The sequence below is a fragment of the Vanessa cardui genome, chromosome 7, assembly GCF_905220365.1.
Source record: "Vanessa cardui chromosome 7, ilVanCard2.1, whole genome shotgun sequence".
Classification (NCBI taxonomy): Eukaryota; Metazoa; Arthropoda; class Insecta; order Lepidoptera; family Nymphalidae; genus Vanessa; species Vanessa cardui.
This window is the reverse complement of record NC_061129.1, coordinates 14,992,240-15,568,955: the sequence shown is the minus strand read 5'-3', so window position 1 is coordinate 15,568,955 and position 576,716 is coordinate 14,992,240. Positions and strand designations below refer to the sequence as shown.

Below are 576,716 nucleotides of genomic sequence, written 5' to 3'. Positions count from 1 at the left end.
AAGTCTTCTGGATCTACGTTAAAAATGGGAGTTCCACAAGGTTCAATTTTGGGTCCCTTTCTATTCCTAGTATATATAAATGATCTTCCTTTCTATGTTAAGGGTATTTGTGATATAGTGTTGTTTGCTGACGATACTTCGCTGATTTTTAAGGTTGACAGGAAAAAAAATGACTATGACGATGTGAACGGTGCATTATCACAGATACACAATTGGCTTACAGTAAATAATTTAGTTTTGAATGCTCAAAAAACAAAATGTGTAGTTTTTACCCTACCTAATGTTAGCAAGCAAAATTATAATATAGCTTTAAATGGTGACCGTCTTGAAGTAGCAGATACTACGGTGTTTTTAGGAATAGAATTGGATTCCAGACTTCAGTGGACTTCTCATTTATCATCCCCAACAGGAAGACTCAGCTCCGCAACATACGCGGTTAGAAAAGTTAGACAACTAACTGATATTGATACCGCTCGTTTAGTTTATTTTGGTTATTTTCAGAGTATTATGTCATATGGCATATTACTTTGGGGTAACGCTGCAGACATTGAATCTGTCTTTATTTTACAAAAGAGAGCAATTTGGTTTATTTATAATCTTGGAGCTAGAGACTCTCTTCGGGATGTTTTTAACAGAGTATTCCTATACTTACTGTTGCGTCGCAATATATTTACAACAATATCATGTATATTCACAGTAACATTGATCACTTTGATAAAATCAGTGATAATCATTGTATATGCACTAGAAGTAAGGATAAACTTATAACGCCAAGTTTCCGACTCCGCAAAGTCAATGGATCCTTCTTGGGGCAAGGTATCCGTTTCTATAATAAAATTCCGCAGAAATTTTTACTTTGCCGTTTAGTAAATTCAAATCGTTTGTTAAAAATACATTGGTAGAAAAAGCATACTATTCGATACAAGATTTTGTAGATGATAAAAAAGCGTGGAGTTAATACCTGTTGACTTCCAAGCAGGATACATTAATTGAAATAATTGTATTTAATTAACATGACGTTGTATTTTTTAAATGTTAAAAAAGAGTAACTACTGAGTTTCTTGCCGGTTCTTCTCGGTAGAATCTACTTTCCGAACCGGTGGTAGCTTCACTTAATTGTAAAATGACGATTCAAAAGTGCTTACAAAAGCCTACTTGAATAAAGTTTATTTTGATTTTGATTTTGATTTTATAATAAAATTCCGCAGACATTTAACTCTGCCGTTTCGTAAATTCAAATCCTTTATCAAATCAAATCAATCAAATCAAAATAAACTTTATTCAAGTAGGCTTTTACAAGCACTTTTGAATCGTAATTTTACAATTAAGTGAAGCTAATACCGGTTCGGAAAGTAGATTCTACCGAGAAGAACCGGCAAGAAACTCAGTAGTGTTTTTTTAACATTAATACATTGGTAAAAAAAGGCATATTATTCGATACGAGATTTTATAGACGATAAAAAAACCTGTTGACTTCCAAGTAGGATATATTAATTTAAAAAATTGTATTTAACTAACTTGACTTTGTATTTTTTAAATGTTGAAAAAGATTAACTACTGAGTTTCTTATTTCTTGATTCAGAAGTGCTTGTGCTTGTTATATTTTCTTGAATTATTACAAGATTTTCTTTTGGACATGTTTGAGATATTTGTGATAGACTGTGTTTTAAAAAAATTGAATTTTTTGTCAATATAACTCACAGTTCGAACGAATTCAGCATATTATTGATTGCAATTATGAAAATGGACAATTCATTTTAATGAGACAGATACAAAAAAAAAATACTAGAAAATTTTATGACTTATACAAAATAAGGTTCTGAAATACCCGAAAAAAAGACTTGACGATAAATATGATAATATACCGAATCTGTGCCCTCTTGGCACAAAAGCCATTAAAAAAAAAAAAGATAATATACCGATGATTTTAAATGGAGACTTCAATATCAACTTCGCAGATTGTAGAAATCGACCATTAATTGAATTTCTAAAAGAAACAATTTAAATATGCCCAATGAGCGAAATTTCAGTACTACAATCAGCGGCGGCCTTACCCCTTGCGAGGCTCAGGGCGATAGGTCTTTGCGAGGCCCTTTGGCCTACGAAAAAGTACCTACCTATGTGATGCGAAAGTTGGTCTGGTTTTTTGATAGGTAATCGTTTTGTTTGGTAAGAAATGCTAAAGTTGTAATAATAAATATATTGAGTTTTAAAATATTTTACTTACATTGAGAGATTTACAAAATTACAATAATCTAACGAATGAGCTACGTCATTTTCGATTGACAGAATAGCAAGAGCTGAAAGTCGATCTTGTGTCATTGAATTTCTTAAATATGTTTTAAAAATTTTGAGCCTCGAAAAACTCCTTTCAGCAGACGCAACCGTAACAGGTGTTGTGGCAATGATTTTTTACATATTTATATGGAATAGGCGTTTGTCTTCCATCTCACCTGATGGAAAGTGTAGATGAAGACGAAGGTGGTACACGCCCATCCAAAAGAAACCTGTTCACTCTACTCTTAAAGGCTCCGGAGTTCAATTTATCAGGAAAAAATAGACGCAGGCAGGTCGTTCCAAATCTTAGCGACTCTTACCAAAAACGAGTTAACGAGAGACAAATCGTTTAGTTCGACTTTTGGGTATGTCAACAATGAATGGATGAAACTTTTGTCTGTGCCTAGTTGTCCGATAAAGGAATGGAGATGGTTCTATCAGTTCAAAAAGAGCCTTCGAGCACTCTCCAAATTGCATCCTATAAAAAACCGCTAAGCTGGCCACTCGGCGACGATGCTCAAGGGTGTGCAGTCTGCTATTTGAGAGCTTTTCGTCGTTAATTAACCTACGGGCTCTTCGGTCAACTGAGTCGAATGCTTCCAGATGATATTTGGCTGCACCGTCTAAGAGATGACTGCAGTACTCCATGCATGATCGAACTTGTGCAGTGTAAAGATTAAGCAGCTGTTCAGAGCTGAAGTACCGCCGAACTTTTGAAAGGATTGAAATTTTCTTGGATGCCGCTTGTGCCATAGACTCGATTTGTTGGCCAAAGTTGAGGTTAGAGGTGATGGTAATACCTACAAGCCCTAGATGGTCTGTGATCGGTAAGGGTACACCTTCGAAGGTGGGTGTTAAATCGAAGTTACTCTTTTTTGCGGAGAAAAGACACGCTTGTGTTTTGGAAGGGTTGAAATGGACAAGATTGGCGTCACCCACTGCAAAGTCACGTTTACCCGTTCAATCATGGACTCTCTCAAGGACCGTATTTCATCTGGACTGGCTCGCGGGTTGGAAATGTACCTCTCAACTACAGTGCTGTCATCGGCGTAGCTAATAATACCGGGTGTTAGAAGATCGTTTATGTGCAGCAGAAACAAGGTAGCAGAGAGAACAGATCCCTGAAGTACCCCAGCATTGATTGCCGTTAGATCGGAAGAAGAGCCATCCAAGACAACTCGAATCGATCGTTCTCTCAGAAAATCACATATCTAGTCACAGAGCTCTTTTTGGTGTATTTTAACGGCGTTCATTTTAGGACCAAACGGAGGTAACTGAGGTGGACGCTTGCCATTGCTGTCCAGACGAGAATACTCCGCGAAGAGATTGGCAAAAAAATTTGATTTTTCCTTAGCGGTGTGGGCCAGAGATCCGTCAGGTTTGCGGAGAGGAGGCAGCGAAGAGCGACAGAAGTTTTTCTCAACCGCTGAGGGAAAAGAAGCTAACTTTCCCCCTATACGGCTAATGTGGTCAAAATGAGCTTTTTTTATCGCTTTTTTACAATATTCAGTAGCTGCGTTGTATGTTTTCTTCTTAGACTGAGGGTCCAATGCTTTGCTTTTACGAGCATCAACCCAAGACAAATAGGCTTCATGCTTACGCTTTTCAGCTGAGAGACATTCAGCATTATACCAAGGGCGAGCTTTGGTCTCGAGGGATACTTCAGCAAAAGGAATAAAATACTCCATAGCTTGATAAGTCACACTGGAGACAGCATCTGCGCAGCACGATGGATCTTTAGAAGAAAAACAGACCTGTTTCCAACAATAAGAAGCGAAAAAATGACGCATCTCGTCCCAATCCGCCAACTTGTATCTCCACACTCGCCTAGTGCCATTGGGGCTAGTGTCAAGAGGCACACAATGATCCGATGTTCCGAGTGGTGGTGAAACGGAAACCGAATATCTGTCGGGATCGGTTGTCAGCAGAAGGTCTAGGCAATACTCAGTGTGGCCCACGATACCTGGAATACGAGTGGGTTCGTGGACGAGCTGGGAGAGGCCATAAGATATTGCAAATTTATAGACCTCTCTTCCAGCGTGGTTAGTATCTCTACGGGTACAGCCACTCAGAAACAGAACTATTTCGCAGAACTATTTTGATAGTGGGGTAAACTTCAGTTTACATTATTATTTGTTTTCTATTATGTATTTCAGCACCGAGATAATGTCATCGTTTCCTTCATACACAAAATCAGGAACAAAATCAAAAGTCTTAAATAAATAAAAATATAGTAAGAAAATTTATTTCTGTGGTGCATGAAGGGGCCTCGCGCGAGGCCCCTTCGAGCGCGAGGCCCCGGGCGATTGCCCTGTTCGCCACCCCCTAAGGCCGCCACTGACTACAATATATAAAACGACGATTGATGCGGTTTTTACCCGATACTTGGATAAATTTCAATCAAAAAACTTATTTTAGTTACCATATGCCAATAAGCCAATTGTTTGTATTTAGAACAAAATGACAATTAAGAGTCATTAAAGTAAGTTCACTGAGTATTGTTGAAATTGATGCAAAAAATGAAAGTAATGCTTAAAGTCATATACATTGAATTTGAGCAAAAACACATACGATCCACAAATAATATGATTGTATTTTATTTTAATTATTTCAATTTCATTGTATTCATATTTTGTCATGATCTTGTCCAATACGTAATATAAAAACATGTATGAATAGTTGTCAAAACCAGATCGATGTTAAAGATTTTAATTTAAATATCAGGAACTTGTTAATTTTAATACTACAAGTTCTAAGTTTTCACTTCTATCGGTAGTCCCTTTAACTAACTATAGACAATGACGCTGTAAGAAATATTAACTATTCTTTAGATCGTTTATGTGCCACCAACCTTGGGAACTAATATGTTATGACCCTTGTGCCTGTAGTTACACTGACTCCCTCACCCTTCAAGTCGGAACACAAAAATACTGAGTACTGTTATTTGGCGGAAGAATAACTGATGAGTGGGTGGTACTACCCAGACGGGCTAGCACAAAGCACTACCACCTAGTAGAATATTTGGAGACATTCGGTTTTTCTTCCCCACTTTAACCCCCCATAACTTTTAAACGTCTCAATCAATTTTCAACAAACATGTCTAAGAACACTCGCCCGTAAAACACCTGTAATACAAAAAAACTAAATTGAAATCAGTTCATTCGTTCGGGAGCTATGATGCCACAGACAGACAGACAGACACGTCAAACTTATAACACCCCTCTTTTTGCCTCGGGGGTTAAAAAGCAGTGTTCTCAATTCGACCGTATATTTTTTCTCTTTTTTTATGTTTGCCGATTACTTCGCCATTTTTGTTTGTTTTGTTTGAAGTCGGTTTTAGTTTTTGTTAAAATTTTTATTTATATTATTTAACAATAGCTATTCATTGTTCCAGTTATTGTATTTCTAGTCTGTGCGTCATTCAGTTTAAGCATTCATGGTTATTTGGAAGAAAACTTCAGCCTTCTGCTCGCCATCTATCACCATTTTTTTTGTTTTTAACGAGGAGGAAATACGCATGCCGCCCGGTCGCGGGACCGGGACGGGTATGTGGGATTCAACCGGGGCCATAAGGGCCTCGTGACAGGGGCTAATGCCCTGTCCTACCCACTAAAACCATCCTCGGGTTTCCACCATGTCGCCGAGTGGTGAGGCAACGGGATCGCCCAGGGCATGCAACCGCGACCCCACCAGCGACAGCCGCCGTGAGGTGGCTGAATGAAAAAAGTGGAAAGCGCGCCTAGTGCGCGAATTCCTCCTCATGCTCCACGTCCTCATGTGAAAAACTCCCCCGCGTCCGCCACTGGAGACTGGACGTCAGCGAAGCTGACGCCCTGCGGCAAAAAGTCGAGTAGCGAGCCCTCCTACCCACTCCTAGCCAACGAGGCTACTCACCTGGTCCGCCCTGACGCCAAGTAGGAACATAAAAGGAGCAGCCCCGCAGTATCCCTCCCGTCGATCTTAGGCGTGGCTGACGAGCAAGCTCAAGCCGGCCCCGTTGCCCAGGGTGTACCACGAGGAGGTGACTGACATGCACCCCTCGCCATCTATCACCATGTTCAACTTACAAAATCCATGATCTTTAGCTAAATTAAAACAAATAGCGTGGTAGGTAAATAAAAAGAACCAACTCATTTATGAATTGTTATCCCGTTTTTATTCAAAATAATTTAGTACGTATTTAAAATAATAATCGATTAAAAATAAATAAAAGTAAAACAAGTTTTGTACATTAAATTGTGCCGTAGGTATAGAAGAAGGAAATTTATCTATTGTAAGTTAAAGATACATAACACGTAGCCTTGATTGTGGAACACCGAATTAAAGATAAGTTCATACCGATACTGATAATAATTAATCAAAAATAGCGATCTATCCGTGACCTTTGATGGCTCTTTGAAAACAGCCGTAACTCAATGCACGTACAGTGTACACTCTACCAACCGTAACAGTACAAAATTCTAACAAACAAAAATAAATAAATAATCCATAATATTATATTATATAAGTAACATACGTAATGTAAAGAGTAAGACATATCATACAACATCTTTGGTTACGATTTCATATATTATACATTAACTAACAGGTACCACTTTGAAATATTGTAATTATTGATCCAGCATATTTACATATGTCGAACCGATAAATATTTACACTTGTGAATTCTGATCCAGCGCTCTCTCAGCAGATCTCATCATATCGATTAATTTATCATACAGCTGAGTCCTGGCGTCTCCTCCCCAGATAAAGTCGAAGTGATTGAACGTTTCTCGTTCGACCGGGTAGACGCCGATCGTGTTGCCCAGTCGTTCGCCGAGAAGAAGTACGTCTCTGAAGTCGCTTTGAACGTCATTCTTGCCGTAGTGCAAGTACGCCGGCGTTGTTATCTTGGACAAGTCGTACTCGGGCGGCGTCATGCTGCCGTACAGGGCGAGATTTGTGAGAGGATTGCCATGGTTGTAGCGAGCGAAGCGTTGGAATCGCAGTACTTGACTGTAGTGGATGATCTGGCGGAAGGCGGCCCCGGCCGGGTTGTGGCCCACGAACACGGGCAGCATCGTCTGGAAGTGTACGCCCTCATTGAAGTAAACGAATACGTAATACGAGAAGCTACTGTATTAGCATTGTATGACGTATAATTAATGTAACGAAGCAATGCAGGTATATTTTTGACGTAACTTGTTAAATATATGTACCTTGTTGAAATTCTCGATTTCGCCAGTGCCGACAATCGCGGCGACGCAGAGCGGTTGGAGGAAGGACTCGTCATTGCAGAACGTTAACCCTAAAGCGGTGAAGACCTGGCGCCAAACCTCTCCTCCGACTACTTCACCGAAGCCCAGGTTAAATGCCACAGCCTATTGGACAAGAAGGAAAGCATTTGATTTCATGAAATCTGAAAATCGACATTTACGTATAACCATTTTTTTGTAATATAGTCATTGTTTCGCAATTTGATTTTATTTTATTGAACTGTGTCCTTCAATCTTGAAGACAAAACATAGCGTTGTAGAGAACATGGTCAGGTGAATATGGTAGTCTATGAATCTAAAACGAAACCGGTGATTTTGTAACTCGCCAATGCTACTAATTTTGTTTTAGGAAAAGAAAATCGTATTATGATACAGTTTTAGTTTTCATCAAAAGTGAGACTCATGATGCATATTCTTCATAGTTTAAATAATTATTTTTTATTATCTTACCTCTAAAACACTCTCGAATTGGGCCATTATCGCTCGTAAATTATTTTGATTGTTCTCGACAAACGCAGACGGCGCCAGGGCTTGGAAAGATATGAATCTATCGTTGTACTCGGGCCTCAGGGAGTTCAGAACGAGGAAAGCGGTCGTTCCCTGAGAATAGCCGATGTAGTGCATTTTTTGCTGGCCGGTGTTTACGATGATGAAGTTAACGATAGCGGGAAGGTCGAGGTTGCCTATTTCATCCCAGCTGAATTTCCAGAACTGGAGCCCCTCGCGGTCGTCGGGGTCGAGGAACAGGTGTCGGCGGGAGTAGAAGTTGCCGCGCGCGTTGGGGAGCCACACGTCGTAGCCCGCCTCCGCCAGCACGTAAGCTTCGCGAGCAAATAACAGAGATTACTAGAATATTCATCAAAATGTCACTCAAATGATTTGTATTTCTGCAGCGGTTGAACTACGCAGCTCACCTAGTGCGTTTCCGGGGCCGAGGACGAGGAAGTCGGCCGAGGAGCAGAGGAGGCCGTGCATGACGAGCGCGACGGGGCGCGGGCCGGGCCGGCTGTTGGCGTCGCGGCCGTGCGGGATGCGGTGCACCTGCAGCACGTACCCGTCCGCCGTCACGACGTGGTGCACCTCCAGCGGGTAGCCGTACTTGCGGACGAGGCCCGGCTGCAACCACAATGACATTTGCTTTCATAACTAACCGCTTACTTAGTACGCGCACTCATATAAATCTATTTGGTAAAGTTGAATATTATATTAAATGTTTAAATCTATTAGTTTACCAAACGACATTATAACAGTGTAATTATAAAGTTTAAATCGGCCATTTTTTATATATTATCCAATTATTTTCCTCTAAGAGCTCTTGATCTTATTGTTCCAATTTACGTCAACAGCTGGTATCTAAGAACCATCTTGAATCCAGGAGATATTGATTACAAGCATAATAATGATACAATATATTTTATTATAATGATTTCTGTTAAATATTTGAAAGGAATATCTGTATCTAAACTACATTTCGTGTGTAATATTAACATAGCGACATAAAGGTAGCAAGTTACCGCATCGATGAGCGCGTCCTGCACGATGTTGTTGGAGTGGCGCGCTGCCGGGCCCGCCTGCAGCAGCGCCTCGGCGAGCCGCGCGTTGGGCGAGCTCTGTCCGCCCGCCGTCGCCGCCGCCGCCAGTGCCAAAAGTAGCGCGTACAACATTGTGAAGCGATCCCACACAAACGTGCTTTGAACTTGCAGTCGACAGGTAAACCCAATTTATTCAGACTTTATCGTTTCAAAGAGATTAATTTATTATCTATTTTATAATTTAAAACATTCGTTAGATTACATAGACAAGCATTTTAAAATGTTTTATATTGAGGGTTCCGTAGATATTCCAATGATCACATTTACTCATTATGAATCAATATTTATAAAATAAAACCCCCCAAAACTATGCAGTTACACGTTTTACTCATTAAAGAGGGGTCGCAGAGTATTTTGTTTTTCATATTTATTACATACTTGTCCCCTACTTGAAAACAATTGACACACATTTCATAAAATAATTATGCTCACTATATAAATAAATTAAATATCAAAATAAAAACGATACCTCATTGGCTCTTACGCGGGCTTTTAAAGCGTCGTTAATAAGATTAAATTACATTCTACAGTTCTGAGTACTGCTATACTTTGCGATTTTTGTGCTTCCATCATATTATACCTATTGTGCAAGTACAATGTACGTTGCACAAGGTTTAACCGCTTTTAAGGAGACGGTCTGTTTTAAATGCCATACGTGACGTCCGACTGCAGTGTACAAATTATTTGTGTTCAGACTTCTCAACGATATAATTTTAAAATATCGAAAAGGTTACAAGTCCTACGAACTGCAACTGTGTCGTTGTGCTATTGTGCGGACGGCGTGCCGACACTTTCTCGGCAGCAGTGTAACAACTAGAAAACACATCCATGATACGACGGAGGCAAATAGTTTCAACCTTACCAGGTTACTTCATGTCATACTCCTTAATCACGGGAACCCTTTCGAGTATTCCTACAATTAACCCAAATTCTATTTATACACTACATTAATGAATCTAAATCTGATAAGCATCGAGCCATCAGCCGAGTGTTTAATATGTTTATACTGATAAAGACACACTACATAAACAATTGTAATCAAACTGATAAAAAATATTTCGAGTTTAGGGTTTTAGGTTTTTGGTTTTAGCTCGGCTATATTTTCGAGTGTAGAATAATTTAGATGTGAATGTAATTTTTCGGGATAAAGGCGCTCCATAACTTGGAATTGTATGTACTCGTAAAATCTTTCAATATGACTAATCTAACACTATGTAACTATATATATTTTTATATGAAATGTAGTCAAATCTCTCGTATTTTGGTAAAAAATATACTTTTATATTGTGCCTTAAAATGCATGTTGTGGTTGTCTTAAAGAGTCGCACAATTTATATTAAGTATCGTAATAATTACGTATAACACGCGTAAGTGTAGTGACTGCTGGTGGTCCTTAATAAATAAAACAAATAAAATCTCACCCAATCTCTCACGTTAGCGACACTCGGCCGAATCTTTTATTTACAGGTGACTTCAATATTTGACTCACCTTCCCTAACAAGTTTATGTTCATGTAATTGTCATATTCGAATTCAATCATCAAATAGCGACCCGCCCGGCTTCGCACGATATAATGCAATACTGATACTAAATATACTGCAGATTTTGTTTATTTACGACATCACATTGCAAACTTCTAAAATTATCAATATTTCTTACCATATTGTTCATGTCATAATATACACAAATCTTTACCTCGAATTACACTATCTATTAAAAATAACTCATCAAAATCCGTTGCGTAGTTTTAAAGATATAGGGACAGAGAAAGCGACTTTGTTTTATACTACGTAGTGATGGAACTCCTGAAAGGCTCACAGTTAGAAACGATATGGGGCAGAATTTCTTACTGTCTTTAATCAAATTTTGTGTATGTGGTGTTATGTCATATGATGTACGACATATATTAGCTCTTTTGCAAAGTTTTTTTTACTGAGGTCGATACAGCTCTTTCGAGGGTGGTACCTTGTAGTTTATACCGCATGTACTAAAGCCGCATTTACGAAAGTCTATTTTTGCTTTGTTGGCAAGTTTCTTTTGAAATTGCCGTCGAAGTAGTTTCTGACATAATATAAATGGCACGCTTAATCTATCCATATTAATAAAAGTTAATTAGTATACATTAGCTTCACTTAAAATCAAAAATAAACAAAAATTAAAAAAAAAAAAGAAAAACCGACTTCAAACAAAACACTATTTTAAAACAAATAAATATGCACTAAAAAGTAATATAAATAATTGCGTATTCAACATATTTTTTAGAGTCCTCGTAAGTAAAATGAAATGATAAATATTAGACTACTTAAAAGTCGATTTACAATAATTATATAATGTAGTTATAATTATTGCTATATTTGGAGTCGGTGGAATCTTTTCTGACCACGAGGTACACATATGTAGGTAATACAGGTACACAGGTAGAAGCAGAAAAAGTATTTATTGCATAAAACTGTTTATGAAAAACCTTATAAAAAAATTTTTTACAGAACCCATTACGTAGTTTTTTATATAATACATTGATTTTGACGATTTTGATTAAATACTAATTAACAAATTTTAATCTCAATGCGTACAACACGTTGTCCGACGTCACGCCTGTTAATAAATCACTTTTATCGGCTTGTTATTGTTATTAATGATTTACAATAACCGTGAAATTAATTAGTGCCAATATTGTAATAATTACACGCAGGGGTGCAATGCTGATACTAAATATACTACAGAATGACCCACAACTTGCACAGCTTTGCTTTTATTTAACATATTATTACATTTAAATTTCACGAGAGCCATATTGATTTATATTAAATGCACAGTGTATTTAGGATACTTATTTGATAAGGATTAATGCTGTATTGCTTAAAATCGCTCGAAAAAAGCCATTATTTCTCGTAAAAAATAAAGGATAAAAGATTTATTTTTACTTATTGGTTAAAGTGGGTTATCCCTAAGAGTCGACCGTGCAGGTCGGGCGGATCACGGCTCTAGCCCAGCAAGCCCTGATCGCCGGTGGCAGTAGGATCTGGGGTTTAACACGGCGGGCGTAGCGACAGTGGTGGCGATCGGTCCCCATTTGAGTCCCTGCGTCGAGAGGAAGAAGGGCACGTTAGTACTTACCGGGCACGGATGCACGGAATAACGCGGTGGGAGGTGTCACCCTCCTGCCACGAGTGTGGTGCGACAGTCGTCACGGCCTACCTCCACCAGGAGGCACTCCTTGGCGTCTATGGGCGGAGACCTCTTGCAGTCGAGCATCGTCATCGAAATGATCGGCATCGAGACGTGTTGGTCGGAAATGCGCTCCTTCTGCGAAAACGTGATGTCGCAGAAGGAAGCCCCGGAGTATGCCGCTGGAGACCCGCTCCGCTGAAGTCGACCGGGGAGGAGGAAGAAGCGCTACGTTCACCTTCTCCCTCCGCCTTAATAGGCGCCGTAGGGACCAGGGGGCGTCTCAGTACGCCGGGGAGCATTCGTAAGCGATCTCGTGGCGCCAGCTGAAAAACGGAGAGGGTACCGCTGGTTTTTAGTCGGTAAACCCGGTGGACCTGGTTGCACTCGGCGTCCAGGAAATCGGGGAGTCCCACACCTCCCCCCACTTTCCATCACGTGGGGAAAGCGCGTAATGAGTTTTTCCAGTGAATAAAAGGGTCATCCCTAAGTAATAGAAATATACTGGACGTACATAATAACTGTACATGGACTTTTTTAAAGAACAGGTCTTCAGGGTGTACAATAATTTAATACATTATTTTGATCTATCTCGTAGGGTTTCGCCAGCGCTCGCAATATCAGCGCAAAAAAGTGTTTATTTACGACCCTACTTTAGAACACTCTAAAACAATCAGCGTTTCTCTACTATATTGTACATTTAAACCTTTCTCTTGAATCAATCTACCAATTAAAAAAACCGCTCCAAAACTTAAAGATCACAGCATACAAAGGGACGGGCACCGGTAGATGACTTTGTTTTAAACAATGTAATAATTATAATAAATTTTAACCTAATTACTCTGATCCATACACCAAGCGGCATATTGTTATCGTCCAAATCTTCAGCTTCGGTCACATGCGGAAAATCTTCGATTTTGACCACAATTATGGGGTGTTTGAATTGAAAGATTTCATTTTCTGCACATCTAAAGCCGGGGCTCTTCAAAATACACCCATAACCCATCCGCTATGTGCATCTATCGTCCCATAATCACTGTGACGAAAATCGGTTTACGCTATTATTATAAAAAATGTAGTTTGTCCAAATAGGTTCACAGAAGCACGTTTACTAAATATAATACGCATAAATAAATCAAGTTTTTTAAAAGAAGCGCGTATGTTACGACACAACTTAAATGTTGCGTCGGTAAAATTCGTAAAACCGATCACATCAGAATTAAGTACGCTATCCCAAATTATCAATATTTATTTCTTATGTGAATATGATCTTTACAGAGACGTAATTACTTGTAATATCATATGACCTCATAATATATTCGTCAATTTGACGTCGATTTACATGCATTTGCTTTCTCGGGTTGAACTATTCTATAAACTATGAAATATCTAGATAATAAGAGATTCTCGCGTCAGAATCTATAGCGGCTAATAACGTCGAATAGCGCGATAGGGAGGTATTTCTATTGGTTGTATAAAACGGCAGGAATCGGTTTTATTGAATTTGCCGATGCTACATCTAAATTGTGTCGTTCTATACTTTTTCTTAAATGTGAGATAAACGAGAAGCCGAGAGAAAGTTCTCGAATGTCCTTTTCCAAACAGAAGAATATTATTATAAAAAATATCGTGAATTGCGATTAGATTGTCATTTTATTGAGAAATGAAAATTGCGAACTAAGCTCTGTTCATTAATGGTCGCCCTACGAACAAGCATGCCAGATTGTATACAATGCTGCAATGAAGCTATATTTACAATAGTTAATTGGGCCTGGGTAAATTTACTTCAATTAAAATATTAACAAATTACCCAAAATAAAATCAGTAAAATGCTATTCAATTACGATTATCTGACACGTACGATTAGATTATATAAGGAAACGCAGCTCATCAACATAAAAAACTACATTCATATTGTGTTTGTATGTTATTAAGAAAAATTCGTACGTAATCAATACCGACAGAGATACGGAGATTTGTAGACTCGCCAATGAGAATCCGCAGAGTGCGAGTGCGAGTAGGTAGATAGGTGTCAGTCGGAGGCAATACGACCGCATTTCACTTGGCCGAGTCCGAACCGCTCTTGGTATGACAATTATAATCTAAAAGGAGAATGCAAATTTTTTTTTATAATCATAACAATAATAATTTGAGGTCCGAAGATCTTTCAAAAAATTCAATTAGTCGGATTCTTAATTTTGGGATTTTCATGTAATTTAAATGAAATAAAAATTTAATGTAATTTAAATGTAATATATATATTTATTACATTATTTTTGAGGTTCAGTGAAATAATTATAACAAATAGATTTTATTATCTAATTTATTACATGGTATTCTAATGCTTGAATAGTGTATAACCTTTCAGATTATATTAATAATGCAGTTTTGAACTTTGATAAAACTATTTACAACATGTACCAACCGACCCTTAAAGAATTGTAAGTCTTTAATTATTGTTTTTCGTTAAATGCGTTAGGTTGCAATTCAGAAAGCCGTAATCCTGATTAATAAGTGGTTTACAGTGATTTTAGAGCCATTGGAGTGATTCTCCGAAATTGAAATCGTCATTTAATTCACAATTCGCGCGGCGCCGTTTGCAGGCCACGGCCAGTGGCGTTCGCCGCCGCGACCAGGAAGGACTTTCGACGGCAAAATTTATTTATCGAAATTTTCTCGCTATTGCTTAGAAAGTAATCGTTTTTTGTTACAAGACGTAATGTTTGGCAGATATTGTGGAGTGCATGATTTAAATATAAATCAGTATATAAACAAAAATTACCAATTCTTTCTGCCTACAATCTCTTTACTATTTGCTTAAATTTATGCCGTGGATGGCCAGACTAGTATTTCAAAAAAAAAGTCTCCGTGTTCATTTTCGCCGCGAAAACAACTAAACTCGTTTGATCCCGGCACCAATTCGCCGCGACTGCCGCCGACTCCGTGGCGCGCGCCATACAGATTATTTGCTTTGTTTGGGTCGCCGGTCGCGCCGCAAGTCGCGCGCGCGATTCGCTCGTTACAATTCGCCGGTCGCTTCGCCGGTCGCACCGAACGAATATTCGCGTGGGCGAATTTCAGGGTGGCATGCCTTTTCCCTTATTATATTATCGCTATCTACGTGCAACTGAAAAATTGATCTCAATTATTAAATATAATAATATTTCATCATCAGTCGCACATATGTATTCATTTTAAATGGGATAGATTACTCTAATTTGTAGTACAGGATGTTTCGAACGTTCTTTTATCCCAAGTGAGGCACGCTGAGTGTAGCTAGCATATTTTAATTATAGAATAACTCAATAACTGTTACTAAATCTAAGATCTATATTTGTATTAACTATATGCATATATATTTTGTAACTTCCAATTCAATAGTTAGGTATGTATAAGTAGAAAAAAAGTCTTCTTCCTGAATACCTAGTTTGACCCCTTAACTAAAAAAACATGGGGACGAGAATCAATACTCTTTGCAGGCGGTTTGGACTGCCGCATCGGAGTTGAATTTTTTTTATTGTACGATGTTCTCCCATTTCCGGAAAAAATGGTAATCAAGGTCCGGGGAGTACAGCGGATGTCGCAGATATTCCTAGATATATTATTTATTATATTTATTAACTATGCCTTTGTACGGTTTTAATCCTAACAGGACTGCTACTCGCTCTTTAAAACTCTCTACTGTCCGCACAGATGAACTACAACACTTGTTAGGTAATAGGGTATAGGAAAGGAATGTTAGGATACCGATACCGTCATAAAAGAGGACACGGAAGCTGATAAAATGTCAAGAAATATTCTTAACGCTTATTTTTACAGATTAACAAAGCGCTATGAGAAGTAAGCCTTATTTAAGGAGTTATGAACCGCTCCATTAGGATATCAGGAAATGTCCCCAAGGGTAAGGAATAAAAGGGATGCAGGGGGCAAACAGATACGACACTATTGCCAAGTGGATACTGGGAGGTCACAATAAATAAAAAAACAATATTAAGGCTTTATTTTTATTAATGTGTCGACCATATCTATTGCAGAGTTAGAACTTAAACTCACGCGTAGTCATATAATTTTATGTAATTATTCGTATTATTTGTAATTTAATCGAAGTTAAGTTAAGAAATGAAATATGTGGGTTTAAATGAAAAATATTTCTTGTAAATAATTTATATATTAATATACTAGGTACATACGCATCAATCACAATAATTTATATTTAGAATTTGAAGGAATGAAGAATTTATTTACAGCTCGAAGAACTCGTCTCCGGCTCGCGATCAGCACCTGCAAGGCCAAGGTTACAGTCGACCGTAAGTTGCAAGTGCCGCCAATCACATTCAAATATACTTTACTCAGGACTTTTCTAACTGCGAATTGACTGCAAGTAACGATATTATGTGTACTCGCAGTGACATCGCGGATTCTATCAAAGTGATCACACTTTGATAGAATCCGCGATCATTGTATGTGCACGAGGCACAAAGATACCCAACACAGCAGTGGACAGTAAATGATATATTGTCATGTGTTAGACACAAAAGTAGACTATGTCCTTTCTTGGAGTTCGAGTTTGCGTCATACCTATTTACTTGGCGTGAAAGAGCGACAGACAGACAGAGTTACTTTCATATTTATAATGTTAATATATGTAGATTACTGCTTGGCGGTAGAATATATGATGGGTGGCTAATACCCAAACGATTGGGAATTACCCAAAGTTCCACCCGAAGTAGCAATATTACTATTTTATTAATATTTCTAAACTAGTAATTGTATGCGACTTCGCTCGCATTTTTTGGGCACGAACACATTTGGTAAGACATGGCCACATCTAGGTTCAAGGGATCTAACGCATTCCTTTTGACCATATGGATGACGATTGTTACATTTTTTTCAAATGGAAATAAAAGTATTTCCAATTTATTTTTATTAGTATCACCTGGACGTGATGCAGTACAAGTACCTGGGGGGCTGAGACTGGTGCGACATTTGCGGCGGCAGCGCGCCGAGCGGCAACGCGCCGGGCGGCAGCGCGCCGGGGGGCAGCGCACCGGGCGGCAACGCGCCGGAGGGCAGGGCGCCGACGGGCAGCGCGCCGGGGGGCAGGGCGCCGGGCGGCAGCGCGCCGCCGGGCAGCGCGGCGGGCGCGAAGGCGTGCGGCACGTAGAGCGGCTTGGGGTCGCGCATGAGCTCGTGGTACAGGTTGAGCGCGTCCACCAGGTCGGCGCTGAGCTGCGTGAGGCGTGCGTGGCGGCGGTCGGCGCGCTCCAGCGCCGCGTCCACGAGCGGCCCCATGGCGTGCACGCGCGCCTCGAGCCGCGCCGCCGCGCCGTCCGCGCCCGCCTCGCCCGTCGGGTCGGCCTCGTGCAGCAGCGCCAGCGCCTCGTCCATGAGCGCCTCGTCGATGCGCGGCGCGGGCTCGGCCTCGGCCGCGAACTGCACGCGCTTGTCGGCGCCGCGGGCCTCGCTCTCCGTCCGCGGCTCGGTGAGGTCGTAGGTGACGAAGTTGGCGGGAAACAGGCCCTCTCCGCGCTCGTTGTACCCCTTCCACCAGTTCGGATCGCTGGAGTCCGTCACGTGAACTGAAATTCGAAATGTATACGTCAAAAACCAATCAAAAGTAAAAAAAAAAATAACGATTCTTTTGTATTTTATGAATGAATATTTTTGAACGTTTTCTGTGATCCGGTTGTAAAAACGTTTAACATTAAATTATTATTAACACTAAAACAATGTACTATTTCAGAGAGAGCATTTTTCACATCGTCATATATTGAAAGACGTAAAAATAAAAAAGTATCATCAGCGAACAATACTATCTCGAGTTTATCACCTAAAAGATGTGGCAGGTCATTTATATAAACGAGGAAGGGAAATGGACCAAGAATTGATCCTTGATCCACAGTAACTGGAGCCCGGCACCTGCGTCAGTTATCGAGCCTTGTAAATCCAAATTGTCTGAGGCTCGTGAGTTGGTATAAAATGCCGCCCGTAATTATTGTGTGCAATGACGTGACTTCATAAAAATATTTTTCTCAAATATACCAAATTACTTAATCTTAATTGACGAATCTTTTGAATGCTCATAGATTGGATTCGAAAGTAAGGGAACTAACTCTTAATGTATAACCCGAGTTGCCGTAAAAAACAACAAATAAATGTATTCCTTGTGAGATTTATGACTTCTCCTCTTGTTCTGATATTTCTGAAGTCGGCGTTACTCGTTCTGTCGGTAGCTGATCCATTAAAGGCAGTTTAGTAACAGCGAAGTGCGACTTAACAAGGAGTCTCTTCATGTATAATATTTGGACTACATGTTTAATGTCATTTGTAGACCACCATAAAAGTTTATCTATGAGTTTCCGCTTTTATTATTTTAGCACGGGTGCACACTGTTGCTAAATATAGTATTATAATATAATTAGCAGTATGCTACGTTAACTATACGTTATTTTATTGAAGCTTAGCCAGGTCCATTTTTTTATATAAAGCGGTACCATTAGTAAACTGTCAGCCAAGGAAAGCCAATTCAGTAAATGCGGAAAAGAAACCGCTAGAGCCCCGAGGTCTCTCCCTTTCATATCATGCCTCCGAGTGTCGAATACGATCGCACATCAAAATGAAGGGCACAAACTCATCGGGGAAGGCGGACGACCACGCTACTTACCAATCTCGCCGGCGAGGAAGGTTAACTCGTTGTCTTCTGCCGCCTCGAAGTCGTAGAGCGCGCGGACCTTGCGCGCGGGCGGCGCGGGCGCCGGCGCGTCGGCGTCCACGCGCGGGTACAACGCGCCGCCCGCGCCCCCCGCGCCGCCCCCCGCCGCCGCCGCCGCCGCCGTCTCGCGCAGCGACAGCGCGATGGCGCGCGCCAGCTCCTCCTGCTCGCGCTTCTCCGCGGCGCTCGCGGCCTACGGATACGATTTAATGTTCATTTGTGATGCTCAGAAATGAGCAAAACTACTGAGCTCCGCGTCGAGTACCTGAGCGTCGGCGGGGGCCGCGGGAGCGCTAGTCGGTCTCTCGCCGGCTTCTGTGCATAGCTTTGCATGCAGCGAGGGAATGAGATCGAGCTGCGGGTCGCTTCGGAACTCTCCCTCGGCCCACTTGCGAAGCATCGCGCGTAGCTTTTGCGCCACGGCGGGCTGCGCTCGCGCCACCAGACGGCGGAATTCGGCTTCGAAGTCGCGCGACGCCACCTCGAGATGGAAGAGGCGGCCGCAGTTGGAGACGCAGGCGTCGAGCAGCGTGGCGGCGTGCATCTGCACGTGCGGGTCGGCGTGGCCGAGGCGCCGCAGCACGGCGCGCAGGCAGTCGCGCGCGTTGGTGGCGTTGGCGCCCGCGCGGTCGCATATTTCCAGGATCAGACCCCACTCCTCACTTGTGTTATTTTCGCTGGTCGCCCTCTCTGTTGGAGTACGAGTTATGAGTGAGTCTAATGCAATAACAACTACTAAGGTTATTTTCAAAATTAAATAGATTAAGTAGAACTAAATTATTTTAAAGAAAACGTTGTAATAATTATAACAAAAAAATAGTTATTTTTTTATTGTGACTGGTCCTATTATTCCGTACTGAAACCTTAAAGCATTCAATTCGATTTGAACGCCATCTCACGAACATAATGTAAAACAAATTAAATATGGTTTAATATTTCATTTACATTATTTCATCAACAGGTATGGAAAACTATTTAAAATAGAATCACACTTACACCATCAAAAAAATATGAAGTGTTTTGATAAGTTAAAATAAATATTTAAGAAACACTGGCCAATTTATGTAGTTTTGACGATGGCATAAAACCATACCACCACATCTACTCTAAATTAATTAAAACATTACTGGCCTTACCTAGTCAAGATTCTTGACAGTGAAACAAACTCTGTCATTGGGCTGTTGATGAATTATATAAAACATTTTCTTATAAATAGCTGTCTTCTTAATAAGAAATATGAGCACAAAATATCAAAGTCCTTTCATAATTTTGTTTTACTGTTATGTTGTAAGCCATCTTATAAAATAACTTGCTTTAAATATTTTTTATTTTTAATTTAGAAAAACTGAAGTAAATTAGGACATGACACAATTATAAAAAGAATAAAAATTAAAAAAAAAGAAAAACTAAAAGAAATAAATTAACTAAAACTTGTAAATATTGTATTTCAAAGTAATTTATAAAATATCATAGACTCTGAAATTATACTGGTATAAGAAACTAAATGGATCAAAATCTTTAAATGGATCTTTAAAAAAATCTACAATATATTTATTTACATTTGTGTTTAAACAACTTGCTTATTCCCGAGGCGGGTTATCATCTAGTCATGATCCCGTTGAAGAAGTGTATATTTGGCCCACAAAATAAGTATTACACATATCGAACATAACAACCTACCACTGGGTATGGTATTTGGTTTTTTATTTAATACTTGCTTGATGATACATTAGTCCAACATCGGTAAACTGGCTTTTAATTGTAATAATTATCTACTTAAAGATTAATGGCTTTCACTTCATGATGGTGTTGTGCTCTGTGCCTATGAAGAGTCTTAGAAGATATATTATTTCTAAAATTACTATAACCCTATCGGTATAGACCTCCCTGAGCAACTCATCTGTCTCAGTCCGGCTGTCAATCTAATCAAGTAACTTGACAACGACATTGTAAAAATTTCTATTTGTTATATGATTCTCCATAATACATTTTACAACTTACTCAGTTGTAATTTATAATATGCAATACATAAAAACTCTATTGTATACTGAAACACCTAACAAATCAGATGTTTTTTGTAAATTAAATCAATATTGTTTAAACCCATTACCATAATGAAAATTAGGATATTTACTATTACATATATACTAAACACAGAGGAATATATGATTTAAACTTAATGTTTATAGTATCAAAAAATCAAAGATGCTTATAAACTTACCACAGAATAGAAGAAAGTAATACTTTGTGGGTATTTTATAAAAAAGCAAAAAGTTTACAAAGGCATATAATATGATGCCTAAAATAAAATTGAAGCCAATGATAAGTTTGATGACTCATTTTAAGTAACATTTCTAAAAGCCGATGAAATTGACATCTTTACTACGTATATTTTATAGTTGATTAACATATGTATATAATACCGTAGGTTATAATGTGATAGAATGTTCTCTAAAAGGTTTGAGCAATTTATTAAAACTAAGTAAAGTAAGTGCAACAAAAACAAAGCAAGAAATACTGTCCACTCATTACATGAGATAACGCGGTTGTTGACATTAATATTTATCGTAAGACTACTTTTGTATACAAGCTCAGCACTTTGTAAAACATGTTAAATAGAAAAATACGTACCCACATCCTGATCAAACGGTGATGAAGTTCCGAAAATTCCCATTGTTATGAACGTACTAATTATGAGCTGTTGATCCTAATAGTGAAAGTAAAATTAATACTCTCAAATTTCAGTTACATGGAAGCTGATTTTACGTTGCATTTATTCAGTGTTCTTTAATTTTTTACCCCACTATGCACTATATCTGAGGCTGATTTGATTAATTATAATTAAAACCACTTTTACGCCACTGTTTGATAAAAAGTCAAGTAAACTGTCACGACTCACTGTCAAGTGTCAACTGTCATGTATATAGATACGTTCTGAATCACATATCAAATGAAGAAATTAACATTTAACACTAAAACATGACAAAAATAGCTCGTTACAATTATTTTATTTATGCTTTAGTAAGTATACTATAAATTAATAAATAAACGTAGCAAGGTGTCTAAATAAATCTCAGTTTTACCCTAAGTACGATAAAAGAAATGCACAGAAAAGAAATAAAATGACAATGAACATACCACAAGTTAAATTTTAAAATATTTACTTGGCGGAGATGTCAACCCAATATTACAAGTTTTATTTTTAAACTCATGTTCATCGATTTTTTATAAATATTTATATTTTCTATATTCTATGGAATAATATATGGAATATGTAATATATCATATGGAATACATGAAAGATATTGTTAAAAATATTACAAGGGCCATCTGTTAACGCAATAGATCATATAAATATGATTATCAGAATTTTTGTCTGTTTGTTTTTTGTTTGTTATCTCTAACCTCGGAATCAGCTTAACCGATTTTGAAAAATGTAGATATCTGAGAGTTTTAGAAATTACCAAAATTTACCAATGTAAGTTGAGCCTTCATTCATGCAGTAAGACATATTAAATACGTTTCAGTATAGATTTGTTTTATGGAAGTTCGCGGTTTCATTGCATTATAGTTAAAAAAACCTGTTTATTTTACATTCGTTTATTTGGATATAATATATTATAGCTCAGGGTTAGATTGCTTATAATAACTCTAGGCACATAATATTACTTTACTTTCTAAGTATATACATATATTACAAATTAGGTTGAGCTGATATTTTTTACATACACATAATAATAATAGCTCCTACGAACTGTCTATTGAACTAGAGCATAGTTTTCAACAAAGACAATAATATATATCAAAACAAACATACCTACATTCAAGGATGCTACAAACATAATAATAATAATAATAAATATGAGACAACATCACATACATTACTCTGATCCCAATATAAGTAGCTAAAGCACTTGTGTCATGGAAAATCAGAAGTAACGACGGTACCAGATCGACGATAACAGACGGAATCAGAAGTAACACCCAGACCCAAGACAACATAGAAAAATAATGATAATATACATCGACTCAGCCGGGAATCGAACCCAGGACCCCGGAGCGGCGTACCCATGAAAACCGGTGTACACACCACTCGATCACGGAGGTCGTCCATAGGTACATCCAAGTACGTATGTTTTCATAATTATGGAAACAGGCGCTCTTGAATATCTAAGCCTTAATTTCCGACGGCACTACGTGTAATATCGTTTATAGAAAAGCATTACTGTAACTATTACAAAAATAATTATTGTGATTGTAACGCCTCTCTCTTCTTTTTGCTTATACATTACGCAGTTAGACAAATACACGATAACTTATTATTATTAACAATTTTTAATAACCTGTTATTGGTTACTAAGAAAATATTGTTCTCATGCATTATTAAAAATCGTTCGAGATAAAAGTGCAAGAATTATTTCGTCTGCTCCTTTTAATTTCTTCGAAGGTTCTGTCCCTTTTAATAAAATGTAAATTCGTTTCGGGCATATCAGGCGAGAGGAGAGCTGGAGATATCACGTGCGGGTTACGTGTTAGAAAGTCATGAACAAAGGCTGCACTCGGTCGAGCCTTTACATCTTGCTGCCAGCACGCCAACAGTAAGCTTCGCCTGAGAATAGGTAAATGTACAAGTTTTGATGTTAAGCTGATGCATAAATTAAAGAAATATTAAAGGCATTTTACACTTGATACTCACGTGTGTTTTGACGTGTCCGGAGGAAGGGGTGGGTATCCACCTGATTTAACATAGGCCACCACCTGCTCGGGTGGCCAGTCACTATACGGACGAGCGCCTAGTGTAGACACCTCCAATATTAATACACCAAGTGACCATATATCTGAAGCTGGTGAGAATACACCTTTGATTAGGCTCTCAGGAGGCATCCATAATACAGGAAACAAGCTACGACGAGTCGTTATGTAAAGAGTTGCTTCACTCTCTAGCTCGCGAGCCATTCCAAAATCAGCTAGTTTTAGCAATCGATTTTTGTCCACGAGACAGTTTGCAGCACGTACGTCCCTGTGCACTAGTCTTTTATGTGCGAGATATTCGAGTGCTCGGGATGCTTCTCGTGCGAACCGGGTAAGTTCACCATCCGACACTTCCATCGCTTCCTTAGCAGTGACTTCATGGCGCCGAGCACTTATAGCAAATTGTCGTCGGAACGTTAAATATCTGTGCAAGTCGTTGTAATATGCATGTTCCATTAAAACAATTGGAGGTCCTCCACCTATACACACACCGACGAGGCGTATAACGTTTTCGTGGCTCAATGGCGCGAGGAGGCAAGCTTCACGTAAAAATTCATTTTCTTTGTAAAGTCCAATGCAATCCCGAGGTTCTTTTGCTGCGACTAAGACTATTTTGTCGGGTTTCCTTAATTCAGCAAAACGCACTTGCCCATTACTACCAGACCCAATCACATGGAAAAGTGTGATCGAATTACGCTGTACTAAATATGTATCCAACCAAGATACGACTCGTTTACTTTCCTCTTTTTCACGACGGCTTATGCTTGACAGTCGAGCGCGCCTAGCAGCATAGATCGATATGACTGCGAGTGTCGATATAGCGATAATAATGCTAACCGTTAATAGATGACAGCGAGGTGCAAATGGATCCCCCGTTGTAAATGTTATGCAATAGTGTCTGTCCATTGGCTGTTTCCCAACTATTTGAGTACACGTAGTGGAGTTGTTGGGCCAAATGTCTAGTATACCTTTGATAGTGATAGACCACAAGGCGACTGAAGAGCCTGTATTCCCGTGCCATTTTTCGATAAATACTAACCTATCGCCAGCCTTACTTTTAAGTTCTTGTGCAGTTCCATTTACTATTAATTTTTGAAGACTTTTCGAGAAATTCCTGAAATTATAAATATATAGTAGAAAAATATGCTATAGAACTGAATTATGATTTAGGCAGCCAAGGATTTTTTAAGCTAGCTTCATATTATCTAAATGTTGTTTACAAAGCGCTAAAAGATATTTAAGATTGACACTTACAGAGCATTACCGAGACCGTGAAGATCATATATATGTGAAGGATATTCGTTGAGAAAGCTAGCAAATCCATGGCCAAGAAATAGGAGTGCATCGGCCAGGGACGCAGAATTTGATGAGCCCGTAAGAGCATTTTCACTAGTCTGCCATAGTTTACGAAGTTCGTTTTGCATTTCCGTCGAACCACCTGCAGTAGGTCCTCCCCGCCATGTCAATCCTAATGTAAAGTGGTACATGGCGCCCCAGTCATTTTCAGCATTGCATTTTGCCATCCTCCAATCTCTCACAATCCAAACAAAGCCAGCACCTGGCGTCATACCAAGGCTCAACGCAGTACATAAAATGACACCAGAAATATTTGAATCTGTATTAACAAAGAAAATACGAGCATCTAAAGTTCGGAATTTTTCCAGGGTGGATCGAACACTTTTTAAATTGATAATTTCCTCTCGGATAAGTAATTTTTTTTCGTTGAGTAGCATATTAATGAAAATTTTTGAGTAAGTCGTGTTATCCGACAGTATAGCTAGACGCATCCAGTTGCATCGTTGAAGTAATTCTAAATAAGCATGGGTAAGATTCATTAAGGGTGCTGTGATTGCGTGCACTAGAAGTGTAGAATCGATAGGCACTTCCGGTAAGGTGGGACCGGCTAGCAGTAGCGGTAGTTGGCCATATTCAGCGGCATTTGCCACCGCAGCAGTAACCATCCGTCCCCACGCTATGGCACCAGCTATTTGCGATTCGCGAGCCAGTGCAATGATTTTCCATGTAAAGGTTTCACTATCAAGGCAATCAATCAATGTTAACGTTAAGTTGTAGTGTACTTCTTTTATGTTATCCCATAATAAGGACCCTGTTATCTTTAAAACGTTTATGTGCTCTTCTAAGTCTGGATCGTCTTTGCAAAGAAATATTTTTATTCTATAAACAAGTGGCAGTTGACGGTTATTATTTGCAGTTGAAGTCCAATTTGCAATTTTATCTTTATTTTTTAAAGCCCACAAACAAGCTGCTTCCTCAATATTAGTAATATTTTGTAAATATATTTCATTTCGGAGTATTTCCCAAAGGTCTGTAGTTTCAGGTGCAAAACGACTTACAAAATTCGATATTGGAAGTGCAAAGCGATTCATAAACCCCCCGTTTCCGACGCGAACAGCTACACTAGAGTCAAGCACGTAAGAGCAGCGATTAGAAGATTTAACACATAATGGAGGTTGCACGCGAAATACTTTTGGATTGCTATTCCAAATGTCTTCATCAAGAAAAAGGAATGATTTGTTTTGATGTTGCATTTCTAAGATTTTTGTACGCAGAAGTAAGTCAGTTTCGATGTACACAATTTCTAGCGGTAGGTTCGAGTCTGTGATCCACCGCTGTAGCTCACCCGCGACTCGGATATCTTGTTCACTTTCATTGCGCGCTAACACAGCAAAGCATTCTTCGCAATTCCTGAGGTAGTAGTAATATCTTTATTACACATCTTTAAAACCTGAATTTCAAACTTTGGTCAAAATGATAGGCCAACCAATACCTTTTTAAATACCTATATAGTAACAGTAACAGCCTGTAAATTTCCCATTGCTAAGCTAAGGCCTCCCTGTGAGAAATAGTTAGGGGCATATTTTATCACGCTGCTCCAATGCGAGTCGGTGGATATAATTCTGGCAGAATTTCGTTGAACTTAGACACATGCAGGTTTCCTAACGATGTTTTCCTTCGCCGCCGAGCTCTTAATGAATTGTAAAGACAAATTAAGTACTTAAAAATACCTATCCATTAGTTCATTTAAGTATAATAAGATAACTAATAAAAAGTTTTTTTTACATCTGGTCTACACTAATAAGACTCGAATATTACTAGAATGTACTATGAACCTTAAAATGAATATTGTTTTTATTGAAGTTATCACTCAACTTACTTATTTTGTGTTGAGATGTTTTTAGATTTTATGAATACACATTCACTGAGAATGGTTGCAGCGCTTGAGTGAGCTAAAGCTGAGTTATTGATTAAATATTCGCACTCCTCAATCGGCACGTGAGCCAGCAAATGTATAGAAAAACCAGAAGCTGCTGAAGTGAGGGCGGTCACCAAATCGACGTGGTGCTCTTCAGTGGTGCATCCGGAGCTGGGCATGCGAGCGACCGGCGCCACAACGGCCATACTGCAACAAGCGAGACATAAACTCAACATAAAACATTTACTCAAAGTCACAACGTATGTTATATTTACTCCACCCACCACTCATGCCAACTTATTTTGTCGTTTTGTATTGGGTTTTAAGTTAATGTATGTAAATTTATTCTTTCTCTCTTCGTGTTATCCCTTTTCTGTGTTAATGCTTAACTTAGTTAAGCAAAGTGCGTCTAAACGCGATGCATAAACTGTAGTTCCTAGTTATCTATAATTTGTCTTACGCAGTATAAGAATTATCAAGAAACTGATTTTAAAATCAAATAGTACACAAGCTAAAACACAGGGAAAGACATATTTCCCAAGTATTGACTTAAAAATACCTTCGCCAATTAGAAACTGCGGTGAGATCGCACAGATCGGCTGTGGCTAGTTGGAGTCGCGCCGAGAAGCCGAGGACGTCTCGCAGCGTCACCAGCAGCAGCGCGGCGGCAGCTCGGGGCGCGCCGCCCTCGCCCAACACTCTCACCGGCATCTCTTCGCCCTTCACTCGCACTGGAACATCTGCAGTCCACAGCATGCACATCAATACAATTAAGATTCGCCTGCTCTAATCACTGAGACGCACAGGGTCTCTAAGGAGCTGTCTTAAATTTTCGCGATTACACATTGAAATAAAACTAGCTATAACGGTTTTGAAAGTTTTATTTCTCTAAGGAGCTCTTGGTCATTTATATTTTCGGTGTATGTGATGACTTTAATTAGCAGAATACAAGATAACAATACGATTGAAAAAATATTTTGATAATATTGTATTTCCAACTAACCCTTTCACCGCCAGATTTTTTATCAATTGGCGTGCCCCCAGCGCCCGGAAAATTTAACAATAAATAATACCTACAACAAATAGGGTTGTAGGTAAACTTTTCGATGTCGATGTCAATATTTCGCTATGATAATGATATTGTATTTACGAGCTTGGTTAACCAACAACTACATACATACTTACCTACTACAGTATACTCTTCTACTACTGAATGAAAATTTAAAAAATGATACATTTTAGTCATTATTATATTTTTTATACAACTAAGTCGACAAACAAGCGTAGGGCTCACCTGATAGTGAGTGACAACCGTAGCTTGTAACACTAAAAACTAAAAGCACCTCAAGCGCATTGCCGAACACCCCTCCAGGAGCTCTGGTACCGTATAACCGTACTCACCGTCGGGCTACTCCATATTTCGAGGAGGATATGTCCTGCTTCAACCCTACCTCAGTTGAAATAAGACTAAAAAATATTAATAAAAATTATAATTACTGTTCATCAATATTAAAATCTTCGTATGACACAAATTCGTCATCGTCATCACCTTCTAGAATCCGTATTAATTATTCAGCAGTCGTCATGGTAATTAAAACAGGAACATAAAACTATTACAAAAACACGCGCAACACTAATTGAAAGTTCCATACGGTTGTGACGTCATGAACGGTCGTGTTTATCCGACACAGGCGCTGGCTATGTTAGCAAAATGGACACAGTCTAGGGATGGGAATTTGCATTTATAGTTGTCCAAACAGAAATAACTAAATCGCTAATTTCTTAGAAAAAATATACATTTACACAGAGTAAAAACAACACGTTATTAAATAACAATAACTTAATGTGCTTTTTTTATGAAATAACTTGGTATTTAATACAATATTTTTGTTAATAAATATTCCATATCTTATAAATTCTAACATTATGTCTGATCACTATGGTCGGATAAATACGACACAGGCGTTGGAAGTCAATGTATTTTCTCCTGAATAATATTAGTAAATTTAACGTAATGAAATATTATTTTATTTTGTTTCTTGATATAGTAAATGTGAATTATAAGTCTAAATAAAAGGTTGAATAGATAAACTTTCGAAAAAAATATGTATTTTAGGCTAAAACGTCATAATACCTTTAGAAATTGAATATATAATAGACAGGGTTTTGTGTCGGATAAATCCGACTCAGGCGGGATGAGCCCGAAATGTTTAAACGGATAAATCCGACTCTGGCGGTGTAAGGGCTAGCGAACGCAACCGGCCCCGCTTCGCACGGGTACGATACCAAATGCACTACGCAATGTCTTACAACGTTCACACTTGCTTAGTCATTCGACGATACAAACCACAATGTCCCTGAGTTTTAAATCTATAATATCTTCGAAAATATTCATGAAAATTACTTTCTTATTGTCATATTGATCTATTTTAAAAGTACAGGTATTGCCAGCCTGCGGCTGTATCCGTAGTAATCTATCTCTTCTTTACATATCATAAAGTCGTAACTGATTCAAATCTCTACATAGTAGGTATTTGACGAAACATAGCACTAGTAGGTATTTATTAAGGTAAAATAGATCACAAAAATATGTTCACTAGAATTTTTGTCTGTTGGTCTATTCATCTGTTCTTTTGATATTTTTTTTATTTATGTCTGTGTTTGTTGTGTGTGTACTTGTTTTCACTGATATAGTAGACTTGGTGTAACATATAGCGTTTTGAAGAAGGTAAAAATAAATATACTACGAATATAAATAGATACGGTGCAGAAGATTTTCTACTTATGGGGTATGAGCCTAAAATAATCTGGTTCCACCTTATTCCAAAAAACTTGAACTTGAAAAAGTGTATGATTTAATCCGCGAAGTCATTAGTTTTAAATATTACATTGGAAGTTTTGAATAGGTATTACAAAATTAAATTATAAATTGATAACGTCCCGTTGTTGGTGGTTTAATTTTCATCAAGCATTCATATAAGACATCTATCAAAAAAATCATAATCTTCAATGTCACGACACATTCAAATATACTTACATAGATATTATGTCAACCAACTAATAACCCTACTTTAGATGCTTAAAGTCACGCAAGCGAAGTCGCGGGCACCAGCTAGTATTAAATATATCGCAATATGTTTTGTATACGCGTTAAAAATTCATATTTTTAATAATGATTATGAAATTGTAGGCACATCATGTTTTTAGCAATTTAACTCCCTATGACGAGCAGTTGCGGTGTCGCGCGCTCTGCGTCGCGTCGCGTCGCGTCGCGTCGCGTCGTCCCGCGGACGGGACGCGCAGACTTTCGGACACGCGGCTCTTCTGACTTTTCATGCGCTTGATTGTGTTTACAAGCCGTGTCGCGCTCCGCGCTGCAGGAAAACGTGGTGAGGAAATATGACGCGTCGCTTTAAATTCAGTCACACGTGATATCCAAACTATTTATGTACGTATACAAATTTAAATATAAATTTTTGCCTCATATACACAACCAACAAAGGAAAAATATTGCACTAAGTTTTGTTTATTGTGATCCACGGAAATCAAGTGCTTAAAGCACTACACATATGCTGCGATGTATATATATATTCAGTATGCGTAATATGTAGTTGCTTGAAGTTTATAAACCGATCGCACCGTTAGGAAGCCGACAAGCACGAAGAAGGTATTAGATGTTATATCTCTTGTGCCTGTAATCACTGTCACATCTGTGCTACGAAGTATTACCGTTTGAATGAAGAAACGCGATAGGAACCCTACACATCCCAATATGAAACTGTTTTAGTAATTATTTAATTAAATATTTTCTTGTAAGATCGTAAAGGATCGTTTTTTTATCTGTTATACGATTCAGCACACCTCACCTCGATGTGCGGGCCGCCACTGCGCCTGCAGGTCGGAGCACGGGCTGGCGCTCAGTGCTGCGAGCGAGAACAGCACCGATAAAGACATAAAGCAACCTCTCGAGTGCCACATACTGCCGGTACTAATTAAATAATGTTGATTGGACGTTTGGGTAGGATAGCCAAACCGCGGACTTTCCAGGACCCCGGCCAGGTTATATCGAATATCGGCATATGAACTATTATATTGGCCATCATACTTTAGACATGATTCTGTAGATTTGTGGGTTCCCCACCACGACATGTGAGATGTTGGCACTCATGTTTGCTTCGTCAGGCGAGGCCTGTCCGTCGTGGAAGCGTGGTTCAATTACTATCATATCTATATTCAATACGATACCTCGAAACTGCATAAAAACTATTACAATTGTGCGCTCGAACCTTTTAGATAATTATCAAAAACTCATACATAATATCAATGCTAATACTTTAATATTGTATATGTGTTTAAGTGTTGGGTAGCTTTGTTAATAATGATTACACTACGTGTTACATTAACACACTCGTTACGCTCGTACTCGGCTGGGTTAGTTAGTCGAAAGAAATGCTAGAAAGCGTTTCGAATCGAGTAAAACGTAAGTAGTTCTTAAAAGAATAAAGCTAATTCAGTATAAGTCAGTCATTAACTTGCAACAAAATATTTTCTCTTCGGAACAATTAAACTCAGTAAGGAATGTTCGCGTCCGGTCGTCCTGGTCACCCTACCGCTGATAACTAAACCTTCCGTTATCTCTTCCTGTTTCGCTCTACGCTTTACCTTATTTTAATTTTCAATAATGATATTAGCGCGCCTGTCTCATATCACGCATTGCAATAACGCAGAGGAATTATTGAAAGACTTGTTTATTAGGTTTCTAATTATTGTCTGTGACACAGCGCGAAGTGATGTCGGTAAGACAATTAACTCAGTGCCGTTCTCGTTATTAAAACACTAAACCAAAATATACGTAAGTAACTTTGAATTTAAAAGTATTGTCACACGAACACCTTTTACAACTGGAGAGTCTTGTTTGTTTGCTAATCGCGAACCCAGTAATTTCTAGTGAAGTTTTACTTTTAGTTTATAGTTTAGCGACTCATCCTGACTTCGCACGGGTGCAATCCTGGTACTATATATATGTACTACAGAATGTATTTTGCACAAAGTTCACATTTTTTTTAAAGCACGTATTTGGATAATAGTATGTAGAAAATTAGTATGAATGCTAATTTTCTGGTTGAGTCCGAGTCCGTTTGATCAGTAGTGTTGCAAGTTTAATGAAGAAGTTCTAAATGAGCTCCTATTTAATAATAATTAACTCAACAAGGTAATTCGTTCAATAAAATTTGCAATATTTGCTGAAATGTCTTTCATTAGTTAGCTTCTCCAAGGGAAATTAAAATAATAATTCTTAGTAAATTGCATAATTTTATTTTATTGTAAAATAATTCCTTAACATATCATGACACCGTACGCCGCGCCGGTGCGGCCGGTAGTTCTGGGCGGTCAACGACCTTCACATTCACAATGGAAATATCGTTACCACGTCATTTCCACACGTATAAATAAATATTATATTCTATTAGAATGACAATAAATTATAATAACTTACATAGGACTATATCTATTACATACAATTGACTAGAAAATATCGGAATGATAAGATATTCGAGGTACGACGAGTCACTCAATCGTTCATGCGCGCGCAGTGTCACGTCAAGAAGCGGTCCGTCTCGCGCGGCACGTCCGCGCTCAGGTACGTGGTGTCGGTGGCCTGCGAGGCGGGCGCCGCCCACGACACCCAGCGGGCTTCGGCGCGCTCCCGCGGCACGCGCCACGGGGGCTCGCCGTCCAGCGACAGCGTGTCGAGCGGCACGTCCAGGCACGGCGCCAGCAGCCGCGGCGCGTCCGCCAGGAACGCTGCCACCTCGGACGCCGTCGGCCGCGCCTTGTAGTCGTGCTGCCAGCAGGACTTGATCAGACCCTCGCTGAAACGGATGCGGGGCAATATGTTATGTAACGTTCGCAAATGATCTATGGATACCTGAGAAGGATAGGAATTTCCTTGTCCAGAAGAGGAATTTTCTCGAGAACGGTCGAGCTGACTCGTGTACATTTATTGAAGTTTAGAGCACAAATTTTTCATATGTTTTATTCATTGCAAAGAATGAAATAATCTCAAACTACAAAATAACTTTACCGGAGTTAAGCCGAAATTTAATAGCAAATTTAATTTCTAATCAATCAATCAATTTTTATTTCTAGCTATGTAACTAAACATTATATGTATCGATTTCAAATACAGTACAATAAAAACAAAACTTACAGTTGGGGCTTCAGTCCGATCGGAAGTTCAAGCGTCTGGCCTCCTTTCACTCTCGTGAGCACCTCGCTGTTACTGAGGCCTTGGAAAGGTAAGGATCCGAACGTCACTATTTCGTACAGCAACACGCCGAAGGACCAAACGTCGGACGCGGGCGAGAACACCCCGAGTGCGAGACTCTCGGGAGCCATCCATCGCACTGGAAGCATCCCCTTCCGGCTAAAACGGTAGTAATCGTTCTCGAAGACTAGGCGAGTCATGCCGAAGTCAGCCAGCTTGACCACACGGCGCGCGCTGACGAGGCAGTTGCGCGCCGCCACGTCGCGGTGCACGTACCGCAGCTGCGCCAGGTAGGACAGCGCGCGCGCCACGTCCAGCGCCATGCCCGTCAGGCGCCGCGCCGACACCTGCTCCTCCGCGTCCTCGCCGGCCGCGCCCGCGCACGCGAGGTGTCGCCGCGCCAGCAGGTAGTTCTTGAGGTCCCCGTGCAGCATGTACTCCATGACGGTGCACACGGGCTCGGTCTTCGTAACCACGGCCAGGAGTCGGACCACATTCTTGTGATCGAAGCGTTTCATCGCCTCTGCCTCCGACAGAAAATCGAGTTTCTCCTCTGTACTTGCGCCCGCCTTCAGTGTTTTCACGGCGACAGCGGTCCACCCGCGATCTTCCGTCAATAGAGCGTAGCCACCGTAGACCGTTCCGAAGGCTCCCATGCCGAGTTTCCTATTGATGACAACGCGTTCTCGAGGTATCTCCCAGCGGTCGAGACCGATAGTCTTGGGCAGCATCGAGTGCAGTCCCAGTGCCTCCAGTCGGGAACGGTACTTGCGTTCGGCACGCCTCTTACAATAGAAAGCTATAGCGCTAATTGCTGCAACTGCTAACATTAATAACAATGATCCTAGAATCACGAAAGCTGTGCGACAATCGCAATGAAACAGGTTTGCTATCGGTTGTAATGCACATTGTTCCCCGCCATCGTCCGGTATACGGCCGTCTGCGGTCCGCCAGATCAGTAAGTCTTCGCGCATATCGAGCCGGTCGTGCTGCCAGCGCCCGACCTCGCGCCGGGCCCGGCCGTCCCACTGCAGCACCACGAGAGGCGCCGAGCGTGCGTATGCGGTACCGTTGTCGTCATCGTTACCGGCCGCCACCCAATTAAATTGTCCTGTTAGTCCTTTAAAATCAATTTTCGTTGCATTTGAAACCAAGGATCTACAAACAAAAAATAGAGATTTATAAGACCAGTAACTAAATGGCTTACAAAATATATAACATTATTAAACTAATATAAAACTATCACATGGGTATACATCATGCTCATATTATAAAGTTTCCGAGAATATATAACTGCCATGATGTTAAAAATTACTCAATTAATTAATTAGATAATTAGTAACTAAAATTAAAGATCAAATCGAACTGGTAAACATGTATGACTCGTGGAAGTCCTTCAGCTAAATCAGTTCAGCTAAATAGTTCTCGAAAACTAAGCGATTCGTGTCACGTTGCGGTGCACGAACCGCAGCTCACTCTACGTTGAAGAATATCTTACCTAACGAGTCCGAGATCATGAAGGTTATAGAGTGCTTTGGGGTGGTCGGTGAACAGGCGGCCGAGCACGTGAGCCCACAGGCGCAAGCTGTCGTATAGCAGCGCGGCGTCCGGGCCCACGCTTGCGCACGCGCCGCCCATGAAGCCACACTGCGTGCGCCACCTAGCGCGCCATGCGCCGGCGCCATCTTCGCCTTCGCTCATAGTGGTCTTGTTCTGTCGAATTCATTTAACATTTAAAAAAAAATATAAGTAATATTTTTTTACGGCGACCATTAGTACCTACCTTTGTGAATTAAATTTTTTTAGGCAATAAAACATAAATAGTTTCTTATTTTACATCACGGACAACAACGTTTACTATAAATATTCAGCAAATAATACTACTACTTTAAACTAACGTTTTCAGAATTGTCCAGCCATGGTAAAGCCCACTCGGGTACGACGCTGACGTGCCCGTCCAGCATCTCCCGAAGCTGCTCTGGCGAACAGCGGTCCGAGCGCCCAGACCGGGACAGCGCGTCGGGAGTGAGCGCGGCGGGCAGCAGCCACACGGCGCCCGCGCGCGGCGTGAGGCCGGCCGCGTGGCCCGCGCACAGCGCCGCGCGCGCCGCCCGCGCGTCCTCCACGCACAGGTATATCACTCGCCCGTTCACCTCCACCACGCGTTCCGCCCACTGCCAAAGGATACTTACGAGTTATAGGGTATGACAGGAAATACTAAAGAATATCTTCTCCGCTAACTAAAAACACTGCAGTTGTTTAGGCTGAAATTTCAATTAAGTTTTTTTAAATATGTATGAGCGCACCGAGTTACCCATTGTAACCCGATCTTCGAAATATTTGCCACTCGTTACACTATTTTTGGTTATCTAGGGAGCTAAGAAGTTCTGTCCTTTGGTAGAATATCAGCTGATATGATGGTACCCAACCAGAGGGGCTCGCATTGTCCCTATCACTAGAGATTTATGACATGCGGAGTACCTTCCTTCTTTAGCTCATTGTTAAAGAGACTCAATTAGTTGAAAATACGCTATTATTTGACCTCTGTGGAGGAACTGCAATAACCTAAGAATCCAGTTGATGGTGTTTTTTTCGTAAAAAAATGTAAGCACCATCTAATAACCTCAAATGTATACTTTAACAGTTACATGGGACAAGGGCGTCCATTAGTACCTTTGTGAATATTTCAGGGTCGTAGTCCGGTCGATCGTCCGGTAATTCGAGATGTGTCACGATGTCAGCCTGAAGGCGAGCGGCGGCTAGGGAGGCTCGAGTAGCGGGCTCGCTGAGGGCGGCCAAGCGACGCCATCGCAGTTTTGCAAATATTGAACCAAAAACGGACGCGTACATGCGTGCGTCTCCGGCAGCCAGCAATGCCAGCGAAGCAGTCGGGAGCGCTTGCGGTGTATACGCGATGGCAGGTAAGCGGAATTCGAGGCCTTGGCGCGCCACATCGGCGAACGCGGACCCGCATGCGGGGCCGGCCACGGCCGACAGCCCGTCGTACTCACCCGTAACGGGGGCGTCGTACAGATATTGAACGGCGCGAGTCGCATCACAGTGATCGTCGTAGGTTTCCGTCTGTTGAGAATGGAGCAACGGTTAGGGCCAAAGCGTCGAAACAGATACATTTACAAGTAGGTAATATTGGTTATTTTACCTTAAACCGAATTGATCCTGACCAGCTTTTTTCGAGATCGGCTTCCGCGAGAGCCGCGGCAGCTGCAAGTGACGACGCGTCGTAGGTTTCGCGATGCGTCGTGTTCGGTAAAAGTACAGCGACCCTTACTTCTCGGATGACATTTTTGGCAGGGTGGGTGACAAGGAATTGATTCGCTGCCCGTTTAGGGTCTGTATTGCGAGCCAGTTGAGTTAGTTCGTGCAACTCTCCTGTGTTTAACCGCAGCTGTAGAAGTGCCAGTAGCGCTGCACGGGACCGAGACAGGGCCCTGGCGTTCACCAGCTTCACGAGACGACGACTTTCGAAAGGACATTCGTCGGCGTCTGTGTACGCGTCACAAGGCGGAGGACCGAGCGACGACATGAGATTACGAGGGAATTCTCCGAGATCGATTCGTTCGGGATCCCAATCACAAATTAAAGCACGTGTTCCAAGAGCTCTCGTCGTGGCGGTCAAAGTGGCCGCCAGCGGGTGAACGCTCGCGTATAGATGGTAAAAGCGTATCACATCAAACAATAAGCGCGCTTCCCCCGCGTCTCTGCTCAACAGCGTCGCGCATTTGCTTTCATTGGGTACACACCACTCGGGAATTAAAACATCTTGGCGGCGATTTCTGAGAAATGTAAAAATAACATAACATTATACCTATACATTAAAGTACACCGGAGTAATACATATTTTAAAAGTTTTTAAACTTTATTTAACTAACATTGAATAAGTGTTGTTAGTCTTGAGAGTTTCGTTCTGAGCGGCTGCGAGGTCAGCAGGAGAAACGTAATAATTTTGCGCTAGGTCCGAATCGGAGAGATCGAGCAAGGAGCGCGCCGGTGGAGCCGCAATGCAAAGTCGACGCACTGGAGGCGCCACATCTCCCAACTCGTCGAGGCCGGCCTCGTGCAGCAACCACGCGGCGGGCGCGTTGGCCGCCGGGACGGTCAGGAAGGCGACGTGCAAGCTGCCTCGCGCTAACTCTGCGACCATAGCGTTGCGGCACGCGCGGATGTCGGCGGTGCCCGGAGACAGGCAGGCCGCCGGCGGCTGCACGGCCCGCGCTTTCTCACCCACCGCTCGCAACCTGAGGACGGCCAGCTCCGCTAGAGCGGGAGCGTCGATTGCACTCTCTCCGGGCACACTCGCTGTCACCGCCAAAACCAAGCCTTCATTTTTGTTTGTGTCGGCTTGTCCACCTAATGATATGACAAGAAATCAATTAGAGAAATATTTAAATATTAAGCGGCACTATTTTTATTGCCTCTTTTAAAAAAAATTTTGAACATTTACATTAATGTTACTTTAAAATTGAGTTCTAATGGAAATTACTCACCATTATGTGGATTTACTAGCAGAATTAACAGTAAATAAGCAGCGTGTCGGCTCCTATAACATAACAAGAAAATACAAATTCAGTTTCACAAAAGCGTCAAAAATCCCAAGAAAAGCGTTCATAATGCTAGTAAATATTTGTATTGGGTTTTTACGCGTAAAGTTATTTAGCAGACTTTAACATTAGATATCTCTGATGACAAACCTCATAATAATCAATATTCAAAGTGTGACGCGGACGCCGGCCGTCGCGCCGTCAGGTGACGCGCGCGCGCCGCTGGCGCTGCGACTGCGACCTGCTCAACATATAGCGACAGAGATAACATCACACAGTAATTAAGACGTGGATATGTAGTGAAGGGATTTCATTTGAGTTGCACTTTATACCTTAGCTTCGGTTATCGCTACCGGAAAAGTTTTAAATATAAATAATAATGTGAATGTAAACCAGTAAATACACAGCACCCTCAGATCTTCTTCTAAATCTTTTAATCGTTTAGAAGTAATATAAATAAATATGCGCAGTACCCTCTGAATTTATTATCACTGTAAGCGATCTATTACAGGAATTTTTTGTTCACATTGAAATATTAAGTGGCTGAAGTGAGTTTGTTGAATCGACGGTCTTCGTAGGTATTGACTCCGACTTGACTCCGAACTTCAGCGTTGCACTCATTTGTATTTTCTGGCAGGGAAATTATGTAGTGTTGTTTTTTATCCATAACATCATCACGCGTAAATTAAAAAAGTGTATTTAAGGCAGCTACACAATGTACTTATGATAGTACAGTATTAATGTGCAAGAATGCAGAAAAATATCCCAAAAAGCTGATGTATACTAATTTGTTTAGTTTTTAGATTAGGTATATTCGCATGGTATACGCATATATAATTAAATACGTAAAATATATTCAATTTACGATTTAACAGATTAAAAATATTATTAAGATGAAATTAGTCGATACGTTATTTTTGTAGAATATTTTTTAAATATTCTTTAGCGCGGAATGAGGCGAGCGCGCACCTGTGGCACTCTGCTCTGCCAATTCAGGGCGCAGGGGGTAAGGCTTCCGACGACATATTTATCGTTAACGCCCAATCGAACAAGGTCAACGACCTCTTAATATTATTGATCAGATATGTTTGTCTTACTAATCATAACTAAAATATCTACAGACAAAAGTCCGCGACGCCGCGTTGTAAGTTATTGCAACTACTATTATTTAAATAAATATTTCAATTTTAAATTAAATAAAAGTTACAAGAATCACCATCAAGGTAATACGGTTTATTTACATAGATGTTGTCACATAATTAATAGGTAAATAAAAACGTTATTCATCGTTAGCGATTGGAATTTGGAGCAGTAAGTAATTACATATTTAAATGTTTTTGCGATTCGAGAAAAAGCGTGGGTTCATGGGCGCCGGTAGAATTGTTTTCAAGACGAAATGCTTATTTATTGTACGTATTGGGACGATAAGACGTATCGGATCGCGGTGTCGCCACGAGTACTCTGCTCCAACGGGCCCCTTCTTAGCGCGAGGCGTGCACAATTCACCCAAGCTCCTCCACGATGTTTTAGTAGTATATTTACAAAATACGACATAAGTTCGGAAAGTCAGAGGGGCGGGGACTAGAACATTTGCGTTGCCAACAATGCGCACGCCGGACCGCCGGACTATCGCCGCTTCCTAATTATGTATATCATGCCTCATATTCATAATTTAAAATTAATTCGATCTTTCATCACGAATAAATCAAGAACAAGGTTTTGATCCAAAACCAAAACAAACGCGGGCGCATCTGCGGGTTCAGCTAGCTCTCTAGATGTGTAAGTTTTTATGAAAAGGGCGGACCGCTTGTTAATATTTATAATTTTGACCAATTCTTTCACTTGTAAGTACGGAGTTACGACTATTAAGTCGGCGGTAACGCCTACCGATCCAGATGAGTTAGTACAAAGCACTGCCGGTGTAAATTAAATTAGAATCGTTATTTTCGAAATAAAGTGTAATAAATATCAATGTCTCAGTTCCAAGCAATTTCTTTACGTAATTATATTTCCTATACTTATATGTGTACATACATTGAAGTGTAGGTTGAATGAGACAAATGTCCTAAACCGGCGGTTACTTGTTTGACCTTGGTTCATGTACATAAAATAATTGTTAGTAGACTATAAGAATTAATAACTAAATGCTTAGATATCTACAAATATGAGTTAAAACTAGTTACTGTATATATGTTGACTGCGTGGAATGGTGGCAAGAATGCTAGCAGCATTTCCCCCTTGAATCGCAATTCCGATCCTCTGTGCAAAAAAACGATCCAGCCCTCCTGTCACCAGTACAGACAATAAGGCGAGGTGTTATACTTTTGGTGGAACTTTTTGCACCATTCTCCAAGGGCCAAGTCTTTCGACTTATTAAGAAGTCTATTAAAAATTAAGGAACTTTAAATAAACTCTATAGTGACGTGTAGACGTCACACGGAAATTGACATAATATTGCGATAAAATTTAAATTGATTCAAATGATGAGCTCATGAGCATTTGTGTTCCTATATCTAATTATTGTCAAAAAGTTTTCTTCCCTCTGGATCGCTCGATCGACATTTCACAGCGGTGTTTCTCCTACTGTTTCTTCAATTGATTAAAATTACCTACTTATTAAATTATTTAGCCGGTTTGTAAAAAAGGAAGTTCAATTTGACATTTTGTTTGTGTACGTTTTCATCGATTGTGAGACGATTTTAAAATTTTCTATTTCATCGAAATACATTACCAAGTAGATTATCAGTTTCGAAAAACAGTTTAGATTGAGAAATAGTTTAAAAAATATATAATTTGTAGTGGATGTTGTTGCATATAATATAATTGTTATTTATAGATAATAGTATGTGTGATATATAATCGAGTTGTGTTTCCCGCAGTTGCGCGTTCGTTCAATTATTTTAATCTCAGTAGTTAGTGCAGCTCACACGAAACAAATGCCATTACACAGCTTTGTCACAGCGTTTGCTATTTGCGGTTAGGGAAGGGTAATATCGCGGATTTATTCAGTCTATAGCTCCTCTGCAGTCCCTCGGTAACGGATAGTTTTAACCAAACCAACTTATTAATGTCGCTGGTACTTCTGGAGAATAACTAATTCAAACAAAAAGCTTTATGGCACCATATGTACCTTTTTAGACTTTGACATAGACAGTATCATGAGTACGCGTAATAGCTGTGCCAAATTATAAAGAGCTATCAGTGAACGCTTATAGTATCTAAAACAAATGGTCATTAATAGTTAATAAATAATATGCAACATTGTGATCCACAATCTATAAATAAAATATAATATCAAAATCCGTTGGCATTCACTTTTGATGTTCCCGGTGAGGCGTCGCGGACAATCCCCGATCCATTGCGCGAACGATAGAGTAACGAGGAGAATCTCTGTGTTCGAAGAAATACTCAGATACTTCCGAAACGGTTACAACGTCGTGACACGAACCAACCGGCCTGCATTGGGTCGCAGTGAGGAGCGTTAAGTTCGAAGAGGATCTTGGTCACTCTGAGTCGATATTTAATTAAGTATACTATTCTTATTTTTACGTTGCGAAATGTAGGTCTGGACAGTGTTCATTCTCTCAATACAATGCATATGATACAAATTCAGCCGATGATATTTTTCTTCACGCTTGCACTAAAGATAATTAATTTTTTAAAAAATTTCAAAGGCCGGCAACGCACCTGCAAGCCCCCTGGTGTTGCAGATGTCCATGGGCGGTGGTAGTCACTTTCCATCAGGTGAGCCTCCTGCTCGTTTGCCACCTATTCCATAAAAAAAAAAAAAAAAAAAAAAAAAAAAAAAAAAATTAATCCATGTTCTCAAAGGCGTTTGTTTACAATACTCTCTGAGTAATGTACTAGCAGATACAACATTGCCAGTTGCTTTTGTATGTATGTTTGCTGATCTGTATGTTTATTTTGTTTGTCAAATTGTTGTACAAGGGGTTTTGTAAATACGACCGTTTGACTAATTAGTTGAACACGTCAAACTACAGGTCTGCAGCGGCCCAGTGCACTTGGTTCTGCATTTCCTTGTGTTCGTGATGTTGTGTTTAATCGTCTGATTGGCACCGCGCGATATATAAAACAATAATATTGTGCTTATAAATAACATTAGTTACCTAGAGAAATCAAAATTGTGAAAAATCAAATCATCCGTCGCCTTGCTCATCACTTGGCACATATGTAGGCACAGGAAGAGTTACAGCGAGTCATGGAACACTTGTAATATCACAAAGCACTCAATAATTGAATTCAGACTGATCGCGAGAGCAGTCGGCGCCCATGCACGGGTTCTGGCTCAGTGTGAGCCGGCGCCTCCTTCGCGTAAAGTTTAGTGCGATCACTGCCCACCTCCGGGAGACTTGAACTTGAACTGATTATTTGTGCGGCGTGACAAGTTCGCGCGCGACGCAGGCCGATAGCCGCGAGTCAGTGGGACAGTAGCGACTTAGCGAGTCCGCGAGTCGAACGAGCGCGGCACTGATCTCTGCCGCTGCGACAGTGTGGCACTGGCATCACGCACGGGAGAGCGTCGCGAGCGCTGCGTGTGCGACCTCGCCCTCCGCACCGCGCTCGCCCCCGCCCCCGGCACTCTACTACAAAAACAACATCATTAACAACGCACTACTAGCTACTAGATCTGATTAATTATAATTGTAGCGGATTCTACCACAAATTGTCGAATGCCCAGCCGAGAGCTACGTTGGAGCGAGCTACGTCCATAAAAATAACAACGAACTGAATTGCTTTCCGATAATAATTATCAGGTCAGAACGCATCATTGCCGTACCCACGCGTTACTCTCTCGTATTGGTCGTTCACATGTAATAGAGTGTTTGTTTAAAACAATGCCAGATTTGGTCATGTAATTCTATTTTTGCATAAATTAAATCATTTAAATATATAAAATAACTAAATGCACGCTAATATAGGCCACCTGGTGGTAAATGGTCACCATGGCCCATAGACATTGGCGCTATATTTCCTTATATTACAAATACCTGAGGCCAGATGGCATATTCCTTGTTCACATGACACTAGCTCAACAACACCAAGAATTGCTTTCTCGGTGGTACAATATTTGACGAGTAGGTGGTAAAGCCCTACCACCAAAGCGATCATTCGCTCGGTCACGATAGTCTGTTGGAAACTTGCATTAATAGATGTTTCTGTTAAATTTAAAAGTGTTGTAGTAATTTAGTAAAAATATTATATTTCACTCGTGATAGTATCTACAAACATATTCTCAGGCCAATGTTATGGTATGTGCCGTCAACGAATCAAGCACCCTTTGCATAGGAAACTCGTTTCGCTTATAATTAATTAGTTACAAGTGACGTCGATACGGCGGCCGGCGGAGGGCCAAAACAACTTTTATGTAAAATTAAAGATAATGAACAGTCATGCTTCCTGTAGAAGTGCTCATGTCGCTTTAATGTTTTCATTGAATTAATTAATTTTTAAACTACTTATTTTAATGAGGAACAGATTTGGGGAAAAACTACCTTGCTTACGCGTTTACGCATATTATAAACTGTTCTATAAAAAATAATTAATTAACACGCGAACCAGACTAACTATAATATAAATTTACATGTCTATGAGTTCTTAGTTCCACGGTATAGTCGATTTTGATTATTCCTTTAGCCCTGCCTTTAGCCCATGCCTGGTTCATAAGTCTGTAGTCGTGGGTTCAAGGTTTGTGGTTCGAAGTTCTTTTATTCTTTTTCCGAGTGAACCGCCGCGGCAGACCTTTCCCTCTCTTTCTCCTATTCTTGGTACCCTTTTTTATGCAACATTTTTGTTTTAATTAATAACTTTCTTTCCACTGTCACTACGTTATTTTTAAACGTTGTTAATTTATTTCGTGTGTGTGTTCGTGATCGTGTTTTTTATTTAATACATACTGCACCGATAAAGAAAATATATTCTTTCCGACCGGGTACGGTGTAAAGAAGTGGACAACGTGTACACGTGACCAAAATACACGTACACCCCGCTGATAGATTAATGGAATTGCGCACTCTTGTGAATTAGCTGCACTCAGCTAGTTTGCGAGATTGACCGGAATCGTTCGGTGATTATTTTTAGATGTCGACTCATTAAGAGGTCTCAGTTATCATATTAATTATTCCGATTGCTCTTTGAAGATCTTAGGAGGCCGTGAGACTCATAGCACTGTAAATTGATTTCAGATATAGAATTTAATAACAGAGATAAACGTGGGAGGTTAATTCATTCAAGTCCTAAGTCCATCCTTTATTATAAACCTCAAGCTTGGAATACGTCGCCATGACATATTACTTAAGCATATTCAACGAATGGCAACGTGCTAGGTATAGGCCACCTAACATTAGCTCCACGCTCAGCGGAGGGAAAACTAGAAACATTATTATATGAGAACTAGCCGAGTCAAACCTTAGGCTACAATATATTATCGTAAGATATGGAAATTAACGATGTTTTATGTAGTTATTAATACATTCAGGACTGGCCATTGTACTTGGCACACATTTAGATCTCACTTCTTTTGTCGTTGGAGTCAACAACCGAGGCTTATATCTTAATTTTGTACTTGGCTTGCATTTTACATTTATGTTTTTGATGGGATAAACAATTCTAACGGAACAAACATTCCTTGTATTCTCTAAAACAATTTGTCGCTTGTATTTTCTACTTACCCAAACCTGCTTGCTTGGGAGCGATGTCGTGATTATTTATGTTTGTTTACTTAGAAAATTCCTTTGACTCAAGTTCATCATCCTCATCCTCCTGCCCTTTTCCCAATTTTATTTGGGGTCGGCGCAGCATGTCTTCTCCTTCCATACTTCTCTGTCAGACGTCATCTCACAAGTAACATTCTTTCTAACCATATCGTCTTTCACACAGTCCATCCATCGTATTTTTTCCTTTGACTCAAGTTATTGAGTAATTAAGTTCGAAGAGCGACAACACAATGACACCTGATATGACGACTGACCTAAAAAAGGTCCTGGTTTGACAGGTGAACCGACAGCCTCGAGATTGTGAGGGAGAGGCATGTGGATTGTGGAGGCAGAAGGAGAACCGGCAACTCTAAAAAAGTTCGGGACACGTGTCCGGCTGTGGATTACGATTGGTTGGCCATTAGACGAGACATATTATTACGAAGGTTATAATTTAATTAAATAAACTAAAGTTACAAGCTCTCACTTTATAGCGCGTTACGTCAATTAACAGGTGGGCGCCGTCTCGGTGAATATTAACAGATACGCGAAATTTTCGTAATAAAATGTGTAGAATTTTAAATATATAGCAGAAGGTAAACAGCAAAACCTTTATTTAGTAAAGATGTCATTAGTAACCGAAAGCTGAGGCCGCCGAAAAAAACAACATTAGCGGACACGTTTATTGCTCAGCCCATTTGTTTCTCACGCAGTGTTACTGTTTATCAAAAATTTAATTAATTGATAAAATTGTTTAAAATAAAATAGTAATAATGACCTCTGTAAATATTTGTATTTTGGGCTGATATTACCATTGTAAAATATTCGTATACAGTAATAGATTAAGTATTTTTTATTTTCGTGGTACATAACTCATCTTTATCATGTTTTAATATATATATTTATAGTTGGTACATATTACGCAAAAGAATACACGCATCCTATCAGTAAAGTTGCGAACACAGTTCATGATAGTTGATTTAATTGTTTAACAAGGAAGACATTGACATTACCGTCGATTCTAATGTTGTTATAAGAACAAACATATCGAGTTTTGTTGTAGATTGTACGTTCTGGCAAAAGGTAAGGTCTGGTTATAGGTCTTACGATTACTTCCTTTCGGTAAGAGTACCTTCCTGAGTAAGTGTTCGTTAATAATCCTGGATGATATCTTAAGCAGAAGGTACCGTTCAAGTTATCAAGTTACATGCAGTTATAAATTGGATAAGTTTCGATCATCGTCGCTCGCTATTGTAATCTGTCGAGTTCATACACCTTGACGTACTTTGTGTCGGCACGCGAGGTATTCGCAGACTGACCATTATTCCGCCACACGTGTCTCTCTGCAATTAACTTAATCGTAAAATATCTATAAACATAGTAAATAATCACGTAATACTTATGTTGTTATGACAATCTGAAATATTAGTATGTACATTCTAATGAAGACAGTAGTTCCATTTTAAAACCGATAACAACTAACAATGAAATAGCAATTAATGTCAAGTGCAATAATAACATTACGGCAAGTATAAATAACTCCAGTGTGTTCGAACAAATGGAGATGTTCTAAATAATTTCAGTTTAGCAATAAATATAATATGCAAAGTAACACGAGTTAATCTTGCAGCGTTGTACGCAACGTGCGACGTCGTTTCGTATCTCAATAAAAGAATAACAACCAATAACGTCGCACTCATCACATCGATATCAATAAATAACATTTTGTTGTAAAAACAAATGATTATCTTATAAATATGAATGCTTATTTTCGCTGGCACTGCGTACGTCACGCTCCGAGCGCTGCGCTCGGCCTATTTGAGCAGAGTCTTTGCACAGTTGTTATTGGCTCGTACATTAACGTATCTGGCGTAGTTACACACACTATTGGAATATTATTTTCAAATAAAATTAAAGAAGCCGCAGATAATGAGTTCAAAATAAAATGTTCTGTAACGATTGCATCTGCAACAGTAAACAAATACAAACAAAATAAATAACAAATAAGTTACGATATCAAGATCAAATGTACCTTATTGAAGGAGGCTTTACAAGCGGGCTGAAGTTTAGGTAGAAACTTAGTAGTTCCTCTTTCCCAGCTATCATCAAAGTCAACAAGAAAATTTAATTTTGGTTGAATTATATATTTTTGAATAAGAGAATCGGATTTGAAGAATTCGGTTATAATTATTATAATGAACTCGTACATTTATATGTTCTCATAAAAAAAATATATTTCTACACGTTAAGTAGATACTTGGACTAAATGATTGCGGGTGGTAATATCACACACATCAAGTGATGTGCGTAGCAGTTGCTTCTTCTGTAAAGTCCTAAACGTGAACAAGCAAGTAGGTACTGTCTCTTTGTCGTTCTTACTTTTGAGAACTTGTTTACTTGAAATTTTATATGAAGAGCTATTATTTTCGCGTCTTAAATATAACCTTTGTTGCTTAGGCCCCGTCCACCTCTTTGATGCAGATAGCGGAAAATTTGCGTAAAAGCCTGATGACCTCCTCGGACTTTCACGGGTTTAATTTTTTTCCACTAAAGGCGAATAATGTTGTAATGGAATAAAATAAATTAATTAGTACTCGTCGATGTATACGAATAAGAAAAACAGCTGTATGACATTGATGACTAGGTGTTTTGCAATTTTCGTATACAGAGAGTGCGACATGTGTTTTTGTAAAAACAAAGTAACCGAATTAAATGTGACGTAATTTTATATTGTGGTATACTAAAGTGTCGCGCAGAAGTCAGAGTATCGTTGGACTTATATATTGATACGCTTTATAATTTTTATCGTTACGCCTTACTTGTAAGTAACCAACGAAGGCTGTCACTAAACAAATACATATAGGAAGTTGTTTCAACCTACTTCTAATTGTTCAATTTGAATTTTCTGAAGCAAAAGTTATTCCGACGACGCGACAATAATTTAGTGCCACGCGCGGCCGATAGCAGAGCCAGCGGGTAGAAAGCGGAATTCTTCAATGTCTACGAGCAAAGCCTTTGTCTTTGAACTCGTTTGTTTTGTTTCGACTATTTCGAAGATTGAGATCTAAACTAAAATAATAAACAAACTATAATATTTTCTTTTTTTATCAATAATTTAATTTAATAATGAATGTAGTGTTAAATAATTAAATCACGTTGAAGAAATTAACACAAATTGCGTATAAAATAAGTAGTTTTCTTTATTTTTGTGCAAGTGAGTGGAACACCGCACATCACACAGGCGCGCATGTACACAGATAATATCTTATAATTTAATTAAAATAAAATAAAAAACAAACAAAAAAAATTATAATATATTTAAAACCATGAGAACTGAGAATTAATTATGCTTCGTCGGATTTTGCCGCCGCTGAATAATTAAATGTAACTGTTCTCACTAATTTTCTATACATAAATATACCGCTTACCTCTTTTAAGCGATTTTACGAATATTGATACGGTTTTTTTAGGGTTCCGTACCCAAAAGGTAAGATGGACCCTATTACTAAGACTGTGCTGTCCGTCCGTTCGTCAGTTACCAGGCTGTATCTCACGAACCGTGACAGTTACACACTTTAATTTTTTCACAGATGATGTATGTCTGTTGCTGTTGTTATAACAACAAATAAAAACATAATAAGAAGTGTTTTAGTAGGCATGATGGTAGTGCCGCATTGTTTCATAGTCGTACAGAATCCTTCTTACGCAGGTCCTCGTCGCACTTGGCCAGTTTTTAAATTGAGAGAACGATAAACGAGTAGAGATTGCGGGATTTAATTTGTCCAAAATTGTTTAAGTAACAAAAAAAAAAACTGTTTTCGTACAGTTGCTTTATTAATATTACTTTATTCATTACTTTGCTAATGCTAGGTAAAGCTTACCATATGTGTCATAAAACTTTATACGGAATTTGAAGGTCTTGTTAAGGTCTAAAAATAAGTTCGCGTTGGCTTTTATATAATAATCCAAGTTCATCCAGTCGCCTGTCAAACAATCTACCTCCAAGCGGTAATACTCAGTACCGTTGTGTTCCGGATTGATGGGTGAGTAGAACAGCAGAGCGGTATGCACAGGGGAAGTTTTCATAATTGGTGGTCCATTGGCGATGCATGGAATTATTCAAAATGTTCACCGCGCCAAAGTCTTTGAGTAGTGGTCACTACTTATCATGTCCTTAATGTCCGTGCACCTACGAATGTTATAAAATGCATATGTTAATTACTATGATATAGTCATTACTCCGTCTACGTATCCTATAATGAATAAAAAACTAGTCTAGTACCTATGGACAAAAATCGAACCGTGGGATCTATTTTTTTTGCGGAAGTCCTGTTGGACGGCACACTTCTAACTTTCTGAGTTTCTTGCCTTCATCCGGCATGGATTAGCGTGGTTGGCAAATTTCTTTTTTTTTTTTTTAATACTGAGAAAACGGCCGTGCTGAGCTTTACTGATATATTTAATTATTTTATTTTTTGAAAAAAATAATTAAAAATTTGCTAAAGATTTATTCTTTAAAAATAAATGAAACATCATACTTAATTATATCCACCCGACTCTAAATCATTTTATGGCGAAGATGACAAAAACGCTTAAATCACGTTTTGTTAATATGCACTGAGATAGTTAACTAAATAAATGAATTTACAAACTGTATGTATGTGTGTGTGTGTAATGTATACAAAAACTTTACTTCATTATTTATTCATCCTTCCTACATTATAATTTCGGTTAGGGCAAAATTTACAAATCTTGATTCTTGATGTTATTGCTCATAAATGTGCACATTTATGTTATCGTTCGCGTATTAAGCAAGCATACGTTATGATATTCGTAAAACCGTCGTCTTTAAAACAAGTACATTAAGCGACAATAACACGGTGCCTACTCACTCAAGTAAACACCTGTGTTATTATTTTGATACGTCGAATACAATTGACAGCAAATAATTGTAGTCTTATCAGTGTTTACGCGATAGTAACCGATAGCCGAGCGTGTTACAGTGTTCTCAACTCGGAACTGAAGAGCGACTATCGGCAATCGACGTTCGCGGTGCTCGCACACGGCGCACAGCAAACCCTTCACACCTTCCCGCCTCCCCTCCCCCCGCGCGTACCCCGCACTCATCAACTCCTCACAACAGTCATATCTATAGACACATACGAGCACAATGATTTGGTTGTTCCATTATTTTATAAAGTCAAAATGACGACGAATTAATCTTCATAGAGTTCGGTACCGCAGTACGTGCGTTTGCACTGCAACATTCGTAATCTGCTCGCATCTATCTCGTTTGTGACTTATGATAAGTGACACGCGATTAATGTCACCTGACGGCATATTGCATTAAAAGTAAAATCTTAAAGAGGGGTTTCATAAGTCCTTTATCATCTTTTTTTTTAAATTAACCAGTTGTTTAGAAAAAACGATGATCACGAGCATCTCATTCAATAAGTTCTGTAGACCTAGGTATGACCTGAGTTGGTTCCATCGCACTTCATAGAATTCGTTTTACCGTCAAATACAAAGGGTACCATAGATGCTATGATAGTATTCAAGTTGACATCGGAAGCAATGATGATGACGACGTAAGTTATGGTACTGATATGGAATTGGTTTACAACTAACAATTTGGCCTTGAACGCCAATAAAACTGAATATGTCACTGAAATCTCTGACTTGGAAATCTCACTGTAAATACTAATAATAATATAGTATACCACGATAGCGTTAACATTGCTTTACAATATATAAATACGCATATAAAAGACTCATTCCTAATTAGATATATCTAAATGTTTGATAAAGAAAAGTAACAACAGAGTTTCCATTAGGTGGAACTGCATTCCGAATCGGTAATAGCTTCACCTTCATTAAACTTGACCTTGTACAATGCAAAATTTACTTAGTTTACTCAAATAAAGATCACTTTACTACTTCTGTTGATCTGTCGATCTGATCACTTTACTACTGTTGATTTGGATTTTAGGAGAGACCTGATGTTGAGCCGTTTGAGTGGTTTAATTACGTATAAACGCAGTTGATATAGTTTTATGTTAGCTTCCCGGAAATAAATTTGAAGTGAATTAATACAACTACGTATTTGATTCCCAAAACGCCAACACGGTGATCTCATTTGATTAGATAGCTGTCATCGTCATTAGCTGTAAATTAATTTCAATTGAAAGTGTTTGTCCTCATGTTCGATTGCGGACACTTCATACCGGCGAGGCGAGGCGAGGCGAGGCGAGGCGACGGCGCGGGCGTGTTCCCGCACTCGCCGAGTTAATCGACACTTCAGCGGACAGTTATGAAGCGTATTGAAATTTATTTGCTAGCGCTCAATCTGATATTGAATGAAAAGACTATCTGCTACTTTAGAAGCTATTTTTATTTTGGGACCAAAACAACATTTTTGAAGTGTTCACGTTCGAATGTTTTGAATCATATCGCTCTCTATTTTTAACCATCAACGTTCGTAGCTTCTTGTTTACAGTCGCAATAAGAGCACATTTACGTTTTTATCTCGCTGCATTTTTTAATACATTTTCCGCTATAATTTTATTTTGCCGTCACCGACGTAGCTGCTTGTTTTAAATTTCGTGTCGTTCGATGACAGGCACATCGCTCTGATAAAGATTCCCGTCGAGGAGCAGTTGAAAACGACGGTGCCAAGTCATACTTAGAGACATATTTAAATAGAGACGGTTAAAAATAGCTCAAGCTATTTTCGAATAATACAATTGATGTAAAACAAAAGACCACGTGGTAAAATATGGCATATGTTGGTGACCTCTTTGTTACACTGTATTGTATTTTTCAATCGGTCTCGATTTAAAAATATTTAATTTTGGAGCGCTAGCAACTATTCCCTGGTGGATGAACTGGCTCAATCTGGTCAGTCCTCTCATTGTGAGCCACTCGCCGACGAAAAGTCTACGACAGCCGCTCTCTCGGTAAACGTAAATCGCGACACGATCATATGTATCGCACTCGGTCAGTGGCCGTTTTCGTATATTATCTGGAGTAGTTAAATCACGCGAATGATAAACTCGAGCGCTTCATAGAAAGCCAGTAACTGGAACGTTATCGTTCGCAACGCGCCCGAAACAATCACGGCAGCCGGAATATTTGATAACTAATCGCCAGCGCGCGATGTTTGTGCCAAAACATTATTTTTTTACTAATCCTATCAGTACCTAATAATAGTCACCTAGCCAGGATTGTTTTGTTCCAATTTATTGCAATGAGGTGTCGTTTATACGACTGACTGCGAATTCAATCGATGATAACTGTAGCAATAACTCTACGACGACTCTTTTTTTGTAATTCAAATGTTTATTTCATTATCTTTCGTCGAATCTTACTGCTACTTACTGTGAGTACGAATGTCTGGATGGATGTCTAAAACGTCGTGAGACCAGAACGGAAGTACGGAGAATAAAATAAACAATACTACCACTTCTCACTCTTATAAGTATAAGCATGACGACGTAGGCTTTGCTTCTGGCTAAATGTAATCTGTAATTTTAACATGTCGTATTAGTGTTTCGTTAGAGCCGTTTAAGTTCAATGTGTACCTACGCTGCTTTTAGAAGAGAGTAGAAGTTGTAGTTTGTAAGAAAACAAAAAACAAATATCAATAAATACGGCATAGATCAGATTATAAGTTGTATTATTATGAAATAAAATAAAATACACGAGAAGCATATTATGTTAATAGTAGAAGGACTAAAGCCACGTTGAAAATATTTTAATGCATGGAGGACCTACCCCAACTGAAAAAGTCTTAATAATCCAAACGATAAAGCTTTTTGCCAGTGATCAGTTCGTTATAAAAATGTAAATTTACTAAAAGACCATTCGCGTCAAAAATATAAGCTCCTCTTCTCAAAAATAATTTATTCAAAAATTGTTGATAACGATGTTAATTAGGAATTTTCAACTTAATGTATCCTCAACAACTTAATTTGTAGGTAATTTTTAATGGTTAATTAACAATTAAACATAAGTATGAGCAAAAATATGCGTGTCAATAATGAATGACTCTGTCCACTGTGTGGCTGTCCCGCGCTAACTCGAAAGTCATCGCAGAGCACACCGCGACATACAAGAGCGTCTCGCAGCGAGTCGACCTACAACAAATCACGAAGTCAGTTTTCGGAACAGCACTCGTTTATTATATTTTTGTAATAAGAATGTAATTGAACAAGATGCATTTGAGTTATTCGAAAATAATATCTGTCATTGCGAGTTAAAACAATAACACTTGGAACGGGAGGAATGGGGGTGAGGGTGAAGATCAATAAGTCGACAGCAACATAGTTTCGGTAAATTTAATTGTATATGTATTTAAATAACGAATTATTTAGAATACGCGCCACACACACATATGTAGCAGAGAGCGAGCGGCGTTTCTGCAACGATGAAATATCATTATGTTAATTGAAGTCATAATACTCATTCGATCAGATAAGGTTCTCGATGAGAAGACACACACACGGAGATATCTCGTGCGCCCGCCGGACGAGCAATGGTCGTCGTCAAAGACAACACTGTTTAGGAACGTCTCCAAACTACAGATAAACAAGGAATTTCATTGCCATTGAATTAATTAACGTCTTCCTATCGCATATTATAGATCGATTAAATACCTTTATTATTCATAATTTTAGCGAGAATTTCTCTATTAGAGCCGATGATGATAGAAAATACCTGCCAGCTACTACGAGACTTATCATCGAGAATGTTAATTAATGTGTCGCAATTTCCAGCGCGTATTTACACTAAAGTATGCAAATTAGGAGCGAGTTGTCTTTGAAGTCGACAATCGTTCCACGTTCGATAATACGAAGCGAGTTTTTACTTGTTTACGCCGGTAATGTTTTTATATTAGTTTAAATGCGAATAATTAGCGAGTCACGTCAGTTTTTGTGCAAAATATACACATCGAAAGAGAACGTTAGCAGTTGGCTTGTATCAAGTATTATTGTTCCTAAAATATAAAAATATTTTATTCTGAAATCTTAAGAACGCCTTTACAATAATTATATTACGGCTCAAAGGCGCTTCCAATGTCAGTCTTGGAATGTCAAGTACATAGTCATGTAAAGTAGCCGACCGGGAGAAAGTTGTTCTACTTTGGGAGACAAATAAGTCTCAGGGAATGTGTAGGCTATACGACTGCGTAGACGAATACTCGACAGCGTATCATTATCGTCGATGATGATTTCCGGCTGACCGATTTGATGGAGAAAACCTACCTAATCTTTGAACATGTCCTATAGTCAAAGTGTGATCGAATCAAAATCGAAATATACTTTATTCGAGTAGGCTTCGACGTTAACCTACTACCTAATCAGGATGTACGTACATTAGGCAAGAAATTTAGTAGTTACTATTGCATAGAGAGCGAGCAGATGCAGTGCATTGCCTCACTCACATAATACGACGTGACGTCAAATCCGATACGACCGGAAATCATTCTGTCAAAATATGATGAAGGTAAACAAACAGACCGAGACTGGATTATCTCCGATGCTCATCGAGTACAACCTCTCCTTCTACCGATTCTTGACTTGTTATACCAACTTAAGTGAAGAGTAATCAAATGAACTGGAGCGAATTAAACCTATGTACAAGTTTCACATTTAGATGGCGTCATCGTCGTAATCATAAATGTGAAGAAGTTCAGTGATTATTCGTACGCACGACTAATCACTAAATTTCGTAAATAACTCAATCTCATGATTTTTTCGGACAGGTGGAAATTTAATTCACTCCATTCCGCCGCACTCTTCTTCTTACTGATCAAGCTTCTCGACTTCGGAATATAATACTAAATGAATTTATTCTCTCCCACAGACAACGCAGTTTAAATGTATTTTAATAATAAGTAAGACAATAAATTCCTTATCAATTATGAAACAACAAATAACGTATAAATAAAAAATAAAAAGTAATTTGTGTAATAATCATTATCATTAGCCATGACATTAATATTTATTCTGTCTCTACATCGTCCAGTTTTCAAAGCCAATTCGTTATTTTTTTCTTACATGAGAATATCATTGAATTTAAAATTGAAAGTTATACATAATATATCTTATTATACAGCATTCCTACATAAAATCATAACATCCTTGAGTAAACAACTGAATTATAGTTAAATAATAAATAAATAAATATTGGACAACATCACATACTGATCCCAATGTAGGTATCTAAAGCACTTCTGTTGTGGAGAATCAGAAGTAACGACGGTACCACAAACACCCAGACCCAAGACAACATAGAAAATTAAAGAACTTTTCCAACATCGACTCGGCCGGGAATCGAACCCGGGACCTCGGAGCGGCGTACCCATGAAAACCCATGTACACACTACTTGACCACGGAGGTCGTCAAATTAGTTAACATTGAGTGTTATTACATACATGATTCGTCTATAAAGTTTTCAGACAGTCAGAACATCTGCCTCCGTACATATATTTAAAGCTGGAAATAAGCAAGTTTTAAAGACAGCTACTTTAAGTACCGTTCTGCGAGCTCTGTCTATATCAATTATTAGCGTCTTACCAGAGCCCCCATACAGACATGCAATGTGCTATTGATGATTGCCATAATTGTATACAAACAGTCTCGATGAGTGTCCAGTCAGCGATACGTCCGACATGCATTGCCTGTATATTGTTAAGGCGCCATATCACAAAACGTTTATAAAAATATGATTATAGAGTATTCTTTGTCGCTTTAATGTAGTCGTTGTATTTCAAATTCTAAGGTCATTACAATATGCGTAATATGTCTAACTTACATATATTATACCTACATAGTTGTCTATGTATTTATTTAATATATTAGTAGTTAAGCGGGTTTTGTGTAAATGTAAATGACCACAATTTTAAATAATTGTCCGCCTTAACACATAGTGCACGGAGCACCTCTTGCTTCTTGTGTTAATCCAAATGTCGGATTTAAAATTAATTATTGATGTCCAATAACAAAAAAACTAAATACAACACTCGAACTCGAACTCTTGAACTCTCGAAGCAGGAAACACTTGTCAGTGCTTCCTACTTCCTAGAATTTATTATATTATTTTTACCGACAAAGCAGCGCCAAGGGGAGTTAAGATGTAATGTCTCCTTCAGTTTAGTATTACGTTAGTCCGGCTTAAACGGAGAATTAGCCATCAACTCAGAGCACCACTGAGCTCACGGTTATCTGAGCATTGCGCAGTCGAAGTGCTAAGAAGTGATTTAAATATTTCGAGGGGATTAAGTAAGGCCGTCTGGATACGTCCATATGTAACTCATACTCATCAGATATCCTACCGCTGAACAACAAAGCTCGAACAAACAGAGTAACTAACTACAGCAGGCGTATTGGTGATATGATAAATGATAATATTTCTTGCTTTTGTAATTGCCCATGCCCGTCCGTCCCAATGCACATATCACATTAAAAATGTTATTGTTTATGGATTACGACAAAGTACTTTGGCCTATCTTTCAGAAATCGTTTATATCTTATGTTAAAAAATACAGCAATAAATAAAATAACTCATGCTAAACCAGTATTATATACATATGTAGAATTAAATAAATGTATGACTTAACAATTTTGACGACCTCCATGGTCGAGTGGTGTGTACACCGGTTTTCATGGGTACGCTACTACGAGGTCCCGGGTTCGATTCCCGGCCGAGTCGATGTAGAAAATTCATTAGTTTTCTATGTTGTCTTGGGTCTGGGTGTTTGTGGTACCTTCGTTAATTCTGATTTTCCATAACACAAGTGCTATTGCTACTTACATTGGGATCAGAGTAATGTATGTGATGTTGTCCAATATTTATTTATTTATTTTAATTCTCGTGTTGTCAAGTTTAACAGATTAGGTATGTACCTGCACTTGTGTTACAGAGCAAGCCCCGGCAGACGCCGGCGCTTCTCGTCGCTCTGTTCGCGGATTGCGTGTACTTATATCTTACTTGTGTTATCTATTTGTTCTGCTAATGTGACACAAATGATAAAGAGGACATCAATGATATACAATGTTTACATTTGCTAATTAATAAATAGAAGATTTGCGATAAATAAGCGCTGAGATCGTTTTTGTTGATTTTCTTGCATGATCTATGAATTGAATAATAAATACTAAAAACATTTTTGTCCCATTTAAACTGTGCTCTTTGAAAATACTCCGAACCGATTAGTTTTATTTTCGAACAACAACAGCGAGGTGCGATGCGTCACGCTGCAATTAAGGCTTTATTTTTAACCAACTTGAGATTCACATTCGTTTTTGTGACGAGTAAGTCCGACTATAAAAACATGAAATTAATGACCAAAAAACATAAAACTAATAAAATGATAAATATACTTTGGAAAACATCACAAAATACCCAGTAACGCCTCGCGGGCTCGAAGAGGGCTCGTGTGACCGCACTGCGGCGCAGAGGCACTAATTGAGCGATGTTTTACTGCTTACAATCATCATTTTGATTTGGTTTTTAAATCTGTCACAATCACAAACATAAAATACGCTCATTGTCTCTGAATCTGAAAGGTATACATGTGATATATATAAGAATTATTGTACCGTTGCTGCTAAAAGCTTTTGAAATACAATAATTTTATTTAATTTAAAGCAGAAAAGCAGGGTCAAAAGCAAATTCCAACACGATGTCACTGTCGTCTGTAGATGTTTGCTCTGTAAGGAAAAAGTTCGTTACAATGCCGACGGTACATTGACAGCGCTGCGTCATAACTCCAGAGCCGACCATGGGATTAAGATATTGCTGCTCTTGAGTACACTAACTAACTCACCCATTGGATGCTTTACACCAAAATCAAGAAGTGCGGAGTAATGTCAGGTTAATATTGCCTTTTCACATTGAATTCTTATTTCTCAACATTGTCAACAAAGTCCAAGGAACATTGTTCCGCAATGGATTTCCTCTTCACTAAAATTAATTCTATTCTAGCAACATCAATTCGCTGATCGCATGTTCGAGATGGCCCAGTGGTTAGAACGCGTGCATCTTAACTGATGTTTGCGGGTTCAAACCCAGGCAAGCACCTCTGTTTCATGTGCTTAATTTGTCTTTATAATTCATCTCGTGCTCTGCGGTGAAGGAAAACATCGTGAGGAAACCTGCATGTGACAAATTTCATAGAAATTCTGCCACATGTGTATTCCACCAACCCGCATTGGAACAGCGTGGTGGAATATGTTCCAAACCCTCTCTTTAATGGAAGAGGAGGCCTTAACCCAGCAGTGGGAAATTTACAAGCTGTTACTTTACTTTACTACTTTATGTTGCTATACATATTTGTACAAATGTAAAAAGCGGGATTGCTCCTTTGCTAGCAATACATCGATATCAGTGTAGATGGAGATAAGACGTTGGATAAACAGTGTTGGCAATAAGCAAAGTCTAGAAGACAAATCGACCATTTATTACAACACAGGTATAGCATTTGTATTTCTGCGCGTGGCGAGCGAACAAGGAAAATAATAATTAATTTAAACTTCGCGATTGAATATCCGCGCTCCTTGGAAATACCATCGTTAGTCTGCTATGTATTATTAAATATGTGTGAGTGAAACCTATGAGAAGTACCTCATAAATGCAATCCCTTGTCGCAGATGCGGGCGTGTGTCGTAATGTGACTATGGGACAGCTATGACATTAGAATTTGACATTCTACTTGATGGCTCTACATTGTCGTCAAGTGTCATAACATACAAATGAAATATTTAATGATTTTACGATGATAGTGTCATCTCACTCGTGTAAACTCAATATTATTGCACAGCCAATACTTTTGGTAGTTCGAGGAAGAGTTAGATTTGTTTGTTTCTCTTTACAGTCATGAACTCTTCAGCACCCGAAACGACAAAATGATGTCGGCTTCCTGATCGTATTCCACCTCGACGACTTATATCTTTGATCTAACTCACTGTGTATCGTCGTGTCATTGTGAGTCAAAACGCACCCTAACATTTTAAAGTACAAGCGAGTATGAGTCAGAGACACCGTAGTCCGGCACGACCGCAGACAGATCACACGCACCGCCAAGGACCTGACGTGATCTCTGCCATAGCAATGTAAAACTGCCAAATTCGCAAGGCGATGCTGCATCCGAGATTATTTTGGCAAAAAAATAACTGTAACGGAGCCGCGCCCGGATGAGAGTCGCCGCGGTGCGAGCGAGATTTGATCATTTGGTTAAGGAAGACAAATAGTTATTTTTCTTAAAATTAGTTTTTTATATGTTTGCTTTAGTTGTGTAAGCATATTTTCATCCAAATTAAACATAGTAGAATACAGTTGCATTTGGTTCGGATTAAAATTCTTACCAAGAAGAACTGTCAAAAACTTAGCATTTAAACTTAGCTCTCTTTCAAACAAAGGCTATGATGATAAATTTAAATATTGACCGAGTTAAAAGTCATTAAAGATTGTTGCCATGTATCCATTTCATATTTATTTACAATAGACGTTGATGTTGATTTTGTTTAGGACTAAGCACGCCCGCGCCGCTCCCTATCATTATTGCTCAATCATCTGAGATTAGCATCTCGGACGATCGCGAAGAGTTTATTATTTATTCATTATACCTGCATCAATTTGACGTTGCGTGTTGCGTCTTGTTAAATACTTTTGAACGTCTCGCGTATGAATAATTACATGAACACGACTGTTAAGTATTTGAATATAAAAACTATCTATACTTATATCTGAGCCGACTATGCGATTACTCATATTATTTGAGTCACTAGTTTTTCTCTTCATTTGATTATTTTTGATTACCTTATAAAACATGCGGGTGACCCTGCAGGCCATTCCTACAACTTCCCGCTATTTCCGTACTCAAAACGCTCGAAAGTATACACACTATTTTATTAGGAATAATTATTTAAATATTATTGAGTGACATTATAATAAAAAGAAGTGATTAAGTGTGAGTAACTTTTACCATAAGGAAAGGAATTGAACAAATGATTATTATAACTGAGTACTTTTAATATCTGCGCAACAATTTGTGATTCGTTTCATTTTCATTCATATTTTGTGATATTTTTTATGTTCTTCTTTGGAATTGAATTGTGTTTTTTCCTGATTGTGTTCAATAGTTTTTTTCGTTTGTAACGGTTGAATGCACTGTTACAATATTTACGAGTACAGCTGTAAAAGGCTTACAACAATAATAGAGATAAAATTCGGTTGTTTGTTGGTTTGATATTTTTAGCGGCGTTCTATGTAATTCTTGATAATCAGTAAAACCCGTGAAGATTTTATTATATTAAATATTCATGACATTATTAAACCTGTTTTCCAGTAAAACATTTGAATTAACTTCCAAATACTACTATTTAGGTAGACTTCAACTAACAGTACAAAACAATATCGCTTACGAAGTGGGGTTAAAGTATGTAAGGCTAAGGACACGTTGCTTTTGTTGCTCGACGCGACTGCAGTTGTAACGACAAGCACGAAGGTAGTTTAATCAGAATGTGAATACTATTGCTGTCAAACTCCACTTCTACGTCAATCTGTGTGTTTAACAATCAATCAATAAAACCCCAGTGGATTTATTTAAAACAATTATTTTACAATAAAGATAAATTTGTCACCAATTAAAAGAACGTAAATTTTTATAATTACGCCGGACACACTCGGTTCCCACACACTTTATATATTCGCCGAATATAATAAAACGAGCGAAACTCCGAGATCGTTGAGTTTATCAGAGATGTTGTAATGTGGCCGGATAAATATTTATATAGGACGTTGATCCGTCCCGACACGTTCTGAATATTAAAACTATTCGGAGACCAATAAAAATGCAATCGGAACATGTTTGTTTACGACGAAGCTCCGAGACAATAGAGCATTACGGGGATTATTACAAGCTGTTGTGATCGTTCGAGACGCTGTGTGCAGTGATTTAATGCGCTCGTGCCGCGGCCGAGCGAGCGACGCAAGCAGCCGCCCCGAGCCGCCGCGCCGCCGGCACCGCTGCATGCGCCGCGCGGACGCGTCACGTGTCCGGCCAGCATAATGCCCTCGTAGTGAGTGCTTGGCTAGATTTTATCAGCGAACATAATTTTCAACATTAAAAGCAATTCATTATCAAATACTTATCTGTTTTATTTTGTAGACCAGAAGATTGTTGATTGTTTGAAAATAAGTTGGTAATAGATTATAGAGCGCACGAAATGTAGGTGTGGGAGATATCTCGGGACAGGTGTTTGAAAATATTTCGTTATTTTTGCTCCGAAGCACTTAATGCCGCGACTCGCATGCCGCCGCGGCAAACGGCGGCTCTTCGCCGTCTCTCCATTCTACCTGAGTGCTCAATGCTCATACTACATACCTCGAAGGTAGATTAGCAATTATTATATCAATCAGAAATATGTGTTCAATTTTGTAACGAAAGTCATTTTTTTATTTATTTTAACAAATATTTATTTTTACTTATAAATTTCAATAAAGGTTAATTTGAACGGGTCGCGTAGTTTTGCGGTGACTGACATGCAGCGCGCGGGCGGCGTGTGGCGTGCGGCACTCTATGTATCCCCCGCCGTGGTCAGCGTTGCCAGTTTTCCTCTGAGGAACTTTCGTTTACAATATTTGCAGCACATTACATTACAGATAAGTGGCGACGAGTCTTGTAACTCTTTTTAACGACGACTATTTGGCAGTGGCCTCCGTTTATTTCTGATCGTGATATTTTCTTGTATTTTTTGTACTAAATTATTAAACGCTAAATTATACTTTGAATTTATTTAAAACGTAATCGCAGAGGTAAGTCTATTTATAATATAATATAATACGATAATCTTTTGTTATAATCGGCTTTCTTTCTTGCTGTTTTAGTATTTAGTTCCGGTCGTCTGCCCAATTTGTCATGGGCCGTGCGCGGCTGTCAGCGGCTTATCGCATACTCAATACGACATTCGACTATTCAAACCGCCTTGAACATACTTTAAACAAAACTTACTGCTTATTAAGTAAGAGTGCGTACTCGATCGAATCGTCTTAAGGTAAGCAGTTCGGCGACAGCGCAACACGAGCGTCACGGGTCGACGGGGTACACGTCAGCTGTCGAGATGCGCCGTTCCGTCGTCTGTGCATTTTGCGTGTTCAGTGTTCGCACACTAATATCGTGACCATTAGTCCGCTGCCAAGGTCCGCCCGCGCCGCGATAACGTGGTAATTACCTTGATATATCGACATAATTACACTCATTAGCTTTAATGTGCTTACTTGTATTTTTATTTTGTATATGTTCAAGCTGGCTGTAGCTGTGATTAGAACGAAGGACACGGACCTCCTGTTGCTATTCTATTCAAGAAACTGAAGGTGACGACTATGCGTGAGATTCTTTGTTTTGCTAAGTGGCCAATCAAGCGTCTGTAGCGCGTTGTGTCGCAGTGGAGCATTAGACCGCTAGACCGTGTGAATGCTAAAAATAAAAGAAATATTAAGAAGACGATTCTGATATTTCTTTCTCAATTGCTTTTAGAGAGCTCCTTGTAGAGCGGCCGCCACAACAACTTCGGGAAATAAAAACAACTGTGGGATTGTTGGGTTGGGTCTACTTCATATTTATTTTTTTCAAAAAGAATATGTATAAATAAGTCAGTTATAAGATACATTTTATTCTTTTACTTTCCTCCTTACATTAAAAAAATATTGATCGCTTGATCCAACTTGAAAAGCTGCATGTGCTCTTCGTATCATCTTAGGCGAGTTCGTCTAAAGCAGTATTTAATTGGTTTCCGAAGCGTGGGCTGTGGTGCAAAACTGTTTTCGAATGAATTTAGCGGAAAATCTTATTCAACGCATCGCGTAATTATTTATAGTAACGAGGCAGTGCATTCTACCGCACACCCAGCATGCGTCACTAATGTAAGTCGGGGAAATCTACGCGCAATTGTGCCGCAGCTGGCCTTAGCAGGGCCTGCGATATGGAGAATTACAAAGAAATGCTACACGAACTTTTACAAGGGTCACTAGTGTGGAGTTAGTGAGGTGTAACTAGGAGAAACTAGCAGATTTTTGGCGATCCTTTCAGTATCCCTTTTCAATAGGATTTTTGCAACATAAAATTAAAATCAAAGAATACTTTATTCAAGTAGGCTTTTACAAGCACTTTTGAATCGTCATTTAAAAACAATATTAAGTGAGCAAGTAAATTCTACTGAGAAGAACCGGCTAGAAACTCAGTAGTTACTTTTTTAATATTTAAAAATACAGCAATGTGAGTTAAATACAATTATATGTGTATGTAACTATCCTGTAAACATCCTGCCTGGAAGTCAAAAAGTATTAATTCCACTCTTTTTTATCGTTTGCATAATCTTGTATTGAATAATATGCCTTCTTTCCAATGTATGTTTTTACAAATGATTTGAATTTATGAAACGGCAGAGGATACCGGCAAACGGATACCTTGCCCAAAATATTTATTGACTTGGCGTTATAAGCTTCTCCTTGGTTCCTGTGTACATACAGTGACCAGTGTTACTATGAATATTATATAATATTTTTGTCAATATATTTTGACGCAACAGTGAGAATTCCTACTCTGTTAAAAATATCCCGGAAAGAGCTCGCTTCCGTGATCAATTTATGGATGACTTTATCAAAAAATAATCGAAGAGGTGACTCTATTCTAACAGCTCGTGGAATCGAAAGAACGAATTCCGTAATGTATTTTTTACATACTTAAGTTAAGTGTTACACGAGTAATAAGTAGCGGATGATTAAGTCTTATTACGAGGGCAGAATACAAATTATGAGTGCGAGTCCTCACAATGAATGAAAGTCTAACGTACGCCTCCAACTACTATATTAATTTATAAAAAAATACCCTGATACTTGTAAATGCATTTAGAATTATAATCAATAAGAAATATTCAAATAAAATGTATGTATTTTATTCAAATAAACTTTGCAATAAAGCATTTATGAATCGTTAATAATTCAACTCCACCACCGTTTCGGCAAATGACTCGTAAAGTTGTTTATTTTTTTTAATAAATCTGATAATCAAAGATCGTGATGTTATGGCATTTATTTACGCCTGCAGACATATTACGCCTCGCCGATAAAAGTATTTAAAATCCGGAGTACTGAGTCATTGTGTTCATAAATAAACTCGTGCATCGCGGTGAGGGAATCCCTGACGAGCTGCTCATCTGTCGTATGCAATGAAGCCGCAGACCGTAAGCTATGTTTATGGGGAAAAATATATCAAATTGTCATTCCAGTTCAGACTGTTTTGTACCAAACTGTTCTATTATGCTCGATGTATTTTTAAGAGTGGTTTGCCAAACTTTATGTCCTTGATATTTGGACATATTGGATATCGCCGACAGAACCACTTTCACTTACGTAAAGGTTGTGTCGCGGTCATTACATATTAACGAATATTTATATTAAGTATAATATTAAAATATATTTCGTAACGCTAATTTGAATAAACCGTAGAATAACATTTTAAGGCGAGAGAGTTTGCTTGCGGTAATCAGGTTGACGGGTTCGATTCGGAAAAATACTTCCGCGGCACTCAGCCTAAACGTCAATTATTCTAGAATGTTGGTGTTTAGGTAATGAGATGTTCTCTGGGCTCGTCGAATAATATAAAACGTGTTTTGAACTCCGGAGCATAGAGTGGGAAGGCTAAATCTGCCTCATTGCGAATACTCTACTCTCAGTAACTACAGAACGCAATTAAATGGTACACCACAAGGTATAGGTAGTAAATATTACAGAAAAATAGCCAAAGAAGGAGTCGCAGCGCCAGCTAGTTGGGCAGTTTAAGCGGATAAATACAATTCTGCGCGGCGCAGCATCTCGCGCGTCCTTCGCCGGCCTCGCATGCACGTGGCGCAGTTCCAAGAAAGCTCGAGTCATTCTTTCCTCCGGCGTTGCGCCACTTCGATGATGTGATCTCGATTACTTGTAGGTTGTAATCTCGTAATATGAGCTATATTCACTTTACAATTACGTTAAGTATCGAGGGTTAAAGTAAGCAGGTGAGTCTGTTGCGGACTCCGCCTGGTAGACTTAAATGAAATACTTACAAAACTCAATGCTCTAGAAAAAACAAAAATTATACAAAAGTAACGTAAATTTTCCTAAATTGATATAACGTACGTATGCATTTTTAATGATCGAAATTCATGTAGGTTTCTGTAATAGTAATCTTGTGCTGCAATTAGTCTTAAGCCTGCTATCTACTGATTTTATGGGTAACAAGGAATGCTTCTTAAGTCTCTGAATAGAAGCAGCGTGAGCGAACCTCAATAATTTCTATTGAACACGAATACATTCAGAGTAAGAACTCAAACTAGTATAGAACAGACAATAAACACCTTGACCAGAAAAATAAAGACATTTCAACACAAAAGCCAGCACACGGAACAAAAAAATTATAATATTTACTTATTAAAATAAATACACTTTTGTAACTAATCAAGTGTGAGAGACAATAGCAAATCGCAGACAATGAATAGTGTTACTTGTATGAGAATGTATGGCGAATGGCGATTGTTCTCCTGTGTGCGTCGGCCGCGCAGTGACGCACGCTGCGAGCCTGGCCATCTTACACGCGTGCATGTGTGCGTACACACTCTAAACAACAATTACTTATTAATATATCTATTTTTTGTTAAGCTCAAGTACAACATCGGAATATATAATTTTGTGTTACACGCTAACTTGCGGCCTTATCACTAAAGCAACGACTTCCAGGAGCCTTGAATAGCCGAATTATTGTAAAATATGTCATATGTGAATAAATAAAATAAAAGCATAAATTAAAATTCTAATAGAATAACAGTGCAAAAAATGTTTCCAGAAAATCATAAATAAATATAAACATACACTTACATTGAATCGTCTTAGATCGTGAATTATTATTTCTTTTAAAAACATGTTAATGTTTCTCGTAGTAATCCCCAGAGCCCGTTACCTTTTGAGCTCGTCGACACGACAAGTTCTCCTTTAGAGTTTAGATTGATCGACCGCATCGATTTTTGTGTTTTGTTAGAATAATCCGATGGCAAACCGACGCGACAAATAAAAACATTAACCATCGAGGTAAAACATTGCAGTCAGAACCCAAGAACCCAAACAGTGGTAGGGCTTCGTTGGAGCCCTTCTGGGTAGGTGCCACCCATTCATCAGATATTTTACTGGCTAACATCAGTACCTACTCAGTATTGTTGTATTCCGGTTTACTCACCCTGAGTGAACCAGTGTAACTACAGACACAAGGGACGTAGTTCCCTAGGTTGGTGGCATATTGGTGACTTAAGGAACGGTTAATGCTTAAAACGTCCTCTATGAGTGGTGACCACTTAACATTATGTGGCCCATTTGATCGTCCAGATATGAAATATGATAAATAAAAGTATAGTAAATACCTATATATACGAAATGCTTATTAATGATACACGTGTAGCTGAGCATTAGACGAAAGATGTCATTAACTAAAATAATATTTCTGTTCTTTTTATTGAAACTGATTTGTTACAAATGCTTGAACGCTCAAACAAGTAAGACTTATTTATGTTCGTCCTGTTCTAAAGAATTCTCATAACATTACGAAATAGATAGCAGGTAAAATATAAAAAAAAATATCTATCCGCAATGCCCTTAACACATAAACGGTTTCTCGGTAAGCTGCGTACATGCCAATACGTAATAAACACTTGTATCAATATTATAATAATCAATAGGGAATCAAGTTTCATAAGATAAGCGTCCTCCATGTTATAAATACTGCGTATATTAGTTCATCACAAAGGTCGATTAGGTGACGTCGTCCACGATCGAGGTTTAGTTACGGTCTTAATTAAATAAATATTAGGGTGACTGATTTTCTGCCATCTTTTCTTCCATCAGGCAGATCCGGAATAAGCGCGTTCAAAAATTAATCAAACAAATAAACTTTTCAGCTTTACTGTATCAGTATTGACTGAATACAAACTTGCCTTGACCCAGTCTCATTATTTAGTAAAATCAATATTCATAGCTTTCATAAGCTGGAAGAAGTTATTTTTAACACTGACCACTGCTTTTTTATCATATCAACTTTGATGTCAGATCACTCACTGCGTCCGCTCTTCGATAATATATATCATGAGCAAGTCCTGACCGTAACGCTCGTGGCGATTTAATTTTAATTTTCTGAATTACAACCAGATCAAACAAATTGCAAGCTACTCAGAAACGAAGTAATTTAAAAAAAATTAACAAGAGACTATTACGGATTTTATTGAGAAGCACCGGCAAGAAACTTACAATGGCGTGATACTCTTTATCTTCAAATAAAATTCAGTCTACAGAATGTAAAGAACTAAAAGGATTTAATAGCATAGTCTGAAGGAAAACATCGTTACAGAAATCTACGTTAGCATTCGTAGATTTCCAGGATTTTTATCGTCGTTGCGTCGTTACGGCTATTCGATAATGTAGATAATATATAAAATTATTGCGAACATTACGTACCGTATTGTTGGTAAAATTGTGACGTAAGACTATCGAAGAATTATTTGCAATTGTTTTTCGCTTTAATAGAATGTACTTGTTTACATTCGCCCACCGATCTATTCGTCCGTATTGTGCTAATGTGACGTAAAACACGACTTATTTATTTTAGGCATTATTTAAACATTTTGAATTATTAAAATATTGAGACGTTTTGGAAGGCTAAATATTACTGAAAAAAGAAGAATTAAGAACACGCAGACACCGAAATTCTATGTAATATAATAAAATTATATAAGTTAAAAAACAAGTTATCTCATTGCTTCATTCCTAAGTTAAAGAATCCAACAAGATTTCACTAATGGAGTATTCAGGGATAAATTTTGGGTCCTTTTCTATATCTAGTAGGTATATATGTATTAATTACTTTATTTTTTACTTTACTATATTACGTGTTAAAGCTATTCGTGATATTGTGTTCTTTGCGGACTGGTTTTTAAGGTCACAGGTAAACAGTTGGTTCACAATAAATCATTTATTTTGGAATGCTAAAAGTATACAATGTGTAGTAACTAAATATTATATAATGAAAGCAAATTATAATATCTCATTGAACAGTTACTGTCTTGATATAACCGATACTACAGTTTTTTTAAAAATAACGTTTGTTTTTACACTTCAGTGGAATCCTAATGTATCGGTCCCTGACAGGAAGACTCAGCTCCAGTTCAAATGCGGTTAAAGAAGTTGGACAACTAACTGATATTGATACCGCTCGCTTTGTATACTTTGGTAATTATCTTAGTGTTAAGGCATATTGATCTATCTTTACATAGGCGTTCCATACATCGCTACCGATATTGAATGTGTTTTTATTTTACAAAAGAGTGTCGTCCGGTCTATTTATAGCCGGAGCGATAAACTGCCTTCGGGATTATTTTAAAAAATAGGAATTCTCACTGTTGCATCAGAACATATTTACAACAATGTTATATACATATATACACAATGACAATAATCACTTGATAGAATCAGCGATTATCATTGTACGTATATAGCGCCAAATTTCCGGCCTCGAAAAGTCATTAATTATGCTTGACGAAATGTATTCCTTTCTAAATTAAAATTCCAGCCATATTTTTGGCTTTGCCAATTCATAAATTCAAATTATTCAATATTATATTATAAAAAAGCTCAGAGTTAATATATCCTACTTTAGACATTTGGAAAAGAGTAACTACTAGTTTCTTGCTTACATTTACTTAATATAGTTTTGTATATTTACGATACACGCGATATAATAATGATAATGCACAAAAGTGCTCACTAGAATAAAGAATATTTTGGTTTAGTATTTTAACTATAAGTGCGCACAATATTTGCGATTTAAACAAAAGGATGCGCAATATTATCCATTGTCCATCCGCCATCGCTGCAGATATCTGGTGATGTCATCCGTTCCAAGTCATTCGGGAGGTGAGGATCAATCTGTTCATAGTCTATGTAGCTTATTTTAATTTTAAAATTTTTCAGAGTCTTTAAATTACTTTTATTTAATAAGAGAAAAAATATGAGCCAATTGATATATGTTGACTAGTGGTTACCACTTCCCGTAGATATTGATAATGTACGAAATGTGAACCAATATTTATGTCGTCAATGACATAACAATGATGACACTGAGATGATGTTAGGCGTGGCTCACACGTCGAACCGAAACAGGAGATTCAGATCATGCGTATTAAGAATGCACCGATCATATACAGAAGTAGCCAAATAACGAAGTCTAATGATTGATTCGACGAAAGGTAGAAACAAAGAGGATTTGGTATAAAACTATTCAGATTTGGAATAGCAGGCGATATCTCGTGTATGACATTACTTGTAGATAAAAATACTCTTAAAAAGTATCCTCCCCGAACGGCCTTGATTGTTAGAAAATGCCGACTTAGAAAGATGTGTATGTATATAAGTAACGGAGTAAGTCCAAATAGTAAGTAGTTAGTAGTAGCTCGTAAACATCATCTTTACAAATTTCCCTCCGCAGCAGCAAAGAGCAAGTGTAAGACGGTGCGAAGTAATATTAATCGTAGAATTAATTACTTGCAGGTTAGTCATCGATTTATTTTAGTATTGAATAGCGTAGCCTTACGGGAGTTATGTCTCAGTGAATCAGTTTCTTCAATGAGAATAAAAATAAGGATTGCGTCAAAAGTCGGACATTCACCCAATCAAATAAAAAAAAATTAAGTCATTATATTTTCTTGTAATGTAGAAAGGCTTCCTGACGTAACCCATGAGGGTCATGTATCTGTTATTACCATTAAGCATACCGATACCATTTAGGCCCCAAAACTCCGAAGTCGAGGAACCGAGGTAAAGAAGCCATCGAACGCCGATAGTGTTAGAAAATACTTGCGTTAGTAATTCATTTGTTTTGTTTCGTTTACTTAAATGAAACATTAAGAATATTTATTATTCACAATCTACGCCAGCGTGATGATTTTTGTCATTTAAAATAAAGTATTCCATGGATTATAACCTTCTCACTACATGATACATCATTTTTTATACCTATTAACATCTATGTTTACAATTGGAGACATATTCTGTTTAGAATATTATGTATCGAGAAAAAGTATTTTAATGTATATTACGTAATAGTTTTTCCGTATGTTTTCACGAAATTAAGTATATCACTTTTGAAGAAAAACCGATAGATCTCTTTCACGTATACGGTACATCAATATGTATATTGTAATAGTTTTGTTTGCGTGTATTGTAATTTGTTTGATAACTGCAGTATACATATGAGCTGTGTACGTCAGCAGCGTTTTCGCGCATCGGTCGTGTGTGCATAGCGCTCGCGGGCGGCGGCGCTATCTCAGCGGCCGCAGCGCCTGCGTCGTTGCGCTCGTGACGCAACGCCGCGCGCGTGCAGTCATTGATCTAATAAACATGCATCACATAAACACGCCTTACTGCGTTACGTTGTGGGATTTCAAAATATTATGTAATATCAAAATGAGTTTTCAAATCGCATTACAATTACAAAATAACAATAAATATGCTCTTATTTTTAATAGATAAGCTTTTGAAATTTAGTTTAATAGTCATCTAATGCATTATTTTTTTAATATATAATACTAACAATACTTTATTAGAATATGTTTAGACTGAGGTTATTATTTAACACAATTGAATTTCGATCTCTGCGTCGGTAGGCGCCCGGGCCGCACGGACCGCGCGGGCCGGGCGGCGCTCTCGGCGCGGCTATGAGTACCAGCCAGTACCACGTTATCAGTATTTAATCTATTTACTCTTGTCTATCAAGAGTTTGTATTGTTATTGATACGTTGTCTTTATTTGTTCAAGTGCTGCAAGCTCCACGAGTTCTGTTCTAAATAATAATACAAAACTCAGACCGGGCGTTCGTTTGTGTTGTCACAAAATGACGCAAAAAATTGACACGTCGTTTTTTTTATGCAAAAAGGAATACGATTTCTTGATAACGGTCAATCTTTCGCGGCGCGCAAATAAATACCGCCGAGCAAACATATTTGAGATCCTATAAATAGGTGACACACTTAGGGGACAATCTTCGTTGTCGCATAGTACGGACTCAAAAGAAATTCGCCATCGTCAGCCAAGAGTATAGTTGGACTTCATTTGGATTGGCGTCTCTCTTAATTCGTTAAATTATTTTCATAATAAACATAAACAAACGCCGTAGAACTTGCTTGTGTTGATGTGACTCTAACCGAAGCCTTCCTGCGTCCTCAGGTGAGGTTGAGGAGCCTTGTTCGAAACGTGCTGGGAATGATGGGAAAGTCTCATTCCAGCCGATATTTACTTCACAAATTTGACATGCGTGTGCATTAAGCAATAACATCGTCCTCAAAACTCTGACTTTCGGGAAAAAGATGTTTTTGTAATGAAGATAGCCTAATGTTCTATATATAGATAGTTTTTAAAATACTTTTTAGTGTAATAAAATATTTTAACACGATTAAAAAGAAATAAGTAATGATTGCTCTAACCACCATTACTTCTGAAGACTAAAACAAACATTGTATACAGGGTTATAAAAAAAAAAAATCTACAGCAAGTTTTAACTATAGTAAAATGCGGTCACTGATTTTTCTGTAGATATTAAGAGGACATCTGTAAATTTTATTTGTGCCTCACCCATGCAGGCATCATAGTGAGTGCCTGCATTAATTATTACTTAGGTACTAGCGACGCGCCCCGGCCTCGCACGAGTGCAATGCTCATACTAAATATACTATAATATTTTTGTTATTAGACAATGCAAAACCATTAAATCTGTAATATCTTCAAAAATATTAATTTAAATTACTTTTTCTTTTTAAATGCACGATGTATTTAAGTTACTTCATTGGGTGCGGATTAGACCTAACTTTTTAATTCTAGAGTACTGTAATACATTAGTTTGCTCTAAACGTAAAAATGTATAACACTATTTACGACATCATATGCGCAACCTCTAAAATTGTCTAATATCTTTCTTATTAGTGATGTATAATTTGAACCTTTCTCCTGCATCGCTCTATCTATTATAAAAACCCTGCATCAGAATCCGTTGCGTAATTACAAAGACCTTAGTATACACAGGGACAAACAGAGAGCTGGAAGCGACTTTGTTTCATAATATAGATACAATGATTGAAATACTTTTCACTGAGTCTTCGTGACGAAAAACAATCCTATAAAAGATGACTCTGTAACGGTACACTAACACCGGGAGAGGGCGGCACTGTTTTATATAATATGGACCCGTACACAGTATTCTAGATTATATAGAGGATACGTCTTAATACGTTTATTGTTCATAAACGTAAAAAGTAAAGGTGAAAAAATATAACGGAAAAGTAAGAAAAGTTCAATAATTTATTAACAACAAATATAACAAGTAATATAAACATCAGAAGCGCGACGCGACGCCGCCGCCGCGGCTGTCGGCGTGCGAGAGCAGGGCGTCCCCGCGCTGCTGCACAAAGTTCAGCGCGGGGAGAGCTGACGAGGAGTTGAGCGTCGGGAGCGTCGCCAGCTCGGGCAGGTCGGGCGGCGCGTGGCCGCGCTCCAGGGCCAGCGCGCCCCCGGCCAGCACGAGCACCCGCGCGCCCTCCACCGCGTCCACGGCGCCCGCCGCGCCCGCGCCGCCGCCGCTCAGCGCGCTCGCGGCGCCCTCCGCCAGCGCGGCGCCGGATTCCGCTCCCATCACGTATCGAGTGCCTATTTACATGTTCAATAAAATAAGAAATCCACATACCGAACTAGTTCTAACTTTACATTTGGTACAATCCGTAATATGAAGACTAAAATGTGCTCGTAAAAGCCTACTTGAAATAAGTATTGAGTAGTAATTGGCAAAGCACGTACCGCACACATGCTCGTCGACGATGATAGCCGGCGCGAGGTCGAGAGGGGTGGTCGGTTCATCTCGCACCCAGGGTGAGCTGCTTTCACTGCCGACCGAACCAGCTCCAGACCCGAAAGGCATTGACAGACCTCTGAAATCAACGAAATGGATTTTAACCCATATCTTATCATGGTGCTATAAGCTCTTAAAAAAGTAAAGAACTCGAACAATATAGCATTATCCGCAGTGGATTACGAATGAATATTCATAAGTAATTCAAGAACATTCACATGTTGTAGAAACAAAATAAATAATAAAAAATCCGCCGATCTAATCGAATGTTATCTTGAGGTCGAATGTATAATTATTCACAATTCTATTTACATCAACTTGTAATTCTCACGGGCAACTTTAGTTAATGTTATTCATTATTTGAATTTATTATCCTATCATTTTATTCATAATGTTCGGAAACACGCTGAGAAATATCTATTCGTTTATGTTACTTCTCTCTCTGGTACTTTAATTGCACCCCCAGTGCAATAAAGATGCTCTTAGTATAAATTGAAATAATTGCGATACATACGTGACGAGCGCGGCATACGTGTCCCGCGCGTCGACGACTGCTAAGCCGGAAGCAACGCCGGCCGGCGCCTGCGCGCCCGCTGTTTGCCATTGAGTCTTGAGGCTGTCTACCACCCTAGGAAATGCCAGCATAGTTTACATCGTGTGTGAGACCATCACTTAGCCCCTTGAACCCAACACTATTATTACCGCTGCTTGCCGGTAGAGTATCTGACGAGTGAACGCTGCCTACACCAGCGGGTTCGGACGAAACTCTATCCCGAAGTACATGAAGTAATTTCGTTAATTTTCAAAGTTGTATTGTTTAAAATTTTTCTATTTTTATCAATACACCAATGTGTGCACGACTAAATAAAATGTCTTTTATCGAATATTTACCCTTTTAGAACATTGCTTGGAGTGATCTGTACAGAGTCTACGCTGAAGGCAGCCCGCAGCGCCTCGGCGGCCCGCGCGCCGCCCGCGCCCGCCGCCCACGCGCGCCACGGGCCCGCCGGCACGGCCGCCGCGTCGTCCCGCCAGCGCACCGCGTCGCCGCACGACCACGCCGCGCACAGCTCTATAGTGCAACGAGCGATTACTGGCTACTATAAACTTGGCTGATATGACATTAAACAAAAACTATTATTTATAAAAACAATATACTATATGGTTAATAAATTAATATATATGAATAATACATATTACTAAATAAGCCGTAGTGTCGGTGTACCTGCGGTCGTATTCGATTGTAGAGATTCCAAGTATTCAGCTAGAGCAGGTTCGTTGCGGATTGCATGGGGCGTGTATCCTGTTATACCCCGAGATTCCGCTTCCAGTGCAAGTCCGTCGGTCACCAGAAAACCTGCCCTGCAATTAGTGGTGTACTTTCTGTAGTATGTGCTTGGACTTTAAATGTTTTATTTTACGCTGGCTGAACCGGTGGCTGCTCCCTGTAGCACATCATTTTCGGACATCAAGGTGGTGCGGGTGAAACTTAGAATTTTGGCGAGATGTCCGAAGGTGAAATTCAGCAGCCGGGATTAATCCGAACAATTCATCGGAACATTCCCCGTGAAAAATTCGGATGGATGCAGAGTGATCCAACATCTCTACGCAAAGCCAAAGGATCGAGGAGATCGGAAAGGGCTTGATCGTCGATAACTCGGGCCGCTCTACGTTGGATGCGGTCAAATGGAAGGAGCTGGTACTGGGGAGCACCCGCCCAGAGGTGAGAGCAGTACTCCTTGTGAGGCCGAATTTGCGCCTTGTAAAGTTTTAGGCGATGGGCCGACGTGAAATACTGTCTCGCCTTGCTGAGCACACCCAGCTTTTTTGAAGCCAATTTGGCTTTGCCTTCCAATTGACCGCGGAACTGAACGAGGCTCGAAATATCAACGCCAAGTATTCCGATACTACCTGTAGCGGCTATCGGAATGTTCTCAAATTTAGTTAGGAGCTGTAAGGGGATATCTATTCAATGTTTTCTCGTCACTTATGGAGAGCCAACCTTGCGAGATCGATTGCCGGCTGTAAGACCTGCGACCAGGGCAGCGCGCCGAGCTTCGCGTGCAGAGCAGCCAGGGCGACCAGCAGCCGCGGCGGCCTTGCCGTGACTTCCTTTCCCGGCGCCTCTGCGCCGCCCCACTCCACCACCGTAGGCAGCTGTGTTCGCAGCGACCTGTACTCCCAGTATACCAAAGACCCGCTCCTGGAATATACCAAAACGAATTTTCTTAATTTTATGGATCCCATCAACAAATAAACAATTTATCTCAAATCCAGACATAAACATTTCAAGTCACTTAACTCGTGAAATGTCCATGTGAGCGTCTCATCTATAACGAATACAGCGAAAAGTAAGATATAGCAGTGAGTGGGTAGGAAGTAGATATTTCAGAGCGACTGAGCCAGCAGCGATGGGATCGCCATGATAGACGCGCTGTCGACGCGGCGGCCGCTTCCGTTCGGCTGGCTTTCGCTTGCGTTGCGATTCGCCCGCGCCCGCCGCTCTCTCGGAGGCGTCTGATGGAATTGCTCAATGGCTCGTAATACCAATTTATAGCCTGCTATTTTGTGCAGCGTCGCCTGCTTTAACTGCATATGTGTAATGTGACTCTACGTCGTGTATATTTTTAAAATATTTATATTTTATCACAACCGTCTACGAGTAGGTACCATAAAAAATGGTATTTTAAACGAAATCAAAGAATCGTTACATAAAATCAAAGAACATATTAGTTTAACTATTTAATTTTAATGCTTCAATGTTATATTTTGTTTACGAAATAAGTCTCAATATTTATTTATAAGTAGCGCCATCTATTATCAAACTTAAGTACTACCAACGACTTGCAAAAGGGGGTGTCGGCATTAAGAAGGTTAAATGAACGTTTGTAAGATTATACATAGACAGGCTATCTCTGAACTTAAATATAATGTACTAAAATATTACCCCCATTATAAGTATATTCGCAGAGAATTTGTATTATTATCCTAGTAACCTTTAGCGTGAAGTACTTCTTTAATGACGTAGTTCTACAGAATAGTTATAGATGGCGCTGCTTATAAAACAGTTAAGTTTCGGAGGCAAGTTGGTCACTGGGTAGAAACTGCAGACTTTATTTCGATTTTACAAGTAAATTTCCCTCAAGCACTTTTCAAATCAGAATAATTAATTACATATAAGTATTTATAAGCCACCATGTTCATCGCAATCATACAAAACAAGCCGCTCTGAAGATATCAGTGTAGCAATGAACTATGAAAATATGAATAGCGCCAATCTACTAAATTCAACAGTCATAAAATCGCTAAATAAATTATATAAACTTTTAAGACAAATTTAACAAACAAAATTGTTGTCTTAGATTAAAAGGTTAATGGATAAAACTGCTGTTGAAATTTAAATAATGAGCGATTAATTGCTTTACTTTATTGCTACTAAGAAGGCCTCTGTTATTACTATTTTATTTAATATTATTTACGAAAAATATGCTTAACTAAATAAATGAATAAATTATGTGAACAGTGTATTATAAAACGTTCCAAGCGGTAACTTTTTGTAATAATCATAATTCAATAATGATTCGATATACACCCTGAATCAAATGCTGATTATCTTTAATCTCAAACAAACATTCAAGCGCGCGATGTTGCGTGCATATAGGAGCTCCTATATAACAGTGAAAATCTAAAACGATATAATATCAATACACAAGTAGATCTATGTAGTTTTTTTAAATTAATCTAATGTTCTGCAATGTATCATAGACTGAGGGATACGTTTTACGTACGCGTCTAAGGAGGTGCGATGCGGCGCCAGCACGGCGAGGCACAGCGCGGCGGCCGCTGCGGCGTCCAGCGCGCGCCCGCCCGCCTGCAGCGCCGCCGTGCCCGCCTGCGAGCACGGCGCCGCGGACGACGACACCGAGCCGTGCGGCACCACCTGCCCACGGACATAGCATTACGGTCCTGCAACAGCTGGGTTTCGGTAGCTCCGTTATATAATTCGGATCTTCATGAATGCATACCAAGCGGAAACCTGGAGTAGTTACATTACTTGCAGTGCAAGTGTCTTATTTATCGTAACAAAGCAATGGACACCATTAATTTTAGGTGGTAGTGAATATGAGTTATTTGCAGCTGTCACTACACTACAGGCAGGCACCACGCCTTCGTTCCAAATCAGTCGAACGAATAACACGGTACAGTATGCAATAATATTCTATTCGAACTACTGCAGCCTCATCCCTTCTGCAGCAAATCCTCAAAGCTGTTGCTCATACAGTATTATACCATGTCCAGGTGCGTTCTTTGAATTCCTTGACTGTAAACATATCCTTCAAGCGGGTACTGTTTTTTTCAAAAATGCAGTATAAGCGCATTACTTAACCTGAGAAATCCTTTAGCATCGCATTAGTTTGTTACGTGTGTCAGTGTTTTACAATGTAACATATTCTATTATTATTGCTTTAATTAACAACAATTAGTACAAGCTACGAACATTTCATTTAATGACGTCCCCTACGCAAAGGTTGTCTGGAAGAGATTGCTATTTTAGTAAATAAAGGCGGGCTGCCTTTTGTAGCATTTTTTCTGTTTTCCTAATTGTTCTTTTCTTTGTTGGAGTACAATAAAGTGGGCTTATTATATTGTATTGTGGCCGAGTGTAATTGGATCGTGGCCGTATGCTCGCCTCGTAGTCCCCGTAGTAGATCTGCGTGAGCAGCGCCAGCGTGATGGCGGCGGTGAGCGTGGCAAAGGCTGCGAGGATGAGCCGCGGCCCGCCGGCGCACAGCCGCGCGCTGGACGAGCCGCTGCCCGCCTTCAGGGGCACGTCTTCGCGGAGCTCCACGACGCCTGGCGATTCATAGCACTTTCATATTAAATACATCAAAATACACCATACATATGTATTTTTGAGTAATAGATATTAAGATATTCTTATAGGAAAGAGATTAGATTAACTGTTAATTATATCGTTCGTTGATTTCATTGATCAATTTAGATTATTATTATTATAACTGAATGTTATACAATGTTGGGTTTAGTTACACCTGTCACTGTAAGAGCGCTAGAAATCATCGCTCGCTCTTACAGTAAACATTTTCAGCAAACTTCGTCAAATAATAGACACGTGAAATATGTAGTTCACGAGCAGAAACTTTTGTTAACATCATAGATCGCTATCGAATGTTATGTAACAATTTGTATGAAATGAAACGCGAATTCTGTACATCGCAACGCTAGTTTACATTGCGCTACGCTTCGCACGGAAATGAAAGATTTTCGTCGAGATAGCCGCGGACAGACAAATAGCGAGCGGTGCGATACAGCGCCGGAGGAAACCAGGACTATTAAAACACGTGTTATTGATTCCTTTCGAAACTTGGAAAAGAAAACAAGTGGCTCGGGACTGATTTATCTACACTACACCACACCACTCTTCACTACACTAAACTTTGGTGGGTTTGGAACTAGGCTAACTAGGCTATGTAAGTTCCTGTTGCATTCAGTGTAAGAATTTCGTATTTTATATTCTCAGTTTTATACCAAATATTCAAGGAGGACGTTTGTGAATATGTACTGAACTAAAGCATTGGCATCCCATCTAAATATCTTTAAATTATTATTATTAGAATCGTTAAGTTTATAATCTGTTTAATTACTATAGACAAATAGTTAAACCGTATTTACCTACAAGTTGACGTTCTGAAACCATAGAATCAGGCTGTTGTTAGGTTAGGTTAGTTTTGCTTACACTCCTATAAGTAATTGTCTCTATATGCCACACCGACGAGTTTATTGATACATCATACAGTAGAATCACAGTAACATGCAAATAATGGGTTACAAACAAACGTAAACGCGTTGTGTTAAGAATTTTAGGAAATTGAAGTAGTTGCTCATTTAAGACTAATATTAATATTTTAAGTCGTTCTTTGTGCTGGGAAAAATGATAGATTTTTACATTAGACATAAAAAATAACAAATTATATTTTCACTCATAAGTTATATCATTATGTGTATTAAATTTCTTGTTTAATTCATCGTCTGTAGCTAAAGGATTTATGCAATTCATGGAATTCATAGATTGGACAAAATTGAATTTATGTACTTACTAACTATAAGAATAATGCGTAACGCATATATTATTTTAAATAACTTTGTATTACTGTACAAGATTAAAACGAATTATTTATTTAAAAAATAAATAAAGTTATTGATTTACCTGGAGGCGACTGTAGGTCAGGACTGGACGACATGACGCCCGCGGCCGATAGGTTATCCTGGAATGTTATTTACTACTTAACATTTTATATTGAAACTCTAGAATCCATAAATTCGAAACTATTTTAAAAAAACACTCAATGTAATGTCGATTATTTTAACGAACCTCGTAATCAAAAGTGAAAGCGCTCAGCGTTGCCTGCCTTGCCTGCCTTGCCTGTCTCGCGATCAGGCCTGCAATCTATCTCGCACACGCGGGCCACATCGCTCGATGCGTCGACAACAACAAATGAATAATATAAACAAAAACACTCCGCGTTTTAGCTCTCGTTGGGACAAGGTGTCCGTCTCGAGACGTTCATGTTCTTCTAACTGTACTCGGCGGCCTGTGCCGCAGTTTGCGAGGCGCGGGCGACGGTGCGCGGGAGTCGATGACGTCACCACCGGGCTATGTTTGCTTACGGAGCGCGTTCCTTCGTGTACAATATAAGTTTCGATATTGTTTGTTGTAATGACGTGGTTAATTATTGTTGTATTAAATGATTGAACATTACCAAAATACTTTTATCTACAATTAATGCAATACCGATTAAGTATTAGTCATTTGTTTTTTGTAGAAAAGTTATAATACAAATTACTTTAAGTATTACATAAAGTTGTACTTTAAACTAAGACGTGTGTCATATATGAATGAACATAGCAAGTGGAACGAAATACTCACTTAGAAAGTTTTAGCTATAAGTATAACTGTGAGGACCCCGTCATAATATTACTGTCTCTATTAGAAACCGAACGAGTAAAAGAGATTTACGATTTACGGTCAATGACCGGTACTCGAATGCGCGTGCGCATCTGAGTCATTGTGATGTTCCTCGTCCAAGGTCAATGTCGTGGTGTCCCAGGGCCGAGTGTATGTTTGTTTCAAAATATTTATGTTTTCTAAGCCGGTTTTTATTAATATTTAAACATATGTCATTGAACCCATAATAATACTAGTAAATTGGCAAATCTGGGTATAGAATATCAATACCGACAAAGCTGAGATTTTGCACACACTTTGGTCGCTGGTTCCGCTATATATTACCAAGGTTTTACTCGTTTCTAAATATGGACAAAATTATATGTTTTTAATTCATTGGTTATAAATTCAAGACATCCAGAGAGAAAAACAAATGACTCAGCACGACACGAACGTGGAAAAAATGTTGTAAAAAATCGCATGATATTGATTATAATTGTAGTAAAAACAAATCGTATCAAAATGACGTCGAGGATACGCCCTGTCAGTTGGTCTTCAACATTTCACGATTGAGATACGAAGTAAATTATGACAGAACCACACTTTAGTTCTGAAACTAACGCAGAGTGTCAGTACAGAGCACGGACCATATATTATATATAATATTCGTATGTTTTTACGGCTTTAAATTTCATTCAATATGCAAAATTTGCCTTTACTTTTCAATTATCTAGTTATATTTATTTCTTTCGTGACATTTAATCTTAACTCCAAAGCATCTGTTGTGAAGCCTAATGTAGTTGTCGAACATCTGGGAATATCGGATGTATGTCCTTAATTTATATTTTTATCAATAGAAAATGTCTCTGAGACCTGAGATGGCCCAATGGTCTAACCATGCGTGCATCTTAACCGATGATTGCGGATTCAAACCCAGGCAAGCACACATATAGTGATATGTATGTGCTTAATTTGTGTTTAATAATTCATCTCGTACTAGGCGGTGAAGGAAAACATCGTGAGGAAACCTGCATGTGTCTAATTTCATGTGCATTCCACCAACCCGCATTGGAACAGCGTGGTGGAATAAGTTCCAAACCCCCTCATTAATGGAAGAGGAGGCCTTATCTCAGCAGTGGGAAATGTACAGGCTGTTACTTGCATCTTGTTACTTTACTTTTTACATTATTTTTAAATGTCTCTCAAGCAGAAGGTTGGGACGAAACAATGCATTCGTGCCGGAAAAGACTGGACGCTGATGCAATAAAATGGGCAGCGACACACGAGGCGTTCGTCTGTCTGGGTATTAATGCTTGTGATACCGTATATTGTTTGCTAAAATATTATAATCATATTATAATATATTTATAAAAATATAATAATATCTATAACGTGTAGAGCACTCATTGCTTACCGTCAAATGTGCGCCGTATCCAGCGAAAGATTTCCACTTGGACGAAAGCCTTTTCCAACTATGTCCACGATGGCCGATCTTGTCTATACCCCACGGCAAGGCAAAAAAATTTCGTCCCCAGCAGCTGTCAGATCTGAGAGCGATGAGCGAAGTCGTATTAGCAATTCTTCATTATTTCTCATCCCTCTCTTCCCTTAAGCTCTCTTCGTGTGACCTTGAGACTCATAGTAAGCGAATACGAAATCCTTAACGTCACAAGCAAAATTTCAGGTTTTGCCAAAAAAAGTAATGATTATTCATGAACTCGCAATAGTAGTAATAAAGGGTCGTCATATAAAAGACACAATTTCGATTGCCAATTATAGTCGTCTGGGAGTCTCGTTTTTCTGATAACATAACAGAATGGATGCGACGCGGCGCTGGCCCTTGACCGACTTCCGAGGGTTTACGATAAAGCGATGACTTTATTTATTCCCTATCCATCGCTTATTGAGTATGCGGCTTTACGAGCCGCCTCCGCTCGATTGATACGATTTTTCAATTTACAGTAAAGCTTCTACGTGTTTATATATCGGGCCGTAGGGCTGGGCTGCATGCGTTTATGATCTCTGCTACGGTTCCAGGACGTTCGAAATGTTTTAATGATAACGTTTACGGCTTTGTGTTGATTGAAGCAACCCTGAATAAACGCAAGCTTCACATTTACCTGACCTCAATTATACGAGCATATTGTTTGTAAAAAAATAAAAAATGCTATCGATGACGATGACTACGTCGACAATAATATAACATAATTAATTCGAAGAGTGTCTGTCAAACTGGAATTAGTAACTAGAAAATAATTTCTTAGTTGCATGTAATTGGCTTTCGAAAGGAATGCAAATTGTTCAGTGATTCATTTTTAAAGAGATTAAGATATTTTCTGTTCGCGCAGCAAGCGGCGCGCTGCCCACGTGGGCGGTCGACACGCGGCGCACGCTCACGTGTCGGTAATGAGACAAATGAGATTACCGCGATTTAGAAGCCTCGCACACAAATAATCCTCTATATATCGCAGCGGGACCGTGTCCTCGGCGCATTCACTGCTCGAGTGTTAAGAATTTACAAATTTTCAAGTGCTTTTCTATATACAAGATGGTGTATAATTTTAAAGTGTTTAAAAAATGTTCGCCCAACGGCAAGCTCACGTTGTATATGGGAAAACGGGACTTCGTCGATCACATCTCTTACGTGGAACCAATAGGTCTGTTTTTCAACTGAAGGCTACTTATACTTATTCCCTTTTCAAACTCTTCTGTATCTATGTCGAATCTAAATTGGAACTCAACTGGGTTTGTGAATATTAATCAAATAGTTTCTCTAATTTTTAACGCAAACTCTTGAAAGAAGTTTTTAAGCGTAAAGCTTAAACAACCTGATTTTTAAGTAATTTTTATAATGTTGATTACATTTCACTAATATTCTATCGCAAAAGGTAAGATTGCCCTGAACCAACGGCAGATATTACAGACGTTACCCTCTCCATTGAATCAATTGTGTCCTTTACTGCAAGTGGAACGCGTCCAAAAACAAAATGAAATCGGTGCACGACAGTGGCCCAGGTTTGATCGTGTCCAATCGCGTCGACTAACTGTGCAACAGCTGCGTGCGTCCATTAGCCTGGGACGAGCGCAATAATCCCCCTTCCCCTCCATCTAACAGATAGGACTTTAATAGCACTATCAACTTATACCTACTCCACGGTTCCACCAGTGCTTACTCAGCGTTTTTAACAAATTGCTCCTGAACTGCATTTCGATTCGAATTTATCACAACAACCGGCAAAAGATTACCGGCGGATAGTGCTTTCTTGAGAAATCGCTTTATAGTACCCATCACAAGCACGAACACTACTTTTACCGTAGCCGATAGATTTTTAAATCGGTTTGTTATTAGCTCGATGTACAGGAAATGCGATGTTCGGCACATTCAAGTCAAAACAATTTTAACCATTTTTGAGATTCTTTATGCAATATATAAAACTCAAATAGGAGGTTGCGGACTCGACTGAAATCACACTAAGATGCCGCACGTGCTAAGATAATGCTGTCTGCCGGGGATTGGACTGCCGATCTTTGGTTAAGTTTCACGTAATCTATCAACCAGGCCATTTCATCTGCTTGTAACCAACGTAATCTCTTACTATATAAATTGGTAAACATACAAAATATAGTAAAAAAAAACTTTTATTCTTTTTGTTAATATAAAAGGATTCCTTGATAATACGCCTTTAAGTTTGGAAAATAAGATGTTGTGTGCCTAAATATTATTTTTTGGCGGTAGAATGTCTGATGAGTGGTTTATTAGTTTTAACTATTTAGTTGGGGTAGCGCCGGATGAGGCGTAGACCGAATCAAATTACTGGTTCAGTCAACACACTATAGATTACTAATACCTACGATATAATCTTCTTCGAAAGAGAAATGTTGGATTCTATTTGAGTAGAAACTTTAAATTTAATTTAGAAGACGAACATTCCCATTTAAATAATAATATCAACTACACCTTTTAACTAATTTAAATCAATCTTTGAATGATATGGAGTTCTTCTCATTAAATACGAAACTACAATACTGTGATGCGTGCTAAACCTCAACATGTTTTATATTATCAAAGTATTATACAAAGTTCTGTAATGACAGATGGCATCGTCGTCGTGGACGAGGAGTACGTCCGCGACCGGCGCGTGTTCGCGCAAGTCGTCTGCACTTTCCGGTACGGCCGCGAGGAGGATGAGATCATGGGACTCTCTTTCTACAAGGAGCTGTACTTGGCCTCGGAGCAGATCTATCCCCCACTTGAAAATAGATCATATGAACTTACCCGCACGCAGGTACCTTAAATATATCTTATTGCTGAGAATGTATGTGCAAGGATTCTTACTCTGACATATGGCACTCTCATATCTGGCACTCTTCATTATGTATGGCAAAACTCGTCTAAGTATGACAGGAAAAATAGTCTTTTCGAAATATTTCGATTAGTCGCCATAAATGAATTGGGTGGTTATAATAAAATGAGGCACTCTGATTAAATTCTAACGTATATGGACATTGTAATTTAAATGGAGCTATTTCCATACCAGAAGTTCCATACCATTAACAATAATAAAAGCTTAACTATATCAATATAAATACAAAACCAGTTTTTTTTTCTGGAAGTAAGTAATTTTATAAGTTATTAATATATATTACCTGTGAATATCCCCTTGACGGGTGAAGGTTTTTCCCTTTTCTGAAAAAAGGGAAAGGAAAAGGTTTGGAGTTTATTCTACCAGGCTGTTCTAATGCAAATCTTAAAAAAATGTTAGCAACACATTTGGCAAATTTTCAGCCGAAACGTGCAGGTCTCAACAATTTAAAATATTATTCACCGAGATTAACATAAAAATAACACAAAAATCACATAAACATTGATTCCATGTGTGTTCGAGTATAAACTTGCATCTACTTGAATAATATAACCTGCAGAATATAATATATGTTATTGACCAGGAAACGAAGTTGCTTTACATCGCAGCTTTCGAATCCCGAAGTTACAACAACCCACTGTCGAAATTTATTAATTAACCCCATTACCGCTTCGTATTAACAAGCTGCGCTGGTAGTAATTAGATCAGTCCCGAGCGAGCTCCGCTGCGGGCAAATCAAATCCTTTTGGGATTAGTGCTGCCTCCTCCTCCGGCGGACGGGACCGACGTCGTGAGCAATCAGCGAGACTGCCGGGACGCTGTTGTTCAAATATTAACTATAACTTTACTTTTCAAACAGACAAACAACACTCGGAATCCTCCAGTCGTCGGCAGTGTGAATTTCGAAAGCTATTTAATCGACGAGAACTTATTTGACTATCTTCTGTTGCAGCGACACGAACACTCGATTTAAGTTTACACTTTCCGAGCAATTTTATATTTGCCTACAGCATTTAAAATTCTTTAGAGACGATATAACGATTTTATACAAGTATAAATATTACTATTTTAATGCAGTATCTGAACGTAAAGTTATGCTTATAATTCTAGACAAGCGAACTTTGTACAGTATCGATTTCCAAATATTATTAAAATTAATGATTAATTATAATATTTAATGTAAAATATATCGTTGGTATAGGAGCGTCTTGTAAAGAAGTTGGGGGATTGGGCGCTGCCGTTCCGGCTGACGTTACCGGCGGGAGCGCCCGGCTCTGTGACGCTGCAGCCCGGCCTAGAGGACGAGGGAGAGCCGTGTGGCGTGCACTACTATGTTAAACTGTTCGTTGGTGAAACAGAAATCGATCGATCACACCGCAGGTCAGTCAGTTACATCGGTGGGAAAAATTGGAATTCTAGTCATAAGATATTTGATCTCTGCACTCTGCGTTTCTATAAGGTCAATGGGAATACACTTAATATTCTATATATCAAGAGACTTATAAGCCTTAGCTTTGCTTACTTATTTACATACTTGTTTTATGTATAATCGTTTTATACTGTCAAAAGGATACTAATATTTTTTCATTATTAAGTACTCTACACGATTAGTTTAAAATTATAAGTAATTACCAGGAGCACGGTGGCGTTGGGTATCCGCAAGGTGCAGTTCGCGCCGGACAAGCCTGGGCCCCAACCGTGCACGCTGGTGCGAAAAGACTTCGTGCTCTCCCCGGGACAGCTTGAACTCGAGCTGACTCTCGACAAACAGGTAAAAGAAACAATTGCACCAACGATACCCGTGACACACATGATTGCATATTTTTCTTCAAATGAGAACTGGTAGAGACAAACAAACTTATAATTATAAAGGAAAAATCATTCAAAAGTTTCATAAAGTACAAAGTTAAAGTGATAAAGTTCTTAGTTCTGTTGTAATTTTAGACAAACCTTAATAGATAATTTCTCAGTTTTAATTAAAATATGATATACATGGTGTATCTAAACGAAGAGAGAAAAGATAATATGATATTGCAAGATAGTCTTTAATTTCACGAAGAGTTTTGAAGAATTAATTTATTGAGCTGAAGGAAGCTGAGATATCTTCGTGCGACGACGTGTAGAATGTTTCTGGTTACAGCTGTATATTCACGGGGAGACGGTGGCGGTGAACATCAGCATACGCAACCACAGCAACAAGGTGGTGAAGAAGATCAAGGCGAGCATTTTACAGTCCGTCGACATCGTGCTCTTCCAGAATGGCCAGTACCGAAATGTCGTCACCGGTGTAGAGACGCAGTGAGTAGTCAAAAAGATGTTTCTGTGTTTTTGTATTAGGTACCGACGACTTCATCAGTGCTATACAAAATCATGTTTCATTGTCGGTTAAAGAGACGGATGCCCGCTCCAACCCGGTGCCAATATGCAGAAAGTCGTCCAACTGAGGCCAACGTTGGGTCCACTGCGTGACCGCCGCGGACTCGCGTTGGATGCACAGCTCAAGCGACAGGAAACTACGCTCGCTTCCACAACCCTGTAAGTGAATTTCCTAACTAGCACTTTTAAAAAAATGTTGTATTTATAAACTCAACAAGAATTCGTGTAAGATGAATGTTTAAACTTGCCTTATTTTCTGAGATTGCTGGACCCGGAGCAGCGGGACGCGTTCGGTATCGTGGTGAGCTACAGCGTCAAAGTGAAGCTTTACCTCGGCGCTCTCGGGGGCGAGCTGAGCGCCGAGCTGCCCTTCATTCTGATGCATCCCAAGGTTAATCTTTTAGAAATATTCTTGTTTATATTTATTTGTAACGAATGTATAGTTTATAAATTGTTATTTATTACTCGCTTTCACCTCCGTCTGTTTGTCTGTTTAACATAAATTTTGTAATTATTTTAAAGATTTTTTCTCGATAAGCGCGACTTTGAAACTTGAGAAATGGTTCTATCTCAATAAATAATGGCACTGAAATATTTAATTGCTTTCTATTCTATTTGTTTGATACTAGTATTCTATATTGTTGTCACCAGGAGGGTCGCGTGAAATTAGTGCAGGCGGACAGCGAGGCAGACGTAGAGATGTTCAGGCAGGACACTGTGCTCCACCAGGAGAGCGTCGAAGTTTACTAACATGTCCTCAGCGGATCCACATGATGTACATGTCTACACACACGAAGGAAATAGACGCAATAATCACAAAAGATATATTGTTATTAAATACGTTTTCGCTTTTCGAATTGTATCGTGTAATATTATAAAATAATTATTGATAGAAATATAAGGTATACTAGGTAATATTACAATACTCTAGGTAATAAGATTGATTACTATAGCACTAGTGTTGAGGACTATGGAGTATTCGCAAGAGATATATTTAATATTGTTCAGTACCAAATATTTTAGACAATAATTTTAGTTAGACAAACTAATTAGCTTTGAAACTGGAAAATATTTGTCAAAAAGTTCTAAAATAAGCTCTCTAATAAATATTTAATAGCAGAAAATTGTTTCATTTTCAGTAAAAGGATGTCCATACTTTTATTAAACTAAGTGAAATTTGAAAAGTTATTAAACAATGCGATGGTATTTGAAATTAGAAGATAAAGTAGACTTTGTGCTTGGTACGACAATAAGGTGCCTTCTCGTTTAATATAGCAAAAGCGCTTATTAAATATTTGTAAGTGTGTTTGTATAGGCGCTACACTTTCGTTAGAATCGCTTAATTTAAATCACAAATTAATTGTAAGTCAAATGAAAATAAAATATTCTCTAGTGAATTAAGCTTATTAATTGAAGCTTGTTTCAATCATGTTATAATATTGCGTTAAATTTAAAACTACCAAAGCTTAAGAATGTAGATTCTTCCGAGAATAAGCATTTCAGCAGTAATAATTTTTTACCATACGTTTCATGATACGTGGTATAAAGTTAATAAATAATAAACAAGCGAAGTCATCTAATAAAGAACACCAAAATATTTAAAATATATTCATTTTGTTTGTCGATTCGATAGCGAAACTCCCTCGAGTGGTCTACTAATAAACTAAATCTGCAAAAACTGATTGAATTGAAACATACGCTTTGCTCTGTAAAATGATTGGAAAACAAAAGCGCAGAACTCGCAGAAGTCACGTGCGTAGGATTCCATTTCCGCGAATGTATTTGGTTCGGATCGCTCGATGCAAATAAATATTTGCTCGGCGGCGGAGTGAGTCGGTAAAATTCAATTACAGCGTCTTACCCGCGATCCGCGATCCCGCGCCGCCGCGATATTGTTCTGCAAATAAACACGGCGACGCCGGAATGTTCTTCTCTATGAAGTCAATACCCATTATCCGAGGAAGGCTATAAAAAGTAAATTGTTCCCGTTTTTCATAAGGAAGGAAATTTGATATTTCCGTCTCCCCGTTGTTGCATTAAATGGATTGTAAGGAATGCCGGCCGTCGTTATTTTTATTTCGCTTTCCTATTCCAGTGACTTTGAACAGCTCGTTGTGATTTATTGGAAAAGCGACGAGATAGACAATGCTCGGTAAGGCCTCCTCTGCCTTTAAAGAGAAGGTTTTTTAGAAGTTATGCAGTCGCGCTGCTCTAATACGGGTTGATATAATATATCGGGTAAAACTGTTTTCCAAAAAGGTACATATAGTTTTCCTTACAACGTATTCCTTCAACGCCGAGCGCGTGATGAATTGTAAACATAAATTATGCACATGATAATTAATTGGTTTTTGCCTGGAATTGAACCATTATTATATTCGCCCGCGGCTTCGATCGAGTTTCAGGGGCTGTTTGTCATTTATTAGGGAAAAAAAAAAGTCTATGTCTTTCTTGGAGTTCACACAAAAATTCATCAAATTCGGTTAATTGGTCGTGAAAGACAGACAGACAGAGCTACTTTCTCATTTATAATATTAGTATAAATTTTAACATAGAATATTTATGTATTTATTGTTGTTATGGATACCCATTGAAGTGTTAGTCTGGAGCCAAAGACTGCATCGAGCTGAGACCATTCCCCGACAGACTATTAGTCACCCGTAACCAACCTCAGAGAGAGCCGAACGCGTCCATTGGCTCAAGAGCGCGGCTCGTGCGAGCGGTGCTCCTCCGCCATAAACGTAATTCATCTCATGACAGTCATAACGTGAAGGAAGTTCGCGCTATTGTTTTTACCCAGCCATTGTGTACGTGTGTGCCGATTACCATTTTCGACGGCGAGCAAGTTTCGCTGGCTGAGCCGTGCTGGGAGCGGGTGAGCGGGTGAGCGGGTGGTACGATTCCGGCTGTGTTTGAGTTATGAGGGCGACACAATGCGACGGAAGCGTGGCACGCTGCGTCGCGGTGCGTCCCGGTGCGCGAGAAAAAGCGAACCATATTCATATTCAAACGATTGAGGCGCCTATCTGTGATAATGTTATGTGATTATTATGACTAGAATACGACAAGGGTCATTTATTTCAGTTTGTTCTAGAAAGTTAAATTTCGAATTAAATTATTTTTGTATTTTGAATTTCCCACGTTCAGCGGTACAATCGGGCAGCTACTAGCTGTATTGTAAAAACATAAACTCCATACAATTTGGTCTTATCCGCCGATGTTGATCTTATTAGATGTTCGTCTGTAATGGGTAATAGCGATAATAAAAAATAAATGTTAATTCCACAGAATTACATAACATAATTTTCAAAACTAATGTATTAATTTCCAAAGTTGATTGTGTATCAACACATATGCATTTCAAGTCAGTTATCCGGTATTGAGCCTGTACACATATCCGGTAACAGCTTGTACATTTCCCACTGCTGAGATAAGGCCTCCACTTCCATTAAGGAGAGGGTTTGGAACATATTCCACCACGCTGTTCCAATGCGGGTTGGTGGAATGCACATGTGGCAGAATTTCGATGAAATTAGACACATGCAGGTTTCCTCTAGATGTTTTCCTTCACCGCCGAGCACGAGATGAATTATAAACACAAATTAAGCACATATATGTATATAGTGGTGCTTGCCTGGGTTTGAACCCGAAATCATCGGTTAAGATGCACGCGTTCTAACCACTGGGCCATCACTCTCCACCACTCAATATTTCATAATAGTCGACAACTTTCATAAACTTCAAATGCCTTTATTAGCATTTAATTTTTGTCAGAGTCAATGTGCAAATTAACATGGGTTATAAAAACATGTTCCATCTTACTTAAGAAAACCCAGCAAAAGAAATTAGCAAGGCTTTTAGAACATACAGATTTGCTATTATTGCTCCTTAGATACATTTTAAATTTGACAATTATGTCTCCGATCACAAACCATGAACCATCTGAAAAGGCAGCTGCTTTTTTACAAGACGTCGGAGAATCTATTTTGTTAGCGAACAGCGGGCTGTATTTTTGTGACTAAAGTTATCATATTCAAAGTTTGATACACAGCTAACTTCACATAAATGACGTCTGATGATTTTTTTAGTACCTAAAAAACACACACAAAAATATTTTTCTTCTTCTTTAAAAACAAACCAGCCTTCTCTTTCGTATAACCATCCTTAATAGCAAGATATCAATATGTGGTGACCTTCATTTTAGGATTGTTTGCATCCCCCTCCTAAGTTATTCAACAGCCAAACATGAATACTTCCTTTTCGCCGTAAGTGAACCAATGTGATTACAGACCCGAGGGACGTAATATTAGCATATTAGTCGCATGCCGTGCAGTAAAGGCGTCGATGTCCGAATGCCATCAGTTGAGACATTGTGCCCCGGAATTATTAATGAAATTATTTCAAAATAGTTTTCATAATTCTGTAGCTTAAAGATGATTGACTCTCAACAAAATAAAACACCAAATGTACTTCCAAGACAACCTTTAATCTCGTCCAAAATAAATAAGTCAACAGTAGGGCGAACTCTTTGAGTTGTTTTTAAACTTTATATTAACAAATCACTTACAAAGTAAATTGTCTAACAATAGATATCCTACTATGTTCATGAAGGTCAGTCGGTCGATGATAAAATAAAGCTCGACAGTGATGTGCGGTGACGTGACGCGACGTGACGCAGCGTGACGTGCCCGCGCACAGAACTTGTGCTACTCTCTTAAGACTAACTGAGGTATAAATTATATAAAATTAAATCTTAATTTATGACATAAGAATGTACACCTTTTACATTTTTATAATTAATTAATTAATAATCTGTTCAAACAGTACTTTTATGGAATTTTCTTAAGCTTATATATTAATTTAAATAACATAAAGTAAGTTGCACAAGCATACAATTGCTGGCGAATAGCACAAGTCCAGCGGCCACGCTCGCGACGCGTCTCGCGTTCGCCGAGCGCGCAAACACAGCGCTTCTTGTTACACATGAGTCCACGTGCCGTTTCATTGCAACGCGACTAAATAATGTAGCACTATTGCAATCTGTTAATACTCGTTTGCAATATTGGAGACACAGCTGCCACGAGCCTGCGCTACGACGAAAACGGCAGATTTTTCAAACATACCCATACACACGCGGATCGTAACGGATGTGTGTTTTTATTAGACGTTATCTTGTGAATATCATCGTTTTTATGTAACTATCGTGATCATTTGGCAATCTTTGTAAACAGCGACTTTATTACAGGAAACCCTCATAGAAGATTACCCATTAATAATAAAGTATTAAGGCCGGTTATTACAAATTGAAGAAAATAATTTACGGCCAGTCGGCTGAGTTTATAAATTGCACTGGATTGTACTTCATTGTTAGTGTTTGTTGTTTAAGTAAAAATAAATATTTGACATCTGTATTTCAGTTGCCCAGATACAATATTTTAATTCTGTAAATAAAGTCTGTTTTCAGTTTCACACTAAATAAACCCCTTTCCTCGTCGAATGTACTGTTTTTCAATATCAGTGAATGCAGGTTGATCGATTTAAAAATATATGGACAGTCGCCTAAGAAGATTATCCTGTTGCTACAGCTGAAAGCTCTTTACTGCTTCACGTGCCAAATTTCTACTCTGTAAAGCTTTTAAAAAAGTTTCTGTTTTAAAATTTTGCTGAGATATTATAAATTGAAATAGGTTTCCATCAAGAATTGGAAGAAATATCAAGAGGAGCCGCCGGAGCAAACATTGCGACGTGTGCGAGTGTCGCGGCGATGTTTTATTCATGCGGGCCGCGCGCCGCGGGCGCGGAGCGGCGCCGATGCGGCAGCTATTGACTCCGCGACGGAAATGGAACAGTTAGGAAATATACAAAACACTCCGGGAAAACCAGAAAGAGCTCTTTACATATTACCTTTGTCTTTTTCTCATTATGGGTTGTAGCGGTCACCGCTCACAATGGAATTAACAGATGAAAAGAAAACTGTACAAGTATTACTGTATCATATGAATTATTTATCATAAGCTTTTATTTATCAGCCAGTTTTTCAATTTCACTTATGCTGCTGTTGAAACCAATATCATATTTAATTCAAAACGACCACCATTTTTTTGTGTTATGCAATTATTAATCATCCCTTTCGTCCGGTATGAGTATGTTTAAACCATTAAAAATATATGAGAAGATATGAAACATGATCCAAGTAAGTTACATTTACACTTACACCGAACTTATGATATATTTCTATTCAAAGATTATGTGTCCAGATATGTCGAAAACGATTCTTACTATATTAAAGTCGGGGATCATTTTATCGTCGTCACGAACTCTGTACAAGATGGGCGCGTGCACGAGAGAGCGCTATTCGAATACCTTCGAGTGAGCCACAGAACATTACCTTGAATTAAGAAAAATATTTAATGCATAAATAATTTTAGATTATTCTTTCATACTTACACTGATCATTTTTTATGTAGCTGTAAAGTATAAGTAACCTGTTACTTTCCACGGCTGAGCAACCGTCCACTTCTCTTAAGGAGATTTCTTGAGGCTGATCCCAATACGACTATTTCATCCGACACGAGCGTGTCTGTCCACTTGGTTCTTCTTCATTACCGCGAGCGAAATGTTTTTGTGCTTATAAGGCTCATTGGTGTTGTCTTTAAATCTTCCACCATCATCAGTTCAGATCAACTAGTTGGTGATGTCTTTGTAAAACATATTATTCAAATCTTTGTAAATGATATGCGTGAAAGATATGTTTTTTGTTGAATTTTGTTTATTAAAACACTCATTTTGAACTAGCTGTTCCTCGCGACTCCATCCACGACAACTTATTGTTTTCCATACTGCATACACCAATGTCCTTATTAGTTGTTCAGGCTGCCTTTGTGATAAATTTCGTTACGATCGTCTAGTAGTTTATTGATAAGGTAACAGACAGACACACATCGTTTCTTTCATATTCCTTATGTTTGAGTGGTGAAATTGGTGCAGTAATATAATTTGTAGGAATAAATAAATTATAGTAATAGGTAAGCGCTATGGCTCACTCAGCCGGGAGAGCTCTCCTAAGCCGACATGGAAACCTTAACATCGAGAAGTTACAAAGTTTATTTACACGGAGCGCTCTCCAGATATCGATGACGTCATCGCCTGTTCAAACGACAAATTAGCTAGACTCGTAGACATGTAAAAAAGTGGCAAAGACTCAGTCACTTACGAACTACTATTTACATCACAGGATTTATCTAAACGAAATAACAGAATTATAGTCTCCGAATTAATATTACTGCCAGAATAGTCGATTTCAATAATATTATATTTAATTTGACGAAGTTGATTCCTTAAAATCGACTACAGATTTATATTAATCGAAATCTCTTAAACATTTTCATGAAGATTATTCGCTATGTTATATTTTTAAAATGAAATCATCTCAAAAGAAGGCCATAGTTATACTACTAAAATCGACTTTCCATCTTATATAACTTACACGAGTGACCGCGAGATGGCGACAGCTACAACATTTACATAGGACAAGTTTCACGAGGAGCACGCGGTCCGTCTCTCGCTAAAGCCTGCGAGGGCCGCGGCACAATGGGTCACGCTCGGCTTGCTCGAGGATCGGGAAGAAACAGCCGACAGAGCTCTAATTAGAGACGCATCGCGTGACAAGAGCCCGTCCCGCACCAGCCGTGAGCACGCTCCTCAGCTTTGAAAGTAAAACATTCCAACGGTTGAGGGGCGAGTTTAAATGTGCAGTGGAAAATGTAGACTCAGCTATTGTACAAACATAGATACACTTATATTATTGAAATTACTAACAACAAAAAATGATTAATCACTATCATTGAAATCACTCTTCTTTCAAATCAGTTTTTGTGGCGGCTGGCGGGGGACGAGGCGACACGCTAGCATTCAACTAAACGCAAGACTCCGGGATTCGGTTGTCGAGGAGCTTCTCCTTGATGGCGTCCACGTTGAGGTCCTGTGCGGGGCGCAGCGAAGCGGACGCGCTCCGGCCGAGCGCCGTCGCCGGCGTCGCGCTGCGAGCGCCCCAGGTCCACGACGCGCCCGGACCGTTACACGCCTGCGCAGAACACAGGAGTCATTTCGTTGTTACATTATATGCACACATAGATATATTTGACAATGGGCGGTGGTAGTCACTTTTCATCAGGTGAGCCATCTGCTCGTTTCCCACGTATCACACAAAAAAAACATCATAACTATATAAGTAAAACATTATAGATATAAATAAATAACAAAGACAAATATTGGCGTTGACCAAGCACCCTCGGGGTCGCGATTCCGCAATGTCATCATATTTGTATAATTTGTGTCGATGCGAGAATGAGACGTTTGCATTGCAGCGACATCGCTGTAAAATACTCTATAAATATGTATATAACTATTAACAATCATTTTTATCAAGATTGTCCAGTAGTTAGAAATACGTCATTATAAACGATTGTGGGTTCAAATCGAGGCAAGCACCATTGAATATTCAAATGCTTAATTAATGTTTTTTATTCGTGGTCAGCGGCAACGAAAGACGTTTTGAGGAAGCCCGTACGTGTCTAATTTAAAAAATAAAAATGAGTGGATATGGTTTATGTCTCTATCGCGACTCTGACGCGTCCATTCCATTCAGTCGCGATATGTTAATAAATAATCAAACGATTAGTAAATTAACTGATGTAGTAGTTTCCAAAGAAAATAATGCTTTATACAAAACAACGACTATAAAATCCGCTCGAGACGTTTAGAATTAGATCGCGTTGAGTTTAGTTGGAGCGTCGTCCGGTGAATTAGAAGCTCTTATTACCGGCGTCGGCAGAACATGGCCACTACGTCTTACTGAGCAAAGCTCTGTGCGTTTGTAAAATAACTTTGCAATATATAGTTTTATTAAGTTAGACGATCACTAATAGTAGTAGTTGAAATAAACTAAACCTACACGAAAGAGTAACTACTAAAAATTCCAAACATCGAAAATTTCATTACCCTTGTGCTGTTGATGTTTTCAATGGAATTCTATGTCTTTATTTTTACAACATTGAATAAGGTGCTGGCTGTTATGAAAGCATTTGACGCATCGCTTTTTTCAGGGCCGCACTTGTTTGCGGAGCGTCGAGGCGCTAAAGGGTCTGGCGACAAAGGACTCGCTGATAAAACTATCGCGTTAATTAAAACGCGCCCTCCGGACACGGCGCTCGACGACACGCTTAATCAAACCGAACAGGTGGATTTATCGCCCTCCCCTCAGACTTAGCAGTTCACGATCCTTCCACTTTTATTTAGCGACATTTTGTTCCTCTTCGAGTTCTGTGTGTATGAACGTAGCCGATATAAATCTCCACGGCAAGAAAGTGCGAGCGTGCGACGTCGCTCGCGTCGCCTGCACTGTTGCAGTGTGTGAAATAGTGCCGATTTAGGTAAGATATAGTACAAGACTTATTTGGAAGTGCGATATGTGAACACTGAACAGATGCATTTTAGTGCGGCGCGCGCGTGATCTGCGGGAAATATGAGCGCGAGCCGTTAACTCCAATATTGGAAGCACAAATCAGTTCGACCTCTTATTCGACTGTTAGCGTTTCTTAAGCTGTACGATTCATTTTATTTACGACTGGGGGGCTTACTGCTATATAAATGTATAAATTTATTAAAAAAAATGTAATATATACCCACTATATATTTTTATTCGTAAACCAGTATCTGGGCCTAAATGGGATCAATCAGGACTCGACTAGCCCTCGCCGTAGAATCGGTCGCTGACGAGTCTGTATTAAAATTCCACTCGTTTAGCGCTTTATCGGTCCCAAACTTAGTTAACTGAAGTTCGATGTTTCTGTTTGATGAGGACTTGGCAAAGTAAACTTCTGAAGTAACTCTCGTACAAACACGATAAAGTTTAATGTGGAGACGATGTCGAAATATTTAATTTGGCAGCGAATTAGTTCGGTGCGGTTTGGTGCCGGCAAATATTATAATTCGAGACGGCCGCAAGCGGGAACTTCTACCGCGCGAACTGCGAGCGGTTTGGCCGCGAGAGGCGCGTCGCTGGCAGACGTACTTACAGCGGCGCGCTCGGGCAATCTATAACGAAACGAGAGCTCGTATTTGCTCATACACATTTATACCTAGGTAATTGACTTGCTTTATTAGTGGGAACCAAAAAAAAGTAGGAAGAAAATTCTTGTAATAAAATATGATACACCAATCAAATTTCCCGATCGCATGGTTCGTTGCGTTGAAATAAAAGGTTCCGCCGATCCCCGAAGGGGTCACGTATTGGGATGATCTGCGAACAGCTCGCGGCCCGGAGCTCGCGTTGACGGCTCTCGGCGGCCCACGGGGGCACTTAGGAAATATTATCAGCTATCAGTGACGACACATAAAGCCGAGTTATTGACTGACCGCAATAAAGATACCGCGACGGCTCGCCGCTGATCGGCGAACATAAAATGACTGACTCGAAGATAACATCTCGCCGAGTCACAATTCCTGGCACGGATCTTCGGTTTATATGACATTGGGAAGGTTTTACGAGGCTCTTCTCACTTTAAGGTTTAGTGTTAAAATGAAATGTTATTACGTAGAGAGATAAGTTTTACCGCGACGTCTTATTGACTTTGTATGCGAGAGAGGAGTCGTGTCATAGATCAATAGTAATACTAAACAAGGCTAGGTTTGAAATAAAACAATAAATAAAATATATTCGCGATTTTATACTATATTATATTTTACAACAATGTCGATATACCACAATGATACTATTACAGTACGTATATGTTGCAGTTAATCTGAATCTGGAATAAGGAGGTTGTTGCCATATAACTGAAATGGTACCGGTTCGCAAGAAAGAGGAAGGTCGTAAGTTCAATCTCAGGAAATCATAATCGAGTGTCACGTGCGTAAGTTGTGCTTATAATTCATCTCATACTTTGCAGTGAAGGAAAACATCGCAATTGAATTTCCCAACCACTTGCTTAAACAAGCGATTTATTCGAGGTAAAAAAATATGTAAGACGTCACGAAAGATCGCCAGAATATAATTCACATTGATTTAAACAGTCGATCGGACCTATTTGTTCCTCGACATCACAACTATCTGCTTTCTAAAACACAACATATTTCAATTATTTATCCAGCGATTTATTCAGATGAAAAGATTGTAAACAAAAGACTGCGCTCCGTAGAATTAATATCTATCTGGAATAAATCGCAGGGCGCATGGAGTGAAAGAATTTAATTAACATCAGAAGAAAGGTAGTCCAAGGGGGCTCCGGGCCGAGGAACTCCTCTCGTATTTAGTCAGTTCACTTGCTCTTACATTGTTCTATAAACTACGCTGTACATATTAAATGCCACACATAACTCCATCACTTCCAGATTACATCATTTAAATGATACATTTATTGCATATATAAATATAGTATTTTGAATAAAGACAGTTTCTAATAGTATACTAACGTAACGCTCTCGCTCGAAGCTACATTTATCATTATATTTATATTAATGTTATATTCTGTATGTATATTTATACTATATTATACGTATCATATAGAATGACACATATATTTGTCGAGAGGTTGATATGTTTAGTTTTGACTCATTACAATACAACAATACTGTGCATTGCTGTTACACTTTAATAATAAAATTCTTATTCAAAAAATACGCGAAGTTGTTACATAAAGTTAGTGGAACACATATCAATGTTATTTATACCAGATAACAATTATCCCATTGCTCGGTACAGGCTTCCATATTGATGTTTGGGGAACGACGACATCTCGATTACAATAAATATATTCATTAGATCACGCACGGCTCGTATTATTGTTATATGTACACATCGTCATAAAGTAATAATAAATTATTCGATATTATGATACTATTTGTATATTTCATATCAGTTTAGAAACAATATGACGACAAATAATACAATATATTAATAAATGACATGTTTGTATAGCGTTATATTTGTATTAAGATATCTCAAATCTTGGTCAAATGTAATGAGATGGATTTTTTTTTACTGTAGCAATATAGTAACAACAATTTATTTAAATATATATTTTGTGCTCTAATGCTGTGTACCAAAACACCGAGGACTTTATCTTAATGAGAGAGCGTAGATCTTCAAGCGATGCAGGCGCGTAAGGAAGCAAAGGGCAGGCTTTTACGAGATGAGCTCCCCGATTGATGACCTGTGTCGCGGTTAATGGCCGATCACGCAAATGGATTGGCGTTTTGTTTATTGAGCCCCGCCGCTCCGAGGGACGGATCTTTTCATTCCGAATCGTTACAAATCAATATTAGAGGAAAAACATTATTTCTTCCCGTTGATCGAAAAATATGGAGGTTACCTTAATTACATATAATTTAAAACTGGCAACAATGCTAAAATGTTCGCCAGCTCTGGTAAAAGGAAGACCTTGGAGAATACTCTATTGGTAGATACATATGACATAAGTGTATCTTTCGACTTCATGGTATAGAGATTTCTGCCGTAATTATTCTATATATACGGTCGCGCTCAAGAAAAATACTTAGTAAAATCTAAGTACCTAACAGCTATATATTTTTTTGGCTCTTATTGGCCTTAGCGTACCCGTTTAGATAGTTATCACCCGCTTTATCTATGCTATCATATAGTTATGATACTTCTAATCTTAAGATGCAAATTTCTATGGACAGTGGGGATTACTCTCTATTAGGTAGCACATAGGTCGTTGGCCGCATATTAAATTATATATATGTCTATACATTTGTTGAGGAAAGTTTATATTATAAATAAAAATAATAGTTTCCTTACCGGCGTAGTGAGTGGCGCGGGGGCCGTCCGTCCCGGCGAAGACACCGCTAGGCACGGTGCACTTGAAGTTTCGCCTGGAACAAAATTGAATATATTGAAGCACATTATTTGTCATCGTTTGGAATGAGAGCGTATGGCGTAAACAAACGACGAGTGTTATTGCCGTACGAGAATATTTTGTTCAGACCTTGGTTTGACGTTCACAATATAATACTCGAGTACGTGATAAAATTCTTATAATTAATAAAGATTAACGTTGCGAAATATCTCCAATTTGTATTCAAGTCATCTAAATACAGTTTCCTTAAATATAATTTAATTTGAGTTAAGAATTAATATTGAAATTTATGAACGCGTCGCCTGCGGTCGTCGGAGCGAGCGAAGGCTGCATAAATCTCCGGGCAGGTTCTCACTGCACGCGGGATCCGCTCGGCCCTGCCTCACCCGCACCCGACAAAGAAAAAAGATTGATTAATGAGCGGCCTGAACGAGACCGACATAAGCCAGGACCGGACAAATAAGTAATTGGACACGGACGATCCAGGAGCACAGTCACCCGTGAATATCTGGAATTTTGAATTTAGGGCACCAGAGGGAGGCATCCGTCATACTGACTGGACAAATTGGATTCGGCCTTTTAGTAGTCGGGTTGAAGTACTTCAGCTGATAATAATAATTAGTAATGTTTTTTTCGTGACCATCGCTTCATAAATAGTGAATCATGAAATAAAACCGGTAAAAAGTGAAACTATTTTGAACGTTCCGATATGAAATCTCGCAAATGTATCTCAAATCGAAAGTCCAGCCACGTCAACGGGAGTGGAAACATGACAGGCTCCCGACAGGCCAAGATAAAACTTTTGCTACGCCGGCGCTGTAAAGTGCTGCAGTAAATTTTGTATCGCCGACACGACACTTTACATTCCCATTTGTTTGCATTATTATATATATTTTCAGCTACCTCGGATATTTTCTTCGATATTAGCCGAGTAGTATGTTCATGTATTTTCATTATAGTTCCACATCATAAATTTATTATATTTCTGTTTTATTAATAAATTGCAATGGCCTTTTGAAGTTACATTCATCTATCAGCTTTTCATTTTTCTTATTTATAGTCAGTCAACATTCAACAAATCTGATTTTAAATAAAATGATCAGGTAAATCATTATGGCACTATACATGCGATAATTTTGAAGCTCGTTATTTTTTTTCGAGACAGGTAAATCTTTCAGGGCGGCAAGCAATTAGCCGTTTGAAACGTCGCGCGTCGGAATAGTTTTTCGGAATATGGAACGAGGGTGATATGAGAAGATTCCACCGGATAAGGGGAGGATCTTGATTGGTCCGGGGGGACGAGGGACAAATAATTAATTGCGAGACGGAGTGCAGCGTCACGCGCTCTGTCATTAGCCCCGACGCTTGCGACCGAATCTATACACTCAAATATTGTCGTAATTAGTTGTTCGTTACGAGATTGTATTTTTTGGGTATAAATCTTTCAGAACTTTTTTGTATATTGGCACATTAGACTATAGTTCATAAGATCTATTAGATAAAAATCTATGTGGCGTTTGCATTGTGAATCAAACTCAAAAGACATTCGTATTAAAACGGAGAGGGACGGTGATTGAACAATTAGAGCCAATTTTATTTGCGGTGAATACGTTTAGCGACCAACACCAGCAAGCGACGAGGGGCGAAGACCTGACGCACATTAATAACCACCGAGGGCCCACTGCTGATACCAGGAACCGGGCTTACATACACCACAAGAAACTTAACAATTGAACGTTACAATTTTATGAATATCGATAAATTTATAAATATTCTAAAGCAGGCCTATTTTCCTTGTTTTTAATAAGCGCTCCCTTTAAACTTTCAAGAACATTATTGTAAGAAAAATTAATCAGTATTAATGTTTTATAAATTTAGCCTTGATAAAGTTTTAGTGTATATAAACAAAATAAATATAAAACAATGGTTTCCTAGTTAAAGAATAGCAGTTGTGGCACAAACATCTAAACATCACTTCGCGTAAAAGTATGTAAGCAAGACTTTAGTTATGAACGTTTCGAAATCAAAGCATACGTGTAACACTTAACAAAGCGAGGCGCTCGCTCGGCGCGCCCGCAGGTGGCGGCGTCGCAGACTAATCGCTACATCGCAAGACGCGAGTCAGGACAAGAAATAATTAATAGATGCGGTGTGGGAGCGCTGGGCTCGCGGGCGGCGCTAATGTGCCCAAGTTTATTCAAATTGCTTTCATTAATAGCTTTACTTTACCTCGCGATCCCATCGCCCGCGCCCGCACCCCTCGCTGGCCCGACAACTCCACTCTGCCTTCTACTAGTATCCACTACGGACCTATCTTTCTTCATCATCATCTCGTGTTAATATTTTTTAATATAATTAGGAATGAAGTGCCTTAAACGCTAATGTTAAGTTATTTTTATTCATTATTTATTATTCTCCAAAGAGTGCTAAAGATAAAAATTACCGAACAGACGACAGATGGAAAGAACAATTAATTGCAACTCAAAATTCAAGTTAAGATGGATAGTTAAGATAGGACGAAATAATATTAGCAGACTGTTCCTGTACTACAACTATCGACTTTGCACGACTAACAGCATATTGAGCTACTTTACTTGTTTCTCCTCATTTCGGCGACGATTTACTCCTGCAAGCTTGCGGAAACAAAACAGATTTGCATACCGTCGTAAAGGTAACTTAATGGGGATCAATTTGGTACATTGTACAATTAATATATTTTTATTATGCAACAACGTACCTTGAGAAAAATATCACCAAGGGTCAATTATTTTATTATAAATTATTGTCTGTAATTGTTGGTTCAGTTTTACTCAGTATCGTTTAATTTGCTCGCCGTCGTGGACCGAGTTTTCCGACTTGATATAATGTTGAGTAGCTCATTGCCAAGGTAAGATATGACGTGTGATGTTAGACATCGTCTGCGATCACCGTATGGCTTACTCGATTGTTTTTATATAATTCAATGGGCGTTATGAGTCCTTCACTTACTTTGGGATGTAGTCTACAAATAATATGTGAATATACTACTACATAACCAACTGGCTCCAATTTGTCACAAATAATGAGGCTTAAAATCAATACTAAATATTACTTTCCGTAAGTTAAATAATGTGAAACGAGTTTAGTGGCAAGTGAGGCGAGCGCGGCTGATCCGGCGTGCAGAGCGGGCGCAGCTTCGGCGCGAGCGCGACACGAACGCGACGCAACGAGACCGAAGTCCGCGGAGTGTTTTCAATTGCGAGTGCCACTGAATATTCACGAGCGCATCAATATTCATGAACGCCGCACCGCGCCAATATCAAAATATTTTTCAATAATATCTTTCACTGCCCGTCATAACTGCGCGTCGAGCTAGCTTCCTTGCTAAGCTCGCTGTTTTCGGTCAACGACACTGGGGGGTTCTAACTGAGAAGCCGTGTGGCTTATATATTATAAATTGAATAAATGTTATTAATAAACTATTTCGTAAAAATCTGTTGAGTTAATTGAAGTACCTAATAGATATTTTAGGACTTCTCGACGTAGACGTGGACTTTGAAAGCAAATAACACGAAGTGTATTCGTTCGGCAGCGAGGGGGCGGCGTCTTAGTTTAGTACGGCTGCCGCGGCGGCAGACCGCAGGCGTGGGCACACGGCAATTCTAATTACTTTCATTGGTCTCTAATTGCTGCCGCCTCGGCGCGACCGAGCTCCTCTATTATCATTGTAATGGGATGAACACACGCGTTAAATAACTGGAATGATCACGCCCTACAATTCATAAAAGTTTTTTATGATTTTTGCGTGAAAATTTACAAAGGGTATAAACGTTTAATGTATCTGAGGGGAATTGGTGTAATTACTGCATTTTATGCCACCGCGCCGTCCCACTAACCGCGAATTCTGGCCGTCAGTCGCGCCGCAGCATTAAAATTTTCGCAGGAGGTTAACGCGCGGCGCGGCGGGCGGCGGGCGGCGGGCAGCGAGCGCGGCATAAATCCGCCTCTATCATATAATGCGGGAGTTTTTATTGAGGCGAGAACGGCATTCATTACTGAACAATTTATGGCCGCCGGCCCGTGCCGCCCGCGCCCGCCCGCGCTCCTCCCGCCCGTTATGAATATGAGATGACCTTTCTTTATATTTCATCGGTTGTTAAATTCCAAAATTGCTTCGCTAACATTATGGCGCGGTAATAGCGGTGCTTAGACCGAACATTTTTCAACTCTCTTTAACGTTTAGGTAACAATGTCTAATATAGGATTTCATTCATTGACAATATCTCCACATATTGAAACAATAGCGACAATACGCCTCTTATTGAGGCGTATTGTTGCTATTGCTACTGGTAACACGTAAACGTGTTTGATAATATATAGTGTAATAAGCACGTATCAATATTTCAACTTTACTGAGATGACGTCACTTTGGTTGTCACTTAACAGTACAAACCGCATCCTGTAACCGAACGAGCGTTAATCGACCATTACAGCGTTACCAGCGTGCCAAAATATTTATTGAACATTATGGTATCCTTCTCTTCAAAGGGAGCGGAGTCCTTTGGCCAGAAGTGCGAGTTTACAGACTGTTGTTGTTGTTTAAGGTATCGGACTTTTTTATTTACTGCCGACCACGAGTTCAACGAAATGACTCTTTCACACGAGAAGAAGAACCCGAAGCCACCCGGCGACTAGTTTTTAATTAATGAAGCCTGCGGGCGGGCCGCGCCCTACGTGTGTACACTACACGTGACACAAACATCACTTTTGTATCTTAATTTTACAACTAAAACCATATTTAGATTCTTTGATATGCTGCGTATGTAAAGTTTCTTATAAACTTTATGATGGCTCTCAGGAATAGAATACTATATTTTTTAAAAAGGTTCCGTGATGAAATTCGTTTTGTTTGATTTTATTTGCAATTAGGTTCTGACTGCCTGCGTGTTGAGGCAATTATTATCAGTGGGCTTTGGCAAAAAAATGACATGTCGAACGTATTATCATAATCTTACAAAACGTATAGGTTATACCAAGTGACTTATTAGTAGTGAGAATTTAAATAGCCATTGGTGGTAAGTGTACGAGAGCTCTATTTGTAAATAAATCGAGTGCTAATAAGAGAAGTTCGAGGCAAGTTAGTTGGATCGATCGGGCCGGTTAGTTGGCAGCGAGTTGAGCGGAGATGCTCATTAGAGTTTAATTATCGCGTATCGTTAGCGCCCCGCGAGCGAGCCCGCAGCCCCGCGCCGTCCGCGCGCGCCCGCAGCCCGCCGCTCGCGTGCCGCACGCGACGACACGATATTCACTTAAACGGCCGATTATCGCGCGACCCGTGCGCGATGGATATGACGCGCGTTTAGACGTGAGATTGACAAATGATTGCTCAACGTGAGGACGCACGCACGGCTACGTTGCTGCTCTTTTCAGACTTAACAGACTTTCAACGAGATAAAAAAATAGTATTTACGAACTTTAAATATAATATTGCCTAGTAATTACTATTAGGATACTAATATTTTAGTAGTAGGAGCGTAATGTATGTATAAATTATTTTAATAAGCATTTTTCAGTAGGCGAATGCAGTGATGATTAAGTTATTTTCTAAAACTAGTCATAGTAGTGCTTCAAAAACATATCATTTAAAAATATTTTTCTTCCTAGTGTTAAGAAATTTTTGCTCTTTAAATAAACTTCACGTCACATTTTAAGGTTTTTAAAGTAATCGTGATACTTTCATTTTATTTTACTTTTTAATATTATTTTCCAACTAATATACATACTCGTAAATGAAGTAGATACCTAAAAACTTGTCTTTAGTACTTTTATTGGGAAATTAGTAAAGTTTAATTTATTTTGTTTAGTTAAACAAGAAGGAGTGGCTCGTTAGGTGGTTAGATGTAAGTCCAGTCGTGGCACTAATCTAGCCAGTAAACATCCCGCTGAAGCTAAACAAATCGTTCTTAGCCATCTTCCTAAACGAACGGACTACTAAAAACTGCGAAGTCCGCCAGCTTGGCTGATGGTTCTACTTTGTATTTTGTAAATAGAAAGCAAAAACCCTAATCTGAGTTTACTTTTATTTAAACTTGCAACTTTGTATTTACATAAAAGCGCATGGCATTTAGTTCTTTCATTTGTATTATTCAATTTCGATAATTCGCAAAATTTGTATATTTTCGAAAAAATGTACATTTATCAATTCGTATTCAGTGACTAGCAGTAACTAAAAACTAAAAATTCAATAACTAGCTTTGTCCTAAATAATAAATAACTTTTCCCCACTAACACAAAGTACAATGAGCGCGCTCGCACAATGCGCGGCCGAGTTGTCGCGGAGACGCGCGGCGCGGCGCGGCGCGATGCGGCGCGTATCAATTTAACTTTTCCACTTTAACGGGAAAATCGCTCTGCATATTTATGTGGGCCAGTGAATACCACCCAGAGAGACTTGCTAATATTAGTGAAGTTTTATTGCGTGTCGCAATTAGGGAAATATTTGTGTTTAGTTTTCATGATATAATATAATTATATTGTGAATGCAATACATTTGCCGAGCATAGTTAAACAGAGCGTGTGGTGCACGAAAGTTAAGCACAAAACGTTTGTATTTCATATAACTGATAATTAATAAGTCATAATAGTAATCTACTATTTTAAAATTCTTTTTTGAATTGGTTATCACATAAGGTTAGAGAACTGCGTCGTGGTTGGTATTCGATTTTTCATACCTTTAACTTTGGGAACTAAGACGTTAAGTCCAATTGTTAAATAAAAAGTAAATGGATCGCGATCATTTCCTCGAATTGGTAAATGCTTCTGTTAACTCATTCTTCATAAATTACCTTTATTTAAAAGAAGATTATCATTTTACTTAAGTAATTAGATCTAATGTAACCAGTGGAGGCAATAAAAAGAGCCGTTAAACATTTATTTGGAATGATATATCTAACTTGTTAGCGTTAGAACCTAGATGGCACAAGTCTGGCTGTCCACGTGAATAACTACATTTTCTAGTGCCCAATTTGTATTTGTATTATATAGGTCGGTGAATAAGGAAATCATCTTGAGGAAACGTGTATGTTTTGGAGGTCATTTTGTCTCTCGCCCTAATCTTTCCATTAATCCGCGTCGAGGCAACGAGGATCCAAGTCTATTCTACTTAAAAGAAGGCCATACGGGAAGTTACGAAGTACTTATAACGAAAATAGTAAATCGAAGATTCATTTGAATTGCTGAGTTGTTAGATTACAAAATCAACGAAAGAAAGTAATAGCGGCAATAAGCAGAAAGTTCTTTAGAATTTCGATAACTTTCAACTCGTTAACAACCCCCCGAGGAGTGAAACTTATACAGGGGAAACGTTATTATCCCGAGTTACTCGCTACTATCTAGATTAAGCTCTTATAAGGGTTCCGAGAGCTCAGTTCGTAAGAAATCGAACTGTAATTTGTAAATGGAAATATTAGTCTTCCCATCGCTAAGTATTCTGTAATCAGAACGTGATTTCGGAAGGTACCACCATCGAAGACTACATGGTACTCGTATTATTTGATTTAAAAAGTAGAATGACACATTGTTCTATTTCGGTTCAAGATTAAATTTAGAAGGTGGCTGGTTAGGTGAGAGGCTTCACTTGTGAATAAACTCGGCACGTCCGGCCGACGGTCACGGGTGGCGGGTGACGGGGCTGAGAGTCGGCTCTGGCACAAATTAACTTGAACACGACGCGGTCAAGATAGATGAGATTTCGTACAGATTTAGAGTTGGGTACATTATATGTGACGACATAGGTTTTGAATGAGCTCATTGCTATGATCGTAGGAGGAAAATTATTCATTTGTAATATGATTGACGGAATATTTTAGAAATATATTTGAGCTCTTTTTAATCTGGATGTTTGAGGCGCGCTTTTCATAGAGTTACACAATATACAATATGAGAAACTTGCACTGGAAATTATGTACGACAATTACCTAAACATTAACCAAATTATTTTGTAAACGCGTTCAATTAAAACAAACCAATCATCGTGTGCGTACGCCCAAGAATGTGCAAGAATGCATGCCCCAGAATGGGCGGAAAAATATTTGGATGAGTTTAGAAAAAATCATACAAATATTTTTCCTATTTAGATTTTCTAAATAGGAAAAATCCATATAAACTTTAAGTTGTAAAATGTTTTATACAATACACATACGACAAAAAGTATTGAGCTACTATTTATTAAAATTATTTTAAGCCAAAATACATTTCATTGAAAGTAATCGATAACAATACCTAATTTAATTTGCGAAAAACTCAATTATTTATTGATTAGTCTTAAACCGTGAACGAACAGATTTGTTATTTCTAAAAAAAAGTATTTCTTTTATGTTTTTTTAAAGCATATTTGATTTTCATTATCTAATCGAATCCAAGAGTAAAATCACTCGAAGGCTGAAAAAATACGAATGAGTATAATTAGTCGAGTGTCGGAGGTAGAATTGAACGCGTATTTATTAAAGGTTTAAATAGAGCACATCACTTGAATAATATTTTCTCGCTTATATTATTTGTGGTATAAAAGGCTCGACGCCTTTCAGTGGGTTCCCGCATGAGCAACGTTTCAATACTGGAGCTAAGCTGCTTTGTGGCGGCTCCGCGACCGTTGCGTGGGTGGTTTGTTTCATATTTTTGTATATTTAACTCTCAATTAGTATTTTCATTTACTATTTTTCTTTGAAATTTATTTGACACTACCAAGATAAGCCAGAAAATATATTAGTTCATGTTGTTTACTTTCGAAATAAGTTATCTGACTTATTTTTCATCCGTAAACCTCGTAACGTTTCTAAGTAACGTATGTGGTGCTAAAAATGTAACCCAAAGCCATCATACCCACATAAAGCACCAATTACACCGACGAATGGACGAACCTCATCTTCCACTCGTATGTTAGTGTTCACAAGGATCGAAGGCTACACGGCGCCGCATTTTTCACATCCGTATTGCGATGAATATTTGAGCGCGGAGAGGCCCGGGGAGGCCGACGCGGCGCCCGTCCCGCGTCACGCGGCGCTCGCACAAACAACCGATGATACTGTTCGAAGCGTGCTCGGTTTGCTTACGGTTAGGGTTTTCACACATCGATTGATAATAAACAACTTTCCTATATTCATTATTCACATTTCAAACAATGTTTGTGTCTACTACACTGTGTCCTAATAAGGCGAGGTAGCTTAATAGCTAGTAGACTTTAATCTTTGCTAAACCGCATCGGGGCCGATTTATGGAAAACCTTGTTAAATTACAAATACTTTAATACTTCTCCTGGAGAGGGTATGATTGCTGGTCAGAAAAACAAATTGTATTGAAAATTGTAAATATTGTGTACATGGTGGTATGGCTTTGTGCAAGCCCGTCGGGGTAGGTACCACCCACTCATCAGTTGTGAGTGAGCCAGGGTAACTACAGGCACAAGGGACATAACATCTTAGTTCCCAAGGTTGGTGGCACATTGACGATGTATGGAATAGTTAATATTTCTTACAGCATCGTTGTCTATGGGTGATGGTGACCACTTACCATCAGGTGGCCTATATGCGCGTCCGCCAACTTATCACATAAAAAAAAAGATTCAGTTCAATTTGTTACTTATTTTCTTATTTATATAATGAATATTTAATAAATAAACTAGAATGTGAATCACTTAATTGAGTGGATGCTCAAAACGGCACGCAGCCCTGCTGCGGCGCTGAAAGAGTAATGGACAAAAGTGGACCGAACGTTACTCCATGCTAAATGTATGGGATTCAAAATCTGATTAAAAAGCAATGCCGGCCCGGATACTTGTTTGATGTCCTCCGGGGCTTTTATTATTCAAAAAGGTTTAAGTAACGATGTTCATATCGTATCCTTTAATACGATTTCCTTCATGTATTATTCTGCACGCCAACATCCACGATTTAGACGTAAAGTTATTTGCATTAAGTGAACTTATTATGGATAAGTCGTGGGTTAGAAGTTGATTTCGTGTGAGGCTTAAAAGATAATCGCGATTCAAAATGTAGGTGCGGAGTTAGCAGACGAACGGGCTTACTCGAGCGAATGTTTATCCGTTTGAGGCACGGCAGAGGCGGCTGGAGCTGGAACTGTTTCATTATTATAAACTATAGGTCGCAATAATTCGCTTCCGCATAAACCGTTTGCATTATATTAGGCTTCCCGCCGCGAAATTAAAAGCGATCGAGACACGAAACCCGACACTAAATTTAAGCTCCGTTTTGTTAGTTTCGTTGGCAAAATGCGCTTGCATTTGACTAGTGGGCGAAGTAATAAAGCGTACTTATTAGGAGCTCGGCGGCGGGACCGCTGAATAATTGAGGCGCTGTTAGAATACAAGCCGCCGGCATTAGAGCAACATTACGCATGCATGGAACTCGGCCGTATTGTCACCGCGGGTGTGCTATCCTGCACTGCGATACAGGCAATTATAACCTCTAACTCGTGGTCGGTAGAGGCGGTAATGTGAGGTGTTAAAGAGCACGCGTGCATAACATTACGCTACCCGGATATCAGAACATTTCCATATGGAATATTGCAGATACTTTTTAGATTCTAATGGTTTTCGAAGTCACCAGTCGAAGATTCTTGAGAAGTATACTCAATACTTATTTGATTGTTTGTAGTTAAAATTATTTAAAAAAGTATCATCCCATTGATTTGTTCTGATCATCGAAATAACACAAACGCGCACCAATGTTTTCCAAATTAATAAGTTTAAACCTGACAGCAAACGAAGAGAGAGGAGACCGGATGCGAAGACTAACGGATTTTTTTTCTGATGGTAGTGTTACCAACGGTAGTGCTTGAATTTGGATAAGAAAATAAAATATTAATAAAGATATGTTTAACCACCAAATCGCGCCTCTCTACTTGAAATATACTACTGCGCTGCTTGAGATGAAAGAAAGAAACGGGAAAGTTTATTAGACTTACCCATTCTTTTTCCGAGCGTCAGTATTTAATATAATCATGGTTATTCAATGCAAAAACAATAAGCGATGAGTTAAGTAATATTGTGTCTTATTTCGAATACCATATGAGTGAGAAAGAGACGAACATGTGTTTAGATATTAGCCCTCTAAATACTGGTAACGACTACGGTCGCAAATGTTGTAATACGCCTCTGAACTTGTATCACTAGATGCGCGTAGTTTTCTGTTCACAATTTTAATACATTTACATACTTTTCTATTTTCTTTGACTAAATCTTTATAAGGTAGCTTCGTTTTACGATTTTCCAGAAGGTTCTTACCTCGGGTAGTTTTTATAATAAATGACAGCAGAGTCGGCGGGCGAGGTCGCAGCCGCCGCACCTCGGGGTTACGTAATACCTATTGCTCTAGATTTTATCTTCGTTTTTATAAAAGTAGCTTGATTACAATCTGTCTTGTAACGTAACGCATTGCAGAATTTATTTTATTAAGATTATATTTAGTTTCAATAATCATTTAATATCAATAAATTAATATTTTTCAATATTTCAAGTATGTAAACCTGAATTGCTCTATTTTTGTAAGTTTTATCTTTAATTTTCAGTAGTGTAAATTTAAAGGAGTTGTGTAGCTACCATAGGGTGCACGCACGCAAGGTGCGTCAAAGCCTTGAGCAGAGCCCTCTCAAAGAGAGTTTATATTTCCATACCAGCAATGTCATTAAGAAAATCATTAATGATATTGCTGGTATGGAAATATAATTACACTTTTCGAAATTTTTCACACGCTTTTGCGAAGTTGTGCGTATAAATCAGCTTTTTTACGTAATATATTTATGTAGATAAATAGTACGTTAATGCATTAATTATTTATACAAATAGCGTCCACTTAATTAATTTTTATTTAACATTCGTTAAACTCGCGAACCGATTTTTTCTGCAAATACAATGCTGCGCTGGGGCAGAAGAACCGGCAAGAATCTCAGTAGTTACTCTGTTTAGTACTCACTACAGTTGTGTAACAGTTTAAGGAATACAATAATTTAGTTACTAAGATTAATGGGGCACTGGTAATGTAAGATATGATTTATATTTTTTACATGTTTTTAATATCGACAACCTTTATGAAATAAAAAAGTAACTTACAGTAATTATTAGGTATGAGATCAGGTTCAGCGTCATCGTGATCGGCGGTCTTCTCGGTTTGCGGAGCGGGCGGCTTGCGCGGTTTGCGTCTCCGCCTCGCCGCCCGCCACGCCGCGCCCGCCAGCGCCAGCGCAGCCCCCGCGCCGGCTATCGTTGCTCCAGCCGCACCCGCTGCACCCGCGCCGATTGCACTTTCTGACGCTAAAATTCAAACAAAAACCAGTTAATTGCTGTAGGTTACATCGAAAGAAATTTTACTAATATTGTATACTAGCTGTGGCCGCGAAATTGTACGCGTTTGAATTTAACAAAAATGTGTTATGCATATTATTGTAGCCTAAGTTACTTCTTATTATATCAGTTATCTGCCAGTGAAAGTCGCGTCAAAATCGGTCAAACCGTTCCAGACATTAGCCGGAACAAACTGACGGGCAGACAAAAAATATAATTACTGTTATTTTGCTATATGTACGGTGTATACATATGTACATATATAGGAAGACAAAATGGCTATTTACAAATAGCATTTTCAACTCTCCGACACTCCAATTTTATTATATGTATAGATTTATCCAGGTAAAATATAACTTAAAAACACTAATATTTCAAACGATTTGATACAACATAGACCAGAATACGCTATCCAAATTGTATTTGTAGCAGTTTACTTGTAAAATATAACGAATAAGGACGAACGTTACTAGAGAAGCTTTCCATCCAACACGTAATAAATTTGATCAGCATTTGCATAACTAACGCTAGACGTGAGATTCCACATCCTGTAACTGGCGAGGACTTCATTCTTCACCTCGTTGTAACGTAATCGTATTACAGTCGACTGTACGTATTTATAAAAGACGAATAATAAATGAGTTTCACTTTTGTGGTTTATGTTATGCACAAATAGTAAGCGTTTGTTCAGTATCGCGAGGAGACCTCCATATTTCAGATGAAATGCCACATGTGTTTCTATTTTTATTAACCCTCATTTGAGTAACCCGATTGTTTGATAGAGTTGGCCAAGCAGAGGATAAATGTCTGCCTGAAGTTAGTTAAATTCTTTCTCAGTAAATAGGTTGTCCACGCAGAACGTACCTTTCAAACGAGATATTGTTCCCGGTATTATTACGATAAATATCTCGTTATTCAATTTCATAGGAAGTTAAAATTTAAAAGATTCATAGAACACGTTGAACAGTTATAAACTTTTGCTCCGCAGCGAAGTCCAAAGTCGTAACTGAGTACAACAGATTAATAACGAGACGTCCAGAGGCGGCGCGCGGACACGGCCGTGCAGATGGCGTCGAATCTTAAAACAAATAGCGAAATCATAAAACGCAGAATCCTGAAACTCGACCCAACTCCGCGCCACCAACTTCGTTGTTGAATTCCGACAGCATTCTTCGACTGCATTAATTTTAATTAGCCCCTCGTAATTAGGTCGCCATAATGGCCGGAGCGAGTGTCGATGAGATATCGCGCCCGAAACTCCTCGAACGGTTGTTTTGGTGGAATGCCGTTTATCTCTGTGTTTCGTTTTGAAATGTTGCTTGGGTATCGTTTATAACGGAACAGAAACAACCCACAGAGAATTCTCATAATTTGTACAGAGTGTCCGTAGCTTTATCTCGAAATAGTAGTGACTCTAGATCTCGGTTGCCCGTTATATAAGCCCGCGATCAGTGATCGCTTTTTATGTTCAAAAATACATTTTTAAAATATATTCTGAAGTTACGTGCATTCATTTGCTTTATTTATTTTGGTTTTATATGGTTAGCAGTGTATGTAAGAGAAATGAATTCGGACGTAATATTCAGGCAATCGAAAGGATTAAATGCTATGAAAATGTTAAAAAATCCATTATATTTGCTAGAATAGAAATATAATGAGTCCTTACGAGTAAGAATTTATGTTGTATAAAAAAGTGAAATATTTAAAAATAACTAAAAGCTTTGAGCCGAGTATACTACAATTTATAAAATAAAAAATAGGACCGTCATATTGTGATGTTTAACATGTTATAGAACGATGCGGGCTTTTAAACTCTCTCTCGAACAAATGGCTTTTAAAATATTTAGACAACAAAGTTGACATCAACAAGGGTCATGAATTTCACAATTTAAACCTATTAAGGGCGGACTCGTGTAATACCGGCAGCGCGGTGGCCGGTATCCGGTTGTGTGCGGTATTTCAATTACCGCCGAAAGTGCTATGTGACGAATGTGGAACTAATCTGAGTGCGAGTGCGGGCGGCGGGCGACACGCCGCGAAGGCGATGCTGTGCGCTGGCGCGGTGCGGATTAGTGCGGACGCTCGCGGGATATGTGTGCTAAAACTCATTAGCACTCGTGTAAATGAATAAGTTATAGCAAAACCATTTAATAAGAAAAATGTTTTAATTATTATTAATTATATCAAAATTATAAATTTTTTTTATCCAACGGGAGATAAATAACACGCCAATACCTGAATTCGCATTCGTTCTCGTTATCTTAAATTGACGGTTTTTCTAACTTAATCAAACTTTGCAAAAAATTCAAATCATAGTTAGTTATATACTAGAAAATATTACTTTTTAATAGTTTCTAAAATGATATGTGGTATAAAAATACGTCCAATTATGTATTGTCATCAATTTACATATAAACATAATCGGCTAGAAAGTATTTTTATGGAAAATATTTTACATGAACAGGAATTCTTTAGTATAACATGTAATTTAAGTCGGGCGAGCACATTAAGACCGCAATCGTGCATGGATTAAGGGGTATTGCAGTCGAGTGCGCCGGGCCGTGAGCGAGGTCGCCCGTGTCCGCGTCGTGTCGCGGTCGCCCGCGCGCGCTCGCGACACGCCTTACGAATATTAAACCGCAATCTATCGGTAACGCATTTATCTTTTTGCGGAATAAATATTTTTACAATTGAGTCAATTTTAATTGCTACGTGCTTATAAAGGCGTAAGTAATGTTCATACTGTACAAATATAAGCGAGTTACATCATTTTATTTTATAATTTAATTATGAAATACGTTTGTTTGTGTCGTCTCCAGTTATTGCGTAGTTTTACAACTGTAATGAAAGTTAATGGAAATAAGTCATGTGTTCATTACGCTATTTTGTGTCGAACGAAATTAAAAAGGAAAACGGTTCATCTTCAGCTTAGAGTGGAATTGTTTTCCTGTAGTTAAAAGAGAATATACTAATAACAATAAAATATTTATTAATAAAATAAAATTTGAAACAAATTGCGTTTTGTAAATATCAAAGTAAGAAAAATATTTTGTTTTTCGGATAAAATAAGTATTCAGGCCGTCTCTTTGATATGATTATAATAATTGTGGTGCCGACACCGGTAACTCCATCTCCCAGATGTTCCAGATATCGTGTTCGTCCGAATGCGGGTATCATTAAGCGAAGTCCATTTATCGCAGCGATCTTGGTAACATTCGTGTGAATATCGGCCGGCGTCGGCTGAGAGGAGGCTTGTTACTTCAATAATTAATGAGTACGGGGCAGGTGCGTCCGCCCTTCGGCTATGCAAATTTCATAGCTCTCTCACTCGACGCTCGGTACTCAGACGGCAATATATCTTTTGAGAACATTGATGGCCACACCTCGGTGTTACCTAAACCTTAATTCTTTGCTCGTTCCGAACATGGCCTTGACCGGTCGGTGAACTGCTTTGTTTTGTATTTCAATTAAATATATCATAGTCCTTGACATTTGTCCACCGTTCATTGTAATAATACGAAACAAACAAACATATAAAATGCTATTTTCATTTGCGTGTCGGAAAAATTCTATTAGATCTAAAATAAAGAAAAAAATTGGTTTAAAAGTAAAACATCAATTACAACTCAATTGGATTAGTTAAAATATTAAAAAATAGCATAATATGTCAAATCACGAGGAGCAAATTTTGACATTCATTAAATATATTTTATGACACAGCCAGGCGGACGGGGTTATTTGCCATGTGATGGTAAGTGATCGCCATCGCCTAACTGTAAGAAATATTATCCATACATCTCCAATGTCCCGCTAGCATTGGAAACTAAGATATTACGTCCCTTTAACACAACAATAGAAAGTCTTTCTGTTCAGCAGCGGCTTATGCGGTTACTGGATGGTAAATATCTGTAGTGTACCACCAAGTAAGTCAATATACAATGTACACATGAGAACAAAAGGTTATATGCAGCAGTAGATCGCACTTCCACTGGTACACAAGTGCCAGCACTTGCGTTTCCTTCATCCATCATGAGCTGATGTGGAGCCGTACGTGTCCCGTGTGTCAACGTGCCACGCAAGTAGAAAATCAATACACACATTACAGGCGATATAATAAATACGATCCCCATTTCTGCTCATACAATGCGAACAATTTTTACATGTCATAACCACGTATTACCGACAGCCGCGCCGCATCTCGGCCGGATCGCCGCCCGCCGGATCGCCGTGTAATAAGTTCAAATTAATATATTCAGCCAATGTTCGCATTCAGTGAGAAACGAAATTGCTTCACAAAAATTATTTTAATGACTTTTAAAAATGGAAAGTAATGGTTGCGAGTAATGATCGGAATGATGGAATGTACAAAGGAATAAAACGTGTTAAATATTTCATTTTAAAATATGCTCTATATCAATTATTATTTTAACATTAAAAAATACTGCTTTCCGTATTAAAGACACATGGAATAATTACATTATTCTTACTAATGATAAAAAATAAACATGCCGTTGTAAAAATGTTTAATATAAGCAAATGATTGGAAATCTGTTTGTTTGAAACTAACTCGTTCAAGGATTTCTACTGCCCTTTTAATATGCTGTCATGTGTATTATTGAAATTGAAAAATTTAATAATATAGTTTTAAAGACATAGGTCTGATTAAGACACGAATATATTAAAAATACGCAGATTGGTTAACAATAGGTACATGTTTAATTTTGACTTAAAAAAAAAAAATTATAATTGAGTACCAATATGCGAGAATTAAATAACCTAAAAAAGGTACTATAGAAAAAAATATACTTTCTGACAGTTACGAAATAATAGCAAGTAGGTAACCAAACACAGCGTGCGGATTTACTCGGTTAGATTTAAAATAAAAGGTCTAGTTAAAAGATATTATGGACAAAGTTAACTTGATTTAACATCAATCCCAAGTAACAATAACGCAGAAGGTGCTACAGTGTGTATCAAAAATCAAATACTTGCACGATCTGATTGGACAGCATTTAGACGGGATTAGAGAGATAAGGTGCAGAACCAATAACGCTACATGTGTTCCCAGGTGCGGGATTATAAAACTGTCCTAACTCTGGATTAGATTTCTTTAACAATAGCATTTTATAGATCTCTCTTGGGAACTGTATCTACACTGAGCATTGAGGCAGTTCAAGTACATCAATATACAATGTAAAGCTCGCTATGAGGCGTACGCAGGAGTCGTCGATCCTTATCCGCCGCGCGTCCCCAGCTTCGTTATCGACCGAACATACAAATTGACGGCACGCGTGTCTTACGCGGGAAATGCTCACTTGTTCATTACGCGCCTTATCTCTGTGCGATGATTAGCGCTGTCATCTAATTGCGACAAATACCTCCGAAATAATTCGAGACGTGCCGATATTAAACATAGTTCCTCGAGTAAGCTAAACTTGTAGGATATTTGTAGGTTGGTATCTTGTATCATATTGTATTTTTTTTGTGTGCGTGCGGAGCGAACCTGCGGAAGTGTAAAATTCTTTCAACATGCCCATCTCATTGATTTTAGAGCTGAATCGATGGATACTGTATCAACTGAATTTCTAACCTATAATAATCTAATGACGTTTTGCCTATATAGGTATACTAAAGTAGGCCATACTAAACTATTTTTATATACGGTTTACGATGTTTACTTTATAAGTGTATTTCATGATAATCTCATTAAATTTATTGAATATAAAACTGGTGACATTGACTTGCCTCATTACCTCCACTGGTGACAGGAGGGCTGGTTCGTTTTTTGGCCAAAGGTTCGGAATTGCGATTCAACGGGGAAATGCTGCTAGCATTCTTGCCACCATTCCACGCGGTCCAGATTTATACAGTATCTAGTTTTAGTTCATATTTGTATATATTTAAGCATTTAATGTTATTCATTCTTATGTTAATTAATTAAATTTATATATTTTTTATTTTATCTTTATGTTTTTCAGAATGTTTATGTAATAATTTTTAAATTTGAAAATGAAATAAAGGATTGCCATTTGAAAAATGTAATGTTCCTCTTATGATTGTAACGAGCTACTAAGTTCCAGGACAAAAATCCATTTTCTAATTTAAAATTTATTTTTCGTCGTTTAAAACAACTCGAGAGATTTTTCGGTTACATTTCAAAATTTAGTTTGTGACACTTCACGAGTATTCATGTAAAAGTGCTTCGAACGAAACGCCCAATTTCAAAAATGTCCCATAAACATAAATTACTTCGTTAAAAGAGGTTGCAGGCAGCCAGTACCAACAAAGAAGTGGCCGTGAAATAACTAATAACGCTAACCACTCGACTGGAAAGTGGGTCAGGGTATAATAGCTAATACGAAGTTTTAATAGGCAAACGTATTCGAAGCGGTGGTCCGGCGCAGGTGGTAATTAGTTCCTTATCAGGGCCGGCGCAGCTCTTTCCCAGAGCTAGCGAACTCGAATTTTACGAAGCAACCGGGCACTTCAGGAAGCCATTTCGCCTAACTTCTAGGTACAGGGAAGTTTGTCGAACACAGGGATAATATAAAAAGTCTCTCGCTGAGAGCTAATTCGGAAGATCTTAATGTCGACGGAACTCGTGCGGAGTGTAAAGTTTTATCGACGCGATCCCGTCAATTGCCGGTTCGAGCTGCTCGCCCGAACGGGATCAACTCGTCTCAAAGTCTTCACTCGCTCCACTCGTACTCGCATTATCCGGCACTCATTATGATTTTACTAAAGATCAGATACCATTAAAACGCGAAACCTAACCTTTCATGGTAGTTACTATTGGGACGCTAAAACTTGAAACGTCTGTTCATTTGCAATAAAGCATTATTGTTAGCTAGCCAAGAACATAATATTCTAATGTTTGTTATACCATCCAAAATTTGTCAGTTTATTTCTTTAATAACTGTATACATTTTATGAGATAAGTTCGAGGTATATAGAGGGATAAGTTCGATATAATAGTATACGCAGTTGTCTCTCAGTGTAGAGCGATAACGGGGCGTCGCTCGTAAATAGCGGAATAAGCGGTAAACGGCAGTTTGTATGAAATTATGATGTGTATTAATCTTAGTAATGATTAAACTTCCCGCAATACACTAATGCACTGCACACAAAGATTCGAGTGCCGACGTAATGTGTTCGCATGAGAGATAGGAAAAATGAACGACTTAAGAAATTGAATGATTGCGATTTTTTCAAAGATGTAGTTTCAATGATTATTTTGTGTTATGATAGAACAATGTTTGAAAAAATTTTACTCCAGTCAGGTACCGCACTTTACAACTATTTCAGCATTTTGGTTTTACTATCTTGGGAATGGTTAAAACACATTATATTGTCAACATTTATGGCGACTTTCAGCAGGTGGTTTATTTTGTAGATTTGAATAGTGATGTGCGCGTCGTATGAGATAACTACGGCCGCGGTACATAATTAATTATAAACAAGAAACTTTGAACAGCTTAAGCAGCCTTCTTGTTTTTTCTTCCTAAAAGTTGCTCATGCTCACTCTTTCGCTAAAGCGCACGAGATAATAAACATCCTTCATATATTTTAAGTAACCGCGATGCCTTGCAGCGATACGTGTAATCTATTACGTGAACAACATGTATACGCGAGCATGAATGTTTTAGTATCGGCTTAAAGTCAATATGTGTGTTCAAATCAAACCATTTCACCGATCCTTTGAGAACGACGTCATTAGGCTCGCTTTTGGCCTTTCAAATAGGAAAAAGTGCACTTTTAACAGGCACCGTGCTTAAAATGAATGTGTCGACTAATTTATTCAATCCCCTCGTTTCGCCCCGCGCCCCCCTCCCCGCCCCCTCCTCTCGTTGTTCACTAATCACGTGTGACTTGTCATTATTCAGTCGAAACGGAAGTTGATACGCTTAGCTCGTTAATGATAAGTAGATTGTTTGGCATTACCAGTCTCGAGTCGCGTTACAAACTAATACAATTTTATAAATTATCGATTTATTAGGCCATGGGTTTCTCTCGTGAGGATTATGAGAAGAGCATTCGTTATGAGTGGCTCTTGACCTCCATTGTTTTTCATGTGCGTAAAAAAATCTTGCTCTCGGGCCAATAACCTTCACAATCTGATAAATGGTTAAGGATAAGTTACGAATAGAAAATAATAATACAATAAACTGAGAAGAAGGTTTATATCAAATAGGAGATATAAATTAATTCTACATACCCTGGAGTAGAATAGCTTAAATGCGAAGTATATGATTCTATAATCAAACATACCGAGACACGCTTACATTACGTAATATATTCAAAGTTTATATTAAAATAATATTAATAGACCAGTTATAAAAATAAAAATATTTATTTCATAGACTAGTTTCACATTCTTTTTATACTTAAAATTATGAGCATAATTTATTATAATATTTATTTGTATGTATAGATGGTAAAAAGCATAAACTTGTATGTACTTTACGTTTTTTGATAGTGAAAATGTAAGATTAATAAGTTCCTCGCCGGTTCTTTTCGGAAAAGTATACTGCCTTTAAAAGAGTATGTATCTTATTGATTGGCGTATCTATAGTGCGTCTTAGAACTTTCCAGAATAACTATTCATTTGAATTGAAAAGTTTTTGACCGTCTTTATGTAACAGACGTTTTGTAACATAAAGGTACACTGAAACACCATTTGCGAAGGGATCATTCAAAGTCAAGTCAATGAGAACAATTTTCGGCGAACTTTAAAAATGTCGTAGCAGCAACTCCATTTCAACAATTTGTTATTCCTACAATATCACATGTAGATATTTCTGATTAATTATACTGTATGTTAGCAGACATCTTTGCGCGGCGGGTTCACTGAGGGCCAGTCATTTCCCGACGCGTGTGCGTCTCCTATCTGGTGCGAAGTTCCGTAGACGTGACGTATCGTAATGTCTCAATCAACTTATGTCACAACGAAATAGGACAATTTTTTATGCAACATTTCCAAATATAATTCCAAAACAGACGTATAACTGGACCATTACCTTTACCGAGAATATGTTCCAGTAATGCTTAACAATCAAGGAAACGCATACTGACTTTACCTGGGCGCGACGAGACAGAGGCGTGCATACGCCTGCATAATTAACACGCAAACATCGTTATACGAAAGTCATGTCTAAATAAAGCAATACATCTTATAGAGCAGTGATATATCATTTAAAGGCTTCTAGTTAGTTCGAGGGATGTGACGTCACTGTCGCGAGCTAAGGTGACGCGAGATGATTAAGTGCGGATGCATAGTTAACTCGCTGGCAGCCGGTAATTGTCTCCGGAGCGCGGGGGGCGCGCGGGGAGCGCGGTGGAGGGGGGAGGTGTGAATCATTCATGAACGGTTGACGGACTGATGAGTTTGCTGCTCTCAAAGTAATTTACACGTAACGAGGCGATCTTGAGTGCACACACGCTGTGAGGATATACTCGTACGAGCACGAGGACGCCGAGATAAGAGTCTTTGAAACGCGGAGATAAGAGTCCTCCTACGTTAAACACTGCAGGCACTCGATGGATACCAATATGATATTCAGATTTAATTGCATGACGAGTACGGCTACAAAATACACTCTGCGTAACAGTTTGTGTTCATTATCTAGAACAAAGAAAGATTCAGCGTTTTATAAGAATCATGTTCGATACTAGTTAAAATACTAGTTAAAATCCGAGGAGTTATTTTCCTTCAAGAAATCTAAACTAATGAAGTCCATCAACAACGTCGGTTATTCTTGGATGAAATTGGTTTCTAACTTAGCGATTGTTTATTCTAAGTGCAGTGTTTATTTCCCAACGCGCTCGGGTCACGTACTCCGTCGCGCACGCCCCCCGCACGCCCCGCACGCCCCGCACGCCCGCGCTCGCCCCGCGCCCAGCGGCTCCTCATTTAGCGGTAATGTTGTGTGCACAGCTCATGACTTAGCCCACCCGCTTTATTAGCTGCACTCGAATGGAGAACAGAAACTCCGCGATTTATATTAAAACGTAATACCTGTTGTTTCCGCGTACGTTTATTATAATATATCGTTCGCTGCCTCGTAATAAGCCACTCTCTGATTCTTAATATATTGCGGTTTATAAGGAGTTATGAATTTCACGAGTAAAGGGAAATACCGGAAAAATACGATATGAATTCAGAAATTATACTTTAAATGTAATCGTACATGTAACTCGTTTTCGTCACATCTCGTTTTGTCTTGTATGAAATAGATTTCATTAGAGCTGTCTCGGCCAGTAACATATAAGGCTGCTGTTAGTCGATTACAATAAGTATGTGAAACGTGTAAAGTTTTAGAAGGTATAATAGTGCCCACATTTTTGCTCAAAAACAACAGGACTCCATATTGCTTCACTCTCGTTGACCGTTGAGAAATCGGTGCAGAGTACTAGACTCCGTACGCTTTCTATCTAGACTGGGATGAATAATTGAAAGTTTTAACCAAGGACTCCGAGTTAAGCGAGCCACTAGATCAACAAAGCTAGCAATTTATCTCGCGAATGAGTACAATGTGTGGTACGGGCACAGTGGCGAAGTGCTCGGAACTAATTGCTAATGTTGCTAGGGACGTTATCGAAGTCACTGAATCTACAAGTAATATTAACATTATCACTTTCTTCTTGGAAATGCTCTAATTTAATTTTTCATCGAGCTCCCTCCCACCAGGCGGCCCATTCGTTCGCCGGCTTCCTTTTATCATTAAAAAATCTCTTCGACAGAGAGCGAATTTGCAAGTTCATTGATTTTTAAGCTCACAATTTACATAGATTACGTTTGTATAGCAGAACAACGATTTATTTCTTATAAAACTCGAGTCGGTGTTACGTAATACATATTTAGTAGTAGAATTAATCGTTGCGAGCGAATTATAACTAGTACAGACTCGCATTCATGTTTAATGGAACACTGTAAAGTTATTAACTGCTTTGTTTTCGGTCGCGCTCCACGACGTGTGGCGGCTCTACCTTAATTAAGCATTAATGCGAAGGACATCGAGGGTTGCCGAGTTAAGTCGCCTCCTACACAACACGTACATACGTATGAAACACTCGTAAACTTCTTAATAAAAACGGAACCCCTGAAGAAACATATTCGTGTGCGATCTAGTGAAACGTATTCTTAGAGCTTATCAAAAAACGCCGCGATGCTGTAGAACAACCGAGAACAGCTTGTTAACTGTAATGACGGCGACGTCGCGCCTTGAAATACTATACAAAGTGGAATAACTCGACTACACCGTCAATTGTTCGCACAGGTGTTTCCAGTGCTCTACACTGTCTTCTACTTATTATGAGCACATGCGATGTTCACGATCATAACTACATCACGTGTAATAAATATGATTCATATTGATGGAAAACTAAATCAAAGTATTTTCAACCATAATTTAAACTGGCAAGTTAATAATTATTTTTCAGATTTTAAATTACATCCAGAAAAAAACTTTTGGCATATATTCAATTATAAATATATAGACTATATACTCATATATTATATATAGACTTGAAGCTCTTGTAGCCATAGATTGTAAATAATACATCAGCAAAATTAATATTCTAAACCTAATTCCGAAACTAATTTTTCAAATTACAAAACATGTAAGACTGAATTTCTTTATAGAACTTTTTAAGATTTTCTTACTTCTGTATACTAAAAATAGTTTTCCAAAATATATAAGTATATAATATATATATAAAGTATACTTTTTTATACTTAGTTTAACGTTTAATACATGGGGATCGAAAGACACAACTTATCCAAGCAGCTAGCGTATAGAGATCTATAAGTTACGTTCATTGAACTATTAAATATATTAAAAACTAGATCCTCATTTAGCGCTTATATTATAGGTCGAGCTATGTTTATAATAAGACCAAAATTCAGGTCTCGATACATTTCTTAGCTACGTCCCGAAATCCTGTGCTTTATCAGGACGTCCCGGCTCGGCCCGCGTTATTTACATACATTACGGGATTTCAGAGAGACTAGTGATGTAGTTGGTTCAACCAAGTGCATACCTCTGAGAACTAGTCTAAATATAGGATCAACCTTGTGGTAGTTCTGGACGTTGGCTATTTAAGGCCAACGGTATCTTGTCTTACGTAGAAATTAAGCGGTATAACGTTGTACCCCGTAAGGTATATTAAACGAGTAAATTACTTGAATACATCGGGTTCAAATTCATGCAAGAACCTATAAAGTTTTATGCGCTTAGTTTGTGTTCATAATTAATTTATCTCGTGCTCGTCTGTATAAGAAAACATCGTGGGAAAGCTTGCATACATTGAAAATATCTACTCAAGAATATCCGCCAAATTGTGATGATGTAGGGCTTAGCGTATTCTTTGAAAACTATCTATTTGTAAGGTCCAACAATGTGATGAAATATCACAAGGTACTGATTACTTCTCACTATTTTAAATTAGGCTGCTAATATTAAATAATAAAAATGACCCTTTCGTCACATTGATTTTTGAGTCAGGTTTATGTAGCCAATTTCAACGAAATCACTTTTAACGTATTTTTGTTGCGTTTTGAACGTGATAGAAGATATATCTAGCAGTATAGCATTAGCATTTGTATAAAGTATAGATGAGAAGTTAATCAAAGTGTTCGCGATGGACGGCAACGACAGTTAGGATAAGAGTTGAAGCAGGAGTACATAAAGCCAGATGTAAATCCAACTCCTCGAAGTTTCGTAAGTTTTAATTGTGAACACAAGACAACAAGGAGGTCGTTTTAGAACAGAACAGTGACATTTATGGATCGCTGTTTCACTTTACTTTCATTCTAAGCTGTATTTTATTACAAGGTTCCTACATTGTGAAGAACGAGAGCGTTAGAGAATATGCAGATTAGCTGAATTGGTCAAGTGAGCGTGATTTCTTTATGAGTTTCTTTACGATTATTGCGATTTTAAATTGGGCAGGTTGTGTTTCATTTGTGATGCCTCAGGATAAATAAATAAATATAATGACTCAGTACCAATAATTTTCAATCCAAAAAAGATGTTATATTAAATGGTCCTTCTTAAGATTGGCCTAAATTAGTCACAACGACAGTACAAATATTATTTATTTTGCAATAAATATTCCAAAATTACAGTTTGAGTTTCTACGACGGACGGGTTTTCATTAAACACGCTTTGCTCGCGGGAGTGGCAAAGATATTCGTTACGTTTCTGAGGACGCTCTCTAAACATTCGAGCTAACTAATACTTGGATCGATCTGTTTGTTTTCAATTTCCTTCAAAAATTATTTCCGTCTGTTTGTACGAGCCGCCGGCGCTCCGCAGCCGCCCGTATACCTTGGACTTGCAACTCGCTTCGACACACTCAATCCTTTACTCCTAGTGTAAACAACCGTATTCCGTTCGAGTGATTTTATTAAATTTTGTATGATTTTGTTAATCTAACTAACACGTCATTTGCAGATTCAGATAAAAAAATATCGATGTATATTCTTCATTCGAGTAGGATATCATCTAACAGGGTTAAGTGGAATGTAATGCTTCCACCGTTTTCTCAATTTTTGGTGGCGGTAGAGAATGAGACTCTTGATGCTAAGTGGTCACCAGATATGTATTGAGTTTTAAGAAATATGAACTATTCCATAAATAGCGAAAGTGCCTCCTCGTCTTGTCCAATATTGGGATCGAAGTTGTTCTGTCTCCTGGGCTTCGTCATGTCCGTTGAAGAACGTCCATAGCAGGACATAGGCCTTCCCCAAGGATCGCCAAAATCTCCTGTCAAATCTCCTGGGCTCGTAATTAAATACAACTAAATACCCACGCATTTAGCGGGATCGTAACTGTACTAAACATTACTGTTTAATCGTAAAATATTTGACGAGTGGTTGGTACCTCCTCAGTTAACGGAAATATTTGGACAATTGATGAACACGAACCCCAATTTTATTTTTTATTTATATGTTCTAATACAAATATGTAATAAGCGGTATCAATGAAAAGTACTCATTCACAAGATTTAAATCTATTATAATAATATGCAAAGTTAAAATATTTCAGCTTTGAAATAAAAATTGTTTACTTATTTTCTTCTAAGAAGCTTTAAACAATATCTGGAACGTTTGAATGAAATTTTCAATACACGCTCGCTTGATGGTAATGTTATCGTCTTTGCTGTAAAGTCAATATCCCGAGGAATCTCCTTCAGGAGTTCAAGTGCCTTGTGTAGTGGTTTGAAGCTTTGTTCGGTATTAGCATAAATGTATTGCCATATTACTAGCTACTCTGACCGGATGCTGTGTACGAATACGCTTTCAACAAACATTTTGTTATTAATGCTTTGAGCCTTCGACGTGGCTCAAAACAAATTTTGATTACGATAAAAGACTAAAATCAGGTACATAACTTATTTATTTTGTTTCTGTTTTTAGAGAAGACTGGGCGTGGTGAATCCGAGTAAAAGTAAAGTTAATTTTTATTTTAAGTTCATCCTGTATTAATTAGACAATATTCGTTTCGTTTACGTTCGGTATACGTTTACTACAACTATTAATGCAACTTCTACATACAGATTACAGGCACTTAAAAATGTTTATTCCTTGTTGATTTTTAATCTTTCAACAGTACTAACGTCTTTTTGGTCATTAAATATATTGTATGGATGTATTTGTAACACAACTATGATTATTATCGGACATATTTAAACATTATACTCATTTTATTTACTGGTGGAATATAGACCTCATAAAAATAACACAAGACAAAAGATAAAACAAAAGGAAGTAAATGATTTGGAAAGGTTTAGTGTCGAGAGTTTTCCTTCGAGGTTATAAATACTTTTGTAATAACATTGATATCAATTTAGTCGCACCAGCACCCACGAGACGACTAAACGGCTAAACGCGATCAAACGGCCGATATTAAAAACCTTTTCGTAAGTTGCGGCCTCTCAGGCGAGAAATTAAAGGTTCGACGGCCCGAATGTTAGTTTTTCGAGTGATTTCGTCACGTGACTGATGAAACATTTTCTTCCACACATTTTGGTAAAATATCAATCGGGTCGACGGTTTCGTGTTCCCTTTAGCGACGCTGAACATTTTTTATTCAGATTTCTTTTGCTCGACTTAAGTTAACTTGTCACTCCAACTGAGCAAGAACAAACGGTGTTCATATTCGTATAAATAAACCTGACCCACTGACCTTACGCTTACTAACATTTAGACGACATTGTTAGGCTCTCAAGACATGACTTTGTTAGTCACGAAAATATATTGTTTTCTCATAATATCTTGCATTCAGCAAACGATAAAGGCTATTAGATATTTCGGGCAACTAAAAAGGTTTCCCGAAAATAATTGGGTTTCAGTTCGTAACTCGATGGAATGATGTAAGCCTGCGAGCGATCCAGTACATAACGACATGATATAATCGCCGCAAAGACGTTATTCGACGTCGGGGATAAACTTCATAACGGAATGGAATGGTAACATAATGTATCTAAGTCAAAGTTAAGGGCAGATGTAGTTGAGAAGCGAATCTCGACCGAGACATTAAGAGGGGCTCTTGATTAATCTGGCGTAGGATCCAGGGCGAGCCTTAATTAAAATGGGATTATCTTAAGGCTGCAGCGGAGTTCGGTGCCGGTAAGGAGCCATCCGCAGGGTTTCCTTGTACCTAATTTTTTCCTATCGCTCTTTGCGCGCCAGCTAATGGGTCTTCCGATAAAAAGATCTCGGCTTTGCTCGGTTAATTCTTCGAAGCTATTTATTTGGTTAATAGACCCAGGACGGTCTGTCGTTAGCGTTCGAAAACGGTGGTTGCTGATGTATACGTATGTATATGAAAATAATAATATACCAAATATGTACATACGTTATAATGTTACTCCGTAGCGCGGGCTCTACGGATATCTGCGGATATACGCAATATACTTAAAATTTACTATAAAAGAATAATAAATATTGCTTTATGTAAGTAAGAAAACTTCTATGTAGCTATCATCGTAGATACATGATTTTTGTGATTTGTTTGTAACACATGTGAAAAGTACTGAACGTATCGTATGAGACTATGACGAAAAAATCACAGTTGATAAATTGCTAGTTTGCTTAGATAGTAATAGTTGTAATTTAAAAGCCTATTTTGATGATATTATAGAAGAGATTTTGTCGTTTTATTCATTTTCTATTTGTTCGCGACAAATCAAATTTTTTCTTTTTTCTGAATATGTAACGTATCGATGTAACGATAAAAAAATGGTGTAGATGAGTAACCGTTATAGAACATGTTATATTAAAGGCAATCAAAAGCCCTTCATTGACTTAAGTGAGTTTATAATGCGATAAATATAATAATGTTAAGATTAATCTCTCTGATAAGATCAAAGTGAGCGTTTCAATCATTTCCTTCTGTAGTATATCACCAGTCGCCAATTATATCGCGACAACGCCATATTCACCAAATTCGTAAGCAAATCCTAGTCGTCTTTTGTAACGATAACTCGACACCCTATTTTCCGCGACATCAATTGAATCCTCAAAGAGACAAATGTAAAAGTCGTTTATCGAGGTCTCGAGGCAGTGCGAAATCCTTTATTGCGGTCACAGCCATCATAATGTTGAGGATCATGCTCGAGGCCGGCGTCAAATCTACCAAACGTTTCGGCCACTTTTCCTCGTTACTGTATTTGGCCTAATGTTTTCCTCGGCTAATAATTTGCCGGATAAGTCGGCGCCGCGCCGACACTTACTGGGCCGCTCGCTCCCGCGGGACGCAGACTTAGACACAAATTGAGTTTCGGTCAGTGATTTGGGGAAACAAGTAATGCGATCGCTTCACGTCTTATTGTGCTGCAAAATATTATCTCTGATTTACTGAACTCGTGACAAAATATGTAATATTTTATATTAAGGCTCAAGGCGCCTTCTTATGCCTTGAGTATATAAAAGAGAAGGGTTTCGAGTTGATTTTACCTCGCTGCTCTATAGTAGAGCTTGGTTAGTTGATCATCTGCCACAAAATCTCATCCGGTACATGCAAGTTTCTGTGCGAAGATTTTCACCGCCGGTTCCGAGACAATATATATATCAAAAATATGTGTTGGATTTTACGCATTCCATCCACTGAACCACACAATAAATTCCAAATAATTATATAGGTGTAGGTATGTAATCTTTTATCTCCATTTAGTAAAATCATATTTATACTAGAGTTTAGTGTGTTGACAAAGGTTAAATCTTAAAAGAATAATTTACCAATAGCCATAGCTGTTTATTTTTAATTTAACAATAACCGTACCTGTTCTCTTCTCGGGATCAGGGAAGAGCAGATCGTCGAGTCTGGCCGCCGAGGAGCGGCCCTTGCTGTTGACGGCGACGGCGACCAGTCGGAAGCGCACCTCCCACTCCAGGCCGCGCACCGTCCATATCGGGTCCTCTGACGTCAGGTTGACCCTACACATTCACACTATTTAGATCAAAATTACCAACAAAAATGTCATAATTTCATTCCTCATATGCGATCATTTGTAATCGATATATCAATTTTACACACAATGGGTTTATTCATAAACGATTAATTTTGCAGAATAAGAGAATACAAATTATATAGTATTATTTGAATAATAGTTTTTAAATCTAAAAATATAAACGTAATTGTGTTATTAACAAGGACATTCCAAGGACGACAGACGTTTTCGCCCCATGGTTTTTCTGGACTCAATGTAAGCTTTTAACGAAATGGTATTCCGATAAATATTAATAAGGTACAACGAATTAGCTTATTACATAAATAAATAATATACAAAGATAAAACTTTTGATAGAAACTACCATTTTCGTTTCTCGGTGTTACTAACAAAATTAACTTATTTAACGTAAATTATACATCTGTTTCTGACTAATTTAGATTAGAGATTAATTATTGTTTGTGAAAAATTATTCGTATTTATCTTGACTAATCGTATATGTATGTAGTTTCCATCGTTATCGTATCAATATCGTCTAAATTAATTGATGTCGTTAGATCAATGGTATATATTTTGAACATTCTTGACATTCAATTTATTTCACTGTTCGTTATATTTTCGAATACGACAAATACTTGGACAAACAAAGCGATGTACGCCATCACGCTCTGCTAAGGGAGTCCGGTGGAGACCTGGGGCATTCAATAGCACGGAACGTGAGCTCAGTGCGAATAAACACACTCAAAATAGAAACTTATTAAACTTTAATTCATGGCGCTATTACAATTCCCAAACTATTGTTTCTCTAAACAAAGTTAACTCCACTGTAAGTAAATCTTTATTACTATTATTATTAGCAGTATGCGAACGTGCTAAGTAGCATTCGTAACTTCTTTCATTGGTGTGTCGGTGGCGCAAATTACATGCTGAAGTTTTGTTTATTGCCAAGAATTAGGGTAATTCTAGAGGTCGTTGGGAAACATTTGGACAGGGAGAGTGGTCGCCAGCTCCCTGGAGACGGCGCCTCGCTAATGTACCGCACGAGCCACACATACGACGTTTGTTACTTAGGAAAAACAAATTTACAATGTTGAAACGCGATAAATACGTGTTTTATCACGTAAATGTTGGGAGTTTGTGTATTTTAACCAATGAAAAACTTTTAATCACGTATACGAAAATTACATTAATATATTAAGTTATCTCTCATGAGTGTAGGGCGGGTTGTGATTTGTGAAGTACATCAAATATTTTTTAATGCTACACATTGAATCAAAAGTAGTTAGAAGATACTTTGAAACATGCTGTGAAACGGCACGGACTTTTTTAAAATTCGTCAAACCGTCTGACTACCTGCCTACCTCAATTGCATTCGTTTTGTAAAGGTTATTTCTTAGACCTCGTTATTAGGACGGAAAGTTTCATATAAGACCACATTTAGCCAATATTTCCTCAAGCAGAATTATTTGGCAAAAAAATAGTTCGGCAAGTCTGATAAACCCAATACATATTCCAACTTACTTTATATTTTATCATCTATTGTACGAGACAGAAACTTATTTTTATTATATTTTATGTTTTATTCGGTCTAGTAGTCTAGCCCATTCTGGTAAAGTCTAGTTCAGTCAGAATTGTAAATGATATTGGTTGTAATTTTGTGCTCGAAAATAGAAGATAATTTACGAATTCGTTATATTTCACGCAATAATTTTATTAAAGAATGAAATGAAACAATTGCTCCTGTATGTAAATATTATGTATATAATGCAAATGAAGGTTCACTTCCAACATTATATCAGCGTTTTTCGAAATACAATAATAAAATGTATAATATCGGGCGCGCTGCGTACTCCACTTACGCTCCATTATGTAATAAATTGTGTACGATTTTTCGAAGTCTCTTAATGGTAATCGAAGATCCCAGAGAGCCAATTTAAACGCTGTTTAGATTACAAATGTAATTTATTAGTTCTTTATTATATAAAAATATCGTTTCGTCTAATGTGTAAATGTATTAGTACGATAACAGCAGAGTACGACCTGAACAATCAAATTGCTTGCCCAGATTACATCCCGAGATTTTTGATTCGAAAAGAACATGATACTTTTATATGAAGACGTATTGGTTTTATCTGTGAGATAAATTTAGCTCAGTATGATTCAACGATGAATACTTTAATAGCAATGTTATTATTATCTCGGCAGCCGTTAAGTATCAATTAACGGTAAATCTTAAAGCTTTTCTTTACAACAAACCAGTTGGAAGCGGATTATAAATGTACCAAGCAGACAAGGGCAGGGCCTACTTGACCCGGGAAATTTATAGCTGAATTTTTACAAGAGAAAGATAAGGCTCGCTCGGATCTAAATCCTCGTTAGCGGCCATTGTCCGCCTCCCTCCTATTGTCGCGGCTCGTATTATATCCTGAATTAGACGAAACCCTTTTTCACATTATTACCTCCGAGGAGGCTCGTGTATTATCTTTTTACGGAGCGGCAGGAATTGCATTTTAAACACCACCTTGGTGTTGGCGTCGGTAATTATCATTACTAATTTTGAGACTTTCTTTTTTAAAAGTATATATATATATATATCTGATTTTAGATAATAATATTTATGTCCTAGATAATACTGTTGCCTAGGCAATGACGTTGTAAGTAGTAGGTCTTATTTCTAGAAGTGCAAATTTTTATAACGAAAGAAGAGAAATAGTTACTGCTGTCTTTATTAAGAATATACATGTTTAATTTTTAGGTGTAATATTTCATCAATTCAAATCCCCAAGGAAGCTCATAAGAAACAATTATCTTTAATGATTTGCAGTTTTGTAAAGTAATAATAAACAATATCACGGCGTGTAAGAGGACGTCCGCCTGACGAGTGCGTATCGCGATAATCGCGTTACCGGCTGTTGTTAATGTATAATGAGCGCACTTCCGAGTTTAACGAGCTCGTACTCGTATAACTAATTATGAAATATTACATCACATGCGAGCATTACATAAAAATACATTAATACGCGCCACCGGTACATATGAGACATTACAACGACGACAAATGATAACTTCCAAGAACACGTTCTTTGACGAATTACTAGAGCTGTTTAACGGATGTTGGAAATTAAATTCTAGCCAAAATATAATACAAAAGAAAGGTATTCCCTAACAATGGAAGGTGAGAACAATATATTATACAGATTACTTTGAATCAAACAAACAATGTCAATCGTTATTATAGTTTGCGTGTAGCTATGGAGTACATGGCCCATAAGATCACGACTCTTCACATCGGCGCGCGTCACACAGTCCAAGCACGCCAGAGAGCAGGCTGCGTGAGCAGATTGCCTCTGCAATATTAAAAACAATGCCACCCTACACCCGGCCCCACCCCGCCGCCCCCTCCCGCGTGCTCCACACGGCGCCGCTTATTAGTAAAATGTTGCTTTTTATTGCGAGCGGGGAACCCGAGTGGTATGATTAGACGAAGAGGAGCTCTTCATTAGCCCAGTTTGTGGGTAAGATGATGTAATTAAAACGACGATGTCGGCTCTCCTCGAAAGATTTTAAAGTGATTAAACGTCACTTATGCTCATTTATGTAGTAAATAGTAGAAACAAGCACAAATAAATGCTTTTAAAAAGACGTATCGTACTTCTTTTCCATATTAAAATTCAATAATTAATTTTAATATTTTCTGTTATAACATGGAAGGTGTTTATCCAAAAAATATTGATAAATTCTACTGAATACAAGATAAAAAACGTGGACTTAGTATTTGTTGATTTCTGGCATACTCTGCAATATAATGGAGGAAGAGAGCGACTAATGAGTATCGACGTCGCATCTGATAAATTTGGAGCATGTGAGAGTGACTCCAAAGTGTGAATGGGTTACCTTCACATCACCGACTAATGCTCGTGTGAATTCGAATCGCCTAATGTGTCACCCTTATTTACGAGAGTTTGGGTTAACTAATTAAGATCACTCCAGGAATAGTTTCCGTTTCTCACCTGGGCTTGTTGTCATCTCCGGAGTAAACTTCGAGTAGAAAGTGCTGCGGCAGGCCACCGTCGAACCCCGCCACGCATGAAACTTCCACGGAATCTGATGTTTGATTCCATAACGTGCAATTTCTTGGCGCATGTGGTTTGCCTACAAAACCATATAATAAAACATTTGATATTATACTACTTATATGGAAGCATGAGATGTGGCGTTCTAGAGGCGTATATGGAGAGGCAATATCGAGAGTTTTTGGATCATAATAAATATCTTAAGTCGTAAAAATTTATCACATTGTGGCCCGACTCCTTATCTCAGCTTACATCTTTTTATAAAAATAGTATGTTACAGTTATATATACTACTATGTTCTCATACACTTGAATTTGAAAATCGGCGTTTGACCGTTATATAATACTTTTGACTCCTACGAACTTTACACGGTCGCAGGAGCATTTTGTCTGACATAACACATAAATATCGATACACAAAATATACCTAAATTATAATAAACTCGATGGATTTTAATTAATAATATACTTGTGCGTATTATACGATCCAGTTTGATGAGAAAGTGAGCCAGTGTAACTGAGCACACGAAGAAAATAAAAACTCAGTGATTACCACAAGGTTGATGGCATATTTTTGACAATATTGCTAATCTATGCGTAGACGCCATCATATTTGCAAGTTTAACTACTTATATGATATAAAAATAATATTTATAAATAAATTACAAACTAATTAAATAATAAAAAAAAAATACAGCGTACCGGCAGCGACCATTTGAAAAACGCAGGGTGTTAGCTGGGAGCCGACTTCGTTAGATGCTGCACACGACAGCGTGCCGTAGTCTAGGTCCGCCACTGGCGTATATCTTTACACAAGTAAATTAATTCATTAAGACTAGATAGATCTTTATGTTTTATTTCACTTTGCTATATTCCCTTTAATTGAGATAATTTAGAAGGAAGATAGAATGCAAAAACGCTACATACAACTCAAAGCATTAACGTAAATTAGCCTCATTTATTCGTCGATAGTCATTTTTCCTTTTTGATTGTGTAATTGACAAGCTTGAAATTCAATTCTGAATCAGTGAATAACAAACATTCACGCTGATTAAACTTTTCATTTCGACAAACTTGTTCAATTGCAAAGGATTTGCATGAGCAGGCTTTTCATGCAATCGGATTTCAACTGACTTTTTACATCTCAGAATGATTTTACATATAACTAGAAGGAAAATTTCACTTTTATTTTAGTTTTTAATAAAACTTGAACGTACTTGAGACTGGAAGCGCTGCCATTCGACGTGTATCTGTCCGCCGCGACGTCGAGCGTTTCGCCGGAGTTGTTAAACTTCCACTTGAAGACGGCCGCGGGAGGATCCGCGTCCACTTCGCATACGATGACCACCGACTCGCCGCGTGCAGCGCCCACCACCGACACGCCACCACTGCGACAAGATGGCGCATCTGGAAAACAAGGAATGTATTAAAAACAACAAACAGACATTGTTTTATAGAGATTTAAATTGTAAGGAGCTTAAGCACTATTACGGAAAATCATTAGTAAGGACTGTACCACAAACACCCAGACCCAAGACAACATAGAGAATTAATGAACTTTTTCTACATTAACTCGGCCGAGAATCGAACCCGGGACCTCATAGTGGCGTACTAATAAAAACCGGTGTACACACTATTCGACTACGGAGGTCGTCACTCTCTTTGTTTACTCCCATAAACTGATATCCTTGTATAGTGAGTGTTTTGATATCATTCTATACATAAATTCCAATACAGTCTGTATTGGAATCTGTAAGATTGTATCCAGAAAGAAGGAAAACATTACAAAAATATCGTGATGTATTAGCTTAAACAGATTTTTTTATTGTTTTAAATAGCAAGAAGGTATTTTATAAAAGCTTGTTTTTCCTTAGCCGAGCGTTCGAGCGTCCCTCCCTCTAATAAAACGGCAACGTGTCCCTCATGAGCAAAGTTCGTTATAATGTCTGGCTACGTGTCAATTGTCATTTGATTCCTCCAGAGAAAATGAGGCAACATTATCGTATTCGGATCTCAATTTAACAATATCTGTAATAGCCACCGCTTCCGCAGATTGAAACGGAGACTCGCCGCGATTGAGGTGGGCCAGCGATAGCGAAACTATCAAGTAAATTGGAACCGAACTTGGGCCGATCGCCACGAATATTAAAGTAATAATCTGTGTAAGCGATTCTAGTAACTGGCGCGTTAGTTTCAGGGACTTTTTTCGCTCGGATGTTTTTTTCCTCGAGTGCGCATAAGTGGGTTGCGAAACGATTCGGTATTAAATGGAGGGCGACATGCAAGCGGTATCGGAGCAGTGCATTAGGTGCCCGTCCCCGACGGCGGCCGACGACGAGCGCCGGGCATGCGACTTTGCGTTGTTCCGTTCCTTGACCGGATCATTAAGGACTTCTTGTTTTTGTCATCATGCTACGTAATCGGTTACGATTTTAGTGTTTCAAGTAATTATATCACATGTGCTGTTATTCGTTAATATAAATAAGATAAATATAATATAATTTAAGATTTCAAAGTAATAATTTGGATATATGTATGTTTCCAAAATATCTTTGAATAGATTTACAGGGGTTCCAATGATGTAACTGATTTATTAACGGTCTATCAACCACCCAGGAAAAGCAAAAGATTAATTATTTAACGGGGATCAAGGTCGGCCAACGGCACGCACAACAAGCTAAATTTAGCAATGAGTACTAAAATTTAAATGAAATTATACGAATGTCAAGACTAAAGTAACAGCCTGGAAATACATACATTCCTGAGTCCTCTGAATGGATACATATTATATGGACTTGCATTTAATACATGCAAGTTTCACCAAGATATTAATTAAAAATGTGGTTGTAAAGTGTATGAGGCTGGGAGGTATTTTAAATCGCTACCTTCGGTTAAGATCTTCGTGTTCAATCCACTAACGTACGTAAAGAAAAAGAAATTAAAAGTAGTACTTTTAGCTCCATAAATATATGTATCTATGATTTTCGTAAATTAAGTGTAATTAATAATAGATTACTATTCCTGATGACCTTGTCTCGTATATAGAGGAGTGTTGGGAGAAACGTTACGAGTTACGAATTAGGGCAAGGAGCAATTATGTCGCTGCGGCTCGGCCCGATTAATAATGAAACGGCCGCAATGCAGGGCGGTGTTAATGTGTACGTACCTTTACCGAGCGCCGAAATTTACTACGGTAAGTCAAAAATCTAATTTGTCATATGGTATGAGCATAGCGACAATTTGCATCGACTAACATTGATATTGATACGAGATTACGAGACTAAGATTGATACGAGACCTAATTACAAGGACGTATACAATTTAAGTTTTACTGATTTACTTAGGGTGTAGGCTTTTCTATATAAAAAACATGACAGATACTCTTGTCATGGTACTCTTACCATGTACTGAATACTGATGAACGGATTATAAGACGTGGTATTTTTGCCAATTTACCCTCCTGTTCTAAGATTAAAAATAAGTTTCCAGTAACAAAGAAACGATCACATTACTATTTTGTGATAACCTGCGATTTTTGTAAACGAGTTGGTGCGCTAAACAACACACGCTCACCTGTGTAGGCTGGTGCTGGCCAAGAAAACGCTTCACAATTTATGTCCCTTATTTATACTTCAGTAACGCCGAGCGCTTAATCACCTCCGCCGAATCCACAGCCGAGCCCCGTAATAGACTATTGTTTAGAATTCCTTTGCGAAGATTTCGTTATAGAAAAAAATTAAATTAACCGACAATAACGCTCAGGTGCCCGTCGCGAAGGAAGACGCGATTAAGGGTAACGGTTACTGCTCACTGGTATACGACGTCTGTTTTTTGTTGGCAAATTACTTTCTAATTAATCCATCGCAGCCAGAACCGTGAAATTATAACGAGAAGCGTAAATGACACTCTTTGTGACATCTTTAATTTCTTTTGAAAATGTCTTCCATTTGACTTCTATGAATTAAAATCTATAACGCCTTTTTTATATTATATTATTGTTAAGATTTTATTTGAGCAAAATTTGTGTTAACTTGAGTCAAAACTTATAATGGGCGACACAACTCTCGTCGAATCCAAGGATCCGAGCAATTAAAATTAGCTTATCCATTCGGACGAAACGACCAAAACACAAGAAGCAGGCGCGTGACGCTCCGAGTTGGCAATTGTTACTTCTTAATTTGTGTGGCCGATGGTCTCCCACCGTTCATTAATTCCACGGAGCGGTTCGCAGGACAATTTCCCGCCTACGACTGATTGTTTTCAACGAGTTTAGGGTCGGGAACACCCAACTGCTGTGAGTTTTCCGTTCAAAGGAGTCTGAGTTCAGAGAATTCGAAACACGATTTAAATTTCGAAACATAAAATTCTGAGAAGTATTTTAGCATTCGGGATATGAGTGCATCAGGCAAATAAGAACGACGTCCGAGCGCCGCGGGCCGTTATTCTGAATTTCCGAGCTCAGTTGTAAATCATTATATTCGTGATGTACGGGCACCGTGTGGGATGAGCGGAAAATTTGGATGAAAATACATTAGCGCAACTCACAAAATGTTTTATTAACATATAAAATATTATACGAACTTTATATAATAGGGAGTTATGCGTGTGTTGTAATTTGACTGCTTCATAACTTTGTTAAGATGTGATACTTTTATAACCAGCATTTCGTACAAGAAACTTTTTCTACTAAGTTTTTACCGATTCTACTACCGGTCTAGAATTTCTAGAGCCACTACACTGTTTGTGGCTTCAATAGAGATTCTGTTCGCCACCCTTGTCGGAGCGTCACGACGAGATCCTACTTCATAATTATAACTTTAATGATAGGCTTTCATGATAATTTGCCAAATGTATTAATAAGCTTGCTTTTTGATACCCCGTAATAAGAAGATTCCGCTATTGTTTGCAGTATGTGGGTTATATTTATCGTTTGATGCTCTACCCTTTACGATTTTATCCATGTTTTTGTTCCGTATTTGTAAGCACCTACTGTATATATGTACTTTATCAGCATTTTTTTCTTAAAGTTAAATAATTTAAAATAAATAGATAGTTTTCGTTTCTTAGCTCACATTTGACTCGAAAATGTAGCTCGTTGGAGACGGTCTCGCCCTCTGCGTTGAGAGCTGAGCACGCGTAGCGGCCGCTGCTGTGCCTCGTCACCTTCTGCAGCACTAAGCTCTGGTTGCTGTGGAAGACGCGCGCCGTCGCGTTGTGTGCCAGTGGTCGGTCCTAGAAATCACAAACACGCTTTCAAAATTAATATTCTCTTTTGATAAACGCCACTAAGAATACATGTTCAAAAGTAAATATAGAGATACAATTTGAATAAAAAATGATCACAATTAAGTTTATAACATAGGTAGATATATTCTGGTACAGTGATAGTATGTGTATAATAATTCTAAGCGACGTTGTTTCCAGTGCTAAGAATATAAATAAAGTCTAATGTTGCAATGTAGACTATGGTATTTATGAACAACCCAAAATTCAATTTCAAACTCAATTTTGACTCGAGTTATTTTAAGCCGAAATTGATAAGCTTTTAATGAGTACAGTCATTAATTATTCATAATTGTAATCTATCGGCAACATAGACATCGGGATGTTTTAATTTTACTACAATTAAAGTTGCAAGACATAAATATATTTTTGTTGGAACAGCTGTATTACAGTGAAGCCTTTATTATACTAATAAATTAGCAAAGTAAATTGCCGTAATTAATCTCTCTCGCCACCTACAACTTATTTAAGTAAATACAGGTGGCTAGTTGAGCGCTTCATAATCATAAATCCTAAGGCTGGAGACTTAAACAGGCCAGCTCTAGTTTAGCGGAATGCGCCATCGCCGCAGCCGCCTGCGTCTTGCAATAAAACTCTCCTATAGACACGGAAGCGCTTTTAAAAACGGCCATTGAGTAAACTTGCAAGCGTGGAAGGACGTTTAACAGAATATGATTATTTGCACAAAAGGGCCTTCCATTACGAGCGGCGTTGTGCGCGCCACTCCCACAGACAAAGACCCACAAGCTCCGAAGGAATGATTATTTCTTGTTTCAAACAAAAGGATCTCTAATTATTAGAAGAGATAAGTGAGCTCAACAATCAGGCAGGTTCAGTGCGGCCGCAGTAGTGGGCCGGGCGCGTTGCGTTTTGTGACTATGACAGATTAATCAAAATTAGAGTTAAATGTGCTCTCAATTCATTATTCTTCACATAACGTAAATTTTTACCAAAGTAAGTTGTATCAATTTAAAAATAAACAGTCTTTAGTAGTTCCACAAGAATTTAAAGGCTTCTCGTGTTGTATATCTAATAAAATACTAACTGTTGCTTACGATACAAAAAAAATTATAACAAGACCCCTAAATCGGCTTAATGCAGATTGGTGGAATTAATCATGTGGCAAAATTTCCTCTGACTTATGCAGGTGTCTGGACGATGTTTTCCTTCATCGCCGAGAGAGGAACGAAATTAACGTACATACTCGTAAAACTCGCTAGTGTTTCAATTTATCTATGCAATATATTTTTACATTGGAAAAACAGACATTTGGCAAAGTTTCTTTTTAATAAAATAAGTCACAAATTAGCTTAGGATTGTCGGATCCTTAATTGTCACTTGTAATCTGAAGGAACAATACAAACGTACGGAGTGGGCGCAAGGAGCTACATTTTATTTCTGCTAATGAAGTCGGCGAACGCAAACAAAAACCGCTCGCCCGAAGATTCCTGTTTCGCTTAAATTAAAAGAGACGTTTTAAAAGCCGCGTACAATTGGATAAAAGGTTCCTAAATCGAAATGCAAAATTATATTAACGATGTATTCGTTCCGACTTTATCTTACTACGCGCTGTGTCGGTTTGAATCGTTTGTGAGCCAGCGTAATACAGGTACGAGAGACAAGAAATATTCCATCGCTGTCAGCGCTTTGAAGTGCCTTATATTTCCTAAAATTTTAAGGCCTACATACGAAAATGGCCACTAATATAGATAATGATATGGTGCTTATGCGGTATGAGCGTAAACTAAATAACATAAATAACTGTACATACAACGTTATACTAAAACAACCATGGTTTTTATTAAAAGGGGAACCGTGATTTGTTTAAAAAAATAGCCCATATTCGTCCTGAGCGAGCGCTGGCAATAATTCACATCTCGTAACAGCCCATCCCGGACGTCCTCGCGAGGAGACGCCCGGGGCAAGGTTAATGCGCGTAAAATTACAAGCTTATAATTTATTCGACAGAAATATTCGTCGGCAAAAACACGTATCGTGCGTAGAGAATTTAATTTGAAATTATATTACGCTTGTTTGTGGAGCTTAGTCAGCCGACTCGTCTTGTCTCGGTGATTCAAACGATTTAATATTATAAGCATCCATTTAGTACGTTTGAGGGCACGGCGATGTATCAATATTCATTTATATGATTCAAACGCCTCAGTGTAGCATACAAGACTTTAGACTCAACATTATGGAATGAATTTTGGTAATAGAATGTCACTTTATCGTTGGGCGGTATTACAGTAATGTGAAAACTGCGGTAGGCGGCAACTCCCCCAGATTGTTTTAAAATCACAAAACACAAATCACACATCTAAATGGCATGATTCTTTCTTGTTTTAAAGCAACTAGAAAAAGTTTGGTTACAGACTGAAAATATGAGAATTCGAATTTCAAAAAGGACTAAATTTCAAACATACATTTTTTCCCGTATTAAACCCAATTTTGGGATGGATTTTCAAAAAAGATGGAACAACTATTGTTCACTTACAATCAGAAGCCTAAATACAAACATTGAGGAGAGGTGCACTTCTATACAAAGTATTGATCCCCGATTAAACCTTCTCAAGGGAGTGAATTTACAAAAACACTATACTGAGTTTATTTTACATGAGTAAATATAATTTGAAACAATTTCCATATTTCGCGCCATGAAAAAAAGGCGAATTTCTATATAAACTTTCTTCCCCCATGTAATAGTCTCTAGGTAATGGATTTTGAACAATTATTTCTTAGTGCTCAGCAACATTCCATAAGAAATCTCTACACAAATTTTCATCATTTTTAAGTTTTATTAGGTAGACACATATTAGGACTTCACAAGAAAACCGTCAACTAAAACTTGAATACCGGTCAGCGAATCGTGCGAGTGACATTTAGTTACATAATTAAAGAGCGTCAGTGTAAATTTTTCAAGGTTACGATATTAATTGTTCTCTGAATGTGTATTTTGGAGAGCGCTTGTTAAAAAAGGTCCGGTCCGTCGTAGCGCGCTCTGATTGTAGGCAGCCCTTTGTCTCTTTGTGTGTTCGTTTATTCGTGACACGTGCTTTGAGCCCTCGACTACTCACATGTTTTGATTATATTTAAACATTAACCCTGCCCGTTGTGACATTTCTTCTTGAACTCATATTCAACGTTATATTGTTTTTATTAACTGACTCGTTGCCGGTGTACTAGTGGCTAGTTTATGCGGCTGCAGACCTTGATGGAGAAAATTCTTAAGTGTATTACTACAAAATTTTTAGGTTATTTATGGTAAAATTGGTAAATAGGGCCAATACATATAATTGTACATAAAATTACATCGCCAACCAGGTTCGTATCATTTATCATGTATGGTGAGTGGGTTCTTTGCCGGTTCTTATATGATATGTCGGCAGAATCTAACTTCCTAACCTGTGGTAGCGTTACTTTTAATATAATTCGGTAAAATGACGGATCACATGTGCTTGTAAAATGTCTTTTTAACAATTGATTAATAAGAATATGTCATTATTCACCTCACTTGCTGTTTATATCGTTTTGGATTGCACGCAGTAAGTGTGTTTGAGAATACATACTTTTCAATAATATTTGAAAACATTTCCAAGTGTAACTCATTTATTTATTTCCAGTCACCCTCTGAATTACAAAACGAAGGAGCGACGTGCGATATTTTTTAATCTCGAGCACGAAACAGTTGTACGCATGTTTTGATTACGATCTGAAGCGTTTCGAATTATCCGAATCTCGATCGTCGAATCAATCTGGCGTGAAAGGCAAGCGAGTGATTCAATCAAGAGTGTCCATTATTTGCGGGTCGAGTTCCATCGAAGCACAATCTCGCGGACGATCACGAGGCCGCGGGGGACTTCCCCTCTGGCTCCTCAAGAATGGCTCCCATTAACGAATAAAGAGAAAATTTTCCACCTGATAACACTGTTTGCTTATACTCTCTCGTGTATATTATTCAATACGCCTTTGTATGCCGGAGCGAATGACGGCTGGCGGTCGTAAAAGAAACCATGTTGATATTTCAGTGACGTAGCACTCTGCGGCTTTAATCACACAAATGGGAATGTGTAATTGCATTGTCTCATAAAGAAAATGTAATCATACATTACTTAAGAGGATTCCAACGTCATCTCCTCGTTGACAGACTCACTCACTATTATTATGTTCTTGATTCCCGAAATCCCGACGCAAATGGTGATGCGGCCTAATTGTAATCGAGACGAAGGGTGAGTGTGTCTTATAAACTAATTACTTTATGTAAAGCCATCTGGAGACCATTTTCTATAACTAATGTTATTGAAAATTATAAAAAGTAATAAGTGGTTTTCTTTAGTTGCTCCACTGCTGGCTGGGCTTAGATTATGTCAGTCTTCGCTTAGTTTGAGAAAAAAGTTTGTAGCTAACTCCCTTACGTTGGACACATAAAATGTATAGAAGTTTAAAATAGGCCAATTAGTTATTCTAATTTTATAAACATAATTTGGTGAATATTTTTTTAAAATACCTCTGAAATAAATTAAATTTAAGCAAGTTATTACTTAATTAAGTTATCAAAAGTTTTAGCGACGGTTGAGCGTAAAACATAACTTTATACACGTGTGTGAAATCTAACTCGATTCTCAAACGTGAGGAAGGAAATATGTTCAAAAGTGTAATTAGAGGCATGTCAATGCGGGCCGACTAACATACGGAACATAGGTTTCCAAACTTTAATCACCGAAACTCCGGAGATGAGAATCCGAGTGTCACTAGCTGGATTAAACAAGATGAAAAATAGAAGCGCCGCTGCAGCCAACTTCGCACCTGGGATGCTCTTCGTGATGTTTGTGCTCGAAACAGAGGTCGCAACATTTTCAACTCTGTTGCTTACTTTGAACGTGGCAACGATTGAAGTGTAACTTTGGCCGAGCTGCGTTTAATGGAACGCATTTTAAGAGCAGTTTTATTGTTGTTTCCAAATTTGGACCAATACGCTTTATTTTAAAAGGTAATACTATTACATACAGTACGAATAATAATCGGGAAATGTATTTCATTGAAATTAATATTGAATATTAGTAGCGATTAACTACGCTTTATAGATACCTGTTTCATAGTTGATTAACATTTACAGTAATTTAAGTTTCATCAATTGGTACTTCTTCATGAACACGTTCGGTGAAATTAAAATATTTATTTATGACTTATAATAAAACGTTTTTATTCAATAAGTATTTAATGTGAAACCGAACTATATTAATCATTTTTTCATATCATCAATGCGCCGCTAGCCTCGGGATCTAAGGTGTAATGTCCCGCGTGGGTTACTTCGGCATACTTATTTCAAATCGGATTACAACAATACTAAGACGTTTTTGTTGGGCGGCAGAATATAATATAAGTGAGTGTACTTAGCCTACACAGACAGAGGATACAAAATCTCTCTAAATAAAGCTCCCAGATACTTGTATTAAATAATATTTACTTAAGTATGTGATCTCATAACATGCTGCTAAATGTCATATTTCTAACAATTTCCGCTCACAAAATCGTGAATAAAGAGTGACAAATTCCACTCAGATTTTTTTTAATAAAGGTCCTACTTAAGTCTCCAAATAGATGACAAAGGGCGCCTTTATGAATAAAATGTTTAGCGCTTTAAGCGCTACGTTGTATTCGTGAAATGTTATTTATATGCGTGTTTATGTCGTTAGAACCATCGTCATTATATTTCGCAATCACATTGCAATTGAATGAGTGCAGAGAACTCACACATAGCAGTAATTTTATATCATAGTAAAACAGTTACTACACTTACACTCATTATTATAGTATTTAGCACATTCAGTATCCGAACATAGAACCAATACAAAGACTACTAGTGCACAGTTTAAGCTGCATGTTTTTGTTAGACTAAATCAGAAACGAACCCGTTCTATTTATTAAATTAATTAGCGCCACCGCGCACATTGATCGACGTATAATTTATTTCCAATCACGACTACTGCAGTGCTCAATGAAAGGCGGGGGAAGTTGGCGGAGGCATAATTCCAGCAGATCGGAATGGATAGGGTTTAAGGACATTAGAGGCGTCGCGGCGCCGATCGAGGAAGTTTCTCCGCAAATCCGCCGTCGCAAATCCGGCTCAAGCCTTTGTCCCGCGCTTGCGAATTTTGTCATTTCGGCGATAGAATGAGCCAACTTGGAGCGCCCGTGCATTAAGTCTCGCGGCCGATTCCTATTGAATGGCTAAGCTAATTCAATAATTAGTTCGCCCCACTTGCGCTGTTTTACTTTTAAGCCGTATTCGAGGCTATGAGATATGACGGCGCATTACCGACGGCAGAGCCAGCTGTCCGTTAAGCGGCGGGCGTAAGTCATCGGCTCGCGACGCCCGTGACTAATTGTGTGGATTATAATATATATTTTCATCCGAATTTATGACGCTCGAAGCGCATAATTTATTTGGCGTCTTATTATTTCGACGTCTCACTCGCGGATAGTTAATATTCGAAGCGATGTTTTCGCTGTGTTTGCTTCGAGCCTAATTGATGGATGTAATTTGCGTTCGAGATTGCGAGCTCCGACCGCTACAAAGGAAATCTTGCAATTATGATTTCGATCAAAAAGACGCGCCGAAACGTTGAATGCGAAAGATATTTTGAAGAAATGTGAAATAATATTAGAGTATGATTAGTGCCTTAAATCATGTCTCTTAGACGACGACGAAGTTCATCGCGCTCGTTTTCTTGTATTTTCGGCGACATGAAAATAAAAATAAAAACTCTAGCAAATTCGTCAAGGAATTTTCGAGTGGGACGTGAGCGCACCTTGCCTCAGAGGCCGCTGAAGGCGGGCAGGAGGCGCGAGGAATGTTAATAAAGAGTCCGGAGGCGCGGCACGATCGCGCACTTCCTTCGTTGAATTTAATAATTTCTCTTGATTGACGAGAATCCTCGGAGACTACAGGCTTTGCATAATCTGATAGTGTTCATCAGTCCGTCTTATACACTAAATTCTACACAAAATACGTTTAATTTCGTACACATCTATAAATTAATTAAATCCTCGTTATTACTCGTATTAATTTTTATACATTTTATGGTACATTCAAAAATTTATTTTACTACAATCTGTGATCAGAATCAGTTTTTGTGCCTTTAATTGTTTCGAACAATATATATAGGGCGAAATCATTACATTAAATTAGTTAATCTAAAATATTCGCTCTCTTGTGAAATGTAAAAGTTTAAATTATATTTAATGATTGTAAATGAATTCAAGGGCCTCTTCTGCCTCGTACTGACAAAATTTCATAATTCGCTCAAAATCAACTCCAGGCAGAGTGCGTTGTTAAGATCCCAATTGGAAGTTCTAATAAGGAAACAAACAAGAGCGCGACCGTTTCGAAATATAACAATCATTCATTTGTCGCAGATAAACAGCCCTCGTCACGAGCGCCGTCACGGGCGCCGCGACCGAATAATAAACGTAGATAAATACGAGTGTGACGTCACCGTACGTTTGTTTGACATGTAATGAAACGAGAATTATTCGTTATTCGGGCTTTTATTACGTTCGCAACATTTCCCTTTCTATACCTGTATTTATGTACACGCGACCACACGTGCTTAATGCATCATAATTCCCCCACACTGAAACAGCCTCTAAATCATTTTCATAGAGTCCCTTTTGCGTCGGTCTCTCGGTATTGTCACAAACGCTACGTCATCTGCTTATTGTACATTATTATCCTCGTGTCCGCAGTAATGGGATGGGACAATTGTTCCAATATTTCATAATAAAGGTTTTGAGTTTGTCGAGAATTTCAATATGCGAATATTTTACATAATTTCATAAAACAATTTATTTCAAATTATTATATCATTGCTGTCATTAATCCGAACAACTTCACGTTACGATCGACTCATATCAGCGTTGTATAAAGCGGAATATTATTTAAGATTTAAACCCATTCTCATTACAAAGGGATTTATTATTAGAATATTTACAACTATCACTTTGGGTTCTTTTAATACCATTAATTTTTGAAAGAAAAAGTGTCCACCAAGGTAACTAAAACTATGCTTATCCTATCTTTTCCCTTCGATACTTTCAAAATATTTAGATAGATTTTTAAATGAACGTTTTGATTTGAGAAATACTTCGTCGTCGATTCGTATACAAGTCTAGGCAGGGGACGGGTGTCGACCAGTCGCTACCACCGTTTCAGAATATAAAATATGCTGTAAAGAATCGGTTAAAACTACTCTTTTATACCATCTAAATTACATAGGTTAATTAGATTGTTCACTATTGGGTACGAAAATTAACGAATATTTGATCAACGCTTTTAGTAATCTACGAATACATAGTCCTTTACCAAGGAATAAGCCTTACTTATCTTTTTTTTTAATTTTTATTTTATTAAGGTTGTCTGGAAAAGGTCGCTATTCAGCGATAAGACCGGCTTATTGTACAAACGTGTTTATTGTATTACAAGTACGCCTGTATTTCTTTTATTCACTGAAGATGAAAGAGTGTATAGCAAATATTAATTCAGGAAAATTTCAATCCAATGAAAAAATAGGATTAGAGCAACACACTATAAATATTAAGTTTTCTATGGTGTGTAATCTCTATCAATATGTAAAGCATTTGTTTGTTTGTATGACAAAGTATGTATCAGTCTGATGTAAAAAAATATTTTTATATTAGATACAAGTTGAGACAAGGTTATTATTATAGCAATCTACGGAACATCACGCTGCGCCACACGGAGGCGGAGCTGTAACGTTTGCCGTGGGTGAACCGCGTGAAGCAGCTACCTTCAGTTTTCGTAAAATACATGACACAGTGGGTGGAAATCGTAGGCTTTAACCAATCTTATTAACATTTTGTATTTATTTATTATATACTAGTTTTCTCCCGTGGTTTCTCTCGCGTTTTAGGGTGTTTGGTTATCATGTGTAAGGCAAAAAAGTAGTCCTTTCTTGGAGTTCAAGTTTGCTTCATACTAAATTTCATCAAATTAGTTCCAACGGTTCGGAGAGCTACACGGACAGACAGGGTTACTTTCATATTTATAATATTAGTTTAGATTTCATTCTCGGTACGTATTGGGTGAACAAACGAAAAGACAAAGCAGTAATTATATGGAAGTATTTCAATAATATGTTAACAATATGTAACAATGACAGAAGTTGGAGTCCTTCATCGCTAACTGACCGAATCCAGTTCATCGATTAGACATCGGGTAATCTTGAAACTATCGCCCCGCGCTCGAGCCTTAGAGAGCGGTTCAATATTCTCATTGAAATTTCCGACCTAACTTAGTTGGGACTTAGTTCATATTGTTTTCAATTACTGCGTTTTCGAAGCAGAGGCGCTCTAAGCAGTACCTCACCCCACTGCGAATAACAGCTGACTGGGCCACTGGTCAGCACTCGTTCACTTCTCTGGGTTCGAAGATTTAATTCTGGTTCCTACTGAGATTCATTTTGATACTGCAATTATTAATATATTTTTAACACTCCATTACTGGTGATATTTCCGTCTATTATAATTATATATAATTATGGTAAATAGTGGAAATAATTATGACGTGATAATGTTTGATTCTTGGAATTTATAATTTGCCAACGTACCAAATGTGAACATGTAATTGTTTAAAAGTGGTTTGATTTTGGTTATAAATTAATATAATAAATATACTATGCATCGTGTGTGAAAATCACTTCTGGTATTTTTAGCTCAGTGAAACTGTGCTTTGAAAAAAATAATAGAAGATTATGACAGCATACGAGTAGGTGAATTTTCCAGCTCACTTATTTGTTTGTCGTTACCACATAAAGGTCTGGTCCTAGCTAGGAGGTAATTATTAAAACTTAACCATTGTAAACAAAACAAAGACAAACAATAAACGCAAGCGGATACAAAATAAACACACACATACACTGAATTGTAATTATTAAAAATGTTAGTTAACGAGCAAATAAAACGAAACTCATAAGACATGAACGCACAATGAAAATTAGCTAACATCTCTGACGCGGTGTTCTTACTATTCGCGATCAGGGCAGATCTGATACCAGCTCGAATTGCTACGAGGATTATGTTTGACGTGAGGAGCAATAAAGCAAATAGCAGTGGTTCCGTGGTCGGGGAAATAATTCATTATATTGTAATCCTCTTTTTGCGGAGTACACGATCTCCGGGGACCGAAGGAACAAAAAGGCTAATAACGAAGCATTACGGAGTAATGTTGATGGTGCTTGTACAAAGATTGCGGCAGGAATGCTCCAACCGCTTGATGGTTTGAGATACGTTTTGCACTTAAATAAATCTTTTTAATGTGATAACTGTTTATCATATGAATTTCCATGCTTTATACAATAAGAAAGCAAAATTAAAATAGAATATTTTGTCATTATGTATAAGTCGTAGCTTATTGTATAAATATTGCACCCATAAATATTCATTCATAGGGGTATTTTTTTATTTTCATTGTCTGTTCGCGTATGTAGCTGGCTACCTACCTACCTGTCGCTGGGCTCAATAAGATCACGAACGTCGAGATGGTCAAAGTATTCTTATGGTTACAATAATCTTATGTGATTTTGTATTACATGAACTGCACAATAAACTAAATTACTTCTCATGAAATAAAATGATTATTTTTTAGTCATCTACGTATTATTACAAGCAAATAATTTGTCGATGAAAATCATAGCTCCACGCTTTATTGTATACTAGCTGTTGCCCCTTTGATCGCTTGAAAAATGCTTATAAATAAATATAATAGTAGAATCTACTTATTTCTATTTAGTATTCTAAAAATAAAGTATCATGGGTCAACTTCAAAATAGGCCGACTGTTGGACTAACATATTTATGAAATGGTAACCCCTATTTCACCCTTTAGGGCTGCAATATCCAGAAACGCTGAAATAGGTATCGATTTATTTTTAATCATGATCCCAAACATAAAATTTCGTGGCTCTAACTTAAGAAAATGACGGACTACCATACAAACTTTCAACCCATATTTAACCCCTTTATGGATAGAATATCCAAAATGCTGAAATATGTATCGACTTATTTTTAATCAGTATCCCAAAAATAAAATGTTTCTAACTTAAAGTCTGATGGACTTCCATACAAACGTTTAATCCCTATTTCACCCTCTTTGAGGTGGAATTTCCAAAATTCCTTTCTTAGTGGGTGCCTACTCAATAAATCCATCCTACTCACCAATTTTCAAGGCCCTAACTTAAGCAGTTTAAGCTCAGCCAGTCAGGACTTGTTATTTTATATATATATAGATTCTTAAAAAGAGTAATTAGTCATGAACAGCAGCTTACTTACAAATGATACCAAAACCAATATACTCTGGTAGTCTTGTATAGCTTAGCTCAGCTATAGTGTAGTTGTGTATTATTAATGCAATGACGAAGCGGGAATGTACATTTCGGATATCAAAGTATAATGCGTGTCATCCACGACCTCTACTCCGTGATTGTGTTACATCAATCCTATTTATTTTGCTTTTAGCTTATGACTTCGATTTCATAATAAGTCATAATGTTTAACGTCTGTTAGTTTACAATTTAGTTATGACGAAAGACTGTTACAGCGAAAGAAACCCTCCAGCGAGAGATTTGATAAATTTGTGCGTAATTATATTTTGTAATTTATTTCATCGATATGGTATGAATCAAAAAATATTATTATCTTACAAGTTTATATAATTACCTGTAATCCAATTAAAAGGGCTCTCCCTTTCAGGCGAAGGACCAATGGCCTCACGGTATTATGTAGCAATTACACAAAAGTATTGCACTGTCAAAATCTTATCTGTTAATAAAAACCACAGCAGAAGAATCTATACTACAATCAAAACTCAAATCTGAGCAGCATATCTGAACTTCGAATTGATCTTCTATATTTATAATTAATCTTCTCATAATTATATACAAAACAGAAGGAGGTTGAAATTACAAATAAACTCAGATTATAAAACAAAGGGAAGATGGAGGGCGTAGCAAGTGGAGCTGCAAAAGCGAATACAATTTCCTGGTAGTACAAAACGACGCGTCCTTTTGTGAATACGTCACCTTTATTATTAATTATTTATTTTATAATCGGAGCAAATGACGATCTTAAAAGGGACGCAAAGCGGTGTGTTTCGGTTTGAAATTCAGTGTGTGCTGTTTGATGAAATTGTAATCATTTGTTAGATCTCATGATTACGGAGGATTCATTTCTGTTTTAAAAGTATCACATCAAATATAAGCCATCGTTATTTTGCCTTTACAAATTCGTTTGTAATAACGAGTCCAGTTTACATTTAATTTATTCTTATGAGATCGGTCATGCAGAAAACAGTTACCAGAAAAGGGCAGTAAACGTAGCCGTGAAGTGCACGGTGTTTAAACTAATTGTTTTTGTGGGGCATTACGAGTGGGCGTCGGCCGGCTGCAACGGCAACTTCGCTAACACCGCCCAGTACGGACGCGGCTTACCGAACTAAATTAGCGCACAAATGTTCTATTTAAACTAGTAAAATGGGTTGAACTTAGATAAAAGCGGACTGTATCGACTCCGCTATTGTAGGCATTTAGATTATACGAGCTAAAGCGTTCGAATAAACTTTGTCTTACAGCTTGTATGAAAAGATTATCTCTCGTTAACAACAGGATACGCTTTGGTGGATAGATATTATATTACAGAAAAGACAGTAACGGTTTCAACTAACTAAGCCAATGATTAGAGAACACTGCGGGTCTGCTCTAACTTCTGAGAGTCACTCTTGTACGACAGTTACTTTATTGTGACTTTGATAATGATTGTATACAAATATTTTACTTCCACTCGTGGTAATGTCGGGCACACTAAGTTGGGTTGACGCAATTCCCCGCCCTGACCTAAATATCTGTCATGACACAAGGCGAAATACATTCTTAGCTCTCAAGCCGATACTTATATGTATATGTGTAATATGTAGGTACGTTATGTTTTATTGTATTAAGAATATAATATGTATTTATATACTTATGTACTTCAAAACAATTTATTAACTGAGTATATGAACACGAATTTCCTAAAAAGCCTTAAAATATATTATATAAGTTCATTGAAATGAAATATTAAATTAAATTTTATCGAATACTAGCAATAGTCGTAGTACCACAAGTCACAAGTCAAAAATATATTATTATTTTTTGTAGATTATTAATTATAAATAGAGATAATATTTTTGACGATTCCATTTTATGCGTCTTCAATAACTTGTTCATCTAATTAAGATGTGAACAACTTTCAAGCTATTTAACCACCCACATTTGAAGAGTTTGTTGGGCGACTTCAGAGTGTACTGAGAAGCTCGTGACCCAACACATCACTGGCACGCATACAAGTTACTGACAAAAAAAAAACAGTGTTAAGGATTGTATGTAAAAATAAAATATACAATCTATATTCAAGGAGAAAAACCATTTTTACGAATGTTATCTTTTGCAATGTTTATAAAAGCGCCCCGGCTATTGAATATTACAATTCAGCGTCACGAGCGACCGTCTTCATTCGCTACGGCGTCGCTACGTCGTTGCTACGTCGTTGCTACGACGTAAGACGTTTGTGTCGCAGCGTTTGTGTCAGGGCGCAACTGGAAGTGGCCTTGTCACATTCACAGTAAGATATTTTGTTTCTCTACTGCGACAATTCTCGCTCTCGAGATCTAGTGTATTATATTTGCTTGTCATTTATAAAGTCAGATTTTATTTTATACAAAACGTGTAAAGTTTGTATACAGACAAGAGAAACGTATAGGGTAATACATAGTTGTGCATTATTTAACAGCTTGTTTATTTGTAAAGAATATTGTTTTTAACATCACATGATGGTATTGACATCGTTAAACTTTAAACTCCCTTGTTTCGATTTGTTACTGAGTATTTTTTGACATGAGAAGTTATGGTATGATAATAAAATATTTCCCGGCCTCGAATTTCTAACCCGAGACCACGGGGTTTGTAAATTTATAATATATAATAAATACACTGGCGCGTCAGAGGCCTTATGTACCCATTCACTTTCTCACTTGGAGCATTAGTGACAATTCATAATAAAATTTGATCCCAAATAGTAATTTAGCGTCCGACTCGAGCAGGTAAGAAATTATAACATGTTAGATAATGTCAGAATTAATAATGAAACATTTGGGACCTTGGGGAGAAAAAGGCTTTTAAGTGACCCTCTTACGAGATGACCGACCGTTCCGACTGACGGTAATTACGACATTATTGCTGAGGAATTCTCTGAAAAGTGGAAAATATTTCTCATATTTTATTTTTTTCATGACGTCATTCTTTAAATTATAATCGTAATAATATTATCATCGTTTATTGTAAAAATAAAAAATAATAAACGAGTATGTGTGCTGAGTAGTATTTAAAAGTCTTCGTCTTCTTATAGTGGAGGTTATTTAACTTAACTACTAAAGTGACAAACAAAACATAATTATAATTATATAAGGTTTAGTCTTTAAATCTGTATTTCAAACCGTAATTTCATAATGAATCAAAAAACTATGCAATCGTATAATTGTTCAGAATCCTTTTCAAAATTTCAAATGACGATAAAAGCATAGATAAATGTCGTCGATGAAATCGCTAAGCCGATTACAACACTTAGATTTTTTCATTTCGTATTAGGTACCGATAAAAACGTAATCCGAACAAATCCGCGCACGATGTGTGCGTTTTATAATTCGCTAGAATCCGGCGATATCGTTTCGTAAACGAGCGCAGTAAATTTGTTGCTTTAATTCGGGCGTATCGCGCAGACCGGGGCAGTTTTTCAAAAACAATCACATATAAAACAATGAGGCGTGTCGACGCGACAAATGGGGCAGTTTAAAGCTCGCACCACAAAAAGCGTAAAATGATTGCGGTCGAGTCGCGACGCCGACAATCGCGTCACCGATGCGAAGAGAACAGCGGAGCTGTGTAATAATGTTTTATTAGTGGCTTAATGTGTCGAGACCGGTTGAGGGAATTATTGTTTTAAAAGAGATGACGACGGATTACACGGCCTGAATAATGATTTCACATCACAATATACAAATTACAATCATTCAATATAAATTACAAATGTATTATTTGCAGAATGTGATTTTCCTAGAAATTGTACCGTTTCAATTAATAAAATTTGTTGTAAATTTTCACCTCAAGTTTGAAGTATTTCTTTGCGGAACATCAGTATTTTTTTAGAATAAATACGCAAGTGCAAAGCATTTTCGTCTCAACTTATTAAATGCTCTGTTTTTGTATGTTTGACTTTATATTACCGGTATATTACTTTTTAAAAGTAATTTGCTTGAAAACTGTGTTATTTGTTGGATATTTATTGGACCTGTCATCTTAGTCGCAACGGATTGAAAATAAAGATAAAAAATGAAGCGATTTAAAAAAAAATCAATCAACAATATGTTTTTTATGAAAGCCTGACACGGACCTTTGTCGCACATGAAAGTAAAAGTAAATAAAAGAGCGTTATTCAAAATATTGCACTGTGAAAGCCGGTGGGGGCGGACAGCGGCACGATCCTATCGGAGCAAATAAAACGGTCGGAGGTGTAGTTCATGGGGGTATGTGTGTTTGTACATTTTGTTTTGAGCATCGAATTCTAGTTCGGATTGTCGTGAATAAATAAAAAATAAAAACTATTATAAATTATGCAAAAACACAAATTATGTTAACAGACCGCCTTGCGGCTTATAGCTTATAGTTTCGATCTGAATTCATAAAATAATACTTTTGCTTGTCAGTCAGTATTGTAATCTATTAAGTAGTCATCTTGTGTGGCCTCTTTGCTTTTATACTTTGAACAAAATTAAATTTAAAATCACTTAAAGGAATCGGGGCTTTATAAAATATCTGACTAAAATTAATTCAGTTATACCTATTCATTTATTGCCAGTGAAATAATTATAAAGTATTATTTTATGCCAGAATTGTTCAGCCTCTTTATTACTAACCTCTTCTTCTCGTAACTTAACTTCTTAGAAGGGCTATATTTTATTTTGAAATGAGATGTAAATACAGTAATATCTTCTTTAGTTTATATTTATCATAACCTATTGATTGTGTGCGAAGCTAATTACGGTGACCATTTACCATCAAATAAAAAAAAAATTAAAGTGTTAAGTGTTGTTTTTTTCTTTCAATTTCATTAAGTAGCTCATTAGTTTCGGACATAAATTAATTTGACATACCTAATGACTAAGAGTCAGGTAGTGAATTCTATCAGCTCGGGCACTTAGTAGTCGACGTAAATAAAACGTAACGCACGCGGGCGTCGCAAATGCATTTACAAATACAAACCGTCGCTCCGGCTGCATTGATCCGAGCCCACTGTTTATATATTCATTTTGTTTTACATTTCCGTTCGGGTTTATGACAGTACTTGACGTATAAACTGTGTTTGTATTACTTTATTTATCAGCAAGAACATGAAATACACGCTCGTCACGTCAATAGTCTGAATTAAAAGTGATCCTGCCGAGCACAGCTGCTTATATAATAACATTATAAACTTACTTATAACCTACGAAACGCGCTTCATCTATATTGGCTTATTAGTTTTTTTAGTAAGAAAAGTAGTAAAATGCTGAATACACTACATTTTTTTACCTGTCCTTAAAAAATCTAAATCCATACGCGCATTATTCTAGAACGCGTGCTCTCTTGAAAAGCTGTATTTTGAGTAAAAATATTAAATCTGCGTTTCCAACGATTGTTAACAAAAAAGCTCTTCAAATGATTAACCTAATTAACCTAAAAGCGCATTAACTGTAAGATTAGTAAATAAATTAAGTAATTTTACGAAAACAATGCAATGTTTGCGCAAATCTATTTAAAGAGGCCGAGGCCGTTCCGTAATCCGAGATCATCGAGCCGTCCTTAATTACCGCTTGATATGAATGAGTCTCGAGGCTCGGGGGCCGCTGCGAGCTGACGGCGCCACCATTGTTCCTCCGACACTTCACAGACTACAATACTCAGTTCATCAATAATTATGTGAATAATAGAAACAAATACAGGTAGCCATTATGGAATTATTCGAATGAATAAATTATACCTTCGCCTCGATAATAATTGATGTCATTTAATGAAACGTCATTTAATGAAACCAAGCTTAAGGTACAAACGCAAGCTTAAAAATGGCTTTAAGCCTGAACTGATATTGTTTACAATAACGATGATGATGTCCTAGCAAAATATTAATTAACAATACTCAATACAAGATTATTAACATTTAATATGTATATAATATGCAGGTATTTATGCAGAAATAAATATAAATCGTTTGTTAAATTACAGTGAAACTAGCTTCTACCTCATTGTCATCAACACCTTGAGGATGATTATTAATTGAAATTGTGTGAGGTTATGTTTAGGTATATCCGATGTTGATTTCCGCACTTCACGGATTCCGTAGATTGGTTCTGATTACCGAACTTACAAATTTGTGCTTTCGAAGTGGGACAACGAAACGTCAAAACAATGCCGTGGAAAAAATAAAAAGGATCGGAGGCGCGCGCGGCGGCGCGTGTCACGATCCGTGTAACAACGACCGACTGATTGCCCCTGAAAGGGTGAAACGAAACAAAAATAAAACACGGCACTCTACATTGCTGATTAAAACGCGAGCGATACAAAGCGATTATCGGACCGTATACTGCCGTCTATTACTTTATTCCCCGCCCTCTATCCCCATTGTTGGCCCTCTATCCGCATCGATGTCGGATTACTTACTTTGACGTTGTAAATCTTTTGTCGACATTGCAATCCACGAAGTAAAAGACATTTTGTCAATGCCTCGCACAATACCTAGACTCGGTACCGAATTACAAATTTTCAAGAGTACAATTCCTTTTGTGCTCGTAATTACTTAGCGTTAGCTTCGATGCCTAGTATTTTGAAAGCCTTCAATACCAATTACTGCGACTGATCTCTCGAGCGCGGGCTGATGTAGATTAAAATAAAAGTAAATGTAAATATTCTATTGTGTTGTCTACACCGCTGTTCGTCGGTGCCTAATGCTATAAATCTGAATAGATTGCTTGAGCACGCAATCTGAGGATCTAACAATTTGATTTGAAAAGAACTTATTGCGTTTCATAGCAAATTTATTGTGAAAACTATACGTTTATATACTTTTCTTATAATGCTTAAAGCTAGTAAAGAAAGACGTTTGTAATAATAAAAAAACATTTTACGGTGCTATGAAATGAGCTGCATATTACCAGAATGTGTCAATCGTGCTTTTCAATCGAACGTTACGGCTTCGAAACCAGGGAAGTACCGCTTCCAAGTACTTAACATATTTTAATGATTCATCTTCAGAAGAAAGCTGCATGTTTCAATGAAAGCCATACGTGTATTCATCAACCCGCATTGGAGCAGTGTGGTGAATTTAACTCCATACTACCATACCTTCGCCTCAAAGAGAACCTTAGCTAGTATTGGGGCTTTATAGACATTTGCCTTATTAGTAATGGCATGTTACTATAATTTTCTAATATAATAAGGTTAAGTGTTATTAAAAACCTTACAATAAACAAAAAAACACATCGAAATAGTGTGTCGTTCCTCATTATAAAAGCGGTAAGCCTCCGGCACGATAGACAAAGTTAGAGGTCCTTAAATATGGGCACCGCTTTCATAACACAGATTTAGAGAAGATATAAAACGAGTATTGTGTAATGTAGTCGGCACTCACGTCATGGAGCCACGAGAGTTTTCTCGCAGGAGGATTTGCTCGGACGTGACACTCGAAGTAAACGTCATCGCCCTCTTTGATGTCGCCGGCTGCCAGCGAACTGCCGAGCCTCAATTTCACTACGGGTGGATCTGAAATATAACTCAAGTGTTATTTTCCTTTTATGTCTCAGTTGTATTTATAACTATAACTTTTGTAACTAAACATTGTACCAACAACGCTTTAAAAACGAACAACAACAGCCTATAAATTCCCACTGCTGGGCTCAAGGCCTCCTCTCCCTTTGAGGAGAAGGTTTGGAACATATTCCACTACGCTGTTCCAATGTGACAGAATTTCTATGAAATTTGTCACATGCAGGTTTCCTCACGATGTTTTCCTTCTCCGCTGAGCACGAGATGAATTATAAAGACAAATTAAGCACATGAATAAGCGGTGCTTGCCTGGGTTTGAACTCGCAATCATCGGTTAAGATGCACGCGTTCTAACCACTGGGCCATCTCGAACAACGCTTTAATTTATGACAATTATTACATTATTTTAATGAGGTTAGGGAAATATATTTAATTTATAATTATATAATAAATGTATATTATGATGTTATGTTTTAATCGACTTACAAACGACGTTAATGGTCCACGACGTTTCGAGGTACAGCGAGGTTACGTTTGGGTTTTCGGCGCGGCAAGTGATCGGTTTCCCGTCGTCGTCCAGTGTTGGCACGAAGCTCATGACGCTCACGGTCAGGTTGTCACGGAGCTCCTCCTGAAACAACAAAGAAATTGTAAAATAATGTATAAACACGCCTCTATACCTCAACCAAACCTTCAAACGATTGTAGCCATATATAATTCGAGCGATATGACCTTTTTGTTATGACAAACCTTAAAAGCAAATGATAAATATCATTATATAAAATTGAATATGGCTCACATTCCTACTTCACATAACATGTGTGCATAAGTAAAACCTGTCCGTGTGTTGTCTGCCACGCACACATGCAACGTACTCGTTTTTTATATAAATTTCTCTTTCTGAGCACCAATTACTTCAATGAGTACACACGACTAAATAATTCCAAAGTTTGTGTTTTAAAAGTTCCCAGTAAAAAAACCGACTATATTTTATCCTGTAAAGATGCGATGGTCGGTTTTAATAGCTACTTAGAAAAATCCTACAAGTTTGAAAAATTACTTGAAAACTTCTTCAACGTCGTCCTCGGCTTGTTTTAAATTATATTAAAAAATCTTTTAAATGTAGGCTTCGGCGGACGGTTCGTTATTACTTATTGAAAAAAATAAGGTTTTCGAATGATCTTCCCTTTGAGGTCCCGGTGCGCTGCACGGGAGATTTAAAAAATCGAGAGTACAGGTTCCTTCAAGGCTGGAAGGACATCAGCTACTTCCTGTCAGATGATTACCACAAGATGTATGATTATTATCGAACTGATTAAAAGGATTTGTATAAGGTTGTGTCATTAGACAGATAGGTACTGTATTTTTCTTAATTTTTTTGTTAATTTTTGGTATGAAATGTATCTTGAATTATATTAATTTGACGTATACAGAAACACTTACTTATTGGATGTCATTTCAAAACTACCACCGGTTCGGGTCAGTGGTCAACTAGCTCATTGCAACTTCATACGTAGGTGGCGTAATAAATTAACTACAAGTAAAGTTCAATGGAGCGGCCAGTGTTATGAAACAAAATTAATTCAGTGAGTGTAACGTTGGTTTCCTGTTCGATAAACTCCAGTCTCGGGCTAACCTAACCTCACGCTTTATCTCATTAGATTATTTACAATGACTTACATAAATTCACCAATTTATTCGACCGTGCTGTACAAATACATCGTACAACACGCCCGGAGTATATTTTCACGCGCTTATTTAAATATCTCGTAATATTTCTAAAACTACTGGTATTAATTTCAAAATAAAAAGGCAATATTTACCTGCATAAAATTTCAAAATGAATATGTTATTCATTAATAAATCAGGACAAGCGGATAATATTTTACATTATGATTATTATAATTTAAAATGTACACGGAACAAGTGAAAAATAATGACTACATTTTTAAAATGGATATAAAATTGGCTCAACGAAATGAAAAAATGTTTGTAAAGCTTCAAAACACCCCTCATTACGATATTCAGTTGAGGCTCATTGGAAAAAAAAATCTTCGTGAACGTTTTAAACGAGTTCCCGAGGAATAAAGCGGTTGAAAGTTAAATGTTAACGTTTCTGTTTTGATAATAAATATATTACACCATTATGTCAAATTAGAAGGCGGATAGACGTGTGGGCCATCTGCTGGTAAGTGGTCAAAATCGCTATAAATTAATAATCTCGTTCGTTACCATTGGTGGCCAACACAAGCTACACTGGCTCACTCACCAAAAATGTACTAAAAATATTGATTTAAGCAAAATGTTTGTTTAGCAGTCTCGTTATTGCAGGAAGCTTCTGGATTCAAACCTAGCGTGAGGTTAAAATCCCTCAAAGCATAGAGTGCACTGATTTTGCGTACGCACAGTGCGCTATTATATTATATCGTTTGCTAGACTCCCTTGACAATAGTGCCGGGGCTGAAATCGGTCAGCACGGTCGTATGTCATCATCATTCACTTACTGAAATGTATGTACATTCACTACTTCATTAGCTGAGGACTATTATTATTTTAGAATGCGTTTTTTGATCGTTCATTAGGACTTTTAGATAATAATCCTTTTGAGATCTTAGATACTGATTAACGACGGGGTGTATGGTGCTTAGAAATTTTATATTGAAATTTGACTTCGGAAAAAATGTCAAGGTCGGTTCTCATCTCCCCGAAAGAGTATCTCTTTAGGCATTCAAATAATGATAGGATGATGCCAATTGAATATTAAAGCTCATTATTTGTAATGCGTTTATATGTTTTCATCGACAACTCTGACCTGATTTCCGCATATTAATTTAAAATTGAAACAGCGTAAATGATTAATGTCATGATATACTGGCAATAAAACAATATTTTCGATCGGGACATTGGCAATATCGCGACACATAAAGATGTCAGAATGCGCGCCGCGGTGCGCTCATGAATGGCTCAATCATAAAATATCATTGAGCCAAGTGACGTCCAACAAATTCCAAATCCGCAGCATTGGCGTTGTTTATTGCGCGAATAGCGACTGGATCGTGATTCATGCGATATTAAATCACTGGCCGCTGGACGATATCGAGTGACTGGCTCGTTGTCGCCGATGATCGCTTCGTTAGTCGCGCCGATTATGAATCAACCGGGACTGGGATCGAAGTGTCGCGGTGGCCCCGCGCCGCCGCCGCGTTGAGCACATCCCCAGGCTCCAGTATAAATAATCCGCTATAATGCAAGTTGAGGTTAACATTACCAAACGTTAAAAAGCAAAGTCCGTTATTCCAAATTTGTTAGCCTTTTGACTAAAAACTAAAAATAAATCTTAAAGGCTCCTGTTGAATGTACTCTCATTTCAATTCTTTCGTCTCAATATAAATTTAAATCTTCTCAAGATTCTTCAACCAAATTAATATACGTAATGTAAATGTATGAAATAAAATGATAATTTTATTTAATTCCAAACACATCTTAATCATTTATTGACAGTCAAACTGTGAATATCTCTCTTCTGAGTGAAACTATCACACGTATTATCTCGGTAACTTTAGTTAGATTTCATTTACCAAACGCAGATGTCATCAAATCGTCATTCCATTGACCGCCAAGTCAGGTCGAAAGCATAAAGACTAATTAAGCATATTAAAACCCAGGCATTGGCTTGTACCCGCGAACTTCAGTTAATATCCATAGTTTTTATAAAAATAAACTTGTAAAACTTTATTTTGACAAATAATAACTAAATATCAGCAGTATATTCATTGTGTTATTGTAGGGCTCGGATGTTTAGGCAAATGATAATTTACTCCGTACTATTGTTAGTCAAGCTTAACTTCCTGAACTACTTACAAAGATTAGGTTACGAAGTTTGGGCACACACGTTAGGAATTAGTTAACAGTCACAAGTATCGAATACAAGTGTTAATACGAGTCCGATACAACTCCCGTTGCGATTCCTGTTCGAGTTATGTTAACAAGCTCGCAAATTTAAAGACAGCACCGGAACTCGGTAATGTTCTTCACCAAATAATTGTATTACTTTGGTTATACTTAGCATGTAAATATTTTACAAGTTTCTGAAATAGTCAGTTTTGTTTGGGATCGTACTTAGTGATAAATTGTTGTAACGTCGCAGGGAAGTACCTTAATTAACTATTGAATTAACGCCCCAACCTTTTTACTAAGTGCCGCCGTTCAATCAGCGACCTGAATGCTATTCAGTCAATACATTTTCCATTCATATCACTTAATATTATAAAACAAAGTCCTCCGGTGCCATTTGCTTGTCTCTATGTTCTCGTTAAACTCCAAAACTGCTGAACAAATTTTCGTACGGTTTTCAATAACAGATCAAAATTTTCATGAGAAAGGTTAAGTGTATAATTTATTAAGGTTATTTGTGTAAATAAGTTGAAATAGAACGACAATTGTTAAACATGTCAGAAAAAATCAAACTGCCAGGTTGTTTTCATGTTAATAATAAAAGCATTTGAATAAATTTAATAAAACAATAAAAATATAGTATAAATTAAAGGTAAAAATATATCTATTCGTGCGAAGCCGGGCCGCTAGTAATAGACTTTTTTATTTTGGATTGGCGCTTAGCTGCGACACATAAACCAACGACATTATGACGACCTCCGTGGTCGAGTGGTGTGTACACCGGTTTTCATGGGTACGCTACTCTGAGGTTCCGGGTTCGATTCCCGGCCGAGTCGACGTAGATTACCATTAGTTTTCTATGATGTCTTGGGTCTGGGTGTTTATGGTACCGTCGTTACTTCTGAATTCCATAACACAAGTGCTTCAGCTACTTACATTGGGATCAGAGTAATGTATGTGATGTTGTCTCATATAATATATTTAAAAAAAAAAACCGCAAATATAAAATTGTTTTCTATAGTATAAACCAACAAATTAACGAGTTCATCACGTGTCATATCTTAAATTGTGTAATATACGTTATAATAAGACTTGAGCCGAGCGATCAATCCGGCCTTTATTTTTGAATGAGCGCATCAAACGTATGGGACGTGCGCTGAGATGGCACGTGACATGAGAGGCGGAGGTCTTGGCTCAATACTGATTATTAAATTAATATTCCTAATTTATGTAAAATGTAAAAACAACTTTAATTCAGTTATTTTTATTTAAAATACTTCATTGCACAACACATGAAAACATAATAGTTACACAAAATATTAAACAAATGGTGCGCAAAGGCGGTTTTACCTTATGTATATCTATAGGAAATTAGAACAAAAAGAGGTTAGTGCGGTAATAGATAACGAAAATAGATAAAAACTTTAATATTCATACTAAAGCTACATATAATTACATCCCCATAATACACACATAAAATATATTACATACATAATTATAAACTACATATTATTACATACTTTCATACAATATTTAGATATGGTTAGTTAATAGTTTGTTAAACGATGCTTAAAGATGGGCAATGATTTAGAGTGTCGTATAACAGTGAGCAGTGCACTCCAGAGCTTGACGGTTTTCACAGTGAAAGAGTTACTGTAGGTTTGTGACTGGCTAGTTGTTAAGTTAACGTTGAGTTAACCTTATATAATTGGACATTTGATTTCAGTTATCTATGACGTTTGGGAACCTCTTTTAGGGTACTGTATTTCAGATACATATGCTACAATGAGAAGTAAGTCATATACGAGTTGCAGAGGAGTGAAGCGTTCAGTCAACACTATCGAGGGCGTGGAGGGTCACTTAACTTCCCAGTCAGCCGCTCCTTCCGCGATACGAACTAATCTCTTTCTGCTTCCATTAATCCGTGCTGAATTTAATTGTGTTTTATAATACGACACAACTTAGATGGAGCATCGGCAAAATTCATAAAACCCATCACATCCAATTAACGTTATCCCAAATTATAAATATTTATTTATTATGTGAATATGATCTTTACACAAACGTAATAACTTTTAACATCATATGAACTAATATGTATAGTCGTCAATTTGAAACGTCGTTTTACTTTTTTGAATAGAACTGACGCGAGAAGCTATAGCGACGAATAGCATCGCATGGCGCGATAGGGAGTTATTTGTATGGGTTGTATAAATCGGCAGTAATCGGTTTTATTGAATTTGCCCATGCTACATCTAAGTTGTGTCGTACTAGTTATCGATTCACAATTAATATTAGCGGAGTACAATATAATACTAGAATGTTTAGTGTAATTAAATTGCTAAAATTACTTTAACGAGTGCTCTCAATTGATCTGACGTATGTTGGCTGGATATTGAATTAAGTCTGGGGTAAATTCTCTGCGCCTGGAAGGGTACATTTATTAATTCATTTTTTGTATATAAAAGTAGAGCTGAGATGGCTCAATGGTTAGATCGCTGGTCTTGACTGATGATTGCGGGTTCAAATCCAGGTAAGCACCACTCTATATATGTGTTTAATTTGTATTTATAATTCATCTCGTGCTCGGCATTTAAAGAGAAGATCGTGAGGAAACCTGCATGGGTCTAATTTCATCGAAATTCTGCCACATGTGCATTCCACCAAACCGCATTATTTGCTTTAATATTATCAATGTGTGAATAAGATAAAATCATGATTACTCGTTAGCATATCCCATTGAATTAGGGTCGTGGAAGTGTGGGAACTGTATGATAAAGGATTAACTATCTTCTATGGTCCTCCCTAATTCAAAACATCCTTAGGAATGATATTATTCGTATCAGTATGGTGAGGTATTGACTATAATTACACACTATAGCGGTACACTTATACGTCTCATTAAACAAAACTCTTTAAAAATAAGTATTTTGTTTATCCATTAATCAACGCTTATGACAATGACGGTTCAAGACAAAGTCTCTTCTTTTCAGTCAAAACCTTTAACGTTCGCACCGTTCCTTAATCCTACTAATATTAATAACGCTAAAGTTTGTGAGGATAGATGTGTCTATGTAGAGAAACACTACTAAAAACTCTTTATATGGTTATAAATCAGACTAACACAGAGGCTACAATTTGTAATGATTTTACGTAATTTGCTCATTATATACAGGAGCACTGGTTCTTTTTTTGCCCAAAGGATCGGAATTGCGATTTAACGGGGAAATGCTGCTAGCATTCTTGCCACCATTCCACGCGGTCAAGATTTATACAGTAACTAGTTTTAGTTCATATTTGTATATATGTATTTAAGCATTTAATATTATATAACGATACGTATCAAGTACCCATACGAAACCGGAGCGGGTCACTAGTAATATCAAATACTGCAAAAATGCGACATAGTCATGAAATTAGCACCATGAAACCTTGTCCTCTCGAATAATGTATTTCAAAGCTAATTCCAGTAAATTAAATTACTTTAAAGCACGTAAGTGTAACAGTACGTCAGTGTGTCCATACAACAAAAAGAAAATATCGTAAATCAGTCAACTGTGTTCAACATCAAATATTTACAAACGTTTACATATCAATAAATAACATATACTTACACAGTTGTTATGTAATTTATATAAATATTTATAAGATTTGAGTCGGTTTGAATTAATACGTTTGTGTGTTTATATTTGTTATAAAAGTTTCGTTCTTTAGTATTATCATAAAATATTCTAAATAAATTTAATTGAAGCATACAGCGGAACGGAGATGACCCAGTGGTTAGAACGTGTGCATCTTAACCGATGATTGCGAGTTCAAAATTAGGCAAGTTCTTAATTACTGTTTATAATTAATTTCGTGCTAATTTCATATAAATTCTGCCACATGCGTTTTCCCCCAAACCGCATTGGAATAGTGTGATGGAATATGTTCTAAGTCGTTCTCAAAGGGAGAGGAGGCCTTAGCCCAGCAGTGGGAAATCTACAGGCTGTTGTTGTTATTTTTGTTATCGAAGCATATATATATAAAGAAATAGGGATCTAAAATACTAGTTTTCTCGTTGACATTGTATGAGACAAGTTATCACGGATCCTTTGTCGGTCACGAAAACTTTCCGTGTTAGCTGGCGACGCTGTCACTACGCATTACACACGCGACTGCAATTGATTCTACAATACATTCATCGACATACTTTTATTGATAACTTTTTTTAAGAATATTGTACTAAACTTGAAAAATATTTTAAAAATCGAATGTAAAATATCTGTTGAAACATAATTTGGCTCAAGACTCATAGACTAGTGAACGCAGTATCCGTCGCTGAAAAAATTATCAACACGGTGTCAGTACTACGAGTACGTGCTGATTAAATTATATCAAATATAAATGTGGTTTTGATGAACTTTTTATCTGTGTACATTTATTATGTGTTTATATATAATATGCAACAGGGAGTTAATTCATTAAATGTATAATTAATTGTTTCATTATACTAGATATTTTAATTACATTAACCATTAATATTATATTGTTTGAATATACCCATTGTTGTGTTGCATTGTCTACTGAAAACCTTTTTAGGAAGTGTCAAGTTTGGAACCGATAAATTGATAAATTTTCTGCCTCATGTAGCCCCAAAAAAATGTATATTAGTATATGAAGCATATGAATTCTTAGTAAACGAAATATTGTATAGTGATGATGTCATGATTGATGTTAGGAAGGAAGACATTTTATTGCCATTAAATTAAAATTTACTGGTTCTAGTTTCAATGGGAACCTATATATTATGGTCATAGTACTCATAGTATAAACATATTTTAAGACAGAGGTATAATTTATAATTTGTTAATGATTTAGACAAAGTGTAAGAAGCGCTGCTGTACGAGTAGACGACTATACTCATACTATACATATAAATATATGTACGTACATATAAACACTGTCTGGATACTCGCGAGAGCTCACTTGACACCTTATTAATTAATTATATTAATCCTTCTATATTAAACTTTTTCTTTGTTTTTTAAAGATAAAATATACGAAACCTCTGATCTACTTGATATGAAACTTTAATGTTGTCGACATATTAGGGATTGAGAAAATTGACAATTCAAATTATGAAAACAGAATCCATTAAAAATAAGAACACTTTGAATACAAAATGCGTAGATTTCTAAATGAACTGAGGAAGGTTTTGAGGCGTTAGTTGATGTAGAAAGCAGAGAAATAGGAAGATTTACGTAAATGGAAGTATAAGTAACGGCAGAGTGGTTAACGACTGAGATTGACTAAATAATGTAGGTGACAAGTGTAGTAAAGGTTGTATCATAATTAAGAAAAATATTATTGCCTCTACAGTTAATTCTAATTAAAATTAAATGGCATAATAATGCTAGCTAACCTGTGGCCGCGCGGTCCACGCGGTCTCGTTTTGTATACACTCTTAAATTTTGATTTTATTTTGGTACATACTTATTATAGCCTTTTGAAATATAATTTTGTACGCAATAGGTTATTTTTCGTTGGTAATCTACATTACCAAAGTTATAACTCCGAAATAAATCGAAATCGATACCGTGCAGTAAATCGCTTAGGTCAATAGTGTGCGGTGGTCACGTGATCCATCCGCCGCAGAGTAATGGCGGCATCCGGATCGTATTTATTGCTTCTACCCAGCCTCTTGCTGTCACCTGAGGCGACCTACGCAATTCCGAAATTGGGAATTCTATGCAAGTTGAATTCCGTTTAATTAATATCACGTAACCCAAGATGATATTGTTGCGCTAGTCTCATTATAAACTTAATTAGATTCTTTGTTGATTTAGATAAACGGCAATTAGCACAAGTGCAGTTTTAACGCTATTAGACGTAGTCTTTAAGTTTGACGCAATTGTTTCGATCGGCGCTTTGTCTGTAGTAATCAATAATGCAGCAATTATGGCACGATATTCGCAAGGGGCTTATTCCCAGCTTTTTCATCGCTACAACGATCACGTATGTGCGATAAATCCTAAGTACGAGTGTGTACTCCTCCTCTGCCCTCCCCCCGTCCCGCTGCCCGTCCCCGCTCCGCCCGTGCGACGATTGTCACGTACACGCCTCAATGGATGTTATAATGCTACGAATGATTCTGTATTCCTTTTTCCGTTTGTTACATACGAAATTTTTGTCCTCTCTGCTTCGCTCGGCGCCTCTCGTTAAATGTGAACAATTTAATTTGTATGCAAGAAATAATTTACACTATATCTAGAGACGCAAATAACAATCATCTCTCGGTACGACTCAGAAATGAATTTGTAAGTATTCCAACTTGCGCAAGCTGAATGTGAAAATGGTTTCCATAAAAAGGTTTAAGATCCAATCAGCTAAGTGAAAAATAGAACAATGTATTTTCACACAAGGCACTACAGAGATTACACGAGTAAATAGATGTGCGCCATTATCATACGTTCGTATACATTAGAGCTGTTGGCAGAGCACCATAAGCAAGGCAAGAGTCTTCATAAACCCTGGGAATTACGATCTGCATAACACAGTCAAGCTCGGAGCGATACAAAGGCAAAACACGTGGCGCCGCCTAGGTGACGCCGCCTAGGTATTACGGGCTAAGACATGACAATATGAAAACTATTTTGATTAATCTTAGCCGGATCGAGACTTTGCCACAAAGAGAAGTCGATCAGGAATGTAAATTAGAGCAGTTTATAATTTTAAACTCGCCTCCTATCGTATTCAGCGGGTCTTTCGGCGAAACGTATAAAACGGGATGGGAATTTTAAAAAGTAATATAAAATTTTGCTAAGACGCTATCTTACGATATAACTTTTCGAAATTCATAATGTTTAACTTCCATGTTAGTGGGGAAACTTTTATGAGATATGCTAACGCGCGGAGGATGGAGCTTAGCTCATGTCCTGGGAGTCAGAAAGGTAAATATTCGAAGTGAACGCGATGCTTATTAAGGGGGTTGTTTGGCCGGCGGCCAGGACGACGAACTACGAAATCGGCCAGCACGCGCTGACTCAGTCGTGATTAAGATTAGCGCCTACCCCGATGCCCTCGTTCTGCTAGTTGGCCGCTGAACCGTTACGATTTACTCCACCGACTCCACTATCAGATCCGATTTAATTCACAGCATAACAAATGTGCCGAATTAGCTAGTTAACGAGCTCACTAACTTATTTCGAACTTCAACGATAACTCAACGAGCAAAAACTACAGCGTGTAAACTCCCTTAACCGTCCGCTCTTTGATTTGTTGATTACAGAGCAAACATGAATCACTGGGCTTCGGAGCCTAAAAGGTAATGTTATTACGAATTAAAAGCGGCCTGGTGGGCGGGGAGCCTGGAGCGCGGGGAGGGATGGCTATTAACGAATATCTCCGTTTAATTAGCGACAATTTGGGACGTTAATTGCATTTTAAATTGTCCGGTGCGCTGTTGTGCCGTGACGGCCGTGTCCGCAGCGGCCGCGTGTAGCGCGCTTTAATCAGTCGCGTACCAAATAAGCTGTAACACCGACTACGGAATCGAATGCGCTGACACCTTTTAACTCTCATTGAGTTACGTCTCTGAAAATACAAAATCATTTTAAGCATTTCCAGCTTTTAATATTTCAATAATTTACAATCAAAGTGTTCATTTATTACTGCATGTTGTTTGCATACTTAATATTAAAAGAAAAATATTTAATGTTGATATTTTATTACGGATTTTTCGATATTTAGAAAACAAATTTGCCATCAATATTCCAAGTCGTTTGACGGAGGACGTTCAAGTCCGTGGCAAAGAAAACAAGGCTGAATTGAAGATAGGGAACTCGTTTTTCAGACGAATGACTCTGTTTTGATCTAGGAGTCGTCAAAGTTTGTAAACAATTGAACGGACCGAGTTCGTTGCCTGATAGGTCTTTTGAATGATGCCCTGGGCTTTGGCATTTTTAGCATTATTAAGTCTGGAGACGACTAAATTAAATTTCCTCTCAACAAAAGAGTGAGCGGGAGCAAACAATCGTGTTCACTCGTTTGATTTATGATTGTTTATTTAATTTTGTTTTTTGTTCTTGAATATTATATCTAATTTATTTATATTAAAGCAAAACGATTTAACATTCATGCAATATTTTGCAATTTATTATTTTAATGTTCATCACTCAGGTCTGCAAATTTAATGTTAAATAAAATTTATTTTACCATATCTACACAAATAAATATTTAACCGATCTTTGAAGTATTTGACCAATTTGCACCATTCCAAATGTTTTGTTTGTGTAAAATTCTGTAATGGAGTTGTCTCTGTTGTTAAGGGAAACAAAATTTCAGTACATTTTGGTTAACAAATGATTAATGTATATAAAACATTTTAAAATATGTTTCGATTTATTTATTTTCACTTATTGTTATAATTTAAGTTATTAAATTAGACTTATTTTGTATTCGTGTATACGTAACTATATTATTTACGAAAGCTAAGGATGGTGTGATACGCACGCACACTTAATAACTTACTATTTATTTATTTTTGAGTCTCCAACAAAGGATACACACCGATTACAAAGTAAAAATAAAACGGTATAAGAGTTACACAAGTTATGTGCTCCTTCAATCATAGGAGACCACAGCATGCATTATTAAATTTAAATTGTTCTGTTTCTCTGCCATTGATTATATTATCAATTAATTCCCGACATATCTCTATATATATAAACATAGTCTACGCTCCACCGTCGGAACACTTAATAACAATAATAATGTGAAAAGTTTCGGCTCAGGTAGTAAGAATATTATCCTCGTATTTATAAAATAAGGATTCCGCTCCCTCGATATTGTTCTAGGAAATCAAAGAACAATACGAAACAAGTTCTCGAATATCCGCTAAACAAAACGAGAACGAGATGGCGGCACTAATAAAAATACAGTAAATAAGCAGCGCTCGCTTAAAAGAGGATGGAATGCAAATTTTAATAAGGAGAAAGTTATTCCCGGAGTTTCAGGTATTTTAATTACGTTCGTATTTATTAGAAGGCCTTCGGGGTCTGTCGAGCGAAATAAGTTAATCTTATGAAAAACTGTAGGCATCGTTTCCTTTATTTGAGCTTCAAAAGTGAAATCATTTACCTTCCCGGAAGTATTGTCACGGTCCAGGGGGCTTCGATTGGCAAGTAATTTGAATGATGACGACATTTTCATTAGTGAACATTTGTGATCAAATCAGCCGTATAGAGGTCGTGTCTGTAGATATGAGCGGCGTCTTCGGAGGCGGTCTGTTTGTTCGCAGGCCGTCGCACGGACAAACAACGTAATTGGTCGCTCACAACACCTGAGAATCGCAGCCGATAATTTGCTTACATTTGCTTCTGCGAGCGAGCAAACATCATTTGTGGATTAATTTCCTTTGTTGATTAGTTTCGTGTGCTTTGTGTACACACATAGCTCTATTATATTAGATAGTACATACGAGCTGATTGTACGTTTCACTCTATATAGGCTTTATATAAATAAAAATTTCAGTATAATCCTTATGGTATTGAGATTAATCTATCTGTTCAAAGTATTGATTTATAGATTAACTTGTTTATTTAGTCTGTGTGCAATGACAGCCAAGCTGTCTGTTAGTGTTTATACACACTGGCACTAAACGTCGTGACTACGTGAGAGGAATGCTTGAAATAAATATTAATGCTTTTTCAGCGTGACAGGTGCGTTTTATTCAAAATACAAAGATTGGTATTATTTGTACTAGTAAACAGACACACTTTTTACACATTATAATAAATTCTTAGTACAAGTCAGAATGTTTCGAAAATGATTTATTTTCAAAATCGTGTTTATACAATTTTAGCTGTGCGTGGGTATCACTCATTCAAGTCACTGGCTTTTGAACGTATAAATATAGATTCATTATGTATGGGTTAAATGACAGCTTAATTCAATAAAGCATCCCACATAGTCGAGTGGTAGCTTTCTAGACTGTACTATCTGCTAAGTCGAAATAGCATTAGGAAGGGCGGAGAGACTCAGTAATGGGTCTATTACTAGTAAGTTCGTTCCGCGTATTCGGCAAGTTGTCGGCTAACATCCGGAAGTCCTCCAGTTCGCCGCAATTCGCCGTCAATGCGCTCTGATTGCCACGAGAAGTGTTAAAACTCGATTATTGCAAGTGTACTTGACTTATTTGAATGGACTCCACGACCGCGCGAACTGATTTTGCTTCGCCAATATATTGGATATTTTATGGCAAAGAACTATCACAGATATTCATGGGTGACTATCGTTTCTTGGTTTTGATAAAAGATTATTTTACAATATGCACTTTGGCACCTTCATCTTGGTTTTTACTTGGAGTATAAGAAATAATTGTTGTTAATATTGAAAATTTATATAAAGGTTAAAGCAAAAGAAAGTATTAAGTTTATATTTGCGTATTTTAGTCAATTATATTCAATGAATTTAAAGATTGCTGAATCTTCCGGTTCGCTTCGGATCATTTGACTAAGTAATTAAGCACTTCGGCCTAAATCCACCAGGATTCTTTGCCTCCGAGTGCACGAAATTTTATTGTCTAATTAACCGTGTTTCATAACGATTTATTACGTTTTAAATTATTCACAAAGGTGCTTTTGCCAGAAATGTGGCCGTTCTCATTTGGAAGGAGCTCCGATATAAATAACATTTAATTATATCTGTCCCCGTCTTCGTTATGGCAGTCTGTATTCGCCTTTACAATTTTATTTAACGGCTGTTTTTTTTTCGTTTCTAATTAAAGGAACGTGCGTGTTATATGATAAATGGGCGGATTTTTATGACGATGTAACTGCGCCTTCATATTTTAAAAACAAAGTATAAATATTATCATTCGAATGGAATTTTACAAGACAGACTGTTTAAATTATTCGTTCATTACTCATGTATTAATTTTTTAAACTGACATATGATACAAGGTAATCAATTTCACTAATGATGTATTTTTAACAACATTTTGTTTTATTTATATTTTAAATATATTATAAATTTTATGAATTCCCTAGTAAAAGCCTGTAAATTTCCCACTGCTGGGATAAAGCCTCCTTTTCCATCAAGGAGAGGGTTTGGAACATATTCCACCACGCTGTTCCAATGCGGGTTTGTGGAATGCACATGTGGCAGAATTTCGACGAAATTAGATACATGCAGGTTTCCTCACGATGTTTTCCTTCACCGCCGTCTTCGAGATGAATTAGAAACACGAATTAAGCACATATATATATGTAGTGGTGCGTGCTTGGGTTTGAACCCACTATCATCGGTTAAGATGCACGCGTTCTAACCGCTGGGTCATCTCTGCTCAGCTGAATTCCCTAGCTTGGGATAATTAGGGAATATTGTTAAAAGTAAGTTTGAATACGAAACACACTACAAAAATCGACGAATTAAAAGAAAAACAGTGAAATGTATTTGTAGAATAATACCATTTTTGGTTGTACATAAAGCGTGCCTTATTTCTTTTGCAATATTGAAAATACTTCGCTGAGTTAAAACGTGTTTTCTAACACCTCACTTGTGAACGGAATATATTTCTGCGTTAAAATTCTTGTTAATTAAACTTTTAATATTTTTGAACCATCTATCAAATTGATCATGTGTCAGTATTCGCCTCTAGAAACGCCAGTGATTATATATTTAGTTATTGAAAGGTTTTTTCAACTCCAATTTTATATTTAAGTATAAAATTTTAAAATTTATATAATTGATTATAATTAAGAATTGTAAACGGATCTTTAATCAGTGTTTTACAGAGAAGTAAGTATTTTTGATTATATTAATAGCAGAAAAAGTTTCGGTCGTAAAAGATAATAATTTAAAAACAAAAAAATTATTAACTCTTATGAATTCGTACGAAATAAAAATACTCTTTGCTCAAGGAATTTTCTATGAACATGTTACAGATAAATTTGTTTATAGTGAAAGCAAGTAGACCAAATTTTCAACACAGAAAGTGCAGGACGTAGCAAAGTGCTCAAGTATGTGAACAGGTGCTCTGTCTATTATCTCGATCTCGTAATCCCTACGACACATAGAGTCCAGGCACAGGACCGATGACTTTAAGGAAATTATTTATTAGCACCATATTGAAAAATATCGAAAATATTAACCATTCCATTCATCGCCAATGCGCCACCCACCATGAAAACTAGGATATTATAATATTATATAAATAAAAAAGGGCTTAACAATGCAACATAATATAAATAACGTTTAACACGGCAATTTGTTTGATACTAATGTTTTATACAAACTGGACGTGTTACATTTTCCAATATTTATTGCATTATTCGCGTCCGTTATGGATGCCCCTATATTACCCGTATACCGTCCAACAGAGTCCGTGTTAGAATATACTGACGACGTAGCCAACGCACAGCGTTACAATACCATATTTAGTATACTGTTAAACACAGTATTGTTAACCGTGATAATTTTATTGTGTCACATAACAGAAATATATTTTACAACTCAGGACTCATTGCAAATACAGTTCCTCCAGTCAATAGTTATGTTGGGATCGCTAAGTCATCGTTTCATGTTAATATGAAAAAGAGAAAACATCACGCAAAAGGTCGTAAGTAAGCTTAAAAACTTTTCATAAAATGAGCGTAGGCTTCTACCCAGCCATTGTTCACTTTGGACGAATATTTGACTCCGAATTCCTTAAATTTCAAATTTAAATACAGCGGTAGTTAGACATTGTTAAGATTTTATTATTATATCTCAGTAGCTCGCATGCAACGGTTAAAAGGCAGAGCACCGTATTGGCTCCGATTCAACTCGCGCCGGGTCGCAGCGTTGGATATGATTTTTAAATTTAAATTTTACGAGGGGATTGAGGTCGAGGTGATGATGTACAAAAATTGCTTGTTGGATCATCGGCTTGATAATTTCCTATTTGGAATCAAATCAAATCAAAATATATACGTTATTCAAGTAGGCTCATACGAGCACTTTTGATTCGTTTCACAGAATTAAGTTCGGTTCAGATACTACCGAGAAAATAAAATAACGTTTTAATGTTCTTTGATTAATATATGCTCTACCAATCCGATATTTTAGAACAACGAATGTTATGTAAGTTCATAAATGAATATGATAATATGTATATATTATGTGTTTTGAAAATGAAGATTTATTTTTTCTTTAATAAATCTTTATCTCTAATTAAGAGCATGATTCAATTATTTCGTTTCTGTGATTTCAATTCATCAATATTTTTCATTAAAAAAGTCCATCACTATTAAGTTATTTGTAAATGTGTTGTATATCTTTCTTTTAAGGCCGTGTGATGTTCACTATATACCTACAAAAATCATAAAATATAAACCAATCCGTCACTACTTCTGACCTGACAAGACGTATTAGCAGCGAGAAGAGAAGTTATCTCTTATTTGATACTGACTGATTACTTCATAATGGTTTTGGTTTTTACCAATATACAAAAAATAAAATAATTTAAATTCACTTATGAACAATAAATTGGACACGAATAAAATAAATGAAATTAATTACAAGAAGACTATAAAACACGCAAAGGAGGCCTGATCACTTAGTGATCCAGCTATTTGTATTACTCTACCGTATGTATGAGCATGTAAGTGGGCACTTGCCATCACCTTTCGGGCAGGTTAGGTACATATATTATATGTAAACTATAATATTCTAACGTACTAGTGCCATTACCGTAAAATAGCAAATTCATAGCAAAATTCGACAAACGATACTTTATATATAAATTTCTAAATTCAAGAAGCTAATATTTCTGTCGAAGTGTGTTACGGCGAGGTGTCAGGTGCACCGGCGACATTACTTATGCATAACGTTGCAGCCTCTCTGCCTTACATCGTGTTTGCTGTTCGTGCGTTGTAAACCTTCAATGTTCATTGCCCGTGGGAATTACATGCTTATACATATGTAGCTCGGAAGACCAGCATGTGATATTGTACATGTCAAAACTTTCATAGCCGCCTAAGATCGTGTCACGAAGTGCCGTCCTGCCATGTACCGGATATTGTTGCTCGAAATTTACAATTTTCTGTTTTTACAACAATCTTCAAGCAAAAGTTACAATGTATCTTTTACGTAACATTTTCGAGAGACATATGTATTTGTTTCTTCTAAATCGAATCGGTAACAAGATGTGCCTCGCTGCAGCGCCAGGCCCGGCCTTGCCCCGCGTTGAGTTTCAGGCTTGGTCGCTCTCTGCTCGGCCCGCTGATCACGTGCTTCGTACCTTTTGCGGAAATCCCACTCTTATTCTGTTACTTGTATTATTTTCTCAAATGTTTATATAGAATAGAAGAAAAATAAACAACACTGTTAGATAAACGATCTCATTTTATTTTGTCGCAGAAAATTATTTAAAAATGAAGTACGAGTGAAATTATTTTAGTAAATCATGTAAAATAAAGTAAATAAAAAATGAAATACAACATACTTTGGCATTAAAAACTTTTGTTTCAAATTCAATATTATCTCCTTTAACAGAACAAAGTTTTAATATTAATGTGTACTTAATATTAATATTATTAAGCATGGCCGTTTATATTCAGTTCAATTAAAAACTTACAATTTAAAATTGTCGAAATTCAAAATAATATTTTTAGACAGATGTAAAATATGAATTATCGTGAGCGGACGAAAATATGCAACGCAACGCTCGCGTCGCAGTTAAATAATTTACTGCCGTTCAATAAATACAGGACAATAATTTGTCTCCATTGTTTTTTTTTTTAAACCGAAAAATTCTGATGAACGAGTTTCCAATTATGAATTAAAATTGAATTTAAAATTTTACCGCTTTACGTGAAAAAACCTTTTATTAATTCCTTTGGCGGCTTAAAATTTGTCTGCGACGTGATTTATAAAATACCTCAGCGGCGGTCCGAATAATACGGAGGAGATACTGACATACATACACGTATTGTATGTTCAGTAAGCTTTTATTGGAGTAAGTATTTACGAGTCTGTTGAAACAAATTTACGAGTGCACTGATCTCAGCGTGAACGTCTAGTTAGTAACCGGCGACTCGGGTGCACGTGCAAACATTCCACTTGCACGGCACGGCGACTGAGTGTCGCGCATAAAAGTCATTCGCCGTGGACGTGACACCACCTGCCCTAATTTAAAACGAAGGAAATGAAATACTGGCGGAACAGCAGTATTTTGTTATAGCGCGTGACATTTAAAAAACATATATTTTAAACAAAACTTTGGTGCACAAAATTTAAAACTGTACAATATATATTATACATATGTTTGTAAGAAATTTTATATATTTAAATTAACTAAACGCCAACTATATTTGCATGAACAAAATTAAGATTTTTCCGGCTAAGCTGGACAATACCTTTGTTATTCTTTATGAAAAAGACTAACAAAAACAATCTGAAATAATAAAAATAGTATAAATACCTTTATTATAAAAAATGTGTATGTCTGATCACTATTGAAGAAGATAAGTGCTTACTACAACTATACAATTTGTTGTAAATGTACTGCGTACGATCGTACCAATTGCCAAAGTAATTGGACAATGATGAAAAAAGTCCACCGGCTTTTGCTACTTCAATATACATCTTTAGAGAGATGAATTCGAGTCCTTATTTGGCCATTTGGTGTATTACACTCAGCCAGTCATAAGTATGGTCAAGGCGCGTAAATAATGTTTCTCCTTTACGAGAACTACTCGCTGCGACTTCGGGACAAAGACGAGCTGAAACTAAATTCGTGTTTATTTATTTCGACAATAACACAACTCACATTTCAGCGGCGTTCTATTAAAATGCCTCAGTTGGGTGAGGAACGCCGTCGATTAATTGTCCGCGACGCGACTCGGAGGAACTTCACAATGGTCTATTTGTACTGCACTCGCGACGCAGGAATGCAACAAATACAGCGGTAATGTTGTTAGTGCCCAGTGTATGTCCGTTCCAGCAGTTTATAGCGTGTCTGGAATCGCGAGGATTTATCGAGCACGCGTGACCCCTCGCCAGGCAACCTACCCGCTGGAGACGTTGGTCTGGTCGCAGATTAATGATCCGAGTGGACAATTTGTTGTTTTGCTCTAACATCTTTCTCAGCGTTTGGAACACTTCATTTCTTTTCTAAGAACACATGTTACTGGCTACGAAATGATTGCTATACGTGTCGAACATCGTTATAAGCAAGTACATTTGAAACTATTTATATTCTTACACACAATACTATATTCATTGTTATTTGATTTCACATGCTTTGAAAAGTTTAAGTTGATGAATAAATATATTTGTATATTATTTGTATATATCCATTTGATAATTATTCTTAAGATCTAAAAATATTCAAAGAAATAAAAAAGAAAAGCAATACATAGGTATTCAATAACAAAAAAAAAAAAACTGTTTTTTGTTGTGAATGTGATAAACAAATCTTCTCGGAAGATAAATTGACTATGAAAAAACGTTTTTTTTAATTGTGCAAAACTGGTACATACCATAAAAAAGATATAGATATCCGATTAGGTATTGTAATAATATTTCTCTAATTTTAGATTATGTGTACATGCAGGCGATTTGTTAAATTCCTCCTTAATTTTTTTTGATAAATATTTTAATTATTGGAAATATAGAATGGTAACTTTGAAAATGGATTAATTATTAATAGCCATTTTATCATCTGTGAATATAAGAATTAATAACATTAAATACTTAAATAATGTACAGATATGAACTATAACTAGTTATTATATTCATCTTGACCGTGTGGAATGATGACAAGAATGCTAGCAGAATTTGTCTGTGTTAATAATTATTTTATTAAAGAATTGAAAATATTTCTTTTTATTTCATTCTCTTACGATATTTTTTTATGTACTTTGCTTAGAAATAATGTAGTTCAGAACCCATTCGAGCGACATAGCATTTCAGTAAATCTATTATTTTATTCCGTAGAGTAAAACTAAAACAAGAACCGGTGAGTGCAAGCAACGAGTGGCTTGTTAGCTTTTTCATAAGCATAATATTTTTAAACTTTGGAGCACACAATTAGCTTTTGTCATATACAAAGTTAGCTTAGAATTCGCGTGCTCTCTGCTCGTAGTAGGGTCTATCACGGCGACGTCTTGATATAATTCGCCGTGGCTGCAGTATCGGAGTAGCGCTATATTGTAGTTGCGATGTAGACTCGGCGAGGAGTATCATGTCTAATTACCCTCTTTATCACGGCGCTTGCATTTTTCTGCAGTGCTCGGAGGCTTCATCCCCTCACATTCTTTAACGTTGTGTTTAAGATCTACCCACAGGTAATTAACTGCTTTTACTAATTGACCTGATTTATAAAGACATGAATTAGATCTCGAATATAAAATTTTAATAAAAAATAATATGAAACTAAGACCGTCTTGATCTTATTATCTTCTTCTGAGGACTAACTTCAATGATTATGAGAACTGGATCAAATTAAAGCGTTTGCTGCTTATTTTAGTGACTTTGAAATCCTTTTTGTATCAGAAACGTTCTATACAGGACCAATGCACTCAGACTCGACCTAGAAATTTTCCTCTAAGTAGGAAGCAAAAGTTCCTAAAGTAGTTTCATTTCAAAACAAAGGGCATTCTTTGATTTGAAATCTGATGAAATCTGAAGTTATCTGATTCTGTAATGGTATTATTCTAACGGAGACAAACAATAATACTTAAATAAATCGCATCAATAACAGAATTTTGTAAACTCATCTCGGAATTGAAATAGTTTGTTTTTCAAAAGAAAACATGATATTGAAGGTAATCTCGGTAGAAGCGTAGCGCGGGGCGGACAAACAGCCGTATTGCGACTAGCAAACAACGCCTTACCTTAGATGACGCAAATATTACTCAAGTAGAGGAAACAAATTTAAACTTTACTGTAAAGTAATAAAGAACATTATCCAATGAATTAGAGGTAGTGCAGAGCGAATATATCGTTATGATGTTCTGACTTTGATCGTTGTATAAATTCATTGATTGGTTTGATATCGATGTCATATTTAAATATTACCATCATGTAACATATGATCACTGGTTTATAGCATTCATGATTATTCGTAAATTTGAATGTTGAATTGAAAATATTATTCAACGACATTGCTCCATCATGACTTGCTTTTTAGAAATTATCAAAATACATGAATATATAATACGAATATCATTATAAAATATTTAAAGAAATGTTCAAGAATCAGTTTCGTGATCAACAATTGGACGAATATAAACAATTGAACTATTAAATGTGATTATGTAACTAAATGTTCTACGGGTCAGAATAAAAATTACATAATAGACAAATTAATCGGGACCAGAAGGGATGCTGTCACGAATGCAACAGCATATCCCAATAATCTCAATTCCTTGTTATTTATCAATGTCAAAAAAAAGTATTCAAAACCAAACGATCCACTTAACGTAAGCAGTCACATCGCCTCATAGACATTCTGTTGACATGATGAAATACCGTCCCAGTGGACAACGAAAGTGAAAAAACATTACTTATTTTTACACCATTATAATATTGCCTAAGTAATCAGCTAGTTTCCGAGGTTAATTCAGTCAGGACTTGTCATATAACTGTCCCTTACAATCAAACGGCTTTCCAGTTGCGTTAAAAGTGCTACAGCCAACAGTAAAATGAATTCCCAAATGTCATATGCAATAAAGTTTGATTTACTTCACGAATCATCAGCTTTCAAACAAAATTATTAAATGCTAAAATGCATTAACTGTTGACATCCGCCTGCCGCCGGAACATGCAACCGAATGTGTGCGTAATCAATCATTGTTATTGATAACACTAATAATGTTTTGATTATTTCATCAATGCGATGAATCGATGAAAGGTGACTTACCACACATTAAGTTCTGGTTAGCGATTGAAACTCCGGTTTCTATTGTTTTGCTAATAAAATCATATTTTTAGCAAAGCGAGCTCGTGAGTTTGTGCGGCTAAAATCTTGCCACTAAATTTTAAATCAGTTCCACACAACCGAAGCTGAAAATTTTCAAGTGCTTTTCACGATGTTGGTAAAGTACCAACTGTACTGGGGACAAAACAATGTAGTAAACTACATTTTTTTAACTACGATAGGAATTTCATTAATATTGTTCTATATTCAGGTTAAGTTTTATCACAACGTTTTTTCTTCCGTGCTGATTTGATAATAAATAAATAATTGGTTTTAATACATCTTACTAATTGCCCACGCTGAGTATTTTTATTATTTGAAATTGCAAAGTCTAAGCCGTGCTCTAAAATAAAGGATTTTTTTTGAAATTGTAAGTTAATCGCTAGGAATCGCGTAAATAATGTGAGTGTAGTATTTCGTTGCTGACGTTACTGTAGTAGTTTTAAATAAACCACGATTATATAATTCAATGATGTGAATAGCGCTGCTTTAAGGTTTATTATCGACAAAATAGTAAATAATGATATGTGAAGGAGGCGCTCGTAGCGCAGCGAGTATAGAGCAGACGAAACGAGTGGAATCTTTTGATCAGGTGCAGGGCACTTGTCCAGCTTATTTAGCCGCATCTCAGAGTACACTCGAGCGATTGCGCCTCTCGCCGCCCTCGTTAGCGGCTAATGCGCTGCTTGGGCAACTCGCTCGCTCTACACGTGTCGGAGTGCTCGCACTGCCTGTCTGTCTAGTTGCTTTTGTGCTCAAATTGTGTGTCGACAAAATACCTAATTGTAATCGATAATTTTTTTACATTACAAGCTTTTAACGTATTAATTATGGTGACCTAATATCTGGTAGATTATTACCCATTATTAAAAATGCTAATAAAATATTTCAAAAATAATTCAGACCGAATGTATAATCACATTATAAGAAAGATTTCACTTTAATAAAGATAAGGATGTAATTAGAATCAACTATAAGATCGAATGAGCTGAGATGGCCCAGTGGTTAGAACGCGTGCATCTTAACCGATGATTGCGGGTTCAAACCCAGGCAAGCACCACTATATATATGTGCTTAATTGTGTTTATAATTCATCTCGTGCTCGGCGGTGAAGGAAAACATCGTGAGGAAACCTGCATGTGTCTAATTTCATCGAAATTCTGTCACATGTGCATTCCACCAACCCGCATTGGAACAGCGTGGTGGAATATGTTCCAATCTCTCTCCTTAATGGAAGAGGAGGCCTTATCTCAGCAGTGGGAAATTTACAGGCTGTTACTTTACTTTACTTTACTTACTATAAGATCGAATGAAAAAGTTTAAACTAGAAGAGTTGGAATGATGGAGGAACATTACCCGTTGATAACAAAACACGGAGATCTATAATTAGTGAAATTATATTTTACTACGGACTAAATGCATATCATATATTTGTGCGAATGCGATTCAATAGATGTTGAAATTAAAACAGAGATTCGAAATCACGATTTTCATTCGAGTCACATTTGTGTTGCAGGATACACAGCAAGCGAAAAAGCAATTTCATTCGGTTATAATTCTAGCTTTGTCATTAAAATGTCGGTTTATACTGCAATGAGTTCATGAATAGGCCTTTACGACCTCATCTACAGCTGTCAACTCTAGACTTTGTCACGGGCTGTATTAAAAAGGTCAGCGAGTCTCAAAGCTCGTTCAAATTGCAATACCGAAGCGACGTCCAAATAAAGTAAGACCCATCCTAATTAAACGCGGCCGCGGTGACGAGAAGAGTTAAAAGGAATAATGAAAACTTTAAAAATAGTAACGGCGAGGGGGAAACGTTTAAAATAAATATCAGAGAGGCTCTTAATTCGCACAAAGAATGGGGTCGCAATGGGGTGGGCGGCCTTTGAGATGCAGGACACCAGGGTCGCTCCCCGCGGGCCGACTTCGTGCGGTAACAGCCTACTTTGTTCGTACTTTATCTTGTGACTGTTATTTGATATTATGAATACCTACCACTGCGTCGCTAAAATCATTTTCAAACATACAACGCCGACTCGTAGTAAGCTTTCAAAGGAAGCGTTCATTTTACGTATTTTTTTTATATTTGAAAGTTTCATTAGGATTCAAAATTATGTGTGCCTTTGATGATGGTGAGTTTAGAACTGAGCCCGCAAAAGATTTCAAAGCGAACGACGTATGATTAGGTTTTCTTATGTCCGCAAAGGCTTATTCGGAGTTCAGAAGTTTACGTAAAGAGGAGTGCAACCCAATGACCCATGCGAGGCTATCGACAGGGCGGGCGGGTGTGGGCGGCGCGGGGGGCGGAGAAGTGTTTAGTTTGCGAAATTAACTTTATTGTCGGCCGTAGAATACGGGCCTCGCAGTAATGCTCTTGAAATATCGCTCCTTCACGTTGGAGCGATTCGAACGTATCGCGCTGAAGACGTCGGACACATCTCTTTTGAATTGGTTTGTAAATTGACCCCCTCGCTCTGTAGAGATTGGAATTTTAAAGAAAATCGCATCTTCTTATTTATTTTAGCTGATTTACATTTCGAATATAGAATTGATGATTTTCTATTCGTAATAAATGTGTTTTAATTTTAAAGAAATTAGTACTGTTTCTTATGAATTTAACAATGGCGTCAAATGCAATAACAATACGTAAAACATTGTAACGTAAAGTTGTACAATAAAATATAAATGGAGTAGATAAGGAAGAACATTAAACATTAAATCTTCTAAGATAGCGTATAAATTGGCTCAAAGAGGCATTCGCTGGCCGTTAGGCTTGTTACGATATTTTTTACCGCGGCGTGATAGCGAGCGTATTGCTTAGACGTAACTAACACTTCTCGAGTGGCCACATCGGAGCGTAAATCTTTTTATGTGATCGTAAGAGTCGCTTTGGTTTTACGGTCTTCTCATTATTATCCCCAGAAGAAACATATTTGCAGTAATATCTGCGGAGACAATTGAACTGAACTAACTATCAGTAACGACCCACTGCTGGGTAACGGAACATCACATAGTATAAAACGAAGTCGCTTACCGTTGTCTGTCCCTATGTATGCTTAGATCTTTCAAAATACGCAACGGATTTTGATGCGGTCTTTTTAATAGATAGAATGATTCATGAGGAAAGTGTTTTTATTAATTAAATTTAACTAAAAATTTATTAAGTAAATAAACAAATTCTGTTGTAGGTATATTTAGTAACAGTATTGCACCCGTGCGATGCCGGGCGGGTCGCTAGTATTCCAATAAACGTGACTGTCTTCGTTACGCGTCTTCATCTAAATCAGTAATTATAAACTAATTAATCATTCAAATAATTGAATTCAGCCATTTCTATGCGAAATCTAATTATATTAGTATTCTTTATCACAACACTCTTAATCAACGTAATTATAAACTTCATTTTAGTTTAATTTGTTCGTGTTATCTAGTTAGTTAAAGTAGTTATTTAAACTTTGTCGTGGTGATAGCTTAGAAGCTGAAAAAATTGTCGAAATTAAACTCGTATCTGTGTTATACTTACATGTCTTATTTTTTTTTAATAAAAAAAACTGTTTTTCATTCCATAAATAAATAAATTATTCTTAGTCAAAATAAATTTGAAGAGAATGGACTAACAAATTTCATATTTGCACAAACGACGGAAGTCATAAGTTCCGTTCTACAGACTGTTGGTGTTTCGTGACATATAGAAGGAAGTTAGCGCTTGTCGTCGCTTATAATTGAGCTGGTTGTTGTTTGACAATAATGATTCAATAACCAGAGATGACGGCTCAACTGTGACTTCCATGCTTTTCCAATGGGGGTTGATGGAATACATATGTACCAGAATTTCTATGAAATTAGACCCTTGCAGGTTTCCTTACGATGTTTTCCTTCACTTCATGAGCACGAGATGAGATAAAGACAAATTAAGCACATGAATATTCAGTGGTTCTTGCCTGGGTTTGAACCCGCAATCATCGGTTAAAATGCATGCGTTCAAAGGACCCAGGACCATCTCGGCTCTTTTTAAAACAATAATTAATTAAATTAATCTTAAACACTTTCTAAACTTTACACAGTTATGTGACACTAAAAAGTATCGCAGACATTTACATTAAACCAGTTATATTTACATTGTGACGAAATATTAGTTAAGAACGAAAAATATGTCATTTGTCTTCCATAATCATGTTTAAAACGTAATATAATTGAGTTTCGTTAAAGGTAGACCAGCAGCCGTAAGCATCGAACAAAGAATTGAGAGAATAATTAGATTAGCAAAGAAACTACTGTAGATAGTAGCAAGTCTGAGCTAAATATTTGACGAAGTCTCCGCGACTGGAGGAAAACGGGAATTGGAGTTTGTAAAGTGTTTTCTAGTTTTAAGAGCTGTTTCAGTTATAATACCTAAACTGGGAATACTGAATCAATTATTTGAGACTTCAAAGTCGTTTTAAATTTTACAACAAAGTGAAAATAAAAACAAATTATTCCAATAATTAATTGTATACGGCCGATTGTATAAGCGAAGAAAACTTTTATTAGTTTCTTTAACATTAATCTAGCAATACGTATATTACATATTTGTATACTTATGATATTGTCGTAGGTTCTGTACTATATAGATTATATTAATCTTCGTGATGAAGGTTGTCTGTAGGAGATTGCTAAAGCAATAAGGTCACCTCCAGACAACATAGTTTTAGATAAGTTTATTTATTTTCAAAAAATATATACTCGTGTTATACTTGTATTCATAAGACATTACTTCTTATTTTGTAATAAAAACAAGATGAATCTTTCGCTCGAAGAACATAACCTGTAAGACACACAGTGATCTCCTTGTGCGCTATTTTTTTATTAATTGTCTTATAAGAGTCCTGGAGATTGGACCCCATACAGGAATATCAGATCATTATAATTACTGCCAATAATCGAGTTAAAAGAAAAAAAAAACACCTTTCGTTTTCAAGCTGTGAATAATGAAACAGAAAATATTGTACAAAGTATGGGGAGTTTTTGAATGGTTTTTGTCGTTTTATCTGCTACTAAAAAACCGTCAGTAAGCGTTCCAACCAGCGTTAATGTGCTCGAATGCACTCCCGGTGCTTAGAGATTAACTAGACTAGAAATTCCCGAGGACTCGCTAGGACGGCAAACCGCAAAATGTTTCTGAATTTCTGAATATCATATGACTTTAGACTGCGTATTAAAGTTTGCGATAGTTTCATGTACTAAAATTGAATTAAACGTAGCGTTCAAATTTGAAGGTACTTATTAGATTATCCTTCTTATTTAAATGTGTATTTGTTGATGCGATTTTACTTGTGTTCGCGTTTCTGTATTTTGATGATATTAACTTTAATAAAGTATCAAAATATGATCTGCTAATGTATTAAAATAACATAGGAGTAAAGCTTTCTTTACCTGCCCCCGATCAATTACTCTACCGATAAACAGAAGACCAAAGAAATCGAGCTAGACCGGTAATTTTCAAGTACAAGTTACATTTTAATTCCCAAGGTTTTTATGGTAACGAGCTTGTAAGAGAGCCTATATTGTTCAGTACCTTTCGTTTTATAATTTTCCTACCATCAAGTAACAATAATGATATCCTGCGGTTCAGAAGTTCTGAGAAAATATTTATGGAGACAGTTGACGACTTGGGTAAATACTCGACTCGATATTGTACAAATCAAAGTTATCATATTTCACAACGAAGTAAAACACTTTGTTTTTAATTGACCAAATTTACCCCCAGTCCACAAAACCCTTCGGAGCTGAAAGAGCAGCGAACGAGTCCCTAGAGACGGTAAATATTATTTCCAAGTACACCTCAAGAGAAAATCACCTGTTTTGTTAAAAACTTCATCGCGAAAACGTTCCCTCGAATCCTCTGAGTTTGTTGACAAAATATTTGGAACGTAACGTTTTATAAAATTACGGTAAAATACTTGTTAAGAGGCATTTTGATGTACTTACGATGGTCGAGGAGATGATACAAAGCTGAATACAACAATAATTGGTTGTATCACCAATTAAATACGAGTGTGATAATGAATGTAAAATTTATGTACCCGGTAGAGCGCCCAGTAAGCATACCATGTTTAAAGTAAAGTATTTGAACAACAACAACTTAAGGATTTCGTATGTAAAATGTTTTGTGCTTAAAAGTAGTTTTTTTTATAGTCAGCGAACTGATGCACCAAGTGATGGTAACTGGTTAGTTTCGTGAATATTGACACTACGTAGTATAAGCTACTCCTTACTCGTTCAAAGTTTCGTGCTGATTCGCTCCCCCTTCAACTCCCATCCTTAAGGAATAGGAGAAGGAGAAATGTGGATAATAATTAATTATATTCAGCATAATCTTTAGTTTATCGAATAAATTAAAATAAGCAAGGATAATCTAAATGAAACTTTCAAGGAGTTTAGGATACCGTATAAAACTGAACGTGAACCGATCTTCGTGTGGATCTAATTACAAAATTCAAATTGCATTTCGCTGAAGGTGAATACGGGTAATGCAACACTGTATCCTGGCCCGGCGCCAGCGGCCGGCTGATGCATTCGCGACCTACATCATTATGTTGTAGCTCTATTTACTGATATGCCTATTGAAAGAAAAATACTTTAATTATTTTAGAATACGGAGGAACTCTAAATTCGAACATTGATAACTACGCTGCACGGGATAGAGCACCTTTGTTAGTTTATACAAATCTATACATATGTCTAAGAAAATTGGAGTGTCTGTTTGTAATATTAAAATAACCGCTTTTTTCGAAATTGCGAATGTCTGTACACGGTACTTGAACGGCTGGACCGATTTTGATGGGGCTTTCACAGGCAGACAGCTGATGCAATAGACTTACTTAGGCTACACCAATAATGTTTTTGTTAAATGCATACGTGCACGAAGGCGTGACGTACGTGGCGTAACACTAGCAGTTATACTATTTTCAAAATATTTAATTAGCTTAAATAAGTGGAAGTGCTTAATATAATAAGAGCGGAACGTTGATCTTGTGGCCAGTTTCTGAGGTTGCAATTTCAACCTCTTGAGTTCATGTTAAGTATTATTATTACGTTCGTCTAAGAATTTTTCAGTAGAGGACATTTTCTCTTGGCGCGTCAAATGGTCCATTTTTCTTGTCCGTGAACTATAGTGACAGATTGATATCCCATATGATTATGAACATGCACCTGTGTTCGTGCATACACTTGAATACCCTAGATTAACCTACGCTGTTGACTAGTTTCCTGTCAGACTAACGATTATATCATCAAAGTTTAACAGCGATCATAACAACAATAAATAAATAAAAGTAATATTAATTAGTATTAATTTATGAATTCTAATTATTGTTAGTATAACCTACCTCTCATATTGAATACGCAACCAATACTGGCTTTTCCAAAGAGATAAATATTATTTGTTTGTTGATATAACATTTGTAGACGCCACACAAGGCCCTATCACCGATATCACTTTGATTGATATTCATGGTAGCACTTTTAATATTATTTCATCTGCGGGATCATTATTTAGTTCGTTTTTTTAAAACACTTTACGGGAACGATCTCATTCAATCTCATGACCAGTGCCTCCGACGATTTACATCTAAAGTAAACACATGTGCGCTCGTAACGCGTGTCGGAGTTTTATGATGCAGTTGCTCTTGTTATGATAATCCTGTTTCGGCATTCTCTACCCCAGGCTCCGGTAATAAGATTAGTTTTTGAATGTATTAATAATAATGTGTAGCTTTGAGATACACCTTGAACGTGTAACATGAATAAAGTTATCTTTCCCTTTGCGGAGGCTTTTGTGAATATTGCTGTGACATACAATGTATGTGCGCTAATCTAATTATATAAGCCTGTATTCCGAGAGAAATAGATTATTATTTTCATTTATAGTATATTCCCATGGATTTATTATAGTAGATATTTTATATACAAACACGAAAGCTATGCTAGTAAACCTGTAATATGTTATTTTTATTATTACTAAATATATTATAAATAAATAACGTGGTAAGTATCCCGTTTTATATAACCATTACCCACGTGTTCAACACAGTCGATAAACATAGGTAATATAAAGCATACTAACTGTTTCAACCACGATACATAAGACGTGTTATTCCTTACACCTGTAATGACACTACTCTCCTTCCCAACTTGTAACTAATCCCTACCTAAAGTATTAATATATAATTTTACGTTTTTATTTTAAATTGCGTTTTGGCTCGTGATTTCGTCTAGATGGTTTGGACCCAATATACGTTATGTATGCGTAATAACCGTGTTCTTTTAGAGCGTCAGAGATCACATGCTCAATCGACTATAGCGGAGTCAAATAAAACTAGGTTAATCATTTAAATACGTGTTATAATAATAATTTGTTTAATTAAAAAAAATAATAAATAATCAGATGTATGAGATTCCGGTCCCATTTCCTTTAGCACCTCTTACGAGTAGCTGAAGGATGTCGCTCCAACCCATCATTTTATATTTAACTAATTTTGAAAAATATAAAAGTGGGGGGGAGGTTGAATTGGCCCCGCGCCCGCCATCAACAGTAGATTCCAACCATTGATCGGCGAACCTTCCTCGAACATGGGACGTGCACTTTTTATAGTGCGCACACACTTTGTAAAATAATATACGTATAAAGTGGAACTAAAGTCCAACAGGTATCATAGACGTAGCTGAGGTGTATAGAAGACTCATAGTCTTACTAATAAACTAAACCGTGGTTCGGTAGTTTGCACAGTCGTAACTGCGGTGTATAAAATATTATTGTCTTATTAATAAACTAGACCGTAGTCCAGCAGATATCACAGCCGTAGCTGAGGTGTATAGGAGACTCATAGTCTTACTAATAAACTAAATCGTGGTTCGGTAGTTTTCACAGTCGTAACTGCGGTGTATAAAATATTATTGTCTTATTAATAAACTAGACCGTAGTCCAGCAGATATCACAGCCGTAGCTGAGGTGTATAGAAGACTCATAGTCTTACTTATAAACTAAACCGTGGTTCGGTAGTTTTCACAGTCGTAACTGCGGTGTATAAAATATTATTGTCTTATTAATAAACTAGACCGTAGTCCAGCAGATATCACAGCCGTAGCTGAGGTGTATAGAAGACTCATAGTCTTACTTATAAACTAAACCGTGGTTCGGTAGTTTTCACAGTCGTAACTGAGGTGTATAAAGAGTAGCCAATGCCACAAAAATAATAATCAATGTGAGGATCAAAGTCTCATAAATAGTAAACCAGTTATCGCTGAGGAAAACTGTAGCCATGGGTTCAACCCTGGATTATCACAGCATCAAATCACTGTCTCTCATACCAGTTCAAGCGCACTGTCAGGCGGCCTAATGTAAGGAATACGTATTTCGTTCAAATATCCACTAACGCAGAGTGTTGTTATATCGTATATATATAATACGTAATAATTCCAAACATAGTGGAATAAAATTCGATGAAACTCATAGATTACCGCGTAGGAATCATACGAGTGAATATAACACAATTTGTTATATTTTCTACCGTAGTAGATTATAAAGTATGAATATACATCATAACCGTATAGTTGTGTGATCGTTATCGCCGTACTCTCTTATAACTAAAACTTAAAACTAAGACTTATATCTAAACCGTACGTTTCCTTAACTAGCTTATAAACCTATTATACGCTTCACATATTTCGTTTTACTTAAACCTAAAGTGGATATAAAACTTAACTTCAACCTACAACAGGCACACACCCGATACTAGTTTACCCAAACCAGCACAAAGCACAGATCATTAATTGCATGTGATAATCAATTTCAATGTGATATGCAGACTTATAACTAAATTAGGTGTCCTACTTCATGTCTCGTATGATATTCTTAACACTAAACTAAAGGGGCGTCCCTAAAGGACGAACATTTTGCTACAAACGACACTTCTCGTATAAAACGATTAGTGCGCCATGTGTATATAGTTATTGCAGCCTGGATGAAATCCATTATTTGAGCCCGTCACTGCATGAACGTATCACTTCAGCTTATTACAGCCTCCGCAACGCCCTGCAGCATTCGGTCGTGATACTGGTACTACCGATTGATGAAAGACATCAACAACGCCATCGTAACGTCAACCAGCCATAGCTCAGTACCACATAGTACATACACTACTCTAGCAACCCAGTAAGACAGAGTGAGGGATATTACCATATCGTTATACAGTAACCTCGAACCCCGAAACCATCTCACATAGGCAGCCTCCTCGGCAACAGAAGGGGGGACACTACCGTATCGCCGAAGACGTTATACAGTAACCTCAAACCCCGCAACTGTATCACCGAAGCAAATTCAAGACGACATCGCCACGAGGGACACTAATGCAGCGATCAAGCCGCACAGCCTCAAACCAAGCGTCGAATCATCAAGAATCCACCAGAGTATATGCAGTACAGTATTCGTGCGCGATCATTATGCATGTGCACAATACAAATATATTATAAAGGTTTTGTTATTAAACAATAATAATCTTAAAACAAATAGATCATCGTCTTTGTGATCGTACCAATAAGTATGCTTTTATGCATATGTCTGATAATATTTATAGAGTTTTTAAAACGACCGCTTTACGAACTTGCGTCCGTCGATCGACACAGTTTTACATTGAAGAGTTTAGATTTTAATTGTTACACGAACTTATGTTCGTCAATCATCACAGCAAACCTGTGATCGTACCAAAACAATGCTTGTATGCAATCTGTTTACTGACAATATTTATAGGTTTCTTAGAACGACCGCTTTACGAACTTGCGTCCGTCGATCGACACAGTTTTACAAGAAGAGTTTAGATTTTAATTGTTACACGAACTTATGTTCGTCAATCATCACAGCAAACCTGTGATCGTACCAAAACAATGCTTGTATGCAAACTTGTTTACTGATAATATTTATAGATTTCTTAGAACGACCGCTTTACGAACTTGCGTCCGTCGATCGACACAGTTTTACATGAAGAGTTTAGATTTTAATTGTTACACGAACTTATGTTCGTCAATCATCACAGCAAACCTGTGATCGTACCAAAACAATGCTTGTATGCAATCTGTTTACTGACAATATTTATAGGTTTCTTAGAACGACCGCTTTACGAACTTGCGTCCGTCGATCGACACAGTTTTACAAGAAGAGTTTAGATTTTAATTGTTACACGAACTTATGTTCGTCAATCATCACAGCAAACCTGTGATCGTACCAAAACAATGCTTGTATGCAATCTGTTTACTGACAATATTTATAGGTTTCTTAGAACGACCGCTTTACGAACTTGCGTCCGTCGATCGACACAGTTTTACATTGAAGAGTTTAGATTTTAATTGTTACACGAACTTATGTTCGTCAATCATCACAGCAAACCTGTGATCGTACCAAAACAATGCTTGTATGCAATCTGTTTACTGACAATATTTATAGGTTTCTTAGAACGACCGCTTTACGAACTTGCGTCCGTCGATCGACACAGTTTTACAAGAAGAGTTTAGATTTTAATTGTTACACGAACTTATGTTCGTCAATCATCACAGCAAACCTGTGATCGTACCAAAACAATGCTTGTATGCAAACTTGTTTACTGATAATATTTATAGATTTCTTAGAACGACCGCTTTACGAACTTGCGTCCGTCGATCGACACAGTTTTACATGAAGAGTTTAGATTTTAATTGTTACACGAACTTATGTTCGTCAATCATCACAGCAAACCTGTGATCGTACCAAAACAATGCTTGTATGCAATCTGTTTACTGACAATATTTATAGGTTTCTTAGAACGACCGCTTTACGAACTTGCGTCCGTCGATCGACACAGTTTTACAAGAAGAGTTTAGATTTTAATTGTTACACGAACTTATGTTCGTCAATCATCACAGCAAACCTGTGATCGTACCAAAACAATGCTTGTATGCAATCTGTTTACTGACAATATTTATAGGTTTCTTAGAACGACCGCTTTACGAACTTGCGTCCGTCGATCGACACAGTTTTACAAGAAGAGTAAACTCTTCAATATAGTATATTCCATAATTAATAGTCATTGAGGTAAACCTCTGACATCAGTATGTATCGCCCCGTACATACGTATTTGCAATTAAATATTTTCAATACGGCCACCATCAAACCGTTTTATATCATATTGATATCATTATTAAATTTTATATAATATATATGATGTCTCATTGAGAACATTCATTTATATGACGGCCTGCCATACCGTCATTTGTAATAATAATTTGTATTATTGCACGCGGCCGGTGCAGCGAGCGCGTCGCTCCGCGCGTTCAAATTGCACCGAGTCGCTGGGCATCATAGCCCCTCCATTGCACGCGGCCGGTGCAGCGAGCGCGTCGCTCCTCGCGTTCAAATTGCACCGTGTCGCTGGGCATCATAGCCCCTATATATGCCTGGCGATGAGTATGACATTCGGCGCGGTCTAACGTTAAAATCAATACATGAAACATATTATTTATTACACGAACGTTATCCACAATAATGTATATTAAAAAAAAGTATGTTTATTATAATGCCATTCCTTTTATCATCCTTATTTATTACATGTATATGTATTCAATTACTATGCAATGTAATCTCTATGTATGTTTTTATGTTTCCGTATATGTATTTATGTGTGTATGTATGTATGTATGCATGTTTTTAATATCTCCAAAACAACGCGACCAATTTTGATTACATTTTAATACGTGCTTTATATGGTTCACCGACGACTTATATTGAACCCGGATAGTTGCTCTACAACATACTTTAAAAAAAAATGTATTAAATCAATCACATTCATTCTCATGTATATAGTATAGTCCGTTACAAACTTGAACACACAAGTACAAAGTACAGAAGACTTTGATTATGAAATTGCCTTTTTATTATTTCTTATTAAAGAAGAAGGCATTTTTTCCCGTTTAAAAGTAAAGTAAAATAAGTGTCATAAAAAGCAAATAAAAGGCGTGAAAATTTTAACGTTAGAACAAAACAAAATTCATGACTAGTAATTTATTTGACTTCAGCGTCGAGGGAGCTCGAAATGGCCTGATAATTCGCACGAGGTAACTTCAGCTCGTGGAGTGGGACGCCATGCTTCATGTCGGAAAAAGGAAGTCTTCCCGCGGGACGGGATTGGTGGGCTATTTCGTTCATTCATCTCCTATTAGCTCTTCAAAACTCAAAATCTTTGTCTGTGAAATTCAAGTGTCTGCTGCGGCGATTCGAAAACTAAAGGCTACGGAACACTATGCAAGCTTCTTGCAAGCTTTTATTTAAATACAGCTAATGATATGAGTAAGTGGAATCATAAACCAGTTCTATATAACTGCTAAAGTTTATCACACATTTTCGGTTCTTGTAACAATATAACTCAGTACAATTAAAGATATTTTGATTTTAATTTAAAAATAAATGTCTTGAATTAAATTAAACTACAATAAGTAATAGAGGTAAATTTATAAAACCAAATTTCCGACGACGCGACGTCAATTAATCCTTCCTCGGGCAAGGTTTCTGTAATAAAATTCCGCAAATATTTTAATTACGTTAACTAATAAATTTAAATCTTACATTTAAATAATTTACAAGATTATATTATAATAGAGATTAGATTAGATAAGAGATTATTTTAAGATATTTCATAAATTTAATTGTATTACATAAAAAATACTTGTATTTGTAACCTATCCGTTAGGCAAGTAACTTCTGTGTTCCTCTCTAAAACCACGAATGCATTCCAAATTCTAATCTTCTAAAATGTCAGTTCATTGTTGACTGTCAGATTTTACTTATATTGATTTTATTAAATACATATAATTATATTAAAATAAATAAAGTAAATTTGCAGCACCTTTTCCGACGTTGACGTTAAAGTGTTTTCAATAAAGTGCCGCGCCGATGTTTCAGTATTTAAATAAAGCAACCATATCTGTCGGCGCCGCAGCGCGACTCGACCGTTCGGATCTCACAAATGTATCGGAATTAACCCATTCTATTTGTCGGCGCTTCTTTGGAAGAGATTGGCAAACGCCGTCTGTTTGCTTTACAAACGAATCCACAGCTTCTCGTCTATCCTTTAATGCAAAGCCGGCGTCGTCTGCAGGCTCTTTGTTACTAAATCAGCCGCTATGGAGTCAAAGCGGGGCTATTTATGAGGAAATTCTGTTACATAAATATTTTAACCATTGATTTATCCAGCACATATCCTTTATCAGTTTATCTTAAAGAAGTTCTTGCTATTTTGAATAGTATTTTGGACACTCGTATTTGTAACACTGTTGGGCAATGGCTTCTGAAGGAAACTTGTTATTTTCATCATGCAGTAACAATGCTCTTTCAAATCCATATATATGGCAAAACGTTTTCTGATATATGTAGGCTTTCTCCCATTAATACTACATAACATAAATCAAGCATAATACAACTCAGAGCTACATGCCTGGACTTGAACCGCGGCTTACGTTCAAAAACCTTAACTGCGCCATTTCGACACTCGAAGACGTTACTAAAACTACACCTCGCTTTAGAATAGCTAACAATTTTAAAAATACTCACCACAATTACTATATTGTTAAGACGTATTTAAATTCCCGAATTAACCTACACATTTCCAGGAAAAAATCATCCATCACCGCAGAGAATGTCTAAAATCTAATAAGGATTATTTTGAGTGTAGTATTCATCTCGTAGTATAATATTATTAAAGCGCGTGTCCCACATAAAAATTTGAACATCCTAATATAAACGTCATCTGTAAACAAGAATGTCATCGTTGTAAAAAGGACTCTCTGCGAGGGCGGTAGAAGTCGTTTTTGATTGGCTGCACGAAGTTTGCCTGGCTCGTCAAAGTGCGAGATTAGATCCGGAGAGCTAACATGGAGACATCTACACAGCCTCTTACCTAACTTTGAAGCTTAGGACGCTGCACATATTTTTTGCGGGAATTACTCCAAGACTTGGCAAGCGGGGAAGTGACTTGGCTCGCCTGTCGGTTCGGTTTTTGGTGGAGATATATTTTATATTACAAATAACACAGACAGATATTACAGCATTTATATTTTATTATTAAAGTATGCCTTTGTGTAAAAACGGCTCCCGGCTCAAAGTTCTTTTGTTAAAGATAAGAATTATTTCTTTACGTTTACGTTGTACTTGGATTTTTTATTTTTATAAATCCAAGGTTCTTAACAACAATAAAGTCTAGATCAACTGTTGTTTTGAAAGCAATTTGCTTTTAGGTTTTGAAAAAATCACAAATATATACTTTAATTTATTTTAAGTTCGTAAAGATCTATTTATATCTCAAATCATATATTATCTGTGGTATGACTTTGTTCCGATCATTTGAGTGAGTATCCACATACTGTGTATTTTATAGTCAAACAACAATACACAAAGTATTTCCATAGTACAATAATAATGATAAACGAAGAGGTTTAATTACAGATGCATTGAATGTTTTAATACATATTATAATTATGTTATACGAACTCGGGATAGAATGACTGAGCACATATTTCCAAGTTTTTTATTCACTTTTGTATGAATCTAATCTTAAATGATGGATCATTAGAGGCTGAATACTAATATTTAAATAAAGAATATTTTTAAATATTAATTTCACAAATTGTTTGCGAATAGAAAAGATAACCGATACAGCAGTTATTATTTTCAAACGAATGATACTCTTCAATATTAAAAACTAGAATCTGAAGCATTCAATAAATCGAATAGTAAATAAAATCGATTTTATTCGAATGATATTCAAGTCGGATGGATTGAATCTGAAAGTACTCTCATTAAGTAATTAAATACGGTTGCGGCAATCATTACAGAGTGATGCTGAGAGCCATCTCGCTAATGGATTAGAGAGTAGAGCAACTTCACCGGATCATTCTTCGACTTTTGAATTGAACTACACGGATTATTTTACTACGGCTACTCGTGCGACTCAAGACCTACGTGAGCTTGTTTCGATGACATCAAGTAGTCTTTTATATTTGCAATTACAACGGCTAAAATAATAATAATAAGACTACAGAATCGACTCCACAGCACTCCAACATTGCCCAGGTTGGAGTACTAGATCGAACAATAAAAGTCATTGTATTTTTCGTTTATGTAAATTTCTTCACAGCTGTCAAATATTGTGTAGTGTTACACTTTCAAAGTTTTCACAATCTAGCATGAAATACTCTAAAGCACACCAATATACTCTAGAGTACACCAGAACGAGTCCTTAAAAAATAGATATCAATCAAAAATATATAAAGACGTTTTAAACGTTATCTAAAAATGTATCTGCAACAATCTCTAACATTTTAAGTTATAGTGTAACATTCAAAACTACTTCTATTAATTATTCTACAAACCAAATGAGACAAAGAGCTAAATGTGTAGAACGTACTTTACCAGCTACGCTATGTCAAAGATCCGTTAAACGATACGCAAAGATAATGGCCGCAGTAAGCGATACTACAAGTGTCGAAGTGTCCAAACAGGCGAGCATATCTCTAAGGCGGGAAGTTTGAAGAAAACATTGTTATTACGAACAAAGGGAAGCTCGCAACAAAGGAGTATATTGCTTTAACGAGACCTTTATCTTCTCCCTTAATATCTCATCTTATTTCTGGAACTAACGTCCATTTTATTGGACTAGTTTTTAAAGGTTAACGTGGAATTTTTCCAATCTTAAAATTACATTAGTATTTTAGTGAAATAAGTTATTCGGGAGTACATCGATGGTGCTCGGGGGAAATCGGAAGCAAGACTCCAACTTGTCAAGAGCCGACAGATGCGACCGACTTCAACACTCCCTGTAATAAGAGGAACTCACATCGCTTTCAGATCATTTGGAATGAATCCAAAATATACCTTAGTGTCAAATATATCGACTGTTGCGAATTGAATGGAATTTAAATAATTTTCTCGTTTGTATTATTTTTCCCAGTAAAGCAACAAATGTTCAACAATTTTGTGATACATTTTCGGTGGGCAGTTCGAAATTTGTTGTATGTGTAGTTTGTACGACCGATATTCGTCAGTACGTTACGAAATCTATATCATTATTTATATAGTCGATACTATGCTTTGCAATAATTCAGTGCGGTTTTGGTTTATCCAGATTTTAGAATAGTAAATACAGGTTAACTCAGCGTGAGGTAACCTGTATTTCCTTCATCTGCCAGCATCTGTTGATGGTGCTGCTTATCTAGATTCGTCTATTCTTACCGCAAGACTAATTTGGCTCTAGAATAATAGAATAATTGAGGAAAGTATACTAGGTTTTGACCGCAATTGAAGTCTTTGATATAAATTTTTTCTCTACATGTACCTACATGTACCCAAGCTCTACATGATGTGGAACAAATCTGTCATATTTTGTCCTGTGTCCATAATGAAACAATAATAATATCGATATTTGTTTCAGGACACTTATCAACTGCAGTAGAACATTAAACTAATTTTAAATAACAATATCAAACCTTATTTATTCGCTATTGATTATAAAAAATACAATCGGTTGTGTATTTAACAAGATGACAACAATTAAACAATTAAAATATCAAGCGAATCTCCAAGTCATCAGCAGCAGACGCGAGCTTCAGCCAAACGTTTGTAACAATGGAGACAAAACTAAGTTCCAACTCGTGAATACTTTAGATACTTTCTCTTAGTTAGCCCCGTGTATAGTATCATTGTGGAAACTTTGAACCTTAGTCTTGAAAATACAGAAGATTAATCATTCTTTTTACAAAGGATTTTACTCAAGCATGTCTTATATTAATAATATAAACAAGTCTCCCTCAACACCTAATTCCCTTCGCTGTTTTGTAACGGTAAATATACATAGCGTAAAAAATAAAAATATACTCGTATTCATTATATTAAAGTTACTCTTGTTTAAAAAATATTTTTATATTTTGTAAATAGCAAAGAAGTTTCAATTTTATTATTTCGAGCGTCAATGGCGCAGTGGTTTCCGAACTGCCTAGCGATGCAGAAGTAGCTGGATCGATTCTGACCCCTTCGGGCAACGGTCGTACACTCTCTAACACAAGTCATGAGCTCAAAAGCCCTCCCTTTTATAAATGAGAATATTCGTATTGTCTAACTAGAAGTTTTATGAGTATTTTATTACTAAAAATATATAAGCAGCGGAGAAAGTTATCTTATACGTAAGTGCCTCCGATATATATATATATATATATATATATATCGGAGTTAATGGTTAATGGTTAATGTTTATATATATATATATATATATATATATATATATATATATATATATATAAACATAGCACTTATCATATGCACGGGATCAATCTCGTATAGCGTTAGGAATTCAGCCCAAAAACAAAAACGTTTTCATGGCTGGCGTCAGGCCGACAGACGGCCATAAAAGTCTGCCAATACATTTTTCTTGCCCTATTATAAAAATATCTAACCACAAATAATAGAAAAGCGAGCGATTCATCTTAAAATACCACTAGATCATATTTCCATTTTTTTAAACAAGCTCCGACTACTTCGAGTCAAATTTGTATAATATATACAAATGGGAAAGTTATTCTGCTTTTCTTTTTTATTTTTATGATTTTTTTTTGATATTATTACTCGCCTGATATTATGACATCCCTTTCTGACGATGCTGGTTTCAAAATTATTCTATAATAAATTAATCTTTAATTAGTACACTAATCTCTCTAAATGATTGTAACAACTCTTTAAAATACCTTTCAAGAATTGAAGAAATAAATTATTATTCAAAACATTTTAAAGAATTCGCCCACTCGAATCGTAACTTTCATGTTACAAATTTTATTTTTTCATGGAAGTAATTACGGCTATAAATATCATCGTATAATTAAATACGAAACCTAAACGTGGGTTTTGTGTTGCGTTCAGAGCAGACTCATAAATGTTGTCTTTGAAAATATATACCGTTTAAAACCTATCTTTACTGTAATAGAGTAGTTAGTGCGGTACACTTCGCTCCCTACAATAACCATCTCTTCCGTTTTAACGATACGGCGATCCATACAAAATCTTAAGAGCTGCTTAATGTCACTATTATCTTCCTCCGCTGGATATATACGTTGTAAAATTTAGTTGTAATATGCGTATTTGCTTTACACAAAGTTTGGACGATGGACTATTTAATATAAACAGACCATTTTTTGTATAACTTAGGAAACAAATGGTGGTGTTCAATATTAATAGCTATTTCTTTATTATAAAGGTAGAATACAAAAACAGAATTACAACCGATACATTCGAAGTTAATAAATCAACACAGTGATTATGATAATATTACTTTTATTACTCGACTGCTTCTAATTACTAAATAACTAATTTTTTAGGCAGTGCAGTGCAGGCAGAAGATACACTACTCTTGTATGTACTCATGTATGTGATTGAAGTGAAATAATTATTCAATATAAAATAAAATGTAACTAAAGCTAAAATATGTTAATAAAACCCAAAGAAAAATTAAGGTGAAAATCGTATTAAAATTCACAAAAGGTGTTTTCTTCGAAAGCAGTACCTACTTGAATTATTCATAGGCTATCAAAGGAAGTCTAGAAATGACAAATGACAAAAAAAACAAGTTTTTTCGTGTTGTCTACTTTCGTTAAAAATATATTTTGACGGTAGCCTTAATTTTATATACTTAATCTCTAATGCCTACTTATTTACAAATGAAAACTGACAGCTACAAATAAAAAATAATTACAAATAAATTGAATTATATTCCATGATGTGAATTAGCACGAGTATTTCAATAAGTGTTTCGAGAGCTACTCGACCCTTCCCAAGTGAAGGGTATCGGCAGTCGGATCGGGGAAGATCAAACGTCACAGCTCAATAGACCATCTTACGCTCATACAAGTTCAGAAGCACGCAATCTTTTTGCCAGATATGGCGACGGTATCTCGGCTCAAAACGTCTCGGCGATCGGTTAGAAATTGTTTGTGACAGCTATGCTCCGGCCCGGGATGCGACAGCTATTTGAATTTATCGAGATGAAGATTTACCTTAAGAATTGCTTCAAATTTAGTTTTATAACCAGTGACAACGTCTGAATTTATATACATCTGGTTATTATTTCTAGTTGTAATACAAAAGTTGGTCGTAAAAATATGCTTAAAACTAGCACGTTTTTGCAGTATAGACTTGGCAGCAACAAATACTTTGAAAGTATTTAACTAGGGATCCGCCCTGACTTTCTGCGGGTTTTGTGTAATTTATTAACAAAGAAACAAATAAGTGGGTTTAGTAAAAATATATGAACTAGGCTAAGGTTAATTTATAGTGGAGAAAATATCTTTACAAATAAACTTAAGTATTTTACTCAGAAAACAAAATATACTTTATTAAATAAGCTTTTAAAAACACGCTTCAATCGTCGTTTTACTAATATAGTTAAGTAAGGCTATCACAATTATTTCTATCATATCTATGTAATTTAATGTTGAATAATATACTTTATTTATTTAGGTTCTTTTACCAAGCTATTTTAATTTATGATTCAGATAAATTGTTATTATGAATATAACTTAGAAAAGAGGCACATGTTAACACAGACTTTTCTTGAAATCTACAATTTCCTAGTATATTGTTTTGATATATTTTCTAAAGCAGTGTTAAGGCTGACGCCAACGAAAGCAATCCATTTATACAACATATTGACAACTGCTATACAAACCTACGTCGCTTATCGATCTCTTTTAGTAAAAACCACACTTCAATCTATTAGTAAAAATTTTAAATCACTAAACAGTTATTTAAAATAAGCAAGAGGAGATATGGTTAGAAAGAGAAAACGTTCTTCTCTAACAATACTCATATACTCGTAATTTAGATCTACAGATCATATAATTTTAAATGATTGTTAAGATACAAAATAAATTAAAAAATAAGTTTATTTGGTTACATACAATAATTAATATATAACAGGTTAGGAACCAAAATATAGTAAGTAACTAGTAAGAACTAGTGCTTGAGTTAAATAAAAGATGAATATATTTGAACGCGAAGCTTCAAAGCGGGTTTAGTGGAAGGCAAAAGGAAACGTGTACTCGTATGTCATAACAAAAAAGGGAAGAGAACAAGAGCAAACAAGTGATTGTGGTGAGAAAGTTTTCTGCACTATGGCTCCCACCGGCCCATTGTGCCTGATATGATATCGTCAAACATACTTCACACGCTGCCACCGTACAACGTAAAATGTCGGCGACGAACGAGCAGCATCGATAGACACTGTGTTTGTTTCAATATTACGAAAACGAAAACATTTCAAATTAATATCGTGAGAAAAAATATTTTTATATTTGCTAAGACTTTTAGCATTCAAGTTTTCACTTTTTAATAAAACCATTATTAAAATAACACGACGGTTCGGCATAATTACGAGTAAGTTTCAATGTAAAAATATTGTCATTTATTAACCCGCGAAAATAAGGAGCGAAAGCGTATTATTGCGTTTGTGAGTTTGGAGTATTTTCTTTGAAATGCTTCCTAAAAATACATTTTCAAAATTGCAACTTTATAAAACTAGTTGCCCAAACTTTTTATTTAAAGTTCTTCGTACAGGGGGATATAACAGAGAAATGCGAACACGAATTTTGTTTTAGCTCCCTACATCCTGGATAACTGGATGTTTTTACCAAAACAACCGAATTTACTTTGTGCATACGACTCGTTTTCAGTTCTCTTTGTACGCGCAAAATTTACTCAAAATATTTGTAACGTCTAACACATTTCTATATATTATAATTGCCGTTTCATTTATTTATTTTTAAATCGAACCGTCCCATTTTTTATTTTCAACTGTTTTATGAGTTGCGCCTTGCGACTTAATTTACGAGATATTCAGACATTTTTTTGGCTGTTTCTTATAAGGGCTCATTATTTTAGAAAAATACTTTTTGTGAAAATGGGATATAGTTTCCAAACAGTCAGAAGTTACCACCACGGTCAGTTTCGTAGCGAGTATTGAGTATTCAATTTTATATTCAATCTGTTGCATCTATTTGTTGAGGTCGAAATTGACTGCACTTTACTCGTAACTCAACTGAGCTTACAAATTCATTTCAATTCAGTTCGGACGACAGTGCGAGCACGGGTCGCCTTCCGCCGATTGATTTTGTTATCTAAGCATCATAAAGGTCTTACTAAATAATATATGTTGATATTAATATAGAAGAAAGTATTCCAAACGAATGTTTTACAGAGAATTATAACATTTCTTAATAATAGGTTCTGGTTGTTTCGGGGAAATTTTAATTCCGAGAGGAAATTTTGAAACGTGAAAGAAACAACGTAAAAGAACTGTTAGGCGCTACTTCGAATTTATTATTAGTTACTTTTCAAAGCAACGAAAAATTTTATTTACTTCAATAATATTGCCATAGTTCATAATATAAGAGCCATTTAATGTCTGCGCCACTTTCATCCGCGCGAGATATTGATCACTTTGAACAAGAAATTGAAACTACATACCATAATGATATATTGATGCTACAATAAAAAATACCGTTAGTAATGTAGAATTTATGAACATTCTTCAAGAGACGTGCGATAAGCATCGCAATATACCAGTAATTGAATCAACTGCATCATTCAACACGCTTTCAATACATCGATTCAGCGTATCTGTTGCTACGATGATCCACTCCACATTTAACACGTCGAAAGTGGGAGAAATATCAACATGTTAACAACGCCATAATATTTGCTATCTCACAATAATTTGATTCGAAAGATTGAAAAGTTAGAAGGCAGTTTTACTTTATCTCCGAGGTAATGTATTCTCGTCTGTAAATACACAAATGGTACGCAAATTCAAATTCTATTATTTCTAAATTATTATACTTACGAACATCCAAGAAATATGTAAGTAATGAACGCATATTTCCTTAAAACCCCACACTTATCTTTTCTGGGTTTTCATATTAACGAGAAAAGTTGGCACAATAATGATTATGTTAAATATCAGGCGCTTAACTTAAAGTTGTGCCTTCTCCCGCCTCGCGCTCATTCCACAACTTTTTCTTTGGCTCTCATAAAACATTTCACGTCCCTTCCATAAGTCGCTCTTACAGTTTAACTCACAGAGAGTGTAGAACAAAATAACAGAATGAGAGACATTCCCGATTCTCAAACTTTCACTAATCCTTTCCCACGTGTGGAATGGTTACGTGTGGGATGGATATCTGGGAGAGGATTATATGAATTTAAAATGCACTTATTTAATGTATTGGACATTATATTTATCATGCTAGTCATTTCTTGTTAAACTCGAACTGATAAAATTAGGAATATGCTTGCTTAACTTTCTGTAATAAAATGCCGCAATTTTTTTTAACCTTGCTGATTTACAAATTAAAATAATTTGTAAAAAACACATAGGTAAAGAAGGCATATTATTATTTTTTAAATGTTGAAAAATAGCAACTACTGAGTTTCTTGCTTGTTATTCTCAACAGAATCTGCATTGTGAACCAGTGGTAGCTTCGCTTAAGTTTAGTAAACGACGATTTAAAAGTGCTTGTATAGTCAGTCTTCAGAACAACTTACAGGACCTATAATTTCGTGGATATTAAGAAAAAGCAAAACGAGTGGTAAGGGAGTATTTGTCCTTCACATTGAATCGAAAGTTTTACAAACTGATAGTAAATAAATAATCACGGGTTTCTTGCCTGATTTGAGACGTCAATCCGGTTAAGATCATGTGTTCTGACACAGGTTTGGAGGGCCAGTGTCATCTCAGTTCATAGATATGAGAATGTTAGTAATTGTTCCTGTATAAACCCATACTGGCAAGAGTTATGGTGATTAGTTTAATATCAACGGAGTAGGTACAGAATGTATGTTTTCGAAGAAGTATGTTTACGAATCGAGATGAAAATAATTAACTCCACCCTTTTATTATTTTGTTGTGACAGAATTGATAATATATGACATAACATATACATATAAGTGTAACTGAGTAGAACATGCATGGGTGTCCCTCGAGCGGAGTGTTATTTTATGATTATTATCTTTTTATATACTATGTTCGGGTTTAAGCCTCTTTCGTATCTTTTTCTTTATTTCGTCGGAAGGTTTCGATAGTAAATAATATATAGTGATAATTTATTTATTCAAATAAGAATTTCATTATTGAAATTGTTTGCAGTCTACAATATTATATATAACATGTTACCGTATATATAGTACATTCTGTAAACGGTGAACAATTGATGGCTGAGAGCGGTGATACAAATTACAATAAAAGATTTAATAGTTCGATAGGATGCTTCGATATATTATTAATAATGCGTTAAGTATAAGCAAGGTAATGTTATAAGTTAATCTGTAAATATATTACTCTTCCACGCGAAAGCAAATCCGCCGGTAACTGCTTGTTATATATAAATATAATTTTACGTCAAAATACATTGTCAATAATGTATTTTCACAACAGTATTGATTATGTTGATGAAACAGTTTTGTAACACGAGAAGTAAATATAACCTTATAACAACAAGTTTCCGACTACACAGAGACATTACGTTCCTATTTCAAGAATCGATCTCATTGGCAATGCTTTAGTGTTGATACTTTACCCTTATCGAGCAATAAAATGCATCATCAAACATCAAGACTTATTAATTAATTCAAGTGGACAAAATATGGAGTCAGTATTATTCTATATTTCATTTAAAAGTTTAAAAATTAACTCATATACTATGTACAGGCTATCGGTTCTAGAAGCGTGTTGTTAATAAAAAATAATCTTAAATGAAAAAAAAAGGACACAGAAAGAATTATTTTGATGTATAGGATCTCACTTGTGTGAACGACCTTCAAATATAACTCCATGTTTCATCGGGCAGTTTAAGTAGTATTTATTTCGCAAAGAAGAACTTTCCGAGTCAATAAATTAAAAATAACAAAATACCTCTTTGATATCACGTTTTTCGATCGACTGGAAACTTTTGCTCGACCTAGATTATTATAACAGTTGTCGAGGCCTAACAATCTACTCAGTACAAACAAATAAATAAGTTTGGTAACAAATCTACAATTTCAACTAGACCGGAAAATATTCTATTCAGAATAGATTTATTGGTTAAGAATTTCACTAAGCTTTATTTACGAAGTAATGTATGACGTCAATATTATGCCAAGCGGATACCTGATGGTGAGTGGTCACCATGTCCTTTCTTGGAGTTCAAGTTTGCTTCATTACAAATTTCATCAAATTGTGTTCAGCGGTTTTATCGTGAAAGAGCTACAGGCAGACAGAGTTACTTTCACATTTATAATATTATAATCTATATATTTCCCTGATCAGTATTAGTATCCTCGGAAACTGTGATGTTATGTCCTTTGTGCGTATATTTACACTGGCTTACTTACCTTTCTAAGCGGAACACAACACTAAGCGTATTACATCATAATAATATTACTGTTTGGCAGCAGAATTTATAATGAGTGAATATCTACTCGGACGGGCTTCCACAATAACGTATGGTAGCTTATTGAAAATGAAAAATATGTGAACAAAAATTACCAAAGATAATTTGGTATTTTAAGTGTTTGCGAATACTGTCTGAATTTGGTTTATAGAGTTCTAATATAACCAGCTAATCCTATCTCATACATGACTAAGATTTTCTCAACCCCGAGAACTTAACCCAGAAATTTCGGTGTAGAGCATTATAAGTTTGCTACGAGACTAACGGCTTCTAATAAACAAAAAGCGCAAAGCATAATGCAGTACGCATAAAGTATTATTACTCCCGAGCCATTCATTGGCTAACAAATTCCACATTTCGTCGCTTTGTAAACCGACAAAATCAGCTTGTATGCTCTTACACGTCGGAGTCAGTGGAGTGTTTAATCGCATGCACGACTGGTTGCTTGTAATCGTTCAAGCGGATAATCTCTAATATGTTTTAATATTCGAACCCGATGTTTGCGAATTCGGAGCCATGAAAATTGGAAATTTTACCGATTGAACATTCTACGATACGGACTTTATTAGACAGATAAAGTATTGGTTTCACGTGCCGAATATACTTTATTCGATTCATTTCGATAATTATCTTATCCCCCTCCGATTTGATTAGAGGATTTGAATAATTACAAATTGCTTGTTTATTTTATATTATTGTTTGTTTGAGTGTTATTATATTTGGCAACAGAAGAAATATATATTTGGTCATTTTATTTACACTGATTTAATTTCTATTTCTATTTTTTATTTTATTTTTATTAATTTCTAATTAAAATCAGTGAAATTTTTCACTGATTTTCTTCTGACTCCTTGGGTTCAACGTATGTTGTGTCATAGAATCGCTTGCACTTATATTCCGGGAGCAGCTAGTATTTATTTATTTAGGTTTAGTCATTTTGTGTACGAAGCGTTTTAATAGCCAGATACTGCGTTATTGTTTTATAAGTATAGGTACAAATTAATTTAGGTTTAAGGTTTTTGGTGGTAATGGTCCTTAAGGTCATTGTTTGTCTGCCAAACTGGCATAATTTTTGTGACACATAACGTCATATTTTCGACATGGCCGGCAAGCACTCGGTATTATTGGTCGCGACAACAAAACTGGAAAAGATAACTGAATTACAACTCCCTGCCATTTCGGCCATAAGCTAATCCAACGTGAAAATTTAAGAAATATTTTTATACTAGTTATAGTGTCATAGATTATTTTGAATCCGTTCAATGTTACGGCAAATGGTGAAAATAAACTCAAAACTCAAACTCAAACTCAATATGGAAGCATTAAAACTGCCACCGGCAAAGCAAATTTTTTGAGTATTCTAATATCGTCAGTATCCTCAAAAAATATATCAGTAACTGTAACTTATTCGGCTCAAAACCCAAGAAATAACTTATTAATAAATAATAATAAAAATATGGTAAAACTTCTTGTCTATCTTACATAAGTAATAAATTCATTACAATATGTATTTAGGTAAAGTCTGCTGGCTATACAGTATTGACTTAGGACTAATATATAAACATAATATTATAATTTTGACGATAAACGATAAATCAAATTGCTTAACAGTATTAGAAAATGTTTGATCTCATTCAGTATTGCAATATTCATAATGAAAAGATACAACTGCAGCCAAGAATAATAAAACGCACCTTGAATACGTGTGCATGTGTACCAGTCTATGTGATTTCGTTATACATTAAATAATTACACTATTTTTGTACGCGTACTTATAACATTTCACTTTCCTTTCAGCAACAACAGCCTGTAAATTTCCCACTGCTGGGGTAAGGCCTCCTCTGCCTTTTGAGGAGAAGGCTTGAAACATATTCCACCACGCTGTTCCGATGCGGGTTGGTGAAATACATATGTGGCAGAATTTTTATGAAATTAGACACTTGCAGGGTTGCTCAAGATGTTTTCCTTCACCGTTGAGCACGAGATGAATAAAATTATAAACATAAATTAAGCACAAGAGTATTCAGCGGTGCTTGCCTGGGTTTGAACCCGCAATCATCGGTTAAGATGCACACGTTCTAACTACTGGGCCATTTCGCCTCGTACTTTCCATTAACATTCTAGTGACAATTAATTTTGTTATACAATAAAGTTTATAAATAACCGCAAATAATCCATTGCTTAACTGTTGTAAATGTTCCGCTTAATTGTTCTACAATACTTTCAACGTATACTCAATTACTCAGTAATTGTAAAATATACAAACGAATAGCTATTACACCTTTACACGCTGAAATCACCGAAGCGTCTAATCGTATACTCGATTGATCGTTCGTAATCTCTCGAGCGCGAAATCTCTAATATGTTTTAATATCGCGGCCTGTTTACGAACCGGATACTATTATTTTTGAATATTGGGCGAAGGGAACGGCGCGTATAAATATTTGCTGGTGTATTATCATCTAAATTGCTCTAATGTACAGTTTGTGAGACGAGCAACGGGTAAACATATCGAATGTTTGCTCCTTCTGGGTCGTGTGTTATGTACACCTCGTGAGCGAAACGTAACGCGATATATGTAGCTAATGTATTAAGGTGAATAGGGCTAAATTATCTTTCGTTTATTTGATAATTTATCACAATAACACCTCGAGATTACATGTTGCGTTTCGATAAAAGTTTTCCTGCATTACAACAAAATAAAGAAGTCGATTGTTTGTTTGTTGACTAGAATAAAGTATATTTTGATTTGATTTAGTTTATATAAAACTTATAAGCAAAGCTTACAAAAACTATTATTAGCACTGGAATCCTAATGGTCGCATTTGTCGATATTATTGATTAAAATATTTAAAATTGCTTTTTAAGTGTAATTTAAGACAATTTAAGCTGGTTTAAAGAAAATCGGAGGTGTGTAGTGAGCATAACTTATAAATCTGACACCAAGACTGTAGGCTTAACCTAATCCATATGGGGTCTTAAATCAGTTTCCATATACATACTTTAATTCATTTCATGAAGAAACACATCGTTGGAAATGCATCCTATAATCATTGGAACGGCGTTGCGGTTAAAACTCCAAACGTTATCTTTTAGAGAAAAGGAATCCATTGCTCAGCAGTGGAACATTTATTTATGATGTGGTAACTTTTTAGTTATGCTACCGCCAAACTGTTGTTGTGTCATCAAAGTTATATGAGAAAGTGCAAATTCAGATATTGACGCATTAGACATGTGATGGCACCAATTTCTATAGACGGTGGTGACCGTAAATGGTCATGGACAATTTGTAGGCATTTTAATTTCTATAATATAAAAAACTTTGTAGTTAATGACAACACAATAATGTAATTTGTTATTACAAAAGGTCGAATACATATAAATAATTTGTTCTTGATGCCAAAGCAAATAATTTAAAGGAATAAACTTTGAACAGATCAATGGTCAGCGATTTGGCTCCAAAGTTAATAGCAGATAATTATCAAGATGGCAGATCGCCAACGCCATTCTTCCCACGATCAGCTAATGGTTCGTAGACGATGTGGCCCTCGTGCCGGCGTCCGTACAACTCTCGTCCGTTGCGTATTATAAATTACATTTATTTGTAGATACTTGTGGACTGAATTAGAAATCTGAATTAAAATATCCTTTATTCAAGTAGGTTTTTACAAAACGAGCACCGCGCGCCGGTTCATTCTTCTGGGAGAACTGTCAAGAAACTCACAAGTAACTCTTTTCAATTTCAGCTACAAAATTATGTCAGTTAAATGTTGTTTGAAAATGTAATTTAATTGAATTCGGTTTGATTTGCTTGGGGTATCATTTCGATCTAATTTACGAGCATCTTGCTATAAATATCGATTTAAAATCAAATGCTTATAAACGCAGAAGAAGATATGCTGTGCCGACCTCAAATAATTTGACCCTCTTGAGGAGATTGATGCTTTAACCATCCCGCTGCTCCAACAGGGGCTGGCCACGTCGCCGAAATAACCTTACGTTTCCTAAAGATTCCTTACGATGGTTTTCTTCTCCATAGATCACAATAAAGTAAAAACAGAGAAACTACTATTGCTTCACTATTCGGATTTGAACCCGTTATTTGACCTTTGGTTAAGATTCACGTGCTTCAATGACTGAGACATATCAGTGTACTATTAATTGTGTATTTGTAATATTATATTACAAATAATTCTAAAATAATTCTGCAAGTATACCGACTTATCTTTATCAAGCTCCAATTAGCTTAGTTGAGTTACATCACTTGCAGTGTAATCCTCAACGCGGAGTAACAAACGACCCTTTGCTGAGCTCTGAACAGTGCATCTTCGTGCTGGATCAATGAGCAAAGCCACGGCTCATTGGGTAGTGGTAACGAGACGCAGGCGCCCGGGGAGTACTTATCGAATTACTGGCAGGATTGCACTATTCACAGAATTATTAGTTTACCCAGGCACCTTAACCCAATAGACTAATTAATTAACGTAACTTGCTATTAATGTCAGTAATTGTAATTAACAAAAATAGGTTAACAGTGTTTTGTTAACAACTCCGTATTCAATTAGAACGTTCTTTTAACGGAATTCGTAAGTACGTAACGAGATTTATTTCACCTCTTTTTGTATGTATCTATTGTAACAATGAGAGGATAAGTGGCTCACATGATTGTAAGTCACCACTGGCGATGTTACCGATAAGAACCGATACGAAATGTAAGCAATTTGCTTTGTTTGTTATTATTATTAATTTAAAAGTAACAGCCTGTTCATTTCCCACTGCTGAAATAAGGCCTCCTCTTCTTATTCCACCACGCTGTTCACATATGGCAGAATTTCGATAAAATTAGACACCTGCAGGTTTCCTCACGATGTTTTCCTTCACGGTCGAGCATGAGATGAATTATAAACACAAATTAGGCACATATATATAGTGGTGCTTGCCTGGGTTTGAACTCGCAATCATCGGTTAGAACGCGTGGTTATATTCCTTCTGGTACCTTAAAAAAGGGAAAACTGCTTTTTCTATGTTGTATCAATTTTTAATTTTGTATAATTAAGTATAATTGCAATGATTATTAATAATTAAAATGTTTATCTCACTTCAATTGCGAAATACGCAATACATGTTTTTAAATACCATGGCTGTTATCTTCAAAAATAAATACAATTATAATTGTGTCAATATTATGTACCTTTGCTATTTTACTATTGACATTTTTTTCAGGTTCCTGAGAATAAATCAATGAATAAATAAATATATTAAGAATATGATTTTTTATTCGGAGCTGATTAATATAGCAAAATTTTTTCTTTGTTTTAAACATTGATAGCTTACGTTACAATGAAAAGTGTGTTTTGAAAGGAAAATAAATATATAGTATTACGATCTTCCTGATTTGAAATTCAAATAATGTTTTTTGCTTTTAATATTATGTATAAAAGTATTTGAAAACATGCAATATTTCAATCAACTGTCAAGGTAGCGAGCGTTTAATATCTTGAACTATGCAGCGAACGAGCTGAAAGTGGAACAAAGTAATAAAAGTGCACAAAGACCTTTGAAAACTCTTGTTTAGTGTTAAATATCCAGATCTTTTTTAAACAAAGGGAACGAGGTGGAAAGCAGGTATTCTTATTGTTTCACTCGCAGTCGAAGTTATTGCGGCTGCGGGCAAGTTTTCAATGAGCAGGGTAATTGGATTTGCCCGCGCTAACTGCTCGAGCGTCTGATATGAAATGTGTCACGCCCTCGCCGCTTTCGCCGCGATCATTTTTGCACGATAACCGCACTTTGATTAGTTTTCAACCGGTTAAAAAAAGCATTTGCACAATTCCCATTTACAGCTACGTACTTCGTGCATCAGATAGCTAGTGAATTAGATAGCGGCCGTGACTTGTGTTCAGGTTTAAGTAATCGTTGCATTCATAATTATCTCATCATGTGTTAGACACAAGATAGCATGTTGGTAGGACTTTGTGTCGACCCGAAGTCGCTATTGCTGTATTCCACTTGAATGATTCATGATGAGATAATTATTATTAATATTCATGATGAGATGATGGCATAACATCGTAGATTTCATGGTCGGCGACGATTTGATGCTTTAGATCGAGGTACATTGGCAACGTGATGAATGTATAATGTTTAAAAACATAAGTTTTATTCAATTCATATCAAGTTTTCGTACTTGAAAAATGTTTATGTATCAGTTGATGTGATTTCGTCAAAACATTTACCCAGTAGTTCAAAAACTAGACTAAAATATAAAGAAGATTAATATGTTTAAAAAACAAGCACGTCGACGCAAACGTCGCAACGCATCAATCATCAAGGCGGACCTTTTCAGAATCAATCACGCACAAAATGTAACCAGCCAGAGGCTTGTTTGAGGCAGATGTAGACGAGGTGCGGGTAAATAACTTGCGGAACTTACCGAGGGCGACATTGTCCGGTAATTTACTATTTATTAACATAATTTATTAACATTTAAAAACTCATGTTACGCTTATTTTTGTATCAAAACAATTTTCAATCACATATTACATCATAAAAATTGAATATTCGCAACAATAGAAATATTGCCTACTTGTAGTCACCCGTGGCATCGCCTCATTTTCGAATGTTGGTTGTTATGTGTCAAAAAAAGCCCAATTCCCCCTTTGGAGTTCAAGTTTGCTTCATACCAAATTTTATCAAATTCGGTTCATCAGTTTGGGCGTGAAATTGCGACAGACAGACAGAATTACTTTCACATTTATAATATTAATATGGATTGCGAAAATACACGAGTAAATGTGCGCTAACCACACGCACAGGTTATTTTTACCCGTGATGACGAAGATGATTTATAAAAAGAAATAAATAATACAAAAAAATCAGTAGACTTTATTCAAACTGAAAAACACAATCTCTATTTAAATTCTTGGTATTCAATCTACTGAGCCACCTCTGCTCTTGTTACGACGCTTTGATCTATCGAATATTATTTATTCCTTTTTATTCCCGCCAGTTGCTAACAACAGCAACAAAGAATGTTGCTTATAGTTTCCCTTATTATGGGCAAAGTTGGTGCGGTCTGGCTGCGGCAAGTTTTCAATGAGCGTTGCGATAATTGGATTCAGTCGTGCGACGCCGACGCCGGCGCTAACTGCATGAGTGTCTGTTAGGAAATCGTTTACGTCCGTGCGATCATTTTTTGATTAGCAAAGCGAGCAAAGATTTTATAACTCGCGTCTATCCTTCGCAAAAGGGTCCGAAAACTAATTAGTGATCGAATTTTTTAGCTGTCTGATAGCACAAAAGAAATTGAATTGAACGCAATTTGTATTTGTACGTTGAAATTGATTTAGCTGAGCCAAATTTTGCACAAATTTTGCAATTAAATATTATATGCAAACCATAATATTTATTAAATAACTTTTTGATTACAATATTATATCAGACTAGGTACTGAAGTCGAAAGTTAAAGTCTAAGGCGATTTGGAGTGGGTTCGATCGGCGTGACAAATATCAAACTATCGATGGATTTCAGTATCCTTTTAAGCATTTCCTAGTGCCAGTAATTAATTCTGCACAGCGTTTTGCGGCAACTCGGGCCGACTTTCGCTGCTGTCAGCGCACAGATGAGTTCGCTTAGTTTAACTCAACTTATATGAGGAAGTTTTGAAGTCGCATTTGAGAGAAGTTACACTAACGCTTCGCAATATCGATATACTATTATGAATATCTTTTTCACGTGAAATAATTGATCGAGTAGTTTAATTGAGCAATGCCTATTCCCTAAATACCGATAATTTTGTTTATATGGTCAAACTACCCGTTATTATTGATCGTCCTAATAAAACACCCGTATAACGATCATCATTTAGTTCGTTAACTTTGACATTAACATATTTGTCATAAATATTTAATGCGCAAATCGCATAACAAGATTGGATTCAAAATCTTTACATCGTTGCACTCTGCAAATGAATGTTTACTTTTAATTCAGAGTTCGTACAACCGAGACAATGAATGGGTTTATTCGGGTCCCGACTGTATTCGTTGTATCCGATTGGAAATTAACTTTCGGTATTGCATCGAATTTAATGGTCCACCGAAAAGATCGATTACATCGATATGAAATATACGCCGGGGCATCCCGCGGTATCGATAGCTGTTGCTGGCCTACTGCCAACCGGCGTCTATCATCGCCTGTAATTACCGCCTAAGTGCGGGCTCACTGCGCCGGATTCATTACATAACGCGCAATATATTGCGCCGTCGACAGCTGCGTGCTTGCGCAGCGCTGGTGGGCGCCAGGCGATGTATTATTTTGCGGGTGATTCTATCGTTTTAGTTTTCAAGTAGTCGTTTTACTCCTAGATTGGGAAGCTACTTAACATGGAATCAACGTCTTGCCCTATATAGGCTTTAGTTTTGCTTTTGATCGTTGAAGTAACACTGAATAAACTCCGCTTCTTTACTGAAATCTTAAGGTGTATTATCTTTGTAAGAAAAAGTTTAAACACGGCGAAGTACACGATCGTAAATCATAAAAAGTAATGAGCATCATTGACTCCAATAATTATTTATTATTAACGTAAATTTCTCTTATTTTTGTAAAAATAAAAATGATTACTGATACCTATTAAAACACGTTGTCGACATATTACATTTACATAATTTTTAAGGCACATTTTTGTGCATAAAAGAAAATATCTCTATAATATAAGTGTAATGTAAATTTGATGTTATGATTAGATTTAGCAAGCATATTAAATACGAGACTCAATCCGCTGCGAATATCTGCGTGCACATTATGGATAATAACCAGCAGGTGTTATACAGAGTGAGCCCATTCAGTCTATTCAAATTGACTCAAATAAAAGTGTTATCACATCGATTTTCGATTTCCCTACATCCTGGTGTCCTATAGTGCTTACTAACAGGCACGCTGGCTATACGCCAGTCTTTTTGCCATTGCCATAATCGGGGATGCGATATTCATGATTATTATCGTCTAAAATATTGTGAACTCACATTAAAATAATAATAATATTCGCCCATTTGCTTTCTAATTAGATTGGCACCATAACATACCACGCGAACTCTCATTTAAAACTTTTGACAGGAATTAATTTTTTCATATAGGTAAGGTACCATCTGACCAAGGAAAGGTTCTCATCAGATTTTTTACCGACTAACGTACTCGAAAATACACTGCATTATAATGTTCTAGTTTTAATGGGGATTATAAAGAACTTGTGAACTATTTCTCATGATGCTAAGGTTTATGAACTGTATTGACAAGGATGTCTCCTATTTAATAAACATTTTTAGATGTACACTTACCGTTATTCTTTTAAGCTGTCGTTTGCCCTTATACCAAGAAATGGCAGCAGGAGGGCGGCTGCCAGCCGACTCACAGGCCACTTCGTACCTCCGCTCCGCTGTGAGTACACCGCCCTCTCCCGTTTCAGACGGCTTTTTGATCTCCACCGTTAGTGGACGTACTGAGGAATAATGCAGCCTTATTGACATTGAAATATAACTCCGGACTCTTATATAAATATCTAGTTATAAGTTCATGTCATAACTATTGTCCTACTAGTATTTAAAATGCGACAGTTTATGAAGATGAATCTGTAAGTTTGTTACTCTTTCACTTAAACGGATTTCGATGAAACTTTACAGTAATATAGGTTATACATCAGAATAACGCATAGGCTAAAATTTAACTATACAATATATAGTTTGGTCATAATATAACGATACATATCAAGTACCCGTGCAAATCCGGGACGGGTCGCTAGTTAAAAATAGAATACAACCAGGAAAAAATTGCACTGAACAAAATAATGGATTTTTATATGAATTTACTCACAGAACATATCCAGCACCAGTGACACTTCTTTAGGCGGCACTAGATGCGAGTTGGCCGCTTGACACGTGAACACCGCGGCGTAGTCTGCGCGCCGTATCGCCGGCCAGAGAAGTCTATTTTCTATCACATCCCCCGTATTGTGTTCGTATTCTTCATCTACGAGCACTCCATTTACAAGCCACCGTACGGATGGTTCGGGGCGACCTGCAAACATTGATTTTTTTAAACATCTTGATGTTAAGTGGTTCATTTCTGTCTACAAACATTTGTTCAGTGAACGGATAATATAAGAAATATTAACCTGTTTCTAAATAACACCTGCAACGCGTTACAAAAATGAGATGCTTTGTTCCACGAGCCTATGCATTGGCCTATTTAAGTATTGTAGATATTTATTATTACTGTTTGACTATAAACTATAATAGGATGAGTGGACAGTACTACTTCATATAACAACACTTCAAATACGCCTTCGTCATCGGGCCTGCACAAGCCCATTTAAAGGGTAACAATTTGTAATATTCTAAGCAGAGTTACAATCTAAGACGTGGCATTCTTTTGACATATTTATATTTAGAAAACCATATTACATACAATATTATAACTAATTAAAAAAATCCCGTGGTTCGTTGATACTTGCAAAATAAAGTTTTATACAGCTCAATTATTTTTTTTTAATTCTTAAAGATTTTTGGAATTCAAAAATGTGAAAATAAGGTAATGTTAACGCTCATTAAAACTGTTTCGCTGCGCGTGGATTAATTACGAATCAACGGCAGTATGAGTTGACTAAAGGCGGCATTTAAAATTCAGAATAAGGTCGAGTATAGTTCTAATTAATTTAATTTGCAATGAACTATGACTGTTTATTTATTCTCCGCTCATTTTACTCTCTAAATGTGTTCACCGGGAGACTTAAACAAAATGTATTTCTTTAAAAAAATCTCGATTATATTCAACTTAAATTAATTACGGCAATTCGCTGAAAAATAAACACCATGTATAAACGTTGTATTTCGAGATTTGTTTTTAATTGTGAAGAATTAATTAAGTAGTTTAATTGCGCAATTCATTTGAACAGCCAAATGTCCTTCCAGTTTAACGAGAGATGTGTCTCGAGTACTTTGACAAAATCTTCCCAAGACACTCGCATGCAAGTTTTCGTTCCCCAAAACGCTTTATCTTAGCTACAGTGCCATCCAACGGAGCACTTTGTTCAAATTAAATTACTAGTTGTATACCGAGTGCGTCCAATCTAATTCCGAGTGTCAATGGATTCAATTTGGATTTGTGTTGAACGTCCTCCAGTAGCTGGCATGCATCTATTCATGAAGCACGCAGCCCGCTGAGCCGCCGGCTTATGTTCCCAGCTCCGAACTCCCTCTTGTAAGTGGTTTGTTTACGTGCATATAATTACGCATAATGCAGCTACAATTTCGATGATGTAAATTGCATTCGAGCTAATCCGCTGAACGAATCTAACTGTCATATATTTTAAAGCGAAACCGAAACGCTATATGCAATGCAGTTCGTAAGATAACTTAAAAATTTATCTTACGAACTGCATTGCATATAGCGTTTCGGTTTCGCTTTAAAATATAAAATTTTTCAAGTAAATTTATATAGACGAATATACTAGCGAGTTTTTTTATGTATGCGTGAACAAAAGCGGCAAGATATACTTGAGACTATCACATCAGCTACTCCGGCACGACTACGAAGAGTTCAAGTGGCGGACCAATGACTTTAAATAGGGAAGGTACTTAATAATCCGTCAGTCACTCAGTCCCTTCGAATCGACGTACTTCATTTTTTCGGTTAAGAATTCAAAGCCAGAACTTGGTTAATATTTATTGAATGTTTTTATCTTATAGGATTCTAAAAATTACAATAAACAAGCATTTAGCCTGATATTAACGTGTAAATTAATTTAATACATTAATTTACATCTCGTTAGTAATATATGCTTAAAACATTATCACAATACAAATCCAGTTATTACTAGCATCGAGTTAAGTACTCATTGTCAATATGGAACAATCAAAATGAGCAAAAGGTATAATTTGTAGACGTACTCTTTGGTCCGAGTGAGGGTTACCAGTTTTAATGAGTTTGTAGGGCGTCTCGACTCTATTCTAATTATGTTTAAAAGGCGATTGTATCGGAGTTCGAGAACATTCTTGTTGAAACAATTAGATGATTTTGAATTCTAAGTAACTACTTCTTTAATAGAATTTCTTTGGACCGTATAATTAATTCTGTTATTTTATGTAACTGAAATTTAATTTCAAGTTATATAAATATAAATGATATCATAACGATTTACTTTGTATCACGATTTAGTACAGGGAAATTATATCCATAAAATAATTTGCATTGTTGGAGTAATTATATATGTTGCTTGTTGTGATTACAATTATATAGAGCTTAGGTTCACGGTGCAAAATATAATATTATACTACTCTATTTGCTCAAATGCCAGATGTTCCCTTTTCACCGAATTTTATAATAAAAGTATGACATAATATGTAGTACCACTTATCGTTAATACGAAAATATCTTTGTCATTAAGAATTTTTCAGATCAATAACAAATAAAATTACTAGCCTAACTCGAAATTCAGTCACAATTTGAAACCATGTAAGCTGGCTAACACATCAACGTTAATATATTAGTCAGTTTTACGTTTACTTGCGATTGTTTGTAATAGTGGAAAACGTTCCACAAAATTACTGTATCCTTTGCTCAAACGGTTCCTTCACCCGTTTGCCTGTATCAATACCTAGTTGGAAGAAATTCAAGTTGCATTAATACAGTATAATTTAGTTTACTTTTCGTATTTGTGTTTTAAATCGAAACCAATGTTTATAATCAATGAAATTAGCATTGAAAATGCATTAGCGAGAAACGCTGTAACTGCTATTAAATTGATGTTAAGCGAATATTAAATATTTCATCGTATCAGTCAGTGGAAACTATTAGGCGGCACCCTTTTATCTTCATAAAGATAAGGGTTAAAGACCAACCCAGTTTGATAATCCATCAAGTAATTCACACGAAACGCGCAGGGTTTTTTAGTTGGATAGACAAAGTTTGGACTAAATGGTCCGGGTCAGTGGGCCACTCAGACGATCATGTAAGAATGGCCTACCACGGAATAGTCATTGAACACTTTTAGATACCGTGACGCAATACTTGACCCGATGGGTAGACGAAGAGCTGGTAAGCGCTGGTAATTACCAGATTCTGGAATAGCTAGCGTCGATGATTATACATTAACAAATTGATTAGCAGCTTCGCTTTAGCCTTTTCATAATTGCGAATAAAGCGGGTCACGTAGCTTCTCCGGCGCTCCGGGTACGGCCTAATTTCACCTACAGCCAGAACACGCGAAATTTGTTTCTATATACAAGACTATAAATCGTATTTTGCAAACAGTCCCCTTTGCCAGGCTGATAAACAACAACAGTGCTTATTTAAATTAGATTTCGGTGTTAGCGCAAACACGCCACTGAAATAATGAAATCCTTGTTGATATTTTATTCAATCAGACGTTTGTTGGAATGATAAATAAAATGTTTTTAGTTTGTGTAATCTGTTGACCGATAGTGGCAAACAAAAACGGACTACAATTAACAAAGTGCAGTTTTGTACTCGTTATAATACATATATACTATTAGGTTATTGTTATTATTTAACAACAACAACAGCCTGCAAATTCCCACTGCTGGGCTAAAGGCCTCCTCTCCCTTTGAGGAGAAGGTTTGGAACATATTCCACTACGCTGTTCCAATGCGGGTTGGTGGAATACACATGTGGCAGAATTTCTATGAAATTTGTCACATGCAGATTTCCTCACGATGTTTTCCTTCACCGCTGAGCACGAGATGAATTATAAAGACAAATTAAGCACATGCATCAGCGGTGCCTGCCTGGGTTTGAACCCGCAATCATCGGTTAAGATGCACGCGTTCTAACCACTGGGCTATCTCGACTCATGTTATTATTTATCTAGTCTAAAATGTTTTCCAGACCGATTACAATCACGTCACGTCACGAGCTATCGTCGACAAAGAAATGATTGCATAGAAGATTTGCAAAGTGTGGTTTGCATAAACATAGATGTACTCTCCGGTGTAGCCTGTAGCTTCCCGTACGTACCGAGGCACGGGAATATACAATACTGAAATTTTATTGGCACAAAAGTCTAATAACGTTTGCTGTACCATCTTGAGATCCAAGCCTAGAACCGTTATCTGCCATCGCACGAGCTGTTAGACTAATAATGCAGCATTAACCGTCTCATTTAACATTGCATTTAACCGTGTAACGTTTAAATATTTTATTCGTCTGTATGATTGAAGGTTTGCTATTGGATAAAAATAAATGAAAACGATCATATTATTGATAGCTTACATCACAAAAAACGATACGATTAGCTAATTGGCTGTTTTTTTTTCAAACTAAACAAATTAAAATCGTATTTTACGAGTTAAAATGTTAGTGAAGCATTAAAAATGTTTCGAATACGGTTGGCTATATGTAAACTGTACGCCTGCTAATGATGAACACTGCGTATCTAGTTTGATTTCCTCGAAGGGACGGCCGCATAATCTACAAAATTACAAGAACATGAATATTCGACCCGGGTGACGGAAATGTAGATGAGGACACGAGCAACAGGCGACCCCCTAACGACTGGCCTAAAGAGGGGCTCCAGCTAAGACCCCGTCATTAGAAAGGCATCTGCCCTTGCAATCATTGAATCTTTTTTTAGAGTATTTTAGAAAATACGCCTCAATCAATTTCTCGATTATGCAAATGTCTCGACCGTCGTCTTTTTAAATTTCATCGAGCACTTCCCTATGATCAGATAAAGTCGGTTCTGATTTGATTTCTCTAATTTAAGCGACTTGATTTTTTAAAATAATTTTAACCTTTGTGGCACTCGAATGTTATATCATAAGTTAATTTTATCGTCCTTTTTCTTAGTCTACTAAGTCAGATGAGAAGCTATGTAGTATTTATTAGGTATGTACGATCTTACTTCGTATATCACTCCTAAAATGTATACAATCATATTTCCTTATAATTATCATAAGCAATGTCGTATAATATCAATCAATTTATTCACTCTGTGTTTTACGGTGATTTTCGAGTTTGTTCTTAAATAATGCCTCTTCAGGCGCCTAATATTCCTGGCTACAGCCATTAATCATTATCAAACGTGTTAAATGTGTGCCATTCAATTTTAAACCGTAATACTAATGTAAAAGCGTATGTAATAAATTCGAATAAACCAAAATGTTTTTGTTATACAATCAGGTTATTCCCGGTGCTTAAAATCTTCTCTACAAAAAAAAATTACACATTTTTGGAACTTTTAGAAATTTAATCTCACTTATATTTCGACACACATTTTACGTTAATTTTGATAAGAAGTGATGTAATTTGTGACATTGGTAGGTTTAGTAGTTGTGCTCCCATAAGGAAGACATTTGTAAAGGAGTGATTGTGTTTAGAGAGAACTTTACCTACAATGGTGAATAGGTACTGCGGCGATGTTTTGTCTGTTAAAAGCGTTCCAGTGTCTTTGGGTGAGTACCCTAAGGGCGGTCTTAAGAAAAAAAAAAATCATGTTCGAATTTCAACTTTATTTCAAAAGACTTTTTTGTACTTTTTTATGTTACAATGTACCCAAGATACTTTATACGAGAAAATTAAGGTCTGTTCCAAGTTATTTTTAGTATTCGATTGGTCGCTAGGATTGCAATACGAAAAGTAATTAACTTCATTACAAATTGATTTTACTAGACATTTCTATGGGTTCAATTGATTATAGGTTGTCAAAAATTTACCGCCGTTTTGAAAAGAAATATCCTGTACCTGGGGGAAAGCGAGACTTATTATCTTTAACAATTTGGGAGTTTCGAAATCAATAAAATATATGAATATAAATACGAGGTCGCGTTTGAATTTGCGAATCGTTATTGTCGCAGTTTTAAATCACTCACGTCGATCAAATTACACTCGCTCTTCTTTAATTTTGCGTTCGGAACAATTTTCGTTCCAGCGTCGATTTAACTAGCAGTAACGGTTTCAATATCCAATGACATACGACGAGTATAGCCTTGAAAACATAAAAATTCGTAGTAAACTGGATTCTTTCTGTGTGCATCTTGGTGATACAGGTTCATAGACAATATTATCTATATATGTAGGTTCAGTTGTGGGGATTTGGTTCAAAACTAGTAGCATAATTAATCACTATCTTTACAAAATTATAATGAATTATTAAGTAAAACCTAATTTAGTTATTTTGTCAAAGTATACACGTTTCTTCTTGAATGATAACGTTATTGCTGTAGCCTAAGTACTCCTTGTTACATCAGGTTTCTGCCAGTAAAAGTTCTGTCAAAATCGGTCCAGCTGTTCTAGAGATTAGTTGGAATAAACAAACAGATAGACCGATATAAAATTTAAGAAACATGTTATTTTGGTATATGTAACGTGTATAAATACATATATACATTTAATAAAAAACAGTTATTTTTATATTACAAATGTCTGCTTATTATCGAGTCAGAAACTACACAATACGTGACAATAATTAATGCAATCCATTGCGATTGAAATAAAGAAAATAAAATAAAAAATATATGTAATTTTAATGTTACTATTTGAAAAATAAGTATTTATTGGTATTTCTTCGCAGTAGAATATAAATTCTGAACCAGTATCGTTTGCTCTTGACGATTCTAAGGTACGAAAGGTAAAGCTTTATTAAATAAAAATATTATAGCTTTAACGTGCTTACAATTTTGTTTCAGACGAATTAATGCGGCATTTCATTTATATACAATTAATCTTCGACGTGATATTCTTCTTTGTTATCTTTTAATTAATTATAGCGAGCAATTATTATTTTTTATAATCTCATAATTTATCGGCAGATGAACAAATGGCTACCGAGACAGATCAGTGGCAGAACAAGGGAATATTAACAGAAAATGCGGGTTCCAACCTCACTTCAACTGGATCTCTTGAAAATATTTTTGAGTGCTGCTCCAGGCGCTCGATGTGGTCAAGTTTCTTCAAGCACATTTCTTTTTTCTGTTCACAAGTCACCTCGTAATTTATCAATAAAGGGATTGGAGCAGGTATTGGACTCGCGTGGGCGGAATAAGCTACGAAACTTCTTGCGTGGAGAAAAGGCCCGTGGGACATGTATAGGCTGTTTTTTTTATGTAACTTTTTGGCGAACAAATCTGTCTTTTGATAAAGGAATTATTCCCCTTACATATAATTCCGTACATTATCTCTCGACGGCCTGATTACGTCGCACAACGCATCTGTTTGATCTTAATCAACGTAAACCAAACAAAACAACGAGTACACATTTGTTGACAAAGCGTTAATTATCAAAAGGACAACTTATTTTGCTGGTGAATAACGTAACCCGAAGATTATTTTAGAAATTATGAATATCATTAATGCTAATATTGTAAGCGTGAAAGATGAGTTTTTCTCGGGTCATTGACTTGAGTACCTAATGTAAACCTAAGATTTTTTTGTGATTAGATGGCATGGCTTTGTGTAAACCCCTTAGGGTAGGTAGCATTCACTAATTAGATATACTTAGTACTTCCCTGTTCCGAAAATCAATCAGTCAGTGTTCTCAAGGTTGGTGGCGCATAGGTGATGTAAGGATTGGTTAGTAATAGTTACAGCGTTGAAAATAGCCATAAATATGTTACTTCACCACTGCGTATAAACACGTTAAGAACATGATGAATCAGTAGTTCTTGGACAAGTTTGAACCCATAATCTCTGTCTGAATCGGTCTCTACTGGACAATTTCAGTTCTAATAGGAAATTACATTATTATATAATAATTAATAATACCATAAAAAAGTGGCATTTGTATTACATTACTGTTTTTTAATTGTTGCATTATATAAGGTTCTTTTAATGATAAATAACAATTTATCGAATAAAGCTTCTAAACCGGTTAATTAAATAAAGTCACTTTGTAGGTTTGATTGTTCATTCGTTGACTTCATCACAAGCGAACATTTGAGAAAGTTATATTAAGATAGTTTTTCGGTAAGAGTTCATATCAACGAATAAAGTTGCTGAATTTAAAAATTGTAGTACTTTTGTGTATTATATTTGAGACTCAAATAATTTGAAGAACTACGAAGGTGTGGACCGCGCACGGAGAAATCGCACAGCGTGGTACAGATTGTGTCATTTAATTTTGTTGATATCTCATGGCTACGTGAAAAGAAATCCATGAGCTGAATCTCTATTTTCGGTGCGAAGTTGAAACAGATAGCCGTTATAAGCTACGCCTGCTCTCATTTCTTAATTTGGTAAAACGAAAATCAAGTGTGCAATAAAAGGTTTATAACAACACCAGCGACCTACACCGGCTTCATAAATATACTATAGAATGGCTTACAGCGTTCACAGTTTTTCAGTCATTAGACGAATACAAACCGCTACGTGTACGACATCCCTTTAGAAACTAAAATTAGCAGTGTTTCTTTACCATATTGTGCATGTATTGTATGTCTAAACCCTTCTTTAATCAATCTATCTATTTCAAAAATCACAGCAAAATTTAAAGATCTGAGCACACATAGGGACAGACAGCGGTAAGAGACTTTGTTTTATACTATGTAACGATTATGATGATATAGATAGGTGGGCATTTTTGCTAGCGAGAGTAACGTTAAACGCGATCATGGCCCAACCACCACGAGCCCGCTGAAGCCAATCCCATGAATAATTCATCTCGCTCCAACGAAACAGAAATGTTAATACATCACTCTTGATTATACAACGCTAAACATGTTCCCTCATTTCCGAGCTTTGCATGATGTGGTTTAATTTGCACTTTGATTATCAAAACGAACTATTTATAGTAATTTCTACGCTACACTTTGATCTATCGTTTCATTATTTATATTATTTAGTTGATTAATATATCATTTTGTTATTTTCCAATCTATTCATTAAATTGGGCTATAATGTTTGTCAGTTTGATTGTAATCACGACCACTATATGTACATATTGGTACTGCGAGATTTATAAAATGCTTGTAAGGCTGTTAATACAACACGCGAGCCTGTTAGCCACTGGCTCAACCAAAGCTGACCCACAGCAATAACTGCTGAGTGTTAACTACCTGAGTCAGGCGTAAAGTTGCCTGACACCACTGGTACAAAATGTTACCTGATCGATTGAATTGATTTTAATGAAGATCAATAAACATACGGATCACATTCTTATTTAATTTATACAACTAATAATCAATTCATGCAAATAAAATCGTAGATAAATACAGTCTCAAATAAATAATATAGTCGCCCGTAAATAAACTTTTACTAGATAATCTTTGATGCAAATAAATTTTTTTGACTTAAATATTCATGGCATTATTTTATGTGTATTTGATAAAAGTCCCGCATAAAACAGCCCAATGTTGGTAAATAGATATTTACCTTCACTGTCGCGCACAAGCAATATTATAAACTCATTAAGTGAATTCATCGGTGGCTTTCCTACGCGATCTAAACGGATTTTTAAAGATGAATTACTTTGGGCAGAAAACCATGACAATAATTACCTCCAAGTACACGGCAAGTGAGCAGAACGTCATCGCCCTCTTCATGGGGTCCTAGCGTTGTGGTGTTTATGACGCGGCCCCATCGGTCCACCACCACTGGTTTCTCTGGTGGCACTGCAACAAATATCGTAATTATTACAAAACAGTAAACTAAAATTACAAAAATATTGACGTCAAGCTTTTCAATTAAATTTAACACGATATTCAATGTGTTTTGAAAGCTAAAGTAATAAGTTTCATGAATAGAATGTGTATAAGCCTTTTTTAATTTATGAAATTCAAAGCTTAACGGTTAACGAACAATACGGCTTTAAAGAATTAAAAAATATAACCGTATATACACAAAGTACACATTTGTGTATTCAAACACAAACTATAACAATTTTTGAACAAAAATGTGCATAGAAATTAATTATGACCTGAAACAATATTCTTTTTAAAATTCGACTTCCTAAGATTCTAATTTAAACATGCAATAATATTTAAAATTTCTAATCAGTTATTTTCATTACGTTTAATGAAATAGGGTGTTTTGTAAAATATATTATAATATTAGTATTTAAAACAATTGTTAAAAGCGCTAATTATATTAGACTGTTCTTGTTCACAAATTACAAGATTTTATGATGGATGCTTTGCTTTAAGCTATCCGAAAGAATCGATTTATAATATCAAAGATATCGTTACACGCTACAATGGATCTTTGAATTCTATGTATATATAAACTTTTTGACCTATTCAATAAAATTAACTTAGAATACACTAGAAATACAATACACAGAAAACAGTAATAGCAGCACTGATTCGTTTCTTAGATGATTTTTTTAAAATATTGTATAATCTGTCAAAAGGTGGTAGTTCTAAGGTCTAAGTTTTTCTTGAACGCTTGTCACATTTAAGAAAAATTTGAAAACATATGAATGAAGTGTATCTCCTTCTATTTTTGAAAACGATTAGTAATAAGGCTGAATATATAACCTCCTTTTCGAAGTCGGCTAAACATAAAAGACAAAATGACAAGGTGTGAATTCCTCTCAAACATAAATATTTATTTTTGTTTCGCTCTTTTCTTTCCGACAACTACTTGGAAACTACAGCGAGAAATGTGAGTGTGGTTCAAACTCGCACAGTTTCTGTATTAGTTTCGCCAGTTTTTCTCGAGATTCGCTCCGTTTCAGAGGCCGCAGACAACATTATTGAACTACTAAATCATTGTTCTAGTTGTGTTTTATTTAAATATTATGAAAGAAGACTCTTTTTAAATGAAAATATCATAAATATTATATAGTCAGGTATTCATTCTTGAAATTAAGGTTTCCTTTATAATCTAAAGAAGTTACATAATGGATTTGTCATTTGTATCACTATTTACGAGTATAATTTACTATTAAAACTAAAAAAAACATATCGAACGCATATCATTTAGTTTCCTTGACACAGATTAAGATAAGTTAACCAGACAGTTCCACTTTTATCATTCTATCATTCAATTTCAGATCCTTCGACTTCAAAGAAAATTTGATTCGCAGATATGTCAATAGTTCTCTTTATATCATGGAATGTATTTATTAGCTAAATTTAGTTGTACATAGATAAAGTTTCTCCTTAAGTCTGCTTAATAGTATTTGTATTGACGCTCAAAGCCCCAGAGCAGAACATGAAGCTTATATGAATACATCCCAATTAACTATTCCCGGTATTCACTGTACAGCACTAACACAAATACAAATACATGTTCATAATTTACTATTATTCAAAACATTACGTAACGGCACCAACCCAATCAGCTTGATCACTCTAATCCAGAACTGATTGTGCTACATTAAAACGGATACGATAAACAATAATATGGGAAGATCCGTGAATACAATTAATCAGCCTGATACAACGCAGGTGATTGCTAACAGCTCCGTTCGATTACCATTAGTCGGTTCCCATACCGGCTCCCGGCGCGCGGCTTGCGGATGGGGGCGTCCTTAACACGTTGGCAGTAAGGGTTAGATTCAATTGCAACGCTTGCATCGAGTGGCCTGTGTTTTCCGCCACACCGTGTAGGGTTATTTCGGTGGGGCCCGTTTAAAGCATAAAAGCCCAATTGGGTTTTACATTCGACACAGCGGGCTCGTCCAATCTAACTTTACTCTCTAATTCCGAGCCGAGCCATTGACTACGAGTAAAAATAGTGAGAATTCATCTGTTCGCTCAAAGGTAAATAAATTCCGAGTTAGCTCACAAACGAACAATACGTTCATTTCTTTAGTTCTGCTTTCACATTCGGAGCGAAAATCTTCTTTATTAAAGTGGCTTCAATGCCTATGAAGACTAGCAAAGTCTATTTTGGGATTAAGTTAAGGACATTAACTCTTCATGGGGCGTGAATATGCATTAGTAACTGAACGAATGAATATAATACTACAGGAGCCGAGGTGGTTAAATCCTAATCCAAATCCTAATCCTGCTATTTCAACTAAACATTTTTTTTAAATATCGATTTGAAAACGGGTAAATGGACCATCCAATAACAAGTGGTTACCTAGGTACCATCAATAGTAGGAAATAAAATGTTAAGCTACTGAATATATTGGCTCACTCGCCGTTCAAACCGTAACACAACAGTACTAAGTATGTGTAATTGCCGTTTGAATATCTGATAACTGAGAGGTATCTGCCAGATATTCTTGCACAAAACTCTATCACTAGTTTTATAGTCTATAATTAATAATAAGTTAAAAAATATAATATTTATTAAATACACAGAACGCAGTGGTAAGTATATTTATGATTTAATTTTGTATTACTGATGAACACTCATCTAAAATATTAGATTAGTTACGATATTCGTTTGTAGTCTGAATAAATTTCTAAATATATATATTGATAATACAGTATTCATAATACGTGTAAAGGGTTGGATCCAATAAGTAACAAAAGTATTGACAGTGGAGGGACCACAAAATGCTGACGATTTACCCTAGACTAATAAAGTTACCGTTTTAATTTAAGTTGGCTATCTGTTTTTACTTCGTTAACCAAAAGTGCTAAACCGTAATGCGATTTAACGAGATTTGCATTCAATTTGAGACGAGCCGTCACAGAAACGTTCCGCTTAATAGAAAGACAACAAAGTGATAATCAGATCTCACGCTCCTCTATCGGCATCTTTGATAGCCTCCGAAGTGATTTTAAGTTTCAACTCGAACGGTAGATCAATAAAACATTGAGTGCGGTTACAAAGATGCATAGCAAAGCGATCAAGATCTGACAAACTAAGCGTAAAATCTAACATTTAAGTGGGGGCAATCTTGCAGAAAAGTATCGGACGAGGAACGGACGATGAATTTAAAGCAAACGAAATTGAATGGCGGCAGTAAACTGAGTGTTCGTGTTTCAATAAAGGAGCGTGAAGCAATCGAATACGGTTTTGTTTCAAAGGCCGATCCAATTAATGCCGGGAATGTCCAGGGCATAATTACACGCGCCCGTAGGGAACTGAATCGGGATGGTACTCATTACCGAAAATACAATAACGGTAATGACATCCAATATATTTATGGCGCCAATAAAAATGCCAAAAGTGAGGAGGTTAAATTAAAAAGCAATTTGAATATGTTGAATAAATTTACCGTATTTATTATGTATTTATTCATTGTCACTCGTTTCGTGCGCGGAGGGGGTTGAAATGATTGTATCATCTTTATCAAGACGACTGTTACTGCTGATCGAATACCACATCGCAATAAAAAGGTCGACGTCAAACTATTTCGGAATAATAAAATACTTTCTCGTTTTATTTCATTCAGTATTTTCTTAATACGATATGATTGTAAACAAACCCCACGGGTTTCGCAAGATGGCCGCACAAATAGACCCGTGACAGGCACTTCGCGAGTGATTGAGTATTGTCGGCCACATATTTTATATGAACGTTTATCCCTCTGCAAAGTCATGACCTAAATATAATTCAGTACAGCCTGACTTTGTTATTATTGAAATACTCGGAAAAGCCCTCGGTCGAAGTTACTTTTAGGTATGTGTATTTCTAAATAAAATATAAATTCCTTAGAATTATTTGAACATAAGTCGTTTAAAAATAAATATCATATAAATCAACGCAAGACATACAAGGAGCTATGAAGCCAGTGTGATGAATTTAATTACATCATGCGATCAAATCCAGACATTATTTAATGTGTCTCACCGTTTAATAAGTGACTCTTTTTTGGCAATTAGTCCTTTATTAATGTCTGGGAATATAATATTAATATGTATTTTAAATTTGGCAAGGAATTGGTTTCGATGATCAAGACTTAAAATAAAACCACAAATGTATCACCTCTTTTACTAACTTCTGTTTGATTATTGGGAATTTTGTATGAAATTGTGTTCTGAACAAGACGGACCAAAATAAGATATAGAGTTTGAATTATAGATTAAGAGTGTACACAGTTAAAAAAACATGCTATCACGTAAAAAGTATCGAAATTGGCAAAAATATTGGTAAAATTTCTCGATTGGATCAAAGTGCAAATAGGCATGATCACTTCTACTTTGTGAGCAGCGTGTTGGCACCTCCGGTGAAGTGTAGTTCACGAGTTTGAATATAATCGCTTCCATTTCAATAGGCGCTATTATTTTTACGCATGGAATAAATGTGTTATTTCCACTCTGACATTTATCCGCACTTATCACGTTCAGGTGCGAGGAGCGACGGCTATTAGCATTTCCATGGCATTTCATAAGGTCACCGAATACTCTTTTAAACTTAACATTAAAGTAAAACTTCATGCTTCAATTGAGTGATCTGTGAAGATTGTTCACATTCAAATAAAACGTTATTTATACTTCACATGATATTATTTTCCTGATTTTTTTTCTTGTTAGTCGCATATTGTCAGTTCAAGTCTTTTGAGAGGTTTGATTTTGGTGGAAACTGATTTTGATTATATTTGTTACCCTTTTTAAATTTGTCCATATTATGTGCAGTATTCTAGCTCTCCTACTTCTCATTTACGCTTGCCTATTTTCTATTTATTTAAGATCGGACATTTTGTTTTAGAACTCGGAATAACAAATACTGCATGAACGATTTTGTCGCTATCACATACTTAATTGAGGTATGAGCTCGATTTGCTAATACACTTTTATGATCGAAATTACGAATTTCTTTCACAGTAAGTACGAATACCTCTTTAACCCGGAATCTTGTCATCCCATTGTCTAGTAACAATAATAAACGCGAAACAAATTAAGCCAATTAATGTAAGTGAATCACTGGATAACAATCATTCTAAAACGTCAATTTTATAGTTTCTGTCATACACGTTAAAGCAATACCGTAGATGATATTAATTTAATCACACATATATATCATACGATAGAAATTCTAGCGGAGTATGTTAATTAAATTAATAAGCTGACGTACTCGCTTGATGAATACGGGGCGCAAAAGAGACGTTGATTGAACATTCCGACAAACTTCGGGCTATCGATCACCCTCCGAGCTCCAACAATGATTTGAATGTAAGCCGTGAGATACTAACGAGATACTGTTACGTGTTGTGCTAACAATACTGCGACAAACGCGCTATTGTGAACTCGCGGAATCTGCTATAAAAGCCGCAGCGAAGTTATTCGTTACAATCATGAGATTTGTTGTTTAAGAGATTGCACTTGTTCTGTTTTTTATAAAAAAGTATCGGTGACGAATAACGAAAAATATCGGGACGAATTTATCTATTATTGTAATTTAGTAATTTAAGGATGTTTAAAGTAAACTGCTAAGGTCAGTCCCTACCTTCTGTGTTAGAAGTATGGACTTTATTTCACTACGCTGTTCCGAAGCAGATTGGTAGATATGTGCCGTATATGCACATAGGTATTAAAGTAAACAGTTAGTAAAGTTACATATTCTATGACTAAAATATTTCACATCTGTGTATCTCACATTTTTTGGCATATATCATGTATAAAAGTCGAAGCATTGCATATGTAAAACAGAGTGTCTATCAAGTGCGTCACGGTCCGTATAATTGTACCGTCTCGTTGATAAATCGTGAACTAGTTAGTGTCTTTCATTATCCTCAACATCAGCCCAGCAACAGATACAACAGCATATATCCTCAGCAGGAGATATAAAATCAGTGATTGCGTCAGTTTTAAACTACTGATTTATGCAGTATAATTACTCATATACTTAAAAAAACCATATCATAAATACTTACCCACAACTGTGAGATTGTATCTGAAGCTGGTGGTCTGAGTGTTGCGAAAGTCAACCCGGCAGCGGTAGACGCCTTCGTCTCTTCTCTTGACGTCTCGTACGAGCAACGACGCCGGTGGCGGTGATGTGGAGAAGTGAGCTCGTGGGCCGAACACTTCTGGTGCCGACCAGTGCCTGGCCTCAGATAGGTGCTTGCCTCGCACGTCGAAGCTGGAACAAGAAATCTTTGGTTAAATTTTTACCAAGTTTTGCCAGTTTTCTATTTATATATATCTAGAATGTATTCTATACAACAAAAAATAATTTTGATATGACGAAAAAATTCGGGGATCAAATGCATAATAAGAGTATAAAACGGAACGGAATTTTTGTCTTGTTCTTACAAAAAGATTTCAATAGAACTATTATAATATAATATTAGAAAGTAAGCTTTGCATCCTATATTTCAAACAATCGCTCCATTAACCTCATTTGAGAAATAAAATATCAGGCAAAATGGACAAAAAAAAAACTGTTTCACAAAAGTTACTCAGAGTTATCTGATTGGAGTGCAGATTCTAATACGAAGAACCGTCAAGAATCTTGTATTTACTGTTTTACAACGAATTCAACTGAATAAGCCTTAATTAAATTAAATGACAAAATCTAACGCAACAATTTACTCATAAATCTTACTCTAAGGGTGTAATGAATCATCCGATTACTGTATCACATGTTGTATTCCAAAATTAATGTTACCAGTGTCGTGTAGAAAAATATCAATTTTTTTACTTTCATTGGATACAGTACCAGCTCTTTTAAAATCAATTCTAAAAACATGAACAAATTTTTTTTGTGTTCACGTATTCATATATAGAACACCAATGACAACGATGGCACTTGTAACGAAGCTCGCGTATAACCTGTGCTAGTTGTACACTCGCAAGCATTTGGAATTGTTTTTACAGAACAGCCCTACTGTTGTCAAAACCTGCAGTCTTCAGAAATAGGATATTTGCGAACGACAGGTACGTTACGAGTACGTTCGTGTGTCGGACGAATATCGATAACTTCCGACGGCAGACCACATGTCATAGCATGAATGGTTGGATGAATTCTCATATATCTTACCGTAAAATGTGTACGTATGATACATATTGGAAATGTGTAGAGAATTCAAGTGAATATATATTATATATGTGATGAATGTTCGACGTAAATAGGAATATAATTGGTAATTCGTCTTAATACGTTTGATGTTAATAACGTTGTGAAGAATATGTACTGAAATATTCAAGGAAGACGGGCCTTTGTTTCTTTGTCATTCGATATGAAAAAATATTGTCTCAAAGTTATTTTCTATCTTTCTTTTTCTCGTTCTGTGAAATAGCTTATGATGTATTTTGGCATGCATACATGCATCAGTAATTAAAAATGGCACCTGTACGGTGTACAAGGATTCCAAAGAGATTTTAAATACTTGAATGAAAAATTAGAATTGTAAAGTTCCTAATCCACAAGGAAAGGATAACGCCACAGCAACGATAATCCTCTTAAACCAATAGGAACATCAATTTTTCATCGCGACCTCTCAATTTTTTGTTTATAAAAAAATCTCTTCAAAAAATGTAGTACTTAGCGTTAATTTTAATAAACTCGCTCCAAATCGTTCTGTAAGCTTTTAACGGGAAATTAGTGTTATAAAAACGGTTTTCATCGCAATAATTTTTTCGTCATTACAAAATATTTTTATCTAAAAATATTATTAGAATGCTACATTTATTTTATTTTTTAGCTTTAGAGTTAATTAAATACGGAATGTGGCAAAACGTGAATATGATTGTTCTATGTTGTTGTTGTTCTATGTTCTATGTTATAAATATTTCAGAGAATGCAGGATTTTGCGTCAGATTTTAGAAATGAATACATATAATATAATTTATATTGTTAAGAGATATGAATATGGCTTTTGGTAAAATATGTACCAGAATTAGATTGATCTAAACTTCATATAAGCCAAAGCATGCAACTCACTTCATTGTCAGACCTGACATAGTTTCGGACAAAATACAAACCAGCAACATATTGTAGACCCAGCTTCAGATAAACAGGAACATCAAATAATTAACAATATTTTATATGGTTTACAATATTTATTTTTACAGTTTTATTCACAATTATCCATTATTATATTTTATTATTTAAAGGCAGATTAACAATTCCCATGTCAAATGTAATAATATTCTATTTCTACTTTTATTTATAAAAATGTCAAACCAAAAAGTATTCATTACATTCATATAATTCTGTGACTGAGTATAGCTCAACAGCTAGAAGTTATATAACATTTAATGATTATTTATAAATATTATATTTAAAATACATATGTGATATACAGGTACGATTTTGAACACTAAATTTCCCCTTCGCAATCGCTCATTCGCTTTATCAGGTAAAACGTAACGCGTTACGCCTCCCCGTTAAAACAAACAAGAGCTACAAACGGCTGGTCCCCGCCATAAATCATGGAACCTCACACGACCATAATTCTACAATAGCGTAGAAAATTCAAAAGGCAAGAGGCACAAAAAGAAACGAGTGTATAATCATAAAACGGATTACAACGATGAAATATACCGAGGGTCTTATGATCCCACTCATCGGTTTTATTTTCACGTAGATTGTTTCAACCACTTTTAAACGTGACATTTCAAAGGTGCTGCTGCGTTTTTTGTCCACAACGTTGGCTTTTGTTCACAGCAAGTCAACGTTTTTTCTTTTATACTATGATGAAAGCTGATTTTGAATTTTTTGCATGTTAGATGATATTGAAAAAAAAACATAATAAATAGTAATATCATCCTGTTTAATTGTGTAGCATAAAATGGTCGATGCGCTTATTTATCCAGATAGTACAATAAATTAGAATGTCGTGAAAGGAACTTAATATTAATTGTCCATAAAGACGGAATATAAAAAACAAATAACAAGATACAAACATCTAATTAAATAATGATGATAATTTAATCTGAAAGTAATCTTTTTTTCCAATATTGTATTAGGGAAATATTCGCAAATATTGCGGAAGAAATATACTGAGAAATATGAAATAAAACATTTAAGCTTGACATTTCCGTCTATTTATGTAAAAAATACTTCGTATTTAATTTCAATCAAAATATTCGTCATTCGAGTAGGCTCATCAAAGTGCTTTTGAATCGTCATGTCACAGTGAATTAAAATTAAAGATACGTCAATGAAAGCAGTTACTAGTAAAATTATATTAAGAAATGCGAGACGGTGTGCTATACGTTTGTTATGTACGCTACTTTGACACTTTTCATATAAGATGCTTTTAGGGGTTAAGGTTGGATTATTTTAACACTAATCATTATCATTTAGTTCCTTAAACTATCCTTTTACAATTAGAAAAATGTCTAAGAAAGTAAAACTGAAAGACTATAGCGAAAAGAAATCATATTGACGACACATAAACATAATATATAGTCAGTCGAATAAATCTCGAAACATTTAGAAATCGATTACGTAATAAGAATCATATTTTCATACAATCCAACTGTAATATATTTTTTCAAGTCCCTCATCGCGTATTCCGGGAGGCACCTCGCTCGCCTTCAGTCGCAAAACGATGAGCCCTGCCCTTTGTCAATTTGCTACATCCCCTTAGTCTGGCGTCGCCCGAACAGCAGCGCCCTTAACGCGTCGACGTGACAGCACTGCCTTTTTAAACCCATGACCCCTTTCGCCTTTCTTCACTTTCTCTCGGATTGGTAACTTTAATCTTCTGATTGTTCCATTTTACTGATACAAAGTGAAATCTGAATGTAAAATGAGATTCTTGAAATACTAATCTTTCATTTGAAATACTTAAAAAATAACACAAGCTTAACATACCTACTATTTGTATGAAATATAAAACCAAAACTTAGATTTAATGATGTAAATTCTAGAGAAGAATATTTGTTAGAATCTAAAAGATCACTGATGTTTCTAGAAAATTCTAAACAAGAATCGTTCGCAATTACTCAAAACAATACGTGAATTCCACGTTGCGAGCGAATAAATATAAAAAGCCGGCCGCTATAAATCGGCAGAGCTTGTTTGTTGCTCACTTTTATCCGTCATCGCATCTGACGGCTTAGGGTGACTGATGTTTCAGGTATTAATATTTTTGGCAAAAACTTTTATTTATTTCCAATTATTGAAATCAAAGGTAACATTGCTTTATTGAGTAAAGCGAAAACTGTCATGTTGACATAACTAAGTTTTATTTTATCAGCATTTGTATTGAATCTAAATTTGCAATGTGATTATTAATAACGATATAATAAAGAAACTTTTCCACGAATATTTACAAAAGAGGTCTCTTATTGCAGAGTATTATCTTATTTGTAATCAAAATTTTTATTTTAAAATATTACTTTTACAAGCATTTTTGTTTTTCTAAGATTATTTCGATTGTAAAACTTCACTGGTGCGAAATATTGATACTACTGGTAGTATCAGATAAAAGTCAGCTTTTCCACCAATTATTTTACACAGATGTTATGTAGTTAAAAAATTACATGTTTTAAAATTTATTTATAAATATATAAGTATAGTCAAATATATAATTATAATAGCCTGTCATTGCACTGGGGAATCAAGTGAAGAGGACTGAGGTAACTGTTAGAGTAATCTGCGTCCTCCATATTGATCTCATCACCGGTTTCCATTATTCAACGTTCCTCGTTCGTCACGACGCCGTCTTATTTTATATTTGTTTATCAAATATGAGCCGCGTCGTTAGGTGAGATGCTCCAGGATAGCAAATTTAAACATAGCACCTCCTCGCTCCCTCGTGGCGTGTGATGTTTGATGAAAACGTCTTGTTTACTTGTTTGGACTATCTATTTTAAATTAAGTAATTATTTTGCATACATTTTTGCTTCTCTATCTATACATGGTGTTAGTAAAAATCTGTTTTGTTTATCTTGACACTATTTTTTTATCATTCTGACATCATTGATTTGATAATTTTTAACCGCAGAAATTTTTAACTTTGCCGTTTAGTAAATTCAAATCGTTTGTAAAAAATATATTGGTAGAAAAAGCATATTATTCGATACAAGATTCTATAGATGATAAAAAAGCGTGGAGTTAATACCTGTTGGCTTCCAAGCAGGATACATTAATTTAAATAATTGTATTTCATTAACATGACGTTGTATTTTTTAAATGTTAAAAAAGAGTAACTACTGAGTTTCTTGCCGGTTCTTCTCGGTAGAATTTACTTTCCGAACCGGTGGTAGCTTCACTTAATTGTAAAATGACGATTCAAAAATGCTTATAAAAGCCTCCTTGACTAAAGTTTATTTTGATTTTTGATTTTTTGATATTACAAGGATGATCCAGGCCCAGGATTGTTCATTATTCGCCCGTGAGGAATATTTATAAGAAAAGCTAAAATCCTTATTCTTTTTTTTAAATGACTTTTTTAAAGTCAATATAAAAAGTATACAATCAGGCAAAAATGTCACTCGATGGTAAATGTTGTAAGAAATATTTACCATTTCTTACGTGACTAATGTGAAAACAACCTTGGGAACTCAAATTTTATGTCCCCTGCACCTGTAGACATACTGGCCAGCTCACCCTTCAAGCCGGATCACAATAATACCAAGTATTACTGTTTATCGTTAAAATACATGATAAGTGAGTATTCCGTCAACTAAATACTTATTAGTAAAATATGAATTAATAATACTAATAATCAAACAAAATAGAAATTAATAATGAAAAACAAATAATACCGATTTTTGTTCGAACGCTGACATTGAATGTCAAGCGTTCGATTCAACCTTTTGCCTCCCAGATACCAAACCCTAAAAATCAGCGAGAAACGAAGCGCAAGTTGATTCGATCCCGTCACGAGTAGGCTCACACACAGCATTGTCAATTATCGGTATCCAGCTGTCGCTCGCAGGCCGTTATTTTCTCTTCAGCGAATAATGAATCAAAGCACACAGCGATCAAAGCATCACGTCAAATGTTATAATATTCACGAGAATATTGTAATATTCGGCAAATACTATAATATTCGATTGTTATTGTCCGTGACAGACGCGACTGTCACTCTTTCGGATTCGACTTTCGAATAAACATTCTATACTGTTATCGATTTAATAAAATTTCTTTGTTACGGTATTATGTTACTCTTCCGAGAAGAGGTTTTGCGCCTCGGAATGACGAAATGAATACAAAACATGAATAGAAATGGAACCCTGTCTCGTTATTACTTGACGATTTGATGAAATTGTGGTTATTTTTAGGAATATTATAATACCCACGAATATACGTAAACGAGCATTTATAATGTAAGCTAACGAACATCAATCATCAAACAAATTTACATTTTCTCTTAAGAGTACAAAATTTATACCAAAATTGTTAGCAAATAAAAACAGACGAACCGAGTCGATCCATTGGCGTGAATTTTGTTCAAAGATTGCGGGTTGAAAATTGAGTAAGTACCCATTTTATTGTGCATTTGTGATTACAGTGTTTGTATGAATTACTACCACCTTAAACCATAAGATACTTGAAATTAGTAGGAGTAATTTATTTAAGAGTATAATAGTTCACCCGTCGAAAGTGATAAAGTGAAAATAAAATATATCGCTAAGATTATGTATATTTCTGAAAACATTAACAAAGAAACGTCGTAAGTATTGAGTCAAATTAGAATTAATTTCCTTTTCTTTTCACCGTTATTAGAAGCTGAATTGCATTGAACTTTTGAAATCATGTTACGTTTTCGATAATACCGAAGCTAAACGTTTAATTGACCACAGTTTTAGAACTAGAATCCAATAACGGCGTGTCTAGCAACGAACTCACGGCTGCTCTCGTAGCACTCAACCTACTTGCGAAGCGCCCTCGAAGCGAGCCAGAGGCCCTATGATTCATGCCGGTAGCTTTCCGGATTGAGATTTATCGCCTTCGAAACATTTGCACGCCTTCACTCCGCAGGACTTCCTTGATACTCGTAATAAATGTGTGCTCCACTTTATTTATGACTTTAAAGACTGATAGCTTTGTTTGTTTTTAGATAGGCCTAAAGGCACGTACACATAAGCGGTATAAGTTTTATTTTAGTTTTAAATATTACAAGATGTAAATTTTCAATTTAAGAGTATTAAGAACTTTTACGCTTACAGGAGGTTGAACTGGTAGAATTCGTTATGTGAGGCAAAACATCGAAGTTAAGGTCATATAACGTCAGTGCCTCACGTAGGACGTAGAAGGGGTTGTAGACAACCTTTCTTTTTCTTATCTTTGAATCTTTGTTTGACATACGGTTTAATACAAAATAACTTAACATATTTTTTTTGTTTCAATTCCTATGGTCATTTAATTTATTTAATTTTTTATTATTTAATACATTATATAAACTTTTTTGCACAAGCGAATTCCTTGTCATATCTCTTTTTTATTTTTATTTATAAGAATAAACTATTAAAAAAATAGATATGACAAGGAATTCACTTATTATGTTTTAATAATAGTATGTCAAACAGTAAAATTTATAATAATTTCACTTTTGTTAAAAACTACTTTTCTTTATAATTATATGAATTTAAAAAAATGTATTTATAAGAAGAAGGATTTGTCGAGTAATCCGCCACGCAGCGCCATTGTTCGCTACGAATATACAGAACGCAGAGTTCTTTTCAAAACATTCAATTTTCATCACGTTGTATTATAGAACAATACAACAATTGTATTGCTTTTAGCAATAACTTACTTTTAGATCGAAAAAACAAACAAAATGTATTAAATTCACTACTCCCGACGTGAGACGTATCGAAAATGAAAGTACTTTCAGTGTTATAATAATTACTGTTTTTCCGTAGTTTTGCCACCGATAGACGTTAGTTAGTGCGTTCTTTTTTTACCATTTGAGGACTTTGGAAAAGTCCATTACAAACCATTATCTACGACTTGAACCGAAAATGACGGTCTTATAGAAGTAATCTGAGACTTCCTAGTCTCAGATTACTTCTATAAGCACACAATTTTCACTTTAGCCTATAGTAATATTAAAAAATATAATTTTTGCTTCGAAGTATATCACTTAAAATAAATAAATAAAACACATAAACATTGCCGGTGAATATTGACACATAGCCACCGAAGCGTAGCAGATAAGGATAGAGGAATAGGTATGCTTTAGATTATTCTCCCTTGATAAATAATAGATTTTTATAAAGAGGTGAGATTTAAGTCTTTCATGAGTTTTTTAATGCACAAAAATAATCTGATTTCGAGTTCGTAATCACAAATATCGAAAATAAACACAAGCACAATGTACGTTCCCAAGTCTTAGTATCCAATATATGAAATGGCACACATTCAAATCAACAAGCAAAAATGGAAATACCACATAAGTATATTTCAAGCGAGCAATAAAAGCTCGAAGATTAATAGACCAGACATTGATAAATAGGTTTTCGGGGCATCGGTGGTGTTCAGCAAAAAGTTGCTGAAAAATTGGTGCGTCTATATTACTAACACGTAGGAAAGCCGAAACTGGAAACAGTTCGTCGGACATACGCCCGTCACGTAAAGGTGTTTTGTCACGCTGCTCATCCCAAAAAAGCTAGGCATTAAAATGTATAAGGCGTTTCGGATGCGTGCTAACTTTTATTACGAAGAAACAAGAGTTGAGCGTTGGCATTTATTTTTTATGATCATGATCTTTGCGGCCGCTTTAACCTGTGTCGCCTCTCCCGAATACCATTCACGCGGTAATTGTTTCGCTGAGTTGTATTTTTTACAGAGTAATCATATTATTAAATTGGAATGAAATCATAGATTTTTGGTAATTATTATATTTATTAAGCAAACTGCCATAAAAAAGAGAGCAAAGTTAATGAATGCCTATCAAATAAGTGCACATTACAAAATATTAAATTACCGGTAGTGTTATTTAATACAACATAACTCTAATCATCCTCTTACTAATTATTTGGTAATAATTTATATTTTGAAAAATAAAATGAATATCAAATTTACGAAAATTCCCATAAAAAATAGGTTTACATAAATAAAATTGTTTCATTAGAAAATGTTAAATCGAAATTAAAGGAGTAAATAAGTCGAATGGTTTCGTTTACGTCGATACAATGCGTGCGATCATGGTCCTTATTTCGCGGTTATCAAGGACTAAAATACAAAAACATTTGATTTCGTTCATTTTACATTAATGGTCGCTATTCTAATGAGAGGATTTGGGCGCGGCTACCCGTTGTTACTTCGTCCTTGTTTATTAGGCATTTGGGTGTTATCTCAGAACAAAATGTTAACAGTCCTAGAGTATCAATGGTATGGTATTTAATTGGATGAAATCCGGATTACTGTAGCTCTGTAAGTATTATTTTACCAGCTGCTATGCTAAGTAGTCCCACCCCTCATTGAAGTTAGCTGTAAGAAATATTATTAAAGTTAAAAAAGTGAAAAAATGCCACCTAGCTTGGTATCAAGCACCACTATATATATATATGCTTAATTTGTGTTTATAATTCATCTCGTGCTCGGTGATGAAGGAAAACATCGTGAGGAAACCTGCATGTGTCTAATTTAATCGAAATTCTACCACATGTGCATACCATCAACTTGCATTGGAACAGCGTGGTGGAATATGTTCGAAACCCTCTTTTTAATGGGAAAGAAGGCCTTAACCCAGCAGTGGGAAATTTACGGGCTGTTACTTATTTTACTTTAATAGCTATGATGGATGATATGCCTCTTGTTTCTATTGATCCATTTCCTATTCACCCTTGAAATTGATGTAACAAAACTATGTATTGTTACTTAGTGGTGCACAGACGTGCTTACACAAAGACCTAAAACCAAATGAATTTGAAACAACATTTGAAGTAATTTAAAATATTCATACGGTCCAAGATAAAGCTTGACTAATTACAAAGCATTATTCGTATTAACATTCTTGTATCTAACATCCCTCTTCTGAAAGTGTAATCTAATTTTAATTCCTCAGATAATTTAATTTACAAACAAATTTTAAATTATATCAAACAAGTTATAATTCATTCACTGAATTACTACCTCATTAATGACGTAAAAATCGTGTCTTTTTATTCAAAGGAATATTTATAATAAGTTATTTTGGAACTTTGCACATATTTTTAAACATATTGGCATTTAATATGTATAAACCTAAGCACGGCTAAAACTAGCAATATGAAGAGCAAATAGATGAATGAAAAAGTCGTAATGGAAACTGTATGAGGTCAGGCATATGAAATTCCGCCATATTATGTGTATCGACTAAACCGCACTAGCAGCGCATTGCAATAAGCTCCAAGCTTCTCATCGAGTGGAAATCGAAACCTAAGCGAAGCAAAAAGTCAGAGATGTGCTATATTTTGTTACAAAACGCAAATATTAATTTAGGACGTATAACACGATTCGTATCACACGATAAACATAGGTTTGTTCTCTATTGCACACACATTTTATGAAATAATGATCCCCAAAGCTATTCATACGTCCGGGAGGTAATAAGTGGGCAAATAATAGTTCGTTCCGAGCCCGCTGGCTAACTACAATTGGGTACATTTGATTGACAAGCGCTAGCGGAAATTACCTGTGATTCTAAGGACATGTATTTGTTGCCTCGTTAGTGTAACCCGATGTTAAGTTATTCCTCTATTAACCCCTCCCTTATAAATAATTTACAGTGTTATGTATGCCAGTGTAACTACATACGCAAGGGACATAGCAGTTCAGTTCCTGAGGTTGGTAGCGCTTTGGTTACGTAAGTAATGGTTAAAATTTCATGTAGCGTCAATATCTAAGAATCGCGGTGACCACTTACTACTTATCTTTACGGAAGTGGTGAAGTGGAAGTTGTTGCCATAAACGTATGTAATAGATTACCTCTAATTTTGTGTCTCCATTACATGATGTGCTTAAAATCATATTCTATTTATTAATATATTCTAATATTTAAAGACAATGTTTCATTTGAAATATAGCTATTCTACGATAATAACCTGGTATACGTAGATGTATAAAATATAAATTTGATTTCATTAGACGCTTATCGTTTATCACTCGTAGGAACTAACCTCAGCCATTATATCGCTGCTAAATTATGTATGAAATAACCCTCAATCGATCCTGGCTCGCGCGGTCTCTATCACTATTCTAGTTAAACCGATTTCAGCGATTGGTCGCTCGTTTATTGTTCTATAATTGAAAAAATAAATTGTAATTAACGAATAAATTGTATATTGTTAAGGCTTTTTCTCAATGACTTCTGATTCTTTCTGCTTTCTTCGCCTCTTCGGATCATCGGTCTTCTCGAAGTTACAGTATCATTTGAACTCTTGATCGTCTGTTTTAATGGAGATGGTTTCTCGGATATGTGTAGCAAGCGCTGTCATTTCATACTCTAACTCTGGTTGAATAATTGGCAGAACTATTCCGTTGCAACAAAATATAAGGATTTTTAAAGTAAATCTTACACCATTGTATGTTGAGTGACATATTTTTTTGGATTAGTGTTGAATTCAATGGAACAAGAGGACTAGGTGACATGATATGCGTTTATGGGGCCCAGTACCATATGACAGGGTAGAACAGTAATCGAAGAACGAGCAAATACTGTCAAAAATACTGTCGAGTGAATAAAATTCTTCACCAAATTTTATATTTACGACATAAAACGTTCGACATTACTATTTCTAAATCAAAAATCATAAAGTATCGTTTATGTTTTCTTATCTGAAAGAAATAGTTAAGAAACAAGCAACAAAGAACATAAAATTCTTGTGACGAAACACCATCAGTTCATTATTACGTTGTACCGCGCGTGGTAACTGTGTCATGTTCTAAACTATTATTATAGTAACATGGAATTTACCTTTTCTTTAGTTATTTTGAACTTACTAAAATGTGAAGCTGCGCTTAGAATACTTGGAGGCAGGGATGCACTCAAAGACGAATTTCCTTTTGTCGTTCGTTTAGACGCACAAGTAATTATGGATCACGAGCAAAGTATAGTCGAGTATTACCAGATCTGCTCAGGTGCTGCGCTTACTTCTAAATGGATACTAACTGCAGCACATTGTTATTTCGATGATTTATCAATGTTCGCGAGATACAACAGCTACTTCCCGGACGATATGGGTAAACTAAGTCCTATACTAAAAACTTATATTCATCCGCAGTACACCACGCGTCGTATAGGGTCGAATCAAAATGATGTGGCTTTGTTTCAAAGTCAAAACATATTAGTTTCTCAATACGGTAAGATAAGCGCAGTCGATTACAAGACTTTAATAGGTCATAAAGTAATGATTCTTGGATTCGGAGGAACAAATGCAACAGCTACAGAAAAACCTTTACAGGTCTTGGATGGCATGATGAATGATTGTCTTGAAGATGAAAAAGATTTTGAAGACGTTCCGGCGACGATGATGTGTGTTGTCCCACCATGCGGGTTGGAAGCAACGATCTGTGGTGGTGATTCTGGTGGCCCGGTGGTGCACTCATCTGGAATTGTCGGTGTCAATTCAATGTCGGCTGATGACTGTAACGAATTTACTACCAACTTTAAAAAAACACCAGGGAGTTCAGTGAGCATGGTAGCAGTGATAAGCCACGAAATAGATTGGTTTGCGAATGTCATTTCCAAAGAAGGCAGCGATCGAACCAAATAACCCAGAGATGACCATATACCTAACAATTATAGATGAGAGATTTTTAGTCCATACAGATCAATGTTTTAGATAATATACAAAAATATAAATTGAATATGTATTGAATATAAATTCAAACTAATTTGTAACTTTGTCCATTTTGTTGTTATGACACTAGTTTTACTGTAAGGTACTTGATATCTTCAATTTATATGAATAGTAATAAAATTGTCTATTTTATAGAATTAAAAGTATTCTCGATAGAAGACTAAATTACATATATGTATAAATATATATAATACCGTATACAGTTTCTATTTCAACAATATATAATCTTATAAATAAATAAGTAAAAAATATTTTTGTCCAGCTTGCATCAAACGTGTACGAAATTTATCTCAATCGGTTGAGCTGAAACTGATTTAAAATTCAGTTGCTTTGGACCCACACAGCTCACTAACAAGCGAATTTAAAGACAAGCCAATAAAAGATTAAATTTTTAATGTAATCTAGTAAGCTTATTTTACAAACTACATATGTATGTTTATTTATCTACAATCAAGGAATAGAAAACATTAATTGAATTTATATAATTAATAATTAATTACTAATAATATCGAATAGTAGATTATTACTGCAATTGTGTATTAGCATGAAATAATATTATCAATATTACTTAGTATTGCTGGAATCATAGCACGAACACGATTATCCTTGTCTCGTGATATCTCTTCACGAACTTAAGCCTTCGAACTGAATACGCCTTGATCGCTATTTCTCTGAAGGGTAACCTCACTATGAATCCCTCAATGCGCATACAATATTGTGTTTCTGATATAACGAATAGAATTCGATATGCTTATAAACAGAAGATTGGTTTGTTGTTTGAAAGAAAAGTATATTCGCTAACCACATAGAGACAGCACTGTCGTTTAATGCTCAGATATTTAATGTCAATTTTGATACTGAAAATTATTTTTAGCAATGTAAAACATACCACCAAATAACTTTAATGTTTTTCTTATTGTCCATTTAGAAAACTATTTTACTCAAAATCCAAATCTTTGACTGGAATAGATATTTTCCTTAAATGTAAATGTAAATTACTTTAGAATCGAAATGGTTGAGTGATGCTATGTATATGTAATTCTGGCGCTAATTTCATGAACACTTTTCTTTTTGAAGACTAGATCTGGACCTTATACTCCACAGCACCGTTTCAACGTGGGTTCGAAGATATCCGTCATATCCACCTAGAGGTAGTTCTTTCACCTCTGAGCATGCGATACAAACTGTTATACATGTAGTCTATAATGTTACTTGTAATTTGATCTTCAACTTATAATTTATAAGAACAAATTTAATCGATCTTATGAAATTTTAAGTGCTATTATAGAAACAGAATTGTGGGCTAAGAAAGCCATTTGAGCCGTAATGTAATCTAAGTACAGTATTGTTATAGCAATTTCAATTAGCCTATTAGTGAAGTTTATTTTGTTTGCAACTGTATCCTGAGTAGATTGAAAACATTAAATGGAATTGCAATTTGTAACTAAGAACTAAGTAAATTATTTCAAACAATCACAATGATCTCTCCGCCTGTACCTATCGTTTTAATACGACTTATACGGCACTAAGTGATTATTTTTACTTAGTAAAATTTTGAGGTGTATTTAATTGGATGTATTGGATTTTCTTATGGAGCGTAATAAAACTCATCGAAGTAGTGTGACGTCAGCCCTGTCTTATGGACTTTATGAGGGATTATATATCACCATTCATCACGTGCGCCACTTACATTAGAGTGCCTCAGACTGTAGAGCCTCTGAGGGCATCCCGCTCACTGTAATGTGATTAGCCTCTTAACATACCTCATATAAAGCCTTTTACTGGGACCTCATTATTATAAGCCATTGTTTATTTAGAGCCTCCGCAATAAAAAAATTCAAATATCATTATAATATATACCTTTTATATTCGTTTGTCTACAAATTACATACTTATAGTCAATTTAATAAAAGTCTACAAAAATCAAGTGATATTTATCAAAAGAAAAAAATGGAGTAGGCATCGTTCTCATGCTAGATTTCACATTTTAATATCAATACAACCCTCTGAAAAATCCTCGATGTAAGATGAAAAGGTATGCTATGAAAAAAGTTCTGAATATTATCTATCTGTGTCTTTAAATTAATCGCAAATGCTGCAATAATGACGGTTTATTTGCCTTTTGCCAACAATAATTTGTTTTTTTATTAGTCATGTAAGATACGCAAGTAGAGATGCAATTTAGATTATAATTCGATAAGATTAAAATAACTATAAAGCTATTACACGTTCAGAATGTCGATTATGCCGAAAACAATCTATAAGAATTGACAAAATGTATATACAATGCTTATTATTTGACAGAGTTTTATTATAACAATATTTATATTTTAGACATTATGCCTTATAGCTCAGAATTGTTGCTAAAAGTATTATTATTTTCCTATATTCTAAGTGTATACATACTAATGATTAATGACATTTAATGAAGAGCTCTTCTTTAAATATGTAATATGTCAACGATTCATGTAAAACCCTAACATCATATTCAAGATTCATGTTCCGTGTTGTGTAAATGCAATAACGTCACCAACAATTTACGAACATCGATCAAAGACAACACGCAATGAAGGGAACATATTGAGATTATAATCAGCGCGTCAGGGACTGGATTATCCCTCCGTCAGGGCGCGGCCGACGCAATCACCAACCCTTCCCGACTTCCACTCGTCCTATAAAATCAGCTGTTCAACACGTATATAAATATTTAAGACGAGTGGTAAACAGAAAACTACGAAATTGTTTGCGTTACATCATATAGAACCTGCGCTAAATTAGTGGGCACCAAATACTTATATACTGACTTTCAGAAATGTAAGAAAAATTGTACAAACTTTAATACTAATAATATTTGCGATTTAATCATTTCCATATCTATAAGGTCAAAAGCTTCCGTGAAGCAGGCATTCTATGTGTAAAGCGCCTAATCTATATTAGAATTACATATAAATGTGAAAGTAAATCTGTCTATCTGTCTGTCGCTCTCTCTCAACCAAACCGCAGAACCGAATTTGTTGAAATTTGGCATGAAGGCTAACCAAACTTAATACAGGACAAACAGCACCTTAAAACGTGAGCGAAGCTGAGGGTGTCTACTAGTATTAAAATAAGGAAAGAAAAGAGCGTTAACTGTCATAACAAAGGGGACAGTAACAGGAAAATTAGAAATCACGTGATAAACGGCCACTCGACACTTTACCCGTACGACCGTCTGCTTAAATAAAATATTGACCATCACACCGACAACGGCCACTATCATGGCAAACGGTATTTACTTTTTTTCGTCATTATCGCTGGTATTTGCTGGCTAGAATTGCTTACTCATCACCCAAACAACCATTTGACAGATAAATGTTTACCGGTGGAATAAATAAATGGATGATACTGATGCTCAAATTGAGGTGAAGCGTTTACACGAGGAATGAGGACAATATTAAGGAATAAGGACCATGCTGTAAGGTAGATCTTGAGCATGTATGTGGGTGGATATAGAGATATAGGACGACCAAAGAACCATGGATGGACTGGGTGAAAGATGATCTGGCTAAATAGAATGTTACTTTTGAGATGACGTCCGACAGAGAGGTATGGAAAGAGAAGAAATGCTACCCCAAGTAGAATTGGGATAAGGGCAGGAGGACGATGATGACGTGAGGCGTGTAGATATATGTCTGATAAGACCAGCTGGCACCACATTGCATGTTATATAATGAAGAGTTTAATATAATTCTTATAATATCATTTATGAGTCGAGATGGCCCAGTGGTTAGAACGCGTGCATCTTAACCGATGATTGCCGGTTCAAACCTGGACAAGTACCGCTGATTCATGTGTTTAATTTGTCTTTATAATTCATCACGTGCTCAGCGGTGAAGGAAAACATCGTAAGGAAACCTGCATGTGACACATTTCATAGAAATTCTGCCACATGTGTATTCTACCAACCGGCATTGGAACAGCGTGGTGGAGTATGTTCCAAACCTTCTCCTCAAAGGGAGAGGAGGCCTTTAGCCCAGCAGTGTGAATTTACAGGCTGTTGTTGTAATATCACTTCAAACCATTGACCTCAAAATGACTTTATAACCAATTAATGGTTACCCGTTTGACGTTGAAAATAGCAATTAGTTTGATCTTATAGGGTCGGAGCCGACGAACCTGTAGACGGAGATCAATGAGCGATATTATTATTATAACATTAAATGGCTCGACTTAGTATTAATTAATCAACAATATCTATCATAGTATATATATGTAATATTATGTTGAATTGTATCAGCGATTAAATTGACCACAGCTTAAGTACTTGTTAATTTGAACTACATCTATTCCTGTACGTTTTTTTAGGTATAATAAAAGAATTTAAAAATTAGTATCACGCTTAGCTTTCGACTCTAAGATAAGAAAATCAAAATACACAGTTGTTATTATACAACATATAAGTAAAAAAATATTAATAAAAAAAGTTTATGATTCATTACAATTTATTAATCTGACAAGTGATAAAATATTATAGGTATTGGTCGGTTTACAGACACAATATATGCCAATTAGTAAACTTCTTGCTGGTATTTTCAGTGTAATGTCTCTATATTCCGAATTTTATGACATAGTTTTAAGACTGTGCATAAAAATTTAGTTGTAACATTGTTGTTAGTAGTTACATTCTAATTTTTTTAACAATTTTTAAATTATCGAATGACTACACCGACTTACACGCTAAAGCCTGTTTGCACAGGAATTCTTTATGAACGTGGGCAATTTCTAGGGAATGCTTTTTCAAAAACTATTGCACAAGAATTAAATAGGGAATTAAAGCTTTTATGGAAGTTTTTATTTTTGAAAGCTGAAAATATGAAAATCTTGGTCTCTGAATAATATTATGATGAAATAGCCCATCGAACATTCGGCTCGTATTTATAATTACAATTTAATGGTTAAGAAACTATTTATCACTCATCAATCAGTTTTTATTACAAGTAATATAATGTTTTATAAAATCTAACTAAAGTACGTAATTTAAAATAAGAAATCCTTCACGTGGCATTCGAAAACATCCCAAGAGTAATATAATAAAATACGATGTCTTGAGGAAGAATTAAGTGAGTCACTCATTAATATCATTCATTCATATTTAATTTGGGGTCTGAGGTTAAATGGAGGATAAAATATTATTTCACATTTGTCAACTTGCATACTGAACGTTTCTGGAGTGTCTTTATATATATTTTTCAGTTTATTCGAATTTTAAATTGATTGATTTCGATGATGTGACGCGTGAAGTGTGTTTCAGTTTTAAATACCAGTGAGCGAATGTAAGCAGGCAGAAGGGACGATTGTTTGCAACCCCAAGTGCATCTATTCCTTTATCATCACCATATGATGATGATACGGCAAAACCACATAGAGATCAGACGCAGAAAAGGCTTGACGTGTATTTCGAGAAGTGTAACATGGTCACTCCGAGCTACTAAGAATTTCTCAAACATTCAATCATGTTTTGAGATCACTTCTGGGATTTGAATCCAATACGTAGTGACCTGAAGTTTCATAGGCTGAATAGTTATCGGCTATTCCTACTATTGATAACAGCTATCGTCACTATGGTAACTCTATTTACTATATTTTGGGAGGAGATTTTTATACAAAGTTATACAAGATTATTTATATCGACAAGAATTCTCGTCATTTTAACTTAACGATAATCCATACTGAAATGAGTCTTAACGCAAACGATATGGACAGTTTGATGGATAAACATTGTTCTCCAATTACCGATTCTATTTCGAAAAGAGAATATACAATATCTTTCTTTGGTCATAAAATATTTTATTGTCAACTAAAATAGAAATGAAGTACCTTTGTGAAATTTAGCCATTTCGTATATTAATACTTACGTCTTACTTAATTGAATTCAAATTATCAAAGTCGACTCTTTAATATGCAAATGCCTATAAATTAAGTAACGAACTTATTTAAGGAACAAACACATTTAAGTCGCCGAGCGATGCAAAAGCGATCGATATGGTATTGCCATTGAATATACAACCGATCGTAATTTTGAACCGAATCTATTATAACAATTTCGATGAAAAGAAAAACATTAGCGAAACCTCTAACATAGCATATTATATTTCAAAAACCATTCGTTTTGAATGCCGATTTATGTTTAAGACTATTTATTGTAATCCTAGTTTTCGTCATATTTATGCATTTACCTTTATTTATTATCTATTTGCAGTGACTATCATGTCACATGCCATTGGTATGTGTTTTAGTCTGTCATTGTTTACGTGAGAAAAAAGAATCGTTGGTTTTTTTTTTTATTTCATTACCGCATATAATGTGTCCATAATATCATGACAAGAATATGAATGCAATCTCGTAATCAACAAATAAATTATGGAAAATAATCATAGAAAATAACATAGGCATTTTCGTAGACATTTCCGCTCATAAAAAATTTTTACTGGTCCCCAGTATTAATAATTTCGATACCCTGAATACGCAACCATTGTGACCATGTCGTGTCCCTATAATAAAGCTGCCCTATACACAAGCAATACAAATAATTAACGTTACTTGTCAGAGGTAATGAGTCGGTGGTAGCAGTCGCTCTGTATATCTCGGCGGTGTGTTCGGCGCTTAAAAGAGCTGGCATTATAGCGGATTTATAGCAACGGGTGCTTGCGTGCGCGGTGTGACGTCTACTGGCCTGCCATTAACTTCGCCTCTACAATTAAGCGAGCATCGCTAAATTGCTGTTTGTTGAGGTGTTTAAATCTAATTCTGTATACGAAGCTCTCTATTTCGTTAATAATTTACGATAGGATTTTCATTGTTGTCGCTGATTAAGCCAATTTAATTGAATTAATTATTCAAAAGCACGAATGCGAATGTTGTTTCAGCTGGAAACTTAAATATTATTACAGATAATTCGAGATAAAAATATTTGTATTGATTTGTTATTAAAGTTGATAAATAAGAATGACCCAACAAAAAAGTGAAAGTAAAGTAACAGCCTGTAAATTTCCCCCTGCTGGGATAAGGCCTCCTTTTCCATTAAGGAGAGGGTTTGGAACATTCCACTACGCTGTTCCAATGCGGGTTGGTGAAATGCACATGTGGCAGAATTTCAATGAAATTAGACACATGCAGGTTTCCTCACGATTTTTTCCTTCACGAGATGAATTATAAACACAAATTAAGCACATATATTTAGTGGTGCTTGCCTGGATTTGAACCCGCAATCATCGATTAAGATGCACGCGTTCTAACCACTAGACCATCTCAGCCCGACCCAACAAGATCATTTGTAAGTATTATGATTATGATTGATCATGACTTTTTTTTCTGTAAAAGATATACCACAGCAGCTGTCAGTCACACGAATGTGATATAAATACATTAGTATCGCAACGTGTAAAAGGCTGTTTCGACAACGGTTTTTCAGCTTAGCTGTAAAGAAAATAGAAGGGCAGGGTCACATTACGTCGGAACGACAAATCGTTTGACGTAACGACGTCTTACCGTCGTGTTGGTTATTATATTTTAGTACATGTATTACCACTATTCTCAGTAATTGAACATAGTGAATGACAACATGACATACATATTTGTCGTCCGTTAAACAGAAGGATCCGATTTTATTAGCATCAACTGCGGCATAATATCTCACGAACCGTACGTGCGTTGAGTCGATGCTACTGATATAACCGTCGACTGTCGGAACGGCTTAATGTAAACTAGTTCTAACCCGCTCGCTCGCTACAGCAATCCTTACTTAAAGAGTTTTGTAGCAAAAAGTTTTACACGGATTTATTTCGCAACTCGGCGCAACTTCACATCTCGCATTCAATTGTTTGATGCATTTTATTCACTTTCCAATCCCTTCGCTGTATGAAATTTCAGTTTTCGCATTTATTATATATCATGCTACTTATTGTTTTCTTTTTAAAAACCAAAATGTATGCGTTTGATTAAATGCCATTGAAATTATTACAAAGTACAAATATTGCACGCTACTCTGAGGAAAGACCACAGTGGAGTGCATTTGGAGAGACCTATCCAGCAATCCTAACATACTGATGATGATGAGAAATATTGACTTTTAAATAATTAAGAATTATTTGTACAGTTTATTTTTACTTTATACATCATTAAGAAAAAGTACATAAAATTTTTAGAATAATTTAGTATTAGTACAAATAGGGGACTTTTTAACTAGCCATTATTTTCTGATATGCTCTATTCCCTCTCTTATAATCCAACGCGACGGCACATTCGACACGACCGGAAAGAGTTCAGGCGTTGGATCAACGGCTTTACATGCTTGTCGAAACGAGGGAGTGTAAACACTACCATCTTTCAAACTCCGGGCGGCTGCTTTTTGTTTAGTTTTTTGGCTTCAATCCAGCACTTCGAGGTTTAGTTACTTATAATCTAGCAATTACTATCACAGCAATTATTATAGACTAGCAGTTACCCGTGGCTTTGCTCGCGTGGAAGTAGAATATATTTAAAAATTAAAGTAAAATATTACATTAATTTTTAACATAAAAATTGACGGCTTTTCATGACAAACTTTCAACCCTATTTCACCCTTTTGGTGGTAGAATTTTCAAAATTCCGTCCTTAGTAGTCATCCAGTCTACCCAATAAAATGGTCATCCTCACCAAACTTCATGGCTCTATCTGTAAAAGTATACGATCGGCGATGATGAATAAGTCGGTCAGGACATGTCACATACATAGAAGACATGATTAACAATCGACATATTTAATTGCTTATTGTTTGCCAAAAATTTTACGAAACACAAGATAATTGTCTTCAACAGTCTTAAGAACTAAGCAATTCGAGCCTGCTTCAAGTCAGAACGCGTTCAAATTTGTGTAGGTGTATTAAAACAAAGCTTGGGGCTGTCAAACATACGAGCCGCAGAAAGTTTCGGTATTATGTGAGCAATTAGAATATTAAAGGCTGTTTGCTTATGTTACGAACGAAATTTCATAACCTAATGGTGTCTCTGTTCCACGAGCATGGATTACAGAAAACTGGAAACGACGTTAATTAATTTGTGTAATGGAACTCGTCGGAGTTTGAATTGCGTCTATTTATCGTATGCCTGTTCTTGTCCCAAATGGACTTTTATCCGTGTGATTAGAATGCGTGATAAAGACCAATCCCAATTTTGGGACAATCTTTAAGCTAAATACACATTTATGTGTCCGTAATAAGGGTTAGTTAAGACTGGCAATAGTTGCAGGTATATTGATTCGGTTAGTGGATTAATCAGGCCATCAATGTAAGATCAATTAGCAGGTTAAAGCTGGACTGGAATGAGCAAATACTATTGAAACTTGTAATCAAATTACATCTAGATCACAAAAGCAACTAAAATTAATTGATTCTGTATCGACATAGGAGGGTCCGAATTGCTATTTAAACATATTTGTCATGTTAATTCACCGATTCGAAGCTGATGATTTTATCGATCGATCTTAATGTACCCACTAGGAATTGGGATTTAATTTTGGTGACGAGCGCACCCTGCATTTTATTGGAGTGAGTCAAAATACAAAAGGAAAGTTTAGATATTTGGATGTAAATATTGAGGACATTAAAAAGTGACTTTAATGTTTAGTGTTTATTCTACATATAAGTAAATACCATTAGATCTGCCATAAATATAAAAATGTGAATTTCGACCATTAGTTCGAGATATTATACCTTTATCAAGATATTCCTTTAATATTTAATCTCTGCGTACGGTTCTGTCCTTTGATGTATCGTCTATTATTTTGATAGAATTTAAGTATTTTTATTTATTGTTATTGACAAATTACATTTCAGTTACATAAACTTCGCTGTCATCAGTCTTTGGGTTCCTTTTTATTCAAGTCCTCTCTGAAGTCTTTATTAATTAGAAAATTTCCCCGCTAAGGCTACCATATTTAGCGATAGCAGCGGTGGTACTAGAGGCCATAAATCAGAAACTTTCTGCCGCTATCGGCCTGCAATAAACTCGCTTTACGACAACCGTTAATAGAGCCTCGGTGTCGTGAGACGTTTAACTGCTGGGACATGTTCAAGTTTTCACGATAAAGCAAACAGACCAACAGTTAGGATCATGGAATCAAATAAATACAGCTAGACTATTGAACGTTTGTATTCAATAGGAGTCGTAAATGTAACTTTAATGGCGCCAGCTGATAGTAAGCAATACGATATAACATAAGTGTACAATTATTCATAGTTTTATCGGTAGAACAGAGCAAGTACTAAGCTGGTTTTTCTGGCAAGTGTAAACACATTTAAAAACAACATATATTTTGATTTTGTATATGTAGTATACAACAAAAACAACAACAGCCTTTTGAGGTTTGAAAAATATTCAACCACGCTGTTCAATTGCGTGCTGGTGGAATACACATGTGATAGAATTTCTATGAAATTAGACTCATGCATATTTCCTCACGATGTTTTTCTTAACCACTGATATAACCATAAACACAAATTAAGCACATGAATATTCAGTGGTGGTCTTGCGTGGGTCGAACTCGCAATTATCGGTTAAGATGCACACGTGCTAACCACTGGGCCATCTCACCTTATGTAGTATATGAACAACAAACTCAAACTCAAACTCAAATAACTTTATTCAATATAGAAGCATTACACTTTCTTATTGATCGTCAATAAGAAAGTGTAATGCTTCTATTTCTAATTTCAAACATAAAGGTAGCATACAAGTATTATATGAACAACATATATAAAAACAAATGTGTTTGTCCTTTGATTGCTGCTACTTATACACTTTATAGATAACAAACACAAAACAACATAAACGGTAAACATCTCTTCGTAAACACGACACTTACACATCCATTGTCCGCACTTGGTATTGCACTAGAAATCCTTACACGAGCCAATAACAATAACTCTAAATAGTTTTAACTCAATCAGACAAACTATTTGAGAACCCATTAAATATAAACAAATAGCTGTATCGTTCTATTCTCTATTAGGCCTTCATTAAAATCTAATATATTGTATTATATTATGACGACCTCCATGGTCGAGTGGTGTGTACATTGGTTTTCATGGGTACGCCACTCTGAAGTCCCGGGTTCGATTCCTGGCCGAGTCGATGTAGATTACCATTAATTTTATATATATATTGTCTTGGGTCTGGGTGTTTGTGGTAACACAAGTGCTTCAGCTACTTACATTGGGATCAGAGTAATGTATTTGATTTTGTCTCATATTTATTATTTATTATGTTTTGCTGCCTTTACTCTTATATCCATTGGCTCAAACACTAAAACAACTTAATCGTAAGAACGAGTGTCACTCATACAAATTCAAATTGATAATTTATAGTATCTCCACGTGTGTGACTTACACTTTACATACGAGCTTTACAGTATCTGTGCAGCATTAATTTTTACAAATTTTCATTTCATTTCTTTTGCTCGGTTAAGTCCAACATTTCAGGTCGAATTAAATCACAATGTCTCTGTCAATTATCTTACGAACTTAAAATCTCATGTTGATAGAGTTCCAGTAACAATACTTTGTTGTGCCTACCTTGAAGTTCACTACACAGAGGATAAGTTTCAGACAATAAAGGAACTATTAAATGTAATTTTATATAAAAGAGGCTGTTTCGAAAAAGGGTATTATTAAATTATTTTTTGATAAATAAGATTCGTACACGTGTAAGCCCGAATAAATTTTCATTATCAGCTTAATTTGTTTTAAAGATAATTAATATGTATTCAGCCAGACGTGATATAAAAAGGATTAAGTTTATATGTTAACAGTTACTATGGAATAGCTATATTTTATAGTAGTAGTTGCCCGTGGCTTCGCTCGGGTTTTAAAGTATTGGTTATCATATATCAGGCAGAAAATGGAGTCTATGGCCTTACGTAATGTTCAAGCTTGCTTCATACTAAATTTCATTAAACTCGGTTTAGCGGTTTGGTCGTGAAAGAGCGACAGACTACAGACAGATTTACTTTTACATTTATAATATTCATCACATATAAATATAAATTTATACGAGAAACACTTAGTAAAAAAACACACCGCTATTATGTAATAGTAATAGCTACCGTATTACATATGTACATGCAGTATTTAAACTCAACTCAGCTAGGTTGGCCTGCCATATACAGAAAATGGTTTTTACAGCTTACTCAACCGAGCTGCTCCAATTACACGTAACTACGAGTAACGTCTTAAGTCATTTCTGGAGACTTGGTGACTAATGTGATTATACGTTTGTATATAACGCGATTGCAATATTGAATTCTGTAGAATACTGCAGTTACTCGCAAGCGGAATTTAATAAGCTAATATACGAGTAAGCTAAGGCAGGTGATATTGAAATCACGCTATAATTTCGTCTCCAATTTGTAATTTTATTGAAATTAATAAAGGAAATGTTATTAAGTGTTAAGTGCTATTTATATAATAAAAATGTCACATACCACTTTCTGTAAATACATGATCATGGTCAAGGGTATGTTTTGTCTTAATAGATTTATTCAAGAGTTGGTGTCTGCCTACAAAACTGACCAATCAGGTCTTTATGAAACATAAACGAAACCTTTTCGGAACCACTCTTTCTAAATATAAAATAATTTTGCAAATCCATATAAATATACGATACTATAAATATATAAGATGGTGATATTCCCGAAAACATTTAAGAAACATATCTACCGTCGAAGTCAGTTAAAAAGTAATCAACTAACTAATTTGGCGGTAATAAAAGAAAATAAAAACTTAGTTTTACAATGTTAATTCTTTAAACTGAACAAACTTGGTTCGGTTTGAGGGCGAGCATTTTCGATAGCGCCAAATTTACTTGATCGCTTAAAACCACTAAAGTCAACGTTGAAAATTACTTTCAAATATTTTACAACCGTGTTCTTAAGTTTCGGGCTTATTGAATGACTGATATCGATACTGTTGACATCGTCCTGTGGCAATCGTCCCCACCGATATCAATTCGTTTTCATCCTCATTAATTTACTTGAATTTAAGCCCGTCTACGCAGATACCACTCACTCATCAGATATTCTACCGCCAAACAACAGTACGCAGTATTGTTGTGTTCCGGTTTGAAGGGTGAATGAGCCAGTGTAACTTCACACACGAGGGACATAACATCTTAGTTCCCAAAGTTGGTGGCACATTGATGATGTAAGGAATGGATAATGTTTCTTTCAGCGCCATTGTCTATGTGCGGTGGAGACCATCAGGTGGCCCAAATACTCGTCCGCCAAAGAATAGCATAAAAAAAAAAACTTATAACTCAGTACAATTATGTAGATATTATATACTTGGGGTGTGAAGGCAATATATGAAATATTATTACAACTACATTTAAACTCCGTAATAGAGAATTAAAGATCTTTAAAGTTCAGAAGACAATTTATCGTCGAACGTTTCAGAACTAAACGTAATAAGACTACTTTAAACCTGTAAACGGGTGGGATAAGCTGTTGAAAGATTCTAAACGATGTTCGCATTACTATTCAGAAGGTAGACACTATCTATTTACGAGTATATTGTTTTAAACTTTCGTCAAGAAAAATAAAAAATAATTCTATTTCTATCCAAAAAGTTTGTCATAACAGTGAAAAGTACGGTAGTTATCTCACTTGTTGTATTTTTAATACTCGATACATTCGTTATTTGAAAATTGATATTGTCATAACATAATTTATGTGATATAAAATTAAACTAGACTAGTAGTTGGATTTATAATGACGGGTTGAAAAATAAATGTGTATGCAAAAATTTAACTCAATCGGTTGAAGATTTGCAACAAAATTGATTAGCAAGATTTTAGCCGACCAAACATACATGCAAGTTAATTAAAAAAAAAACAAAACTTCAAAGTAAAACTTGGAAAGAACGCATATATTTAGATGACTTTTAAAAATCTGACTCCAAAAGTACTAATTAAGTATTGCAAACATTTAAAAATGATTTTTAAGTTTTAATTTAAGTAGTATGCAGGCAAATTAAAATGTTACTTTCTAATTTAGCTTGTTTCGTTGTGCAAATGAAAGCCGATTAACGTTGAAAATAACTGTGCTATATAAATACGCATCGAAGAGATGAAACTTAGCAAATTTGTTTTTGTATAATTATACGGTTTTATTTAATTGCCACAATGTGTATTGATATCTTACAGGATTTCTGCCACGGCGTTACCTGGTTTTCGAACCCTAAACTTCTCTCTTACACTACATCTACTGGGTCCCAGTTGCCTGCACATTTTTTCACATATCAGTTGTAGTTAGGTTAGGTTAGGTGGTTTACAAATTTTCTTATATTTACTAAATATCAAAAAAACCTATTTTTTTCACATTTTAGTTTTAGTTAGGTGTGATGATTTACAAATTTTCTTATTCACTAAAAAGTAAATCTTCATAGGAGATGCTCGACGTACTTATTGAAAGACGTGGCTTATACTGAAGGGTTTTTTTAAGTCTTAGCCTTGGGATTAGCAGCTATAGCGACGAGGTCTAGACAAACCAATGAGGTCATCAGACGTGTAAAAATATCATAAGATATATTCATCCGTTTACTTTTTACAAGTTGTTCGCGCAATGCCCATCCAGCCACATTAGTGTAAGATACATAACCTAGTCTTGATGTCTGGCTTATTTTTCGCTTAGAGCATCGGAATTGCGATTCAACGGAAGCTAACATTCTTATCAGCATTGCGGTCATGATTAATACGGTAATTATTTTTAATTCTGTATTAATATATAAATTCTTACAGTTGTTTTTATGTTACAAAATTATAACCTATTAATGTATTTAGTTAAATAAGAGTTTAGCTAAAAGCATTTGTCTCATTTTATCATCGTCGATTTGATACATGAAAAAAAAGACAAAAGATTTTTAGATAAATATTATAATTTAGTTAAGCTTAATTTCTATCGCTCAATGTGTTTAACATAGATTTAAGCTTAACCTCATTTTTTATCGATACTTCATGATTTATAACTTTGATGTTAAGTTCAGAGCTCTTATAAAAAATATATTTTAGGTTGACGTCGTGTTTTCTTAACATTGTGTAGACGCCTTCCATCGGAAAATAGAAAAAAAAACTCATACAATGTTGTTAGTTTTAAAACTTTACGAAATTATAAGCGTCGCGTTGTGATGTTTACAATGTGATTTTTTAAATAACACTCTTTTAGTTTTAATTATTATACATTGTTAAACGTTACATAGATTTAAAGTATTTTTTAGCCTTATCATAGCTAACCTGTAGCATCAGATGCTGTAACCAACCTAGTAAGTAATTTATTGGGTTTTTCTGTTTTACCACATTCTTCGGAGAGGTCTGTAGAGTTGACAGCGATTATTATTAGGAATTCCGTGTAGAAGATGGGACTAATATCCTTCGCCGTAGAAAACTATAAAACCCGATTAAGTTTCTATGTACATATACCATAAAGAGGAGTTAAGAAGACGACGCTATGATATTTAATAGGTTTATATTTTATTGGACTTTTTTTATTTTTCAATCGTATTGTTTTTTCACTCATTTATAATCTAATTCTAGCAAATATTTGATTATGAAATCTTTATACTGAGTTTATGACGACCACTTTATCTTCATAACGATCCATCAAAGTCAATTAAATACATTCACGACCTTCAAAAGTCCAAAAGTTTTCGAATGGTCGCCAGACTCTTACTTTTCAATACTAAACCACAACTAATAATTGTGTTATTTTAGCCTCATATTAAAGTCTAGTCTAGGCTGAAAGGCTTAGTTTGAAAACTTTCCCGCAATTACAATTAAGATAACGAGTATTTCTATCTACTTTTTATTTAACATAGACAGGCGGGCTGGTAAATGGTCTATCTGATGGTAAGTGGTTAACACCGTCAATAGACTAAGATGTCCCACGTATAGTAACACCAGCTCATTCTCTGTTCAAATAGAAGCACAACGAAACATAAAATGCTTCTTATATTCTTTCTTATTATTCTTATACATTATTCAGTCTAATGCATATTAAGTGTTAAATAGATAATTCAAAATTCAAATAAAACTTATTCACATAAAATAGTAATGTTTTAAGAATTCGTTAAATATAAAATAATCACAGGTCTGATTGTTGAATACTGAGAATGACCACTAAATACACAATATTAAATATTTCATTTATAAGGTCAGTTACGATAATCGTATGAAATCGTATTAATATAATATATTATATAATGTGAAAATCAAAGGATATGAATACCGCACTTATTTTTACTCTGTAAGAGCCTCTATTCAGTAATATAACATTTTATTGGCTTAATGCATTGGTTAATAAACTTGCGAGTTTATCAAAAGATGAAATAAAAAGAGACACATGAGTTATAATTTTATTTTATCTTTATATCATAATATTAGTATATTTATACATACTTATGTATAAATATTTCAATTAGATATTTACAAACTTTTGTTTAACTAACAATGTTTCTTTTAAGTCTTGCGAAATGATATATGTAGAACCATGTACTCTAATTAAACGCAGTATACATTTCACGTTTTTTAGTTCCGATGACAATGATACAAATATGGGTTAAGCCTAATTTAATTCTTCACCGGTATTGTCTCGTCTTTCCACCTTTTTATCTATCTATATAGATGCTAGATTTAAAATTTTAATTGTATTTCCGGATGCTGTTAATTGATTTCACAATAGTCTATATCTATAGTATATTTAATATCATTTTAGGAAGCAACTATAAACATCTCATTTCTCAAGCTACGATTCTATCTGTTGACGAGAAATTGTGGAGCTCGTAGCACCGCAATATTCAACGATTATTTGGCGGAATATCTCCGGTCCAAGAAGGATTCCTGACGATGTTTACCTTTGCCATCAATCTCGAAACAAAATAATAAACTCAAAAGATCACCATATGAGATACTCAATATCATGAGATAAATAAAAATTCCCAGAAGTAATTATTTACTCGATGAATGCATTTACTCGATACTTACATAGAAGTAAGAACGTTGTCGAAAACACTTGAGCTTAATACATACGTAATAGAGGCCACGAGTGGTATTTATTTTATATAAGCCAATTTAAATTTCCCAGAGAGGTATAAATTGGACTTTGATTTCTATTTAAACAAATTGAATATTTCTCAGTTTTAGAAAAACAGAAACAAATCACATGTATAAAGTAGTAGAAACTTTTAAAATGTTGAATCAAACATGTAACAAATTTTCATTAAAAATGTACCTTTCAACTATAAAATTCCCCCGTGCAATATTTTGTTACGCCAAGTAGGTTTTTAAGATATAAAGATAATATTTGCATTAAGCACAGCATTAGGTTAAATATTCTGGGTCAACAAAGCTCGGCACACAAAAGCTCGCATTGAATAACGGCGCCAATAAAATTCTAGATCAGGTAGAAACTTGAGTCGATCGCGAAGTTCATGCATACATCAACAATAAAATCTGATGTTCGATTCGAAGATTACATAAAACTAAAGAATTCTTCCCGTGAACTGGAGATATTTCGGCAAATACACCCAACATACTCCGCATTGTCAGATTTATGTGGAACCGATTTTCGAGACTAACCCGTTTTGCACCTGTCATTGACGTACTGCGTTTGACATCAAATATTTCGCGCTTAGTATTGGATTTAGTGGAAAATAAAATGCACAAGACTTAAAATTTCAACAAATATTATTGATATAAAGTTACAGTTCCTAAACTTTCAACTTCTAATCCGGCTTTAAATAAGAAGACTTAGAACTGATTTCATCACACGATGATCAATGTGGCTTGGTTCATGTGGTACACATTATTAAACATAATTTCATCTGCCACATACAAGATTCCACTCAGTAGGAGGTGAAATAAAAATCCAATTTTCTACGTGTCAAGTCGATGGGTTTTATCGATATTTGAACCTGAAGTCTTTGGTTAAAGTCCATGTATTCCATCCACTGGGCAAACTGAGCTTATTTTATAACGCTATCAATTTTTATACACTCGACTGGATTGAATAGTTAGTAATAACCTTTTCAATTTATTACGGACTACCTCTCGGAAACTTTCCAGTGTTTATTACTCGACAACTTTATTCCCCTTCCTCGATCAGGAAAACTATCGCGAGTTCGGAACTGATGTTCCACTTGACAGAATATGTCAACGGGTTTGCATCCAAATGTTAGAATGGACTTTGACTAGGCTATTTATAACTTTGACACTGGAGTGCTAAACTTTAATGGTCTCCGCAGTTATGACAAGAATAGATGTAAACTTATTCGCAGCGTCATCGCTATTAAAATTATTGTGATTTGAAAAAGATTTAGCACTTATATCTTAATCCAACTGATAGAATTATTTATTCCATTCCAACAACAACAACTACAGTCTGTAAATTTCCCACTGCTGGGCTAAGGCGTCTTCTCTTTTAAGACAAAGGTTTGGAACATATTCCATTTTTATAATCTCAACTCGTCAACTCATCACAGTTTCCCTCACGACTAAATATAAAATATATACAGTTTTTTCTCGTCAGTTTGTATAAAAAAATAAAACACTTCAATAAATTTGTTACAATAAGTAACTATTTAAAAAGCTCAAGTAAGAAGCAAAAGGTAATAAGGAAACTCCGCGTAATATTCCCAATCCACTTCACGCAACCTTCCAGATATCGTGCGATGTAGTTATTTGCAATACCAATAAATACGAAATACTATCATGTTTACGACTCCGATAAGGTTGGATGTCAGCCTATTTTCACACATATCCTGTATGTGAAAATCATAAAACGAAATGTTCTATGAACTGTATTAATATTAAGGTAATACTATTATTGTTTCCGGCTTAATCAATTATAGATCTAATTTCTCGAGACATAAAGTTGCAAATTCAAAGATAATAGTTAATTCGTGGGACATCGACTCTGCCCTATAATTTACTAAACAAAGCAATATTCCGAAATTGTTAGTTGCGCTGCTATTAATTTCATTAATTAACCATTATCTGATTTAATTATTTTATTATATTTTCAAATTAAATTATTTAAATTGTCAATAATTGTTTGGTTTCATTTATATGGTCGTGTCTAGAATACATAATGAATAAGGAGGTTTTGCAAAATATTTTTGGAGTTCGAAGTAGAAATTTCGGAAAGTAGAGAAAGATTACATTTTTCAAAATGGGAAATAAAAAATTCGATTGAAATTCGTCATCAGTGTTGTCATAAATATTGAAATGAATACTGCCACTAACTATAGTTAATGACTTAAAGATAGATGCTAAGATGCTTTAAAAATTCATCGTGAGAGTGTGAAGCTTAAGACGAAGGTTTATATGAATGTTGGAAATAAGGATAACCCTGTTACAGCTTCTTTAATATCTTAAATGCAGTTACTGCAATTGGAGATGACAGTTTTTGTCTAAGTTCGTAATTATTTAATTTAGAAAATGAAAAAGGGTATCTTGTCTTCAATTCTTCCGGATTGAATTCCTTTTTTAAGTTGGTAAAAACAGAAACTGATTTTCACTTAGTATATTTAATTTCAAAAAAGACAATCCTATTATCTATAGCGACCTTCAATCATTTAGTTAAAAAAAATGCTGTATATTTTGCTGAGCTGGATCCATATAAATAGCACTCAATATAATCTTGTAACTTGATGATTTAAAAGCCAATAATAATTAATAATAATAATTAAATATTATTATACTTTGATTTGATTTATTTAATTAAAAATAAAAATTTATTTATTGTTTTAACATATTTACTTAGTAGTAGGACTTTATGCAAGTCTACCTGGGTAAAACCTCATACTCAATACTCATACCGCCAAACAACAACACTTGTGTCCTGTTTTGAAGGATGAATGAGTCAGTCTAACTACAGGCACAAAGGTGATAAAATATACAATTATTAACATATCTTACAGTGCCAATATCTATGGTCGACGGTGACGTATTATAACGTAATATAAAATATATATGACAAAATGGCTGTATCAAATTCACACCATTACCGATACTACATTATATTACATACTTTTTAAATATATTTTTTAACCTTAATTTTAGGAACAAATTAGTTTAGGTGAAGTAAAATGGTAACGTATAATATCGCAATAAATGCGTCATAAATCGCACTATCGATACGATGGGCCGTAAAGTTTACTTACCATTTTTTTGACTAAACTGAACCCAATAGCTGTGATTTAGGACTACCTTAGTGTTGCTTATCTAAAATTGGGGCGTGTATCTGGTGTTATAATGGCCTAAAGTAATGTTTATGCTATTCAGTTACGACATTATTACACTGTATACTTTTGTGTATAATATTGTAGTAAGTAAATAATGTTATCCAACTTGTAATATCTCTTGATGCGTTCTAAGAATAAGATTCGTTTTGGAGAAAATGAATGTGACTAGGGACTATGCACTCATCATATTCTACTCCCAAAAAAACAATATCTAGTGATTTTGTATCCTGACTTAAAGGATAAGTGATCCGGTGTAACATAGACTATATAAAATATCTTAGTTCCCCAATGTTGGCGGTGCAATAGCTAAAAGGAGTTGATTTTTACGTTGTCCATTTACTATCAGATAGCCCACTTGCTTGGTAATGTATTTTATACAGAGAATACGGATATTAGATTACTTGAAACTTGTCCATACAAAGAAATAACAATGTTGACGACAATGGAACCTTTTAAAAGGAATTAAAAGAAACACGCATCTTACAATTTCCACCTTCATAGGGTACGGAAAATCTTATTATCGCAATCTTCATTTACTTGCTAGTAAAGCTATTCACTTTCAAAAGTAGTGAACTAATAAAAGACTTTTTAAGTTTGTTTTTGCATCAACTTTGTTAATTTCTTTGTATCTTAAAGCGTGTAGTGACCTATTTAATTTTAAAGATTTATCTTATTGTAAAAGAACAACAGCAAACAACAGCCTGTAAATTCCCACTGCTGGGCTAAAGGCCTCCTCTCCCTTCGATGAGAAGGTTTGGAACATATTCCACCACGCTGTTCCAATGCGGGTTGGTGGAATACACATGTGGCAGAATTTCTATGAAATTTGTCACATGCAGGTTGCCTCACGATGTTTTCCTTCACCGCTGAGCACGAGATGAATTATAAAGACAAATTAAGCACATGAAACAGCGGTGCCTGCCTGGGTTTGAACCCGCTATCATCGGTTAAGATGCATGCGTTCTAACCACTGGGCCATCTCGACTCTTATTGTAAAAGTATTGGGTCAATTTATATCAGAAATTAATATGGACTCTGAATAACTCTGTATTTGTAAAGTCTTATGTTAAACCGGTATAATATTAAATCTTATTTCAGTTCATTTTAAATAAGATTGTAAATGTGAGCTCAAATATTTGTTTTTTAAATCTTTTTAAATATTATACACTTTACTAATTAATAGTTTCTTACAGCCTTAGTATACAAGATTCCGTTTATCGCGTGATATACATAAACCAGCTCCTTAATGCACATTCTTTACAAATATGTTCAACATAAGTTGATATATATACAACATATGCGAACGAAGTCGTGAGCATCAGCTAGTTATATAAAAAAAACAGTCAGACGGTGATTATTGATCCATTAGATCTGTAAAATTTTAATTAAAAATATGTTATTGACATAAAATCAATTTAATTTTTTATTACGTATTAATTAAAATGTGTACTGATTTTTAATCCTAAATAATTACATAAATACGCTAAAAATGCGTATTCTCGGCGCTTCATTGTAACTGAGGGGTCCTTTACGGTGGAAGCACCTTTACGGATAAGTTCATTTGAAAACTTTTACAGCTGCAACAACTGTTGTATATTATTTAGATGTAAAAATAAAAGCGTCGTTACGATGAAAACAATAAAGCGACCGGCCACTTCGCTGTAGGTATTGCTCGACATTTTATTTGCCGATTATTAGGGTTGGCAAAAATCAAAATATTAGTTAAACTTAAACATGCATAATGATATTTTTTTGTAATAATAATTTCTATATCATTTGGTGGCTAGGTTTTGTGCACAGTTTGAGACATTTAAAAATGAAATACTTACAGGAAGGGAGGATTGGAATATATTCCACCGCGCTGTTCCAATGCGGGTTGGTGGAATGCACATGTGGCAGAATTTCGATGAAATTAGTCACATGAAGTTTTCCTCACGATGTTTTCCTTCATGGCCGTGCATGAGATGAATTATAAACACTTTAACTTTAACAATTTAGCAATTTAGCACATATATATATAGTTGTGATTGCCTGGGTTTGAACCATTTGAACCAATCATCGGTTAAGATGCTCGCGTTCTAACCACTGGGCTATCTCAGCTACAGATAAATATGTTAAGTCTATACAATAATGTAACAAATTTAAAAGGTGTTTTGTCTGTTGTTTTACATTTCCTGATAATAATCTTTACGTGTATAAAGGTAAATTTACTAAAATTAATTAGTCGACAAAATATGCCGCCTACTAAGTTGATTATTACATATTTTTATTCAGGCTTTAACAAAAATTTCTCGCTTGCTCAACTATGATGTAGGATGATTACATCAACCAAGATTTTTTTAAGTTAAGCAAATCAGATGAGCAAAAGGTCCAACGCAATGGATACTAATGTTTTACTGATTTTAATGTAGATTCTATCTAGAAACCCAGCAAAATAATATTTACTCTACTAACTTCTAAGTAAATAATTTTCTTTCGATTTAAATTTATCATTCAGCAAAGAAAATATATGATATACACATATGTGCATACATTTGAGATCAACTTGATGTATTCCGTTCAACGTCGCAGTAGTTTCCAAATTCCTGAATTCAATTATGGTTTTTCACTAACAGGCCTCCTCCTGTATCATCCATCTAGCTGTCAGCGGTTTTCCGAAATAAACAATATCGATACAATTTTAAATATCATCGAGCGAATGACAGTTGTTTTTTTTTTTCAACGACGTGGTTGTTATATTAGATTAACGTTCAGTTAACATTTACATTTTAACTATCTCTTAGTAATTTTGACGAAAACGTGGAACAACATAAATCTATATGAATATAGCAATAAGCTATGTCACTTAACACATGGGTTTATATTTCTTTTATTTAACAATTAAAGTGATTGAATAATAAGATTTTGTTATTACCCTTTGCGATCCAGACTAAAATAACGAAAATTATTTTGTTTAAATTTTGTAACAGTGAACAAAGCACTGCTTCTTTCAATACTGCCTATTTTGGATTACGCCTTGAATCATTGTATATTATTTAAATTATAATATTAATATGAAGCACAACCTCATATCATATTACAAGATCACTTGTATACTATAATGTTTCATATAGCCGATATTATCATATCATTTTGATTTGGGTTTGTAAATATAAATATTAAATTCTTCAGAATTCAAATTATTATTGGCTGTGTGTCATCAGATAGCTTTGGAGCCAGTGTTTAATGTCAGAGCCGACATTATGTAATAGTTATTATTTCTTACAGAGCAAATGTACATATATGAGTGTTAACAATTAACTTCAAGTGGCTTACTACTCGTTATAAAATATATATTTAGAGACTCAGCGTTTATATCACTTTTACAAGAATTTGATAACGTAGGATGTATAGTAGGATCTTTTGTCATATATAATTAGGGAAAATAAGAAATTGAGGTTTTATTTCTAAATTGCAAACTGGGTTTCTCTAGAGTTTTCAGCGCTGACTAGTTTTCCAGTTTCACAACTTTATCAGGAAGAGTGCTCCATCACCATCAAGATATTATTGTTTTCCAAAGTTTAAAGGTCGAAGTTCTTATTACCGGAGTAGTTCAGAGAGATATAACAATGAAAGGCGACTTCACATATCTTTTACGACTTCCTTTACAAGAGCTGAAAGCTGAGATAATAATTTAATTATATATTTTTAGGTTTGCCAATTATTAAGTTTCTATTGTACGTTTGAATGGGAAGTCATATTGCCCAATAGCATATTATACAAAGATTCTAGATGACAAAAACTAATTTAATAAAGGCATACAGATTGAAATATATTAGTTGATTTAATTTGATTTATAAAAAAATAAATAAAAAAAGAAGTACCGAGACTTTACTTGCGCTACTTACTATAAACTTTAGAGAAACCCAGTTAAAAATTTGGAAACAATATCTAAGTTGCTTATTTTTATCTCAAATACTTTCATAGTAAATCATTAACAGCTTTATATTTAATATGGTCCTCAAACCGATTATAAGTGTTTGTTAAAGTTTATTTGGATAAGGGCTTGGTGCAATTTTGGAGAAATGTAGTTAGTAGTAGTAGATTTATTATATTGAGTTATGTTAAAAGAACCGATTATTTAAAAAAGATAAGGACAGATAAAGTTTTAGTTTGAGTGGAGTTTCAAACACTCTGTAAGAACCACTTAACACCAGTTATCCCATTCTTCACCTCGATTTGATATACGCTGTCATAAACGTGCAACAAATCATCTCTAATCGGCAATTCCCGCTAAAACCCTGCTAGAATATTAATGTTGAAATATATTCCTAATTATAATGTTTGCGTTAATTAACATAGTGGATATAATAAATGGTGTCAGAACTGATTCATGAATAGATGTAAACAAATGAACACAGTTCCGATTATGCGTAATCCGATCCGAATTAGAATATCAAATGAAATCTCGAAGTTTTGAATCAAAAAGCGAATCTGGCGAACTTGTAACACTACGAAATGCATAATTAATATCATTCTTGGCGTATCCAAGATATGAATAATGAATTGAAGATTCTTCCGACTTGTGAAACTCGGCTTTATTGGGGGTAATAAAAGTTTAGGGTCTCGGATCTGATCTACGCGAATTAGTTACCAAAGTACGTTTACTCCCGCTTCTGTAACTGGCGTTTCATCATAGTCGATGTCGGAATCCGGTAACGCGGTTAGTGCGAGTTACGTAATGAGGACCAACGCGTGACTTGATATTGACACTTATTACGTATCATGTCTCTGAATGTAATATACGCCTTCCTTTTGAATGTCATTAGGTAGGTGGTTTATTAATCCCGTAATGTGCTGCAGCGTTCGTCTTGTGGTTAGCTTATTGGACTATAGTTCTAGACTTCCTGACTCAAATTCAAAGTCAAGTTAAATAGCAGTTATTGTACAGTCAATAAGTTCTTAATCTCAATGAACTTTGGTATTACTGAATCAATAAAGGGAATAAAGAGTATGCATATAATCCTTCCTGCATAGTAAGGGATCACGAGAGAGAGATCGTGTGATATTTCGAAGACTTAGACAGTCTTCTAGATAAACAACATAATCGTATTTCTATTTGCAAAATTATGACTTAAAATGAGACATGAGGATTTAACAAATTATTTTTGTCTAAATTTGTGAGGTATAAATTAAATCAGTTCTTGTCTATGTTTTCTACACCAAGTGTATTCTATTCTACAGTTTAACCCAAAATAGCAGACGCATGAAGCCACCTGGCGTGCGTATAGTTCCACGCAGAGGTCCCGTCGGTCGAGCCACTCAATAAATTAGTTCCGACCTCGGATTATGAGATCTGGAATTTATCCGGAACCCATGAGTTATTGCGGGATGATTCGAGTGTCCAACTTACCAAGGATTGGCAGTTCTGTGGATTAAATTACCAATAATTTATTGACTAAAACAATCTATTTTGTTATCGGTTTAAGCTACCATAAACAAAACTAAAATTGAATGTTATTTTTTTTAATCAAACCAAATCTATTACGCCTTTTTATTTACTATATTATTAAATTATTGAATAATCTCTTTGTATACTACGAAAACATTTGTTTTTTAATAAATTTGAGAATTTAATAAAAACATATAGTCAATATAACATAAACGCAGAATATTTGTTTTGTAATACAAATAAAAAATGTATGAAATAAAATTATCCAAATACTTTTATCAATATTAAAATTTCCAACTAGCTGTGACTTTTGGATATACTTATATTTAATTTTTTAGTCGTCATGAAATAGTGCTAAGAATATATAGCTATTAAGCGCAAAGCTGCCAATATTCCTCTAAGCACCACAAATTAAAGTTCTATCTAATGCAAAGAGAATTATTCAATTGTCGGTATTGTCTGAGTTTGCTTTCGACAATACGAACTCTTTATAATATATTTATGTTATTTAAAAACAATCCGCCATTGTTATCGAAAAGTGTTTATATTGTTCGTGATGTATTGACATTAGTCACCGCACATTTATTTCAATACCGCAAATTACTGATTAAATAACAACACGTTCGTGGATTTTACCCAATTTTGTTGCAATCTGTTACTGTTTTAAAATCATTATGAAATTTAGGTGCTGTTCATACAAGTCCTACCACCGGAAAAGTCTCCTGACCTTATAAAGAGAATGTCTAGAGTATCTTCCATATGTACCTATTTATTATAAACTTGATGACTCGAAGTAGAATGCAAAAGGTGACGCGGATTTGAATCCGGGATCTTCGCTAAGATTGGCGCATCCATCGACTGGGTTTTGGAGTGTTCTATTGGACAATAATACCTCTCAAGTTTGACTAATAATCTTGGAAATTGAAAATCGACAAGATAGTATAATTTCGGTTAGTTATAAAGTTTTGGCTTACTTTTATTCAAAATAAAGATCACTTCAGTAACCACTTCCAGTCAAGTTCAACCCTGTCGAAGATTTTATGTATAGACTCGAAATTGTAAGCCTGTCACTACCTAACACAGATTTAGTATTAATTAGACTGACTTGGAAATTAAAATGTAATTATAGTATCTATACTATATAGAATTTAGAAACTAGTTATCCGTTTAAATACAGAATCTAAATTGTCGTATAAAATAATTTTTAACACGTAGCGAATTTATTTTCCGCTACGTCACATCACAACGTTATAAAGTGGCTTGATAAGGCGGGAACAAAAGCCAGTCCAAGCACAATTCTGGAGACAAGTGAACGCATTATATATTTTTGTGAACAGCATTGTGTAACCCATGGACGCCTTTGTCTCGGCGGAGGGATCGTTAATCATTGTGACGCAGCAGTGGACAGCGTCCGATAAGCGGACAGAGTGATGACCGGAGGGAGTGTATACGAAAATTCGGATATCATCAGCTTTCAGCAAAACGCATTATATTAAGGGGGTTCTGTAATACTTTGTGGTACCCACCCCATTCGAGGACAGAATTTGAAGTCATCCTCGTGGTACTAGGGTCTCATAGACTGCGTGCAGTACACTTTATTGTAAATACTTTAAAAATAATCTCACACGCAAGGCATATTACAACCTTCGTATCGTATCGTACCTTGTGGTACTGGAATGATTAATATTCTTTGCCATATCAAGCTTGGGTTGTTCCACTGACCATCAACAGTTTAAAATTCTGGCCGCGTGACAAGAAATATGAAACGTTTGGAAATAAAATTCAATAATATACCACACTAAAATACTATAGGTATATAGGTATGACATAGCAAGCTTAACATAAAATGACTAGTTATTTTATGACTTATTAACGATAATTCAAGTTTTCTATTTCATTGTGAAAGGCATGGAAATGGTCAAAGAAATAAAAATTTAACCAAAATACTTCAGATCTCTGAAATACACTATATATATAATATATCTAAGAGATAATCTAAGAGAACCTCTTTAAATTAGTAATGTTTAACACTGCACCATCTACGTATATGTAAATAGGTGAATAATATCCCACTAAAATTTAATCTACATTTTTGTCCAATGTATTAGATGTTTTTCCTCTGTGTAATCTTGTCTTCTCTACTCTATGGATTATATTGGAAAGGCGATAAGCAGGAATAAATAGTTTTTGCGATTACACTGTGATCGTTCATCACGACACATTCATGTGTCGATAAAAGTTACATGTGAGTTACGGCCAATCATACGCGTCGCGCAGTCATTTGTTAAAACTGTAGTCACTTGATTTATTTACTCGGATTTCTTTGAAGTACAATGTCTACTTTACGCTATTTTGGGTGTAAATTCTACTTGAGTGTCGTCGGTAAATGTTTTCGTATTTTTTTCTGTTGATGACGCACCTGATAACTGCCTTACTGACTTCTGTTCCAAAGTATTGTAAGTAAGCAGCACGCTTATTTAATACCAGTTTGTAGATACACTATTATTGGCGACACGATTCTTATTATAAGTATAAACATCGCTAATGAATCGTATTCAAGTTCGAACTCGCAACTTTAAATATACGTTTTTTAATCTCAATTTTTTTTTATCCATTTACTCTATGACCAAACATCAATACTTAGTACCTTAATACTTTTGTGTTTTGGTTTGACGGTTGAGTAACCCAGTAAAACTACAAGGGAAGAACAGAAGGGGCTTTACATCTAAGTTCCGAAGGTTGGTAGTGCATTGGTTTCCTCTTATTGGTACATTTATGTATATGAGTACAAGCTATTGCCTGCGGCTTTGTATCCGTAGAAATTGAATATACTTACACATTACCACATCCATGTGTATACCTCCTTAGAGTATCATTTCCAAAATTTCTTCCTTTTGGGGTGTTTCAATAAAATGATACTATTCATCAATTTTTTCAGATTAGGTCCTGAATATGTTTATTCAAGTCAAAAAAGTACAAACATAAAAAATAAAGATAAAAAAACTAATGTCTATAAGATAATACAACACTATAGTTTACGCTCAGCAATGATGAGTCAGTCAGTCAGTCAGGAAGTTCTTTTATAAGTATAGATGACATGAAAATGAAATAAAAAGATAATTCTTTAAAAACGTCTACTCTCTTCAAATCCACGATAATATATTCAGAAGTACAAACGAACAATAACAAAAGTGCCGTTTCGTTTTTAAGAAGCCATCAAAACAGGAAACATATACAAATTGTCGTTTCCTTCACCTCATCCAGAAATCCAAATATTATCTTTTTGATAAATAAACTGAGGCGTTCACAGCTGGCGCTCGATTATTATTTCATTAGAAACTCGAACGGCATTACATTGTACGTCGCCGGGGGATGTCGCGGAAATGAATCGTATCGCTACATGGATTTCGATTATCTGCCCGCAGACTCTCGGAGATACTAAAAGAATTATTATTGTAGAATATGAATCTTTTGTACTCATTTATTTAAATTGAAAATGGAATTAATGTGTGTTTTAAGCGTTCTGGCCCATTGGGTCGGTTATGGAAATGGCTGCTTCGATTTCGAATCTGATAACTGTTCGTTTTTCTTATTTATAAAAATGTGTTTCAAGGTCGCAAGCTTTGCTTGAAAATGAACCAATAGCCTAATTCTAAGAAGAACTGATCTGAATCAAATATTGCGGATTAACGTGAACATATTTCGTGTTTATAAATCGAATTTGTAAATATCATTTGTAATTTAATCACATCATACCAACTTGCTTTGGAACAGCTTGAAGCCTCAGCCCATCAGTGGCTCATTTAGATGATGTCATGTATTTTCTTCTCGGTAATACCTTTTTATGATTTAGGCGGATAGACAAATGGACCACCTGTGGCAAGTGATCTATAAGAAATATTAACCATTCTTTACACCGCCAACGCACAACTAACCTTAGGAAATAAGATATAGAGATAAGATATGTCCCTTATGCCTGTAATTGTACCGACTCACAATATTGTACACAATAATAAACTTCTACTCTTTGGCGGTAAAATATCTATTATACAAATAGATACAAAAAAATACGCCAAAAGAAACACGAAAATAAGAACATGAAATACAAAAGAGACAAAAAAATGAAAAAAACATAGCAAACATAAAACAATATCATTATGTAGAGTAATGTAAAGCGAGTTTGAAGTCTTCCATCATCTTGAACACGTCTTATCTACGAATAAACTGAATTGATTACAATTCGATCCCCAACAAATGTTCTATTGAATATTTGCTCTGGCCCAACCATTTGTTCTTGTCGGAGAGACCGATCAATCATAAAATAATAAAAGTAAAGGCGGTATCGTTATTGCAATCGCTCGAAATTGAGTAAATAATTAATTGAGCACGATTGAAATTTGTTTTTATTGCGTCGTTCCGATTGCGATCGGCGGCGGTCACGGCTTCGAGGAACCTTTGGTAATAATGGAGAGATGCGCGGACACTTTTATTCAGATGCTTAGAATATAAATTTTATATAAATAATACATTACATATGTATTTGTTATGAATTATACTTAGTAAGGCAAACTTTCGAAATCAAATAAAAAATGTATTACTAAAGACATGTGTTCTATTTTTAAATATCCCTTTGATGAGTCAATGAACAATCTTATTATATTTGGAATTTATTCCAGTAAATCATTAAAATATTCAAAAAGTTTATAAATGACCACAGCTACTTTTGTTACTCCAACTAAACATTTATTTTTGCTTTATCTGTGTACCTTATATACTACCCTACATGGAGAGAAAGGGTGAATAAAGAACCTGTTCTTTTTTTAAATATCTAAAGAACACGTCTGCAGAATTATATTTCTGGCATTACAATGTCAATAAATCGAGTCGTAAATTAATCAGTAACTACATACTTACTAGTAGTAATATTATATTATATAATATTAGTAAGTATTACGATTAATAACTTTAAAAGTCGATAAATATTCTTACATTGAACCTTTGCAAACTTAATATAATAAAGATTTAAAGTACTTGTAAGACCCTTGCATGCAACATAAATATTTTGACTTTGATTAAATTGATTTGAATTGTTGGATACAGAGTATTAAAACGAAGAATGCTATAAAGAGGACAATGTGTAGAGACCAATAGTTTCAGACGCAGATGCAACAGATGTGTCCGATTGTTCTCGACGATTTGGCGAATATTTCGAATGATGAAATTGTTTTGAGTTATTTAGTTTTTACAGTTGCAGGATTAAGACCTCTATGACAGGTGAATTGAAATAAAAACATAATTTACGAATGAAATTACATCACATCGGACAGTTTTGAGTTCTCAAGGTTGATGGTGCATTTGCGATATATGGAATGGTCTAAATTGCATACAGTAAGTAAAGTAAAGTAACAGCCCTTAAATTTCCCACTGCTGGGCTCTCTGTCATTAAGGAGAGGGTTTGGAACATATTCCACCACGCTGTTCCAATGCGGGTTGGTGGAATGCACATGTGGCTGAATTTCGATGAAATTAGATGCATACACATGCAGGTTTCCTTACGATCTTTTCCTTCACCGCCGAGCACGAGATGAATTATAAACACAAATTAAGCACATATATACATAGTGGTGCTTGCCTGGGTATGAACCCGAAATCGTCGATTAAGATGCACGCGTTCTAACCACTGGGCCATCTCAGCTCTTAAATTGCATATAATATCTGTACGCAATGGTGACTCCTTATCCGCGGGCAATCCATTTGCCAGGTCACATGTCTATGATAAAATTGTAATAGTAGTAGGATGTTATATTTTTGCAAAGGCTGTAAACGTATTTCTTATTATAGGGGTTGGAAGGTTGTTACTTCGCCTACGCCTTCCGTCTGTCTGTCACCAGTCTCTATTATTAAAGCCGTTACTTTATTAAATTGTAATATACAGTCACCCGTAAAAGCAATCTAGCATTAGTAAAAATATTATCCATTAATCAATAGTGGACGATACTGACTCGTACTTAGTTTTAATTTACAATAAGAAAAATAAAAATTATTATTACAAAATTAATAAAAACAAATAATGTTTAATAATAATAATACCAGCATTTTTGTGTAATAATTTAATCATTCCTAATTTAAGATTTCACATATGCATGTTAATTCGATTGAGCTAAATAATTATGCATTTCTTAGAACGTTTGATAAAAGCAGTCACAATAATATTTGATTTGAAATGATTCTTATAAGTAAATAAATCAGTATACATATAAAGTCAGCGTAACATCAAACTCCCTGCACATAGAATGATCCCATTCATGGCATAAGTTTGATGGTATTTAATCTCCAAGACGTGACAGAAGCTACACAACGCCCACGCAGAGCTTTTCTTCCCCTAAGACCGGCGCTCGGTTGCTTTATAATCATCTTAAATGTAATTAGTCGTTGGGATTAATGAGATGTTTATGTATAAGATTGATATAATAAAGTCATTGAGACCATAAGTATCTCCATGTCCAGAAATTTGTCCTTCGCTAGTCTAATATGAGAAAATGTTATAAAATATACTATATATATTATAGTATTTTTAAATATCAAATCAACGCAAATAACTATTGCTGATATTTATAAAAAAAGCAATAAAAATACTTTTATTCACTGGACGTCCGATTGATGTGAAAGGCAAGAAATAAATATACAGCTAAAATTAATAAAATATATTTAATATGTGTATATGTTTAAAAATATTTAGTATTGACACCACGCATATACCATGACTTATACAGTGACATAGGGCACTGCCTCACACCGTTCACCGTAACGGCAAACTAGTCGATCTCACCCCCAAAATACCAATATTGATGTTGTACTAATGTTGCATGTTAAAAATTTTAGAAACAATATACAAGTAAAAATAAAATTTTAACAAAAAGAAAAACCGACTTCAAACATAACACTATTTTAAAACAAATGAATATGCACGAAAAAGTAATAAAAATAATTGCATATTCAACATATTTTTTACAGTCTTCCTAAGTTAAATGAAATGAAAAATATTAGACTACTTAAAAGTCGATTAACGATTATATCATGTAGTTATAGTTATTGGTATATTTGGAGCCGGTGTCAGCCACGGTGCCCTTGCCCCAACAATCAAAAGAAAGAAGCGATACGAGCCCCTTGATTGATCCAGTATATTATTGTGTAAAAGGTAATTTGTAAAAAACATATTTGTTAAAGTATTCTCGTATTGTTTTTTGATAGATATACTGAAGGGGTTTATTGGCTGACACCGACTCCAAATATAACAATAATTATAACTACATGATATAATCGTTAATCGACTTTTAAGTAGTCTAATATTTTTCATTTCATTTAACTTAGGAAGACTGTAAAAAATATGTTGAATATGCAATAATTTTTATTACTTTTTCGTGCATATTCATTTGTTTTATAAATAAAATTTTAACAAAAAGAAAAACCAACTTCAAACAAAACAGTATTTTAAAACAAATTAAAATGCACTAAAAATAATAAAAATAATTGCATATTTAACATATTTTTGAGAGTCCTCCTAGGTAAAATGAAATGAAAAATATTAGACTACTTAAAAGTCGATTTACGATTATATAACGTAGTTATAGTTATTGTTATATTTGGAGCCGGTGTCAGCCACAGGCACACGCTTCAACAATCAAAAGAAAGAAGCGATACGAGCCTCTTGATTGACCCAGTATAATATCGTATAAAAGGTAATTTGTAAGAAACATATTTCTTAAAGTATTCTCGTATTGTTTTTTGATAGATATACTGTAGGGTTTAATTGGCTGACACCGACTCCAAATATAGCAATAATTATAACTACATTATATAATCGTAAATCGACTTTTAAGTAGTCTAATATTTTTCATTTCATTTTACCTAGGAGGACTCTCAAAAATATGTTAAATATGCAATTATTTTTATTATTTTTAGTGCATTTTAATTTGTTTTAAAATACTGTTTTGTTTGAAGTCGGTTTTTCTTTTTCTTAAAATTTTATTTATTTTTTTATTTTAAGTGAAGCTGATGTAGACTAACATTATTTTCTTAATATGGATAGATTAAGCGTGCCGTTTATATGAATCAGAAACTACTTCAGGGACAATTTCAAAAGAAACTTTCGAATAAAGCAAAAATAGACTTTCGAAAATGCGGCTTTAATACGTCATGCGGCATAAACTACAAGGTACCACCCTCGAATGAGCTGTAATCGACCTCAGTAAAAAAACATTGCAAAAGAGCTATTCGTATGCTATGTCGTACATCATATGACATCACATCATATACACAAAATTTGATTAAAGACAGAAAGAAATTCTGCCCCAAATCGCACCCTTACTGTAAGCCGTTTAGGAGTTCCGTCAATACATAGTATAAAACAAAGTCACTTTCTCTGTCCCTATATCTTTAAAACTACGCAACGGATTTTGATGCGGTTTTTTTTAATAGATAGTGTATTTGTTCCGTTCCCTCCCGTTATCTTAATTTATCATGGATCCTGTGCTCAGAACCTTACCAAACTTTCACCAAATTACCCTTGAAGTATATATTTTCAACCGACTTCCAAAAGGAGGAGGTTATCAATTCGTCTGTATTTTTTTTTTTTTTTTTTTTTTTTTTTTTTTTTTTTTATGTTTGTTACCTCATAACTTTTCACTGGGTGGACCGATTTTGATAATTTTTTTTTTGTTTGAAAGGTAGTGCTTCCCGTGGGGTCCCATTTTTTTTATTTTTTTTTCCGATGATGGTATCCATGTGAAAACGACATAAGTCTTAAATTTGCATTATGTATATGCGCGACAAATAGGTGAATAACTGAAAATCACGTTAACCAATTTTGATAATTCTTTTTTTATTATAAAATATATACTACAAGGGTAATTTGGTGAAAGTTTGGTAAGGTTCTGAGCACAGGATCCATGATAAAGTAACGGAACGAAAGGGAACGGAACAATTCTGAGGAGCACTTTAGCGATACTCGGTCGAATCTTTTATTTATAGGTTATTTGGATATTTGAGTCACCTTCCGTAATGTGGTTATGTTTATGTAATTATCATAGTCGAATATTATAATCAACTAGCTACCCACCCCGGCTTCGCACGGGTGCAATACTGATACTAAATATACTACAGAATTTGTTTATATACGACATCACATCGCAAACTTCTAAAATTATCAGTGTTTCTTTACTATATTGTTCATGTATTATATACACAAACCTTCCCCTTGAATCACACTATCTTTTAAAAAAAACCGCATCAAAATCCGTTGCGTAGATTTAAAGATATAGGGACAGAGAAAGCGACTTTGTTTTATACTATGTAGTGATGGAACTCCTATACGGCTCGCAGTTAGGGTGCGATATGGGGCAGAATTTCTTACTATCTTTAATCAAATTTTGTGTATGTGATGTGATGTCATATGATGTACGAAATATAGTTGGTCTTTTTCAAAGTTTTTTTGCTGAGTTCGATTACAGCTCTTTCGAGGGATCCTTGTAGTTTACGCCGCGTGACGTATTAAATCCGCATTTTCGAAAGTCTATTTTTGCTTTATTCGCAAGTTTCCTTTGAAATTGTCCTCGAAGTAGTTTCTGACTCATATAAACGGAACGTTTAATCTATCCATATTAAAAAAAATTAGTTAGTCAACATCAGCTTCACTTAAAATCAAAAAATAAATAAAATTTTAACAAAAAGAAAAACCGACTTCAAACAAAACACTATATTAAAACAAATGAATATGCACGAAAAAGTAATAAAAATAATTGCGTATTCAACATATTTTTTAGAATCTTCCTAAGTTAAATGAAATGAAAAATATTAGACTACTTAAAAGTCGATTAACGATTATATCATGTAGTTATAATTATTGTTATATTTGGAGTCGGTGTCAGCCAATAAAACAATACGAGAATACTTTAACAAATATGTTTTTTACAAATTACCTTTTACACAATAATATACTGGATCAATCAAGGGGCTCGTATCGCTTCTTTCTTTTGATTGTTGGGGCAAGGGCACCATGGCTGACACCGGCTCCAAATATACCAATAATTATAACTACATGATATAATCATTAATCGACTTTTAAGTAGTCTAATATTTTTCATTTCATTTAACTTAGGAAGATTCTAAAAAATATGTTGAATACGCAATTATTTTTATTACTTTTTCGTGCATATTCATTTGTTTTAATATAGTGTTTTGTTTGAAGTCGGTTTTTCTTTTTGTTAAAATTTTATATAATAAAAAAAGAATCATCAAAATTGGTTAACGTGATTTTGAGTTATTCACCTATTTGTCGCGCATATACATAATGCAAATTTGAGACTTATGTCGTTTTCGTACGGATCCCATCATCGGAAAAAAATAAAAAAAAAATGGGACCCCACGGGAAGCACTACCTTTCAAACAAAAAAAAAATTATCAAAATCGGTCCACCCAGTAAAAAGTTATGAGGTAACAAACATAAAAAAAAAAAAAAAAAAAATACAGACGAATTGATAACCTCCTCCTTTTTGAAGTCGGTTGAAAATAGTGTTATGTTTGAAGTCGGTTTTTCTTTTTGTTAAAATTTTATTTATTTTTTGATTTTAAGTGAAGCTGATGTTGACTAACAATTTTTTTTTAATATGGATAGATTAAACGTTCCGTTTATATGAGTCAGAAACTACTTCGAGGACAATTTCAAAGGAAACTTGCGAATAAAGCAAAAATAGACTTTCGAAAATGTGGATTTAATATGTCACGCGGCGTAAACTACAAGGATCCCTCGAAAGAGCTGTAATCGAACTCAGCAAAAAAACTTTGAAAAAGACCAACTATATTTCGTACATCATATGACACAAAATTTGATTAAAGATAGTAAGAAATTCTGCCCCATATCGCACCCTAACTGCGAGCCGTATAGGAGTTCCATCACTACATAGTATAAAACAAAGTCGCTTTCTCTGTCCCTATATCTTTAAATCTACGCAACGGATTTTGATGCGGTTTTTTTTAAAAGATAGTGTGATTCAAGGGGAATGTTTGTGTATATAAAACATGAACAATATAGTAAAGAAACACTGATAATTTTAGAAGTTTGCGATGTGATGTCGTATATAAACAAATTCTGTAGTATATTTAGTATCAGTATTGCACCCGTGCGAAGCCGGGGTGGGTAGCTAGTTGATTATAATATTCGACTATGATAATTACATAAACATAACCACATTACGGAAGGTGACTCAAATATCCAAATAACCTATAAATAAAAGATTCGACCGAGTATCGCTAACGTGCTCCTCAGAATTGTTCCGTTCCCTTCCGTTCCGTTAATTTGTCATGGATCCTGTGCTCAGAACCTTACCAAACTTTCACCAAATTACCCTTGAAGTATATATTTTATAATAAAAAAAGAATTATCAAAATTGGTTAACGTGATTTTCAGTTATTCACCTATTTGTCGCGCATATACGTAATGCAAATTTAAGACTTATGTCGTTTTCACATGGATACCATCATCGGAAAAAAAAATAAAAAAAATGGAACCCCACGGGAAGCACTACCTTTCAAACAAAAAAAAATTATCAAAATCGGTCCACCCAGTGAAAAGTTATGAGGTAACAAACATACAAAAAAAAAAAAAAAAAAAAAATACAGACGAATTGATAACCTCCTCCTTTTGGAAGTCGGTTGAAAAAGATTATTCTTGAATTGAAATAAACTACAATGTTACTAATATTATAAACGCGAAAGGTTGGATGGATGGCTCAATCATGCCAGAACTGCTGTAAGGAACTTAATTAAATTTGATACATGGATTGAGTTATAGTCTGAAAAAAACAATGATAAACTAAAAATGCTACTGGTATATAGTAAAATAAAAAGAGTAAATATAATTTCATAATATTTTTTAAATTTTACACAATGTAAGCACAACTTCTGACTATATTTTTACATACTAAGGACTTCATAAGCCAGAAGGCGAATAATTTTAAATTTTTACACAATGCTTATCACGAGAAAGTCGTATGCGCCGGCAACGGTGAGACGTGGGTACGTGCTTTTACTCCTAGTGTTCCTTTCATTTATTATTTTTATAAAATAAATAAAGATATAACTTACAAAAGTTATGAGAAGTGAGCGTTGTTCATGAAGTAAGTTATAAAAATACTTAAATGTAAACAAAAAGTTACATAAGAGTATAGTACAGAGTTAATACGACTACGGTATTTAAGCTGATATTAAGTCGGACCTAAATTATATGACTTTTTCAGGCTGCCTATACCTTTAATATTGGCGAAGAACAGTATAAGAGACCATAAACAAAATAAAAGAAGAATAAAAAATACAATCTTTGGCCTCTGCAGCGGAATGATGATGGACCAGAGAGCCATAGGTACATTAGATTAATAATTATATATGAAAAATTCTGCTAATGCATACATTATAATATTACACTGTAAAATTTAAATTATTTGTCTAGCCATTTTACTGAACAGAACACCTATAGTGTATATATACATTCAACTACTACGTCATCTTCCGTTCATAATTTTTTGCTATAAATAGATTTTTTTAAATAACATTGTATAAATTAAACTTTCAGTACATCTTTGGTATGTTAATGTCTATTATCAAGAAGAGTCTAAGCAAATTACCTTTGTGTATAGACTAAAGACGTATCGACTAGGCTATTAATGTAATGACTAATTAAACCGCAGTTTCCTCAAGCCATACACCACAATGTATGATATGCATTAAAAGCCAAATTAAGCGCAAAATAACAAAGTAATTTTAACGAGTAATGTACGTCAAGATTCTCGTTCTAGACACTGGATAAATATCATGTGTATTGCGCCTTTACTTTAACGCATCATATCGTATATCGATTAACACTTTCACGAAGAACAGTTATTATAAATAGTCGAGCACGTGTCACTATTATAATTTGATGTATGGACTGTACACCATTTCCGCCTGTAAGACAGATGTACGCGTCAGATATTTTCGCATTATTGATTAACGTGTCACCGCGCGGTAATATTTTCTACGGAACGACTTCGACCCCGCCGCCGTTGTTGGTTTCACTTTGGTTTTTGTACCCAATGAGTAATGATCTTTGCTTAGTTTTTTATTTTCGTACGAAGTTAAACGTTTGACGTAGTCTCGTTTTATAGTTACTGGCGTGGAAATATCTACGGAAATAGTTTTTTGTAAAAAATTCCGCTGTTAATACTTCATTTTATTTGAAACAAGAACTTGTCATACGAAAGAATTTCCAGGTTTTTGTTTTAAATATAATATTAAATTAACATTTAAACACCAATTCACTTAAATTTCGCATATCAATTGTTTACAATTAACAATCCAGAGCATTTTAACGCGAAGAGATAAAATTAAAATTGAAGAGGTCAGCACATCGGAAATAATATGTTAAAAAAAGTACGGGCAAGATACGAATCAAGGACATACAAATTTATTCGTAATTTTCATTAAAATCAAGGCTCAAGTCTCCGTTGACTAGTTTTGCAATTACTCGTAGTTTCGGATCTGCCCAGCCACGCCCAGTTGAAAAATTCATCCTGGATAAATATACGTAAAAAAGGTATATATATTTATTACCTGAAATTGTGACCTAGATAATATAATACAAACGAATACCTTGTAACCTTTGTTACACGATTAAAGAGGCTTAGCAACTTTTTTGCGAGACAATGTTCTTTTACAAAAAGATCTCGGAAAACATACAAAATAAATTGTAATATTTAAACAAACCATTAACATCCGTTAATGGTTTGTTTAAATATCTCGTATTCAAAATAATGTTTTAAAAAAAGCTAATATTTACCCGATTACAAGTATAATATCCACTTATATATTCCCAAAATATATTGTGTTAATCTTGATGTAGATATTATTAAATAGATTATTAGCAGTTTTGTAATTTAAAATATAAAGTCACTGGTAAAGTTCAAAGGCCATACATATAACCTTTATATTTTAATTAGTTTATCAGTTAAATAAAGCATAATTTCGTTTAAATACCAAATAAATTTCAAAGGTTAGCAAAGATTATTTGATAGAGGACCTTAATTCAGTGGCTACAAAAGAGTATAAATTAAGAGTGCTCAACGTGAGCGCAACAGACTGAGCTCGGTGCTCGGTGCAAGCATTTTTGGTAGCACAAAGTTGACTTGATTGTTTAAAATCTCGCGTCGTTCCCTTGATAAGATTTATGAACTGTTCTTGACACTTAATTTCGCCCGTGTTTGCCTCCTGACGGTCGCGATTATTTCCACATTTCCTGTTGCACGGTTTCTTTTATAAAAATATTGTTCGTAAGCGCTGTTAAAATATTATATTTTTACGTTTGCTCCTTTCTTGGTTATTCGCCACTTCCTTTTTCAATTTTTCTTTTTTTTTATTCGCTCGTGTTTCTATCTTTTAGAAACCGCAGTGCTGACGTAATTATAATTATAACATCTACTTATACACGAGACTTGAGCTTGTTTTATGAATACTATTTTTTTTTTGTTCCGCAGTATTTTGGAAGTACGCGTTAATTCGGGAAATTGTTTTATTTTAAAACATAATTTCCACAATTATTTTTTTGCTACTTTTGGTGGAAATCTTCATTTCTGATAATATAATTTTAATTAGCCTATCTTCAAACATTTTATAAGTATAATAAGTAAAAATATTTTTAACCTATATAAGTGATCATCGAGTCCACCGAACCATTAATTAGTGCGTAGCTAATTAAGCTGACGCACAGATTGATCTTTGATCTTGTAAAGAAGCGTCCTCACTTTATAAAAAAGGGTCCTACCAAGTATTCGAAATACTTTTACTAAAATTCACGTTAATTAAACATTTAACGTCAAAAGAAGCTCGTACAGTGATATGGGTAGTTGTAGGAACATTCATTATATAAGAAATTTTCAACTATATTTCTTGTTTTGATATTAAAATATCTATAAAATAACAAACACATACATATATGGAAAATATTATAAATTAACTGGCTTTCAGTGTGTATTGATCTTTCAAGGTTGCATTATATTATTCGTAAAAAAGAGATTAGGTAAGCAACATTGATATTAACATAATTATATGTTATGTGTAGAATGACATACAAATATAATAACAAATCTTTCCTCAATATATGTTTTATGTCATACAAAATAATTTTACAAATATAATTGGTAGTATTTGATTGAAAAAACAAACTCTCCTGGTTTATATTTAAGTGCAGTTTGAAAAAAGTAATATTAAATATTAGTATCGGATAACATCACATACAATACTCTGATCCTAATATAAGTAGTAGCTAAAGCACTTGTGATGTGGAAAATCAGAGGAAACGACAATACCAAACACCCAGACTCAAGACAATATAGAAAACTAATGAAATTTTTCGACATCGACTCGACCGAGAATCGAATCCGGGACCTCGGAGTGACGCACACACAACTCGACCACGTCATATCATTTTATGAGAATGATAAGATTTTTTAATTAAAAAAAATGAATAATTACCCCCAGCTAGGGTAATTATATATATTGAAAAGTGTCATGGAAATGTCAAGTTTCATAAATTTTTATTTATGATAATTTATAGGAATTTCTAAATATTTGAGAGTCGAGATGGCCCAGTGGTCGGAACGCGTGCATCTTAACCAATGATTGTGGGTTCAAACCCAGGCAAGCACCGCTGATTCATGTGCTTAATTTGTCTTTATAATTCATCTCGTACTCGGCGGTGAAGGAAAACGTCGTGAGGAAACCTGCATGTGACAAATTTCATAGAAATTCTGCCACATGTGTATTCCACCAAGCCGCATTGGAACAGCGTGGTGGAATATGTTCCAAACCTTCTCCTCTAAGGGAGAGGAGGCCTTTAGCCCAGCAGTGGGAATTTACAGGCTGTTGTTGTTATAGGAATTAATGAAAAACATACTGATGAACACATAATGTATTTGGATTGTGCATTCTGGTGGCTTTGCAAGCCTTAACTGATACTCAAGATAATTATATGTATTTGAATACTCTCGTCCAAAATGATGTGACATCTCCGCATGACTTAAGACTTTTCAATCGCTGTATACAATAAAAAATATTTTATGAGACGAGACACTGTATTTGACTACATATACATATTTGACTTCGATTATAATTAATTTCCTACAAGAATACTCTGCAATTATCTAAATTGGTTACCTTGATCGAGTTTGTACCCAACTACAGGTACGAATCTATATCTTCAATTAGATAATCCTACAGGATGGAAGTCTGACTCCGAGAAGAGTTCATACGTACGAGCAATGCCTTTATGTACTTTTCCGAGTATTAATAACGATATTACCCAAATGTCGGATCAGTATTGAGAAATTGTTTGACTGCAGAACAGCTCAAGAGGCGAGATAGCCCAGTGGTTAGAACGCGTGCATCTTAATCGATGATTGCGGGTTCCAACCCAGGCACCACTGAATATTTATGTGCTTAATTCGTAATAACAAGGATCAGATTATCAAACATGATGATATTCAAAAGCTAGTCGTTCACGTTCGTAATATTTTTCTTTTGATATTCTTTCACATAGCCCTTTTTTCGCTGTCTTGACGTGTTCTATGTCATACTGACGTCGCCAGTATATACGATAAATAATAAATAAAACCTTATTAGACTTTTTGACGCTTCGACATATATATATAATTCATCTGGCTCCCGGCGATGTAAGAAAACATCGTGAAGAAACCTGCATGTGTTTAATTTCATAGAAAGTCTGCCACATGTGTATTCCACCCACCCTCATTCAGCGTGTTGGAATATGTTCCAAACCTTCTTCTCAAAGGGAGAGGAGGCTTTAGCCCAGCATTGGGAAATTTACAGGCTGTTGTTGTTCCAGAATATACCTGACAATGGACGTAGGATATGATATTCAGCGCCAAAAGAAATAAATATTGATTATCCGCTGTCACTTACAGTTCATATTACACTTGAAGTAAAATACAGTAGGGACGGTAGACGTGAGCTTCGTTCCATGTAAGCGTTGGTCAATTCCACCGCAGCTATATTACGAGCGTGTGTCGGCCGGTTATTACGACGCAGTGTAAAGAGCAATTTGTCGGATGGTATCGCAAAAGCGTCGCATGTTTGGACAAGTTCGTTGTATTGAGCGGAATGCCCAAAATACTTGTAACCGACCGCTGATTTTGTATAGAACACCAATAAATGGTATTTCAACGGCATTTCATAGGCCTTTAAATTAATTACGGTTGCTGCCAATAAATACTCCTTAACAAACCAAGCTTCGCTGAGATGGCCCAGTGGTTAGAACGCATATAACTTAACTGATGACTGTTGGTTTAAGCGCCCTAGCTACTACTACTAAATATCTCACTGGCAGTGTAAACGTGTAAGGTAAACATTGTGAATATAATATTTGTTATGTGGTGTACAATTTATTATTCTGCTAACGTTTTAATACTAAATAAAAATACTAATATTACCGTCTCTTCTTAAATTCATAATATACCTGCAACAAAAAAACATACAAATTTAAATACAACACTAAATATCAAAACAGTATAAAATATGTAAAACGTTATTTGTTTAATATTTCGTATAAAGCCATTATTAAAACCTTTTATTATTATTAAACAATTAGCAGTTTGAAAATCGTCATTCCGTATCATTTCCATTGACACCTAAGTGTGTCCTTTTCTTTACATTAATAAGCCTACCAATCGTATACTTAATTGAAACATTAATTACAAATGAATATGAACAAAAATTTTCGATTATAAATGCGTCATTTCCACAAACACATAAAATACTGTTTCCATTCAACTATGCATGCGAAAAAACCTTAAAATATTAACGTATACATAAAAAAATGTTCTACATTGTACGCACATTGAAAATACCGTGAAGTTTTCATGACCTATTTTTCAATTGAACATTTAAGCATGAAAATCCACGCCAAGCCTATAATTCGAGGTATAATTCAACAATAACTCAGTACGTCGCGTCGGAGCCGGTGTTTATAATGGCTACTGGCCTATCATTACCGCGATCGATTTCATTACCCTCCGAAATCCGGAAGTGTTTTCTATACTTACTTATGTAAAATTTAATTTTGTGTAATTTACATTATTAAAAAAAAACAACATCGCGTAAGTTTGGAATATTCATTTTTGCAATTTTATAAATCTAAACGTATATAACTCAATGGTGACTGATGTTATGACGTAGGCATCCGCTAAGAAATGATTTAGATACATTCCACCCCTAAGGGGATAAAATAGAGGATGAAAGTTTTTAAAAATCTTCTTCGATTTTCGAATGATTGAACTAAACTAAAATTCGAGCTATTATGATCCCTTATTTTATTCCCCGATATATATAAGATACTCCAAAAAAAGACATAGGCTTTTTTGCCTAAAACATGATAAAAGCGAAGCCGCGGCGACTACTAATTTTATGTAAAAGTACTATTACAAAATATTTTTACTAGGAAAGATTTAAAGGTGCTTTATTTGGTTTAACTGTACTCGTATTAGCACTACTTAGATCATCTGTGTTCTTAGTTAGAGTAGTGGAGCGTGGAGCGTTTATTGTTTTACGAATTATAAACGTTGGTGTTCTAGGGATTAATTGTTAAGTTATTTATATATAATATTCAAACCAAACAAATATAATTAACGCTGAAGGGATTTCAGCAGGGTTAACAAAGTGCTTTTCGTCGAGGATACTTTTTCATAAAGTTTTTAGTGTTTTCCAGGAATATCGTAAATTAATTAAACAGAAACGTTTTAAATTTTGATATTTCTATTAATTTTGCGTTGAAATACTCTACCAGGAATATACTATTTAACGGTTAAGCCGAACAATTTATAAATAGGTAATAAAAATTGCGTGGTGGTCGTGTTCCTTCATCGAATGGGTCTATAAATAAAAAAATAATTTTGTATAAATTAATATAAATTTCACTTGAGAATAATTTTAAGTTTTTTTTTACAAAGTGGTAACCCTAGATTTTATAGACAGTATTTCGAAAGCGTCTGCCACGTGTGGACTCATTTATAATATTACTTATCGATGTAAATGCATCATTTCAAAGGGAAAGGTCGTATGTTTCCGCTCTGTTATTCTGATTCCAGAACTCGGAGATGGCAACCCTAGATAGCTACGATGTAGCGCTCCGAGACGCTAACAAGCGCTCTAACGAACCGCCTGCGTCGCGTTTCTAGTCATTTATTAAGCGGAATATGACTTCTTTTGAATTCACATGTTATAAGTAGAACGATTATATGATAACATTTATTAGATAATAAATTAAATTTCGCGTCGAGACGTTTTCAAATATTAATATTAAGGTGATATAAATTAATACTACATTTTATAAAGCTTGTTCAACGGCGTGCAAAGTCGAGTTATTAAATTTGATAATGATAGTAAAACCAATTAGATTTGAACCTTGATACTTGTTATCGATCCCAATTAAGTTACACGCGTATCAATGACTACACTAAGAACGCTTTGACGAAGTAAATTTTTAATAATTCTTGATATTTCAAAGAACAGCTATTACAGAATTATATCTATATTAATATTATAAATTTTAAAGTAACTGTCTGTCTGTCTGTCGCTCTTTCACGACCAAACCGCTGAAACGAATTTGATGGAATTTGGTATGAAGCAAACATGAATTCAAGGACATAAACTACTTGTATTTATTTATTTATTTATTTTATTTATTGGGTTTGCTAGCGATTTAACATTTGTTCTTCTAACATAAATATACAATTAGATGATATGCATACAAAGTTTATGTAAAATCATTTAAAAGCAAACACTACATGCTAATGTAACTATTAATTACTATTACTAGCTACAACGACAAAAGTGAAAAAAAAAACAAAACATAACAAAACGAAAAACGAGCAGAAGAAAATATGTATACACAAATTTTGGCTTAAATTTTACTTTGATACATACACAGACATTTGCTTAGACTAGTAAAAAAAATAACGAGATTAGATTAACCAAGTAGGTACCTATTAAAATACAGTTATAACTTTTGCCTAACACATGACAACCAGCGCACTATAACGCGAGCAAAGACGCGGGTGACTATTAGTATTTTCATAAAACTTGCCTGTCAGTTTGTTGAAAGTAATAATGGCCCGCCCTGCCTTCGCACATGTGCTATTTAATAATAAAGAAAGGTCAACATTGCATTGTTACATCTAGTTATGTATGGTAAACGGCTCGGGTATTTGACAGCGAACGATTTGTTGGTTGAATTTAATTTCAAATCAGTGTTATCTTCTTGAGATATTTTGTTATAAGAAGCAATTCTTAACTTATGTGTATGATATGAATATAGCACAAAGAAATATTGTACCTTTCTACAGATAAACTACTGAGTTTTTGCCAGTACTTCTCGGTACAATCTACATTACGAACCAGTAACAAACAACAACAACAACAATAACAACAGCCAGTAAATTTCCCATGGCTGGGCTAAGGTCTCCTCTCCCTTTGAGGAGAAGGTTTGGAACATATTTCACGGGTTGGTGGAATGCAAATGTGGCAGAATTTTTATTAAATTAGACACATACAGGTATCCTCGCGATGTTTTCCTTCACCACCGAGCACGAGATGAATTATAAACACAAATAAAGCACGTGAATATTCAGAGGTGCTTGTCTGGGTTTGAACCCGCGATCATCGGTTAAGAGTCACGCGTTCAAACCACTGGACTATTTCGGTACAGATCCAGTAAGTAAGCTGTTACTACGAACCAGTAACAGCTTCACTTAATATATAATAAAATAATTACTTAAAAGTGCTTGTGAAGCCTACTCGAATATTATTTTAATTTTGATTTTACCGGTATCAAACGTTTTAATGGGACCATTAGTGCCATGATTGCCCCCTACATAAAAAAAACCTCTTTATAATAATATTACTCCGAGTGTCTGAAGTACTAAGGTGAAGCTGTGCAATACAAACAAACATTTTAATTTGTAATATTCAATAGAATTCTACTAAAGTATAGGTTATGCCTTAAACTCAATATTAAAGACAGCATCCTTGTAATTAAAGTTTGAATTCGTTAGAATAAACATTTTGAAGAGACTCCTAATAATAATTAAAACCGATCGAATAAGCGACAGGTCGCTAATTAGTATTGCTTTCAGAGAGTTCGGTAAAACGTTTCTCTTCAATTAATGTGTATCTTTGCTAATTACTTTTTAATGTAAGCTTTGAGCTGCGATGGCTCATTCAAATAGTCAAACTCGAATTTTCATATACCATTGCTATATATACAGACATAAATCAAAACAGAATCAAGCAACTATATTACTTTGACTATAAGTATATTTTCTTGGTGGTAGGGCTTTGTGCAAGCCCATCTGGGTAGGTACCACCCACTCATCAGTTATTCTACCGCCAAACAACAGTACTCAGTATTGTTGTGTTCCGGTTTGAAGGGTGAGTGAGCCAGTGTAACTACAGGCACAAGGGACATAATATCTTAGTTCCCAAGGTTGGTGGCGCATTGACGATTTAATTTTAAGCACAACTTGTTCGACACCACCCACTCATCAGATATTCTACCGCCAAACAGCTAATACTTAGTTTTGTTGTGTATCCATTGGAAGAGTGTTTAGAGTCAGTTAAACTACAGACGCAAGGGTTGGTGACGCATTAGTGTCATATAATTAATTATTATTCCCTAAAAGCCCAATGTCTAGGAGCACTGGTGACAACTGCCATCCAGATGTCATATTTACCTGTTTGTTTAGCTGTTACATTAAAAAATAAATGTTCAATAATTAACTTTTTGGAATATGTTGCTTTTGATGAATGTAAATAAGAATACGAAGTTAATAATAATCTCGTCAAATTAATTTTTCAAATTCTTCTGTACAATAGAGTCAAGTTTGCCCCGCAGTAAAACTTTCACAGGCTTTTGTTTACTAGAGGAATGTTCTAAAGGGTTATATAGAATATATCTTATGACTATTGAGAGTGTTATTATTCAGTGAAACACATCTTTCTTGTTTATAATTATTATTTGAAATCATTGGAACAGCGTGGTGGAATATGTTCCAATCTCTCTCCTTAATGGAAGAGGAGGCCTTATCTCAGCAGTGGGAAATTTACAGGCTGTTACTTTACTTTTACTTTTTTATTTTATTTGAAATCAAAGTATTAGTTGATAAAATAATTGACCATTATTTCACACCTAATAAAATTCCTAAAAATCAATATCAAAATATACTTTATTGAAGTAGCCGTTTGCAAGCACTTTTGAAGACCCAACACTTTACCTTTTTATCGGTCAGACGATAAGATGTTATCATTCAAAGAGTTTTACAACTTGAGCTTCAAACAAAAATATGATTGCTTGCGATTTGTCCGGAATATATTTTTTTATATTTCTTGACATCGTTAAAGTAAATATCGCTTGAGGAAATATTCTTATCCATATAATTTGATATCTTCCCGGCCGAATTCGTCCACAGCGCCTCTCTCACGGAGACAACGACATAGTGCACAAATATTTACATGAGTGCTCGCATTTTTCTCATTTTCATAATATGATAAGGTAAATTTGGCAACACCGAAGAGTTATTTCGAAAGAAAAACTAATTAAGTTTTATTTTCCCGACGCAGATTAACAAACCGTCTTTTTGCTAGTCGCTAGACCAACGAGTCATTATATAAATTTGCGTTACTATTTCTCTCCATCCAGATGTTCCTGTTTCGAGACCATTACCGAACGTAGCAGTCCAGTAGGAAAATCACTTTGCATTATGAGTTCTAAGCACCAATGACCATCAAGGTATTCAATTACTGCGAGCACGCCACCGGGATTGTGTCACGCTGTATTGTACAATAGCGACTATACAATGTCATTGTCATTAACATCAACTTTGTTAGAAGTACGATAAACTTTATAATCATCAAATATAGCGAAGAAAAAAGTATAAAATTATATATCTAACTCAATCTATGTACACTTAACATATATAATAATGTAGCCTGCTTCTTACCAACACTATTATATTGTTATTTACATTTTAATTCCGTAATATTAAATAAATTGTGTACTTAGTGGAAGGTAGTATGTACCGCCCACTCGTCACTTATTCTACCACCCAATAATATTTAGAATATTTGTGTTCCTGTTTGAAACCCGAATAAGGCAGTGTAATAGGCACAAAGGACGTAAATTAATCGTCGTGGTGCATCGGAATCGGAATTGTTGAAATTTATTTCTGAGCTGATCTGGTATTACACTTATTCATATTATTAGTTGGATTTGAAAATCTGACTATTTTATTTTAAGATAATAGTCAAACAGAGAAAGAAGAAGTCTAGCATATAAGAGAAGTACTCTAGAATTATTTTCTGTAAAATTATTAGAGCTTTTGGATATCAACCTCCACTTATGCAATTGAATTATGTAAAAGGAAAAAAATGTCTATTACATTTATTTATTTTTTAAAGACGGATTAATAATAATAATTTAACTGCATAAGAATAGAATAAAGTATATATTATTGAATAGAAATCTTAATTCGAGACATAAAACTATAAAAAACATATTTTAATGTAAGTTTCCCCATTAGCCTCTCGCTACAATGTCAGTTGGTCGGTTCGATTCGAAAATATACCGATATTTTGTAAAATTATTTTGAGGGGCAATAACCGCTCGTCGTCATTCAATTACGTCCGCGATCACGCTACGTATACTCAGGGTTGTCACTTAAATGCATAATGTCAAATTTTCAATTAAAATAAATGAACTCATATAATAATAAACACCTTAAGTGATTTATATAATTTTACTGATAAATCTACTTGTATCGAAAGCTGATATACAGTTTCCATAAGGCTCTGGCTTCATATAAATTATATTTATGCTATCTACAATTTTATTTAAAAACAAACAAATATTTGAAAAACATCTCCAGTTTCTGAGCCTGGCAGCCCTATTTCCGTCGGTGCACTTTACCCCACTTCCCGCTGTAAGTAGGAAACATCATTTCCGTTTATGCCCCGACGTTAAAACAACGATTCTTATAACACGCTATATTACCAATTTCCTTGAGTTAACGGCTAAATAATTTACGGTTTATAATTTCTTACTGTAACCTATTTGTTTTATTAAAGCATAAAATATATATTTTCAAATCATAATAATAATTTATAAAATATTAGACGAAAGATTTCATCCGATTTAAAGTAAGTGTGCTTTTGCTTTTTTTGATTCAAGTTCTTAGATTCAATCTTATGACCAAGGCAATGAATGTAAAATGTATTAAGTTTTGCGGTTGAAAAATTCTACGTTATGGACAACATTTTGGAAAATATCACTGTTTATTTCAGTTATTTAGTAAGCATATAAATTCCAAGGAGCTGCACTTGGTTTATTATCATGAGATCAAGGGAATGTAGTCTTATGTTTGCGCACACATAATTTGCACTAAAATATTAATTATTATGCCAAACAATCTCCTAACATAAAAAAATAGATGTTTAGAATCCATTTAGCTTAGTCTGTTACACATTTTAGATGAAAAACATTGTTTTAAAACAACTTGATTATCTCAATACAATTATTAAAATTTTAATAAAATATTATCATATTTCTTAAAGTGCACGTATTGTCAATCAATACTGACATATCAGGACTTCTGAGTAACACTTCTGACTTCTGTCTGCTCTCAATACGCTGAAAATTATTGTCGAAGCACACGCATTGACCGGGTATTTACTGAGCGAATCTCCATTTGGTAATTACTCGCATTTATATAGCTGCTCTTTCTCTACTGTGGCTCTATTGTATAATTATAAAGTTTTAGCAATATCTATGTATTTATATATTATTATACCACTAATATATGTAATGGGTTGATGGGCTAGTGATGGTTCACTAGTGGTCTTATAAGGTAGTCTTATAGTTACCATCTACATACATTGGCGCTGCAAGAAATATTACGACCAATCTAGTGAACTTAAGAGTTCTATCTTATATGACTTTTATTACACTGGTTCACTCATCCTCCAAATTCGAACTCAACAATATTAATTAGTGTTGTTTGTTGGTTGAATAAGTGAATTAAGGGTAGATAACCAAAGATCTTATAGAAAGCTTGATCAAAAAGTGCCATAGTTAATAATTGTCAATATTTTCTTTTCAAGATTAAATGCAAACACACGTTGACTCAAGTCTTCTCAACAGGACAATCACATACATAAATATTAAACAGAAGACCAACAGGTGTTCCGATAATCATATCACCCTTTAATACGATACTTCGGCAATACAAGGAACGCAACTAGATATCCAATAGTGGAACTCCATTAACTACAATTACATTTAGTCGGCCCGTGACGGAGCAGGACGTGTTCGAACGTGTTCGGGCACGTCCGGTACAAGAATTAATGAAAATTGGAGACGAGACATTTGACATACATAATATGAGTGCGGAGTAAGGCTTTGGAGACGTGCCTCGGCATAATGCTGATGCTCATACGAGGTTACAACACGCATATGTCCCACCGGTGGGATATACGCACGTCTCCTTTCAAGGGGAAATATTTGGGGCTTAGTCTGAAATTAATTATTAGAAATACATGATAACTCAGACCTTTGTGGTTCTCCCAATTGAAAAATATTCAGTCTTATTAATCGGCATATTCGGTTTAAGCTAAATCAAGCAAAATATCACACCAGTTGGTTAATATTTCAAAATTAAGATACAAAAACAAAAAAGATCGTAAAACTTCAATAAAATCCATTTTGATTTGCTTAGACATAAAGTGATTTATAAACATTTTAACGGTAGCTAATTTTATCGAATATGAAAATACATGAAAGCCCGAACAAAACAATTTTATAAAATTCTAAAACGATAGCTCGGTAAAGTAACGAACGTAACTTTGTTTCGAACACGTAAAATTCCATTAACTAAAATTAAATTTAGCCGTCCCGTCACGGGGCGGGACGTGTTCGAACGTGTCCGGACGCGGACGGTACATGAGATTAATGCGATTTTGAAACGGGACACTTGACGTATATGAGTACCGACGATCATTTCCGGTTCCCGCGTCCGTCGCATACGAAACCTGTTAAGCTTTGATTATATCTTATACGTATCAGCGCTATATTAAAACCCTATCAGGATTGAATTAGCAAATTATTTCGAGTCGAGTCGAGGCAACTCTGTTGAAAGCATTATGAAACTGTATAGCTGAAACAAGATTTGTGTTTAATTGGGAAATGAAACGATTCCCTTTCTTTTTATAATGATTAGATACGTACAGGTATTCTAGTTATTATACAAATGGTAGTTTTTATTTCTAATTAATTCGTTAATTCAATTACACTAAACTATAACCTACTTAAACAATTATTGTAATTAGATATGTTCTATTTCTATAGTGATTATGTAAAAATATAATAATACGTCACGTCAGTTGAATTAAAATTGACACCGAGTTGATCCTCAGAAGATGTGTTTTAGAGAACTATATGAACTAAAAAAAAAAAAAATACAATAATTTCTAATTTTAAGAAAACATATTTCAATATGGTTTACTGACGCAACCTTTTTATTTCTCTTCAACTATCTAAAATAATTATCACACAATATTTTGTATTAATAGTAACTAAAAAAATATAAAGACATAAAACCCAACCCAAACTGGACGTTTAGCTTTAAACAATACCGACATAAATTACCTAATGACATTATATTACTTGCAGAAAATGAAAAATTAAAACGATTCCACAACACTTAAGTGTTTCATGACCGCTGGTAATTAACTTTTGTGCTGGTAGGCAAAATATTTTCATAACAAAACATGTGTCGCAGCAGGCGTAACAATACATCGCGTGTATCCAGCCGGGTCGAACGAGTTGGACGACGAAGGAGCGGCGTCTTTTCATTCTCAAGTCAATTCTACACGCAACGATACTGCGTTCAGGAGTAATACAGGACACGTACAATGTACTTAATTAATACTTATAAGAGGAACGTTCTATAGATTAACATAACATAAGGCACGCCTTTGGTTATTGTTGTATATAGAACTCAGAAAAATGCAATGACACATCATTTAATTAGGTAAGACTGAATAATAAAATCGATATGCTACACTTGGTTATGTTTTAATTTAATTAAAAATTCGAACTTATTCTAAAATATATAAGATCAAAACGTATTTATATATTTGGTACATACCGTACATTACAGTTTGTTCATTAGAGTATATATATAACATCGTAGAGATCGTAGTTCATTGTAGTTATTTTTATTCAAGTTGTTTTTACCACATAACAAATTACTCACGTTTTAGGAATACAGGTCAAAGACCTCATGATAATACGTTAACGTTTATAAGCCGTCTGATAGGTGCGGTATCTTTTCATTCATAGTACTGCCGTCAATTGTCGCGATCATGACGCAGTCACGTGACAACCGGTAATATCATCGGAGCAGTATGTAATTGTTTTCGCTGTGGGACTTTATGTCGCTTCAAAGTTATTTTCTTATTTGAAATGTAAATTCAAGGCTGGAGGGCTTGGTCTTAGTCCGTTTGAACGGAACGAGGTAGTAGTTCTTTTGAAATTGTTTTTAAAGGAAAAAAGAGGGTTATATTTACGATGAAACGCTTAACAAACATTTAAATATTATGAATTTATTCTATTTGATCACGTTAATGATTTTGGTTTAGTAGAAATTAAAGCTAATATTTGTATAAGATGTAGGAAAATGTGGTTCACAGTATCTAAAATATTATAAATCAAAATCTAGATAGACTTCTAGCTAGCTAGCTCTGTTACGAAAACAGGAAAAACATTAAACTTAAATTATTTTATTACTTTGTAATTAAAATGATGGTAAAGAGTAACTTCTGAGTTTCCTATCTACTTATTGATAGAATCTACTTTCCGATCGATAGGAGATAAGATACTTTACATATCTTCAACAATGTAACATTATGATTCCAAAGTGCTTTTATGAGCCTAGTATAATAGTGACTAGAGAGGATTTTGATTTAACGAAATTACTTTTCATCAATCAACAATACATACTACTTTTAATGCATTGGCAGTTTAAACATTTTCGATTTAAAATAAAGTATTCGCCGCTCGTAGCCGTCAAAAAGTCGTAGAATGTACTCGTAGCAGCGCTACGTGCAGTATTTATTTAACACAGTGACACTTATATCTATAACTCTGTTATATATATACGAATATTATAAACATCATAATAATGGAATTGACAATATTATTAACTTTAATGCAAACAAAATAAATAATGAAAAAAATATATAAAGACACACTGATTTTACTTATAGGCATTTTTATAGATTTTGTTATAGTATCAGCTATCGACCTGCATTGTAGGAGAGTAGTGAAATTACCTGAAAGTTGTAAGTTTAAAATCGCCGTAAACTGTTGGGTAGTTTACGGCGATTTTAAACTGTTAAGCCAACCTGTGACATTAACAGGAAAATCAAGTAAATCGCTTCTATATCAAATTAAAACTTGAACTAAAACTTTAATTTTGGTTTAATACCAGCTTAATAGATACTATTTTAAATTTTAATCTACAAATTTCATTAGTAGTACGGGATGAAACACTCTGCAATAATATATTTTCCCATCAAATAGAAACGCTTCGTACTGAATCTAATATAAGTGAGTGACACTGAGAATGCGTTAGTATTACAGACGCAAGAGACAACAATTACAATGATACAGTTCGTAGTATATCAGAATATATATCAAGGAATGTCTTCTTGTGATATCAACATTTATAGATATACTCGTACATAGGAAATTACTTTCAATCAGCTAATCGTTTATTACATAATTCACGTCATTCGATTTTATTTATAATATATGCAATACATAATTTTTTTATATTTATTTTCATCTTTTATTTTTATCAATAGACAGAATTTTCGATGAAAACTCCTTACTGGCTTGATTTTTTCCGACATGTTTAATAATTGTTATTATATTTCTAGTTTTTTACTCAAGAATCTTAATAAATGATATACTTTAACCTTCCTCATGAATCCCTCTATCTGTTAGTAAATCGCATGAAAATCCGTTTAGTAGTTTTGGAGTTTATCGCGAACATATAGATAGACAGACGCGGCCGGGGACTTTCTTTTTATAATACGTAGTGAAAAGAAAGAAAGGAAGAAAAACATCCTAATGGATAGAACGCATTGGAAACCGATATTAGTTATAATATGGTAAGAGATATGTATATATTCGTATGGGCAGAGTTTTGGTATTGAAACAGTATATCATTGCGGTTTATTAAATAGACATACAAAAAAATAATACGAAACGAAAGCAATGTCTAAAAATGAAACGATCGATAAATATTCCTCACACAATAAACATTGTTATCGCGTGTTTGTTTGACAGATGTAGCAAGTTGAGGCGTTACTTTATTATCGAGTGCTTGGCCTTCGCAACCTTGGCCATTATACTAGCCATTAATCACGGGCCCCACGCGAGCTGTATCGAGCGATCTCTTTAACTGAACAAATGTTTATGTCGTTATGGACAAAACTATGGCTCTATTGACCGAATTCTTATTTAATGGGAAACCGTGTAAAATGTACCTCTAACTGAGGCGAGGAAGTCTCCAAAGTAGGACTTCTTGATCGTCGTTCTATGGGCAAACATATAAAGTCGCACTCTATAAACATTTATCGTAATGTTCTGCAAAGGTAGCTAGTCTCCTTTGCAAGTGACAACCGCGGCTGAACCCAATCAGTGACATATATTTATCGTTAATTGTAACAAAGATCGCTATTCGTGGAATTTAGTACATTTAGAGCTACGCAATGTCAAATAATGATAAGCCTTATTGAAATCTATTCATTTTTGTACTAAATTAATCGTTAATACTAATTAAATTGAAATCGTTTATAAGCCCAGATGGCCCAGTGGCTAGAGCGCGTATATTTAACCGAGTAATGCGGGTTCAAACCCAGGGAAGCACAAATGAATTTCCCTGTGCTTAAAATGTGTTTGTGGAAGGAAAGCATCGTCAGGAAACCTACATGTACATATATAATTTCACCAACCGGATTTGAGCAGCTTGGTATGGTATATGCTCCTGACTTTCTCCACAGAGGGAGAGAAGTGCATGGTCCAACAGTGGGATATTTATAGGCTGTTACTATAATCGATAAAAAGTATGATTCAAATAAGTCACAGATTTGAATAACAAGGGCATACCGCTTAAAACATTATATCAAATCATTTAATTTATTAAGCTAATTAAATTATGAAACGTAAGGAAAGTCCTTTACTTAAGTAAAACAGAAACCAGAGGAAAAAATTCTTTATGACAAAGCTTAAGTTGAGCGATGGAGGTTACGTAAACAGCTTACATCGCCATTTAAAGTCAATTTCATTAGAACTCTCACAGAATGTAGGCAGAGACAATTAAATTACATCAATTTATAAAGTGCACTGAAAAATATAAATTCGTTTTTTTTTTTTTTTTATTTCATTTCATTTTAAATATTGAGAACTAAATGAAATAGTTTTTAGTCAAAAAATTTTTTCAAAGCAATATAAACTCGTAATAAAATGGAATATACTAAAAATATTTCAACTATCAATGACGTCAGGACAGACAGATGTGACCACTTACCGTTAAGTGATTGTCTGCGACCTCCCATGTGTATATCAGATATGTCGAAACTGATTTTTTTCATAGATAGAACTATATTTATAAGGTAATAGTAATTATACAATTATCTTATAAGTTTAGTACTTAACTAACATAATAACTGTCAATGAGAATTATTATATAAATTTCCTAATAATATAAATTAGATTCCCATGATTATATCGAATGAAGAACTGTATTAAATATGATATCAATGTGTTTCGTGCGTTTGTTTGAACGACAATTTTTCAAAAGAATTTTATTGAAGGTCACGGTAAAGAATTTCATCACCATTCTGAAAGTTACTTGAGCCCCAGGGTCAGGACATATGGCTTATGGTACTCAAAACCTTTGCGACGGTCGTATTCAGTATGGGTCGGAAAGGCTGCCGGATCGTGTCGATATAACGTATCCACAGCTCCTCCCGTAATTGGCCGCACTCATTGCTAGTGGAACTCCTGAGCGGCAAAGGCGATATCACCCCATACACTCCTCACTAGTCCACGGCCGAAGATAATAAAATATAATCTTAAGAATTTCTAACAGTTTTGCGGACACAATACGTTATAAGAGATTCGTTTCACATCGACGTTGAGAAAAAACAAAAAATGTAGACCATATATAAAACATTGGCAGTTTTATCTTTTATCGAATATATTTATGTATCTGTACATCTACAAATAATAGAAGGGAAACAATCAAAGGGAATCGGCAAACCTTTTTTGTATTGGAGGTGCGATGAACGTGACAACTCGACAAGGCGGCGCGTGCCGCGCGGCTCACCCGCCCAATAGCGTTTGCGGTCGAGATACTATTGGAAAAGCGGTTGAAAAATATGCTTAGAATGTGTTTTTATCCCTTTACGGCTTTCGATGATGATAAATGTCACGTAGTTTTAAGAGAGGGTGTTTAGCGTTTGTTCGAATAATACATTTATTTGACGGCTTTTATGAAATATATTTTAATGACAAAACGACGCGACATTCCGAGAACAAATTGAAGCGGTTGCTTCATATTACGTGACGTAAAATATTTTTGAGCCAAGTTAAGGAAGGTAACTGACTTTTATATGACTCTATACCTGGAATATGTGAGTGGAAATAAGAGCACCCGTGTTTGCTTAAATACTTTACACAATATATTTACTTTTGCGCATACTCATATTTCTTTAATTTACTTAATGCTTTAAAAAAAATCTTTTTGTAAATTTAATGCATTATATAATTTATTTTAAATTTAACTGAGATAATCAATTATCGAACAACGACGACTTGACAACGAATTTGACTATAGACGTATTGAAAGCCGTTAGTCATCTTTTCTAAACCCCGATTTGATTGATTATGTTAACTTACTGACGTCACATCAAACCAGCCAGCCATTAGGAAATAGATTAAGATTTAATTAGCGTTTAATCGCTTGTTTTCATTATCTTGACGTGACTGAATATTTAAACACCAAATAAGAATTTATTATTAATTGATTATTATATCTACAGGATGTAGCTTTTATAATAAGATAAATTTCTTATCAATATCACTGATAGTGCGCAAGTTAAACCAGGTGACGCTACATATTGTCTGAGTAGAGAGTGGTCGGTGTGCTTCCAGTACTCTTGGCGATCGCGATATAATATGTGTAGGTATTTTTGTGCCTCAACGCTCCAAGTTTGCTAATTTATTTTAAGTTATTTCGAAATTTATAGATAGATAGCATTTTGAGCGATATTTATGCGATCAAAGGAGCCGGTACATTTGAATGTTGTTTTTGTGCTCATAATTCATATTAGGCTCAGTGGCTAAAATCGGTAAATATCTTAAGAAATTGAATATATATAATGAGTTCGATAAAGTCCTAACTAACATGCTTCGTAACAGCATATTAGAATAATCTCCTAGCTGTGTCCTTAAGAGGAATGTTTGATCTCCATTTCAATATTTGTTATGTGAACTTGAAAGAAATCCAAGTTAAATTTTAAAAAAACTTGATGGAAAGTGTTTATTCGCATGGATATAAGCAGCACTGGTGGGCTTGCAGGTGCGTTGTCTGCCTTTTAAGAATAAGTAGACTATCTCTTTTATGGTTACCAATTCGTATCGGTTCGGAAAAATCGTCTGCAAAAGTTGTTCTACCAAGTGATTGTTCGAAGCAAAAATCGCAGTATTGTGGTTTTCCGAACACCGACATGTGTTTATATTTCTAAAGCCTGTACTTGTGATGTGTACATACTACACACCCGCAAAATAAATAGTTTGAAATGTTGAATAATTGAATCCTAATGCGGGTGTCGATTGAATAATACTGAATAAATATTATGGAAATATAAAGCAAATTCAATGAGATATTTTTGTTTCGCAATCTATAAACTATTATTGGCTTGATTACAAAATATAAACTAGAGGGCTATACAAATGACGCTCTGTATGACCGCTAACGTTGAATAATTAATTATTTTGGTCATTACGGTTCATTTCGACAATCGTTAGCCTGAACGAATTGATTGACTTTTTGATATCATTTTATGTTTTCGTACTATTTGATATTTATACAAGAATTTATGTCCGTGAAAATTATATTAAATTGTTTCATAATTTGTAGCAACACTAGCCGTGTAAACATTGAAAACATTATTCAGAAATCTACAGTTTTTATAAATTTTTTGATAACCTAAGCCTACAGGGTATGTATTTCTAACAAAACTATTGTTTTTTTACTAAATTTGGAAATTTGTTTTTTTTTTTACTAAAGTATATAAATAAATTTCCAAATTAACAATATATTCAAGTATTATGATGGTATTTCATTTATTTTCATACACAAACTTTCAACCCCAATCCCAACATTTTAGATGATTAGAACAGCTGCATGAACTGACTTCTACTGATAAAACCTAAACTCTGATTTCCATATTTATAACCAGATATGAAGTATTTCTTTACAAATTTCCTTCCTTTATTAACCCTTTAGGAGATGGACTACGAAAATACCTCCCTGTATGCTTCCCTACGTTCGGTAAAGAATTTCCGTGATACATGAACCATTCAATAAAAAAATTTAATATCAATCTAATTTAAAAACTCATGATTTAAATATTGCAAATGTGTAGTGAATGTCGGAGCGTAGATTGTGTGTCGTATTAGGTTTGTATGAAAACTTATATTAATGTATAAAGAAAAATGCACCTTGGTTTTTAATTGAATATTTTATGTATCCAATAAGTACTTTTCATACTATATTAATAGATTGCTTAAAGAAATTTTATGTCAAGTAATATACAAATCAAATATTGAATAAAATATTTTAATTCCTACTAGGATCGCATGACACCAAAGGAACGTTTTAGTGGAAAAATATTGACAGGTATTTATAGTTTAGAAATTGTATGACAGTTCAATTTCGTTACTTTTAAATCTCAGAAAATCAATCATAGTCTATCAGTTGCTAGAAGTCTGCGATCGATTTAAGTCTGGTATTGTAGATATAATATTAAATTCAACCGCTAGTCAGTGATTTGACAATCACTCTGAAATTCCTTGTGACAATATTATACGATCAATAAGGCTTCTACTAGCTTTTATCTTTTTTCACACTGAGTCGTTCGGAAGAAACGATAACGCACCAACGAGATTGAAATAAAATGTCCAACCTATCCAGACGCCAGACTAAACTACTAAAGACGCCATTAAATCCAATGGAAGAATTCCATAGTGCCTGAACTAACTTCAGACAATTAAGCAAATTGGAGCAGAGTTACGAAATAATCCCACTGTCTTAGACTCTCTGTTTTTGACATTCCTAATAATGATTTATAGGAGGACCGATTTCATAGCAATAATTCAAAGAGCGGCTTCTGGCGAGTAATTCGGCACAAATGGCAGAGACTAGCCGCCGCCCCGGGCGTGGCGCGTTGATAAATGTTTGTTTCTTACACTTTTGTTCCTCGATCGAGCAAAACCAATGCCTCTCGAAGGAGTGTTCTAGAAACAAAATGTGGTTAACATTATGTAACGTTCGTTAGTCTCAAGTTGAGGTCTTTATTGGTGTGATAAAAAGTATTAACTTATATTTTGCTATTATTAAAATTATATCATTTATTTAACGCGTATGTGAGACACTAGTGGCATAGGCTCGTATTGACACTCAATTTCTTGTAGTTACAAAAATGTACACGCTCTTATAAAGGCAAATAAACAAAGTACTTTTTTTATGGGTACTTTACAAACAAGAACTTTGTTTCATTTGATCATGATCATTTAGATCAAAATATTTAAATTCAATAACTGATTCTACAGGAAGCGCTAATAGAAAACCAAATTAAAAAGACAGCGACAAATTAGTTTAACAAATTAAGCGGTTAATTGTTCGCTGAAAGTTTGATTAATGATTTTCCGTGATACCATAATCTAAAACACAACTTTATTTTGAGTGAAATAAAGGCGTCAAAGCAACGTAGAGTGACAAATGGTGGTTTCTGGCATTGTCTTAGAAATATGACGTCGCATGCTCGAGACAAAGGATCTCCCACTTCTGCACCGGTGACAAAGGGAGGTAATTAAAATATAGCACTTGCAGGCGCTCGCGTAACTCCAGCTATAGACGGCTAATTGTTATACGGAAAATAATATCCTTAATCCTCGCTACATTCCTAAATTGCGAACAAATCGAGCCTCGCACCACTATGATACTACGCGAGCGCTCGCTCACTCGTCCCTTGGGAACGATTTGCAAACATAAAACTTAAAATTAAAAGTTTGTTTATTGTTATAAGCATTTACGCTTCCGTTAATAAAATTGTTTTAAACTAGTTTCATATCCCTTACAAACAAGTTGTATAGTCGTCGAATAGGTGAACTGTATTTCTATCATAAGAAAAATGACATTTGAAAGAAGAGATGTAAGCACTGTTTAACTTTACAACTTTTTTGAGAAATAGTGTATCTTCTTCTTGATCTTAGGTAAAGATTCGGGACATCGGGAATAAACTTACTGTAATTAGGTGTGAAAATATTGTAATTATTTTATCTCTTTCTAATATTTTCAAGTTATTATTAATGAAAGGTAAATAATAAACGTTTGTTGTCTTGATATAAATAGTAAGTAAACCAATTAAGTTATAGGACACTGAATACTTTTAAAACTCACGAATTGTTTTTTTTTAAGTGTCTGACTTGTTAACAGCGATAAAATAATCGCCTTTAATTAGTTTTAGGTAAAATACCTGTAATATATTAATAAATTAACAGTCCACCTAAATTTCGTTCGTCGTTTTACTCGCGTTTGATTTATTTCTATCGGAATCGTTGATTTATTTTCCAAATTAATAATCTCTAAAAAAATATTTTAGAAAATTTGTCACAGACGCTTGTACAAATTAATTTATCAAACCAGTTGATTTTTTTATGATATAAGTACCAATCATGCCAACGAAGTTTCTTCAATTTAAAACTAAGAATGTGTTGGAAGAAAATAAATTATTTATTTTAAAAAAGCTTGTAGTAAGTACCACATTTTCTTACAAATTCCTTATATTTTTCCGGCCACACAGAACATCCTCTACAATAAGAAGAGAAGTTCGTGTAATTAATTCGTGTCCGTAAGGCACAGTTTAAAAAACTTGTGAAAAATAAAAACACATAATTCATGCAAATACGGGTGAACATAAATCAGATTATAAAGTGTAACGTGCGCTCATTTCGTTTACACTGGATTTTGGGATTTGCGAAAGAATGTAGCATGTTTTGAGGCTGTGCTCTGTAAAAAGTATTTAACATTGAAAATAATATTGTTTAATTCTGTTAATTATGTCTATACTTAATACCAATTTATAAATGAGTGTCATGACACTTATAAGTGACATAATGGTGCACAGTGTACCGTGCCACTCTACCGCAGCATCAAATCCGGAGAAGCTACGTCTTGTTTATAATAAATATCGTGTGCGACTCACAAGTAAAAAGGGTTGAATAAATCGATAATATATTGTAGTATTGATGTTTATACATTACTCATATTGTTCTATTTATGTTAAAATACCTTTTAAATTTTTGGATATATAATATTAGAGCTTGAGAAAACAGTTACTTAATTAACATCGTCATTACATCGAACCCCAATTTTAGCGACACTGTAACATATGTATGCCAAGTAATTAAAAGAACAACACTAATTGTTATAGATCATGAATTTGAAATAATAAAATAACATTTAGAATGACATCAAACAAAACAATCTCTCGTGCTTTGTGCCACGCGACAGTGCATGCAAAATGCAAGGATGCGCGATCATAAACACGGCCGTGACGCGCGACGTGCGCTAATTATGTCTACTGGATTTAAGGCTCACAGCGACTAGTGTTGCGAGGATTACTGCACTTGTAACAAAACACAGCCCGGCTTGTTTATAGCGACATTCGAAACTCTGCAAGACGAGCGCTCGTGCGGGAATGTTACGGAAAATACAGATTGGATGTAAAAAAATATGCATGCAATTGCGTGCAATTTGTTCTTTCGATACTATTGAAGTCATTTTATTTATGTATTTTATTTGATTCTTCCAAAATCTTATTAAAATAATATAATATGTAAAAAGTAAACTTCTATTCTATGTTTCACAATTACATATAGCTAAACACAGCGTGCACAAAAAGAAAACATATCATCTTATGTAATTGAATATAAAACAAATCAGTCTATAATTATATTTTGAGTATAATTAAATTAGCTATATAATATATAACAAGAAAAAAGAGATGAAAATAAATATGTAAGTTGCACCCAAAAACTACAATCAATTAAATTCAATTACATGTTTTATGCATTGTATTCATTAACTAAACAAAATGGAAGCCAAAAATGAAAGAAAGTATTGATTTAACTGAATATCGACTTATAAAAATTACAAGCGGATTACTATTTAAATTATAAAAAGCTATATCAAAACTTATGTTAGTTATGATTTTCAAAACCAATTTCATAACGGATTCTGTGTTTTATATATAAAGCGGGCTGGTCAATTGTTATGGTTTTAGAAATAAAAACTAAACCATATATACTAGTTAAAAGTTACATAACATCGTATGCTAAAAATACACACGCAATAGACAAATAAGGTCCCGGAGCGTCAAATAAATCCGTTCTGACAAGTAAATCGCGGTGGATATCAAATGATTATAAGGCGACAATCGATAGATTTCTAGACTCGGCAAAAACCCGCCCACGTCCAAGAAAAGGAAAAAGGTCTCTCGCAATAAAACCCCGTTAATACCGAAGCTCGCATAATAATAATAATTTGCATGTGAGGAAAGCGCCTCGAATAAGCGAATATATATTCTTTTTTCTTTGGAAAGTGTGCGAATTCACGCCTCCGAAGACGTTCGTTTTATTGCGAACGACAATCCGCGAAACTAGATCGCTGAGTCTCGTACTATGCTTTGAATCACTTAAATACTTTTCTGTTCTTACCATTTTCAGAATAAATAACAAATCAATACTGCCTATATACGTTCAGTTGTTTGAAACGAAATACAAATCGTTTCAAATTGAGAAAAGAAAAAGAAAATGTTAAGATGTAATACAACCTATTTATTTATGTGATTCCATATTTAAATATAATTTGGAAAATCGAATATCAATCCTATTATATGTCGGCTCTTTTTGGTATCGTCAAGAATACGAAACAATAGAATCCTTACATTCAATTTAATCATATGGAAATAGCAAGCACTGAAAGTGACTATTAAAATATAATTGATTTAATTTAAGAGATTCACATTTACGCACACACTTGTGTTCTATTATTTACTTAGCAAGAAAATAATAATATAGGCTATCTCGTATAACAGGCAATATTTTGTGATTTATTTATAATAAATCCACACCATAATGTAATATATTGACCAAGCTTACCTGCGTTGAATATTTGAGTGAGTAAAAGAAAGGCAATCTATTGAAAGACGAAATTACGGGCGCCCGTATCGCTAATATTATTGGTATCTAATGCTTTAGAAAAATAATCCTTTGCGTGTTTCTTTGTAATTCTCAGTGATAAGAAAATATTGCGAGAATATCTACACCAGCAAATCTGCAACTTATTGAACCACCAAACAACTATGAATCAATATGACAGAACGAGTCTAAGAAAAGGCTTGCTCTAAGCTGAGGGACATTTACAGACTGTAACTTCAGTTTGACTAAGTCAAAAAATGGTTCTTTAAACAATCTAACTCATAACTGTTCTGATTTAAGAAACTGAAGCCGCGATGTGTTGAATATAAATTAAATTATTTTTATCAAGAGTCGAAACGATCTAATGGATAGAACATGTAAATTTTAACTGTAGGTTGTAGATTCAAATCCGGGTAAGCGCCAACTATGTTTTATGTACTCGACATGTTTATAGATGCTCTCATGTTGTCTGTAGGATGGAATCCGCTACTTATATTATTTATACTACTTATATTCTCACGATGAAGTATCGGAAACTCAAAAGCTTTTTGTTTTCGATTTATCATGAATTAAATATACCTAGTTGGATTGCTATTTACTAATTATATAAAGTAACATGTTGGCCCCTTAACGCAAAGGTAAACTCAATTGTCCACAAAATAGGTCAGTTAAAATATTTTGCATATGTTTTTGGTTAATAATAAATTTAAAAATTAATATATATTAGATCACGGGGTTCATAAAAATAAATTATATTTAAAATTCAGTATCAAAATTTATGCCGACAGATAATCGAATTATTTTACGACAGCGTTAAAAAAATACACCGATCTTATTTTGCTATATACCTAATATATTGCGATACGGTTATTAATATGTGCTTCAAAAATATTAATATATAATATTACTTTAATATGATCTGTTCAAATAAAATATAAATGGTAACAATTACGTATTGAATATTTTATTGGCTGTACAATTCAGTAATTTCAATACAATAAATGCTTTCAGTCGCAAATAAAAATGCTGTTATACGATATCACCAATTAGAAATTCAAGTACGCCGTACGCGAGTAAAGAATAATATTAATTAAACAGCTGACACAAAATAAATAAGATAATAATAAGTTATAAGTTTCATTTGATGACTTCCTCGGTCAATTTATCTTTTGAACACAAGGTAATTACTATAAAAGGTCTTAAGAGTATCTAGCAACTTTTACACGCTGTTGACTCGAATATAAATAACTTATTCAAGTCGTGCAAAACTACGAGCATTTTTAATAATAAAACTTCCATCACGGTTCTCATTTCAACAAAACGTTTCCGAAGTTGTCTCATAAGCGTCAGTCATACAGCCACTCTCTCACGCACGAGGCGTACGACCGAATCTTCATTCAGCGTGGCGCTTTCAATTTTCGCTATGATTCAGCCAAAGGCCAGGGCCTTTGTTATTGCTTGAAATATTGTTTGCGATCTCTCATTTTATACCAGGCGGGATCTTCAACGCGCTGTCTATCAAGTCTTTGTTGTGTAATCCTGTTGTGATTCTCATTCGGACACGTTTTTTGTCGGCCATTCGTGTGTTATAGAAAATTTACACGTTCTACTGATTTCAGGATTATACATTATAAACAAGGGAAAACGTTTTTTGTGCGCTGCGCTAACAAAGCCATTCAAATGTCATTGTTGTGTGCAAAACATTTATAATAGTACATAAAACCTTATACAAAAATATTTTTTTTATATAATTTTCAAAAGTATATGTATTTTAATTTGTAATTGGTTACATAAAATAATATCGTATAGGACATATCATATCAGGATATTTTTTTAATATGTGATGTATGATTAAAAATATTGTATATTTTAGGCAACAACGCCTCGCTGAAGGTCAGTTTCACACTCAATGCTGTATTCCAATTGGACAAGACCCTCTAAGCTGAATTAATTCGTTTTCGGTTGAATTCGTAGCTTCAGACGTTAATCGCTCGTCACAACTTGATCGCCATGTGTTACAAATTATGTGGGTTCCAGGAACAGAGAAGTTATCGCTTTCAGTCCATACTATGATGTAAATGTTAACGTAATCTCAATTAAATTCGTTTCTATAGCATATTTAGCTACGTCTCTTGCTCAATCACTTGTAACGCAAGCAAATTTAATTGCAATCTTTGAAAGATACTTTCCTATATTGCGATTACATAAATAATATCAATGAATAAACTAAATTAAAGCAATAAATACTTATTAATTAAAGAGTTATTGTTGCAAATATCTTCATTGCGTACAATTAATTTCATATTATAGAAAAAATAAACGTAAGCTTACTTTTTTATTAAATAGAAAGGTTACTTTCCAGCCAGTCTTTGAGATATTATAAGAAGAATGAATAAATAAGGTGCGAATTAATAACTAATCAATAAATATTATGCGAAGCAATATTTCTCTGTTAAAAAATACTACATACAAAAGTTTTGTCAAATTTTTATTCAAAGATCAGGTTATAAATATTGAGAATAATAGTCAGCCTGAGTTAGAGTTTCGTAATTTAAATAAGACTTAGAGAGCCTTTTAAACAAGGACCTTAAAGTATATAATCCTTATAGCGCATATTATAATATAGATGCTATCAGTAAAAATATAATCTACAAAAAATACACGTAGTACATATAATTAGCCGGAGGTTGTTAATTGTACAGTGTTCTACATTGCTTTTATCTATTTTTTTAAAAAAAGAAAAACTATATCCCGCTTAGTTTTAAACTCCGAAACAGTGATAGAAAAGCAAGTGTAATGTCTTCTTTAATGAATAAAGATTTTTGACTTCACTCGACTCAACTTTGATCGAATTAGAAAAAATTTAAAAGAAATACAGGTTTTACTAATGCAATTTCAAAGTGTTTAAAAGTTGATTATATCTATATATCTGATCTTGTTTTCAAAAAGTATTAGTACCAAGTAAAAGTTATTATGAATCTCTTCTTGAAGCAGAATTATATAAGAGTCATGCCTCGACGCTTCTTCTGATGAGAAAGGTACATATTTCGTGATTCCCCCGCTTTATATTAATGGATAATAATATCTCCAAAGTCTTTTGTGCCTTTGTTATATTGCAAGTTTTATTTTCTTTATGTCAGTCGCTCTGATTTTTTGTTTTTGGAAAGGCAAATGTGCTTGGTAGTAGTCACCATCGCCCATAGAAGCGCTGTATTGAATATTTAACCTTTTCTTTAATCTCTACTGTAGCTAGATCTATTTACAATATTTTATAATCTGATATTTGAACTGAGGTGATTTTTTTGTAGCTAAGGTGTTGCTAAGAGTTCTTTAAACAAACGTTTTGTTTAAACAATAATACACGATATTGTTGAAGTGGAATATAATGAATATATTGAGCCTTACAGTAGTCACATGTGATGTGTCTTCCGGGAAAATATTTTGGTTCTATATTATCAATCAAAAGGGTCAATAAAGCAAAACGCACGCTCATTGGTCGAGTCAAATAGATTAAAAATTGAAGATGAATATAAAGATGTTAGGCGTTGACGTGTATGTCTAATATGTATATGGTAAGTCTGTGATATAATTAAGAAGTATATTTTTATTTCAGTTTAATACATACCACAGAATAAATTTATTTCTTATTGTAGTATTAAAGTAATTTGTGAATGTAAAAAATGCTTCCTTTGTTAAAGTTTTTACAATACAAGCTTACGCTATCGGCTTCATTCACCTTTGATAGAGTATTTATTTTGTTCTTTTTGGTACATTACATCATGTGTCTACATGTCTCACTTACGAGTTAAAACGTTAAAGTAAGGGTAAAAATAAAAACGATTTCACATTTTTATTTCAACATTCGATGCGCTTAATATTGTAAAATTATATTATGTAACACACTATATATTATTATATTCAAAAACAATCTAGGAAAAGCAAAATCACGAAAGTGTTTTTAAAGGCGACTAAATTCCGAGCAAGACTTCGACCCATTTCTGGAACAACGGGCGTTGTATTCAGTGCAATAATCCCAACTCCATTGTCTAAGCACAAAGGCACCGTTCAGGTAAACTATCTGTGCTAAATAGTGAATCTCTGTGCTATCTGCACTTTTGTCTAAATGGCTTTGATTTAACAAAATATATTTATTCAATTGAGGTGCAAGGTTTAGGTCTAGTTAACAAGACATGTAGATTTTAATTAAAAGTTTTTACAAAAACCTTAAAAAAACATAGTATTTTTATTAGACGACATTGTTTACTAATTTACTAAAGAATGCAGATATACATATATGTATTTATTTTTACTTGGCGTGGCTTAGTACAAGCTCGTCTGTGTAGGTATCACCCACTCATCAGATAGTTTACCGCAAAACGACAATGCTTGATACTGTGTTTGATTTGATTTGAAAAATGAGTAAGCCAGTGTGACTACAAACAAATGGGACATAACTTATGAATTTTATATACTGCCTGTTTCTTTTTATTTTATTATCTGGGCTTGGTCAATGATAATGTAAGTATTGATATGTAATCTGTAGCCATTCAATTATTATCATTATTTTTATTATTTGATAAATATAAAACAGCATTTTTTTAAAGGATAAACTTGTCCAGAGAATGCAATATAATAGAATAATAATGAAATTATATTGTATTAATAATTCGCAATTGCTTCGTAGCACTTAAGTTACCAATAGACGGCGGCAATTTAAATTTCGAAACGAATCAATAACGTTGATCTCTGAATATTCGCGGAATTGGCTCAAAATATATTTCACGGTGATTCTCAATTCGAGAAAATTAAACCGAGTTAATTTTTCAGCACCAATCAGAATATTTGCTTTACTTATTTCGGAGACTCTCCTGATTTTAATAATATTAAGCAGCAAACACTGTGATGTAATTATGTTTATTTTTATGAGATAATTAAGAAATATTGTTAATAATTCAGAAGGGTAGTGTATTTTGATATTGATAACCGATAAACTACAAAGTTTTATTAAAAAATCTTTGAAATTTCGGTCCAGTATATTCTATAACTGTGATTATTTTGAAAGAATTATATAATGATTCATAATTGTCGACACATTTCTTTAAAATAATTCAGACTACAATATAAAAATCAGTAAAATATAATAGTTAAACCAATATCCAAACAACATCGTGAGAATTTTATAAAAAAAAAAACTTTATTCAATGATATTATTAGCACAACGACACGATATAAACTAGAATTAATTATTCATTTTTTATTTATAACTAGAGGCCATTCGAAAAAAGTGGTCAATACCGCCTCTGTACATTGACAACTTACATTATTAAGATTTATATCGCCTTGGCTAACAATAGACACAGAATAATTCTCTGTCTTAGTCGCCCATCAAACGGAAATAAATAATGTCGTTTGACAGTATTACAGCTGATGTTAGGTATCTCAAGTACTGAAAGATAAGAGTACCTGAGCTGAGATGGCCTAGTAGTTACAATACGTGCATCTTAACCGATGATTGCGAATTCAAACCCAGGCAAGTACCACTGAATTTTAATGTACTTAATTTGTGTTTATAATTCATTTCGAGCTCGGTGGTAAAGGAAATCTGCATGTGTCTAATTTCAACGAAAATGTGCCACATCCACCAACCCGCATTGGAGCAACTTGCTGGCATATGCTCTAAAACTTCTCCTCAAAGGGAAAAGAGGCCTTGGCCCAGCCGTGGGAAATTTAGCAGTTGTTGTTGGCTGTTGTAGCTGTTATTAAGAGAACCTTCATACTGATAAAGTATATTGCATTCACACTGCAAGTGCTCTAGAAATGTATTGGTGTAACTCTGTGTGAAATTTCTCTTGCTCCGTGTTATATTTAATCCCTGTGTGATTACGTCGCCTTGCTAATTAAACTTACGGCTCAGTCTGATCATTTCAATTAACTAATGTATAACGTATATATAAAATACTAAAATATTTCTCCGAATATCTACCTCGGTACCAAATTTTGGTTGAAATGAAAGTATATTGAGGAAGTGTACCACAATATACATATATATGTTAGAGTTTATTTATTATGTATATTATTTGAAATAGATAGACTTGCAAAAAAACTGACTGTTATTGGTGAGCATAGACAAAATACTTTGTTGTGGGAATTCCAAGACCTCAGGTTCGTGATTGTTACACTGGCTCACTAGCCATCAAGTGAACCGAAACAAAACAGTACTAAGTATTGCTGCTTCGTAATAGGTTACTTGGAACTGTGAAATTATTTTTATATGAATTAAATATATTATTAAAAATAAGATGCTTTTCCTCTACGCCCTAACGCACAAACACTTTTGAATCGATCAATCATTAATATTACAAAATTAAATTTACATCAACTGTTGCTTTGTAAAGTTGATTTTACTGAAAGTAATTGGTAAGAAATTCGAAAGGTTTTTTTTAAGACGTTTACTATTTCTTTGAAATGATTTATTGAATTTGTAGAGCCGGAAACTCATTAAATGTTTTCCTAAACTTTCATGTTTATATACTACTTTGATCTTGTGAATAAACAAACACAATGACTCACAATTAGGATAATCTTAACACCTGGTCTTGAATTAAGGCACATGGAAATTCATTAATATTTGCTTTTATTTGAAATCGTAATATTTAGTTAGGATTCATAGCTTCCAAACACCAGACAATGAAGACATAGAAAGACAATATAGTGATGAAACGAACGAACATAAACAGTAACATTTTCAAGAACTATTTAAAACTTACAATAATTTTATGAAGGTAAATGAAAATGACGTCATTTTTTGTTACTAGTACTTTCGAGGAGGTTTCACAAACCCAGGATGATAGCAAAATTCTGCCTTATTTATGTATATCCGTCAACTCTCTCGACGACATTCGAGCAGCAAGGTCAAATTACCTTCAACATTCATAATTGGAGAGGAAGGCTTAACGCAATAGATATGTAGACTGTATAAATGGGCCACCTGATGTTTAGTAATCGCCAACAGCCATAGACATTTTAAGAAGTATCAACCATATTTAACATTACCAATGCGTCGCCATGAAATATCTAATTCCATGCCTTATATACCCTTGAAACCGAAACATAACAATACTAAATATTTCTTTGCGAGTAGAATATCTGACGAGTAAGCGACCCCGTCGTTCTTGCACAAAGTTCTATCGCCAATTAGAGTTAGTTATATTATTGCTGTCATATCAGTATGACACACGACTATACAGAGATTTTGTATGTATTTCAATTATATCGACGGTCCAATCTGCGTGGTGAACCAGACATCATCGCTGGTCGCGTTTTGATACGGATAACTTCACTTTATACAACCGAATTTTTCCAACTAAGCCGATCGAATAGTTTCATGAAATACGAACTAGATTGATGCCGATAAAAATAAAATAAACGAACATCCGATCCTTTAAAAACGCGCTATAGAGTTCTCTCGGAGATTGTGAAATTTTTATTAGTGCATTGTTTTATTTGCTTTAAACACTATTTTTGGATCTGTCGGGCATTTTTTTTAACATTCCACTTTGTTTTTCGACGTGAATGCACTTAAATGTTAGCAAGAAAGTTTTAGCAGCCAGTTGTTGCAGAGGACAGACAGCTGGCATCTTTTATTTATTGAACTTGTAAGAGCTTTTTTAATTCGTTTTATAATTTAATTTGTAATTAGGTCAGCTATTTAAGAAATGATAAGTGAACCCTTGAAAGCAGCTAGACTACCAACAATTTATAGAAAAATATTGAATGTGACTAAAGGCAGTGCCTCACTGGAAACATTTTTTTTTATTGTAATAGTTCAGTTCGAATATTACACGAGTGACAGAGAACTAAGCATTACAGTGTACATGCTATAATGAGACATTTTGTAAAAACAGTAAAGAGAAACCTCAGTAGAAACAGCCGTTTCTACTGCAAGAGAATCTTAGATTGTTACACTAATACTCGTCAGTCAGTAAAGCGGTACCATAACGTAATTTTCAAAGTGAAATATTAGTCTCAACATTGCTGGGTAGTGCTGCCAGTGAGGAACAGCCCTAAGATTTGCTCACATTTCGCCTGTCAACGGTCGTGACGGTCAGAGCTCCCGAAACAAAATCCTCGAAACAATTAGAGTACAAAGCTCTGTGAGCCATTTTTAATTATTTGGTGTTATTCTTTTGTTTGAGCTGGATTAAAGACCATTTCGTGACGAAAGTATTGTTATAAGTTTTCTGCAGTTTAAATTTATATTATTAAAAGTATAATTTGTTAGATAGTATATTATATATCATTTGATTGTCTGAAACAAAAATGAATATCGATATTCTATTTCTTTTTTAACTCGAAGTATACGAGTATCGATAGCCCATTAGAGTAAAAAATATAAATCGAATGCGAAGAAAAAGTTGAAATAATTTTCAAACTTCAATTCTCGTTCGAAATAATTTCATCACTTCGACATAGAAAATACATCAGCGAGAAATCGAAAACACAACGGCTTTTTTCACGTGATCATGACAATTTGCAATTTTTGATTGAACACGGAAATGCCTGGAAGCGATCGCTTCAAATTTTCCACAAACAAATGTCAGAGTAATTTTTTTACATTTAAATTAAACAATAGATCTGAAATAAAATAAGCAGGTAGGCAAACTGACATTACATATTTAGAAGTATTTCTATTGTTATATTACTACAAAAAAAAACGAAAAGGTAAGAATATGTAGGTAGTAAAGAGTAGTGTTAAACCTTGGCTTTGAACCATCATCGCATCAATAACTGTTCACGTGAAGGAAAACAGCGTTATCGCATCTAATGTCGATGATACCGGCCACATGTGTGTGTGTGTGTGTGTCAACCACCACCCCACCGTTTGAATGTGGTGCATTGGAGGTGTAGAACAAGCTTCGAATCTTCTCCTTACTGCTTAATTGAATAAAAATATATTTTGATTAAATTTCCAAAGGAATCCTATAAGTTCGTAGGCGTAGGTTATTTTAAACAACAAAGTTATGCCAAGAATTATAATGTGGTGTTTATTTAATGAGATATTTGAGACGAATCTATCCTTCTTAAATTAACACAGTAGGAACTAGTCATAATGATTGTAACCAGCACAATATCAACATGATACGTAGATAGTACGAAGATAGTGGAGCCATCAAACTGCACGTCCACATAATGCTATACAAACACAATGCGGGGTTCCGCAATAACTCTATTACCGTTAATGCGTATCCGACATCCGCGGGTCATTGTTCGCGGCCACTGCGGATGTGCCGCGCTTAGGCCTGCTTCCGGAGCGTCAGGCCTCGTTCGCGCAAGATGGCGCCGAATACCGACGATGAAGCGTTTTTCGTACACATCTATGTATCGATATAGATAGTTTGGAGTCAAAATATTTAATTACTTTTACTATTTTTCTATACATATAATAGAATATCTGTTTGTAATATTTAAATAGCCCGTTATTAGTTAACGCATTTGTATGTACACATTTTTTACAATTTTTGTCTGCCTGTCTGTTTGTTCCGGCTAATCTCTGGAACGGCTGAACCGATTTTATCAGGACTTTCACTGGTAGATAACTGATATATTATGGAGTAGCTTAGGCAACAATATTTTTTTTTTTTGTTAAATTGAAACGCGTACAAAGTCGCGGGCACAACTCGTTGAGTAATATTATTACCATTCGTAAAACGGATGCGATGAAATAACATCGGAATCAGATCCATTATACCGAGAAGCGAAACATTATGAGCATTGCTCGATAGATAGCTTAAGTGAAACCGGAATAGTAATCAAGGGAGATGATTACACAAATATCAGAACATCACGAGGAAGAGATCGTTTCTTAGCGATAACTGCCACTTTTGTATCTCTTATTTTGTCTGGAAATGTTTTGTGTTGGCGTTGAATTAAGCGTTAGTTATTATTGGTATAATTTTTTTTTATTAGCTCTTTGAGACACTGCTTAACCAATAATCTATTAATAGATAAAATAATTAGAGTAAATTTTTATCAACACATTATCAAAAAAGCAGTTTTAGAGTTGAATTTGTAAAATGCAGTTTTTTTTTTTTTTAAATATACGTACATTATAACAAACTATTTAAGCGTTATATATATTTTTTGAATCTGATAGTACTTTTTCCCGCTCTACATTGCACAATGTAACCTTACCTTTTTGCCGCTCTTCCGGCGAGCGGGCATTAGAAATAAATCGTTTGTATGTATTTTTGACGCACAAAAGCCCGAAAAACCTTCCTGTTTTTTACAAAATTAAATTCATTCATGTTTATTTTATATAAATTGTTTCAAAAATCCACGGTGAAAAAACCGAAAAAAATATTGTAACTCGATAAAATAATGCAATGCAGGTAGCGTTAGGTATTTTCATAGTTATGGAAATTTGAGAAACGTCTTTGTATAGTAATATTTATTATTTTATAGTTATGATTTTGTAAACGAAAGTTCAAATGTTTTTTTTGATGAATTGACTAAACTTAAATATGAAACTATTTTGCCTTTGGATATTCATATACATATAACAAGTATAACCAGAAAGAGTAAGTGGACTTTACATGAGATTAAAATTCAGCGGGAGATCATTTATAGTTCAATATAACAAGAACGGAAACGATCACGACATAAAAATCTATCAGAATAAAGCTATAAAAACAGTTATGTCAATTGAATAATTATTATAAAATAGTCCAATGATATTTAGGTACAGTGAGACTACGAGAGACTTATTGCCGTTACTCGTTTAGTGACATATTATATACCTACTAGTTCGTTTTGAATTGATAACAAGCAAAGTTAGTAGCTTTAAAGCGCTTCAGAACAATTTCTATATATTAAATATCCAATTGCTCAAAATATCTAGCGTCGATAACGAGCTACGCGCTGTATCGACTATCGACAATCGACTCGCAGCGAGAACATCCCGAATTATCGTAAACTACTGACCCGACACTCCATACGTGCGTTGTTCCGCCGCGCGCTAAGCTTTCTTGTCAGGCGAATTTGAACCTTATCGAGAGTTAATAGAACAGAAAAACTAGAAAACGTCAAATGCTAGAAGTAAGTATGGGAATTATTTGTTGAATTTATCGAAGGATATGTTTTCAGATCGGCATTGCATAAAGTGGATAACGATTCTGTTAGCAGTAACGTCCTTGACGGTGTTACCTTTAAACGTCGAATTTAGTCATGTGAAGTAATTGGAATTTTGAAATTGGATATTTAAAATATTCAGAGACTTAAAACAACGGATTTACAATACCTGAAGATTTTCACAACATAATAACTTTGAACTGGGCACATTGTAATTTATATTTCTAAATTAAATTGAAATGCAACGTTTAAACTGTAACGCAATTTAATCGAAAGTCTTTATGTTACACCCTCGATGATTGTTTATTACAAATAAAAGTCAATTTTAGCTTCTCCAACCAGTATATATTTACTTCTTACCCATGACAAGTAAAGCAAAAGCTTAAACTAGGTATGGGTACCAATTAGCCCCACGGGTCATACCGAACCTACTATTTTCATACATCTAAATACCCCTTAAGTTATTGAAGGCTTATATTATTAAGTAGCTGTGAAACACGTCAAAACTGTTTCTTCGATGAACTTTGTATTGGTAGTTAATACACATTAACAAAATATGCTAACAATGTACAGTCAGAGTAAGAAAACTTCTTAGTTAGACTAGAGTCTTAAACTCTTAGTACCTTATGAATCTAAACATCGAATTATTGCGACGTCATATGTCATTCTCGATCGGTAAAGCAGATTATCGCTCACACTGAGATACTGCACACGAAAATAGATGTTAAGGTGACGAATCTTTTCTTACCCTGACTGTACATTTAATGCTGAATGCTAAGAAGAATCAACAATACATTTTTTTTGTTGACTGTTCTGTAATTAATACATTATAACGTTCTTCTTTGACAGTTTCTTTAAATTCTCAATGGAAATTATCCAAGAATAAGCAAATGCATGAGAATTTATAGCCTCGAAGTGTGACCGAAAATATTTGCCCACGTATAAAACTTAAAACATAAACGAATACCTATTGAGTTTCTTGGCAATTACAGTGGAATATATATTCTAAAGCTTCATATTTAAGATAATCTCATTAATTATCGATACAAGTTTTCAAAGAATAATGTTTATTTCCTGTTAGAATATTGGTACTGACAAAAACAGATTACATACTAAAAATTGATCAAGCCTATACATTTATAATCTATTCATATGGGTTAGTTTTTCTCGAAACGATAAAACAATTAAATTGTTTTTGCGCACCAATAAACGATAGAGCAAGTTTCAAATATAAACGATGACTTTTTGTATTACACACACATATATTATTTGTATTTCTATAAATTGGGTGACAAGCGAGCAGACCGCACCGTATATGAATATATCAATACATTCTACGAATTGTTATTTGACATCGAAATTGAAATGAAATTGAATGAGCGGGTTGTTCTAGTTCGATCGATAAAGTTACATTCGTATTAGTTTAGTTACATAAGTAGGTATCTACGTACGTATACGCTACTCTTTAATAACATTACGAAGGCACCTTACGATATTGGCTGCAGTACTGCTTGGCCGGTATAATAGCAACGCTGGACTTGAAAATGTTAGTGAGTACGGTGTCTCGTAAAGCATAGAAAGCTATTGATCCTGTAGTGGAGCTCTCATTAATAATTACTTTAAATGATCAGTTTTAATATTAAATTTATTTTTGCTTACGACCTTTTACGTTCAGCAACTATTGTACTCAAAATCGACTATCAAGACGCGAATCAAATTCATGGTCAAATAAATTTAAATTCATAATTGGAATCTTAATAAACGTTTTATAATTGTTAGGAATATTTACCTCAAAGAAGGTTTTATTACTTGAAACGTAGCTATTTGTACGTGTTATGAAGTTAAATTATTTTTCTATAAATAATCTATTAGCATTTTAATAAAGTCTTCAGTAATGGACGTTAAACAATTTCGTAATACAACAATAATTTAAAACTGACACTAGGATTATAAACAAAACTTAAAAATTTTCCATAGTAAACGAAAAATCATTAGTCACGTGTTACAAACAATCATATCCCTGAGATCTTTGAAATAAGGATATTGTCTCATCACGAGATAGACACTCAATGGTTCTTGCGCGGACATAAACAAGACAATAGTAATGAATTTTCATATGCTTATATAACACCTCATGGTCGGTGGGAATGGCAAACATCACGTCTCTTTCGAATATACACAATAAATGTGTATTATTAATTAACTCAAAATAAAATTGTATGTTCTAATTTTCATGAAATGAATAATCTTTGTTTGTTACGATCAAACCATCCTTACAAGTTTATCAGTGAGTATGAGATGTAACGCGGTCGTAAGTGTGAGAAACGTTCGTTCTGCACGAATTGAGGACGAACAAAACTTCGTAACCGACAAACCTACCGAAGTTTCCATAGCGTGAGTAAAGTTTTTGAATTATGTATGTAAATTTTGTTATTCGTTACCAAAGATAATTTGTAATTTTTAACAATTAAATTGAATTTAGTACGACTGTCTTTTTTATCGAATATTATTTTTGTGCAATTTTATAATGATAAGAAGAATATGATAAAATGTGTTTTATATATAAGTCTTTCAATGCCAAAACATTTCCCATTAGGCCATCTTAATGGCCAGATATAAGTCGATGACAAACAAAGTTACACAAATCCGTTTAGTAAGATATCATCTTGTACTGATTCTCTATTCCTGCTGGTATCGCAACATATTCTTCAAAATTAAGCCGAAGGTTCCCTTAACATTGTGTTATTTAAGATTTAAATTTAAATAAAAACATGTTTTGGTAATAAATTCGGAAACAAACTTTTTTTTTTAAATTAAATACTAGATTTAAAGCTTCTTTACTTGTCGTGTTAAGGAGCGTTCCGAATGGAGAGCGTTTCCGTATGGTAATTTGTTCCAAAAGTGAACGGCCGACACGACGTCAGTTAGGTGAAAAACTCTGCCGATGAGAATGGCAAGTTTCTGGGTGAACGTACAAGCGAACTGCTAAGATTTCGATTTACATCATATTTCATTACAAGCACTAATACTAAAGAAAAGTCGTAATCATATCTGTTACGTACTACGCCTCATTAGATGTAGAACGATAAAAATGTACACAGAATGTGTACATTAATGTAATTTTACTAAAATACATGATATTCTTTTATTCCATAGAAAATAAATTCAAGAGCAAAAGTTGCAAAGTTTAGCATAACCCACTTAGCTGCAGTCTTTAAACCAGTTTCCTCGAAGCGAGGCAACGAATGGTGAAATTACGACTTGAAAAAAAACCCTAAAACGGCCAAAGCAATTTGTCTTGAGTGGGTAAAACAGTGAAATATTTGGGAAGTTACGAAACGTATTAAAGTTCGGACTTCACAGATGTGGAGCGGATACCGGGCTAGTTCTCGAGGTGCTGACACTCACTGACTTTTTAATTAATATGAAAAGTTGCGCGGCCATTGTGGCCCTTAAATTTATAAATAGGGTTATAATTAACAGTCTGCGACACCTCAGGATTGCTCAGCCCTGGAGCTACTTTTATAAACAAGAAAATATTACGCTGTACGTTAAGACAATGACTTCGTTATGAAATATATAGAATTTTGCTCTCAATGAATTAAAAGACACATTGAAACTGAAAGCTTATTCCTTTTACACTAATTACGTTACTTGTTTTTTACAATGTCTTGATAATGAGGAAAAATATAAATTTCGTTCCTTTGTTGGTCGTTCAACTCCCAATGTTTTTTATGTAATTATTTATTTCAGTTATAATAGAAAGGCCAGCTGGCTAATGGCCCACCCGATTGTAAATGGTCACCAACAGTTTGCCAGTGCTTTACCAACCTTGGAAACGAAGACGTTATGTGCAGAACTATTTACGAGAAAGTGGTATAATATATGACGATCTACTCACACAAGCTTTTCTAAAAATAATTTCTGCCTGCGGACTTACTTTTTAGATTTTTTTGTTCCAATTACCCGATCATTGAAACAAATAGTTATTATGGATATTTAACTTGTTAAAAAACAGTAGAGATTTACATTTTGTAGAATTTTAATAAAACGTTCAAAAGAGCGCTTCTAATTAGTGTTTTCGTTTGAAAAGCTAAATGAAAAAATAAGGCTTTGTTTACATGAAAATTTCACGTAATTCTAAAAAACGTTGTAGTTAAATTCAAGTTGGCGTAGCAGTAGCGTATGAATTAATTATTGCGCCAAACTTGCAGAAAACGTATAGTTTTCTTGCCTCTGCTGCAGATGTAATAAACATCTAGAAGAATCCAGACTTACTTTGGTTTGCTAATGAATTTTAAAGTTGGCTCTAACAATGTGCAGTTTTTACTTTATTTCTTCGCTATTTACCAGTGAATTGCTACTTTGTTTGATTGAATTCATTTGTGTTCTTGGAAAACTTTTCAAAGACATTAATAAGAAAATTTGACAAAAGTATTTATAATACTTACTACTCATAATGTTAAAATAGGTTTTTCTTTATTTTTAATGCTCAAGATCATATTTAGAGAATATTTATTACTAGAAATAATTTGGAAGTCGAATTATATAACTATTATTTGGAAACCAATTTCAGACAACCAACCAGATCAGACAACGCTCATTTTCAATTATACCTATCGCCATAATATTCGTGACTCATTGCATATCTTTTATGGCATTTGTTAATTAGTTGATACTATAAATCTATGCTCTAATATTTAGTATTTATTTATTCTTCATTTTCTAGTACAATAATTTATTATAATGGGAAATTAATCGAAATGTGAATCAAAATCTCAGTTCCTCATCGGGTCTTCTGACTAGATTCATCGGCTCATATCAAGCCTATTTTCCGTTTAAACACTACTTAATAGAAAGCGTCTACTTGAATTATAATATGATGATAAGTAGCTGCTATCTTCATACATAAACATTTGTATGAAAAAATGATATCATTACTTATCAACAATCTTAGCTTGGGTATTTAATAAGGAGTATTTGTATTACATTAATTTACTGACCTAATCAGGAAACATTCAAACAAAGTATAACTGCAAAAGCGATAACATAATTAGTGATTGCGTGGTACCCTGCCGACCCGATTAACCCTACCACTTGTAAAATACTAGCTCGGTCTACCGTTTCAGACATCCGAGTAGCTTACTTTAATCCATTCGTTACTCGAACCATTTCAAAGCCCAAACGGATGGCATAAGTAAATTGTCTTTCTCCAGGATTTGCTTTTTAACCGAACTTGGAAGTTTGCCAGCTTGACGTATCTGACCTCCATTCCGCAAACCGCCAACACATTAGCTTGGCTTAATGGAACATTATGGATGACTGCACAAAAAAATCTATTATATAAAGCAACATTGTAATCACGGCCATCGTTTTATTCTACCGGTCTAGACGATCAACGTTTTGGTGCAAACATCTTAAGAAATACAACGCGAAAACACCATTATAAATCACGTTAAATTTAGAGCTAATAGTCTGTAGAGATAATGAATGTGAGACTTAACCAATTTGTGACTTTAAAATTGAACAAGCACAAGATAATATCGAGATCAACACCGTCGAATGAAGATAACCTACACGATCCACGCTCGAAGGTCGGGGTAGAATAATATCCAAACCTTATCCTAATATGGTGTTGAGTCAACCTTTTTCAATGTCACAGTAGTGTCTGCATAACATATGTTATACAAACACTTTTTTATACAAGACACTTAGCTTAAGATAAAACTATGTGACGTGATCTGGTGCTTTATTTTTTACGAGAACTTAAAAATTTACACTTATCAAGTTAATTTAACGCAATTAAACTGATTAAGCGCATATGTTTATTGGTTTAATTGTCACAAAGAATTGATAAAGTAAAAATTAAAATTACATGTATTTTTCTGACATTGTATCATAACATTTTTGTTATATGTTACTATAACACCGTTGTAGTGTAATTTGAAATGTCTACAAGAGCAAAAAAAGTTAATGTACCAAATATCTGTAATGTTTCATTGCTTATAATTGCTCTAGCATGAAACTTAAGTGCGCTAAGTGTGCAGCAATATTGTCGTTAACTAACATTTACAAAAGTATATAACAGAAAATCTGTTTCGATAGAGCTTAAAATCAAATTCCGATATAAATACGACTTATTGAGCAAAAATCATAATATTAGCAATAGCGCTAGTAGTTAGTAACAAAATAATTTGTTGCTTGCAAAATTTATTTAATTAACTAATTAATATATATACTAGTTATCACCCTGCTTCCTTCGCCAATTAGGTTTGAGGTATAAACCGACTTCTAAATAAGAAACTCGATTTTAATTTAACTTACACTGTTCGTTAAGTTAAAGTGTACCTAACTTAGATTAAAAATGATCATTACAATACGACTTTTAGTTTTAAAATTCACGGATAAACGAAATTTTACGAAATTTAGCACACGTGTTTGGAAGGCTAAGTGGATCATCATACTCAAATATATTCAATTCTCACAATGTTACATATGTATATACATGTCGCACTGATAACCTTTTTTTATAAAAGTCGGTTAAAAAGGAGCCTATTTAGGGTTGAAGCTTGCTTCATGTCAAATTGAATCAAATTTTGTTCTACGTTTTAGCCGTGAAAACATTACACAGACAGACATACTACTGTCTCATTTATAATAATAGTATAGATTATTACAGTTGTAAGTTACTATTTGAAAGTTTGGGCGAAATTAACAATAATTTGTAATTTACAACTTGAATAATATTCCGCGTTATATTCTCTGAGCTCTCTTTGTCTGACATAAGTAAAGTTACACTAAAGTTTCAACTAAGTGAAAACTTATGCGTTTCGAAGTAATTATCGCTGCAACCCGCGATCACGTACGAACCAAAAACTTATCTTAATGAGATTTGGGGAAACACTAGTTATTCTAATAACGCTACTAGTAGCACGTCATTGTTAGTCGAGATAAAATTGTAATTAACATTTTAGGATAACTTTCTATTGGGAACTAAAATCATTAATTATAATAAAATTAAAGACTATAAGTAAGTCTTATTCTGTTATGTTAGTACGTTTTAAAACTATAAATCTTTCATTAAAGTTAAAGACTATAAGCAAGTCTTATTCTTGTATAGTTATGTTAGTACTTTTTAAAACTATAAATCTTTCTGTAGGAAGCATATCATAATCGTACATAAAACATCCTTCATTTTTAGTCGTTCATTTAATCGAATAATTTTCCCTTTTAACAAAAACTCTTAAAAATATTTACAATATACCAAGCAACAAAAACTGACCTGTATAACGGGATGCCGGCGTCGTCTCTAAACCAGAACACCATGTATACTTTGTCGTTGGCGGCCGTGCCCAGATCGCAGGGGAACTGCGCGACCATCCCCTCCACTGCCTGCACGTCCACTGTGCGCACACCCGCTATAACAATTGAAAGATCACTTTTAATTTTTGATTTTAGTTATTTAATATGATGATATGGTGTGAATTGAAATCCAAAGATTAAGAAAAAAAAATGGTGAAAAAGGACGTAAAAAATGATGCTGAAATAATTAAGAGTAACATTATAAGACTTATATACTATAAACTTTTGTTTTCATATCTTTTTTTTTTTATTTTGAATAACATAAATATACGTTTATTTTCTGTTTTGTATGTGATTTACATCTAAGAGTTTTCCGTCAGATACATTCAAGATTGAAGATACATATTCAAAGGGAAAAAGTAAACTAAACTGTAGTTGACCAAAACTGACCACAAAATGTTTTCACTTTACGACTTACGAAGTCCTTCAGCAGTGAAAGTTGGATTCCCAAATGATACCCTTTGCATTTAAAGTTGGGGCTTAATGTGGGCCACACAAGCAGCAAGTAAGCAGCGGCTCTCGGGGGCAGTAACAATACTAACAATACAATAATATGAATGCCTCGAGGGTCCATTAGTATGCTAACGAGATACGGAAGTCGGAACTCGAGTTCGGAACCGTGAGGGCCTGAATCCTACAACGGTCCGAACGGATCAGTGAAATAGAAATTATAATCAGAACGTCTCGGAACGAATCAAATGCGCCAATTGTCCAGCTTTCAAGTATTTGGCTTTTATAAGCACTTTTGAATCATCATTTAACAACAATTTTAAGTGAAGCTACCACCGGTTCGGAAAGTAAATTCTACAGAGAAGAACCGACAAGAAAATAAGTAGTTATTCTTTTCAACATTTAAAATTACAGTCATGTTAGTGAATGATTAAAATTATGAAACGGCTTTACATATGTGACACGTTTTGGCACTTTTTTATTTTAATTTTAACATTTAAAGTCGTATAAAATAAAAGGCTTGGTTAAAGAGGAAATAAATTAATTGGTTTTATTGTATTTATACATTTAATTCAATCAAATTGCCTCTAAGGTAAATTAAGTTGCTAATATAGTTTATTTTAATGTTTTAGCTCACCTTAGAAAACGATTCGTTTTTATTACTGATAGTAGAATTTTCTTACGATAATGAAGTACGAAGAAGGCAGATACTACTAGTGTTCCATTACCTTAATATCTAAACTATGTTCCTGAATAAGGCTCGAGTGTAAAGGCAGACTCTTTTAAACAATCTACCATAATGTAATGCATATATTTTTCAAATATAGCAGCCAGTTTCACAAATGACCCAACAGCCACTGTTACATAGATACTGTCCTACAGTAATATAAACAGGTCCTTAAACCAACATTGCATCACTAACCATGATATTTAAGATGTCCCCTGTATGTCACTAATTACAATACTGAGCAAGACAAACACACTCTGTAGCAAAGGAAAGCGTTACCGTTTCCCAAAACAATAACTAATGAAAGTCTGTTCTGGAAAAGATCGAATCAATCGAACATACATATCGTAAAATAAAATGAATCCAGCTAATATTGTCATTGCCCTTAATTTACTTGTTAGTAAAACTTTAGGGCCAGGCTTATAAATTTTGGCAAAAGTCCCCTGTATATCATAGAACAAAGTTCGTATTGTTATCGGCAACCTTCGCGAGCATTTGAATATAATAGGATATAACATATTACTGTTAAAGTAACTAAAATATACTAAGCAGGCCATATCCACATCCATGAAAGTTTTAATTTTATATTCCGTCCTAATTTTGTACACATTAGTACTTAATCTTAAGAAATATCTAACAGTGTATATGAACAGGCATGTAATAATATTTAGGCCTTAACCTGGATGGTCACTTGGGCTTCAAAGAGCGCTTCAAAAGCCTGCTGAGACACTGTTTTCTAATCTTAAGGGACGAGAGACATTTCAGTGTCTCTATGCCAGTGACGTATGATATTCAGATGGCCAGAGCGTAGAAACGCACAGATGCAGGAGTCGTCTTTTGTTTCTTGATAGAATGTAAACTTCGGATAAGATTTAATTAATTGCATTAAGGTATTATTATTAATTTAATAGTGTAAGTGAAGATTGTGACAAAAAAAACTTTTAAGTGAAGAATATTTGTTTTTGAACTGAACGATCAATATTATATTGTTAAAACAAGTATATTAAAACAGTTTCCGAATTTCCGAATACATAGTTGTACTTCTCCGATTTCATTAGTGATGTTATCATTAGTCAACCACGTTTCAACATCGCAAACGTTAAACAATCCACTGTAATTAATGACGGAGATTATACATCATTAACCATAGGTTCAGAAACATACTTGAAATTCACTAAAATAATTATAGTATGTGATCGTAGAAACCGAGAAGGTTCAATGGTTAGAAAGAATGCGGGTTCAAGTCCAGACATTGTTCATTTTTCGTGTTAATTTGTACATCGTATATGGTAAAGAAAAAGACTGAAGCAACCTTCAAGTGTTAAGTATCTAATACCTATTGACTTCCAGGTAGAATACATTACATACATATATAATTATATTTAACTAACATGTCTGTATTTTTTAATGTTGAAAAAGAGTAACTAATAAGTTTCTTGCCGGTTCTTCTCGATAGAATCTACTCTCCGAACCGGTTCACTTAATTGTACAATGACGATTCGAGTGCTTGTAAAAGCCTTGAATTAAGTTTATTTTAATGTTTTTTTTTTTTTTTCATCTGTTTCGTGCATTGAAACAGATCATTCTTTTTAGAATTATTTTTAGTAGTAGTATTTAGTATTTTTTTCTTTGACTAACTCCTGTTCCGTAAAATATAATATCAAAACCCACACATTACATCAAACAAAATCCATATTAATCAGATTAACGGTTTTTACTTCAATCCGTAAAAAATAACAAACGAAAATTTCCCTTTACAATATTAGTACGATGCGAACCGAGACAAAAAATGAACGTATTTGATCTCATTCAATTCAAATCCAGTGAGCGCGGTTCACTGTGTGTATATCCCGGAAAGATCAACGAATAGTACGACACAACGTAGACGCAGCATCGGCAAAATTCGTAAAACCGATCACATCAGAACTAATTACGCTATCCCAAATTATCAATATTTATTTCTCATGTGAATATGATCTTTACAATCCTTACCTATAAGGTCATATGACCTAATATATTCGTCAATTTGACATGTCGGTTTGCTTTCTCAGGTTGAATTGACAGGAGAATCTATAACGAAGAATAGCATCGAATGGCGCGATAGGGTGCTATTTCTATTGGCAAAAATCGACTGTAATCGGTTTTATTGAATATGCCGATGCTACATCTAAGTTATATCGTACTATACGTATATATGTTTTGCTATTGGCAATAATGCTTCTTACTTCTGTTTTTTCATTTCTACTTTCATGAATATCATTGTATGTACATGATTCTTACATAATATTTCACTTATACTTCCAATGTTTGTGCGATATGTCAGTTGTGACTCGATTACACCAACGATTAGATCATTGAATAATATTAAGTGGTCCCTTTGAGTGGATATTATACAATCACTTGTTAATCCACAGCAAAACAATGGTGGCTAGTTTAATAAGGAAATGAACTTCTTAGTTTCAATGATAGGCGGCACTTTAACAGTGTAAGAAGTGGTTATTTATTTCTTAAATAAATAGTTCTACGACTCGAAGTCAATATACTGGTGAATAATGGCTGTGTAATTTATCTTGCCATTTCAAAGTATGCAGGGCAAGTGCATTAGTGGATTGCGGCTAATATTATAAAATTTCGAACCCATTGGAAGGTATCGTTGACAATATTTATTTATAAGATATCCACGAGTTATTAGTGTTGTTGTTTTTTAAATTATTTTCTGAGTACACTATAATTTTATCTGATTAATAACTTCTTGTTCCCAGTACTTTGTATTTTGAAACAGGATTTTATGCCAGACGAGTTTTAGAGACATGTGAGACATAATTAGATCGTGATCAGGTACAAATACTTCATCGTCATCAGCTCTTTTTTGTCCATTGCTGCTACTTAGACCTCTCCAAGTGCAATCTCTAGAGATAATTATTATTAAAATAAGTCCAAAATTGTTTTTTGGTTAGTAAAGGATTAAGGGATTCAAATTGTTTGTAAAGGCTTTGTGCTCAACTGTAATAATAAGCCTTATTAATTTTATTTATATAGAAAAAAGATAGAAGAAAAAGCACATAACAATTTTACTATTATATAGAAATTCAAATATAGAAATGAATATACATTTAAAAACTTAAACTGAATAATTTTACTGCTCATATAAATTATTTAAATATAATAAGTTTGACAAAAATATGCTTAATTAACGATCACATATTGATTAGTAATACATAATTACACAACAATAATATGTAATTTAATTTTAATTTAATTTAAAATTCTTTATTGACCAACAACATAAGTTGTGACAAAAGGCGGACTTAATGCCTGAAGGCATTCTCTACCAGTCAACCTTTAGGCCAAACAGAAAGTCATGAAGGCGGTAACAATAAATTTTATAATAAATACGATAGTAATAATAATAAAACAAGAACATAGATGAAATATTGTATATATGCATAAGAATACACATTTATAATTATATATACATACATGATATAAAATAACAGAGTCGTAATAGAAATTATAAAAACACAGCGTAGTGAGAAAAAAAAGAGAAAATTAAGAGAGGTTTTTAAAAAGATAATCCTGTAAACGACGCTTGAAGAATGTCTTAGTAGGAGCCTTTCTAATTTCTACCGGAAGTTTATTCCATAATCTGACAGCTTGGACAGAGAAAGCGTTAGTTACGAAACCAGAGAAGTGACAGGGAAAAGAGAGAATGAGAGAATCAATAGAGCGTAGCTGTCGATCGTGATTGTCAGAGAGAAATTTGAATTTATCTTTTAAGTAATCAGGGGAAAGAGGGTCAAAAAGAATAGAAAAAAGAGTACACAGTAGCCGTAAATCCCTGCGTTGGCGGATAGGGAGCCATTTGAGTTCGGCTCGACAATGGGAAATGTGGTCGAATTTTCGAAGGCAGAAGATGAAACGCAGGGAATTATTTATGAGGCGATCGAGTTTATTTAAAAAAAATTCATTGAGATCGACATAACACACATCAGCGTAATCGATGATCGGATATATAAGGGCTTGCACTAGCAAAACTTTGGTTTTAATAGGGAGAAAATTTCTAAATCTATTGAGACACCTTAAGGTAGCGGTGACAGAGCGACTAACTTCATTAATGTGCACCTTCCAGCTCAAAGTTGAATCAATGTGCAGTCCGAGATCTTTAACATTTTGAGAGTAAGGTATGATATTATTATTAAACAAGATATTTGGCAAAGAAGAAATATCGCACTTGGAAATGATACGCGAACTACCAACAATGATCGCCTGACACTTAGCTGGATTTACCATGATACCATATTTATTAGACCAGTCATATATATAAGTAAGGTTTCGATTAATTTTATTTACAGCTGAATCGATATCCTCCAACTTAGTATGAATATAGAGTTGCAGATCATCGGCGTAGAAATGGTAAGAACAGTCGATGTTATAAGTAAGAAAATTTATAAAAATAGAAAAAATAATAGGAGAAAGGATGCCACCCTGCGGCACACCAGCAGATAGATCAAGCCACCCGGAAAGAGATTGATCCAGCCTGATCGCTTGCTGGCGGCCGCGAAGATATGAGGAGAACCAGTCCAGAGCTGATGAAGAAAAGTTTAAATACTTAAAAATGGCAAGAACAATATCATGATCAACCAAGTTAAACGCGTTAGAAAAATCAATGAGGACCAGTATGGTGATCAATCTATTCTCCATACCAATCCGAATATCCTCAGTTACTTTGAGAAGAGCAGTAGCTGTACTATGGCCTGGTCGAAAACCTGACTGATATGAGCTGAGAATATTATTGTTATAAACAAAGGAAGAAACTTGTTGGTAAATACTTAATTCTAAGACTTTTGACAAGAAAGGAAGAATTGAAATGGGTCTGTAGTGATTTAACTGGGAGGGGTTGGAAACTTTAGGAAGAGGAATAACATAAGCTCTACGCCATAGTACAGGGAACTCTCCTGATGAAATAGAAAAATTTACAATGTGAGTTATAGCTGGCAGTATATAGTCTAGAATAGATGTTATCATGTATCGATTAATGCCATCAACACCAGTAGCATTAGAAGAGATTGACAGTATAATTTTACGAATTTCTTCATCAGACACTGGAGAAAGGACGAAGTCGTTAAAAGAAGGAGAGGCCATGGATTCAATTTCTGAAATAGTACGTAATTTAATATTAGGACATAATAGAGTACAAGTAGAAAAATGTAAGTTTAAACTATCAGGAGACAATGAAGGCAAAGAAAAATTATTGTTTCGCTTATTTATGCCTAATGTTTGTAGAAATTTCCATATTGAGGCCGGAGACGAGTTACTTACGTTAATATGACAATAGTGGCGTTTGGCTGTTCTTACCATTAAGTTACACCGGTTGCGTGCAGCCTTATATAACTCCCAATTTTCTTTGCACCTGTCATGTTTATATTTGCGGAAAGCACGATCACGACGAGACATAGCCATACGCACCCCTTTGGTAATCCAAGGAGCGGGCGGTCTTCTTATCTTGACAGGACTCATTGGTGCATGTTTATCAAAAAGTGATGAAATGGATGTATTGAAGTGAGAAACTTTATCATTAATTGTTGATGAATTATACACCAAAGACATTTCAAGCGATACTGCATCATTTTTTAGGTTTTCTAAGTTAATTTTAGCAAGATTGCGCATCCACACTGTAGGAGGTTTAATTTTAGGAGGCTTAAGCTTGTAGGACACATATAAAAGATCGTGACGAGAGAATCCGGGAGCTGATAATTGACCATATTTAATGACATCATTTGTTGAGGAGACTATAATAACATCCAACCAAGTATCAGGCGAGTCAAAGTTATGATGTGTAGCTCCAGAAGGGAGAATGTTGAAATTAATAGAATTTAAGAGACTAGAAAGTTTTAAAGAACGTGGTGTCATTTTTAACATATCTGTATTCAGATCACCCATGATTACATGATGTGTGTAATCCGATGAAAGGGACTCAAGGACAGATTCAAGTGAAGAGAAATAGTCAACAGCAGGAGGGCAATAAATAACTCCAAGAACCACTTTCACACCCCTGAGACGGATTTCAATGAATAAAAATTCAGCAGAGAACGAGAATGAAGAAGGAGATGAAAAAAGGATATTATAGGGAATCTCAGAGCGTAGGTAAATAGCCACACCTCCGCCACCTTTGCCTATACGGTCGTTCCGAATTAGCACAAATCCAGGAAGACTGTATAAGCAGGAACTAAGAGAAGGTTTTAACCAACTTTCGGATATTAAAATGGCGTCTACAGGGGCATTGGAAAAGGCTTCAAGAAAATCAGAAAAATGAGAAGGTAAGCTTTGAGCGTTAATATGACATACGTTAAAAAGGTGAGGAGAATTGAGAAAAGAACTACTAAGCAAGGACCCTAGCGTTTCAGGAACATGGAAAGAATCATCGTCTACGTCAGAGGAACAACTACTACTACATGCTGATAAAAATATATCATCATCTGTAGTGGACATAATTTTACAATTTTAATTATAAGTTTCGAAAAATTGAATACAATATATAAAATATATATTAATATTATGAATAAGATATGCTGAATGATTTTATAAAAATAAGATAAATATGTATATACTCTTTCAATAAATATTAATACTATATCTACTAATCATTATTTCTGCACGTCCCGCCGGTTGACGGTTACATTAACACAATAACAAAATAATAAACACTGAATAAAAACAGGAAAAAAAACAAACAATGTGGAAAAGAAAATACAAAAATTTAAATGGCCAAGGCAATAGGAGCAAAGACAAACATAGTAAACATTAATTAATAACAGCAAGTACAAGGGTATTCTTATTTTGTTATCAAAAATATCGTGTGTTCTAAAATTAATAATTGAAATGAATACATGTTACATATAGAGGGTAAAATACAGACGTTACATTTATAATCCATATTATTAGACATTGATTTCGACTTATATTCAAAGAACACCTCAACACAATAATAATTATAATGTTGATAAACGAAAGACATGCTATTTAAAAGTATATAGATATTTCAAATAAAATTAAAAAAGCAAAAATATCTATTGCTTATGCTGCTAGGCTGTACAGTATAATACCTTTGCTTTTCCGACATGACCAAAGTCAACAAGTAGTTAAATGATTCGTTACCGATTACGGTTTTTGTTTCATAATAAAAATAAATGTTCAAAATACATATTTGTAGATTGAGTTTTAATTAATTGAAATAATAATTATTGCAATATCCGTATCCCTTCAGAAGTTTCGAGTTAAGTTCCCCTTTAAAATAGTATTTGTATTGACTTATAATTGCTTATTCTGACATTTTGCTTGCTTAAGGGAAGTTTGGTTCAATTACGAATTAAATTTATTATATTTTCGTGAATCGATTTAATCGAATCATTTCTATTTAGTTTGAATTACATCCTTACACTATACGTAGTAATTAAAATACAGCATACATAATTATTTTACGGATACTATCCTGTTATTAAATAGGAATTTATTTATACATGAGTTCTTCATCAGGAAAAAAACACATTTGAGCATCGTTACTCTATATGATTATAAATGAGTAATTCTTATAATTGATCCTATCATTTAATTCATTTACATAGAAGAACAAAGTAATAATACAATGTTTATGCTAACGCCTAAATAAAACGACAGTAAATTGACCCAAACGACCAAATTTTTATTTACACATTTGTTCAAATTTTTCTTCGATTATACGAAAATAAAATAAAAAACTTAGTGTCAGTAAAATGTGATCGTTTCTGTCTAATGACTCAGTCGATTACCGACGCCACTGTTGATTTAATTCAGAGGAAAAACATCGATATATTTGACTTTGAATTTATACATACTAAGCAGATTGTTATAATGTAATGTTTAGTTAAGAAACCTTTGTGTTATTATTTTCTACGGAACTATTATAAAAATAAATCTATTTTGCTATGATTAAAAGATTGTTGATTACTGTAATATCAACTACAGCAGTTTTCGTTGTTAGAGTTAAGTAAATTGTTTTTTTTTTTTTTAATCAAGTGAGTAAATTGAGAGATATTAATAAACTACATAACTTACGTGATTCGATCACGACCTTGAATACAATTCTGTAAAATGAGAAAAATTTCATCAAAAGCCTAATTGAATAATTTTGATTTTTATTATTGGTTCCCGTTTTCTTTCCACCGTGCATTATTTGAACAAGGTTAATTTAAATGTCTTCTCTCTTCTTATATAACACATCTACAAATAATTTCTTTTAACATATGCGAACATAATTATTATTTTCATTTCATAAAGTTCCAAATGAATTTGTAACTATTAATTAACTTTAAAAAATCCTTGCCTAGCGAAATAAGAAGGTTTACATGTGTCGTCTAGTTTTTTAGTTAATTTAACGTATGGATACAAAACCCAAAGCATAATCTAATGTAAGGTTCTATAATGTAATTACACTCGAGCTTCAAATCTGCACTTATTAATACAAATATTGTTGTTGAGAAGTATAATGGTTTCTGAGTTGGTAATTAAAAAAGCAAACCCACCGGATAATCTACGAAATGACTTTGTCTCCTATCCTTTTATACAATGTAATCAATCGCCTTACAATTTTTTTTTCTATACAGTGAATAAATTATATCCAAAGTGAAAATATGAAAATTTCGTAATTCCTAAAAGTTGAATCGCAAATCATTCTACGGTAATTGGATTAACATAATTCATATTACTTTTCTGATTTCTGTAAAAATGTCACAAAGCAACGACACGCAGGATTTGTGCCGCACCCTTAGAGTATCGCCCGAGGCCCTTTGCCAAATACTCGTATTATTTATCGAGTCACCCAGTAATACACACTCTATGTAATATGGAAATGTACATAGTATAAAGATTACATATATACGCAGCATCAAATTTAAAACATAGGTATATATTTTTAAATTATGTTGAAAGTGTGAACTCAACCTTAGCTCATGTTTTATTTTTAGCTAAAGTGTCATTCATGTTTCCTCTAGTCAAAGTGCTCGACATAAAATTTTAAGATCACTGATTAATGTGTTAAGTAAGTTCATTAATATATTTTATTCAAGACCGCATTGTAGAGGCTTTTGCATTGTCATTTTAAATTAAACGAATGACTACTATCACAATATGTAATTATATATTATGTATTGATTATCTGATTAAAAGATACGTTTATCTGATTCGTACCAGAATAATTATTCATTTAACTACAATACATTTGAATAAAAAAAAAAACATTTATTGAATAAGGCATATTACAAGATACACGAACAAGATTATATTAATAAAAACAAAGTATTTGTTGATTCCCAGGCATGTTTTATTTAAATTGAATTATAGGTATAATTCGGTAGAATCTTCTTTCCAAACAAATAGGTATGTTTACATTTAATTTAATTCTTGAAGGACCTAAATTATATAAAGGATATTTGGATTTGAAAGAATTATTTGTATTAAAAATTATTTAATTTAAATATTAATATATACAAGTATGACTAATGTAAAATTTTAGCACAAACGCATAACTGCTTTCTGTGCAATCGGTTGTATCAATACCACAGCGATCTCAAAACTAGCCCAATCAAACTAGCGTTTCCGTCAGTCTTTGTCCGTTTACGGCTTCAATTAGCAAATGGAGTGACACCACGGCAGCAATGGTGTGCCCATTTTAATTACTAAAAGGGTGACCATATATACTGACAAATAGAAGGACAATACCTTCGGCAATTGTTTTTACCTATGTATATTCAAAAATATAAACAGTTCCAATACTCACGTATATTTGTATAGCCAATGTTATCTTTAATTGAAAATGTTTATTAATTACTACTATTAATTTTCATGTCTTCAAAGAATATCTTTGAAAAGTAAACAATCTAACTGACTTCAAAATTGTATATATATTGTAATAGCTGAAAACTTACGAAGCGCAGATCAGTCGTTCTTAAATGGATCATTAAAACTGTTGGTAACCCTACACATCTAGCCGTCAACTTCTATTCCGTACGTAACACAATTTAGCATGCATTACGGTTCTAACACAACCTCAGTCACAATTCTCGGACCAACGCGGTTAATGTATGACGTGCTTGGAAGGATGAACGAATGAATGAATATGGAAAGTCAATTGGTAGTTTCATGGATGTCACAAACGCGTTCTCAAGTGGCGTGTATTTCTGGCAGTTGATGTTACATGGGTACTTATTAGGAGTACTAGAACATATTCAAGTACAAGTATGATCAATGACTGTATATTTAAGAAATGATTCATTTTGCTAGCGGATAGTAAAGTGACTACAAGGCGTAATTCAAAAGCTACGCTTATTGCACTGGAACGCTACGAATAACCGAAACAGGGATAAATTTATACAGATGTTATTAGTGTTGCAGCAAAAAAATGAAAACGTATATTGGGCAATTCTACTCTCCATAAGCGAAAGGATTCTTTTTTTTTTTAATTTAGTGAGCAGATTGAAGTGCCTTTTTGTTTATTATATATTTATGTAGTATATTTTTCAGTCAAGCAAAGATGACCTAATGAAACACATTTTAACGCAGCAATATAAGCTTAAAATTCTTATCAAGATCTACAATAAAGGGAAGCATTGGAAGGGAATATTTGTTGCGTTTTTCCTCTGGTTGAACATTCAGCTAAAAAAACAAAAGCGCAACGTCAGCAGAATTTCAAGGTCGAACAGCGTTTTAATGTGAAACGGTGAGATTTCATGTATTTAATGTAAAGGGAATGGGTATTTTAATCCATTAAAATATAAATTTATCACTATGACTTTTATAATTGGCTCATATCAAGGAAGGCGCCTGTTTGTTTTCGTTCCTAAGTTCAGTGCGTTTAAAGATACAAACTGTCTACCTTTATAATTTTATCAGAGATTTTTTTTATATGGACATTACTAGATGCTATACAAAATAATACATTGCCCATAAATGAGGTGATGTATTTGATTATCCAATATATTACGTTACAGCAAAGTAATGTGACCCACCAATAGGATTTTCGGGTGTTACTTTGCGTTTTATTGTTCGACAAAAATCATGTTTTAAACAAAGAAATTTCTCTGGTGAAATAAAATGAATTTGAATGTTTTAACAAATTCGAACCAGAGTCAAACTGACGGAAACCAAATTGAAACCACTTGAAATTCGTCACAGCAATTAATTATGCGGCCATTACGGTTATCCTGCAATCAATCAAGCGTGCCGATTGTTTAAGAGTGAAATATGGGAATTAGGACATCGTGGCGTCATCCATCTTCATTACCTTCAAATCGACATGATGTCTTGCAGAGTGACGGTATAAAAATGAAAATTCGGAGCTTCTCTAGACAAATGCTTTTTATGTTCTTACGTAGATTTACTATACTTCAAAATTTATGCATTTTGCAGTATTGAAACGAGATAAACTTTTAAAGGTAATCTCTTAAATGTATTTTTATTACATTAATTGCAAATAAACGTATCGTAGGTCATTTTCATAAAGTTGTGTTGTAGTTTTTTTTTTTAATTTTATACGGTAAATTAGCTAATAATTTTTTAAGAACTCAATATATTATTTCTGTATTTTATGTATTCTGTTCATCAATGTTAGTGTATTAATTAGTTGATATGAATATTATAAATCATAATTTATGTCGACAGCATTGTAATACCGGAAGGGGATAAAATAATCATAATCGTGGTGGCCAGTTGTTGTACTGATGTAAAAAGCTAAGCGTAGCGTTATCAGATCGTTTTAAATTAATTAGATACTTAATTTTATTCTACAACAAACACCGTGTGAAGTGAAGCAACTCTTATAATATCGAGATTTATTTGGATTTTCAACAATAGGTATATTTATTGATTCAATATTACAACTTAAGCACATACTTTTAAATATAGGAACAGCTATTGTGAGTGCCCTCTTATAATTACACAATTTATAAATACAACACAATAAAGCTGTATAAACCTATCTAATACTGATTTATTAAATTTATATATTTTTAAATGAAGCTAAACTCTAAATCCTTAATCAACATTGATGTATGAAAGTGCGAACGGATTACAGTCGGCTCAGAGTCGAGGCACGCAACGCCCAAATCAAATCAAATTTATATCGCTCTATCACAGATATAATAAAGAAATCGCTGTAAATCTTTATATTCATATCTACGTCACATTTGTTCACGTTTGCTGAACATGTCATGTATACATAATATGCTTATATACTTCTAACAGTCTTTAGTCCGTACACTTGCCTAAGGTTCCCTTCAAATTTTAATGTACATAACCATATAATTTATTAGAGAGTCGAGATGGCCCAGTGGTTAGAACGCGTGCATCTTAACCGATGATTGCGGGTTCAAACCCAGGCAAGCACCGCTGATTCATGTGCTTAATTTGTCTTTATAATTTATCTCGTGCTCAGCGGTAAAGGAAAACATCGTGAGGAAACCTGCATGTGTCAACATGTGTATTCCACCAACCCGCATTGGAACAGCGTGGTGGAATATGTTCTAATCCTTCTCCTCAAAGGGAGAAGAGGCCTTCAGCCCAGCAGTGGGGATTGAAAGGGTGTTGTTGATTTATATCATTTATTGTAGTCGAAATAATATAATTGTCTTTATTATAGTTACGCAGTTATATCTCTTAAAATGATTTAACAATTGCAATCTTTTGATCGTTTTAAATTAACAAAAAGAGAATCGATGTTGCTATGAACCGTTTTACTCAGCGAACACCGAAATTTATTTTCAAGGAATATTTTAAACGTAAACCTCTGTTGGCTCTGCTCGTAAAGAGTTCATTTGTTGATTGGCGCCTGCAATTCTTCGCTGAATTTTTGTAAATATTTTTTCAATTCCGCCCGAAGGGATTGACCGTGTGCTGCTTATATATGACGATATCATTATACAATTTATATTATTATAATAATAAATAAATTAACTTTTAGCATGCATCACATTTAATTTTAAATGAGGGTTGTGTATTAATTTCGTGTATTGGGTGAGGTGTGATGAACACGAAATTATTATCATCATAATTACATAGTATAAAACAATGTAGCTTATTGCTGTCTGTCCCTATGTATACTTAGATCTTTGAAATTAAAATTCTTTAAAGAAACACTGATGATCTTAGAAGTTTCTACTGTGATGTCATAGCATTAGACCCGTGCGAAGTCAGTGCAGGTCGCTAGAAGATTATATATAATATGTCAACTTTGATTCCATATTAGATAGTATATTACGTTAAAAAAGATGAAATATTCAAAGAAGTGAGGATATATTTTGTATTAAATATATTTTTCTCGAAACTTCAACCAAAAGCCAAGATCAAATTGTTGGTTTTAACTTGTCTAATTCATTGCTTTTAAACATTAAGGTGAATCCACATGTTTATTTTTATGATATTATTACTAGACTGAATATTTTTATGTTTTAGTTTGAAGCGCGTATGACCAAAGTAGCTACTGGTTCTGGGGACAGATCATCGTATATCCCAAAAGTAGTCGCCCATTGACGTTGTCAGGGGAAATTATCATATTTTCACAATGCCAATGTATATACACCACGGAACCACATTCTTTTTACATCAAAAAGGTAAGGTACTGAAAAGTGCCAAACCAGCCTGAACTAACGGCTAGCTTTAGAAAAATAATTGGTGATACTTGATAGAAAATAACTTTGGGCAGGTGAAGGATTTTATTGCATGAAACTCTGCCTCATGAATATCCAACATTGACTACAGCGTTAACTTTTAAAGGAAAGAAGGCTTTTGCACAACAGAGAGACTTTTACAAACTTTACTGTATGATGATTACAACACACCGCTTCTTCTCTTTTCTCATGATGTTTTTGTATGCTTCTCTAAGAGCTACGTCTTTATGCGCGGATATTTGTAGAAGTAATCAAAACAATTGAGGCATCTGTGTTGTTTGGAGGGCGTGGTGCGGTAGCGCGGTGGCGGAGGCGCGGGTGGTAATTAATATTCATAATCCCGTTAAAGAAACACCGCAGTTTAGTCTTCTCTGCTTAATGATATAGCGGTTTCGTTTGTAATTAATGGGTGCTTTGATTTGATTTCGCAATACGACTGAAACGAAATGAAGTGGTGATCTGTCATTAAATACGTCGCTATATTAGTTTAATTAACATACTCCATTGTGCTAAATATAAATTGTTTTGTCTGTTCTCGTTGTGATACGAATGAATGAATATGAAAATAGATTAGCTTTATTGATGAACTTTCTTGAAATTGATCTTTTTGAATTGTTGATAATGCAGTCTACAGTTTTGCTTTCAGTGGTAGAATGAAGTCACGATTTCCACCCAAGTTGATGATAATGGCTTTTTACGAATAAAAAATTAATTGTACATTTTTGTAAATGAATAAAACAGAAGAAAACATACTCTTACATTAACATGAACTATTATCATAAAATGTGTGTCAACTTTTTCACTCTGGCTGAGTAGTAAATATTAATTAACACATACAACAAGTAAAGAGGCCGAGTAACATTTATTGGTAACGAAGTGAAAATAAATGTACCTACTCAACGCAAAAAAGAGTCCTCACGCACTGCGCGATAGAGCACGGCACCGCTGCCCTTGTTCCGAAATACAAAGAGGAACGATTGAGAGACGCAATTAGGTCGAACGCAGAATTGAATCGCAGGGCATTGTTCAGATATTTAACTTATACAAAGTAAATTACGAAAGTCAAAGGGCTCACGCAATGCCGCGATAGAGCACGGATCTCTTGTCTTGTGCTTCAAACGATTGAAGGAAATGTACTGACGCAATTAGGTCATACATAATGATCTCTATGATAATAATAACATAAGTTGTACATTATTCCTATCGTATCGTTAGTAAACTAGTTTCAACCGGAAAAAAACTAGGAATAAATCCAGATTACGGCAATTCAAAGAATTTGTGTATTGCGGTAGAACACTCGATGAATCAGTAGGATTCTGCCCATAGACCTAGATTTCTGTAATTTTTTAACGCAGTGTCTCTATGTATCAGTAGTTTAAGAAAACCATGTGTATATACTAAATATGGACGGGAATTTCATTCTTAAAAAAATGTTTTTTTTTTTTTTACTTAACATATTTTTAGTATATATTATAAATGTATAAATTACACGCTTAGATGAATCTACATTCACATTCGCGGAGAACGGAAAAATGCTGATTGGAATTTGCCAATGCCGGAAACTGGGACATTTTATTGGGATCCTGTCAGCTTCGTTTCGTGTCGAAAATTGTATTTATTAGTCACAGGGAATGATTGATTTAAAGCTGTGTTTGTAACTTGCGGGCTGTTCGGTATTTTTACGTTATTGATTTGTTTATCTTTGATTATGGTTTTCTTTTAATTTATTTTTATACTCTGATACTATTGACGTTTATATTTACATATAAAAACGGTGGAGTGCTGCTACTAGCCGTGGAGATGGAGGATTATCAAAGTCCCCTTCATGCATTTCGAGCTAACAGCAGAGTAACTACGGGACAGGACATGCGGAACATTAAATGAATACAAAAATAACTATTGTTTTCGAATGATAAAATCACATCGACCCATATATACAGGTGTAAATCTATCTGGCAATTATGACAAATTTCTCAATGTAGTGGCGGTTTCTTAGTTAAAAAGGAGTTAGAGAAGAACATACATATAATCAAATTCCGTAATTTGTTTTGAAACTATGGAGCAGCTGGTTCCTTTGATTTTGATCTATAACTATGACAGTCTTTGACTCCATCGAAGCATGCCCAGCGCTCAAACTACTGAGGCTATATCATATCATTGGAGATATATTGATATGCTTCTATGTGTTTTGATATTTATAAATCATACTTTTTTGATTTATAAAAACAATGATTTTCTCAAAGTTTAAGGATTCTTGTCAATTATACTTACAATTGCCTAAAAGCAGGACCAATAAACAATATTACTTAATTCTATAATAATAGTATTTGCTTTTATTATCAGATTATGATGACACCGAGTTAATGTGTTGTCATCTTAAATATATTTATAATGGAAAAAAGTAAAATATTTTAGGTAGCATTTATGAATTTACGTAATGACTTTATTTTTTAAATACAAATAAAAATAAGCCTATAAAAACTGCGATAAAAAATATTTCGAAAACATAACATCATCTCTCGATTAATAATTCATATCGGCCTCAAAGACACGAGCGACGAGTAAAATTGAATGGCGTTTAAAAATACAAAAAATGGCATTAGCAGCGCACCTTTATCACGGCGTATTGAAACAGACAACGCGTCATTACACGCTAAAAGCAAATACCACGGCTGTGATCCAAGGCGTGTTCCATCAATCTTAATAAAGGCTTGAAAGCCATATTTTTCTTCGTTTCTAGGCGTGTGTCAATCACGATGATAGACTGATAGCTGAAGATCAAAGAGGATTGTTTCCTTAGAACATTGGATATCAGGAATGACGTTAAACGATTGAGGAAGTAATGTTATGAAATATTGTTATTTGATTTGCGATAGTGCTGTAATTTAACGAATCAAATGATAAGGAAAATTGCTTAAAATGATATTCATAAAAAAATCTTGCTAAAGGAGAAAAATGATTCCATGTTTGAACTCTTAGACTTATCATCCAAGTGCGCTCTAAACAGTCAAGCTACGTAAGAAATAATGACAGCGTTCATCATAATATATCCTTTAATGATAAACATTTATTTGGTATATAAGCGAAAAATAAGCGCTTGTCTAAATTAGGGTTCTCTATTATCTGCTGGGCTATCATTAATCAACTGAATCAAAAATTATATCTTTCTTTTTACAATTGTTTTGTAGTTAAATATAAATTATCATTTCGTTATTATGCTGACTACATGGCTACCTAAATACTAATAATATTTACGTACCACTTTTGTCTCTATAAAGCAATAACACCTTTTTTATAAACTGTAGTTTTTTTACATCCGTTTTAAAACTTAATTAACTATTATCTAACGTTCAATTAAAATAAAACCCGTAAATATGGTGGCTTCTTCCTTTTTGTCTAGAAGAAATAGAAACCTAATGCTACACACTTCTTTATTGTCGTCTTATGTCTCGGGATTTATTCTGATAAATTCAAGTTTCCTCACGATGTTTTCCTTCCCAGCAGAGAACGATGTGTATCGCAAACACAAATTAATCACGTGGAAAGCCCAGAAGTGCTTGCAAGGAATATAATCCATGTTTTTGTAATTATAGAATCATTTTATATAAAATATACTAAACACTGTAAGTCTTATTGAAAAATAAACCAACGATTTTGAAGAAAATGCCTTAATCTTATAACTGTAAAGAGCCGCGTGATAAAGTGCTCATTTGCTTGAAATATTTATATGCAGTAAAATTATTATCATAATATGAAATGATAATATTTTTTTAAGCGACGACAATAGTTTTTTTCCAATATTTGTTAACAATTAAAAATATAATATGTGCTTGTCTGCGCTTACTGAAATCACCTTATGTATAATTTTCATTTTTTTTTAAGAAATTAAAAATATTTTTATAAATTTAAAAAACACAAAACTTTAAATGTGGAATTAGTCGATATTTCAATCGATTTTATATTATGTTTAGTGATTTTAAGATTTCGAATATTATATAACGGAGCAGGCATGTCCGAGCCCGTTTTTAAAAAACATGACGTCAGCATAGCTGACGTCACGAGTGTCAGAGTTTCGATCTTTAACCATTTTCTGTGGTATGAAATAAAACTCAGGAAATAATCCTCTCTGATTTATTCCAATATGAGACGGTCCGATCGCTCCGACGGCTCGACCAAGTCTGTCGATACCGGCGGGCGCTTGATCTTTTATAACAAGAATAGGTGGGTAGACTTATTCACTCAACATACAATCTGTTTACAAACACTAAAATATTTCAGAGTAATTTAACATTTCAAAATTCACTAAAAATTATTCATTTAACAATGAAATAGTTTTAAATTATTAAAATAATCATTTCTGGACACGTGTTTTTCTTAAATTCGTGGCTCCGCGCCGACACGGCCATTCTGACAGGCGGTGCGCGCTCTGCACCTGCCTAAGTTGTGCGATTGGAAATCTGCGAATCAAAAATATTTTTGAAGCAGGTATCTGTAAGCAACACATCATGTTGACCTTTGATAATTGTTTTGTAAAACAGTACACAAAGAAATCTCTCATGCACCTTTATTGTAATAAATATGGGCAGATTTTACGCATACTATGCTCATAACTTTGTCATAATAACTGTTAAAGGTTCTCGTAGATCTGTGGTGTATACATGTCTATACCACGGTCCACAAGGTCTCCCTACGGTATCTCATGGTTCTCTGTGGATACATCAAGGATCCGCGGGTAGCTCGAGGGTAACACGTGGTTAGCTCAGAGGTATCACTCTCCAGATTACGGTATATAAATGGCTACCACGGCTCCACAACGCCTCCCAACGGTATCTCATGGTTCACTTTTGGATACATCAAGGATCCGTGAGTAGTACGAGGGTAACACGTGGTTAGCTCAGAGGTATCACTCTCAAACCAGAGTGTACGTGTCTAGTTATGGTTGCACGAGGAATCTCAATGGTAACTAATATTCAAAAATTTTTTTTTTTTTTTTTTTGTTATTGCTCTCTTTTTTTTTTATTTCTTTTTCTGTTTAGATTTTAAGCTTTTCCTTTTTAGATTATAAGAGGTAAGATAAGTAAATTTTGCCTCACAGTTTTATGCGATGATTAGTTCTCGTCGATGTTGACCACTCGGACTGACTGACCAGCTCGTGATATGGATGGCAACTCCCGCTATCACGGCCATTCTGCGGGACGGTGCGTGCTCTGCACCGGTCGCGTTTCTGGTTGTGGTGCTCGGCGAAGCTGATCACGAGCGCCCTCTGCCGACCACCTTCTCCGCTGTCGTAATTTTTATGAAACCTGTAAATCTCGAAAGGCACACTTAATTAGTCATATCAAGTAATAGTGGTTACGTGGACTCTTAATCTTTATGTTGAAAATAATTAATTTTAGTTTTATGAGATTAGAAAAGATGACTGTTATATTTCGAACAAGAGTCATTCGTTGCTGTTGTTGTGTAATTAGTGCTATTCTGCAGGATGGTGCGTGCTCTGCACCAGTCGCATTTCTTGGTCGCCCGGCTGCGGTGCACGACGAAGCTGATCACGAGCGCCCTCTGCCGACCCCCTTCGCGATGCGATGCGACGTTATTCTTATGAAACCTGTAAATCTCGAAAGACACAATTAATTAATCACATCAAGTAATGGTGGTTACGTGGACTCTTTAATCTTTATGCCGAAAATAATTAATTTTAGTTTTCTAGGAATAGAAGCGATGACTGTTTTATTCCGCACAAGAGTCACTCGTTTCTGTTGTTGTTGTTTGCGCTGCAAAGTCCTCTGGTTATTAATGTCGATCAGGTTTAAGAAGTTCAGGTGGTATGCGATGTTTTCTTTGTGTAATAAGAGTGTGGTGCAACTTCCATAAACTAGATGCACTGTTCGGTCTCGTAGTTCTTGATTATTATTAACTCGTTTTTGAGGGTAGTAATAACTCTTTTCACTTGGCCATTTGCTCGGCTGTTTCCTGACGTGTTGTTTATCTTAGTGTCTCATTTCCCCGTGATATCCATGATCTCCGTGATCCATATGGTCACTTGTTGATTTTTCAATTAAGATGTTCCACACATATGAACAGCATGGCAACTGTGTATGTCCTTGAAGCGTATTATTCTTGATTGTAGCCGCCTCAAGTGTTGACGAAGTAGGTACTCCCGAAATAGTCCTCCAGTGGCCTCCGGTCCTCCCACTTAGATGGGCCCCATTACACCGGGCAGTAAGTGTGCAGTGCTTAGAGATCTTCTTATCACTTCGCAATATGGTTCTGTCTTGTAGCGATCCTTATATGACATGGAACCGAAGCTGATGAGGACGTAGCAGAGATCGGAGCTTGTTCCGATCCCACTTCTGATAACGGAGCAGGCATGTCCGAGCCCGTTTTTAAAAAACATGACGTCAGCATAGCTGACGTCACGAGTGTCAGAGTTTCGATCTTTAACCATTTTCTGTGGTATGAAATAAAACTCAGGAAATAATCCTCTCTGATTTATTCCAATATGAGACGGTCCGATCGCTCCGACGGCTCGACCAAGTCTGTCGATACCGGCGGGCGCTTGATCTTTTATAACAAGAATAGGTGGGTAGACTTATTCACTCAACATACAATCTGTTTACAAACACTAAAATATTTCAGAGTAATTTAACATTTCAAAATTCACTAAAAATTATTCATTTAACAATGAAATAGTTTTAAATTATTAAAATAATCATTTCTGGACACGTGTTTTTCTTAAATTCGTGGCTCCGCGCCGACATATATTATATTTTTGAGATAATATTTAAAATGTATATCGTATTATATGTAAATATACAAGAACACTAAAGCTGGGCACTGACACTAAAAATCGCCAAGCCGACTTAATTTAAATATAAGTATATTAAATAACAATAATTTGAAGGATATATTTCAAAGTTATTCATCAGATAGTCTTCTTTTCTTTAGTTTTTTTTTATTTTAATTGCATATTCATACAAATATTTGAAGTATTTTACAGGAAGCGATAAAATATAAATTCTACTATATTTCAATTAATTAGTACCACGTCTAGAAAACTTAAGTCTGTGTCCATACCGCAGTGGACGTCCAGACAGAATGACGCCTTTGTTTTAGCTTCCTTTGTGATTATTTATGGCAAACCCGGCGGTCCTCGAGTGACGGCGACGATTGCTATCAATATGATAAACTCGTTTGCGTTTCCTTGTTGTTTGTTACGACTCGCCTTATTGCTTTTTTGTTAGTTAATGTCACTGATGACGTTAATAGCTATGTTAATTTATTAGATCCGAGATGGTCCAGTGGTTAGAATGCGTGCATCTTAACTGATGATTGCGAGTTCAAACCCAGGCAAGCACCACTGAATATTAATGTGCTTAATTTGTGTTATAATTTATCTTGAGCTCGGCAGTGAGAAAAACATCGTGAGGAAACCTTCATGTGTTTAATTTCATAGAGATTCTGCCACATGTGTATTTCACCAATCCGCATTGGAACAGCGTGGTGAAATATGTTCCAAACCTTCTCCTCGACCTTAACCCAGCAGTGGGAAATTTTAAGGCTGTTGTTGTTGATGTTTGTTGTAATTTTTCGGTTGTCGTAATGAAAAACAAATGTAAGACTACATTTCAAACAAACTAAGGGTAAATAAGTTTTTTATTAAAAGTGTATTTATACCCTTCATTTTTGTTAAAGATTTATCGTACTTCAGTCATGTAGCCTATAGTTTTACCAGTAAGAAAATTACTGAAATTGCTTAAAAATTAGGTCAATTACTTTTATAAGATTAGCGTAAACTTTAACACGAACGTGCACTAATTACATTATAAATAATAGTTTACAAATTACTGCGAGTTTATTTAATCATTTATAATTACTGTAACGATTTAAGAAAATATATGTTCACGACAAAATATGGTTTATTTCTATAAAAATAGAAGAGAAAATTGTTCAGATAAATACTTAAACTATTGCTTATTAAGGCAAGCACTGCTGTTTCATGTGCTTAATTTGTCTTTATAATTCATCTCGTGCTCAGCGGTGAAGGAAAACATCGTGAGGAAACCTGCATGTGACAAATTTCATAGAAATTCTGCCACATGTGTATTGCACCAACCCGCATTGGAACATCGTGGTGAAATATGTTCCAAACCTTCTCCTCAAAGGGAGAGGAGGCCTTTAGCCCAGCAGTGGGAATTTACAGGCGGTAGTTGTTGTTGTACCTTATCTATTATGAAAATTCGAATCAAAACAAGAAAACTCAAGTTCAGAATAAAGCGTGTGCCAGATTTTTGCCGGATGAAATATATTACCATCTTCTAACAGATACTTAAAGTATATGGATCGGAAAATGAGCCATCGACGAATTATACTACTAAGTTGAATCAAGTTCTATATACATACATTGATAATTTCTCTACAAATCTATAATAGCGAGTTTATTATGAGTAAAGATTAACACAAACGTGGAGTGTAGGATCAACATTGAGATACTAAAATCATTTGATATTTGTTGAGATAACTGGGTCGAGCTCGCACGCTGAGCAAATACGACGCTCACATTTGTCTTCAAGCATTTATAAATTAGATTAAATACTGCTCTAAAGGATTCTTTATCTATGTGTATAACTTAATTGTTAATTATTTTCAAATAATTTATGTAATTATTATTAACAGTATAATTTATAATAAAACATATTTATCCTTGCTACCTTTGTTAGCTACAACAATCCAAAGTTTTCCTACAGGAAATTTTTGGGCGTCTCATTATAATGAAGTTACTCACAAAACATTAGCTTGGGAATAATTAAGTAAAAAATGGACCAGGGATCCTTAACTAGTACCTATATTGTTTTAAGAAATATTTCGTTAATTATCAATACGATGATAGTTTAATTGACTTTAAAACTAGATTATTGCAGAGTAGGATATTACTGTTTAGTGTAAAATTAATTAAGGAGTAGGTGGTACCACTCTGACAGGCTCTTTGTTGACTAAGCCTCGTCGACAGATTATTTTCCATTTTAGCCAGATTTTAAATGTAAAGTAAAATTAATGATCATGAATATTTTATATAGAATTATTACAAAAAATATTACTTTGAATTATATTTACAATATTTTAATAAAATTAAATATATCCAAATATATTGAAAATATTTTTTATCAACGACGAATTCCAATTAGAAGTATCAGTCCGCATCACGTTCTACGATAAAAACTATTCATTTTTTTTTTCGTCGACGTTACGTAAAAGTAGTCATATTATGTTTGCTAATGGAAAGTAATTAATACAAAAAATAGCTCTGCGTAAATCTCGACGGCAATGAATATCAGGAACATGTAATAAATGAGATAAAAAATATATTTTGAATGTGACGTATATTTTATGTTTTTATTTATGCCTCACTAACCCTTCAAGTACACACACACATAACACTAAGTCAATACTTAGCAGCGGTATGTCAATATTAAGCCCTAACATCTGCCCCCAGTGGTCCGGGTATCTTGTTGAAGGTTTCCACTACGTAAAAAAAACCCCTAGAACCTGGTTTATTTTATGTTATAGTTGGGAAATGGGCAGGAGGCTTGATGGAAAGTGATTACCACCGCGCATGGATATTTGCAGCACAACTTTCAGTGAAATCTCAAGTTATATTTAATACCTAATTATTATTGTATAATACAATCTTATTTACGCATAACGCTCCGGCCCAATCGAGTATTACTAATGAGACTGAGTAAAATATACCCGACTTTCCTTATAAATAGACTTGCTTTTGAATTCATTTTATTTTGTCGCAAACCGCTGTCCGTTTTGAAAACGCCGCAATAATATTAAATATCCGTCCGGCGAGCCGCACTAAGCACACCTCGCCGATATTATTTGTATAAGGACCTCAATCGGATTTAGGGATGTCGGAGTATCGATGCTTAGAACGAAGTTGAATGCAACGTTTCAAGACGAGTTAAATCTGTTTGTGTCAATCAACAATTGTAAGATTATCCAACACGCTATATTATTGAATATAATTTATTTGTTTCAACAAATATAACACTTTTAAATAAACAATTGTAATAAGATGAATAGCGACATATACGTCTACGAAAGTCACTGGTTTTCTATTACTTGATTGAAAATTTTCGTATGAAGCAACTGGTATCTAGAATGTTAATAGATAGTAATTAATGATTTTTCGTGCTCATAAAATTTTTTAAATAAACACAATATTTTTTTCAATAATGACAGTTGTTACGTTAAACACATCGACATTAATTCCCGTTAACCACGAACAACACTACCTTCGGTGCTCTCAAACATCGTGCTTAAACCTGTTTTGAAATTTTGACTCATTATTTAGAATGGCTTTATGCTTTGTATTTAAATAGAGCCACGGAGTGCACAAAGTTGTTTCATTTCAAGTTTGGAACAATGTATATTAAAACGGGTATCATATTTGTGATAGCCATCTGCACAAGCCTATGTATATCTTTATCTATATTATCGTTATCTCGTATTAACCAATAGGCATAGCAGGCAATTTATTTGGGCCTCACATCGACTAGGGGCCCATATGTAGTTAATGTTGTTAATGATATTGTTGACGGTGAACGTTTCTCCTTAATGAGTCTAATTATGGATTATCTTCGTAATTAGTAAAAAGTCATGATTATACATAATCACTCTATGGTAGAAAATATATGTTTTATGAAGATAGAATAGGCATAGAGGCTCGAGGCCTCTAGATGATTATTCCGGCCTTGCATATCTTATATACTTAATATATGGATTTCGTTATTTTATAAGGATTGATTGTATAAGGTTTCAAAGATATTTTTTTTGGCAGCAATATCCAAGTATTTGTTATTCTACAAAACTCAATACTTTGCCACACTGTACTCCGGTGTAAATGGGAATGTGCTGGTCTAAATTGAAGAAGTACGTCCATGTTTTTGTTGTTGGTAGTGCAATGATATTGTATTGTGATTTATCAAAGTCAAAGTCAAAAACCTTTATTCAAAATGGAAGTGTTTACACTTTCTTACTGATAGTCGAAAATCTACCACCGGTTCGAAATATAATACCTCATACCCGAGGAGAACCGGCGAAAGAAACTCAGCGGGATCTATTTTTTTTTTTTTATAATATCAATTTACAATATACAATAATAAACATATTTTTGTTACTTAAAACAGCCTGGAGGCGATCATCTTATTCCCAAGGTGTCTAGTCAACTAGAAAGTCATGAGTGCTGTAATATATTTTAGCACACAAATGCTTTTTAACGATTCTTTTGATTGTTATAATTGAATACTGTTGAACGTTTTCTGGGATCCTTGTGTAAAAACGTATACATTGCCCCAAAAAAGAGTTACTAAATAACCCTGTGTAATCGGGTACCAGGCGTTACACGTTTATTCTTGTTCCTAGTATTAATGGAATGTACGTCACAGTTTTTGAGAAAATCATTTGTGTTTTTGCGTACATACATAACATTATCAAAATAAAATTGAGAAGCGACAGTCCTTATTTTAATCTCTTTAAATTTACATCTTAACGAATATTTTGGTCCTAGGTTATAAATTTCACGAATATCCCTCTTCTGCAGTACAAAAATAATATTAATGTCAGCTGCATTACCCCAGAGTAGGATGCCATTCGACATAATACCGTGGAAATAGCTAAAATGTGCAATATAATATCATATATAAGAAAAATATGGTTCAAGAATAATATGCAGTAATTAAGTACATCCTTTAAATATTTAGTTAATTATATCTTTGTATAATAATCAATTATAAGCATACGTTACTCAAGTACACCACCAGGTCTATTAGACATAAGCTACCCTGAGTCTCTAAAATATACTATACAAATATATTGTAATGTTATGGAGGTAAGAGCTGATCTCGTACCAGTTGATGTAAAACATGTATTCGCGCGCCTTGGGGTTGGGACCGAGGCATATTACGACAACCGGAAGGCCTTTTCTCTTATGATCCCTCCACGAGCTCTCTCTACTATAGATTATATTATAAATTATAATAATTTTATATAGCATTTATTTATTAGTTTACTTTAATTGTAAATTATTCAATTAATCAATTTTACGAGGCGTCCTTTAACGACCATATATAATTTTACTGATATTTCTTTATCTATCAGTAATATATAAATAACTTAAAACTAAAATTTGAAATACAGTTCATAATTTACATCTTGTCCGACTGAACTGACTTACGTCTGCACGAGTGGGGGATAATAAAATTCAAGCCGTGAAACAAATGAACATCATTCACATTTCAAGCCGCCTGACGTGCTCGACAGGGCTCCGGATCTGCGACGGCGCGGAGCTAGAGGGAAGGCAAAAAAATGTAACGAAAAACATACATATAGTACTTTTGTGCTTTTTGTTTAAAAATTGTTGTTATAGTTTTTAAAAGACTGTTATTGTTGCGAGAATCTGGGTAAATGTAGTTTTATTGTCTTTTTTTTTATGAAATAGGTACTCCTTCTGTCAAATTGACTAACGAATTTGAGTGATAACCACCAGGAATAGACAAAGAAACATTGAAAAACGTAAGTGGTAACTAACCTTGGGAACTAAAGTGTTAAGTCTTGGGCCGGTAATTCCACTGGTTCACTCATCCTTGAAATCAAAACACTGGTGTGTGACGGTTGAATATATGATGAGTGGGAAATAAGATAAAAGTATAAAATTTGAGGTTGTAGTGAAATATTTTATGGTCATTGCTTATAAAAGGTTGCACACCATTATATACCATTAAAATATAATTTCAATCCAAACGTTCAAAATTAAAATTTAATTTGAACAAAAAAAAACGTCAACGCTGAAAACGTTCAAATAAACGATGAAATCCTGCCAAGATATGACTTGCCAAGTTTTCAATAGAATCAAAATTTTCTACCTGTGAAGGTGAATTTCATCGTCAAACTAAGATTAGTCATAAATAACACAATGATATTTTAATTTCCAAAAAATCGTGGTTTGTTGCCGGATACCATTTGTAACAAAGTTACTTTTGTTATATTATATTCAGTACTAAATAACAGACGAATAATCGAAATAAAGTAACAACATTTTAGAATCATTAACTGACAAATAAAATTGTTACAAAACCTATGTGATTAAAAAACAAAAAAAAAAATAATGATGTATTAAGCGCATATATCAGAAAGAGACGGAGATAAATAAGATAAGGAAAGGTCGTCTGGAGGCTGCATCACACTTTACGTGACGATTCCTGTCATATCACTTTATTGTGAGACACGATACAGAACCTCATTCCAAAAAACGTTTTTTAAGTTAGATTATATTCATTATAAAACATAAAATACTCATGTATAAATGTATTCAAAAAATGAGATAATTCATATTTTTTACTAATCTGTGAATGGAATATTTCTCCCGTGAAGCGCTGATAAAAATCACGCTAAGAAATATGGTATCCGCAATGTATGTAAAATTAGAGAAAGAAAATTATTCCACCTCTGTATACACGAAAAATATACTTTCTAAAAGAGAAATAAATCACGATCTTGACTTTAATTTGTTCAAATAAACTAAAACCTGCCAACCCTAGAAGTTGAACGGGCCGCAAAATCCGCGGAGAGAAGTGAGTTGTTCCAACGACAATAATTTATACGGAACAGCGCGGGCGGAATGGATTTTTTTCTTATCACGATCAAGTTTCACGTAGCACGTGTTTTACGCATCTTATCGATATAACCATAAATTGTTTCGGCTTTTTAAGGACCCTAGCGTGTTCGCCAGTTTATACAGCTATCTCGTAGAAAGTTTTCTATGGGATCATGTTTCCGTCAATTATGGTTGAACAAGTTTTTGAGTTTTTATTAGTTGTAATCCTCAGAGTTGGTAGTTGATTATAACGGAGGAGCTAAGATTATATCTTATATGGACATATAATTTTAAACAGTTAATTGTATGCTACATAATATATTTAATTAAAGTTTAGTACATAGTTATAAAAATATCATATATGAATTTTATTTTCTGAAATCGTTGATAAAAATGCATTTATAACGGATGAATCGCGTATATTAATTATTTTTTTTTAAACATCCCGACGTTTCGTTCATTAAATTAAATAATAAAAATGCATATTTTTTTTTATGTTATATGTTTGTGGACGAGCATATGGGCCACCTGATGGTAAGTAGTCACCATCACCCATAGACAATGACGCTGTTATGTTAGTCTCTCATGATAAAATGTCGTCATTTTATCAACTTTCAAATCATTTTTACTTAATTTTATTGATGATAAAATGGAGTAATAACGCACCATAAACATTAGTTTAAGATTAAAACATTTTAGTCAGTAAAATGTTGAATGTATTTACGGCAAGCTGACCTTTGGCAGAGAGCTATGCTTCGTAATTTCAAGCTATTTCAAGATTTTGACCTTTATCGGCTAAGCCCCTATAGAAGTATCATATGTTACATATTTTAAATTAAAAAGCACAGGAATTGTTGCACTACAGGATCTACTGATATTACTTCGAAGAAAATCTGACAAGAAATTTAGTATTTACTATTGTAGTCAAACGAAAAAAAAGATAGTATCTATAATAATATTTCGTAATTAAGATATAAAGAGCTGAGATAGCCCAGTGGTTAGAATGCGTGCATCTTAACCAATGATTTCGGGTTCAAATCCAGGCAAGCACCACTATATATATTTACTTAATTTGTGTTTATAATTCATCTCATGCTCGGCGGTGAAGGAAAACATAGTAAGGAAATCCGCATGTGTCTAATTTCATAGAAATTCTGCCACATGTGCATTCCACCAACTCGCATTGGAACATCGTGGAGGAATATGTTCCAAACCTTCTCCATAATGGGAGAGGGGGTCTTAGCCCAGCATATGGAAATTTACAGGCTGTTACTTGTTACTAATTAAGATATAACAATATATATAATTAAAATAAAGTTTTTGTTATCAATACTGACAGATATAAAAAATCAAAATAATTATAATTATATTTTTCTATGGTATATAGTACGCGCCAAACTCAACCCAAGGCAGCTAAAAGGGAGCATGACACCAAAAACCAACGTCACGGCTACCCTCGTGGTAGACGTTTGAAATGAAAGAGAATCTATTTTTTTCTTAGTGGTACGAATTTAGGCTTTCACACATCCTAGTACTACTATTAGATATATTATTTTTTTATTGTTATAATCATTTGAGCTACATGTGATTCTACAAGACTTTCCACTGCGCCACCAACCGTTTGAACTTAGAAGTGAAGTGAATCTTAGTGGTTGATGTTGCATTAGCGATGTAAGGAATAGTGACTATTTGTTTTAATTCCATTGTTAATTCGCAGTGGTGACCATCAAGTGGTTCATTTCCCCTCCCTACCTTTATCACAAAGAAAACAATGTGAAAGTTATAAGGTGTAAATTTGCTTTCTATTTTTCTTCTGTATAAGACAAGACTGTAAAATTAAAAATACATTTTTAGGTTAATTAATCTCTATAAAATAATTAACTGAGAACCCTGTGAATTTGAGACTTAATGTCGTCTCAAATTTCATAAAAACTATCCCATATAATTAAACTAAATTAATTATCAAACAGTAATTTGTTTTTAAAATTATAAAATTAAGGTTTGTTAAATCTCTACCACCAATTTATATATAATATATATAAAATTAAGTAGATTATTTAAAAATATATCTTAAAAATAGATAATAAATACAGCGTTTGCCTACACGCGAAAATTTAATTACTTCTAAACTGGACTTAAAATTGAATAATATTAATTGGCTATTATTACACTGATTATTTTTATATAAATATAAATATATTTTTAAATACCAGCACAATACATCTATAGACTGAATGAGAAAATCTAAATATTCAATACAAAATACATATTAGACGCGCCTACGACTCGGCGTAGGTGTGCTACGAGAGCTACGAGATTTACCTCTGTCATAATCGTGAGTTAAAAAAAAAACATAAGAGCTATTGAGTAGTTATTTTTATCAAACTAATTGGATCTGATTTAATGAAAATTTTTACATGGCTTTTATAAAATTATCTTTTAACTTGTTTGCATAAAATGGATAATTATAATTTATATCAAATATAATAAAAACCAAAAAATAAAATAAATATAAAATAGATAATTACTACATAAATCTATATGACAAGAGTACGTAGCGACATAGTAATTAGTTTGAAACTCATTTCAAACAGTGTACTAAGAAACTTATAAATATTTATACAAAGTCATACCCAAGGCAAGGCAATAAATCAACGCGATAAATAAAACAAAATGAGATTGATTTTACAATTAATTACCAACCGCGTTATTATCGTGTAATCAAAAAAATCCGACACCTAACATGATTGGCGTGTCACGACACTATCACGTGACACTATCTCCGTAACGTGACAGTGATTAATACGCTGTTCTGATATCTTGTCACGTGACGATGAACTGTGAAAGTCTGCTCAAGTGACGAGGAGTGATCTGATTGTTTTGTTGTTATCGTGTTTATAATCACAACAGCGGATGATAGCTATATATTTATAAATTAAGATAAAAAATAATTATGAGAGAGCCAAGACGGTTAGAACACGTGTATCTAAACTGATGATTGCGGGTTTAAATCCAGGCAAGCACCACTGAATATTCATATGCTTAAAGTAACAGCCTGTAAATTTCCCACTGCTGAGATGAGGCCTCCTCTTCCATTAAGAAGAGGGTTTGGAAAATATTCCACCACGCTGTTCCAATGCGGGTTGGTGGAATGCACATGTGGTAGAATTTCGATGAAATTAGACACATGCAGGTTTCCTCACGATGTTTTCCTTCACCGTCGAGTATGAGATGAATTATATACACAGATTAAGCACATATATATAGTGGTGCTTGCCTGGGTTTGAACCCGCAATCATCGGTTAAGATGTACGCGTTCTAACCACTGGGCCATATGCTTAATTTGTGTTTATAAATCATCTCTTGCTCGTCGGTGAAGGATTGTAATATCGTAAGGAAACCTGCATGTGTCTAATTTCATAGAAATTCTGCCACATAAGTATTCCACCAACCCGCATTTAAACAGCGCGTTGGAATATGTCATGAACATTCTCCTCAACGCGGAGGAGGCCTTAGCCCAGCAGTGGGAAATTTATAACGGGCTGATGTTGTTGTTGTTATAAATTAAATCAATGTTTTGATGTAATACGACAGCTAGCGTTGTGATTTCTACGTATCCAATAAATGGTTGGAGTAACTTTAGTGGTATCGAAACATGTTAAATGTTGAATGTTTTCCTGGTAAGTAATATGATTGAAACCGGAGTAGTGTTATAGTGATGTCCCTTTGACCACTTCCAAGTGAGAGTGTAGTGTATCTGACAGACGAGACAAGTAAAAGAGAAATCTGAACCAACCGTAGAGTTACAGGACTAACGAACAAACTTCAAACAACACTTATTTTTTTATAGTAGATTTGTAATCTATCAAAACGTAAGATAATAAGTAACTCAAATTTTTAGTTAAGTAAAAAGCAAAATTATATAAAAGTATCACTAAAATAAATTACAAGTAATCCGATACACAAAATAACGAAGCTTTAAATTTTGTACTAATCTCGCCTCTGCTTTAATGTATGAATAATTTAATTAATAAATGTGTTACGTTGAAGTATAAGTTTACTTATAAGTCTTTCTTTTATTTAATATTTGACGAGGTCTTGACTAATTGCAAAAATATTTACGGAAATCAGAAAACTACTAAAATAGTGCATAAGTGAGAACACACGTATAGATGCATTCTCCACTCTTTCATAGTTTTAAGAGAGAAATATGATATACAATTAGACGTAACTGATATTAAAACAGACTCTATGATTCTTGGAAATATAAAAGTAACTCAAATTATAGTTTATATATAAACTTTAACGAGCGCTTTTGAATTGCTATTTCAGAACTCTATTATAACAATGAAACGGATTAGAATGTCGAATCTATTCAGACCAGCAATAGAACTGCCATACTCTATCTTTCTAGTAAATACTATATTTATTGTATCATTCGAATAAACTTGAGACGATAAATTGAAGATAATATTTTAATACACTTCAGATCTCTTAGCAGTCTATTTCAACAATACAGTCAAAAGGCAAAACATTTCACAGTCAACTCGAATTCGAAATATTGTATGCTTTCCATTTATGAATGCACACATAAATAGTACAAATTTGTAATACGTCAAAGCCACGGAAATATACACCCTATAGTTTAAGCAAAAGACGTATAATAGCGTTCACGTATTTTACACGGAATATATTATATTCCACTTCGTACTTGACATCGCGGAGAAATGCAATCGTAGACAAATTAAATTGATTTCAGAATGAAATTTTTCTTTCTTCGGACCAGAAATGTAGTTCTGCGTTGGTTTCTCGTTTTATTTTGATTTTTCTTCAATCTTGGGATTGCTCGCTTGGACTTTTATTTCAATGCTAACCTTTTCTCGCGACTTCGTTTAGACGAATGGGAATTTTCAAATGCTCTTTGCTAAATTGCTATGTTTTTTTTGCTTGTGTTAACGTAGATAAAGAGACTCGGTATAATTTTTCATTAAAATGAAATATTGAAATGAAAATTTTCTCAGGTGAGGAAGCTTTGCTCAGATGGCCAGGTGATTTTGACGCATCTGTATCATCAAGGAGGGACTGTATTTATTTATAATTTAATTAAGAAAGGTAAACTTGCTGGAGAATGAGCTATCAGAAGGTAGGTGTTCACAACGCCTATATACAAGAAATTTTAAGCATCTCTATCATTGGCAATTGCAAAGATTTTGCAACCTTGGTTACTAATATGTCCCATGTGCCTAAAGGTCTTACTCTTCTTCCCGAAAAAAAACTTATGTTTGGAGGTATTTGAAAGTACCTATTTAGATGAGATTGCATAAAGACCCATTATCAAATATATATATAGCAACGGTGATAAAAAGTTTAAATGGAACCGATGGAAATAGGATTAACTAAATTAACTCTTTCGGTTCATTTAGTAGAATAACTATTTTATTTATAAATTACATGCTCATCGACCTTTAAATGGATATCGTAATTTAAATCATACGTTATTTCATAAAACTGCGGTTAAGGGTTCGAATACAAATATCACAGATGCTTTTTAATTATTTGATATTTTTTAAATGTCATTCTGGACACTACTGAATGTTATTTAAATTATTTTGCCACACATGTGAACAAACGTTGTTCTATGTTTCATGCGTTTGAATTAGTTTGATGTAATACATAAACAATACAGATATCTGATATACATCAACACCACTTGTCCCGTTATCGATAACGCAACCAAACACGCGGGATTCCTGTGAAAAGTACGAGAATTCTAGTAGCACGTAATACAACAACAACAACAGCCTGTAAATTCCCACTGCTGGGCTAAAGGCCTCCTCTCCCTTTGAGGAGAAGGTTTGGAACATATTCCACCACGCTGTTCCAATGCGGGTTGGTGGAGTACACATGTGGCAGAATTTCTATGAACTTTGACACATGCAGGTTTCCTCGCGATGTTTTCCTTCACCGCTGAGCACGAGATGAATTATAAAGACAAATTAAGCACATGTATCAACGGTGCCTGCATGAGTTTGAACCCGCAATCATCGATTAAGATGCACGCGTTCTAACCACTGGGCCATCTCGACTCCACGTACGTAATAGTAATAGAATTTTTAAAATATTATGGCTATTTAAGCCGCATCATTCTAGTGGCTAGAACTCTTAAGTAAAGATTGCGGATTCAAATTCGGATAAATACCACTGTGATTCTTGTATTCGGCGATTGAGGAAAATATCGTAAGGAAATCTCTATCCAGCATGTAAAAAAGTAAACTGGTTTCTGTACTACTACAAAACGTTTTTATTGTGAACTTAATAATTTTGATGACTTGTCTTCAATAAATATCTTTAGAATCAAATAATGGACGATTGTAAAGCGCAAGTGATTAAAGGGTCGCATTCAATGGAGTCAGTTGTGCAGTATTTGTTATGACACCTAATCTAAAGTCTCGAACGAGAATGTAACCGTTCATTAGTGCTGCAACTCGAGCATAAACTCGGGACTTAGTCTGAGAGACGGTAATTCTAGTAATTGCCGACGCTTTGAGGCAAATCGTTGGGAAATTAAACACCTCTCGAGACGCGACGATGGAAAACATATACACTATACTATATGATATTTAATTGTCATATTAATAATATAGTTCAATTCATATTTATTGAAATATATTCATATGTCCAGGGTTATCTTATAGTGTAAAGTTTCAGAATATTAAAATTTATATTAATTCGAGGTTATATTATTATTACACATATATTATTATTCAACGAACGAAAAATGTTTTACAACAATGAAATATATCTTACATTAAGGCTTACTTATCGCACAAAGTATCGTGGATGTGTAAAAGCAATTTGCATTTAAATAACGTATCATAACAGACGAAATAGACATTACAGAACAAAGCTTAGCGGCGTAATTATATGTAGGTTCGGGGTTGAATTTTTTGTTATAAACAATTTTTATACTAACATGAATTAAATTTAAAACATATGCTTTACAGCAGTAGTTTAAAGATATATGTAATAACAAGAACAGATCACAGTATTTATTTATTTATTATTTACTGCACACAATCTTACAACTAAAAAAATAACATTTTTGTTACATAAAAGTTGCATGAGGCAGCCTTATCGCTAAGCAGCGATCTCTTCCAGGCAACCTTTGGGTAAAGGATCATAATATTGATATAAATGGGAAGGGTACAGTAACTTTTTACTTATATATTGTATAAATACATACTAAAATAGGAGATATTAAATAAACAAGAAATTAACCACAACAACGACTGCTTAGAATAACTAATGCGATAAGTAAAAGTATATACTAGGCAAGCTCAGCAGGGACAATATAATTTGCAAGCTCTACGTATAGCAGTGCAGTCGTACTTTATTGATAAAAAAAAGAATTGGATTAAATAATGTGAATTTTAGTAATACCGGAATGTAGAACGGGTTGTCATAATTGTTTAGCCAATTGCTCACCATGTGCCAACCCTGATTATAGTAAATATATCATATTAGTACTTATAAACGATTATCACAATTTAGTGCATATACAATACTTGAGTGTGTGCGGTTGGCCGTTAAGGAGGTCGGTTGTTGGGAGACCCTGAGTGCAGCAGTCATATCATGTCAAACTTATAATGAGCTGATTTAAGTAAGGGTTGTTTCTGACCTTCTGATGAATATAATTATCACTTGTTAAGAAGTATGAAATTAGTCGATTCAGCTTGCTAGGTTTGACCGAAATAAACATACACTGCAGGTTAATTTTTTAAAATTAAATAAGCAGATATAGTGAATTTGAATAATGTTCGCTATTCATTCATTGGTGTCCATTGGGTTCGATACATCTGTCAGTACTTTGATCAACTGCATTGATGTATATTTAATTCAAAAGCACGTGGTTTGAGGCCGTGGCTATAAAGAACGCAAGACAATGTATCACGAATAAAATAATTGTAAATAAAAGTTATAATAAAGAAAAATTAAATCTTAACAAGTCTTACTCCTTTAATTGAATTCTAATCTTATAATATTTAATTTACCTATTTAATTTCGACTACCTATATACGTTAGTATCCCATATATTCAATGATTATGAATTCATGAGTATATACATATATAATTACATTAATATATGTATTTAATATTTGTATAGTTTATCTGATTGATTGATGTTACTTAATTTTAACCTACTTCTCACGTTGTAGCGTTGCTGTATAAAGAACTCTTTCTTATAGTTACGGTGTGAATAAAAGATAGATTAAATAAAACCACTGTCAGGATTATCAGAAAGCAGCGCACTCAAACATAAAAATCGATTTTTTTAAGACATAGGATTTTATTGTTCATGATGAAATTAAAATAGGCTCTCATAAAGTTAGTTAAGTTCTCATAAAGTAAGTTTTCTTGCAAATTAAATGGTCACTGACTTAAAAAAGCCTGTCAATATTGACAGTTATAGCGAAGTTTATATAAGTAAATTGAAATGATAAACTAACCTAACCTAACGCTAAGTGGCACGTCGTTATCCGTTATCGATTACTCTTGTGAGTTATTTAAACGTCATTTTTATTCTGTATCACATCAACCTTTCCTCCACAATGCAGCGTTTTTGCTTAGTCACAAAATACCTCTTAACCCACCCGTGAAAGGGCTACTTGAGAATGTAATAGCTCTTACGGTTTAATATTTCCCTCAAAGGAAATACCTACAGATATGCAAAGTTGAGTCTCGATTCGAGTCGTTATCCTATAATTATCCTGTGAAGAAAAAAACTCTTTATAACAATATTCTGCAACGCTGATCTTGTTCTGAAATCTTGGAGCCTTCAGTTTCTCGATATAAACCACAACAATTGCCTGCATTCTATTGCCATATCAATCTAAAAGCAAAATAATAGGTCTCCGATTCTGTACTCCTAGGTTCAAACCCATGTAAAGATATAATAATCATTATTATTAATTGGTAAAAAAACGAAATTTAAATGAGAAATTTAAATCAACTTTTAAATTAAGATTACTATTATTACTACAACTACTACAGTATTACAGAAGTGTCAACAATAATATACGACCCACTCATCAGATCTTCTGAACAGCAATTGTATTGTTGTTTTTCAGTTTGAAGGGTCATTAAGTCAGTGTAACTGCAGTCAATTATGACTGCAGTTACTCTGGCTCAATCTATTAAGATACAAAATTTAAAATTGGTGATATCATGTGGACGATGTAAGGAATTAATTAAATGAATAATATTCAAACATGCAAATTAAAAAAGTCTGCGTCGTAATTTGTATAAACCGTTAAAAAAAGGAGTCACCGTAAATGTTATAATAGAACAGTAGCACATGGTCTTTATTATTTAGTCGTCTAATTAATGAAATGCAAGCTGAAATCCCTCTCAGTATTTTATATTATTCATTCATAAATAATACAAAACAAATACACAACGTTTTATGCATATAGCGTAAAGCGGGAAAATTAATGTGTGACATTTGTGCCGTTGTCCGTGTCAGGTTCCTGCGGTTTTGTGGGGGACGTATCGCAGAAATCCTTTCAAACATACATATATGGGAGTAGGAATACAATAGTTTATGCAATATTAACTAGGTCTTATCTATCTTTAAATCTGTATTCTAGATTTAGGTATCACAGACTAGATACATTATTTTTTAGTTCAGACGATTTTGAATTTGGTGGTTTTATTTATCTTAGTTTTGATATTCGTCAACAGATATATCGGTGAGTACGAAAATGTACATATCAAACATTCCACTAGTAAACATAAATTTGGCCCAGTAACTATTTGTATCTTAAGCAAATATTGCGAAATCTTCAATTATGAATTAAAGGCACACTGAATATTCATCAAATTTCCCACTGCTGGGAGAAGGCCTCTTCTCCCTTTTGAGGAGGTTTGGATCATGCAAATTTCCTCACGATGTTTTCCTTCACCGCCGAGCACGAGATGAATAACAAACACATATTAAGGACATGAAAATTCAGTGGTACTTGAATATCGAACCAGTACCAGATCACCGGTTAAGATGCATGCGTTCTAACCACTGGGCCACCTCGGCTCTTTTCACTGAATTTTCATGGGCTTAATTTGTGTTTATAATACATATAGAGTTACATAAAAATAATTGAGATGAAACTGTTTTAACCTATCACAAATGAGTTCAACAACTCACATCGGATCAACGTGTTGAAATAAGCTCTAAAATTTCGGACGAACTATTCGGATTAGGCCTATTGGCGAACGCCTATATGACTTCTCTATTTTATATATAATTTTATAAATTCACTGCGACGGTTTTATTCCGTATATAAAAAAAGCGATATAAAAAAGTTATAAAAACCGAACATCAATTAAAAATCAAAAAAATTTCAAACGATACCAATGAAATCGCAGAAACTAAAATTCGTATTCGTTAAAACTTACAAATAAAAACGATATAGTATCAGTTGTTTCCCGATAACACGCTGTTAACTACATCGCGATCGCGGAACGTACGGTAAATTTGGAGGTACGGAATAAAAACGTGGACAAAATGGGCGTACAGGGATAAAAGAGCAATTCAGACGCTAACAATTTCGGTTACGTATTTGTTAACCGCAAACATTTGCATGAGAAAACCAGCGGCGTCAAGCGTACGTACGTTTGTATGTGAGCGTACATCATTCGATCAGCCGTGGACTGGAAATAGCTTCTAATTAGGTTACTACGAATAAATAATTCATGTATAATTTATATATACATTTAAAATATGACAAAAGGATCCAATTCATTGCATGTAGTTAACGTTACAATATAAACATTAAAAGCCTGTAAATTTCCCATTGCTGGGCCAAGGCCTCCTCTCCTTTTTTCAGGAAAAGCTTTGGAGCATGCGGGATACTTTAATTTACCGCCAAGCAGTAGGTAAATTATAAGCCCAAATTAAGCACATGTAAATTCAGCGGAGCTTGCCTGGGTTTCAACGCGCAATCATCTGTTAAGATGCACGCGTTCTAACCATTTGGACATCTCGGCTGTAGTTTAGTTATATCTATTGATTCAATATTTTATTGGAAAATCCTATTTTATTTAAACAATAAATAACTGGCCGTAACGGGTACACGACTAGTTATGGGATATCCCATAGGATATATTATACAGAAGCCCACTGGATTTTCTTAAGTAGCAGAGTGTTTTGGTAAGTTGCATTCCCCACGCGCTCATTTTACATCCGTTACGGGACACTCTCCGTGTAAATGTAATGTAAATCAACAGAATATGTCATTTTGAATCGACATTTATGAGTGAACTCGGTATTGATTTACTGAAGCTACAACAAAAACTGCAACATCAGCTACCTATCGGAAACTGCATAACTGATGCCGGCCGATTAGTTAATCCAATGATTAATAAGGCATTATTTCCTATTGATTTAAAAGTGTTCTATCAGAATTTATAAATTGCTGCACACCATTCACTAAAGATAATTATCAATTAAAGTGAGAACATCAAAACAATGATAATCGAAGAAAATTCGATAAATACTTTGGAATCTCGAAACATACATAAGGTCAAGGATCGATCGATCGAGTCGATTGCTAAAGACTTTTATTTTCATATCCGTTGCTAAAAATTCAGATGGCTAATGGAACTTTTCGTTCCCATTAAATTAAAATCGAAATATATTTTATTCGAGTGCTCTCCAAAACACTTTTGAATCATCACGTTACAGTCGATGAGGATTAATTTGAAAGCTAAAATAATTATTGATTTGTTTATTAATTAACGAACTAATTAATTAATAATATTTATATATTATATCTAATAATTTCTAATCATCTATTCATGATCATCTAATTGCATTGTGTGTTGTATATAATTCGTGTACAAATGTTGCTAACATTCTTGCCACCATTCCATGCGGTCATGATTTGCACTGCAATTATTTTAAATTGTAATCTGTTTACATTTAATTAAGTCTTGAATTTAAATAACACCTATTTATATTATCATTATTTATATTAAAAGTTCTTTATTTAATAAGAAGCCACTGACCCACAATTTCATTTCATATTTAATTATTAATCACGTGCAATTTGAATATTATTAGCTATTATTCACATTGTATATTAAAATCTTTAACTGAAGTATACAACAATACCTTTACTATACCATCATCATTCGTGTGTTTCTATCTATATTATATGACGTAAATAACGTTATGGAAACATACATACATACACTAAATAAACTACCGGAACCACAGACGCGGTTACTTTTTTTTTGTGTTTTAACATACATTACATATTACATTAATGAAGTAATATCAATACAAAGGTATAAGAACCTACTTGAGTAAAGTTTAATTTTGACATTGAATCATGGGAATCATTTATGACGTTTGTTCAAGCCATTTGCGCTTGGATCTGATTTTATTATTTGACGTCAAATCGTACAAGTCAGTGCAGAAATAAACTTGCAGTTTTATGTGATGTCTTCCGGTCCGATTTCGATTACAGCGTATATCTCAAGGGAGACTGACCAACAATTCCAGACATTATGTGCGTTAACACAGATCACTCTCATAATCCAATGGGACAGCAGAACGGTCTCGAACGGAAAGAGTTGAGGCGCTGAACTTATCCAACGAGAGCGGACATGCTTTCAACTTATAAACTTTAGTCCGCTACTGAGGATTTTATACACAAAAATCCAATAATTTTTGCCGACTCGGGATTAGTAGTTTAGTATGTCAGACTTTTAATATGCTGTAGTATAATATTTTTATATAATACGAGTTTAAGGCCGCTTCAAGTAAGATGATTTAAATATTTAAAGTAGCCTTTGTTCCTTGGGCTTAAGTGTGCTTTGTCTAATTTTATCTAATTCGTAACAAACAGACAAAGACAGACAGACAGACATATATAGTTTTATTTTACATTTATAATATTAGTATCGATTAAGATAAAAATAAAAACATAAAATGTTTTGCTCTCGTTTATTACGACTTCATGAATATAAAGTTAATTCGAGAACTTCTTGTCTTAATCTCTGAAAACAAACATCGTGTAAGTTAAAATAGCTCGCTAACTGTTAAAAGATTAACTATTTCGGACAGAGACGATGGCGTTTAAAAAGTAAATTATGCAAGGTAGCGCGAAACTGTTTCAGTGCTGTCCGAGGATGGCTTCCGACTGCAGACTAAAATTAGTTTTTAGTTGAACATTTTGTTTCGTATTTAAGTTTTGGGACTTAGTCGTGTAAATTGAATGTAATTATCAGCGATGATCGTTCATGCCATTAACCTATTTGTCAACAGGAATTTTGATACATTTATTTAATCAGACAGAACACGTGACACAACACTTTGTGTAATTATTTACACTATAGTGTGGAAATTTTTACATTTCAAAAGAAATTTGAGTAATTCCTGACCAAAAGTCCGGAAATATCTTCAAGATCCCGGAAAACATTACAAAGCACATAGTATATTGAAAAAAAATATATATATCAAATAATTAATATCACTAATAGAATCATTGCTTCAAATCACCCCATAAATAAATAATAATAAATAAATATGACACAACATCACATACATTACTCTGATCCCGCTAAAGCACTTGTGTTATGGTAAATCAGAAGTAATGACGGTACCACAAACACCCACACCCAAGACGACATAGAAAACTAATGGTAATCTACATCGACTGGAATCGAACTCGGGACCTCGGAGTGGCTTACCGATGAAAACCGGTCTACACAGCACTCGACCACGGAGGTCGTTAATATATAATCTTTTGAATTACAACTAAAAATCAACATATCTCAGAAAGGTAACATAATAATATTTTTACAATCAATAATCCGGTTTAATGCTCCGTGTGGAATAAAGACTTGGATTTGATATCAAATATACTCGTATTTTACAGCGATTCTTATTGAATACGACAGTCAAATTTAGTATTATATTCCAATGTTTGAGTTCTTAAAAGTATTTCCTTCTCTCAATGCGGCTCCGATCGTGAAACCTGAAATCGAATTGAGAACAATTTCCAAAAAACCTAATCACTTAAATCTCGTGTGCATTGAAAACTTAAGTTTTCAACTGAGATCCTGAGAGATTAGTCTGTACTCTTCCTTCACAGCCACAATAAGAAACTTCGTACTATGTTTGTACCGTTGGCATTTAACGTAATTTATGGTTCGGAAACTCGAGTAAGCCATTTACAGGGAAGTTACTTTGATTAAATTCAGGAATACACGCGGTAGAAATCAAACGCAAAGTTTGTAGTCTGAATTTCTTCAAGTCTAGTAAAATTGACTTCGAGCGATAATGTCCATTTAATGCGTTCGGTGACACGTGATCATACATGTATAATAAAACAATCGTAATATTTAGTCTTGTTGTGTTCCAATTTAAATAGAGAGTTGTTTACTGTAACTACAGGTACTAAGGACATTACATCTTAATTAGCATGGTTAGTAGCGCAATAACGATGTAAGGAACGGTTAATATTTCTTACAGCGCTAATATCTACGGGCTGTGGTGAATTCCACTATCAAGTAGCACATTTGACTGTTCTTGTTTATTTAAATAAGAAGGGAAAAAGTTGAAGTTGAGGAGTAAATAATTGAAGCATTTTGCAAATTAAAAAGCAAAGGAAAGGTTAATAAATACAGCAATATTTATCATAATTTCGGTTAAATTTATTAGTATAAAACTAAAAATCTCAAACATAAGAAAGTTATTAAGAAATTTTCTTATGTAAACTAAAAGATTGTACGGCATTAACGCGAGCTGAGTCGCGAGCGCGGCGTAATGGTATCATACACAAATGATATATGATATCTCTCGGCACGCTCAATTCGAGCCCTATCACATAATCGCTCCCTTAAATATCTTGTAATGTTACCACGCATTTTGTTTATGATGTAATCGATAATGTGTTTTTGAATGAGTTAAAAGGGTCGTTTCTTGTGTACGGTATAATTATCGTAACGTTAACATTATTTATTACAGCTTTTATTATGTCTATATTATGAACTCTGCAAGTTTTTTCAACATCGTAATAATATTGTGCTTATTCGATTTTTCAAATTAATTAATTTTACAAAGATTATGCAAACAAGACATATGAAAAAAAAAAACAAACATACTCAAAATAAATACTGATTCTTAAAAATAACAACTTCCATTCTCTGTCACGTTCAGTAGTAGACGTGTCACTATTAGGCAGAAAGAGAGAGAACACGTCGAGTGTTTTATATAAATTTGGTAAGGATAAGTGACTACCAATACATATTGGCTCTGTAAGAAACATTACCGATTACTTACATCGCCAATGCGCCACCAACTGCGGAAACCAAGATGTCCTTTGTGCACTGACTCATTTATCCTTCAACCAGAACACAACAATGCTAAGTACTCCTTTTTGTCGGTGGAATAAATGATGTGAGATGAGCATGTTCTCCTTTATCTAATACGAAGTAATCAAGTGAAAAGACACAGGTGTTCGCGCTTCGAACTCATGATCTTCAGTATATCTATAATATATAGTAGGTATTACCTACGTCTTCTAACCATTGATATTTTAGCAAATAATCATCATACTTTAATAATGTTTATTTGGAAGCAAAGCTAAATTAAAAAATGTTTTTTATATAATCGCGGCCTATCTGGCATCCACATCGTGAAGGATTTGATTTCTACTTGCTGGTAGGGCTTTGTGCAAGCCCGTATGGTTAGGTACCACCCAACCATCAGATATTCTATCGCCAAAGAACAGTACTTAGTATTGTTGTATTTCAGTTTGAACGGTTTGAAGGGTTGTCACTACAGGCACAAGAGACATAACCTTAGTTGTCGTGGTTGGTGGCGCTTGGTTAATATTTCTAAAAACGTCAATATCTGTTGGCGGGGGTGACCACTTACCATCAGGTGGCCCATCAGGTGGCCCGCTTATAGTATCTGTGCAAATAATAAATATAAATTTTTAGTTTCTGGTTCATAATATATAATCATAATATTCTCTAAAAATGAATGCAATAAATAAAATAGGTTTTTAATTAGTAGAAAGCTATTCCATGTTAAAAACCAACAACCCTCAGTAAAATAGTAGTGAATTATCCTCATTGTAATACCATTGTCATTTAAAATATGAAATAATCGACAAAAACGTTTCTATGTCGTTAAAAACGCAAATAAATTTGATGTAATATAACAAATTTAAGAAGAGAATGTGAGGGAAATCGTCGAAATACGCCTTAATATTATATTCGAATACGTTCTGATCTCACCTCAGCGATCACGCCATGAGGATTAGATGATTTCATTACAAACGCGCTTCTCACGCGCGGGACTTCATTCTCCGAGAATCCTTTCATTTTCTGGGATAAAATATATCACTAAATCATTGAAATTCGAATATTGGTTTAAATTTAAACGCTAATAAAATTTTATTATTTATTTGTGAGTATTGAATATTATTTTAAGTGTACTTCAATAGTATTATTTGTCTTGACAAATATAATATGTTTAACTTCAAATTACTATAACTAAGTTACAATATTCATACTCAAATATGATTCATCCTTCACTATTTATTTATCCTTGTAATTTTTTTATGACATAGTTGGCAAACGAGCAGGAGGCTCACCTGATGGAAAGTGACTACCACCGCCCATGGACATCTGCAACACCAGGGGGCTTGCAGGTGCGTTGCCGGCCTTTAAGAAAGGAGTACGCCCTTTTCTTGAAGGTTTGAAATTAATATCCGAAATCATACTAAAAAGCAATAATTGCATACAATGAAATTATTTACTGTCGTAATTTTAGAAATATGGATTGGATATATACCAGTTATTTTACGTGTCATGCGTAATATACACGCAATTTTTTGAAGTCACTCGTACAGGGATCTTGAGTGAGATATTTCGAGTATTTGTTGAAAAAATATGATCGTAATGCATTCCAGGGATTATCGTATGTACAATAACAACAGGTGGATTTCATATTTTAACACATTAATCTATCTTTGTACAATTTCTAAAGTATACATGTACTTGTATGTACATATGTACACAATATAGTTATGATTCGTAAATGCCCTTTGTTATCGTCATACAGTTTCACGAACATTCCACAATTACGTCGCTATAACTAAGTATGAACTACTTGAACGAACAAGAATTCAGCTTTGACTTAAAAATAAATGATACAAATGTTTTAAGTATGTCTCGACGATCAATTAGAAATCGTAGGCACAAAATCAAGATGTATTTTGTTCTTATTACATTAAGTTCTAAGTGTACTAAAATTTTCTTAAATTGATCAATTTGTAAATGTTGAATTAAATACACGATTTTATAATGTATTGTATTTAAGAAGTTGGAAACTCTTTTATAAACAAGTTTATCTTTTTATGATAATAATTGATTTTGCTGCGGTTATAATAAATAATTAATATATTTTATTGAAAGTAAAGTAAATTAGTAAAGTAACAGCCTGTACATTTTCCACTGCTGAGATATGGCCTCCTCTTCCATTAAGGAGAGGGTTTGGAACATATTCCACCACGCTGTTCCAATGCGAGCTGGTGGAAATTTTATTGAAATTGATTGTAATGCTATCATTACTTTGCTAAAAACAACTCGACCGCAGTCTTTAGCTCCGATAATACAAATATCAAGATAATCTCTCTATTAAAGAAATAATAAATGAATATCATTTTGATAAACCTTAATATGCATTTCTTGGTGGTACCACCCACTCATCAGTTATTCTACCGCCAAGTAACAGTACTCGGTATTTTTGTGTTCCGGTTTGAAGGGTGAGTGAGCCAGTGTAACTACAGGCACAAGGGACATAACATCATAGTTCCCAAGGTTGGTGGCACATTGACGATGTAAGGAATAGTTAATATTTCTTACAGCGTCATTATCTATGGGTGATCGTCCGCCAACATACACCATAAAAAAAGAGCAACAGTTAGTATACTGATGATGCGAGTGACCAAAATATACTATAAATAAAAAACAGTGTAAGTTATTCAGTCAGTTGCATAACATCCCTCACTGTTTTGCTGCTGTTTCCCGTGGAACTCTGAAGTCAAATACTCTGGTACTATTTACATCGATATATTTAATGTTAAAATCAATGTTTCGAGTAAAGTAAACATACTTTGTTTTTGTTATAACATAATGTAAATGAGTATTCCAAATTTTCAGAAGAATATAATTGTATAATTCTAAATTGCGTTCATTTTCATATGAAGCTAAAATTAGAAACATGCACATAAATAATTTTGTATAGTTATATACACTGATATATTTTGCGAATCGTTTCTATAGAGTTGTCTGAAAAAGATTACTGCTTATTGATAAACCGCCATTTGCATATCTATCGTATCAAAGCCGGTCTTAAGCTTTCTGTGAATTTATTATTCTTTTATGTAGTGTGCACAATAAAGACATTTCTTATTATCCATCAATACGTACACAGAGTTATCTAAAATGCACTGAATCCAACTGTGATATGAAATTTTAATATTTATTAATATACCTAATTTTCAAAAAACATAATGATATGCCTTAGTGGTTAGAACGCGTACATCTTAACCGGTGATTGCGGGTTCAAACACAGGCAGGCACTACTGAACATTCATGCGCCTAATTCGTGTTTATAAGTCATCTTATGCTCGGCGGTGAAGGAAAACATCTAAAACCCTGGGTAAACCTGCATCTGTATTTCACCAAGCGGCATTGGAACAGCGTGGTGGAATATATATATATTCTAAACCTTCCCTTCAAATGGAGAGGGGTTGTTAGCCCATCGTAGAAATTGAGAGGCTGTTGATTTTTGATTTGATAATGTTTTCAAATGAGTGGAAACTACTTGTACTTGCACTGACCATAATATCAATTTGTTGATATATGACATTATCATATTTAAAAGCGAGACACATTAATGACTAGTGTTACTCTGCTTTTTACTATTCTACTTGTAAAAAAGGCTATTTAATAAATGGCAGATCGAGCCCCCGCCTTAACAGTCGGAGGTTGAGCCGCGATGCGACAATATCATAACGAGGTAACGCCAAAAAATCACTGACCTATTTTTATATTCAGATTAACATCTTCCGTGACGAGGAAATATGACTTTCGATCGATTAAGCTTGTTTTTTATTCAAAATTCGATTCAATATTCCGTCTAGAAATCGCTATCGGTTTAAAAACGAACGATAAAACGGATCGCATAAATTTGCATGACAAACGCGCGCCGCACCGGGGGACATTACTTTTTTTAAGAAAAATATGACGACCTTCCCTCGATGGAGTTCCAGGTCTATTTCCATAAATAATAAATAACGATCGAGGACGAAGCAAAAAGTATTCGTCTACATTTATTCTGTTCGCGAATTTTCATCCACTTATCGGGTTTCGAAGTACGGAACCCGCGGTGCGCTCGTCTCGTCCGACGCGATATAATTTTATTGTGATGTTACTGGAATCGATTACTTTTACGCGGTGCTCGCTCTTCGCTTTGTTACTAATGTCTTCCTTTATGCAGTTTGTTGAATGAAAACTTTTAGTAAACGTTTATTGTTGTTCGGTGCCGTTCTCTTTTAGTTTTTACAGTTCCGTGTTCCAGCGCCGACTTTGAGAATATTGCAGCTGTAATAGCTTTTTTTAAATTAAACACGACGGATGAGTGCTCGTTTTTTTCTAACTGCGTTTGGTAAACTTAGCTACGCACAGGCTGTATTTACCTCATTCGGTGATTCGTTTTAATGTCATCTATATTTAATATTATAAATGTGAAAGTAACTCTTTCTTCTATCTGTTTGTCGATCTTTCACAACCAAACCGCTGAACTGAATTTCATGAAATTTGATGTGAAGCAAATTTGAACTTAAAGAAAGGATAGAGGCTTTTTTTTCTTTACCCATGACAAACAACACTCTAAAATGCGAGCGTAGCCGCGGTATACGAGTGTAATATAGCACCAAACAGGAGTATATGACGTAACTAGAACGTCAAAACTTCACATGCAGCCGCAACATTACAAGTCTGCTATCGACGTACACGATTTATTAATTGACTAATTATTATGATAAATTAATTACATTGTATGAAATGAAATGTGAAAGTACACGGAACATAAATCTTCAACGAGTTCTAAAATTTACGATAAATTTCGTTCATTTTATTTGTCACGCTGACAATCCTTATCAAAACAAGTAGCACATTAATAGCGGCTGCTTTCTGTAAATAAAAATTGCCATTTACAATATTTTGATTTTGACGTGTAAAAAATAATACTCTTTTTAAAAAAACATGTCTGCTCTCAATCTAGACTAATAATGAACTATACACTTGTATAAAATATTTACGAAAAATAATTGCTGTATTTTTTATTATTATTAATATAAAATAAATAATAATGATCTACTTCTCAGTCATAAAATAATTATTGTTGCTAAAATACTTGTAATGCCTTTTTTTTCATAGCACTATAAATACTTACTCACAAATTTTAAACATTCCAAATTATATTTAAAAAAAAATAAAGTACCAAGTTGTCTATTCCTTACGTGTCACTTTAGTGGTAGCTAAATTTGTAACACTGTCGTGCGATTTACGAGTTGCTAGTACGGGAATCATAAAAAAAAAACATTTTTTTTTTCATAACGCGCGCAAAGAAGAATAAATTCAAAAATATTGCCAGTCTCTTTCTGATTTTTAAAATATTCCATACATCTAAGTCTATTCAAGCATTTAACACATACCTACATAAACTCTGAAAAAATTACTTTGTAAAAACTACGATAGGTAGATTTTTTAGATACTGATTTTATTAATATACTTAAAAATATACCCTGTGGCTAAGTTTTCATAATACCTGTGCGTAGTCATCATGACAACTACTTAATCATCAATACATAAATATATTATCTCAGAGTCTGGCAAAAATGTAAACAGAGCAAAAAATGAAAACATCTGTACTACAGAAAGGTAATTGTAATATTAAGGTAAAACGTTTCTCATTATGGAATAATAAGAAGTATGTCAAGCGGTGCGCGAAAAGTGCAATTGAAAAACGCCTGGAGGCAAGGTGAAACTGAAAATGCTTTCTTTTAAACGTTCACGACGGACGAAGCCGAGCGAGGTCCCTTAATTTGAGCGAGCGTTCTTTCCGAGCGACATTATAATCTTACCGCGCCCTCTAATATATCTGTATACTTCCTTCTACGTGCTATATATTACAATAAACATAGCTGTGTGTAATTTTCCTTAAATTCTACATTTGTAGTTTATTCTATTACACTACTCCAAATATGTACATCCGATAGAAATATAGTTGGCAAATGTGAGATTTTTTTAAGGACAATTCACTTCACTGCCTACCAGCAACTATTATTATTACAAGATGAATAACCAAAAATGTATATGCAAAGTATACGGCTTTTGTGTGTCTCTTGCCCAGTGCTCTTTTCAACTCGTACTTAGATGGGCTATGGCTATCAGAGGTTAGTGTAAAATCAAAATCAAAATCAAAATCAAAATCAAAATAAACTTTATTCAAGTAGGCTTTTATAAGCACTTTTGAATCGTCATTTTACAATTAAGTGAAGCTACCACCGGTTCGGAAAGTAGATTCTACCGAGAAGAACCGGCAAGAAACTCAGACCCTGAGAAGGTACCATATTGGGTATTCTACATTAGTACTTAATTACTTGTCGAAATAATGAGGCTACAAGCACAAAGGACATGATATCTTAGTTCTCAAGGTTGCTGGCACGCGTTGGTGGGTACTCACCTAATTGGTCGCCAACCTGCCTTTAAATAATTGAGTTCAGATTTAAAGTTTGAGAGAGCCAATGTTATAACAGGCATATGAGACATTATGCCTTAGATCCAGCGACTAGTTGCATATTGACGATGCAAGACGTCATTTATGGTAAGCCCATTCGTCTGCTATCGTAAAAATAGTTTTTTTTTCTATATAATACATGATTGCATCTTTAACCCCAGTAATTTAAGAAGTGCTGTCAATAAGCTAATTTAATTCGAATAACCTTAGAAAACCAAACATAATCATACCACCTCATCTCGGGTCGCCTCAATAATCAATTTCTAACCGTAAAATCTTCTTTATTTTGAGTTTAATCACAAGAGTTAAACAATTTAATATTGTAAATACGAATCTTTAACGTGAAATTATTTCATAGTCATTGTTTCCCGTTATCGGCGCACAAGTCGCTACGTTAGGTCAGCTTTATTGGCTTGCAGTGGAATTGTCTTTGAACCCGTTTAAGCTTTGAGTGTTCTTTTGAACAATACTTGTATTGTGAAATAAAGTCCGCATTCGAGCACTCTATTGTGGATCTGACTATTAACACTTATTGTGTCATCTTCGCCGTCTTGCAATGTTATTGCTCCAAACGTGTGGTAATTAACAGTCTCTTCAATTAAGGTAGGATAACCATTTTATAGTATTTTAACTAATAAATATATTTTAACACTATCGATAGACAAGACTGTGAACCCAAAAAACATTCTTAAAGAAATTTGTAGCTCTACTTATATTTTCTACAGAAAGGAACAACGACAGTTCTAAGTTTCAAAATCAATACAAAAAATCAATGACTACTTTAGTTTAATTTATTTTGACAAAGTAGTATAGATTAGTAAGTCCAAAAATAAATATACTTTAAGCACTTTGTCATCCGAATCAGTACCGTTGAAAATATTGTGAGATGTTTGTGATGTTATATGAAAAAAAAACAGTGAGGAATATAATAATACGCATTCCACATTGGTCGTGCTGTGTTCCCTTGATTGCGTTAGTTTTCTCAATACCACGATTTAGGTGTTATGTTCACTAGTCTACCTTTATAAAATAAAACTTATGCACTTATAGTCAATCGGAGTGTAGTCGCTTGCTTTGAAGTTGGCGTCGGTTCAAGCGTGCAATATTATTCTTGGAATCAGTCACTACCGAGAATCAATTGGAATAATTATTACAAATTATATTTCCGACCATTAAAACGTTTTTATTTGTAACTTAATGCTCTGTTTCTTTGAATCTATTTAAAATGTTGTGCAATCTTAAATTGATTGCTTTTTAATATATTTTTATTACTACCTGTATACAATAAATATTTACACGCTCGTCCATCAGAATTGCCAGCAGTTCTTTTGTTATTTAGAAAAATAGTAAGTAAGAAACGCACAGTAAATGTTCCACTGCTGTGTTTAAGCCACGCTACTCCAAAACGGGTTGAAGGGTACAAATCTCACACGAGATGACTTATAAACACAAATTAAGCACATTATAAAATCAAAATTCTGTAGTGTTTGCCTGGGTTTTAGAAAAATTGTAACATCTCGGCTTGTAATAAAAAAAAATACAAAACTAAATCTTATTTCTTTAAACGTAAGATTTAAAATAAAATATCGGACATAAAAGCAGTAAACTTCAGTACGTTATGTAACGACTACTTTAGTGGGTACGACAAACAAAAATTAGTTTTTGAATGAAACCTTAAATTTTATATCAAACTATGAGAATGTTTTAAACGAATTAAGACTTGTCGAGTATATTATTGATTAGGATTTGCTAGCAGCTGTCGCTGTCGCTGTGCCGTAATGTTACTTTGTACCAACGAAGCAAATTAATGTTCAATAATTTTAAAACGAACATGCATTTGAATTCAGATTAAATTAAAATTTACATTTTTATTGCCTAATACCATTTAAACATACCATGAATAAATAAACTTTCAAAGCGTATACTTACTTTAAGTCAACATGGCATTGAGTTAGGAAACCATTTATTATATTAAATAAAATGTGCGTTTATAAAAAACAAATATCTACGTTAAGAGTGTGTAGTGTAGTTGTGTGCAAATGTGTGTTATGATTAAATTTTATTTCATTAATGAACTATTTTTTTATATACATATAATTATCATATTTTGTAATTAGTCACCGCCACCCAAACTGTAATCCCGAGATGAGACTTGTATGAGTTTTCCTGGATGAAGTATCTGTTATAGTTTTAGTTATAGATATCATATATCTCTATTGAAATAGTATGTAGCGTTAAGACTACCCACATATGGAAAGGTTTAATAGTTTAATAAAAGATTTAAGATAAACACATATTATATGACGGATATGCATATGGAATACCTGATAATAACTGGCCAGCAGTGGCAACTGGCTACCTCCTTAAATTACCAATACGTCAGCAATCTTGAAAGCTAAGATGTCTCTTTTGCCTGTTACACTGTTTCCTGTTTGGTGGTTGATTATCTGATGAGTGGATGGTAACCTGACACAAAACCCTATCACATACAATCATAATACATTTACTTTTACAGATTTGTAGGTGTGCTTACGATTTTACCGTGAATTATAAACACAATTTAAAAAAATCGTAGACGCTTGCCTGAGATTGAACCTGCAAATGTCGGTCAAGACACAGAGAGTGTGTTTTAATATTAAAGTGTTATTTTTCCGTGTAACTTGGACTGGACAAGTAATATTGTATAGCTGGAGTATTGTTTAAGTTAGTTCCGACATTTCAAGTGGCTCTCAGAAACGGCCATTTATAAAAGTCAAAGGACAAGTAGTCTTATACAGAATACAACTAAAAATCCACCGTATTGTTCTCTATTATTTGATTAAGTAACAACACTATAACTCTTACTTAAGTTGCTTCAATGATTTATGGCCAGAAGCTAAAGAAAGGCAAATACTAATAATGAACTAAAATCATTTATATTCATCATTATAAAGGATGGCTTTGTGGTTAGGCCACTTAAATCTTAAGACATAATTTCAACATTAAATTCGGGCAGGCACAACTGAAATTTGATTTACTTGAATTGTGTTTATAATACATCTTGTGCTTGGTGACGAAAGAAAACGTCTTGAAGTGACCTGCATGTGGCTGTTGAAAATATTTTATACATTGAAGTTACTTACATTGAAATAAGTAATTAGGCACCAATCCTTTTCCAAAATTTTCCAAAAATAAAAACAGGCTTTAGCGGTCATTTACAGGCTGCTACTGTTATTTATTTTTAGTGGAAAAGAAAGTGAAATCTTTTATTGGGATTTTTAATAAACACAATATTGATTAGTAGTAGTTATAAACCTCGGGGGTTTTAATGATTAATGAACCATATATCATAAAAAAAATCCGTCATGTATTTTACAGTGAATTTAGTAGCGAAAAACAGGAAGTTATACTTTCAAACCTAGGAATGGTAGCAAGCGCGCGTTTGCGACATTAGTAATAATAATAGTATATACTTTAAAGGAATTTCATCAACAGGTAAGTTTTTAGTGTTTTACGAGTGAAATTTTACAGAATAATACCGTCGGTTAGAATTGAGCGCGTTAGGAGCTATCGTGTATCGTTTTGTAAGTTATCATTACGCCTCGTTCGCGATTCAGCACACGTAGAACTGATGCTATGATAGCTTTCAGAAGAGATTTTGTGTATGGATTATGTTTCCTAATAATATGATTGCTATTTAAAATATATTCTCATTTGTAATAATATTTATATAGTTTTAAGAACACTTAAGAATGATCAACACTAATATTGATCGCCTACGATTGAGCTATACTAGATCCAAGAGAAAAATAATTATCTAAAACAGTGCATATACAATAATCTTTACCGGATTATACAACATTATATACATTTATTTACGAATTTAAATAAATAAATAATAATATAAATAGACTACGGCGATTGTATGATGATGACGATGTCGTCTAGATTTCGGCAGCAGCCATCTTAAAAATTATAGGGCACATGTGTGTGTGTGCAAATACAGTTGCACTCTTTATTCTTTAACCTAAAAGCCGATGGGATGAAAAATCAAACACGACCGCAAAGAGTGTTAGCTGTCATCTATACATATAATAAAATTGGATTGTCTGGTTTTCAACCGACTTCCAAAAGGAGGAGGTTATCAATTCGTCTGTATTTTTTTTTTTTTTTTTTTTTTTTTTTTTTTTTTTTTTTTTTTATGTTTGTTACCTCATAACTTTTCACTGGGTGGACCGATTTTGATAATTTTTTTTTTGTTTGAAAGGTAGTGCTTCCCGTGGGGTCCCATTTTTTTTATTTTTTTTTCCGATGATGGTATCCATGTGAAAACGACATAAGTCTTAAATTTGCATTATGTACATGCGCGACAAATAGGTGAATAACTGAAAATCACGTTAACCAATTTTGATAATTCTTTTTTTATTATAAAATATATACTTCAAGGGTAATTTGGTGAAAGTTTGGTAAGGTTCTGAGCACAGGATCCATGACAAAGTAACGGAACGGAAGGGAACGGAACAATTCTGAGGAGCACGTTAGCGATACTCGGTCGAATCTTTTATTTATAGGTTATTTGGATATTTGAGTCACCTTCCGTAATGTGGTTATGTTTATGTAATTATCATAGTCGAATATTATAATCAACTAGCTACCCACCCCGGCTTCGCACGGGTGCAATACTGATACTAAATATACTACAGAATTTGTTTATATACGACATCACATCGCAAACTTCTAAAATTATCAGTGTTTCTTTACTATATTGTTCATGTATTATATACACAAACCTTCCCCTTGAATCACACTATCTTTTAAAAAAAACCGCATCAAAATCCGTTGCGTAGATTTAAAGATATAGGGACAGAGAAAGCGACTTTGTTTTGTACTATGTAGTGATGGAACTCCTATACGGCTCGCAGTTAGGGTGCGATATGGGGCAGAATTTCTTACTATCTTTAATCAAATTTTGTGTATGTGATGTGATGTCATATGATGTCCGAAATATAGTTGGTCTTTTTCAAAGTTTTTTTGCTGAGTTCGATTACAGCTCTTTCGAGGGATCCTTGTAGTTTACGCCGCGTGACGTATTAAATCCGCATTTTCGAAAGTCTATTTTTGCTTTATTCGCAAGTTTCCTTTGAAATTGTCCTCGAAGTAGTTTCTGACTCATATAAACGGAACGCTTAATCTATCCATATTAAAAAAAATTAGTTAGTCAACATCAGCTTCACTTAAAATCAAAAAATAAATAAAATTTTAACAAAAAGAAAAACCGACTTCAAACAAAACACTATTTTAAAACAAATGAATATGCACGAAAAAGTAATAAAAATAATTGCGTATTCAACATATTTTTTAGAGTCTTCCTAAGTTAAATGGAATGAAAAATATTAGACTACTTAAAAGTCGATTAACGATTATATCATGTAGTTATAATTATTGTTATATTTGGAGTCGGTGTCAGCCAATAAAACCCTACAGTATATCTATCAAAAAACAATACGAGAATACTTTAACAAATATGTTTTTTACAAATTACCTTTTACACAATAATATACTGGATCAATCAAGGGGCTCGTATCGCTTCTTTCTTTTGATTGTTGGGGCAAGGGCACCGTGGCTGACACCGGCTCCAAATATACCAATAACTATAACTACATGATATAATCGTTAATCGACTTTTAAGTAGTCTAATATTTTTCATTCCATTTAACTTAGGAAGACTCTAAAAAATATGTTGAATACGCAATTATTTTTATTACTTTTTCGTGCATATTCATTTGTTTTAAAATAGTGTTTTGTTTGAAGTCGGTTTTTCTTTTTGTTAAAATTTTATTTATAATGTTAAAATAACCACTTTGTAAAATGTTTACTTGTATGTTTACTCTGTATATATACAAAAATATTTTTTTTCAATTTGGCTGTTTTTTATGGTAATCACTGGAACAACTGCACCGATTTTGACTGGACTTTCACTGGCAGTTAGCTGATGTAATAAGAAGTAACTTAGGCTGCAAAAAGGCGCTTTCTATTTTATATGAGATTAGTTCATCATTTTGTCAATAGATGATGATGGTGTGTTTTGAATCGTGCGTATGAAATGTTATCCAAAATTATTAAATAAATTACACATTGCAACAAATGTCATAGTTTAAATTATCATTGCCCTTATTAGTGTCAACATAGTCCTCCCATGCTTATGAGGAAATTAAACTATTCAAACTATGAATGATAATAGCTACTCCCACAAGGTACCGTCATATTTAGAGACTTACTCGCCTACTAGCTTTTTTAGCCTTACGTTTCTGAATTTATATTCCCATCGCGAGTCGCCACAAATCTTCGTACTACAAAAAATGTTACGACAATTTCTTGTATTCCTTATGAGTGCTTCATATTCACTCATGTTATAAATTTTCATACGAATATATATAAATACATACTTCGTAATTTAAATTACAATCTCTGTAAATGGCGGCTAAGCCTCTCGTTTCTCATTTTAACTTTAATATTATGACAGTTGAATCCGCATATTGTCGTTATTGAAATCTTTTTCCTCGTGTATCAACGTGATGAGGTTTCTCGTTTCTATTTTTTATAGCAATAAATACATAATTGTTTGTTACATATGTAATGTAAATTGTCCCATTATTAGGCTAAGGTCTCGAGTTCCAAAAACTATATTTTAAGGACTTTTTTGAAAGATAGACCGGTAAATTCACCTGGCGGTAAGTGGTTACAGTTGCTTGTAACTATTGGTATTGGAAGTAATGTTCATTATTTCTTATGTCATTAATGGGCTACTATTGGTATTTATAAAAGTAGAAATAAATTATACGACTTATATGATATGAGGCGGTGGAATCGAAGCGTAGCCTTTTTAGAATACGTCATTAAATATTCCAAAATTTTTAAAACAGTATGCATTTCTGCTAAGTCCTTATATTTAAAGAAAAAAATCCTGAATTCTGATAATAGAATTAAAGCCACATGGGATGTTATTAGTAGTGTTAGTGGAAAACCCAAAAAGGAAATGATACCAATAGAATTGAACACAGGTAGTAGATACACGAGTTCTGAATTAGAGGTTGCTAATTTATTTGAATCATTTTTTGATAAAGTACCCCATAAAATAACATTTCATTTAAAATCATCTACATCAAATGCAGCTAGGTTATTAAATAATAGTGTTTCTAAATGCGTTATTGATTTTTCATTTGAAACGGTTTCTGCAATAGATGTCATAAAAGTATTTAAAACTATAAATATTAAAAAAACTAACGACATATGGGGCATTACGGTAAAATTTTTTAATAACATCATATACGATATTGCTCCGTATATAGCAGTAATTTTTAACAAGAGTTTGGACACGGGTTCATTTCCTAACTTGTTAAAATGTAGTAAAGTTTTACCACTTTTTAAAACTGGAAACAGAAGCGATCCCGGTAATTACAGGCCTATTTCAATACTCCCATCTTTAAGTAAAATTTTCGAAAAAATTATTTTAAATCAACTTCTCGTCCATTTCGGTACAAATGCTATTTTTCATGGTGAGCAATTCGGTTTTAGAAGAGGTCGCTCGACAACTGATGCGGGAATTGCGCTTCTCAAACATATTTACGATGCTTGGGAGAAATCACAGAACGCTATTGGAGTATTCTGTGATTTATCTAAAGCATTCGATTGTGTAGAACACGAAACGCTTCTTTATAAGCTCAAATATTACGGTGTTAAAGGTAAAGCTCTTGATCTCATCGCTTCATATTTAAGTCAAAGAATCCAGCAAGTTTTCATTAATGGAATAAAGTCTTCTGGATCTACGTTAAAAATGGGAGTTCCACAAGGTTCAATTTTGGGTCCCTTTCTATTCCTAGTATATATAAATGATCTTCCTTTCTATGTTAAGGGTATTTGTGATATAGTGTTGTTTGCTGACGATACTTCGCTGATTTTTAAGGTTGACAGGAAAAAAAATGACTATGACGATGTGAACGGTGCATTATCACAGATACACAATTGGTTTACAGTAAATAATTTAGTTTTGAATGCTCAAAAAACAAAATGTGTAGTTTTTACCCTACCTAATGTTAGCAAGCAAAATTATAATATATCTTTAAATGGTGACCGTCTTGAAGTAGCTGATACTACGGTGTTTTTAGGAATAGAATTGGATTCCAGACTTCAGTGGACCTCTCATTTATCATCCCTAACAGGAAGACTCAGCTCCGCAACATACGCGGTTAGAAAAGTTAGACAACTAACTGATATTGATACCGCTCGTTTAGTTTATTTTGGTTATTTTCACAGTATTATGTCATATGGCATATTACTTTGGGGTAACGCTGCAGATATTGAATCTGTCTTTATTTTACAAAAGAGAGCAATTCGGTTTATTTATAATCTTGGAGCTAGAGACTCTCTTCGGGATGTTTTTAACAGAGTAGGAATACTTACTGTTGCGTCGCAATATATTTACAACAATATCATGTATATTCACAGTAACATTGATCACTTTGATAAAATCAGTGATAATCATTGTATATGCACTAGAAGTAAGGATAAACTTATAACGCCAAGTTTCCGACTCCGCAAAGTCAATGGATCCTTCTTGGGGCAAGGTATCCGTTTCTATAATAAAATTCCGCAGAAATTTTTAACTTTGCCGTTTAGTAAATTCAAATCGTTTGTTAAAAATACATTGGTAGAAAAAGCATACTATTCGATACAAGATTTTGTAGATAATAAAAAAGCGTGGAGTTAATACCTGTTGACTTCCAAGCAGGATACATTAATTGAAATAATTGTATTTAATTAACATGACGTTGTATTTTTTAAATGTTAAAAAAGAGTAACTACTGAGTTTCTTGCCGGTTCTTCTCGGTAGAATCTACTTTCCGAACCGGTGGTAGCTTCACTTAATTGTAAAATGACGATTCAAAAGTGCTTATAAAAGCCTACTTGAATAAAGTTTATTTTGATTTTGATTTTGATTTTGATTTTGATTTTGAATGCTCCACGAATCCTGGAAACTAAGACATACAGTTTATGCCTGAAGTTGCAGTGGTTTTCACATTCTTCGATACAGAATACAATAATAGTGGTACTGTTTAGCTGTAGGAAATTGAGTAGGTGGTATATTCACAGGTAGGCTTGCACAAAGCACGACCAAATCCTTAGATAAAGCAAAATTATCGATTATCGAAAATAATATTTCTCTACTAACTTTGATTTTAATGGTCATATAAATATTCTCAAATAAAAAAAAAACTAATACGCCGTACGTGATCTCGATCCATCAGCGTGCAGTTTAATATTCAAAAAAGTTCCATTGTAACGAGTTGCATGCCAACCGCATTTAGAATTTATAGTCTTGCAAAAATTAGATTGGTAATACTGGTTTTAGTTTCATGTTAGGGGCATGTTAAAACGTAAAACGCAGGATTATTGTCGATCGTGAATCTGATTACGAGTTGTTGAATTTGAAAAATCGTGGCTCTAATTGTGTACGTAATAAGATCGCTAATGGAATGAATCGAAGCGTTCGGCCTGAGTTTATTTGATGGATGGGAATTTTGCTTCATTTGTTTTCAGTAATAGCTGCAGAGCTTAAAAGGTGGTAAGCGGTATTATGGACGTAATGTTTGTTTAGTTTTGTGTTCTGTATCACATACGATATGGAGTGTCAGTCTGTTTATACGATGTAATCATTTGCTATGTCTGCTAAACAAGTTGTACGATTTATGGCAACGTTCGTTTGAGGCAGAATTTCGTTGAAACTAGACCCATGCAGATTTCCTCGTTTTCTTTTTCATCATCATTGGGCAGGTATTATAAACACAAACCACTAACCACTAGGTCATATTATACAAGTGGCGCTTGCCTGCGTTCGAATCCGCTATCATCGTATAATATTCGCGCGTTCTAACCACTTGGTCATCTCAGCTCTCAAAGAATTCGATTTGCTTAACTGTTTTTATATTGTATATTTTAATTTACTTGGGCTTTGCATTCAAATCAAAAACATTTTATTCAAATACACTTTACAACTAACCGTTTTTGAAACGTCAATATTTGAACATGGCAAGAAAAAAGCATAGTTGTTTATTTCTACAATAAACAGATATATAATGCTGTTATTCACAATTAGGGTTCAATCAATTCTTCGATGAAACCAGAGCTGAATTCCAGGTTTTTTATACCTAAAAAGTATTATTTTAATGAATACTGAAATTTATTGATTATTTCAGTCTCAAATTCAGTAATTCTATAACCATCAATTATAGCATGTATTGTTGTGCAACTTAAAGCAGATACCAGTCTCGAAGATCGCAATTTTCGAATTCAAATATTTGAACGTATTTTGAAGTAAGGGATGGAAATAGGTGAAAGGTGGCTAAGGACTAATAAAACGGTATGCTGATATTGCAACCTGATTCCTATGCTTAGTTGATAATATTCACTGCTTTGCTGCAAGTTCCCAATTCCAGGCCACGAATGTAGAACCTACTAATTAATCTAGTAACTCGCTTATTATTCAAGACCAAACGTAGAGAGAGCACGTGATATAAGTCCGATTATTCTAACATATACAAAAATAATATCATATAAGATAGGAGAAAGGACAAGATCCACAGCCTCAGCGAGCGAAGTCTACTTCGACAGCGAAACAGCTGAATAAGCGACCGTTAATTCACAAACAGCTTGTTGATATAAGACCCTTAAAGGTCCGTGCTTTTTTAGGTCAGGAAAAATTTACACTCCGTAAAATAAGGTCTGAGGAGTTTTGTTTTATGGCAATACGTGTTTAACAAAATGGTACTTGAATTTCGAACGATAAGAATTTCGAAAATAGAATACGTATTTGGAACGATTTAAAAATATTTATGTGACAATTTATTTCCGTTACCGTTCAATATTTACTCATTCATTTGAAATGATTGAACGTGTCTATTTGCTGACTTCTATAATCGATTGATCTGTTATCGGTTCATTAAATTTTATCGTAATTTATAAATAAAAATATTCGAATAAAATTTTGTATACATAAAAATATTCACGTTACAAATAATCTACAGAAAATTACTTCATGTCTAAAAAATAAGCCGTCGCATCCAGCCATCTGCGAACACGCCATTACGTGGGGTTGACATAAAAATTCTAATGTTCGCCGCTTCAGCTCGCTCTGAGTTTACTTCAAAATCGAACCGATATAAAAACATCTTTGGAAAACAAAACATAATGATGAAGCCTTGAGCCTCGTGAAGGCACAGACGTGACGCATTAGGGAGATGCGGCTTCATACTGCGAACATTATTTTGTTTGTTGATGGAATTTTGTTAAGGTATAGAATAATGTTTGATATTTTTTTGCTTTTATTTTTTGTGAAATCTTATGAGCTACTTCAATTACTGAGTGTCACTCAATATAATACAAGACGCATTATATTAGCATGTAATAAAAATAAATAATAATGGCATGTTACCATTGCCATATTAAGCGACTTTAACCATAAAAATTAGGGTAAACTAATGTAATTATCGTAATACTCAAAAATGATTATTTCCTGTATTCTATTTTAGAGCGACTTTAAATTACCAAACTTTACTCGATGATAAGACTGTCTTGTTGAGTGGTAACCAAGGGGTACCACACCAATGTGTGGTCACATTCTATATTTACAGGTGTTAGTGACTACTTTCCATGAAATAGTACACTTTCAAGTCTTGCCTAATATTATTTATATTACAAAAAACGGATGTCTCCAAATTTTATTCATTTCCAGTAAACAAAAAGTTTAGTGACATTATTTTTTAATTTATAAAATAATATTATACTCATAGCTTGCCTTTTTTGATTTGTAAATAATAAAATAATTATTTTAATAACACAAACAATGAAATAACATACTCGTATTGGTATTCAATTTAAATTGAATAAAATTTTTTTTTCAAATTAAAGTAATTTATACATTATAGTAATCATACATTATGTAAAATTTATAATTACATAAAGTTCATGTAATGATTAAAGTTTTTCATTGAAGTAGTACAAAATAAATGAAAACGTCAACACAATCGTGTATTTAAATTACTGTTTTAGTTCATAACACTGAAGTTTTCCGTTCCGCAGCGAAGAGCCTTCAATCTCACTCGTTGGGCGTTTCTGTTTTTTTACATGTGGTCCCGATAACGGGACTGAAATATGAGCGGGATTTGCGAGTGTAGTGGCTGTCACTCATAAAAGTGGAAATGTGCCAGGTAAACTTGGGCAACTCAGTGCGCCAGCTGGGGTAGTATTCACGTAAACCGACTACAAATATTGTATTAATTCAAAGTGTTCTACAAATAATAATAAAACTAATGATTTATTTCATCATGTATGTACATGAGTGGGTATGTCCTAGTGCTTAGAATGTGTATATCTAACTGGTTCAATTCCAGATGAGTACTACTGTGCTCGAATTGAGATGGCCCAGTGGTTAGAACGCTTGCATTTTGACTGTTGATTGCGGGTTCAAATCCAGGCAAACACCACAATATATGTGTGTGTGTGTGTGTTTGTGCTTCATTTGTGATTATAGTTCATCTTGTGCTCGGCGGTGAAAGAAAACATCGTGAGGAAACCAGCTTGTATCTAATTTCATCGAAATTCTGCCACATGTGCATTTCACCAAGCCGCATTGGAACAACATGGTGGAATACGTTCCAAACCCTCTCCTTAATGGAAGAGGAGGCCTTATCCCAGGAGTGGGAATTTGACAGGCTGTTACTTTACTTTTACTTTTTTTACTACTGTGCTCGATGATGAAGAAAATTTGTATAAGTTGGATGAAAATCTGCCACATAATGTGTAGCTATACTTATATATCAAAACTTATGGCTAAGTATCTATTTCTTTCAGAAGAAAAAAAATAACTCAACTCTTTTTGTCTCATTGTTTTCCAAATTTTTTCTATCTTATATGGTTTTTATTACTTACTCGGTTTCTTTATTGTTTTTTATAAAAAACGGTCGCTTGTGCTTGTAATTTAACTCGTTTCGGCCATGTCGTATCTGCCGTTTTATCAAATCATAAGAATCCGGAAATGAGGAGTGTCCCTGTTTACCAACACTTTTATTTACTATGATATGTTTTGCGCAGTATTCGAATCCCTCTCGAGAATAACCGCCGCGACAGTAATTGATAACGTCATCACTTCTCTTCATATATACATACATATATATAACGATGTGATCGAACATAAAATAAATATAAAACTCCATCAATAGCAGGCTCTTAATTAAAAAACGTACAAAGCCAGAACGTATTATTACAATTATTTAACAAATTAATTCAACCCACAAACGCCTGTAACAAATAGATGAATCTTTTTGAGATTAAATTTTCAATTATACAAAATCAATGGCCTATACTTTATAACGATATGAACAGTACGTTTAATTTTAAAATATGATAGCGATGATAATGGAAATTATTTATAACATAAATTTCGCTATAGATTTAACGCGATCACACTCGAATGATTATCACGCAATATTAATAAATTTGTTACCGGGTGTCCAGCTGTGTCGGCCACTGCCATAATATATGCACACTCACGCCACCGATATTGTACTTAAAATTATTTCACAACACACGATGTACGAGTTCGAGCTAATTTAGCCTTTATTCCATTACAATAGAGAAGTTTTCGAGCGCAAAATTAATGCTGTCGTTCGATGCTGCAATGCCGCAGTCGCGCAGCGGGTTGGCTTTCAATACGACACAATACGACAATTATCGGCCAGATTCCTTATAGCCTTATAAGGCTTTGTTTCGGTGAAATTCTTTTGAGATTGCACGTTACGAACGGAACGTCTTCATCTTTTGTCATGAAATATTACAGGGTAATGAAAATGTGAACAAATTCATAATACTACCACGTTCTCATAAGCTATCCCTTTGCAATATTGTAAATACAGAGCTTTCTACGTTTTAAGTAACAACGTAAGTACGAGTTTAATTTTCAGTAAAGCAATACTTAACTGATAATATATATAGCACATAATCCATACTTAATAAATACGAACTGCACTTTTATATTTAAGTAAAATCGATCAAGCCGTACCAGATATAAGCTAGAACAGACAGACAAACAAACAGACAGAGAGGTGATAATTGAATAAAATGTTATTTTGGTAGTTGGACCACATATAATAAATATTTATACATTAAGTAAAAAGCGGTTATTTAAATATTACAAGCAGACACGCAAATTTATTATATATATAGATAATACCCTTGGAGAGTTTGAAGCTTTTAATTAATAAAAGCTTACGCTTTTCGTCTAGGTACATATTTTTTTCCCATTCAAGTCAAAAACTGACCATCTTAGCATAATGCGCTCGAACCAAACAATGTCCACTTCGCCGTCCTCGTTTAATTACTCTACAGAACGCTGTGGCGTCAAAGTGACTACGGTTACAAAATGGTGTGCTCTGAAAATAACTCAGAATAACCAAACGCTTACGATTTAAACCTCCATGGTCCTTCGTTTACCTTATCTATGAAAAAGAGATGACTTAGAGAATACAATACGTGGATTCTCATCGAGTATCGCTGGTAAAAATTGAGACACCAAATATTTTGTATATATATGTACTTATAACACTAATAATACAATTTATCTTGTACCCGTTTTCGAAAGAACATTACTTTTGACATTTGTCTGCTTCAGCTCATGAGGCTATATCTGATATATTAATATATCAATAACCAATAACCCATAAAGAATCAGCATGATAGACTAAGCTAGACCTTTAAAAGGAAAAAAAAGCCTTTCGTTTATTTAAAATCGATACAAAAAGAAAGTCTCATATTTTATTGTAAAATAGTAACAGCTTTGCCGTGCCTAGTGCGTGGGACTAAGTCGTCTAAAACGGCATAACAAGAGTGTTATTATTATTTTCAAATTACTTTAGTGCCGAGTGTACATTACTATATTGTTGTGTACATAACAGAGGTTATGCCGTACCTCCACCTATAGTGTCTATCATATCTAGTATCTAGGACACAATTACGATCATTGCTTACCGAACCTCTTTTTTATATTTTCTTTTCCATTTTTTGTGTGAATTTTTATATTTGTTAGGATTCCTAATATATGTATATTTAACACTTTCTATAATTATGCCGTGTTCTAAATAAACTTATCTTTCTTTTTTTTAATTTAATTATAACTCCTTTCAAAAATCATAAATTTAAATCTTCTGGATACCCCGTGACGGTTACAATTTTATTATTAATTACAGCAAGGATGGAAGATTCAGTTTGAAGTCTATGTCATCATTTATATACATTAGCGCTGTGTGAAACATAAACCTTTCTTAACAATCAGAATGCACTAGCGAAGGGATATAATGTCCTTTGTTCCTTTAATTGCACTGTCTTACTCAATTTCAGTGCCCAGGGACGGAATAAAACGGCCTGTAAAGTTTGTGAACTCTTATTGTCTTAATGTCTTTAATAGTCAATTTAAGCCTGCCTGTAAATTTCCCACTGCTGGGATAATGCGTCCTCTTCCATTAAGGAGAGGGATTTTGGAACATATTCAGTGGAATGCACTAATGGCAGAACTTCGATGAAATTCGACACATACAGGTTTCCTCACGATGTTTTCCTTCACCACCAAGCACGAAATGTATTATAAACACAAATTAAGCACATATATATGTAGTGGTGCTTGCCTGGGTTTGAACCCACAATCGTCGGTTAAAATGCACGCGTTCTAACCACTGGGCCAACTCAGCTCAATGTCTTCAATAAGTGGAATATATTACAGAGTGTTACGAATGTACAAAGAAATTATAGCAAACGAAAGTGATTTTGACAGATAAAATAAGCTAAGCTATAAAGATACTCACGATTACAGTGTGTAGCACAACTCCAAGTTGAACTTAGACGCATATTGATAAACACGTCGCACAAGACATCCCAGACCGTAGGTATCTTAATCAATGTGTGCAACTATATGTGCATGACTTCAGAACAATGCGCACAAATTCAAACAAGGGGTCACTTCGGCCCGTGCCCGTTTAATTACACTACAGAGGAACTGGGGCGTCAAAGCGACACGTTCGAGATGGCGTAAGCGATGAGCGAGCCTAGAATACATAACGGCTTATTATGTGATAAACGTTTTGAATTGCCACCATCTGTCTAAATTAATAGTGTTGTAGTAATGAATAATTGATGTTATAGATTTATTCGATATCAAGTATGTATGTTACACCAACTTGTTCGGATTTTAAAATATACACTCACACGCTAGGTTCTGAGCTACAAAATATTTTTCTTCAAAGATATTTTAATTATTTGTGATAATAACGGCTACGACTTCGTCCGCTACAGCTACGACGGCTACGGCTACGAAGATGTTACGGCTCTATAGATATAATTTTTTGTGGTGATAGGGCCCGCCTGGGTCCACCACATAGCACACGAAAAGTACGAGATGATGGTCTTTAGTAGAACAAAAGTACTTAATATTGTTGTGTTCCCGTTTGAAGGGTGAATGAACCAGTTCAGTCATAGATAAAAAGTACACAAACTCTTATTTCCCAAGGTCGATGGCGCATTTGCGATTGAAGGAATATTCAATATTTATCACACTGCCACTGGCTAATATATGTCTTTCTTAATATATTATATAAAGATTAGACATAATAATATGGGCTATTTAGGCGGAACTAATCCTCTTTAACAAGCTCTAAGGAAAAGTCCAAAGATCGAAAAAAAACAGTTTTCACATAATATTTAATCGCTTTTGATATTTAGACTAAGACGTTTTCTTCATTCGCACGAATATATGTAGAGCTGTTAACTACCAAATCAAATAGCCCTTGACTTAGGCCCTCAGTTGTCTTAATTGAAGAGCGTGTTGAGCTTCGATCCTATAATAGTTCCTTATGACCCAGATTATACAGAGTATATGGATTTAATTTTAGGTCTACCAAATTCACGTTTAACGCTCCAGGCTAGCCAAGATTACACGGCCGGCCTCGGGGTATATTGGCTCTAAGTGATGGCTGAGGCTGCGCTTACACCAGCCAAAATTATAGATTATCGTCCTTAATAGTCTAACTGCTGCGGTTGATGCTTGAGCCAAAATTTATCGACCGATAACTGTTCGAGTGGGCGAAACGACAATTGTATTGAATGTTAATCCACAAAATATCTTGCTAAATGATTAGTATCTGGACGGGATCGTAATTAAGCTGCGTTCGGTATGTCTTGTGCATTAATTATTAATTGTTGATAACATATCGAAATATGAATAAACAGCTGATAACCCAGACATTAGAGGTCGTGATTGTGATGAAAACGAATGATGATGAAAAACAATGATGAAAAACAATGACGATGAAACGAACAAACGATGATTGCGGGTTCAAATTCGGGTACTGAATTTTCATATTATATGTTCAATTTGTGCCTATAATTCATGATATTTAAGCACACAAAGCGTGGTGCAATAATCTTAACATACAAAAAATATTTTTATGATTAAAAAGCAAGTGTAAAGCTATTACTGGACTTCTAGGCTGGATACATTACATACACATATAACTGAATTTAACTAAGATAACTTTGTATTTTTAATGTCGAAAAAAAATTAACTACTGAGTTTCTTGCTAGATCATCTCGATAGAATCTACATTCCGAACCAGTGGTAACTTTAAATTATATAGTCTGTTAAATGATGATTCAAAAGTGATTATAAAAGCCTACTTGAATGAAGTACCTATATTTCAATTTTTTAAATAAATATGTATGAACAATTTGATGATTTAAAGTAACTTGTAACTCTCAAGTTTAGCCATCACAAGAATGATTACAAGGGTTACAATTGACGCACCATTATTGCCACCGATGTATAAATTAAACATTCCCGAAACTTCCCAACAGTCATTACTGCATTTAAAGAGTAAACTGTATAATTTAATTCCAAACCACGCCTCCATTCGGTCACCAAATAATTACAACATTCGGTCTTAACCTATAAACTAATTAACATATAATATGAATAGATTATACGATAATAATTGCTGTTCCAAGATTTGCTCAATGACAATGCAAATGGCTCCAAATATAACAATTCTAGTAACACCATGTAGATTGATTTTTTTAAGCGTATAATTTTACATCAACCTGTATTCCATTGTCATTCAAAATACGGTATTTATCACTAAAAGCGTTTAGTCCGCACAATTGTCACTTCAAACGCCAATTAATGTATTTCAATAATTTCATTCAGTTTTAATAGTTTATTGGCGATATTTATACCATTCAAATGTTTTTTTTATAAATAGAACCAGTCGACCCTGCCTTTAGAGATATTTACATTTTTTTTTATTCTGAATGAAAAATGTTTGATCGTCATTTTATGAAAAAAATATTCAAATTAAAGTTATCACCGGTTCGTAATGTAAATTGTACTGAGTAGAACCGTTGAAAAGTTTCAGTAATTACTTCAATGGTTTAACTGTAAGTATAATTAGTAGATTTAAATTAATGTAATCATTGGAACAATTTCCATTTTTTAATCTTACGACATACCCTAAAAAAGAAATCAATATAGATTGTGCGTTGGACAGCCTAATCTCGCTTGGACTTTAAGTTGGCTGTTCGTCGTTGTTTTACTTCCTAAAAAGTAAAAATATTAGATTTTTTGAGCAAAGAGGTAAACACGAAACAGTACTGTTATTTTTTTTATTCAGCTCCAAATGCACACAAAGACACATGACAACCCGTTTACATATATTAACAAAAATACCGTTTACAATTCTATGAACTGCATGTGACTGTTTAATGTAGATTTTTATTGTATCCAGGCACCTGTACTCGACATCTCATTACAATATCTAGTACCTAGTTAAGATAGGGATGGTTTATAGCGGTAATTATATCAGGATTTATTGCTTGATTAACGGTGTATTAGAGATTGGGGAATTCGAATTTAGATGATCAATTTCTTCGCCATTTCCTACTTCCGCTATGATTTACTTTTATGATATTCTTCGTTTTCGTAACATTGTAATCATCTATGTCTATAAAAAAAATATTAGATTATTTTCGCCTTTATTATAGTTTTTTAAATGTTTGAAATGGTCACATATAGGAATAATGTCCAGCTTCATTAAAATCAAACCGATAGTTTGCGAATTGTATGCGCATCGACAAATAGACAGTTATTTAGCGTCTATATTGACAATTTATATCTAGATTCACTACCTTTCAAAATATTTTAATCATATATATGAAAGGCCGAACATTGTTTGAATGGTTTGGTGTTTGCGTAGAACCGAAACTTACAGTTGAGATAACACAGGAATGGTGATCATTTAATATCATTTATTTTTGTATAAATAATTTAAATTTAATGGATAGAAAAGATACAACTTAAAGTTCGAAATCAACGAAACAACAATCAAATTAACCGTAATTAACCAAATATTGTGAGTTCAAATCCAATCAAGCGTCACTAAATATGCACTTCTTCCTTTTCATTTATAACAGAAGGTATTGTAAGATTTTCTGAACTTAATAAACATTATAACTAGCATAGAAGCAACATGGTGATAGAAGTACTCCAATCAAATTTTATTTCAAGTAGAGATCTTTATCAAGAAAGGATCTATTATTGTACTTTACATAAAACATCCATTTCAGGCAAATATTACAAAATAAATTCAAAAAAAGAACTGACACCTCAACTTCAACGCTGTTCTATTATAACCAATGAGAGGACGGGATGTTGTGATTTTTTTGTAATTCTTCTTTTTTCAAATCCACCATGCACGTCGTAGTACGTGACACACGAGTCGCAGCAACCCGAAGTCGTAGCAAGTGCATTAGCGCCAAAAATAACATGACGTAACAAAAATCCGACCGCCACACTCCGCTTGAATTCTAAAATGTTACTGCGCTGCCTTTTCTCCCTTGCGGCATTTAAATTTGGATACATTTTTGACTTCATACACGTGTGCTGTTTATTTCTTTACTTTCAAAATAGATCGCTATAAATTGATAAAGACGTGCGAATTTAAATTCATATACGAGTTTATACATTGGTCAAGTAGCCTTTTAGAGGCATTTCTTTGTAAGCTACCGCTAAATTGAAGGTGGAAGGACATTAATTAAAATGACGAATACCATTCAAAAAGGAGTTGTTTTCTAGAACATTATTTTTGAACTCGAAATTAAAAGTAATAGTAATCTAAAAAGAGCATATTACGAAGGTATATTACTACTGGTCTAAGTAATTTATCCAGTAAAAACTTGTTCCATCACGCAGCGCTAATGCAGATTGGTTATTACACTTGGGGCAGATTTCATTCGACACATGTAAGTTTCTCGATCAGTACTGTAATTATAAACGCATAAAACACATGAAAACTCAGTGGTCTAGTTCGAAAAGTCAATTCATGTGTTCCAACCAGTATCGCAGCAACTAATTCACAATTTAGAAGTTATAAATTATTTTACTGAAAACCGATATCGCAACAGAAATAGAATATGAATGAAACTGTTACGTTCGTATTTTGAAATTTAATATTGTGGTTATTTGGACCAGGTTATCAAATTTTACTTGTATAATTTTTTGACAATAGTGTATAGTTTGAATATTTAAGCAATATACGTGATGAAAGAAAAGGTACGTCATTAAAATAGTCAGCGTTGCTGGTCCGAATTGGCATCACATCTCATCGAACTCAAAATCAAATCTATCTATAAGGTGTAATTACTCCCTTCCCTCTTTACTTTAAAAGTTGATGCAAATGAAGTCGCGGCAGAACTCATACTGAATAAAATTTATCAAGTAAATAGGAGCAACGTAGAAATGAATGCAATCTTGTTAAAACTTCTATTTGGCTGCGAGACTTGAACGTAGGAATAAATTCAGTCTAGGTGAGCAGTGAGATGTTACGGATTGTTTGTGTCACTGCAGCCATTTATGTGGCGTTTGTTGATGTTTATTGCACTGATAACATTCTTGTCATGCGATATCATCTCGATCTTAGTTTGACTTTCAATTTTGCCAATAGAGCTTACATTATTTCCAATAAAGTATTGGATGGAGAATACGCGTAATAGGACGGGCTTGCGCTTGTCAATCATGAGAGATAAAAATTAGGTCAATATTGAAGTATGTTGTAAGCGACTGAACCATTGTAACTCCGTAGTAATTCTGACTCACTCATCTTTTTACACATTTTTACATCGTCAGTAATGAATGGTTAATATTTCCTACAGCGCCGTTGTATATGAACGATGGTGACCAATCATAGTCTATTGGTTCGTCCGTATTCGTATATCATGAAAAATAACCAAGTTATCATGATAAACATAACAAACGCTTTCATAAGCGTTTTGAATTTTAATTAATTTTTTTGAAATTTTAATTCTGTCATTTAATTTAATACGTACCCTTCTTAGTATATGAATTAAAAAAAATAATCAAGACAAAACACCATTAGGCTGATACAAAGTATCATTAAATTTTCATGTGTGTTTATAATTCATCTCATGCTTCGCGGTTAGTGATGGAAGCCTGCTTGTGTCGAACGAGCATATATCACATAACGTACCAAGCCTTTTAAAGACAAGAGGAAGCAATAATATATATAAATAAAATCCAAAGATTATACATTATACATACATTAAATTTAACTAGCATAATTAAGCTTAGAATAACCTCTAAGATATAGTTTCAAGTATAACGCTTAGCTTACAAACGTCGGCTTGTAAGCAAAAGCGGATCTCGATAAATAAATAATAAATCCGTTTGTGGTGAACGAGGCGAAGCAGATCGGAGAACATGAATAGAAATGAGCAAATGCTATAACAACATCAGATATAATACGTCCGACGATTGTAGCTGCAAGTATGACGGGAGTGCACTCCTTCGTTTAGTTTCATATATTATTCAATGACTTATTTAGAACGAATTATTATCAAAACCATATAATTAGTATTTCGCATGTGATTTTATAATTGTATCGATTTTTTGTAATTTTATAAAACAATCTTATCGCAAGACTCAAATGAAGCATTTTATGGATACCCGAGAAATGGCCGCTGAGTTTGTATTATAAATATAATTTATCTCGTGTTTTGTGATCAAAAAAATCATATAATTAGAACATCGTTGTAAGATAGACATAAAGAAAAAAAAATCCCGCTGACTTTCTTTCGCCGGCTTTCTTTTCCGAACCGGTGGTTTTGGTGGCTGTTCCAATTGACCATCAATAAGAAACTGTAATATTTCTATATTGAATAAAGTTATTTGAGTTTGAGTTTGACATAGCGGAAGGATGTGTTCAACCGGTAAGACCGATGGCCTAAATATAGGGTATTGATTAGATAGAGAAGATGGAGAAACCAAAGTTTTATCCCACTCTGGAAGACGCCTTTGTCCAGCAGTGGATGAAAATTGGCGAAATTTTACAACGATAGTATAAGGTCCAAATTTCACTTAAGAACAGTCCGTGTTCAATTTGGAACATTCATCTGCTATTGCTTTACTTATATTAATAATTAAATCCAATATAATACATTTAATAAATAATTCATCGGTTAAATAAATTATATTTATTCGGTTATACGTTTGTTTGATGATAGAATGATAGGCAGGTACAAAGCTAACCAAAGAGTCCTTGTAGTACGGATTATCGTCATTTAATATTCCACAGCCTTCAAAGCCCTTCTCTATTATTAAGGAGATAAATTCAAGCTATATATAACAAGATTCTGCGCTATAATTGTTGAATACGTTCGTATTAAATTACGCCTGAGATTTTTTTCCGAGATAAATATATTTTCAAACAATATATATATTCGTTGCTCTTCGTATATTCAATATGCAATTACTTTAAAAGTAAATATTTTATCATTAAGCTTCCATGAATTGCTGTTAAGGTTCTTACATTAAAATATTTGTATCTGAATGAAGCTTCTTTTTCATTCTTCAAATATTTAAATACATACAAAATTCCTGTTCTTACAAAGCATTGTACGTAGCGATACGAGCGTCTAGTTCAAAATTAAAATTGTGTAATTTCAAATATTAAAATGACGTAAAGCGCGAGAGCAAAGGTATCTCAAGTGTAACGAGGTTCCAACAAGAAATAGAGATGTTATAAGATTCCATTTGGTCCGCGATAAAAGTAATAATATCAAATAATTGTGTCCAACCGTGTGTAACGGGGGTGAGTATAAACAAAATGCAATTTCGCTAGAGTTCGCTCTCCGCTCTGGAATAGGGACGGCTGGTGACATTAACAAAAATAATTTAAGGTTTAACACAATTGAATTTTAATAGCATAATAATTATTAGAAAAAAAACACTCATTGAAATAAATCAAAGTTAAGTTTTTTTTTTTTTATATTTATAGTATAGGTGGTAAACGCTTACCTGATGGAAAGTGACTACCACCCATGGACATCTGGGTAATGTGGATGGAACTTCAAATTTTATATAATAAACGTTATAGAAGATGCAGAGTGAACCAACATCTCTACGCAAAGACAGAGATTCAAGTAAGTAGGAAGAGGCTTGATGCTCGATCATTAGAGCAACTGAGTTAAATACAGCAAAATGGAAGAAGCTGGCGTGATCACCTGCCCTAAAGTGGAAGCAGTGCTCCATGTCAAGCCGAATTTGGTCCTTGTATACTTTTAAACTACATGTAGAGAACATTTGAATATTTTAAGCCTGCGAATCTATGAATTAATTGAGTGCTTAATATTTTTTTTATTTGCATTAAAGACTGACAACCATACAATAAAATAAAATAATATACACGTTCGCACGAAATTAAACGCGGATACAATTAATTTTATTTATTATAATAAATTAATACGATTATATTGTTATGTATGTTTTTACAATAACATTCAATATAATAAGTTATAAATAATTAAACACACACATGCATATTCAATATGAAGTAACTAACATTTGTGAAAAACAAAAGCAGCTTGTAGTTTTGCATTGAATCCATTGAAGCATCACAAACAACAGAATATCTCTTAGGATTATTTAAAATCAATAAGAGCTATCAATACATGAAAACATGATAAAAACCAGGCAAAGGCTTTTAAATTAGGTTTCAAGAACATATTGCAAGGATAAATTGAATTCATATGTTTTGTTTTCGTACGATACCGGCAAGGAGCCGGCGAGGCGGGACGGGATATACCGGGACATCGTGTACAACCCGCAATATGCGCCGTTAGGGTTGTCACATCGCACCTGATCTTACTGAAGTTAGTCTTTTATTTATTTGTTACATACACTTCTCCACCTATAATTAGTTATCATACTTGCAGTAATTAGTAAGCTGAAGTGGCAGTGGGCTGGTCATATTTATCGTAGAACCGACAACCGTTGGGGAAAACGTGTTCTAGAGTGGAGACCGCGTCTCGGCAAACGTAGGACGTCCTCAGGCACGGTGGAGTGACGATATAAGCAAGGCGGCAGGCAGGAGCTGGATGCGAGTACCCGGAGAAAGACCACAGTGGCGTGCGCTTGGAGAGGCCTATATCCAGCAGTGGACAACAACAGGCTGATGATGATGATGATGATGACTTGCAGTAAGGGCTACATAAAATAGGCATAGAGTACGCAATATTTACTTCACATTCCAATTTGTCTGTCTCTTCATTACCTCGCCATGACTAAACAAAAACATAGACTTAAATTACGGTACTAACGTAAAAATTCCCCGATCACGATCGAACAATAGGAAGGTTTTTAATGAAATTTCGTATTGGAATTTATTATGCGTACAAATGAAAGTAATTTATGTTTTTTTTTTTTTAACAAGTAATAACGTTAAAAAGCGTAACGTTTCAAAATATCCATATCCATATACTGTAAATAAAATATTTTGTTCGGGCGAATAGTTTTCGATTGGTAGTGCAATTTATAATGAACCGATATTGTATATTTGAGAATTCGAAATTGATATTACAAAATCAAATATAAACATAACTCAAGGTTTATTTTGGTGCAATTGAATGGTTTGTTTTGACAATTGACACCTTAGTCTTACTTGTTTATGTATATAATTATATATGTATTTCTATTCTGTATCAACTATTAACGCATATTATTGTATCCATATCAACCTGTAAATTTTTCCCCTGCTGGCCTAAGGCCTCCCTTTTAGGAGAGGTTTTAGAACATATTCCACCACGCTGTTTCAATGCGGGTTGGTGGAATGCACATGTGGCAGAATTTCGATGAAATTAGACACAAGTGGATTTCCTCACGACGTTTTCCTTCACCGCCAAGTATGAGATGAATTATGAACACAATTTAGTACATATATATATTGATACTTGCCTGGGTTTTATTATTATTGTATGATTTTTTCTTAATTTAATAATGTTAACTTTAATAAAATAGTAATTTGAAATCAGTAGATTAATCTGTAATCCAAATGCAAGCACAAAAAGGCTCAGTCGTGCTTTGCTTTATAGATAGATTAAGCAGTTAAGAACTTTTGATCTCGTTCAAACAATTTCACGGAAGTCAGCCCTATGCAGCGTCCGGCCATTGTCGCTTCGTTGTTTTTCAATCTTTATCTATACGAATAAAGGCCAGAATTATTGCATCCGGAATATTATTTTCCATTTCATGAGTGGATTTTTAATGCATTCATATTTTTTGCACCCTTTGTCCTTTTCAGTTCTGAATACGTTTTAATATTTCGATTGTACACAAATCCTTAAATTTTGCGGTCACTATTTAAATAATTTATACGTAAATGTTTTGTTAACGATACGTTATTTAATTATAATACTCACTGTGTTTACATTTCAGATTCATTTATATATTTATTTTGGAATTTAATTCAAACAGTTTAATTTCTTGGTTTAGTTTTCAGTCAAATATAGACTTATTAAAGTTATTGATTGTTGCACGAGACTGTCTAGTGAACAAGACATTCGTAGATAATGTCGAAATATCGAGCTACACCGAACAAAAATAAAAAATATGATAAATATCCCGAAATCAATAACTTCAATAATAAACCATGTTAATTTAAAATCTTATATAAATATAGACTTTCAAAGATAAAATTCTAAAAATAACTCTTAGTACATTTTAAGCTTTTGATATTTATGCTAACCATTATGTTACGTCTAAACCTTTTTTCTATTTTAAATTCAAAGAAGAGAAGGCTCAATCCAACAGTAGCCGTTAACTTGCTTTACTTTTTTAATGTATATATTGAAAAAGTTATATTTATACTGTAGTTTATAAAAATATTTCAACAATTATTGCTTCAAATCATGTGACGGATATGAAACGTTTTATTCTAAATTGTTTCGTTCGAAATTTGAATTCAAAGTCCATGTATTAAATTTTACTTTAAATGATTTAACTGCCCGGAATTAGTATTTACAATGTACTTCACATTGTAAATAAACTCACACAAATACAAAATATTCAAAATCAACTGCACTTTGTTATAAAACAATAAGATCCATCACAAGCTCACCTTACTTGATATTATTAAAATATAGAGTCAGTAACCCCGCTATGAGAATTTCCCTGTTTCGAGCAATATATTAAGACGTATAATTTCCATATTTAAACAAATTTATAGTATAATAATCATTCGCTTTCTTACTTAAAAAATATTAATTTCAATATTTAAAAAAAGAACAGTCTACGGTTATTTGCAGAAAATACATTTGTGATATTCAACAGAGCTTACAAACATTTTTATTTTCACCCAGTCTCGTTTCTTGCTTTAATTTTAAATGAATACGTATAAAATCATATTTCACGACCTTTCTGAACAATTACCAAAACGTTTTAATACTTCAATATTACGCGCCCCAAATTATAGGAGTTAAACCATGTAACGGCGTTCTCGATTACAATTTTATTTTAATCGCTTAAGAAACTGTAATTAAGGATTACAAAGTTCATACAGCATTATGAACCCGTTTACAATATATCGGATACATACCGTGTATCGTATTGTTTACGAGTAATTAAAAAAGTTTTTATTACTTTTGGTTTGGTAAGTCTATACGTTTTAATATAATACATAATAGAACGTTTTGTATACGAGTCTTAGCCACAATAGGTTTTAGGTATAAAAAAATATATTTAAGTCTTTTCTTGATGTTGAAGATTTTTTTACACTAAATTTTATCGAAGTCGTTTTAGTGTTAGCAGCAGGCAGATAGACTTCTTGGTGGAAGAAAGACTTTGTATTATTGTGTTACAGTTTGAAGGGTGAGCCAGTGTAATACGGGACCTTTTAGTTTACTAAGTTGGTGTCGCAATCATGATGTAAAAATATTTCAAATTTATTTCGACGCTGTAAGAATAATGTCCTTTTTATTTTCCCTGATATTGATTATCTTTAAGAGACTTAAAATGCATCAGTCTGTATATAAGTATGATAAACAATAATGTAATTCTGGAATATAAATTAAAATAATATCGGTTTGCGATAGTTTGCGTCATATTCTGTTGCTAAAAGTAGTTTATTAAAAATCAATAAATCTATGAGAATTCATACCGAAGGGTGAAAAGATTTATACACGAATCATTATATGAAACATTGACATAGATCCAGCAACCTCTCCGCTTTCACCGAGACTCTGATCTTATGATAATATATCTTGCGTATAATAAAATATTCATAACTATAATATTGTATATATTTTATTGTCTGATGAAAGTTTTATTAAAATAAATAATTATATGAATAACAATGATATTCATCTTGATGTATGTGATCGTAATTAATCATATTATAATCGTACAAATATACAAATTGATCACTTGTTAGTAAGTGGACATCTTTATTCAAGGGGACTGAAACTGCAATAGCAGCCACTCCCTATACTAGTGGCTAGTCTAGTCGCTATTCTATAAATTACCAATGCTGAGGATCCAGTTTCGAGTATCAGATCGCTAATTGAAAACATTTGTGTTGTTCTGCTAAAATATTTTCAGTACCAACCATAAGTCCGAATTAATTTGTTTTTATTTAATATAATATTCATAAATTTATTTCGCAATTTAATTAAAATTTTTAATAAGATTAAAAACGACGCCGTCGAATATGTAAAGTGTAAACGGGCTACAATATCGTATTGTGTAATTAACGTTACAAAATGGCCGATTAAAACAAAGCTCATTTTGAGTGATTGGGCGATTATTGTTCGCGATTTACAGAGTCAATAAGGTTTTAATGATTATGAAGATTCGTAATCAAAATTATATTCATTTAATACGAAATAATAATCATAATATTCGTGACAATGTAATGCAATGCAGGGCCTTAAAATCCTTCATCAATCTGTTTGCTGAATAAATTTTTGACGTAATAATTTACTGTATACTCCTCGACTGCCAACAAGACTGAGGTATGAATCAGTTAATATGTTATGGCAAAATTAATTTACCAATTAATTGTAACTTGAATAACATTAAAAATAATTACTGAGACATAACATCGCGTGTCATTAATTTCTTTAGTGGTTTATTTATTAAAATTACTTGAACTCGACTTACAAAATGTACATAGCATATAATACAACTTATTAGTAATAAAACTATCTTTCACATTACACAAATTATAAGGGATAGCAACGTGTAAAACGAGCTCAAATATATATCAACAGTCAAGCCACTCACATGTCTTCTTCATTAATAGACTGATTCAGCAATAAACTAAGTAACTACCTAAAAAGATTTAGAAGATATAATTGTACCATAAATAACTCTTGACTTTCTTGCCGGCTTTTCATTAGGAGAAACTACTAACCAAACCGGTAGCAGCTTTACACTTAATTCATATGACGAATCTTAAGTGCTTACAAGAATAAAGAATATTTTGATTTTGATTGATTTGGATTCAATATTGCGAAATCAAGACAAATAAATATTGGGGTTACACAAACACGTCCTAAATACACACAACACTTCTTTTGTTAACTAAATAACTTTGCTTTCTATGAGGAAAGTCGCATCGCGCAATGCTGGTATAACGTTATAACCATAAATTTAACGACGAAACAAAATAAATATTCAAGACACGACTTGTGTCGGTAAAGATCAATGTCATTTTCTTTTATTCATCATTCACTGGCGCTGATCCAACCGCGGTTTGATTTCAACCAGCCTCTCCTCTGACAACCCCCACTTTGAGTCGAATGAACTCTAAGTAAAGCGTGTTCGTATGATTTTAATGTGGTCTTGCCAAGTTAATATTAACTCTATTATGCTCTACTGTAAAAGAGTAAATAAAAACGATCATAGCACAGAATCAAAATAGCGCATAGGCTTTTATGCATTCCACAAATTCCTAACAATAAATTGACGATTATCCTAAATATTTTTCGATTCATACGAATGAATTTCTTGATACAAATGTAATCATATATGAAAGAAGACTCAGGAATGTTATCAATTTCTTGTTTGATTTTGAACAATTTTTCTATCAGAATTTCCATGGAATGCAATATTGGAATGTTCTGTGACGTCATCGAAACCGTCCCTCGGGTCATTTACGACCCGTTCGCACTCGACACTCAACATGTGACGAATGAAAATTTCGTTTGTGATGAGAATTGGGTGTTGAGATGTAACATCATATGAGTTTGAATCAGCTGATCTCGTGATTTGATATTTGGATCGCTTGTAAGAATAATGCTAAAAAAGTATGTTATATAAAGTAAATTGTTTCTGCTTTTGGCGTTATGATATCAAGTTTAAATTTACCATAATTATGTAAAATGTTTCAATACTTAAAACATTCGATCAAAGTTAATAATATATTCTTTATATATTAAACAATAAAACACAAACTTTAATAAAAAGTAAAGATTTATATTCGCCGTACAATTTTTTCTAAAATTAAAAATTATCAAAACTTAAATAAGATCAATTCAAACAAACGTAGAGTCCAATACCAGAGAAGAATCTCTATTATTTTATTGCTAATATTGTTTCTCTTTAAACATGAAATAACAATGAAAATGCTTCAGAAATATAAACGACTATAAGTAAAAGATTTCATTCTACAAATGTATGTATGTATTATATGTAAAAATAAAATCATCTTTTAACACTCTCTCATAATAGTATCTTTATTTTTAATTAATCATTATTAACTTATTATTTTATACTTGTTAAACCACTTTTATGAATGAACTGGTAGGATATGGCTTCAGGTATTAAGTTCGCCTTTTGTTTCAAACTCAATTTTGTCTGCAAAGCTTTTAATAAATAGTAATCATGAAGTCATTGTTAATTAATAGTTACCATTTGACCCTAATTTATCTAGTACAAGTTAAAATGCTATAATCGACCGAAATCAAACTATTATTTGTTCCAGTAAACTCATTAAAGCTTTTTGAAGCGTCATTTTTGTCATCATTCATCATTATAAAACAATTAAATTTATAAAAAAATCCGTCCAGAAAAAAAATTACTGGAATATTAAAAAAGGCTTGAGCTTTCAATAATATAATCATGTATTGAGCAATATATATATAAGGTTTTTTTTAACATAAGTTTTTTTTCAAATATCAAGTTGACAAGAATCGTATATATTAATAAGCGTTAATTTTTGTCCCAGTCCTTATGGGACGAATAACTGCATATAAAAATCGGTTGTAATCTCATTTTGAAGATATTAGGCGTAGATATACAAAAAATTTAAGAGGATTCTTGAATGCAATTTACTGAATTGTTACAAGTTAATAAATAATTAAATATAGAGAGAGATAAAAAAATATACTGGGTGCTTAGAGAGCGGTCACACGGTTGACAAGAAAAAAGTTAACAGTTATCGATTAAAAACACCAATTCCAACGGAAGTAATATATACTATTTGACAAAAGGTTACAATATTTTGGCGACAAATGTACATGGATGACTTGCAGCTTACCAAGAAACTAAGTCAAAACAAAACCTGCAATGGATTTCGAAATTCCTAAAAATGTTTTGAATGAACGCGAATTTTAGCGAATGATTATAATAGTCAATGTCACATAGTATTACTTTCTGACATTTCACGGTCATGATACTCACCATTCACAGTGGAAGCGTATTCTTATTTTACATACAACCTCATTTCAGCATTAATTACTAAATAGAAACTTTAGCGTTTCAGTTTGCAATGTTATTTACAAACCTTCCCTAAAATGTGGCAATTCTTTTTTGATTATATCATAAATGAACGTAAAAAAACACAGAATAAGCTTATTATATTACCAGTATAATTACACGTAGTGACCACTGCTGAAGTAGTTTATAAGTAACAAGCGCTATTCAATCGGCAGCACTTAAAGATATTGGGTCACTTCGACCTACTTTCGACTACCGATTGATAGCTGTAAAGTCGATTAAGCGATCCTTATCAGCGTTAATGCGATTCAATGGACAGAATGTTTAGGGCACACTAAACGAGCGCTATGGAAACAGACAAAGGTTTATTTACGTTGAATAAATAAAAGAGAAGAAGATAATCATATCACGTGTTGAAAAAGTAGTAGACAGTTAAACAAGTTGCCCAAATTGTTGGGGAAAGTATTTTCCGGATAATCAAGATCGGCTGCGTAATATTCTTATGCTGTGAGGAGGTGTATGGCGATAGTATCTTAGGTTACGTTCACACAGTCTTAAAATAAATTTAAAGATGCTATGTCGTAAACAATCGTTTCATCTCAATGAAAAACTAACTGTATATATTATTTAGGTGACAACTTTCGAGGTTATTGTTACATAATAACTGCCCACTAATGTATCAACAAATGAGCCAAGCCACAAAACCTTTAAACCATTATCTGAATAGACCTTTTACGTAACAGATCAATTGATAGCCAATTGAATAAGGAAGTGTATTAAGGACAGTGAGCAATTAAATGCGTATTAGCGCTTTATAGAGCATTAAATGGTCCTTAATTAAACGTAACTCACGTTTTCCAAGCGGGGAGTTGGAATCGGATGCACACAAAACGATTCTTCTTTATTTAAGCGTTACTTGCTTTGAATTTACTGTCGGGACGTGCTCACCGAGACTGCAACTGCGGATGGTTTCTAACTTAGTAATCAGCTCTTTGTGGTGTTCTTTTAAACGGCTGATACGAACTTTGTGTCTTTGGGTATTTGATCAATTTGATTGTGTTTTGATTTAAAATTTAAAATTGAAAATTCAGACGCAGAGGAATGTTTTAAAGTACACGTGTTATTGGTTTTGTAAACTTTAAATTGAAAGTCGAGTGTAGCCCGCGCGAGTATCAATTGGATGAATGTTTTTATGTTTTTGCTGGTTTATTTTAATATTATATATACGTACAAATGTATATTGTGGCATTAAAAAAAGGAAGAGAGAGAAAGAGATACGTTATGAAACTGAATATATATTTTTTAATTAATAAAAGACATAGTGCTCTTGCCAATCTACTGATCTATTCATAAAAAGTTAAAATTTGAAATTCGAAGACATAAATGCTTTTGGATTCTGACAATGTAACAGAGGGCTATTCAAACGGACGATGTAAATACCATTGCTCTTATTAAAGACCGTAAAAGCGTACGATTTGTAATCGAGCTATGGAAAAAGCCTTTAAACTCTGACAGTATTAAAATTACTTTCGATCACGCCATTTAGGCATTACTCTTGTTATACATGCTTATAACTGACTGAAAAAGTTGTGTTAAGTGATATTTGGAATTAAAATTGCTCATTCATATTAATTTATGATTAAGGTTAGCGTGATAACGGCATGTATGATTGATTGAATATCGTTTGAATTTTATTTGTTTTACTTCTCTTGTTTTATAATGGCTCATCATTGAGAGCATAAATAAAAAATCAGTAAAAAAATCTTACATATTTAGCAAATTTTTAACATTGATAAGCGGATTGTTCGTAGTCAGACGCAGATATCGACGCTATAAGAAATATGAACCGTTTCCTAAAATGCGCCGTATATGCGCCGCTTATGAATAAAGATGTTATATCCCTTATGCCTGTAGTGTAATGTACACTGGCTCACTCACACTTCGAAACAGAACACGACTGATGATTGGAAGGTAATACCCAGACGGGCTTTCGCAAAGCCTTACCAAAACGCATCTAATAAATTCCTTATGTAGTTCGATTGAAAAGACCTAACCGTAGTATATCAAAATATATGAAACATAAAATAAACTGGATTGCTTGAAGTTTCCTATGGACTGGTTAAATAATTTTTAACTAATCTTAATCAAAAATTTAGGGTGGAGAGCAAGAGATTTGGGGCAAGCAAGAAGACTAGCAACACTTTCATTTATTCCTACAATCCTTAAATTTAGCTCCGAATCTTAGATGTATTATTACAAGCAGATTAAAATGTTATGATTAAATATATTAAATTAAATTAAGAATAAATCATAAAATGAATTATTTTGAGTATTCGCCGTAAGAGAGCAAGGAATGAAATTGAAACGCTATTAAGCTTTTAAAGCTACGAGATACGATTGCAAACATAGACAAAGTTTGAATACAGTTTCTAAGCCTTACTAGAAACTATTACAATTTCACTTTGATTATCTTTCATTATTAATGATTAAAAATATATTCAAGATTATATTTAATTATAAATTATAATAAAAGGTCCGAGATGACCCAGTGTTTAGAACGAGTGCATCTTAACCGATGATTGCGGGTTCAAACCCATACAAGCACCGCTGAATATTCATGTGCTTAATTTATGTTTATAATTCATCTCGTGCTCGGCAGTATAGGAAAACATCGTGAGGAAACCTGCATGTGCCTAATTTTATAGAAATTCTGCCACATGTGAATTCGACCAACCCGCATTGGAACAGCGTGGTGGAATTTGTTTCAAACCTACTCCTCGAAGGGAGAGGAGACCTTAACCCAGCCGTGGGAAATTTACAGGCTGTTTTTGTTGCTTAATAATAATAAGTGTAAGATCTGTATGTACGTACGACGGAACCTTATACCTTGTACTTTCACATTTATAATATTAGTGCAAATAATTCTCAAAAGAAGCCAGTAGCATTAACTATATTTATACATAATATAAACCGTATGTATATAAAATATGTTATAGTTTTATTATGCACTTCATTGATGATAAAACTCCAAAGTTCGTAATTGCACAAGTGACGTCATCTCGACTAGTTATTACCTTTTTTAAACTCATAATAAAAACTCGTTAGGATCAGGATACAATCAAATTTCATGCAGTCTTCAGACTGAATAATATTACCAGTATGGTTTCAAAAGTACGTTCCTGTTTTTGTTTTCATTGCAGATAAATACTCTTGCAATATTATATCCATCATATCATTCGAGAATTAATAAAATCAATATTAATGTTCCACAAAATTCAATTTACGAAAAATTTTGAGGTACTATATATTTATAACAATACAATACCTTTGTTAATAGCAAGACTGGCCTTGAAAACTTTTTAAATTACATTAATAACTTTTATTAAAATTATCTTTCTCTGTTTGCCACAAGCAAAAGCCATCTATTTCTCCTGTTTAGAGCTTTAATTAGCAACAAAATATTCTGATATTATCATTATATTATAGAAAAATAATCAATAGGTATCGTAATATTTTTTCACTTATAATATATAAAAGAAACTAAAATGTTATTACGTTGTTTTATTTTTTATTCATTTTATCAGTAGATGTTGGTTAAACTCGCCTAGGTGGGTAGTTCTTGGTGATGATAATGATACCCTCATGTCCAAATTTAATTACGGCCAGCAGAACCCATCGGAATAACCCATGCAGAAGTTATCATGGTGCTTAAGACACAGGTTTACTTTCATTTATTAGACACTTGTGATGTGATGGAACGACTATCAGACATGACTGAAGAAAACTCAAATATAGGACAAACGCATTGGAGTGTTAACACTACTAACCTTCTTTTGTTTTATATCACATAAAAAAGTGGACTTTCAAATGGGTGACTTAATGGTAAGTGGTCACTACTACCCAATGCCATTGGTAATATCAATCATTCCTCATAACACCAATGCCCCACCAATCTCCTTATGATCTTTGTACAGTAGTTGTAGTTACACTACTGTTCATGGGATATAAATTATAAATCAGTTTCCTAAAATAGCTGACTGGCTGATTCATTCTTTAATCTAAAATAAATATTGTGTGGATACCTCCCAGACGAGTGCACAAAGATGAAAAAATCCTGAGTTTTGAGTGATCCTGAGAAATCCTGAGTATACAAAGATAAAAAATCTTAAATTTATTTTTCAATAAATTATTAAAAAATAAAACTAAGATTTACGCCCAACGCAATACGTATATTTAGAGTCTTGATATTTGCAGCCCTATAAGTCACTAAAATAGAGACAGTCAATATTAGTATAAAATAAGTCCAGAATAATAATATGATTATAGAAAATCCTTATTGTTGATAAAAATTGGATACTAATGACGTGCTTTGTCATCGTAATAAGCTCCAACGCTTAGAGTTTTCCTCTTCAAGAGTTTATTTTATTAGAAAATTTATTATAATTGGCCCAATTCTTTTCTTTAAGCGAGTTTGTGTCGATGACTTTGTTCGCATAAAATTGACTAAATTTTGTTTGATGATGTATTCATTGCCATCATAAAAAAGTGTTATGCCGATTAGATTTATTTGCACTTACTTACACTCAAAAACAACATATATTTTATCTAAGCTTCTAAGTATAGATTTTTAAACCGGGTTTATAAGTTAAGTAGACATAAGTAATGTAATGGAATATCATATTATTTATTTCTAAAATTAATTGAAAAATTTTAATTCATTAATTATTAACAAGATAAAAACAACACATCTCTTAAGGAAAACAAAAATTTTATCCCTAAAATTTTCCGAGGCACCTGAGCCAGCACACAATTTTTTTAAAGTAACATCAAGTATTTATTATGGCGTGTTTCTAAATGAGCATAATAAATTTGAAGGCAGCCTTATAAAATTAATGAAAGATATTGAAAATTTGCGAAAAATATGCGATAAAATTTGTAAAAGTTTTTAGTACGACGCGACGGTCGTAAAACGATCGAGCGACTGCCGCAACGCATTTAGGAGTAATAAAAGCAGACATTCACAATCGTAATTCAAGTTAGAAATTTTTTTAACCCATAAACCACTCGGGTGCCATCTGTTTTGTATATCTGAAGCTTCGAGTCGTTACTGCGAACTTAATGTCTTCGTGTAATCATAAACTCGTTTAAATTGGGTTAAATTATGCAAAGAGTAATATTATTCTTTACTGCATCGTTTTAACTTATAACAGTATCACGCAGACCACCTGGGGCTTTTAAGAAGAGCTAATGTTACAAAAATGCAAGCTCCAGCTAGGTCATTTGCAGCAGAAATTTACTTATTTGAAATTAAATTCATATCAAATTTAAAGCTTGACCTACACCAGATACTTGAAGACTATGATGTCATAGCAAAAGTCGCTTTGTTCGCTACAACGTGCTCTAAAAGTGTACCTACGCCACTTGTACGTATTATACAACGAGCGGGCTTTGATCGCTCGCACGGAATCTCTCCACCGCCTTTTTATGGCTTTTAACCACTTTTAACCTGGAACGGTCAACTCACAACTTTGTACAACGGTCTATTTGGTCACTCGGATTGGTAATTTCTGCGAATTTAAATACTTCCAGAAAATACTTTTTCGAATGTTGCACTTTTTACTTTTCATTTAAAACTATATAATATATGAACTTATATTATTCGATAATTCCAGTAATCACAATTAATGACTATTATTAGTATCAAAATCAATATGCATCAGTAAAGTGTCAATTATTGTAACATACAGGAGCAATTATATTTAAAAATAAATATAATAGAATTCGACCAACCATAGCATCTATAAATAATTCTCGACGCCATTATCATTGTAATTATCCGCAATAGTCAATACTAGCTTATTAGCAGCAAATATTAGCTTACTAATCGACACCAAACGGGGATATTTAAGTACACAAGCCGTGTTGCACGTCCCTATCAACAATTGCTGGCGTGTTGCCAGGCGTCCACATTAAGCCGCATGGTGGCCTGACAAGGACCTGTATTAATAAGCCTCGTAACACTAAATTAACCCACTGATGCAGCCGATACCACGCCACGTAATATTGCCGCCGAATTATGTGCACTATATTGATATTGTATTGCACTAAACTATAACTTACGCAGTTCACTCCTAGATGGACAGACAGATACCAAAACATTCACTGTCAATTAAAAGACTCACATAAACTGCATTTCAGTAGTAACATATTATGTTAAGATAAAATCATATGATATGAAATTCAAACGAATGAATTAAAATAGTAATAAAATTTTCAATTTATACATAATATCTCACAAATAGACTCCTTGAAAGTAAACTAGGAAGAGTAAGCCAGCTTCCCGCAGCTTGGATAAATTTGCCTGTCCCAAGTAATGAGATTTGGAAGTAACTCCAGAGCTGAGCCATAATTTTGGAACGGGTTCGAAGTTTTGAAACGTCACGTGAAATTGAACCAGCTCATGCTGGAAATGATATCATCTGTGATAACTTAGAAAACTTAGCTCAAATAAGATATATTTTAAGTGAACAACTAGGTGGACGAGAAAAAGAGCTAGGCACTTTTATAACTTTGCCAAGGTGCTTCGTGTCTTTTACGTTTAGAAATAATATGGATTTAAAAGCAAACTTGTAACCACACGTTTTAAACTAATTAAATTTCCCTGCGATAACTGATTCTTTGACTTAATATTAGCTAGCTAGTTGAAGCAGTCGCAGCATACGCTGGCTAAATCAATTTATAAGCGCATCTCGGAACATGGTACTTGGCATGTTTAACGACACTATAAATATTAATTAACGCAGCTTAGTACTAAGAAGCTCGTAAGATATAATACTAGAATCATTGTGACCCTTATCGCTAAGGCTATAAGGATGAGAGTTGTACCATTTGACAATCGTATTATATATCTGTTAAGGTGTAGTAATTTAGATGCCTTCCGCGCATCAATTGATCCCAAGCGGCATTGCGAACGCCTTCAATATTAGGATTGTTGATTAACATTCCCGTTTACTGTTAAAGGCGGACTTGACATTGAATGTATAAATTAATTGAACTGATTTTTCAGGATAACTTTAGAGGATTTTTTAGTCTTCAATTCTTTTTTTGTTAAATTAATTTCAGTAAAACTATTTGTGTCACAATTATTACGATTAAATATTACTGAATGAAAGAACTAGGATTTTATAGACTTATGACTATATTGTAATATTCAATTGATTATATCTGCACTGAATGATGTTTGTTGGGACGTTGGCATCCCTATATATACATTGTTTTTTTTTTAATATTTATTTGCCAATAATAGAAGTACAGAAAATAAATGACACATACAGAGTACTTAGAAAAACATTTCATAATATAAACGATTAATGACCCCATGCTAGGAAGATCCTGTGTTATTCGTCGTAAGAGTCAAGTCTGACTCAAAACAAAAACTCTAAAGAAATAACTTCCTATAAGCGGGCAATATTAGTATGAACCACAATAATAATATATAAGTAATATTGTTGGAATTTATTTATTTTTGTTTCTACATTTACTTTGACAACAGATAGCTTATCTAAACCTATTGATAAAAACTCAACTATGCTAGCACTTACCAAGTTTATCCTGCAGCACGGTCTTGGTGTGGCAGTGGACGAGGCAGAGGAGAAGGAATAGCGCAACGTGAGCCGCCATGCTGCCAGAGCTGATCACGTGCACGCCGCCGCGCGCTGACGCCACCGCATGTTGTGCGGTTTCTGCAACCAGTTATACCCATCAGCAACAGCCATTTATATTTGTCAGAAATCCTAATAAGCTGAGATGGTCAGGTGCCTAGAAAGGATGGAGAAATCGTTAGAAAATTGCATCTAGAAAACCTTCTGCTCGACAGATGAGACGGCTGAAGCCAAGTAGGATGATTCCTTTTAACATTTTAGGAATACAAAAGCTCCTTACAGTTGTTATACGGAATTATTACCATTTTTTTTTTATTAGGTCGAGCTCGATATTTCGACATTATCTACGAATGTCTTGTTCACGAGACTGCAGTTTGCGGGTAGATGTTGATAATGTTAGAAGTGTCCATATCGTACTACCTCCTTCCTACGTTTGCTGCGTAAACACCGGTCACCACTGCACTGTACGCAAACTTCAGTCTCGTGAACAAGACATTCGTAGATAATGTCGAAATATCGAGCTCCACTGAAGAAAAATAAATAACATGGTAAATATCACGTATTTAATAACTGTAATAAAAAAATAACCATGTTAATTTAAAATCTTATACAAAAGCTGATGCATGCATTTTAATGGTATTGGATTCAAGAAAAAGTTATGTTTTCCATAGATATTTTACTCGACCCACACAAATCGGATTGAGATAGACCCTTCCAAAGAACCAATCCAAACCATAAACAATCATGCGTTTCGGAAGACCCTTCGTCCAGGGTACAGCCACCTTACCCTTCAAGTGAATTATAATTCTACGAAGGTAAAATAAATGTAGTAGTCTCTTACAACAGCACTCCATTTGTTTTGTAATCTAACATTGAATTAAAAAATCGGCCTAAAATTAGCCTATAATTATAAACATAATGATATGAAATTACCCATTTTAATAATATTTATGCTATTCAGTAATATAATAAAAAAACGATTTTTTTGGCATATGATTTTAGTTTTAAGTAAATATAGTATAAGTCATAGGTTCCGTATAATACAAGTGAATTAATTATAAAGCACTAAAACCTACATATAAATCAGATATCATAAAGTTACTTCTTTAAATATTGGATTATTAATTCTGAATTACAAAGTTAATAGAGAATTTAAAAGAACTAAGTCTTCCAGCTTGGCACCAGATGAGACGACAATAATTTACTTCAACTTGATAGTTCTCCAAAATCTTTATCTTCCACATAATTTAATATCTAGCGAGAAAAGCCTTGCCAAGTCGTCTCCCGTACTAAATTTCAAAAAGGAATTAACCTGGTCGGCTTGGCCGTCCCGGGGACTGTGGCACGACAGATTTTATTACAGCCATGAATAAATTCCGCCACTGGGAGTTCGCCTCTCACCTCGTAAATTATAACGATGGTTTAAACCATCAGCCCGATTTACTGCGATGGTTCAACATGTGCCGTTATAAACATATGCGATACACAGCTGGCAATGGATATCGTGTGAAATGAAACGAACGGACTTTAGTCGAACTAATATTCTTTACATCAGCTTGTATCATACGATAAGGTATATTTAGTTCACTCCGTCCGTATAACGCTTCCGAACATTTTATCTCTCCTTCTATAAACAGTATCTCAAATGTATTATGTCCAGCCAATTTATGTTTAGTCCAATGTTTACGAGCTCATAATACGAGTAGTTTTCTAAACATTATCACACTTTATATGTGTAAGGAGGTAATAACAAGGGAATTATCATTTACACGGTAATAATAATATCAGAATTCAAAATCTACAATATATGTACAGTATGCGGATTTCCAAAGATTTTTAATAAGTAACAAATATTTTTTACCATGAGAATTAAAAAAAAAAAGTAAAGTAACAGTCTGTAAATTACCCACTGCTGGGCTAATGGCCTCCTCACCCATTAAGGAGAGAGTTTGAAACATATCCCACCACGCTGTTCCGATGCGGGTTGATGGAATGCACATGTAAGTACAGGCAAGCACCATATTTATATATATATATATATGTAGTGGTGCTTGACTGGGTTTGAACCCGAAATCATCGGTTAAGATGCAAGTGTTCTAACCATTTTGCTACCTCGGCTCGACATGAGAATTAATAACATTAAATGCTTAAATATATACAAAAATGCACTAAAACTAATTACTGTATAAATCTTGACCACGTGGAATGGTGGCAAGAATGCTAGCAGCATTTCCCCGTTGAATCGCAATTCCGATCCTCTGGGCAAAAAACGAACCAACCCTCCTGTCACCAGCGGAGGCAATGAGGCAAGGTGTTATGCTTTTGATGAAGATTTTTGCACCACCACTCCAAAATTTACTCCAAAGATTTAGATACATTTGTAACAACTTTGTTACAACTGTATCTAAATCTTTAATACTTATTTATCAGTATAAGGTAACATGACATAAATAAGAAGTCAAAATCTTTACACAATATAGCAGCATTACAGCTGCTTTGGGTGTCAAAAATCTGCCACCAGCTTGTGTCGAATTGTTCCTCAGATCTAAGTTGAACCGACTTAAGAAACTCAGCAGCACGAATAAAATTCTTATGTTAATATGTTTTATTTTAAAGGATCTCAATGGCTGGCCTTGAAGATTTATAGAAGGGTTAATATTTCTTAAAATTCTTCAGAATCTTTGAATGCCTTGGCATCAACTCACCCATTTGTTATTCTCTGTTTATTTATTAAAAAAGAAAACTAACGAAGACTAACCAAATGTGTATATTTTATTGTATACAAATGTCAATGCATGCTTAAGTGCACTCACTATTCACTATACCCAATTATTTTTGTTTGTCCGAGTTGAACGGAAAACTTCAAATCCTATAGCTACCTATATAACTTAAACTACGAGACGTAAAAATAAAGCCAGTAATGTAATTCACAATACCGCTTCATTAAATAGTGTTTAAATATTTCATAATAATAAGAAAACAGATTTTCTGAAGTTCCAAGATCTACATATATCATATGAATGCGATCCAAGCCACTATTCCTGAATAAATACACCGTGGCCCTTCCAGCGGTCGTAAATAAATCAGCTGAAGGAGGTCGGGTGCGGTTATGAGCCAATTTTTTTGTCTCCCGCACATTCGCAATTTAATTCACAGGTGCTCCACGCCGCCGTTTGATTCATGCCTCAATTTATTTGTAATTTATTTTGTTGTTAAGGTCAGGCACGTGAGTAACTTTTATTGCTCGCTGAAATTATGTGAACGGCATTGTAAGATTTAATTTTTGAATATCATCAATTTTTATGTTTGGTACTTTTATTTCTTTAAGAGCGGAAATGGCCCAATGGTGAAAATGCGTACATCTTAACTTCAATGAATGTTCAAAGCCAAGCAAGCACCAAAGAATTTTCATGTGCTTAATTTGTGTTTATAATTCATCTATCATCATCATCATACAGATTTCGCGTGACTTATTATTTTGTTCGTAATTTAACGCTAGTATATCTTAATAATGGCAGTTATTTTATTTAAATGCCATGAAATCATGCAGCATTGACTAATTGAAATTAATGGCTGTAATGTTTAGACCGTGTTCAAGCAATCACAATAGCTATAGAAGTAAAATTTATAAACATTTATAAACAACAATGTGTGCGCAAGTGTATTGGTAAGAACAGCTGCACTCTATTTTCTCCCACGAAAAGGCGTTTCAAATTGTAAGTTTGAGATAGTGACGAGGATGACGATAGTAAACTTTACTATATATTGAAACTGTTGTTATTCAGGCAAAGGACTTTGTTCTCCAGAATCAATTTCCTACTTTCTACATATACACGTAGAATTTAAAACGAAATGCAAAAGTAAATTGAATTGCATACTAAATATATTAGTTTATTTATAACCTCTCATTTCATAGAACATACCTCGAAGACAAATAGGTTTTCAATAGCAGAAAGTGTTTATTCCACTGCCTTCGTCCGTCTGTTTATTCGAAGCACAAATGCAATTTCCCTTTATCCGTTCTCCGAGTCTCCATTATACTAAGATGAAGGTATTCTTTATAGAATAGAACTATTAAAAAGATATCCATAGTTGTGTTTTGATTGCAAAATCCAATTTGCTTTGCAGTATTGCTTTTGTCATGATTTGGTACCCTCGGCTGTGTGAGCTGAGGTACAACAATGCTCGTCTTCAACAACAATGCGGATTGATACATAATTATGTGGCAGAATTTGATCCGAGAATGGCTTTATTTTCGTGACGTTTTTTATTTAAACTTAAGTATAATTAATTACATTAAATGTTAATGTTTTTTATCTACATTGTACAAGATTACATTAAATAATTTAAAGCTACCACCAGTTCGAAATATTCATTTTCTCAAATTGAACTAACATTAAACTCAGTAAAAAAACTGACAAAATATTTGTCTATTTCTACTATTACGATAATATACAAATATTAGTTACATTAAACAGTATCAATAATAACAGTAATGCAATACATTTTTCAAGCCTTGATGTTAACACAGGCTCGTGGCAGTCTAATAAAGTAAAGCTAGCAAGTATGATATAGAGATGTAGATAGAAGTAGCCAGTGAATACTACAATAGACCCGGCGTTGGTAGTAGTTTATGGAACAAATGACGCAGAAAACGCATAGACCGCTGTAACCATTTGAAGCTAAAGTGACGGCCGGCGCCGGTGCTCAGTTCTGAGTTCACAGTAAAACTATATTGTTGATGACCCTCGTACTCGTAGTACGAAGCAAGTATTTAATATTGTGACTATATTTTGCAAGCATTTCTATTTATTACATATTTAACTTAAGTCAGAAAGAGACCCGTAGATGAGCAAGCAGTATGCGGCCACCCAAATGAATAAACAGGTATAGAATTATGAAACTGAGCAGTTTTGTGATATATTTTGTGTAAAAATTTGTTTCAAAAAGCGAAATGATTTATAATGAAATGTAAAATTAGTTATTGAAATATTCATGGCACAACATAGGAAAATATTTCAACATAGTAAAAATCTGTTATGTTATATAAGGACGTCGTAGCCATGATAAGAATCAAACACACCACGCCCTCTTAGAAAGCAGATGATGAAACCAAAATCTGAAGACCTTAGTACTACTGCTTGATAAGATAAATATTTAATAAACAACCAAAACAAATATTGATAAAGCTTAAACACATGAAGTAAAGATAAACTTGTAACACCAAGTTTGACTCCGCAAAGTCAATATATCCATCCAGGTATAGAGTTGTGTAATACACACAATTGTTGTAGACAGAAAAATATGAATTACATATTCTATGTATATAATATGTATATAATAAATATTGGTGAAAATTGTATTAGTATTGACTTGTGTGATTGATAACGCTATATGTAAAAGATCATGTGTGAAAATTGTCTTACAGAGCCTACAAACTGAATATCACGTTATACTCGAACGCGTTTTCTACTTGAATTATTATTTTTGTTTGATTGATTTGAATAGAATTGTTTATTGAGGCAATCGTTACATAAAGGGATATTCTAGAATGTCGTATAACAGGGTATATTCGTAAAAATGTATCTTAACAGGTATCTAGCGAGAGAATTCTTCGTCCCATTTCGGATATTATTAAGCCAACACGACGTGTATCTTAATTGAATAAGTCAGATTCAAATTCGGTTTATCTGAGTTTTCATTAGCTTTTTTTATGTATATTTTTCATTTCGTGGAAATCGTTTTTGTATGATGATACAGTGTATTATTATATTCATATTTAATTCTCGGAAAATAAAGTTTGAAGCTTGAATAAGGAAAGGCTTCCCAGCAGTGGAACACTTACTTGCTGCTTGTTCGCTCATATAACTACTTCTCGTAATTAAAAACCAAAGTGGTGTAACTTAAGAACATCACGATATTAGAATCGAAATAGAAACTGTAACATTATTACAGTAACAGTCTCTTTCGTGTCCGACTTTATATACATAACAAAGTTCAATGTTCAATTACCTGTGAAAGGAATTTCCAACATACATTCTTATTAAAGACAAGACACTAAATTATGAGAGTAAATGTACACTCAACCTCATTAATATGGTAACAGAGTGACATAATACGTTGAACTTAATTCCATTAAAATATATTTCTTCACTATCCGCCCCGGCTTCGCACGTGTGCAATGCTGATATTGAATATACAACAGAATATGTTTAGTTACGACATCAAGTTTTACGAATAGTGTTTCTTTACTATTTTGTACATGTTATATATATACAAAAACCTTTCCCTCAAATTATTCTAACTATTAAGAAAAAACGCATCCGTTGTTCAATTTTAAAGATCTAAGCAAACATCCCTATGTGTGCTTAGATCTAGATAGACAATGGTAAGCGACTTAATTTTATACTATGTAATGATGATATATGTAATGCTGACGTTACTTCAATTGTATCTTTATAGACAAAGTTCAGGTTGGTTAATAACGAATAATTTAAGACCTATTTGGAAAGCCACAGATTAAAATACATTCGTTTAAAAGTGACTCCATTACAGTAAATCAAAGAAACATTATTAAGTGATAAGTTATGTTTGTCTATAAAAAATCCCAGCATTAAAAAGTAACTTCATTGAAATGTCTAAAACATTTCAAGCTAACGGGACGCGCTTTATGGATTTTGGCTACGCTTCAATAACTTTTCCAATTCAGAGGAAATAAAAACAAAGGACGGCGAAGATCGAAAACCGATATTGTTATTTTTGGAATGAGCACACAATGCCGACCGGGCGAACTTTGTCAACACAGAGAATTGGACACTAGCCTTAAGGTTATGTTCAGAGAAAATACGGATGACATTTCGACACATAAAGAAAAAGGAAAGTGCACGTTATGTTATATCGCAATGAAAAAGCAAATAGTATTGTCTTTCTTAAACGCTACGGAAACGTAGCGGTACTTTGGCATTCATAAGAATAATATTAACCTGAGCTATTATAAACCTCAAGTAAACCACTTAAAGAAAAACATTTGTGCTATGCATTCATGTTGTCACATACGAAAAGAAAAACGCTTGCTCTTGTAATCCGTTTATTAATATTCTACGATATTATATTATGATATAAAACTTTGTTGAATATCATATACACTTTTTAATTATGTATATAATTACCAGGTAGAACAATATTTAGGGATGTTACATAAATTATCTTATGTGAGATTAAATACATATTTAATTCTTAATTCAAATTTCAAGCAACCAAAAACGCAGGGCACGGTTAGTCTTATAATACGTCGGATATTTTCTTAGGTTTTTCGTTAGAATATTCACAGATGGCTGGTCTTCATTGATTTCAAGAGATACTGAGCCGCGTCCAAGTTCCAGTCGTTATAAGACCATGAATAGATTATATATTCATAGATCATGGCTATGGATATTCACTTTGATTTGATATCATGGAATATTGCACGCTCAATCGTGGTAATTTCTGTGGTTAAACACCAGAAAAATGAAAGCCTTTGATTGCCCCACAGCTGGTCAAAAGTTTTAACTTAACTTTAGTTAGTTTTAACTTTTTACATGGTTCTCGCCCAAAGTGAGTTGGCTGATACTCGTGTGGCAGATTTTCATCGATCATATGCAGGTTTCCTTACATATTGAAACTTTAACGTGCTAACACCAGTTGCACAAAAATAAAAGATTTACATAGTAATCGATAGTTAATTTAATTGTGAAAATCCACGTTAGGTACCACCAACTCATATATTCAATGTGTGAGTGACTTCAAACGACATCTTCCAAAATCTTATATTAACTACTATGAAACATTAACGGAATTGAAAGTATGATTTTTATTTATTTTTTCATAATTTATTTCATGCAAGTATGTTATATACATATATATGTACGTTGTCTATTACAAGTAAACGAAACTCAATTTCAGTTGAATAGGAGATGCATTCAATAACAAAAAGCCGTCTATATACTGATAGACGAGTTTATTTTAGAAGTTCTCGTGCATGCTTCCTCTTGTACAAGGCTTACGGTGCGTCTGTTATGCAAGTTAGCAAATATCCGGTTTCAACCTATTTTCGTACAATTTATTTATGTCTGAGTATGTTTTGAAGATTGACACACTTTCATTGGTAAGTTTAGGATAAGCTGCTGAAGTACTGGTGTCAAGGCCCGGGTTGGGACAGTCAATAGTTTTTGTCCAGTAAATTAAAGTGGCGTCTCAAATTTTGACAGGCTTGCCTTGGAAGAAAACACCTAAAGGGATCGTCGTAGGTTTGTCCAGCGAGATAAACTTCGATTAACGACATTTAAAAAACAACATTGATCTCAAAAATGTATGTTACAATGGAAATATTTAATAATTAATTCAATCAATAGTTCTATTATTAATCTTGTCAAATTCAACAACATAAAATTTGTTTAAATTTTGGTATAGCGATAAATTCATTCACGTACATCACTATGAGCTAAAACCGCAGTTTTAAAACAATTGTCGTGATTGCAAAGAATAACATTATCAATGGAAACCACGGAGCTGGAAATTTACAATTGTGAGAATAAACGTACCTACACAACAACAATAACACAAATTACATAGGACATTAAGCTTCGTTATAATTGTATTTATTTTAAGTATTCAATCTCTCCTAATTATATAAATGCTAATGGTATTTTTATTTAAATCATTTTTATTACCGAGCAAAGGATACAACTATTATATAGGATAGGATAATGTTACGGGCTAAAAGTTTAAAAGTGTTTGAATAATTCGCCATTATCATCAACATTTCTGTCACATTGAATGTCTGGCTGCAGACTCACATGGTAGTAGGGCTTTGTGCAAGCCCGCCTGGGTAGGTACCATCCACTCATCAGATTTTCTACCGCTAAACAACAGTAGGCAGTATTGTTGTGTTTCGGTTTGACGGGTGTGACAGTCAGTGTAACTACAGACACAGGGGACATAGCATCTTAGTGCTCAAGGTTGGTGGCACATTGACGATGTAAGGTAAGTAGTTAATATTTCTTACAGCGTCATTTTCCATGGGTGATGGTGACCACTTACCATCAGATGGCCAATATGCTCGTCCGCCAACCTATTTCATAAAATAAAAAAATAGACATCATTCAATTTTAGATAAGTTCTAAGTCTTTTGTTCTGTCACATCTAACGTCCTGTAATAGTCTCAGCCGGGTTTGCAACTTTTGCATATTTTTACCCCATCGCACTGTCGGACGACCTACTTTTCTGAGACTCGTTATTGGGGCCCACTCGATTGCCACCTTATCCGGTCGCCTCGGTCGTCGTCCGGTCGCCTTCTGTGCGAGCCAGGTGTTTTGTCCAATTTCAGTTTACTTCCATTTTAAGTTTGAGTAATTGGCTATAATGAATTAAATTTAAAGCTAATAGATACTATGAAATATTCTGAACATTTAAGTAACTTAATAAAAAGCCGAGATTACCCAGTGATTACAACACATATATATTTTATACTTATAATTTTTTTTGTAATACATATCATGCTTGATGGCGAAGGGAAACATCGTGATAAAACCTGCATGTGTCTCAATTCAATAAAACTGCCACGTGTGAATCCATCAACACCAATTCGAGCAATAAGCGCCAAGCCTCCTGAGATGATCATCCTTTCCTCAAAGGGAAGGGAGGGCTTAGCCCAGCAGTGGGTCATTTTAATAGAAATACCCATAACCCAGGATTACATAATCATTTCAAATTTTAAAATAATCATAGAAGTACCACTAAAGCGACTTCTTTAATTGTCTTATATATCGTAGTGCTTATACATTTAAACGGATAGCATCACAAGAGTTATGTAAAATCACACACAGACACATGTTCATGTTCATGTACATATATATGTATCTGTATGTAATGGTAACCTAATTTCTCTAGGTCGCATAACGTTTTTAAAAACGACTCGCCCACCTAATTCACAGCTAAGCGTTAACAAGTCCCGCTCGTTCGGCCGCGTTAATGACTGTTTAAAGCATGCACCTGCGAAGCCTGCATGTCACTGTGACAACCAAATATACACCTAATTACAATGTGTTAAGTTTTAAAATAGATGGACACTTGACTCCTGAAAAAGTTATTAGTCGTGACAAGTACATATATTTACGTTTATTATTATGAGTGGTTTATATTGTTTATTATAATTGTATGTTACATTGTGTTAGCATTTTTAGCTTTAAAAAATATTATGAAATATGTTAGGATTTGTACTAAAGTTCTATTTATAACAAACAAAGTGACTGATTCATCTGGTTATTAGCGGCTTATACGGTTGTACATTTTTATGATTTCCATCCCCGTGTTCGAAAAAGTATTGAATATATATTTCTCTCAGTACAATAATATAGAACAGGATCAAGCAGATCAAACCATAATACCTCAATTTTTATAAATTTTTTTTGTTTCATATGCATATAATTGTGTAATTGTGTTTAAATGAAGTGGATATAAAGACGTAAAAGTCTTACTTATTGTAATAAAACTTATATAACAATCTCGTTTATAAAGCAAAAGTGACATGAAGCGCATGGAAGTATAAAGTGAAGTAACATAAATAAAATTGTAACAAAAAAAAACCGACTTCAAACAAAAAACTATTTTAAAACAAATAAAAATGCACTAAGAAGTAATAAAAATAATTGCATATCTAACATATTTTTTAGAGTCCTCCTAGGTAAAATGAAATGAAAAATATTAGACTACTTAAAAGTCGATTTACAATTATATTACGTAGTTATTATTATATTTGGAGCCTACCTTACTACATAGCACTACCATTCGAATAAAAAAAATTATCAAAATCGGTCCACCCAGTGAAAAGTTATGAGGTAACAAACATAAAAAAAAATACAGACGAATTGATAACCTCCTCCTTTTTGAAGTCGGTTGAAAACCCAATACACAATGAAAAGCGAATACAAACTCAAGTAGAGATCCGTGTATATTATTTAGATTCACATTATTTACCTTATCTGTTATTATTTATCTCATTTCAATCCCAATTTTGAGATTGTCGATGACTATGCGATTTTTATTTTCAGTTGGCTCAGTACCACTACCGTCGATGTTCATGTCACAGATTTAGTCAATACTTGTGTAAGAAAATTAATCACGAACAGGGGTTTCACTGTCGTTCAACACGCAAACACGATTTTTCTATCTAGAATTGATTACGATAGTTCTAAATTAGTACGATAATTTGATCCCGCAGCTAATATTTTCTTTTTTTTTAATTTAACCTAACGACTTCAAATATCAGTATCTGAATTCGAGTCAAAATCAATTTTGAATATATGGTCCATGGAATAGCTATTTTCTGTATCATGTCGCATTTTTGCGTGTGTCTTTGTAATATTAAAATAGCCTTTTTTTAACACAATGCATATGTATGTACACACGGCACATATACCAGAATATATTTTTTTCAATATTTGTCTGTATGTTCCGGCTAATCTCTGGAAAGGCTGGACCAATTTGGACGGGACTTTCACTGGCAGATAATTGATATAATAAGGAGTAACTTAGGCTACAATTTTTTTTGTTAAATTCAATCGCGTACAAGGTCGCGGGCACAGCTAGTAAGAAAATAAAATAAAAAGGAAAATACATTTGATTGACGTAGACAAGCACTTTTAAGCCTGTTTGCAAACATACTGCAATATTTGAAGGAGTGTGGTACTTACACAATAGTACAATACTTTTTTTTTCATATTTCTGTTCTATTGTTTTGAAAATAAATAAATAAAAATTAAAATCAAAAACAATTGACCGCAATAATGTGTCAACTCCAACTCACACTCAAACGTATCAAAACGTTTCTATAAATTTTATTACATTTACCTTTGGACATATTTGCAAACATTAACGTACTTTGTTTGTAGTCTACTTTATTTGAATTAGTTCTTTCGCGTTTCATTCATTCATTCGATTGTTATGTGTTATTCTGATGTATGAGTTGTATTATTAGAAAGTTTCACAGTCAACTAGTAGTTCATCAAAGTCATTCAGTAGTTTTTGCGTGAAAGAGCAACAAATCACACTTACAAACTTTCCCCTTTATAATATAAGTAAGGATGCTTGTAGAAATGTAACTGACAGTAATGTGGAGCGTCATGAACTATATTGTGACAAAGTTCTTACACAAGAAAAAAAATTCAGAAAAAGTAAAGCTGACTCTACTCAGAAGCACTGACATGAAACTCAGTAGTTACTCTGTTTCACGAATAAATTTAAAAATGAATACGTATGTTCAATATAATTAAAATATATATCCTGCCTGAAAATCGATACATATATTTAAAGTACACTTTTTGTCATATATAATATTGTGTATTGCGTTGACTATAGTCTTATTTATGGACGATTTTTTAACAAAAGATTTTATACTGTTAATTGGCAGAGTTAAAAATAGCCGTAGAAATGGTTGTTGATTTATCCCATTTCACGCAACGGCGATACAACGGTTCACGGTAATATTTACAGACAGTTTGTAGGACAGTAACATATAAATTTAACTGCAACTGCTGAATAAAAGACTCCTCTTCGTTTGAGAAGTAGTTTTGGACTTTATTCGGCAGTTATTTCATTCGATCTCAATTTCAAAGTATTTAATTTACGAAAATAAAATCAATTTAATCGTGCTCGCTACGATTTGAAGCTGCAATCATCACCTAAAGCGCACCGTTATACCGCAGGAAAAGTACATTTGAATAATAAAAAGAAATAGAGTATTATGTTTAAACAAAAAAAGCCTTATTTTTTGAAGTCTCGTTTAGTCTTATCTTGCTTCTTGTCCTGAAGTAAAAGCGAATAGGTCATATAGCCGGTGGCGCAGTCGCTTGACCTCTAACAGATGCCAGGCCTACATTACATCACTTTAAGTACAGACGAAACAAACTCGAAGGAATACCTATTGAGTAAATACATCAAAATCTTGTGATTGAAATTTATCTCGTTTTGAAAATTGACGCGTACAAATCATAAATTATGATTGTTTTTCGTTACCTAAAAATTTTATTAAATATTTGAGTGTTATGTAACAGTTCATTTGAAAAATGAACCCAATAGATTTAATATAAAAAGGGCGTAAAAGTTTTAAGTAAATTCTGATCACTTGAGCCTGCATTTGTCTCCTAACTCAATATTTACGCATCTACCCTTGATAACAAATACAGACAGACTGTTTCAATGTTACACTACTCACTTTTCACTCAACTGCACGAAAAAACTTTATAAAGAATATTCAAATACAAGTTTAGAATTTATCAAGATCTCGCCTTCTCTTGAGAAGGACGTTTGATATTGATACTTCTGTTTTAATCTCTAGGCTATGTTCACACTAGACTTACAAATATATACTTATAATATTGTTTACTTAGTGGGAGGTAACAAACATTTATCAGATATTCTACCAAATTATTATGTTCCGATTGTGAGCCAGTGCAACTAAAGGTACGATTGTCTATGTGCGGTGACTACTTACCATTAAGCGGCCCATTTACCTCTTACATATTTTCATTTTCAAAGATAAAGAGTTTTATCTCTATATCTCTTTCTAAAAACTTTTATTTAACTCAAAATGATTGATAAGATTAAATCTTGAAAGCTGAATAAAATAATTTCCTTGTATTCATAACAATATAAGCCAAAATAAAATACAATCAAAATAAAAAAAGGAAACAATGTAAAATAAATTCATAAATGAAATCGTAAACCAAAGACCCGATTCTATTAGATAGACACATGTATCAGAATGCTTAATGCTTTGTTTAGAGGCTCTTGATTACCCTTCTACAGCAAATCGTGTTTAATAGACATTTTATTTAATGAATCTCCAAACTAATGAAAAAAGTCTATCCATAGATACATTATTAATTTATTCAATAAACGTCATTAGTTCATAAAACGGTACGCAGTGACGAAGTAATTTCCCTGTGTGATAAAAAGGCTTCAAAATCATTGAAAGACCCCCCGAACAGTTCCGCACTACGTCACAGACGGTGGAAAATTTCATAAAAAATTGCAAGAAAACTCATCCATGCGCTAGGCGTCAATAAATCATCTTTTCAAAATACCCGACGTGCCAGCCGATAATCTAATAAACTGTAATACACTGATCCCTCACAAAAACTCGCTTTATTGGGCGGGTTGATGCGAGAAAGTATATTCCTACTTACACTGAAGGTTCTATAAACTTTTACTTTCATTAGAAATACTTTTTTTACAAATTATTATTAGTAATTTTATTAACTTATAGATACTGGACTTAATTAAATGAAACTTACTTTGTCAAAAGCAGATATCTAATTCGACTTTGTATAACAGTGACGAACATGGATTTCACTGTTGAATTACAATTCACATATAAACCTAAAAAAAGCTCAATGCACTAATAATAAACCAAAATGGTGGCTATATCTGTCAGTCTATCTGTAATTTAAAATTGACGCCTGTTATCTACATGTTTTATTGTACCCTTATTCATTAAAATCAATATGCAAAAAAAAACATGTCTTAAAAAGAAATTCTGGTCCTAAATGGTAAATACTAAATGAAGGTGGGCCGACCTTGGTCCGCATTGGCATTCGACACGCGTCCGCATTATTAGGCCTTTTTACACGCGACCTGCGAAGCCGTATCAAGAATACACGGAAATGACGAGTGCGAACCTAATTCCTCGTATAATTTTATTGCCAACTGTAATATTGGGACGAATGTGCTATGACTTATTTGTTTCGTAAATTCATAAGAAATTTCTTTACAAGCCAAAATGTTGTGTCAAATGGATTATCATGAAAATGCACCCCATTCTGTTGAGGATAACTAAAGATAACTTTACAATAATGCGTAAAAAATACATATTTAATTAAATTGACGTGTTGCAAGTATTTAATGATTTATAATTTATAAATCAGCTTCAGATTATTTATCTCATGCAATTAGATAAAATACCATCTGAGTGAAGTCAAAAGTGCAAATCGAAGCCTCCGGTAAGAATATCACATGACTCCAATTACTAGATTATTGCGGAACTGAATCATTATAAAATAAGCTAAAATTATAGTAAGGATGAACTTAAACGAGGCCGAAGATGAGGTGTTCATTATTACTCTTTTTAATTGAGTGTCATAGAAGAAAATATTACAAGGATTCAACAATAAAGAATACTTACAGGAAGAACACGCTAAATACAGATTAAGTATGATCACACTAAATAGATGCGTATTACTAAGGTCTAATTTATAATTATTTTATCAGAGTACTCATAAGGTTCATACCTTTTATGAAGCTTATTTCAGGACACGGACGTAGTGCCGGTTGGAGTCTACATGAATCCGAATTCCTACCGAGCACCAATTAAGTGTAAGAAGACTAAGTACTGATAAAATTTGTATCGACTCAACTATCTCAGTTTCAGCATTGCATGAATAAAAATCGTTACAATTAACTACACGTTCAAAAGTATGCAACTTTATACCGACAGTTATTAGTTAAGGAAATGGAAACATGATATTACCATAAAAAGACGAGAAGATGATTCGATAATTATTTCATTCAAACAATTCGTCTAATTTACAGACAATCCTTTAGCGTTAAATAATAATGTATAAATTTGTTCAGAAGAATTTAATGGTCTTCCCAGGCCGGGTTTCCGTCTCGAATCCCAGAACTTCACAAAGTCAAGAAAACTTCGCAGAATCTTAATTGTTTCAGTTAAGTCTTTCGGTTTCATTTAGTTTATTTCTGACTGTTTTCTGAACGTTTAAAGTTGTTGGGATATTTGCGTATGTTTAATTCCATTATGTCCTATCGCGTATCAACTCATTTTCCGATTACATTCATTTTTAAGAAAAAATATTGTCCATATAAAAATACTGATTGCAAGAATCTTGGAAGTAATACTACCATTGAGTATATTGTCCTCTACCTATGGAATACTACTCAGTAGAGTACGTACCTCGACATAAAGTACACGATAGAACATGAAGATCGTATATACATATGTACTGTTTAATGTTCTGACATTTATTGAGTCGGTATAAAAATATAGCAAAAGGTTCGATGGCGACAACGTAAGATAATTATATAAATCTATAATTATCCGAATATGCTATAAATTATATACTTTTTAAATAATTTTAACGCTTACTTTTTTCATTACTATTTTGCAATTCGATATATATTAAGAAAATATACTTATATATCTGTAATCATGTACACAAAGTCTGTATCGTAATTCTTCGCAATACAACGGCATATTTTATTTTTAATTATATTTCAATCAAAAATAATGAAACAACAAACCAAAGTTTCTAATAACATGGCGTCTTATTTCATTAATCTATACTATACTATATGAAGCTGAAGAGTTAATTTGCTCGCACGCATTGTTCGCAGGTTCCACTAGTTTCGTCATAGTAGCGTGCAAAAGCGACCCCGTGGCGCTCGCCCAAGAAACAGAGGTACCTTTGGTGTTTTAATGGCTATTCCGGTATTCTAGGTATCTCTGAGTTCCACATATCACGTGTAAGGCGTTTTATCGGCGAGAAAATAAAATGATTCTACTAGTCTCATAAAAAAGAAAACTTTTTAAGTTAAATGCTCATTAAAGATCTTTACTCTGAGTGTAAAAACTTATTTTTTACAAAACACAGATAGAGACACTCACTTTAACTCAGGTATTAAACATTTTCAAGCTACGAAGATCACACAAATTAGCAATTCGTTTACAAATACTCAAGGGCCTTGAAACCGTAATATTAAATACAAATAAACTAATTATAAACATTTAACAGTACTAATCAAAATTTACGAATAATATTTATAAATAATATTTTTTTGATAATTCCATAACGCTTAACATTTCAACTTGTGATATTTTAATATTAAATCCATCAGATCTTTTTTCATCAGATCATAAATAAAATTAGTATTTTATTTATTCGTATTAGTATACGAATTAGGTAATACTAACAAACAGCACTTACGACTAACGACGAACGACTAAACTACTAATACGACGGTTGGGTTTAATACGTACAAGAAAAATTCAACACAGATTTTATATCTTCTGAACAAGACTCGAAGAAAACGAACAAGATTAAAGTTCAAGAATTGCAGACAGCTACGGGATTTGCAGAATCCAGGTGGAATTTACAAGTGGGGAGATGTGCGAAGGATACGATTGAAAATCTAGGTAAGTCTACTTCTGCACCGATACTACGCCTCAACAAAGTTGCTACTTTTAGTGGTTTCTTACTGGAATATATAATAAATATTAACTATAAACTAACTCTACGGTTTCAGTAGAATACTATTTTAAAATAGTTATTATACTATTTTAAAATTGATTCAATTTCTATTTTAATAAGAAAATCAAAGGACATATTTCTCTTGAACATTAGAATTGGATAATTGGCTTTTACAAATATTCGTAATTAAGGAGGAAGTATAGATTTTGATGACGTCAATAGCTGCAACAGCGGACACAAGAAGGATAATGAAAAAGTCTCTCATAAAAACTTAAACTATCTTACGCTGACGCCAAACGTTTCGTAATGACGAGATCTATTATGTCGATAAAAAAGGAATCTTCGTCAAGTAAGTTTTCGCCCACATCATGTTTACTCGGCGTGTACGTCGACGTATTCGAGTATTTCATCACAACTTTTTAATGTAGGCAACATTAAAAATCAGTTTAAATGGCGGACGCTCGCAGGCGAGGTATTTGCACAAATCGCGCTTCGCCCAACAAAAGTCCGGAAACTTTGATGGTCCGATCCGGATTTTTCATCTCCGTATAATTTGAAATTATAATTCGTTGCGAAGAAATCAAATCAAAATTCCATTTAAAGTTAGGATTTCAATATTTATTTTGTACACAGCTGTCGGATATGGTAATTGCGATCGACTTGACCGGTGTCGATGCTGGCTTACTTGTAGTCATTATCATGCGAGGATTGCGCTCGTTCTGAGGTACGCCGGAGCGACAGATGGCTCGTCGGACCCACAGTACTAACTATGGAGATGTTATCTAGTCAACAGCACTCTCATTTACTTACAAGCTTGCCGTATTTTGTCATTACTTATTATAATGAATAAATATAATATAATTATAACAAAGTCATGTTTTGAAAGCTTCAATTTCATATTTAAAATAAGTAACAATTAATAAAAAAAAATGATAGATCTATTCCGATGTCATATAAACCGATAAAATGTAAAAATATAAAATACTAAACACTCGTTTTGCTTACGTATGTTAGAATTGATTACAATACATGACTACGTACACGTGTGACTATAAAACGACTTAAGTTTCGAAGTCCAATGAAAGTCACGTATACAGTGGCTGTAAGGGCTCGTTCATCGTAACTCAAAAACGATCGGTTAGAGATGTAATAAAGAGTCATTAAATTCAAATTGTAGTCCACTTCAGGTGACCTAAAATTGATCACACGCTACAATTCCTTTTATTCATTTAGCAATCAAACAAATAAATACACAATTAAACAATAACTACTTACTTAATTATTTTCCCACTCATGTAAAAAAGTTGTTTTTACAAGAGTAACAAACAAACACATACTTCAATATATACAATACAATGATTCATACATTTTGCTATTTATAAAAAAAAAAAACATTAAAAAATTGAATTGATGATTATCTATTAATATAGTAATTATTTATTTAATCTGCCTAACGTTTTAAATGGAAGTCTGATAGGTTTATTTAAAGTTTAATGAATATTTTAATGCGTGTAATATTTAACGTATACTTTTCTACTAAAAACAAATTGTCTACTTATTTTGGCGTAATATCTCAAAAATTCTAAATATGAATATTAAAGTCAAGAGAGGTTCCATTCACCAGTTTCTGGGGTATAATTAAGAAAATTACGAGCAACTAAAACGAGAACGTTGCGTAATGGCGGACTAAAAAAGTTGCCCTTATATTCGTTTAAACGACTTAACTGCAAAATAGCCGAAAAACTCGAAACAGAATTTGTAATACATATTTCGACCGAGTTAAAAAATATCAAGTCACTCCCTTGCATAATTTAATGAAGGGAAAAACCATGGCTGGAAAAAGTTCAGGTTTCATGATCATGTTCATTCCGGTTCCAGGATTCGGATTGGGTTATTTGACTTAAGAATCGTATTATCATCCAGATGCAGAGTTTGAATTTCGAACTTCGGGATCTGTCTTATAAGCTAACTACTAAACTAGTCACAGTCGATATAATTGTACTTTTATTCAAATTTGAAATCGAGTAAAACGTTATTAACGAAAGCAATTGATTTTTGAAAACCACAAATAATCGCTTAACGAGTTACTTGTAAAGTTTGAATGATTTTGCTGACCCTAATTAATGTTCAAGATTGGATTTTTACTGATATAGCTAAATTAATATAATTAATAAAATTTTAACAAAAAGAAAAACCGACTTCAAACAAAACACTATTTTAAAACAAATAAATATGCACGAAAAAGTAATAAAAATAATTGCGTATTCAACATATTTTTTAGAGTCTTCCTAAGTTAAATGAAATGAAAAATATTAGACTACTTAAAAGTCGATTAACGATTATATCGTGTAGTTATAGTTATTGGTATATTTGGAGCCGGTGTCAGCCACGGTGCCCTTGCCCCAACAATCAAAAGAAAGAAGCGATACGAGCCCCTTGATTGATCCAGTATATTATTGTGTAAAAGGTAATTTGTAAAAAACATATTTGTTAAAGTATTCTCGTATTGTTTTTTGATAGATATACTGTAGGGTTTTATTGGCTGACACCGACTCCAAATATAACAATAATTATAACTACATGATATAATCGTTAATCGACTTTTAAGTAGTCTAATATTTTTCATTTCATTTAACTTAGGAAGACTCTAAAAAATATGTTGAATACGCAATTATTTTTATTACTTTTTCGTGCATATTTATTTGTTTTAAAATACTGTTTTGTTTGAAGTCGGTTTTTCTTTTTGTTAAAATTTTATTTATTTTTTGATTTTAAGTGAAGCTGATGTTGACTAACTAATTTTTTTAATATGGATAGATTAAGCGTTCCGTTTATATGAGTCAGAAACTACTTCGAGGACAATTTCAAAGGAAACTTGCGAATAAAGCAAAAATAGACTTTCGAAAATGCGGATTTAATACGTCACGCGGCGTGAACTACAAGGATCCCTCGAAAGAGCTGTAATCGAACTCAGCAAAAAAACTTTGAAAAAGACCAACTATATTTCGTACATCATATGACATCACATCACATACACAAAATTTGATTAAAGATAGTAAGAAATTCTGCCCCATATCGCACCCTAACTGCGAGCCGTATAGGAGATCCATCACTACATAGTATAAAATAAAGTCGCTTTCTCTGTCCCTATATCTTTAAATCTACGCAACGGATTTTGATGCGGTTTTTTTTAAAAGATAGTGTGATTCAAGGGGAAGGTTTGTGTATATAATACATGAACAATATAGTAAAGAAACACTGATAATTTTAGAAGTTTGCGATGTGATGTCGTATATAAACAAATTCTGTAGTATATTTAGTATAAGTATTGCACCCGTGCGAAGCCGGGGTGGGTAGTTAGTTGATTATAATATTCGACTATGATAATTACATAAACATAACCACATTACGGAAGGTGACTCAAATATCCAAATAACCTATAAATAAAAGATTCGACCGAGTATCGCTAACGTGGTCCTCAGAAGTGTTCCGTTCCCTTCCGTTCCGTTACTTTGTCATGGATCCTGTGCTCAGAACCTTACCAAACTTTCACCAAATTACCCTTGAAGTATATATTTTATAATAAAAAAAGAATTATCAAAATTGGTTAACGTAATTTTCCGTTATTCACCTATTTGTCGCGCATATACATAACGCAAATTTAAGACTTATGTCGTTTTCACATGGATACCATCATCGGAAAAAAAATTAAAATTAAAAATTAAAAAAATTAAAAATTATCAAAATCGGTCCACCCAGTGAAAAGTTATGAGGTAACAAACATAAAAAAAAAAAAAAAAAAAAAAAAAAAAATACAGACGAATTGATAACCTCCTCCTTTTGGAAGTCGGTTGAAAAATAAACATTAGACCAGACACTTGAAGACAGCCTCTGGCTTTTTCAATTTTAAGTTAATTACTTATGTTAGGTTTTCTGAGTGTCTTCTTGCATGGATAAATTGTCCCGTAATAGACTATAAACAGCAATACAACTGGTTTCAGATGTAGTTGATAAGAATTAAATGAATCCGGCGAGCATGCACGACTTAGATAAAGTGACCGATAACGTGAAGTTAGTGCGTGCCATCGATTCAGCGCAGTTTATTCTAAATAACGTAGAAAAAGAAACATTTTCTATTTATCTTTTAATGGAGTTTGATTTGAGCGTCTACTTCCAATTCCGTATCAAATAAGGCAATTCGGATATTGGATAAAGCAGGAAAGTATGTTTTGTTTGAAATTTATGGCAAGTTTATAATTCAACATCTTGTAATTTTTTTAGGTCTTCTTTTAATTTGTTTATTTGTGATCATATTAAATTTATGTATATCGCTTAAATGAAAAAGTAACAGTCGGCAAATGATTCTTACGGAGAAATGGTTCCCTCAATCTTTAATAGAGGACTACCGCATAATTGAGCCGTTTTCGATTTTTTGTCATTGTGTCCATAACTGTCAAAAATAGAATCAAGAGGTTTTAAGTGCGCTTGAAAATTTTATGATGAACGTAGATGCTTACATTACTTGCTACCGTAGTTTGAAAGCTTTGCAGTGCCAAAAATTGCATGATTTCATATTAGAGGCGCTTAGGATAAAAGGGTTGAATCCAACATGTATATAAAAAGGCAATAATATACAATATATGACAATTAAAATAAAACTATAGACCAATATGATTTATATAACAGTTATAAAGGAAAATAGAAAAGAAAGTTTATACTCAGAATGTACAATAATTGTAAAAACCTTTATGAATATTATATTCGGAAGAAATATTTTAGCAACAAAAGATAAATTATTTATCAAAATAACACTAAGTACAACAACACTGTATCTTAAGAAAATTGGGAAGAACGGCGGTATACTTTAATCATTCCTGTTTCAATTTAATCCATTTGGCATAAAGTTAGAGTTTCCCAAAGTATACCGAGAAACAAAGAATAGTTACATTTGTTAAAAGACTTTCCAGATTTAATCAAAGCGATACAATACCAGGCTCACATTGAAGGGTGAAGTTTTAAAACCACTCCGAGCCGAGCGTTGCTACTACCCATTACGGTTATGATACAATAGAGAATTCAAGCAATCAATTTTATTTTTTAAAACAAAAGATTTTATTCTAGAAGTTAATAAATTAGTCATTGATACAATGAACATATATATTTTTTAAATTCCTGTTAGGTTTATTTACTTTTATGTTATTTGGGACAAATAAGCAGGAAGCTCACCTGATGAAAAGTGATTACCATAGACATTTACAACAGCGGGGGCTTGCAGGTGCGCTGCCTCTGCGCTCTTTTCTGAAAGATTGAAAGTCGTATCGGTTTGTAAAACCGCCAGTGAAAGCTGGTTTCACAAAGCGGTTGTGCGAGGCAGAAAAGGTAAGAGTAAAAAGGTAATAATCAATGTCCTAAGTGATCTCGTCCTGACCGATTTCGGCCACGGCTGATAATCTCAAGGGGACTAGCTACCCAAATACAGGTACACTCTTTATTAACTTTTTCTCATAATCTGATCGAAGGGTTACCCACATATCCAAATACCGAGGCATGGGAATGTATGACAGAAAAACCGATTATTTTTTATCTGTTCGAAATGCCGTTCGAACCTAGGACCTCGGAATTAGCCGCCTTATGTCTAACCAATCTGTCTTAACCAGGCTGTCAAATCATTCAACAAAAGTTCAACAACAGCTTGTAAATTCCCATGGCTGGGCTAAAGGCCTCCTCTCCCTTTGAGGAGAAGGTTTGGAACATATTCCAACACGCTGTTCCCATGCGGGTTGGTGAAATACACATGTGGCAGAAATTCTATGAAATTTGTCACATGCAGGTTTCCTCACGATGTTTTCTTTCACCGCTGAATACGAAATGAATTATAAAGACAAATTATAAAGTCAAATCATTATACCTAATATTTTCCTTGGTAAGTACAAACTTATGATGGTTGTAGTCTATACAGAACATATAACCGGCAACCATGGAAAAGAAGGTCATGTTCCTTCAATAATAACACTCCCTCGTTTAAACATTAATGTTTCGTGGTAGACAAGCGGATAAGCAAATGGACCCTATACAAAACCCCAATCTCTATATCAACAACAAAAACCATAAAAGTTAATCTTCGAAAAATATTTCATAACATGTCCCATTATATGAGTAAATATACATATATGTAGTAACTAAACCAACGTAAGCACCATCCGAATTTATTTTAGCACAATTTCCTGTCCGTACAATAGCCGGAATTCAGTTTTACTCGTAAAAAATACAGTTCATAGTTATTTTTACGTTTATTGACCTAGAGTTAACCGAGTGTCAAAACAAATACAGTTGTACAAAAAACGTTTTCATATAAATCGAAAACATAAAAAAGTTACATATTTCTTTGACGATGGGAAGTTATGTAATTACGATTACTTTACAACAATGTTGATAACTCATTGTAATACTTTAATCTACAAAAGTGTAGTATGACCAAGGAGTTCCGATATATTTTCGTAATTAAGATATTTTTCTACTTCAACTTAGCACACATTAGCTTATTCTTATTTTTTTTTAGTTGATGATGAGTTGAATATTACTGTGTCCCTTTCTTTTGAATTTTAAATGAATATTGCGTAAAATACAAAAAAAACTGTTGGTAAGTAAGGCTATATTTTAAGAGGTTAACGATTTATCCTAATTCGGGACCCGATGGTATGTGGTCACTACCACTTCTCACATCATGCGTCACATCGTCAATGCACTATCGACCTTGGGAATTAAGATGTTGTGTTCCTTTGCTAGCTTAACTGGCTAAGATAGATAGATTGCTAGCTGGTAATAGAATATTAGATAAGTGATAACACAAAGCCCTACCACCAAGTAAGTAGATATGATTTATCAATATCTCCGATCTAGTTCCGAAATAGTTCATCAATATTTACGATACATGTTCCATTACCAGTCTTCCGCCACTGTTTACTTGATTTTAGTCTTGACGAAGTGAAACATTAAATTTTAATGTTTAATGTAAAACAGCAACGAGTTATCGTTAAAATATTGATAACAATACGAAAGCAAAAGTTTCAGCGTTACTTATTAAAACTTCTGAGACAGTAACAGGATACCAGACTAGCTGTTTACGGGCCATTATTTTGAAATATATATTTTCATTCAAAATGTTACAAATCAATTATCATTTTAGTTACTTTAAATTAAAAAATTTAAAAGTAACTGTTTTCATGTGTAAATAGGTTCACCGGTCGTCTAGCGATGTAAAAAGCTGGTTATTATAGTCCCAACTATTAACACTAGCTTCAGACTTCATTGGATAAGTGAATAAAGGTATTTATGTTACTCTTTAAAAAAATATCTTGGGATAATCGGATAAAGTGATAAAAATTTCGCATTATATTATGTATCGAATATTAGACGCAGTGACAAAAATGCAATGTTTTAATTAAATGATAATGACAAAACTTCATTACAAAAATGAATTTTGAAGCTTTTCAAAACGTTGTTACTCCAATGGGACTTGTAAGATGAAAAAGTATGTCACATAACACAATATGTCGGCTTCCTTAGGATACCTTTTACTATCTACAAAATGTATACATAATTCCAACCGACTTCAAAAAAGAAAACGGTTATCGCTTGTCTTAGAACTCCGTAATTTATCTGAATTTTTTTTTGTTTTTAATTATATTTAAAACTTTATACTTAAAAACGTACTAAGAATACCTATAGTGTTCGAAGTCCATGCTGTAATTGTTTCGGCTTATATTTTTAAAGTCGGCCGCCTGCCTGACACTAACTCTCCTTGGGAATACTATCGTGGTGGCTTACCCGCCACCATGTGGGTGGCCCATAGTGCAGGTGATTTGCACTGGGACCTAATACAAACCCTTAGTCGCCTCTTACGACACCCACGGTTAGAGTTGAGGAGGAGGAGTTATTCTAATCCGGGACCACACGGTCAAAATGAATGAAACCTATAGTGTTCGAAGTCAGTTATCCTTTGCATTTATTATTGTATAAAGCATATGAAATCTGTAGGATATGTAAGATTCACATATTCCACATTCGTGAATATTTCCACCTACGAAAATAAACAGCGTGGCGGTATGCGCTCGAAACTGCGATTTTGGCCTGAAACTTTGTTAGTTTCGCGCGGTATATTTTATATTTTGTATCCAGTAACAGCCCTATATATCGTAAACACAAGCGCATGATTATGCACACATCCTCAAAATAAATACATATTAATACTTATGTAAAAAAAAAACACAATAGAAGTGCCAAATTACCCTCAACAGAATTGTAATCATTGGCAATCTTTCCAATTATTAATAACTTTTTAAATATATTCAACTAGATTAGGGCAAAGCTATAGCGGGGAATTAAGATAAAGACATTACTCATCTTTCTTAAAACTAATTATTCATCAGAGTAAGGATTAAGGTGTACGGAATTCGCTATAGTAATACAAGACACGGCTTAATTTATACATGGGTTAGAATTTGTAAGGGCAGGTGACTGAAGTTAAATGATAAAAGTTATCAAATAAAAATTACATTTGTTAAGCTACCATACTTTTACATACTAATTTAAAAAGAGGTCCAATTGCCGCCTGTTTTAAAAATAAATAATTTGTTTTAAGATAATTAAGTCATCGAGCACATCATAAAATGTATTTATGTATTTATGAATCGTCCTTTTTTAGGACTACGGTGGTAGTATTTGATTATTGACGATTCAAAAACGCTTCATTGTGAAGTTTACTTGAATAAAATTGATTTGATTTGATTTGATTTGATTTGACTAATGTATAGTTAACATATATTACAATATAGTATTCACAAGGCACTGTTTCAAAAGCTCCAACTATTAATTCAGTTTTAACTAATTCATATGAAGCATATAATAGAAAAAAAAGCAAAATAAAATTAAGAAAATATATTTATTCTTAGGCTTAAGGCGTATAAAAGTAGCCTAGAAATCTTGTAGTTGAATTTTTCCACAGAATTGATCAATTGATTTCACGGCGATAGAGTTCTAGTGTCTAAGAATGATATTTATTTAAAAACGATAACGATGTCTTATTTAAATATAAATATTTTATAATGTCACGTACTTATAATCTAATAAGATGTACAGGTATTTTTAAATTACAATAGCAATCATATAAAAAAACATAGAACAAATTATGCTTAAAATTGAGAGCGCTTAGCGTCGAGGTGAAAATTTAAGCTTATTTGAAGAGTGTGCTACAAATTCGGATACACATTAATGATAAAATAATTATGTGCATTTATGCTCAAAAGTCGAGATGGCCCAGTGGTTAGAACGCGTGCATCTTAACCGATGATTACGGGTTCAAACCCAGGCAAGCACCGCTGATTCATGTGCTTAATTTGTCTTTATAATTCATCTCGTGCTCAGCGGTCAAGGAAAATATCGTGAGGAAATTTGCATTTGACAAATTTCATAGAAATTCTGCCACATGTGAATTCCACCAACCCGCATTGGAACAGCATGGTGGAATATGTTTCAAACCTTCTCCTCAAAGGGAGAGGAGGCCTTTAGCCCAGCAGTGGGAATTTACAGGCTGTTGTTGTCGTTTGTTATTGTATGCTCAACATTGTGCATAATCATAAAGATATAGGTTCTTATAGTTTATTTTTTGTGTTTTACATAAATAAGGTTGATTGTATTGAGACCATTAGCAAAAACATCGATAGTCTTCATAGTAGTGAACACTACGGCAGAAATGTCATAAGGTAGATCAAGATTGTTTAATAATAATACTTTTTAATATAATCAATTATTATTTTACTTTAATTCATACTTTATTGTACATCACATAGAAAAATAAATATAACATTAATGTAAATTTTAATTAGAAATATCCAATGAAATAGTTCACTAACTTTGAATTAGTTTCTAGTTGTCATCTTTACCTACCAACAGGTTTTTATATATGTGTTTTTCACCTAGTGCTTAGAGTTAAGGAAGACATCAAATTTCTTTCCTAGTCTTATTTCAAATATTTAATTGGTAACGTTAAATAAAACTAGTTATAACGGATTTTAATCGCGTATATTAATTATTTTGGACATCCCGACGTTTCGAGCACTTTACAGCGTTCGTGGTCACGGGTAGACTAAGGTGGCATTTGTCTATTTGAAGAACAAAAGAAAATATTATTTGCAACTACCGCCAACGTCGGGATGTCCAAAATAATTAATATACGCGATTAAAATCCGTTCTAACTAGTTTTATTTAAATGTGTCATAATCGCGAAAATTTAAGACAACATTATGGTAACGTTAAGTTACGTTCATGGCTATGAAACGAAAAAACAACAGGTTGACAAAATAGGCGATATTACTGCATAATCTCTGTCAATACATATAATAAAAACGAAAGTGAAATTTAGCTTTACGTTGCTTTACATCACTTAATTCCGCGTAGGTTTAAACCGATCGATACCACAACAGCGAAATGAAGACAATTTTTATGTATAAACTCGCAAATCAGATAATCTAAATTGGTTTTTAGACGTAAACTCAATTTTGACGTGTATTCCAGTTTATCGGGACGCCGGATAAATTGAGCGAGATACTGCGGGTGTGACTGCGATCTCAAAATTCCCGTTCAAGATCACCTCCGTGCACGCAGATTCCGTTATGTGAACTATGGGCTCTTCCGCGATTACACGAAATGCAATTTGCGCGATCCAGCGCTGCGTGCTATGTTGATACTGAGTTATATACAAGTGGAATGTTCGTAAATACGTTTAAATATTGGTTTCGAAAAGTTTTTTTAATACAACTTAAGATAGTATGATAGTTATGTAATGGATTTGGGAACATTTTAAATTAACTATATACATATTTATTGATGATACGATGAATTAGCTCGGTTTTAATAAATATTTACAAATAGAATGTGCACTTAATTTGTAATTTGATTTTATTTTAATGTTTCTTTGTGTGTTTTTGGTTTTTTAATTGTCAAGCAACAAAGGATTAAAAGTATACATAGCTTTCGTGCCATATGAGCTTGTTCAGAAAATTTGAAATTTTATTGAGTTTTTTTTCGAATTCAAACCGAGCATGGCTCGAATTCGGGCAAACGCCTTAAGTTATGTGTTGTTCATATGTAGCATTTCGCTTTGTGGTCACACAATCGTAACGAAAGCTGCAGGTTTTAAAAGAAGTTTCTAAGAAGAGGTTGGTGTACTTTAAAACTTCTTAATAGGCAGATTATTTTCATTTTCAAGAAATAAAATTGTGTATTTCTTTATCTGAATTTACCTAGCGACTTCTCACATATGATTATGCCTTTATGAGTATGGCGCGTGTGAGTTCACGTATTTAAATATTATTGTCACTCAATCAATGACTTGGAACGAGGTGGCATCAACCGTTTAAAAGGAGATGAAGGGGTTTGTTAAGAGATACATGTATAAGTTTAGTCATCAATGTCTATTCAAAATCGCAACCAATCCAACGGCTTTGGTGAGATTAAGAACACACAATCTTCCACAATCTAACTTTGCCATTTCATAAATTCAAATAATTTGTAAAAAATACTTTGTAAAGAAGGCATATTATTCAATAAAGGATTAAACAGACGATAAAAAAGGATGGAGTTAATACTTGTTGACTTCTAGTCAGAATATATTACATAAATATATTATTGTATTTAACTAACATGTAACTTTGTATTTTTAAATGGTGACAAAGATTAACCACTGAGCTTCTTGCCGGTTCTTCTCGGTAAAAACTGCATTCCGAACCGGTAGTAGCTTCTCTAAATATAGTTTGCTAAATGACGTTTCAAAAGTGCTTTTTACAGCCAACTTGAATAAAGTATATTTTGATTTGATTTCATATTATATCATTCTACCTACTTGTAGCCCGCATCTTTGCGCGAGGTTTAGGATTGTCGTCAGTTTTTGAATATAAAAAAAATCTTAGCTTCAGTCATAAAACAGCAACATAAAGCAATAATAGTTGCTTTCAAATTATTAGAAAATAAAGATGAAAGTAGAACTCTTTCCAATATAAACTTAACGAGACCGCTCTGTATACGTCTAGATATAAAAATCGTGTGTATTATACTATATAGATATAAAAAAAGAGTTTTATGGACGGAGAGATTTATCGCTTCGTAAGATATGTAAAGCCGTAGTTGAGGAATTGGATCCTCATTGGTGGAATGGAAATAATAATAAACGATTTATATCGATGCATTGGTGCTTGCGATCGTTTATCAAATCCATTGTATTGTTTATATATTATTTTTGAATCCACAATGATATTTTTATTTTATATTTACGTGATTTATGTGATGGTAGTACAAACGTTCGCTATCATATCACTTGTGATATTTTAACGCGTCGAATAACTTCCCAATGATAACAATTTCCTCCTGTCCAAATTCTGACAATCACCCCTGATCGCTGACGAGACATCTGATAAAATCACTTACATCACTTTAGAACCCAATTCTCCGCGCGTGTTATGTTAAAGAATTCGATCAGATATGAAAGAGAGATCAGTTACATGACGTATCAGTTACGTGGTTTCTCAGGCACATAATGTATTAAAAACCTTGTCAATACCCTGCACTTCAGTATATTCACTTGTTCAGTGTACATAACTGTGCATATTTGTCTGTTTGATTACACAGTACTGATCACGAGCCTTGAATTAACATTTTATGATATCATTCAATATTTTTGCTGTTTATTTTCGATATTTAAATTTGAAACCGACTTTATATTTGATTAAATTCTTCATCATGACGACTTCAAGGGCCTTATAATTTGTATCTTAGAAAGGTATTATCTATTATACGCGAGATCAGCGGTATCAGAGCTGAGATGGTCCAGTGGTTAAAATGCGTACATCTTAACCGATGATTGCGGGTTCAAACCCAAGCAAGAACCACTATATATATGTACTTAATTAGTGTTTACAATTCATCTCGTGCTCGGCGGTTAAAGAAAACATCGTGAGGAAACCTGCATGAGTCTAATTTCATCGAAATTCTGCCACATCTGCATTCCACCAAACCGCATTGGAACAGCTTCGTGGCATATGTTCCAAACCCTGTCCTTAATGAAAGAGGTCTTATCCCAGCAGTGAGAAATGTACAGGCTGTTACTTTACTTTACTTCACTGCGGAATCACATACATAACCATACTTATTGATAATCAGGTTCAAATTGAATACAAGTGAAATGAAAGAGTATTACTGCAACGTGATCTGTTTCGTTTTAAGCTGGACTCCGACTTGGATTAACAGAGTTGCGTTCATTTTCCTACATGTCAATCAGTCTGCTAACACCTGAATCATTTAGAATCTAAGTTATTTCTGACGACAGGAGCCATTGATGTCGGCCTAACAGCTACATACTAATCCACTTAAGCCCGATTTTTTATTATATTCAATAAATATCAACAGTCGAGTAGGTGCTTGTAAGCATAAGAATTTAACCGATAATCGAGGCTTTATGAACACGTAAAGAACCTATGATTTGTATATTGAATATTTGAAAAAAGAATTGGAATACAAATTTTATTTTATAACAATTTAAATAATACAAAGAAATATTTGCAAACAAAATATTTCCCACAAATTGAATATACTTAATAAGCCGATATAAAAACCCCTACAACAAAAATGTTGGTATAGTTTTGACAATACAATTTTAAATTTTCATTTGAATGTCTAACAGATAGTGCAAAATTTTTTAACCGATTCCATTTGCTGAAGTCACTGGGTCAAAACTAAAAAAACGACAAGCCGCTCGATATTTTTCCTTCCACGACCACCATACTCCAGCCAAATACATACATAAGTTAGCAATTCCTGACCTCCAGGAGAGTTACATAAAAGGATCGATCCGATCCGCCAATGTGTTCCTCACAGTAAATTACTCGAGCTCAGATTCGGAGCAAACCTTTTTCTGTTTGGTCAGTAGGTGCGAGAACATTCAATGTCCTGCCACTCAAGTGTCCAAAATCGAGAATACTACGCGATAAGTTTACTAAGTAATCCCAGATCTTCGTTTCACTTTTATCAGCGATAAAGCCTCCATTGAATTCGCTTATTCTCTGGGAATTTGTAATATAATCTCTTTAAAATTTCAAAGGTTTTGGTATCGTAAATCAAATAGGATTGTTTTATTAATTTAAACGTTTCAAAATTCTATTCATTAACTAAAATCTATTTTCAGTATTCTGTAAATAGATCATATACTTTTTACCATTGATATAATTATCAAAAAGCCCTGTGTATCCCATGTGAGTGCTAAATACATTCAATTGTTTTTATTTCCATTTTTAGCTTTACGTGCCCAAATCTATAATATGAATTCTCATTGATCACTAATGTATAAGTATTTGTGAGCATAAGTGGTTCAAAAGACACACCAATCGAGCATGCACATATTTTCCAGTTAAATACTTTTACGTAGCAGTTTCATCACTTTCTAATTCCTTCTTCGGATATTAAGTTACGTGCGCATGCGCTTGTAATAATATTTTTAGCATTCTAATATCAAGGGATCGATCTATGTTTAGCAAACACAAGGCTTGTAACGATATACAGTGAGTACCTACCGTAAAGAGTCGAGATGGCACAGTGGTTAGAAAGCGTACATCTTTATTTATTTATTGTAAAAAGTAACACCATCGACTTATCACTAAACACACTTTAAAAAATAATAATATGGGTAACATTTCAAGTGATACTTCTTTGATCTTTATAGGTGTAAACAACATCTTAACCGATGATTACGGGTTCAAACCCAGGCAAGCACCGCTTATTCATGTGCTTAATTTGTGTTTACAATTCATCTCGTGCTCAGCGGTGAAGGAAAACATCGTGAGGAAACCTGCATGTGTCGGATTTCATAGAAATTCTGCCACATGTGTATTCCACCAACCCACATTGGAACAGCATGGTGGAATATGTTCCAAACCTTCTCCTCAAAGGGAGAGGAGGTCTTTAAATTATTTTGTTACTCGTTATTAAAGAAGTGAGAAACGTAGAAATTTAAACAGCTCTAATTAAAAGTGAAATTAAATAAATAAGAATAAGTACGAACCAAGCTGTCCATAAACCTTCCGAAGGATCCTATAAATAATTTGACCCGCTGTTTAAGATTTGACCTTTCCAGCTATTTTTGTACTCATTTGTATACAATATTTAACTAAGTAAAATGTCAGCAAATTATTAATAACGAACTGAACCTGCTGCTTTACCGGTGCGAAATTTTAAACCCCATTCTAACCCCGATGAAGATATTCGTAAAATCCTACCCCTTGTAAGGAACCCACCTCCCAAATTTCAAGTTTGTAGGTATTATAGTTTCTGAGATTTCGCGGTTAATCAATGAGTCATAATTCACTTTATAAAAGTAGTATAATAATATAATATATTAGTAACGGCCTGTAAATTTCCCACTCCTAAACTACAACTTCCTCTCCTATTGAAGACAAGGTTAGGAACGTAGTCTATAGACTGTGCTCCAGTGAGGTTTGGTTGATTCATACTTAGCAGAATTTCGTTCAAATCCCCGAGCTCGATATGATGAGAATAATAAAAACATGGTGCTTGTCTGAGTTGAACCTGCAATCATCGGCTAAGAGCTACGGGCTCTTACCACAAGGCCATCTCGGCTCTCTTTTCCGACTCACAAATCCATCACATAAATTATTAAAAACACTAATTTAATTATTTTATTTATCCCACATGGAAATCAACGGATGCTGCTACACGCTGCAACATCCAAAAAAATATTGAGAAATGTTCAATATATTGAAACTGAAGTATCTGCCTAAGAAATCTTTAATAAATTATTATAACACTGCTTGTAGATACGTAAAATGGGCAGTTGAGTCAATAACCACCCCTATAGACATTATTACCATGAAAACTATTTAAAATACTTCTTATCTAGTTCAAACACAAACAGAACAATACGTTTTAGTACATGGTATATAAAATATAATTTACTACAGAGTTTCCTCTTAGATGGGCCTGCATTACATATTGCAAGCGTCCTTCCTCGGTGTATGTTGTCTAGATAGAATATACTTTATTGTACACCACAAACAATAAACTTTACATGGAAAAAAATAATAATAAATTAAAATGTACAAAAAGGCGGTCTTATCGCTAAGTAGCGATTTCTGCCAGACAACCTTTGATTTAGGGAAATTGTGCAGCGAAAAGGTAGGTGGTGCCTTATATATACAATAATACATATATAAATAAACATACATACATATATACATAAATATATATACTAATAAAATAAATGAACAATTACACATATAAATATAAATGAATATATTAAATATATAATATATAAGTCGTCTCAAATTTAATTATGTAAACACAAAAATTTAAATAAGTCACAGTAAGTAAAAAAAAAAAAAAAAAAAAGGAGAAACAAAATAAAATTAACAAACAAAACATAAAAACTATACAAGACCATATAGTGACTAAGTTTCCATAGCCAGATAGTGCTCTTTTACCAACCTCTTAAAAGACAATAGCGTTTGCGCTTGCTTAATGTTAATGGGTAAAGCATTCCACAGTTGGATAGCCTGTACGGTAAAGGACATTTTGAAAAATTTTGTGTTATGCACAGGTATCCTCAATGTCAGATTTTCAGCCGATCTTAACCCTTTATTATATAGTCCTAGGAACTCAAATTTTTCCTTTAAATAAGTCGGGGCATTAACATTAAACAAGACGCAATAAAGAAGCGAGAGAACATGCAGATTCCGGCGAAAGCGAATAGATAACCACTTGAGTTTAGATCGAAAGTTGGAAACATGGTCATATTTGCGCAAGCCAAATATGAAACGTATAGCAATATTTTGGAGTCGCTCAAGTTTGTTTAGTTGGTCCTCGGTTAAATTAAGATAGCTTGCGTCAGCGTAATCGAGAATAGATAGGAGTAAAGATTGTGCTAACATAATTTTGGTTGGAATAGGAAGGAAATAACGCAGACGCTGTAGAGATTTAATGGAGCCAATAGTTTTCCGACTCAGTTCTTTAATATGGCAGTTCCACGATAGAGTATTATCTAAATGTATACCTAGATTTTTAACATTTGGACTATAAGGTATTACGGCATTATAAAATTTTATGTTAGGTAAATCAGACCAAACCACTCTCGAAACCAAACTCTGGCTGCCAAAAATAATGGCCTGAGACTTAGAGGGGTTCACCTTGAGACCATTCTAGTTGTCTAATTAATACGATACATAGAATTTAACGCAAAGACACGTAGAGCTTACAGCATCACGAACATTACGCTATATGTGGAAAATTGTAGTCATTCTATAGTCGTTTTTCTTGAATGGACTATATATAAATATGCCAGTAATATGAGTGATAGAGAAAATGAATGTTCTATTGAAATATATTGCGATAGAATGCGGAGTAGTAGAAACAAATGAAGAACAAAGGAATAGACGACGTAGCGTTTGAAAGAGACAAAACACTTTCAATTCCTATTTGCGTTCCGATCTTTTCCTTAAATGATGGTCGTACTTCGACATCAATAAAACAATCTCACTATATGGTATAAATAAATACTAATATTCGATTTTAGTTAGCTCAGTGTTAGAACGCGTGCTTCTTAACCGATGAGGGCGGGCTCAAACTCAGGCAAGGAACACAGAATATTCATTTGCTTCATATGTGCTTATAATTCATCTCGTGCTCGGCGGTGAAAGAAAAAATTGTGAGGAAACCTTCTTGTATATTCCCCCAACCCGCATTAGAGCATCGTGGTGGAACATGCTCCAAACCTTTTCCGCAGAGGCCTTAACTTAGCAGTGGGAAATTTACAGGCCGTTAATGTAATTCGTTTTATTTTAAATAACTACGGTATAAATAATGATTCGAAATAAATCTATATCACAAATTATAATTACTAAACATATGTATAGTTATGCGCAAGAAATCTTTTAATTGAATCATAATAAGGTTTAGTGTGGTTCAATTAATTATAACGGTAATTTTTCAATTAATTAAAATTATTCTACTTCCAAGCAATTCCCTTATCAGTTTTACTTTACAAATGGGCTATAATTAATGAAACTCTAATTATATCATGTGTGGAATTGGACGTTATATAAAAATTAAAAGTTATATAGCGTTTATAACTGTAATCGGCGTTAATTAATGGCTTTCGAGGAAATAACAATTCCTTTTCACTGTGTAATTAAAATTAAACAATAATATTTTAAAGCGTAAAGGTATTACTGGGATAAAAGATTTATGAGGGATTAGCTTTTTATTAGATATAAAATGTATTTACTTATTTATATACTGATTATTCCAGTACTGACCTCGACCTGTATTATTTTATTTTAATAAAAGCAAAAAATGCGCTTATCAAGCTTATATTAAATAGCAATAGTAATTACTTTTATGAAATTTATTTATTTATTAGCGAGTGGAATATAAATAATATAAGAAGTGATTTCAGTCGTAATTTTTGTCCAAGGCTTATAGATTGAAATGTAGGTCAAAACAAACTACCAAGGTCACAATTTATTTGTTACACCAAGTTACTGAGCACCCTTGTCGCAGCAAAGCATTTATGGTTGTACGTAATTTGGAATCTGTAATATGTAATTAAGTATTCAATTAAATTATAAAAGGTGTAAAATACTTTTTCTAATATATATTTAATACTCAAATAACATAAGAATTGATCGTGAATTGCAGAAAAATTTCTATAACACAACTGCCTTAGCTACTTACATTGGGATCAGAGTAATGTATGTTATGTTGTCCAATATTTATATTTATTTCTCTACATCTATAAGATGATTCGTACTCTTAAATAGCCATTTTAGCATTGTTTTGACGTATCTCCTAAGCCAGCATGACCCAGTAAGCGTACGCTAACAGTTTTTTGAACAAGTCGTCATCGTCAACATAGTTCACCGTTTTGGACAAAATACATAAAAAAATATTTATATAAGGCTTCCCCGATCTGTTTTTTGATAACCATATCAAAATTCATGGAGTGTTTTAGTGGAAATTAGTTGGTAAATAGAGACAAAAAGCGACTATGTTCGTAGTATTACTTTTATGTATATTATAATTATATTATCTTGTCGCTTATTATACTGTATCCGGTCTTTGTTTATGGAAACAGTAGCATCCCGGAAACATGTCGAGGATTTCTCGATAAACAATGTAAATGAAACGAAAATAACTAATAATAATAACAACTTTTTCCATTAAAACATTTTACCTTCCGAGTTATTGACTTTGAGCATTCCTCCCTTTCTGCTTCCGTGTTTACATTACGCAATAAGCCGTTATGCAAAATGGTTTAACTCGTGAGTTAATATGTTAATGAGTAAGTTAGTCAGATACTGTTTTCGTAAAATAGGCCCCAGGTAAGCTAATAATAACTTTGTTTAATCTACTTAATTAATAAATAAAAATTTTAACAAAAAGAAAAACCGACTTCAAACAAAACACTATTTTAAAACAAATGAATATGCACGAAAAAGTAATAAAAATAATTGCGTATTCAACATATTTGTTAGAGTCTTCCTAAGTTAAATGAAATGAAAAATATTAGACTACTTAAAAGTCGATTAACGATTATATCATGTAGATATAGTTATTGGTATATTTGGAGCCGGTGTCAGCCACGGTGCCCTTGCCCCAACAATCAAAAGAAAGAAGCGATGCGAGCCCCTTGATTGATCCAGTATATTATTGTGTAAAAGGTAATTTGTAAAAAACATATTTGTTAAAGTATTCTCGTATTGTTTTTTGATAGATATACTGTAGGGTTTTATTGGCTGACACCGACTCCAAATATAACAATAATTATAACTACATGATATAATCGTTAATCGACTTTTAAGTAGTCTAATATTTTTCATTTCATTTAACTTAGGAAGACTCTAAAAAATATGTTGAATACGCAATTATTTTTATTACTTTTTCGTGCATATTCATTTGTTTTAAAATAGTGTTTTGTTTGAAGTCGGTTTTTCTTTTTGTTAAAATTTTATTTATTTTTTGATTTTAAGTGAAGCTGATGTTGACTAACTATTTTTTTTTTAATACGGATAGATTAAGCGTTCCGTTTATATGAGTCAGAAACTACTTCGAGGACAATTTCAAAGGAAACTTGCGAATGAAGCAAAAATAGACTTACGAAAATGTGGATTGAATACGTCACGCGGCGTAAACTACAAGGATCCCTCGAAAGAGCTGTAATCGAACTCAGCAAAAAAACTTTGAAAAAGACCAACTATATTTCGTACATCATATGACATCACATAACATACACAAAATTTGATTAAAGATAGTAAGAAATTCTGCCCCATATCGCACCCTAACTGCGAGCCGTATAGGAGTTCCATCACTACATAGTATAAAACAAAGTCGCTTTCTCTGTCCCTATATCTTTAAATCTACGTAACGGATTTTGATGCGGTTTTTTTTAAAAGATAGTGTGATTCAAGGGGAAGGTTTGTGTATATAATACATGAACAATATAGTAAAGAAACACTGATAATTTTAGAAGTTTGCGATGTGATGTCGTATATAAACAAATTCTGTAGTATATTTAGTATCAGTATTGCACCCGTGCGAAGCCGGGGTGGGTAGCTAGTTGATTATAATATTCGACTATGATAATTACATAAACATAACCACATTACGGAAGGTGACTCAAATATCCAAATAACCTATAAATAAAAGATTCGACCGAGTATCGCTAACGTGCTCCTCAGAATTGTTCCGTTCCCTTACGTTCCGTTACTTTGTCATGGATCCTGTGCTCAGAACCTTACCAAACTTTCACCAAATTACCCTTGAAGTATATTTTTTATAATAAAAAAAGAATTATCAAAATTGGTTAACGTGATTTTCAGTTATTCACCTATTTGTCGCGCGTACACGTAATGCAAATTTAAGACTTATGTCGTTTTCACATGGATACCATCATCGGAAAAAAAAATAAAAAAATGGGACCCCACGGGAAGCACTACCTTTCAAACAAAAAAAAAATTATCAAAATCGGTCCACCCAGTGAAAAGTTATGAGGTAACAAACATAAAAAAAAAAAAAAAAAAAAAAAAAAAAATACAGACGAATTGATAACCTCCTCCTTTTGGAAGTCGGTTGAAAACCAATGTGACCAAACTTCAGCGCAGATACTCGTAAAGACAGTAGGACTATACAAACGTTTGGAATTCCAAAGTGCTTTTCATTTATAAATCATCTTGATACAGTTTAATGAATAAATATAGTGTTGCAATAACAGATGCATGGGATTCCACTGAACGCTCGCGCATTACTCGCGATAAAACATTCAGTGAAAACTTTGACGCTAAAGTTCGATTCCGACGAGAAAGTAGTGACATTGCCATTTGTTCCTCTGCCTCCTTATTTCTTGACCAAGTGATTACCTCTAATTAGAAAACTTAGGAGTGATCGCTTTAAAAGCGCACTTCTTCACGAATCTAATGAATTTGGCTTAGTGTGTGAATTAAACTCTAACTACGTTTTATAAAATACATTAAGATTAAATACAAATACTATTCAATATAGAAATAACCATCACGATTAAACGATTAAAACAATCGGTTGAAATGAAATACACTGAAGAATATATCAAATTAAGTATTTAATTATGAGAAACTTTAAAAGGCGCTATAACTAAGACATGTGAATTTTAATGAGATTTTTCTAGTTCAAATCCAGGCAGGTAGAATAAGCTTTAGTTCTAAGAGTGGCTTTTGTTCATATAACAGTTAGCGATTACACAATTCTATAAGGGTTAAAAAGCCATCTCTACTAATCATTTACAGTCAATAAAGTCGCGCACCCTAATTTTCCCAATCAGGAATAAAGTCAAATTAAACAGATCCTCGCTGGTTATATCGAGCGGGTCTAATTCGTCTGGGTCACCCACACATGGTGAGCCTTTGACAAATCTGAGTACGTTTGTAACCCGTATATAGGTGATATCTGTTGAAACACATACTGTTGAAACTAAATGAGTTTACAATACACTAAAAATTAGTGTCAGTGCAGCATTGTCTACAATTTAGACGGATAGCGACTCCGTATAAATAAAACACATTGTTTTATACCTTGATTTTTTATCTTTTTGTAATTAGAACAACTTAGTGAATCGCTCTTGACTAATGACGTCGTAGCGGGCCTCAACGGAGATGGCGATGACATAGGGTGGTTCAATAACAATTGTTTTATGGAATTTAAAACTTATTAAATCAGTCAATACAATGACAAAACAGACAGAAAAATCTTAGACATGTTTAAAAAAATTAACGAAAATTTTAACGCATTCTTTGAGTCATCACAGTCTTGCATCTCGTTTTAAGGGAAGTACTCAAAATTATTATCACAGCTATTGAATAAAACTTGCGGGATATAGAAGGACGAATACGTTTATATTACAATGACCTAGATGTGGTGTAGCAATCCGTATTCAAAAATATATACTTAGGATTAAAATAATGAACAGAAGAGCGGTCAGTAACTCCTATTATGGCTTCCATAATTAACGAAATAAACGCCCATCTAATAGCCTCAGGGGCTTCGGCTTAATTGGAAGCTTGTTGCATTGCTCTAATTAAGTTAATTTATATTAGTGAATGTCACTCATTACAATAGTGTCTATTATCTCAAGAACTGTAATTGCTTTATAATGTTATCAATTATTTAGTTCGCGTAATCAGTCATCGATTTTGTTTCTATTTAAGTTTTCGTTTGGTTAATTTAGTTATCGGGTTTCGTCCAGTAAATCCTCTTACTGGTTTTGTTAATTAAATATAAGCGAATGGAGCTTATTATTCCAATTTCAAAAATCAATTTTATCCAATGAGATTGCGGACAAGCATATCTGTGTTCTCATGAACTCATTAGTGTTTACATTCGACTCGGCGGTGAAGAAAAACATCATTTGATTATTTTAAATTTCTACCACACATCTGTTAACTGACTAAATTAAATTTAAAGAAGATGGAAACCTTCTTAGGCTTATAGTAGCTAGTAATTCGATGTTTTACATTAATCAATACAACTTGAGAATGAAACGATCGGCTCCTGGCTATTTCTATTCATATACAATATGTATTTAAATAATTTGACAAAAAACCCGGTAAGTTTCTTTCACCGGTTACTCTCAGGTCAGGGTGTTGGTAGTGTTCATTTATAAGTGTAATACTTCTACATAGAGTAAAGTTGTTTGAGTTTGAATAGAAAAATAATTATTGACCAGACAACGTGTAAGCAGACCGGTTCGATCCATGAAGACCATGCAATATTTATGTGTATCCTTAATACGAAATATAATAACACAATCTGAATTCAAATTTCCTATTAGTTTTTTTATAGATAGACAGGAAAGTCTTAAAATTTTTTTAACAAAAATGGTGCCCTAGAATGTGACAAAATGACATACAATTCAATAAAACTATAATCGATAATTTATATTATTATGTCATGATGCACTACACACTATGTATTCTATATAAGGGGTACCATAACAGGCTTCATGTCGTTTTTTATGGAGTTACAGATTCTTTAGAAGAACCCCTTGAGAACCTTTTTATTGTGCAACATAAAAAGTCCTCTGTATTAAGGGGTAGTAGCCTCATGGAAAAATTTCAGCTTTGTTTATATTTTCTTTGTAAAATAAATCTTAACAACACACTAAATGTATCCTGGTAAAAAAAAAAATAAAAAAATATAGCATAGGGTTATATTTATAAAATCATATTATATTCAGAAACCCTTTAGATCGAATCTTTTATGTGATAGAAAATAGAAAAAAGTAAAAGAACATCAATAATGATAAACCAAAAAGTCAGCCATTTACTTCAGCAATTTAACCCGAGATCGCTTCTCCTGTCCTCATTTCTTCACATGATGGCTATATCTCGTTACGCTTATAATGCCCCGAGATAAATAGCATGGGAAGGTCGCTACTCATATAAAGACAAAGGAAGAATCTTTGCAAACGCAGTTTTATTTCAACACACGTATGTATAAGATGGACCCACGCATTGATGAAGTGAATTTTATTACTTATTTTAAGATAAAGCCTGTATATGTAATTCATATATTATAAATAAATATTGGACAACATCACATACATTACTCTGATCCCAATGTAAGTAGCAAGAGCACTTGTGTTGTATAAAATCAGAAGTAACGATGTTAACACAAACGCCCAGACACAAGACAACATAGAAAACTAATGAACTTTTTCTGCATCGACTCGGCCGGGACACGAATCCGGGACCTCGGAGTAGCGTATCCATGAAAACAGGTGTACACATTACTTGACGGAGATGGTCAAATTATAAACTAAAGTATGTTCATGTTCAACAAAAACATTTCAAATTAATATTTTAATTAGACTAACGGTCTCTTCTTAAGGAGATGTTTTGAAGTAGCTTCAATGTTGATGTTGTGCGAAAACATTTCAACAACAAATTGTTGGAATGTTGTAGCACAACATCAACCGATGCGTTCTGGCTATAGTTGCATTGTTAACATACATTAAGCTCACGAAAAAAACCTCAGATGGTTACCCAGATCACAACCATCTTGAATCTTGAAAATCAAATGAAATTACAATATAATTTATTCCAGTTTTACACTGTTGGCTCTTTTAAACAGTCATTTTATACATGAAATGAAAAAACTGTTAAGGAACTCAGCTGTTACACTATATAACGACGATAATTAAAGGTTTTTACATAATATCCCACAACCAATAAAACCGACTGCAGATTTCGGGTCAGTGAGGAAGCTGTTTACAGGCTGCAAGGACGAGGTCATATCCCGAGATGATTTTTAATATATGGGATCTCCTCTCTCCAAATCGATATCGCCCTGTTTTTCGGCGGTGAATAAATTTGTTTGGATGTTTGGCAAAAAGTAGGGAAAGCGCGCGATTTACATTCCAAATGTTGGGATGATGGTGACGGGCGCTCCACTTGATAGATATGGTGATTACGTTCGGTCGTTGAGTGGATTATCATACAGTTTTTATCATATATCATAATATGGGATATTTTCATATTCGAAGAGAAGTGTCGTTTATTTTTTGTATTTATGACGGAAATGCCGATAACAGAATGAGGCATTTCATGGGATGTCACCTTTTGCTCGGATACCCGACCATTGTAGAAGACATTGGGTACGTCATTGATTGTCAACACGTTGCCATTATGCCAAAGTTGTTTTGTCTCTTGTGTCATTGTTATACTTGCCCGTTCACCCCTGAAGCATTGCAGCTGCATGCTTTGTAACTGTAATAAGTTATTGTATGGCACTAGTGGAGTGTTACAGTCATCGTAGACACACAATGTGATTGATGTGAATTCACCAACCACATAGATTTAGTAAATTGTTTATAGATTTCTTATTTAAAAAAAAGAAATCCATATAAGTGTTGTTGCTTATTCCCCATACTACCACTAGTATTGATATGTTCCAGTTTAAACTATCAGTCAGCCAGAGTAGCTACAGGCTGTTATTACATATCTTTGAAATTAAATTTATATGTTTTTTTTTTTAAATTTATTATGTAGGCTACATACGAAATACGCCTTTTTTCATATGTATATTCCTGCTAATTACGAATAATATAGCGACTTACAATTACACAAGTTATTGTCTTATCCTTATGTATATATACATTATCATTGTTAGAAGGAGACGTATTATTGTTCGTAACTGTTCACTGCTGTACAGTACCTATGTTTATTTTTTAAAGAACGACTGCTATTGAACAAATGATATCAAAAGATAAAGTTGCACAAAGCTTGTTAAAGAGTAAATAAAATGATGACAATCTTTTAAGATAGTGATGTAATCCAAGACAATCTCCATTCAAAATCCGAACCATTAATATTAAAAAAGCTGCAACAATAAACTTAATTAAATCACCTTTGTTAAAATTCGCGTCGAGATAAGACGAAAATGTAAGTTCAAGACGTGACGCCAAATTCCTACTCGCTAAAGCTGAGCGTAAAAGAAATTAAACGCCTCAAATATTAAGGCTTTAAGTACACTATATGTAGCTTGATATAGTATGATTATGTATCTCTCTTAAAATTATATACTGTTTGACTTATTAATTACAATGACCAGTAAATACATGTTAAAAATCATATGTTATTAAGGCTTATAAATAAGGCTTAATATTATACTGTACAATAGCATACATGTATATGATAAAAGAATTTATATTCGTTTGTTTTATACAGTGTGTAAAAATTTAAATTTTATTTGATATATATGTTTTATTTTACATAAAGCAAAAGACCTACATTGATGAATTTATTAATTTTATATTATTTTATAATAACCTTCCAATTTTGAGTAAAAGGAAACCAGCAAGGCTTACAGCAATTAAAAAGCAATTATTTTATATCGGTAACCATCGTCCGGGGGCCTGAATGTTGCTATAAAATAGATAGACAATTAGCTCGACGACCGAAATCTTTACGGGTGGAACTGCGGCCGACGAATCGGAACTCTCGAAGCGATAAAACTTTTTATTCCTACCTGCATAAATTGAGACACATTCGGCGTAATCCGCCAAGTGAAATTAAATAAGTTGAGAACAAAAACTTTTATTTAAGCCGCTCGGCCGGCGTTATCGCGCTGTTAATTGTGAATGTAAAACGGTACTTCGATGTCGCATTGCTGTTGAAATACGAATTTAAATTAGCCTAAATTAGTCAATTGTATTGACCTTTTCTTTTTTTTAAACAACTAAAGCTGTACTCAAGTGTGTATTATATATAGATGGGAAACAAAATCATTTATAATGTATCGGAAAAATTACATGACGAGACAAGCTACATATATGTTTATATAGCTCGTATCTGTATCTATATAGCACGTTATTTGTGCACGTAAATCGTTCCAGGAAATTATAAAAAAAAAACGATATACATCAAACCTCTCCAGTCTTTACTGTACTTAACTTTAATATTGCTAAAGTACTTAAGTAAATAAATTATTCGTGTTGGTCTGTCCATATTGTATAAAAATATCATGGAGTTCCATTGAACGGAATAAAAGATAATTTTCTGCTGCAATTTGATAGAATAATAGCTCATTCCATGATATAATATTTAATCTACAAAATAAATGATTAAAGAAAATACATTGTATTTTAATTAACGCCTAGTAAAGCACACGTGCATGTCATATTCCTCGTCATTATCGAATTCCGAACAATATTTTATCTGAGTTCCTCCAATCCTGATTAAAAATATAAAATACGAAACATTTTCCATTTGTAGTAATAGTAAGGTAATGTGATTTACAATGATTCTTCTCAATATGAATTACAAACACAAAATAAGCATAGTATTGCTAGCTGAGGTTTGAATCCACAAACTTTAGTTAAGATACACGCGTTCTAACCACTGAACCTCAGCCCATGATTCTATTGTAACAAATAATAATTAATTTGCTTTGAAATCAAATTATAATAATCCTCTTGTTTTCCATTGGGAACTATGAACATTTATAATGACGTCCATTCATGTTAGAAACTTAACAAGTACCGGTTTTATATACAAAATTTTCATTTAATTATGAAATTACTGAGTAGGTCTCAGATATTTCAGTCTATGAAAATATACATTTGTCACCACGAACTTTCTGTACGAAGTTTATACATTGCAGGTAAAGTTCGAGCGAACCACGCACCGAGCGGTACAATGTGCGCAATGGTGGTCGATAAAAGAGAAAATGTAATTATTCATATTGAGGTGGATAATGTTTCTGAGGGCTCTGTGACCTAGTTCCTAGGTTGTGACGTTCATCTGACCCGAGATAGAGACGCATTATAAATCTTTTTTGCTGTTTAAACCTACGCGTACTATACGGTTGTGGATCATTAATAATAGAGCGAAGTTTATTTATACCAGTAGTTTATATCCAGTAACATATTACATTTAATAATACTACACAATATATAGTGCAATAAGCAGCTGAAATCAATATTGATACTTTGACTATAAACTAAAAACGTCCTACTGTGTTTGTGTATACATTTTGTTAAAAAAAGAGATTTTTCCATCTTGTCAAATAACCTAAAAGTGGATTGTTAACAAATTAATTAATAGCAATTAATATTCCATTCGTTTTCAAACTTAGTTGTCTCAACATGGACTAATGGCCTAGACAATATTATAAGTGTACTAGAGATCACGCTAACAAAAACGCACCCTCTAATACCTAAATCTTAAACCGCATTCGAGCGGCATTCTAATCGTGTATCAGTTCCCATACTTTCCCAATGCTATTATACACACTGCCCTCTTTTAAATTCTATCAAAAAATACAAATAAAACCAGGTCAATGACCGTACTTGACTGACATATTGATGAAAGTAATAAAAGTAGATTAATAATTGTAATTAATTCATCGATTTTCATACAAAGCAATTTATCGAGTTAAACTTTTAACATTTTATTTTGTATTCGATTGAAGAGGCTGTACATAATCTTATTAGTATATAACTCGATATGTCACATAGATATTGTATCTTGTCCAGGTTTGAGCTCCTCATAACTTATTCAAGGAGCCCCGGCTTAAAAGCCAGGTCAAATGTGATTGGCTAAAACGATTTTACTTATTTATGTTCAATGTTCACCGAAAAAATGCCCAAATAGTTTCAAATATGATATAATATGACGAAGGTTCCGTAAAGTAACAAAAATCATATTAGTGAAATGTGTTAACAATTAGTTCTAGTATTATTAAATTTCTATGAAGTATCTGCTTTGGCTTTGATATATATTAACGTCGTTTTTTGAATGTTCTTTTATTCTTTAATGTATTTTATAGTAGCATAGGATTTTCGATACGATACGATATCTAGGTATCAGATTAGTTACGGTTATAAGTAACAAAGCATATTTTTTAAAAGAAATGATAAATTAACGTCATCTTTTCGGTCCATTTATTCATCACGTGATTAATCCTTATCACATAAATATATATACAGATTTCAACTGTTCTGTTAATTGAAATTCCTGTTTTCATTTAACAATATGGAAAAGTGTGTTTATATAAATATTAATGTTTTAACATATTAAGTTATTACAAAAGTATCTTGACTTACGAAGACAGTTTGTAGTCGGATCGGGTTTAACAACGGATGTGACTGTTTCTTCACATAACGCTTGTAAGGCCCCTCGAAGATGCCACGATTCTTTGTAGCCTATCCGATTAATTACAACAAAATATACATTTATTTTATTAACATTATTATTATTTGTAGTATAATAAGAAATTAATAATACAGCTGTCTATATTTTACTCGTAATTTTCCGACTATTTTTTTTTTACTTTTAATAAAACAGACTATATTGAAAACATTAATCACTGTAGTAAAAAAAGTGTGTAAGATATAGTGAAAAACAGCAAGTCCACAAATAGCAAAAACAGCACTCGCATTCCGAGAGTACGTGCTTGGCACGCAGGCAAACATTCTTCTTGCTGAAATTGCAGATGAAATTCGATTTTCCTTGAAACTTCAAGGGACACGTTTAACTTTTCCTTCTTCGTTTTACTTTAACATTTGACCAAAACTTAATTTTTAGAGTAACACAAAAATTCACACTACTACCTTCGTCGGACTATAAAATACGTGAAAAATGTGAAACAGGTTTTAAAACCCTCACGGTGATGATAATGATGATCTGCTACTACGACGAAGCGATTGGGAATTGTAAACACAAGTGCCTCTTTATTCTAACTTCCCTTAGTCTCATAATATTAAAATAAAATAAAAAATCCACTACAACCAAAAAGTTTTCCGACATTAAGTTTTAATTACATCCTGGGTTCACAGCTGATTTCAAGTAGATTTGGGCCGAAGCTAGCCACTAAACTAAGAGGCAGTCTAATATTACTTATCGTATTAAAAAAAAACTATACATAATCTGAGGTTTTCATAAATATTATTAAAAGTCAAGTTTTTAAAATTATAAATGGAACCCAGCTAAAAGAATTTGAGGCTTCCAAAAATTCCAACGCAACGATAAATTCATAACCAAAAAAACATCAAAATGGATTCTCATCGACAAATATTTTGCCTTTCACAAATTGATGCGATACAGCGACGCGGAGCCGAGGGCGCACCTGTAATTGCTAGCTGACAATTTGAATTCATCCTATGACGTTATTAAAAAACCGCCGACTTGTAATTTATGCGAAAAGGCCACCGAGCACCACTCGGAATCTAAAACCCGCATTAAATCTACCGACATTAGCGATTTGTGAGATGTCTGTCATTCTGACCTATTAGAACACCGTTTTTGAAATTTTAATTAGAACCAACCTGAAAAATCTTATGAGTGAAATATTTTGATCGCGTAATTAAGAGAAAGGAATTTCTAATTGCTAATCAACGGTTCCTATGCATCTTAAAAGCTTATTCAATGACGCTTTTCTTTTACTAATTGATAGACGAATACGTGGTAAAACTTCATTCAATTAAGGTTTTCTCAAAAGGGTAGCTTCACGTTCGATCACTAGACAAAATTTTGTCACAAATGATTAAAGTAATGTAAAGTAAAGTAACAGCCTGTACATTTCCCACTGCTGAGATAAGGCCTCCTCTTCCATTAAGGAGAGAGTTTGGAACATATTCCACCACGCTGTTCCAATACGGGTTGGTGGAATTCACATGTGGCAGAATTTCGATGAAATTCGACACATACGGGTTTCCTCACGATGTTTTCCTTCACCGCTGAGCACGAGATGAATTATAAACACAAATTAAGCACATATACATATATAGTGGTGCTTGCCCGGGCTTGAAACCGCAATCATCGGTTAAGATGCACGCGTTCTAACCACTGGGCCATCTCAGCTCACAAATGATTAGGCGTGTTAAACTAGAACTAAACCGTTTTGAATCCGCGATCACTGTTACAACTATCATGTACTTTTACGTTTCGAGTTCTTTTTTATTCTTACTAATGTTAATTTTATAGAACTTTGTCTTAAAGTTGAAATATGTTCTAAAAACCTTCTGTTACTAACCTAATATATTCGTTGGTTGGGTGAGGCGTAAAACTTGCAGGTGTACACTTAATATAATCCCACCTACGAGTCTGGAACATGTGAAATTATGTTACGAGATTACGACAAATTATTGTAACATTTATCCTCAAAGACTCTCCTTACCCATTATACTTTGACCTAAATTATATTATACTACACATTAATAGTCTGTTTATTTGTAACTACTAGTCACGCGCGGCTTCGGCCGCGTTTTAGTATAGTTAGTTGTTATGTGTTAAGCAAAAAACGTACAATATGTCTTTTCTTGGAGTTCGAGTTTGTTTCATACTAAATTTCATCAAATTCAATTCAGCGGTTTTTGGTCGTGACAAAACGACAGACAAACACACAGAGTTACTTTAACATTGATAATATTAATGTAGATGCAGAAAATATTCCAACTCCAATATTTACCAATATTCTTGCAATGATACGGAATTAACTTTATCATAAAGTTAGCCACGTAAGCCTCTAAGGCACTAACCGTAGAGATGGTAAAACAAATGTACAGTAAGGCAGACACAGTTTCAATTCCCTGACTCTTATAATCAGTTGGCGCAGTCACCAGAGAGAGGTCAGGTGCGAGTACCAACGGTTTGCCGAGCTTTTCAATATCCGAACTTCTTGAACTTTTCATTGGACAGAATCCGTAATCGAATTCAAGAACTTAGGATTTATACTTTTATCATATAAGCTAGACACTAAACTAAGGAGGTAATTCGTCAAAGGTTCCATGGAAAATGTTTATTTATTCAAGAATAAAGTTACGCCACATATTTTTTTAGACTACTCGATTATAGCAATGCTGTTCAATAAGCTCCATATTACCTGCAGAGGAAGAAATTAAAAACCGACGAAATATGACTTTTTGATTATATTATACACTTAGACATGTTATGTAAATAAAATTGTAATCACTAGTTGAGATGGTACTGGTCCCTAAGATACGGGTCTTGTCTATATATGTAAAAATAATATGTCAACAAATTTTATTGTTAATATCTAAACTGCAATGCTAATATTACGATATAGATTCTGAGTATACTAAAAATAAATTCTACACAAAAGAATGAATTTATCATCAATCATAATTCCCATCATGTATTTATGACAAAGACTACCATAAAAGTTGTGTAATATTATGATTAACGGTACACCTCTTATATCAGATGACCTGAGGTTAGTGTGACGCACATCTGTCGTCCGAAATAACCCTCACGCGGGTTAGCGTAATGGGACTCCAAGTGTGGCCATTAAAAAAACCGATGGAATAAAAGGGCCGGGACGTATCCTTACCTCTCTACATAGACCCTTCAAGAACGATTTTAAAAGCAAAGGATTATGGCACGTGAGTGAACACCTCGATTTCGGGGAAAAATATATCGGAAGTGTTGCCTGATAATGAACACTCGGCACAAATATGTTTGCTTTCATTTAAATACTTTTTTTTATCACAATAAAATGTTTCGTTAAATACTTTTGGAAGGATTTTTATCCGTCGGATATTGAATGAGAAGAAGACATCTCATTAATATATATATTAGGTATGTGTGTAACTATCCTAATTACCGACTGATTGAAATATACGGAGGATAAGCAAATTAAACGGTATTTTAAATATTCATAAGAGAATTCTTGGTGGTAGGGCTTTGTGCAAGCCCGTCTGGGTAGGTACCACCCACTCATCAGTTATTCTACCGCCAAATAACAGTACTTAGTATTGTTGTGTTCCGGTTTGAAGGGTGAGTGAGCCAGTGCAACTACAGGCACAAGGGAAATAACATCTTAGTTCCCAAGGTTGGTGGCACATTGACGATGTAAGGAATAGTTAATATTTCTTACAGCGTCATTGTCTATGAGTTATGGTGACCACTTACCATCACGTGACCCATATGCTCGTCTGCCAACCTATACCATAAAATAAAAATAAATAAAAAATAAATAAATCGAAAAAATCAATAATGATTTTTTAAATAGGAACCATTATACACATCTCTATTTTAGCAGGACTATAGTTTCTATCCCCTTCACCTAAACATATTAGAAAAAAAAATCAATAAAGTATAAAAACTTAACGATTACAGGCGTACGAATTAAAGTTGAAATTTTATTACAAGACCTTAATTAAACATCGCTAATAACAATTTAACTTTTACTGAAGTTTTGTACTTTTATGTTATTTGATAAACGTGGGAAAGAACTTCTGTTTTTATTATCACTTCTTAAGGCGACATCATTTGTCTGAAAAAAATATATTTTTGCTACATAAATTGATTTTAGTTGCGGCTTGGTATAAAAACGTGACTTTGATAAATGTCTCTACATTTGAATTTCAAGGATGAAGGTCACAAACAGTTTATTTTTAGAGTTCTAAGCGGTCCTTTGCTTAAAGGTCTTTTTATATGAATAGTTTAAAGAGCTGTAGAGCTGAGATGGCCCAGTGGTTAGAACGCGTGCATCTTAAAAAGCAACCCTATATATATGTGCTTAATTTGTGTTTATAATTCATCTCGTGCTCGGAGGTGAAGGAAAATATCTCGAGGAAACCTACATGTGTCTAATTTCATCGAAATTCTGCCACATGTGCATTCCACCAACCCGTATTGGAACAGCGTGGTGGAATAAGTTCCAAACCCTCTCCTTAATGGAAGAGGAGGCCTTATCTCAGCAGTGTGAAATTTACAGGCTGTTACTTTACTTTACTTTAGTTTAAAGATATACTCTTGGTAGTAGGTCTTCGTGCAATCCCTTCGGGTAGATACCATTTATTCATCAGATTCTCTATTATCAAACAATAATATTTACTACTTTTACATTCCAGTTCGAATGGCATGTAATTCTGTGCAATTGATGTAAACGACATAGCATCTTAGAGACTAAAGTTGGTGGCGCATCGGCGATGTAATGGTTAATATTTTTTATAATCCCTGTGTATTTGGATGGTGGTAGCAAGTCATGAATCAATATAAGCTGCCAAGTTGGCCTTGTTGCTAATTTGTAAATCCTGTAGGTCTGGAATTTGAGAGTGTGTCCTATATTTCAGAAAGCTCTTAAAGAAATGGCTTTACGTATTCACTAGCTACCTCGTCTAATTTCTAAAGTATTTCCACTGAAATACTGTATGAATAAGCGTATAGATATTGTACCTATGTAAACCTGTGTTTGTTCGAAATTGGTTTTTTCATTAAACTTTTATATTATTACTTAATTAGTCTATAATTAATAAATGATATTATATGCACATTTTATAGAGCTTGGACATGGACTATGTCCAGCAGTGGACGAAAATGGGCTTCTTGATTGATAGAGCTCGGAAGTCTTTGCATGCATTTTTTCATATCTTTAGGGGAAGATTCTTCCATTTTAATATATTCCTTTACTTTAAAAGTGGAATTTAGATGTTAGATGTCGCGTCGTGAATTTTCAATGTTGCATTGAGGTCAAGACTAATACAACTGTAGCACATATAAAAATAGCTTAAGACTATAACTTTGTCTATGGCACGTGAAAATTTATATATTTTTTTATCTAGTTAAAACACTATTTGTAAAGAGCTATCGTTTTGTCTACTGTTAGTAAAATCGGATAAAGTGAAGAATACTAATGTGCATTGGTGATGCAAGAGATAAAAGATATGATGTAATAAGGTATTAGGATACCCGTATATAGATATATATCTAAAGCATATCATTATATATTGAAGAAAAACAAACAAAAACAGATATGAAACAAGGTATAAACAAAACGATATGTCATAAAAGTAGTACGATGAATACCATACTTGTATTTCGGCATGGCATCTTATGTCTAGATGTTCAAATGGCCACATGCTCCTCAAAACCATTGAAAGGCTTCCGAGCCCTTCGTTAGGGCCATGTTGTCTCGGAGATAAACCATTCCTTCCCGGAATTAATTACACACATTTGTTTCTCTATATGGGAACATTTCTTTCCCCAAATGAGACGAAACACGCACATTTCAACGAATAGCCTGTGGAATGTACTTGAAATAAGTATCGTCGTAAAGGTCACTAAATTAATGTATTACCTATTAATCCTACTTGCCCTTTTTCAACGCTTTATTATAACATGGAATCATCTAACCAAACTATGTGAAATGATATCACCTTATAGTAGTATAGTATAGTAATAGCCTGTAAATTTCCCCTTGCTGGGCTAAGGCCTCATCTTCCTGTGGGGAAAAGGTTAGGAGCATGCTCCACCACGCTGCTCCAATGCGGTTTGGTGGATTCACATGTGAAGAATTTCGTTGAAATTAGACACATGCAGGTTTCCTCACGATATTTTCCTTCATTGCCCAGTTCGTAATGAATTATTATGCAAATTAAGCACATGAAAATTCAGTGATTCTTTTATTCTGCCTGCCTAATTCCTGCCTGGGCTTAAACCCACATTCATCGGTTAAGATGTAAGCGCTCTAACCACTTGGCCATCTCGGTTCACTTATATCACAGTAATATCATATTATATCTCACAGAGGCTTTGCATAGAAGATCATCACAATATAACCAGAAGGGGTTTTTACTTTAATTAAATAAAATGCTAAAATGTTTGCGATGATGAAATATGATGATGGTTATATAATGCTTGTGTAATTAAAACCAACTTCATAATACACGAAGTAAACTTTGGAGCGTATATATAGGCAAATAAGTTATTATTTGTTTCCAAAATGCCACTAATCACTTCAATTTCATTAATATCCTGCAATTAAAAGTGTATCAACCCAAGGCGTAAACAATCATCAAGTGAAATTCATTACCATAATATCATGTATCCATATAAAGTGTATTTGTATAATATTTATTAACGATACTTAACTCCGGCCGTCACCCATTGATTTACTGACTCCGTTGGCTTCGTGACTGGAGGTCAGATATACGATAGGGTAAAAATTTATAGTTAATGATAAAATTAGATGACCGCAACGTACAATTTTTTTATTAACGTTATTTCTGTTTGGTTACGAGCTAAAAACGAAAACATTATTTCAGAGCTGAACATAAATAGAAGCAATCATTTTAACGAACGATCATTCGAAAATTAAAGTATAATAACCAATAACACTAATTTTCAAAATTAATTCATTTATGACGAAGTTCTATGAATCAATAAAACCTTATTGGTAGCCACCTCCATTTTTAAAGTCTAAAAAACTCTTCAAGTAGGCACGGACAATTAGATTCTACTAAGAATTGGCAAACCACTCAATATTTACTGTTGTTCGTGAAATTTTCATGAAGATGTCATGATCCTGTATTAAAATCAATAAAAACTGCCCAAAGCTCTTTTAGTATTTATAGTTTTGTGCACTGTAATATAACTAATTATGTATGATTATTTTCACACAATTATATCATAGAAATGAATACATAATACATTAATTTAATAGGTAGGCTTGAACACGCATTACTCCAACAGCCTAAGAACTAGACTTCAAACTGACGACAGTAATTGATTAGATCGACAGAAGGACGCCGGTTGATGCCATTAATTAACCCTTTGTAACCCTTTTCCAATTAATTAGATTTTTCTCATGATGATAGCATATTTTTATTTATCTTAATTTTTATTTTTATTACTACAATGAGAAGGATATTTATTACCCGGAAAAAATTCAATTGTATTTTTTAATATAATTTATCTAGAAGATAAATATAATATAATAGAAGATAAGTTCTTGATCAAGATCAACGCGGTCAAGATTAAAACAGTAACTATTTTCCATTTATATTTAAAAAATATATTTAAGGACTTAATTTTATTAAATCTCACGAAAATAAAATCAGACTATTTTAAGTTATTTTCAACATGTTGGACATTTGTAGATGTATCACACCATATTGACCATGTGTTGAGTGATCATTTTTAATATAATGACGTATGTTTTCGATTCCATAATATCAATAAATCCTTCTTGGGGCGAGGGTCGACATTATATTTAATAAAATAGTTTATTTAAGTTTTCTTTCGAAATAATTTGTATTCCGCACAGGAAACAGTACTTAATATTTAATCATAAAATTACGATTAAAAAGTTCTTGTATGTAAGTGTTTCACGATATTGGTAGATTAGATTGTTGTTAGTGTTAAATTATATTTCAATTTACAATAGACTCAATATTGAACATAATAATTATAACTCATGATTCAATATTGACTTGTATCTTATAGTAATGCATTTGATTTATAAAGATTAAATGTTACCATTCTATACCCATTAGCCGTTTGTTCTAGAATCCTGGCTCGGCCAATAGAAGTCTTGCAGTTTTTATTAATAAATCCCATCCAATTTATTCTCGTAAAGCATTTAGGTATTAATCCTGCATCTGATCTCTAAACGGACGTATTAGATTATTGTTTCATTGGACTTTGATAACCTCGACTAATAGAGAAAACGCTGGACTAGATTGTGCGCGGTTTAATATTTTATGCGCATCATCATAACACGTACCATGTATTATAATTAAACATTTCGATGTAGTATATCTTTCCTCTTGCTTCCCTTTCCTTCACTACATGAATAAATGGTTTTTTCAATTTCAATTTCATGAATTTACATGGTGGTAGGACTTTGTGCAAGCCCGTCTGGGTAGGTACCACCCACTCATCAGTTATTAGAATAACTGTTGAGTGTTCTTTTTACTATTATTTGGAGGTATACCTCCAAATAACAGTACTCGGTATTGTTGTATTCCGGTTTGAAGAATGAGTGAGCCAGTATAACTACAGGCACAAGGGACATAACATCTTAGTTCCCAAGGTTGGTGGCACATTGACGTTGTAAGAAATAGTTAATATTTCTTACAGCTTCATTGTCTATGGGTGATGGTGACCACTTACCATCGGGTGGCCTATACGCTCGTCCGCCAACCTATACCATAAAAAAATGATTTTGTGAATAGGTAAAGAAATTGAAAAAGGAAGTCGATACAGCGCACGTTATTTTAGATTTGATAGAGTTGGCCGTTACATGTTACCAAGGTCATGTGTTTTGATTACCTATGCTGTCAAACCTAAGAATGCGTCAAAGTACAAGAATACTAGTAAAATAGTATGACTTTGGGCGTGTGTCAAACGTGGCTATCACGCACACTGCAAAATAATAAAGTAGGATTATTTGATTTAGTTATTTTCTATTGTGAGACTGTTTTAGATGATACTGATACCTGATCTAAGGTCAGATATTGTTGAGCGACGACGATAATGCTCACTCATTTTATATACTTGTTTTAATTATTTTGATACAAAAACGTTGTTTTCGTATTTTTATAGTCAGCGTATGATCACATTTACGATCTGTCCTCGATTAAGAGAGTCGTGAAAACGGCTGTGGAGTGCGGCAGCGAAGAGATGTTTTTACGATGCACTCACTCGTGATACATCGGCTTAATCAATTTCATTCGGTCGTGAACTTTTCTACCTGTCTTTCGAAACCGTTAATAAAATACCACGATATGGAACTATGTATAAAATTATTGTACATAACACTAGCTGTTTTGCACGCGTTCTTCGTTACTGTACGGTAATATTCGTTGGTAATATAAGCTTTCAATGTTCCGAAATACCGTACAGAAGGTTCCGCTTAAATAACCTATTCTTAGTTACCCGAACGTCTGGTCTGGATTAAACCGCCTGAGCTATTACAGCCTTTATTTAAGCGTAAATTAATTACGACACCAACTTAAAAAACGAACACCAACATTTTCAAATACATATATTAAGTGTAATAGCTGTGCGGTTTTCGTTTAAATAAAACACCATTATAATCACAGTGAATGGGTAGCGATGATTAGAAAATATTTAGTTCATCCTTTAAATAATTGACATAGCGCTTAGTTTGAGGATAGACAAAAAGTAAAAGCTGTTAATGTCTGTCATTATTTCTCATATAATATAATAAAGTCTATTGTGTTGACCCCGCCAGGACAATGAGAAACCAATTATAATGATGATTAATCTCTACACTGTTTATCTGCAGTGTTTACACTTACTTACCTCAAAAATCACACAAAGCTGTCTTACACCTGAATTCACTACGATCTTGTCAGAATTGTGCCACAGTATGTCTAGTATACACAAAGTATGAATAAATGATGTACTTTGAGATTATATCTGTAACGAAAATATCGCGACACAAATAAAAAGGAGAGCAAATATAGAATAAGTATTATTTTTTAGTTTTATTTAAACACGAACAATATTAGTGTCGGATAGTACACAAGACGAATGTGTACGATTTCAGGCTGCAAACTCTGGAAGCTCGAATATGTTCAAATTAATATTCTCAAGTGGAACGATTAACATCGTACAAAGATGGTTTGATGTAAGTTTCGCGTGTTTTCTGCTGCAAATAACCGCTTATTAGCAACCCTGGCGCCATTTAGTGATCATTAGTAAGGAGTTCGTTCCTCCAAGGACGTACGTATTTCGGTACTTGTATCATTTATTATCATACATACATTTCTTGTGTAAAATAGAAGTGAAGGGTTTTTTTAAGTATTTCGCATATCATTGTTTCACTTAATAAAAATTGATTGAAGTAAAATTTACCATAAAGACAAACTACATTGCTCTATCACTTTATTGCAGAGTATACGTTTCATTTAAGAAGAGCTAAGATGACCCAGTGATTAGAATGCGTGCACTTTAACCGATGATAATTTCTTAGAAATCCTGCTACATGTGTATTCCACCAACCCAAATATGTTCCAAACCTGCTTCTCAAAGGGAGAAGAGGCCTTTAGCCTAGCAGTGGGATACTTATAGGCATTTGTTATTGTTGTTGTGTGAGATGGCCTAGTAGTTAGAGCGCATGCAGCTTAACCAGTGTTTGCAGGTTTAAACTCAGGCAAGAATTTTATGTACTTAATTCGTGTTTAGTACTTATCACAAAATCATTGGTGGAAATCGCAAGGAAACCTGCGTTTTGCAATATGGTCCAAATTTTCTCCTCAAAGGGAGAATCTCTTCCTTAACCTGACAGTGAGCACGCATATTTTAAAATTGTATATATTATTAGTCTTTAAATAGGTTTCATGTGTACGAACCAATTTTATGTTTTCAGTTTTTTGTGTTAGGCTTAGTACAGCTGATCCCACCTGAATTTCATACACATATTTTTTTAAAGTCTGTTTTTATATATTTCGGACAAAAATATTTTTTTGTTATTTTCTACAGACAAATTCGTTTAGCGGCATTTTACTCGTATCTATTCAGTCACCGATACAAGCTTGTTACTATAAATCGTTGTATATTTTACTACGAGGGAGACGTTATACAGCAATATTTCAACTATTACTCGTATAGACCAAAGGTTTAATATTCAAACTGAAGTATCCGATGTCTCGTAACTCGTGCCCCTAATAAAATGCCCCAGCTTAATAACTGACCCTGAAACACGATTTCGGTGTAAATTCGGAATGAACTCGTTTTATACAATTTATTGTGTTGGATTTATAGATGGTTTCAACTTGCTCTCTGATTTCGTTGATGCGAGTAGAAAGTTTTTTGTTTTTTATTTTATTTCAAAAGTTATTATTTTATACACCCGTGTTCATTTGATTGTTAAAACAGATTAATTATCAGATTGTCGTAATTAATTAGAATATGGTTTAATGTTTAATACTTAATAACATAACTACTGTAAAACTAGTTTCGACATTAACAAAGTTGGTCTTGGCATATATGTACGTACTCTGTTCGAGTTCAGGTCTAAATACCGAGTGATGGGTGATTTATGAATAAGAATAACGACGATCATCAATGCTATTACGAGCGTATGTTAAAAATTTCTTACGATTTCACTTTCGGTTTAATCACTCTCTTCAATTAAGCCTATATCAAAAATAATTTTCCATGGTACAAAGAAATATTCGAATCGACAAACCTTAAAATTAATCAATTCACAAACAATTTTAATATTTCAACATGAAATAGTAAATTATATAATACACGCTACATATGTGTGCAGCACATACACACATACACAACTTAAAGTTAGCTTACGTGGGCTACCATTATTTGGCGAAAAATAATTAACACGCTATAATCTGGTATGGTAAAATAGAAATGATTAGAAATATTCTTTGTAAATTAGAACGAATGCTACGACAATAAACAAAAATGAAATTAATGGTATACATGAGCTTACTCCTAAGAGAGCGACCTCTTCAAGAAAACCTCCGGACAAATGACACGAGATAAAAAAGGTCTACAGTTACCAAAAATTATATGATAAATTTTACTAATATATTTAAGTGTCGTGTATTAAAATTTCCAGTTTCAAGCTGACATAAAAAGAACAAAATCAGTCCATTACAGCGATGTAAATGACTGAAATACGTCATAACTGTGGAGATATAATTATGTGTATATAAGGAAAAAAATGACAATATGATAGTATTAGTATAAAAAGGTATAATATTCATACGACGATCAAACTTAGGTGCGGATAATATAACAACCGAAAGGCAAATTACTAACATTGATACTGCAAGTAATGAAAAAATAAATCTTTTCGTTTCTTTGCATTTCTTGTTTAATAAGGACTTATTAAATTTACTCTTCGTAACTTTTTATTTACTCTGCTCTAACAACTTTGTCTTAGTCTGTAAATAGAATTATACAGTCCATTATAGAACATTTAAAGAAATAGAGAAATACTGTTTGACTTTATATTATATGATGTTCTTGATTTATTATTGTGTAAAATATTCCAAAACAGCTGAAATCGGCTTTAGAATATGTATTAAATATTCGCAGACAATCATTATTTCTGTAGTATTGCATGACAATGCCTTGAAAAAGCAGTGAACTACAATAATTGATTCCCACGCACACACAAAAATTCAAATTGCGAAGATGCTTTAAAGATTCTCGCCAAGAAATATAATAAAAATATTTTCTTAACCTTCGCAAAGTTAACGATAGATAAGTCGACTTTGTATAATATTTACTTCAAAGCCAATTTAGTAGTAATACGTATAAAAACGTGTTTTAGAAAATAACTTATTATAATAATTATTATTAAATATATAAATTTATAACAATCGTTTTAACGTGGGGTAGGTTAAGAGGTTGAGACCCCAATATGTTATATATTTCTTTATTTATTTTACTAATTAACAAATATAATATTCAAGAACAAATACATATATATATAATTTACAAAACATAATAAAGAAATTACTTCGTAATATATATTATAGACAATCAGAATTTAAAACAGGCCAAAATAGTAATGGTCTAGAAAAACTTGTAAAAATATTAACAATTTATAAATATTTACAAATTCCGAAATTTGATTTTGTATCCGTTTACGAAATATTTGTAATTTACTGTTAAATATTAGGTCAATATTTCGGTCAATCAAAAAATACTTATGAGAAATAAATCTTTTTATACATGTTTATGTAATTAATGAAGTCCGTTTTAATTATATTATTTATGTTATTTTTTAACTCTGTGGTAAAAACAGTTTTATAATCAGAGTGAATATGACTTTTAAAGTGTGCTGCTGAGACAAGTTAATTGCGAATAAAGAAGAAAGTTGCTACCAAAAGTATGGTGTAGATAACCTTTATAATCTATTTTGAATTTATAACCAACAAACATTTAAGAATAATATACAAACAAGAAATAAACGAATCTTATAATTTTTTTGTGAATATTTATTTTTTTCAAATTAAAGTTAAACCACCTTCGCGATTCGTATCTCGTGATACACGATGGTATAAAAAATATATATCAAAATCGATTCCCAGTCGGCGAAGCCATCGAGCTACATAAAGACATAAAAAACGAGGCTGAATTGAAAACCTTCTCTGATAAAAATATGCTGTGTGGTTAAAGCCCCATTCTGAATCATCAATTAGATGCGCGTAGCGATGTTTGCTACGAGTATATCAGCTACTAAAACATGCAGATCCACTACGCCTGCTACAAGTCTACGCTACGTGAAGTGCTACGCCTGTTTTAATTTTACGAATGATTATAGAATCAAAAGGAATATTACATTTCATATTTAAATACATAAATTGAGCTAGTTTAATTTTATTTGAATAGTATTTATTTCAATAGTAGATACTGATTTAATAACTTATTTCGTTAATATCTCGAATACCAAATTCATATATTCTAAGAATTCTTTCAAAATAAGTTCTCATTAATTTTATAACAAAAACATTTTGATCAAAATTTGATCTTACCATTTAAAATATTCTACTTTAAGTTATACAAAAAGCTTACGAGTTATTTTAATAAAATTAAACTATAGGAAAATTAGGAAATTAGCCAAAAACTGTAAATGTTACACAATGTTATGCTATACTTTTAGTATCTCTTTTTCAAATGTGAAAACCTTGCGCGCCATATGCTTAAAAACTTGTTACAATGTTATCACTTAACGCACTACTGTACACATTATGATATTCATTAATTATATTAGTTTGACATCAATTACGCTAACTTCTAAATGAACATTGCCTTGTTATGTTCATAAGCAGTCATTTGCAAAACAGATCTCATTCAATTCATTTATTAATATTTCACTACTAATTATTGTAAAACTCACTAGAACAATGTGATTATATATGTGATATATTTAATATATATAATATATGATATATATTTCTTAAATAAAAACATATCACATCGAATTTGACTTGTTGCATAACATCACTGATACCGTGACAAAGAAAATATACGCAACATTTAAAAAATAAAAGAGACGCTTGAAAGATCTAAATCTACGAAATATGAGCTTATTAAAAATATATACTTATAGTAAGCTCTTAAATCAATATTGGTAAAATTAAATGCAAGCAAAAAGTTTCGATAAAAAGGTAAATATATCTTTCTTATTATTATAATGATTTATTACAGAATATATAATAAGGAATAGAGTGCGGCGGCGGAGAGGGGGCGTGACCCTATGGCATGAGTTGGTCTTACAAAGCGACCCGATATGTACTAATAGTATGAGTAACACTTACAACATTGGGTACACATATAGCTGAAATATTCTCCTCTGAAGTTAGATTTCACTTTGAGTTTCATATATACTAGTTATCAGCCGCGGATTTGCTCAAGTCTTAGATGTTACGCATAAAATAGTAACATAATGTAAGTCCTTCCTTGGCGTTCGAACTCACGTCATTAAATTCGTTTCAATAGCTTTTTGCAAGTCTTATTGGTTAACAAACATCTATCAAAGTAAGTCATCGTAAATTCTTTGAGTACCACTTAGTATCGTTGTATCATGGTCCTGGTTAGTAGACAAGTATAACTACAGGCACGAGAGACATATCATCTAAGTTCCCACATGGTATGAATTTCATACTGCGCTTACATATGTCTAAAGTCAGTTGAACCATCAGGTGTATTTAAAAAGAATAACACAAACATATTATCCAAAGTAAATTGGTGATAAATTCGAATACAAAAACATTCTTTAAGATATTATGATAAACTAATAATATTTTATTCACTCAAAATCTATCAAATGATTCATGTCTCCTACGCAGAGAATGTTAAAAAAGTAACAAGTCACAACAAAAATACATGTAAAAACGACTATGGTCGATGGAATTTCTTTCTAGACATTTTTGCGTCAACAAAGTTGCAGCTAACTTTTATTAAAACTGCAACATTACAAATAAACTAACACAGTTGTCGGTTGAAAAAATCCTTTCAAAACTTAACTTTTAATTAATAAAGGAACACTTTTGAAAGAACTATTGTTTAGCGTGAACAATACGCAACATCGCTGAACAAATTGGGGTTGCCGGTGTATACTTGATTAAATTTTATAGCAATTCAGACTTTAACACATCGCCGGATCGCGAATTTGTTTTGTAATTTATTTTTAGTCGAACAAATACACAAATATGCTTTGTAATGTAAAGCTAAATTATTGTGGAGGTGAATTTGGATTATTTGTCTTCATGCCTACTAATCCGATTACATGAACATTACACAATTAATTTTACTAACAAATGAAATTATAACTAATACATATAATAAAATTAGTGTGCATGTTTCTTATATTAAAATAACTGCTTTTTACTAAATGAATACGCGGTACATATACCAAACGATAGGATTAAAACTGGCAGATAGTTAATGAAGCAACATAGACTATTTATAAAATAATAATAAAGTCACACTGAATTGTGAAAATACTCCTCCTCCTAACAACAACTTAAGATCACAAAACCTGCATAATACTGAATTAATAAGTTATAAAACTTATTGTTTAGTTCCCAGAACTTTATAATAAGTTTTTGTTAAATTCGAACGCGCACGATGATGCGAGCAAAGTTAATAGTATCATGGTTGCAATTTTTTACTATAATATTCAAGTCATCATTATGACCCGACTCGGGTCATGAACCCAGGGCATCGGTGTCTATAACTTATTAGCCAGCCACTGCGCCAATGGTAAGAAAAATTAAAATACAAATATCACGTCACGCATCACGTTATCGTGATAAGTGAAGCGCAACAATCCGCGACATCGGGTCACGGAGTGTCATTAATTAAAAGTTATGCGGAGCCAGCGGCTCGTGTTATTGTTGAAAAACTTCAAAGGACGGTTTTAATGAGAATATAATTTCCGGAGTTTTAACACCAGCGGACAAGTTTATACCAATAATGGAACCAGTGACACGGCTATCGGCGTTATGAGATGTTATTGAAATTGGCAATTAGCATTTCGTTTAAATTGAATATTATTAAGTAAAAATGAGAGCTGAAATGGCCCATTCGTTAGAACGCGTACATCTCAACCGATGATTGCGAGTTTAAACCCAGGTAAGCACCGCTGAATATTCATGTGCTTATTTGTAATTATCTTGTGCTCGGCGGTGAAGGACTACATCGTGAGGAAAAATACATGTTTCTAATTTCATTGAGATTATACCACGTGTGTATTCCAGCCCGCATTGTAACAGTGTGGTGAAAAATGTTCCAAACCTTCTCCTCGAAGGGAGAACAGGTTCTAGCCCAGCAGTGGGAAATTTACAGGCTGTTGTATGTATTTATGTAATAAAAAATACATGATGCGCTTCACGTCTGTAATGGGATTGGATGAGGACGTGTATTGGGAGCGACTAGGAGCAAAGGTCAGCACAACTGAAGCAGATCGATTGAATTTCAAACTTTCGCAACAGCATTGAGCCGTAGAGATGCATCGGTACAAATTTCTCTTGAGTTATTAAACGCTATTCACTCACATAGCCTGTCTGGTCTACTGACTAAGTTATAAAGGCTTAGATGTAATTGTCTTGAATTGAAATCTTGGTTTGAGCCAAAAAACCAATCGTGGTTTCTTTCGAAGAAATTTCTTATTTAACAACAGAACTGTATACTAATGTATGCTGTTACTCTTTTATTAACAAAAAAATATGTTTCTTATTAACACGTTCAGTGCAGAGCGGGGTCTTATACGCCTCGTATATGTCTCCTTTGTGGAGCGGCAAAGAAAAACATAGACTTCTCTGTCGTGCAGAGGCCGTAGCGTCTATTTGGTATATTGTAGGAAAGTGATGAAAATATTTATATGATGCCTTTTAAAACAAGTATACCTGCTCACTTTTGGAGAAGTAAAATTCGATCTCATTACATCCGTTTCTTAAACGTTACGGGGCCTAATAAGCCCCATACTGTATTTTGATAGTTTTCATACGAGATCTAAACGCCCCGTACCTCAGGAATGGAAAGAATAAAAAATGTGCCGCAGTCAACGTGTTAAAAAGTTTCAGTACGCGTCAGTAGTTATATTTGTAGTCATATTATATTTTAGGTTAAATTAGTTATATTTCCTGGACGAAGCGCCTTTCACAAGTTATCTCAAGAGCCTATCTGTTCCGTAATGAGCGCGTCGACTTTACAAGAACTCTCCAACGCTTAGCAAGTTTCCAACTTCGTGTACTATATTAATCTAAATATATTCTTCGATAATTTAAACTATTCATACCGTCATACAATTATAATTATCGTCTTCGAAAATTATTATATTAAGGTAGCACTATTGTCACCGAAGAACCGCAACTTTTGTATATATTTTTATAGAATGTTCGTTTAAGTATTTATTTGATGTTTTAAATTTTAGAGTTTAAAGGGTGTTATTTTAAAAGACGAGGTAGTAAACATTGTGGGTTCAAACCCAAGTCATACTTAGCTGAAATTGTGTTTATCAAAATAGAAAAAGGCCTTTAAACTCAGCAATAGGATTTTTAAGGAAATTGTTTATTTAAATTATGTATCCCGATAGCGATAAGAGTTACCGCTTAATTAAGTGGTACTGCTCCAACCCAGTCTACACCAACCCTCACCACAAATAAATAATACGAAACAGATGAAAACCGTTATAGTTACATGATATAATGACTATATATTTACCTATACAAATATCACCAAAAATAAAAGACCAACGAAAGAGCGTTGGTCATAAGTAAATAAAGCAGTACGTTCTCAGTAAATAACGTCTAATTTATTTTGATTGTTCACAAAATCGCAAACGCCCCCTTTATTCAACGCACGTATACATCTGAGATATAAATAAAAGCGTTACACGTGAGAAGATGAAAAAATTATCAGATTATGAACCTTATCGCTCTCGTCTTAAGAACCATTAAGTCATGTAAGTTTATAACGTGTTTATCGAGTCTCTTGACCCCGGCTATCTGATCTCGTCTTATACAGCTCGTCCATAAAGTGGTTTCAGCAGAATGCATTTGTGGAGGCTCATAGTTTATTCACACTGCTTGGATATTTTGTTTGAAATCTAATAATAGTGCTCTGTTAAACCAAGACAGGTCATTACTTGTAAAATAAAGTAAAGTTGGCTAAGGCCGCTGGCTAAGGCCTCCTTTTCCATTAAGGAGAAGGTTTGGAACTTATTCCACCACGCTGCTCCAATGCGGTTGGATGGAATGCACATGTGGTAGAATTTCGATGAAATTAAACACATGCAGGTTTCCTCACGATGTTTTTCTTCGCCGCCGATCACAAGATGAATTATAAACACAAATTAAGCACATACATAGTGGTGCTTGCTTGGATTTGAACCTAAATTATCGGTTAAGATGCACGCGTTCTAACCACTGGGCCATTTTAGGCTTTTACTTGTAACGTTCGCATTTTATTATACTGAGAATAAAAAAATACGCAGTTATAAATTCGGTCCACAAAATCTACCGCTGCCTCAATAGCCTTAGATATTGAGGATTGGTCTTGTAACTATTGAATAGCTTAAGACTAAAAGTTATTCCGTATTTAATCATGTTACTTTTACAAGTATAACGAAATTATCTTTGGCACTGCTGACATGCAAATATAAGAATAAAGAATATTGTTTTTGCGCGCAAACTTATGTATCCCTGCACAGTAAGCTACTCTCCAAAGTTTAGTTAAGAATTACTTGTACTAAGTCGTCTCGGCATTTTAAAAATGTTACAATTTGACTGGTACACACAATACTTAGTATTTCTGTTTGGGGGTATAATATACGATGAAAGGTTGATACCTACCCAAATGGATTTGCTAACAGCCTCACCATCAAGTAGGTTGATTTGAATAAGCATTTTCATTATCATATTTTGTTATACAATTAATGAATCCCATTAACGCGACTATGTATTATTACATTCAAAATATCCTTGTAATAATCCTCTAAAATCATCTTAAAAATAAAATAAACGTATATCGTATGTAATAACAGAATCTCTGAGCCGAGACAAATAACCAGCTGATTAAATATACAAACAAAATTAAACGAAAACATAAACATAGTGTTATAACGTGATAAAGCCGGCTTATCCAACTTTCATCATAATTATGAAGCTTTGGTTTACTCGCTTTTCAGATTCCCGGGTCAAGGATTGCGTTGTGTAGAATAATGTAGGTTTTTTTGTATGACGTACGGAGAACTAAAGTACATTGTTGTTACAATGCTCTTAAGAGGGTCACCTTATACGCAGGCCCACCCATCCTGTTTCGGGTTTTAATAGCGTCCTGTATTATATTAATGGGACCAATTTTGCCGTGGAAGCGTATTTGGATAATTTATCTTTGGGTAGTTAGCGTGACATGAGTACATCAAATACGGCTTCTTATTTATTATTATCATACCGTTATTTGTCTATGCCGTATGGTTTCCCAGAGATATACAATAGCTAATCCAATCTTAAGCAATTGGTACTGTTAAACAAAACCATTGTTTTTTGTTGTGTTGGCTCAAGGAAAACTAGCAAAGAACGTACTTTGTGAGGCAAGGGAGCATGCACACTTCCAATCAACAAACTCGAGTATATTAAACGAGATATAAGCATATACGGGAGATGTCCCAGTAGCAAGAACGTATGAAATGCTAAAGTAGCGAAATAGAGTTAACTTAAATAACTTATTTTCGACTTAAAAATTGTCCAACAATGGGACATTTACATTCAGTGACAAACTATTAGGCGGATGTAATAGTATAATAGAATCTTGCTAAGAAAAAGGCACCCGATAGTATGATGATATTAATATTACTTTAGAGTAACGCTACATATATTTTCATTTTATAATACTGTCTAATGTTTACAATCTTAGAATTTAAGACACCAAGAATAAGGACATATCACAGTTGTAACATAAAATATTTAAAGCCATATAGCAATTTTAAATAAATAAAATAAAGGGAATGAAGGTATTAATTACTTTAAAAAAAAAAACAAGAACCAACATTAAATTAAAAAAAATAGAAAATTACACTTACAAAACAAAATAAACACCAATTGTATAAAAAAAGGAAAGTAAAGGTAAACTTGTAACTCCAAGCTTCCAACTCCGTAAAGAAAACACATCTTTCCTTGGTAGTATTCTTTTTTCTAGTAAAACTCTGCAGATAATTTTAACTTTGCCAATTAAAAAATAAATTAATAAAAAAGCTCATTAGTCAATATTAGAATATAGATTAATGAAAAAAAATGGAATAAGTAGTCGCTGAAATACTAACTGGATTCATAAATATTCTTTATTAACATATTTTTTTTTTAATAAATTTTAGGTAATTTAATTCGATTTTTGCCCAAAGGACCGGAATTGCCATTCAACTAGGAAATGCTGCTAGCATTCTTGCCACCTTTAACATTTTTAATTCATTTTTGTATATCTATACTTAAGCATTTAATAACGATATATATTAAACTATGTACTCGTTTTGTTTGACTATGCATCTTTATTTAAGAATAAGAATGACATAACAATTCTGATCTATTCATCGTGGTAGAATCTACATTTTCATGCAAGTGCCAATCCTGTAACCTAACTTATAATATCATTGTACCAGTGTATTAAAGTATTTTTAATTGGTCATCATGATAAATAAATATTCAGATAGAAATTTAGTTGCATAATATTAAATCATATATGTTTTCGTCTATTCATATAACTATCATTTGTCACTTAAAGCGGAGATTTTCTCTTTGTTTTATACAGCACAGATTCTAAGACAAATCAATACAGAAATTTTCTTACTGATATTATTATAGATACGAAAGTTTTGATGTTTGGATGTATGGATGTTTGTTATTCAATCATAAATTAAATTTGACAGTGAAATATATGATAGTCTTTTATCCCGGAAAATGAAGGGTTCCCTGGGGATGGATTTGTTACCTAACACCTGCAACACGACCCTCTCCTCACATGCGAGCAAAGTCACGGGAGGAAACCAGTTATATTATAAAAAATAGTTTCAAAAGCTATTTATTGTCAGTTAAGAATTAGGCCAAACCTATTAAAAACGTAAAATACACTTACCTCGTCTATGAAACTCAAAAGTTACTTAAGTATTACTAGGTATAAAATAAACTTTAAATAAACAGATACGTTAAAATTTTAATAAGCTTGATAAATTAAAATTAAGGCTAAGACCCTCCATAGAAACAGCAAAAGGTTCGTATCGTACGTCGTTAATGGCCGAGCAAGCGAAAACTATCTCAAAACACCATTAATTAATGTTACTTTACCAATACGAATATTACGCCTCCGTTGGGTACGCCGCAAGTCATAAACGAAACAGATGCAAAATATGGTGCCTGTCTACCCTTAAAATAGATTTACTTGAATAGTGAAGTTTTACCGACTGTGACGATCTTGACAACTAGGTCTAGAGTACAAAGCTAGCCTATAAAATGTAGTAAATAGTAAAATTTTAAAGGAAAGTGCAAGTTTTATTTAAACTTTTATACACACGAAAACGTGTCTATACTAATTTTAAATTTCCCTTACGACATACGCCTATCCATATTATATACAAATCATTGATTTTTATTTATGGCATTATGAACCTACATGTTATTTAATTAGCGCGAAAGAGCAACAACGGATGCGATTCTCTTACGTCGGAATATTATTTTTTGTGCTTCCCAATGTTTTCAATGAATTAAAAAAACTTTTTGTCGAATGTTTGCAGGTGATTTGATACTAATTGCCTTTGAAATTTGACTCAGTCTTATTTCACTTTTAAAAAGATGTATAATACTTAAATTTTATATTTGAATAATAATTAAAACGTATATGTGAATAAATATAGTAAAATAAATTAAGTTCAGGCGGGCAATGTGATCCGTTTAATATATTTAATATTTAATAAGCTCTCCGAAGCTTGTCACTTACAGTCATAAGTTAAAGGCGAGTTGACTAAGCGTTATTCTCCTTAAGTAATCGTGTACGCCATGTATTAAATTATTAAATCTAAGCATTTTATTTTGTTTTACTTAGCATTTAATTAATTACTTAGCGTTACTTGCGAAAAAAGCTTCAACGCCACTTTAATATTTCTTTAGAGAACATTAACGATACATCAGTTTGCTGGTACGTGGATATGTAGCGGTTGTTTGACGGGCGGAGTTTGCGTGTTTTTACTTACTATATTGTGTACATTGCACACGTAATGAGGCTCAAAATTAATATAAAATTAATAAGATTGCCTGTAAATTTACCGCTGCTGATCTAAGGTGTCCTCTCCCTTTGGGGAGAAAGTTTGGAGCATATTCAATGTTTGTTGTTGTTGAACACAATAAAATATATATACTTTTTTTGACTCATTAACGGCCCACCTAAATGCTGTTCATTGTTCATTGATAAGTAATTTGCCATACATAATAAAGTCGTCATTACTTAACCATTCCTTAAATCAAAAATGTGCCGCCGACCTTGGGAATGTTTAATCCCTTGTGCCTGATACACTGTATTTCTTGCCTTTTAGATCGGTAAACAACAACACTAAGTATCACTTTTTGCAGTAGAGTTAATAATAGATAGGTGGTGCCTACCAATAGGGGCTTACACAAAACCCGAGGTCTGTATCTAATAGGTAACTGAAAAAATAATTTACAAATATTATAAAAAGAAAAAATAAGCTTGGTGTACATTTGGAGTTTGCGAATCAACATTTGACTGGATTTATTTTATACAACTTGTTTTTATTATTTATTCATCATAGAGTATTGTGTGTGTTCTCACAGATAGTTAAGGTAAAAAAAGTTCCCGTAACGGGAGCACCTGACCCGATTAATGCGATCCAAAGGGGGTCAAGTTCAAATTTTTATACACACATAATTATGAAAACTTTTATTTTACAATTTTTTTTCAATTGTTCATTTATATGAACTTCTGTTTAATTTCATCATTATTTGATTAATTTTAAAAAGGTAAAAACCAAATGGGGCTCTTGATAGTTTCCACTTTTAGTCCACAATGGGAAGTCGAGTGGCATACCTTGTCCTGTGTACCGAATACGGCAGCTATAAGATCTAGGTCATGTAATTTACGTTACATAGCCTTAATCATCATTCATTGTGACCGATACTATAAATTTATTAATATAATAAATTTTGTTCTGGATTATAAGTGTCAAGGTCGAACCTATATATAAATTTAGGATTAATATTGTAACCTAGTTCTAATTGTCGTATCGACGAGAAACTTAGAACGTTTGTAGTTCAACTAATGCATAACTCAAACATTGTTGTTTGATAAAGCCAAGTGGATTACTCTTCGTGGGCCAGTGGTTAGCATCTCAAGTGTAGATGAGTCCGAAAATAGATAGGTTATTTTGGCCGACACTGCAGTCGATTTGTCAATCAGCTCGTGAACCCGAGCAAGTTTAAGGCTAAACACGTATTTAATATGAAATGGATGAATAAAATCGCCTGTCTAAATTTAATTCATCCATTGTCTAAATTACTAAGTCACGTAACAGCGTCATCAGTCTCAAAATTGATGGAATACATATTTGGCAGAATTTCTTTGAAATTATACACATGCAGGTTTCCTTACGATTTTTTCTTTGCTGTCGAGCACGAGATGAATTATAAACACAAATTAAGCACATGAATATTCAGTGGTGCTTGCTTGGGTTTGAACCCGCGATCATCGGTTAAATATTACTAAATTGAATAAGTAATAGTTTCATACATATATGGGAGTAGGCAAGTGTCACGCTGTGAACACTTTATTATATTATTTTTTAACTTGAACGTTCTCAGTCGCGGTTAGTGTTCGTATGCTATAAGAGTTGTGTGTAGATAGTTTGTAACGAAGTATGATACATCGACGCTCGTGGCTTCGACGGCTCGCGTGAGCGATGGCATCCGCAACTAACTTAGAGAGAAACATCAGTTTTAGATGATGTTAAATGACTTCATATGATATTTCAGTTCAAGATAAATTCGAAAATCAAAACAATTCTGACGATTATAACATTTAATATGATGCTATTAAGCTTCACTACATAGTATAAAACAGTCTCTGTCACTATATCCCTATGTATGCCTTAAATCTTTAAAACCACGCAACAGATTTTGATGTGTTTTTTTTTTATAAATAGAGTGATTCGAGGGGAAGGTTTTTGTATATAACACATAGACAATATAGTAAATAACCACTGATAAATTAAGAAGTTTCTAATGTGATATCGTAAATAAATTAAGTCTATGCTATATTTAGTATCAGCATCGTGCGAAGCCGGGGCTGGTGGCTAGTCATATTATAAAAATCAAAAGGCTGTTGGAGAAAGAGGAACTATAAAGTGTAGCAATAACAACGAATACAAAATCAAAATCTTATACAAATCCCAGGTAGTGTGAAGCGACGTCTCCTTTTGTTATTAGGTCAATAGTGTCACTTTAATTTGTAACTATCGACTAGAGAGAACTAATTCACTTTTACATACATATGCCTTGTTTTATAATCTGTTACAACAGCAGTATAGCAGCAGTGTATTATAAGAACCCTCTCCGTATATCACTCATGAATTGTTGCAAAACGGCGCTATTTTGGTATATATATCCTTTAAATGCTATAATTATTAGCGCTATGCTACGAAAATGTTCTGCGGTGAGTATCAAGATTGTTGATTGATGTAAATTGGTTTCTCAACATGTTTTAAGTTATAATCCATATGAAGTCCTTGCTATATTATTTTCTAGCCAGATGACTGCGAATCAAAGATTTAAGTTTACCCAGATCTACACAGATAGATTGCCTACAAAATAATCTTATATTTTATTGTGTTAATAATTCTTCAATAGAATAACGGAGTATTTTTTTTATGGCATAGTTGGCAAACGAGCAGGAGGCTCACATCTGCAACACCTGGTGCATTGCCGGCCTTTAAGAAAGGAGTACGCTCTTCATACATCTTACATACATTTACAATTTTAGTTAACTAACACGACTTTGTATTTTTAAATATTGAAAAATAGTAACTACTGAGTTTCTTGTCGGTTCTTCTCAGTAGAATCTACATTCCAAAACGGTGATAGTTTCACTCAATATAGTTTGTTAAATGACGATTCAAAAATGCTTGCAAAAGCCAACCCGAATAAAGTATATATGTATATATATAGATCTTTATTAGATTCCCTTTGATGTGAAGTGATCACAATCGTCCATATATATTGGCATTGTAAGGAAATTTTAACTATTCCTTACTTCATTATGCGTCACCAACCTTTTGGTGACACTGGTAAACACTGTTAACTTATACTTTAAAGTTTCAGTTTCACTGGTACCTACTAGGAAGGGCTTGAACAAGGACCAAAAGAAAAGATTAATGTGTACGTGCCTTTATATACTAGCGGCCCGCCCCGGCTTCGCACGGGTGTACTGTTTTTTTCTATATTTTTTGTTGCTTTTTTTCGACATATTTAACAATTGTAGTTTTATTTCCACTTATTTACACAAAAACCTTAATAAATTATATATCTAAACCTTCCTTATGAATTCTTCTGTGTATTAGTGACAACCGCATGAAAGTCCGTTTAGTAGTTTTGGAGTTGATCGCAAACATACAAACAGACAGACGCGGCCGGGGAACTTTGTTTTATAATATGTAGCGATGGTTTGTTGTTCTCTCGTGTCTCGGAGAGTACGTGACGCTGTTAGTCCTACGTTTGATTTATTCACGTGTTAGATTGACATGCGATTCGCTATGAGAACGAATGAATACAGTATGCACCTGAGTAGTTATACACCTGAGTATAGTACTCATACCTGACACCTAACCATTCTTACCCCTATATATTATCACTAGTTTACGACTGCGGATTCACCCATGTCTGAGAATGTGGTTAGGGATGAAAAGTATAAAGTACTTATGTCCTTAGTTTTCGTTTTAGTTTGAACTAGTTTTAGTACATTTTTGACTATATTTAATCATTTAATTATAATAATTCTTATGCTAATAAATGTCATATCTTGTCTTTTAGACTACAATCTAAGTGCATAATTTTATTAAGATACGTTGAGTCGTTCTGGTGTGATCGAGTCACGCCCATCCTTCTGCTTGCATTTACAATTTTAGTCAGGACTATAAAATAATGACTTTATGAGATAATATTTCTATAAAACTCAGTGACTATTTAGTTATCTTACTACTTGAACTTTATAAAACATTGCACTTATTTATAAAATCATAATCAGCTAAAGATGTTTTTTGTTGTTTGAAAAAACAATTACAATTTTTAATTGTTTAAATTGCTGTATGGAATTGTTTATATGTAATAACCTTGACAATTAATGTTGTGTTAAAAATGTAATTTCCTCGTGTTAAACCTTAATCCTATCGTTAAAGTAGCGACGATCTTGATTACTTTAGACCGACTAATACCCAAGGTAAAACCATCGCCATGCCCCTTAGGAAATTTCGTGAAAAAAATGTAATGAAAAGAACTCAAAAGAAGTACTTAGATTTTGTTAACGATACGGCTTATAGGATCTGACGAGGAACAAATAGAATACAAAGGCGTATACATATCAATCTTGAAACCATTTTTATAATAAAATTATCTTCAGTTGTTATATTGTTTTTAGTTTTTGTTATATAATTTAATATAGATTTTTTTTAAACAAATGAATATTATTTTTAAATATGAATTTGAATATCAATACATTTACTGTATTGAATTGTTTTAACCATATATTACCAGGCAGCTTTTGTGATGTTAAGTCGTTGGTAGGAGGCACCCGACGTGACTTGTTCCTGAGCTAGGCCCCTAAGACTAACAAACAAATTTTACTACATATTAGTATAGATTATATGATCCTCCCAACTTAGTACTAATTAAAAAGTTTGAAGAAGTTCGGGACTGAAAAAAAGTGTAAAAGGAAATGTCATAAATACCGGATGCTATCAACTGCTCCACTTAGATAGATAGAGAAGATAAGATAGATAACAGCCTGTACATTTCCCACTGCTGAGATAAGGCCTCCTCTTCCATTATGGAGAGGGCTTGGAACATATTCCACCATGTTGTTCCAATGCGGGTTGGCGAAATGCACATGTAGCAGAATTTCGACGAAATTAGACATATGCAGGTTTCCTCACGATGTTTTCCTTCACCGCCGAGCACGAGATGAATTATAAACACAAATTAAGCACATATATATAGTGGTGCTTGCCTGGGTTTGAATTCGAAATCATCGGTTAGGATGCACGCGTTCTAACCACTGGGCCATCTCAGCTCCACTTACCGGGTTTAATTATAACGAAAAACTATTCAGGCGAGATTATAAGTCCAAAAACATACATTTCAGTAAATTGGGTCGGGATGCTTAAGAGGACAAGAATTACGAACACAAGTTAACCGAAATTATGTGTTTAAACATTTCCAAGTAAATACGACGTTCATTCATGGAACGGATATACAATTTTCAACTCTGGGAATACAAGGGATGATACATCGGCTGACAGTGACTCTCTAAAAGATTGATCACCTTCGTTCCTTATGAAGCCAATATTACAAGTTAATACATTTTCAAATCGAACAAATATTTATTTATAAATACATTATATGCAATACAAATCTATAGAAAACGAGACGATTTCATTTTCACGGTATTCCTTACTATAATAAGACTTACACAGAACAGCTATATTTCATTGGCAATATTAAAAAATGGAATGCTTACATTAAAAATATTTATAAAAAGGTGAGTATGTTATTCAATACAAGACTATATTTTGGCGTGGACTTAGAATTAATTGAAATCTAGGAGCTAATTTTTTTTTTTGATTGCTGACACACTCTGGATTTAAAATGGTGGAAAAGAGTAACCACTAAGTCTCTTGCGGGTCTTCTCGACACACTCCACCAGTGGTAGCTTTAAATTTAATTCCAAACTAAAATATGGCGATTCAAAAGCGCTTTTGTGAGCCTACTTAAAAAAAAAACAGTTTGATTTTTTGATTTTGTAATATTTAAAGTAGTAGTTGTAGAAAAATGTAGGTATTTATATATTGTATATATTAGGTGAGTAGCTTTGCAGTTTCAGCAACTTTAAATCGAGACTATTGATATGAAAATTGTGAGTATCATATAAGTCTTATTATAAAAAGCATAAAATCTATTAAATTTGATACTATATATAGCTGTATACATATATATGATAGCTAGATATGTGCTTGCCAAAAGATTTAAGCGAGGTCATATGTTGCACACACAATAGTATATTACATTAGTGCACAGATTTTACACAAAGAAGAACAATTACTGTAATATAAGAATCAGAACGAGTAATATGAAATTTGATTTACGAGATTGCGTATACATGTAGTATGTGGAGTAGGCTGAAAGCTATCTCACGGTTCGAACGTGAGGCGGCGACCTCTCGCGCGCATCATTCATTCAATTGCGACTGATAAGCCACTCGGACTAGCTCGCCGAGCTGCGATGACGGATGACGTCACGCGAACCTTATATTGAATATGAATATCCAATATCAATAAATTAAAGAAATGAAAAATTTTGTCGTGCCCGGATTTGAACACAAAAGCCTAAATAAGATTCGCGAAATTTAACCACTGGGCCTTACTTTAAAAGATAACTCGCATACAAAATTAAAAGTATAATTTTGTATAAACGACAAATACTGCCACGTCTGTCTATTTGTCTTAGCGTGATAAATCAAAAAAATACCGGTAGGTGCAATATTCATTAGAGTTTTGTTATATTTACACTGGCTTCATCGAAACGGGTAATTTATTACATAAACAATTAATATTAAATAAACATGTATTCAATTACTATATAAATACGATAAACGCTTAATAAACAGCTTCATAAGAAGCATTTACACAAATTCCTATTACGAAAACTTTGACCCTTAAAAATGCGATCGCTTGCATTTTGACAGTTTACGGTATAAAAGAGGGTGGAAACGAGCGTAACGGATGAGGGATGTTTAGCGATAATTAGCGTGGCGGCGCCCTGCATAAATCATACCGAGCCATTGTCTCCTCTCTCGACAGATTACTTGGGAGAGCTCAAATGTTTAACGTTTCTTACGTGGAAATTCTCATTTCTCGTTCCATGTGGACGACTTTTAGTATTTGTTTCAAATGTAAGTTATCAAACGCAAAGTTGAGTGTACACTAGTAGGTTACACAACAATCTAATTTTGCGTAAAAATTAAAATGTTTAAATGTATTAGTTAGAATATAAATAAATTACGTGATCTGTGAAAGAATATTACTAAGATATTCGATGTATTCATATATTATATTTATTATTTAAAATTTTTGTTAATTCATTTTTAACATTGTGTTAACAGATATCACATGTTTTATGAAATAAGTAATAATTAAAAATATTTTTTTCTGTACTAATTACAGTAATAATATTGGAAAAGCCAAAATTAAAGTACATAGCTAAATGTCAAATAAGCAAGATAAGAGTAAAGTAATAAAGATAGTTGCCGATATGAAGCGTTTGTTTCATTTTCGATCTCAAAGCACTCTCACACTCCACCTCATGAGTCGCGGAGTTAGTTAACTAGTTATTGTTATGAACAAAATTGAATGCGATATTGTAGTTAAATCATTTGAGTGGAAATTAAAAATTTAGTACAATAAAGTATAAAAACAGATGAAACTGATTAATGTGTATTTCTAGTAAAAAACTTAAAAATACTGTTCGTGATAAAACGTAAAAATATTTTATAAGCTATCAAAAGACGTTAGAATATATTTTTAAGTATATCTCATAGTTCGTCTTCATTATTGCGCTTTATGAAGGCTCCACGCGAGACGTTATCTTTAGAAATATAAAAATTAATGACTCCTTTATGCTTTGAAGAGTTAAATGAAATACTTTTACTCACGAAAATTTTGCATTTTTGTGGCGCTAATTCAAAATAAGCTCAAGTTTTCTCATTCTTTTATATACTCGTACTTTATTCTTCGGGATAACTAATTTCTATGTGTTGGTGGGATTTGAAGCAAACCCATTTAAGTAGGTACCACATCTCAGCTTAACAACAATACGTTCTAAAATTTGTTCCGGTCTAATGAGTGAGCCAGTGGGTAATCGGTAATAAGGGCATAACATCTTAGTTTCCAAGGTTAGTACCACATTTGCGAGATAAGGATTGGGTAATATTCTATTCTAACCGGAATTATTGACGGTAATAACCACTTACCATTTTTGCCTACCAATATTATAGCAAAAAAGTGCCGGATAAAAAATATAGTAAAAATAACATTTTGCCTACTAACTTTAAAATTTCTTGCACTGCAGTGACATCAAATTCATATTCCTCCTAATTTATAATTAATGATTTATATAGGTACCTACTATTAATGTTCAAATAGATTTCAACTAAACGTAATAATGTCGTACAATAATGGACTCGGCGTAAATGCAACAGTATTTCGAACAGATTGTCCAAAGAGTAAGACTGTATTGTTCCTTCAAAATGATTACTCTAAGATCACAGCTCGTCGACCGTAATTCAAGAGAAAGCTCTTACAGATATGTAAAACATTTTTTGTTGTAAGGATGTTTTAAAATAAATCATCACGTATACATAAACAAGAGTATATTTTATTACCGGCTCGGTTTTATTGCAAATATTCTGCCTGATATTCCACGTTGTTATCTGCCATAGCTAAGTTGTAGCTTAGCCTTCCACTAAGTCTGAGAAGAACCGGCAAGAAACTCAGAAGTTACTCTTTTGAAATACAAGTGGCTGTCTGCTGTCTGGGATACCATCCACTCTATGTATTCTATTGTCAAGCAGTAACAGCTTGTACTCTGAACCTGTGAACGGGTAAGTGGGCTTATAATCGCAGACACAAGGAATATAATGGTTGATGTCACATTGATGATTTAACTACTATAGATTGTCTTGTCTGCCTACTTGTCTTGCCTTCATATGCACGTCTACCTCCCAAATTCCATTCCCTTTCGTGATAGATGGACTCTGTCTGATCGTATTAAATTCAATGATATTTGAAAATTCTTTGTTCATTTATGATTTAGCCCGCCCACTTTAAACCAGAATACAACAACACTAACTTATTGTATTATATAATTATTGGAATAAGTGTGATATGTTATGCATTACATGTGAGGAATAATATATTATCGTGGGTGATGACGCAGACGAGGCTACGAAAAGTCATACACTCGTGGGTGAAATTCTATAATTATAGAAATAACAAATATATATATATATATATATTTTTAGAAATGTCAAAGTAACGCTCTGACGTAACCTAACGATTGCTCAATTTCGTTTGCTTATTAAAAACTTCGACATAACTTTCCAATTTCACAATCAATATTCGTAACACACGACATACAGTCGATTCCCATAATTCCAATTAAAAGTTCTCATGAACAAGTTTTAACAAGTTACATTCGCACCAGCTGTATAGAAAACATGTTAGAAATGGTAGAAAATATTACGAGTATTTTAGTTAAATCACAGAGAATAGTTTGTAGTGTCGAGCGAGTTGCTGCACTTAGCAAACAAATAGCATGCTTTGTCCACAGAAAGAGCATGCTTGTAAGCTTCTTAATCGCCGTCCGAATACTTCTACCGGCTACTGGTGAACAGTTTTATAATTTGGGTGGAGGAGGTATATGTATGTTTCCTATTGAATGTTTCCTATTATATTTCTATATATGTACTTACCATAATTCGCAGTACAATTATGAATGAATTTAGATTTAATTTGTATTAGGATAGTTGAGTGATATTTTCATGCATTCAATATTGATGATAAGGGAAAACTAAGAAGGGTCTTTACATAGACTTTTATCACAGTGCAAGGGGAAACTAAGAATATATCTTTCTTTCTGTGTAAAGAATTTTATTTTTATTAAAAAACAAGCTAATAATAATAGCATATGTGTAACAGAACAAACATTTTATCTCATTCGAATATATTGTTTAAGAGAACATAATATGTGCAAATATTATTTTAATAAGGATTAAATTAATGTATATAAACATTCGTATAATTTAACTATTAATCATTTTAAAATTAAGCTCATTACGCTTAGTTACAAAAATATTATTATTGAAATATTTTATACTAAAATACAATAATATCTAGAACCAGAATAAAACAAATGTCATTTACAGAGCGCCCGTTATTCTAAGGTCTACGGCGTGTATTGCGTAAACACAAACAAAACAAAAAACTTTCATTATAGCCAAACCTCTAAATTATTTCTTAACATTTATTTAAAGTAATTTGAATTTTAATTGAAGAACAAACTTCTACATCTGCGTTCGATTATAGTAAAACGAATCGTACAAGTAATAACAGCTTATATGTATATCGTGCGAATTTTTCGATTTCTACGTCCTTAATGATAATTACGATGTGTATAACAAAAGTAGCTTTTTTAGTCTTTATTTCACGAACGTTATAGAAATCAAGTTAATGTTGCATGCATTCAGCTAGCAATATCTAGTGGTGCGTGGTGGAACAAGCGCTAATCATTCTCCTTCAGGGAATAAGATGATAGACCTTATTAGTGGGTCGTTATGCATTTTTTATTTATTCCCCTTTAGAGAAGCTAAATGCTTTGCTTTTTATAGTCAGTAAAATGTTAATAATTTTATGAAATTAAATTATTACCATATGAGATTTTTAAAAGTTGACAGATCATAATATCTCACTGCTGAGTTAAGGGACAATTTCCTTTCTTTGATAAACGCGCAAGTTACCCCCCGAAGTTAGCCTTCACCATCGAATACGAGACGAGCTATGAACACAAATTAAACACATGAAAATTTAGCACTTACTCCGATTTGAACCTAGGAACTTATATATCTAAACGGATGAGCCATTTCGGCCATTTTTAATAAGTAACAATAAATATGTCAAATCTTCATAAGAGAAAGCACTTGACATAATTAGTTTTGGTAAAGTCTAGAACGGTTACGCAATTCCATCCCATGTGTGTTGTAGCGTGAAGGTTGATGAATCAATGTAATTACAATCACAAGGAATACACCAATTTCTAATCCAATTCCATGGTTGTATTGGCATGTGAGGGCTAATTCCTACGCTGGCGTAAAACGTCATATGTGCCAATGATGTTTCAGTTTAAGAATTGTTAAAATCGTCTTCAGTATAATTATATTATATATTTCTTTTGTGTATTATTTTAAATGATCGTGCTTAGTTGCAATGGAAATATTATTGAGAAGATATAACATTATATTCATATAAGGCAAATAAAAAAAAGTTAATAAACTGCAATGTAACAATTATTTTCGTGATATAGATATGTTTTCTAATACAATGAAAAGGTATCTTAAAAAAACTTTTGTATTACCTTTAATCTTTCTATTACCATTGTAGTAAAGCATATGCACTAAAATACCTTACAATGGACCTAAAATTCCTACATACTTTAAAACGCTGTAATTGCTTTTAATTTCAAGTAATATCTAAATTGTATAAAGTTAAATATAATTTTAGGTGTATGTAATACAAGTAGCCGCAATAAATAAAAAAAGGAAAATGTGAGTTTAAAGTTTTCCCCTTATTATTATTATTCTCGTTCGCAGCCCTAGTAAGAATTATCTTCTAACGAAATAGTCTAATATAGCCGAGATGGTCTAGTGGTAGTATTAACCGATAATTGCTGGTTCAAACCCCGATAAGCACCACTGAATATTTATGTGCTTAATTTGTGTTTATAATTCATATCGTGCTCGGCGATTAAGGAAAACATCGTGAGGAAACCTGCCTGTGTCTAATTTCATAGAAATTTTGCTACATGTTTATTTCATCAGCCCGTATTGGAACAGTGTGGTGGAATATGTTCCGAAGGTTTTCCTCTAAGGGAGAGGAGGCCTTAGCCCTGGTGTGGGAAATTTACAAGCTGTCGTTGTTGTTGTCGTTGAAACAGTCTTATCTCATGAGAGTTTTAACCAGCTTGCTATAATGCTCTAAATATGTAATAAATGGCGCACACAAAGACAAACGATTGAGTTAAGTAACAAGGCTATATTACAGGACAGAGTCAGTTTCCATTACAGTCTAAGAGACATCCAATTTTGATATTATTTTATAGTTATATAAGACTTATTTGTACATACGTCCTTTGTGTTAACACTAACGTACTGCCTCTATCAATGTCTACAGGGTACAGACAGTTGCTTTGCGGCAAATAATTCACTCGCGTTTATGAATAAACAGAACTTCTGCAATGTTGCGGTCGAGTAAAAAACATCAATTATATCGTACCCTTGGAGATTAATTTGTGCTAAACCGCGGACGGTGTTTATTTAATATTTATGGCTACTGAAGCAGCAATTTGTTAACTAATACAAAACTAAAATCAAATGAACTAGTCTCTATTTAGCTGCTATTAGCGCAAACATTATCTCCGTACAACGTAAAATATTACACCGTGTATAAAGCATAACTTTGAAACGAGTTCATGCTTATTCAGGGGAATTAGGATTAGAGTGAAAAGTTTAATTAGTGTCTAACTCACCTAAAGTACTTCATCACCTGAAAGAACTTGTGTAAATTAAACAAAATTTACTTTATTTAAGTAAGCTCTTACAAGCGCTTTCTGTACCATATTAAGAGATTAAATTAAGCGTAGGCTATGGTTAGATTGTGGGTTCGAGAGAGTGCAGCCGACAAGAAAGTAGGCTTTTTACACTTTAAAGTATCAAAAGGTATTAACGTATATTAATTAGATGAAATTATAAATATTTATGTTTGTACAGGACTAAAATATTAAGAATTAAAATTAGCTTTTCTAACCATTAATTGTGTTTTCAAATATTAGCTTAACAACTAATCAATGCGGTAGTTATAACTATTATATGATATTTCACGGTCACAAGTTCGATCCCTCATCTTGTAAAATATTTGGTGAGTCTGTGTTGTTGGCTAGACTTACTTTGGTGAGCTGACTTACATACAGGTCTTTCTGGCTATAGACTGTTTGAAGATGCCATTATAACCTTTTATTTCTTGTTATCTTGTGTTTAAACGAATATTATATCAATAGATTAATTCATTGTCTCAAATATGTGTTCAGGTATGTAGTAGTTGTAATCTAATATTTTATACAAGTTTATCCTAAAAATGCAATTAGGTCTGTGCACAATAAACGGGCTAGGTAAGCGATTAAGTATATATCACATATTTTAGATGAATGTATATAAAACTTGACTTTGAATAGAATATATAATTGTAGTTTTGTAAAATGACGATTCAAATTGTGTTGTTGTCAAATTGAAGTTAGAGAATATAACTAAGAAAAATATACTCAAAGAATAACTTTAAACGAACCCTTCCTTACATTGAAAACGCGCTACCAACCTTGAGAACTAATATAATGTCTCTTGTGCCTGCAGTTACACTATATCACTCACCCTTCAAACCGGATCACAATAATTCTAAGTATTGCTTTTGGCAATAAAATGTGATGAGTGGATTATAACTGGCCAGGTGGGCTTGCACAAAGCCCTATCACAGATTAGATAGATAAAAATTAATTAAACACCCAATTTTAATACTGATATACGAGATCAAGAGATAATTTAAAAATCTACCTCATTATGTTTTTGTTTTATGTTTTTTGATAACATTTCCTTATTTAAATGTTATAAAATTTTCTTTGCTATTTTGAAATGGAATTCATCAGCGACTTATTTTTCATGTTTCTTTTTTTAAATAAAAACCCATGTGTCTGTTTGACCTATTTACGAAACAGCTGTCTGTGTTGTTTTGTTTTACCAACCAACAGACTAATTTTCGAATTCAAAATCACGGTAAGGATTACAGTTATAATAAAGCTATAACGTGTTTGTGGTTTTGCTGATTAAAGTCAACCGGAGGAAATAGTTTGGGAATAATGCTTCGTACGAAACGTTTTACAATTATCGTTTTATTTCACAGATTTTAGAAAAAAATAACACGCATTCGAATTGCTTTTCAAACGTCATTTTATCTTTTTTTTTTTGTTTACATATTTTTGATGACTTTTTTATTCATTTTTTAATCCTATTTTGATACACTATTTTTTATAGCAAATGTATGCTTTCGAATTCATTGCATAATTTGCAAAATATTTCTAAGCAAGCGTTCTTACTTTGAAACAATTCAACCACTAATATACTAAGTGTAAGATATTTTCAATAACTCGTACACACAACCGTGTTTGTAATATTGTTGTTTTCATTTCGCTATTTTAAAGTTCATAAATTTGAATAGTCAATTCTATTTCGAATAAAATAACTTAGTTATTTGACAAAATAGCTAAGTTATTTCATTTTGACTAGATTTTATTTGCAACAAATTATTTAATATTGAATATTGAATAGTACTACGAGTGGATGTAAATAGTGTTATCGAATATTTTATTATACCTACACCGATTATACGAAGCCTATGTAACATGAGAAAGTGTAGGTAACACTTGGTTTTTAAGAATTATAATTTCATCTGCAATTCAGTTCATGTTGATGAAACTTTTATGTAAGGGAAACTAACATGAACTTTATTATTAATTAAAGTTTAGACGATATAACAGTTTTATATAATAGTTTGTAACTAGAGCATACATAGCTTAAGAAAGGTAAACTGTATATTAGAGAAAAACATTTAATTAGAAATAGCCGAGTGGCGGTTTAATTACATTTGCACTTAAATAAAAAAAAAAAATCTATTATTCGATAAGAAATTTGTATTCTATCTAGTGCTTTCCAAACTTTAAAAAACAAAGTGCCGTAAAACTGTTATATTAACTAAGTTTTAAATAGATCTTCCCGGCGAAACAATAAATTGTTTGGAAGGCGAACGTACTTTTCTCATAACTGAACTTTGAGGAGCATTTCCAACGTCTTTGAGGTCGCAAGGTATAAGTTTCGATCCCGGGAAGGTATCAATAGCGAAATTATCGACATCCGACAACTTTTAGTCAGATTTAAAAGTAATCAACGAGGCACGAGGTACCTTGATTGGCTAATCTTGAACATTTTCGAACTTATTTTTAATACAAATTTTTTTATAGAATATAAATATTTGAACAGTATTTTTTCAACGTGTTATTTATTATCGATACACTATATTATATTAAATATTTCTATAATAAGGCATTTATACTATTGTATTGTTTACTTTATAATACTTCTAGCATTATTATTGTTATTGTCTGTTAAAATAATATTCTAAGAATTTTATGAACATTACTAACAACTTTTTTATAATTCATAGGAATTTTACAAAGACAATATACTAAGATAGTCAAATATAATAATAATAATATTAAAGCATTGTTACACATTTTACGTGTTCTGCATTCCGATATAAACTGAATCCGAACCTAAATAACTTTGTAGAAAACGTGGGCAGCCTAAGGGATGCTATGGAACTCGCCCTTCTAATAAATTGCCTAAATACCTACATTACATTATTAGAGAAAATTGGACCCAACTCAAAATAACGTTAATTTAGTACATTTGTTATACATTCCAAATGTAAATTACATGAGGAAAACATTTTACCTTTTTCAATATATGGCGCCCAGTGTGGGGCAACAATTATAGTATAATTATATTTTGGTAGATGTTATGTTAGAGCTGATAAGATGTATGATAACTATATGTTTGTTTTTATTAAAGATATATTTATGATGTGTTATACTCATACATCGTATACTATACATGTTATTGGAACTTACTAATTTTAGATGATACCGTAGCCCTTCTCTGCAGAATGTAACTCACATTCTTACAAATGCTAGTTTTAATAATCCAAAACCGTGACACCAAAAAAGTTATATCAAATCAAATAATTGGCAGTTATCTCGATATGATCGTAGAAAGGATTCTAAAGCACAGGCTCACGATACACAATATCTTAATCCACTAGCACAGCACCCCGCACGTAAGCGGTGATTTCGTGAACACTAATCACTCGGGACGCGCAACGCGAAGGCAGGACACGTCCACCCGCCACGATACCGCGGCGACTACTGAGGCCCGCGCCGCGCAAGCCTCTTCGACTGTTCAGCATCGGGTTGGCAGAATTGTTAGACGCCAGCGCCAAGTCGGAGCATTTTCATAAGATACATTAAGTTTTTACTTCCTATACAATTGTCTATGCAAATTTCTGCGTCCTTATGTTCTTAAAAACATTTGAATAAATCGCAAGATTCTATGAAAACGAATGTGAATCTATTACTCTCTTTTCATGAATTTAGAAAGCAAACAAGTTTACTATTCATTTCATGAGGCCTATTTCGTTAATATTGATTGCTTTATTAAATAACTACATATCAACTGTTTTATCAAAACTGTCACAACAATTAACAATGGTTACAATTCTGAGGCATATTATGACACTTCGCACATGTTGTTCAATAATATTAACACGAAGAGATGGTTTCCAGTGTACCGTGACGACACTCATCGTTGTCTCGATGTCAGTTAAAGCTGTTCCTACACAGCCGTGACGGTACGTTTTGTAAAACGGAAAACTTTATACCAATAAATCACTACAAAATCTAGGTCACAGATGATTCACGTTTTGTACCTTCTTATATAAATAGTGTAATTCTATATTAAAAACTAAACAAAAGCGACGTGGCTCAGCAGGTTAAAAATGTGAATCCTAAACAGAGGTTGTGAGTTCAAATTAAAATTAACACAGGTTTCAAATTCTTAAAATCAGCATATAATTCATTTGAAAGTAAATGAATATATTATGAGGAAACTTAGATTGGTTGGATAAAATTTTACAAAATGTACAATGTACATATTCACCAGCTCTAGGTAGAGCTGCGTGTTGAGATAACCTTAAAACCTTTTTCCGTTTCCTTATATTAGTGTCACTACTCAAAGTCAATAGGCATTTTTAAGGACGGTGGGTTTTTGCCAAGCTGTGGCATGTGATTCTTATACATAGACATATTTTTGTATCACTGTCTTGTGTTGCCATTTCTTATATAAAAACGACACATTCATGAATAGTCAATTTCTGAATGGTTGATAATGTAACTATTGTAAGCGGTTAATAAATTATCGTTATATTGTTTTCATATAAGCTTAGTTACATTATTCTACCTTATTGACCAAATTTGTATTGTTAGAACAAAAGGCGGTCTTAATGCCCGGAGGCATTCTCTACCAGTCAACCTTTAGGCTAATCAGAAATACATGGAGACGGTACTACAACTTACTTATGAATTAACATAAATGTGTATTTTCTTCTACTTTTAAACAATCTCTGAAGTAGAAAAAAAATATATTACAAATTGTCTTGTACCGTATCTTGTCAGTACATATTTTATATTCAAATTTAAGTAAGTATAAAGCTTAATCTACCGATTATTTATCTACGGTAAAGTTTCAGCGAAACTAGGTACAATTTTCTTTTTATATCTGATATTAGCTCAAACTGTATACAGTAATAATAATATCGATAAATATTTCTCATTTTACGAACAGTATACGAAGATAAGTATATAGAAAATTTCCACTCTGTGACGGTTCGTTTGAACTCGCGACCTCAGGTGACCTAACTATCCATCAATATAGTGTCACTTACATAAATATGCTCTAAATTTTCGTCTGTATTTCCAGTTAAATTATTTCGAAAATAATTTTAACACATAATTATTCAGTTCCATAATCCTCGCCTAAATAATAATTTGTTCCTAATAGGGTTCCAGCATATTTTCAATAGAAATAGTACAATAATTCATTGAATTTTGTAAATATGTTTTGAGTAGCAAGCTAGGATGTTGCTTTCATTTATTGTTTTATCCACAAAAAGTCAATTGTAGAGATTTTTTTTCTGTACATCTTATAGATAGATGTAGATGTAGCGAGATTTTACTTCGACATATGAACTTTTCCACTTGACGTTTTCCTTCAAATTATTATAAAGGCTTTCGAGGATACGGACACGCGTACATTTTTGAATATTTCTTAGTCATCAAACAGTAAATCATTTCGAATCTCAAGCTTAAAACAGCATATTACAGCTGAAATAAATACAGTTTGTTAAGAAAAAACTTATGACTGATGTAGACGACTGTACTCGTTGATTGACAAATGAAATTTTTATGAGTACCCCTGCCACTTACACCTCACTAATGACGCCGTATGCATTAGTACAAAGCGACATCTCGCGGATGGCGTGCGCGACTTGCATTAAGCGAAACCAACACGCACAGCATCGGCCAATCAGAACATCACGTTCGCCGCACACATGCACAATCGTTCTCGTATCGTATAGTACACAAACACTTTCGCCACGGTAAAGTTAGCATAGCAAACGTTCAAATGGAAGATAGGCTCGTCTTTGAGTCTTTTACATCTGTCCAGGGCAGGTCTAAATAGGATGCAAACATAGATAAGGCCAGTTCTCGCGATGAATGGTAAATTAGCAGAGCCGCGAGCCATTTCATATACTTTGAAACAAGTTATTCTTTTTTCATAAAAGGGTCGTCGAAAGCATTGCACGACGTTGAATGATAAAGGTTATGGTCAGCTTGTTTGGAACTCTAAACTAATTCTTAACAGGTTTCGCTTTAAATTAATGACCTGTGTAGATACGAATCTATGTACTTAGCACACGAATGTTAAACAAGTATACAATTATGAATGAATTTTATCTATATTTCAAATATGACAATAGACTTTCGTATACATTTTTTTTTGTTTTAATATAATAAAGGGGAAATAAAATTAACGAATTATAGTATTTTAATCATTAATTTTTAATGAAATCTATTAAAAGATTTTATTATCGGGTAAATTGCGAGTCATTTTTGTTGTTTTTATTCCACGATAAAAATTTCAATATAATACAGAAATCATAGAATGAATGTACGATAATAAAATATTAATTAAAATTAATTTATTATTTATTAATTAAAATTATATTAATTAAATTAAGAGTATATATTGAAATAAATCTTTCGTTTATTCCACGTGTTAAATCTGCACATGATTAGATATATTGTCACCAGTGCCAAATAACAAAAGCGACTTCAAATTTCAATTTCAATTGATAAAATGAATCTCGTTTAATATTTAAAGGTATACTTTATAGAGTGTGTATAAAAATAACTTTGAAAAATGTTCAAGTAGTTATACAGTTTACTTTTATAAAACAGATCATCAATTAAAAAAAAAAACCTAACTAAAAAAACCGAGGATGGTGTTGTTTAGGTAATTACATCACGCTGCTTTAGTGTTCGTTTCTAAATGTTTTAAAATGTTATCCTTTACTAATAAGTAAGAGATTAATTTTTAATATGATTCCAATTATTTATACATATGTTTAGCTAGCTCCCATAGCAAGTGTAAATCACGTCTAACATAGTCAATTTGCCAACGATTACGAGAAATCCTCTATCAGTAATTACCACCACTTCAAACTAGAATACAGAATTATTAATTTAAACGAAATATATCAAATTCCCCGTAGTAGTAGTAGGGGTAGAATAATTGGTGCTTGAGGTTTACATTGACTGGGTTACCAACTTATACATATATTTAAAAAGTAATAACAAAATAATAATTACATTTTGTACCAAAATAAACTTTCGCCAAAAAGATTAGCAAATACCAGCATAACTCAAACATAGCTGTACCTACTAACAACAATTCAATTCATAGAATGGAAACGATAAAATAGTTATATTATTTAACAAAGTACAGAACAAATATTGCAAACACAACGGATTAACAACATAATCAAATCTGTAAAATTTCGACGACCTTCGTGGTCGAGTAGTATGTACACCGGTTTTAATTGGTATGCCACTCCGAGGTCCCGGGTTCGACTCCCGGTTCATCGAAATTTTCTATGTTATCTCGGGTCTGGGTGGTCCCGTCGTTACTTCTGATTTTCCATACCACAAATGCTTTAGCTACTTACATTAGGGTCAGAGTAATGTATGTGATGTTGTCCAATATTTATTATTTATCATACAAAACAAATCATTGAAAAGTGTAACCATCACGATACACTGTAAAGAGTTGAATCATCAAATGTTGAGTTTTTTTTAAATAATATTTGAACTTAAATAAATAATAACAACTCTATACATAAATTGAATAATTAAATAATAAAAAATATGTAATAAAATTCCAATACACAATGTTAAGAAACAGAATGTCGTATAGACCAGCAAAGAGATGAGGTGCACGTGCTATTAATTTCTGCTAAACATCAACTTATCCCAATAAAAACACTGAATAATGAGGAATCACTTGTTATAAATTCGCCTGACCGCTGCAGAGAATATACGTGTGTTCATTACTTCCTTAAACTAGTAAAAAAGTGACACGGAATTCTATACTTTGTGTGAAATATAGCTAGCATCATAATTGCATAAACAATCTTTTAAACAAAATAATATCAAAGTGCATGTGACAGTAAGACGAGCCACCTACCTCACACCCGCGAAAGCAGAGCGGTTGCTATTTTTTGACTCGCTCGCACAGTGACCCTGCGTTTGTCGCGTACGCTTATACACGTAAGTTCGTACATCGACGTTATTGTCAAGTTATTGTATTGTAAAATTTATTGCGATTGCTGGTTAAAATTATTTAACAAATAATGAGCGTAACACGATCGCCTCCTACAACCACTGGTGGTGGATCACAACCAGATCTATCAAAATTACACGTGGATATTCCTGGATCGCAAATAACATTTCGCTCTAAACGGAAACAACCAGCTGATCGGGAATGTGAGTGCTCGGAAGAAATTAAACTCATACGCAGTGAATTAACCCGTATTACTACACTGCTGGAATCATATGCTGCGACTAACTCGCAAATGATGGTACAAATGAATGACTCTATTGGATCAATAAAAACAGATATTAGTAATCTAAAGGTTTCTCATACCGAAATACAAAAATCATTTGATAACAACATAGCTAAAATTAGCGCTGAAATACATGATATAAAATCGTTAACTTCCAGAATCTCATTAGAACACAACAATGTAAAATCTCAATTAACCCAATTAGAAACAAAATTAAATACTGATAAGAAAAAAATAGAATCACTAGAAACTAATATGCAGGAATTAAAAGTAAGTCTGATTCCCATGACCAAGAATGACATATACACAAACGAAAAGTTGATTCGCGAAGTACAAGAACGCAAGAAGAGAGAAAATAATATAATTATTATGGGGGTTGCTGAAAGTTACTCCAACATCACGATAGAGAGAAATTTAAAGGATGAGGCTGAAGTACTTAAAATACTGGAACAAATAGCCACAGACATGCCAAAACCGAAAAATATTTTCCGTATTGGTAGGTATAACCCAGGAAAAAATCGTAAAATTAAAGTCTGCTTTGAAAAGCCAGAAACAGCATTGTCAGTGCTTAAGAGCCGTAATAAACTGCCTAACAATTTAAAAATATTCTCTGACCAAACTCCCACCCAACATAAATTCTACACACTTTTAAAAACTGAGCTAAACGAACGTATATCCAAGGGCGAAACCGATATAACAATTAAATACGTCAACGGAACACCATCTATCGTCAAAACTCCTCCAAAAAACTCCAATCAACAATAATAAATGACACTATAAGTTACCAAATAGCAAATGACTATCGAGAATTACGCACTGAAAAGTCACGTTTATCCTTCTTGTACCTAAATGCCCGTAGTATTAAGAAAAAAGGAAAATTAGATGAATTAAAATGCATTTTAAAATCCATACCATCGACCATTCACATCATCCTTCTCTCTGAAACTTGGATAGCTTCCGAAGATCAAGCGAAACAACTACAGATAGAAGACTATACACATTACTATAATTTCAGAACAGACGTTAGGGGAGGTGGAGTATCGGCTTACGTTCATAATAGTCTACAGCATAGATTAACAGATTCAATTTACCAGGGTGGAAACAACTTCCTATGGGTACACATTGAACAATGCGCGGTAGATGTTGGGTTAGTTTACAAGCCTGGTGACACAAATTTTGAACAATTTCTTAAAGACTATGATAGCCAATTACAACTACGTAGAAGATCGATAGTATTTGGTGATTTTAATATCAATTTATTGGAAAAAGACAAACGAATAACCAAATATAAACAAATAATACAAGAATCAGGGCATAGGCTACTGAACAAAATTAATGAATTACATTGCACAAGAGACTCAGCTACAAAAAAATCAATTATAGACCACGTAAGTACAAATTTAAACACGAATAATTTCACCGTTGCTATTATCAACTCATCATTATCAGACCACAAAAACATATATGTTCAATTGAATAAATTCAAAGCTCCAAAAAAAATACGAACCACTTATGAAGCAATAGATTACACAAAGTTGTACAGTTCCCTAGAGTCCTCGCAATTGATTAACTCAATTGAGAACTATACAGAACTTGAAAATATAATAAAACAATATGTTATGAACTATAAAGAAAAAAAAAACCAAAATTTTAAACCACATAAGAGATGATTGGATAAGCAAGGATATTGTCGATGGAATAAGTCAGAGGAACTTTTTATGGACGCAATACATAAGCAATCCCGACAATGAGTATGTAAAAAATCAATTTTATTCAAAGAGAAATGAAATAGGTACGTTGATACAAAATACAAAAGATTCATACTATTACAAACTATTTACAAACAACGCAAAGAATCCAAATAAAATTTGGACCTTAGTTAATAAATTATGTAGTAATAAAATAAGTCAAAGTTGTGCTCCCTCTAAAATAATAGTGGAATCAAAAATAATTTCTGATACAAACGATATTTGTAACGTATTTAACAAATATTTCGCAACAATAGGTTCCCTCTTAGCAAAAAGAATACCAACACAACACCACAACATCCTACACACAATTAATACAATCAATGAACATGAACTTGTAACATTCAAGCCGTGTAGCTCTGGTGAGATTGAAAGACTGATAGGAGATCTAGATTCGAATGCAAGTAGTGGTATAGATAAGATTAGCACAAAAGTATTGAAATGTTTATGTAATTTAATATCAAAATGTCTGGCACGCTGTTTTAACAAGCTTATGTCCGAGGGACTATTCCCAGACTCATTAAAGATCGCAAAAATAACACCTATACACAAATCTGGATCTTTATCAAACCCAGAAAATTATCGTCCAATATCTGTGCTACCTGTTCTCTCAAAAATCTTAGAAAAATTAATTTACAACCGCTTAATAACGTATTTGGACTCTTTTGATTTCATTACTGAACGACAATACGGCTTTAGAGCTAGAAGTAACACCACTGCTGCAACTGTAGATCTAGTAACAAAAATAAGACAGAACCTAGATAGAAAGAACATAGCTCTGGGCGTATTTATCGACTTAAAAAAAGCCTTTGATACCGTAAGTCATAAAATCTTATTACATAAACTTCAAAACATAGGTATCAAAGGTACTGCACTAGAAATGTTAAAATCGTACCTAACAAACAGATTGCAAATCGTCAAAATTGGTGATATACAAAGTAGTGCTTTGCCTGTCACCTGTGGAGTTCCACAGGGCTCAATTTTGGGACCACTTCTCTTTTTAATTTATGTGAACGATATTGCAACTCTGAAACTAAATGGTCACCTGACTTTGTACGCAGATGACACCTGTTTATTCTATTTCGGTAATAACATAAATGATATAGTTTCTCAAGCTCAATGTGATTTAGATGTTTTGCATAAATGGTTCAATCAAAATCTTTTAACTATTAACGTTTCCAAAACTTGTTACATTGTATTTAAAACTAAAAATAAAAGGATTGCACCGCATGTTCAATTAACTATTGACAATTTTCCAATTGAGCAGAAAAACAGTGAAAAATATTTAGGATTACGAATAGACAATCACTTAACTTTCAAATATCAAGTAGACTACATTAGTAAAAAACTTTCCTCTTTAATTGGGTCATTAACAAATATTTCAAAATGCATACCTAAAAAAATAAAGTATAACATCTACAATTCGCTAGTAAAATCGCATTTATTGTACTTAATAGAAATATGGGGTAATACTGGAAAAACAAAACTGCAAGAACTTCAAAGAAAACAAAATAAAATTATTAAAATACTTTTTAGATCCACCTTTGACATCAACAACTAAACTTTACAAAGAAACAAACATTATGAACCTACGACAACTTTATGTATATAATTCTTGTATTCTCATTAGAAAAATTATTAATAAATCGATACATTCAGAATTGACATTTTTAAAACAAAGCAATAAACGTAGCACCCGTAGACCAAGCTTATTAGTCCTCCCAAAAATTAGAACCAAATTTGCAAAAAAAAATATTACTTTCGATGGAGCACAACTTTATAACAAATTACCATCTTATATAAAAAATGTAAGCTCAGTTAGCGAGTTCAAGTCTCAACTCTCAAAATATATTTTAGAGAATACCCACTTTTGTAGCAATTAAAATACACACAGCTATTTTACTATATTTTATTCGGTTAACGAAGTATCTATAAGGCGAATATATTTTTTGTTATTGTTATATTTATCATACTGTTCTCATGTAAGTGAATCTGTCTTTTTGAGAATAAATTCTTAAACCTCAAATTCCATACTAAGATTTTTTATAAAATTATTTTTTCCAATACAAAAACGAAATATGTTTTAAGAAAAATTTAGCGAGTAATGTCATTTTGTCATTTTATTAGTCTCTCGGGGACCATATGATTTTCGAAATGTTATAACGCAATGTTTTAATCTGATACGTGATTTGAGTTGATATCAACTATACGCGTTGAATAATTTCAACAAGAGCTCGTGTAATTCAAGAGTTGTTTGGCGGATCGTAATGGACGACTGTTAACATAGTCGCCTAAAAAAGTAAAGTAAAGTAACAGCCTGTAAATTCCCACTGCTGGGCTAAAGGCCTCCTCTCCCTTTAAGGAGAAGTTTTGGAACATATTCCACCACGCTGTTCCAATGCGGGTTGGTGGAATACACATGTGACAGAATTTGTATGAAATTTGTCACATGCAGGTTTCCTCACGATGTTTTCCTTCACCGCTGAGCACGAGATGAATTATAAAGACAAATTAAGCACATGAATCAGCGGTGCTTGTCTGGGTTTGAACCCGCAATCATCGGTTAAGATGCACGCATTCTAACCACTGCGCCATCTCTGCTCTTATAGTCGCCTAATATGGCATTAATATATCTTGACTCACAGAAACCTTGACAGTATATGGCTCAGTGGTTAGAGTATATGGATTTTACCAAAAATTTTAGAATCAAAGCCAGTTTTCAAATGCACTGAGTTTCATTTTCTTTTTCATAAGTACTCAAAAGTCTTTTGTCGGGTGGTAATAAATAAGGTTCACGCCTTCAATGGTTGGGTCATGCCGGTCTTGATGTACTCTTTCGGCATGCTCAAGTGGACTCAAAAAGAACTAGACGCCTAGGATAGGAGAGTCCGAGTCACTGAGTTTCATTTTCATTATTTATTATTTTAAAATAATAACATTACAAAAATCACTTGTAGCATATAATTCTACACCTTGAGTGTCGAGGAATAACCATCTACGCCACTCGGTGGACTGAGCACCGAAAACTCTACAAAGGAGAGGAGATTCCTACCCAGCTTCCTTACAGATATTGAAATAACGTTCTTAAGCAGGCAAATAAGATACGCAATTAATAATTAAAATCAAAGTTAATTATGCCAAGTAATCGGATCAGACATCAAAAAGATATCTTACGAATTTAATCAGTTTTATTATACAACGTAAATAAATTTCAACAATAAACTAATACAACTTCATTGAATTTTAAATTAATAATAAATGAATGTTTTGAATGAGTCAAAATGGCCCAGTGGTTAGAACGCGTGCATCTTAACCGATGATTTCGGGTTCAAGCCCAGGCAAGCACCATTACATATATGGGCTTAATTTGTGCTTATAATTCATCTCGTGCTCGGCGCTGAAGGATAACACCGTGAGGAAACCTGCATGTGTCTAATTTCATCGAAATTCTACCACATGTGCATTACACCCAACCGCATTGGAACAGCGTGGTGGAATAAGTTCCAAACCCTCTCTTTAATGGAAAAGGAGGCCTTAGCCCAGCAGTGGGAAATTTACAAGCTGTTACTTTACTTTTATAAAATATATATTAATAAGTCACTATGTAATGATTAATATATATATATATATAAATTAAATATGTCTCAAATGGTTGGTAACTTGTCAGCACTTTCCATACACATTGGCGGTGGTGACGACTTAACATCAGCCACAAAAATCACTAAATGTACTTTGATATTTCGTTCCGTATTATTTTTCAAAGTTTATTGGTATAACTTACACTATTTATTTTATTTATCGACGAATGTACGTTACATAAACTGTGTTAAGAATAGCTGATGATATAATGACGGCAATGACGGCCGACCTTATCACCCTCCGACAGACATGCGAGCCATTGTGAATTAGAAAATTTAATTGTTTTATATTATATAGCTTTACTAATAAATATAATTTCTGATTATAGAATAAAAACCAATTTTCTCATATTCTTATTACTAAATTTATTATATTTTTAAATTCGCATCTGACATAAATCTCATATGGCAAAATAAGTTGTTAAGTGTGAAATGTATCGTAAAAAAATTATATAATTTTTGTGACGATAAAAACAGCAGTACACGTTATTCTAAAATAAATATGTTTCATAAGATGAATTTATTCCGTTGTCATATATAACAGTACCAGAATAACATTTTTATTTAATTATTAAGCAATAGTAGGAATGCATAAAAGTTGGCAAACAAAAAGACCCATATCCGTGGCGATGCATGGATTCCGCTATGGAATTTCGATAATATGCGCTTAACCTTTCATCTGGTTTTAGCAATCGAATATAAAGACAAAATTTAAAAAGTACAAGACCAGTAAGCATAGTAGTTCCTCAAAGATCGATCATTGGACCGTTTTTATTCCTTAAACATATAAATGACTTGCCCTATTTTACAGCAACATAAGACAGTATTATTAACTTAATCTATTAGTATGGCAAGAAGACTAAAATTAGAAATGTTTGCACACAAAATTTAACGAATAAAAGATTTAATATACTCTTCAATGGAATAGAAATAGAGTACCCGATCTAGGATCCCAATAAATATTTTATAATATATTTATCATCCAGAGGTAAAAAAACATTGAAAAAAAATCATGGATTTAATTTGATTAAAACAATTTAATAAAAAACAGAAAATATCTGCAACTACAAATTAATCTTAACAAAATAAACCACCAAATCATACATATTGAAGTAAACTACTTACTCAGTTAAGCTTACGAATCCAAATAAAATACAACAAACACTTTTAACAAATTACAAGTCGCGCCAATATCGACCTTACTGTCTGAGCCCAAAAAGAGAAATCTATGATGTTTCAATTCAGATTAGCGCGCTTTTTATTACCTCTAGGCAATCGTATGGATAGAAGAATCTCTTAAATGTATTATGTAATCTGTAATGTGCAATAATCCTTTGTAATTAAAACATTTGCTTATTAAGCTATAAAATATATCAAATTGAATATTTTATGTAAAAAAATATTTCATACCTTACGATTTAAATGTTAGAAATCAATTTCCATACAAAAACTGAGATTATTTAGCCGATTCTTCTCATAATGTGTTGTAGTATTATCTTTGAAAATATATATTAATAAATTTAATGCTTCAGTATTGCATAAATATATTTGAACTTGATTTTCATATTTTTAAATATACTTTATAATACAAGTACAATTAAAATATTATTTCATAAAACAATTCCTGCTGGATTAATTCTGATATCAATAGTGGAATCCGGCCGTCAGTATCGCGACGACGGCTGACCTTATCAGCTTCGGACAGAGGCGAGCACGCGAACGTCACCCTTTCACAGTTAAATGCAGTTTATCAAAACTATATTTATTTTTTACATATTAACCACAAGCTATAATAGTTCTGCGCTAAGCTTTACACGACAAAATAGGGTAGGTACCACCCACTCGTCAGACAATTTACCGCCAAAGAACATTACTTAGTATCGTAGCGTTCCGATTTGAAGGGTGAGTGAGCCAATGTAACTAAAGACACAAACAACATACCACCTTAGTTCCCAAGGTTGTGGGCGTATTGGCGATGTAAGGAATGATTAATATCTAATTAATTGACTTACTTAATAAATAATTGACTTACTTAAAGAAACTACGTTAAGTGTTCGGTTGGTCGCCTTGTTTATGTCATTTAATTTAACTCATAGAGTTAATGAACCGACGCGAATAACCGACGGCACTTCTACGTGTATTGATAATGTGTTCTGTGACTGTGAAATATATGAAGTATCAATTATAAATAATTTAACTTCTGATCATTGTGGTCAGAAGTTTTCATTAAAACACAAAGAAATAAATCATTTAAAAAAAATAACATACAGGCCAATAACGGCTAACAAATTACATTGTTTTAAAGATATTGTGGCGTATAAATTGTCTAATCTAGATCTTACGACACAGGATCCAAATGAGCTTTATAATTCATTTTTTGAAGTAATACTAAAAGAATTTAACAATATATTTAAAATGAAATCATGTTATAGTAACACAAAATTAAAGTTTAGTGACTGGGCTACTGTTGGTATTTATAAAAGTAGAAATAAATTATACGACTTATATGATATGAGGCGGTGGAATCGAAGCGTAGCCTTTTTAGAATACGTCATTAAATATTCCAAAATTTTTAAAACAGTATGCATTTCTGCTAAGTCCTTATATTTAAAGAAAAAAATCCTGAATTCTGATAATAGAATTAAAGCCACATGGGATGTTATTAGTAGTGTTAGTGGAAAACCCAAAAAGGAAATGATACCAATAGAATTGAACACAGGTAGTAGATACACGAGTTCTGAATTAGAGGTTGCTAATTTATTTCAATCATTTTTTGATAAAGTACCCCATAAAATAACATTTCATTTAAAATCATCTACATCAAATGCAGCTAGGTTATTAAATAATAGTGTTTCTAAATGCGTTATTGATTTTTCATTTGAAACGGTTTCTGCAATAGATGTCATAAAAGTATTTAAAACTATAAATATTAAAAAAACTAACGACATATGGGGCATTTCGGTAAAATTTTTTAATAACATCATATACGATATTGCTCCGTATATAGCAGTAATTTTTAACAAGAGTTTGGACACGGGTTCATTTCCTAACTTGTTAAAATGTAGTAAAGTTTTACCACTTTTTAAAACTGGAAACAGAAGCGATCCCGGTAATTATAGGCCTATTTCAATACTCCCATCCTTAAGTAAAATTTTCGAAAAAATTATATTAAATCAACTTCTCGTCCATTTCGGTACAAATGCTATTTTTCATGGTGAGCAATTCGGTTTTAGAAGAGGTCGCTCGACAACTGATGCGGGAATTGCGCTTCTCAAACATATTTACGATGCTTGGGAGAAATCACAGAACGCTATTGGAGTATTCTGTGATTTATCTAAAGCATTCGATTGTGTAGAACACGAAACGCTTCTTTATAAGCTCAAATATTACGGTGTTAAAGGTAAAGCTCTTGATCTCATCGCTTCATATTTAAGTCAAAGAATCCAGCAAGTTTTCATTAATGGAATAAAGTCTTCTGGATCTACGTTAAAAATGGGAGTTCCACAAGGTTCAATTTTGGGTCCCTTTCTATTCCTAGTATATATAAATGATCTTCCTTTCTATGTTAAGGGTATTTGTGATATAGTGTTGTTTGCTGACGATACTTCGCTGATTTTTAAGGTTGACAGGAAAAAAAATGACTATGACGATGTGAACGGTGCATTATCACAGATACGCAATTGGTTTACAGTAAATAATTTAGTTTTGAATGCTCAAAAAACAAAATGTGTAGTTTTTACCCTACCTAATGTTAGCAAGCAAATTTATAATATATCTTTAAATGGTGACCGTCTTGAAGTAGCTGATACTACGGTGTTTTTAGGAATAGCTTTGGATTCCAGACTTCAGTGGACCTCTCATTTATCATCCCTAACAGGAAGACTCAGCTCCGCAACATACGCGGTTAGAAAAGTTAGACAACTAACTGATATTGATACCGCTCGTTTAGTTTATTTTGGTTATTTTCACAGTATTATGTCATATGGCATATTACTTTGGGGTAACGCTGCAGATATTGAATCTGTCTTTATTTTACAAAAGAGAGCAATTCGGTTTATTTATAATCTTGGAGCTAGAGACTCTCTTCGGGATGTTTTTAACAGAGTAGGAATACTTACTGTTGCGTCGCAATATATTTACAACAATATCATGTATATTCACAGTAACATTGATCACTTTGATAAAATCAGTGATAATCATTGTATATGCACTAGAAGTAAGGATAAACTTATAACGCCAAGTTTCCGACTCCGCAAAGTCAATGGATCCTTCTTGGGGCAAGGTATCCGTTTCTATAATAAAATTCCGCAGAAATTTTTAACTTTGCCGTTTAGTAAATTCAAATCGTTTGTTAAAAATACATTGGTAGAAAAAGCATACTATTCGATACAAGATTTTGTAGATGATAAAAAAGCGTGGAGTTAATACCTGTTGACTTCCAAGCAGGATACATTAATTGAAATAATTGTATTTAATTAACATGACGTTGTATTTTTTAAATGTTAAAAAAGAGTAACTACTGAGTTTCTTGCCGGTTCTTCTCAGTAGAATCTACTTTCCGAACCGGTAGTAGCTTCACTTAATTGTAAAATGACGATTCAAAAGTGCTTATAAAAGCCTACTTGAATAAAGTTTATTTTGATTTTGATTTTGATTTTGATTTTAATATGTCTAACAGCGCCAATGTATATGGGCGTTGGTGACCACTTACTATCAGGTGCCACATATGTTCTCTGCAAATCTATAGCATAAAAAAATATGTACGGTAAGTTTAATTATAAGTGTGACTTAAAATTTTATCATCACGAGCCTGCCCTTATCCTTATCCGTATTTTGTCTTTCATTTATTACTTTCAAGTCTAGTCATATCTTCAGTACTGTATTGTTCCACGTGTGTTTCTTAGACAGTCCATCTATCTTTTTAACTCAGTTACACGGATCTAAAACTAGTACCTTGCTACTGTAATTATATATATCTTTGGGTAAATGTCCAATAAGCGCTAGAGCTAGCCAGGTAGCATTAAATTTTCCGAGAGGATACAACATATTATTTATGTTGCTTAGTATCTGAGTGAGATTTCAGATGTCATATGCAACTACTGTAGGGCTTGCTTAATTTTTATAAGTAGTTTATATTTCTCACAATGCTAATATTATATAATATATTATGTGAAGTCACGTGTATCAGGCATCATATTTGCCCTTACTCACCGAAGTAACAAATTAAATATAAAACCATTCATATTAATTGTAACACATTTTCAACACTAACTGTTTGTAACAAAAGCGATATTTTTTATGAAGTAATTAATAACAATAATGAATTACATCGCGCGCTAATGAAATAATAAAAACCGATGTGTGATAACGAATTAAAACAAATGACGTTAATCCGATAAATAATCTCATTTCAACGCAAGTGCAATATGTAGGATAAATATCTTGAAGCCAGTTTATGTGTTAAGTCTTAATATAGAAAAGTTGCGAGGAAATTAAAAATTTTCTCGACCACAAACGTCCGACGAGAGATTAGTTTTACTTGTCAAATACTACAGTTTATTTTTAACTAGTTTTCGCCCCGGCTTTGCTGGTGTGTGTTAATCTAACCTTTATTAAATACTCACACAATGAAAATATACTGTCTTTTCACCCGATTAAAATACATGTTTACCAGTACCTAGCTACTTTAGTAAAATAGTAATAAAATAATACTGTTTTTGTTATATAAAAAGGTAGGCCGATAAGCAAATGGGCTACATTACCTTTTTAATAATCCGTTAAATTAAATCGAAATTATAAATATATAAAATATTCGTTAATAAAAACAAAATGTTTCCATGCTTTGATGAGTTGGAAGAATAAATACATTTTTATATTCAATACTAGCAGCACGTCCCGGCTTCGCACGGCTAACTCTAAAACTCCCTGGCGGCTGAATTTTTTTCGATTTGTTTAGCAATTGTCGTTCTATTTCGACTTATTCACACAAAAACCTTATTAAATTATATACATGAACTTTTCTCATGAATCTTTTTGTCAATAAATGAAAACCGCATGAAAATCCGTTCAGTAGTTTTGGACTTTATTGTGAACATATATACAGACAGACTCAGCCGGGGGATTTTGCTATAAAATATGCAGTGATAGCATATAATTTTATTTTGCCATTTTGTCACTCACAAAATTTAAGAAATCAAATGGAACCTCCATTTGATTTGTCATGTTTTCTGAACTTTGACATGTTTTCTGAACTTTTTTCATCTGTAAAGACTAAAATGGCAAGAATATGAGACACGAGACCTAAATTTCAGGCAGTTAGTTCCGGTCGTTTGAGTGGACTAAACGTCAGCATTCAACATTTTTCGATCAGGACCAGCATCGAGTGTAAAATTGTTCCTTACGGAACAGATTCGCTTCGCTTTGAACAACGATATGGTTATTGACGTTCTATGTACAGCCACTTTTGCTTAAAGCTTTGTTCTATTTCTAAATCATTTTTGTACTACACCATTTTAAATAATTACTATTATTCGCAAACACATGGATATAACGCTTCCTTCTTTTGATTTATTGATTTTATTTTTTCCATAATCCTTTCTGTCATTTCAAGATTATTGATGACTTTTTACAATTTTAATTATACTCTAATTTTTGTTTAATCTTGTTAGCCATCTATCATCGTATCATCTAAATAAAGGCCTCAATGAAAATAAAAAATAATCTTTGTGTTATTATGATGCCACTTTGTAATCATTTTTATAAAGTTTGAAGAGCTTAGATAAACTTTCCGAATTTTGTAACTTTTTTTTTTTTTTTTTTTTATGGCATAGGAGGCAAACGAGCAGGAGGCTCACCTGATGGAAAGTGACTACCACCGCCCATGGACACCTGCAACACCAGGGGACTTGCAGGTGCGTTGCCGGCCTTTCAAAAAGGAGTAGGCTCTTTTCTTAAAGGTTCCCATGTCGTATCGGTTCGGAAAAACCGCCGGCGAAAGCTGGTTCCACAAAGTGGTTGTGCGAGGCAGAAAATGTCTGAGAAATCGCGCTGTTGTGGATTTTCGGACATCAAGGTGGTGCGGGTGAAACTTAGAATTTTGGCGAGATGTCCGAAGGTGAAATTCAGCAGCCGGGATTAATCCGAACAATTCCTCGGAACATTCCCCGTGAAAAATTCGGTAGAAGATGCAGAGTGATCCGACATCTCTACGCAAAGCCAAAGGATCAAGGAGATCAGAAAGAGCTTGATCGTCGATAACTCGAGCCGCTCTACGTTGGATGCGGTCAAATGGAAGGAGCTGGTACTGGGGAGCACCCGCCCAGAGGTGAGAGCAGTACTCCATGTGAGGCCGAATTTGCGCCTTGTAAAGTTTAAGGCGATGGGCCGACGTGAAGTACTGTCTCGCCTTGCTGAGCACGCCCAGCTTTTTTGAAGCCAATTTGGCTTTGCCTTCCAATTGACCGCGGAACTGAACGAGGCTCGAAATATCAACGCCAAGTATTCCGATACTACCTGTAGCGGCTATCGGAATGTTCTCAAATCGTGGAGATACGACAAATGGTGTTTTTTTAGCGGTTAACGCGCAAACTTGCGTCTTTTTGGGGTTGAAATGGACTAGATTTAGCCGGCCCCAATTCGAGACTTTGTTTAATGAAGACTCGATTTCAGACACAAGTTTGTTCCGGTTCTCTTCGACGTTTTCCCGAGAAATATTAGCGCGGCCGGTGTATAAGGTGTCAACGGTACTGTCGTCTGCATAGCAATGAATGTTCCCGATTTGCAACAAATCATTGATATGCAGAAGAAACAGAGTGGGTGATAGAACGCAGCCTTGTGGAACACCAGCATTGACGAATTTTAAGTCAGAGCATGCACCGTCGACAACGACCTTGATGCTCCGATCTGCCAAAAAGCTGGTAATCCAATTGCATAATTTCCCGGGAAGCCCATAGGAAGGAAGCTTCGAAAGAAGCGCTTTGTGCCATACACGATCGAAGGCCTTCGCTATGTCCAAGCTGGCTGCTAATGCCTCCCCCTTGCTCTCAACTGCTTCAGCCCACCTGTGAGTAAGGTAAACTAGAAGATCACCGGCTGACCGACCCCGACGGAAACCGTACTGGCGGTCGCTAATCAGCTGGTTCTCCTCTAGATACCGCAGGAGCTGGCAGTTTATGAGGGACTCCATTATCTTGGAGAGCAAGGAGGTGATGGCTATAGGCCTATAATTGGACGGGTCTGAGCGGTTGCCTTTTTTAGGGATCGGATGCACCAAAGCTGTCTTCCAGGAATTCGGGACGACGCCTAATGTGTAGGATTGCCGGAAAAGACGCGTTAAGACCGGTGCCAACTCGGGAGCACATGTCCGTAGCACGATTGGAGGGATACCATCGGGTCCGCTCGACTTATGAATGTCCAAGGAAAGAAGTGCTTTACGAACTGCACTTTGCCGGAATTTAACCTCCGGCATCGTGGTATCACATCGCGGAATTGTTGGTGGAGATTTTCCTTGGTCATCCAGAGTCGAGTTCGACGCGAAGAGAGAGCCTAAAAGATCAGCTTTCTCTTTCGCGGTATGGGCCAATGACTCACCGTCTCTGTGCAGAGATGGAAAAGATGGCTGACAGAAATTCCCTAAGACAGCCTTAGCGAGAGACCAGAACGCTCGTGTTCCTGAAGGGAGACGCACCAGTCTCTCGCCAATTCTGCCAATGTACTCCGTCTTCGCCCTAGCAATCACGTTTTTGAGGGACCTAGAGGCAGAGTTGTATTCCTTTTTAAATGCGCTGGTATTTACATCACGAGACGCAGATGCATTAGCCCAGGTTTGATAGCGTTCCCACTTTCGGCGTGATGCCGTTTTGCAGAAGCGACCAAACCAAGGCTGGGACTTGCCACCGATGGGTACTGCAGAGTAAGGAATGAATAGTTCCATACCCTGAAGCACCACATCGGCAACAGAGTCAGCAGCAGCGTTCGGATCATCCGGCGAGAAACAAATCTGCCCCCATGGGTAAGATGCAAAAAAAGACCGCATCCCATCCCAATCTGCTGACTTGTAGTGCCATACTCGGCGGCACCCAACAAAGCGAGGCCGTGAGTACCGCACAACCGGCACTGTACTCCGGACGAGACAGTGGTCAGATGAGCCCAGAGGGGGATCGACGATAACCTGATAGCCATCCGGATGTGAAGTCAGCAGAAGGTCCAACAGGGAAGGTGTATGATCCTCCACATCCGGTATTCGCGTTGGCGAGTTGACCAGTTGTGTCAGATCATATGCTAGAGCGAAGTCCAGAACAGATCTACCCGCATGATCGGTGGTGCGTGAGCCGAGCCATTCTGCGTGGTGAGCATTAAAGTCACCCAGAATAATGATCTCTGCGGATGGAATCTGCTGAAGCACGGAATCTGTAGCCATTTGGACGTGCTCAACCAGTCGGTCGGTTTCGGCATTACCGCTATGGGACCTATAAAGGCACGCATAGATTCGCGGATGGTCATCGCAGTCTACACGCAGCCAGATAATCGATAGGTCCTGTCCTTCAAGGCTGCCGAGGCGTCGAGAACAGATATCATCTCTGACGTAAACGCATACCCCAGCTCGTGGTATAAAAGAATGTTCCAATTTGTACCCGGGGTACGAGAGAAAAGTCGTATCGGCAGGAGAAGATATCTGGGTCTCGGTTAGAAAGAGCAAGGCCGGCTTCGCCGTTTCCAGATGGTAGTGAACGGCGTTGAGGTTGGAGTTGAGTCCCCTTATGTTGCAGAAGTCCACAGCGAGGGTGGCAGGGGTTGCCTTATGATGCCTGCTCCGCTTGCCCCGAACAGTGGCGAGCGCAAAATTGCCCCCCCCAGAATTCGGAGGGCAGCCTGGGCATCCCTGCTCAGGTGGTGTATGTCCTGAGCATGGATGCCCAGAGAGGGATTCTCCACCGCTGTCGCTGATGGTACCCTCCTGGGGTAATTTAACCAAATTCTGCACAACCATCAAGTTTTGGGGGGGAGGGGGATTGGGCCTCCGGAACTCTCACTTACCGGACGAAACGCGGTAGCATAACTACCACTTTACGCCGATTTTAAGTGAGAGAGTGGTACTTCCCCGGGCGTGCCGGCCCATTCGGCTGTAACCCGAAGGTATACAGCGTGGCACTACCACTTAAAACATTATTTTTCTGGTGGCTTTAATTACACTGATCCACTCAACCTTCCAATCTGAGGTTTAATCGCACAAATCCATTGATTTTATTTCGTAACAATTTTTAAATTCAAATACACAGAACTCGTCGCGACACGTAAATGGAAAAGCCGTTATAAAAATATACGTATAAAAAATATTTTCATTCAACAATTTTCAATTTTGAATATCCGGCTTAACGTGATAATCTTCTGAGAACATCGGAAACCTCGCGAACATTATGCAAAGCCTCTATTAAATTTTTAACACCGTTATTCCAAACCCTCGCTGTTACGGAAACATTAGGCGCTTAGAATGGAAATTATATATGGAAGAGTGGGCAGAACCTACATGGACCAAAGTTGAAAATAAAATCCAAAGTATTTGTTTTATTATTGAATCATAGCAAAACTGAACGGAGTTGTTTTTCTATTATATTAAGAAATTCTAAAATTATTTCTAAAAAATTAAAATCAACACGACTCTTTTTCTTATTGAAATTATCATTTATCACATTTTTTTGTCTTTAAATTAAACTAACTGCTAAATGGGATACTGCCCTTAGATATTGGGACCATAAGAAATATTATTTTGACAATTCTCATGACACCAATGCGCTACTAACTTCAGAAACTAAGATGATATTTTAACATATCATCTATCTATCAGAATTATCTAGTTTACTTATTCTACAAATGAAACACGACAGTATTTTATTACTGCTTGGTCACAGAATGTTTTTTTTTTAGTGTGGTATTTGGCAAACGAATAGGAGCCTAGGTAAGCCTGTTCGTTCGGTAAGTCAGATAAGCCTGATGGAAAGTGACTACCACAGCCCATGGACATCTGCGACACCGGGGTTCTAGCAGGGCATGTTCCTTGAGTACAATTAATTTATTATACTAAATCATTTAGAAGAATATATTCAATCTCTTTTACAGCAGTTATTTCTAAAATTGTGCAACTTTCAATGGACTTAGCAGTCTATAATCTTCCTAATTCCTGAGTACATAAGTCATAGTTTTGCCAAACAAAAAATGTTTTCCGATAAAGAAAAATCACAAGACATAAGTTTAAAATCATACAGCCCTACACACTCACCAGAGCTGAGGAATCTGGACCTCGCATTTTTCACTCCGTCCCTCCGGGAAATATTAACGCGTTCCCGGGACACCCCCTAATGCCGGCCCTCCCACTTATCACATTTCTGGAGCCTTAAAAATGTATCATTTCACGATATAAAATCTTTTTGTTGAGTTAAAAGTAACGGATTTTGCGCAACAAAGCGTTGTCGCTTTTGTATATAGTCATAATTATATTGATAAGAGAAATTCCTGTATGTAGTTTTGCATGATTATATTCCAAATATTGCTATAAAGCTTTGAGTAAACGCGTCTCTATAAGTTCAACTTATACATATATTGTAAAAAGTAATACTATTAAAGTGATCTGTCCTTTTTTATTTTCTGAAAAAACGAATTTATTTATTTCCTACGCAAAGGCCGAGGACTCAGCAGCAACCAAGTGCCGGAATACCTACTAAATATCATTTGTGCCCTTTCCGTCTATTCGGTCACTTGCGTAGAAAACCGCGACTATTAAGTAACCATTTGAGTCTAACTATGCGGACTTCCAACCTAATCTAGATTGATTCCCGGAGTACAGAGTTCTAACCTAGACTATGTCATGCTTACGGAGACGGGAAATGATGCGCATAACGTCAACGTCTTCTCAATGAGCCCGTGTGTACTCGATGTTCTGGGCACCGACGAGACCCACATATATCTACGTGGGGGAAATGCTTCACGCGTTTTTTCAGCGAAAGTTTACACCTTCTATCTTACTAAAGCACGTTGTTCGGTAAGAACTGACATATGAGCAGTTAGCCTATAACATGGCAAATTCCTTCCATGAGTAACGGTACGTACCCAATCGTCTGATTTTTTCCAATAGCAGACTGGATGAGATGGATACAACTAGACATTTTTTGACTCATCATTTCGCAAATGTTACCCGAAAAACAAAAACAAAAATCACATACGCATAAACCAATGTATACGCAGAACAAACCTTTCATGTAAGTCTCAAACGTACAAAACATTCCGACAAAAACCTTTGGCGTTTAAAGTTTTCTATTAAAAGTTCGGCAATTTAGTCGAGCACCTACGCAAAACGTTCAAGTAACTTCACTGTATGCAAACGCAACGAAAACTTGTAACCGCGGTAAATGTTCTTATAATCAACAACTCGGAGTCTTTTCGAAGAGTTCTCTTTTGAGACAAGTCGGAATTTATCGAAAAGACATCGGTAGGCACAACTTCGCGGTATGTAAGGAACTTCAGTGTGGACAAAGTTTTACCGTATTTTTCTTTCTTTGAACTCGCTATGGCTTGTTTGATTGTAAGTGGATTCTTCGCAAGTAATATTATATTATATGAAGCGAGGTAGAAAACGTGGATTTGAACAGAGATTTTGAGCTCAAATCCGAAAGAGTACCTAAATATTTATAATTCCATGTACCTAATTATTAGACTTCATATCTTAAACGTAAACGTTAAAAATGAAATTCTACCATATAACAGAATTTGACAGGACTTTTTTAAGGAGGTCTTAGCCTAGTTTTTGCTCACAGTGTGTTCCTTTATCAGTTTTACTTAAATATCATAATGCGTATATATTTAAGAATTTATCTAAAATAAAAATAGCATGGAGAGCAAATCTTTTCACATTTCATCTCATATCGTAAAGAACGAGCCATTTCCCATTTCTGCGATTTACAGTAATAGAAATATGAGTTAGTGACTTTGCTAAGGGGAGCCTTTATCTTTACGTTTGTGTCGTATCTGGAGAGATATTTGATTGTTAGCCGCGGGGTACCTGAAATAGGACTTTTTAACACTAGTTGTTCACCCAAGCTTTGCTCACGTTTTGCAGAAACTTATTCATATTATACTATTATTAGTATTGATATAAATTTTACTTTTGCTATATAATTAAAAGGATGTCTTAATTTGTTAAATGTTAAGGCAAGTATCCAAAGGTGCATGTAATTAAAAATTTTAATTGTATGCAAATATTTAATTTCAATAAAATAATAAAAATATTCTTTCATTATATTATTAGTATGATAAATGTAATTAACCCTTTTTTCACCACTATTATAACATTAAACAAATTAAATCTACACATATAATAAAAATGGAGTGTCTGTTTGTAATATTAAAGTAACCGCTCTTTACTAGATGCATAATACACGGTAGATACACCAAAATTGCATTTATTATTATTTTTATCAGTCTGTTAATTCCGGCAAAACTCTATGACGGCTGGACCAATTTTGACGGGACTTTCACTGGCAGATAGCTGATGTAACAAGAAGTAATTTAGGCTACAACATGACTTTTTTGTTAAATTCAAACGCGTGCCAAATCGCGGACCCAACTAGCCGATAAAAATATAAACATTGAAAAACAAAGTACGGTGTGAAGTTGTCTTTTTGGAGCGACGTGACACTTAATTGGCGGTGACAGCTAGCAACTTCATCAAGTCATTACACATCAGTCCTGTGCTCACACATCATAAATATGTGTAACAAATTTAATCATAATCCGCCTAAAAATCTTTATATTATATTTTACTGCATATTAAAAAAAAAAACTAAAACAATTGTACTGAATTAAAAATTAGACTTACTGGATGCCTATATTTCGTTTCTATATAATTAAAGTAGACTATAATCTATTGTAGAAAAAATCCTTGAATAATTTTTGATCTCAATATGTAATCGATTTAATTCTATACACAACCAGTCTTGGACTCAAGCAGAGACGGACGAGACGAATCATGGTTGCATTATTATATAATATCAGTAAAGCCTTAAATGTTATTTTTGTACCTCATCATAAATATCATAATTATAGGAAACGTTACTCGCGTTCACTTTGTGGAGTGTTGTCGTGGTGATTGATGCTGCGGTTGCTACACAATTCTTAATTGCAGAGTCCACTCAGCGTCATTAGATCGTTCTGATACAACGAAAACAGAAAGCAATATTTACGATTTGCATTACAAAATCAATGCAACATTTTGGACAGTTATTGGGTCCAATACTAAAAGCAGATAATTTTAACAACTAATCAATCATCCGTGACACCTTAGAAGTTTCGTCCCTCTACATATGTTTTTTTTTTAAGTTAATTAGTTTGTATTTTTGGCTGCCTTTTCTCTTAACCATCCCACGTACATCAATTATAACTAACGCAGAGGGGCGCGTCTTCGTAAGTGAAGAGATCGTTTCTGAGTATAGATCTATTGTTGTGTTCCACTTCAAAGGATGAGTGAGCCAGTGTACAGGCACAAAAGACATTATACCATAATTCCAACGAGGTTCGAATTAAATAACAGATATTTGGAACGCCTTCGCACGCATAGAGATCTATTCTGAGTATAGATCTTTTGTTGTCTTCCACTTAAAAGGATGAGTGAGCCAGTGTACTACAGGTACAAAAGACATTACAACGTAACTCCTACGAGGTTCGAATTGAATTAAATAAGAGGTATTAGAGTTCACTGAAATACCTATTATTTAATTAGACAAGAATAACCATAGTATTTCTAGTTAGTCCCGGAAGAGCATACACTTCGAATAACATTATTAATAGAAAATTTTACATATTATCAGAATATTTTGGTCATGTAAAGTCAGTAATCCAAAATATACAGAACCATATCTCATTCGGGGAAGGTGTCTCTAATGCATTCACATTATAATACTAAGGAAAATATACATCTCTGCCTCTAGTTCCCCTGGGGGGCGAAGCGACATAAAGCTGTGAGTAAGTAAGGGTCGAGAGTATTAAGGTACAGTTTACGAGGTCATCTGATTACAATAATCAAGATTTTGTATATTTTTCGGTAAGAAAACGTTTTTGTACAATAATTTTAAATTCAATATTGAATATTCGTATTTAAGTGTACATGTAAGCCTGTAAATTTCCCACTGGTGGGCTAAGTCTTCCTCTCCCTTTGAGGAGAAGGTAAGGAGCATATTTCACCACGCTGCTCCAATGTGAGTTGGTGGATTTACATGTGGCATAATTTCGTTGAAATAAGACACATCCAGGGATTGCGGGTTCAAACCCAAACAAGCACTGCTAAATTTTCATGTGCTTAATTTGTGTTCATAATTAATCTCGTGCTTGGCGGTAAAGGAAAACGTCGTAAGGAAATCTGCATGTGTATTTAAGTTTTTTTTAAATAACTTTTTTTTATTGGTGCTTAGTTTAAGTTTTAATTAATAACCTAAAATTAAATAGGTTTTCTATTTGGTTGCATCGATAATCGGCAGGCATATTGGAAAAAGAGGCTAGTTGATAGTTCGTAGACACTACAGTCCGTAACATTGTAAGTAAAGTGAGTAATTCATGCACAGGTTTCCTCACGCTATTTTCCTCTTAGCATGAAATAAATTAAAAATACACTAAAAAATAACTACACCAAACCAACCAGCTGTCATTGATTAAGATGCACACGCTCTAACTAACCAATAGTTGACTGAAAAAGATTGATATTCTAAAAAATATTATCCATTCCTGGTATCGGCAATGCGTCACCAACCTTTTGAATGAAGAAGTAAGTTAATCTTAAGCCTGTTATTACACTGGGTTACTTATCCAGACTCTCATTAATCCAACTTTCAAATTTTAACTTTGCCTATAAACGTTGGTTTTATTGAAAAAAAAATTAAATTATGTTAACAGTACAATAGTGCGTCGATTCTATTTATTACCTTACTTTTAATTTAATAATTGTATAGAGCTAAGGAGAAAATGAATCAATGAATGCAATTCAATACGATGAAATCACAGATCCTCAAATCATGTACTGATACACTTAATCCTGAACCTGCTATAATGTTACTGGCCATATATCAAGTGTTAAACTTACAGTATCAAGTAATTACGTAAGAGCTATTGAGTTCTCAAGTCGTCGCAGAGGCTATATCAAGCCAGTGTAGTCTTTATGTGTAATGTATTAAGGGTTATTGGTTTAGCTGTACGTAGGTTACTAGAACATGTTAGACAAGACACTCTTGAACATTTGTGCCTTAGACTACAGACTACGGAAGAGCCATGAGCACTAAGCAAAATAATAACATAAGTTACTTGTTTTCTCACTCTCTCTTATTGATGCAGCATATATTTATTATAAATAATTATTTATATTAAATTATTATTAAATAAATGTAAAATAATCAATTTATTAACATAAGAACATTAAATGCTTAAATATATATACAAATATGAACTAAAACTAGTTACTGTATAAATCTTGACCGCGTGGAATGGTGGCAAGAATGCTAGCAGCATTTCCCCGTTAAATCGCAATTCCGATCCTCTGGGCAAAAAACGAACCAGCCCTCCTGTCACCAGTGGAGGCAATGAGACGAGGTGTTATACTTTTGATGAAGCTTTTTGCACCACTACTCTAAGGGCCAAGCGTTTCGACAGCAAATGGAACAAAAAAGTAATTAGATATAATACACGAATATTTAGTTATTTTTTTGGCTTCAGCTATTTCCGCAGCGGCATCGGCTCTTAACATTAAATAAATTGTTATAATATTCGTATTCTATAAGCCGATACTAGCGAACTAGCATTCGTGTAACCTGTGAAATAAAAAGAAAGGGATATGATATATTTTAGGGTACGTTTTTTATCTGACAATTTTAAACAACAAAGATATAATTTAAAAAATAATATGCTTTATAAATTAATAAGTTGAATATAAGTATGTAATATTAATAAGAATTGATTCAATAAAAATAATAGCCGTTCCTAACACTGCCTTACAATTGCATGCGAATACAGACCAATAAAATTTGTATATATTTCAAAATAAAATAACTATGGAGTTCAAAGAGAAGAATTTTGACCGTAGTTTTCTATCATTTCCAGTATTATCGGTGTTCTTAGATTTGCGCGAAGCAAGTTTGCTTTCGCCACTTGACGACTCGGTATCGATTCGGCAAACATTTGGATAGCCTGCCTGCATACCTGTGTTGATGGACGTCTTAACTATAATTTAATACTAATTTTAGTTTAGTACCTAAACTGTTTGTTGACTAGGTTTCAGCCTTCACCTATGCTGAGTTTACTAGTTCACACCTAAGCTTGTAGAAATTTTGCTCAAGTATTTCTATACGAAATCTGTAGCTAGAACTAGTACGTGTTAATTTAATAATAGACATAATTGGAACTGCGCTATAAGAGAAGATAATATAAAATGATACGTTTTTCTTCATCGTTGTTATGATACGAGATATATTCTGAATAGTGTAGATGGGTATAAAAGTAGTAAATTTTTTTTTTTTTTATGTAAAAAGTCAAATTAATACGCTTGATTGGATTTGTTTTACATTTACTATAACTCACAGAAAAGCCGAAATAAATATATAGGGTATATGATGTACCATGTTATATATTAAAATGCATACATGCACAAAAATTCAACCTAAAAACTATCATACATAAACATCATCGTATCATCGTAACGATAATTATACATTTAATGGCATGAATAAACTTGCACGATGCTCTAATACTAAGTAAATTTAGATATCGAAATCATTAACATTTTCTTGTATTTAAATAAATAAATCCACCACCAAAGATTCCTCAAAACCCCGAGAAATACGCGAATGTAAATACGAGACGTCTAAGTTTAAAGATTAAAAAACAAATACTGTTCACCAAAAAAAGTTGTTCAAAAACTCAATACAAAAGTTCGAAACACCTTCAGTCATCAAATCGAAACTGTCGGAATGAGGAAAGATACTTCAAACGAGCGAAGTAAGAGCAAATTCACTGAAGTTCGCCGAAGGCTGAGATATAAGCCCGATGCTTGTCAGCTGATTGCGTGTATTATCGTATTAGATTTATTACCCTCAAAACTTCGAAAGGGCGATAGCAGAAACAGCCGGTAACTTGTCGGTGTAATTATTTAATATTAGTCGTTGATTTGTCAAAATATTTTCGTTATAAAGTTTTAATGTGTTGTAAAACACGCCGCGCCAAAGTTTTACCCAAATAAACATTATCTGCAAGACTAATGGATATCGCGTAGATGATACTTATTGAAGAACTGGTATTATAATACACCATTAATATTTCATGTTTTAATAAGATATTTTTTGCTGTAACAAAATACTCTGCCTCGTTGACATGGCTCTTAAGACGGAAGGAAAAAATATAAATATAGTCAGGGAAATTGGGAATTCCCAGTAGAAGTCTGGAGTTTGGAAGGTACTGGTGTTATTACTCATATGGCTCGGGAAAGAAGGATACGATATTCGCCTGAAATTTTTCTGATTCTGACGGATTCACCGTTTTATTGGATTATGGGAGCTTTTTTATGTAACATACTGACTGGCTGACTAACAATTTTACTGATAGTGAGCAAACTATGAGATTATTTTTTGACATATTTATAAAATTTAGAGACTTCATAACTAAACCCCTAATTAGATATTAACTATAAAAATCAAATTAGTTGTTATAAACCCTGAAATATGTAACAGTTCATAATATACCCCTATTATGCTATGTAAACAACGTGTCGAGAAAACTCTTAACACTATTTATAACTGTCCCGTTTACTATAGACAATAAAACGAATTTCAACAGGAGACTGGTTGAATTCGAAGAAAATTTAAACTCCTTAACCACAGCAGCAAGTCCAAGTTCCAAATTAAGACCACAGCTTAGTGCACTGCGAAGCGTTGTGTTAACTATTACAAGACCTTCAATTGCAGGTTAAACTTCTTTCCAAGTAATATTAATATAGAACTCTACCACTAATTTGTCATTGACTCGCGTGATGATATTATCTTCAAAACCTTCCCCTCGTGATGAAACTCCTTAGTCTTATAAAGGGACTTCAATTAATATCAAAATTGTACTTAAGGAAAAATAAGTCCAACAAGTCCAACCCAATATTTGACTGCTGGAATATTATCAAAGCAGGTATTTAAGTAACTTAGACCATAGACAGTAAGTGCGTCTTGACTAGGCAGACATAACGGGGGATAGGCATTACGCCTGTGGCGATTTCTGGTCCCTCCCAATCAGGTAGCGTTTAAAGATTTTTACTGATTGGTTGGACTTCAATCGAAATGTAATCGACTATGAACTCCATATATATATAAGAAATTTATATTGTAAGTGTACTTTCATACTGAATTCATAAATCAATTTTATATCTAAATAACGATTCAAATGTGTTTGTAAATGTCTACTTCAATAAGTTATAATTTGATTTGATAAACACATAATAACACGAAAGTGTATGGATATGATATTAAAATAACTGCTTTTTACTAAATGAATGTATGCAGTACATATATCAATATAATATTTTTACAATTTTTGTCTGAACCGATTTTAATGGGATTTTCACCAGCAGAATGCTGATGTAATTATGAGTAACTTAAGCTACAGAAATAACTTAATTGGAAAAATAAAACGCACCAAGTCGTAGGCACAGCTAGCAACTAAGAATATTTGGAACAAAGACCTCTTGCGCCGCTTACAGTAGAGCGAACTGACAGAAATCGTCACGTTATGAAAAAGCGTTATGCCCCTTCCGGATGAGATTTTCCTCTCTCTCTCTTTTTATTTTATATGGTTTTATGCAAGCTTTTTCTTACAATGATTTCTCAAGAGATTTTTAATTAACAATTTTGTCATTTAATTATTCTCAACATTTAAGACATAATATGTTGTTTATAACAATCTGCTGTCCCAAAATCATTTAAAATAAGTAGTATCTATATATTTAATCAACGATAAACTTTAATATTTCAATCAATCAGCTCATTTCCGTCCACTGCTGGACATAGGCCTCTCCAATTGTACGCCACTGAGATCGTTCTTGGGCTACTCGCATCCAGCTCCTGCCATCTGTCTTGCGTAAGCCGTCACTCCACCGTGCCCGAGGACGTCCTACACTAAGTTTGCCGAGACGCGGTCTCCACTCTTAATATTTAAACTTAAATATTTGACATTTCATTTTTATGCAGCTATCGATTATCTTTAATAGATTACCCCTAACAATAAGGTCATATTTGAGACAACTTGTTTGATAAAATTATTAAAACTTAACGTTTTGCTGTAATTTCCAAAAAGCAGATATTTACAAGGTTAAATTCACGTCAGAAAAAAAATAACACCATATTAAAACGTCGAGAGTTATTCAGCAGACAATTAGGGCGAAATTACCGCGTCACGGTACATATTAAAACTAGTGAATGTATTAGAGCAAGAATGTTGCCGATACAAATATTGATAAATGGTGCTCGCCGGTGCCGACGTGTCACAGCGCGGCGCCTGCAGGCGTCTCGTTACGTGCTCGGATTCCTGATTTTTGAGACACATTGATGCTGTATCATACAAAGCAGCAAACGTAAACGAATATAATAGCGGTGAAAATCGATAATCACAAAGCAACACCATCGCTACCCATCACTGATTGCGGTCTATTTTGGTATTAGTAATAATATCACAAGAACTATCAATTACGACTAAAATGTGTAATTATTTCGGCATATGTTATTACTCGTGTATCTCATATTCTTTATTATTGTTTTGACAAATGTTAGAATTTTTTAACGAATATTTTCTTTATATAAGTTACAAAGCATCATTTGTATACATATATGTCATGTACATTTTCATTTTTTATATTTAGTAGTACGGCTTTGTGTAAGCCCATCTGGGTAGGTACCACCCACCCATCAGTTATTCTACCGCCAAATAACAGTACTCAGTATTGTTGTGTTCCGGTTTGAATTGTGAGTGAATCGGTGTAACTACAAGTACAAGGGATATAACATCTTAGTTCCTTAAATTGGTGGTGCATTGACGATGAAAGGAATAGTTAATATTTATTACAGCGTCTTCGTCTATGGGTGATAATGGCCACTTATCATCAGGTGGCCTATATGCTCGTCTGCCAAACTATACTATAAAAACAAATTTTGACTATTGTTCTGTTTCGATTGTTCGCAGATCTTCCCTCCCGTATCGCTCGCAAACGATACAAGGGCACGACAACAGAGTGACAACAATGTAGCATCACCAAACGGCAGCCTCGAAGCACGTAAAATTAACGCTTAACTCTCGAAGAACGGGGTTTAATTGCATTGCACGTACAGTCGGTTAAATGTAGACCCAGGTGTAAAAAGTAACTAACTTAAATGCATCAATATTGGGCTCATTTATTCTATAGCTTCCTCAGCTCAAAAAGAACTTTGAAGCTAATTTACAACACTATTCCAGAACGGATCAGTGATGACAAAATTTCATCCAATCGGTGTAGGTTTGTCTTCAATGTTATAAAGACCAAGCACGAAATTAATAATAAAACACTTGAATCTTAGGTATGTTAAGCAGATAATTTTCGAGAAGATGCACGTGTCAGCCAGTGAGCCAGCTCGGCTCACCTTGGCATCTCAGTAATACATAAACATAAGTCATGCCTCTGTGAAAAAAATACATACATCGATATATATACATTCAAATAGTTCAGGATGAAAATCTAATAAACGCACTTTCAGATTTCTAACATTAACTAGATTCGACAAGTTATAAATTAGTTAAAGCTTATTTATTTTTTGTATATTTTCACATTTTTGTATATTTAAATTTTAATATTCCTCATTTAAAATTTTTACTGCTGAAACGTAAAAAAAATTATTATCATACACAGTATTATCGATATTTTAATTGCAAATATCGATAAGCATTTTAGGCATCCTATTCTCCCGAGAGAATCCTCCATCCCTCCTCATATTTTCATGCAAAATTACGCCCACTTTTACTACAGTATGTCAACTGTTCTTCTTAAACTGTCAATCGCCGCATGACGCGCATAACGCAGTACAAAACAGCTAAAATCGCAACAAAAACTAAACAGTATATGCACGACAGACAAAAACTTTCCCTTTAACAGTGAAATATGTTTTCTAGGCCTTAGTTTGCGCTCACTGAAATAGTTTACAAACTTTTGCAGCTAACTGTACATGCATTCTCTTGTCAGTTGATTTACTACTTTCAACTGGTGTTAGAATTTTAGTAGCACGTAATTAAAACAGCGGTTTTATTAGTGTGAACATGGTTTGTGTTGAACGCTAAACTTTTTTTTTCTAAATTAAATGTTACGTTCAGGAACTAGAAGAGAAATTTCCGAATCGCTTCATACAGAATGGAGCTCTGAGGCTACAAACGTATGAAATAAATGAAAATACAGCGGAATTGATAGCCTCTTTCTTTTTTGAAGTCGGTTAATAAATCTCAATCGACGTCTTTTGTTAGAATTCGCCTGAAGGGTTTCGCAACATTCTTATCTGATATGACGTATGTTACTACCTTTTTAACCCAACTTCAAAAAAGGAAGAGGTTTTTGATTCGATTTAAATATTTTGTGATGTTACTTATTTGTTATTAACAATAATTAAATTACTGACCACTATAGCTCAAAAGTGGTCATATCCTTCATTCATTACTAGAGATTTCATTTTTTTTACTATATTTTTTAAAGTATGAAATTCAAGAACATCACCACACAAATAAAATAATTAAATGTACTTGTATAGGACCAAATTAATTTGATTGTAAAACCTATTTATGTTAACTTAGTTTGTGTCAAATATTTTACAACTCTTATTGCGATTCTCTTAAATACCTTAATTCTCTAATACGTAATTAAACCTCTGCTGATAGCCCGTAAAAAATAGATTTCATTGTTAAAAATAATATAGAATCAAGCAATCATGTGGGTACGTTCATATATTATAGCTAGACATAAATATAAGCATGTATTAGTATAGATTTCTTCAGAAAGATGCACGTAGAACGAAAAGCGGTCCAGCTAAGCGGCTATCTCTTACCGAGGCTGACCACTGAACTACGAATAACATTGCACAAAGCAAATATTTTTACAGTAAATAAATAATTAAATTAAACAAAAATAATAATAATAATAATAAAAGCTTTTATTCGCAGACCAAAATACTTATAAATAACTTATAACACTATGATAACTAATAACACTTAATGATTACAATAAATATAGTTGATTTAAGTGATATGTTAAATTCTACAGCAACCAGTTCGTTGGTCAGGTTGTCTTTCGACATGGGCCTCCCCTAGTTTTTTCCATTCGTGTCTGTAACGAGCAAGTCCTCTCCAACCTTTTGGTAGGTCATCCTCCCATCTTTTGGTTTGACGCCCTTTTTGTCTTTTCCCATTCCTTGGATACCATTCCATTACGTCTTTCGTCCATTTTTCTTTGTTTGTTCTCATAATGTGGCCCGTCCAGTTCCATTTTAGGGTTTTGATCTTTTGTAAGATATCACTCACTTTCGTCTTTTTCCTAATTTTTGTGATCGTCCATTTGTCACGTAGCTTTATGCTTAGCATACTTCGTTCCATATTGCGTTGGCAAACTATAAGTTTTTGGATGTTTTTACTGGTGACAGGCCAAGTTTGACACCTTTTTTTCTCCCGATTTGAAAGGTACTAGCCAACTAGGCTATTATAATTATTGGCCGAAGGGACATAACATCTGAGCTCCCAAACTAGGTTGTGCATAGGCGATGTAAGAAATTGTTAAAAGTTCTTACGGCTCTAATGCAAAGGTAAGTGATGACCTACATATGTAATAAAAAAAAATCTGGTTCTGTTCCAGCGTTGATAATGAATAGAGTCAAATGAAAACATTGACACTCATTTGGAAAATACAGCAACATTTTTAGACTAACTCCAAATTCAATATTATATTACTTGATTTCAATTTAAATGGTAAATGCTCAATGTACATGTGTGTAGGTTCAATTACGAACGGTATCGATAAGATCAATTAGTTTTGAAAGTTACATCATTAGTAGTATTATTGGAAATTTACGTAATTGAACATAAATGGAAAATAGTTGCGCAGCATGAAAGTGTGGCTCAACTTCAGATACTCTAATGGTATCTACACTGTTTCCAATCAGTGTACTCGTGCAGGTTTTTTATGTTCATTGTAATATAAAATAGTAAACATATATATTACTATATCTTCTAAGGTTTTTTGCAGGTTCTTCTCAGGTCTGAGTTGTTTACTTACGAACCAAACGTAAAATTTGGACAGCCAATAGAAATATATACCTACTTGTATGTTAAAAAAAAAAAAATTTATTTCAATATGGTAAATTTAGTTTCAGTTTCACCTTGCCTCCTCCATTTCATTCCTGCTTCCAGGCTCAGAAATGCACAATGCTTACATCAGCCCTATTCTTCCATAAAGCGGGCAGCGCTATACAAGCGGTGCCGGTATAATATTTCATTTATCTCTAAAGATATTTCAAAATTCTTTAATCTCGCAGGATTCGCCGTAAACATTCTTCAGGAAAAACAATTTCCTGCTCCGCATAGGAGATATTTCTTTTCAAGGCTTATTAGTTTTATATAAACAATAGATGATTCCTGCGGCTTCGAGGTATAACCTATGTAAAGCCCTCACGATAAATTTATCGATCGTTATCGATATTTTATTAAAAAGTAACGCCTATATCTTACTTTTACTCTTGGAGAAATAGTGCAAAAACCTTAATTAAAAGTATAGCACCTCGCCTTATTGCCTGCACGGGTGACAGGAGAGCTGGTTCGCTTTTTTTCCAGGTAAGCGGCGTGGCATCAGAGGAATGCTGCTAGCATTCTTACTGCCATGCTTTTTATGATTTGTAATGTAATTGTTTTTAATATGAGTTTGTATACAATAAATGCCTAAATATTACTTATACTTGATATTTATATACAATAACATAACTTTTAGCAATTAATATTTTATTTATCATATTATATATAGTATAAATTATTTTAAAAAATTGATTATTATCTCGAACTCAAACTCAAACTCAAATAACTTTATTCAATATAGAAGCATTACACTTTCTTATTGATGGTCAATTGAAACACTACCACCGGTTCGGAAAAGAAAATACCCTGACCTGAGAAGAACCGACGAAAGAAACTCAGCGGGTTTTTTTATTTTATTTGTCTCATATATTATTTAAACAATTTAATATGAGATGAAATAGCCAGGAGGCGATCGTTTCATTCCCAAGGTATGCTATCGATCATAAACAAATTAATTGTATAGTAACCTTTTGCACACAAGCGTTCCTTAATAATTTTTTTTTAATTTGGCAACAGAGGCATTTTGAACGCTTTCTGGGATCCTGTTGTAAAACCGTATACATTGCCCCACAAAGGAGTTACTGACTCTATGTAGTCGAGTAACAGGAGTAACAAGTTTGTGTTTGTTCCTTGTACTAATGCTATGAGTATCACATTTTCTCATGAAATCATTAATATTTTTTCGTACATACATAATCGTACTCGTACTCGTTCTCATTTATTCTAAACAGTTAGTGTTCGTTAATTTTTTATGCAGAATATGTATTTTTAAACTTATATGATAATAATTTCTGTTTTTTAGTCGACTGTCCAGTGTTATATATGACAATACAAATGTTACTGTTTATGTGATAAGTACGTACTCACTCGTGATTGACCAAAATCTATCACTAATGTTCGATTTCAAATTATTTCAAATCATCCATACATTGATCTCCCAGACAGGGCGACTTAAAAACACGATACTTAGCAGCCCGAACCTCAATATCACCAAGACATTGAAATTAATAAATGTACAGAAAGCTAGCAGGAGTTTTACACTAGAACATAACCGTTACCTTTTCGTCGCTTGTGTGTACGCCTCACACTGTGTATGTTTCAAATCGTAACAACGCACTTAACTCAGTCATAAAGGCTCGGCCACACCATGAACCTTAAGTGCATCCTATAAACATACAGAAATGATTAGCCGGCAACAGCTGACCGCTTGTTAAATTGAAAGCTTTGTCATGTCCTCATAACTCGCCTTTACTGTGATGGATTTGAGAATAGAATATTTTGGTGACATTGTTTTAGTAAATAATTTTACTTTATCTACTGCCGCTTTAATAAAATAAAGAAAATATGCTCTCTTTAATCTCACCGCGTAATACATTTCATGTTAAAAAGTCTGATGTTAAATATAAAGTTATTTTATCAATGACGTAGTATAAAATCGGTATACAGTATATGTATATAAAATATGTTGAAATAAGAATTCAGTCGCGGCTAATGCCGGTCGTAAGTATAAAAAAATTCAAATGTCTAAAAGAAAACTTAAGGCTTATTTTTTTTTATTTTTTAAATTATCCAGTAAATTACTATAAAAAAATTATAGGCGAGCGATGTTGATGAATTAATTTTAATACCGCCACCAACAAAATACTCAACCTCGGCTTAAAATAAAAGTTGAATGCGACTCACAGATGCCCGAGTAGCACAAATCAAAAGTTGCGCTCGCCATAGCGTTGCGCCCGTGATACAATAAGTGTATAAAAACACATGTTTACCACTTTAACTTGTTCCTTCACTCCTAAGGTACATTTATAAAGTTAAAGCATTTCTGAGTTGAGTAACGATTTATTTCCATATAAGTGATATGAAAACTCTTACACTGCTTAATGATGATAATGTATTTTAATGAAAAATAACTTTGTATCAATAAAAATACAAATAATATAAATTATTACAATAAAATCATCCACTCCTACTTGTCTAGAGTTAAACCTTATATGGTTTTTTATGAAATGTCTTGTCTCTAAAGTAAAAAACAAAAAGCAAATAAAACAGGTGTGACGTCATCAATATTTCACTCAGTGTGACATTACCCTTACTATGCCGGACAGTTTCATTGGAGACAGAAAATGGGACGTTTCTTAGCAAGTTGGAAATGAGATGAGAATCCTGATTCAATCTAGGCGTCCGTCGTTTACTTTCTTATAATGAAATATAACTCGTATTAGTATTTCTAGTCCAAACATTTAGTTCTAGAATCTTGTTAAGATATACAAAAGGTAATTAAGGTATAAACTATCTATGCTATACATACATATAATATAAAATTTTAGTGTCCGTTTTAGAAATTAAAGTAGCCGCTTTTTATTAAATGCACATGTATACACGGTACATATACGAAAATATATTTTTTTACAGATGGACCGATTTTGACGGGACTTTCACTGGCAGATAGCTGTAAGGAGTAACTTAATAAGTAGGAATAGTAATAAAAAACAGTTATAAGAAGTAAATTAGGCAAAATTTATTTCAGAATTATATATAAATAAAAATAAAGTCGAGCTGCAATGTCCACATAACTTAAATTAATTTGCACACGAAGTTGTGGACACTGCTAGTTATGTAATCAAACATTAAGAAAAAATACTGACTATACTGTTGAGTATGAGAGGCTTTTAATTAAATACGGTGTGAAGATTCCAAACTAGTTGTTAACTTGATCAAATAAAAAAATGTATCTGAGAACACCTCATTCATTTCAACCGACTTCAAAAAGTTTGTCAATACAATTATCAAAAGGTTATCAATTCGTCTGTATTTTTTTATGTAATAAATACTAGTATAACAATATATTTTGAAAACAAAAATAAAACAAATGAAATTTTTATTTTGTTAAAATATTTACAAATCCGTAATAAATTGAACATCAACCTGTATCGAGCACTTAATTATAGATACCACTTATTATATTACATTTTAAAAAATACTGCATAATTTCATACTCATAATTTACTTTTACTATCTATTTAAATAAACCACAAAGTTATTTGATATCGAGGCATATTATTTAAAATAATTGATAGGAAAGTTATTATTGTAATTCCATTAGTATTTAACTTTTTAAAATATTATTTCAAACTTATTCTTTTAATAAATATATTATTAACAAAACAAAATAACTTTTATAACATTTTTATTGGAAGGATATAAAATAATAATCATGAATAACAAAATACTTCAATCAATTTCTGGTTTTCTAATAATATTACAAAACAGTAAAACAATGATACGCCTGACCGTACTTCGCGCCACCTCCCGCCAGTCCCGCCAAAAAGAGAAAGAATTTTAAAAGACATCTGTCAGCTTGACGCGTGGCGTTCGGAAAGTCACACTAATTCTCCTTATACGGCCTCTCCTGACGTCCCGGCGTCCTCGCCAGTCTGAAGTCCATCTTCTTTATTAACTCCATCATTTTTGCTCGTAGGGGTCAATTCATCTGTTTGGTCTACACCTGTGAAATGTATTATTAGAGCATGTAAATGTCAATAAGGTCTAGTAGACATTTAAGCCAGTCTAGACATAGCAACTTGAAGTTCTAGCATTCACATATGACTAGACATACAAAAGTAGGGTCCAGTAAGTATTCACATAAGAGTAGACATAACACAGCAAGGTCTAGTAGGTATTCACATAAGACTAGACATACAAAAGCAAGGTCTAGTAGGTATTCAAATAAGACTAGACATAACACAGCAAGGTCTAGTAGGTATTTACATAAGACTAGACATAACACAGCAAGGTCTAGTAGGTATTCACATAAGACTAGATATAACACAGCAAGGTCTAGTAGGTATTCACATAAGACTAGACATAACACAGCAAGGTCTAGTAGTTATTCACATAAGACTAGACATAACACAGCAAGGTCTAGTAGGTATTTACATAAGACTAGACATAACACAGCAAGGTCTAGTAGGTATTCACATAAGACTGGACATACAAAAACAAGGTCTAGTATCAAAAAGAAGGAATAACTTACTATCAAAGAAAGCGGCACACTCATCAGGTGTCCATTCTCCTCTCCAAGGCACCATATACTGAGCGGCAGCATAAGTCAGCTTGCCATAGTCTCCAGCCACAAGTCTTAACTCATATCGTCCATTTTCAAGAACTCTTGTCACCTTGTAAGGACCACGCATTCCGCGATCTAATTTTCCTTTAGATTGAGAGTACTTAATGACAAATACGAAATCATTAACTTGAAATGCGCGAGGTGATTCACGTCCCTTATTGACATATTCATGTTGTTGCTTTTCATTTTCTTTGAGACGTTCGGCCGTCCTTTGCCTAGCTAACTCCCGTAAAGACTGGCGATTTGATCCCGAATAATCAGTAGCCACATCACGAACTAAAGCTTGTATCACAGGAGTAGTCCCTTCAGAACCAATTAAAAGATTCAATGGAGACATTTGTGTCGTCTTTTGCTTAGTAATGTTAGCACCAACTGCAGGCGCCATAACTCTTCAGACTACTTATTCTTTTTATGACTGATCTCTATGCGTAGCATATTAAGTATAGTACGCACGTATCGCTCCCCTGCGTGACCCGACTATAATATGCGACTACGGACTTGCTGCCATTTTCACGAATCTGAAGTAAAACAGCACCATATCCAAGACTGCTAGCGTCTGTGTGAACTTCAGTTACTAGGTTAGGGTCAAAGATAGTGAGCACTGGTTCATTTGTCAAACATTTAATAAGATTTTGTCGTACTTGTTCCTGTTCTATACCCCATTTAAATTCAACATTTTTCTTTGTTAAACGAGCTATACACGCTGTTTTAAGGATGTAGTTTTCTATGTATTTTCGAAAATATCCAGCTAATCCTAGAAACTGTCTAACCTGTCGTACATTTTCAGGCACCGGAGATTTGACTAAAGCAGTTATTTTTGACTTTGATGGTCGTACTTCACCATTCGAAATAACACGACCTAAATATTCAATTTGAGTGCTTAAAAACGAACATTTTAATAAATTTAAAGAAAACAGCATTAGTTAAGGTACGCAAAACGTCGTGCAAAAGCTTTAACCCTTCTTCAATGGTATCACTTACTAATAAAATATCGTCGATATATACCACCACCTTATTTTCGTTAATAAATGAACGCAGCGTGTTATTAATAATACGCTGCGTTCATTTATTAACTACTTATTTAAAAACTACTGGTGCATTAGCAAGTCCGAAAGGCATTTTAAGTACTCATAATGGCCCTCGGGCGTGACAAAACCTGTTAACGGAATTGACACATCATCTAAACGAATCTGGTGAAAGCCAGACGCCATATCTAAAGTTGTAGCTTCACTTAATTGTAAAATGACGATTCAAAAGTGCTTATAAAAGCCTACTTGAATAAAGTTTATTTTGATTTTGATTTTTGATTTTGATTTTGTAAAATAACGTTATTTACCTAAACGATCTATATGATCCTCGATTAACGGTAGAGGATACCTATCCTTAATCGTCACCCTATTTAATGCGCGGAAGTCTACACACATTCGATCTGTTCCGTCTTTTTTCTTTATTAAAAGAATTGGGCTGGCATACGCAGATTCGGATTCACGAATTATACCTTTTGATAAAACGTCTTGCATTATTTCTCGGACTTTGAGTTTTTCATTAATTGACAATTTATAAGGTCTATAATATACAGGCGTATCACTGTTCAAGCGAATGTGCATACTACCTGTAGTTACAGTAGATGTAGCAGTTCCAACAATCATAAATTTTGAAAATGCCTTTAAAATTTTATTAAGATTTTCATAATCTTTACCAACCAACGGAGTTTTAATAGATTGCTCATTCGCTTTTTACATTTGAAACATTTGTGGAGGCAGGACTGTAAGATAAGCGCTGAAAATATTTTGTACGCACGTATGTTACGCCTTCACGGTTGAGGACATCGGTACCAATTATAATAGGTGCGTTCATACTGTTACTTGGCACAACCAATAAATCAACTTTAAGAGTGATGTCTTCAAATTCAATAAAGAGAGTAAGAATTATAATCATAGGAATCATAAGAATACACTCTAGTGATACCTTGTCCGACACCTTTCAATTCTTAGCGCATGCTAAATAACTAACCACGGAGGACGAAATAAGTGACACGTCTAAAGCACCGCTGTCTATGAGGATATCAATAGGTATACCTTGAACCACTCCAACCATTACATCCCTAGAATTATTTAATTTAGGCAAAGAACAAAAATTAACCGTGACCTTTTCTCTGATCGGAACGTTGCTTAGCAAAACAAATACTAATATGATGACAGAGTTTCTTACAATATGCACAAGTTATTTTTGTATTCGGTTTTTAATAAATGAACGCAGCGTAACGTAACGCGCGTCGATGTAACATCGTTATTGTTTATTTGGTGACTTTTTATTCGTCGGACAAACGGCTTGTTTGTGGCCCGTTTGACCACATGTAAAACACTTATATGATGTAATAAGGGGCATACGCTTAGTTGTATGTGATTTTATTATGTGTTTGCGCGTTGAAGAGTTGTTTGACAAGAAATTCTCATTTTTAACTAATACTGGTTTAACGAAAGTTGACAAGAAATTAACTAAATCACAGGGCATAAGTTTTCCATTGCTAGCTGAGGCTTTTACATGTGGTTCATTATTTACCATACGCAAACGTAGTAAAGATCGACGAGCATATTCGGCATATGTAGGATAATCATCCGAATTTGTACTCATGACGTCATACAATATATTAGCCACATCAACATTTTTAACAACAAAATACTTCAATCAATTTCTGGTTTTCTAATAATATTACAAAACAGTAAAACAATGATACGCCTGACCGTACTTCGCGCCACCTCCCGCCAGTCCCGCCAAAAAGAGAAAGAATTTTAAAAGACATCTGTCAGCTTGACGCGTGGCGTTCGGAAAGTCACACTAATTCTCCTTATAATATTATATTATTTACTTATTGTTACAACTCTTGTATATAGTATATACATTATAATTTAATTTGAAATAAACAATTCCACAGTAGAAAAACACTTTCTGATGTTGGACCTCTATAAGTCTGTTGGTCCCGATGGTCTCCCAGCTATCTTTTTGATACGTTGTGCTTAATCTATTAAAGCCCCTATTGCTTTTCTTTTCCGTAAAAGCCTAGTAGAGGGTGTCGTGCCTGCTTTATGGAAATCGGCCTTTATCACTCCTATTTTGAAGAAGGGAAGCAGGAAGTTTGTTGAAAATTACAGGCCAATATCCAAATTATGTTTAATATCCAAAATATTTGAACGAATAATTTATGACCAAATTTATGATTCACTTCGTTCCATATTTAGCCCTCAACAGCATGATTTTATCCGGGGAAGGTCTACCCCGTCTAACTTGCTATTAATCAATGATTTTTCTGACTGAACATATGGAAAACAGAGAGATAGTCGACGTGATTTATACCGACTTTAGCAAAGCGTTCGACCAAATTGACCATCTGTTACTCAAAAATCAAAATCAAAATACACTTTATTCAAGTAGGCTTGTACAAGCACTTTTGAATCGTCATTTTACAACCAAGTGAAGCTACCACCGGTTCGGGAAGTAGATTCTACCGAAAAGAACCGGCAAGAAACTCAGTAGTTACTCTTTTTTAACATTTAAAAATACAAAGTCATGTTAGTTAAATACAATTATTTAAATTAAAATATATCCTGCATGGAAGTTACCAGATATTAGCTCACCGCTTTTTTATCATCTATAAAATCTTGTATTAAATAATATGCTTTTTCTACCAATGTATTTTTTACAAACGATTTGAATTTATTAAACGGCAAAGTTAAAAATGTCTGCGGAATTTATTATAGAAGCGGATACCCTGCCCCAAGAAAGACTTATTGACTTTGCGGAGTCGGAAACTTGGCGTTATAAGATTATCCTCACTCGTAGTGCACATACAATGATTATCACTGATTTTATCAAAGTGATCAATGTTACTGTGAATATACATAATATTGTTGTAAGTATATTGCGACGCAACAGTGAGTATTCCGACTTTGTTAAAAACATCCCGAAGAGACTCTCTAGCTCCAAGATTATAAATAAACCGGATTGCTCTCTTTTGTAAAATAAAGACAGATTCAATATCTGTAGCGTTACTTCAAATTAATATACCATATGACATTATACTGTGAAAATAACCAAAATAAACTAAACAAGCGGTATCAATATCAGTTAGTTGTATAACTTTTCTAACCGCGTATGCTGCAGAGCTGAGTCTTCCTGTTAGGGATGATAAATGAGAACTCCACTGAAGTTTGAAATCCAATCCTATTCCTAAGAACACCGTAGTATCAGCTACTTCAAGACGGTCACCTTTTAAAGATATATTATAATTTTGCTTTCTAACATTGGGTAGGGCAAAAAGGGTACTACTGCAGAAATTATATGATGTTGGTATACGTGGTGATCTCTTTAGATGGTTTAGCTCTTATGTGAACAAAAGAACACAAACTGTTGTGTTGAATGGTTATGAATCTTCTCTGCGTCTTATTCCTTCTGGAGTTCCCCGAGGATCAATATTGGGTCCTTTATTATTTATTATTTTTATCAATGACATTGAGTCTTGCTTCATAAATTCGCACCATCTTCTATTTTCTGATGACCTGAAAATTTTCCGTGTTGTCAACGATCCTATCCATCAGTCACAGCTTCAATCGGATTTGTCAAGGCTAGAGGATTATTTCACCTTAAATAAGTTAAATTTGAATGTGTCAAAATGTTTTTTTACCCCTTATACTCGAAAAACTAATACGTATATATCATCTTATTCTTTGTTGTCAACTAACTTACAAAAAACGAATTCTATGCTAGATTTGGGAGTTATTCATGACTTTAAACTTTTATTCAGTGAGCATATCGATTCTATAGTCACTAAAGCTTATAATTCATTAATTGGGATTCATTATTCGCATGTCCAAACCTTTCCACCATATGAAATCAATAAAAATTCTATATTGCACATACGTTAGGACCCACCTCGAGTATGCCTCACAGGTATAGAACCCACGTTACCACGATTACGCAACAGACTGGAGTCGATTAAAAAAAAATTGTAAATTTTAATACATATAAATTTCGCCTACCTATTGAAACATATGAACAAACGTGTAAACGGATTCATCTGCTCCCAATAAATGTCCGTCGAAGGACTTATAACTTTCCTTGTAAATATATTAAATAGTCACATTTACTGCACAGATCTCCTAGGCAGGCTTAATTTTATAACACCTAAAACCATAAATCGACGTCGTCAGCCCCTAATGCATGTCCGAACTGCTAAGACAAATTGTAGGCAGAATTCTTTTCTGATAAGAGCGTCTGCTAGTCCTAATGAGCTTATCGAAATTTGTGAAGATTTTGATGTTTTCTGCAGAAAACATAATAATGTTAGGCGATACATGGTAGAAATGTTTGCAAAATCATATTTATTTTTATTTTGATTATTTTTAACTTTTTTTTCTCTTTTTCAGTTTTTTAACATGTGGTCTCATTGGCGGTTTTTTTTTATAATGATACTTAGTTTTGTCAACCGACTTCAAAAAGGAGGAGATTATCAATTCGTCTGTTTTTTTTTTATGTTTGTTACCTCATAACTTTTCACTGGGTGGATCGATTTTGATATTTTTTTTTTTTTGTTTGAAAGGTAGGGCTTCCCGTGGGGTCCCATTTTAATTTTATTTTTTTCCAATGATGGTATCCGTATGAAAACGACATAAGTCTTAAATTTGCATTATATATATGCGACAAATAGATGAATAACAGAAAATCGCGTAAACCAATTTTGATGATTCTTTTTTTATTATAAAATATATACTTCAAGGGTAGTTTGGTGAAAGTTTGGTAAGGTTCTGAGCATAGGATCCATGACAAAGTAACGGAACAGAAGGGAACGGAACAATTCTGAGGAGCACGTTAGCGATACTCGGTCGAATCTTTTACATTTATAGGTTATTTGGATATTTGAGTCACTCAACTTACTACTTCCGTAATGTGGTTATGTTTATGTAATTATCATAGTCGAATATTATAATCAACTAGCTACCCACCCCGGCTTTGCACGGGTGCAATACTGATACTAAATATACTACAGAATTTGTTTATTTACGACATCACATTGCAAACTTCTAAAATTATCAGTGTTTGTTTACTACATTGTTTATGTATTATTTATACAAACCTTCTCCTGGAATCACACTATCTATTAAAAAAAAACCGCATCAAAATCCGTTGCGTAGATTTAAAGATATAGGGACAGAGAAAGCGACTTTGTTTTATACTATGTAGTGATGGAACTCCTATACGGTTCACAGTTAGGGTGCGATATGGGGCAGAATTTCTTACTATCTTTAATCAAATTTTGTGAATGTGATGTGATGTCATATGATATACGACATATATTAGCTCTTTTTCAAATTTTTTTTGCTAAGGTCTATTACAGCTCTTTCGAGGGATCCTTGTAGTTTATGCCGCATGACGTATTAAAGCCGCATTTTCGAAAGTCTATTTTTGCTTTATTCGCAAGTTTCCTTTGAAATTGTCCTCGAAGTGGTTTCTGACTCATATAAACGGAACGCTTAATCTATCCATATTAAGAAAAAATAGTTAGTCAACATCAGCTTCACTTAAAATCAAAAAATAAATAAAAATTTAAAAAAAAAGAAAAACCGACTTCAATCAAAACACTGTTTTAAAAAAAATAAAATTGCACTAAAAAGTAATAAGATAATTGCATATTTAACATATTTTTTAGATTCCTCCTAGGGAAATTGAAATGAAAAATATTAGACTACTTAAAAGTCGATTTACGATTATATAATTATTGCTATATTTGGAGTCGGTGAAAACGCAACTTCAAAAATTTATTTAAAAAAAAGTATCAATTAAAATCTATTTTTTTTTCTTTTGTTTTATAAAAACGATTAACACTGGATATTTGTCAATATTTAAACAATAATAATCGGTCCAATTTTAAAAATGCCAGACGGAAAATGATTTTATTTCAATTATTTTTAGATTTTTTTTTCCTTAAAAATGCCTTAACAACTAAAAAAAACATTATGAAACTTGGCCTGCAGATTATTTTAAAAACATAACCGTTTTCTTAGCTTTTTAAAAATGTATAAAAAGAAGAAAATTATTTAAAATCAATCGAAATAAAATGATCAGAAAGGACGCTGGTGGAAATTCGTAGTCGAACATGAACTAATTCGCACTAAAGGTCGCCCTTTAAAATTCTCACAAAATTAACTAAAAATAAAAACCAATGAAAAACAACTTACTTACTTATTAAACAAACATATTTAATACAAATTTAAAATAAAATTTAGAAACAGAAACAGTTCAATAGCTAAGTTATAAAAAAGACATTTTGTAATGTAGCCTAAATAAAGTATTAATAAGCGAATCCGAGAAACTCTCTATAACAGAACACAGCACACACAGCATGTTCTACAATGAATAGTGCAGGATTCAATCCTTACTATTATCCTCATGAAGAAGTCTCTGAAAGGAAAGTTATTTTTTGGAAATTCGTGTTCTAATAATTGTGTAATCTGTACTTAGCAATCTTCTGCGGGTGATATTGGCGAAACTCCGTATACTAGAGATTTGATTTGATCCATGACATTGAATGCTATATGTGCTAGCTATAGCACCATTTATCATACACGTATTTTTTGTTAAATAAGATTTGTATTTGGTCAATTTTTCAATTAGTCTGAGGGAGTCAAGTCACTTGACGCAGTCAGAGTACACTTACTGAGCAGATTCATTACTTGTCAATTCATCAAATTTAATGCAATGCGAGTAGTGGTCTTAGTAATATAATATGAAAATAGTCTAATTTCAGATTCATATGGAATTACCTGTTTCTTCCTGGCAATATATTTGTTGACAATTGTCCAGAAGTTCTAGGAACTCCAGCATTGTAACAAATATCAACCATTAATTAGATTTAGTTTCAAATGTCACTTCCAATAACGGTACCCATTGAAACACAGAGACCATTAATTAATTGAGTTTATACAAAACCATGTATGTTCATGGATTTTATTGAGCCTAAAATATTCAATTCGCTCACATTATTGCCACGCAATAACACCTTCTCATCGCTTATCTTAGAAATAATACTTTTAAAGATATAAGAAGAAACAATTACAATTTAATTTACCCTTTCAGACATCTTCTTTAACATTCAATATTATAAATGAAATGTCATTGTGTGTATACAGTTTTTACTATATAATATCTGATCTACCGTTAGATATATCTCAACACGCGAGTCATTTGAAAGAAAACAAATATCAATCAATCTACGAACAAGATCATACGAGATAAAGAAACAAAATTGATAGAACATTAGTTTAAAAGAACAGGGAATCGTTCACGCCTTATCGTTCGTCTGAAATATTCAACGCGATATTATAAATGCTCGTCGGTGCTAAACAAATTGTTCTGGAAGTTGTGAATAATGTGTTCGATTCCCTACCGTTGATGGTGTTTCGTGACGAACGAGGGGCGGCGGTGTGACGAAGTGTCGGTTCGGTTACGATTTGACGTTAGTCTTATGGCGTATGAATTAGTTGAGTGTGCAACATGAAGGGAGGTTATAACGAGATTCTTACAAGGATTTAAATGAGCGAGGAAACGAATACGATCTCTGTTATGAAATTGTTATTCCTCTGAGTGCTCATTCAATGTTCAAACCAGAGCTTGGCAATAAACGAAACATTGTGCGTTATTAAATAAGCCTAGATGGCCCAATGTTTAGAACACGGGCATCTTAACTGATGATTGCGGGTTCAAACCCTGAATATTCATGTGCTTAATTTGTGTATATAATTCATCTCGTGTTCGGCAGCGAAGTAAAACATCGTAACGAATCTTGCATATGTCTAATTTCATTGAAATTCAGCCATATGTGCATTCCACCAACCCACTTTGGAACAGCGTAGTAGAATATGTTCCAAACCTTCTTCTTAATATGAGAGGAGGCTTTAGCCCAGCAGTGGGTAATTTACAGGCTGTTATTACTTTACTTTTTTTACTTTTTATTAATATTGGATAAATTTATATTTATTCGATCTTTTCAGGATATTTCAACTGCAAAATCATTATTGTCTTAATTTAAATTATATTATTTTGTCACAAAATAACACGGTTTGCCAATTATTTGACATACGATTATTCAATCATTCGTACACCTGTATACATATAAGTTTGAAAATCAATATCCATAAATTGTTTATTACTTTTCTCGTTATCTGAAATGAAAAGTTAGGAATAGTAGGAAATAAAGTAAATTACATTTTGCTCTTCAAGAATATTTAGCTTTATTATAAAACATTTTTCCGCTTTGAAATAGAAGATAACAGATAGAATAATGCTATTTCTCCACTATTATTAATGATTACAAGTGTAATATGAAATTTGCTTTTTCGTTAGTTATTTAAAATATATGAAATGTGAAGCTGCGCTGAGAATAATTGGAAGCAGAGATGGGATGTGCCGTATTTATTCCCTTTTGCCATTCGCTTAGAAACAAAGGTCGTAAAAAGATCTAATCATATAGAATCCATTGGTTTCAAACAGAAGCGCTCAAGTGATGCTGTTTCTTAAAAAATAATTTTGACTGCATTACTTCAAATCGCAAGACTTAATTTAGAACTAGAATTCCAAATATGCCATTTTCAGTATACTTTGAAAACCGTATAATTTGTCAATATGGCAAGATAAGTGCAGTCGATTACAGGATTGTAGTGGGGAATCTAATATCTTATACTCAAGGAATTAGACAGAAAATCACTCGCCATCCGAAAAAGTGACGTCAGTCTTAAAAAGATTCTGTGTCTAGAATGATTGGGAGAAAATTGTAATACGGCGGCTGCACATGTTTACGACGACATTTGTTGTTCTATCGTAGAGGTTGGAAGACGATCTGCAAGTGGATCTGGGAAGCTAGTGGTAAGTTCATTTGGGGAAGAAGATGTCAGTTCAGTGTCTAAAGATAACTTTAACGAATATACTACTAGCCTCCAGACATCACCGAGAACCTCTGCCGACCCACCAGCAGTTCGATCGAACAGTGAAATTTTGGTACGTGAGAATATTGTTGCGTTTGACAACAACCGTTACAAATAATACAAAGATAAAAAATCGTCGCTTTAGTCTATCAAGGAGATTTTAATGCAAAATAATAAAATTATATATAGTATCGTAATTATGTTATGTAACGTTATTAAATTTAACAAAATACATTATTATTTTGAAAGATATGTATTAATTTTTCTTAATTTCTATTTCCCTTTGTAACATATGATGCTATATAACAAGATAACGCAATTAGCATCATCCTAGATTACTTACTTTCATTATCATTAACTAATTTGAAAGAAATTGTGTCGAGAAGGTCATAACATGTGTTATTTCCTATGTTGGTGTTTTAGGTGATTGAGGCTCTCCGACGTTCCAATGTCCAACTTCTGATATCATTTTTGTTTTTGTCCACTAAAAATTTAGTATAACTTGAAAATTATTTCCATAAAATCCTAAAACAAGAATACATTAAAAAATAAATCTATAAAATAGTAATTTAATTGATATAATTGATAAAACAATCTATTTACTTATGAAGCTGCGCCCCTCCACTTTAAACTGCGATCAGTGGGCATTAGTGTGCGTGAGTGTCGCTCGTTCTAACAAGATGTTAGTGAGCCTGAGGCGATTAAGGGTACCGACAGCAAAAACAAAACAAAGCGCATTTTATTTCTTAGGTGTATTGACTGAATAGGCCTATAATGTTACGTCATATAGTATAATGTATGAAATCTATTTTACAATTTTTATATGTTGTCGAAACTACCATCCATAAAATTTTAATAGTTAAAAAAGCATGTTTCAATTTTAAATGTATAAAAAATACTTATCGTAACACACAGGTTGTCTACCTGTATGTTACGATAAATATTTTTTAAGTTAAGAAATAAAGTTTAAAAAGAAAACATAAAATTATTCAATCTGGCTTGGGTAGTAAATATATTTTTTACTAAGCAGTCATGGTATTCAACTCTTTTCTGCTTATTTTAAGTCTCATGACGTGTGGTGCTGGGCTGAGAATTATTGGAGGCAGAGACGCACTGCAAGACGAATTTCCTTTTGCAATTCGATTAGAAAGAAAGACTGTAAAAAAAGATTATCACACGGTATGAAATGGTCGCAAGATACAATAGCCATTTTCCCAAACACATGGGTGAAATCAGTCCTATACTGAAGGTTTTCAATCAGCTCAGTTATACCCATACCGGTTTCACCCGGTTACAACAAAGCTTTTTTTATGACATAACTGGCAAACGAGCAGGAGGCTCACCTGATGGAAAGTGACTACCACCGCCGGTGGACATCTGCAACACCAGGGGGCTTGCAGGTGCGTTGCCGGCCTTTAAGAAAGGTGTACGCTGTTTTCTTGAAGGTTCCCATGTCGTATCGGTTCGACAAAACCTCCGGCGAAAGCTGGATCCACAAAGTGGTTGTGCCAGGCAGAAAATGTCTAAGAAATCGAGCTGTTGTGGATTTTCGGACATCAAGGTGGTGCGGGTGAAACTTAGAATTTTGACGAGATGTCCGAAGGTGAAATTCAGCAGCCGGGATTAATCCGAACAATTCGTCGGAACATTCTCCGTAAAAAATTCGGTAGAAGATGCAGAGTGATCCAACATCTCTACGCAAAGCCAAAGGATCAAGGAGATCGGAAAGGGCTTGATCGTTGATAACTCGAGCCGCTCTACGTTGTATACGGTCAAATGGAAGGAGCTGGTACTGGGGAGCACCCGCCCAGAGGTGAGAGCAGTACTCCATGTGAGGCCGTATTTGCGCCTTGTAAAGTTTTAAGAGATGGGCCGAAGTGAAATACTGTCTCGCCTTGCTGAGCACACCCAGCTTTTTTGAAGCCAATTTGGCTTTGCCTTCCAATTGACCGCGGAACTGAACGAGGCTCGAAATATCAACGCCAAGTATTCCGATACTACCTATAGTGGCTATCGAAGTGTTCTCAAATTGTGAAGATACGACAAATGGTGTTTTTTAGCGGTTGACGCCCAAAGTTGCGTCTTTTTGGGGTTGAAATGGACTAGATTTAACCGGCCCCAATTCAAGACTTCGTTTGACGAAGACTCGATTTCAGACACAAGTTTGTTCCGTCAGAAAGACTTAGACGTCTGACTTTACTGTCTGAGAGAAACTCGCGTTTAAATTGAAGGAATCATTTGGTATTTGGATTTTTTCTTGTTCCTTTTCAATGAATACAAAATATTTGGAGAACAATGGGATCGTTTATGAATAAAATAAGTAGAATAAACATTTGGTTTGGTCACGTAAGATATCTTCGGCAGACGTAAACGTGATAGTTTAATGTATGTATATATTTAGGAATAACCTTCGAAATTTATTAAAAAAAAACAATAGGACATAAAAGTTAACATATGGAACAAAATAATCACCAATTTTCTTACTCGTTACTCGTCTTACAACTACCCACTTTAAACACTGATAAAAATAACATTTGAGCGATGTTTCCTCTTCGACGAAATACGACCAATGAATTCACGACACGACATATTATTAATACTTTTGTACCTGTAAGTTATGGACAAACTACACGCAGCGGGCACAACGCTCTTCGTAAACAATATAATGACTCACTTAGGATTCCGATAAGAGTTCTCGATTCTGCAGCGCATGGGGCAGGTTTGCTGATGCAAGATGTTGTTGAATCATGCGTGAGAAAGCACACAGAACAGCTTCACTGAAGCGTCTAATTTGACTAATGCAAAATAAATTCTACAATTTTATGATGTTTCCCATATTAAAAAAAAAACAACAACAACAACAACAGTTTAATTAGTTTACTGCATAATTTTAAGACTTTATATTCAATGAATATCTTTATTGGAAATAACATTTGATATCCATTCTAATTCATGGCTGATCATTGATATAATGACTGCTGAAGCTCCTGGGTGGTAAATGATATTCTGGGATTCATGACAGTGACCTGAAGTTAGTGAATTAACTCCTATTATCCCAGATGAGTGTATGACTGGACCTCCTGAATCACCGGGACAGGCTTTCGCTTTCACTCCGCAGAAGGGAACAACACACATCATTTTAGCATTATACAACGAGGTTTCTTTTTCCATTTCAAGGCAGTTATTCAGCATTCCGTCTAAAACTTGCAATGGTTGATCGGGCATAGTCGAATTTGTAATTCCAAATCCGATAATGTTTACTTTGTGGCCGACGAGACCCTTGTAATCGACTGCACTTATCTTTCCGAATTGAGAAACTAATAAATTTTGACTTAGAAATAATGCTACGTCGTTTTGCCTCAAGCCGATACGTTCCTCGTTGTATTGTGGATGTATATAAACCTTCAGTATGGGGCTTATTTCGCCAATGTTGTTTGGAAAATACCAATTGTATCTAGCAACATATTCTAATTCTTGTCTGTAACAGTGAGCTGCAGTTAAGATCCACTTTGATGATACAGCAGCACCTGAGCAAGTCTTTACATAAGCTATGCTCTTATTGTCGTCATTTTTTATAATCTTCACTTCCAATCGAATAGCATAAGGAAACTCATTGTTGAGAGCGTCTCTTCCTCCGATTATTCTGAGTGCAGCTTCACAGCTCACGAACTTCAATATAACTAACGAAAAGGTAAATTCCATATTACAAATATTGTGATACTTTACAGAGAACAGTTACCGAATTTAAGAAATGTGTTTAATATTTATTATCGACTACATAAAATTCAATACTTTTAATGTGATTTGTTTTATTTCTATACATTTTATTGTATTCTTGTTTTGTAACTTTGTGTTACAGCTATGAGGAAAATAAACAGCATTTTATGATAATTGATATCAACAAGTGAATTACTTATCGTGGAATGCATTGCAAAGATTTTATTATAATGTCCTTATTTTACAGATGAGTGACGGTCGTACTTACAAAATGTCCTAGTGAGCATGAGATGACTAAGGATATAGACGGCGAACACGAGGCATCTTTATAAAGCTGGATTATTAAATAATATTTTTTTTCCAAATGCATTATTTATTTTTCATTTGAACCAGTCATTAAAATTTATATCATAAACGTATTTTAAACCCTCAATATAAAATAGTAACGATTTGTGGAGCATTTCGATACTAAATATTAATAATAACTATATTTTATGAAATCACTCTGTGTATAGTAGTTATTTTTAAAAATGTGGTGCCAAATTGCACCACCACTTTTTAAAATTGGAACTGAACGAGGCTCGAAATATCAACGCCAAGTATTCCGATACTACATGTAGCGGCTATCGGAATGTTCTCAAATCGTGGAGATTCGACAAATAGTGTTTTTTTAGCGATTAACGCGCAAACTTGCGTCTTTTTGGGGTTGAAATGGACTAGATTAAGCCGGCCCCAATTCGAGACTTTGTTTGACGAAGACTCGATTTCAGACACAAGTTTGATACGGTTCTCTTCGACGTTTTCCCGAGAAATATTAGCGCGGCCGGTGCATAAGGTGTCAACGGTACTGTCGTCTGCATAGCAGTGAGTGTTCCCGATTTGCAACAAATCATTGATATGCAGAACAAACAGAGTGGGTGTTAGAACGCAGCCCTGTGGAGCACTAGCATTGACGAATTTTAAGTCAGAGCATGCACCGTCGACAACGACCTTGATGCTCCGATCTGCCAAAAAGCTGGTAATCCAATTGCATAATTAAAGCTCTGTATAAACCTTTTATGTGCAATTGTCAAATGTCTGTACCTGGTAGTGACACTTTATTATCAGAGGGCCCATTTGCTTTTCCGCCTGCCGTAATAAATAAATGTAAAATTTTAAGAACTACTTCTCTGAAATCTTCTTAGTCTTTAAAAAAAATAGCCTTTAATGCTGCTTTTTATTTTCAACCGACTTCAAAAAGGAGGAGGTTATCAATTCGTCTGCATTTTTTTTATGTTTATTACCTCATAACTTTTTACTGGGTGGACCGATTTTGAGATATTTTTTTTTGTTTGAAAGATAGTGCTTCCCGTGGGGTCCCATTTTAATTTTATTTTTTTCCGATGATGGTATCCGTATGAAAACGACATAAGTCTTAAATTTGCATTAAGTATGTGCGCGACAAATAGGTGAATAACTCAAAATTGGTTGGCAAAATTTTGATGATTCTTTTTTTATTATAAAGGATATACTTTAAGGGTAGTTTGGTGAAACCCTACCAAAGGGTTCTGTGCATCGGATCCATCACAAATTAAGGGAACGGGAGGGAACGGAACAATTCTGAGGAGCACGTTAGCAATACTCGGTCGAATCTTTTATTTATGGGTTATGTTGTCTTAAATTTTCGCGATGATTACACATTTAAATAAAACTATTTATAACAGATGAATCGCGTATATGGTCACGGGCAGTCTGCCCGTGACCACGAACACTGCAAAGTGCTCGAAACGTCGGGATGTTTAAAAATAATTAATATACGCGATTCATCCGTTATAAATAGTTTTATTTAAATTTATGGGTTACTTGGATATTTGAATCACCTTCTGGAACGTGGTTATGTTCGTGTAATTGTCATAATCGAATATTATAATCAACTAGCGACCTGCCCCAACTTCTCACGTGTGCAATACTGATACTAAAGAATTTGTTTATTTACGACATAACATTGCAAACTTCTAAAATTGTCAGTGTTTCTTTACTATATTGTTCATTTATTATATACACAAACCCTCCCCTTGAATTACACTATCTATTAAAAAAAAACGCATCAAAATCCGTTTCGTAGTTTTAAAGATATAGGGACAGAGAAAGCGACTTTGTTTTATACTATGTATTGACGGAACTCCTAAACGGCTTACAGTTAGGGTGCGATTTGGGGCAGAATTTCTTTCTGACTTTCATTAAATTTTGTGTATATGATGTGATGTCATATGATGTACGACATAGCATACGAATAGCTCTTTTGCAAAGATTTTTTACTGAGGTCGACAACTCTTTCGAGGGTGGTACGACGTATTAAAACCACATTTCGAAAGTGTATTTTTGCTTTATTCAAAAGTTTCTTTTGAAATTGTCCCCGAAGTTATTTCTGATTCATATTAAAGGCACGCTTAATCTATCCATATTAAGAAAAAATAGTTAGTCCACATAAGCTTCACTTAAAATTAAAAAATAAATAAAAATTTTAACAAAAAGAAAAACCGACGTCAAACAAAACACTATTTTAAAACAAATAAAAATGTACTAAAAAGTAATAATAATAATTGCATATTTAACATATTTTTTAGAGTCCTACTTAAAAGTCAGCTATTTTCCGCAAGTCATCTTCCCATCTTTTGTTTTGTCTGCCTCTACTTCTTTTCCCATCCCTTGGATACCATTCTGTTACTAATCTACTCCATTTTCAGACGACATATGAACGCCATTTAAGCTGCCTGCAGGCTGTGTGTGCATTTTTGAATTTAGTCTTTTTTATATTATTTGTAATTTTACTCTATCCCTCCTTTTTATTCCCAAGATGCTTCTTTCCATTGAATTTTGGCTAACTTTTAATTTATTTTCTTGTAACTCTGTTAACGCCCTTGTTTGACACCCATATAGTAAGCATGGCATAATACACATATCGTATACTTTCTTTTTTGCTGCCATTGGCGTATCTTTATTCTTAAATATTTCCTTAAGTGACCAAAACTTTTTCCAAGTATTAGTTATTCTCTGTTCTATTTCTTCGTTCATGTTGCCATCTGTAGATATAAGTTGGCCCAAGTATATACCATATATTTATTTACATATTCTATTTGTTCGTTATTTACTCTAATCGGTTCGTTGGGTATTGCCTGTTGGGAATTCGTCATAATTTTGTTTTTCGTTAAATTCATTGTCAAACTAGCCCTTGCGCTTTCGTCGGATAATTACTGTAACATTATTTCCAGAGTTCTTGCATCCTCTGAAAATAAAACCAAATCGTCTGCAAAGCGTAGGTGGCTAAGATTTTCGCCATTTATATTAAGGCCATGTTTGGTCCAGTTCAGATTTCTGAAAATCATTTCCAGTACGGCTGAAAATATTTTAGGTGATATCGGATCTCTCTGGCGTACACCTCTTTTAATAGGAAATTCACTACTCGCAGATTCAAGTTTTACTTTTGCTGTACTCGCTGTGTATACATTTTTAATTATTCGAATGTATTTTTCTTGAACCCCTTGCCTATTTAGAGCGTCCCATATATAGCCGTGTTCTAATGTATCTAACGCTTTGTTGAAGTCTACAAACCCTAAAACCCAAAACACTGGAGAACCGAACTAAGCCTGTTCCTTAGGTTGGTTCTCATCCAGTGTTTTGGTGGTTCTGCTGAGTACAATTTTTGAAAATATTTTATAAATATTAGACATTAAGCTTATTGGTCTATAGTTTCCAAAATCACCCTTATCTCCCTTCTTATGTATCAGTATTATTGTTGACTTAGTCCAATCCTCCGGGATGGTCTCCGTTTCGAGGATTTCACTGAACAAATCGGCAAGTCTAAGGGCCATCCCTGATAATATAATTCATCTGTGATTTAATCTGATCCAGGTGCCTTATCTAGTTTTTGGGATTCGATAGATTTTTTTATTTCTTCTTTTAGAATTGGCTCAATCTTATCTTTATTTGTTGAGTTATATTCTTCTATTACTTGTTCGCTATTACGACTTTGGTATAGTTTTTTGTAGTAATCCGTTGCAATTCTTAATATTTCTGATCACTCGCTGGTCTTTCCCCTGTCTTTATTTTCCATGTTTGTAATCCAGTCATTTTTGTAGTTTAATTCTTTTATTGCTTTCCTTATTCCTCCTGTTTTCTTAATATCGTTAATCTTTTTACTTTTCGTTCTTTCCTGAGTTGTTTACTAATTGCTTTACTAATTTCTGCTATCTTTTGAAAGTTATTATTATTATTTTTCCTTGCTGTATAAGTTCTTTCCGTTCTTGTAATAATTGCTTGCTTGAAATTTTAGATGATATATCTGTTCTACTAATAATATTTACTATTTGGTTCCTACCTATAATTTTTGAAGTAGATTGGTGTATTTTTCTTGAATCGATACACATTCGTTTTCTTTTTCCATACTTTGTAAGGAAATGTCTAGGTTGCTTAGAAGTAAACCAGTATCACCGTTGCATTCAATGGCTTTCAAACTGTTGCGGAATTTTCGTGCTCTTTTAGTACGTGACCCTGACAACTTCGCTCGAACTATTTTATGATCTGAGTTGAGATTAAAATTGTTTATGACAGGTAGAGACTTAAAAGATTTTACATTGTTAGACATTATATAGTCAATCTCGTTTTTATACCGTCCATTAGGAGAGACCCATGTCCATTTCTTTGATGGTTTCTTTTTATAAAAACTGTTAAGGACGCATCATTTATTTTCAATAGCAAAAGATACTATCTGAGATTTGGTACTACTTCTTCTAGCCAAATCCTTGAATTCCTATGGTATATTCTTCTCCACTCTTCTGTTTTCCAATTTGTCCGTTAAAGTCTCCCATAACTATTATGTTTTTATGTGTATTTGCAATAGTTGTATGTAGAAGATCTTCGTAGAATTTTTCGACTTTCGTAATATCTTCTTTATTGTTTGATTCAGTAGGCGATTATGCCTGGATTTTACACCATAATTGTCCTTCCTCTCCATCTACAGGTAATTTAATATTGAGAAGTGCTATCCCTTCTGAGATTCCTTGAAGTTCTTTTATGCTTTTGACAAGGTTTCTTTTGACCAGGAATCCGACTCCGTATAAGCCGGGCGTTTCCCCAATATGGTACAGTATGTATTTTCCATGGTCCTCTATTTTTTCTAAAAATCTTCTCACTTCACTAACACCAATTATGTCCCACTTTATTTCGTCTAACGCTAATTCCTGTTCCTGTAGTTTTTCCGAGGTTCCTATTGATGGACAATTTAAAGTCGCTATATATATATATATATATATATATATATATATATATATATATATATATATATATATATATATATCGTTATGTAAGGAATAAATTTAAAGAAATCAAGATATTGACTGTTGCTTCTCAGTATATATTCTACAATGTTATGTATGTGCGAAAAAATATTGATTTCATGAGAAAATATGATACTCATAGCATTGGTACAAGGAACAAACACAAACTTGTTACTCCTGTTACTCGACTACATAGAGTCAGTAACTCCTTTGAGGGGCAATGAATACGGTTTTACAATAGGATCCCAGAAAGCGTTCAAAATGCCTTTGTTGCCAAATTAAAAAAAAATTATATTAAGGAACGCTTGTGTGCAAAAGGTTACTTACTGTACATACAATTAATGAGTTTATGATCGATAGCATACCTTGGTAATGAAACGATCGCGATCTGGCTATTTCATCTCATATTGAATTGTTTATATAATATATGAGACAAACAAAAAAAAACCCGCTGAGTTTCTTTCGCCGGATCTTCTCAGGTCAGGGTATTTTCTTTTCCGAACCGGTGGTAGTGTTTCAATTGACCATCAATAAGAAAGTGTAATGCTTCTATATTGAATAAAGTTATTTGAGTTTGAGTTTGAGTTAGAATTGTATTTTCTTCATATTTTTTTTCTTTAGAGGGTCTTGTTCATTTTCCTCCACGAGGACCAGTCGGCTTGGGGGAATTTGGTAGTTTCTAATTAATTTATTTTCTGTATTAAACATTTGTGTTTTCCGCTTGCTGATAGCTAATTGTTATTGCCTATTACTGTCCACCGTATAGGAAGAGAGAGAGTTGGATCTACCTCTAATGACATCAAAAGCAATTAGCCTATTGTTTTGTGATGGCGTCCAGGTGTGTTTCTTAACTTGTGTATTGTCTCGTGGCGATGAAGATATTTCTCTTTTTCTTTTTTCCTTTGTTGTATTGTTTTCCTTTACAACAAGCTTGTCGTAATTCAGATATGCGAAATTTCCTTTTTTTCTTTCTTCTTTCAGTCTAGTTTGTAATTGTTTTCTCTTTTCCAAAACTTCTTTAGTATAATCCTCTGTGATATATATATCTTTGAGATTCTTCCGATCTTTCATTATCTCATTTTTCTTCCATGCATTAACAAAGGAAAGCAATACCGGTCTCGGCTTTACACCTGGGCTTCTCTCACCGATACGATAAATGTTGTTTATTTCGAAAACCTCGATGTTTATATTTATGTCTTTCTTGAATATTTTGTTCACCTCTTATATTAGCCCTGACGTTAATTCTTCTCCCTCCTTTAGTCCAAAAATAATGATGTTGTTTAGCTTCTTATCTCTTTTCAAATAATCAATCTCATTTTCAAGTTTATTTATTTTTATCTTTAATTCTTTGTTTTCTTCTATAATAGGTTTTATTTTTTTTCTTTCATTTTTTCCATAATTGAATTAGTTATAGACTCTTTCAGCTCAATAGTCTGTTTCTGCATTTCGAGTTTCATTTTATCAAACAAAATTTGAAATTGCTCATCCATAATTAAGTTTTAACTTTTTTCGTAAAATAGTACGTAGAAAAGTAGTTTTCAAACTGGCAACACCGATTCGACGTATGTCACTGACAATGTCAACCTGACAGTATTGCTATCTCGTATGACGTATGACGTTCTAAACACAATACGGTAACCGTTGGTTATTAATTAGTTCGGATATGTTCGACTTTCACGTTAATCACGCCCGAGTTAATATTTCCACAATTCACGGCACTTATAATTGTATTTTTCAGTATTCGCTGTGTCCGATAATCCAAAAATGTTTATCCTACTAGGATGCACAACTGTCTAGATCATAATATGCTAAAAACAGTATTTCTAGCATCGGTATTTGTAGTTGATTCTACCATAACGGACCATGCCTCAGTACTGCTCAGCATTGACCTCGCCCCCTGTAAGTCTAAAAAACCAATCACTTACAAAATAATTAATTTTGATGCCTGCATTAAATACTTAGAGACAGTGGACTTCTCTTTTATCACACCATCTTGCGATGCAAATGAAGCAGCGTTTGCACCATCTTGCGATGCAAATGAAGCAGCAAGGTTTGTTGATATACTGTCTGGTTCTGTTAAACTGAACTCTGAAATTAGCCGTATACCTAGTAAGAAAAGAACACTTAAACCATGGATAACCACTGGACTCCTACGCTGTATTCGGAATAGAGATAAACTACACAAAAAACACAAAAAAGAACCAAATAACGTAATGCTCGAGGTTACATATTATATAAGTGATACCGGAACTTTTGTAACTCTCTGTTGAGAAAGCTTAAAAGAAACTTTAAAAAAACACTTCTACGTAATGCAAAAACTAATAAAGAATCTTGGAATCAATCAAATCAATTATAGATTATATGAAACAGAAAACGTCAGCTGAAAATCTTTTAAGTCCTAACAATAATATCAATAATAGCATAGACTCTGTAAATAATTACTTTTCTAGTATAGGGAAGCAGCTTGCCGAAACTGCGACTGCGTATAATGAAAAAAACACGAATTCATACAATTTCACGTTTCCTTCAGAGTGTAATTCCATAGTATTACTACCACCAAATGAGGCAGAGATAGAACTGTTAATAATGAACCTCAAAACTTAGTACCAGGGACTTAGTACCAGCCCAACTTCTAAAATTATCTAAGCGTATAATAGTCCCAGCTCTTTCTAAACTCTTTAACCTTTGCATAATTCAGGGAGTGTTCCCTGAGGTCTTTAAAAGATCGCTTATTACTCCTGTTCACAAGGGTGGAAAGCGAGACCAAGTTTCTAATTATATACCTATATCAGTTCTGTCATCCCTTTCCAAAATATTAGAAAAACTTCTAAATAACAGACTAATTAATTTTCTAGAACATAACAAAATTTTATCTGCCTCTCAGTTTGGTTTTAGGTCTTGGAAAAGTACTGAAGACGCAGTCATCAAATTAACGAATTATGTTACTTCTCAGGTAGATAGAAAGTAAAAGTGTTTAGGTATATTCCTTGACATAGCCAAGGCGTTTGATACCGTCTCAATTCCCATTCTTGTGAACAAGTTGGAATGCCTCGGTATTCGTGCCAAACCGCTCTTGATATTTAAGGACTTTTTGGTAAATCGTTCACAACGAGTAAAAATTGGTGATCACGTCAGCTCTCAGGCACCTATCATTTGTGGCGTCCCTCAGGGTAGTATTCTTGGTCCAACTCTTTTTTTGATCTGTATTAATGACCTATGTGAACAAACTTTAAAAAATGGTAAAATTTTTACCTACGCGGATGCTACTGCGCTTGTATTCCACGGAGAGACTTGGGACAAAGTACGGTATTATGCTCAATTAGGACTCCACAGAGTCAATCAATGGCTTAGTGTAAACCTGTTAACATTGAATCTCTCCAAAACTTCATTTATTCAGTTTTCTGTGGCCAAAACAAACCAGAGAACATTAGTCTTTAGGTTCACATATGTAACTACCCCAGTGATTCTCTTGCTTCCTGTTCATGCTTTGAGATAACTAAATGTACGACCGTCAAATACCTAGGAGTTATTCTGGACGAAAAGCTTAGCTGGCGCCCTCATATAGACATCACAACTACGCGCACCAGAAAACTTATTTGGGTTTTCAAGACGTTGTTTGTTGGGTTTTCAAGCGCACAATATATTATGCACTAGTTCAGTCAGTCATTGGATATTGTATAAAAGCTTGGGGTGGTCCTTGTAAAACCTTTATATTAGACTTGGAAAGAGCGCATCGATCTATCTTAAAAGTCATGACCTCTAGCCCATACAGATTTTCTACAACTCAGTTGTATGAAAAATGTCAACTCCTTATGGTTAGGGAACCATACGTCTATCAATTGGTTATCCAACAACATAGAATAACCCCCTATCATGCCGACGAATACAGTAAACAACGTGTCATTAAAAACGTATGTCCACCTGTTATGTTCAGCCAAACGACAACATGATTTTAAAGTAGTTTATTTGTATAACAAAATAAATAAAATAAAGAATATACATCCAAAGCTAAAGTAATTATTAAAAAATGGCTACTGGGACTAGATTGTGAACAAACTAAACTGTTGTTGCTATAATATTTTGTGAATCAAATTACACACACACGCGCGCTCGCACACACACACACACACACACACACACACACACACACACACACACACACACACACACACGCACTCTACTCTAGTATACAGTAAAAAATAATTATTTATCATTTATTTTTATTTACATAGAACGATATGACACTAAAATATGAGAGAGGACACTGATTTCTGTAAAACAGGACTTTGAGCTTAGCTCAGAAATCAGGGACTTCATTATACTTTGTAACTTTTTATGTGAATAAAGATTATTTATTATTATTATTTTATTACAAAAAGTTTGGTGACGACACTACAAGTATGTTTACGCTTCGAGCACCGGAATCGCCTCTTCTTCATCTTTACGTTGCTCCAAATGTGCATTTTTTCCTTTATATCACAAACTAAAAATTATCAAGAAATAACGGCCATCACGATTTTAGTAGGGCGGAATTAGTAGTAATGAAGAGTTGTAGTAGGAGAAGAGAACTCCTGCGAGAAGAGCCAAAACGTCATGAGATAATATCGCAGAATAGTATTTAAATTGAAGGAATCATTTGGATTTATTCTTGTTTCTTTTCAATTAATACAAAATATTTGGAGAACAATGGGATCGTTTATGAATAAAATAAGTACAATAAACATTTGGTTTGTTCACGTTAGATATCTATGGCAGCCGTGAACGTGATAGTTTAATGAATATTATTAATGCAGTTACTTATGGACAAGCTATACACAGCGGGCACAACGCTCTTCGTAAACAATATAATGACTCACTTAGGATTCTAATAAGAGTTCTCGATTCTGCAGCGAATGGGGCAGGTTTGCTGATGCAAGATGTTGTTGAATCATGCGTGAGAAAGCACACAGAACAGCTTCACTTCGCTTCGCTTCACAGAAGTTTCCCAAATTAAACATTAAAAAAACAGTTAAATTAGTTTACTGTATAATTTTAAGACTTTATATTCAATGAATATCTTTATTGGAAATAACATTTGATATCCATTCTAATTCATGGCTGATCATTGATATAAGGACTGCTGAAGCTCCTGGGTGATAAATGATATTCTGGGATTCATGACAGTGACCTATAGTTAGTGAATTAACTCCTATTATCCCAGATGAGTGTATGACTGGACCTCCTGAATCACCGGGACAAGCTTTCGCTTTCACTCCGCAGAAGGGAACAACACACATCATTTTAGCAGTATACAACAAGATTTTTTTTTCCATTTCAAGGCAGTTATTCAGCATTCCGTCTAAAACTTGCAATGGTTGCTCGAACGTAGACGAATTTGTAATTCCAAATCCGATAATGTTTACTTTGTGGCCGACGAGACCCTTGTAATCGACTGCACTTATCTTTCCAAATTGAGAAACTAATACATTTTGACTTAGAAATAATGCTACATCGTTTTGCCTCAAGCCGAAACGTTCCTCGTTGTATTGTGGATGTATATAAACCTTCAGTATGGGGCTTATTTCACCTATGTTGTTTGGAAAATACCTATTGTATCTAGCAACATATTCTAATTCCTTTCTGTAACAGTGAGCTGCAGTTAAGATCCACTTTGATGATACAGCAGCACCTGAGCATGTCTTTACATAAGCTATGCTCTTATTGTCATTTTTTATAATCTTCACTTCCAATCGAATAGCATAAGGAAACTCATTTTCGAGAGCGTCTCTTCCTCCGATTATTCTGAGTGCAGCTTCACAGCTCACGAACTTCAATATAACTAACGAAAAGGTAAATTCCATATTACAAATATTGTGATACTTTACAGAGAACAGTTACCGAATTTAAAAAATGTGTTTAATATTTATTACCGACTACATAAAATCCAATACTTTTAATGTGATTTGTTTTATTTCTATACATTATATTGTATTCTTGTTTTGTAACTTTGTGTTACAGTTATGAGGAAAATAAACAGCATTTTATGATAATTGATTTCAACAAGTGAATTACTTATCGTGGAATGCATTGCAAAGATTTTATTATAATGTCCTTATTTTACAGATAAGTGACAGTCGTACTTCCCAGTGAGCATGAGATGACTAAGGATATAGACGGCGAACACAAATAGGCATCATTCTTTGGATTATTAAATAATATATTTTTCTAAATGCATTATATAATTTTCATTTGAACCAGTCACTAAAATTTATATCATAAACATATTTTAAATCCTTAATATAAAATAGTAACTATTTATGGAGCATTTCGATACTAAATATTAATAATATCTTTTATGATATTGCTCTGTGTATAGCAGTTATTTTTAAAAAGAGCTTGGGCACCACCAGTTTTTAATATTGGAAATAGAAGCAGAAATATTTTAAATGAACCTTATAAAATGAATTCGTTAATTTCGGTACAAATAGTATTTTAAAGGACCTCGCTCGACATTTGATGCTAGAATGTCACTACTCAAACACATTTACAATTGGATTGGATCCATTTGGCCAAAAAGGTTCTTTATAAGCTCAAATTATAGTATTAACGGTAAATATATTGATCTCATTGATTCATACTTAATGTATTACAGCAACGTCTTCTGGATCTACGTTAGAAATGGGTGTTACACAAGGATACATTTTAGAACGTTTTTAATTTCTAGTATATATAAATGATCTTCTTTTGCCATATTAAACGCTTTTGTGGTATAGTATGGCTTGCTGATTCTTGTTGGCATACAAGAACGCAACCTACGTTATATAGTAGTTGACAAATATGTGTTCTTAGTTTAAAATATAATTTGAACGGACATGCAAGCTTGTATAAATTTTTTTCTTACAATATACGTCGTTGCATTTTCTAGTAATCGTTTTTTTATTTATTTCCACCGAAAAATCAACATGGTAGTAGAGCGAGGTTGATTGATAAATATGGAAATAAAATAAATAAACGCAGTAAAACTAAGAAAACCGGCCGGCGTGTAGTGTCCGTCGTGCATTTTGTGGTCAGATATTCACGTAAAAATTATAAATACGCATAGAAAATATCGAATTCAGGATATAATCCATTCCACATCGACAGACTTGTTGGAAGAGATGTTTGATGATGATTATGTTAGTTGGAAGTTTTCAGTCCAAGCATATTTTGAACTTGATGATTTAAGGAGTTGTGTCACCGGTACTAATATAGATCGAAGTAAAGAAACCAAGGCAAAATCTAAATTACTGGACCCTATCATTTATGTACATGTTCAGAATGCAACAACATGTAAAGAAGTCTGGGAGAGTTTAGAACAGGCTTTCGATGACAGCGGGTTGTACAGGAGAGTAGCCTTGTTGAAAGATTTGATAACAACTACACTGGATTCTTCCCGAAGCGTGGATGACTATGTAAATAAAATAATGTCGACCGCCCACAGGCTCAGGAATATTAAGTTCGACATTGATGATGAATGGCTCGGTACACTGATGTTAGTCGGTCTCCCTTGAGTTTATAAACCCATGATAATGGGACTGGAGAGGTCTGGCATCAAGATCAGTGCTGATTCTATTAACTTTAAACTCTTGCAGGAGGTTCAATGCTCAGATAATTCAGCATTCTTCACAAGGAAAAAGTTTATTCAAGGAAAACAATACGAGTCAACAAAGGCCTTCAAAGGACCCCGGTGTTTTAAGTGTAACAAACACGGACATTTTGCTAAGAATTGTCGTATTCTGAAAAAGAAGAATATAGAAAATACAGAAGAAAACAAAGGTTTTGTTGCAGTTTTTTCAGCATCTCCTCAGATAATAAATCCGGACTTGTGGTATGTGGACGCGGGTGCCTCCATGCACATGACAAATAAATGTGATTGGATGTATGATGTTACAAGTCCACCGATACCTACCATAACTGTTGCCAGTAAGACACCGCTACCTGTGGAATGCATGGGAAAGGTCACTTTATTGCTTAATGATAATAAAGAAAGTAAAATTCAGGTAAGTTTTATACGAACCTAAACTTGCTGCAAACCTCCTGTCAGTCAGTGCTATGGTCAAAAATGGCTGTAAAGTAATTTTTAGAAATGAAGGTTGTGATATCTATAATAAAAATGGTAAGCTTCCGTGTTCAGCTTCACAAGTAAACAATTTATATTTATTAAATACAAACAGAGAGGTATTTTCGAACCTGTCTTGTTCAGATAACTTAAATGATTTAGTTCTGTGGTATAGAAGCATAGGCCATCTGAATTTTTCAGACATTAACAAGCTGCCACAGTGTGCTGAGGGAGTTCAGTCATTGTCAGACATAATTAAGGTCCTATTACTTGTACTATCTGTCTCTCAGGGAAACAAACCAGATTGCCTTTCAAGAGCATTGGTTCAAGGACATCAAAACTACTGCAGCTGGTCCACACTGATTTATGTGGACCAATGGAACTAGAATCTTTAGGAGGTATGAAATATTTTATTACATTCATAGATGACTGCACAAGACGAGTTCATGTCTATTTTTTGAAAAATAAATTGAATGTTGTAGAAGTTTTCAAATATTACAAAAACAAAGTAGAGAATGAACATGAGAGAAATATAAAAGCAATTCGTTCTGATAATGGCGAAGAATATTGCAATAGAGAATTTGAAAACTTCTTGAACAATCATGGGATTGAGCACCAAACAAGTGCTCCGTACTCACCCCAGCAGAATGGTCTTGCTGAACGGATGAACAGGACTCTGGTGGAAAGAGCAAAATGAATGTTGTTTGATGCTAATCAGTATTAAAACAGTTCTGAGTAGAAGCTCTTGCAACGGCAGCATATATAATTGACAGATCACCTGCAATTTTAATAAATGGTAAAACTCCTATGGAGATGTGAACTGTTAAGAAACCAAACTTGTCTAATTTAAAAGTATTTGGCTGTGAAGTAATGACACAAGTTCCCAAAAGAAAAACGGCTCAAATGGGACTCCAAATCCCGAAAATTATTGTTTGTTGGTTAATAAAATGTAAAGATGTAGTATTTTTAGAAAACATGATAAGATATGATAATAATGTATACTTACCTTTTACATCTCACAACAGCAGTCCAGAAATACAGTCACTTGAAGAAACCTGTACGGACGGCACAGATCATTTAACTGCTGAGTCAAGCGAGGACTATCAGTCTGGCGAAAATGACGATTCTTCTTACATACCAGAGCAATCGATTGATCAGATCGGGTCACCAATAAGAAAGATAAATTTACGTCAACGGAGAACTATTAAGTATGCAGAAACAGATGACCATGATGAAAGTTATTTCTGTCCAGTGCTTAATTTAAATGATCCTCAAACAGCGGACGAGGCATTATCGTCATCTCACGCCGATCAATGGGAAAGGGCTATGCAAGGAGAGTATGACTCCCTGATCAATAACAAAACTTGGTGACTGGTTAATGCGCCATCTGGAAAAAGTCTTACCGTCTAAATGGGTTTATAAAACTAAAACAAATGAAAAAGTGAGATTATCCGTTTTAAAGTAAGGTTGGTTATCAAAGGGTATGCTCAGAAAAAAGGAAGTGATCATGATGAGACATATGCTCCTGTTGTAAGATGTACATCTTCGTTCGTTTTTTTTTTTTCAATGGCTGCGAAGTATGATTTAGAAATGTTTCAGATGGATGCTATAAGTGCTTTTCTTCAGGGTGACATTGGTACTGAGATATTCATGTCACAACCAGAATACTACAAAGAAAATGGTCTAGTTTGTATATTTTACATAAATCAATTTATGGACTCAAACAAGCTAGTCGGCAGTGGAATCTTAAATTGAATAATATTTTATTAAAAATTGGCTTACAAAGATCTCATGTGGATCCCTGTATTTATTATTTAGTAAATGATTCTACAATTATATTCATTGCAGTATGGGTGGATGATCTTATGATATTCACAAATAATAAGGTCTACTTTTTAGGTCGTCAGGAATAAAAAACTGACTATGCGATTTTGAGATAACAGGAGACACATTTCACTACTTCGGAAGTATCTCATGCGCAAACTATTTAGATTAGAAAAAAATTATATTAGAAAGTTCCATATAATTTGACGACCTCCGCGGTCGAGTGGTGTGTACACCGGTTTTCACGGGTACGCCACTCCCAGGTCCCGGGTACGATTCCCGGCCGAGTCGATGTAGATTATCATTAGTTTTCTATGTTGCCTTAGGTTTGGGTCTTTGTGGTTCCGTCTTTATGTCTGATTTTCCATAACACAAGTACTTTAGCTACTTGCATTGGGATCAGAGTAATGTATGCGATGTTGTCTCAATTTTAAAAGACCTATCCACAGGACGTACTTGATAGACGAGTTCGATAAAAAAAAAAGTTTTAGCTAAATGAAAATCAAAATATTCTTTATTCCTGTAGGTTTCTACAAGCACTTTTAAATCGGTATACCAACGTTTCAAAATACAGTCATGTTAGTTAATTACAACTATATATGTAGGTAATATATTCTGCTTGGAAGTCAACATGTATTAATTGCACGTTAATTTATCGTCTGTATAACCTTGTATGAAATAATATACCTTTCTTACCAATATATTTTTTTAACAAATTATTTAAATTAATGAAACGGAAATGTTATAAATAAAATTTTAACAAAAAGAAAAACTGACTTCAAACAAAACACTATTTTAAAACAAATAAAAATGCACTAAAAAGTAATAAAAATAATTGTATATTTAACATATTTTTGAGAGTCCTCCTAGGTAAAATGAAATGAAAAATATTAGACTACTTAAAAGTCGATTTACGATTATACAATGCAGTTATAGTTATTGTTATATTTGGAGCCGGTGTCAAGTGTGTGTTAACACCCCGAAGGGAGTCTCCAGCTCCAAAATTATAAATAGACATTTTTTGGGCACGTTATCGTTTCTATACCAAAATTCGCTGATATTTTTAACTAAGCCGATTCAAAAATTAAAATAAATTGTAAAAAATACATTCATAAATATATATTGATGATAAAAAAGCGTAGAGCTAAATATATATATATATAACTTTCATTTCGTGCAGGATATATTTTGTACATACATAATATATATAATTGTATTCAACTAACATAACTTTGGATTGTAAATATTGAAAATGTGTAACTTCTTTCTTGCTGTTTCGATAGAATCTATATTCTGAACCGGTAGTAGCTTCATATAGTAAAGTCTGTAATATTATTCTTCAAAAGTGCTAGTCAAAGTCTAGTTAAATAAAGTATATTTTGATTTTAATTTAATTGTTAAAGTACCGCTTCCGCGAAAAAGCCCGGCTTGTGAGGTAATATCAATGTTTTCAAACATTTGTATTTAATATATTTTTCAACCGACTTCCAAAAGGAGGAGGTTATCAATTAGTCTGTATTTTTTTTTTTTTTTTATGTTTGTTACCTCATAACTTTTCACTGGGTGGACCGATTTTGATAATTTTTTTTTGTTTGAAAGGTAGTGCTTCCCGTGGGGTCCCATTTTTTTTATTTTTTTTTCCGATGATGGTATCCATGTGAAAACGACATAAATCTTAAATTTGCGTTATGTATATGCGCGACAAATAGGTGAATAACTGAAAATCACGTTAACCAATTTTGATAATTCTTTTTTTATTATAAAATATATACTTCAAGGGTAATTTGGTGAAAGTTTGGTAAGGTTCTGAGCACAGGATCCATGACAAAGTAACGGAACGGAAGGGAACGGAACAATTCTGAGGAGCACGTTAGCGATACTCGGTCGAATCTTTTATTTATAGGTTATTTGGATATTTGAGTCACCTTCCGTAATGTGGTTATGTTTATGTAATTATCATAGTCGAATATTATAATCAACTAGCTACCCACCCCGGCTTCGCACGGGTGCAATACTGATACTAAATATACTACAGAATTTGTTTATATATAGTTGGTCTTTTTCAAAGTTTTTTTGCTGAGTTCGATTGATTACAGCTCTTTCGAGGGATTCTTGTAGTTCACGCCGCGTGACGTATTAAATCCGCATTTTCGAAAGTCTATTTTTGCTTTATTCGCAAGTTTCCTTTGAAATTGTCCTCGAAGTAGTTTCTGACTCATATAAACGGAACGCTTAATCTATCCATATTAAAAAAAATTAGTTAGTCAACATCAGCTTCACTTAAAATCAAAAAATACACCGACTCCAAATATAACAATAATTATAACTACATGATATAATCGTTAATCGACTTTTAAGTAGTCTAATATTTTTCATTTCATTTAACTTAGGAAGACTCTAAAAAATATGTTGAATACGCAATTATTTTTATTACTTTTTCGTGCATATTCATTTGTTTTAAAATAGTGTTTTGTTTGAAGTCGGTTTTTCTTTTTGTTAAAATTTTATTTATAATACATCGCTGAGCTATTGTGGGATAGTAATAATATTAAAATAAATTCTTTGCAATGCATTTCACATATTACTTATCGAACTCAATTATCATAAAATGCTGTTTATTTTCCTCATAACTGTAGCACAAAGTTACAAAACAAGAATACAATAAAATGTATAGAAATAAAACAAATCACATTAAAAGTATTGGATTTTATGTAGTCGATAATAAATATTAAACACATTTCTTAAATTTGGTAACTGTTCTCTGTAAAGTATCACAATATTTGTAAAATGGAATTTACCTTTTCGTTAGTTATATTGAAGTTCGTGAGCTGTGAAGCTGCACTCAGAATAATCGGAGGAAGAGACGCTCTCGAAAATGAGTTTCCATATGCTATTCGCTTGGAAGCGAAGGTTACAGATAGTGATAATTATAGCATAATTTTGGATCAGTTCTGCTCAGGTGCTGCTGTATCATCAAAGTGGATCTTAACTGCAGCTCACTGTTACAGAAAAGAATTAGAATATGTTGCTAGATACAATTGGTATTTTTCAAACAACATTGGTGAAATACGCCCCATACTGAAGGCTTATATACATCCACAATACAACGAGGAACGTTTCGGCTTGAGGCAAAACGATGTTGCATTATTTCTAAGTCAAAATTTATTAGTTTCTCAATTTGGAAAGATAAGTGCAGTCGATTACAAGGGTCTCGTCGGCCACAAAGTAAACATTATCGGATTTGGAATTACAAATTCGTCTACGTACGAGCAACCATTGCAAGTTTTAGACGGAATGCTGAATAACTGCCTTGAAAAGGAAAAAAAATATTCGTTTTATAATGCTAAAATGATGTGCGTTGTTCCCTTCTGCGGAGTGAAAGCGAAAGGCTGTCCCGGTGATTCAGGAGGTCCAGTCATACACTCATCTGGGATAATAGGAGTTAATTCACTAACTTCAGGTCGCTGTCATAAATCCCAGAATATCATTTACCACCCAGGAACGTCTGCAGTCGTTATATCAATGATCAGCCATGAATTAGAATGGATATCAAATGTTATTTCCAATAAAGATATTCATTGAATATATAGTCTTCATATTATACAGTTAACTAATTAAACTGTTTTTTGTAATGTTGGAAACATCCTAAAATTGTAGAATTTATTTTGTATGTGTCCAATTAGACGCTTCAGTGAAGCTGTTCTGTGTGCTTTCTTACACATGATTCAACAACATCTTGCATCAGCAAACCTGCCCCATGCGCTACAGAATCGACAACTCTTATCAGAACCCTAAGAGAGTTACTGTACTGTTAACGAAGAGCGTTATACCCGCTGTGTATAGCTTGTCCATAAGTCACTGGTACAAAAGCATTAATAATATACCCTAAACTATCAGGATTACGTCTGCTGTAATTAGATTACGTCGATATCTGTCTTGAGCAAACCAAATTTATTTATTTATTTATTTATTCATTCACTCACTCACTCGCTTACTCACTCACTCACTCACTCACACACTCACTCACTCACTCACTCACTCACTCACTCACTCAATCACTCACTCACCCACTCACTCACTCACTCACTCACTCACTCTCTCACTCACTCACTCACTCTCTCACTCACTCACTCACTCACTCACTCACTCACTCACTTACTCACTCACTCACTCACTCACTCACTTACTTACTTACTTACTTATTTATTTATTTATTTATTACATATGGCTCACAAGACAGGTAATAACTGATAAATATCTAGAAAACAAATTACAAATTTCGAAGATTAGTTACACCCTAATATTTGTGTACACATCGAGCAAGAATACATTAATTCACAGTTAACAAAGGCCGGAGCTATTACAAGTAAAAATTAAAGAAAAAAAATCAATAAGTTTAAAAAATAGCAGAATTTTTTTTATAAATAATATTACATAACAATGTCAAATATATTACATACTAAGTCTTAAAGATTGAATTCGTCAAACACCTTCTAAATATACGAAACTTACTCTCGAAAATGTCAATGGAGTCATTATTAGCGGCAATATCGTTGTAAGTACGACACATTCTCGCAATGGGGTTATTATGGGATACATTATTTAAATACGGATTGATATTAAATGTTTTAGGATTTCTAAATCTGTAGTTTATGTTAAAATTGATATTGGACAATAAATATTGACAATCAATACAACCGTGATGGTTTTATGTAGAAATGAAACATCGAAATATGTTCTGCGAGATTCAAGGGATTGTTTGTTCTACTTATTTTATTCACAAACGATCCCATCTGACTCCAAATATTTTATATTCATTGAAAAAAGAACAAGTCTGTATACTAAATTACTATTGATACGCGTTCGGAGTACGTTGGTACGATGCTCTGCCGTTTTGTCCTTCTTCACCACCACTTTGAGACTACACGGGAGAAGACTCCCGTGTAATATTTGTTGTAATTTTTATTTATAATAAGATACAAAATACGATGATTCTTTCCAATACGGTTACTCAATTTTTTTACAATAAGTAAATCGAGTAAGAGAGAGTTAAGATGAGTAATTTTTATTATATGATGACAGGCAAGCAGGCAAATGGGCCCTCTGATGGGAAGTACCATTTTGTTACCTTGCAAATGTACCATCAATTTCGGGAGCTAAGATGTTTTGTTCCTTTTGCCCGTATTTACACTGGCTCACACACAATTCAAACCGGAAGATGACAATATGAGAAACTGTTTGGTGGTAGACTATCTATACTACTATCACAAAGAGGAAAAATCTTTCACCATTACAAAGCTACATTTACTTTGAATGACATAGGCTAAATTTATCTTTTTTATTTCCAGTACCCTTAATTTAAGAATTCTATTAAATATTACGTCGTTGAAATGATATTTGAAATCCAATCTAACTCATGGCTAATCATAGCTACAATACTAGCTGAGTAACCTGGGGTGTTTTTAAAGTCGGTTGTAAATTGGCTACAATCATCAAAAGATCTGGAATTAACACCCACTATACCTGATGAATGCACGACTGGACCACCAGAATCTCCACCACAAATCGAAGCTTGCACTCCACACAATGGAACAACACACATCAGCGTTGCCATAAAATCTTCAAAACTTTTTTCATTTTCGAGACAACTATTCATCATCCCATTTAAAACTTGCAATGGTTTCTCTTCTGTTGCATTGGTTAAACCAAAACCTAAGATATTTACTTTGTGACCAACTAAAGTCATGTAATCGACTGCACTTATCTTACCGTACTGAGAAACTAATATGTTTTGACTTAGAAATAAGGCTATATCGTTTTGATTAATACCAAAACGTTCCTCGTTATATTGCGGATGATTGAAAACCTTAATTATAGGACTGATTTCACCCATGTGTTTGGGAAAATGGCTATTGTATCTTGCGACTATTTCATACCCCTCATCGCTGTAGCAGTGAGCCGCAGATAAGATCCACTTAGGAGATACAGCAGCGCCCGTGCAGAGTTGTTCATATTCAACATCGTTGCTGTGACCATCGTTATATACAATTTTTATTTCTAATCGAATTGCAAACGGAAATTCATTTTGCAGTGCATCTCTCCCTCCAATAATTCTCAGCCCAGCATCACACGTCATGAGATTGTCATGAGACAAAATAAGCAATAAAATACTTAATATCATGATTGCTTAAATATGAATTGTATGAAATACTCACGCCTGATTTGTTATTATATGTTCGAATGTTTTTATTATACTATATTTCTTAACTTCTATGTACGTGTATCTGTATATGTTACGATAAATATTTTTTATACGTTTGAATTTGAAAAATGCTCTTTTAACCATTAATATTTTATGGTTATTGGTTTCGACATCATATAAAATTGTAAAATAGATTAAAGACATTATACTATATGACTTAACATTATAGGCCTATTCAGTCAATAGAAACTTAAAAAATGAAATGTGATTTGTTTTGTTTTTGCTTTCGGTACCCTTAGTCGCCTCACGCTTACTAAGAACTCTTGTTAGCACGAGCGACACTCACGCACACTAATACACAATGATCAATCAATTATTATCAATCAATTATATCAATGAAATTACTATTTTATACATTTATTACTAATGTATTGTATTTTGGACCTTATGGATAAAAAATTCAACTGAAAGATACAGCAAAGTTCTTAGTTGGACAATAACGAGAAATCTTCCTACATGGTTATGTTTCTACGCTGGCTTTTGTTTTTGGATTGTATGAAGTAAATGGAGTACCACCAATGAAATCAGATGTTAGACCTTGGGACAACGGGAATCATTTGAAATGAAAAAATTTGAAAAAAAAATTAGTTAATGATAATGAAAGTAAGCATTCTATGATGATGGTAATTGCGTCATCTTGTTGTATGATTGTTACACAGGAATATATAAATTAATTTGGCATGCATCTTTAAAGCCGTGACCAATTGTAATACAGGAAAGATTAACACATATATTTCGAAATAATAATGTATTTTGTTAAATGTAAGGATTTAATAACGTTACATAACATAATTACGATACTATATATAATTTTATTATTTTGCATTAAAATCTAATTGATAGACTAAAGCGACGATTTTTTATCTTTATGCTTTTTGTAACGGTTGTTGTCAAACGCAACAATATTCTCT

General features: G+C 34.4%; 12 protein-coding genes across 12 annotated transcripts; 3 read left to right on the top strand and 9 right to left on the bottom strand.

The window, feature by feature from the left end:
• Window positions 1–6,407: 6,407 nt before the first annotated feature.
• LOC124531093 (lipase 1-like) lies at window positions 6,408–9,214 on the bottom strand. Its single transcript, XM_047105548.1, has 5 exons — window positions 9,047–9,214; window positions 8,447–8,648; window positions 7,983–8,353; window positions 7,476–7,637; window positions 6,408–7,340 (listed from the first exon to the last, which is right to left on the bottom strand). Exons 1-5 carry the CDS (start codon window positions 9,194–9,196, stop codon window positions 6,930–6,932), a joined length of 1,296 nt encoding a protein of 431 aa, XP_046961504.1. The 5' UTR covers window positions 9,197–9,214; the 3' UTR covers window positions 6,408–6,929.
• Window positions 9,215–16,495: 7,281 nt separating this feature from the next.
• On the bottom strand, window positions 16,496–21,919 carry LOC124531258 (signal transducing adapter molecule 1). Its single transcript, XM_047105760.1, has 5 exons — window positions 21,636–21,919; window positions 19,270–19,694; window positions 18,957–19,197; window positions 17,253–17,871; window positions 16,496–16,573 (listed from the first exon to the last, which is right to left on the bottom strand). The coding sequence occupies exons 1-5, from the start codon at window positions 21,676–21,678 to the stop codon at window positions 16,567–16,569; spliced, it is 1,335 nt and encodes a 444-aa protein (XP_046961716.1). The 5' UTR covers window positions 21,679–21,919; the 3' UTR covers window positions 16,496–16,566.
• Window positions 21,920–22,373: 454 nt separating this feature from the next.
• LOC124531386 lies at window positions 22,374–29,266 on the bottom strand. The gene is made up of 5 exons (XM_047105955.1): window positions 27,530–29,266; window positions 26,932–27,177; window positions 25,011–26,462; window positions 23,701–24,870; window positions 22,374–23,613 (listed from the first exon to the last, which is right to left on the bottom strand). Exons 1-5 carry the CDS (start codon window positions 27,730–27,732, stop codon window positions 23,388–23,390), a joined length of 3,297 nt encoding a protein of 1,098 aa, XP_046961911.1. The 5' UTR covers window positions 27,733–29,266; the 3' UTR covers window positions 22,374–23,387.
• A 3,004-nt stretch (window positions 29,267–32,270) lies between these two features.
• Window positions 32,271–42,363, bottom strand: LOC124530882. The gene is made up of 10 exons (XM_047105237.1): window positions 41,925–42,363; window positions 37,948–38,038; window positions 37,744–37,796; window positions 37,129–37,606; window positions 36,399–37,032; window positions 35,912–36,319; window positions 35,137–35,412; window positions 34,737–34,951; window positions 33,182–34,396; window positions 32,271–32,843 (listed from the first exon to the last, which is right to left on the bottom strand). The coding sequence occupies exons 2-10, from the start codon at window positions 37,950–37,952 to the stop codon at window positions 32,567–32,569; spliced, it is 3,561 nt and encodes a 1,186-aa protein (XP_046961193.1). The 5' UTR covers window positions 37,953–38,038; window positions 41,925–42,363; the 3' UTR covers window positions 32,271–32,566.
• Window positions 42,364–71,923: 29,560 nt separating this feature from the next.
• On the bottom strand, window positions 71,924–79,587 carry LOC124531352 (glutathione hydrolase 6-like). Its single transcript, XM_047105887.1, has 10 exons — window positions 78,873–79,587; window positions 78,708–78,765; window positions 77,172–77,335; window positions 76,270–76,421; window positions 74,484–74,684; window positions 73,707–73,843; window positions 73,373–73,553; window positions 72,996–73,109; window positions 72,430–72,560; window positions 71,924–72,282 (listed from the first exon to the last, which is right to left on the bottom strand). The coding sequence occupies exons 2-10, from the start codon at window positions 78,739–78,741 to the stop codon at window positions 71,972–71,974; spliced, it is 1,425 nt and encodes a 474-aa protein (XP_046961843.1). The 5' UTR covers window positions 78,742–78,765; window positions 78,873–79,587; the 3' UTR covers window positions 71,924–71,971.
• A 2,324-nt stretch (window positions 79,588–81,911) lies between these two features.
• Window positions 81,912–87,304, top strand: LOC124531428 (arrestin homolog). The gene is made up of 8 exons (XM_047106012.1): window positions 81,912–82,102; window positions 83,541–83,731; window positions 85,011–85,189; window positions 85,445–85,580; window positions 85,950–86,107; window positions 86,201–86,344; window positions 86,447–86,576; window positions 86,837–87,304. The coding sequence occupies exons 1-8, from the start codon at window positions 81,994–81,996 to the stop codon at window positions 86,933–86,935; spliced, it is 1,146 nt and encodes a 381-aa protein (XP_046961968.1). The 5' UTR covers window positions 81,912–81,993; the 3' UTR covers window positions 86,936–87,304.
• Window positions 87,305–90,663: 3,359 nt separating this feature from the next.
• On the bottom strand, window positions 90,664–501,375 carry LOC124531254 (nephrin). The gene is made up of 17 exons (XM_047105755.1): window positions 501,105–501,375; window positions 416,085–416,225; window positions 326,858–326,993; window positions 231,192–231,400; window positions 224,971–225,084; window positions 215,336–215,539; window positions 214,804–214,964; window positions 157,590–157,734; window positions 156,970–157,100; window positions 137,995–138,154; window positions 134,140–134,329; window positions 133,625–133,728; window positions 132,861–133,002; window positions 128,683–128,837; window positions 111,167–111,367; window positions 99,006–99,079; window positions 90,664–94,268 (listed from the first exon to the last, which is right to left on the bottom strand). Exons 2-17 carry the CDS (start codon window positions 416,161–416,163, stop codon window positions 94,101–94,103), a joined length of 2,373 nt encoding a protein of 790 aa, XP_046961711.1. The 5' UTR covers window positions 416,164–416,225; window positions 501,105–501,375; the 3' UTR covers window positions 90,664–94,100.
• On the top strand, window positions 243,073–244,051 carry LOC124531255 (serine protease 1-like). Its single transcript, XM_047105757.1, has one exon. It carries the CDS (start codon window positions 243,112–243,114, stop codon window positions 243,919–243,921), a length of 810 nt encoding a protein of 269 aa, XP_046961713.1. The 5' UTR covers window positions 243,073–243,111; the 3' UTR covers window positions 243,922–244,051.
• A 51,830-nt stretch (window positions 501,376–553,205) lies between the features above and the next one.
• LOC124531436 (serine protease 1-like) lies at window positions 553,206–554,382 on the bottom strand. The gene has a single exon (XM_047106021.1). It carries the CDS (start codon window positions 554,310–554,312, stop codon window positions 553,515–553,517), a length of 798 nt encoding a protein of 265 aa, XP_046961977.1. The 5' UTR covers window positions 554,313–554,382; the 3' UTR covers window positions 553,206–553,514.
• A 10,023-nt stretch (window positions 554,383–564,405) lies between these two features.
• On the bottom strand, window positions 564,406–565,549 carry LOC124531420 (serine protease 1-like). Its single transcript, XM_047106005.1, has one exon. The coding sequence runs from the start codon at window positions 565,480–565,482 to the stop codon at window positions 564,688–564,690; it is 795 nt and encodes a 264-aa protein (XP_046961961.1). The 5' UTR covers window positions 565,483–565,549; the 3' UTR covers window positions 564,406–564,687.
• Window positions 565,550–572,241: 6,692 nt separating this feature from the next.
• Window positions 572,242–573,126, top strand: LOC124531416 (serine protease 1-like). The gene has a single exon (XM_047106002.1). The coding sequence runs from the start codon at window positions 572,331–572,333 to the stop codon at window positions 573,123–573,125; it is 795 nt and encodes a 264-aa protein (XP_046961958.1). The 5' UTR covers window positions 572,242–572,330; the 3' UTR covers window position 573,126.
• Window positions 573,127–574,920: 1,794 nt separating this feature from the next.
• LOC124530982 (serine protease 1-like) lies at window positions 574,921–575,679 on the bottom strand. The gene has a single exon (XM_047105355.1). It carries the CDS (start codon window positions 575,677–575,679, stop codon window positions 574,921–574,923), a length of 759 nt encoding a protein of 252 aa, XP_046961311.1.
• Window positions 575,680–576,716: the final 1,037 nt, after the last annotated feature.

Coding starts and splice junctions, on each gene's coding strand:
- LOC124531386 (XM_047105955.1), bottom strand. CDS start 27,732: ATGTGCATGCTGTGGACTGCAGATGTTCCAGTGCGAGTGAAGGGCGAA. Junction 27,178..27,529: donor GCAGTTTCTAATTGGCGAAG/GTATTTTTAAGT, acceptor CGCTTGTTGCAG/TATGGCCGTTGTGGCGCCGG. Junction 26,463..26,931: donor AACATCTCAACACAAAATAA/GTAAGTTGAGTG, acceptor CTACTACCTCAG/GAATTGCGAAGAATGCTTTG.
- LOC124531258 (XM_047105760.1), bottom strand. CDS start 21,678: ATGGGAATTTTCGGAACTTCATCACCGTTTGATCAGGATGTGG. Junction 19,198..19,269: donor CGGCCCCCGCCGACGCTCAG/GTACTCGACGCG, acceptor TCGTATCCGTAG/GCCGCGAGCGCCGCGGAGAA. Junction 17,872..18,956: donor CTTCCTCGCCGGCGAGATTG/GTAAGTAGCGTG, acceptor TTCGAATTTCAG/TTCACGTGACGGACTCCAGC.
- LOC124530882 (XM_047105237.1), bottom strand. Junction 37,607..37,743: donor GCTAGTAAATCCACATAATG/GTGAGTAATTTC, acceptor TCATATCATTAG/GTGGACAAGCCGACACAAAC. Junction 34,397..34,736: donor CATGATCTCGGACTCGTTAG/GTAAGATATTCT, acceptor TTTTGTTTGTAG/ATCCTTGGTTTCAAATGCAA.
- LOC124531254 (XM_047105755.1), bottom strand. CDS start 416,163: ATGGCGGCTCACGTTGCGCTATTCCTTCTCCTCTGCCTCGTCCACTGC. Junction 214,965..215,335: donor ACTGGTGCTGGATATGTTCT/GTGAGTAAATTC, acceptor ATTATTCCTCAG/TACGTCCACTAACGGTGGAG. Junction 99,080..111,166: donor TCTCATACCTAATAATTACT/GTAAGTTACTTT, acceptor ATTTTGTTCCAG/GCGAAACTTCAAGTGCACCG.
- LOC124531420 (XM_047106005.1), bottom strand. CDS start 565,482: ATGGAATTTACCTTTTCGTTAGTTATATTGAAGTTCGTGAGCTGTGAA.
- LOC124531093 (XM_047105548.1), bottom strand. CDS start 9,196: ATGTTGTACGCGCTACTTTTGGCACTGGCGGCGGCGGCGACGGCGGGC. Junction 8,354..8,446: donor CGGCCCCGGAAACGCACTAG/GTGAGCTGCGTA, acceptor TTGCTCGCGAAG/CTTACGTGCTGGCGGAGGCG. Junction 7,341..7,475: donor AAATCGAGAATTTCAACAAG/GTACATATATTT, acceptor GTACACTTCCAG/ACGATGCTGCCCGTGTTCGT.
- LOC124530982 (XM_047105355.1), bottom strand. CDS start 575,679: ATGACGTGTGATGCTGGGCTGAGAATTATTGGAGGGAGAGATGCACTG.
- LOC124531352 (XM_047105887.1), bottom strand. CDS start 78,741: ATGTCGTCCAGTCCTGACCTACAGTCGCCTCCAG. Junction 74,685..76,269: donor CATCGCACCTCCTTAGACGC/GTACGTAAAACG, acceptor GGTATATTCCAG/GAGCGGGTCTTTGGTATACT. Junction 73,110..73,372: donor CCAAGCAATGTTCTAAAAGG/GTAAATATTCGA, acceptor GGCATTTCCTAG/GGTGGTAGACAGCCTCAAGA.
- LOC124531255 (XM_047105757.1), top strand. CDS start 243,112: ATGGAATTTACCTTTTCTTTAGTTATTTTGAACTTACTAAAATGTGAA.
- LOC124531416 (XM_047106002.1), top strand. CDS start 572,331: ATGGAATTTACCTTTTCGTTAGTTATATTGAAGTTCGTGAGCTGTGAA.
- LOC124531436 (XM_047106021.1), bottom strand. CDS start 554,312: ATGGAATTTACCTTTTCGTTAGTTATATTGAAGTTCGTGAGCTGTGAA.
- LOC124531428 (XM_047106012.1), top strand. CDS start 81,994: ATGGTGTATAATTTTAAAGTGTTTAAAAAATGTTCGCCCAACGGCAAG. Junction 82,103..83,540: donor CTCTTACGTGGAACCAATAG/GTCTGTTTTTCA, acceptor CTGTAATGACAG/ATGGCATCGTCGTCGTGGAC. Junction 83,732..85,010: donor ATGAACTTACCCGCACGCAG/GTACCTTAAATA, acceptor TCGTTGGTATAG/GAGCGTCTTGTAAAGAAGTT.